General features: G+C 33.3%; 5 protein-coding genes and 1 long non-coding RNA gene across 21 annotated transcripts; 4 read left to right on the forward strand and 2 right to left on the reverse strand.

The window, feature by feature from the left end:
* Nucleotides 1-43,385: 43,385 nt before the first annotated feature.
* On the reverse strand, nt 43,386-47,101 carry LOC127562796 (uncharacterized). The gene is made up of 2 exons (XR_007953828.1): nt 46,566-47,101; nt 43,386-43,894 (listed from the first exon to the last, which is right to left on the reverse strand). It is a non-coding gene; the product is annotated as an uncharacterized LOC127562796 (long non-coding RNA).
* Nucleotides 47,102-54,284: 7,183 nt separating this feature from the next.
* ARFGEF1 (ADP ribosylation factor guanine nucleotide exchange factor 1) lies at nt 54,285-205,998 on the forward strand. 2 transcript variants are annotated; one of them, XM_051970076.1, is made up of 39 exons: nt 54,285-54,726; nt 95,213-95,243; nt 95,933-96,089; nt 97,226-97,372; nt 101,943-102,122; nt 108,823-109,099; nt 111,688-111,798; nt 114,121-114,296; nt 115,275-115,408; nt 122,352-122,586; nt 128,069-128,168; nt 128,256-128,395; nt 128,519-128,627; nt 130,780-130,981; nt 134,260-134,371; nt 134,747-134,952; nt 135,036-135,120; nt 142,446-142,617; nt 145,363-145,514; nt 146,653-146,781; nt 147,380-147,538; nt 147,779-147,929; nt 152,789-152,879; nt 155,145-155,185; nt 155,283-155,452; nt 161,848-161,999; nt 162,139-162,311; nt 163,994-164,154; nt 164,965-165,095; nt 171,471-171,600; nt 172,607-172,742; nt 172,824-172,962; nt 179,223-179,295; nt 182,584-182,716; nt 184,688-184,827; nt 186,617-186,785; nt 199,872-200,010; nt 202,106-202,223; nt 204,462-205,998. In XM_051970076.1, exons 1-39 carry the CDS (start codon nt 54,603-54,605, stop codon nt 204,624-204,626), a joined length of 5,550 nt encoding a protein of 1,849 aa, XP_051826036.1. In that variant the 5' UTR covers nt 54,285-54,602; the 3' UTR covers nt 204,627-205,998. The 2 variants fall into 2 exon arrangements, with proteins under 2 accessions (XP_051826036.1, XP_051826037.1); XM_051970077.1 differs by lacking the exons at nt 172,607-172,742; nt 172,824-172,962; nt 179,223-179,295; ... (4 more) ...; nt 202,106-202,223; nt 204,462-205,998 and having other exon boundaries at nt 164,965-165,084; nt 171,471-171,580.
* A 1,444-nt stretch (nt 205,999-207,442) lies between these two features.
* On the reverse strand, nt 207,443-330,561 carry CSPP1 (centrosome and spindle pole associated protein 1). 9 transcript variants are annotated; one of them, XR_007949305.1, is made up of 32 exons: nt 327,246-327,351; nt 313,009-313,117; nt 311,403-311,502; nt 303,005-303,108; nt 290,060-290,140; nt 287,942-288,043; nt 283,767-284,200; nt 272,545-272,643; nt 271,134-271,216; nt 267,773-267,866; nt 265,789-265,846; nt 265,144-265,185; nt 262,502-262,704; nt 258,327-258,454; nt 257,884-257,959; nt 255,290-255,419; nt 251,906-252,053; nt 244,518-244,670; nt 240,961-241,073; nt 239,429-239,578; nt 238,778-238,927; nt 237,186-237,281; nt 235,971-236,037; nt 235,514-235,631; nt 233,823-233,959; nt 231,759-231,899; nt 230,120-230,166; nt 229,215-229,278; nt 218,189-218,307; nt 211,676-211,814; nt 210,278-210,347; nt 208,393-208,471 (listed from the first exon to the last, which is right to left on the reverse strand). XR_007949305.1 is itself a non-coding variant. In XM_051970079.1 (31 exons), exons 2-31 carry the CDS (start codon nt 313,105-313,107, stop codon nt 208,242-208,244), a joined length of 3,705 nt encoding a protein of 1,234 aa, XP_051826039.1. In that variant the 5' UTR covers nt 313,108-313,117; nt 330,414-330,561; the 3' UTR covers nt 207,443-208,241. The 9 variants fall into 9 exon arrangements, 8 of the variants coding, with proteins under 8 accessions (XP_051826039.1, XP_051826040.1, XP_051826038.1 ...); XM_051970079.1 differs by lacking the exons at nt 210,278-210,347; nt 327,246-327,351 and adding an exon at nt 330,414-330,561 and having other exon boundaries at nt 207,443-208,471; XM_051970080.1 differs by lacking the exon at nt 210,278-210,347 and having other exon boundaries at nt 207,443-208,471; nt 267,773-267,863.
* Nucleotides 330,562-330,665: 104 nt separating this feature from the next.
* Nucleotides 330,666-352,814, forward strand: COPS5 (COP9 signalosome subunit 5). Its single transcript, XM_051970087.1, has 8 exons — nt 330,666-331,178; nt 334,174-334,408; nt 334,758-334,886; nt 339,511-339,576; nt 340,848-340,933; nt 345,358-345,469; nt 350,565-350,713; nt 352,445-352,814. The coding sequence occupies exons 1-8, from the start codon at nt 331,036-331,038 to the stop codon at nt 352,527-352,529; spliced, it is 1,005 nt and encodes a 334-aa protein (XP_051826047.1). The 5' UTR covers nt 330,666-331,035; the 3' UTR covers nt 352,530-352,814.
* An 8,440-nt stretch (nt 352,815-361,254) lies between these two features.
* Nucleotides 361,255-413,763, forward strand: PPP1R42 (protein phosphatase 1 regulatory subunit 42). Of its 7 annotated transcripts, none has more exons than XM_051970088.1 (9): nt 361,255-362,111; nt 364,312-364,532; nt 366,188-366,354; nt 373,507-373,645; nt 379,573-379,689; nt 384,646-384,763; nt 393,048-393,179; nt 398,081-398,133; nt 411,471-411,602. In XM_051970088.1, the coding sequence occupies exons 2-9, from the start codon at nt 364,404-364,406 to the stop codon at nt 411,600-411,602; spliced, it is 987 nt and encodes a 328-aa protein (XP_051826048.1). In that variant the 5' UTR covers nt 361,255-362,111; nt 364,312-364,403. The 7 variants fall into 7 exon arrangements, with proteins under 7 accessions (XP_051826048.1, XP_051826053.1, XP_051826052.1 ...); XM_051970090.1 differs by lacking the exon at nt 411,471-411,602 and adding an exon at nt 413,673-413,763 and having other exon boundaries at nt 361,256-362,111; XM_051970089.1 differs by lacking the exon at nt 411,471-411,602 and adding an exon at nt 408,889-409,335 and having other exon boundaries at nt 361,256-362,111.
* On the forward strand, nt 413,722-426,311 carry TCF24 (transcription factor 24). Its single transcript, XM_051970095.1, has 2 exons — nt 413,722-414,111; nt 423,655-426,311. Exons 1-2 carry the CDS (start codon nt 413,722-413,724, stop codon nt 423,766-423,768), a joined length of 504 nt encoding a protein of 167 aa, XP_051826055.1. The 3' UTR covers nt 423,769-426,311.
* Nucleotides 426,312-439,065: the final 12,754 nt, after the last annotated feature.

Below are 439,065 nucleotides of genomic sequence, written 5' to 3' on the forward strand. Positions count from 1 at the left end.
CAGATCAACTTAAAGAACTTTATTCTCTGAAGTTCAGGGCAAAATGTCAAATACATAGCCTGTTCAGTATAGGCCCAAAATGTATCAAAATGTAATTAGGTCATATTTAACAAAATAAATAAAAAACCCAATATAAGATACATTTGAGTAATTTGCTCAGGTTTTTAGGAGGGAAGTCTAGGTGGAAACAAAATGAACCAAAGAAAAAATTATTAGGCTCCCCATTTGGACCTGATGTGATTTCAGGGACTAAGATTTTAGACCATAGCTTATATCTTGGAGGCTCATCCAGCATTAGAATTAATCTATTTGCTCTAATAAGGCACACAAGTGTAATATTCTTTTCTAAAATGTAATTTTCTCTGTGAGAAGGTTTCCTGGGGGGCTTCTGGGAACAGCCTTAGTTTCATTTCAGTGTAGTCACCCCAAATGCAGCCAGGTATTAAAGTCCAAATCCTTTATTTTTTCCTTCAAATTCTTGTCTCTTTTCGCCCGATTAGCTTTAGAAGAGTCCTATCTCTTTCCTTGGTTCCGAGAGCTTAAGCTACCTTCTCTGCCTTGTGAATCTCCAAGGATTCCTTGGCTGAATCCTGACTAAGGCTCAGAGCTTCTAGTGGTCTTGTCCTTTAGTGGGCTTGTCCTTCCTAGCCCTGAGACCTCCTCCTTATATATCCCACACCACACCAATCATTATATCACTAGGAAACCCTTATTTGATGTAGGATTAAATCAGTGCTAAACTAGATTTAACCACTGTCTCCTCAATTCCACTTCCTTAGCACCTTGTAAGAATTCTAACACACAAGGGAGCTCTAAGAATGAGTACATCTTGGGAGTTCATTTCAGATCTTTATGTACTATAAGTCAGTAGGAAGGTAGATTTTCCTTATACCCCTAAACAAAGCCATTTGGGGAATTAGCTTTTCTTGTTTTCTTTGGCCTGCTTTGAATTGTTTAGCAAAATGCCTGGCATTTTGGCAAACTGTTATAGTATCCATGGTACTACTATAGATTGTGGAAATAAATGCAAAAGATTGGGTAAACTATTCAAGACAGTAAACAATGACTGCTTTTTATGAACTTCCTGACACTGGAATCTTCTGAGATCTTCAGAGAGTTACCCAGAATTAAGTCTATAAACCAATATGTCAAGAAATATATCCATTTGATTTGGGAGGACTATAAATATTTCATAGGACAGTGTTAAGAAGAGTAGAGCAGAAGAGTTCTCTATCTATTCAACAAGCTTATTGGATAGTAAGCTTTTGTTGAGGATTTAAAATGTTCAAGTAGGAGATGAAATGTTCAACTTGGATTTTTGTGGGTTGAAACAACTTACTCTGTTTGGGGCCTATTTTTAAAAATTACAAAATTTTGAACCCCAGAGATTCTACTAAAAAGCTATTAGAAATAATTCATAATTTTAGCAAAGTAGCTGGATACAAAATAAATCCCCAGAAATCCTCAGCATTTTTATACATCACCAACAAAACCCAACAGCAAGAGATACAAAGAGAAATTCCATTCAGAATAACTGTTGATAGCATAAAATATTTGGGAATCTATCTACCAAAGGAAAGTCAGGAATTATGAGCAAAATTACAAAAAAGTCTCCACACAAATAAAGTCAGATTTAAATAATTGGAAAAATATTAAGTGCTCTTGGATAGGCCGAGAGAATATAATAAAGATGACAATACTCCCTGAACTAATCTATTTATTTAGTGCTATACCAATCAGACTTCCAAGAAAATATTTTAATGATCTACAAAAAATAACAACAAAATTCATATGGAACAATAAAAAAGTCGAGAATCTCAAGGGAATTAATGAAAAAAAAATCAAATGAAGGCGGCCTAGCTGTACCTGATCTAAAATTATATTATAAAGCAGCAGTCATCAAAACCATTTGGTATTGGCTAAGAAATAGATTAGTGGATCAGTGGAAAAGGTTAGGTTCACAAGACAGAATAGTCAACTATAGCAATCTAGTGGCTGACAAACCCAAAGATCCTAATTTTGGGGATAAGAATTCATTATTTGATAAAAACTGCTGGGATAACTGGAAATTAGTATGGCAGAAACTAGGCATGGACCCACACTTAACATCATATACCAAGATAAGATCAAAATGGGTCCATGACCTAGGCATAAAGAATGAGATTATAAATAAATTAGAGGAACATAGGATAGTTTATCTCTCAGACTTGTGGAGGAGAAAGAAATTTGTGACCAAAAATGAACTAGAGACCATTACTGATCACAAAATAGAAAATTTTGATTACATCAAATTAAAAAGCCTTTATACAAACAAAACTAATGCAAACAAGATTAGAAGGGAAGCAACAAACTGGGAAAACATCTTCACAGTTAAAGGTTCTGATAAAGGCCTCATTTCCAAAATATATAGAGAACTAACTCAAATTTATAAGAAATCAAGCCATTCTCCAATTGATAAATGGTCAAAGGATATGAACAGACAATTTTCAGATGATGAAATTGAAACTATTACCACTCATATGAAAGAGTGTTCCAAACCACTATTGATCAGAGAAATGCAAATTAAGACAACTCTGAGATACCACTACACACCTGTCAGATTGGCTAAGATGACAGGAAAAAATAATGATGAATGTTGGAGGGGATGGAGGAAAACTGGGACACTGATGCATTGTTGGTGGAGTTGTGAATGAATCCAACCATTCTGGAGAGCAATCTGGAATTATGCCCGAAAAGTTATCAAATTGTGCATACCCTTTGATCCAGCAGTGTTTCTATTGGGCTTATATCCCAAAGAAATACTAAAGAAGGGAAAGGGACCTGTATGTGCCAAAATGTTTGTGGCAGCCCTGTTTGTAGTGGCTAGAAACTGGAAAATGAATGGATGCCCATCAATTGGAAAATGGCTGGGTAAATTGTGGTATATGAATGTTATGGAATATTATTTTTCTGTAAGAAATGACCAGCAGGATGAATACAGAGAGGATTGGTGAGACTTACATGAACTGATGCTAAGTGAAATGAGCAGAACCAGGAGATCATTATCTTCGACAACGATATTGTATGAGGATGTATTCTGATAGAAGTGGATTTCTTAGACAAAGAGACCTAACTGAGTTTCAATTGATAAATGATGGACAGAAGCAGGTACACCCAAAGAAAGAATACTGGGAAACGAATGTGAACTATCTGCATTTTTGTTTTTCTTCCCGGGTTATTTTTACCTTCTGAATCCAATTCTCCCTGTGCAACAAGAGAACTGTTCAGTTCTGCAAACATATATTGTATCTAGGATATACTGCAATATATCTAACATATATAGGACTGCTTGCCATCTAGGGGAGGGGGTGGAGGGAGGGAGGGGAAAAATTGGAACAGAAATGAGTGCAAGGGATAATGTTGTAAAAAAATTACCCTGGCATGGATTCTGTCAATATAAAGTTATTATTAAATAAAATAAAATAAAATATTAAAAAAATAAAATAAAATAAAAAATAAAAAATTACAAAATTTTTACAGTTACAAAATTGATCTTATTTTTTGCAGAAAAGTGGAGAAAGTTGAGTACAGTTCAGAGACAGAAGGATAGACTTTGATCCCTAGAGAGTGTTAGTAGTTTGACACAGCCTTTCAAGGAAAAACTGACAATCACCATCTCAGCCCCAAAGATGTCAGTCTCTTGTCTAGGTAGCAGGTAGAGTAGTAGTGAAGTAGCAAGAACTCTGGACCTCTATGTTCTAGATTTCCATTATCTAGAATTAGCTCTAGAGAAAAAGCAGTAACAGAGACTCATTGCAATTAGATATGATAAAGATGATGAAAATGAAGATAAACACGGAAAGTTAAATATCATAGTGTATAAAATAATCTTGTATAGGACAAGATTAGTAAACATTCAGTATATGTTCATTAATGGGGGGAAAAAAGCTCTAACCATTCAAATCCCAATAATTTATGGAATCTTATTTGGTGTGATAACTCGGCATAGTGACTATTTTGAGTCAAGAAAAATTGGTCTCAAATTATACCTCTGACGCATACCAGACTGGGATATATATATATTGGCCCTGCTCACAGGCAATTTAGGCAATTTCAATGAAACAATTAATTGCAAAGCAGGTAACAGCCAGTATTGATAGTGGGAGTTTTCCCACCAAAAGTTCTCTGCTAGTGAAATTACAGATCCAAACAAAAAGCAAAAACCTTGTGCTAAAGATAAACATGAGAATTACTACTGTTATCATGTAATTCTTTTATATTTTAAACTAATCCTGCTACTTTGTTTCAGCAAAAAGATTAAGACTGTCTGGCATAAGGGTCCATATTTCAATTCATCAAAATTGCACTATCCAATCTGCTCTTTTCCTTGAATCAAAGAAACAAAGATATCCTTACTCCTCACTATGGGATAATTTCCCTCTTTGTATCTTTGACATCACTGTCTTTTACCTATTTCCAGAACCTAATTCCAGCATTCTTTCTCTCATGAATTTTTAATTTATTTCTCTCCATAATTTCTTTCTCACATTTCCCCAAATGTAGAAGGCAATATTACCTTTCTGCATCTGTTGGTGATCATTCTTTCCTCCTGGATATTCATTCTATCCTCTATTAGGTTTTGAGCTTTGTTTCTTTGTATCTCTGCCTCTCTGTCTCTGTATCTCTCTGTGTGTCTCTTATTCTCTCTCTGTATGTGTGTGTGTCTCTTTCTAGATCTATTTGTCTCTATCTCTTTCTGTGTCTCTCTGTTTCTCTGTGTGTCTGTCTCACTGTCCCTCTATCTCTGCTTCTCTCTGTATATCTGTGTCTCTGTTCTCTCTTTCCCTCCCCACCCTCTCTGTTTTACCCCTGCTTCTCCAGCCTATCTGATCAATCTTTAGTTTCACTTGCTGAATCATCATCCATGTCACAACTATACTCTCAAATCTTCTCTCTATCTGATCTTTCTCTCTCTCCTCTGCTGGATTTTTATGTGTATCATGCTCCCTAATCTTGAGCATTCCCAAAGGTTCTGTCCTGGCTCCTCTTCTCTTTTCTCTCTACAATCTTTCTTACAGGAGTACATCAGCTCCTATGGCTTCAATTATGCTAGTAATGACTCCCAGATTCATATTTCCAGCCCTAGTAGTTATCCTGAGCTATGATCATTAATTAGAAACATGCAACTATTTATTAGTCATGTCAAACAAGATGACTTTTTCAAATTCAACATATCCAAAAAAGAATTCATATCTTTCCCCAAAAACCCATTCCTCTTTCAAACTTCCCTATTCCTGTCAAGGGCACCACTATCTTTCCAGTCACTCAGGTTTGTCACTCTAGTGTTATGCTAAACTTCTCACTTTCATTCACCATCACTTATCAAATCTTTTCATTTCTACCTCCACAACTTTTCTCATATACTTTCTCTTCCTCTCATTTATGTAGCTAGTTTGTGCCTTCATTTCCTTTCACTTGAACTATTGTAATATCCTTCTATTCAATGTCCTTGTCTCAAATCTCTTCCCATTTTAGACTATTCTTTACACAGCTGCTAAATTGATTTTCCTAAAGCTTAAGACTGACCATGTCACCTAGTCACTAAATCCAATGACCTCCTGTTACATCTAAGATCAAATATAAACCTTTCTGGTATTCAGAATTTTTCACAACAGGGCCTCTTTCTACTTCTCTGATCTTATATATTATTTTCTTCCATTGCTCTGCATAATATTTGCTATTCTTTACACACAACACTCCATCTTCCATCTCTGTTTACTTATTGTTCTCCATGCCAAGAATGATCTTCCTATCTCTGTTTCTAATAATCTCTGTCAGGGTATTCCTTCAAGAATCATTTTATGATAAATTTTAAAAAAAAGAATCATTTTATGAGTATACATATATTGTATTTAACATATACTTTAACATATTTAACATGTATTGGTCAACCTGCTATCTGGGGGAGGGGATGGGGAGAAGGAGAGGAAAAATTGGAACAAAAGGTTTTGTAATTGTCAATGCTGAAAAATTACCCAATGACGAAAAATAAAAAACCATAATAAAAACAAAATAAAAAACAATCATTTTATGACATCTTCTGCAAGACTTTTTGAGTGTCCTTAGTTGTTAGTGATATACAAGTTTAGTTTGCATCTGCTTTGTATATGTATTATCCATTGCTATGTATGTATATGCTGTCTCCCTGGTTGGAATGTATATAAGTAATCATAAAAAGAAGAGATCATTAACTAAAAGAGACTTTGGATAAGCTAAGTACAGAAAATGAAGTAAAGAGTCTGTTCTTATTCTTGGATTCAAAGACATCACAAGCTCCTGGTTTCTCTGATTCAATGATCTTCCTGGTTGAAAGAAATCATCAGTGGTTTGAAGTCAACAGGGAAGGAGGTCTCCAATAGGTTGTTCAAGAGATCAGTGATTGTACTTGTACTGTTTAATATTTACCAGTCCCTTGGATAAATGCATAAATGTCCCAATTATTAAATCTGCAGAAGATTCAAATTTGGAAGTGAAACTAGCATATTGGTTACTGTCCAAAAAGGATCCAAAAAGATCTTAACAAACTAGAATATCAATAATAATAATAATAGATAACTTTTTATAGCACCTAGTATAAACCAGATACTGTACCAAGAGTTTTACAAATATTGTTATATTTGATCTTCATAGCAATCCTGAAAGGTAGGTGCTATTGATATCCTCATTTTGCAATTGAGGAAAACAAGATAAACAGAGGAGTAAGTATTTTGCCCAATGTCATATAGCTAACAAAAGTCTAAGGTCAAATTTAAACTCAGGAGAGAGGAAGGGAGAGAGGGAGGGAAAAAGAAGGAGAGAGGAAAGGAAAGGGAGAAGAAGAGGGAGAGGGAGAGAGATCATAGTCAAAGGCACATCCTCCATGTAGCTGCCAAAATAATCTTCATAAAACATAATTTTGATTGTGTCATTGTTCCACTCAAGATTTCCTAATGCCCCTAGGATAAAGTGCAAACTCCTAGCTTGGCTCTTTTTCTTCCTTTCCAAAAATGTTTTCTTTATAGTTTTGATTTTACATTATTGTCATTTATGAATATACTCTAATCACAGTCTATAGCCACATTCCCATCGAGTCTTCCCATGTAACACAGAAAAACAGTCCAAACAAAACCAACATCCCTCTCTCACAGTACAATTAAACATTCCATTTCCACAGACCTTATTTCTCCATTTCTCTACCATAAGGAGGCAGAAAAGATTTTCTTTCCTTCCTATGAAACTCTTTCCTAATTAACCACTCTTCCTACCCTCCAAACACCCACAAGTGTCCCAGATTTAGTATTTCCCACAATACTACTAAGTCTTTCTGTGTTTGCACAATAACCTTCAATATTAAATGGAGTTCATAGGGGAAATAGAAAGAGTTAATGTATGTAGTAGGTTCTTCATTGTAACCTTTATGCAGACTTTCAGCAGGTCTCTGTCTGGGGTTCCTCTTGTAAATCATTAAACACTATACAAATACCACATATTATTATTACTTACCTTACAGAGTTCTTGGAAGGAAAGTGCTTTGTAAACAAACACAGAATCACAAAATTGGGAAAGATTTCAAAAGACAAGTCCAACTGAAAAAAAAATTCCCTCTTAAAGCAAATCTGACAAATGATCATGCATCTTTTGCTTAAAGATCTCTAGGTAATAGGAATATCATACTTCCTGAAATAACATATTACATTTATAGACAACTCTAGTTATTCAGAAGATTGGTTTGGTTTGATTTTTATAGTGAGACTCAATTTACTGTCTTACAACTTCAACCTATCGTTCCTCATTTTGCCCTTTGCTGCAAAGCAGAGCCAGTCCAATCTTCCCCAGGTCAGCCCTTCAAATACTTAAAGTTATCATGAACTTTTAAGTTTTCTCCCCTCCAAAATAAATATCCCTAGTTCCTTCAACCTAACCTCAGATGCATGAAGTTAAGTCCTTTGACCACTCTGCTTGCCTTCTTCTGGATGCTGTTTCCAGTTATCTGCTCTTTCCATTAATCTCTAGTAAACAGTAGTGGACTATGCTTTAGCTAAGGTTATATTAGTTTCCATCTGCCTCCTTGAGATAACATGCAGTAATATGGTCTTTAAAGGAAAGCTGCCAAAATATCATTAAGGATAACTTAGTCAATATCCTTTTCTTCCTGCCCACAAGTCATTGGGCCCACAAGGCTGTAAGAAGAAGGGGAGGGGAAGAAAGGAACATGCATTTATTAAGCAGGTACCGGACATTGTTCAAAATACTTTGCAAATGTTTTCTCATTTGATAAGTAAGAAGCAATGAGGTTCTTCACAGGACCATCTAGGGCATCATTATTAACATGAATGAGGTATGCCAGTCTAACAGAACCATCTTTCTAGGTGGTAGCTTAAGTTTAAGCAAAATGTTACCTATGTATTTTAGCTGCTTAATCTATCCTCTAGAGAGATGTCATCATATAGGGAATAGAAGTCTAGTCTTAGAGTCAAGAAGACCCCAGTATAAGTTCTGTCTCTGACACATATTGGCCACATGAAGTAATTTAACTTTTCAGTGCTTCAAACAATATTCTAAGTTGTAGAGAAGATACTGATCTGCCTTAGTAGTAGTAGTTCTTTATGTGGAGTTTTCTATCTTATGAAATCATAGGTTTAGTTTTTCAAAAATGCATTCTATTCACAATAATGAATTTCAATAAATGCTGAGACAAATTCAGCTGAGCAGGGCAGGAAAAGAATTTATCAATTTTTACCAATAATGGTGAAAGATAGATGTATTCTCTGGAGACCCTATTCTGTCATTAACAAATTTTCCTTCTTCTTAGACTTCGTCTTACACACCTTTCATTTTTGATTTATGGAAATCCACCTGCCCACTGTCTCCCACAAGAAGATATTGCAAGCTTAGTCCCACTTCCTGGTTCTCTAATAATTCAAATCCAATGAACATTTATGAAGCACCTATGAGGCACTAGTCAATGTGCTAAACTCTGGGGATTAAAAAAAACAATTCCTGCCCTTAAAGAGTTTACAATCTAATGAGGAGAGACAACAGTCAAAAGGAAACCAAAAAGAGGCAACTACTTGTGGATACCTGACAGAAGGGTGTATGATATTCCATGGAAGGATCCTATCTCCACAAACAGATTATAGGTGTGCACCTCCCTGGTCCAAAAATGGGGAAACAGGCAGACCTATTTCCCCAAGGTATTATATTTCCATCTAATGCTTCTCAGGTGTCCAACCCAATTAGTTCTATATGATTTTGAATTCTGACCCACAATTGATGCACTCAATTCCATCTCTTCCATTTAAATCCTGGCTACCTTAAATTCTTCCAGAATATGTACTATCCTAATCACAATGATCCCATTGCCTTTCTCCTTTCTCAATGATTTCTCTAATTTACTAGCACATATATATCCCACCTCTGGAAACATACCACATCTGAGTGTGATTTAGTGTTCTGCCATTAACTATATGATCTTAGTCAGGTTACTTAAACTCCTCAGTTTCCTTTCTTTAAAAAGGAAATTGAACTAGTCCTAGCAATCTGTAAGTCCATGACTGGTCCATAGAAAGGTGGATCCTTAATCAGATGCGAAGAAAAATTCTCCAGGGTCACATATCAATATCAAACTCAGGTGAGAAACTTTTCTGATCAGAACAGGAAATTTGGTGAGGGTTCAACTTGGTAATGGGGACCACAGAAATAAATGTTGGCTCACAGCTGCTGCAGTGGATTAAAAATCTAATCCAGTCAAAAGCTATGGTCTTATATATTTTAGCATCTGACAGGTAGTAAGGTTCAGAGGCAGGATATGAACCTACATCTTCCAACTCTAGAACCAGGGTTCTTTTCATGGTACCGCATTGCCTACAGGCTATTGAAAGGGAAAAGTCAAATCTGAAAAGATTGGGCAAATATATTATTAAAGTTTATTAGAAGAAGAGCAGGAAGAAAAAGAAAAGAAGAAGGAAGAAGAAGAAGAAGGAGGAGGAGGAGAAGGAGTATGAAGAGGAGGAGGAGGAGGAGGAGGAAGAGGAGGAGAAGGGAGAAGAAGGAGAAGGAGAAGGAGAAGAAGGAGAAGGAGAAGAAGGAGAGGAGGAGGAGAAGGAGAAGAAGGAGAAGAAGAAGGAGGAGGAGGAGGAGGAGGAGAAGAAGAAGAAGAAGAAGAAGAAGGAAGAACAAGAAGAACAAGAAGAACAAGAACAAGAAGAAGAACAAGAACAAGAAGAAGAAGAAGAACAAGAAGAACAAGAAGAAGAAGAAGAACAAGAACAAGAAGAACAAGAACAAGAACAAGAAGAAGAACAAGAAGAAAAAGAACAAGAAGAAGAAGAAGAAGAAGAAGAAGAAGAAGAAGAAGAAGAAGAAGAAGAAAAAGAAAAGAGGATGAGGAGAAGGAGAAGAAGAACAAGAACAAAGGTCAGAATGAGTCAGAACAGGAGAAAAGTATAGACTAACTGTCACGGCCTACATGTTTATGGTCATTATGATCACTTAGCCTAAGGGATACCATGTTGAAGTTCTATCACTTATAAATAATACATTTCAAAAAACATAATTATCACTCTGTTCCTCACACTACCCATAGGTTTCCATCATATCCATGTTTAGTAGTCTCCTTCTTGACAATCAAGAACTCTAACTTTTTACCAAGATTCCCAAGACATTCCTCCTTAATGGTAAAAGTGAAATTTATAATAATAATCTTTCCACCTTATTTTGCCTTCAACCTTCTGAGTGATGAGAACAATTAGAAAGAAAAGAATATGCTGCTTTTAATAGATTAAGATTTCTAGTACATGTACAGATAGATGAAATTCCCTATTATTCTAACTTTTCAAGCACAACAATTAGGGCATAGGCATTTTATTTCTTCCACCATTAAAAAAAGGAAGAAAGGAGGCCCTCTGCACAATGCTTCTGACCACTGCACCGAGTCCTTGACCACCTAGAGATTCTATTACTTTGGGACCAACTGTCCTGATTAGTGAATCTCCAGCTGGGATGACCATTTCATGAGGGACCCTAGACATGCTTACTTCATTCTTAGCTCAACTCACTCTCTGAACATCTCAATTTTCTTATCATCAGCTTAGTCCTTGTGCAAGTATTATCCACTCCATTAACACTTTCTCACACTCCTTTATATTTTGTCTTCCTCACTGGAATAAAGTGATTTCAGAGGAGAGGCCATCTTGTTTTCTTGCATTTGTATGCCCAGCACCTAGTACCATGCTGGGCATACAGTAAGCACTTAATAACTGCTTTTTCTATAGCTCTACCTACCTTCTTATCTCTAATAGAAATTATTCAGTTTGCAAGTACCTTGAAAACCTTTGAGAAGACATGTAATGATGGTTTCTTCATGACAAATTAGAACAGGGCGATCTGTTAATAATTCTTAAACTTTAAGGACTCCATTTTTATAGCAATCTTCCCATTAGTACAATAGAACTCACATTTGCTGGCCCTAAGGGTGCTAGTGTCAGGTCCCATTTTTGAGTCAGCCTTTTTCTGAGTATTCTATGCTGGCAATAAAAGGAATTCATTAATTATTGAGTTGATTCCTCCCCCCCCCCCCCACTGATTTTCTTTTCATATTCTTGCAGCCAAGGGCATGGCAATTTATTAATAAACTGAAAAATAAATGAATAAATAAAATCTTAGTCATTTGTAAAAATGTGAAGGACTGTTAAAAAGCTTATAGAAATAACCCTTGGAAAGCATCCAAGTTAAGGAATTAACAGGAACACAGACATTTATCTAGCTAATGATGAAAGGTCAGCATCTCAAGGTGCAACTCAGAGTTGATCTTGAATGATTAGAGTTTAGTCCTATTAATGAGCTAAGTATTTAAAAAAAAAAAAGCAATTCCCACATGCCCAAAGAAGTTGTTAACAGAATAATTTATTTTGTTAAATTTAAAACACAGCCCAGTATAGGCTTATAAGGGCCTTGGGAATAGAAGATTGCTGGCCCAGCTTCCAGCCTAGAAACAAAAGATATTATTGAGGGGAACAGCCCCTGTGAAGAATGGACCTGCTATCAGAAATCAGGCATATTAAAACATTGTTAATAGAGCTGTGAATTAGTCCAATCCCATTCTAAAAATCACTTTGGAACTATGTTCCCCAAACCACTAACCTGTATTTACGCTGTGATATGGATACCCTGTAGAGTTTTATATCAAAACAGCTTTTTAGTAAGTCTAAAATCACTAATTCTAGGAAAATATGTTCTTGGTAAGAATATGCTATAACCCAAAAAGAGAAATGGAACTGATAAAATTATAATGACCCTTAGATTTCACTTGTAACAGTAGAGGGCAGTAGATGCTTTCCCCTATTCCCACCCCCATGCCACCAGATATTAGCTGATGAAGAATCTTAACTCAATTTTGAGTATAGAGATATTGCAAAAAGACAGTTGGCAAATCAGAGTCCTGTATATGGGATCTGAGAGGATCTAATATAAAAGAAAATTAAGGGAGCAGATGGAAGAGATCAACAGAGGCACAGGGAAGGGAAAGCAGATAGCTACTGGTCTGACCAAACAAGAGTCCTCAGGAAGGGAGGAGCCCACATCACAAGCAAGTGGTTGGGATAAAGGCAGCTACATATGATGAAGAGCCTCAGAGAGCAGAGTAAAATTTAGTATCCATCACCTGCTTTGCTTGTGGCAACTACTCTGTCACTGATGGTTGACTCACTCCTTGAAAAACTCTGGACATGTGATCAGACTTGCTTTCAGATCCTGCCTGCAACCCTTGCTAGTTGTAGGACCACAAGAAAGTCTTTAACATCTCTTATTTCCTTATAATAAAAATATGAATAATATTTTCTCCAACTACTTCATAGGAATCGCAGACCTAGAACCAGAAAGAACTTTGAGGCAATCTAGTCCAGCTCTTTATTTTATAATTAAGGAAACTGAGTCCCAGGAAAAATTAAGGACTTGCCCAAGATAAACAGGTAGTAAGGTTCAGAGGCAGGATATGAACCCACGTCTTTTAACTCTAGAACCAGTGTTCTTTTCATTGTACCACATTGCCTACAGGCCACAGCTAATACTTAGCTCATTAATAGGCCTAAACTCTAATCATTCAAGATCAACTCCGAGTTGCACCTTGAGATGCTGACCTTTCATCATTAGCTAGATAAATGTCTGTGTTCCTGTTAATTCCTTACCTTGGGGGGAACAGCCCCTGGGAAGAATGGACCTGCTATCAGAAATCAGGCATATTAAAACATTGTTAATGGGGCTGTGAATTAGTCCAAGGGTTTACTTCTATAACTGAAAGGGAAAAGTCAAATCTGAAAAGATTGGACAAATATATTATTAAAGTCTATGAAGAAGAACAAGAACAAGAACAAGAGCAAGAGCAAGAACAAGAAGAAGAAGAAAAAGAAGAAGAAGAAGAAGAAGAAAGAGAATGAGGAGAAGGAGAAGAACATGAACAAGAAGAAAAAGAACAACAAGAAGAAGAGTTAGTTTTGTTGAAAATAGCCTTAGCTAAATTAATGTGTAAAGTATAGGAGCACCTTTCTTAGTTGGGCACTAAGAGAAGAAAGTTATACCTGGTCAAAATACAATCACAGTATTAGACATTAGGTGGCAGGCTGAGTTCAAGCTGCTCCAGCTCCCAGATCCTTTTCAGTATCTCTCTCATAAACAGATGTGCACTCCCCGTACCTACAAATTGACCAGTCTGGATTGCCCTCAATTTATATGTCCCAAGTGCCTTAGAAATCATCTCAGATTCTATCTTTTTTCATTTGATCCATAGTAGAAAATTTGAAAATTATCAATGACAACATTTATAAAAATAGTATAATCTTCTATAGCCTTTAAGATTCTTATTATAATTTTGAATGACATGAAGAATTTTACATGTACATGACATATTTGATTGCATTTATTGAATAAAATAGAAAACAAAAGATATTAAAATTGTTAAGCTATTTCTAGGAAGGTCTGAAATTTCAGCTCCTCAGGAGTTAAAGCCATCCCTATAAGGATCTGAGTTCCCAATTTCACCTTTTTCAAAAGGAATAGCTATGTATAAAAGTCATTTGCAAAAGTTGAGTATCAAGAATTCCTTCGATATCAGAATCAAAAAGACAAAAAGGAATAGCCTTATCACATAGCAGATGGTGATGCTCTAGCTTTATTACAATACCCCACATGTAATCTATTGGGTTATAGTGCAATTTAAAGATATAACAGATAATCCTAGACCAATCATTAGGCAAAAACTGTAGTTTTTTTCAGTTTACTACATGATTTCTCTGTCACTAGAACCACTCTATGCTTTCATATCAATCTTATTACATCAGCATCACATCATACATGTATACCTTGGAGTCTTTAGGTCTGGTTTTCTTATAGCCAGGCTGTCATTAATTGCCAGTAGTTTGGATGCTGCAAGAGCTGACCTGAGGTCACTCAGGAAAGAAACAGCAAAACATAGCAGCATTCCTTTTTAAATTTCCACCTGAACTTCATGACACCTAGACATTTGTCCTGGATCTTTTCCATAGACAAGTATTCCATAGACAATGTTCCTTTGGTGTCTAATAAAAGGAAAGGGGAAAACAATGCAGTGCAAAGAAACTGAGTATTACAATTGGGTAATATATCACAAAAGGTCTAGATGTGGAAGAAGAATTGGGTGCAGCTTTTTGAAGAAAAACTTTGAGAGAAAAAGTTCAAAATTATTGGGAAAATGAGAATTTAAATCTTTTCCTCTACTTAGATGGACCTATTCATTAACAATTGATGAAGTTATGAAATCTTTTATTTCTTGGTTTTTTTCTTATTCTGGTTTTAGATTAGGAATCATCACTGTGAATGATATTAGCTTATGAATAGTAATCAAATTGTCATTTTTGTTCATAATAAGATAAATTATATTTGCCCCACAATCATACCATAGTTTTGGTGTCTATGTTTTTCTGATAAGTCATAGTTTTTCACATTTGAAGCTTAGCAACATCATCTTAAAATTTAGCTACAACTCTCTCGCTCTCTAAAAGTAACAATTTCTCTTATAACTGAACAAGTTCAACTCAGCAACAAGTATTAAAGGAAAAGTGCATTATATTAGTATCATTATCATTAATGAAGCAGCTAGGAGGCACACTGCATAGAGTTTTGGACCTGAAGTCAGTAATATTTCAATCTAAATCTCAGCCTTGAGTATTTACTAGCTGTGTAACCCTTGCAAGCCACTTACCTCTATCTGCCTCCACTTCATTTATAAAATAAGAATCAAAATAGCATCTACTTCTTCAAGTTGTTGTGAGGACCAAATGAGATGATATTTGTAAAGCATTTAGCATAGTGCCTGGGTGCATAATAGACATTGTTAATTATCATTATTAATTATCATTATCCTCCTCATCATCATCATTTTCATCATCATCATAGCCTGTCTATTATGAGAGGAACTACCAGAATTTGTAATCATCTGACATAGCTATTGAAAATACAGATTCATTTTACCCATGATAATGAGTATGTGGGTGAAACTGACTGGCAAGCTAATGAGAATATAAAGTTTGATATTAAAGTAATGTGAGTGAGTGCATGCATATATGAGCGACTTAAACTGGTTATGAAGTCCATTGTAAAAGATTTCAAATAATGGCATCATTTTTAGAATAAATATGCAAACTGCCAGGGTTACAATTTTTATGGATAATACATATTTGAATAAAAGTTTTGATATCTTTGTTTTTAAAAATCAATCCTATTACATCAGCATCACATCATACATACTATTCTCTTGCTCCTTATAAAAGCTGTATTGCCCTCTTACTGAAGAAAACAAAAGGAAATATTGTTTGCACTGTAATGGCCTCAGAGCACCCTATGATCCAGAAGAGATGTGACTGGATCAATTACTGTAATAATTTAAATATTTGTAACGATTCACCACCAAAGTTTTGTCTAACCCCAGGTAGTTCCTAGCCATTCTAAGTGAATAGATGTCTCTTTCCATTGAAAAGAGGCAAAATAATACAGGAAAGCCTAATTTTAGAATTACAGAGACAGACGCAGGTTAAAGTCCTGCCTCTGATAACTACTAGCTATATGACCAAAGTAAAACATTTACTTTCTAATTTGTTGTTCAGTTGTTTCTCACTCTTTGTGACATCATTTCTTGGCAAAGATACTGGATCAATTTGTCATTTCCTTTTCCAGATCTTTGTACAGATGAGTAAACTGAGCTAAACAGGGTTAAGTTGCCCAGGGTCACATAACTAGTAATTATCCCAGATTTGAATTCAGGTCTTCCTGACTGACACTCTTTCCACTGTACCACCTAAATATTCCTTCTAAGTAGATCCAGACAATTTTCTAGAACTATAAATTACAAGGTAATTGACAAATTATTGAAAATGGGAGTTTCTCCACCAGAAGTCTCTGACATCAATGAAATCACAGGCCTCAACCAAAATATTTCCTTATGTACTGATTTTTAGGGGAAAAGGGGAAGATATATATACAAAATTTCTCAATAAAGTACAACATTATAAAACTGCATTGAGTCAGACTCTTTAAATTCAGAATTGTCAGGATGGTTTAGGTCAAACTTTTCTTTTAAATTTGTGTGACTCTGGACTATATATTAATTGCAATTTCCTCAAAAAAAAAAAAAAAAAAGAATATGGGGAAGGGGTGAATTCAATAAGCAAATAAAGAAGAAAAATAAGTGTCTAAATATTAAGAATATCCATGTACATATAAACTGTGAATGTGCTTAATACAATAGTTATTTTGTTCATTAAAGCAAATGCCAACTCATTTCCAAAATATATAGAGAACTGACTCAAATTTATAAAAAATCAAGCCATTCTCCAATTGATAAATGGTCAAAGGATATGAACAGACAATTTTCAGATGAAGAAATTGAAACTATTACCACTCACATGAAAGAGTGTTCCAAATCACTATTGATCAGAGAAATGCAAATTAAGACAACTCTGAGATATCACTACATACCTGTCAGATTGGCTAAGATGACAGGAAAAAATAATGATGAATGTTGGAGGGGATGCGGGAAAACAGGGACACTGATGCATTGTTGGTGGAGTTGTGAACGAATCCAGCCATTCTGGAGAGCAATCTGGAATTATGCCCAAAAAGTTATCAAACTGTGCATACCCTTTGATCCAGCAGTGTTTCTATTGGGCTTATCCCCCAAAGAGATACTAAAAAAGGGAAAGGGACCTGTATGTGCCAAAATGTTTGTAGCAGCCCTGTTTGTAGTGGCTAGAAACTGGAAATTGAATGGATGCCCATCAATTGGAGAATGGCTGGGCAAATTGTGGTATATGAATGTTATGGAATATTATTGCTCTGTAAGGAATGACCAGCAGGATGAATACAGAGAGGCTTGGAGAGACCTACATGGACTGATGCTAAGTGAGATGAGCAGAACCAGGAGATCATTATACACTTCGACAACGATATTGTATGAGGATGTATTCTGATGGAAGTGGATTTCTCTGACAAAGAGACTTAACTGAGTTTCATTGGATAAATGATGGACAGAAACAGCTACACCCAAAGAAGGAACACTGGGAAATGAATGTGAACTATTTGCATTTTTGATTTTCTTCCCGAGTTATTTTTACCTTCTGAATCCAATTCTCCCTGTGCAGCGGGAGAACTGTTCGGTTCTGCAAATATGTATTATATCTAGGATATACTGCAACATATTTAACATATATAGGACTGCTTGCCATCTTGGGGGGGGGGCAGGGAGGGAGGGGAAAAAACGAAACATAAGTGATTGCAAGGGATAATGTTGTGTAAAAATTATGCTGGCATGGATTTTGTCAATACAAAGTTATTATTAAATAAAATTAAATTAAAAAAATAAAAAAAATTTAAATAAATAAATAAATAAATAAAGCAAATGCCAAGAATCCTTTTTTCATCAAGAAGCAGTCAAACGAATTATAAAAGAATGAAAAAATAGAAGAAAATGCAAAATACCTCATTGGAAAAAGAGCTGACCTGGAAAATGGATCCCAGGAGAGATTATTGGTCAGAGCTACTAAATGGCACAGTAGATAGTGCAATGACCATGGAATCAGAAGAATATGAGTTCAAATCTGACCTCAGACTTACTTACCAGCTGTGTGACCTTGGACAAGTCACTTAACTCCAATTGTCTAAAATAAATAAATAAATAAAGGTAAAAATTATTGGTCTACCTGAAGACCATGACCAAAAAAAAAAAAAAAAGAGTCTGGATAGCATTCTTCTGGAGATCATTAAGGAAAACTGTGATATACTAAGAACCAAAGGGCAAAATAGACATTGAAAGTATCCATTAATCACCTCTGGAAAAAAGATCCCACAAGTAAAACCCAAGGAATATTGTTGCAAAACTCCATGATTATAATCTCAAGGAAAAAAATATTGCAAACTATCAGACAAAAAAAAAATCCAAGTATCAGGGAGCAAAAGTCAGGATTACCCAGAATCTCACAGCTTCTACAATAAAAGATCTGAGGGTCTGGAATAGTGTATTCTGGAAGACAAAGGACCTGGGCTTACAATCAAGAATTAATTACTCAGAGAGATTCAGCATCATCTTTCAGGGGAGAAGATGGATCTTCAATGAAGTAAAAGATTTTCAATCAGTTCTATTGAAAAAAACAGAACCAAATAGAAAATTTGATCCTCAAACACAGGACTCAAGAGAAGCATAAAAAGGTAAATAGGGGGAAATACACACACACACACACACACACACATTATTTAAAGATTAAACTATTACATTCCTATGGGAAAATGATATCTGTAACTCTTGAGAACTATAATATTAATGGGGTCATTAAACAGGGCATCAGATGGACAGAGGATATGGTTATGAATGGACTCTGATAATATCAAAGAAAAAGACATTAAGGAGAGGGGAAAGGATTGTACTGGAAGAAAAGGAAAGGGGAGGTATAATGGGACAAATCAGATCACATGAAGAGACACAAAAAGACCTATTACACTAGAGGGAAAGAAAGGAGGGGAATGAACATTGTCTGAAGCTTGATCTCATCAATTTTGGCTCAAAAAATATCTTAATTATTTAGGTAGGTATAGAAATTTATCTTATCCTATAAAGAAGGAGGAAAAGAAGGGGGAAGAGGGGGAAAGGCTAGAGAGAAGGGAGGGCAAAAACACTAGAAGAGGTAAAAGAAAGAAGATAGGTGATAAAAAGTAAAGTAGGTAGAGGGTCGGGTGAATTACAAACAAAACACAACTAAGAGAATAGAGAGAACAAAAGTATATACAAGGGAAAAAAATAGAATGGAGAGAAATACAGAGCTGGTAATCATAACTGTGAATGTGAATGGGATAAACTCTCCCACAAAACAAAAATTAATAACAAAGTGGACTAAAAAACAGAATCATATAATAGGTTGTTTACATGAAATACATTTAAAACAGAAAAAAACAGAGTTTACCTTACAGAGTAAGGTAAAAGACTGGAGCAGAATTTATTATGCTTCAACTGAAGCAAAAAAAAAGGGGGGAGGGGAGGGGTTACCAATTCTAATCTCTGATAAAGCAAAAGTAAAAATAGATCTAATTAAAAGAGATAAGGAAGGAAACTATATCTTGTTAAAAGGTACCATAAACAATGAAGTAGTATCATTACTAAATGTATATGCACCAAGTGATAGAGCATACAAATTCTCAGAGAAAACATTAAGCCAGTTACAGGAAGAAATAGACAGCAAAACTATATTAGTGAGGAACCTCAACCTTCCCTTCTCAGAATCAGACAAATCTAACCACAAAATAAACAAGAAATTAGAGAAAATTTCTCTAGAATCCTAGAAAAAATTAGATATGATAGATTTCTGGAGAAAATTGAGTAGGAACAGAAAGGAATACACCTTTTTCTTGGCAGTACATGGAACTGACACAAAAATTGAGAATGTATTAGGGCATAAAAACCTCATAATCAATTGCAAAAAGGTAGAAATAGTAAATGCTTATTTTCAGACCATAGTGCAATAAAAATATATTTAATATTAAAAATAATAAATATTTAATAATTCAAACAACAAACCCAGAAACAATCAATAATTTCATTCAAGAGACTGACAAGAATGAGTCAACATACTAAAATCAATGGAATATAGCTAAACCAGTGTTTAGGGAAATTTTTATATCTCTAAATAGTTACATGAATAAAAGAGAAAGAAGAAATCAATGAATTGGGTATGCAACTAAAAAAGTTAGAAAAAGAACAAATTTTAAAACTTAATTAAATTAAATCCTAAATTATAAATTCTGAAGTTCAAACGAGAGATTAATAAAATTGAAACTAAGAAAACTATTGAACTAATAAACAAAATTGAGAATTGGTTTTAAGAAAAAAACAACAAAATAAAAAACCTTTGGTTAATTTGATTAGAAAAAGGAAATTTATTTTATAGGATTAGAAAAAATAATAAAATTTCATCTGGAAGAACAAATGGTCAAGAATATCAAGGGAATTTTTAAAAATACAAAGGATGTTGTATCAGACCTAAAAATATATTATAAACCAACAGTCATCAAAACTATTTGGTACTGGCTAAAAAATAGAGTGGTGGTAGAGCAGTGGAATAGGTTAGATATGTATGACACAATAATCAATGACTATAGTAATCTAGTTTTAAAAAAAAGAAAACAAACTCTAGTTTCTGGGATAAGAACTCACTATTTCACAAAAATTGCTTGGAAAATTGGAAAATAATAAATATGCCAAAAAAAATTTTGGTATAGACCTACATCTCACACTTCATAACAAAATAAGATCAAAATAGGTACATGATTTGGGAATAAAAGGTGATAACATAAGTAAATTAAGAGTGCAAGAAATAATTTACTTATCAGATCTTTGGAGAAGGGAGGAATTTATGATCAAAGAAGAAATAGAAAACAATATGAAATGCAAAATGGACAACTATGATTACATTAAATTAAAAGTTTTTGAACAAACAAAACCAACACAAACAACATTAAAAGGGAAATGTTTACAACCAGTGTTTTTGATAGAAGTTTCAGTTCTAAAATATATAAAGAACTGGGACAAATTTAAAAGAATACAAGTCATCCCCCAATTGATAAATGGTCAAAGGATATGAACAGACAATTTTCAGATGAAGAAACTAAAGTGATCTATAGTAATATGAAAAGATGCCCTAAATCATTATTGATTAGAGAAATGCAAATTAAAACAACTTTGAGGTACTACCTCACACCTCCCAGATTGGCTAAGATGAAAGGAAAAGATAATAATAAATATTGGAGGGAATGTAGGAAAACTGGGACATTAATGCATTGTTGGTGGAGTTGTGAAATGATTCAACCATTCTGGAGAGCAAAATGGAACTATACCCAAAGGACTATAAAACTGTGCATACTCTTTGACTCAGCAGTATCAATACTGGGTCTGTATCCCAAGAAAATCATTAAGGAGTGAAAAGGACCCACTTGTGCAAATATGTTTGTAGCAGGTCTTTTTGTGGTAGCAAAGAATTGGAAAATGAGTATATGCTCATCAATTGGGGATTGGCTGAATAAGTTGTAGTATATGAAGGTAATGGAATATTATTGTTCTATAAAAATGATGAGCAAGCTTATTTTATAAAGGCCTGGAAAGATTTACATAAACTGATGCTGAGGAAAACAAACCGAACCAATAACATATTGTTCATAGTAACAACAAGATTGTACAATGATCAACTATGAAAGACTTGGTTCTTCTCAACAGTTCAGTGATTCAAGGAAATCCCAATAAACTTTGGATAGAAAATGTCATTTGCATCCAGAAAAAGAACTATGAACATTTAATGTAAATCAACACATGTTATATTCACTTATTTTTCTGTTTTATTTTCCTCTCTCAGATTTTTCCCTTTGTTCTGATTTTTCTCTTCCAAAATGATTCATAAAGAAATGTGTATTAAAAAATAAAATTAAAAAAAATTCTGGGTTAAAGGTACTGATTCCAATATTCACTACATGTATAATCCTGGACAAATTAGTTAACCTGCTGAACTTCAGTTTTCTGATATGTTCAAATATCAATAATAATATTTACAGTATTTATATTTCAGAGATGATTTATAACTGATACAGTAGAAAGTGTTGGGCTTAGAGTCAGAAATTCTCCTCTTTCTAAATTCAAATTTGGCTTCAGATACTTTGAACAAGTCATTTAACCCAGTTTGCTTCAGTTTCCTCATTTGCAAAATGAGAAACAGAAGGAAAAGGTGAACCACTCCAGTATCTTGCCAAGAAAACCCCAAATGGGATCACAAAAAGTTGGACATGACTGAAAAATGACAGAACAACAAATATTATAGGTCCCTTTGGAGGTAAATAACCTTAAGCACTATGTAAATTAGAATTGCTGTAATTATGTTAGGTTTTATGCATAGTATTTGAAATTAATATGGGCAAAATTAAAAGAGAATCAAGAAAAGCCAAGCTATTTCCTACAACAGGGACAGATGGTAATTTCAATTTAATCAGAATAAACAAAGAAAAAACTCAAATCTATCTGGAGGGCTATTTGTAGCAACATATAAAATGTGATGAAACTTAAGATAAAAAGAAATGCTTCTGAGTCAACAAATGGAACTCAAAAAGCCTAAGATTGTAAATCACCTAAGCCAACATCGTTTCTGTCAGAAAAACTATCCATTTGCATGATCCCAAAAAGTTTCCTTATAAAATGCAGTTTGGCAAAGGTTGAAGGATGACTTAAAATTTCATTCCATTGCATAAAGCTTAAAAGAAATGGATTAATAATGAATACTAGAAGTATGCAGTGCATTCAGAATGAAAATGGAGAAAAATTTCATAAGGAAAACAAATAGCAAAAACTCAGATAAAATGGCTCTGGCCTTTCTTTCCCCACTCCAAACTGGTTTTAATAGAGTACCTCAAAAAGCCACAATATCTATAAAAAATCTAAACTATATTTTAAAAAGCTAACATAATTTTATACAATTAGAATCATTCCCTAAGGTATATTTATAAGAACTTTACATTTCCTTTGAAAAAATATATGATGCAAAGACATAAATAGACAATAAAATAAAAGGGGAAATGATGGAATAAATGAAAGATCTGTAATGTTATACATTTTCAGTTCTTTGATATGTATTTTATTAAATATTATTTGAAATGTGCCTTGAAAAATTATGTTATAGAATAGGTCATAATCATTACTCTTAGTTTAAAAAATACTGCCTCATTGAGTTCAAAATATTTTCAATATTATGTCATTGATCCTATGGTTACCTACTTACAAGCCTATCTTGTCTTTTACTACATTAGCATTTCAATGATTCCATGATTTCATTGATATAAATGTTCTTTCCACTTATGTAGCTCACAAATTGTTTTCATCCAATGCAATTGTTATCTAAAATTCCACTGTATTATGGCCCTTTAAATCATACCTGAAGTATGATGTTTAATTCTAATAATTGCAGTAGTTTAGATGCATGTAATGTTTTAAGATTTTCAAGGTTTTTTACATAAGTTTTCTCGTTTAATCATTACAACTCTTTGTAGTAGACGCAATTATTATCTGTCTTAAAGATGAGAAAACAGACTGAGAGTTTTGTCCACAGTCACACAGCTTAGTCAGTATCTGAAGCAGGATTTGAACTCGATTATTTCTTGATTCCAACTCCCTTGCTCTATCCACTACAGCTCAGCTTCTTAAACTATGGTTTGCAGTCCTATACGGGGTTTAAACATATGTTTAAAAACTAACAGAGTAAGCTAGAGCTAAGAGAGCTCCCCTGGAGTTTATTGAATAGGTGGAGGTGACATGGTGGGAGGTTGCAGAATTCTGATGTATTGTCAGTAAAGGTTTGATTTGTATAGCTATTTTCTATATCTTTATATCTAGGATCATGTTAAAAATTTCTAGGGTGACAAGGGGTCATACATGGAAAAAGTTTAAGAAGCCCTGCACTACCAACCTAAATCTTTAGGTAAAAAAGTATAACAAAGATTTGTCCTAGGCTCTCTCTTCATTTTATTCTTTTATTATTTTACTTAGTGATTGAATGCTTCTTGTGTATTCAATTGTCTGCAATGTGGAGATTTTTTTAAGATCAGTTTTTCCAGCCCTAACCCCTCTCTTGATCTTCAGAAGTCATTCATCTCCAATTGCCTATTGTCTTTTAGACATTTATAAATTGTCAGGATCCCCATGACAAGATCACCCCTCTCTTTTCACTCCTCTATTTTTACTATTAGCAGATGTACTGTTTTCCAAAGTTTAGGGTCAGCAAGCAAAATGTATCCTGAGGCTGGCAAAACAACAGTCCTGTGCCCTCACCCTCAGGACGAACTCTGCTGCAGCAGCTAAATCACAGAACTAGTTCTAGGTGGTCTCTGAGCTTGGACAAGATTCCTGCATGAACCATGTTTCAGCCATGAATTCTGCTATGAATAGCATTGTTGCAATTAACCCCTCATTGCCGTGGCTACTCCTCATTGCCTGGTTCTTTGTATAACCACAATTACATGTATCAAAGTATAGTCTCACTGCTTTGGAGTCTGCTAGGTCCTAGAGCAGACCCCTAGCATACCAGTCTAGTTTCTCTCCTCTGACAGAATAAAAAAAATGCTTTTTGCTTATAACTACTGTTACCTCTTTGGTTTTATTTTATTTTTCAGAGTTTAACAGTTGGAGTTTTCAGAATTAAAAGTCATTGCATGACCTCCGTGGCTCTTTTTGTGGGTTTGACAAACTCACCAAGTACTAATAATTTTATTGCTGTTTAGTTGCTTAAGTTGTGACTGACTCTTCCTGTCTTATTTGAGATTTTCTTTGCAGAGATATGGGAATGGTTGTAAAATGAGGCAAACAGGTTAATTGACTTGCCCAGGGCCACACAATGAATAAGTGACCACGGCTGAATTTGACACTAGGCCCAGTGTGCCATCCAGGTGTCAGTACCAAAATAGACTATTTTGCTTCCAATGTCTTTTGTCTCCATAATTTCCTCATTCCTATTCAGGAATCCTCTCAATCACCCAGACCTACAATCTAGAAGTCAATCTCTCAGCCTCCCTCTCCAAGTTACAAGTCCTCACATTTCTACCTTCACAACATCTCTGATATGTTCCCTCTTCTCCCCTCCAACTCCACCTCCATTCTAGTACAGGTCCTAATTACCTCACACTAGAGAAATATCATAGCTTCCTGGCTGGCTGGTCTCCCTGATTCAAGGGTTTCCCCACTCCAGTCCATCCTCCAAACAGCCGTCAAATTGATCTTAAAGCACAAGTGTGACTATGTCATCTCCACCTTGTCAATAAACTCCAGAGGTTCCCTATTAGCTCCAGGATACTCTTTTAGTTTTTAAACTCCTTAATAATTTGATCCCAGGGGCAGCTACGTGCTGCAGTGGATAGAGCACCTGCCCTGAAATCAAGAGGAGTTGCATTCAAATCTGCCTTCAGACACTTAACACTTCCTGACTGTGTGACCCTGGGCAAGTCACTTAACCCTAATTGCCTCAGCAAAAATAAATAAATAAAAATAATCTGGCCCCTTCCTTATACATACATTGTGGTGCAGTCCTCCTTATACTTTCTTTAAGAAGACACACCATGTCCAGACTTCAAGGTGGGCATCTGCCTGCTCCATCACACTGGGGTTCAGGATCTCATGCTGGTTTGCTGAGGTCGAGCTTATTGCTGGCCTGTTGGGAAATTTCTCTCCACATTTCTATCATCTCCTGCCCTCCCTGACTTCCTCCAAATCTCATTTAAAATCCTATTTTCTACAAGAAGCCTGTCCTGATTCCTCCCTACTGCTAATGCTATCTCCAGTTTAACCTGTATATAGTTTGTTTATGCATTTTTGTTTTGATGTTGAGTAGTTAGATGGCACATTGAATAAAGTGCTGAGCCTTGAGTCAGGAAAACCCACCTTGTGTTGAAATATGGTCTCAGATACTTATTAATTATGTGATCCTGGGCAGGCCATGTTTCCTATGGCCTGTTTCCTCACCTGCAAAATAATTGACAAGACACAAACTCAGAAGAGAAAAGGATTTTACATACTTATGGGCAAAACCCCAAAGAAAAAGAGAAAGTGGTCTCGGGCCCAGAAAGAACTTGTAGAAGAGCTCAAAAAAGGAACTTAAGATCATAAAAGAGAGTAGAAGGAAAATTGGGTTATGCAGGAGAATTATGAAAAAAAAAAGAGTTAACAACTTGGAAAACTACTTAAAAGTAGAATTGGTCAAAAGGAAAAGGAAATACAAAAATGCACTGAAGAAATCAATTACTTAAACAGCACAATTGGCCAAATGAAAAAGAAAGTATAAAAGCTTATTAAGGAAAAAAATACCTTAAAAATTAGAATTGGGCAAGTAGAAGTTAATAACTCTAGGGGTCATCAAGAGTCAATTAAATCATTTTTAAAAATGTAGGAAAATGTAAAACATCTCATGAGAAAAAATAAAAAATTAAAAAAAATAAAAAGTGGACCTGGAAAATAGATCCAGGAAAAGCAACATCAGAATCATTGGACCACCTGAAAGCCATAATCAAAAGGAACACCTGAACATAATCTTTCAAGAAATTATCAAGAAAAACTGTCCCAATGATCTGGAATCAGAGGAGGGAATTTTAAAAGTCCACTGATCACCTCAGGAAAGTGATAGCAAAATAAAAACTCCAAGGAACAGTGTAGCCAAATTTCAGAATTCCCAGGTGAAGGGGAAAATATTACAAGGGGCCAGAAAGAAACAAATTGAAGAGTCACAATTAAGATTACACAGGACTTGGCATCTGCAAGATTAAAGGATTGGAAGTTATGGAACACTATATTCTGGAAAACAAAGGAACTAGGACTATAACCAAGAATCATTTACCCAGTAAAATTAAGCATAATACATCAAAGAGGAAAATTGTCATTCATTGAAATAGAAGGATTTCCATATTTCACAGGGAGTAACCAAGAACTAAACCAAAAATTTTACCTCCAATATCACGATCCAAAGGAAGCATAAACAGGTAAAATGGGGGGAAAAAAACCATAATGGATCCAATAGAACTAAACTGTTTATATCCATACATGGGAAGATGATACTTATAATACTTAAAAATTGTATCACTAATAGTGCAGCTAGAAGGAATATCCATAGACAGAGGGTATAGTTAAAAGGTGAATTTGAGGGAATGACATAAAAAATTAAGGTATAAAAAAAGAGAAGTACATTGAGTGCAGAACTAAGGAAGAGGTAGAATGGTAAAAGTTATTTAACATGAAGAAACACAAAAGACCTATTGTAGTGGAGGAATAAATGCGAGGGTAGGCAATGAGCATTGCTTGAATCTTACTCTCATCAATATTGACTCCAAAAGGGAATAATATACACAATTAGTTGAATATATAAATCTGTTTTACTTAACAAGGAAATAGAAATGGGGGAAATTAAGTTAAGGAGGAAGGAGAGAGAACGAGAGAGAGAGAAGAGAGAGAGAGAGAGAGAGAGAGAGAGAGAGAGAGAGAGAGAGAGAGAGAGAAGAGAGAAAGTAGTAAACAGAAGCAAAACACTGGAGAGGAAGGAAAGGATGAAAGGAAAGAGAGAGCCAACAGGAAGAATAGGATGGAAGGAAATACACAGATAATAATCAAAACTGTAAATGTGAATAGGTTGAACTCTCCCATAAATCAGAAATGAATAGTAGAGTGGATCAAAAAACAGAATCCTCCAATATGTTGTTTAAAAAAAACACACTAAAGCAGAGACACACACACAGAGTAAAGATAAAAGGCTAAAACAAAAATCTATTATGCTTCAGCAAAAGTTTTTTTAAAAAGGCAGGGATAGCAATTCTGATATTAGAAAAGACAAAAATAGACCTAATTAAAAGAGAAAAGAAAGGAACTATATCTTACTAAAAAAATACTGTAGCCGATAATACAATATCAATACTAAAGATTGTTTTGATCCAACCATCCTGGAGAACAATTTGGAATGATACTCAAAGAACAACCAACTTGAGATACTATTTGACCCAGCAATACCATCACTAGTTTATATCTCAAAGAAATCAGTAAAAGGAGGCAAGGACCTGTACTTTATGGTAATAAAATATTGGAAATTAAGGGAATGCCCATCAATTGAGGAATAGCTGAATAAGTTGTGATATATGAATACTATTGTACAATAAGAAATAATGAAGAGGCAGAATTCAAAAAAACCTGGAAAGACTTGTATGAACTGATACAAAGTAAAATGAGCAAAACCAGGAAAACATTATATGCTGTATCAGCAAAATTATGTGATCATCAACTATCATTGATTCAGCTCTTTTCAATAACATATTGATCCAAGACAAGTACAAAGGACTCTTGAAGAAAAATGTAAGCAAATAACAACAAAAAAAGTGAAAATCCTATGTTGTGATCCATACTCAGTCAACACAGTTCTCTCTCTCTCTCTGGATACAAATGGCTCTCTCCATCAAAAAATCATTGGAACTAGCCTGAATCACCTCTCTGTTAAAAAAAACCACATCCATCAGAATTGATCTTGTTATTGCTGTGTATAATATTCTTTTGGATCCACTCACTTCATCAATTCATATAAGTCTCTCCAAGCCTTTCTGAAACATCCTCCTGATCATTTCTTATAAAACAATAATATTTCATAACATTCATATACCATAACTTATTGAGCCATTATCCAACTGATATCATCCACTCGGTTTCCAGTTCCTTGTCACTACAAAAAGAGATGCTACAAACATTTTTGTACATGTGGGTCCTTTTCACTTTTTTATGATCTCTTTGGAATGCAGGCCCAGTAGAGACACTGCTGGATCAAAGAGTATGTACAGTTTGACAGCCCTTTGGGCATAGTTACATATTGTTCTCCACAATGGTTAAGATCAGTTCACAGTTCCACCAACAATGTATTAGTGTCCCAGTTTTCCCATATCCCCTCCAAAGTTATCATTATTTTTTCCTGGTGTCTTAGCCAATCTGAGTCATATGTAGTGGTACCTCAGAGTTGTCTTAATTTGCATTTCTCTGATCAATACTGACAATCTTAAATTTCTATACTACTTTGTTTACAGAAACAAAAGAAGAAAAAAAAAGTTGTAGATGATACATGAATGCAAAAAAATTAGGATGGCATATTCACTTAATGAAAACACGGAATAACAAATAGCTTTTGTACTTCATTTATATTCTGAGGAAAATGAGAAAGTGAGAAGAGCCTTCTGCACATTGGATACATTCTTCCTGTTGCAAACTCAAGGGAGAATGTGGGAAAATGTTACATGGGATATACAGACACACATGTCTTGAAAGCTGTATCATATAGAGAATGTCCATGCAGATGAGATCACATATTGATCTGAATATTCAGATTCTCTTTAATGTCACCCTATATTTGTAAAAATATATTGCAGCCTCCTTAAAAGTCAATAATACATTTCCAATTGATACTTTAATCACCTGTATATCACATTTTTTACTCCTATTCAGGCTTATGCTACCAAAAATAACAAATATTCATCTTTGAATATTGAAAATATTTATTAGACTCTTGAAATATAACACAGAAAGAAAACAGATGTGAGGGCCTTATAAAACCAAAGATGTGAGTTGTCTTGACCACATGTGTTCCCTAAGGATAGGCTTTTATTACAGAGTTTTCTATTGTGTGCTCCCTCAATCTTCCCATTTATATTAGATAGCTAGATAGCCATAGAATAAACATAGATAGATATAGATATAGATAAGTTTAGCAGGATACCTGGTACTTAGTAGATATATAACAAATGCATATTGATTGATTATTGTTGATATAGATGTATACACAGATATACATGCATATATAAATATATATTTGGAAGGTACATATTTATATAAAAGAATGTAAATATGTATACACGTATACATATTTATGTATTTGTGTGTATGGATATATTTTTATTGGGAGAATATTTCATAGGTACTGTCCTTACAATGTCATCCAAGTAAATAGATTTGTTTTGATCTATTGTATCATCTGACTATTAAAATTAAACATACCAGTGGGGTTCGTGAGCTATTCTATTAAAAGTGCAGACTCAGAGCATACTCCTAACCTGTGAAAGTTATGTGATGTAGTCCAGAAAGGGACCAGCAGGTATTTTTTGGAAATATCTCTAACTTATCAAGAATTTACTTTAGCTAATTATACTCCAATTCACATCACAATCTCTATATGGACATGAATGTCACTCTATCTAATGTTATTCTCTCTATTTTTCAGTTTTATTGTTGCTTTTTAATCTGTGACTCCTCATTCATTCCCCTTCCATATATTCAATCAGGGGTCATCTCCATAACAATTTTCATTTTTCTTCATTGACATGACCATAATCCTATTTTAGACCCTCATCTCTTTCCTAGATTATTGAAATGGCCTATTGATTTATCTCCCTGCCTCAAACCTTTCTCTTTTATAATTCATCTTTACATAGCTGTCAAAATGATCTTAAAGCACACTTCCCCTATTCAATAAATTCCAGTGTTTCCCTATTACCTCTATCTACTATTAAATACAAAGCCTTCTGTTTGAATTCACAGCTCTTCACATTCTGACTCCAGGCTACCTTTTCAGGCTTATTACACATTACTTTCTATCCATCATCATTTTGCCAAACTCAACTTCTTACTGTTTCTCACATAAAATTTCCCTTCCCATATCTATGCCTTTGCACAAATTGTCCCAAATGTCCAAAATACTTTTACTTCTCCTATCTTAAAATCCCCATTTTCTTTACAAGGTCAACTGAGACATCACCTTCTTCATGAGGTATTTCTTGTTCTCTCCTAGTGTCCCCTCCCCAAAAAAAATTACTATATATATATATATATATATATATATATAGTAATTTTTTGGGGGGAGGGGACACTATATATATATATATATATATATATATATATATATATATATATATATATACTTACAGATTCACTTGCTTTCTTCACCTATAACATATAAGATCCTTGAGAGCAAGGGATATTACATAAATTTGTCTTTGTATCTTAGCACAGTGCCTAACACTTATTAAATATTTAATTAGATTATAGCAATTAATTAGATTGTTTGTAGATCAATTCATTATACAAGAATCATTTCTTCTTTAAAGCCTATTGTGGTCTAAACCAGAGCTCCTTAAACTTTTTCCACTCATGACTCCTTTTCATCTGAGAAATTTTTACATCACCCCGGGTATATAAGTATATAAAATAAGTATATAAATCAAATTACTGATAATAAATCATAATTTCATGATCCTTACTTTCACTTACAAGACCTCATTTGGAATCAAGAATTATAATTTAAAGAAGCTGGAGTCTAAACAATAGGATACAGTCCTGATCCATGCTGTTTCAAAGGATTAAGGTATTGACAATTAAGATGACTTTCTGGTCCCCTGAGAAATTTTAAAAAGCCATGAGAAGCTATGGCAGCTTTTACTACTATAAAGAGTTCTGCATCAATTCATACAAGTTTTCCCAAATTTCTCTCAATTATTCTTTTATTATTTTTATTCATATACCAAAATCTCTTTAACCATTCTCCAAGATAGAGACAGTTCCTAGTAACTACAAAAGTGTTGCTGTAAATATGTTTGTATTTGTGAGTCTGTCTATTTTAATGATATCTTGAGAGGCAATTATTTCTATAAAAATACTAGCCAAAAAGTCGAGAAGAAAGGTCTCACTTGTAGAAGCTATTTAGCACATATTTGATATAACAAATATATATAGTTTCTAAAGATTTGACTACTGAATAAAAGACTGGATAACAATTTAGTTGAGCTTGAACTACTTAAAACACTGAGGAATTTATAAATTTTGTAGAAACAGAATTAGGTATAGAAGGTACATAAAAGATAGATGAAGAGGCTGAGGACTAGAGTCAGGAAGATTTAGTTTCCTGAGTTTAAATCTGGCTTCAGACACTTACTAGCTGTACAACCCTGAGAAAGTCACTTAACTATGTTTGCTCTAGTTTCCTCATATGCTGTTACTGTTGCTGTTGTTATTGTTCATCATTCATTTTGAAGACTAGTGATATCACAGAGCGATGTCTTATCTTGTCCATGAATTGGATTTAAGTGAAGCAAGTTGTACAAAGTCATCAGTCCCAGTCTTTCTTCCAGAGTTATCAAAGTCCAGTGGTGAGATAAAAGTAAGGAACTCTAGGGACTGCTTGGGATGCAGTGTCTAAGAATTCCACAGCACCTACTTTAGCTGCCTAAATGGCCACTGTTGGAACATAATGTTCTTATCCATCCATTCCTCTAGGGGAAATCTTTACGTGTTTGGGGTAGGTACTCCCTTAAATCACCAATGGGTTTGAGGCCTATTGCTTACCCTTAACCTGGTTTAGCCCATCTAATGAGAGAGTTTTTACTGAGTTTCTTGCTACAGTTTCTTGCAGTCATAGGTGAGAGTTGAATAATAGGTGGATAGTAAAGGTAGATGAACAGCCATGAAAAGGGCTAAGCAAATCCTCACACCCATGGAGCTAATCCTCCCTCAACACCCTTATTTGTTGAATGAGTTGGAGAAGGAAATGAATGGCAAACCACTCCAGTATCTTTGCCAAGAAAACCATAAATGGGGTCAGAAATCACTGGGAAAAGACTGAACAACAACAACAAAATTATTCAAGGAGTAAACAATGTAACTGTAGATTTGAAGTCTAGTTCCTCTGTTTCTAAATTCAATTCCCTTTCCTAAGGGGATGTCTTAAAGGAATCATCAAGAAATGTCAAGACTAGAGGCACAGATCTGAATCACTAAAAGAAAAGTGAGTGTATTGCTCCCCTGTGCCTCCAACAAGCACCTCTATCTGGAGGATTTTAGAATGGGATAATACATGAAATGTTTGAGTTTCTTTACAAAAGAGAAGGTCTAAAAACAGGGAAATAAATATCAGAGAAATTGAAGGCATTACTCCATTACTGCTCTAACTATAATTAGCAAGTTGCTAAGAAGTCAAATGGAAATTATTTTCTTGATTTTCCTTCATTACTGTAATAGACTTGTCATTTTGAAAATTCCTTGGATGCAGAGATTGGTATTCTGCTGCTAACTCCCTACCAAGAAAATATTATGTGGGGACAATGCTATAAAAATCTTAGCTGATGAATCATGGGTGACCTGCCAAGAGGAAGAAAAAAAAAACTGACATTAAGTAGACTGTACTTTACATCTGTGTATCCTAAGAAAGAATCCTGCTGGGAGGAATGAGAGGGTTGTACAGGCAGATATAAAATTTTACAAGATATATAACACTTCTATTTTCATTGAATGCTCAATAGGAGAAGGGTGGTTATTAGAAAGTTGCAGGTGCAACATGTGTAGGCACATCCTAGCTTATACTTTTCATCAACTATTGTTTTCTTTGGGACATCCTATATCTTTCCCAGAAAGAGATTCTTCTTTTCTTTGGATCAAGTTCAGGTAAATGATCAGTCAACACAACCCAATTTGTTCATTTCATTTGCACACAAGCCTGGAAAAAAAATCAAAGGATATATCTTTGTTGAGTCATGCAATATTAGTTTTTTTCCTCCATATTAATATTCTGGATTATTAACTGACATGGCATGAGCAATAATATTTACATATATAATTCCCATTCACATAATCTTACATTTTCACTCTAAAATCAGGTACTCCAGGGACTCTACCCATTGCATCACTCTAAAATCAAATATTTATTAAGCACCCTACTACATGCCAGGCACTGGGCTACATGTTAGGGATAGCAAGACAAAAATGAAATAGCCCCTTCCATCAAGGAGCTTATATTTTATCAGAAGAGACAACATATACATGTCTATACAAATAAATATAAAGTAAGTGCATCAAGGAAAGGACATTAGGAGCTGGAATAATCAGGAAAATCTTCAAACAGGAGATGCTAGAACAGAGTATTGACAGAAACAAAAGAAACTTTGGGTGGGAGGGAAGAAAGGAAGAGGAAAAGAGAAAGGGAGGGAGAGGAAGAGAGAAAGACAGGGTAGGAAAACAACGAAGGAAATAGAAGAGAAGAGGAAAAGACACAGAAAGAATGGAGCTCCAAAACCGACCTACTAACTTAGCTAATTAGCTTGATGTTTTTAGATAAGTCACTTAACTTCTTTGAAGATTACTTGATAAAATGGAGAGGCAAGATCAGATGATCTCTAAAATCCTTCCCAGCTCTAAATCTGTTATCTTTGAGGTTCTTACCCTAATTGGCTAGAACTAAAGAATAATGTATTACAGATTTACTCTGAATAAAGTTCCCCAGCTAGATATTTCTATCAATCAAGTTATTGACATATTATAACCAAATCCCCAGTAAGATAATGAAGCCCTGCTGTAAGATAAATCAGCTACTCAGCATTTATGATACTGACCTGATTGAACTAATTGTTCCCTCTAATACTATATTATCTAACAACCTGATTTCCAGAAACGAAATAAAATTAGGTAGCATATGCCTATAAAGCAATAAGTGACAACACTTAACTGGAATCTAAAACTCCAAATCTTTTTTTTTTTAAGTTTACAAAACACTTTACAAACATTTCACTTGATCTTCACAACAAAACTGTACAATAGGCGTAATTATTTTCTTCATTTCGTAGTGAGGAAACTGATCTTAGCAGAAGTGCCTGATCCAGGATCAGATAGCTAGCAAAATACTAAGACAGGATGAAAACTCAGTTCTTCCCAATTTCAAGTCAGCACTTCAGCCATCACCCTAACTAGTTGCCTCTTTGATCTTTCTTTTTAACCATTTCTCAACTCACAACAATGTTGATAAAAGCCAGATAATCTGCAAGTGATTGAAAGATAAGATTTATGTTTAGAATTTCCTTTCAAACTTTCTTGATCCAAGGGAAAGTAGGACCAGGAAGCTATTATATATGACCAGGAACTTTTGGATTATTACTTTAACTTTACATATCATTCCTACCATATCACTCCCTTTTAAAATACTTAGAATAACAATTAAACATCCTGCCCCCAGACTGAAAAAAAGGAGGCTAAAATAAAGAGGAAAGAAAGTAAAAGGTGGTTAAAGAATATAAAAAAGAAAATATTAAAACCGTCCTCTCTGCACTCCCAGACAATGGCAAATAACAGACTGCTCTTAATTTAACCCTGTGTCTACCTGGCAAGAACAAACTAAGTTCAGTTTATAGAAGTCTTTTTTGGCAACCATGATTGCTATTTCAAACAGAAAAAAAAGTAGGTAGGAACTCTGGAGAGACATTTATTTTTGATTTTTCTTAATGATGGGATGAAGGGAATAAAATAAAGATATGGCACTTTCAGGAATTTTTCTATGCGACTAATTAGACTTTGCCATGCCTATTCTTACCTCTTCAGCATTATCTCTCTCAAAGAACTCCTTGATTTTCTTGCACAGTAGCTACATTCCCTGTTGTGATATTATGTGACCTTATTTCTTTTTTAGACTCTTCTTTGTTGATCTGCTCTTGCTATTAGTGGTAATGGGAATAGCCTCAGAGCAAGGGGGCAAGCTGTTTTCCCAACCAACTCTTCAGGACACTTTAGGTACATTACAAAGACACCTTTCTTTTACTGTAACAAAATGATCTCCTTTTGTATTTTCCTCATGTACATTTTGTACTCCATTTTGAATTGTCACAATTATATAGTTATTGACTATATGTGCATTCACCAGTTCCCTACTTATTTTTCCACTAATTCTGGCTGTTGTGATGGTTATGTTTCAGTGTTTGTTACCTCACTTAGTGCCTAGACTAGGCAGTTGGATGGCACAATAGATACAGTGCTAGGCCTGAAGTCAGGAAGACTCATCTTCCTGAGTTCAAATCTAGTCTCAGAACTTGCTAGCTATGTGACCCTGGAAAGTCACTCAATTCAGTTAGCTTCAATTTCCTTATCTATAAAATGAGGAGATAGCAAACTATTCCAGTATGTTTGTCAAGAAAACCCCAATAGAGTCGCAAACAGTTGGAAACAACCCCCAACAGAAAGTGCCTTATATTAACATTGTACATAGTTCATATTTACTAATTGGTTTTTGAATAGATGAATCCTATAGATTTGCTCACTCTTCTTGGTCAGGTTTTTTGTTAAGTGGATGGCCCAAGATAGTGGGTTCCATGGTACTGAGGAGAGCAAGGGTGGTGATGGATACATATGCATATTTGTATGCGTGTTTTATTGCAACAAAATGACCTTGTTTTGTATCTCTCACGTTTTATCTTGTACTATTTCGCTTTGGGTGGTTTTTTTTTTTTTTTTTTTTTTTTTTTTGCCTGTTCCCGTGATTTTATCAGCTTTGAAACCTCCTCCACCAATGCAGATTGGTAACTCATCTGTAACTTATGGTGTTATAGAGTCGTCTGGGGGCCCTGAGAAGTTAAGCAAGTTGCCTGTGGACACCCACAAGTACAGGACTTGAATATAGTCCCTGCTGTCTCTCAAAGGAGATCCACAATACATTTTGCAACATTAATTTTTATTGTGAACTATAGCTATTGATTATCAGTATAACTCTCCTTGACTCTGAATTAACACTATAGTGTGAGTTTCATAACTGTGATCGTTTTTAATTATCTTTCCATTTCTTCTCCATTCCCTCTGTGTTTCTCTCTGTCTCTATCTCTGTATATCTGTCTCTATAATTCTCTCTCTTTGTCTCTGTCTCTGTGTCCCCATCTCTCTGTGTCTATTTTTATCTTTCTATCTCTATCTCTACTCTCTATGTGTCTCTTCTATTTCTTTTTGTCTCTGTGTCTCTCTCTGCATGTCTATCAGACAGGAGGCTGTCTCTGTCTGCCAACTTCTCCCCACCCCCTAACCCTGTCTCTCAGATTTGGATAGCTAGAGTGGTACATAATTATAGGTGGAAAAAAAGAAAGTGACTTCTCTCTCCAACTTCCACAAGCGCAATCTACCCTGGAAAACTCACAGAGATGTTGCAGATTGAAAAAAATCAGGAAACATTTCTCCAGCAATTGTTGCTGCTGCTCTTGCAGCTGGCCACTATTACATCACAGTCACTAGCAATACGAGTTGCAAAATCAAGTGGAGAAATAGAACTTGTAGAAACAACTCTATGAGTTGAGTGAGATGGGCAGTAGTAGGGAGTATAAATAAGAGTTAACTTAATGATACTATTTGAAAGACAACACAGATATAAATATTCACTTAATTTCTATGACAAGACAAAGACCACGATCTGTCTCTCTAGACAAACTCACCTCCACTGTGGAAATCACTTGGGAAATAGAATCTACTAAACTGGTTTAACCTGTCTGTTTTTACATTTGGATAGTTACTAATGAAACAACTGAGGTTCCTTAACCCAGGAAGTACCAAGTTACTGAACTGTTTCAGAACCCATTTGGAGACAGAGAATTATATGAATAAAATGAAACTTCCTCAGTTAAATTAGAAAGTGAATCAAACTATTTGTCCTAAAAAGCAAGATGTTTGAGCCCTTTAATCTGACAAAGTATTTCATTTGTTATTCTTTGCTTTTAACTTAGTTTAACTAAGTTTTAACGTAATGCTTATCAAAAAAAAAAAAAAAAAAATGAAGTCCTTAACTTTCTATCCAGGCAGGATATCTCCAGATCTTTAGTTTAGCATTACTTGCTCTGCTTTCAGATTCCCTTAGCATATTATCTAGTTCTGTGATCTGTGAGCACTGGTATATTACCTCCTGTGTGTAATCATTTATTATACAGCTAAACACACGATTTTTGAGAAGGAAATAAAAAACTGTATTTTTCCTGACCCTTTCCTCTCTCCACCCTTCACTTATTTTTATTATTTGAATGCAGTCTCTTTTGTGAACAGATTTTAAAAAGGGTTAAATTAAAAGTAAAACTATCTTTTTGGCCACTTTCTAGAATGGGTAGGAGACAACATACATATATATTCACTCTTCTCTCCTCATCCTCATACCTCTTACCATCCTACTTTCCCTAGATTTTGAATGAATGTACAATGCTTAAAGAATTTACATGTTTCCCCTAAAGTCTATTTGTAAGGCAAGTAGCTTGTCCACAGAACACTAGAAGAGGAAGGTTAGCCCCGAGTTCCTGCACTCAAAAAGAATATCAACACATTTCTTTACTGAATCAGATTTGGAAATCAGGTTTGTTAATATCCCTTTTGTATGGGTTCAAACCCATTTGAACATCTAATTCTATGTTATCTGTGAATACCATGCTTTTGATTCTGTTTATTTCTCTCTGCATAAATTCATATAAATCTTCCTATGATTCTTTATGTATCCCAATAACCTTATTTTGCTGACTCTTAATTCCAAACTTGTTTTTTTCTGCTGCTTCTGGTCTCCACTGACTTAACACTTTATAAACATCACACCTTTGACATTGCTGACTTCATAACTAGCAAATGGTTTGGCTTAGAACTGTGCCTGACATATTTTAAGCACTCTGTCTCTCTCTTTCTTTTTCTCTATCTCTGTTTCTGTCTCTTTGTATGTCTCTCTGTCTCTGTCTTTCTTTTCCTTTCTCTTTTTTTCTCCCCCAGTCTCTCTTTCTCTCTGCAGAATTTTCTACCTGTCTATCTCTGTCTCTGTCTCTGTGTGTGTCTCTTGTCTCGTCTCTTTCTGTCTCTGTCTCTGTCTGCCTCTCTCTCTTCTCTCCCTCTCCCACCATCAACCTATTATCATCAGTGTCCACTTAAGAACTTTTGGATGGAGTCCTCTGTTGCCATTGTCATGACTAGTATTACAAAGTTATTGGTATTCACAATATCACTTCAAAATCCTAGAGAAATGCCAGTGTAAAATTGGGCACAAAATACTTATTAATCTACTTTTGAAAACAAGGATGCTTAAGTATAAACCCTGAAACTTGAAAGGAAAGGAAACCCTAAATGTGAATAACACATTTCAAACTCTTATATGTACCCACTATAAAGCCTTTTGTTTTTTAGAGGCTCTTTTTAGCAACAATGAATTTCTTTATAAAAAATGAATGAATTTTAGAATACCTAGATTGTAATTAGTCTTGCCATTTTTGTTTACTAAATAAATTTTAACATCTCAAAGATTAATGAATATTGCCAAGAGTTTTGGGGAGATAGGAACGCCCTGCCTTCTCTTTTGGAGTGAAAATATTATTGAAAAATGTGAGGAAAATCTCAGATGCAATATTCATCTTCATTTCCCTCCACATGACTCTACATTCTTCAAGTCAAGCATATGAAAGCAATATCCTCAGTAATTATGTATCTATCTATTCTTTATAATGAAGGAATTTATGTAACAAGACAATAATAAAATTTAAGCTTTGCTATTTTACATACATTATTAACCAATACTTCCCCTATTGAGTGGATTGTTGGAAACCAGGAAGTGTTTCTGTACTAGTCTGTGGTTTCAACATGCAGAATTTCCTACCAGTTATAATTACTTTACATTGTATAAAGTAACATTTCACACAAATTACAAGATGTAGACCTGGGCATTAATTAGAGGCCCTGAATTTTGGTTTCTAAGGCTTAAGAAATGGACTCAAGCAGTTCACTGCTTTTATGGGTCAAAGCATATTATTTGTCAAGAATGTACCAAGTTTACCAATCTACCAAGAATTTACTAATCTACCAAGTACCATTTGGTACTAGCTAAGAAATAGAGTAGTGGATCAATGGAACAGGTTAAGTCCACAGGACAAAATAGTCAATGACTATAGTAAACTAGTGTTTGACAAACCCAAAGACTCCAGCTTTTGGGATAAGAATTCATTATTTGACAAAAGCTGCTGGGAAAATTGGAAATTAATATGGCAGAAACTAAGTATTGACTCACACAAACCACATACCACATACCAAGATAAGGTCAAAATGGGTTCCTTATTTGGATATAAAGAGTAACATTATAATCACATTAGAACAACATAGGATAATTTATCTCTCAGATCTGCGGGGAAGGAAGAAATTTGTGTCCAAGAAGAACTGTAACTCATAACTGAACACCAAATAGATAATTTTGATTATATTAAGTTAAAAAGTTTTTGTACAAACAAAACTAATGCAGACAAGATTAGAAGGGAAGGAATAAATTGGGAAAATATTTTTACATTTAAAGGTTCTGATAAAGGCCTCATTTCTAAAACAGATAGAAAATTGACTCAAATTTATAAGAATTCAAAGCCATTCTCCAATTGATAAATGGCCAAAGGATATCAATAGACAATTTTCAGATGAAGAAATTAAAACCATTTCTAATAATATGAAAAAATGCTCTAAATCACTATTGATCAGAGAAATGCAAATTAAGACAACTCTGAGATAGCACTACACACCTCTGAGACTGGCTAAGATGACAGGAAAAAATAATGATGAATATTGAAGGGGATGTGGGAAAACTGGGACACTAATACATTGTTGGAATTGTGAACACATCCAGCCATTCTGGAGAGCAATTTGGAACTATGCTCAAAAAGTTATCAAACTGTGCATACCCTTTGATCCAGCAGTGTTTCTACTGGGCTTATATCCCAAAGAGATACTAAAGAAGGGAAAGGGATCTATATGTGCCAAAATATTTGTGGCAGCCCTGTTTGTAGTGGCTAGAAGCTGGAAAATGAATTGAAGCCCATCAATTGGAGAATGGCTGGATAAATCGTGGTATATGAATATTATGGAATATTATTGTTCTGTAAGAAATGATCAGCAGGATGATTTCAGAGAGGCCTGGAGAGATTTAGATGAATTGATGCTAAGTAAAATGAGCAGAATCAGATCATTGTACACAGCAACAAGATTATGACAGATGTGGCTCTTTTCAACAGTGAGATGATTCAGGCCAGTTCCAGTGATCTTGTGATGAAGAGAACCAGAGAGAGGACTATGGGGTCTGAGTGTCACAACATAATATTCTCACTGTTTTTGTTGTTATTTGCTTGCATTTTGTTTTTTTACTCATTTTCATTCCTTTTTGATCTGATTTTTTCTTGTGCAACAAGAGAATTGTATAAATATGTTTACACATATTGGATTTAACATATATTTTAATAAGTATAACATATATTGAATTGCTTGCCATCTAGGGGAAAGGGTGGGGGGGAGGGGAAAATCTGAAACCCAAGGCTATACAAGGGTCAATGTTGAAAAATTATCTATGCATGTTTTGAAAATAAAAAGCTTTATTTAAAAAAAAAAAAAAAAGAATCTACTAAGGTTGAGGTCCAGAGCAAATCACAAAGTGCTCCTCAATCAACATTTTTATAAAGCTGAAATCAGATTAACATAACATCAAAAGGTTAGGAAAAGGCCTCACAAAATATACAGTCTCGGCTAAAAGGTATGAGCAAGGACAGAATAATCCCACTCTTTTTGCTTTGGCAAATAGATGGTAGGATGATTAGATACATTGTGTGTGTATGTGAGATTTTTGTAGTGCTACTTCCTTTGTCTTTTCCTGTCTACTTTCTCAAGTGATTTGTAGTAGGGCTGGCAATAAACATTCCAAATTACTTAGACCTAGAGGAACCATTCTTATTTGTCTTATAATCAGCTCTATTATTAAACTGACTTAAGGAAATGTTAATTTAATCCAACATGCATTTATTAAGTATCCCTTATGTGTAAGACAGTGTCAGGTACTAGAGAAAGAAAGGAAAAAGTAACACTAAGACAATGTTTACTGGAAATCTAGCATGGCACAATAGAAAATTATTTGGAATCAGGAGACCTACCTTTGAATTCTGATTCTTCCATCAGAAGATGCTATCAAAATCACTTTATTTCTCTGGATGTGAATTTCTTCATCCATAAAATTAGGAGATTGGGCTACATTTGCTCTAAGGTGCTTCATAGCTTTAAAATTCCGAATTCCCTCTGATCTTTATTTCCAGATAATCTTTGCAATTTATTCCCTTGAGTTCCTAGTTATTTCCCATGTTTCTCCCTTATTCTTCCTGAAATAAAATACTAGCAATAGACTTAATGTCCAGAACTAATTATGAATTCAAGAAAATGAGTCTTACTGACTTCAGACACAGCATTCTATTCACTATACCACTTTGCTGCTAACAGCCATTCAACTATTCCTGGTTTTTGTCATCTTTGCCAATTTTCAGGATGTAAAACTTCTGAGATATTTCAATTTGTGTTTTTCTTATTATTAGTGATTTAGAGCATATTTTCAAATAGCAAATCATAGTTTGTTATTCTTTTGATAATTATTCATATATTTTCCCCATTCATCTTTGGGGGAATGGGTCTTAGAGTTATATAATTCATTACTGCCACAGAGTTTTGCTATGAATATTTTGATATTTATTGAACTTTCATTAAATACAATTAACTGACTGCTACTTATCACAATGAAGAGAGCCAGAGAAAGGACTGGGAGAAACTGAGTATGGATCATAACATAGCATTTTCACTCTTTTTGTTGTTTTGCTTTCATTTTGTTTTCTTTCTCTTTTTTTTCTTTTTGATCTGATTTTTCTGCAAAGATAATTGATGATAATTGTATAAATAGTTCTGGGATATGAATTACCCACTGTGATTTGAAATTGATATTGTATTTCTATTTATTACAATTACTAGCTATAAACTTGTAGGATTCTTCTACCAACCCCATAATATTCCTCACGCTTTCCAGTGAAGAAAAAATAAACTGAAACATTATTAATAGGGATTTGTTGAATCATAATGGTGATTAATTATGGCACTAAAGTACCATAAACTTTCAATGAATATTATTTAAAATTATATAACGCAATGAAAATAACAATTAAATTCTCTCCAGTGGAAATGAAGATCATGTAGAAGTTTTTATTTCATGGGTTACTCACATTTATGAATTTGTTATATGTAATACTTTACCAGTTTTCAGACTGTTCTTGAAGATTTTGAAAAGATTTATAAAATAATCAAAAACAGTATTGCCTAAAAACACTACAATTTCAAAACTTGAGAATAGAGAATCAAATGGCATCTTATCAAGTACTCTCATATTCATGAGGAAATGCTGTAGCATAGCAGTACTGAACTTAAGGGCATAGGATCTAAGTTTGAATCCTAATGTTGGGATTCAAAGGAAACCCCTCAAAAGGCTGAGGTTTCAGATTAATAGTGCAAGATGTCTCAAAAGAATTTGCGGGCTTGGATCCATCTTCAAGTCAAGGAGAAAAGTTTGTTATAATTATAATGAAAATTAAAGCAGACTAAATTCCAAAAAAGTTAGCAAAGAACCAGGAGCAAGAAGATAAATTTATAGAAAAAAGTAAGAGAGACCAAGTGCTTCATATTATTGTTAAACTAATTTTATGACTTAGAAATGAAGTTTAGGAGTGGTCTGATATGCACCTCATTATTGTCTCAGAAACTTTGTTATCACTAACCAACAAATTGTTATCTAATGGCCAGCAATGTTTGTGGCACAACAGCACTCCCAAGACCAGAGGACCTTAGGGTTATCACTACATTTTCCCTAGAAGTTAGGGGAAGAAATATATCATTTTTAACTACATCACTTCCAAGGCCATTTCCACCTAGAAGCTGCATAGTATCATTCCCCTGCTCTAACAATTGGGACCCAAATTCATTTGGGACAAAGGGACAAAGGTCCCTTTTCTGGAGCTACTTCAGGCTGATAAGGGATATAGAGTTGACCTTGCTTAGTGGGATCTAGACTGAGGAGGGGAGACAAGTGACTTGAAGATGGTAGCAGCAGCATCCAGGGAGTGCTGAATCTCAGAATTAGGTAGCAGGTAATATTCCAGTTGAACAAGTACTGAAAAGTTCATGGTTTGGAGCCTAGAAGAGACAAAGCCCACAAAAAGGTTGAATAACAATTGGCAAAGGAACATGAGTAGCAACATCCTTGCAAGTAGAGGCTTTCTACTTCTAGAGTAAAAGACTTGGGAGGGTCACTTATAAAACACATGTCTGTACCACATAGTACAAACAGATGTTATTTTCACACTAGTAATAAACTTGAATAAAATGAACTATTCATTGATGTAACACAAAATATTCCATTAAGTTATATTCCACTAAAAAAACTGATTGCACTTAAATTCTCTAAATCATGAAGATTTTGTTTCAATAATCAATGGAATAACAGGTACCATAAACACTGTTTCAATTTAGGGACCTAATTTCATACAGGTATGACTAGGGCAAATACTCATTTACCTAATTATTTACGATATAATAACTATATATTTTCAGATGGAAAACAAGATCTTACATACTTGTTTTGTGCACATGATTTCAACTGCTCAAGGATATAATTATAATATATATTATACACATTATAATATTATGTATTATAATGTGTATAATATATAATAATGATTATAATATAATTATAATAATCAAAACAGATTCTTCAGGCTTCAGCTGAGAACACATACATGACAGGATAAAGCATCTGTAGCTCTGTTTGGCTTTATATAATGGTCACAGATGAACACCAATCATGCAGTAATAATTCCACCTTATAGCCAGACTCGGGAATTAGTTGGGAAACCAAGAAACAGAATTGGGAAACTGAGAAAGAAGGATATGACCTTGAGCAGAGACCAAGGTTGTCCTCCCAGCTCTTGTTCAGTCAGATGTTTACTGTGACAATTCAGGATGGCATTCCTCTGAGTAACATGTTATTTCTCTCAAATGGTGGGTTACTGACTTAATGATCCATCAAACAATCATACCCAAATTCAAAACTCAAAATATCAGTTAAATTCTACTAATCATAGCCTAAGGCTAATACTTTATTTTTATTCTCATGAAGTTGCAATAAGCAATAGAATTTTACCAAGACTCACACATATAGGAAATTTTGCTTAACATCTTTAACATGTTTTTCTATTCTTCTTCTTGAGTTTAAACTCATCCTGGTGCAAAGATCAATCATTAGAAATCATTTCTATATAATAAAGAAGCTTATAGATTTTTAGTAAACATATTCTTTGTTTGGAGACTATACATCCCAAAAAAACTTTATTTTTCAGGGCTGATGATTTGTCTCCACTGATGGTTTAAAGATAACTACAAGCTTATAAATTAAGGGGAGTTGACAGAGATCTCAGAGACAGGGCTGAGCTTGTCTACTCCAACTATCAGCTTTCATAGGCTATACTGTTTGATACTTCCCCACACTTTGTGAAGGGGGTGAAGAGTGTTATACACTTTGACCTCATTCCTCTTGTCCCACACAAGTAATTACTAATTTTAGGTTTAATATGACACCAATAACTCCAAAATACTTAGTTAACAGTCTTAGAATTTTCACAATAGGCAAATAGTCTTAGTTGTAATTCCCTCTTAAGTTTATACCAAAAGTGGAAATATCTAATTCCCTAAATTATATTTACAAACATTATAAAACAGGATTATCAAGGCCAAATAAACTTTCCATCTTCTTTTAATTGTTCAGTTTATTCTGTCCCCAAGCTCTTACAGCTTTGGAAGTTCTCAGGGAAGGTTCTGGTTTCCCCTTCTGTGCCCTTAAATAAGTTTCCCTTTTGTTTTAGGGAGAAAACAAGATAATTCTTAAAATTGAAATAGAATAGAATCTATCACAAAACTGAATAGGGGTCTCATATAATTTACACCCAAGTTTCAAATTTTAACATACACATCATTTTTAAAAGTTATTTTAAATTAGTTTATGAGATTCTCTAAATTCTAATTAAATGTTCCAGTCAAACTAAATTATCATTTGGTTATTTTCCAATTCACACAAAATCATTTCTCTTTTGTGAGCTGCTAGGAAAGGCGTAAATGCCAGTTTTTTACTGACAGGACATCCAGAAGTCTAATTCAATAATGCAAAAAAGCAGGCTGTTCTTGCTATAGTTTTTAAAGTAGCAGCGAACTGCTTTTATGTTTTCCTAAAGTTCTCAAACTCCTAAATCTTCAATTAACATTGTTGGGGGAAATAAATTACAGCTTGCATATCTCTTTAGTAGGCTTTGATCAAAGCTATCATATCTAAAATAACAAACTTTGCTGACCTGCGTATATTTTCTCTCTCACACAAACCTCTTCATCCATGTATCCCCACTGCAGTCAAGAAAGGAGGGAAGGGAGAAGGAAGAAAAAGAGACTCTTTCCTCTGTGTACTATCCTCCTAGTTCTGGGAAGCTCAGACATGGTAACTTTAATTTAGTTGAATCTGCTTCCAAATTACTTTACACACACACACACACACACACCATTTATTTCAACATTAGCATTGTATATTAATCACATCTAAAACACATATAAAGTTATCAAATATGAAGCAATTATATCCAATTAAATAGCTAACATTTATATAGTATTTGCTTTATGCTAAGCACTTTTGCAATCATGATCTTCACAACACCCATTATTATTTCTCCTTATAAATCAGAAAGCTGGGCAAAGATAAAATAATTTGTCATAAATTTCATTGGTAATACATTTCTGCAACCAAAACAGAGAATGGTGGACTTACCAAATACAGAGGCTGACTAGCTTTCCCACTTCACACTAGCATGCTTGATGCTACCAGGGGCACCTGGATTCTTCCCAGGCACTTGCTGGACAGAACCTGCTAAAGACTGGGATAGCTGGTGCCATGATCTCCCTTTGATGGTAGTTTTAGGTGCCTGGGCTCAAGGAATGCTGACCATGGGGCCTGATACTCATTCCACTCCAAGCCCCACCCCCAAGCTCGGTTGGGGAGGTGCTTGGGCAAGGTATGTGTGGGGGTCCCCACTGCTATTGCTGCTTCCCCCATTTCTACAGGTGGAGCAGAATTTGAATGTCCCTATAGTTCTTCAGCATTGTCTTTTCTTAATCTGATCTGAGATGAGAGAGGCTAACCGAGGGACATGGGCTACATCAAACTTAATTGCAATCCTCACAACTAAGATACACTCAGGACTCTGGGGAGTGAAGCATGCTGATTGATCAGGATTGTGGAAAGAGTGCTAGCTTCTGGAGTGCTAGCTTAGCCTTTATGTAAAGTGAACCATATTTTCTTTTCCAAAAGGAGCAGAAGGAGACTCCATAAGATAGGAGTCAAGTAAGGGTTAGCAAAAAGTTGCTATTTACCTTTTTTCCACTCTCTTCTTTCAGAATGGGGTAAATTCCTGGAATCATCTCCATTGTCTAAGGAAATTTTTTTTCTTGCAATATTAAAATGAATAATTGCCAAACTCCTTAATCTTTGCTCTCCAAAACTTGAGAATCTTCTAAGATGTTATTTTAGCAGTCCTATTTAATTAATTAACTTTATTTCTGTAGCCCCCAGCTTGGCCAAAACTGGGGAATACAGGGGAAAAAAAGTCAGGATTTTTTCTTTTTAAAGTGGGAGTCAGGGAGGTTAAGAAATTTTTCCCAATGTTCTAACTACAGCATAAAATTTGTGTTTTAAATATTGCTGCATTTTAAATTAAATTAAATTAAAATCTAGCTCACAAAAATGACATGACACAGACATTCTGCACAGAGATGCAGACACAGACAAAATGACATGGAAGAAGACTGTCCCATTTTTGCCAAAAGCTATAAAATTTCTATTCCTTTAGTACCTTGCCTCCTCCAGAATCCCAGGGAGGTTGAAAAGGTGTCAAAATGGTTCACTAGTCAGGATTTCCCAAGACCAAGCATCCCCAGTCAAGGAAAGTTTGCTGAGTGTGGAGCTCCTAAGAATCCCACAAATCTTCCTAGGTTCTTGGGGTGTCCTAGCTATAAGATAGAAGGAGAAAAAAAGGAGAGCCTACCTTGACAAGAGTGAGGTGAGGCTAAGGAAAACCAGACTCTCTCTCCATATAGGCCACCAAATGTTGAGGTTCAAAGGAGATCTCAAAAAAGGCTGGAGTTCCAGATCAGTGTTGTGAGTTTTCTCAAAAGAATTTGTAGATTCAGGCCCATCTTCAAGTCAAAGGGCAAAGTTTATTATTATTGTAACACCAATTAAAGCAAGCTAAATTTCTTCTTTTATCTTCTTGCTCCAAAGAATCAGTAGCAAGAAGATAAATTTATAGGAAAAAGAAAGAAACTAAGTGTTTTATATTACTGATTGTCTGGTATGTAACTCACTATTGTTTCAGAAACTTTGTTATCACTGACCAACAGATTGTTATCTGACAGCCAGCAATGTTTGTGGAACTACAATACTACCAAGATCAAGGGACTTTAGGATTATTGCTGCACCCCACCACTAACTCTATTGTTTACAAACTATATGACTTCTGATAGGTCCCTTAACTTTTCTAGGACTCAGTTTTCTCATCTGTAAAATGAAGGGATGAGACAGATGATCATTGAAGTGCTTTCTAACTCTAAATCCTGACTCCTCATCCTAATGTTCTATGATTTACTCTATCAAGAAGTTCCAAATTAGTCCAAATGAAAAGTAGGGTATAGTGAGATGAATTTAAGACTTGGAGTCAGAAATTCTGGATTTATATATTTCATCTTTGCCATTATAAAGGCTGGACAAGCCACTATCTATAAGACTCAATTTCCTCAATTATAAAATAATAATAATGAAAGCCCAATATACCAAGATTACAAAATTTTTGTGACAATCAAATGAAATTGATAAATACAAAGTATTTTAAAATTCTAACTTACTGTATGAAATTTAGCTACTACTAGTAATAGTAGGGATTTTTTTTCCCTTTTGGAGCTACTTTTGCACATCCTTGGCTAGGAAGAACAGTTAAATGAAGCAATGACATTTTGGCATTTATAACTGTCAACATTTTTAATTAATAGGTAGTTTGACCTAACAAGGAAGGAGACAGGTCATGTAAGAACCAGGGTAAATCAGAAAAGTTAAAAACCTGTTATGAAATAACTAAGACTTGGGGGAAAAAAAGTATTGATTACAACTAAAAGGGTTTTTTAAAGCTGTTTGAAGAGTAAGAAGATTAATGAAAAGGATGAGACTCTTGTCTAAAGCAGACAGAACAAAGATAATAGACAATCCAAGGAAAAGAAAAAATCAGCAATGCATATTTTGTTTCTATTTCCTTGAACAAGAAGAATCTTTAGACTGAGAATTCAAATTAAAATTGAATAAACATACATTAAGGGGCAAGCCAAGATCTATGGGAAATATGAAGAGATGTGGGCTAGTATAGCTTTCATAAAGGGATAGCTCCTAGTGGTTTCAGGAAGAAAAGCACTTTAACAGAGAATTTGGGGATAGGTGGTGCCAGATATAAGAGATAAGAGCAAATATATAGAAATGGAATGTGGTTTACCATATTTGGTAAAATTATAGAGCACACTAATTAAAAAATGATTTTAGGGGACTTATAAAAGGAAGAAGTACTCATGTCAAGCCAGCACTGGCTCTTAATAACAGGTTGTATAAACCAAGGTAATTTCTTTTTTGTCAAAACAAATAAAGTGATAGTTCATGGAATTGCCAGTGACATATTAAAAAGCATTTGACAAAAAGTCTCATGATAGGCCAAGTAGAAGATAGATACAAATTTCATGGTAATAAAATTGATATGAAAATGTTTGACTAACTGGAATCAAATAGGGTTGATTGTAGACGAAAATCAATTTGGCAGGGGGACAGGGAAAGAGAATAGTCTTTCAGAATGATTGACTTGGCTTATTAATGCCTTTTTGGAGGTATAGCTACATATTCTAATGATCCAATTGAAACACACCTCAATGATACAGCTTTATCTTTAATATATCAGCATGAAAAAAATGGTCTTTCATGTCAGGGAAGAATCTGTGAATATATTTTTTAAATGCTTTGAAATTTTCCAGATAATCCAGCTTGTTCTTTTCCTGCTAAATTCTAGGCCCAATTGTTTATTTGCAGTGTTTGTTCAAGATATATACATACACACACAACACATATATCCATGTGCACACCTTATATATGCCTACATATCTATGTACATGTGTGTATGTATACATACACACATATGTATTGATAGATGAGTTTGACAGGTTGTCCACCAATTGAACATTAAAGTCTGAACAATGGGCATTCTTTTTCCAGATAGCTTTCCAGGTAGCCTTCACAAATTCCTGTGGCCAAAATAACTATCAGTTCGTTGCCAACCTTTTAAAAAGTATGTCTGAACTTAGCTAGGCTGGTACTAAGATAATAGACACATTACTATATAGACCCATTACTGGGTGTATACTTGAAGTCTTTGCAATTGGTGATAACTTGCCAGATCTTGTATTCTGTCGGCAGTCTTTGAGAACTACTTGCTATAATAGCACATTTCTTTAGAATAAATTATAAATCCTTAGAACAAAAAGGGACCTTAGAATGTCTAGCTCAGCTCTACTTTGTAGATGAAGAAACTGAGGCTCAGAAAGGTTTAAATGAATCTGGAGGTTTTAGGAAGGACTTATAATATAGTACTTGAACTGAATTTTGAAGGAAGCTAGGTATTCTAAGTCATGCTGGTGAGATAGAAGTGAATTCCAGACACAAGACAGGTTGTAGAAGACATGGAATGTCACACATGGGTGATGTAAGGCAGATTAGTTTGTTTGGTACATGGAGTATGTAAGGGGAAAGAATGTGAAATCAGTCTGGAAAGAAGCCACTATGAGATTATGAAAGGCTTTGAATGCCAAGTAGTGGCGTTTATATTTCATCTTAGACACACTAGGAAGCCATCACCGATTCCTAATGAGGGGAGTAACATGATCAGATTTGTGTCAGACATATCAAATACCTATTAGAAGCTGTTACAATAGTCCAGATGAGAGGTGATAAACTTGGAGGCATATAAAATATTTCCACATTAGTCAAATTGTGAAAGAAGCAGAATAAAAGGGAAAAAACACACATACACAAAGTAAAATTAATATGTTTTGATCTACATTCAGGTTCCATCAGTTCTTTCTCTGAATATGGATATAATTTCTTTTGGAATTGTCTTGGATTGATGTATTGCTGAGAATTAAGTCAATGCATGTGTTGCAATGTGTGTGCAACACATTGTTGCAATATATAATGTTCTCTTAGTTCTATTCATTTTACTTTGCTTCAATTCATGTGAATTTTCCCTGTTTTTTCTGAAATCTGCTTGCCTATTATTTCTTATAGCACAATAGTATTCCATTACATTCATACATCATAACTTGTTTAGTCATACATCACAATCCACCATCATACACAACAACCAATTGATAGGTAAACCCTCAATTTCCAATTCTTCATCAACACAAAAGAGCTGCTATATATTTTACATATATGTTATATATAATATTTATATTTCATGTAGGCCATTTCCTCCCCTTTTTTTTTTTTTAATATCTCCTTGAGATACAGACCTAGTAGGGGTACTTCTGGATCACAGCTATGCAGTTTTATAGCTTCTTGGGCATAGTTCTAAATTCTTCTCCACAATAATTGGTTCACTTCACAACTCTACCAACAGTGCATTATTGTCCCAATTTTTCCACATTATTTCCAACATTTGTCATTTTCTGTCATACTAGCCAATTTGATAGATACCTCAGAATTGTTTTAATTTGCATTTCTCTAATCAATAGTGATTTAGATATTTTTTTCATGTAACTATAGATTTGATTTTTTCATCTGAAAGTTGCCTCCTGTTTATATTCTTTGATCATTTATCAATTGGGGAATGAAAAGAAAGAAAAATTGAGGATTAAGCTGAAGAAAGGGAAAGAAAGAGAAAGAAAGGAAGAGGGAAGAAATGTAAGGATGTTAGGGAAAAAGGAAAAAAGGAAGGAAAAAGAAGGGGGGGAAAATAAAGGAAACTGGGAGAAAGATGAAAAAGAAAGGAGGAAGAAAAAACGGAGAAGAAAAAAAAAGGAAGGAAGGAAGTTAATGTAAGAGATGTTGTGGAAATAGAATCCATGTTACAGAGTAGTTAGGAAGAGGGATAAGTTTTAGGAGAAAGAATTCACAAACTTGGTTGCAGGTGACCTTAGGACATAGTTAAAGAGACTGGCATTTGATCCAGCTTTTGCTAGAAGATCTATGTAAGGGGGGAACTTATTCTCTCTAACAGCAAACCCATTTCACTGTGGAATAGCTATAATTGTTACAGCTTTTTTCTTATATCAAGCCTAAATATTCCTTTTTGCAACGTGCATATTGTAGAGCAGTAGGGACAAAAAAAAAGATGGGGAGGGAAGGGGAATATGAGAAAAAAAAACCTGAGGCTGTATGTGTACATCACAGTTGAAAACGAAAGGACAAATGCTGAAAGCCAAAAATGGAGTCAATAACTAGAAGGCTAACCAAATAACAAAAGCAAAAAAAAAATTTGAAAAACAGAAAATGATTTCATATCTGCATGTTTTGAAAAATAGTAGATTCAAATATAAGTAGATACCAGGATCATGTTTCTTATTTAAATAGATGTGGTAGAATTAAAAAAAAAAAAAAGAACAATCTTTATATTATAAAGTATTGTTATCTGAAATAGTCTATTTAATTTGATATGAGTTCAATATTGTTACTTCCAACCTTGGAGGCAGTTGTTTTGTAGCACTTAAGAAACCTAGACAGGTACTTTTTTATAAACTCATTTGTGGGACTTAACAAGAACAGAATAATCGAAAAATTCATCTCAGGCGGCTTTCTCATTTACTTTAGCTGAATGAGCACATCATGTCATCTTTGACAACTCTTTTCACCAAAAACATGCACAAAATTACTCCCCAAAATTAAATATTGTTTCACTCAGATTTGTCCATTTTATGTTGTAAAAAAAATCAAAATCATTATTTAGCTAGTCAATCTGTTATTGCCTATGTATTTTGTGGCATACAAATTCTCACTGTTCCCTTTTCCATTCGGTTTTATGCCTCTAATTTTTGTCCTTAGTATTACCTTTAGAGAATGTTTTCTAAAACATTATTCTTGTCTAATTCAAGGTAACCAACTTTTTTTTTTTTTTAATCCCATCCCCTTACCCCGTCCCATATCCCGATTGCACCATATCACAATCTAAATCCTCCAGGGCTATACCTGAGTTACCGAGAGTTTGTATGAATGCAAGAGACTTAAGACAGAAATCAATCCACAAAGTTGAAAAATTAAGTCACTGGAGGGGAATAAAAAAGGAATGAAACGGAGTGACTTCCTAATAATAGGGAGCCATGGGTTAATTCATTTTCCAGAAAGTAACGCTGTAATAGTTTGGTTTCTGATTTTAGTTTGCAGCTTCTATCAACTCCAGACAGTGAAGAATATACTTATTTCCTTCCCCCAGGTGCTGTTTCACTTGAGTTCCAGTATGCATGCAAAATGCCGTGATTTTGACATTGCCTTAAAACTCTCTGAAACGGCTTTCTCCTCTATTAAAGGGCTCATAATCACAAAATTATAATGGGGCAATGCAAGCTTTAGCCAAACTTGAGACTGGAGTTGGAAGGGACCCTACAGTCTCGGGGATTGGATTTCCATGGGGTGCATGGATTGAAAAACTGAGAGGAAAGAACTAGTTTCTCTGAATCCAAGTTAATTTGATTTATTTTGCCCTTGCCAAGGACGCGCCTCCGCTGAGGTGTCCAGACCTTGGATCGGGGGTGTGTATGAAAGGAGGTGCAGCTGGGGGGAACCGTGGCACGAGTGGCGCTCCACCGGCAGTGGGTGTGGGGGTGACACTTCCATGTGCTGAATGGCTCAGGCTGCAGCAGAGTTGAACCGGCGGCGGCCGAAGAAAGTAGTCGTGATGCGTCCACGCGGTTCTTTTTCCCGGGGAGGACGTCCACGCAAGAAAATCACTGTGAGAGGCGGAGAGGACGCAGCATGCGCCATCCGGGGGGCCGGCCCGCAGGTTCGCAACAACCTCAGCACACCTCCTCCCAGCCCCGGGACGCGCGCAGGGAGGGGCGATGAGTCCCTGTTGAGCCACCGTAGTTCTGCGGCTCGGCCTGCCCCCGCACCCCTCAGCTCCCGGCTCCTACCGCCGCGGCTACCGCTGCCACCGCGGCTGCTCTGGGGCTGAGAAGCGCTGCCGCCGCCGCCGCCGCTTCCTCTTCTGCAGCCGTTCCGTTCAGCCGCTGCGTGACGCGTCGTTTCCTCCCAACATGGCGGCCGGGACGGGTCGGTGGTGATGGAGGCGGGTCCGCAGCAGCGGCAGCAGCGGGCTCGGATCTCCATAGTAGCCAGAGAGACCCCACCAAGGCCGGGCCTTTGAGTTGCCGGCGTCCCTCACCTCAAGCCCGGGCTTTCCAGCGCCCCACGCCGGCCTCAGCCGTCAGCCTCCTCCTCCCCACGAGGAAGCATCAGCGGCAGCAGCGACGGCGGTGGCGCCCGAGGCCCTGGGTGCTAAAGCGGGGCTGCCGGGAGCCGGCTCTCCCCCCACCACACCCCACCCCACCCCGACCCGACCCTCCGGCTCTGCCCCTTCTCCCTCCGCCCCTTCCTGCTCCTGCCCTTCTCGCCTTCCCCGCCCCCACCCTCCTTGTCCTGCTGCTCTTTCTCCCTTCTCTTCCTCCTCTTCCTCCTCCTCCGGCCGCGGGTCCGGAGCCGCTACTGCCGCCGCCGCTTCCTTCTTCCGCGTCCATGTATGAAGGGAAGAAGACGAAAAACATGTTTCTGACCCGGGCCCTGGAGAAGATTTTGGCCGATAAGGAAGTGAAGAAAGCGCATCACTCTCAGCTGCGCAAAGCCTGCGAGGTGGCCTTAGGTGAGCAGGGAGAGGGGACACACCTGAAGGGGTGTGTGTCTGCGTGACTGTGTGTGGAGACCCCCGAGCCGCCCGACCGCCTGCTGAACCGCCGACTGCCTGATAAATACCCTTTCCCCAGTCTTTCTGCTTCCTTGTTAAGAGTTGACAACTCGGCTGGATGAGGGGCAAAGTGGGGGAGGGGAGCCCAAGTGCATCTAGGAATTGCTGCCCCAACACCCGGGGTGGGAGGGAGAGAGGAGTGGACTAAGCTGCTTGAAAGTGGGGATCTGTGTGTGTTTGTGTTTTTGGTTGGATGAAGCCGAGTGCCATGAGGGCTGGATACGACCCTTTGTGATGAAGCAGAAGATGAGCACTGCTTTATTAGCCTTGTAATGGAGGTCAAGCTCGGGTGTGGAAAGGGCTCTCTATTGTCCTGGCATTTAAGTTTATTGTCTTGGGGAGGTTTGACTGGGAAGGTGTTCCGAAGTTGTTCCCCTCCGTTGATGCAGTCCTGACATTTCTCTGCCTGCAATACTACTGGGAAGATGTAGTAGCGTTGTCACCGGTGGTGCTGACCTGGAAGTAGACTTAAGGTGGTAGTGGTGGTGGTTGTTTTTTTCGTTAACTGTTTGTGTGTATGTATGTGTATGTTGGGAAGGGGGAAAGAGAAAGAAGCAGAGGAAGGTTTCGGATGTTAAGTAGCCAGAAGAGGTGGGAATGAAAGGGGACAATGACACTTACCGACCCCATATGCTTTTTGGGGTCACTGCTCTCAAGCATGAATTATGATTCGTAGTGGAGAAAAGAAAGCCAGTGTAATGAAGCCCCGTAGCTGGCGCAAATCTAAACAATACCTATATCTAGAATGCTAGCACTGGAATTGCTGGGAGTAAAAACAACCGAAACTGGAGGGGTGGGGGGAAAAGGGGTGTTCTTAAATTTATTGAAGTTGGAAATGTTTGTAACAGAAATGGCCAAATGTTTATGCTTTGTGTTATTAGAAATAGGTTTAAGTAAAATTGATGAGAAGAAAAAGGGGAGCTTTTTAGAAAATATATACATGAGATGACAGACCTTTGAAAACCAATATTGTAAAAAGTAAGCCTCCAACGGATTTACATTGTTTAAAATAAGCCGATGGGAAGTAATATTTCGCTGTCATTTGTCCGGATGTTGCAAAATTAACTTTGCAAATTATTAAAATAAACAGAACACTAATTTGTTGTTGCATGTTCAGTTTTTTTCTTTTTGATCCTTAAGTAGGACTTTGCAAATTATTAAAATAAACAGAACACTAATTTGTAGCATGTTCAGTTTTTTTCTTTTTGATCCTTAAGTAGGTAGCACTTGGAAAGCTTAAACTATTTGGGATCTAAGGATATAAACTTTTTTTTCTTCCAGATCGAAGTTAGCAATTTATTGATACACCCTTTTTTTTTTTCCTTAAGGGTATTTGGAGTATATATATATATATATGAATCGTTTTAGTAGTATAAAAATTGCATTTGGGTTTTAATAGGCATGGTCATAAAATCAGAAAGTAGAGATGAAATTATAATTATTTTGGTATTAGTATGAGGCTCTATTTTAATGAAGTTTTCAGATATTTTATTAGTTTGACAGAATTAAACATTTTTAACTGATTTAATCTTTTGGGTTTTAAATTTTCCATATTAAGAAACATTTCAGTAAATTAATCACATATGACAATAGTTTGAAGAATTAGATTGTGAAGAATTACACTGCTTTGCTAAATTTTTAGGTAAAGATTAAGTGAAAAGTAAAGGTATTCAAAATTCATTCTGCAAACTATAGAATACTGTAAATAAGATTTAAATAACTTATTAAAATAAAATACATCTATTCTTAGTAAAGTTGGACATTTCTTAAAGTATAAAACTTTTAGGAAAATCATATAAATATCTAGATTTGAAAATGAGTTTACCTGTTTAAAAAAATCTAATCTATTTCTGATATGTCATGATTTAGAAACCTTGAATCTTATGTAAAAAAAGAAAGGAAGAAACCAAGTTCCTACAGTGTTATTAAAAGCCATATTGTTGGTTTAATTCTTTGGTATTAGGAAACTTATTCTTTAAAATATAAAATACTAGAAATCTACTTTTAACATTTCATGTAAACTTGAATTAAAACCCAAAACTGCTTAGTGCGCATGCATGTTGCCCTCTGGTGGTGCCCTACTAGACTACAACTTTCCCCTGTTCATCCTTGAGCCAGAGGATGAACCTTGGCCATTGAACTCAGCTTAATCCATTCCTGCTCCCTAAAAGCTTGAATTAAAAATAGTCTGGCCATCTGCTGCCAGATGAGGCAACAGCAGAGCTATTTTTAGTGTCAGAGAATTTAGGAGTACTGCTACTTTGGGCTTGAAGGTGGCATTGTTTCCCTTAATGAAAAGGGGTGGGGGGAAGGGGGAAAGAGTACATCTCTTAGACTTTTAAGTATCTTGAGTTTTGTTTTGTTTTGTTTCTTAAATTTAAAAAAAAAAATTGGATGCCTATTGTATGCAAAAAAATATGGTTAAGTGCTGGGGATACAAACAGAACAATCTCTTCTCTAAAGAAACTCACATTGATTATAATTAGGAGATGCAATGATTATAAGAGGCTTCATAGTCCATAAGATGTAGAGCTAAAGGAAATAGTAATACATCATCATTTTTAATATAAATTTCAATGAAAATGTCATATTCATTTGTAATGTTGACAGAACTTCCCTTTTACTATTGAAAAAGGAATTCTTCCCAGTCTAACAAGCTTCAAAACCACAAGCTTGACACTCATGAGACTTTTTTTTTAAGTCTGTAGATTTATCACAATAACTTCCCTCATATTCAGTAGTATGTGAAGATAGTCTGAAGTTAACAGTGACAAGTTTTGGAGTATGGTGACATTGGAAGAAGGTACTAACATTGAAAGAGAATTAAAACGATTCAGTTATGTATTAGGAAGGAGGTTGGCCAAAAAAAAAGTTTTTAGAGAGAAGTGTGGTATATAAGAATAGCAATTGAAAGGGAGATTTTATTCAAAACAAGATAGGCAGCAAAAGTGAGAGATTGAAAGAAAAACTATATGTAAATTGGTTGATATAGTAGAAGGGTCAGTAGATTTGGAGTTGGGAAAGACCTGGATTCAAATCCTTATTCAACATTTATTAACTGTATGACCACAGGCAAGCCATTTTGCCTCTGGTTTCTTTTAGTTTGTAAAAAGGGAATTATAATACTGGTTATATTTCTCTTACAGGACTAGTGTGAGAAAAATGTTATACAGATTTAAATTATTGCAATACTTTCTAAAATGCTTTTCCAAAATGATTTTGCTGACTTTTCTTATATATAGAATGTGATAGTGTAGTTACTTGAAGCCTAAAAATAGAGACACTATATTTATTTACATGATTCCCTGTCTTTAATTTTTCTTCTCTAAAAAAAGGACCCTGATTGGGAAGAGAGGGAGAGAGTAGAAGAGAAGTTAAATGATCATCTGAGCCATGATCTTTTACTACCCTTGGCAACCTCCATTAATCAAAAAAAAAAAAAAAAAACAGTGACTCACCCAGAAGTACACAATCATCAGAAGCAAAGTCAATTGTAATCCAGATCTGCTCTAGAACATTTTTCTTTTTAGCAGGTTTTTTTTTTTTTTTTTTTTTTAAAGAGTAAAAGGCCATTTTAAAGCTTCAGTGTGACCATGAAGTTTGGGAAGGAAAACCATGATTATAATTTATAGATATAGTAGCAGGAGCCTTTGAGATCATGTAGTCTTTGGATCAATAAACATTTGTTAAGTTATATATAACATATATAAGTATCTATTATATGCCAAGCACTGTGTAAAGCATTTAGGGTCCAAAACCAAATATGACTTTGTCCCTGTCCTCAAGGAATATATATGTCTAAAACATATACAATAAATATGATATAATTTTGATGGAAGACATTAGCATTGGGGTGGAAGTAGAAAAGTCCTCGTGTAGATGTAGATTGAGCTTTGAAAGAAATTAAGCATTCTTACTAAAGAGGTTCAAAGAAGAATTCTAGGCAATTGCCTGTTCAAAGGCATGGAGACAGGACGTAATATTTCATGTGTGAGGAACCAGCCAATTGGGCTGTACTATAGAATATGTGAAGGGGAGTGATGTATAAGGATGGATAGATAGGTAAGTTATTTAGTAAACTTACTATATGACAAGCACTGTGCCCGTCAAGTCATGAAGTGCTTTAAATGCCAGAGAAGTTTGTTTTTGATTCTCTAGGTAATAGACATTGGAGATTATTGAACACCCTTCATTTTACGAATGAGGATACAGAAGACCAGACAAGTGAAGTCAAAAGAATAATCAGTTAATAAGCACTTACTTATGTGTCATACATAGGGAATACGGTACCCAAAAAAATTACAGTATCTGCCCTCAAGGAGCTTATATTTTCTTAAGTTAATCATTTTAATACACATTGCTTTATGAATCATGTTTGGAGAGAAAAATTAGAATAAAAGGGAAAAACTTTGGAAAAGCAAAAAAAGAAATGAACATAGCATGTGTTCAATTTACATTCAATCTCCATAGTTCTTTTTCTGGATGCAGATGACATTTTATATCCAAAGTCTATTGGGATTGCCTTGGAAGGAACCTTACATTTCAATGGGGGGAGGGGGGGGGAGACCACATATAAAAGAAAACTGAGAAAGGAAAGTAGAAAAAAGAGATTGGCATGGGGGTATGGTAGAAAAAGAAGTCTGGAGAGACAGGAGCTGAGGCTTAGAGATGACTGAAGGAGTAAAAGTGGCTGGCTTGGGCAGTTTACTTAAAATATAGGTTCCAGGAGAAACTGACCAATTAAAGAAAAGGGTTGCAAGGACTGAACAGAAAAAGAAGTCCAGAGAACTGAATAGAGTCCAGATTAAGGGAGACAAAAATGCAAACCTACTTCCTCTGATTTCAGATGCCAGAGTCTTGCTATTTTAATCACCTGTAGAGTGCTAGATTTGGAGACAGGAAGACCGGAATTGTAATGTGATTTCAGAAACTTAACAGGGCAGTCCTGAGCAAGTCACTCAGTTTCCCTCATTTGTAAAATAATAGCAAATTCCCAGGATTGTTTTATAGTTAAAATGAAATATTTGAAAGGTGCTCTGCAAACCATGAAACCTTATATAAATGTTAATTTTTGCCACCAACCAGTCAATAAGCATTTATTGATCACCTACTTTGGGCCAGGAAGTGTGCTAGGTTCTAGCAAACACAAATAGAGTAAATGAAAAAATTCCTACTTTGCAAAGGATTTAAATTCTATTGGGGGAGACATAAGGACATATAAAAATAGAGACAACTAAATATATAAAGAGAATAAATACGAAATAGCTAAATAAAAGGTATTTCAGAAGGAGGGTACTAGCAAATGAAGGGATTAGAAAAGATTTCCTGTACAGTAAGATGGTGCTTGAGCCCTGTCTTGGAGGAAGAGAGGGATTGAACAAGGTGGATTCTCTAATAATTTAGTTAGTAAGATAGTATTTGTTGTAAGGTTTTCTTTTCCTTTAAACTTTTTGGATTTGGATTCAGCAGTGGTTGTGCAGTACTGGGAAACCAGGGTCTTGCAGTAGTAGTTTATGAAAGAGAACAGATTTCTATAAGGACTTTTTTTTTTTTTTTCCCCTAATTGGGCTACGTATGTTTTATTTAGAAAAGTGCCTTTGGGTAAAGAACTTTTTTCTAAGCAAGAAAAAATTTTGGGTAATTATTTGGGGATGGGCAGTAGAAAAGGGGCCATATCCTTTATAAAGTGATAACAGGAAAATGTTACTATAATTGCCAGTGAAACAAACTATTATATATTTACATTTTTTTAGTTCAGCTTTTTGTATGTGCTTTAACATTTTCGTAGGCTAGGGAATTGTCAACAGAATTATAGAATGCTTTTTACATAAACTGAGCTACAGTTAAATTAATTGTAAACCTTGATTCAATATGGTTTTTTAAAATAATTTTTGATGATATTGTGGAATCAGTCCATACTGTTGCTTTGATTACAGTATAATGGCCAAAACATTTCTGATGACATTGAATTTCAGAATATTAAGGTATCTTAATCTAATGATTTTATTTTCTATTTATAATGAATATCTACAAGGAAAATATGAGTCTTATAGAATTATTATAATATTCAGAATTGAATTACAGCAAAAGATATACTGAATGCACATGAAGAACCATTTTGATTTTATTTCCTGATGATCTGTGCTAAATTCTATATCTAAGCTTTAACTTAGTTATAAAATATGCCTTCCTTCCTCTTTTTCATTTTATATATGAGGAAACTGAAACTTAGAGGTTAAGTGACATGACCAGGATCATACATATAATAAATATCTGAAGCATTATTTGTCTCAGATCTTTCTCACTTCTGACCAGTATTCTAGTGAATGACACCTAGTTGCTGAGATCCATAATCATTTAAGAGTTCAATCTTAACTGTCAACAAAAGTAAAAATCAAGAGGAGAAAGAACACCTATTATCCAGACTATTATATGCATTTAGATGGGTAATCTATAAAGCATATCCATTAGTAAATATATCCTGGTCAGTGTGCTACACTAAAATTGAATGGGAAGGAGGACAGTGTCTCTGCTTTGGAAAATGGTGAAGTACTTTTAATGATCCCCAAGCTTCTCCCTAAGAAAAAGGACTGTTCTTTTAATTTTATTTTTTAAAAAATATTCTCCTGGTGATGCTGCAGGGCTGGCTGTAAGCTATACCATACTATTGTCTTCAAAGATTTAAAGTAAAGTAGATCATGAGGAGGCTGCAACACATTCTCAACTAAGAATTGTTCACTCAAAGCAATGTAAAAGATGTCATCAGAGAGATACATAATAAGATGAGGGAAGCCAGTCATGTGATGAAATAAGAGGAGGTGCCTGTGTACAACTTTGATATTTTCAGAATTTCAAGGGATCAAATGGAAAGTCACCAACATGACTATTTGTAAAGTGTTTATGGGAGAACAAGGAAGAGTTGCTTAAGATGAAAGTGTATGAGTTGTGATCTACATTGCAGGAAGGAGAACTTATATTGATAACACATCCAGTCAAATAATAATATGCATGAATCAAATTCAGTTTATGCTAGCAGCATCATTTTCTTTGCTCCAGTTATAAATTATTAGTGTAATAGTTATAGAAAAAATGCAGAAATGGTATTACTACTATAAAGCTTTTCCTCAATTCAAGCACACACATCTCAAAAACATTTTAAATGCAGAAACTGCAAAGGCTACTTAACTATATTCACTAAAACCAAACTCCAATCTACAGTCTGCTCCTGCTCAACAGTGTATTCTTAAATTATTAGCAACTTTTTTTTTTAAATCACTTTCTCTAAAAGACACAAGTGCGGCAGAATTAAATATATCTCACTTTGGGTTGCATTAAACACCAAGTCTAAATTGCTAAGTTAAGAAAGGTTGAGCAGCATTTATTAAGCTTTTATATATTTAACTCACTCAAACTTGTTACAAAATTTGAAAAGTTATTAAAATGTTAAGATTAAAATGTCATTCATGATATGACTGTGTTGCTTACTTAATAGTACTTACAATCATCAGATTATATATCTTTGATATATATATAAAATCAATATTTGGAAATAAGTTGACCTAGCTAGCAGACTTTTCAGAACAGTTAAGGGGTCATCCCAAACTTACATTTTATCCATTTTTTGATGGAAATTACTCCAGAATATATTGTCTTTTTCCTTGTATTTTTTTTAATAGAACATATACTTCTATTAAGTTCTACTTTGATGCTTCATTGTAGTATGGAAATAACTTTAAATTCCCAGACTATGCCAACAGAGCACAGATCCTGTTAGGTTCTACCAGGCTGGAAAGGTTTGGGGTATGGGACTGGTAAGCAACCATGTTTTTCAAGTACCATTCTGTCAGTTTAGAAGAATTCATTACCAGGTTAGCTTCAAGGACATAGCAATTTTTAAAGACCGTCTACAAAATTGGAGAATCCAGGTTGGTGGAGAAAATACCCATATCAAAGGAATCATAGCTCCTCAATATTAAGATAACATAACTTTTTCTTGGTAACTATTAGAATACAATGTCATTGTGCTCAATTCAGTGAAACCTTCTGGGTCTATAGAGACATATTATAGATCTATTTGGGCTTTGTAAAATAAATATATTTTTCAGGTTCTCATGTCTGTTTTTCATAGTTTTTCTGTCTTCCCCAGTTTTGACTTCTTGTAAACTCTTTTTTCCCTACTGATTTGTTGGGGATTTGCAAACCAGAATGGCTTGATGGTTAGATAATTTACCTTTTATTAAGTTAGAAAGACTGAGGTTTAAATGTTGCCACTGAGACATAATGACTGTGTGAGTGTTCTGAGTGAGGAATCATGAAACTTTCTTATGAAGAAAGGGGCAAGTTTTACTGAATATGGGACCTCTATTTTAACTGCTAAGAGACTTTTTTTGTGTGCTTTATTTTCACATTATGAATATTTTCCAGGTAAAAAGAGATATTACTTTATATATTTCTGAAGTCTGAAGAGAAAATTTATTTTATATGTATAGTGTTTTGACATTTGTTTTTACTAAGTCATAATTATGTAAAGAGACTTTTAAATAACTCTTCTAACAAAATGAAAACTACCTTTGAGGAATTAATGAAAAAGAAATGGAAAAAGCCTGTTTTAAGTATTACTTTGTGTATAGTATTGGGGATATATAAAAAAATAGCTCCTGAACTCAGGGACCTTGTGGTCTAAAGACAGGGAATAAAGCACATATAGAGGAGTAGTGACTAAAGAAGGATGATTTGGTCTGGGAGGTTAGAGGAATAATGGAGTTAGGGAAATTGTTTGATAGTTTTCTAGGAATGGTAATGTTGGGGGAAAGAATAGTATAGTACCTACTCAGTGGAATAGTAGAAAAATGTCAGCAGCATGGTAGATCTACATATTGAACTCTCCCATTCAGAAGCCTGGGAATGAAAAAGAAAAATAAGGTGTGTAGAATGTAGGACCTAAAAAAAGTTATTAAAAAATTGGGACTGGGCAGGGGGGGAAATGGACTCTGAAAAATTTTTTAAGCATCAACTTAGATCTAAATTTAAATCTAAAACTAGATAAAAATCTTCTGGAAGATACAAGTCTTATTCAGTCAACATTTTTTAAATGTCTACTAAATGTAAAGCACTGTGCTTATTCACACATACACAAATACAAAATTATTTTGAGGAATAACAACCAGGGTAATCAGGCAAGCTCTTTTGAAAGAGGTGACACTTGGACTAAAGCTTGAAGAGGAATAAGGGTGAAGAGAAATAAGTGAAGAAAGGTCACATTCTAGTAATGTATAACCTACATACAAAAGCACAGAAGCAGGAAATGGAGTGTTATGTAAGAGGAAGTAAACAAATTTAATTGGAATATAAAAGGAAGTAATGTCTAATAAATTTGGAAATTTTGAAGAGACACTGAAATTTCTTGAACAGAGGAGTGATACAGTAGGATTGCTTTCTGAAAATTGTTTTGGCACCTGTATGGAAGATACACTGAAAAAGAGAGAGACCAAATTGAGGCTATTTTATAATAGTTCCCTCTCTTCTTTCATCCTCATAGCTCACAATAGCCCCTACTATCTCTTTCACTCTAGACTTTGAAGAAGATGTGGTCCTCTTTAACCAGCACAGGCCCTCGCATCATACTCTTTATCCCATTATCTCTAATCTCTCCAGCAGATTGACCCCATAATGATCCCCATTCTCTCTTTAATTATCAGGCTCTTTCTGTTTTGTTTTGTTTTTTCCTACTTACAAACACACCTGTTTCCTCCATCATTAGAAAATTTTCACTTGATCTTACTATAATTATCTCTAGTAGCTATCATCCTATATTTCTCTTCTCAGCTAAAATGAAAAAACTACATGTGCCCCCGTTTCCTTTCCTGACTCAGTTCTAAGCCCTCTGCAATCTGGTTTGCAGTCTTATCATTCAATTGAAAATACTCTGTCCAGAATTACAAATGATTTCTTAATTGCCAAATATTATGGCCTTTTCTCAGGCTTTATTTTATTTTATTTTATTTTTATCTCTGCCGTATTTGACACAGCTGAGCCAATTCTTTTCCCAGATATTCCCTCCTTTCTGGGTTTTTGTGACAATTTTATTTTAGTTTTCCTTCTGCTGATCTAAATGCTCTTTCTCAATAGCTTGTTTTCTTTATAGCCTTTGACACTGTAGATTATCCCCCTCTTGATAATCTCTTTTTCTGAGTTTTTAGGACACTATCTCCTGGTTCTCTTCCTTCCCATTTGATTTTTCAATCTCTTTTGCTTGATCTTCACAAGGACACTATCTCCTGGTTCTCTTCCTTCCTATTTGATTTTTCAATCTCTTTTACTTGATCTTCACACGAGTAACATCTGTTGACTATGGATGTCCCACAGGCTCTGTCCTAGTATTTTATTTGGTGATCACATCAACTGCCTTGGATTCAATAATCATCTCTATCTGGATGTTTTTCAAATCAACTAATCCAGTCCTAACCTCTTTTGGATAATCTCTTCAGTCTTTCATTCCCAATTGCCTTTCTGATATCTTGAACTGAATGTCTTGTAATATCTTAAACTCAACATTATCAAATAATCATCTTTTCTTCCTGAACCTTCCTCTTTTCCTAACTTCCCTATTATTGTTTAGGATATGTATCGACCATCCTCCTAGTCACTCAGGCTCACAACCTATTTGTAATCTGCATCTCTTCATTCTTTCTCATTCCCTATATCCAGTCTGTTGCCAAACCTATTCATTTGACCTTTGTACCATCTCTTCTCATATGCACACTTCTCTCCTATGCTACTGCCTCCACCTTAATATAGACTCTCATTACCTTATACCATTGCATTAGCCTGCTGGGAGCCCTCTCTACTTTAATATAAGAGTATTGTTCCCCTAGATATATGACAAGAAAGTTTTTAGCCTTCATTTTTATAAGATTGTGAGTTCCAAAGTATTTTCTCTCCCTTCCCCTTCTCCCCTCTTCCAAAGATGGTAGGTAGTTTGATCTAATCCCTTACTTTAAGTTTCTACCCCAGTCCATCTTCTATTCAGCTGCCAAAATGATCTTTATAATTTGTATCTGTTATTTCACTCCCCTCAGTAAATCTCAGTGTGTTTCTGTCAACTCCAGCATCAAATATGATATCAGATTTCTATTTGGCATTGAAAGCCTTTTAACTGTTCCTTTCCTTGAACATATTTTCAGTCTTCTTACACCTTATTAGCCCTTCATTCCCAATACTCCGGGATTGATGACAGCCTCCTTGCTATTTTTTGAAAAATACACTTCCATCTTGAATCTGGGCATTTTCACAGATTGTCCTTCATTCTTAGAATGCTTACTTTCTTCATCCTTTGCTTTTTGATTTCCCTGTCTTCCTTCAAATCCCAGCTCAAATTTCACTTTATATGGAAAACCTTTCCTGATACTCTTTAATTCTAGTACCTTCCCTCTGTTGATTATTTCCAATTTATCCTGTGTATTGCTTGATTGTACATAACTTTCTGCATATTGTCTTCCCATTAGACTGTGAGCCCCTTGAGAGCAGAGACAAGTATTTGCCATTCTTGGTATGCTTAGTCTAGTAACTGGAACATAGTAGATGCTTAATAAGTGTTTCTTGACTGACTGACTGACTGACTTCATTCACAGGGTCAAATTATTTCTTAGCCTAGCAACATTTCCAAGGTTTTTTTTTTTTTGCACAAGAGTCATTTGTTGAAGGTGAGAAACTAGCTTTATGGGTCAATAATTGTTCATTTTTGGTTAATTTTTTAAAAATTTTTATCTACAATAAAAATATTTGGTATCCTGATCTCTTTCAGATACTTTAGTTTCTATTCCTTAAGTTCTCAAAATTGTGTAGGTCTATGATATGGACCACTCTTCTGTGAGTACTGTTTCTAGATCAGCCAAAATTTTTTCTTTTGTGCCATTTTTACTTCATTATGAAACACGTAACTGATTGGGTTGTTGGATCCTGTTTGTAGCCAACACGTAGTACTTCAGAATAAAACTATGCACATATATATACCATAAATATTCTGTTCTATAACTTTTTTTTTTTTTTTTGAAAAGAAAAATTTATGGCAAGCATGTTTTTCTAGCAGAAAGTCAATGTGTTTCTAAGGCCAGAGAAGCCAAAACCTGTGTCCCATAGGCTGTATGCAGTCCACTATGCTCTCAAGTGTAGCCCAAACAAATTAGAATAAATTTGAGAAATATTTGGCAGAAATAAATAAATAAAAGTGTAATAAAGCATAGATAATACTACCTTTAAAAACTAAGTCAATATGTATCCCACAGGGATTTTCATGTAAGGTTTAATGGCCTCTATTGCTATTTGATGTTGACTCTGCTAGGTACAGACAAATAGACAACATGTTATTTTACTGGAAACCCGTCGTTGTAACAAAAGCTGTCTTCAGATGTGTTTCTTAAATTATGTTTTCCCTTGTAAAATTTATGAAATAATTTAATATTTATTTATTTTTGTGTTTCCAAAATCATATTTGATAAAGTTGGTTACTTTTAAAGCTTGTCTTTTGATGGAGTATATTTTTCTCTTATATGTATAAATAATATTTGTCAGAGGCTTCTTCTTAAATGCTGCACAGAAAAGTATTATATTTTGGGAAAACGGGCAATTTTGTTTTTATACTTTTTAGAGATCAAATGTGTGTCCTTAAGGATTATACTTAAAATCTAATTTGTTTCATTAAAAATGGATGCCTCACTTTTTTTCCCCCATTCTCCTTCAAGAGGCTTGTACTATCCAAGGCCTATTGTTAATATTGTAGTTTTCCATCTTTTACAATACTGAGAGAATCTTCCAATAATAACAAATATGGAGCTTTGTTTGCTTTCTATTTATGCATAGCTAATGAAATGTTCTATGAATAAGGCCTCTCTCACACTTCAGCCTTGATTCAAGCTTCATAATATAAAGGCTCTGTTGATTCAACAAGTTAAATTCCCTAAGTATTTTACCATATCCTTTAATAATAAGGCAGTCTTTCTCAAGGAGGAAAAAAAGAGATAACATAAGAAAATTAAAATATTCCTAGATAGTGAATGAAGTCAAAAGTTTATGCTTACAGTCTAGTTAATGAAGTATCATCTATTTCCTCTTCCCTTTTTTCCTTACTTTTACCTATTTTCTTTTGAACACCTACCAAAAAGATTTTTTCATTTCCTTTTTCTCCCTTTATCTTTTCCCCCATGTTTCTTTTAGCTTTCAAATCTATTTACTTATTCCCAGCATTAATTCAGAAAAACACTTCTAAATAGAAAACATAAGTGCTAATTCTTTATACTCTTTTGAGATTTTTTTTCTTTTTCTAACTTGAGAAAGGAATTAATAGGGAGAAATAAAATTCATTATGTAAACATTAAATCTATTTTTGCTTTTAGTTGAATTATGTACATCATAGATTAATATCTATGTACAATGTAATTATTTAGAAACTTATCTGAACAATTTCATGTTTTTAAAAGGATTCTGTAGGTAGTATAAAATACTGTCTATATGATCTTAAGGTAGTTAGATAAATAACAGCAGTAACATTGACTTTTACAATTAATTAGAAAGTAAAGCTAATATATACTGTGTTACTGAAATTGAAGATGAGAACTACATTCACCAACTGTTAAGCCTAGGGGATATATAGAGAACAGATTTGAATGAAGGTTTATACAGTATTACTAAAATGGAATTACTTATTAACTTAGACCAATTGGATATCGGTTCTGGTCTTGGTTAAAGGTCTGCCTCTGGGGGTTTCATATATTCATGAAATGAAAGATTCAATTTTTATTTCTTTTATAGTGATAGTAAAACTTACTTATTTAATTATCTCCATATGTCTAACATAGACACCTGCTAGAGGCTGAGGTAGATTTGATTAGGTTCCAGTTTAGATCGTGGGAAATAAAGCATAATAAAATCATTAATAGATTATGATTTCTTTGTTGATTACTGGAATTCACATTTTACAAATAATCTAGTATTGGGCAATTAAAAGTATTAATATTTTCATTAGATTTTGATGATAATACTTCCTATTTCTATAATGCTTTAAGATTTGTAAAGTATTTACCTTACAACTCTGTAAATTGGTGGTTCTTATTTAAAGGATAATGATTGAAGAGATTCACATTAAAAATTATTTAATGGAACTTAAGCAGTAAATAATTGTCTGGTTATGTTTCAAATATTTTTTCCTGTGATAACAAGTACATGCATATTTGAAGGATAAATTTGTTTTCTGCAGTAATTCAAAATGGCAGTGGCTATATATGTAGTGATACTGATTTTCATATAGTGATCACACTAGACTATGATCGCTTCTGACAAAACATACCACGTTGCTGCAGTTTCTCAATATCATCAGATTATTTTACAAACTGCCATAAGAAGTCTTCATTTGAGGGCAATACAATTTTCATTTGTCAGTTACACATACATGTCCTCGTTTATGTTCTGTACACTATACCCGAGTATCTCCTTCATTCTCCTCTATTACCATCAATCATACCTTATCATCTGTGATCACATCTTCAAGATATTTCAAATGTTTGTATTTGAACTGTGCAAATGTTGGGTTTTTTGAAAACAGTGGTCACTGGGCATTTACATTATAAGCCATCCTGAAACTATTACAAACATTCTACAGAAACAGATCTTATATTTCCACTTGCATTAAAGCTATTTTCTGATTTGAATTTATCATCTATTTAGAATACTATTCTTTCATCTGCTAATTTTCAAGTGAACTGCTGGCAACACTAGTGTGTCATTCAGTAGAGTTTCTGTGAAAGTAGATTGGTATGCCTATGGTATAAGAAAAAAACAACTGAAGAGATTCAGTCCCTACGAAGACTACCTTGCATATAAAATTGTTCAAAAGTAAAGCAAAGTATGCAATTGAACTTAAAGTCCATTTGTCATTGAAAATGCTTGTCATTGGACGGTAGAGAAGTAAATCTATTTCATAACTAGCTGTTTATTTTCATTGATGGATTAGGTAACTAAAAAATGAATTCCATTTTTCAACAAAACAGTTTTTAAAAGCCTTCCATTTTCTACCACAAATTTGTAAGAGTGAGTATTTTTACTTTATTATTATTTTAAATCAAAAGACAAAATTAAATTCAATATGTACCATACCAAAAAAGTAGTATGTATTCAAATTTAAAAGTCTAATATAGAAATTAAATTTATATATGATTGTTATGTTAAATATCTTTAAAGTTGTAAATAATTTCATTAATTTTTATATACACATATTCAATAAAATACAGAAATTTATTCTGAATTCTTGCAAATAATAATAAGCATACTAGTTTTTGTTGGTTTAGTTTTAATTCTTACAGACTATCCTGCTTAAAATATTATAATTGTTATAATTAGTTTTTAATTTTATATTGAGTTTTAATAGTTATAAATAGAATAACATTCTATATTATGATTATTATTAAATTTTATTTGGTGGGGAAAGTTATAGTTATTGTAAGCTTCTAATGAATAAATTTAGAAGAATATTATGAATAGTATATCATATCATCCTAGGGTTAAACAAAAAATACTTTTTGTTCTAGGAGTTTACAGAACAAAAAGTATTGAATATACAACTAATAAAATCTGAGACTAGATTCAAACCTACATTTCCTGCATCTAACTTGTGTTCTTTCCACTATACTATGTTGCATTTTTTGATTGTAAGTTACTTGACCAAGATCTCAATTGGATCTGCTTGTACCTTTTTGCATGTAATAGGCACTTAATAGATGTTTGATGAGTGAGCAGATTGAATATTTGTGTTCTATGTGTTATAGGAAGTATTTAAATTGGATTCATGTCACAGGCTAAATAACCCACAGTGGCTTCCATTGATACCATATTTCATCATCTCTGGATCCTCCCCCATCCAGTCTGTTCTTATCAGATTGTTTTCCAGCTAGTTTCTAAATACTTTCCAAAGGGGAGTATTTGAACACAGTTCTTTATTTTGGAGGTGAGGGGTCCTCATTGAACCTCATGAATAAGCAGCTTATGAGCTTCTCCATTCTTCTCTCTTCCCCTCTTCCCCACTTAATAGTATTTTTATTCCTCCTTTTTTTTTTTTTTTTTTTTTTTTTTTTTTTTAGTGTTTTCTGAAGGTTTATTAAAGAATAGCCATTAAAGAAACTGGGAATGACTGATTCTATATTGAGAAAAGGGGGTAACACTCTCACTGTAATCTAAGTTGGAAAAGTAATGAAAGGCAAATAAAGCACTTAACTTTTGGAGAACTAAGGGAAATCTAATCAGCTGCTTGAGTAGTCATTTTGTGCATCAATGTGGTTCATATAATGGCACTTTTTTTTTTTTTAAGATGAAAGAATTGAAGGTATTTAGACTAACCCTAAGGATATTGCATGGAAAGTCATACTCTAGAACAACCAGTAAGCCTTCCTTAAGGCAGCTGCTACAGGGGCAGCAGCAGGAATGCTACAGAAACTCAATTGATAAAGCCATAAACCGAAGGAACGCGTTTCTAATGCTGTCATTTGCATTGTGTCATTATGGAGTTTAGATGTTTATTTTGTTTTTGTTTTTTTTAATATTTCCCCTAAGAAAAAACAATATAAGAAGTCATGAATGTAATATCCACAATCAATAATATGGTAATAGTTTCAAAAATGGAGATAGCTAAGTGGCTTGGTAAACAGGGTTCTGGGCCTGGAGTTAGGAAAACCTGAGATGAAATACAACTTCAAATACTCACTAGCTATGTGATCCTGGGCAAGTCATTTAACGTCTATTGTGTTAATTCACTGGAGAAGGAATACCTTCAGTATCTTTGTTAAGAAAACCCCATGCTCTGCTCAGTCATTATTTAGTTGTCTCTGACTCTTTGTGACTCCCATTCAGAGTTTCTTGGCAAAGATATTGCAGTGCTCTGTCATTTTCTTCTCCAGCTCATTTTGCAGATGAGTCAACTGAGACAAACAGGGTCACACTATTAGTAAATGAGTGAAGCTGAATTTGAACTCGGGTCTTCTGTGATCACAGACCCCACATTTTATCCACTGTGCCACCTCATTCCCTCCTATTAAGTAAGCAACTTCTATGTTCTAGACACTACTTAGTTCTAGGAATACAAAGAAAGGCCAAAAAAAAAAAAAAAAAAAAACCCACAAAACAAAACAAAAAACCCAGTCTCTTTTCTCAGGATTACTGTCTAAATGTGGAGACGATATGACAAGCATCTATGTACACAAAAAATATATATGGAATATCTTGTAAACAATCTCAGAGAAAAGGCTCTAAGATTAAGGAAGACCAGGAAAAATTTCTTACAAAAAGTAACATGTTGGTTTCCATGGACCTATACTTTTGTGATGTTCTTTTCCTTGAACCTTTGTTCTCCTCTTTATTGAGTCCTTATTTTCCTTTCACTTCTCAAGGTATAGGTATTTTCCAAGACTATATATTTCTTCTTCTTCTCTATATTTTCTCCACTGGCAATTTTAATTTTTTTTTTGTTATTCTTTAATCATTTTTATGCAAATAATTTCCAGGACTTTTGGGAGACAGCATAGGATATTGGAAACTGTTAGATTTAGTGTTGGAAGAAAATCTCATTTATATAGGGAGTGAAGGTAGAGTTATACTTAATCTCTCTAAAAAGACTCTTCCTGGTCTTTTTTTGGAAATGGGGTAAAATGAGATTATAGTAACATACTATGTAAATTGTTTATTGGGCTTAATTTTGATGTTGCTTTTCTCAAACCCAAAGTTACTGGTAAATTATTAATATTATTTAAAATTTTGAAAATTGGTTATAGGTTCCATATTGATAAAAATATTTTAACAGCATTTTCAACCTTTCCCTTTCCATTGGGTTCTTTTTAACTTGCTCTTGGGGAAAAAGGTCCACATTTTCTTTTCATTTTTTTCTAAGAACCCTGAATTTGGAATCAGGAGTTTGGAGATCTAGGTTAAACTCAAGTTCTTATGACCATAAACCATAGACAAGATCTTTCAGAGCATCATTTTTCTCTTGTAAAATTGAGCACTTGTCCTGCCTAACTTTCAAGGATTACTGTGATGACAAGCCATGTTCCAGATGAAGAATCTGGATTCTTTGTTGTAGAATGTTAGCTATCCCCTGACAGAAAAGTTTAAGGTTTAATTTTGATTTTAAATGCAATATTTAATTGCAATATGAGTTACCCCCAAAGTTAAAGTTATATGAGCTGATAACCTCAAATAATCTCAAGATTGCTTGGATATGTAGAGGGTCCAAGTTATTTCAGAACAAAATAACTCAGTGTTGTTAGTGGGGAAATTTTTTCATGACTCGCTATTACTGAAATCTTTGTTCTCAATTTTTTTAGTTATGACAAAAATAATAAGTAAAATATATGCAAATTTAAAAATAATGAAAAAAAATAAAAATTTACATGGATCTAGTTTGAGGAATACTTTATGTATTTAATCTAATTTGATTTGAGTACTTTATGTATTTAATCTAATTTGGTTTTTGCTGTAACTCTAAAGTGGTCCCAAATTTATAGATGAAGAAACTGAGGCTTGAGAGGTTAAGTGCTTACCAAACCCAAATGACTAGTAAATGTCTGAGACGGATTTTACTCAGATCTCAGATTTCAGATCTCAGATTCCAAATACAATATACTGTGTCCACTATTTCTCTCAGGTGCTTCTAAATAGCATAGAGAGAGAGAGAGCATTATTACATTGTAGGATTTGAAAGGAACTTTTCTCCTAACAATCCTTTGAGGTACATAGTGCAAAGTAATTGTGTCCTCATTTTATTGATGAGAAAACTGATTCTCATATAATACTTTTAAGTTTTTGTAAATTGTGTTATCTCATTTAATTCTCACAGTCCTTTTAGATAAATAAGTATTGTTATTGTCTCTATTTTACATATGAAGAAAATGAGGCAGAGTATTTTAAGTAATTTGTCTGTGGTCACGTATGTATCTGAGATAGGATTTGAGATGAGGTATTTTCATTTCCCAGTCTAGCTGTCTTTTGACTAAGCCAAAGTATAAGTGTTTTTGGAAATGAAGATTAACATAATAAGTAAGTGATTGAATCTGGAAATACTGGATGATAAGCCCAATTCAGAGTATGGAAATCAAAGATCTTTTCCAGAGGAAAATCACATGTACAGTAAATTGGAATTCTGTCAGATACATGTTGTCACTATTGAGTTATCTAAATAGTGCAGAATTTCTAGATGAAATTAAATGTGTTTTAAGTGCTTCCCATTCTACTTTTAAATAGTTAAACTTGGGGCAGCTGGGTGGTGAAGTGGATAGAGCACCAGCCCTGAAGTCAGGAGGACCTGAGTTCAAATCTGGTCTCAGACACTTAACACTTTCTAGCTGTGTGACCCTGGGCAAATCACTTAACCCCAATTGCCTCAGCAAAAAAATTTTTAAAAAAAGTTAAATTCATTTTTAAAAAATTGCTGAAGCCAGAATACAAATTTGTAAAAAGAGTTTTATAAAAAGAAGCACCTCAAGTCCCTAAAATTTTTGCTTTATTACATTTATATCTGAATGCTTGTTTTGAATGGGGAAAAGATGACTTGTTCTGGCTGCCATTTTGCATTAAACTTAATGTTAAGCAGTTGTTGAATTTGTTGAGTCAGGGGGGACCTTAGAATTTGGGAAATCCCAGTCTGATGTGGTACAATTTGAATTAGGATCGCTGAATTATGAGATTTCTTGGTGGTCACTATAGGCAAGTGGTCCTCATTTTCCTTTGCTACAAGTTGAGGGAGTTGAACTTAGCTGATTTTTAAGAGCTTTTGTATGCTTTGCTATTCTGAAATTCTGTAAAATATGGATTCCTATTCAAAACATTTTTTTGTCCAACACTGATTTATTGCCTGTGATTCAAAATTTTCTCTGCATTTTTGATAGGAGCATCATTATTTAATAAAATATCTGACTCCAGTTTTATATTGTATTTTATCAGAATTTTAAGAATTTGGAGATTTGACATATGTTAGAAATTGGGCTTTTATCTTTTTCAAATCTAATTTACATTTGGCAACTGAGTCTTTGCTTAATTGCTTTGTTTCTTGAATCTTTTTTTTTTATTTCTTTTGTATTACCTTTAAAAAGAACATCTGACAACTCAGTACAAATCTTTGGATTTCATTATTATAAAATTCTCCTTATCGATTTTCCTGTTGGGCATATATCCACATTAATCTCTTTCTAAAGATTTTGCTTTACTTGTTTGCTCATTTCATCATACCAGCTGTATTAAGAGGATAAGGAGACAGCATAATTCCCTTCTGTCCAATCACATTCTTTTTTTTCCCCTAAGTATTTTTATGTAAAGAGTGATTAACATTTTTCATGCAAATGCATGTAGCAATGAAACACAATAGATGAAAGTTTTTCCATTGTAAAGTAATACATATGTAAAAGTTATTTTCTATATCCATTTGCATTCTAAGATCTAGTACCGATTGGTTTTATACCAATCAGTAATCCTAAATATTCTCACAATTTTTCCTATGACCAACTATCTCAAGTCAGCCCAACTTTTTGACATTGAAATCCTTATTGTATATTATTTATTATATTCCATTGAATATAAAATTCCCCTCATTTTCACAATTTTAATAAATTATTGGTAATACTAAGGGTTTTGCATGAAATATGAAATATGAGTGAAATTCTTTTACAGAACATTAAAAAAATTTTTTGTCACTTTCATTATTGGGTAGCATCTGAATATCATGTTGTACAAGTTTGCAATGATTTTCTTTTTTATTATTATTATACCTTTTTTTTACAAGATATATGCATGGGTAATTTTTCAGCATTGACTCTTCCAAAACCTTCTGTTCCAACTTTTTCCCTCCTCTAGAGACAGGCAGACCTATACATTTTAAATGTGTTAAAAGTATATGTTAAATACAATACATGTATACATATCCATACAGTTATTTTGCAGCAGAAGAAAAATTGGACTTAGAAATAAGGTAAAATTAATCCGAGAAGAAAATAAAAAATGCAAGCAGACAAAAACAGGGAGTGAAAATGCTATGTTGTGGTTCACACTCATTTCCCAGAGTTCTTTCACTGGGTGTAGCTGGTTCTCCTCATTATTGAACAGTGGAACTGATTTGGTTCATCTCATTGTTGAAGAGAGCCATGTCCTTCAAAATTGATCATCATATAGTATTGTTGACATATATAATGATCTCCTGGTCCTGCTCATTTCACTCAGCATCAGTTCATGTAAGTCTGTCCAGGCCTTCCTGAAATCATCCTGCTGGTCATTTCTTACAGAACAATAATATTCCATAATATTCATATAACACAATTTATTCAGCCATTCTCCACTTGATGGGCATTTAGGGTTAGGGTTCAATTTCCAGTTTTTAGCCACTACAAAAAGGGCCCCCACAAACATTTTTGCACATACAGGTCCCCTTCCCTTCTTTAAGATCTCTTTGGGATATAAGCCCAGTAGCAACACTGCTGAGTCAAAGGGTATCCATAGTTTGATAACTTTTTGAGCATAGTTCCAAATTGCTCTCCAGAATGGCTGGATGTATTCAAAATTCCACCAACAATGTATCAGTGTCCCATTTTTTCCACATCCCCTCCAATATTCAGCATTATCTTTTCCTATCATCTTAGCCAATCTGACAGGTATGTAGTGGTATGTCAAAGTTGTCTTAATTTGCATTTCTCTGATTAATAATGACTAGGAGCATCTTTTCATATGCCTAGAAATAGTTTCAATTTCTTTATCTGAAAATTGTTCATATCCTTTGACCATTTATCAATTAGAGAATGGCTTGATTTCTTATAAATTAGAGTCAATTCTCTATATATTTTGGAAATGAGGCCTTTATCAGAATCTTTGACTGTAAAAAATGTTTTCCCAGTTTATTGTATGCCTTCTAATATTATCTGCATTAGTTTTGTTTGTACAAAAGCTTTTTAATTTGATATAATCAAAATTTTCTATTTTATGATCAATAATGATCTCTAGTTCTTTGGTCACAAGTTCCTTCCTCCTTCACAGGTCTGAGAGGTAAACTATCCTATGTTCTTCTAATTTATTAGTAATCTCATTCTTTATTCCTAGATCATGGATCCATTTTGACCTTATCTTGGTATACAGTGTTAAGTGTGGGTCAATGCCTAGTTTCTGCCGTACTAATTTCCAATTTTCCCAGCAGTTTTTTGTCAAATTGTGAATTCTTGTCCCAAAAATTGGAGTCTTTGGGTTTGTCAAATGCTAGATTATTAAAGTTATTGACTATTTTGTCCTGTGAACTCAACATATTCCACTGATCCGTTAGACTATTTCTTAGCCAATACCAAATGGTTTTGGTGACCGCTGCTTTATAATATAGTTTTAGATCTGGTACAGCTAGGCTACCTTCATTTGATTTTTTTTTTTATTAGTTCCCTTGAAAGGCTTGACCTTTTGTTCTTCCAGATGAATTTTGTTGGTTTTTTTTTTCTAGATTGTTAAAATAGTTTTTTGGGAGTCTGATTGGTATAGCACTAAATAAATAGTTTAGGTAGTATTGTCATCTTTATTATATTCACTCGGCCTATCCAAGAGCACTTAATATTTTTCCAATTGGTTAGATCTGATTTTATTTGTGTGGAAAGTTTTTTATAGTTTTGCCCATATAGTTTCTGACTTTTCCTTAGCAGATAGATTACCAAATATTTTATACTATTGGCAGTTACTTTAAATGGAATTTCTCTTTGTATCTCTCGGTATTGGATTTTATTAGTGATATATAAGAATGCTGATGATTTATGTGGGTTTGTTTTGTATCCTGCAAGTTCACTAAAGTTGTGAATTATTTCTAATAGCTTTTTAGTAGAATCTCTGGGGCTCTCTGAGTATACCATCATATCATCTGCAAAGAGTGATAGTTTGGTTTCTTCCTTACCTACTCTAATTCCTTTCATCTCTTTCTCAACTCTTATCGCCAAAGCTAGCATTTCTAATACAATATTGAACAGTAATGGTGATAGTGGGCAACCTTGTTTCACTCCTGATCTTATTGGGAATGGTTCCAATTTATCCCCATTACATATGATGCTTACTGATGGTTTTAAATAGATGCTACTGACTATTTTAAGGAAAAGTCCATTTATTCCTAAACGCTCAAGTGTTTTTAATAGGAATGGATGTTGGATTTTATCAAATATTTTTTCTGCATCTATTGAGATGATCATATGGTTTTTGTTAATTTGGTTATTGATATAGTTATTTATGCTGATAGTTTTCCTAATATGGAACCAGCCCTGCATTTCTGATATAAATCCTACTTGTTCATGGTGTATTATCCTGGGGATGATTTTCTGTAATCTTTTTGCTAATATTTTATTTAAGATTTTAGTATCAATTTTCATTAGGGAGATGGGTCTATACTTTTCTTTCTCTCTCTCTGTTTTCAGTCTACCTGGTTTAGGTATCAGTACTATGTCTGTGTCATAAAAGGAATTTGGTAAGAGTCCTTCATTCCCTATTTTTTCAAATAGTTTATATAGTATTGGAGTAGAATTCACTTGTAAATCCATCTGGTCCTGGAGTTTTTTTCTTAGGGAATTGATTAATGGCTTGTTCTATTTTTTTTTTCTGAACTGGGACTATTTAAGCAATTTATTCCTCCTCTATTAATCTGGGAATCCTACATTTTTAAAGGTAGTCATCCATTTCACTTAGGTTATCAAATTTATTGGCAGAAAGTTGGGCAAGGCAACTCCTAATTATTGCTCTAATTTCCTCTTCATTGGTGGAAAGTTCTCCCTTTTCATTTTTAAGACTAACAATTTGATTTTCCGCTTTCCTTTTTCTAATCTTACCAAAGGTTTATCTATTTTGTTGGTTTTTTCATAAAAACAATTCTTAGTTTTATTTATTAATTCAATAGGTTTTTTACATTCAATTTTATTAATTTCTCCTTTTAATTTTAGAATTTTAAGTTTAATATTTGATTGGGGGTTTTTAATTTGTTCCTTTTCTAGCCTTTTAAGTTGCAAGCCCAATTCATTGATCTTCTTTTTCTGTATTTTATTCAAGTAAGCCTCTAGAGATATAAAATTTCCCCTTATTATCGCTTTGGCTGCATCCCACAAATCTTGGTATGTCGTCTCATTGTTGTCATTCTCTTGGGTGAAGTTATTAATTGTGTCCGATTTGCTGTTTCACTCATTCATTCTTTAGGATGAGATTATTTAGTTTCCAATTACTTTTTGGTCTATTTACCCCTAGCTTTTTGTTGGATGGAGTTTTTATTGCATCGTGATCTGAAAAGAATGCATTTACTATTTCTGCCTTTCTGCATTTAATTTTGAGGTCTTTATGTCCTAATATATGCTCAATTTTTGTATAGGTTCCATGAACTACTGAGAAGAAAGTGTACTCCTTTCTGTTTCCATTCAGTTTTCTCCAAAGATCTATCATACCTAACTTTTCTAATATTCTATTTACTTCTTAAACTTCTTTCTTATTTGTTTTGTGGTTTGATTTATCTAATTCTGAGACTGCAAGGTTGAGATCTCCCACTATTATAGTTTTGCTGTCTATTTCTTCTTGCAACTCTTTTAAACTTCTCCTTTAGGAATTTAGATGCTATACCACTTGGTGCATATATGTTTAGTATTGATATTGCTTCATTGTCTATGCTACCCTTTAAGCAAGATATAGTTTCCTTCCTTATCTCTTTTAATTAGATTAGTTTTTGCTTTTGCCTGATCTGAGATAAGGATGGCTACCCCTGCTTTCTGGACTTCACCTGAAGCATAATAGATTCTGCTCCAGCTTTTTACTTTTATTCTCTATATATCTCCCTGCTTTAAATGTGTTTCCTGTAAACAACATATTGTAGGATTCTGGCTTTTGATCCAGTATGGGAAAGTTCATCCCATTCACATTTATGGTTAAAAGTACTAATTCTATGTTTCCTGCCATCTTCTTATCCCCAGATTATGCTTTTCTTTTTCTTTCACCCCTTATCCCCCTCCCCAGTATTAAACTTATTGGCACCATTTGTCTCATGCAGCTCTCCCTCTTTAGAATCCCTCCCACCCCCTTGGAGTCCCTTCCCCTTTCTTATACCTTTCCCTTAGTTTTTCTGTTTTCCCTTCTATATAGCCTATCCCTTCCCTTTTCACTTTTCCCTTCCCACTTTTCAATAAAGTGAGAGAAGTTTCTATATAAACCAGATATGTCTAATATTTTCTCTTTGAGCCAAATCTGATGAGAGTAAGATTAACACTATGTTCATCCCCCTCCTTTATAGGTTTCCTTTGCTTATTTGTGGGATTAATTTCTCTCTTTTTATCTCCCCTTTTCCCTTTTTCTTATACGATCTCCTTTCCACTTTTGATTCCCTTTTTTTTGTATTATAACAGTAAAGTCAAATTATACATACACTCTTTATGTATGCCTGTAACAGAAATTCAGTTCTCAAGAAGAACTTTGTGAATTTTAGAGTCTAACTCTTGCTTGGCTGGAAAAAAAGAAAAACATTGGTTAGTTCTTTTATACTTTAAGGGGGACAGGTAGAGTCAATCATAGAAAAGTTAGTTGGTTAATCAGTGTTTGTGAATTCAGTTTGCCTTGAAGATTGTTCATGTTAAACAAAAACGTTATAATTAACTTTGTGAAATGTAATTTGTGGTCCAGTTCATTACCTAATATGTATAAATTTTCTATTATTCTAAAACATTAGTCTGTTCAATGTTCTTAAGTGATAATTAGTACAGTTAATTTGGAGACAGCTTATTGGTAATAGTGCAGGGTCCTCAACCTTTTTAAATAGGGGGCCAATTCACTGTCCCTCAGACTGTTGGAGGGCCAGACTATAGTAAAAACAAAAACTTTGTTTTGTGAGCCTTTAAATAAAGAAACTTCATAGCCCTGGATGAGGGGGATAAACATCCTCAGCTGCCGAATCTGGCCTGCGGGCTTAGTTTGAGGACCCCTGGTAGAGTGGATAATATGAGACCTAGAGTTAGGAAGATCTAAATTCAAATATGGTTTCAGATACTTAATAGCAGTGTGGTCCTAGATAGGTCACCTAACCTTGTTTGCCTCGGTTTCCTCATCTGTAAAATGAATTGGAGGTAGAAATGACAAATCAATCCACTGTTTTTGTCAAGAAAACCCCAGAGGGGATCACAAAGAGTCACACACTACTGAAATGATTAAATACAATTACAAATAGTTAGGTTATGATTGATTTGTAAGTCTTATACTTGGTAGGAATATCATCAATATACCTGATCTATCAATGTTCGATACTAGTGTAAAGCTCAGGTTACTATCGCTTGGTAAATTAAAATTTTAATGAGGAAATGACAAATCTTGCTATTTACTTGGCTGGAATTTCAAATCTCATGGTTTCAGAACAAAACTATTTTCTTTTCATATTTTAAAATTTGAACACAATGCCTGTGCCTCTTCTCAGAATTTTGGGTTTTTGTTTGTTTGTTTGTTTTTAATTCTAATGAAGCTCTCCTGCATATTCAGACTTTGAAAATGGGACTTTAAGATCCTAGTGGAAAGGAGTAATTTTTTTCAAGATTTTGTATGCAATCTTGGATAATTGTGAATATTAAGTAAAGGTATAAATCAATTAATTAAAAACTGAAAAATTAACTTTATAAGAGGTACCATAGAATAGCTAGGTGGTACAGTAGATAAGAGTACTGGTCCTGGATTCAGAAACCCAACTTTTCAAATGTGGCTTCATACACTTACTAGATGTGTAATCCTTGGCAAGTCACTTAACCTAACCATTTGCCTTAGTTTCTCATCTGTAAAATGAGCTGCAGAAGGAAATGGCAAACTGCTCTAGTATCTTTGCCAAGAAAACCCTAAATCAGATCACAGAGTTATACTTGACTGAAAACAATTGAACAACAAAAAAGATACTATGAAGACAAAAACTACTACTAATAGAGTTAAAGAAATACTCTGGCATAAAGTATTTCTTTCTTTTTATTTATTCAAGATTTTATTTTTCCCCATTTACATTAAAAGTGATTTTTAAGATTTTTGAAAAATATTTGAGCTCCATATTTTCTCCCTTACTTCCCCTATTGAGAAGGCAAGCAATTTAATATAGATTACATATATGCAGTCATGGAAAATATTTTTTCTATATTAGTCAGTTGTAAAATAAAACATCAAAATAAAGGAACAAGTGTCTTTGGATCTGTATTCAGACTCTCATCAATTCTTGAATAGCATTTTCATCATGAATTCTTCAGAATTCCTTGGTTCATTATGTTGCTAAGAATAACTAAATTATACACAGATGATCATGCTACAGTATATACAGTTCTCCTGGTTCTGTTCTGTCTCTTTGCATCAGTTCACATAAGGTTTTCCAGTTTGTTTTTTATTGGGAGTAATCTGCTCATCCCTTCTTTTATAGTACAATAGTATTCCACCACAATTATATATAATGCTTTGTTTGACCATTCCCCAATTGATGGACATCTCCATTTGTAATTCTTTGTCATCACTAAATACTTTTGTAAATAATAGACCCATCATTAAAAGAGTTGATATAAGTGTTTTTAAAATATATAAGTCTTTTCCCTTTTTATTTTCTCTCTCAAGGTATAGCTTGGTCACAGGGTATGCATGATTTTATAGCTCTTTGGACTTAGTTCTAAATTGCTTTCCAGAAATTATGCCCAAAAAGTTATCAAACTGTGCATACACTTTGATCCAGCAGTGCTACTACTGGGCTTATACCCCAAAGAGATACTAAAGAAGGGAAAGGGACCTGTATGTGTCAAAATGTTTGTGGCAGCCCTGTTTGTAGTGGTTAGAAACTGGAAATTGAATGGAGGCCCATCAATTGGAGAATGGCTTGGTAAATTGTGGTATATGAATGTTATGGAATATTATTGTTTTGTAAGAAATGACCAGCAGGATGAATACAGAGAGGCTTGGAGAGACTTACATGAACTGACGCTAAGTGAAATGAGCAGAACCAGGAGATCATTATACACTTCGACAACGATACTGTATGAGGATGTATTCTGATGGAAGTGGATTTCTTTGACAAAGAGACCTAACTGAGTTTCAATTGATAAATGATGGATAGAAGCAGCTACACCCAAAGAAAGAACACTGGGAAACGAATGTGAACTATTTGCATTTTTGTTTTTCTTCCCCGGTTATTTTTACCTTCTGAATCCAATTCTCCCTGTGCAACAAGAGAACTGTTCAGTTCTGCAAACATATATTGTATCTAGGATATACTGCAACATATCTAACATATATAGGACTGCTTGCCATCTAGGGGAGGCAGGGGAAAAATCAGAACAGAAACGAGTACAAGGGATAATGTTGTAAAAAATTACCCTGGCATGGATTCTGTCAATATAAAGTTATTAAATAAAATAAAATATTAAAAATAAAAATAAAAATAAATAAATTGCTTTCCAGAATGGTTAGATTGATTAGAGCTTCACCAAAAATGCATTAGTGTTCAGTTTTCTCATGTGCCTTCCAGAATTTATCATTTTCTTTTTTTCCTTTGGTCATATTAACTCATCTTAGAGATGTGAGGTAATACTTCAAAATGGTTTTAATTAAATAATTCTTTTTTTTATGTCTTTGTGAATTGCTTTTCTTAACTTTTGCCCTCACTTTGTAGTTTGGGTTTGCCACACTTGATAATTCAAATGCTACTTTATTTTACTCATGCCTATAAGCTACACAGATTAAACCACAGTTCCTGAGTTGTAAACTTAAGAAAATGATCAGGCTTCCAATAGACTTGATTAATTAACACACCTCTTGTAGGATCATAGATTTAGAATTGAAAGGACTTTAAAGGTTATGCAATATATTTTCTTCATTTTAAAAGTGAAGAAATTATAGACAGAAAAAGTTAGGGAAACTTTCCCCAAGGTTATATAGGTAGTAAGTGGCAGGGTCAAGTTTTTACCCCTAGTTCTTTGACTCCAAATAAAAATCTGACTTGAAAATCATGTCTTCCATAGTTGCCTTCCATGACAACCCACTTCTTCATTTAGAAATTGAAATTTCTCAGCAGGATCAAAAACAAACATCTTAATAATTTTTTTTTTTTTAAATTTTGAAACTTCACACAGTTTTGTCCCAACTCATCTTTTTAGCTTCCTTGAATTATTATTCCTGCTCCTAAACTTTTTAGTTCAGCCAGATTCCCTTTTTTCTGTTCCTTATACATGATACTATCTCCTGTCTTGTTTTTGCATGGACTTGTTCCCTTGCCTAAAATATAGTTCTTTCTCACCTTTACCTCAATTAATTCTTTTCTTCATGCAGTTCAAACACTGCCTTCTACTACATGAAGCCATTTTTAATGTCCCCAAAGTGCTGGTGTCCTTTGTTAACTTCCTTGAAAATTGTTACTTTGTATTTTCTTTATTTATATTCTGTAAATACACACACACACACAGAGTGTGTGCTTTATAGTCTCTTTATAGGTAGATACATATACTTATATATGTTATTTAAAACATATGTTTCTTGTGAACAGGTATTGTTTCCTTTATTGTGTTTATATTCCCAGCAGCCAGCATAGTGACTAGTACATTGTGAGCCCTTAATAAATATTTGATTGATTAATAGTATACTTTGTGTGCCTTGTGAAATTTTCATATGCTATTTTATATTTTATTCTTCACCCTTTACAAGTTCCCCAAACAGGGTTTATTTTATTCTATAATGCATCCTCCTTTTGCATTTACTTACCTTACATGTAGTATTTGGATAGTGCTGTGACTTCATCAGTGTATTTTTTAGGTATAGATAGCAACTTATTCATCCCTTTTCAGCCTATGCAACTTTTGTAATATCCCTTATAAATACTCCACAATAGGGCCTACATATAATGCTACTGGCAACATCTTTCGATAGTATTAGAGCTGATGGGTTGTCTGTAAGTTAAATCTTACTTTCACAAGATGATTAATCCTTCTTCTTTTCCAGGCATACTTCTTCATCATCTCCTTTATCATTTTTCTTTTTTTCATAATATTCTTTATTCATTTTATTCTATAAACTATTAACAACCATTATGATGATCTGCATTGATCTTGGGTGGCTTACAACTTTAATTGACCAGAGACTGTTGCATTTCTTGATTCCCAGCCATGTAGCTTCACCAGAACATCTTAAAAAGGTGATTTTTTTGCTTTAAGGAAGAAGGGTCATTAAAAGCATCATATCATTTCCCCAAGGTAATCAGTTCGATCTCTTTTTAAATTAAATTTTATTTTTTAAATCAACAGAAATCTGTTCTTTCTCTTTCTTTTTCTCCTACCCCCATTAAGAAAGCAGGGTGGGCGTGAAAGAACCTGTTACACGGGTGAAGGAAAACAAATCCCCTTATTAGCCATGTCTTAAAATATATCTATTTCTGTACTCAAGAGTCCTTCACCTTTCTGTTGAGATGGTTAGCATGTTTCATGATAAATCTTCTGGAATTAGGGTTGGTCATGGTTCTTAATTATTTCAAAATTTCTTCATAATATTATTATTATATTAATTGTTCTCCTAGTTCTACTCACTTCACTTTGAATCAGTTCATATAAGTATCCCCAGATTTTGCTTTAACCATCCCTTTTATCTTTTCTCACAGCACAGTAGCATTCCATTCCATTCCATTCCATTCATATATTATGTTATTCAGCCATTCTCCAAGTGATTTCCAATTCTTTGTCACTGCAGCGTGAGTTATTACAAATATTTTTGTACATACAGGTCCTTTTTCTCATTTGTCTTTTTCAGGTATAGACTTAGTAATGGTATCACTGATTCTGTAAATATGCACAGCTCTAGAGTCAGAGTTCCAAATTGTTTTCCAGAATGGCTTGACCAGTTGCAACTCCATCAACAATGCATTAATGTGCCTAACTAAGAATTTGACTTTTTTTTGGAAAATAGTTTTTCTACAGAGTAATTGGGATGTTCTGGAATAACAAACTTAGATCTTATCCAGAGAAACCTCATTTTATTTAAGTTTGGATATTGAAGTCTAAAAAAGTTAAGTTTGTAGAATACATTATTTCAGCCTAAATCCTCTGACTCCAAATTCTGGCTCTTTTTAACATATGGGCTGTTTCATTAACAAATTTTTTTTTTATCAAGTTATTTTAAAATCTAGAACCACTTGAATTTTCATGATAGAATATTTTAGATGAGTTATTTTATATCCAGCCAATTTGCCACTATTTACTACATTTCTAACCAGTTGTTAACATCCTAACTCAGGAGAAGAAGGGAAAAATAAGAATTTATTGAGTGTCTTACTGTGTGCCTAAGCACTGTGCTAAAAAGCACTCTACAAATGTTTTCTCATTGTTTTATTGCATCATTGTTATCGTCATTGTTTTTCTATAGCCTGATCTCTCTTGTTTCTGTAATTTACATTCAACATAGTTGTCCATATAATACTCTTTCCCAAAGCAGGGGTCAGCTTACTTTGATCCACAGTTTCACCTGTTGGATAGTTTGCAAGCTAAAAATGTTTTTACATTTTTAAATGGTTGAAAAAAATTAAAGGAAGACTAGTATTTTGTGTTGGGAAAGTTTTATGAAATTCATACTTCAATGTCCAGAAAAAAATTTTATTGGGACACAGCTATGCTCATTCACTTAGATATTGATGTGTCTGCTTTTGTGCTCCAACTACAAAGTGAAATGACAAAGAACATATGTAGTGCTCTCATTGCTCTACATGGCTGCTGGACTCACTACAAATTATAATAATGTAATCATAACTTTAGAGTATTCTGAGTGCCACAGGTATCACTGTATGGAGACTTTATCATTATCATTATTATTATTATTATTACGAATATGTACCCAGTATGTCAAAACAGAAAAAGAAAAAAATATTTTAAGCTCAGGGCCATGATTGAAAATTCTCTGAAGGAGAACTTCCATTACCTAATCATTGAATGCTGAATGACTTTTGAAATTAGCTTTTGCTGCCTTGGTGTTTATTAATGAACCCAACTTAAAATTATAAGGCAAAAATAATCAAATCAACAACTAATATTTGAATCACATGTAATGTCCAACTGCTTTATAAACTTCCCATTGCAAAAGTTAAAACAAAAAGCCAGACCTCTATTTTAACAAATTTTTTGTTTTGTTTTGTTTTTGCTGAGGCAATTGGGGTTGCCCAGGGTCACACAACTAGGAAGTGTTAATTATCTGAGATCATATTTGAACTCAGGTCCTCCTGATTTCAGGAGTGGTGCTCTATCCACTGCGCCACCTAGCTGCCCCATTTTCACAAATATTTACAAAAGATTTATTTTTCTAAGTTAAAAGCACAGTTCTAACAATGTTTTTCTGATCTTGATGCAAGTGTGAAGGAAATATCCATATTTTAAAATCCATATATTTAACTGTGCAATTGAGGAGCTTTTACCTAACCTTCCTTTGGAAGTGATTAATCTATACTGTCATGCTAAAAAGCAACTATTGAGAAGAATCTAATGAAATTTTATAAATGCCTTCCAAGTGATGAATGTGCTCAAATAAATTCCTGTACTCCTCAGTTGATATGAGTATTTGGCAGTATTTATCTATGTGAAAACATTTTCAGAGGTGAAATATGTAAAATCTCATTTCATTAACAAGTGAACATTTGCAGTCGATTTTGATAATAGGAAATACTAAAAAGAAATAACAATCTTTTCATCAGCAGACTTGTATTATTGAAAAAAATTGATTACACTCAGTTATTTTGAGTTTTATTAATACAAAAGATTCATGGTAATTTTCTTTCTTGTTATATAAATTTCTGCATAGTATCCTCAATTTTGCCATTTGGTCTACAAAGCTTGAAACATTTGCTGTCTAGCCCTTCACAGAAAAAGTATGCCAGTCTCTGACCTAAGAATAATTCCCAGCCTCGTGACATTGTAGGCCTTTCTATAACCATTTATGTCTTCTGTGGATCAGTATACATACATATATGTTCATATGTGTATACATGTATTTTTAATATATAAAATAATTTGTGAAATAGGAGTAATTTTAGATTATACATTATACTATTTACGATACCATTTTGGAGACAAAAGGAGATAATGTAGTCAAAATTCTTGCTCTAGACCTTAAAGTGGTTATTGTTAGTATACATTAAAGTGGCATTTTCATACAAGCCAGTTTCCATATTCTTCCTATAAATTATTCTACTATCCATTCCTACTACCTTGAAGTTGCTTGTTCTACTCCTTATACCTGATTCCCTTTTCACTTCTTAGCTCTGCATTTTGTCACTTTACATCAGTTCATATAAATCTTTCTCAAAAGTAATTTTTTGTATTTTATAGTACAGCGATATTCTATTTATATTATCTGCACAATTTAATTAACTTTCCCCTGGTCAATAGACATGTACTTTGTTTCTAATTCTTGGCGCACACACACACACACACACACACACAGCTTCTATAAATATTTTGGTTTATATAGGCCCTTTTTGGTCATTGACCACCTTGAAATATGTACTTTCAACAAAATCTTTGGGTCAAAGAATGTGAATGTTTTTAGTTTAATTTTTATTTGCATATTCTGAAGTACTTTATATTATCACAGCTCCATTAACAGTTATCTTTTTTGCAGCCTCTCCAAATGTTGACTGTTGTCTAAGTTTTTGTTTTCTTTGAATCTGCAAGCAATGGATTGGAGGAAAGAAAGGGAAAAAGAGGGTGGAACTGAAAGTACTCAAAAGTTACCTAGGAGTACTTTGGTGGTGGGGATTTGTCCTTTGTTTTTGAAGAGGACCAATGACATCAGGAAAGTGACAATGTCTTGATTTGCTAGTGAATTAGATTTAAGTGAGGCTGGGGTGTGCAAAATCAGCAAAATCATCCTCCAAAACTATTTGGATCCATTGGTTAGACTTAGATCAGGAGGACTGGATATTGCTGTGGATACAGTGGGACATCTTGGCTTTTTTAAGCTAAGGTCTTTAACTAGTCTCAGTTTTTCACCTATTCAGTGATTAAGGCTAGATAAAAAATAGATTTAAGTACATACTCAAAAAATTCAAGGAAGACCCTCAAGATTTCTGGTCAGAACATAAATAATTGCTATTTACAACTACTCTGAGGCAACAAAATCCAAAAATGACCCATTGAGATTTGGGTTGGGATCATTATTGGTCTGGCTCAGAGCCAGAATGATTTAAATTTAAAGGCATACTCAAATAACTCCATTTCAATCCTATTGGTTTTACCAGTGCCTGTTTTTTTCAAACCTTTATTTCAAGAAATTTCTATTTCTTGTAAGATCTTTCCCAGTTCCATTTGTCTGAGGCAGTACCCTTTCAGTGATTTAAGATTGAATAAAAAATGAAACAAAAGATGGCCTCATTTGCCTATTCAAAAAAGGAAAGAAAAATCATTTTGGGGGAGGAAGATACTCAAGAGTTTCTGGCCAGAATTGACACAATTGCTATTTACACTCACTCTGGGCCATCAAAATCCAAGTACTGACCAACTGGGTTAGTGGTTAGCAGGTAGGGAATGATGGATGAACTAGCCTGAAGCTCCAGCATGAGAAATTAGAGGTCTGTCAACATAAGTACTTCTTTTAAGGAAGAAAGTGGTGTGTGTGGCAGTACTTAGATCCAAAAAAGAGAACTTTTCTTCTGGTGAAATAATGAAGAGCGTGTCAGGGATAAGAATGGCTTAATTAGTGACTTAATTAAAGTTCTGTAAAATTCTCTAGATGCAATTTTCAGATGAAAAAATTGAAACTGTCATATGAAAAGGTGCTTTGACTCACTATTGATCGGAGAAATGCAAAGTAAGACAACTCTGAGATACCACTACACACCTTTCAGATTGGCTAAGATGACAGGAAAAGATAATGACGAATGTTGGAAGGGATGTGAGAAAACTGGGCCGCTAATTGTTGGTGGAGTTGTAAATGAATCCAGTCATTGTGGAGAGCAGTATGGAACTATGCCCAAAGAGCTTTCAAACTATGCATACCCTTTGACCCAGCAGTGTTTGTATTGGGTTTATATCCCAAAAAGATCTTACAGGAGGAAAAGGGACCCACAAGAGCAAAAATATTTGTGGCAGTCCTTTTTGTAGTGGCAAGAAACTGGAAACTAAGTGGATGCCCATAAACTGGAGAATGGCTGAATAAATTGTGGTATATGAATGTTATGGAATATTATTGTTCTATAAGAAAAGATCAGCAGGATAATTTTAGAGAGGTTTGGAGAGGCCTACATGAACTGATGCTAAGTGAAATGAGCAGAACCAGGAGATCATTGCGACACTAAGATTATATGATGATCACTTCTGATGGACACGGCTCTCTTCAGCAGTGAGATGATTCAGACCAGTTCCAATGATTTGGTGACGAAGAGCGCCATCTACATCCAGGGAAACAATTGTAGGAACTGAGTGTGGTTCACAACATAATATTTTCACTTTTTGTTGTTCTTTGCTTGCATTTTATTTTGTTGCTATCCGTTTTTTCTGGTTTGATTTGATTTTTCTTGTGCTTCAAGATAATTGTAAAAATATGTGTGTATATATTGGATTTAACATTCATTTCTACCATGTTTAACATATATTGGACTACTTGCCATCTGGGGAGGGGATGGGGAAAAGGGGAGAAAATTGGAACACAAGGTTTTGTAAGGGCTAATGTTGAAGAATTATCCACATATATGTTTTGAAAAATAAAAAGCTTTAATAAAAGAATAAAAAAATAAAAAAAATTCTCTAAGTGAACGGTGAGAGAGTCCTGGTGTTGTCTCAGAAGATCAAATGTCAGCAACCTTACTGAAAAGAATTTTCTACTGAGAATCAGAAATCCCACTTTCTAGTTCCTGTACTTATTCCTCTTATCATTCCGTAGCCTAAACCAAAAGTATGTTACACCCATTCTTAGAGTGTACATTGCCATTAGACATATCTTGTCCCCTTTACCTCACTTCCTAAAAAAAATTCATTCTAAAGTAATGAAATGGAAGTAGATGAGGGACTCAAGGGGAAATACTAGAGGGCTACCAAACTCTTCTTTCTTCTCCATAGTGTCCATACTTAGCTAGTGGTGGGTTGTGATGAGAGAAAGAGAATTCCACAAAATAACCTAGTTTCTTGTATGTTTCCTGATGTAAACTGAGACAGGTTTTATTTTTGTTTTTAAATTTCAGGTGTATATCTAAATGAATGTTCTTTAAAGTACTGTAATAACTTTTGCAGGTTTTATATTTACTGAAATGATGCTATTATTGCTTATAATAATCTGAAATTTCCTTTAGAAGCAGCCTGTGAGGCTAAAAAGAAAAATGTATAGACACTCCATTTTGGGAGAAAAAAATTATTTGTCTAGGAAATGTGCCTTTAAATCAGTCAGCCCCTCCAATATACATTTGTTAAAATTCTAGTTTGTTCCAGGCACTGGGTTAGCTGTTGTTAATGTGATGTGAAGTATGGGGGTACAGAAGTGCTGAATCCAGAAAAATATGTTGGAATTTTAGGACTCTCCCTATATGGGCCACTAAATTTTGGGGTTTGAGGATTGGACCCCAAAAATATACTGGAGTTTCAGACCAGTGTTGCAAGGTGTCTCAAAAGAATATGTAGGCTTAGATCATTTCCAAATCAAGAGGCAACGATGGTATGCTGCCAACAGAGCCCTAATTTCCAAAAAGGGAAAGACAGATTAAGTTTTTAATGAACTAGCCATTGTGTCCCTTCTTAAGCAGAGTAATCCCAGAAGTAGGTAAGCAAAGAAGTACTCATAAAATTCCTTTATAGGAGAAAACTAACTTCAGGAGTTGGTTGACATCATAACTTGGCCTTGTGATTGGATAGGGCCATAATAATTTTGTCAATTCCAGGAATTCTATAAGGAATAAAAGACCCACTTAAGGACAAAAGGTCTACTGCTTGCCTTGAAGAATAGCTTAAGTTTCCTTCTGATGACCTACCCAGCTACCAGAGATCTTTATTCACCTCTTTCAAATGCAAATTTAAAAGTGAAGCCATTCCCATTTAATGGAAGTTATAATAAGTACACACAAATATAGGTAGATCATAAATTTAATGGGGAAAATAACATGTAAAAACTTTGTACAAATGAGAAAAATAAAGGATAAATTAGAAATGATCTCAAAGGAAAGAATTTCAATCTTTTTGGAGGAGGTTAGATTTTTCCTGGATTTGAAGGAAGCCAGGATGCAGAATTAAGAAAGAAAAGAATTCAAGCATGGGAGGAAAATTTATTTATTTTCACTAACCTCAAACTAAAATTTAGCATTTCTTTCAATTACTTAAAACATTATTCTGAGGAAAGATCCAATGGTTCACTATATTGTTAGAAGGATTAGTGACACACAAGAGTCCTTAACAGACACCTGTTATAATGGATGGGACCAACTATGGAATAAAATTAACAGTTTATAAAAAACTGTTAGCAGTAGGTACTTTAATCATTTTCATCTTTGCAGAATCATTTGTTTAAAAAATTATTTTGTAGTTAACTTGAGATATTTGATTTTTAAATATTGTTATGAGACACAAACGACTATTGTAAAAGAGAAGAATCTTTTCCTTTTATGTAGCAACTTGAACTGTTCATTTATAACCTTAAGAGAATTTTAAGCAATGTTAAATGTCAGTGTTTCAAATCTAAAAATAAAATTCTGTTATTAAGCATAACATCTTATTCTATTAAAATGTCCATGATTCAGATTCATCTTAAATAGCAAAGTTCTTAAGATGTTTGTTCTTTTTTCCCCCCATGAAATTTAGAAATCTGATACTATTTTTTTTTTACTATTTCCTGAAATTCTTCAACCCGTCTGTGCAGAACAACAATGGGAGTTTAAGCAATGGGGCAACAAAGACAAAAAAGCCTTTCCTTTTTAGGAAGGAGCTCACATTCTAATAGGGGGTGAGAGAATAACTTGTGTAATATATAAAAGCAAAATTTGTTCATAAAGTGGACAAGTTTGTTTAAGTGAGAAATGTATTGAAACTTTTTATCTCATTTTGCAAATGTCTCTGTAGCACTAGAATGGCAAATTTAAATCTATTGCCCACTATTTTACTAGGCTGTTCTGAAGTTCAGATGAAATAAGGCATGATAGAGGATATTTAAATGAAAGCTCTATCTCTATCATTAGACAAAATACCCTCAATCTTATTTAATAAAAGTTTTAAAGATCATACCACCATACTAATAATGGGAGTATTTGGGACATCTAGGTGGTGAAGTAGCAGATAGTTCTCTAGGCTTGGAGTCCGGAAGACATGAGTTCAAATGTGACCTTTGGAATTTAGCAGTTGCGTGACCCTGGGCAAGTCACTTAACCTTGCTTGCCTCAGTTTCTTTATGGAGGAAGAAAATGGAAAGCCACTATAACATTTTTGCCGGGAAAATTAAAATGGGATCTCAGTGAATCAGGCATTATTGAAATAATTGAACATTAACAAAGAGCATATAATATTTATCATTCCAGTGAACTAAATACTGATCAAAGTCACTGCTTTTCCCAATGTATTAAAGGACTATTTTTAACTTTGTCTCAGTACCCGTGTTTTGTGTAATTATAGCCACTTTGACCACTGTTTTTTTACTGATTATAGAAATACTACTCTGATTTATTTTTTCATTCTGCTATTGCCATTCCTTTGTTGGTCTCTTATTCCCTCCTTTTCCTCTTCCCTAGAACTTAAGTAATACCCAAATACCTCTGACTCATATTTATTGACCGTTATTGTTATTGGAACATATTTTGCACTGTTTGGCAGGATGAATGTCCAAAAATAAGACATTATCATCATAATTTACCATTTCACATAAAATCAAAATTTTATATAAAATATAAAGCATCTTTTTTCTTGTGAGATAGAAAACTCTAGAATGTCAATTTCTGCATTTTTTATTTCTTTAGACTTTTCTAATACACTGAATATGAATCTTTAAAGAAAATATTCTTGAATGTTCAAGTACTAGAATAGAAGCAAATTAGAATGCTATGATTACTTGTTTTCTGCATTGGATTCTTGATTTGCACTTTGAAAACCCTAACCTTTTTCTTTCTTTTGAAAGGTTATTGCAAATTTGTGCGTGGCATATAAATGTATGTGTATAAGAAAGGTATGAGTGTTGGATTCAGTTTTTATAAGAATTCCTATTAATCCATTTGAATGATTTTTTTTCTTGATTGGTAAGCAATATCATTTATACTTCTTTCAAATTCTTGGTACTTTGTATTCCCAAAAAAAAAAAACCCAAAACAGAACAAGCCATACACCTGGCACAATGTCTTAGATATTATAGTTACTTAATATATGTTTGTTGAAATTAAAATTGTAAAGGAAAAATACCCTCCACAGACATCTTTTTCCATCACAAAAAAAACTAGTTAATTTTAAGAAAACTTTGCTTATAAGAGACAGCAGTTTACTTCAAACAATGTTTATGTATTGTTTTATTTTAGTATATACAGCGCTAAAAAAAATCAATAGCAATTGATATTTTTGAACATTTAAACATTTGATTTTATTCACTTAATCTGTTTTTATGTTTGCAAGTGATTTTTTTTTTTTTTTTTTTTTGAGGCAGTTGGAATTAAGTGACTTGCCCAGGATTATAATACACAGCTGGGAAGTATTAAATGTCTGAGGCCAAATTTGAACTCAGGTTTTACTGACTTTAGAGTGGATACTCTATCCACTGTGCTACTTAACTGCCCAAATGATATCTTTTTAAAAATGTTAGCTTTACATTATTGAATAGAATTGTTGCTTGTACCAATCATTAACATCTCAATAAGCACATATTAAATGTCAATACTATGCTATCCTTGCACTGATTTATCAGTGCATCAGGTGATGCACAGAGATGATAGGTGAGCCTGTTTCTAATCTTTAAAATTTTTTTTTTCCTTGACTACTGAGACCACCCTCTCAAGCTTTAAATGCTATGCTTTTTTATGTACTGTATGTCCACTGTGCTCTGAGAAGAGGATACAAAAGACTTATGGTACATATTTAATATTTTAAAGGTGATAATAACAATCTTATTTTTAGTGCTAGAAAACTCAAATTTTATTTAATTTTCTGAAGTACTTTTTAAAAAACCTTTTAACAATTTTAGCAATTTTTAGCAATATTTTAAAATTTACAGTATTCATAATTGTGTGTAATATCCTAAGCAGTCTACATTTTAGTTTATGTACTTATTAATTCAAATTGAATCATAGAAGTTGACAATTTCCATCTTTTGTAAGAATTTAAAGTTTTTCTGATTTGTTTACTTTAGCTATGTACATAAATCTAATGAGTTTGGATTTTTTTTTTTTTATTATTTGCAGAGGAAATAAAAGCTGAAACTGAAAAACAAAGGTTAGTGTTTTTTCACTTTAGTAAACATAATTTGATACTTTATGTACAAGTTAGCTAAATTATTTGCTATTTTATAATATTATCTTGACTTAAGCTAGGATGGTTCCTATCATCTCTATGCAGTTATATAATTGTCTTAAAAAACATAATTGTAAACACTTTTGAAAATGAAAAAAAAATTAATATTGCCAGTAATAGATTTAGACAACTTTATATAAGCTCTTTTTTTTCACTTTTTTAAAGTCAAATTTTAATGTTTTTCCTTTCAAAGTGTTTGAGTGAGTCACACTTAGACAATATATTAGATTTCTTTGCTTTTAGTGATCTATATCTGGCAATGTTATAGTTTCTCAAAGGCTTACTAATTTATCTGAGGACAAATTTATATTGCTATATGACATATTAAGTAATCATTTTTTAAAGCATTTTGACATAGAGCTGCTTATAAATGTAGGAGAATCATTTTATACTTAAGAAAAATTTGAATTTTCAAAAGAGCACTTAACAGGAAGCCAGAAATATGGTTCTGCTTATGGATTTACCACTTAACTTGTTATATGATCTTGTCATTTAATTTCCCTATATCTATGTTTTTTCCAGCTGTAAAATGATAGATTTATGAGTTTCTAATACTTAATCCAATCAGTTCTAATCAGATTTTTTTTTTTTTTTTTTTTTTTTTGGTTTAGTCCCCCTCATGGAGAAGCAAAAGCTGGTTCAAGTACTCTTCCTCCGGTGAAATCGAAGACTAGTTTTATTGAAGCAGATAAATACTTTCTACCATTTGAGCTGGCATGCCAGTCCAAATGTCCCCGGATAGTTAGTACATCCCTAGATTGTTTACAGGTCTGTATAAAATAGTGTTATCTAGAGTCTCTCAATTTTAATTGTGTATTCAAAACACCAGCCACAACTGATGATTCATCTTGCTTTAATTTGCTATTGACAATTAGCACATTTTCAGTAGCAACAACAGAATTCCATTTATAACTATAAATAGCCCATTGATTAACTGAAATAAGACAAAATCTTGATTACTTGTGTCTCTAATAAGTATTGACTCAACCTTTGCAACACAGTAATGAAGCATAGTAAGAAACTGAACATTTGTGAAGTTCAAGACACATTTTTTACTCAAAGATAGTAATTTTTTTTTAAGGTTTTATATCTGAAACTTATATTTTTTAAGAAGGGTGTTAATCTGGCATCAACTTTCAGTGCTCCAGGTAACTCCATAAAATTATAAGATGAAGATCTGTTTATGCTGTACGAGTTCCCCTTCCCCCAGAGTGAAAAAATCAGATGTTTAGGCCAAAATGATTGCCTGATATGTGATATTCTGTGGGCCTTGTGTAGAAACCAGTCTTTTAAAAAATGCTCAGCCCAAATTTAGACCAGTTAAATTCTTTAAGTTATGATAGGTTTCCATTTAAATAGGCAAACCAAAATTTGTTCTTTGCTTTTCTGCTTCAAATCCAAGTTTTCATAGTACTTTTTGCTAAGCTTTAAGCATTGTTTATTGTAATTGTCACAAATAAAGAAACTTTTATATATGGTACTAACAGTAGAAATACTTCTTTCAAAATGTATTGACATTTCAATAGGTAAAAATACCATGATGAAGATAAAACAATTTTATAAATAATCTTAAGTTTTGTCAAAATATCTCAAAACATCCTCCCTCTTATCCCTACTAATTATGCGGAGCTAGAAGAATCATTTAACTTCTGGATGCATCAGGCCACTCTCTAGCATGTATCATATATGGCATAGATGATCTTTGCTTATGGTTAAAATGCTCCATGAGATCCTTCCAGAATATAGCATCTTGAAGATGAATGAATGATTGCTAATAATAATGAAGATAAACAGATGTGTGTGTGTGTGTGTGTGTGTGTGTGTGTGTGTGTGTGTGTGTGTGTGATTAATAAGTATTTTAACTCCTTATTGAGGACTGATAATTATCTTTTTTCCTTTTCCAGAAACTTATTGCTTATGGACACTTAACTGGCAATGCTCCAGATAATACTACTCCTGGCAAAAAATTAATTGATAGAATTATCGAGACAATATGTGCCTGTTTCCAAGGTCCTCAAACAGACGAGGGGGTCCAGTTGCAAATAATAAAGGTAATTGATTGCATAAAGTCAACTGAAAAGTTAATTCTTGTATTTAAGGATTACTGCATTAGGAAAAAAAGAAAGAAAAATGACAATTCTGTCTAAATTAATTTACTTATTCAGTGCCATACCAATCAAAACCACCAAAAGAATTATTTTATAGAGCTAAAAAAAAAAAACAAAAAAAAACAACATACTTCATTTGGAGCAACAAAGAGTCAAGAGTATCAAGTGAAAGAAGGTGGCCTATCTATACCACATCTCAAAGTATATTATTATTATTATTATCATTATTTATTTATTTGTTTGGTTTGGTTTGGTTTGGTTTTTTTTGCTGAGGCAATTGGGGTTAAGTGACTTACCCAGTGTTACATGGCTAGAAAGTATTTGGTGTCTGAGACCAGATTTGAACTCAGGTTTACCTGAGTTCAGGGCCAGTGCTCTGTCCACTATGCCACTTAGCCATCCCTTAAAGTATATTATAAAGCAGTAATCATGAAAACTATCTGGTACTGGCAAAGAAATAAAGTGGTGGAAAAAGGGATTGGATTAGGTACACAAGACAAAATAGTAAACACTGTTAGTCAAGTATTTGATAACCCCAAAGAGTCCAGCATTTGGGATAAGAACTAACTATTTGACAACAGAACCCTAAGTATAAACCATTATTTATACTATATAGCAAGATAAAGTCAAAATGGACATCTGATTTAGCCATAAAGACTGATACCATAAGCAGATTAAGAGAACAAGGAATAGTTTGCTTGTCACATCTATGGAAAAGGGAAGAATTTATGATCTAGTAAGAGATCAGAACATTGAAAGATATAAAATGGATAATTGTTATTATATTAAATTTAAAAGTTTTTACACAAACAAAACCAATGCAAACAAGATTAGAAGAGAAGCAGAAAGCTGGGAAACAGTTGTTAAAACAAGTGTCTGATAAAGGCCTCATTTCTCAAATTTATAGACAATTGATTCAAATTTATAAGAATACAAGTCATTCTCCAATTGATAAAAAGTCAAAATATATTCACAGGCAGTTTTTAGAAAAAAAATCAGAATTATCTATAGTCATGGAAAAATGTTATGTTGCAGTTAGAAAAATGCAAATTAAACAGCTCTATAAATACTACTGAGCACCTATCAGAGTGGCTAGTATGACAGCAAAAGAATGATAAATATTGGAGAGAACGTGAGAAAATTGGGAAGTATCTGATGCACTGTTAGAGTTATGTATTGGTTGAGCTGTTCTGGAACTATGCTCCAAGAGCAGTCAAGGTGTGCATACGTTCCCTTTGATGCAGCAATATCCTTTAAGGTCTGTGTTCCACAAGATATTTTTTTAAAATGTAATGGACTTATATGTACAAAAATATTTATAGCAGCTCTTTTAATGATGGCAAAGAATTTGAAATTGAGTGGATGTTTATCAATTGGACAATGACAAGTGTGGTATATAATTATAATAAAATACTGTTAGAAGAAATGAAGAGCAGGCTGATTTCAGAAAAATGTAAAGATTTATACAAATTAATGGAAAATGAATTGAGCAGATCTCTAGGAGAACCCTGTACGTTTTAACAGCAGCATTATGTGATGATCCATTGTGAATGACTTAGTTATTTTCATCAACACATTAATTCAAGATAGTTCTAAAGGACTCATGATAAAAATGCTGTTCACATCCAGAGAAAGAACTGATGGAGTCTGGATGCAGAATTGGATCATACTATTTTTTAGGGGTGTGTATGTGTGTGTGTGTGTGTGTGTGTGTGTGTGTGTGTGTGGTCTGCTTGATTTCTTTTTTAACAATATGACTAATATGGAATTATGTTTTATATGATTGCACATATATAACCTTTATTAAATTGCTTATTTTTTAGGGAGGAAAAGGGTAATAGAGAAAATTTGGAATTCAAAATAAAAATGAATGTTAAAAATTGTCTTTACATGTAATTGGGGGTAGTGGCAGGAAATAGAATACTTTTATTTTTTTAAGACAAAACTTTGAAAGAAATCTGAAATACTTTATACAAAATCATATGATTTCTTGTAGTTAACAAGAGACAGTCGGGTTGAAATCCTGCTTCTGATCCAGAAATGCTTTCCCTGTGATCCTGGAGAAAAGTCTCTTAACATCTTAGTATTGAAAGGATCTGCGGTAGTATATAGGCATATTATCCCTGTTTTGTAGATGATCATATTGAAACAAAAAGAGGTTAAGTGACTTGCCCAGAATTGGCACAGTGAGTAAGAGAGTTAGGAACCAAACTTGAGTCTTCTGACTCTTAAGCCCAATGTTCTTTTAACTTTTTATATTCTGGACTAAATGATCTCTTATAGACTCTGAAATGTATTTAGCGGTATATAACATAGGTTCTTTGGAAATAAATTCCAGCTCCCAAACAACTGACTTAGAGACCACCATTTTGAGTATGATCCTTTAGCAAGGTTGGGGACTAGCTGCAGTTGTATTTATTAAAAAAAAAAAAAAAAAAAGGTATCTGCATTTAGAAATCCAGAATAATAAACAATTTTAGTTTAATTACTTGTACATTGTAGCTATTAGATAGATGCTTAATAAATGAATGTGTAGATATCTAAAAATTTCCTGGGATAGGCTGTTAACAGTGGAGAGGTGTCTTTGGAGCTACCAAAAAATACAACAGAAGCACTCCCAATTTTGTATTAACCAGTGTGCAAAAAAAAAAAAAAAAAAAAAAAAGTAAAGTTACTATGTTATCAACAGCAAGGGGAATTTAACTTGCTTCTAGATAATCTTTACATTCTTCCTCTAAAATCTGTTCCTTCTCAGAAGAGTTCAACTAAACTGTTGGAGGAGATTCTATTGCTTTACAGAAATAATGTAGATTTTGGGTAACTGCATCTGTTATGTAAACCAAGTACATCTGGCACATATATGCTGCTCAGTTTAAACTCTGAATATTTCTTATTAACAGTTATGAGAGTCATTGTAATTATTCATCTAATTCATGGATTTTTAAGTTTTTGTGTAATGGACGACCTCTTTGGAATTCTGGTGAAACTCATTTTTAGATGCATAAAATAGAATAAATAGGATTACAAAGGGAACCAATTATATTGAATTATAATTATTTTTTAAAAAATGTTCACAGACTCCAAGACAAAACATGCTCATCTAATTGCTACTAAGAAAATTAATTTTTGCCAGTATTCTTTCTTTATCTGCGTCAAGGCTAATTTCTTACGCCAAAAATACGTATTTTGTTTTTGTGCACTTAATTATATAATATACTGTTTACTGATAGAGTGATTGAGACCTGAGCCATTTCTCCATTGGCTTAAAATCTGAAGCAAACAATCATAAGGAAAAATATAAAAAAACATTTAGTAAACAAATGACGAAATTTAAACTAAATATATTAGTTTATATTGGAATAGAGTTTCATAATTTTCACATATTTCAGATTCTTTGGCATCTTATTTGATCTTAATGATCCAGACATAACACTGTTTACCAGTTTATAAGCTGTAATTCACAGACATTAATAGTTAATGACAAGTCAAGAACTAGTACCCAAGTATTCTGATTCCTATTTAAGTATTTTTCTCCAATATATTATTTTGCTGAGAATAGAATTAACACTTGTAGAAAAATCTTACATTACATCTATATGTCATTATTAATTTTTTCCTGATAGGATTTTCATCTGTGATATATCTAAACCTATGCAATAAATCAATGCAATTCAACTTATCCATATTGAACAGTTATGAACATGACACCAATGTAAAAAATGGTCAAGCATTTTTTAAATGTTTATAGTGTGCTAGGCACTGTGCTAAGCATAGTATGTATGCTCAAGGAACTTACGGGTTATAGGGGAAAAGACAGCTTTACAGTCATAACACAAGCCTGCAATTGCCTCAAGAGGGCCATTCACAGTGTTGTTAAAGCACAGTATATCAGTCATGTGTAACACACACATAATAATTATTGAACTTCTTTTTGTGGAGTAATATTTAAGGAAAATGAAGCCTTTGAATCTTGTCACTCTTTGCTTTAAGCTCCTCTTGCCATTAGTACTTAATCAGTATTTCACATCATATTGTCTTAACACTTATTGTGGTGGTTAAGGTGTGCACAGGAAAAGTCTTAATTCATAGTTATTGCTTTCTTACAAATAGTGTTTGAAAAGTTTCTCATTGTTTAAAAACAGTCATGTTTTATGAGCCCTTCAGTTTTTGCATTCCTACCTCATTACTTCATAGGATGTTTTTACTTCAGAGTACATAGTGTTATACTGTTTGAAGAGGAAGATTTATGAGGTAGGCTGTCCTTGTCCTTGAAAATGTAGTATGTATATCTTTATTTAAGAAAGCCTAATGTATCTATTGAGTAAAATAATCTAATGATAATTTTATTGAACATTCCCCATATTTATTATACTATAATTGATTTCTTCCTATTTTTCAAAAACAGATCTATTGCAGTATTTTAATATGTTAAAAGTGTTATATGTAAATGTTTTCTGCACTAATCTCGAAGAAAGAAAAACATTGTTTTAACAATATCCTTTTTTGTTTTTAGGCTTTGCTTACTGCAGTGACATCACAGCACATAGAAATTCATGAAGGAACTGTGTTGCAAGCTGTAAGAACATGTTACAATATATATCTAGCAAGCAAAAATCTAATCAATCAGACAACAGCCAAAGCTACTCTTACTCAGATGTTAAATGTTATATTTGCACGTATGGAAAACCAAGCAGTAAGTATTGAAATTTATTATTAAGTTAGTTTTATAAGCATATAATATCATCCATATGCCAAACATAGGATTGAAAATACAATAAATAAAAATGATATGTACAAATTCCTATTTGTTTCACATATATCTATAGAGATAATCTCTGATTTATAATTTAATGATAACTTTGGATCAATCTCGTTTTCTGTTGAGCTGCTAATAAAGTGGGAATTTTATTTTATATTCCTCATAATAATGGCTAACTTTGAGATCCCTGAACAAGTGAATATGGGTGATACATGGTTATTTAGAAGTTAAAGTGAGCATTTAGAGCATTTTGTGAATTTCAACGCACTCTGTAAGTGCTAGCCATTATATATATATGTACATATATATATATATTTTTTTTTAATTAAAGGTTTTTATTTTTAAAACATATGCATGTATACTTTTCAGCATTGACCTTTGCAAAACTTGTGTTCCAGTTTTTCCTTTCTTTCCTCCTACATCCTCCCCTGGATGGCAAGTAATCCAATATATGTTAAAGTTAAAATATATGTTAAATCCAATTTATATATACATATTTTTACAATTATCTTGCTGCATAAGAAAAATGAGATCAGAAAGGAAACAAAATGCAAGCAAACAACAACAAAAAGAGTGAAAATGCTATATTGTGATCCATACTCAGCTCCCACATCCTTTCTCTGGGTGTAGATTAGCCATTATTCTTAATATTGGCACTTTTGTCTTTGCTGTTTTTATTATAAAAGAACTACTTTTTGATTCTTCAAAATCATAATAAAATTTGAGCACACATTAAAATAGCTTTCAAGTTAGGTATCCTTCATTTTAAAAGATGAAGAAACATTTCCTTTTTCAGAGAAAGAAAATTACTTGTCTGTTTTTACACAGATAATTTAATGTTGGAACCAAGAATTGAATCTAGGATTCCTGACTATAAGTTGTGTTTTTACTACTACATTATGCTGCCTTTTTAAAAAAGAATTCATCCAAAATTAATTTTATTTTAAATATACTTTAGATCACTTAAAAACATTTTTTCAACTTTTATAGTATATGTAACATGGAAGAATTATAAAGACATATCCATATGTGTAATCTGGGGACCCCTTATGGGGATGGGGGAGAGATAAAGAGTCAATGAAGCAGTTTGAGTTAGTATTATAGGAAGAAAAAAATAGAAGATATTCCATTCATTCACAGAAATAGTAATTTGAAGAACAGTATATACATAAACCTCTAAGCAAAATAAATAATAAATGTATATTTGAGTAATGGTCAGTTTAGCAAATAGAAATGGGAGGGAGGAAATAAAGAAATAAGGGACAGGGTTAACTTACATATTGGTCAAAACTTTATAATGTTATTCATTATTATCTAATATTCTTAACAATAAATGAAGTCTTTTAACAGAAAAATTAATAAATTAGGTATTTGTTGGCAAAACTTCTTATAATAGATTTTACATTTTTGCCTAAAATTTGGAAGTACAAGTCTCGTTGAATGCAGCTTTATATTTAATTTTTAGTGGACCATTGGTCTGGAAAATTTTGTTTTTTATAGAAAAAAGTCAATGAGTTCCAATTGCCCCAAATTTTATTAGAGTATGATGCCTACATATGCCATTTAAAAACCACAATAATTTACTTTAACATAATTTTTTATGCTTAAAATTTTTTTTTTCCATTCTTTTTGTGTGATACTGGAAGCATGTCTGTCTTTGTAGATTAATTTTTATGTTTAAATTGAATGAAATCAAAGATTTGAAAACAGTGGAGAATATAAAACACTGTACACAGAGTATAATTACATCATTTAACATTACTGTTAATATTTTTTTTAGTAATTGTATGTGTTAGATTTTAAATTAACAGATGGAATTTACATAAAATTGGTCTGCTTAAATTCTCAAATATATATTTCTAGTTTTTCTGAATATGATTTCTTATTCCAAATACCTTATATACTAGTGAATCATTTCAGTATTGTGTTTATTAAACGTCTAATTCTGATGTACATAAAAGAATTTCCATGATTTTCTACTTGTGAAAAGGTATAAATTCTTAATATCAGGCATACAGCTAAATTGCATAAGTTGCACACATTCTGAATTAGGACATTTTAAATTAATGTGAACATGTAGAATAAAATGAAATCAGTAATTCACAGAATTTTGAATACTAAATAGCAGTTAATAAAAGTCAGCATTAAAGAACAGGGTCAACCCTTATTTAATTTTTGTATTTGGGAAACTAACTAGATTGACAAATCAAGAAAATGATGTAGATATGATAAAATTGGATTCCATGAAAGCCTTTGACAAAATATCTCATGCTATTCTTGTAAGGACAGAAAGATATTGAGCTGACTAATAGTATAGTCAGGCCATTATTATGACTACAGAAGAGTGATGATGAAACATGATCTCTTTTGGCAGATAGGTGATAACTAGAGAACCAGAATAAACATATTTTAAAATACAACCATTGTATGAATTTGTTTTGTTTTATTAGTTAAAAGAGCAACCTCTGTTTGAGATAGTAGATTTGAAAGGGTAGAATGTTAGAGGGATTGATACTTCCCCAACCCCTCAAAAATGAAAAAAGAAAGTAAGGATTTTCAGCAAAACACTTAAAAAATATACAGAGTAGAGCAAATGGAAGATTAGGAAAGAAAATAGGGAAGCAATATCAATACTATCTCAAGTTAATATACATATTTAAAAATTCACATAGATTCACATACAAACTTTTTTTTCTTTGCCTAATGAACATGTTAATGTTTATAGATATTAAATTTCTAATTTTTTTAAAAAAAATTTAAATACAATTAAAACAATTCAGAATTGGTTGAATAGCTCTGACTTCAAAATATACCCAGCAATGGGTTGATATCAGCTTGGGAAAAGTCTCCATTACAGTGCCTTAGGGATATATGCTTCTCAACATTTTTATCAGTGATTTGGATGAAGCCATAGAAGATATGCTTGTCATATTGTTAGTGACAAAACTGGGATGTAGAAGTGATGAGACTTTGAATTAAGGTGATCTATATAAATAGAAAAAAGACTCAGATTCAAGAGATAATATGAGGGTAGAAATCAGGATTTAAATTTTTTTTATATAGGGAGTAAAAAGGAAAAGGAATTGTAGATACTTGAATAGTTGTAGTGCCTTTCAGAGAAAAGTATTGAAGAGGGTAGAATTTGCAGGGAATTAGTTCAGATTTGACCATATTAAGTTTATGATGTCTGTGGAATGTCCATTTTGAAATATTCAATAGTCATTGACTGAAACTCAGGAGAAAGATTAAGGTTTGTGTGTATCTGTGTGCACATATGTACACACGTGTACAGCTCCGTGTCATTTGCAAAGAGTTAATAGTGAAACCTATAGGAACTGAAGTTATTAAAAGTGTTGAGAGAGAGGAGGAGAGAAACTGGAAGGTCCATGAACACCTCAAGTTGGGTGGGGTGATATAGATTTTTTTATCCAATAAAACAGACTAACTAATGTCAGATGGATATGAGGAGCACCAGACAAAAGTAATGTCCCAAGACCTAGAAAGGGGAGAATATCCAGAAAGAGTGGATGGTCAGTGGTGTCAAATTAAAATAAATAGGTTATTAGGGATTGAGAAAAGACCAAATTTGGAGATTAGTAGAGGATAAGTGTTTATTGATTGATTAATTAGATAACAGAATCCCAAAAGACTAAAATGATGAATCAACTAAAATTAAATAAGGATAAATTTAAAATTCTGTACTTAGATTTATTTTTGTTGATGTACTTTATATAAAATACATATTTTATTTTAAAAATTTAAAAACATTTCTCTTGAATAGTTCCATAGGCTTTGCCAGACTGTCAGAGGCCCATGACACAAAAAAGGTTGACACTCCCCTACCCTTGCTCTAAGAGGTAATTTCTTCTCTAACAAAGATCAGATCAAGTCATCTCCCCCACACTTTTATTTCTATTTCCATTTCCAAATTCTCACCATCACCATTAAGAAACCTAACTGCAAATATGAAGTCATGCAAAATGAATTCCTACATTAGTTGGGCAAAAAAAAACAAAAGAAAAGAAAAAAACTAAGTTTTAAAGAAGCATAGAAAGAAAAGAGAAGAGTTTTCCTATGCTCTGAGTCCATCGGTTCCATTTCTAGAGGTAGAAAGCATGTTTGATTTATGAATTTTGGAATTGTGATTGATCATTGTATTTATTAAAGTTCCTAAATCTTTCAGAGTTGATTGTTACATCAATACTGTTTTATTGTATAAATTATTCTCTTGAGTTCTGCTCACTTCATTCTTCATCAGTAAATACAAATCTTTCCAGTTTTTTCTGAAATCATTCCCTTCATTTCTCACAGTACAATAATATTCCATGAAATTCATATATTTAGCCTCAGTTCTTGGGCTTCTTTCTAGTTTTCAATTCTTTGCAACCACAAAAAGAGTTGATGTAAATATTTTTGTACATATGGGTCCCTTTACTTTTAGTGTAGAGGTAATAGTGGTATTAACAGCTAAAATAGCTGTTTTGTTATAGTTTCAAATTGCTTTCCAAAATGGCTCAACTAATTCATAGTTCCACCAACAGTTATGCTTAAGTTTTTTTTTTCTTTTTTAAAAAAATAATACTTTTATAGTAACAAATATTGGAGGGGATGTGGGAAAACTGGGACACTGATGTTATTTGTGGAATTGTGAACGGATCCAGCCATGCTGGAGAGCACTTTGGAACTATGCTCAAAAAATTATCAAACTGTGCATACCCTTTGTCCCAGTAGTGTTTCTACTGGGCTTATACCCTAAAGAAATACTAAAGAAGGGAAAGGGACCTGTATGTGCCAAAATGTTTATGGCAGCCCTGTTTGTAGTGGCTAGAAACTGGAAACTAATGGATGCTCATTAATTGGAGAATGGTTGGGTAAATTATGGTATATGAATGTTATGGAATATTCTTGTTCTGTAAGAAATGACCAGCAGGATGAATACAGAGAGACTTGGAGAGACTTACATGAACTGATGCCAAATGAAATGAGCAGAACCAGGAGATCATTATACACTTCAAAAACGATACTATATGAGAATGTATTCTGATGGAAGTAGATATCTTCAACAAAGAGAAGATCCATTTCCAATTGATCAATGATAGACAGAATCAGCTACACCCAGAGAAGGAACACTGGGAAATGAATGTGAACCACTTGCATTTTTGTTTTTCTTCCCAGGTTATTTATACCTTCTAAATCCAATTTTTCTTGTGCAACAAGAGAACTGTATGGATCTGCACACATAATTGTATCTAAGATATACTTTAACATGTTTATCATATATGAGACTGCCTGCCATCTAGGGGAGGGGGTGGAGGGGGGAAGGGAAAAGTTGGAACAGAAGTGAGTGCAAGGGACAGTGGTGTAAAAATTACCCATGCAAAATAACCCATGCATATGTTCTGTCAATACAAAGCTATAATAATAATAATAATACTTTTTATTTTTCAAAATACATGCAAAAATAGTTTTCAACATTCACTTTTACAGAACTTGTGTTCCATATAATTCTCCCTATCTTCTCACCTCCCCTCTCCTCTAGATAGCAAATAATCGAATAAAGGTTAAACATATGCAATCTTTTAAACACATTTCCACATTATCATGGTGCTGAAGAAAAATCGGATCAAAAAGGAAAAAAGGAGAGGAAAAACAGGCAATATGCTGAAATTTCAAAACAAAAGAAACAAACAAGATGCTTTACTGATACAGGATAAAGAGGCATGGCTAGACTATTAGTCCTGTGAAAAACACTTGGAAATTTTAGGGGATTATAAATTCAGTATATTGGCTATGATGGGTCAGCAAAAGAATTAATGCTATCCTAGGCTGCATTAAAAGAGGCCTTGTGTCTATTTTCAGAAAAGATAATAGTTGTGCTATGTTCTTTCTCTTTCTTAGTTAGACAACATTTGTTCTGGCTGTCACTTTTTGGAAAATACATTGACAATCTGTATTCGATTCAGAAGAGAGATGAATTAGTAGCAGTTCTATGGAAGTTGCCGAGGGGTAGATTTAAAATTGTTGTGGAGAAAAACTATTGTTTAAAACTATTCAAAAGTGTATTGAGCTGTCAAGAGAGGTAGAGGATTCCCTTTCAATATTTGTATTCAAGTAGAGGTTAGGTAATACATTATTAGGAATGTTTATAAAGGGAATTCTGGTCTGAGTACTAGTTTTAAGTAGGTTGGCCAACCAGGGGCCCTCCCAAATTCTTAATTACATGGGTATTATAGCGAGAACTAGTTCTTAGAAATTATCTAGTCCAACTCTCTCAGTTTTCCTTTAGAAACATACTCAAGGAGATGATTATTTGCCCAGTAATGCATAGCCAATAAGTTTTAGAAGATTTGGGTTTGAGTCCCAGGACTCTTTCCACTTACTTCACTGTTAAGTAGTCTATATTTGATTGAAGTTTAAGGAAAAGAAATCCAATCAAAATACAAATTCAGTTATCTCTTTGACATATTTTAAGTATTTTGGTAATGTCTTTTGGTGATAGTCATCTAATTTTAGTTTACAATTTGTGAGCTAAAATTACTGTTGACCATACTTTGTTTTCTTCAACTTCTAAATAATTTGATGCTAATAGTACTTCAGACAATGCATGGCAGCTTATCATACTTGCTGTTTTAAGCTACAGGAAGCCAAACAAATGGAAAAGGAAAGACATCGTCAACATCATCATCTATTGCAATCCCCTGTAAGCCATCATGAGCCTGAATCACCTCAGCTGAGACATCTGCCACCTGAGACTGTTGATACTTTGCCTCAAGAACATGAAGGAGACCTTGACCCCCACACAAATGATGTGGATAAGAACCTTCATGATGATACAGAGCCAGAAAATGGATCTGATATTTCCAGTGCAGAGAATGAACAAACTGAAGCTGATCAGGCTACTGCTGCAGAAAGTAATCTTATTGTAAAAGGGAATTTGTGGGAAGCGTGTGGGTAGGGGAGGATTAGAGCTATGGGATTCATAAATAGAAACACTAATCACATTTGGAAATGGTGAAGAAATATTAGGAAATAAATAAGATGTTAATATGGCATTAAATACAAAATAAGGCAAATTTTATCCTAAGCAATGATGTGTATGTAATAATTCCTAAGGGGTTTTGCATCTCTAAAAAAAGGCTGCAAATATTTATTAGGTTGTGTGAAACTTTTACTGTGCTGGAGTAGGTTCACTGCAAATAGCCAAACAGTAGTAACTTTTGCCAAGCATTTCTGAGAAATGAGTACAGTTGTCATAAATCACTCCATTCAAGGGAAATGTTAAGTGTACATCGAGGAAAAAATATAAAAATCCGGAAAATACTAGTTGTAGACATATGATGAGACTCAGTTAATTTTAAATTTTTCTTTATTCCATTAATGTAGCTACCCTACTTAAAGAAAATTTCCACTTTTATTCTTGGAATTGATCTTTCTAGTTTAGAATTAAATCAAGTGTGTTTTTTGCATGAATAAGTTTACCTAGCATATTATGAATTCTGTTTTTTTCTCTATAGCCATTGACACGTTGACCCATGTGCTTGAATAGATCAGCTTTTATTCTATTGCTTTCTGTAGCTTCAACCTGATTGCTTGAACAGTTGCCCTTAGCATATGTGACCTAGTCCTATAGTTCAAAGGTCAATTTTTCTGCCTTATGTGACATAAAAATAGTATTGTGTAGTTAGTTGCTAGAGACTACCATATTATCTGGCATAGAAGTAGTATGCATATGTAACTTGACTACTCTCACGTTGAAAGAGTCAAGCAAAACTGATTACAAGTCTTATGGAAGACAAATCCTATCTCTGTAATCTTCAGAGAGTTACTTAATTCCTCAATTCCCCCCATCCTCCTTTCTTCGACACTCCCTAACTGTAAATTGAATCACAGTTGTAAGGCTCTGCTATGGAGTGAGGGTACATGAGAATCTATTCCAATGAAATCACTGGCCCTAACCCCAGAAAGTTATGCTATCAACTATTCTTAATGCTATCAACTGTATTCTTAATCTTTTCTGTGAGTTAACATAATTATTTCAGATTGACATATCAAAGTAATTGTTTTATAACTTATTGAAAATGGTTATGGTTAAATATAATTGTTCTGGAAATTCACACTACTTAAAGCTAAATAGCAAGTAGCATTATATACAATGTATGACTTTCTTGATTTGTTCCTACTCAACCTCTTTCATATTCCAACCACATTTTGAGAATGAATTGTATTATTCCATTCATTGATTTGAAGGGCCAGTCTTTATTACAGCTGAATTCTCCATGCAATTTTAATTAATTGAGGAAATATTTATTGTACCCTTCCTATGTGCAAGGGGCAGTATGGGATACAGAGTGATAGAAGACATAACTACCTTGGGGATATAGATAATTAATGACTTTAAAGTTGTTTACTTCCAGGACCTAAAAAAATTCATTTAATCCCTACAATATTTAGAGAAGATGATGTCAGTTAGGATTTGAAAGTTAATATTTTCTATTTTAGTCTGCAGAGTGAATATTTCATTCTTATCAGTAGTTGACCATAATTTTTTTAGCCACATTGTAACCAGTTTTCTGTAAAATTATCTTAATTTCTCATTTATCAGACCTTTGGCAACTTCAGCCACCTGGAATATGGCAGGAAAAAAAGACCTCAAATGGTGAAGAAACTAAGTGAAAAACCTGCTCTCCTAAGGCTTATTAATTTGGAATTGGGTGTAGAATAAGGTTTTTTAAATTTAGTTATCTGCTTTTCTCTGGCTAGCATCATTTCATTCTTGGTTACTGTGGGCAGTAATTAGGTAAATTAAACAATAAGGTATGATGGGGGAGAAAAAAGGACTGTTGGAATTTGCATATGGAGTAATGGCTGATACATGAGGGAAGCTGACATAAGGGGCAGTAGAGTGACTAAATATTAAACTCATTTAGTGTTAAGAACTAATACAATACACCTCCAAAGCCCTTGAAGGCATATTTCAGCCCAGTAGAACATCGTTGTTGTAAATAACCAGTTTGTCATCCAGAAAAGGTTAAAAATTGCCCCCTATATTCTAAAGAAAAGTGTAATTCATTTTACCAAGTTACATCCCAATTATTTTTTAAAATTTTGATTCTTACAAGGATAAAATTTGGGGAAAATTCCCTACAGTGATGGATATAAACTAATTCACTTATTCAGCAAGTATTTATCAAGAAACTTCATTCTGTCTTAGGTATTGGGCTTTGCTGTAACAGAATTAAACAGGGAAAAAAAAAGTTTTTTAAGATTTTGAAGTCCATAATTTTAATTTAAAATTATCATTTGAAGTTAGTGTTCTTTCCATTGTTACATCTTGCTACATCTTTTTTTGTGTGTGCCAATTTATTGTTTAGCTACTTTAAATTGTATCTCTTAAAAAAGTATTGCTACCATATTAAAAATGCTTTCTGTTATATAACACAACTCTGAAAATCAAATTCTAATATTCAAGTAATATCTTTTGAATTTCTTTATTTTAAAGCATTATCTAAAAGTGATGGATTATATGATGGAGAAAACAATGACTATGAAGATAAGGCGCAAGATATTGTGCAGAGTATTGTACAAGAAATGGTGAACATAGTTGTTGGAGGTATTGTATTTTAAACTAGCTTATATGTAAGTTTATGTGTGGGACTTCATTTGATTAGAAAGAAGTACTTTTTGTAATTATAATAATGTAAAAATTAAAATATTCTAATTTTATGTTCTGGTGATAATCATTGATCCATCAGGGAGAAATGAATTACACTTTGAATATCCCATCCTTTTCTCCTCTTACATGTTGTTGTTGTTTGTCCTTCATTCTTGAAGAGGACCAATGACACCAGGAGGGTGATGTCTTGACTTGCAAGTGAATTGGATTTAAGTGAGGCAGAGCTGTGCAGAGTCATCAGTCTCACTCTCTCCTCCAGAGTCATCTGAGTCCAGTGACACAACATAGGTCAGAACGCTTGGAGATGGCCCCAGATGCAGTGGGAGACCTTGGCCTTGTTAAGCAAAGGTGTTTCCCAGCTCTCAGTTTGTCCAAGGCAACACCCATTCGGTGATTCTTACATGTTAATAATTTATATAAGGCCATGATTCTTGACCATTTTCAATTTGTGATATAATTTTTTTAAGTTGACACTTTCTCTTCTTAGATGTTCTAAAAAGCATGAACAATAACTTTTGAAATTGAGTGAATTATTTTTTGGTTTTAAGAATTTCACTGTATTTGTTAAAGATTACTAGAAACATTCCTGGCAATCACATAATTAATTAGGAATCATTCATATAAGATATTCATCTTAGCAGACGTGAACTTGGTTTATTTTGCTTTTGTTAATTATCATCAAGGATCAAGATATAGTAGTAATGATAACTGGCATTTCTGTAGTACTTTAAGATTTGTCAAACATGTTTAATAATACTTCATTTAATAATATTTCAGTTGAATATACCAGTACCCAGATAGGTGCTATTGTTTCCCCATTTTACAAATGAGGAAACTGAAGCTCAGAGAGGTTAAGTGACTTGCCCATGATCTTACAGGTGTTAAGTGTCAGAAGTGGGATTTGAACCCAGGTCATCTTGACACTTAGTCCATGGTACTTTTAGTTCGTGTAGTTGACGCACAGGTATAGATGTACCTTTAAGATGACTATTTGAGATTCTTAATTCCTCCCTTCCCCCCGCCCCCCACCTTTTTTTTTTTTTTTTTTTTTTTTTTGAGACTGGATCTTTGGATGCAGTCCCTTTGGAGATTGTCTTACCCAGACTGAAAATATTACTTGTGACCACTTATGGGCCCAGTCTCACTGCTAATCACATCAGTCTTTAACTTTTTTGGTTTTTGACCAAGGCTGGTTTGTGTGGTGATTCACTGTTTTGCATCCAGATAGTTAAAAAAAAAATGGCATTAGCCCTACTTTAGCAGAGAATTCCTGATCTTGGACAGTGCATTAGACTCAGCTTCTGCATTAGCAGAGATTATAGGCATGTGTTGCTATGTTCTACATATTTCAATGAAAATAATATTTTGAATGGTTATTTAATTCATAGACCACTACACACAACTGTATTTAATTTTAAGATACCTATGAGATTAGCTTTATTGAGTGAGTAGTATTCGTGAAAAATAAGGCTCAATACTAGGCTTCCTTTAACCACTGTTTGTTTATAATACTATTTCTTTGAAACTGTACCTTCAGAGTTCCTACTCTAACACTTTTGCCTACTGCTTTATTAGGAGCCAATATTGCATTGACAGGTCCCTTCAATTTTCAGGGTTGGGAATTAATGTAATTCTGATACTTCTTTGATTTACACTTGAAAAGGAACTTCTCCTTTTGGTGTGGGGAATAATACTTTGGGATTAGTTAGGATTAAAGAGTTCCCTGCTAATACCTCTCTCTGAATCATTTCTAAGTAAAGGACTGTTCAAAAAATTCATTTGCTAACTTACCTGATATTATAATTACTTTCAGGTATCAAAATGAAGTTTTTAATAAAGCCACTTAACAAAATGTGTGAATTATCTTTGCTCTTCCAAAAATTATTTATTTCTTTTGATATTTATGTTTCTCAAAATGAACCTATTTGTAACTTAATTATAATAGATACTACCACAAATTAAAAGCTTGTGTTTCCATGATAGATCCTGGTTAATTTTCTAAGACCATTTGTCTGTAAAGTGATATTAATTTTTAGAACTATTAAAATACTAGTTAAAAGATAATCTTTTTGCCAATTTTTTTCCTGAAAATCACATCAAAATCTTTCAGAACCTTTTGGATTGAACAGCAACTGTCATTTATTTAATACTGTTTTCCTACCATTTCTTAAAGAATGTGCTACTTTGAAAAATTCTGCTCTTTAAATAGTTTTCCGGTTCAATGTATTTTACACATTTTTGTTCATTTTGACTTCTTAGATATGGGAGAAGGGACTGCTGAACATACAAATGCAGATGGCACCACTGGAACTTTAGAGGACGGTAGTGATAGTGAAAATATCCAAGCAAATGGGATTCCAGGGACTCCAATTTCTGTTGCATATACACCATCCTTACCTGATGACAGATTGTCTGTCTCTTCCAATGATACTCAGGTATAAATTGAAGAATCACCCTGATCTTTTGAAATCATAATTCTAATGTTGAACAATGCCTATAAAAATATCTTTAATAGATTCTAAGTTTATCACAGGCAAGGGCTGCTTCTTTTTTTTTCCTCTTCTAGGTCCTAGCATAGCCTCTGATACATAGTAGGGCTTTAACAAATGTTTGTTGAATCAAATTAAATGAAGCCTGACAAATGTAATTTGAGGGATTTTTGCTCTTTAATATAAATAAAAGGGTTTTTTTTTTATCATTTTATTAATATAGTTTCCATATTTTTATTAGTATTTATCCATTTAAACTTTTTGCTATTTAATATGAATTTGATCCATCAACTTCTATGGTGTGTTATCAACTAATATGTCAAGGATTCTAAATTATAAAATATGAGCTCTTTGGGGAAAGTGTCCTCATCACAGATTCTTAGATAAGCCCAGAAGGCTAGAAAAGGGACCATAGTGACTTAGTTTAGTCTAAAATTCCCTACCTCCAGCAGACTTAGATTATTTTTATTACATAATGGTGATTAGTCCTTTGTCCTAAAGGGACATTATCTTCTTAAAGAGTTCTGCCGAAAATTAGCTAATAAATGCATAAAAGAAGAAATAATCATGCCCACCTGCCAATCTCACACTTGCCCATGAGCAGGTAAAAATTGTAATAATGCAAACAGACTAAAACACAATAGAAGTTCTGGAAATGGATGAAATAACCTACCTGGTATTTGTTAAATGATGAAGTCAAGTGAAAAGACTTGAAGACTGAGAAGAGAATCTCAAAGAGGAAGTCAGTGGATCTAGTTATTTATTTAGTGTGTAGGGAAAAAAAAACCTTGAAATGTTTAAGGATATTTTGGTAGTACAATATTTTCTTTATACTGATGATGAAGTCAAATCACAGTAGCCTTCAAAAGATTGTACTTGTCTATATTGTACTTTGTTTTTTTAATGAAATATTACCTTATTTAGGAATCTGGAAATTCTTCAGGACCTTCACCTGGTGCTAAGTTTTCCCACATTTTACAAAAGGATGCCTTTCTAGTATTCAGGTCATTATGTAAACTGTCAATGAAACCACTATCAGATGGACCACCAGACCCAAAGTAAGTTACTAGCTATTTTCTTAATTTAATAATGATGATGTCCTACATTTTAAATTTATTTAAACTAGTTAAACTGCAAGATCTTATTTTGTTTTCACTGGGGCTCAATTTAATTAGAAGAAAAAGAAGCCTCAGCAAACATGGTTTTCTGTTCCCTAAGGATGATGGAAGAAGGAAAATAAACTTCAAAAAATTAAGATTAGGTTTTGAAAACTCAAGTATAAATGCTACTGATATATTTACCCAATTGTTGCTCTCTGCTTTCTGATAATTGAGAAGAGACCTGAATTTGAAAAGCATCTTATTTTGAAATCTTGCCATGCCATGTATATCTGCCTGGCTTGAGCAAGTTACTCATATCCTTTGGGCCCCAGTTTCTTCTTTCCCTTAAAAACTGAGTGGACTGGATCACAATTTAAAATTGTAAGATCATATATTTAGGGACTTAAGGACAGTTGGTTTAACCTCCTCATTTTACAGATATCTGTAATTGGCCCAAGGTTATAATGGAAGCAAATAAAAGAGCAAGTTTTGAACTCAGGTTGTCTGATTCCATCTAGTAATTTTTTTCTATTGAAAATGACTTTTGAGGTCTCTTCTAGGTATCCAAATCTGACTCCATGACCCACTAATTTTTTGGTCCTTTGTTCTGTTACTGCTTAATCTTTTCTAAAAATTACAAGCCCATTCATCTCTCTTTCTCTTCTGCTCCTGAATAATGCTAGTGTCTTCTTGGATTAGCTAAGGTGACAGGGAAAAATTATGATAAATATTGGAAGGCTTGTGGGAAAACTGGGACAATGATGCATTGTTGATGAAGTTGTGAACTGATTTAAATATTCTGAAGAAAATATGGAACTACACCCAAAGGGTTATCAAACTGTGCATACCCTTTGATCCAGCAGTGCCATTACTGGATCTGTATCCCAAAGAAATCATTAAAGAAGGAAAAGGACACATATACACAAATATTCATGGCAGCCCTTTTTTTGGTGGCAAGGAATTGGAAGATGAGTAGATGCCCATTGGTTGGGGAATGACTGAGTAAGTTATGGTACATGAAAGTAATAGAATATTGTTTTATTTTTTAAAAAAATTAAGAGACTGATTTTAGAAAGGCCTGGAAAGATTTACATGAATTGATGCTGAGTGAAGCAAGAAGAACCAAGAAAAATTCTACATAGCAATAGCAGGATTATGTAATGATCAACTGTGATAAACTTGGTTCTTTTCAGTGGTTCAGTGGTCCAAGAAAATCTCAATGAACTTTGGGTGAAAACACCATTCATCTGTGTTTTTTCCCTTTTAATTTTTCTCTCCCAATGTGATCCATTTGGAAATATGTAAAATATGATGTACATGTATAACCCCCCAAAAAATGTTTTTAATGTAACTGGAGAAAATAAAAAGAATAAATTAAAAAATAAAAAGAAAGTCATATAACTGTTCTAACAAAGCCCATCACAGATTTATTTAAATTAGGTAATCTTACCTGGGTCCTCACTGCTACATGGATTCATTTTGATCTTCCTTGATAGATTCTCTACTTGGTTTGTCATACCACCTGTTTCAAACATTATCTTCTCCACCTGGGACATCTTCTTCCTCCACTGCCTGATCACAGTGGGCTTTACTTCATAAATTCTAGAGAAAGATAAGGCTAATTGCCATCATTTTCCATTTCAAATTTTCTTGTCATTCCTATTTTTTCTTCCTTTGCTCCCACCTCTTAAGAAAGAACTAATCCTCTTTTCCAAGGGCAGTCCTTGAATTCTCTTCATTCTTTTCCTTTCCAAAGCCCTGAGGAATACAAATATCCCTTTGATCATTTTGTTTCCTTAATTTTTATTTTCTGTCCACTGACTCCCTTCTTATGTCTGACTCTTCCATCCCCTCAATCCATTTGCCCTTTATCTCTTATCCATTCCACTACCAGGTTCCTTGAAAAAATTGACCACACTCTGTTCTCATATCCCATTCACTTCTCAACCCTTTCCAATCAGATTTTTATCTCTGAAACTGGACTGAAAATCACTATCTCCAAAGTCAATAACAGTATCCTACTTGCCAATATGATGTGCCTTCTTTGCCTGCCCCCCCTCCCCCCTTTTGACAACAATTACTAGCTAGAACTGTTATGTCCCAGATACTGTGTTAAATACTGGGGATACAAATAAATGCAAAAAGCAGTTCTTGTTCCCAATAAGCTCATTGTTTATGAGGGAGACAACATGCAAAAAAAAAAAAAAAAGTACAGGATAATTTGGGATAATCTCAGAAAAAAAAAATTAGTAAGAATAAGAGGACGAGGAAAGGGTTTTTGTAGCTAGTGGGACTATAGGTGAGACTTGAGCAAGGTTAGGTATCTAAGAGACCAAAATAAAGATGAAGAGCTTCTATTTCAGTCATGGATTATAATCACTGAAAATGCTCAGAGTTAGGAGATAGTGTGAAGAATATCAAATCTACACTAGATTACAACATCTTTGGAGAGGGGGAGTAAATTGTAAGAAAACTTGAAAGATAGAAAAGAGTCAAGTTATGAAGGAATTTTAAATACAAACAGGATTTTACATTTGATCCTGGAGACAAGAGCCAATATTGTTGTTGAATGAGTGATATGGGTCAGATTTGGATTTTTTAGGGAAAAAAATCAGTTTGACAACTAAATGGACAGAGTGAATTAGAGTAAGAAGATACCTTAGTTAGGGATACCATCCAACTGGTTATTCTAATAGCCCACTTGTGAGGTGATAAAGATTTGCACTAGAGTGGTTGCAGTAGAGTCAAGGATGACAATTAGATTGTGAACTTAGGTGACTGAGATGTTGGTATCCTTGACAGTAATAGGAAAGTTTGAAAGACAAGTTTTAGGAGAATATATGAAGAGTTGAGTTTTGGAAATGTTTAATTTAACATTTCAATGCAACATCCAGTTTGAACTATCAAAACTGCGATTGGAAATGCAAGATTGGAAGTGAGGAAAGCGGTTAGGTCTGTACAAGTAGATCTCAAGAGTTGTCTGTGTAGAAATAAATATTGATGTGGTCACTGAGTGAAATAATACAAAAGGAGAACAAAAGAGGATCTGGAATAGCATGAATAAAAATCCAGCAAAGGAGACTGAGAAGGAATAGTCAGATAGAAAGAGAATCAGGAGAGAACAATATCATCAAAATCTGAAGTTTCCAGGAAAAAAAATGTGATTGACAGTATTAAAGGCTGGAAAGGTGAGGAAGGATAAAGATTGAGAGAAGGCTGTTAGATTTGGCAGTTAAGAAATCATTACTATCTTTGGAGGAGTAGTTTGGGTTGAATGATGAGGGTCAGAAAGTCAAACTTTAAAGAGTTAAGCGTGAGAAGAGAAGAAAAGAAATAAAAGCATTCAGATGGCTTTCCCAAGGAGTTCAGCCACAAAAGAAAAAGAGGAAGAGATATGGGATAATAGCTAAATGGAATGGATTAATTGAGGGGCTTTGAGTATATGGAGGATACATTGTCATATTTGTAGGCAGTAGGGAAGCAGACAGTAGACAAAGAGTGAGAATGCATATAATAAAGACAGCAGCTTGCTAGAAAAGTTGGATGGAATGAGATTGCTTATGCAAGTAATTTATGTAGACAAAGAGAAATACAAATTGTTTTCCTGTCATGGGAGTAAAGAAAGAGGTGGTAGCAGAAAACATCTGAATGATGTAAAAGAAGAGGGAATTCTTCCCTTCTTTTTGGCTATCTCTTTTTTATTTTAATGTGATACATCTTTTCCTATTTGTCTGATAGATTCTTTTCAGTTCCCTTTGCTGTGTTATTATTTGTGTCTTGGCCGACTGTAATGGGCCAGAATTCTGGAGAAATGTACTTGAAACAAGTATTCTTACAAGGTGTTAACTCAGTGGAATTGATAAGACAATGATTATTTAGTTTAGCATGGTGATTAATAGTTCTGTAGTTCAGTACTTGTACTTAATACTTAATATAGTTCTACAAGATTGACCTCTACGATGATATAATTATAACAAGAGCCAACAAGGACTGGAGGAGAGAGACATTCCATTTTTGATCAGGCTCCTGGTGGCTCTCCTGCTTCCTGCACTTTGGTTCAGAGTGGGAGATAGACTTGGAGAGAGACTTGGAGAAACAGAAGACTGGAGGCTGGAACTCAAGCTCCCGGATTGAGACAGACTTCAAGACAGACCATCGTGATGGCTTCCTCCACAGAAACCAAGACACATTCTGGAGGACCTCCAGAAAGCTAGTTGAGCCCCAGGTGAAGCAGACAGACTGTGAAGGAGATAATAAAGAATTTGGACTTTATCCCTGGCTATTCTCATGGTGATTACTCAGCTGAAACAAAGACTGGTCCAAAGACCTCCAGAAAATTAATCAGAACATTATACCTGAGTGTTCTCCAAGCTCTGTGCTTGGCTTTCTTTTTAAAATTATCTCTCTAGTGATCTCGTAAGCTCCTCTTGGTTCAATAATCAGCTGTATCAGGTGATTCCTAAATTTACATACCCTCATTTTATCTCTGATAAGCACTTTTAGTATCATCCCCAGCATGTATCTTAATCTGTATGCTTTGTAGGCATATTGAATTCATCATTATCCAACTGAAACAGCTAAGTAACATAGTGGATAGAGTATTGAACTTGAACTGAGGAGCAGGACAGAGTTCTGTTTATAATGTTCATCAATCTGAGTAAGGTCTTTGATACTGTCAGTCATGAGAACTTGTGGAAAAATCATGGCAAAATTTGGTTGCCCAAAGAAATCTATCAGTATTATCTGGCAATTTTATCACAACACATTTGCATGGGTTCTGAATAATGGACAATGCTGTTGTGCTTTCCCAGTCACTATTGGAGTAAAGCAGGGTTAAATGCTTATTCCTATGTTTCTTAGCATGTTGTTTCTAGCAGTGTTGTCAGGATGAGAATGGCATCAAGGTCAGCTATGGCACTGATAGTAAATTTTTTAACTTGAAAAGGTCAGAAGTCAAAACTAAAGTAGGAGAATTGGTACATGATTTATTGTTTGCAGATGATTATATACTTAATGCAACTTCTGAGACTGAGATGCAAGAAAGTATTGGTCCAGCTAGCTCTCTGCTATTTGTGCAAATTTTGATCTAATAATTAACACCAAGAAAACCAATTCTCCACCAAATAGCAATTCCTTACATGGAACCATTGGCTATAACAAATGGAAAATTTTTGAGTGTTTTAGATAAGTTCACTTACCTTGGCAATACATTTTCCAGGGATGGAACTTCTAGTTTCTGATAAAAAAAAAAAATCTCATTTTTGAAACAATAGATGTATACTTCAAGAGGGAAATATTATTCACAAGCATAGTATACTTTCATGACAATAGGAATAGGTATTATTTTTCTCACACATAGTTTTCCATAAGATGAAAACTAATTTTTCAAATATTTCAAGTAGTTTAAATATATAGAAAGTAAAAAAAGGTCATTATTTCAAATGCTAGAATATTCAAATGACAAACATAAAATGTGCATTTTAGTGTTAAGTATTGGAATGCCTTTTATAATTTTAGTTATGGCTATTTAGTTTTGATTATGGAAAACTTTTACTTGTCATCTTCAACATTTTTTATATAAGACTTCTCATTAGTTATCTTAATAAGAGAAAGAAGGACAGGAAACTGGAGAGATTCTGATTGAGTAAAGGTGAAAATTCTTTGAATATTAGTGTGATTTTACATTAAAGGAATCATGGAATCTGTCTTTTAAAATGCTCCTTTTAGAGAGAAAACTATCTGACTTGGACAGGTTAGACATTCACATCCATGTACTAAAGTATGACTGGTTAAAAACTCTTTGTGATTAATAGTTTTATGAAGTTTATAATTACATTCAGAATTTTCTTTAATGTTTCCAACTTTCTTACACTTTTAATGCTGTATTGCAATATCCTAAAGAAACTCAGATGTTTGGATCTCTTTTCTCAGTAAAGTAGGAGTTGACAAGTTCAGGAGGAAAGGGAAAATTACTAGAAGTTAACCTATGAGGCAGATAGGTAGTGAGTACAGTAGATAGAACACTAAGCTTGGGGTCAAGAAAATTTGAGTTCATATCCAACCTCAGACATTGTAAAAGAGGAATAATAATAGCACCTACCTCCCAGGGCTATTGTAAGAGAATCTATTGAGATAATATTTGTAGAAGCAATTAACATAGTGCATAGGTGCAGTATAAATTTAGTTATTATTAGGAGGTCTGAGAAAAGAGGGACAGATTTGAAATAACTACATATTATTTTAAAATTAATGTTATCCTGTCTAAACCATTGTGGCATATTGGAATTCATAATGGTACTTGAGTTTCAAATTGAAATTTACCTTTGGATTATTTTTAAAAATCTTGTCCTGATAGAGAGATAAAGAATTTGAATTTGAGAGAGACCTAAGTTTCAAACATAGCTGGTGCAACAATTACTGTCCTATATAGCTTATATGTATTTTGGAGTATATTTTTTCTTTGCTTGGGAGTATTTTTTTTTTTAACCTAAGGAGGAAAGTTGGTAGAGTGACTTGCAGATTGATTAACAGATGCTTGCTAATTTAAAGAAAAATTTAAAATATTTAATCTCCTGAGGGCTACATAGAATGGCAAAGCATACAACTGCTATGTATAATAGGTCACATTCAACTTCAGAAAACATTTTCATATAGTAACGTGTTTTCATTGTGTGCTTTCAGAACTAATTTGATAGTATATAATAGGATATATCCTTTAAATCTTTTTCTTTTTAGATAGAATGACACTTAACATTTGTGTGTTTTTTTCCATTTTGAAAATTTGTATAACTGTGTGGAATCAGGAAATATCTATAGAAGAAACTATTCCAATTTAACAGGCATTACAAAAGAATTGTGATCAATTTTGTCACCTATTTATGCATTTTGCTTTACATTTCAGGTCTCATGAATTGCGATCCAAGATCCTTTCACTGCAGTTACTTCTGTCCATTCTACAGAATGCAGGACCTGTTTTCAAGACCAATGAGATGTTTATTAATGCTATTAAGCAGTATCTATGTGTTGCACTCTCTAAAAATGGAGTTTCATCTGTTCCAGAGGTTTTTGAGCTTTCTCTTTCTATATTTCTTACCTTGTTGTCAAACTTCAAGACACATCTGAAGATGCAGATTGAGGTATGCTTTGCAGATAAATCTTAAACTTTCTGTTTGTAGCATATACATATTGTATATTAGGAATACATTATGTGAACAACCACATAATGACAGTTCATTTTTAGCAACATTAATTTTTTTAAAAATAGACTAATTGGGGAAGCTAGGTGGCTCAATGAGTAGAGCACCAGCCCTGAAGTCAGGAGGACCTGAGTTCAAATATGGTCTCAGACACTTAACACTTCCTAGCTGTGTGACCCTGGGCAAGTCACTTAACCCCAGTTGCCTCAGCAAAAAAAAAAAAAAAAAAAAGACTAATTGATAGAAACTTTGTATATGTTTATATATATATATATATAAATATATGTGTGTATATAGACTCACACATGTGTCTATCTATGAATCCATACGCATACATGGAATTGTCTATATGGCCATTATAATTGGACCTTAGAACCATTTTTCAGCTTTAAATTTTATAGTATACTAAATTTGTTTGTCCTGAAAGAAAAATCTTAATTATGCTCTCTGCCCTAGTATTTTTAAAAATTATTTGCAAAACTAGTTTAGGTTCACTCATTTGTTCTTCTCTTGCCATTCCCCAACTTTAACATGCAGTTTTTATACAAGATACATGGAAAAATAATATCAAGGATGCATTTAAATTTGAAGTTATAAATTGTCAGAAAATCTTTCAAATTTGTCTTTTATAAAAAAATTTTCACATTTGTTAGAATGTCTAATGTAACAGTTCTTAATTTATTTTCACAAAAACAAACAGTTGTGCTATATTACATAGGCATTCCTAAAAATCACTGAGCCATGCAGAATTGCTCCATAAAAACCACAAGGCTTACAAAAACATGAGGTTGGGGTAGAACACAGAAACTTTGTCAAGGACACATTTAAAAAAAATAATTAGGAACACATGTTAAAATATATAAGAAATATATAACTATAATAAATGGTATCCTGCAGTATCAAGATGCAGCTTGGCCTGCAGCCAGTTTCATACAGCCAAATTTTAAGTCAAGGACAAGGGTCCTGGCTGCATCCAAGGTGGATGGAGGGACTCGAACAGAAGTGCATGTGTAAAACAGCCCTTCTCTGCCCACAGCTCCTACTGCAACCAGAAGATATTCAATAAATATAGCACTTTACCTTCAAAAAGGCCTGAGAGTTTGTGCAGGTGAGCATCAGAAGGGTTGCAACTTGGAAGTTAATGTGAAGTGGTGGTCAGTGATTTATCTAAATCAAACGAGATCAAATGTGAATAGAGTATATTCATATTTGTCCTTAATCATATTATATTTGCATTTTCAAAACAATTAGAGCTACCTCATCTTTCTAAAAAGAGAATTTTGATTGCTTTAGTAGAAATTTCTTCTAGCTTACTTTACTTTTATTCAGTCAGCAAACATTTAAGTGTATGCTTTGGCCAGGCTGTATGATAAGACTTTATTTAGAATTCATTTACAAAAAATTAAAGTCCATGACTTAACTAAGTTTTCATTCTAGCATTCAAAAAAGCTTGCATATATGAACATATGTAAATATTTATAAGGTACAGACAAAATCAGTATAAATGTAATTTGGGGCTAAGACATTAGTAAATGGCAGGGAACAACTCAGGAAAGACTTCATGTAGGGAACAGCCCTTGAGCTGAGCTTTTCAAGCAGCTAGGTATTCTTAAGCAGAGATGAGGATGTGGTCCATTATAGACATGGGAGACAGCCTTGCAAAGACATAATGAGTGGAGTTTTGTATTTAAGAAACAAGGGAGCTGTTTTGGCTAAACTATGAACTGCATCAAGAGATAGTTATAACCAAAGGTAAAATATGTTAGAACCAAATTGTGGTGGTCTCACAGTGCCAAAAAGAAAAGTTTAAGAAGAGGTAATAGAGAACTACTTGAATTTATCAGCTAGGAGAATGACTTGATCACACCTGTGCTTTAGGATTATCTCTTATGCTGCTGTCTGGTGTCAAGGTATAGTACTTGTATGTTGTCTCAAAATCAAGCTCCCTGTTTTCTATTTAATTTTTTAAAAAATCTAACATCAGTGTACATGCATGATTTTTTGTTCTGTTGTTCAATTTAATTCATTATATGCATGTGTTTGGGTTTTGGGGTTTTTTTGACAGCCTAATAGTTGATCACTTAAGTAAGCATTAAGATCATATTTTGAAGAATTTTTTGGTAGTGGAAAAAAATTATAAATATTTTGTAGCAAATTTGGATTTAATACCTTATGGATATGACAATATATTAAGTACTTTCTATTTAAAATTACTTCAGTATATTTTAACCTTTTTTTTTTTTTTTGGACAGGAAACTTTCAGAGAAATTGTTTCTAGTGTCTATCTTAGCTAGTTTGCAGACTTCCTATATGTTAAAAAGAGATGGTGAACAAAACTTGCAACAATTACTGATTGTATGACTCATTTCTTTTATATTTTATAATGTGTTATTGAAAATCCGAGCATTATTTTTAGAATTGAAAATGTATTTTATTTCAGACTGCCTATTTTAATTTGATCTTTGAGATATACATTTGATCATTTCTTTGATTCTAATCATATGTATGCATATGTACATACATATAAATATCTATACTCAAATATATTATTCCCCTTCTTCCTATTCAAATGACCAGTCCTCATCATTTTTCATATTAATTTTTAGTAATAGTCTCTTTATTGTTCTCCCTGCTTCCATTCTATCACAATCCATCCTCAACACAGCTCCCAGATTAATATTTCCATAGCTGAGGTCTAAACATATCTTTTCCTTATTCACAAATTTTAAGTGACTTTCTGCTGCTCATGGGACAGAAATAAAATGCTCTTTTAAATCTTACATTTAAAGCCTTCCATAGTCTGATTTCCATCTATCTTTCCAGACATAATTCACACTCATATTTACATATTTCACATCTCAGCCAAACTTGCTGGCCAATCCTCCTAACTTAAAACTACATTTCCAGTGGATATACCTTTGCACAAACTGTCTATATCCCATGGTTGGAATATACACCTTCCTGACTTATAACATACTCTCTGCCCTTAAAAATTTGGGTTTTTTTTCAGAATCAAGTTCAATCTCCTCAATCAACCAACCTCTTCAATCTTTTCATGACTCCCTTCCACTTTCTTGTTAGTGCTTTTCTCTTTCACTTTATTTTTTATTTTACTTATCTATATTTATTGTATCACAACATCAGAAGGTGAGCTATTTGCATATCCTTTTGTTTATCTTTTATCCTTATGACCTCACACATAGCATTATGTTCATTGAATTAAAGGCTATGTTGGAGTCGACACATTCATTTGTCTGGCCCTATAGGGAACCCCCTTTTCTCCTTACTGATTGCTGGCACTGTGACAAACCTTACCTAATAGAATCTTCCAGGTGAATCATTTTATCCTCAATGCAATTTATAAACCAGACTCAGAAAGACTCTAGCTTCATAGCCAGTATTTGATTTTGGACAAGTTACTTAATTTCTTTGTTCTTTAGGCAAATTTTCCACAACTTCAAATTCTAAATGTGTTGTCATTTGCTTTGATGGAGACAGTTCCTTATTTGGATCAAACTAGAGACCTTTCACATATTCAAGTAATCCTAGACAAAAGCTTTTACTGACACTACCTTGGGATACAGTGGGTTTTACTCTTGAGTAAAAACAAGGTGATCATTTGCTGAAGATTTTGTACATGTAAAGATGATATTCTTGTTAGCATAAAGCTTGGACTTGTGATGTGTTCCAAAATAGGTATTCTGTAACTCTTAAAAATAATTTACATGGGGAGGAAGAGGGTAGCTAGGTGATGGTGTGGATAGAGCACCAGCCCTGAAGTTAGGAGGACTCTGAATTCAAATTAGGCCTGAGACACTTAACTAGCTGCATAACCCTGGACAAATCAAAAAAAAAAAATTACATGAATATTTTTACTTTTGACATGAAAATTTTACTTCGGACAATTAACTTCAGGGAGATAATTCATATCTTTCTCATGCGGTATAATTTTTACCCAAGTATTCCTTCTTTCTAAATGTGTTGTAAACTTCCTACCTAATGTACTAGAAGCCTTTGTCATTGTGTGTGTGTGTGTGTATGTTTGTATGTGTGTATGTTTATCTTTGTGTGATAATTCTGTTATCCATTACTCATTCTTTATAACCAGCTTACCATTTTTTCTAGTTATACATATTCTTGATGTATTTTATGTTATATTACTTCTTAAAATATTTTTGGTAATATACTACTGCCTTCCTAAGCATATTGTCTCTTTTCATTGCTCTCTGAGATCTTTGATTTTTCTGCTACTTCAGAGACATCCTTAACTCCTCAATCTCTCTCTTCCTACTTATCCATTTAGTTGCCAAGTCTTTTTCTATTTTAGTATTTCTCACAGATATCTTTGTGTTCACACACGATACTACCCTAGTTCAAACCTTCATCATTGCTCACATGCCCTATTATAATAACCTCTCATTTTGTTCTCCCTTCCTCAAATCACTTTTCTTTTCAATCCATTCTCCATACAGGTGCCAAAGTGACATTCCTAAAACCCAAGTCAATTCATTTTGCTCTCTTTCTCGACTTGCAGTGACCACCTATTGTCTATGGGATCAAATACAGACTTTTGTCTGACTTTTGAAGCTTTTCAATACTTAGCTCCAAATCATCTTTCCAGGCATATTACATGTGACTTGGCATTATGTACTCTACAATCCATTCAGAATTGAATTTCTTACTGTTTTTCACACACAACATTCCATCTGTGTCTATCCATCCATATCCTCCCGGAATTCCTGGTTCCTCCTCACCATTTTTTTTTTTTTCGCATCCCTCCCTTTCTTTAAAGCTTAAGTTAGGCTCTACTTCTTAAGATAAAACTTTTCTTGATCCTCTCATCTGCCTAGTGCTATATGAAATCACCTTATGTTTACTTTATTGATATTTTATATTCACCTATATATGAACATGTTGTTTTTTCCAGTAAATTGTAAGCTCCTTGAGGACAGAGCTGTTTCATTTTTATCTTTATATTCCCAGCATCTAGCATAGTGCCTGGCACTATGCTTTCTGATTGATTATTCCAAGTATCTCTATTTTAAAGCTACTTTATTTTATATATTCTTAGCACCCCATCTTCCTTTTATCATTTCACCTGTGTTCACTTCTTGGGCCTTACTTTGTTAGCCCTATTTTAAAGAAATATGCTTCTTTAAGGATCCTTTGTTTGTCTTTTTATTTATTTTTTCGCTGACATGTGTCTTAGAGACTATATAAACCTAATGATCACAGGTGGTAATCCTGGTTTTCTTTTGCATGTCTGAGATTACCTTACATGTTAACTGTACTTATCTAATACTGTTTATTTAGGCTTAGAATGTAGAATATAAGTAGCAAAAACATTGTTTTAAAGAAATGACTCCTTTTTAAGGAAATGACTATGATGCAATCCTAAATGTTTATCTTTCTTATTTGTTAGGTATTTTTTAAAGAGATTTTCTTATATATATTGGAAACCTCTACCAGCTCATTTGATCACAAATGGATGGTTATACAGACATTAACAAGGATTTGTGCAGGTATTAAAAAGAATTCTTAAATGTTACCAATAAGTTAATATGTTTGAGAATTTTCTTTTTAAAATTAACACTGTTATGCTTTTACAGATGCTCAGAGTGTAGTGGACATTTATGTAAATTATGACTGTGATTTAAATGCAGCAAATATATTTGAAAGATTAGTTAATGATTTATCAAAAATAGCCCAAGGACGGGGCAGTCAAGAACTTGGTATGAGTAATGTTCAGGTAGGAACTTTTAAAATATTTACAAATTTTGACTACATCAAACAAATAATGTCTATCTTTTCATTTTTTTAAATTGCTTTTTTTTTTAAGAGAATTTTTTTTGCTTGATATTTTGTTGAATAGGAATTAAGCCTGAGGAAAAAGGGTTTAGAATGTTTGGTGTCTATTTTGAAGTGTATGGTTGAATGGAGTAAAGATCAGTATGTGAATCCAAATTCTCAGACAACACTCGGTAAGCTGACATTTTAAGTAATTATGTTTTTGTATTTTGAGTAATATTTTCTGGATAGTTGTTGGAATTGCCAGTAATTCACTTCAATGGAACTGTGTCTTTCACCTTGTTAAGAAAAACACTTACTCAAATTACTTCTTTATGTGACTGATCATTTACTTTAAAATTACATATCTTTTAACTAATGGCCTAAACATTTGTTGTAAATCGCACTTAGATTCATACTTTGATTACCTTGATAATATGGAGACGTTTTTAGTAGCTTAGGAAAAACATTGCATTACCTTGGACATTTTAAGTAGTTTTAATAACCTAAAATATTGGTACTTTGTTCCTTTAGGTGAACCAATTAGCTTTATTTAGATCAAAAACTCTACAATCATTGGCTTGTGTAATAATGTGAATATTATGACATAAGCAAAAGTTGTAAGTTAAAAGATTTATGGAAACTTCTTTTGGGAAAAAGATATATCTCCTCTTTAAGAAATCACAATACATAAAAATGTGAATTGTATTTGTTTACAATGCCATGTGGCAGCCAGAAAGGTAATTTAATCTTAGACTACACCAAAAGAAGCATATTGTTTAGAATTAGAATATGACAGATATCACTTACCTCTTTATCTTGGTCAGATCACTTTAGAAATACTGTACATTTTTTGAGTGCCAGACTTAGAGGGATGTTGACAATCTGGAATTTGTATAGAACCTAGCTTCTTAAACTGTGAGTCATGACCCCATAGGAGGTTTCATGTCTGAATGTGGGTGTCAAAAAACTATGATTTATTATTCGTTTTTTGCTAAGACATTTGGGGTTAAGTGACTTGCCCAGGATCCCACAGCTAGGAAGTGTTAAGTGCCTGAAGTCAGATTTGAACTCGGGTTCTCCTGACTTCAGGACTAGTACTCTATCTACTGTGCCATCTAGTTTCCCCTTGATTTATTATTAGTAAATGTTTGATTTATATATTTATTTTATATACCTGAATATCTGGGGTAATGTAAAAATGTCCCGGACAAAAAGGGATTATTAGAGGAAAAAGTTTAAAAGGCTCTGGTGTAGGAGATAGTGAGCAGGATGATTTCTGTCAGTTGAAGGAACTAAGGAGATATCTAGGCTGGAAAAGAGAAGACTTGCAAAGACATTAGTGGTCAGATATCATATAGAAGAGGAATTAGATTTATTTTGATTAGCTATCGGGGGACATGATTTGGAACAATGGGTAGAAATTATAAGGAGGCAGATTTCAGCTCAATATGTGGAGGAACTTCCAAGTAATGAGAGCTGTTTCCAAATATAATGGTATAATGGTATTGCCAGGTGTTCAGTTTTAGGCTAGGCAAACATGGAAAATTAATATAAAGGAGATTCAAACTTAAAGACATTGACTATATGATCTCTTTAGTCCTTTCCACAAATTCTGCATGTCTATGAGTTTCTTCTCCTCTTTCCCCCACCCCAAATAACTATAGTGGTAATAATATTAACGAGGTTTAAGGCAGTCATTAGAAGTTGAGAGTCAAAAGAATATGAATGTTTCAGTTCAAATCCACATCCACCAAAGAGCATTTCCTTCCCATGTGGGTCACAGTCACTAAACTCATTAGCACAAAGTAGAAGGCAGAAGAATTTTCTGCGCAATCTATTGAGCATTAACATGTTTCAGATTTTGCTTGTGTAAATTGCACATGTCTTAACATATGATTCCTTTGCTAGGTAGGAAAGTTTGCTATTTTAAGTAATTCTTGTGAAAAAGTTTTGTAAGGCAAATAATGCTTTTATAAAATAACAATTTGTCTTAATTTTTTTTAATTTTTGTATTACATTTATATAATGTTATATTATATTGGGTTATATTTGTAATTTCTTCCTTGGAATGGCTTTTCATAAAACTTTAATTACTTGAAATATAGGAATTATGAAAGTGATATACGAATGTTGTAACAAGCAGATCATCTTTGTTAACAAGCTGTGTGTCCTCGGGCCAGTCATTTCACTTCTTTGTGGAATGTTAACTGTAAATAGACCCTTTTAACTTTAGCATCTTGTGAGTCATGTGATTAGGATTTTGGAAAAATAGTAACATAGGTCAAAGTTTTTCATAGCATATTTTTATCAGAATTTTTTCTGTTTTGCTATTCATTTTTGTAGGTCAGGAAAAACCCACAGAGCAAGAGACAAATGAAACCAAACACTCTGAGACAATTAACAGATATGGAAGCTTAAATTCTCTGGATTCTACAGCATCCTCAGGAATTGGCAGCTACAGTACACAGATGTCTGGCACTGACAATCCAGAACAATTTGAAGTCCTAAAGCAACAGAAAGAAATCATAGAACAGGGGATAGATTTGTAAGTGTCAAATTTAAAGTGACAACATGATTGTCTTTGGGAAGGACAGACCACAATACTTCAGTTGGAGGGGTTGTAAATTCTGAATGTGTTGAATGATCTTTACCTTCTCTCTTCTTAAACACCTCATGAATAGTAGTCACTTGGAGCTTGGCTATTTCTCTAGCTATTACAGTAGTACCTCGTTTCCTGTATCTTCTCTAACATTCCAACATAAATAATTTCAGTCTATAACTATATTTGAATGAGTTATGGATTATCATTAGTACATTTTCCCATTTTTCAGTTAGTTTAATTCATGTAACTAAATATTGAAATATATTACTATGAATGCAGGTGAAAGCTTACTTTTAAAGCATGTAAGAGTACTTTCCAGATCCAAAAATAGGCCTTAAGATTCCTCCCTATTTGGATTATAAGTGCACCTTTTTGATTTCTAGTTTAAAAAAAAAATGCTAATACATTGATCTTATGATCAGTTCCTACTTCAGCTAAGGTGGTATGTATACCTGACTTTACCCCAAAATAATCTAGTCTTTTCTATTATCTCTTCACACTTGCCTATGTTGTCCCAGTCTCTCTATTCTGTGATTTTGAGCTCACTAAGTTGCTTTGCATCTGTTTATACATACCTGATTTTTTCAGATTTTCCACTCCTTTTTTCTGCCGTATGCCATTTTTCAAGAGCTATCCATCATGCATCTCTACTTGTCCCTGTCACATACTTTGTTTACCAAGTGCCATTCTTTGCTTCACAGTACATTGTTTTAAAACCAAACTTAGAAAAACATCTTATTGATTTTGATTATAGGTCTAAAAACAACTCACACTTTTATTTAATGTAGATATTTTCAGCTCTTTTCTGGGTAGAATTTACAATCTTTTTGGGAGGATGGGACATTTTATTTTTGTTGCTTTTTGTTTTTATAAAAGTAGAATAAGCCCAAAATTTTCATTATTAAACATATCTTCCGGGTATAGTTTCATATAAATTTATGTTTATACTGTAAAAGTGCACTTTTCCTTTATAGAATTTTAAATTACCATTCTTCACGGGTTAATAGAATAATTTGAGAAAATGATTCTAAGATTTTTTTTTCATCTAAGACTTTTAGTTAGTGTGAGAGATAACATAGCTAAAGTACACTAAGTACCTAATCCTATTCTTGTAGAAAAGTCACAGAATTCAAACTGGCAGATTTAAGAAATGATTATTTTCCCTGTTTTCTCTAGAGTTCCAAGTTCTAGAGAAAATGGAAAAATAAGAATGCTATTTCTTAATTCATTTCAGTCTTTATACTTTAGAAAACCCTGTTAAAATTCAACAACTTCAAGTAAGATATTGTCTACTAAAAAACGTTTATTAGCTGACTATAGCCAGGTGTGTTCATGGTTTAAGTGATGAAGGAAGAAGATAGTTATATTGGGAAGGGAATGTATTCTGGAGGCTAAACTAAACTATTTTAAAATTCTTGGCATAGAAAATGACTAATATGAAAACATTTTACATGATTGCAAACCTATAGCAAAAAGTAGTCAAGGAAGGGAAGGGATAAAATTTGGAACTCAAAACTTTAAAAAAAAAATCAAATAATAAAAATTGTTTTTACTTGTAATTAGGGAAATGTTAAAAAAAAAAAAAACAATTTAAATGATCATAATAACAAATCCCTGGCATTATGCCTCTAAAATGATAATATATGCCACCTTTTATTCTAATCCCTGAAGTTTCTTTTTAATGATTCAGCATTTCTTATATTTTGATTTATTTTTTAAAATATTTTTCCCAGTTACATTTAAAACATTTTTTTACACTTATTTTAAAAATTTTTGAGTTCTAGATTCTCTCCTTCACTTCCCTTCCATTAAGAAACTACATGTGAACTTTTGCAAAACATTTCCATAGAAGTCATGTTGTGAAAGAAAACAGATTTCCCACTCTATATGAAAATAAAAACCCTTAAGAAAATTAAAGTTTTGTTTTTTTTTTTTTTTAAAGAGAGAGACTGAGAAAGAAAGAGAGAATATACTTCAATCTGTATTCATATATAATCAGTTCCTTCTCTGGGTTTGGATAGTATTTCTCATTGTAAGTTCTTCAGAGTAGTCATGAATCATTGTACTGCTGAGAATAGCAAAGTGATTTACAGCTACTTTGCTATTACTTTGTATACAATACATTTCCCTTTGCTTGAGTTTATGGAGGACTTTCCAGGGTTTTTTCCTGAAAACATCTTGCTCATCATTTCCCATAGAACAACAGTATTGCATCGCAAACACATACCACACTTTATTGAGCCATTCCTCAATTGATGGGTATCCCTTAATTTCCAGTTTTGTTTTGCTTTGAGAAAAGAACTGCTATGAATACTTTTTGTACATATAGATCATTTTCCTTTCTTTTTTTTTTTTTAATCTCTTAGTTTTCATTCCTAATATTGGTGGTGTTGTCAAAGGATATGCATGAATTCCTGTGGGCATGCATCACATCTTCTGATCATTTATCAATTGGGGCATGAAATTATTTTTTATATAAATTTGCTTTTTTTTAAGTAGCTAGTATTAAGAAAATATTTTTGTAAAGAAAAATTTGTAAATTTGATCTTAAATAAAAATGCAAAATCTTTTACACTTTTTTGAAGAAACAAATTTAACAACTTATAATAGGGCAGCAAAGTGTAACAGCAAATAGAGTGCTGGGTTTTTAATCAAGAAGACCTGAGTTCAAATCCAGCTTTGTGTGATCCTGGGTCAGTCATTTAAACCTTTGATCTCAGTTCCTTCACCTTCTTTAAAATGAACTGGAAAAGGAAAGGGCAAACCACTCCTGTATTTTTGCCAAGAAATGGGATCATGAAAAGTCAGACATGACAGAAATGACTCAGTAACAGTAACCTATAATGATGTGTTGATAAAATACTTCCTATAATAAATTCATTGCCTTTATAAGTCAAAAACTGTTAACAAAGGACAGTAGCTATGTGAAATTAATGTAATGTAGATTAATTAAATGGCAAGGGAAACTTTATTCTAAAAGCACTATTGTAAATTATAAATCTTCATACTTCAAATAATGAAAATTTAAGGGTACTGGCAAAGAATAAAAGTTACAGGGTATGATAAAACATTTTTTACATGGTTACTATTGGATATTGTGATGTAGTTCCTATGTTGCTTTAGTTCCTTTAGAAAAGTAGCTTACTATAACTTAAGATTTTTTCAGAGCATACATAAAGTATTCTGTTTTTAATGTTCATAATACTGTTACCATCATCCAGATTTAATAAGAAACCAAAGAGAGGAATACAATATCTGCAGGAGCAAGGAATGCTTGGTACTTCACCTGAAGATATTGCCCAATTTTTGCATCAAGAAGAACGATTAGATTCAGTAAGAACAATTTTTTACTTCATTCTGGCTTGTTCTAGGAAGCTTTGTTTTAAATTAATTTTACTTAGTATGTTATATCTCCTTTAAAATGCCAGCCTTTGCAGTTAAATATATTTAATCCAAAAATAACCGAAATATAGTTAATCATTTTGATCTTTAACCTGAAAATATTTCCCTTGATATTTTGGAATTATCAGTTAACTCGTTTTGGAGAGATGGGAGAGCAAATATGATTAGCAATTGTTTTCATGCTTGACTGTAATAGTTTGTGAGACTTGTGTATCTTTTATCATAAATATGCATGTAAACTTTATAAATGACTTGTAGATGTCACATTTTTGGTATGGCAACTTATATTTTTGTTTATTATTCTAGACTCAGGTGGGTGAATTCCTGGGAGATAATGATAAATTTAACAAAGAAGTTATGTATGCATATGTGGACCAACATGACTTTTCAGGAAAGGACTTTGTTTCAGCCCTCCGCATGTTTTTGGAGGGATTTCGTCTTCCAGGAGAGGCTCAGAAAATTGATCGGCTAATGGAAAAGTTTGCTGCAAGATACTTAGAATGTAACCAAGGGTAAGTAAGACGAGATGATTTATGATTACATAAAATTATAAAATCAACTAAAATTTGTAATGTGGTTCTTCATTATTTTTCAGACAAACCCTTTTTGCTAGTGCAGATACTGCCTATGTTTTGGCTTACTCAATTATCATGTTGACAACAGATCTTCATAGCCCACAGGTATATTGTTTTTCTAAGTTAGTTTTCCAGTAATTATTTTAGAATAAAAGAAGGAGTTTTGAATGTAATCCTATGAAATTTTGACTTATTTAATTAGCTGCTTAAATCACTACTCTGTTTAATTCTTGTTCTGATCTATTCTATTCCAGTTTTTCTTTGGTTCAGAGGATAAGAACTGGAATTTACCCATGAGTACTTAACATTTATGGCTTTCTTTCTTAATGTTTACATTTTTGTCCAAACTACTGAACCAATTTGTTTTTTAAATGATTTTCCTTATTGCACTTCTGGTTGTTCTCTTTAGTCTTTCTCATCCAAAAAAGTCTGTAGTGAATTTAAGCACTTGTGATTGACTCAGAAATAGTTTGTAAAAGTAAAAATTGAGATTTATTCTAAATAGAATATTGCAGATGAAGGCATTTGAGATTGTTTTTGCATTTCTGCCACTCACTTGCCATAACATATAAAAATATTTTTATATTAAAAAATAGTAAATGCTATAGAAATTTAAGATAGTTTTGCTGCTTTGTGCTTCTATGACTTATTTTCTCTGATACTGATCATGATAATGATGATAGTACAGTGATAATGGTTTAGCCATAATGTATTCTGTTTTCAAGGGGCACTTGTTTATGAAAAGAAAAAAATTATTGGTTTTAGTTTTTTATTTTATTCCTTTTTTAATCTTTGACTTTAAATATATATTTTATAGTCTCAGGGGTTTGTTTCTATTATGCAATGAAATCTTTGAATGACAGCTTCTGCATTAATTCTCTTTTTAAGAATTTCTTTAGAACTTTTTTCTTAGAATAGTCTAATTTTTATCCTTAAGATAAGCTAGTATATTAAACACTACGTAGCAATTTTTTAATGCTTCTGTATTTATTTCTCGGATGAACCTGAAGTACTGAGACTTATTTAAATACTCCTTTATATTCTTCATTCTATATATGGTTTCTTCTCTGAGTGAAGATAATAGAGGTCCGATATAAGATTTTTCTATAGACATATAATTGGTAGCATTTCTTTCCATTGTAGTCCTGGGTCAAACATAACAGAGCATAACTCAAGAATTTCTCATACTTTTTACATTTGTAAGATTTCTCCCCTAGGAATACTACTTGATTAGGAACCGGCATTGGGCTTTGAATGAATCCTTTGCCAAAATTTATCACATTTCCCATGCTTTTTTCCCCCCTGAGTAAATTTTCTAATTCATATAAGCATTGAAGTTCTTGAAAAATGTTTTTATTTTTTGAGGATTTGATCTGAATTCTTTGATATAATGTGAACCTTCTGGTGAAATGACTTTTGTGACAAACATTTCTTCTATTCTTTGAAAAGTTTTATTACAGTGTTTCATTACAGTGGAGGTGATTTGGGGTTTTCAAAGCTTATATCAGCCAAACACAAATTCCAAAAAATTCTATGAAGCGATAAATGTTTTTCAGTCTTTCCTGCAATAGAATGGCCTTATTGTCTAAGAGCCAGCCTCATTCTGGAGCCCTTCATCACCAGATGGCTGGCCATCCATGGCAGTAGGGAAAAAAGTTATAAAATGACCTTCAATCTGCTATGGCTATCTTCTTTTTCAGCAGCAGTAGTGGTAGAGTGGTAGAAAAGACCATGACAGATGTCAAAATACCTTTAGTTTACATAAGGTTCTCTTGTATAAAAAGGTATGAAGAATTGTACAGTTTTAAAGTCCTAGATAAACATTACTTTGATATTCTTTGATGTGTGGTCTTTGTCCTGTTTCTAGTGAGTTGATATGCTCCTGGAGATACTGAAACCCGTCCATATGGACATTGTCACTATAAATGGAGCCAGAGAACATAAATAAGTTGTAGCTAAATGGAAGAATGCCTCCCAGGTTCTTCTTTGAGAGGCAAGTGAAGGAGTTGGCAGAATTTGTTTTATTCAATATATTGCAACAAAAAGCATCATTTCATGGGATATTTTTTGGTCATATCTTGTGGTGCTCATGCTGACTAAACAAATAAATCTATAGAAAGATAATTTCTGCTTATGCGTCAGCAATTGTAGGTAATAGATTTGACAATATTTCCACAATTAAAGCAACATGTAATTTAATAATCAGTTACTTCAGTGCAAAAATATGTGGAAAATGGAAGATAATCAAGAAAGCACATTGGAAGATAAAATTCATAATTAATAAATGAAAGAAGCAAAAACTTGTCAATTAGCCAGCAGTTTTGTGTTAATATCAGGAAGAGTCACAAAATAATAGACATTATGACCAACATGATTAAAAGTGAAATAAACTTTATCAAACAGATATAAAAACTGTAATTACCAATATTCTAGTCATTTCAAAATAATAAGTTGTGTTCCTAGGATGGCAAGTCCATACAGAAATATATTGATACTGGGCATAGTTAACTTGATCATGGTTCCAGAGATAGAAGGAGGCAGGATATACAGATGGCCCAGGGCAGCTTATGAGAGGTAACTGGGAGGTGAGATGTAAAGGGAATTTGACTGGGATTAACCTGTTCTGCCCTCTCAAAGACTGGGACCCCGTAACAGAAGAGTTAAGACTTAATATTTGCTTCTGTTGACATATGGCTGGTGAAAAGAGGATCAGAAAGTAGAGATAATATTAAATTGGACTTGATCTGCCAGCATGTCTATACATGTTCTCATCACTGAAAGTAGAATTGCCTCATTTAATACTTCAGCCTCAGATAGAAATACAGTGAATTATCCCAGTGTACTTGGAAAAAGTGGCATTTAGTCAAGTAGAGAAGCTGGACCTGACCAAATGCATACATAAGATATTTTATATAATATATATGATATAATTATGTAAAGATACCTAGGAATCAATTTTGAAAATATTTCAGAAGAGAAAAAATTTTGTGCAGTCAAGTATATTCATAATGTAAATATGAAAATATAATAAGTAAGCTTTTACAGGTGATTTTCTATAGTATTTTCTCTCAACATCAAACCAATCATAATAAAGACAGATAAAAGCTTATTGAAGGTGTTGATCAGTAACATGAAAGATACTCTGCTTGGTATCAAATTAGAAATCTCAATCATTCTAAGCCCTAAAAAATACTTCAAATTTTCTTCATCTAAATTTGTAAAAAGAGATCCAACTAATAATAATCATTCTTACTGGAAAAAAATTTGGATAAAAAATGCACGTTTTTTAGATTTCATAACCAGTAAACCCAGCATATCCATGTGTTTTACATCTGTGTATGTGTACACACATAACACACACTTTGATTCACACATAATACAGTCAATGAAATTATCAGAATCTTATGTATACTAAAAGAAAACTCATTTATTATAATCTTTGTATTTAGTTCCCCCCCCCCAAAAAAAAAGATTATTAGACCTTCAAGTTATTTTAGATATTAGCTAGACCAATCATTCATTTTTCACAATGAAAGAGAATGGAATAAAGGGCAAATATAGCTGCTAATAATAGTTAGCATTTATATAGTCTTTTATGGGTTGTCTGATTTTTATCCAAATACTGGGAGGTAGGTGGTATTATAAACCCCATTTTACAGATGAAAAGATTGAGGCAGACAGAAGTTCAGTAACTTGCCATGGGTCAGACAATTAGTTGAGTGTTTGAGGAGAGATTGAACTTAATGTTTTCGATACTCCAAACCCAGTGCTCTCTCCATTATATCACCTGGCTCTCATAATATTCTATTAAGTAATGCCATTTGATTTGCATAGCAGTGATTTTCAAGCTAAGGTCTCCCTATACTTTATGTTCATTGATTTTTTTCTTAAAGATTATGCCTCATATCTGTAACGTCTTCACATTTTCCGTGCCTTTTTTTTTCACTTTCTCAAAGCTTCTCCAAATCATTTATCAGAAAATGTTTTCCATTTCTTTGTTTAATCAAGTTTTCCTTATACACCTCAAAACTGAAAGAGATAAATATTGGGGGGGGGTTGTTTATTTATTGTCTTTTACTTTTACTTATATACATGAATGCCTAAGTTTGAGATTTATGCATTCCCAGAAGCTTCTTTGGACATATAGGCTTTGGTACCTGCATACTAGGCCACAGTATACAAATTAGGACCCTTTTCCTAGAGGTTTGAAGAAAGCAGATTTTAGATGAATATGAAGAAAAAACTTTAATTAGAGTGGTTGAAATTTATAAGAAGTTTTTTTTTTTTTTCATAAGGATTGAAGTCACTTGTCACTGGATGTTTTTAGGTTAAAGCTGAACTTTTCAGAGATGTTCTAGAGATGATCTCTGAGGAATTTATATACTCCTAACTTTAATCATTCTGTCAAATAAGCATTTATAATAGTTGTTTCTGCCTTTTTGATTGTAGGTCTTTTTGATTACTGAAGTAATGTTGCTGAGCTATTAAAATGGATCTTCTACTTCTGTTCTTTTTTAGTGAAATCTATGCATAGATCAAAATTTATTTTTTTAATATCTTTATGGCAAAGATTACATAGTTTTTGTTATTTTTAATCTTGATTTTTGGTTTTATAGGTTTATGTACTTTGGGATTGTTTTGTTTGCTTTTTTCTTTTGTTTTCTTTATACCTATTATGTATAATCACATTCGAAGGTACCAGAAAATGTACAGAAAATACTTTGAAACTATGAAGTACTTTATAAAGATGAACTTAATTAACATTGAGGATACAGGTCATTGTAGTAGGAACTGTTTTCCCTCTTCAGTAAGATAGTTTTTTTGTCAATGAAATAGAAGAAAATTCAGTGACACAAAGTGGCCACTTTTGACTGCTATCTTTGTCTCCATTTGTACCACTTGAACTAGCATAATCTTTGGAAATTAGTTGTTTTTTGAGCTTGCATTCTTTGCTAAATGTTTGAAATTATACATAAAAAAATTAAAGTCCCATTATTTTCTACATTTTTATTTAAAGTTAAAGACTACTAATTGACCTAACTTCATAAAATGATTCTTTTCTCACATATAGTAGAAATGTGTCATGAAAAGTTGGCCACCTTGGTTTTAAAGATATTAAAAATGGTTTTCAAGTGAATTTCTTTTGTGACTTTATTATAGTTATGTTTTTGTATTTTCTTCACAAACTTTGAAACAGCTTAATCTTATTAAGTTGTGATTTTTAAAAATTGAATTTAGATGTTCTAAAGGCTTTCATTCCAATCCTATATGTAGATAGTATTATATTTTGTCTTCCTCATTGCAGTGATGGTTTTCATTTTGCACATAAGTATTTTTCACTCATAGTAGTAAACCACTTCCTTAATTTTCTCAGATTTGACATTTAGATGAATTCTAACAATTTAGTTATTTATTTTCAAATGTTACTTTTCCCTGAACATCTTTGTAGTTAGAGTACTTAGTATGTTATGTGATATAGTTAAAACTTATTTGAGAGCTTTTAAGTTAAGCTTTATTTTTGATCTTCATTTAATCTAAGTAATAAATCTAGTTTGGTTGGAGCATTGAGTACAAACTTATTTTGAATCCCTTTGAAGGTTACAGGTAGTCATTCTTCTTTTTATTCTTTAACTCCTCTACTTTCTTTCCCCTTAACCCCAATATCAGTCCTTCAAATTCTCTAAAGTAATTGAGATTTCAAATAAAAAAAAAATGCGCTTTTTTCCATAATAGGACCACTTCACACTAGACTTATTAATTTCTAGCAGTAATTGTGGTCCTTCCTAATCCTTTTAACCCGTTAGATATTTTCCAGATAGGGTTATTATTTTTGTTTAGTTTAGTTTAGTTTTTCATTAAAACTTTATGGACAAGTTGTCTTTCTGACTTTTCCCCCCTTCCCCATATTACCAATTTTCTTTACATTACAATGTAAAGAACATCTTTCAAAATTAAATGTATTAGAATATTCTCTTCCTATATTCTATGTGAAATAAAAGTAATATTTTAAATTATACATGCTTATATTATAGTTTTTCCTTAATTACTGTTGAAAGCACTCCTCTCTCCTTTTTCCCTGAGTTGCTAGAATCATTGATTTGCAAATGTTAAAACAGAATTTGAACTGAAAATGTTCTGTGAACATTATTATTTTTCTAACTTTTTAAGTTTGGGAAAATGTTTTTAAATGCTTGATTGTCCCATATGAACTCTTATGTAAATTTATCTTTAGCCTTATTTTCAAAAGAAACTAAAATACATCTTGAAATTTTCTTTTGTTGTGTATCCTTTTACTATTGTTTTATATTGTCCAAACATTTACTAGGCTTTTCTTGGACATTTTGCATTTTGTTTGATAATTAAATACAAATTTCTTTTCTTTCATCTCTCTGTAATTTGTTATCAATGTGTAATCTGACTAAAGTCAGACTTGTAGAAATTTTAGATTTTTAGAAGTGATTCTGAGAGAAATTTAGTTTAAGAAAGCATACCAGATGACAATACCTTGCTATTGCTTTTTTGTGTCTCCCACTATTATTGTAAATTAGGGTAGCTTCTAATTGCATCCTTTTAATTTCTTTGTTTTAGAGATAATTATACATTTTTTCCGCATGTAATTTATGCTAGGACTCTTGATTAATTGCCCACTGGAATCATCTGGATTTATGTTGTACTGGTTTCTAAAGATGTTGAAGAGACTATCATTTTATTGCCACCTAATTTTGGTTCCAAAACTTTATCCACATGTGCATTAGATTCTTTTCACTTAGATAACTTTAAGTAGAAAAAAAATTTCACAGGATTCCATACCAAGTCACCTAATTATACTTAATTGTCTTTTTGATATTTTTCTTATCCCCTAAATTTCAGGTATTGTCATCTTTGTTTCCATTCACATGTGCTTATAATCTCCTTATGTTCTTTTGGAGCAGGATTATACTTTGTTTGCTATTTTCTATTCTCATAAGTGATATTGACTTAATATTTGCAAATATTTTGAATGGAGTTCTTACACTTCTCCAAGGGACATTTCAATTCTCTCTTTATCCCACTCCCCATAGAAGCCTTGAATCTGAGTATTAGTTCTGATACCCATTAGCCAAGTGACTGAGGGCAAGTTATTTTATTTTCCTAAGCCTCAATTCCCTTATCTGTAAAATGGGGAAAAAAACTTTTGCTATCTGCCTTGCTGTTGTAGGAAAACACATCATAAACTGTAGTTATAAATAGATAGGTGAATCTATGTGCTAATCTTTCTATCTGTGCACACAAATTATTCTTGTTTGTTTTTTCCATTGTTAGGCATGTGTGGTTGGACATTTTCATGTCTACAAAAATATTCAGAATCAATTGATTTTATTTGAACTTTACAAAATATATGAAATTTTCCTATGTTAATTGTCCTTGTTTTTGACATTTTTCATGTCTAGGTAAAGAATAAAATGACAAAGGAACAGTATATTAAAATGAATAGAGGTATCAATGACAGTAAAGACCTTCCTGAAGAATATCTCTCAGCTATCTATAATGAAATAGCTGGAAAGAAGATATCAATGAAAGAAACAAAAGAACTAGCAATTCCTACAAAGTCAAGTAAGCAGAGTAAGTATCTAAATTTTTCAAATATTGATCAGTGCAGAAAAATCTTCTTTATTATATGCACTACATAATTCCTCTCTTGTTTTATAATAAATTATCTCAATATATTTCATTATACAGTAAATTATTAAACAATTTTATGAACCCTGAGGCCAGTCTTTATGACAGCATATTGGGGCCAAATCAGACAAAGCATTGCTAGGTATGGGAGGAAACTGATACACAGAAATAGTTGAGATAAGCTTGATTAATGTAGTTGACTACATAAACATGTTACACTTGGAATTGTAGAGTGTACTTTATACCAGGATTTGTCAAACTATGGAGCCAAAACAGAGAGCAAGCTAAAAATGTTTGGGGTTTTATTAAAAAATATAAAAACCATTGTCAACTCAAAATCAAGTAATAGGCAGTAGTTTGCTGATTGCTTATGTAAGCACAGGTCAATTAACCAATCAACTAGCATTGTTAAGCACTTTCTAGATTCCAGGCATTGTGCTTGATACTTGGAATACACAGGAAGGCTACAAATAGTCCTTTTCCAAAGACTTTACAGTGTAATAGGGAAGATACAACATCCAAACAATTGTATACAGACAAGATATATGTAGAATAAAATGGGTGTAGTCTCCAAGGGAAGACTTTAAGATTAAAAGGGATCATGAAAGGCTTCTTGTACAAACTGGGACTTGAGCTAATAATTTAAGAAACCTCAGAGGCAAAGATGAAAAAAAAAGTAGAATTTCTAGGCATGAGTGGTAGTAAACCAAAGTAGTCAGGAGATGGAGTGTCACTTGTGTGTAACAGCAAGGAGACCATTGTTGCTTGATTTCAAAGTAGGTAAATAAGGAAGTAAAGAATAAGAGATTTGGTGAGGTAGGAAGGGGTAAGTTATTGGCTTGAAAAGGATGGTGTGAAAACCAAGTACCTCAGCCTAAGATTGTGTGAGGTGTCAGAGATGAGCAGAAGGACTAAGGTGTAAGAGAACTAGGCATTACTGGAATGTAAGGTCTTTCTTCAAAGCAACCTCTAGTTACAGGAATTGAGCCAGGAGATTGAGAGCAAGATGCAGGAGAAGTCCTGCAGAGTGAAGATAAAGTGATTTCCAGATTTCTTTTTTTTTTTTTTAATTATTAAAGCTTTTTAGTTATAAAACATATGCATGGGTGGTTTTACAACATTGACCCTTGGAAAACTTTCTGTTCCAAATTTCCTCTCCTTCTTCTCACCCCATTCCCTAGATGACAGATAGTCCAATACATGTTAAATATGTTACAATATATATTAGCAATATATGTTAAATTCTCCCAGATTTTTTTAACCAGATAAAACATTCTTTGCCTTAATTACTGATTATTGATGCCCTGATTTCCAGATTTCTCAGTCCTGTAACAGGAGCATCTCAGCAAAATACTTGGAACAGGAGAGGTTACAGAATTCACTTTACTACCTACGAAATTTTCTTCTCAGCAAAATTTTGCTTAACTGTGATCAATTCTTTAAAAATCATACTGAACTGAGTAATAAATGCAAAAGTTATTTATATTCTGATCTCTCCATGCTCTCATAAGACTAAAAACTGAATAAACAGTTGAAACTTCATACCTTACATCTGAGTCAATTTCTATCTTCCTTTTTTGTTTGTTTTTTGGTTTTGTTTTTTGTTATAAACTTGCCACTGATTCCAAAAACAAATTTTCATGCCTTGTCATCACCACATTGACATTTTTATAATTGTTCCATTGTATATTGAGGGAATTTCACACTTGCCTGTTTATTACTTTAACACTTATAAGAGGATCAAAGTAGGATTAGAAAATATATTTTCTGCAAACATATGAAATGATAGAAAATAGAGATGTTTCAAAAATATAAAGTTTTGTTTTATAGATGAAATAAAGCTTATTTGATATCAATACTTAAATTCTATTTAGAGATACAACCACTACCACCATCAGCTCCTCCCCCCAAAAAAAGAAAAGAAAAATGGAAAAAAACAAAATGTTTGGATAAAAATGTCAAGAAGATACATTCCAGCTACTTTTTATTGTGTTTTCCAAAAGATGAGGGGTAATGTTACAATAATGTCCTGGAAATATAAATGGAGAAGGATAATGAAGGTGATGGAAATAGGGAAGTAATTTAAGACTCTCAATTCAAGAGCTAGAAATTTGGTTTTAGTAGAAGATAGCAAAAGAAAAATACTGTATTTCATTGGCCAATACTTGAGATTGATGATGATTGTCATCTGCTCTATTTATAACATGCTTAACTTTTCTTCTTCCAGCCTGTGTTTTCCACACAAATACAAACACGCAGCCTCTACTTTTTCATTTTTTCCCTTCTGGCTCTTCTATAATATTCTAGGATTTCCCCCCTGCCTTTTACCATTACCTGGAAGCAAGGAATCAGACTAAGAAACTGGAGGCAAGAAGATCATGGTAGTACATTGAAACATCTAAACACTCTGAAATGCCTTCATTACCATACACTTCTTTGCTCCCCCCAGAAATAGCAACCACATTTGGTGTTAGAAGGCAATTTTCCTTGGCCTTTCAGCTAAATCTTCTTAGTGCTCAAACTTTACCTGTTGTTCCTGACTCTGTCCTCAGACTTTTTCCTCTAAATTGTTATTTTGTTTACTAGTAACCATTACTGTTTATATTATAAATAAGATAGTAACTGGGAAAAAATCTATTTATAAAATTTACCAATATTAACTATACACATATAAAATAATTGTTGCAGATGTAGCCAGTGAAAAACAGAGGAGACTTCTGTATAATTTGGAAATGGAACAAATGGCTAAGACAGCTAAAGCTCTCATGGAAGCAGTAAGTCATGTTCAAGCACCTTTTACCAGCGCAACTCATTTGGAACATGTGAGACCTATGTTCAAGGTGAGAATTTTAGTAATTTTTTTTCGGTAATAAGATAACTTTGGATTAATTTAAATGCTTTGATTAATAGTCAGGAATAATGAATAGGTCTGAAATGTTGGTTATAGTATATAGTGCCTGGTGCTAATTTTACTGATTCAGAATTTAGTTTCTTTAACTTACACATTTTTTTTCTCCCCATCTACAATTTGGATAGATTCTTGATACTGTTTTCTCAAAGGCATTTCTGGTTTGTTTTCATGATATAGGAAGGCATTTTTGGTTTGTTTTTATAGTGTAGGAAGGCAGTTTTCCTTGGCCTTTCAGCTAAATCCTCTTTGCTCCCAAGCTTTACCTGTTATTTTTGACTCTGTCCTCAGACTTTTTCCTCTAAACTGTTTCTTTGTTTACTAATAACCATTATTTTTTCCATTGTAAATAAGTTGGTAATTGGGAAAGTTGAGTTTTAGAATTAGTTTTTCCATCCACATTTAGGAATTCCTAGGAACTGGAAGAATATGTTTTTCAAACATTTTTTCAGTAGGAAAAAGCAATTTACTTTAAAATATAGATGGTTGACAGAAACCTGCAATTGCAGAAACCTTTAATCATTGTCCTTAAGTGAAAGTATGTTCTTATCCTACATAAAAACTTCTGCTATTAACTAAAACTGGAGTGTATGCTTTAAACTTTCCTGTGAGCTCCTAGTAAGTGGTTTAAATTATCTCCTTCCCCCTTTGCAATTTTTTCCTCAGGCATCACTTAAAGAGCATAGGAAAAATAATACTTTATTTGGAGTTAAATTTTTTTCCAATTGTTATATTTAAAACATGGCTAAGTATTTTATTTACTGGTCTTGAAAAGAGATTTCTCAGCCCTTCTATTTCTATGACCAGATTAACTTCAAAAAGTTCTCCCCTCATTTTCTCAAATAGCCTATCATAATTCTGCCATGAATTTCATTTTTTCAATATAGTTTCTAAATTTTAAAGTGTCATTTTATGTATTCAGAGTATATTTTATAGTTTCTCAGAAACTATGTGTATATATATATATATTTGTAGTTTTTCATGAAAATCAGTATGTTGTCAACAAAAAGTATATGGATGTGTATACAAATTAAATTTTCAGAACATACTTTATTTTTTAACTTTTCTAGTTGGCCTGGACACCTTTTCTGGCAGCATTCAGTGTGGGCCTACAAGATTGTGATGATACGGAAGTAGCTTCTCTTTGTCTAGAGGGAATACGATGTGCAATCAGAATTGCTTGCATTTTTAGCATTCAGGTAACATGGAATATTTTGATATGTTTGGTTTTTGTAGTCAGCTTGAAAATGTTGTTTATGTTATTAAGATTGCATATCAATACAAAAATTCTTCTTTGTATATCTTATTTGCAAATGAATTTAGATTTTTATGAAATTCCTTCAATTGAGTGAAATTTAAATTAAAATTTCCACTGTTTTATTCTGTTATTTTTTGTGATTTCTTTTGCTTTATTCCTTGATGTGTTTAAAAGTCATGATAAAGCTTGATGGAAGTTTCTTTTCCCAGAGAATATTAATTTTTCAAAGACTGTTTTCTAAGTTTGATGACTGAATATTTTCTTTAAAAGTGTCAGATGTTTTAACATTTAGATAGTGTTTTCAGACTTATATGAATATAGCTCTCCTGTGATATAAGCAGGTACTTTGGGCCTTTTTTTTTTTAAGCTGTACTTTTATTTCTGTGTCAAATATGTACATATGATCTGAAACAAATATGTGCATACATACATATCTATACACAAATACTTGAATCCATTTAGTCCAGAAGTAAGGTTTTTTTTTTTTTTTTTCCATTCAAATAATTAATGGTCTTTCTCTGTTTTTCTTTCATTCAAAGCTTGAAAGAGATGCTTATGTCCAGGCACTAGCCAGATTCACTCTGCTCACAGTGAGTTCAGGTATTACTGAAATGAAGCAGAAGAATATTGACACAATAAAGACCCTCATCACAGTGGCTCATACAGATGGAAACTATTTGGGAAATTCATGGCATGAGGTATAATTAGTTCATTGTTATGATTATAATGTATTTTTGTTTTATGAGATGTATTGATGCTAAATCATTAATAATGAATGTGGTTGAAATACTTTGAGTAGAATTTATTTATTTGTAATAAATGTGAGATACTTTTAAAATGTTACAGCTTTTTATAGTATGAACTTAGATTTATCTTTGAAAAAGTATGGCTACTCTCATTTCAGGATATTGATTTGTTGTTTGTTTATTATCATTAAGATTCTAAAATGCATCAGTCAGCTGGAACTGGCACAGTTAATAGGGACTGGAGTGAAGCCACGTTATATTTCTGGCACTGTCCGAGGCAGAGAAGGCTCTTTCAGTGGAACAAAAGATCAGGCTCCAGATGAGTTTGTGGGTCTGGGATTAGGTGAGAATTTTTTGTTTTTTAAAATAGAACTGAAATGTGTTTTTCATCTTCTAATTAACAATTATTTTCCTAGAGCCCTAAATATATTACCTGATGAGTTTTGTATGTGTAATGAATGAGAATAACTAAAAAGGTTTTCTGGTCAGCTGTCAAATCTTTCTAATAATTCTTGCCAGGCTTGATATCAGGGAGCAATGTTGATATTGGGAGCAAAAAACTCAAGTAAAGACAATTTGAGTTAAACAAGAATATAGAATCCTGTCAGGAAGAAAAGAAAATCCAAGAAATTATGTGGCCAGGATAGAAGAAAACTTGTCTGAAATTGAAGGAAAATTGGTTTTAAGTACTGGCAATTTACTTAATACTACACAGTGATGTATACTTTATACTATTTTGGATTGTAACTTTATTTCTTAGGAATTGTCCCTATTTGCTAATAACCAAAAAATCCTAGAAAACTCAAGTATATTTTGCATTTGTTTCAGCAAAAGGATAGAGAACAAAACTGCATTCCTTATCCAAAGTTAGCCTTGCAATGGATAATTCTTGGGAAGTTACATCTAGCTGTCGCAATAAGGAAACAAGAGGACTTGACCGTCCTTGGAAATTGAGCCTGAATTCTTTTTTAAAAGCTATAAGAACTAGCATATAAGACTTAAAAATTCCACAGAGGAATCATGTGCCATCAGCTTAATGCACAGAAGAGGGAATTCAAAACCATTTGGAATATAAATGCTTGGTAACCTTTGTGGAGAACTGAAAATCCATTCTAGAACAGAACAAGGTTCTTAGCTGGAGTTCTAAGTAATATGGGAATGATTGTGTTAGCAAAACCCAGATGAACAAACTATGACAACAGCCATAGGAGGTCCTCAAAGAGTACAGACCATTCAAATTAATTCAGAGTACAAACATAAGGAATTTTCATAAACATAGCATTTTAATTCATAGATCTGTAATTTTATGAATGTTGGATCTCCTTCCTCCAGTACAAATTGCAATCCAACTTAGTGGACGGTCTTTGTAAATTTGCTTGACAGAAAAAGTTCATCGCCAACCTTTTAGTAATAAATGTCTTCATCTTTAGAAAGGTTTTTAAATAACAGACATAGTTTCTCCCTAGGCCTATACTTGGTCTTTTCATCTTATTTTTTGCTTAGTCTTCAAGAACTCTTTGGTGAGACATCAGAACAGATATATCAAAAAATATGTGGGAAGAAAACTCCTAAACAATAAGATACTTTGGAGGGACATTTTTAAGGAGAGTATATTCTCTATGTATGTCTACAATAGAACATGTAATATTGTATTATACATAATATAATAAGGATAATAACTCATATTTATATAGAACTTTAAGATTTGCAAAGTACTTTATTCACAACACTTCTGTGAAGTAGGCAGTACCCCCAGCTAATGTGTAAGAGCAGAAAGTTTTTCAAATCTAATCTCCTGATTCCAGGTCCATAATTTTATTCATTATGCCATATTGCCTCCAAAAAGATCTGGGAATTGATTCAGCTACCACTGAATGGGTAGCAAAAACAGCTCCAGAGCAAAGATATAAACCTGCCCCCCCCCCCCAAAAAAAAAGAATCCGGAATTAACACTGCAAAGATCAGGTGATTGCTTAATTGTAGAACTGCAAGCAATAGGCTTTTTGTCTATAATGGCTGGGTGATCGGGTCAGTATAATCAAAGACTTCAGAATCCCCTTCTGGGACAGTTTTGACTATGGTTGGGAGGAACCTGTGGGGCTCATTTTGCCATATTGTGGGAAAGAAATCAAAGAACTTGGAAGCACCTTAGAAATTATTTCACAAATGAGGAAACCGAGGCTCAGGGAATTAAATTACTTTTTTCAAAGTCTAGTAAGTAGTGAGTAGCAGAGCCAGATTTGAACCCATATCATTTGACTCTAGTTCCCAAAGTGTACATATAGAAGTTAAGATTACAGAACCAGGCCTTGTTGCTGGGAGACAAGAAGAAAAATTAGGGACTGTCATTAGAAGAGCTATGTCCAGATGAAAGAAAGTTATACCTCCAGTTTCTTTAGGGGTCTTCCATATTTCTCTGGGACTACCTCATGATTCTAGGCCACTTTCTGATGAAATCATTGTGGTTTATCAATTTGCTGGAACTGTTTCCATTTGAGTTAGAAGCCTTGGGGCTGGTAAGTATGTTGTTCTGGGAACAGAAAATGATTGAAAGAATCTGCATTGAACTGTCAACATGGTGGTAAAGAAATGAAGATATGAAGTTAATAAAGGGGGAGAAAAAACAAAGCTAAACAATTTTTTGATAGAGATGCTTACTTGAACCCAGTAAAACATTTCGAGCTGGAAGTGTTCTCAGAAAGACTGTTTTCTCTAGAATTACTAAGCAATCTCTTGTTTTAGTCCCCATTTTTATCTTTTCCTTGGAATAGAAATGGGCATTTCACAAGTCTTCATTCTTTCCAACTAATTACACATTCATTATGATACTCATCTTATAATTCATTTAATCTTAAAAAAAAACTTTATAAAGATTGTTTAACCTAACTGCATCCATCAGCACTGAGACCTAAAGAGGCGTTGACTTACCTAACATTTCACAGCTATTTAGTATCAGAAGTTGCACTTTTTATGTAGTATAGATTGCGGTAAAAAATGCATGTCTTATTATTATGTTTTGTGATATAAAAAAGAACACTTTTGAAAATGTTTAGTAATATAGCTAAAAATGAAGTAAAATTAATTTGGTCACAAAACATTTAAATGAAAAGTACTCTAGTACTGCTTTTGCACAAAGTGTCCTATTAAACAAGTGAAAAGATAATTGACCTCTCACATATACATGTTAACATGTCTGCTGACCTGATAAAATTAAGTTTCAAGATCTATACCTCCAGCATGGTAAAATGAACTGAAAAAATGTTTACAATACATTATAAATTTAAATCTTGCTATATATGCATATTTAAAAGAAAAAGAGCTAGTAGCTTAGTCATTTTAGAGATTACTTTGGGAAACCATTACAACTATATTCTTTCTGTTTAATAAATATAAATATGTACATCTTTCATCAATTACTTGAAAAATTAGGAACTGGTGGTGACTTAATATTTTGTCATTATGCAGATTCTTGAAACATTCTTTCAACTCCTGGGCAAGTGTTTCGGACTCTTTAGTGTGTATTTATGAATAGTGATTTATATGAACCTGTCTTTGCTCAACAATAATGAGAGTTCAGATTTATCAAGTAATAGAATTTATTCTTATAGTTTGCTATTAACATCTTTACAGACAACTGAACCACTTTCAATTTCTCACCGAGGATCTCCTACTTAAGTTAGAGTCCTGATAGCACATCTATATTGATTGTCTTTGTAGCATCTTGCCTAATATCTCTTTGTATAATAAATTTCCTGCCATATGTCTGCAACCATTATTCTTCTACAGAGCTTTTTATTCATTGTATGATGTTACAGGACTATCTTGCTCATCATTCATTCTATTGGGTACTATATAAATCAGAATTTCACTTCCCTCTTTAAAGGACACCAGTATTTCATTGCTCATTGTAATTTAATTTCATAGTGGATTCCCGTATTCTAAGGGGTTAAATGTTTGTTCTCTAAGCTTCTACTGGTTCTTAGTCAACTTTGGGCAGATAAAAATAATGTCAATTGATCAGCTTTAGTCAGATGAAACTAATTCAGACAGTTCAGTACCTTCTTGAAATTCCTTTATCTTTGTTATTCTGTTGAAGTTGGGATGATACAAATGTTTATAATCCTTTGTTTGAAAAGCTGTGCTTTGTGAATATACTCATAAACTATTGTATTTAAAGAGATCTATTTAAGGGCATAGAGATCACAACAGGCATAAAGATTTATAAAATGGTGTTTCCTGTAGATTATGCTCTTAATTTTCTTGTTATAATAAATTATCTTTAAAATATCAACTTGCATATTCATTTATCAGTTACTTATCAAATATTTACTACTTGTGAAAAGGGACAGTCAGGGGAAAAAGTCTTAAGTCTATTCTGTAGGTTCATCAGTTGAAAGTACTAGATATGTTCTCTAATGGAGAAGACTTGTCCGATAAAAATGTAGGGTAAATTAGACAGGGATAAAACTAGAGGTGAGTACTTCAAGATGTTAAATGATGGAACCAGAGACCTAGATGGCAGTAATAGGAATGAAGAGGCATTTTTGCAAACATTTCAAATAAATTTATCAGTAGTCTAGAAGAAGTGAAAGAGAAGAGAAATCAAGAATGAGTTTTAGAATTATGATATTGAGAAGTTAGAAGATTTGTATCATTCATGAAAAAAAGGAAGTTTGACTTTTTATTTTAAAAGGAAGATGATCAGTTCAATTTGAATATTTTGAATTTGAAATGAAAATAGAGTACCCAAATGAAAATAACAGGTTGTAACTGAACTGGGAAATCAGGATTAGATATGTAGATTTGGATATCTTTATAAAGGTGATAATTGAAACTGTGAGTCTGGGTAAAGGCTGGGTTTTCTAGGAAAGTTGATAGACATTATATACTGAGTAGTTTGGGACTAATTTTATTAGATTACTGAGTTTATGTTTTAATATGTTTAGATTCTATTTCTTTTAATAGTCATTTTTATATCTCTATAAGTAATTTTTATTTATAGCAACAATGTGTATATTTGGCAACCCTAAGATAATGTTACCAATAATGTTGCTAAAAAGAATAGCTCATAAAACCTTTGTGTTTAATCAGGAAAATTGATCCTAGTTATTTATCGGTCATAATTATGTGCCTCTACTGAATTGTCTTTGCTAATTTCCTCCAAAAAAGCTGAACTGACTTCTTAATTTATTTTTATGATAGTTGGAGGAAATGTGGACTGGAAGCAGATAGCAAGTATTCAGGAATCCATTGGAGAAACCAGCTCGCAAAGTGTTGTTGTTGCTGTAGATAGGTAAGGTACTCGTTTCATTTTCTTTTTGGTTCACTACTATTTGACCTACTTAAAATAGCAAATAGTGTTTTTAGAAGGTTTAGGTAATTTAGAGGAACTACTAGAATTACTTTTAACTTAGTACTTCAGATTTATATCTATCTGTATATAGAAATGGTTGGTAACCTATTATACTGATGTATGAAGAACAGAAACAAGTAAATTTATGGATTTTAAATTGAAGTTTTAGTTAAAAAAAAAAAAAACAAAGACCCACCTGAAAGAAAATACATTTTTTTATATTAAGTATTTCCTTCTTTATTATCTCTTAAAAAGCATTTAATTGACCACTTGTATTTATGGATATACTTTTTATATCTATACATACTATGTTACATTTCTACATTGATTTTTTTTTGTCTTGTCCCCTTAGTGCTAATGTCCTTCTAAGCTTTTTTCTTAGTTTTCTTCACTTTTTTCCTTAACTTTTTTTTTTTTTTTTTTGGCATTTTTATCCACTCTTAAGGCTTCCATTCTCATCTCTAGGTAAAACTTTATGTACGTCACTGATCCTTCTCCTCTGAACATCAGTCCTGCATTCTTAACTACCTGTTGGATAGCTCTATGTGAACATGCTGTGGACACAGCTAAAACCTATTCATCATTTTGTGCCCAAATTATGTCCTTCCTTTCCTCTTTCTTAGAATGATACCACCATCTTCTTACTTACCCATACTCAAAATCTTGACATCATATTTGACTTTTCCTTTAGCTACACCCAGTAGTTTGCCAAGACCTGTCTAGTCTACTACTGAATTCTTTTTTTTAATCTGTCTATTCCTTTGTATTACTGCCATTGCCTACCCCTGCACAAGACATTATTTAGCCTCTTTCCTCAAAAATTATTAGTCTCTCTTCTCCTTCTCAATGCTTCTTTCACTAAATTAGCCTTCATAATGCATAAGTATATTTTCTACACATTGTCATTTCCCTACTTCTAAACCATTCAGTGATTCCTCATTGCATGTAGATTGAAATCCAAATGAAAATCTCAACATTTAAGCTCATTTACAATATGTCTGTAGCCTGTCATTCCAGTTTTATTTCATTCTATTCCCCTTTATACACTCTGTTTGAGCCAGTATGGGTCATTATCTATTCTTTGAATATTTTTTGCCTTCTATTCTTATATAATAACTGTTCACTTTTAGAATCCAATACCTGAATACATTTATTTCACCTTCCTCCTCATTGAAATCCTCCTGAAGGATCCCTCTAAGATCTAACTTAAATGACATTTCTTGCAATAAGTTCTTGTACTATAATCAATACTCTTTGCAATAATCTTTCTCTCCAAATTATTCTCGAATCTTTGTGTATTTCTTTGCCTTGTAGCATTCTGACTTGTTTCATGGTTCTTTGTGTGCATTTCTTATTCCTACTACCTGCCCAATTAGATTGCAGAAACTTTTCATCTCTAAATACATAGTATTTGAATCAGTGCCAGTGTACTTAATAAAAATGTTTTTAATTGAAATATGTTGTTAATGTGAACAGTGTTGAAACCCTAGCTTAGTTTTAAATATGCATAGATCATTACAGAAGTGTTTATAACCTTTAAAATATCTGATTCCCTCCCCGATGCAGCTATTTTAACCATAAACTATTCATATTTCTCATTGTATATGTTTTAAGATTTACAAGGCATTTTCTTATTTTAGGTTAATAATGAGAAAAATGAGACTTACCTATGGTCACATTTCTATAAGTTTGTATTAAGACTGTTACTATGTCTTATCCATGAGAAATTACCTTAAATTCTAATGACTTTTCTAGGGTTCAAATATAGTACAGGAAAATAGTTGTGTTCTATCAAATCAAGAATAAAAGCTAAAGCACTTCTGAACCAATGAAAAATGATAAATTTATCTGTGTTGTTTCATATAAAAGAATTCTGTTGGTTTTATCTGATTAATATTTTGTGAATTCTTAAAGCTTCATGTAAGATATCTGTCATATTTTTATTAAATTACTATTATTCAGCATTATAATCTTATTATGTACTTCACTGTATCAAAGTATATAAAATAGTGGAAATTTAGTAATGACTAAGATTTAGTTGTTTCTTCTGCAGACAACATAAGTAATGGAAATATTACTTTACCCAATACCTAATGTGCATCTTAGACTAAAAAATATATATTTTTTAAAGAATTGGGACTCACAAATTTTTATAAATAATCATGGATTTTTTCTTCCTCCTCTCTACTCATGCTCTCTGGCCAGAATATTTACGGGGTCTACAAGGCTTGATGGAAATGCTATTGGTAAGTAGGTAAACTTACTGTTACACTTACAGGTTGGCCTTTTGACTAAAAAAATTGAAGAATGTGTTAACAATTTCATTCGATATTTGCTTTACAGTGGATTTTGTCCGTTGGCTTTGTGCTGTATCTATGGATGAATTACTTTCTACTACACATCCTCGCATGTTTAGTTTGCAGAAGATAGTAGAAATTTCTTACTATAACATGGGAAGAATAAGATTACAATGGTCTAGAATTTGGGAAGTCATTGGAGATCATTTCAATAAGGTATTTGATTATTTATTATACTTATATCCTTTGTAAATTCTTCTGCTGACTCATTGTAGCACAGAGAACTGATTTCTTGGAACTTGTAGCAAAAGCTTACTAGCTCTTAAGAGATTCTACTAAGTCTGAAAGGCTTTGAGTATGAGGAAAACACACTTCTAAAAGTTTGGGAACACTCACTTTTGGAAGTTTAGTCACTCAATGATTTTTGTTGTTTTTATATCAATGCATAAAACAAGTAAAGTGACCATGATTCTGTGGGCTTTTACTTCTAGTCATATAATCTTCCTGGGTTTCAATTCTTTTTTTTAATTCAAAAATGAAGACGTGGTAGTAGAGGGTTTCTGAGATTCTTACCAGCTTTAAATTTGTAATCCTATTATGTGGTGACAGTGGCAGAAAATGGGCCAGAAGATGCTAATAATAAAATAGCTTTTACATCTTCCATGAACACTAACTGTTGTCACTCAGTATTCAGTATTTATTCATGGACCAACAAAGAAATGAACCATATCTATATTCAGTTGGCCATTCAATTAATGAATGTTAATTAAGCACCTACTGGATGCCAATCATATTATGCTAGTCAGGGATCCTTAAACTACAGTGCACAAGCCAGATGCATCAGCTGAGGACGATTATTCCCCTCACCCAGGGCTATGAAGTTTCTTTATTTAAAGGCCCACAAAACAAAGTTTTTATTTTTACTATAGTCCGGCCCTCCAACAGCCTGAGGGACAGTGAACTGGCTCCCTATTTAAAAAGTTTGAGGACCCCTGTGCTAGATACTAGGGATATAAATACAAAGAATGAACCAATTCCTGCTCTCAATAAGCAGGAATTCTTAATAGGGGGTGGAGTGTGTGTGTGTGTGTGTGTGTGTGTACAAATATATAAAGGGAGGAGAAAATGGCAATTAGATGGTACAGTGGATAGAGTTCCAACATTAGATAACTCATCTTCCATTGTTTAAATCTAGCCTTAGATACTCCGTAGCATGTGACTCTGGTCAAGTCACTTTATCCTGTTTATTTCAGTTTTTTCATCTGTAAAATGAGCTAGAGAAGAACATTTCAAAACTGCTTCAATATCTTTCCCAAAAGGAGTCACAAAGAGGACGTGACTGAGAGCAATTGAACAGCAAGAGACAAAAAATGTTAATGTTGGAATGAATATTAATGTTAATGAGGAATTGGGAAAGACTATGTAAAAGGTGTGCTTGAACTGTTTCTTAAAAGAAAATTCTTGTGAGGTAGAGGTGTGTAAGAAATACATTCTTAGAATGGATGTAAGACAGAGCCAATGATATATACCTGTATGTTGTATAATTTTTATACATACATGTTGTTTTCTCCATTAGAACACTAGGGCAAGTTAGTATAGTATGTGGAGATGGGAAAATAGAATGCCATGTGTGAAAAACAGAAGGATAGTTTGACAGAATTACAGAATGGGAAGGGAGGTGATATTCAGTGAGGCCTGAAAGACAAATTGGTATAAAATTGAGAACTTTAAATGCCATCAGTCAATCAGTGAGTTATAAGTCACTTTATTATCTAATATGCACTGTGAAGTGTTGAGAAGACAAGTACAAAAAGTGAAAAATCATTTCTTGCAGTTAGTTTACATTCCACTCAATAAGCATTTATTAATGCCTAGTATATTCCAGGTACTGTGTGCTAAGCACTAGGGATACAAAAAAGGTAGAAGGCATTCCTTACCTCAAGGAGTTCACAGTATAATGAGGGAAATAACCTATGAGCAAAATGTGCCAAAAAGCTCTGTTCAGGATTAATAGAAAATGATCTATAGAGGAAAGGCACTAGAATTAAACATTATTGGGAATAGTTTCTTCCAGGAAATTATATTTTAGCTAGGACTTAAAAAAAACTAAGGAAGCCAGGGTACAGAGATGAAGGAGAGTATTCCAGACATGGAAGACAGTCAGTAAAAATTCCCAGAACCAGGAGATGGAATGTTTGGTTCAAGAAATGGCAAGGAGGGAAAAAAAAAATTTAAAAAAAAAAAAAGAAAGAAAGAAAAGTGTCATCGGGTCAGAGTATGTAATATGAGGTGTACAGTATAAGAAAAGTGAGGGGGGCTGTAAGGTAATAAAATAATTTGAATGACAAACAGTATTTTATATTTGATCTTGGAGGTGATAGAGAAGCAATGGAATTTATTGAATAGAGGGTGAGGTGGTCAGACCTGTGATTTTAGTAATTTTTTAATTATATATGTATACATAATATAATAAAAAAATAATTTTAGTGACTGGTGAGAGATTTGTGGCAGACCTACCTTCAGGTGTGAAGAGATAAGATGGTAGAAGCAGAATAGAGAATGTATATTTTTGAGAGATACAGCAAAGGAAATCAACATATCCCCATTGAGGCAGAATGAATAGTCAAAGGTTATGGAAAGGGAAAAGGAATAATTCACATTTATACAGCAGATACTATCTGTCCAGCACTGCTAAGTGCTTTACAAATATTGTGCCATTGGATCCTCTCAACAGCCTCAAGAGGTAGGTGTTGTTATTATCCCCATTTTAAGTTGAGGAAATTGAGGTAAACAGAAGTTAAATGACTTGCCCAGGATGACACAGCTAGTAAATGTCTAAAGCTAAATTTGAACTTAGATCTTCCTGATCCGAGGACCATTGCTCTATCTACCTCTGAGTGATCTATAGGTTATAGAAGTCTTGGAGACCAGGAGAATGGTATTATTTCTGATAGTAATAGGGCAACTTGGGGGGAGGCAGAGGAAAATAATGAATTTAAATGTGGACATGTCAGATTTAAATATCTGTAAGACATCCAGTGTTTAGTAAGTAGTTGGAGATGTAAGACTGGAGTTCAGCAAAGAACTTATGATTGGATAAGGTTATTTGAGAATCATTACTGAAAAGATGGTAATTGACTCTTGGGGTAAACAGGAAAGGTTTCTTGTAGAAGGTGGTATTTGAACTGAATCTTAAAGCAAGAGGAATTCCTTTAGGCATAGATAAGAATGAAATGCATTCCAGGTGTGTGGAACAGCCAGTGAAAAGGTTCAGAGGCAAGAAATGGAGTATTGTGTGTAAGGAAAAGAGAGAACTAGCTTGACTGAATCACGGATTTACAGAACAAGGGAGTAATATCTAATCCAGTAAGGCTAAAAAGGTAGTTTAGGTCAAGCTGTGTAGGACTTTAAAAGGTTAACAGGAGAGTTTAACTTTTTATGTTGGAGGTAAGAAGGAGCCATTGGAGTATATTGAGTAAGAGAGTGACTTGGTCAATTCTACATTAGAGGAAAATCAATTTGGTTGCTATGTGGGATGAAATAGAGTCAGAAAAGACAAGCTAATCTAGATGAAAGATGATGAGGGCCTGAACAAAGAAAGGTAAATGGCTGAGCAAATGGAAAGAAATGGTCAGGTGTGGATATCTGTGGAAGTAAATTTGATAAATTGTGGCAGCTTTTTCAATATGTGAGCTTAGAAAGAATGTGCATTTCAAGTTACTGCTAATAGAATGAACCTGAAAGATTAGAAGGATGGAATAGTGGTGCTTTGGATAAAAAAAAAAAAAAGGAACCAAGGGATGGATTTAGGAGAAAAGAATTCTGATTCGGTGTGGAGCTGTTGGATTTAGCATGTACCCAGAACATTCTTGCTTTTTAAATAAAGTGAAAATTTATAAAGCTGTTGCAGTTAAATGAAAAAGACAGATCATAAGGACATCCTACAAAAAGCAAATGAGATAATTTGCATAGTTGATTTAATTACCCTTAAATAACAAATATCTGTTATTTTATAAAATAATGATCATCACTTTCTGTAGTTCCCATGAGATTGTAAGCAGAATTGTTGTAGAAGATTAAGATGTTTTTTAAAAATTCTATGAAGAGCTTGAAAAAAATTGTCCAAAATAAATCAGTCTTTACCTTAAAATTCATCATCTCAGTGCAAAAGTGGTCACAGGAAAAGATGTCAAAAACTATGTTGGAAAATTAAATTTAGGATTAAGATAATGATGGCTCAAAGATTTATATAGTACTTCCATATATTTCCTCTTTTTGAATGGAATTGGAAGGCACTGACTTGCAACAAATAAAATCTTTATCAGGAAACACCTTGTTACTGAAAGAGTATGGTTTCTGAATCCACTATGTGCAATCAGGTCATTAACAGAACAAAGATAAAAATCAAAAGTGAGAAAGTCTTATCTTTTCATCTCCAGCAACATGGCATATTTAAATAAGCTGTTAAATTACAGGAAAAAAATAAAAATGAACAAAAGTAAAATTGTTTTTCATGATTATCACCATTTTAAAGTGTTTTATAGTGAAAGCCTTTGAGAATTGTAAAGGACCTCAGTCCTTTAGTGCTATGTAGGGTACCATATACTAAAGTGGGTTACCCTCATTAATATACTTTAGAAGCAGTTATAAGGCAGGGGAATCCATCACCTCTCCTAACAGCCCATTCCACTTTTGGATAGCTCTGTAACTTTTATGAGTTTTGTTTTGTTTGTTGTTGTTGGTTTTGTTGCTGAGACAATTAGGGTTATAAGTGACTTGTCCAAAGTCACACAGTCAAGAAGCATTGTGTCTGAGGCCAGATTTGAACTCAGATCTTCTTTCAGGGCTGGTCTATCATCATACCAACTAGCTGCAAATACTTATCTGTATCTTTTTATAATTTATAAAAATAAAAGCTGACTTTAAAAAACAAAAATCAAACAGCTAGTCTTATTTTTTTAAAAAGAAAGGTAAACCAAATTTTCTATCAAAAATTTCAAAAGTTCATTTCACATCAGTTATAGACAAAGTAAAAGAAACTTGTAGGAACTGTTTTGACTAATTATGTATCAGTAAAACTGATTACTTAGATGAAATGGGAGGATACTATTTTTAAAAATATAAACACCCAGGTTAGCAGAAAAACTACATTGCATATGTAACCCAGTATCAAATAAAAAAGCCACAGATGAACCCCCACAGAAGGAAGAAAAACTTAAGACCAGATTGGTTTATAAGTTAATTCAATAAAATATTCAAAGAATTGTTAATTGCAGTATCAGTGATATATAAAAACAGAAAAGGCTCTCTTTCCAAACTTTCTTTAATAGAAATGCTGTCTTAATTTGTAAATCAGGGAGGGATAGATAAAGCAAGGTATAATATCCCTAATGAATATTGATGCAAAAATATTACAAAGAACCTATTTTTTAAAAGATTATATGTCTTGAACAAGTTGGATTTTTACTGAAGAATAAATAATACAGAATTTATTCAGTATGATGAAAACCATACTAACAACAAGAAGAAAAATCATATGATTATATTGTGAGTTTCAGAAAAGACAACAAAATTTAACACCTATTACTATTTTGTTTTTTGTTTTTTTAAAACAACATAGGAAAGTATAGGAACAAATGGACCTTTTCATAATATGATAAAACAGTATCTAAAACAAAGAGCCAATCATTTTATGTGATGAAGCATACGTTTCTTTCTTTTAAGGGCAAAGTAGTGTTTATTATCATCCCTGCTATTTGATATAGTAATGAAAATGCAAAAAAAATAGCTGTAAAACAAGAAAAAAAATGAAATTAATATGGACTTAAGTAAGCATTGGCAAAGAGGAAACAATTATTTCTTTTGCAGCTAATGTGATTGGTATATTTAAAAATCTTATAAGTAAACAAATTACTTGAAATGAAAACGCTGTCTTCTATCTAGATTATCTCTGTTATCTTTTTTGTATGTACAAACAATATGTATTTGTTTACATATTTTTGTCTTATTAAATTGTAAGCTCTTTTAGAGGAGGAATTGTTTTTGCCTTACTAATAACCCTGTCATTTGGCACAGAGTTTGGCTTATAGTGGGTGCTTAATAAATGCTTTCTAACTTGTTGACTTGACATGATTAAAAAAGAAGGACCATTCATGTAGCAAGCCAACATGATATAATGGTACTCACAATAAAAGTGTATTAGGTGGACCTTCTTTGAAAGACTTAAAGTAAAGATAAGTATGACTTAATAACATAAGTTTTTACAATCTGTACCAGTTGTAAAAATGCACAAAGATCTATTGAAGCACCTTACATCTTAGTAGCTCTTGTTTATAATTGTTTGGCCTTTGTATAAAACTCATGTTTGTTAATTATTGAATTGCTGCTATGAAATATCATAATAAATAGTTTTTATTATTTAGTCTTAAATAAGGTTTCAAATAATTGTCTTCAAAATTATACATGTTTTTCCTATTGAACAGTTATAGTTAGACTTCTAGAAGAAGTGTATGTTCTAGTATTTCTAAAAATTATTTCCAAATTATATTGGAATCCACAAAATTAACTTTCAGTATTAATGTTAATGCTTCATATTGATTTTGTCATAACAGGTTGGCTGCAATCCCAATGAAGATGTAGCTATTTTTGCAGTAGACTCCTTGAGGCAATTATCAATGAAATTCTTAGAGAAGGGAGAGCTTGCGAATTTTCGATTCCAGAAGGATTTCTTAAGACCATTTGAACATATAATGAAGAGAAATAGGTAATTATAATCAGCTATTTCAGAGAAATTAAAAAAAAAAATACCACCATATTATTTGCTAATTTGTTACAGCATTTTTAAAAACAGACTTCCTTTCATAATATTTTCTCAATATATATCTCAACAACTTATCTTTTAGGTCTCCTACCATTCGGGATATGGTTGTACGATGTATAGCACAAATGGTTAACTCTCAAGCTGCTAACATTCGCTCAGGCTGGAAGAACATCTTCTCAGTATTTCACCTAGCTGCCTCAGATCAGGATGAAAGTATTGTGGAGCTTGCATTTCAAACAACAGGACATATTGTCAGTAAGTACTGTTTTAATGTTATAGGAAAACTGTTAATGCATGGAAATACTTGTATCCCAAAAGTCTCAGTGTAGTTTTAAGCTTTAGTAGTTTAAATAGCTTATACAAGGCTTATGTTCCCTTATGTAGTTTGGTAATATCACTTTCCAAAGTGTATTTTCATGTAATTTAATTATTTACTTTGAAAAAAAAAGAAGATACATCAAATAGAAGAATTGCTACAATGTACTAGACCAGCTGAGCCATCTAACTTAAATTATATTTGATAAATATTCTTATAAGGCATGTTTTTGTAGGATACTTTGGAAATTGCCTTTTATAATATTATTTTTACATATGCAACCTTAATATTAAAAATCATAGAAGAGAACCATCATATATACCTCTCAAGTATGAGTAGGCAATATTTTCTTTAACTAACAAGAGATAGACACAGTTCTTTTTTTTTTTTTTTAATATCTTTTTATTTTCAAACTACATGCAAAGATGGTTTTGCAAGGGCTTTGTGTTCCAAATTTTTTCCTTCCTTTCTTTTCATTTCCCTTCCCTACATAGCAAGTAATCCAATATAGGTTAAACAATATATCTTTATTTTTTTATTCAATCTTTTTATCATCTTCAAATAAAATAGATCTAATGCCTGCTTTTGAGAGTATACATTGAATATGAAACTTTTTGAAATTTTTTTTTCCCAATGTAAACTTTTGTTATTATTGCTAGAAACTAGCTGGCATATATAATCTGATTAATGATTTCAATAATTTCATTTTTCTTTCATTTGAATTTAGGATCAGTATTATTTAGAAATACCTAGTAAATTAAGAAAAGTAATCCTGATTATTATACTTAAGATTTTACATGTCTCATCTAGCCAAATTAATTTTAGGTAGTTTATTTTGTCATCATGTCCTCATGTTATTCCTTTTTTCCCAGAAGGTCAGGGAAATGTTATAAATGTAGCAAGAATTTTTAAAATAATATTCATATAGAAATTCAGGGGGGGTTTTTTGTTGTTATTGTCAGGATACCTTTAAAAACAAAAATCATTGCTAAGATGTATTTTTCTCATGTTTCCCTTGATTTATTTCAAACTGCTGAGTAAGATTAAAGTTCACAATTTAATGAATCTTTCTTAATGGATCCTAATTAAAAAATGATTCTGCATTTAGTACGGGGCATGCCACATAGTAGGCATTTAATAAATGTTTATTGATTGGTTATTTGTAGCAGTGTTGCATTAGCATATTTTAATGTGTTTTTGTCATATTTACAGATTAGGTTTGTGTCTGGATCTTTTAAAACTTACTCAGAAAAGTTCTTCAGCTCAGCTTAATCTTGTTCATCCAGTCCTTCATTGGAAAATATTCTAATTCTTTTAAATTATGACTTTATTAAACAGCAAATTTCCTGAGCTAGTTTCTGTGTTTCAAGGGCCATAGAGATTGATCCCCAGTTTTTTATTCAAGGTGTAAGAACTGGTCACCCTTATTAAGAGCAACAAAATCAGACTTAAGATTTTTGATCATTGCTCACCTTTCCTTCCAAGGAAGAGCAAGCTACATGCTAGGAAAGTAAAGAACAAGGTGTGTAGAGTATGCATGTTTTGGAGCATAGTAATTTTCCTTGTAGTTTGAAAATTGCATCTGTAAATGTTTTACTATTACTTTTTTCCCCCTTTATAGCCATTGTATTTGAAAAGCATTTTCCTGCTACCATTGATTCTTTCCAAGATGCTGTGAAATGTTTGTCTGAATTTGCATGCAATGCAGCCTTTCCAGATACAAGTATGGAAGCAATTCGTCTTATTCGCCATTGTGCAAAATATGTATTTGACAGGCCGCAGGTACAGTATCATTTAATGACAAATTTTGAGTTGAAAACACTTTCAAAGATTAGCAGACTAAAGTGAACTGAAATTATGTTTTGAAGTTAAAAAGACAATTAAAATGCATTTAGAACACCATAAATAATAGTGACAGTGATAATCATTTGATAAGTAAACTATATTATGATTTGCAAAATACTTTACAAACATAATCACCTTTGTTCTGTAAAACAAATGATCCTTTAAACCTCTCCTTTTTTTTCCCAAAGAATTGAAATGAAGATTTTACTGCCATCCAACAGTATTTTTTTTCCAGATTTATTTGAATGGAATACTTTCTGGGTTTGAAAATTGGCCTTTTGTTTTATTTTGCAGCATTTTAGGGTAGTTCAAGGGATATTCATCAAGATGTATAGAAATAACACATTTTTATTGTACATCTTAATAAAATTAAATATACTTTAAATCTAAGTAATACTTTATAATTTTCAAAGAACTTTCATGTTTATTATATAATTTAAATATGACAATCACCCTGTCAAGGTAATAGAATGATCCTCATTTTTCAGGTGTGTAAAATGCCATACAGATTTGTTTGGAGTTACGTTTCTTGTTGACCTGAAAATCTACTTTTTATTCATGAAGAGCTTTCTCCTCCACTAGATGGCTTCATTCTCCCACTTTTGTTTTAAACAAATGCGCACTTTTGAATAGCATGTTGATTTATAACATTTTTTGCAGATAATTTTTCAGAACCAAGAAATACTAACATTAGGAGCATTGAAATATTTTAATTGATTTTCCTATATTTTGTTTTGTTTCTTAAAGGCTTTCAAGGAATATACAAGTGATGACATGAATGTGGCTCCTGAAGACAGGGTGTGGGTGAGAGGATGGTTCCCAATTCTCTTTGAGTTATCATGTATCATCAATAGATGCAAATTAGATGTAAGAACCAGGTAACAATCAGTATTTGTAATTAAAACTTAGAAGGATTTATTTTACGTTTTTTTCCATTTTCCCTAGTACAATAGGTAAAAGCTTAACCTCAATTTGTCTAGACCTGAAAATTCATTTTAAATTGAATGAAAGAATAAAAATGAGAGTTTTTGATTTATTGATTTACTCTCATTTTTATTATTTCATTCAATTTAAAACTCTTGACAGCTGACAATTAATTATAACCCACTTCAATTTGTTTTTTTCAAAATTTGAAAAACCTTTCTTGGCTATTAAATTGAAGCAGCAAAATTTAGAATGCTAATAATATTGAATCAGTAGGTATTTATTAAGTGCACTATATTTAGTACTTGGCACTTTAGAAAACACTGAAGTTATAAGATAAAAAGGACTCCATAAGGCACAGCTTCTGCCCTCGGGGAGTTTATAGTATAATTATTAACATAAGAGAATTCATGAAACAGTAAACCATTCAAATTTTTTTTTTTGTAAAACTCCTCAACTGTCCATTTGTATACCAGAAATTTGGCTTTAATAGAAATTCTGTCAGTAGATGGGGAAATAAAATGAAATTCAAAATGATAGGTATTGTTATCTGAGAATGATTCCAATACATTTGGCCAGGAACAAGGGTAATAATATTTGTATAAATATAAAATATGGGATTTGATTTATTACTTATCTCCATGCATGCTATTTTTATTTTTTGATTTCAGAAATGTTCTATTTAATTTTTTAATCAAATGTGTGATTTGTGTAATTATTTAAATATATTTTTCTTAAAGAATCTATAAGTAATTAGTTGTTAATTCTACATCTCAGTGCCTTCTGTAAAATAATAGGTTTGGATTAACTGATTTCTAAGATTCCTTTTTAACTCTTGAATTCTGATAATTCCCACATTAGTCATATAATTAATGAATTATATATACATGTATATGTGTGTATGTGTGTGAATAGATATGTGTGTGCGTGTTTATATATATATAATATATATATTAATTATATACATAATCTCCTATACCCAGGGCAACATGCTAAGCATTAAGTAGAAAAGAGACTACAAAAATATAAGGAACTTATACTTGGGAAGATAGTTATCCTGAAAAACAATAAAGAGTACAAATAATAGAAATAGTAAGTAATATGGTAGGTCAGAGGAGGGAAGAGGTCATTTCTGGTTATTGGTATATTTTTACAAATATAAATGGAAAGCAGAATATTTCAGGAAGAGGAGGAGAAAGAAATTATAGCTGGCCATGAAGAAGGTGACAAGATGAGAAAATGAGATTGGTATCAAATAGAATTATCCAAAGGATCAGTAAGAACTGTGAAAGCGTTAAGGATTTTGTTTCAAAAGGTATGGAGAATAGGAAGAATTGTCTTATTAACTTTGAGAGTGAGCGATGTTTATTTTCTGGTCTGATCAAGTAGTGCAGGCTAGTCTCTCTCTTAGAAGAGACAGGTAAAAAAATTTAAAGGAGTTCCCCTCCCCCAATTTCTAGGTCATTAGGAAAAGGGAAGGAAGGGCTTCAGTTTGAAAACAAAGGGTAAAAAAAGATTTGAGGAAGCAGAAGGGTATCTTGCTTTGTCAGGAGATTGGAGAAATAGAAGAATGTGACACAGGAGAAAGGAAAGATGACCACCAAATACTTGGAACTAACTGAAAGTTATGAGACTCTTCCTAAAGAGGAAAGGGCTGGACTCTGTTAGGAGGAAGAAACTACTTGTCCTCCAAGAAGTGATGCTCTGGATCCACAGTAAGAGATATTCCAGTAAGGATGAGAAGAAAAGGTGAGTAGTGATTAGTGACTCTTTACTGAGAAGACCACATTTGAGAAGCCTGCTATCATCCAAGGAAAGTATTGAGGAAGTGACAGAGAACCTTCTAAGACTTGCCAAATATGATGACTTGTACCCACTTCTGGCAATTTAAGAGAACATAAATTATACTTTCAGAAGAATTCTAGAAAGTTTTGATTATGAAGCAAACAGTAGACAAGGAATTGAATTCATTAGGATCAAAGTAGTATTTTCATCACTATTGCCAAGAGAAAGTAAGGGATTCAGAAAATAAATGCATATTTAACAAGTGATCAGATATTTAAGAAGATAATGCTTGAGAATGCAATTTATTTCTGGGCCATAGCTTAAACAAAAAATTATAGCTTCTAATAAAGGTAAGAGCTCATAAGACCATATTTTCCTGGAGCCTTGCAAATCTAATCAAAAAGGGTGAGGAAAATGAAAAGAAGGGGAAGGAATAAGAATGTGGAAAGGTTGAGGAAATCAAATAGTGTTTTGTATTAAAAGGTAGAATTTTGAGGAAATCCAGGAACAGAAGGAAAACATAGAGGGGAAATTGGTTAAATATCAGCTGAAGCAGTGACAGAAGCTATTTTTTGTTATTATAGATCCATGGCATCAGAAAAGGGAACCTAGAGTTCTAACCCCTTCACTTGACAGAAGAGAAAACTGAGGTCCTAAAGATTAACTTGGCCAAGGTTATATGCAAGTTTTCAAAAACACAAGAATTCAATTCATTTCAACAAACATTTATTAAGTACCTCCTTTGTGCCAGGCACTATGTGGGCACTGAGACTCCAATTACAAAAAGAAAATATTCCCTGCCCTCAAGTGCTTTTATTCTTCTGGGGATAGTGATAACAGGTAACAGATAAGTATAAAAAAGAAATACAAATACTAGTTGGTTAGAGAGTTTGGGGAAGGGAGGGAGGCAGGGAATAAGAGTACTTGCAACAAGAAATATTACAAAAGGCCTTTATAAGAGATAGTTTTAGAGATCAACTGTTAAAAAAAAAAAAAAAAACAATAGAGATTCTCGGAGAGATACTATTAAAATCAGGAGAAGAACATTCCAAACATGAATAGAGAGCAATCTGGATAAAGGCAGAGACATGCAAAAATGGAATGCTGCTTGCACTAAAGAGAAAGTTGACTCATTTGAGTGGAATGTTGAGTGCATGATGGAATAATGTGTTATCAAATTGGGGAAAAAATTCATTTGGAACCAGTTGTGAAGGGCTTTAAATGGCAAAACAGAAAAGTTTGTATTGATTCTACACTCATTAGGGAGCTCCTGAAGCTTCTAGAGCAGATGAATGATGTGTAATTTTGAGATAATTAAGAACTGATGAGAACACAGAAAGAGAATGGAGCGGGCTCAGGACAGAGACCTGAGATCTCCCTACACAGAGGGAACTGTGCTTTGGGCACTGAAAAAGAGAATCAGAGAACATGATAGAATACAAAAACTTTAGAAAAGGGAAGAGTTAACAGACCATATAAATAGATCAAAAAGGAGGAGGGCTCGGAAAAGGACATTGGATTTGGAAATGAACAGTTTCAGTCAAGTGTTAAAGTGTTGAGTAGAAAATGGGAAATAAAATTGAAGCAGTGGGGGCAGTTTTCTTCTAGAGAACAGGGTTTAGAGAGATAGGACAGTAGCTTGATGATAGAAGAGAGGAGAGAAGAAGAGTTTGAAATGATTCTATGTAATGCTGTTATTACGTAAGAAAAAGGTAAAAGAACTAGTGAGCAACAATAAGGATCCATTTAAAATTAGGTAACAAAAGTGTGGTGGATTCAGACAAACATGGTTGTATATCTTGTTCTAGAGGTAATCAGCAACAAAGGAATGAAACACATGAGACAGATGGTGGGATTAATCCACATTGGGGGTTTAAATGAGCATATGCAAGGAATTAAGGGTTTCCAGGTTAACCAAGGTAGTGTGAAGTTGAGCCGGTTAACTATAGTGTCAAAATTTTGAAGGTAGTTAAGTAAGACTTGAGCTAAAGTGATATCATGAGAAAGAGAATAGTAGAATAAAGAGAGGCAACTAAGTGGGAAAGTAGGTAGAACTCTGGGTCTGGAATCAGGAAGACTCATCTTCACAGATTGCTTGAGATAGAGGGGAAATGTTGGCTGAGAAGTAAGTTTGAAAGGAAATGAATAAGTAAATTGAACTCTATAATTAAACTGAGGTTGAGGTAGAATGAGTCAAGCAGTAAACTCCTTAAGAAAGGAATGACCTAGAGGGCCACAAATTAATTGTTCCCAGAATCTTCTTATATAAAATACTTTGTTTTGCACTTAATCCTTATTAAAATCTAATCCTTTCATGTATTTTCCATATTCTTGAATTCTACTTTAGAGTTGATTTGATTACAATTCCTTGAGTAAGAATAAGGATAGAATGAAGTGAAGGGGGAAAAGGTCTGAGTTTCCTACTGGTTACTGATGGCGGGGACTAGTTAAATTACTCCCCCTCTAATCATTAACAAAGGCTATTCTGCCACAGGACCCAGTTCCTAACTTAAAATTGAATTTTCTTTTTTCTTCCCAACTGTGTGTATGTGTTTATATGTAGTATCAGAATCTGTGTGAAGGCCATGATCTATCTTGGCCTTTAGATCAGGTTGCTTGGTCAAGAGGGGGAAGGAACAATGCCAAAATTGGAAGTGGTTTTTATGATCTCATGGACAATGCCTCCAAGTAATACAGATTACAGTCCATTTCACCCCTCTCCTTTATTTTTAACTCTTCGCTATATCTTCCCATAAATTCTTACCTAAAATGCTTAGTGTCTTCCTCTAGATTTGTTAATATTATGTGAATATCTTTCTTTCTTTCTTTTCTTTCTTCTGTAAGGTAATGAGAGTTAAAATGACTTGCCTAGGATCACAAAGCTAATAAATGTCAAGTGTCTAAGACCAGATTTGAATTTATTTTCCTAACACCAGGACCTTTACTTTACCCACTGCACCACCTAGCTGTCCTTATATGATTATCTCTGTACTTAATACTTTTTTTAAAAAAAAACTTGTCTTTGATCGATCACCTTGACCAATAAGATTATCATATCTCTAGTCGTGGATAGAATGTCTCCCTTAAATGAAATCTTAGTTTTTATTAGCTTTTTTCTTCCGAAATAAATTGCTTTTTAACCATTTTCATTTATGGAGTAGATTCTTGTACTCATGTATGCAATTTTCATAAAATTTCTCTTAAGATATCAAGATTTTTTTAAAAAGTGCACAAGTACAGATGAGAGTTTGTATAATTAAATACTACAGTTGCTTATCTGAAAGATAAACTGGTAGATTACAGATTTTATTAGAGCTGTATTTTGTGACATGACACCTGAAAAACCTAATATAGTTTTAGGCATTATGTACAGGATGTGGAAAATGGTAATTCCACCTGCTTGCTGGTCAGATCCCATCAGGTGTGTATTCCTAAATACATTTTAGGAAAATCAGAGAGCGTCTCAAGAAGGATAACCAGAAGATTGAAAGGCCCTTGAGATCTTAAGATTATCATTTGAAAAAATTGAGGATGTTGAGAGCATAATAGCTCTTTTAAAATACTGAATTACTGCTAGATGGAGAAGGGAGAATAAATTCATATTTCTTGTCCCAAGAATTTAGAACTAAGCAAAATGTGTGAAAGTTACAAAAGCAAATTTAGATCCTACAGAAGGAAAATCATAACTAACAGCTATCACAAAATAGAGTGGATTGTTTTGGAAGTGAGTAGATTCTTTCAAACTGGAATTCTTCAAACAAAGCCTTGAGATTGACTATCTTGTAAATAAATTTTAATTCTGGATTGATTGGATCAGATGATCTCTATGGTTTCTTCTATCTCTTGAGATTTGAAGAAAAAGAGGGATTGGAAGACAGCCAATACAATGGTGCAGAGGCCAAAAATAAGAATATCTTGTGTGAGGAAACAAAGCCAGTTTGCCAAGTTGCAGGTGTGATGCCAGTGATATTCATTGATTTTATCCTAGTGCTTTTAGATAGTAGCATGATGAAATCTATATTTAAGGAAAATTACTTTGGGACTAGGGGCAAGAAGTAATGTGGGAAAGAAGTGATGAACCCACTCATTTATTTATAGATGAGGAAATCAAGACCCTGAAAAGTTAAATGATTTGCCCATCTGTGATCATGTAGGTAGTAAATAGTAGCCTAGATCTTCTGACTCAAAAAATATCATTTTTTTTTCATTTTGCATTTTGTAGTACAGTTATTTGTGTCTTTTCCCATTTGCTAGATTTTAAGTTTCTTGAGGTCAAGGAGGGTCTTTCTCTTTTAAAATTTTCTTCACTTATATAAGCAAAAGTACCTTCAAAACTTAAGCATTTCTTCTAGATGACTCCTATGAAAAATAATTTATTTTGCATTTTTAGCTTATTAAATAAAACGTGAATATATGCCTAATTAAAACTCATATACCTTATATTTCCAGTTGCTTTTGGTGTTCATCATAAACATTTTAGAAATTGAGGTCTCCGATATATAATATCACTTTGCTAAATAACTCCCATTTTTGTACTTTTTTAGAGGCTTGACAGTAATGTTTGAAATAATGAAAACATATGGCCACACTTATGAAAAACATTGGTGGCAGGATTTATTTAGAATTGTCTTCAGAATCTTTGACAATATGAAACTACCAGAACAACAAACTGAGGTAAGAGAACAACAGAATTTTCATGAGGACTACAGTTAAGAAGCAGTTCTTTATTCTTCTGCAAACAAATTTCCATATGTTGCATTAAACAGTTTGACATGAAAATAAGCCTCAGGTAATCTTCTTACATGCAAGATAGTGTTAGAATGTCATCATAAACCAGAATGTTATTTGTGGGATAGAACTCTATGAATTAATTGCTTTGGTTTAGTCATTATACAGCTATTGTTGATTTGCTTTTTTTTTTTTTTTAATTCAGATTTGTCACTGTATCTGTAAAAGAAGAAGAATATATTTCTCTTTAGCTTTAGGTGGTTGCTTATTCTTAAGTGAGTAAGGAACACCGACAAATTCTTTTAGTTATTATCTTTTAAATATGTTATTTCATAAGTTTTAAGGTTTTTTCGGAACCTTGTAAAGATAGTTTTATGTCTTTTTCCCTTTTTACTTATATCATTGTACTAAGGTACAAACATAAAGGCCATATTTTTGTAAAATGTAAAAATACTATTTTTCTTGCCTTTTATCAAAATACAGAAGTTGCTTCTCATTGGTTAATAGCATATTTTCTTTATCTTTTTTCAATGATCCCAAACAATCTCAACAATAAAAAGCCAGTTTTATTTCATTTAGAAGCAATATAGTTACCATTTCTTTTTATATGAGTTAGATAACTTTATATTTCACCTCTTCTCTTTTTCTTCCCTTTAACTTACCCTCCTGTTTTTTGAATAGTCAATGTGTATGTGCAGAAATGATAAAGTTAATATCCTTATAATTAGTGAAAAAAAGTAGATTGCTTAATCTGTTCTAGCCACAGAATATCGCACATTTTTATTTATAAAATAAATAGTGCTAGCATGAAAAAGTGAATTAGAATAGTTAGAAGCCTAGGGGTGGGATCCTTTGATAAGTATAGCAAAACATGTTTAAATTTTTTTTTAATTTTAGCAATTCATACTATTGGTATGAAATTCATTTGTCTTTTTATTCTTTTTACTGCCAGAAAGCTGAATGGATGACAACTACTTGCAATCATGCACTTTATGCAATCTGTGACGTATTCACCCAATATTTAGAAGTACTAAGTGATGTCCTTTTGGATGACATATTTGCACAGCTGTACTGGTGTGTGCAGCAAGGTAGATTTGCACCAGACTTTATTAATGCAGAAATGTTACTATGTTGATTTCAAATAAATAAATGATTATTTTCTTTTCTAGACAATGAACAGTTAGCACGGTCTGGTACAAACTGTTTAGAAAATGTTGTCATTCTGAATGGTGAGAAATTTACTCTAGAAATTTGGGATAAAACTTGCAGCTGCACCCTGGATATCTTCAAAACTACAATTCCACATGCGTAAGAAGACTTTGTATTAGTTTCATATATATGTGCATATTTAATTCTGAGCATTGGATTTTATTATATTTAATGATTTCTTTTTAAGGCATGTCTACACCTACATATTGAAACTACATCACAAAATGCAGCTTTTTCTAAGTGACACCTTGTATAAATTTTATATATATATCAAAACACAACATAAATTCATATTCTAGAAAATACAGTATTTATTTTTACTGGCCTATAGTATTCTATAAATTGTTATTACAAATTTCTATAAGGAATCTCTTACCCTGGAAATTTGTGATTAAATTCGGTTTGGTACTTATGTGGCAAGATTGAAATAGAAGAGGCCAAATGAACAGTCACTTTCAGTATTTCTGATTTAGAATTAGAATTTAGATTTCCTGACTCAGTGGTTTCTGGGACTTGCTATCTTTTTCCCAGAGAATTTCTATTCCACATCTTTATTTTAGTAAATTAATGTGTAAATTGTAACTTGGAGCATATTTTATTTTTGTTTTGTTTTTAAAAGAACACAAATTTTTTTTTAATGTTATATAATATTTCCCTGGAAATCCATTACTAAATTTATCCCTTAGTTACATTTTTAAAAGGTACTGGCATTTTTACAATAGACTTCTACAATTTAATAATAATTTAATAACATTTTTTCCATGGCCTTCATAATTTTATTTTATAATGTAACAAGTCTCATAAATTAAGAATGGTTCTGTAGAGCTTATGGCTCAATGAATTAGGAATTTTTCATTTGATAATGTTCTAGGAAAATAGAATTTTAACATCACTAATGATTTTAGAGGTCATTTAATTCACATATATCTATAAAGGGATAAGTACCAGACACAGAGCTATCATGACAACTTTCTCTTTGCAGTAGTTCTTACCTTGTAAAAGGAGAATTCTCATCCAAAATCTCATCAGGAAAATCACTTTTTATAAAATAGTTTTTTTAATGTAGTGGAAATAATGCTGAATTTGGTTCACAGGACCTGCGTTTGGATCTAGACTCTCTTACTTAGTACTTGTATGACATTGGGTCAACCACTAAGCTTGTATATAATTAGGTCCCTCATCTGTAAAATGAGTGGGTTAGACTAGATAATTGACATCTAAGTTCCCTTTTATCTTTAAATCTTTGATCTTACCCCAGATAATTTAATTAGTCCTATCTTTTAAAATAGCAGTTTATAACTTTTGTAACCCTCTTCAAACAACAAAACAAAGCAACTTCCATTGATTGTTTTTGTTATTGGTTACTGATATTATTTCAGATTCATTTTGTAAATTTGTGGTTTAAGGAGGCAAAAAAAGCACAATTAACTTTTGGACAAAAGTCACAACATTTTAAGAGCACCCTTTTCTTTAATAATTTCACTTATGGTGATTTGAGGAGTACTTTTAAGTAATTTCCTTTCAGTGATTATATAAAAAACAAGGCTTTTTACTTGGCAAATTTCTCCCACATCTTCTTTCTAAGGTAATTTTTTAAAATCTAAAATAATATTCATCAATTATTTTTAGTTTTATTATATTAGAGAAGTACTAGTAAAATGATAGTTTCTTAAATTGACTTGTATGATTATAATGTTTTTATGTAAAATACATGCATCTTTGCAAAAAGAAACAATTTTTAAAAGCATATATTAAGTACAATACATGAATATTGAAAATGGATCCCTCCTTATGGCATTTGGGTATAATAGAAAATAAGTTCTAGTTGCAATTCTACCTTTGGACAAGTCACTTAATTTTTCTAGGCTCTAGTTTTCTGATCTATGAAACAGTATTATATGTTACTTAAAGCCCTTTCCACTTAGTGTAATTTTGTGACTTCTGTCCATTATTTCCAGTACAGTAGAAAGATCAATGTCAAAAATATTCTATACATATACTGCTATACAAGGTGATTGTTTATATATTCATTGTGTTGAATCTAGCACAAAATTCAACTTTTTTTGTTGGTCATTCTTTTTTTTTTTTTTTAATAGCTTTTTATTTACAAGTTATATGTATGGGTAATTTTACAGCATTGACAATTGCCAAATCTTTTGTTCCAATTTTTCTCCTCCTTTCCCCCACCCCCTCCCCTAGATGGCAGGATGACCAGTAAATATTAAATATATTAATGTATAAATCAGTTACACAATAAGTATACATGACCAAACCGCTATTTTGCTGTACAAAAAGAATCGGACTCTGAAGTATTGTACAATTAGCCTGTGAAGGAAATCCAAAATGCAGGCAGGCAAAAATAGAGGGATTAGGAATTCTATGTAGTGGTTCATAGTCATCTCCCAGAGTTCTTTCACTGGGTGTAGTTGATTCAGTTCATTACTGTTCCAGTGGAACTGATTTGGTTCATCTCATTGCTGAAGATGGCCAGGTCCATCAGAATTGATCATCATATAGTATTGTTGTTGAAGTACGTAGTGATCTCCTGGCCCTGCTCGTTTCATTCATCATCAGTTCGTGTAAGTCTCTCCAGGCCTTTCTGAAATCATCCTGTTGATCATGTTGGTCATTCTTTGGAAGTTTTATGACAAAAACTAGCCATGGTATTAAGTACTGGAATTGGAATAGCCGGCGATTACTTTTCATATATATGTATATATATTTGAAAATAACTTATATGAGAAAAATCAACCCTGATAATAGGTTGTGATACGTATGACTTAACTTTTTTTTCCTTATAGTAATTTACTTTAAATTTATTTTCTCCATTTTAAGGTGTTCAACTTTACCAAAAGTGATGTATTACTTATAATATTATTATTTATGTATATTCCTATTATTCCTGGTAGAGCTGAGACATTAAGCTTAAGTAAAGCTTCTTTTTTATACTTTACACCAGAGCTTCTTAAACTTTTTCCACTTGCAGCCTCTTTTCACCCAAGAAATTTTATGTGATCCTGGGCATATAAGTATATAAAATGAATATACAAATCAAACATTTACTGCTAACAAATCATAATTTTGTGACCCCCACATTCAGTTATGAAATCCCATATGGGGTTGTGACTCCACAGTTTAAGAAGTTGGGCTTTATAGAAGCTGGAAAATGAATGAGTGCCCATCAATTGGAGAATGGTTGAGTAAATCGTGGTATATGAATGTTATGGAACATTATTGTTCTGTAAGGAGTGACCAGCAGGATGAATACAGAGAGGACTGGCAAGACTTACATGAACTGATGCTAAGTGAAATGAGCAGAACCAGGAGATCATTATATACCTCAACAATGATACTGTTTGAGGATGTATTCTGATGGAAGTGGATCTCTTCGATAAAGAGAGCTAATTCAGTTTCAATTGACCAAGGATGGACAGAAGCAGCTACACCCAAAGAAGCAACACTAAGAAATGAATATAAACTACTTGCATTTTTGTTTTTCTTCCCAGGTTATTTTTACCTTCTGAATCCAATTCTCCCTGTGCAATAAGAAAACTGTTCGGTTCTGCACACATATATTGTATCTAGGATATACTGTAACCTATTTAACATGTAAAGGACTGCTTGCCATCTGGGGGAGAGGGGGGAGGGAGGGAAGGGAAAAATCGGAACAGAAGTGAGTGCAAGGGATAATGCTGTAAAAAATTACCCTGGCATGGGTTCTGTCAATAAAAAGTTATTTAAAAAAAAAAAATGCTAGAAAAGGAACAAATTAAAAATCCCCAGTCATATACTAAACTTGAAATTCTAAAAATAAAAGGAGAGATCAATTAAAAAAAAAAAAAAGAAGTTGGGCTTTAGAAAACATGAGGAGTATTAAACAGGGGGCTTTTCCCACTAAGTTTTCTGATAAAGTATATGTGAAATAATAACTCCAAACTCTTTTTTAAAACTCTTGTTTCTGGGAAGATATCAACCCAGAAACAAGAGTTTGAAAAAGAGTTATATCTTATTTATTTTAACATTTATTTAAAAAAAAAAAATTGAGTACCCAGTTCTCAGCCCTTCTCCCCACTCATTAAGAAGACAAGTATTATACATATGAAGTCATGCAAAATTTTATTAGCCAAGCTGTTTTGTTTTTAAACAAGAAAAAAGTAAAGTGGAAAAACTATATTTCAGTCTGCACTCAGCATCAATTCTCTCTGGTATATATAGCATTTTTCTTTATGAGTCTTTTGGAATTATCTTGGATTATCGTACTGATTAAAATCTTTCACTAAGTCACCAAGTTCAGCTAAGTCTTTCACAGTTAATTTTCCTTATTGTAGTTAGCATATAGATTGTTTTCCTGGTTCTGCTCAATTCACATTGCATTTGCTCATGTAAGTCTTCCCACCTTTTTTATGAACCATCCCTTTTGTCATCTCTTATAACACAATAGTATTTCATCACAGTCACACAATATAACTTGTTCAAATATTTCAAATCTGATGGGCATCCCTTCAATTTCCATTTCTTTACCACCACAAAAAGAGCTTCTATAAATATTTTGTGTATGTAGATCTTTTTCTTTTTTCTTTGCTTTCTTTGAGATACAGATTCAGCAGTGTCATTTCTGGGTCAAAAGATAGATACAACTTTATAAACTGTTTATTTGAACCTTTCATTTTCTTATTTCTTTTTTTTTTCTTTTTTTGTCATTTTAGTCAATCTGATAGATTATATGGTATTTCCTCAGAGTTGTTGTAATTTCCCTTTCTCTAATTAATAGTGATTTAGAGCATTTTGTCTTGGATGATTTCGATTTCTTTTTCTGAAAACTGTCTGCTCATATACTTTGACCATTTATCAACTAGAGAATGACTCTTATTTTTATAAATTTGACTCAATTTCTTATCTGTTTGAAAAGTGAGGTCTTTATCAGAGAAATTTGTGAAAAAGAAAAAAAAAATTTTAAATCCCAGTTTCCTACTTCTAATTTTGTCTGAATTGGTTTTGTTTTGTGCAAAACCTCTTTAATTTCATACAGTCAAAATCATTCATTTTACTTCCTGTCATCCTTTTTATCAATGGTTTGGTCATAAAGTTTTCCCTTATATATAGATCTGACAGGTATATTTTTCCATACTCCCCTAATTTGCTTATGTCTAAATCATATGCTCATTTTGAACTTATCTTTGAAATATAGTGCGAAATTTGGGTCTATGCAGAGTCAGTATTTCTTGGACTTTCTTTGGTAGAACTTCTAACAGGAGACCCCTGACAAATGAAGTAAAATCATCTATTTAAATCCTTTTATTTCTGAAGTTGTGAAGGTAGACTATCCTTAAGCTGTCTGTATCACTAATGTACTTTGCTTTTGGTGACATTGTAGTCTTGGGGGAGACAGAGTAGTTTTTTTATCCAATTTAAAAAGAGTTTTGTGTTACAGAATTTCTTATGATCTCTGTTACAGATTCCTAAAAGATATATCCTGGAGTAGGTACCCTAACACATTGCAGTTCCTAGCCCTTAGAGATGACTTCATATGTTTTCAAATAGTAATGTGGTCTCAAATATTTAGAGTACTAAGAAACTTCCTCTCAGACCAGGCCTTACTGTGCAATTAATTCTGATTTTGTACTCTCAAAATTGTTTGAGTTGGTCTGGGATCTTCATTACCATTCTACCAAATCCCAGGACTTCCCTGACATGACTTGGCATTAGGCTGCCTACACAATCATGTTTTGAAGTCTTATATTGAGAATTTTTTTTCACATTATTTAATAATTTATTTGCTAAAACTATTATCATGTCTTCTTCATGACAAGGGGATTGCCTTGGGTTTTCAAAGGTAGTGTCTGTGATAGAAAAAATTTATAGCAAATGCTATATCACACTGGAAAGTCTTCAAGGATTAGCAAAGTGTATGTCTGATACATATAATCTAGTTCAGTTTAGAAGATTAATATGCTGGTTGCAGGGCAGGGCATTTTCTTTTGACCATAGCAATTCTAGAAGAACAAATTCTGGATCGAAGAAAGATTATTGTTTCTCTGGAGGTGAAATTCATTTTGAATAAATTACAGATCCTTGATGTGCAAAAGTAATACTTGTATTAGTTTAAAAGTTTATCTTTGGGGGGGAATTTTTTTTTATTCTATAAATAAGATGATGTTCAATTGATTTTTAGGGGAAAAAAAAATGTCCTGAAGAATTACCAATTAATTATTTGCTTAAAAATGCCTGGCAATAGCATGACTAGTATAGATTATCATTTTTAAAATGAAAGCCATAGGGTTTTTTTTTTTTTTTTGTCTATTTCAATGCCTATATGATTTGTCACATCCCATGGTGTATATATTTTTGGTATTTTGAAGGCTCTTGACTTGGCGACCTACTAATGGAGAAACTGCTCCAGCATCTCCATCTGCTGTGAGTGAAAAACAATTGGTAAGTTTTATTTCACAAAATACATCTGTCAGTCATGATTTTTTACTTTATCTAGTATGCCAAATCATAACTTTGTAAATTCTTATATGTAGGATGTTTCCTCCCTCAAATGCAAAACCATTTTGTGTTCTTATTCTTTTATTGCTGAGTATCAGATTACAACTTGTCACTTGTACTCATCTCCCATCTCTATTTTTCTTTATTGTTCATTCTTTTCTTTAATCAGAAGTACTAGATTTTTGTAGATAATATTCACTCTTTTCTTTTCCCATTGTGTCCATTATGGTTGGGCACCCAAAGGCCTCTTCTTCATTACTGAACATTTCTGTGATGTGAATATTGCCCGGTCAGGATAGGATCACTGCCTGCATAACTATTCTAGGAAGCTAGTTGTCAGCATTGGACAGTAGACAAAATATTAGAGTGAACCTGAATTTGAATCCAGATTCTTCTCTTTAACCTCTGTAACCTTGAACAAATCATTCTTCTCTTTAAATCTCAATTTCCTCATTTGTAAAATCAATGTAAAGAACCCTTCAAACTCTAAATCTGGTAATTCATCTAGCCAAAAAAACCCAGTTTTATACAAGAGTCAAATTCTGATTATGGTTTATGATTTATGGTTTTTAAATCTTTTATCTTAATTGAGTAAAATGTTTCTTTTGAAAATACTTTTCAAATCACAAAATCAGTCCTTAACTTATTAAGTGCTTGCTATGTACTTATTAACATTAGACCTATAGCTGCAGTAGACTTAGAGTTCAAATTGGGCCATAAATACAAGTTATGTGACACTGTGTCACTTAACTGCTCTGTACCTTGTGATGATCATAATAACAGCATCAATTTCCCAAGGTTGTTGTAGGGGAAAAGAGATAAAAGAACATTTATAAAGCCTTTGTAAGCCTAAAAGTGCTATATAAGGGCTACCTATTATTATTGTCTTAATTGTTAATTATTATCATTACAGTGCTAGGTACCATATTAAGCATTAGAAATAGGAGTACAAAAAATAAAACAACGCCTGTTTAGATTTAATTAATTAATTAATTAACCTAGTCATTTCTGATTATATGGTTCTAAAATAAGAGAAATTTAAGGGTGTGTAGAAAAGTATTAAATACTTATTTCATTTTATAATGATTGTTTCTACTTGGGTGTTCCAAAATTTAAATTTTAATTGGAAAGGTAGATTTTCAGTCATTAATGTATGTTATCTGTGTAACTGTTGAATCAGCAAGTTTCATTAACCTCCTACCATCTGTCAGGCACTGTGCTAACTTCTGGGGATTTGAATATAAAGAATCATAATTCCCATTTGTATTAGATAAATTAATTTAAATGTACCTGATTATATAGTTCTGAAGTAATAGAAAGCATTGAGCTTAGATATATTGACTTTTCACTTATAATGGTTATTTCTGTAAGAGTGTTCCAGAATTTAAATAACTTCCAAAAAGTAAAATTTTGGACTTTTTCAGTAAACTGTCAACCTAGTTGCTTAGCTAGTATCAGTCTGTAAGTATTTTCTTAAACTTCTGCATGCCATGTACTGTGCTAACTAGCTATACAAGAATGAAAAAGTCTTTGTCTTCAAGGAGTTTTGATTCAGTTGGGGATAAACCACAAGGCCACATCAAAGTTTTAGTATTCAGTTGAATCAATTATTGAATGAAGCAACCTGCCACTTTTTAAATCAAATCAGACAATTAATGGTATTGTACACAAGAGCAGACAGCCTAGTTAATCCACTTAGGAAAAAATACAAAACTTCCAGCTATTAGATGAAAGGGAATGAAATGGTGGCTATCCATTGGGATTGGCTGAAGACTCCATTTTATAAATTTTTCTTCACAAATTAATTTGTTTGATTTTTTCCCCCTCATTTGACACCTGTAAAGACTTGAGCCTGATTCTTTGTTTATATTATCATTTATAAAGTACTTTAAGGTTTGCAAAGTGCTTTAACATAATTATCTCATTTACCCTCATAATAACCCTAGAAGGTAGATGCTATTGTTATCCTCATTTTATTGATGAGTAAATTGAAGCAGACAGTCACTTATTTATAATTACACAAATAATAAAGGTCTGAGGCTGGATTTGAACTCAGGTTTTTCTGACTCAAGACCCAACACAGCATCTACCTAGTTCCCTCACATAGGCCTTTTTCTAGCATATTGAAACTATCAGAAAAGCATTCTCTGGCAGTAAAATGAGTCATTTTGCTAAATTTTCATACATCTGATGGAAACCAAAGTAAAAGCAAAAGCAAAAATAAAGAAGTATTTGTACCAAAAGAGAAAATGAATTGGAAGTTTGTTGGAAGAATTTGAAGAAGAATTTCTCAAGAACTAATTAAATTTGATTGAATCTAGGTCTAGATTCTATATACTACAATATATTCAAATAGAAGATAATCTAAAAATTGTGCAAATTTGACTTTGGAACTTTTTTAAAACAGTAGCTTCACTTTTGTGAGTACTTTGTTTTATTACTTTATGATATTCAAAGTAACACCTATTCCCTGAGCACAAAACAAATAATGGCTAAAGGCAGGACAAACAAATTGTGAATTGGGTAATGAGAAAATATACTAGAGATATGAATATTTTTCTTTAAGTAGTCAGATTGGCATGTTTTGTTTTTTAAGTTGCTTTCTTATCAGACATAGAAGTTACCCCTGTGTTTATCCTAAACTAGGATCAATGTAGGGGTTGAACCACCCACCAGAGGGATTAATAAATGTCTGTGTGTTAGAAAACCATAAAAACAGTAAAATTGTAATGCCGGAGAAACTGAGGTGAGATAGAGGTTAGAGAGTTATAATAATTTAATTTATTGGAGAGTAAGTCAGTTGACTGGATCGGATTCTCATCTCCAGGTATTCAGTCCTGAATGTGGGCTAGAGAGATTCTTTATAGGGAGACAGAAACAATGACATAATGGGGAGCAGATGGGGATGACATAATGAGGAGGCACCAGAGATGGGAAGATTATCTGATATTCTGATGGGGAAAGGTATCTGATATCCTAATAGATTGGGATGGGGAGCAGCATCTGATATTCTAAAATATAAGATCTTTTATCCTTATCAATTATTCTGATGATCAAGAGGGAAGGGTGGTATGATAGCCTGAGGTTTGGGGCAGAATAACTGAGGTAGGGCAGTTCAAGGAGATTGTGGCATTACTTCTAAACTATAGAACTGATGTGCCTCTTAGTAAAAATAATCTTGTCTGTGAGAATTATTTCAATGCTCTTAAATGTACGTTCTATTTTATTTAGGATACAATATCTCAGAAATCGGTGGATATACATGATTCTCTTCAACCAAGATCTATAGACAACAGATATCCTACACAGTCCCCTGGGGGATCTGTTGTGAATGAGGAAATCAACAAAACAAAGCTCTCAGCAAGTAAGTTACAGTGTCATCTTCCCACATGTAAAAATTGCTAAATAATATGGCTTAAGAAAGTAAAATTTTTCTTAATAGAATAAAATTTTGTTCTTTTTTTTATAGCAGTTATAATCTATACACTGCATGACATGACATTTTATTATTTGTTTTACTGTTCATTCAAATTAGCAAATTTCTATTGAATTATTAGAGGTAACACAGCAGACTAGAGGGCGCTCTGAATCTGGATTTAGGAAGTCCTGAGGTCAAATCCCATACTCATTTACTATGTGACCCTGAAAAAGTCAGTCAACTACTTGATGCCTCAGTTCCCTCATCTGTAAAATTAAGGAGTTGGACTAAGTGACCCCTAAAATTCCATCCAACCCTAAGATTACGATCTTGTAAATTTCTAGAATATGCAGTGTTGTGCATGGCAGCATGTAAAGCAAGGACTTCATAAAATGTTTCATTTATAATTTGGCCCTCAGAACTAAACACAATTTTCTACATATCATATGAATAGAACTTAATATATTCAGGATTATTACTCAGGAAATTATTGACACAGAAAAGGATTGAATAGTTCAATATGTGTGATCTAATATGAATGTATTTAAACCTGTATTTGAAAGACAACATGACTGAGTTGGGCAGAGGAGAGTATTTGAAATTCGAAAACCTGAACCTTAGCTTTTCCACTTAATACCTGTGTGATCATTGACAGTTCATTTAAGTTCTTGGCTGTTGAGGAAAAAAGAGTCTGATCTTTCCCTGTTCACCTTTCTTTCCCTTCCAAGCCCTGTACTTTTCTGTTTTGTGAATATCTGGGAATTTTTTTTCCCCTTCATATTTCTTTGATGGTGGGAAAAGATCAGTCTCAAGTAAAAGTTGGCAAATGCCTAGGGAGTTATGATAAACTTAAAGAATTAGGTGCTTCAAGCATAGATGATAATCCAAGCTGAATGGATACCTTTCTCCATTGACATTTATAGTTCAAACATATATTTCTCTATTCCCCATGAAAGGGATAAGAAATCTACTCTTAGGTGCTTTTGTCCTGCTCTGTTTATGAGTGATAGATAGCAGACAGCAAGAGCATTTTTGGCCCTTTCTCAGAAGCTCCCATAGAAGCTGATTTAAAGGTATGCTTAGTGCCCTTTTCCCTAAATGATTTGTGTTGTTCCTGGCATAAAATTTATAATTAGAATTGTGAGTAATTCCTATCATATATTTATTGAAAATAAAGTTTGAAAAATCTCTGATATGGAACATATCAATATTGCCCCTTTTTTGGGAGGAGGTAGTATGACTTTTTGTTACTAAGAACTGGAATTTTATAATGTTCTATAATACAATGCTTTTTAAAAGAGCTGTGATTTTATTATGTAAGTAAATCCTCCACCAGCATAAGTGGTGCATATTTTAGTAGATAATTGTATAAGTTGTTTAGTGCAAAAAAAAGTCATCACTTACTTGGAAGCTCTTTTTTATGATGAATACTCTTGGTTTTAACTAAGCTAGTCCTCATGCAAGATTTTGCACTATTAACATAGCTTTTGAAAGCCCAAGAATACCTCATACCTATAATGAGACAACTATGTAAGATTTTAGAGGAGAGTAGTTTTTTTTTTTTTTTAAATACAAATAAGGGAATTCATATAATATTCTATTCAAGATTTTAGTTATTTGATCATTGACTTGATCAGTCATGTTTTCAGTTGGACTGTCTCCTGTTACAAACTTTTTAAAATGACAATGTTTGTTCTTGGTCTACTTAACTAATCATTCAATCTCTTTAAGTCCCACTTTAACAAATAACATGCAGTTTTTTATGTATTAGTTAGCACCATAGTTTCTTCATTATTCCATGGCTACATTTTTCTCATGTCATAGAAAAAATTTTTCTTGTGTTTTTACACTCTGGAAGACTTTGAAAAGTAGCTGAAAGTAATTGTTTTTGCATGGGTCATGGGTTTTCCTTTATAGAATTTCCAGAACAGAAATTGTTTGCTGCCCTATTGATTAAATGTGTTGTACAGCTTGAACTCATCCAAACTATAGACAACATCGTATTTTTCCCAGCAACTAGTAAAAAAGAAGATGCAGAAAATCTTGCAGCAGCACAGGTAACTGGAAGTATGAAAGCTTTCATCTTTACCTAATATTTGGAAGAGTTATCTACAGACATGTTGTTATAAGTACATTTTGTTAATCAACAAGCATTTTATTAAGCACTTAACAATAAGTGCTGAAGATACAAAGAAAAGCCAAAAAAGCCACAGTCATCAAGGAGCTCACATTCTAATGGGGGAGAGAGCATGCAAATAACTGTAATACAAAATATATACAGAATAAATTGGGGGGTAATCTCGGAAAGAAGGAAATGGAGCTGGGAAAGATCTCTTGCAGAAAACTTGGATTTGAAGTTTAGAAGGTATTTTAGGAAATTATGATTTTTTAAAAGAAATTTATAATTTATGTTTTTAAGAAATTATGATTAATTGTACAAACCAATATCACTTTTGAAATTGGAACTTCCCCATCACCAACCACCTTTTGGATGTTTTAAATTGGGTGTACTATAAAACTTCCAAAACTGAATTCATTACCTTTTACCTAGTTCCTCCTTCCCCCTTCTCTCCTCCTTCCCTTATTTTGTACCACTGGAATGATCCCAATTACCTGGGCTTACAATCCAGTGTCATTCTCAACTCCTCACTTGTGCTTACTTCATATATGTAGTCTGTTGTCATTTCTGCCTTCACACATCTCTCTTGTAGGTCCCTTTCTCTTTACTCCCACATCCAGTACCCTGATACAGTTCTTTATCATCTTTCAGCCTGTGGACATCAGAGAGGTAATGCCATAAGCATTACTAGCAAGCAAAACTAGATTTAAGTGAGAGAGGACCAGTCTCATTTTCTCCACCAAACCTCAAGATCCAGTGACAATACAGATTTGGATGACTGAGGATGGCCTTTGATGCATGAAAGTCCATTTTACCTCAACAATAAATATAAAATGTTCTATTTTGCATTTAAAACCCTTCATAGCTTTGGATTTTCCTGCCTTTACAGTCTTCTTTATGACTCCCTTCTGTAGTCTATGATGCACCTTAGACTGACCTATCTGTATTCTTTGCACAGGAAATTCTATATTCAGACTTGGTGCCTTTTCACTGATTATCCTTCAATGCCTGGATTCTTTTTTACCCTGATTCTTTGTTTCTCTGACTTCCTGGTAGACCTAGACTTAAACAAAGACATACACACACACACACACACACACACACACACACACACACACGTGTACATCCATGTGCTACTGCATTTGCTCTGAGATTATCTCTTGCACTGTTATATCTTGTTTGTACTTTATATATATGTGTGTGTCGTTTGTATTTTTGCTCTTCTTTGTATCTGTAGTACTTAATAGCTATCTAATATGTAAGAAATGCTTATTAATAAATGCTTGTTGACTGACTGAGAAGTATATATATCTATGACTTCAGTTAGATTTTTAAGAAACTAAAATCTCTGCTGTGATTAATTTCTTTTAAGTTGATTACTCCTTTTCTTAGTAGTAACCAAAGAACCTACTAATTTCAAATTCTTACCAAATATATTTTATAGGTTAAAACATATGATGTAATTGTGTAAAATAATTGCTTCTCCTTTACCAGTGTAAATCTTTTTTATTCAGATTCCAGGATAATGTGTGTATTTTGTTTCTTGAAAGTAATAAAACAAAGCTATAAAAATGGCATGCATTTTTAACTGCTAAAATCATTGGTAAAAATTTTCTGTACATTGGAAGAAGATATTAAAAACAGTATAAAATAGTAAAAACATGAAGAATGAGTTCAAATCTTACTAATGAATTTTTTTGTTTTGTTATTGTTTTGGTCTTTGAAAGAGAGATGCAGTGGACTTTGATGTTAGAGTTGATACTCAAGACCAAGGAATGTACCGCTTTTTAACTTCACAACAACTTTTTAAGTTACTGGACTGTTTGTTAGAATCCCATAGATTTGCCAAGGCATTTAATTCAAACAATGAACAGAGGACTGCTCTTTGGAAAGCAGGTAGGTTCTTGAAAGTTTCTCACAATGATTTTGAAAGACTATGTCATTATTTCTTATACTTGCTTCCATATTGATATTAATATTAGTATTAGTTGGGGTCCAGAAAAAGGAATGATTGCCTTTTTTTTCTTTTGATCCCTTAATACATGTATTTAAACATATTTGCCAGCATATTTAAACATTAAACATATTAATGTGCTATATTGCTGTCACTGCTTTGTTACATTTTCATTTGATGAAAAATCCCTTTTAAAAGCAACTTTTATATTAATGAATTCAACTGACAGGTATACTTTTCATTTTCTTCTTACCTGTTCATGCTTAGAGTACTAGGTTTTGAGACAGAGACTCTGGGTTTAGATTCTTTGCCATTTACTATATGACCCTTTTGGACAAATCACTTAAATCTTTCTGAGTTTCACATTCTCCTTCTGTAAAATGAAGGAATTGGACTTTGAAGTGCCTTTGGACTCTAAACTAGTTATCCTGCAATCGACTTGTATGCATTAAATATCCTGTTATGGGAAGATAACTATATGATAGACTTGGAAACATCTACTTCCAGCTCCTTAAAGATAGGATTATATTGTTATTTTGTCCTATGGCCTTGTCACATTCTATGATGATACAGTTATTTCCAAAATTATTTTCCAAATAGAAATTTTACCTCTTTTTTTAAACTAATATCATTCTATGAAAGCTTATCTTTTTTGAGAGAGATAAGAAATTCCTTTTTTAGATTTCTTTAAAAATACCAAATTTTGGTTTCCCTCAGCTTTATCTTCCTATTCATCCCTCAGATGCTTATCAAATGCACAGATAACCCAATTGGATCACAAGAGAATCTGCTGTTAGACAGTAATTTTATATATAATATACACATCACGTGAATGTGTGTATATGTGTGTGTGTGTGTATTATACAAGAGGCTAAGTCTTCTATATGCAAGGCATGAATTTGGCACTGAAGATACTAATACAAAGAGGATGAAGCGATATCTAGGCTAAAGAAGCTTGTATTCTTTTGGAGAAGACAATATAAACACATATGTACCATAGCCATATTCACATGCAAGTGTATACAGAATAAATACAAAATAACCATAAAATTAATCAGGTTACTATTGAATAGTTGAGAGAATCAGGAAAGGCTTCATACAGAAGATAGAAAAGAGTGGTTTCCAAGAGCCAAAAATGAGTTCTTTTTCATAAATGTTGAATTTGAGAGCACTTTGAAATATCTCATAGACTGGTGGTGATATAGGACAAGAATATGGGGAGAGATTGACATAGAACTGAATCGTTTGCATAGACATTTAAGCCCACAGAAGCTGACAGTACAGTCAGTGACAAAGTGGCTAAGGGAGAAAGAAAAGAGATTTTGACAAAAAGCCATGAACATCAACATACATATATGTATGATGAACAAACAAAGGTAATTAAAAAAGAAGCAGTTAGACTGTTTGGAGGAGAATCAGGAGAGATTAGTGTTCACTAAAATTTGAGAGAAAAGAAATATCCAGAAGAGAGAGTAATGTTAAATGAGGCAGATCAAAGAGGATGAGAACTGAGAAATTCTATCAGATTTGCAAATCAAAAGATCTTTGGTAATATTGGAGACAAAAGTTTCCTTTTCATCAAAAAAAAAAAAAAAAGGTTAAGAAGTAAATAAAGAGAGCAGTGAAAGCAGTACATATAGTCTAATTTTCCTAAGAATCTGAGAAATAAAGGGGAGAGATGATGAAAGCTTGATTGGGTAAGGATCTTGATAGGCTAAAATTGAGCTAGACCTAACAAGATTAAATTTAATAAAAACAAAAGTAAAATTCAAGTAAATTCAAAAAAAATGTATGAATACAGGTTGAAGGAGGATATAATATAGTAGCAGTTCCTATGGAGAATAGCAATTGAAATGGAAAAAAAAGGCTTGTCTTTCTGTTAATGTTAATGTGATCTTAGACTGCATTAATATAGACCATTTAATCTGTGAAGCATTAAATATCTTTTTAGTCTTTTCTGTGTTTATGTATTTGAAAGATTATCATCTAGAAAGAGAATTAGATTTACTCTGTAGTAGGCTGCATAGGATTTGAATACCTGAAGCTCCAAGAAGGAAGAACTTAAGGCAGATTTATAATAGAGTATAGACTACTTTACAAATAATGATTTCCTGTTCCCTAACCATGTTCAAGATGAAGTTAGATAAATTGTCATATATGTATAGGTAGATTTTTTGATTCAGGGATGTTTTGGTTTGGTTGATAGCTAATATTTTTTTGAGGCATTTTTTTTTATTATTATATAGCTTTTAATTTACAAGCTATATGCATGGGTAATTTTTCAGCATTGATAGTTGCAAAACCTTTTGTTCCAACTTTTCCCCTCCTTCCCCCCACCTCTTCCCCAAGATGGCAGGTTGACCAATGCACATTAAATATGTAAAAGTATAAGTCAAATACAATATATGTATACATGTCCATACAGTTAATTTGCTATACAAAAAGAATCAGACTTTGAAATAGTGTACATTTAGCCTGTAAAGGAAATCAAAAATGCAGACAGGCAAAAATAGAGGGATTGGGAATTCTATGTAATGATTCATAGTCATCTCCCAGAGTTCTTTCCCTGGATGTAGCTGGTTCAGTTCATTACTGCTCTATCGGAACTGATTTGGTTCATCTCATTGTTGAAGATGGCCGGGTCCATCAGAATTGATCATCATATTGTATTGTTTTTGAAATATATAATGATCTCCTGGTCCTGCTCATTTCACTCAGCATCAGTTCATGTAAGTCATTCCAGGCCTTTCTGAAATCATCCTGCTGGTCATTTCTTACTGAGCAATAATAATCATTCATAATTTTCATGTAGCTCAATTTATTCAGCTATTCTCCAATTGATGGGCATCCACTCAGTTTCCAATTTCTGGCCACTATAAAAAGGGTTGCAACAAACATTCTTGCACATATAGGTCCCTTTCCTTCTTTAAAATCTCTTTGGGATATAAGCCCAATAGTAACATTGGTGGATCAAAGGGTATGCACAGTTTGATAACTTTTTGAGCATAGTTCCAAATCACTCTCCAGAATGGCTGGATGTATTCACAATTCCACCAACAATGTATCAAATGTATCAGTGTCCCAGTTTTCCTACATCCCCTCCAACATTCCATATTATCTTTCCCTGTCATTCTAGCCAGTCTGACAGGTGTGTAATGATATCTCAGAGTTGTCTTAATTTGCATTTCTCTGATTAGTAATGACTTGGAGCATTTTTTCATATGGCTAGAAATAGTTTTAATTTCTTCGTCTGAGAATTGTCTGTTCATATACTTTGACCTTTTATCAATTGGGATCTCTAATATTCTGATTCTAAGATTCTTTGATTCACATGTTATATAGATAGGGGGAGCATCTTGGCTGTCTTAAAATTTTAGTGAAGTGCCTACCTTATATTCTCTACAAGAGTTACAAAGACAATGGCAGTTCAGTCATCCATTATTTCTCAGACTTATTACTTATTTTCCCCTATCTCATGCCACTATGCCCTTAGCCTCAATTTCAAAAATATTTGCAGAATTTTTCTATTTTCATAGAAAGGAGAACAATAAACTATTTCATGTTCTACAGCCTGTTTACAAAATCAGACTATAGAAGTCATCTGCAAATACAATGATGCATAACATTGCCCACCTAATGATGTCTTTAAAATATAATTACACTCAAAAACAGACTCACACGTACATGGTTCTGATAGTCTGTGCTATTCTATTCAACTGTGTCCCTGTGGACCAATTGTCTCCATAACAATTTCTCCTAGATACATGCTGCAGAACCTATTAATATATGTAATATATAATATAAAGAGATGATTGTATTTTCTGAGATTTCGTGGAGGCACATATCAGAACTTGCTCAAGGAAAGATAAAGTAACAGAGAACTTGACCAGCTTTTGAGCCTTGGAAATGTTTGAATTCCTATCATAATGGCAGTCTTTAATTTCCTTAATTTAATTTATATGAATTCCACATTTCTCTTTTAATACTTTATTTAATACAAGTTTCCTGCATTACAAGTTCTCATGTTCATGGTCTCCTATACTTTTTTTTTGGAGGTCCACTGAATGTTTTTGGGGTCCTTACTGTTGATATATTGATATTATAAGGTACCAGAAGAGTATATGGACTGTTTTATCAGTTAATATCTCTTATCATCTCAACAACTCATCTCCTTTTCCATGTGTACAATTCTTTAATGATAATTAAGCTTCAGCCTAATTTGTACCTACTGTGCTTCTTCCCTTTGCCTTTTCTTTCTTTTTGCCTTTAGTTTTTCAGAAACTAACTATGTGCTAGCTAATTAGTCAATGAGTCAATAAATATTTATTAAGTACCTACTGTATCCCAGGCACATGCTAAGAACTGAAATGCAAAGAAAAATAAATGACAGTATCAGTTCTCAAGGAGCTCACAACTTAATGGAGAAAAACATTTGAAATAATCGGCATTAGGAAAACTCAAAAATTAAAGGGGATTAGGAGAGGCCTGTTGAAGAATTTTGACTCAGTAGAACTTGAAGGAAGATAGAGAAGCCAGGAGATTGAGATGAGGAGGAACAGCATTCCAAGTTGGGGGAATAGCCAATGAGAATGTCTTGAGATGAAGTGTCTTGCTATTGTCACTGGATTAAGAACACCATGGGGGTGGGGGAGTCTGGGGAGAGGTATGACTGTAAATATAAGAAGAGTGGGAAGCTAAGGGGATTTGGGGAAGAAGTTATAAAGGGCTTTCCAGATAGCATCCTCAGAAGAAAATTAATGATTTTTACAAATTATTAATAGAATCACTCTTTATGGTAGCAATGAACCAAAAACAAAGAAAAGCCTCAGACATATATATAATTTGACTATAATAGAATGTTACTGTGTAATAAGAAATGTAGCATATGAAGAATTCTAAGAGATATGGTAAAGTATGTACTGATGCAGGGGAGAACAAAAAGAACAGTATACATAATAACCTACAATAGTATAAATGAAAAGATTGCAAAGCCAGTTCTGAGTAACTGAAACACATGCATACTCGAGCTTATTCTTTGACAAATTTTGTAGGCATGAATATTCATATCAGCAGCATTGTACAATTTCCCAAAGGCGAGCTGAAATGCTCTATCTCTTACCTTTTGCTTCATGGTTTCCCTCGAAGTTCCAGCTAAAATCTCACTTTCATGAGGAACCATTTAATTTTAGTGTTATAGAGTACCTGTTCTCATTGGTATCCTTTTTCTCTGTTCCAGTGGCTGAGACTAGGAACTATTTGCTTTTATCTGGGAATTCTCCTTCATGTTGCCATGATATAGTGGGCAAAAACCTCAAAAAAGCCACATTGCCTAATGGTATTGATGTCCATCTCTATTTTGGTAATGTAGTGTTGACTACTGGATGAAGCCGTGTTGGAATCTACATCTGATTATTGTTTATATGAGTGACCAACAGTGGGAGAACAACCCTAAAAAAAGTCAAGAGTCCAGTCCTATTTAAATTTGGGGAAGTATACAGAATGGAGAAAGATTGATGGTTCTAGATGAAGTTCAAATAATAAGGTAGTGGCATTTGTTTTCCCCATGGTGTACAAAGGAAACTAAGAGAGAATCCACATTTACTGAGTTACTCATTAATCTCTTTAGAGTGAGGACTAAAACAGACTTTAGGCTCTGTAATATCTAAAATAGCTCATTTCATTCCAGAGTATGACAAGTGGTTTACAGAGTAGCTTGTTTGTTTACTGCTTTAGAAATTTAATGGTCTTTTAATCTTGTCATACTCTGGAATCCACTAAAGACTCCATTCAACCTTGTCCTTTTGGACATAAGACATTCAAAAATATAAGACCCCAAAACATAATAGCATAAGAATTCAATGGGAAAAACTAAAGTCACATAGATTGATACTTTGGTAGTTATTAATAAAGAGGATACCCCAGGGAGTACAAGTTTGTTTTCGTATTAGCTGAATGACATAGGTTCTGGAAGTAACAGAACTGAAGTTAATCCTTCTTCCTTTGAGGTTAAGACTGATCAAAGAATTAATTCATGCCTCCTGGCCCATATAATTTTTTGTAGAGCATGCCTTGCCCTTAAGAGATACCATACTTATATCCTCTGCTTGTTTCTACTCTCATTCATGATGAAAAGGTTTGAAAGAGCTTCTGTGGTGAATGGGAGATAAGTTAATTATAGAAGTGTAAAAGGCTTACTCAGCAACAAGGAGTGTCCAGTTAGGTTTGTTTAATATAAATATATAGTTTACCCAGTCAGGATGTGTGTCTCCACTTCTGTTCAACAACAAATATATAATAACTCAAGGCAGAAAATAGTGAGAGCAACCCCAGCTGAGACTTGGAAAACTCAGCTCAGCTAGCAGTAAGACAAAGGGGCAAGGGATGCGAGAGGGGGGTGTGGAGTTGGGCTGGGAAGTACTGAGGGACTGAAGTTCACTGTGAGCACAGATAATAAGGTTTGGTGAATAGAAGGCAAAGGAGGGGGTAGAAAGCCAATAATTGTGATCAAGTAAGGAAATTTCAGAGTTCATAAAGGTGGTGGGGTAATTCAAGATTCTTAAATTATTTTCCATTTGTGACACTTTTCTGCCCAAGAAATTTCTGCATGACCTCAGGTTTATAGGTATATATAATAGGTATATAAAATTTTATATACCTATAAAATAGGTAGACAAATCAAATATTTACTGATAAGTCATAATTTCATGACCCTCACATTAAGTTATGCAACCCCATTTTGGGTCACAACCCACAGTTTAAGAAGCTTTGGTGCAAGTTAGAAGTGATGACAAAATCCAGAGCATCTTGAGCGTGCCTGAGGTGAGTCATGGAAAATGGTAAAGTGATTTAAAAGTGTTTACAGAAATATCAGTGTTGCAGTCCTTTAATGTGATGAGGGAAAGAGTTGAGAAACAATAATTGTGAGCAGCTGAATTCATTAAGAAAGAAAGAAGAGTGTCCTAGATGTGTACAGGCTGTAGCTACCAGGATTTTGATTATATTGTAGATACAAATTATGTGAACCTCAAAGAAGATGGTGCCAGGGCAAGAACCTGAAAGTGTGGGACAAAGAGTGTTCTAACTCCTGCCATCACCATTCATGAATTGGGAAGAATGAGTGAAATTGCAGCCAGCACTGGAAAGAATAAGCAAGGAATCTGTGTCATCTGGAGGAAGTCAAGGTGCTTAAAGATGAAAGAAGAGAGAAAGGAAGAGTTAAGGTGAAATCAGGTTTTCTCTGCCTGTGGAGCAGGCATAGTTATATTATGGTTCTCTGGTGTTTACCTGTGCTAACTTGCCTGAAGTCAGTTATGTTAAGTTCATTTTATTGGTGGAACATGCTCTGGGAGATTATTGGGACCTTGCCACCAAAGGTATAGGAACAATATTATTCTATATAGGCATGGTTTTACTTTTAAGGAAGCAAGGATTCTACCCTTAAGGCTTAGGGTTCTGACAGGAGTTCTAAACTTTTTTGTGACATGGATCTCTTTTGACAGTCTAGAATAGGGGTCCTCAAACTACGGCCCTCAGGCCAGATGCAGCAGCTGAGGATGTTTATCCCCCTCACCCAGGGATATGAAGTTTTTTTATTTAAAGGCCCACAAAACAAAGTTTTTGTTTTTACTATAGTCCGGCCCTCCAACAGTCTGAGGGACAGTGAACTGGCCCCTGATTTAAAAGTTTGAGGACCCTTGAATATACAATGTTATTGAATATAATTGATTTCTTTCTCATGGAGATCTGTGGATGCCAAATTAAGAACCCTTGTGCTATATAAAAGCCTTGCTATGGAGTCAGGGCTTTGGAGTTTGTAGTAGAATTGTTATATACAGTTGCTGATTGTCATGATGAATGCAAAAGTAAAGGAGAAAGAAAAGTAGCATATTATTTTAATGTAATGAATTATGTCTTTTCAGGATATCTATTTTTATTATCTTCTAATCCCAACCCGAGAAGCATCTGGTAGAATAAACATAGCTAGAATACAAGATATTAATTTTTGCACTAAATAAAATAAACCAATGTTGGAATCTTTACAAATTGTTAAGTCATTAGAGTTGATAGAGACAATAATTATCTAATTTAGCATGGTTCAGTATCCTTGATCTGATCTTACAAGGAGATGTTTTGGGCCAGAACCTGAAACAAGGTACTAAGTAGGACTAATTGATACAATGGTTGTGTTCACACCTTTTACTCATTGGAGTTCACATGTTTTGGAGATTTCAGGGTTTAGTATGAGATATCCGAATTCACACCTCCCTTGAAGCTCTTAGGGCCAGAGAGCACTCTGGGAGAAAACCCATAATCCCATTCTCTCAGAAGAGTCATAGATAAGCCCAGTCAAGAAAGTTCAGTGGAATTAGATTGGAGAGGAGCACTGCAGACACAGAGCACTCTGGGAGATTGAGAGCCAGAAGCCCTCTCTCTGACGCAAGAGAGATTCATTCCATTTTCCACTTGGCTTGTTGGAGGCTGGAGAAAGCAGAGGCAGAAGCAAAGGACAAAGCTGCAAGAGCTCTTAGAACCAAGCAGAGAGATAGACCTCAACTAACCGGGCTATTTTGCAAAGAGAAAATAAACGTTTGCATTTTTACCAGCTGGCTGTATTTTGGGTGATTATTACTCTTAACCAAAACTAAGGCTGCCTCCAGAAAACCTCCCTGAGAAACCTTCTCCCAGAAAGAACCATTATATTATTTTCAAAGAAGAAAATCAATGCGGGAAAACTGGGACACTGATGCATTGTTGGTGGAGTTGTGAATGAATCCAACCATTCTGGAGAGCAATCTGGAATTATGCCCCAAAAGTTATCAAACTGTGCATACCCTTTGATCCAGCAGTGTTACTATTGGCTTATACCCTAAAGAGATACTAAAGAAGGGAAAGGGACCTGTATGTGCCAAAATGTTTGTGGCAGCCCTGTTTGTAGTGGCTAGAAACTGGAAAATGAATGGATGCCCATCAATTGGAGAATGGCTGGGTAAATTGTGGTATATGAATGTTATGGAATATTATTGTTCTGTAAGAAATGACCAGCAGGATGAATACAGAGAGGCTTAGAGAGACTTACATGAACTGATGCTAAGTGAAATGAGCAGAACCAGGAGATCATTATATACTTCAACAAAGATATTGTATAAGGATGTATTCTGATGGAAGTGGATTTCTTTGACAAAGACCTAACTCCATTTCAATTGATAAATGATGGACAGAAGCAGCTACATCCAAAGAAAGAACACTGGGAAATGAATGTGAACTATTTGCATTTTTGTCTTTCTTCCCAGGTTATTTTTACCTTCTAAGTCCAATTCTCCCTGTGCAACAAGAGAACTGTTCGGTTCTGCACACATATATTGTATCTAGGATATACTGCAACATATCTAACATATATAGGACTGCTTGCCATCTAGGGGAGGGGGTGGAGGGAGAGAGGGTGGGGAAAAATTGGAACAGAAGTGAGTGCAAGGGATAATGTTGTAAAAAAAATTACCCTGGAATGGATTCTGTCAATATAAAGTTATTATAAAATAAAATAAAATAAAAAATATATATTAAAAAAAGAAGAAGAAAATCACAATCCAAAAATATTTTCATAAGCTAAAACATTAGGTTAAATGTAATTAGATGAAATGAAATATGGGTAATTAAACTTGAGTTAAAAATGGATTTCACAAGCACAAGATTGGAGTGACATGGCTAGAAAACAATTATTTTGAAAAAGATATATGGATTTTAGTGGACTTTTAAACTCTGTGTCAACAGGGTGACAACCAGAAAAATCAACTGAATCTTGGTCTACAATAAGGGACATAGCTCCATGAATATGGAGGTAATAGCACTGTATTTTGCTGTGTTTTGTATTAAAGTATTGTATTCAGTTTGGGAGGTATTGTAGCTTGAAATATGCCTAATTAAGAGAGCAGCCAGAATTATGGAAGGCCTCCTCCAGTTCATTCCCCATGCAGAAAATGAAAATGTTCAGGTCATCTGTAATAGCCATCTTTCTTCAGTTATTTAAGGGCTAGCATATGGAAGAGGAATTAGACTTGTTCCCATTGGTCACAAAGAACAGAACCAGAAGCTGCTAAGTTTTTGATGTTTCAGAAAGGTAGATACAGAAACTAATGTGAGAACTTGACTTTTATGGAAATATTTTGCATAACTTCACATGTGGCTTCTTGATTGTGGGTGGGGATAAGGGAGAAAATCTAAAACTCAAAAATTTTAAAAACAAATGTAAAAAAAAATTAATGTAATTGGGGGAAAACGCCAAACAAACAACAACAACTTATGTGAGGACAAACTTCTCAATCTTTATTTTAACAAAAGCTATCCAGAATGGAATGGCTTAACTTAGGAGGTATTGGTTCCTGCTAATTTGAACATAAACTTGAATGATATCTTACTGGATATCTTATATCAAGTAACCAAAAACAAAAGAGTTCTCTATCAAGGATCACACAAAATTTAGCAGCTACAATTGTAAAGTAGAAGAGATCTTGCATTATACTGTTCAGACAAAAGTAAAAGCTTACAACCAAAAATAATTTACTCTGCAAAACCCTTAATGAAATAGTGTACCTTCAAGCATTTCTGAAAAAAGAATCAGATCTGTGGAGCTTTGAAATGGAAACACAAGAATCAAGAGAAAAACTGGAATGGGAAATAAATTTGAACATTTGTAGAGGGATATGTCTTGACAAAGTACTTACAATTTGATTAGAAATAAACATTCCTTCAAAAATCCTGTTGTCCTCATAAGGTCTTGAATACAATTAAGACAAACAGAGGATGATTTTTGTTCTGTTTTGATTGTCTTAAGAGGAAAAAAGAAGGGAATAAGGAATAGGATGGGAAAGAATTTACTATCTAATATAGTTAAGATATAGGAAGTGAGTATGTAAAGATAGAGGAAAGGGCCAGGGATATAGGATTGTTCATTTTAACAATCTGAAGGTTAAACACAATTATACACTTGTGTATATACACATACACATATCCACAAGCATTTGTTATAGAAATACCTTTAGTTCAACAGTGAAATATGATAAAGATTTGTTGGGGATTGGGAGAAGTGAGAGAGGGGTAGGATCTCTGAGTCATTAAAAAGTTAAAACTCCCAAGGATTAGATGATGGATCCTGAAGAAGAGAGTAAAATCATGTAATGCTGGTTGGCCAAGGGAATGGAGTATGGGTTTGTGTGTCTACTTCAGTAATCACCTTCTTTGAAAAGAAAAAGGTAGATATCAGAGAACCAGTAAGGAGGGAAATACATATAATGATCATAATTGTGAATGAGGTAAACTTACCCACAAAATGGAAAAGAATATTAAAATAGATTAGAAAGCAGATTCTAACCATAAGGATAGTGCCTAACACAAAGCCTGTATTGAATAATGCTTATCATCAGCTTGAGTCAATAAAAGGAATATCCTCTGTTTCTATGAATCTAAAAACAAATTATTCTTCCTGTCTTACAAAAATTCTTTACTAACTTAAGACCTATAAATAAACCAAGCCAAGAGGCAGGCTCTTTTCTTTTTTTTTAAAAAGATGATCTCTTGAATATTTGCCCATTGGAGCCAAGTTGGCACTTAACAGAGTCTCTTTTCTTCTCTTCCATATGTGTTCAGTTGTGTCCTTGTGTCTCCACTTGGACATGGTCTGCCATTTCTTTCTGCAGCTAATTTTATAGACAAGGATCCTGAAACAAATAGGATTAAGAGACTTGTCCAGGATCACACATATATACCTTTAGTATCTGGGGCTGGATGTGAACCCAGGAAAATGAGTCTTTCTGACTCCAGGCCCAGCACTCTGTCCACTGTGCCACCCAACTGGTTTTCTCTAGTGTCCATTAAAGTTCTTGGATGTAGTTTGGTGGCACAAAGATGACCTAAGAACCTAAGTTCTGGGACGTACTTCTTTTTGCAAAAGGCAATGGAATAGGTCCTGGTGATAAACAGATTGTGTCTTTTTCCAAAGGACCAGGTGAACTAAATTTAGAGAAGCTAATCCCAGGTTGCATTTTTCAGCCAGAGCTGAAACTCTTTAATACTTGTCAAGTCACATATATTCCTCAGTTATAGATCTCTATCTTCCCTGTCTGTGCTTTAGTCCTGATTGTCCTCCAGTAGCTGATGAGTTTTCCCCTATTCACCTCTATTTTAGAATCCCTCATTCCCTTCTAAAATCCACTTGAATACCATCATCTGTATAAGACCTTCCTTCTCTTCCTAAATTGCTAGTGACTTCCCTCCTCCAAAGTTACTTTGTATCTGCTTTTTTGTAAGGGGTGTGTGTGTATGTGTTTGCACACGTGTGCTTCTCTCTTTTTTAGAATGTAAGCTCATTAAAGTCAGGGATTATTTTTCTTTGTATCTCCATTTGCCTAGCTTAGTGCCTAACACAGTCAGTATTAAATAATGCTCGTCATCCATCTTAAGTCAATAAAAGGACTATTTATAATATTCAAACTATGAAAATCCGAGTTATCTTAGGTGCCTTATTTTTCTGCGCCTCTTCCCCCATCCTAAGTTCTGTTTTTTAGCCGATGTTCATCTTAATTCAGCAAATATTTGTTAATGCCATATTTTGAGAGATGCTTTAACATCTTGGGAGTGGTAAAGGACATTCCTGGAAGCAATCTTAGTAATTAATTATATAGAAGTGGAAATGATCCTTAATCATTCTTGAGCCATTTTGGCATTTAAAAGTGGTTTAAAATTATGTGGTAGAATTTCAGTTGGTAACACAGAATAAAATGAAAAAGCAATACATAAGTACCTGTCTAGGGGAGACCACTCTTTGCCATACCTACCTTTCCACTGTTGTTATGCATTTGAGAGCTGTCAGTCTGTCCATTTTTAGTACATTTGAAAGCTTGTGCCTTTCTATTCTCCAGTCAAAACTTGCTGGGCCTAAAGTAGCTCTGAGCTTTGAAATTGATCTGTAGAAACAAGTGAATGAAAATCTTCCTGGTAAAGTCAGTTGACACTTGACAATCTTTCCTTTCCTGCAGGTTTCAAAGGGAAATCTAAACCCAATCTTCTCAAGCAAGAGACTAGTAGTCTAGCATGTGGATTACGAATTCTGTTCCGGATGTACATGGACGAGAGCCGAACCAGTGCATGGGAAGAAGTCCAGCAGAGGCTCTTAAAGTAAGACTGATTAATATTATGATTCTTCTAATTTCCTCAGAAATATAGTAGATATAAAAATCATTTTTAAAATATCTAGTGATTACATTTTACCGTAATTTTTTTCCTTCCATCTCCAGGGAAATAGGTTTCATGATGAAAACCTGATTCTCAATTTGAATTTATGAAAAATGTTTAATTATTTCACAACTTACCTTCAATGAAACATGAACGTCTTCACCCCAAAATTTTAAATTCAGGCCACATCTTAAAGTTTTTATCTTAAAACAATGTTTTATATTAAAAACCTTGCATTGATTTTAGAATCTATACTTGTAGAAAGAATGCTTCTATTATTTAAATAAACCAAAGGAAATACCGGCAGATTTTAAAGTCAGAAACCCCCTGGGAATTTACTTAGAAATTGCTTAATGAATTGTAATAATTGTGTAACAGATTTTTCCCTGTTTTTCATCTTGAATTGAAAAATTTCCAAATTTAGAACTGACTTGATATAGTGAGCCTTTCAGGATGAATTAATGCTATTTCCCTAAGTTCCTGTAGGTTTTTTCCTTAAATTTAAAGGAATTGATCAGGTTCTCTTAACTATTTTAGTTCTTACATGTGGCAACAAATGCCTCTCAGAGCAAATGATCTTACAATAAATCAATGTTCACGATAGAAAAGAGGAGAGACAGCCATTCTCAAAGTCTAGCTATCCAAATAAGATTTATTAAAGGAAATTCTTTACAGCTAACTGAGGCAAGATGTTCCAAGTCCTCATCCAATATGATTTTTTTTTTTTTTTAATTTTTGGGACTTGGTTTTGTTTTATTTTTTTGGTGGGGAGGGGCAGTAAGGTTGATTTTTTGGGGTTTTTTTCCCCCCAAGGCAATTGAGGTTAAGTGATTTGCCCATGTTCACACAGAGAAGCTTAAGTTTTCAAATTAGGTCATCCTGACTTCAGGGCCCCTCCTTTATCTACTCTGACATCTATCTAGCTGCCCCCAGAATAAATGTGATTAGCAGGAGGAATGGCAAATCTAAAGATAATGTTACCTCTTAAATGTTCTTTTGTCTAGAGGAAAAATTCCCCTCACTTTTCCTTGGTTAAATTAGGGTGAGCGATAGTGTAATGGTCATTTCTCCTATTCCTGCTCAAAATTCATTCAGAAGACTAATCCTTTATGTGTGATCCTGAGTATATGAGCTTGTTTGGCCCCAGTGGGACTCATGATTTTGGAGATGATCAGACATCTTCTTGGGTAGATAAAGGGGTATAATTTAAATACTTAAACACAATTAAAACTATAGTGTGGACATAAGTCTCTAATCAGAAAATAAGTATGTTACTCCCTTGTTCAATAAACTCCATCGACTCCATATTTTATTATCTCTAGAATTAAGTAGTGCTTTTCTTGTGGGGCTCTTCCAAATCTACTGCCACCTACCGGGCTCCTGACACAGTATCCTTGTTAATGTTTTTTTTGGTCCAGCCAAAGTAACCATTTTGGTGTTTCTCCCATGTCACATTGGTTCCGTTCTTTTGCATTGGGGTTCCCTCATTGCTAAGAGTTAGAATGTCCAAACACTCCTCACCTCTACTTAATGGAGGTCTCAATGCTCTACTCCAGAGACCACTCCTCTTCTATGAAACCTGAGATGAGCAACATCCTCACTTTTGGGAGCCCCCCCCCCCCACCCAAAAAATGTCATTTTGTCAGTACTTCCCGCTAGTGTTTAGCACAACACTGGATGGGTGCTTAATAAATGATTATGGATTGTCAGACCTTTAAGATTCCATAGAAATTGTCTCTAAATTGCTCAGACTGCTCTCCTTAGCTTCAAATTCAATATTCTACTTTTATTTTAAACTGAAATTTCATTGATGTTAGGAGTTCCCTTTCAGAAACTTATTCTGCCAGAGCAGATTAGCATCTTAATCTGGATGTTGAAAGAGTAAATGACTTATCCAGAGTGATGAAGCCAGAGGCAAAGGTTGAATTCAAGTCAAGTCAGTCAGCATTTGTTAAATACATTCTGTGTACTAGACACGAACTTCTTGGTTATGGAGCCTTTGTATTTTTTACATAAATTATATTTTCTCTTTTTGTAGTGTCTGCAGTGAAGCACTAAGTTATTTCCTAACTCTTACATCAGAAAGTCACCGGGAAGCCTGGACTAATTTACTGCTTTTGTTCCTAACTAAAGTTCTAAAGATAAGTGACAATAGGGTAAGTATTAGATTTAGAATTGTTTCTTTTATTTCATCCTTAAAACGGCATTTGGTTCTGGTTTTGATTATGAAAATTGATATTGAGAATTTGATGAAAAATGTCATTGTGTGGACTTGTTGCTATTCAGATTTACTTCATAAAACACTTCATTACAAACCATTTCATCCTTACTTAAAGAGGACCTCAGGAACTGCATTTGGACATACCTTCTTTCTTTGCTCAGTCTTGTCCGCTTTTCTAATCCATGTCATACATGCCTCTTTTCCTTCTCTTGTTTAGATCAGTGTATCAGTTTCCCAACAGATTCCCCAACTCAAGCTGCTTCCCTCTCCAGTGCACTTCTAATAACACAGTCATGAACTCTTTTCAGTACTTACCCTGCCCTAGAAAGTATATACTCATTAGCCTAGCAAAGCCCTGGTTTTGGCTTGAAAATAGAAGAGATGTGGTTATTTCATGTGGTAGTGAGGTCTAAAGTGTGACTATCTAGTAAAAGGTAGAGAAAGGAAGTCACTAAAATTAAGGAAATTTGTGGAAGTTGGAGGGAAGATCCTTCACATGAATATATAAATCCGAGGATTGGCTTTGGTGTGGGACAGAGAACAAAAGTCACCTGTAAGGTGCTAAAATTCTTTGTGGTGGTTAGGAAAATGACCTTGGACACACTGAACAACTACTATATCTAGAATTGAAAGACTATTGTATAACCCAATTTCATGGATTTTTACTACAAGTGTTATACCCAAAATAGAAAATCATTTGTAAGTTTTAGCAGAGAAGGATATAGAGTTTGAAGGTATTCAATGATTCTCCATTTAAATCTAACTTTGATGTCAGCCTAAAAGTTTGGAAAGATAAACTGGTAACAAAAAAGGGAGGTCAATGGAGAATAAATTTTCTGTCACTTGGTTCTCTGACCTAAAGTTCTTTCCTATCATGGCACTACCTCTTCTATGACTCCCTAAATGTTTCCTTCTTAATAGCCATCCTGGAAATTCTGCTGAAATCTTTTGTGTTTCCATATGCAGTGCAAATATTTTTAAAAGCATATTGAGAGTTTTGTGAGTCATGAAAACTATAATTAGGAATCAGCCCACATATATATAACACATTGTATATATCTATGTGTGAGCATGTGCGAAAGAGAACACAATTGAGCTTTGAGATTTTTGAAATCACATTCTAAAAACTAATCCAAATAAATGCCATTAATTATAGGCAAAATGTGGTTTCTCATTTGTGATTCCTGAAGTTGAAATTTTGAAGACTACTTCAATTTGAATTTTGATGTCTCTAAGGGTAGAGTAGAGGAATAGGATGAAAAGAAAGAAAATGACCACTTGCTAAATAAAGTTTGTCAAGGGGATTGGGAGAATGACATTGGAGATAAATAGGACAATATATTCACAGTTCCTAAAGGCAATCCTCTGAGTGAAAATCTGGAATTGCTTTAAAGTATGAAAGTTCAAGCAAAATAGTATCTTTATAGCATACGTGCAGGCAGAATGTTTTCTCCAGATATAAGAACAGAGAGGTAGTTTGATGGAATAGAGTAAAATTAGGAAGCCCTTGATAAAAGTTATGCCTGAGATATGTGGTAGCTCTGTAATTGCATAACTAATTTATATCTAGTGTTCTAAGCATCAGGACTGTAATTTGTGAGTTGTCTAAAAGGCAGAGGAAATTTGTAGATCAGGAATTTGTTACGATGATGAATTACAATTTTGTTGAACAACAACAAAAAAATTGGTTTTGAGAGGGGGGAGGAGCTTTTGCTTCTTTTGTGGTTTGGGATATTAATTGTTTCATAAATCTATGAAAATCTTGTAGGGAAATGTAGAGAACAGAAAATGTAGACACTATAAGAGAACAAGAGTATATGCAGATGCATATCACTGCATGTTTTGCCTCGCCAAATGAAGCAAGATTTTGGCAAAATATTTAAAACTTTAATGAAAAACCTAAATCCAGCTTACACATAAAATAGATAAAAAGCCATATAACATATCCTTGGATTGTTTCACATTCTTTAAATTTTTTACGTGTAAAAATTTTACATTGTCTGAGGAAATTAAATTAAAATCTTTTGAAATGAAAAACAATCTATTGAAATTTAGCTTTATACTTAGTAAATTCTGCCCCCAAAAAACACTGGAATTTAAATAAAACAAACCTATTTAGTCTTGCAAATACCATTATTAACAACACTAAATGTTTAAATCATTTTTCCTCCAGTTCAAAGCTCATGCATCATTCTACTACCCTCTCTTGTGTGAAATTATGCAATTTGACCTGATTCCTGAACTTCGAGCTGTTCTCCGGAGGTTTTTTCTTCGTATTGGAATAGTTTTTCAAATATCGCAACCACCTGAACAGGAGCTTGGAACAAGCAAGCAGTGATGGTAACAATATTACTCTGTTAGAGTTTATATCCTTCAGCTCTTTAAAAGGACCATGGAGCTAAGGTTTCCAGTTTGGAAAATGCCTTCTTACAAAGAAGCATGGCAGCATGTTTCTATGGTTTGATGGTACAGGTGTGTAGAACTGTAACTCAGACTTGCAACAAACACTCCCTTCTAATCCTTTTCAGTTATCTGATGGATTATCTCTGATTGTCTTGTTGGGCTCATGTTGAGCTTAGAGCCTGTTTTCAGCACAGTGTGTCAGTATGTGCTATGATACCCTCCTCCTTTGTTCTAGACAGCAGGATAGTTTATGGCAAGTATGAAGAGTGAAATTTACCCAAAGAACTAACTATATGTGTAAAGGCTTGAACTTCTACAAGAAGTACAACTCAGGAGAGCTGTATTTTGAAGGATAAAATGTTTATAATTGGGGGGGAAAGAAAAAAATTATTGTTCATGGTAAAAGATATTTAGCAACTATGGTATTCTTATTCTGAAGATTTTTGCACACTCAGACTACCTGAGATATTGGTAATCATCCTTCTGTGAAAAAAAAAATGTACAGAGATGCAGGTCTGTAATATAAAACCTTAAACGTTATATAGTTCTTCCTGCATTAGTTTATTTTATTTCTTTATTTTCATATTCATTTGCTAAAGACCCATAATATTTTGTTTATCAATGCACTAGAAGTTTGGGTTGATAATTGTTTTTGTTTTGTGGGATCTTTTTTTCCCCCAGTGTGGTGAAAATTTTGGGGAGGGGAGGGCAGGGGAATTATAGTCCAAAAGCTACCAATTGCTGACTCTTTTTGAAAACAGAGGTAGAATAATATCACTACTGACATAACTACCTGTAACATACTTGTATTAGGGCTTTTAAACATGAGCCATTAAAAATATGATCCTTCAAGGACTGGAACTTGAATCACTGAAAAAAAAAAACAAGTCTAAGTTGTATCTGCTGTCACATTTTTTTTTCTTTTTTTGGGGGGGAGGGGAGAATTGATGTAGATTTCACTCTATGTACAGAATTTAATGTTGAATATATTAAAGTAACAAATCTGGCATGGTTTGAGTGAGGATGGTTAGATTTATTGGAAATGTATTCATACTGTGAATTGTGCTCTGATGGCTTAAAAAAAGACGAGATTGTCAAGCATTCCGTATTAACAGTGGATGTAGAAAATTTTTTTCAGATGGATAAAATGTATATGGTACAGATATGTAAAGTTTTTTATGTAAAAATTCTGTACAACTTTCTGTACAATATTGGTTCTCATCTGGCATATTCTAATCAGGTTATAGGTCAATAAAGTTTTTGAATTCTTTCATCAGTGCAATCAAAACCAGTGTAATCTTAAGAAACTTGTTTCAATGACTGATTTTTAACTGAAAATCAATAATTATAAAATAGGTTTTTAAGTTACAGTTCAAAATATATTTAATTTGTTCCAGACACTTTGAATCCCCGCCTGCATACCCCTGCTTTCACCACTTCTAACTACAGATAGTTGTTTTTACTCTTGTATATGAGCAACTGAGAACACAGAGTTAAGGCTGACAGCCCACCAGAGACTTTGGAAAAACACACACACACACACACACACGCAATCATCTCTTCACATGGTGCTTTTTCTTTAGAGTCCAAGTGTTAGAGACACACTCAATTATATTCCTTTGTAGGAGAGCTCAATAAATATTTGTTGAAAAAATAAATGTGTAAAATGGGTTTGTTCATAACAAAGTTCATAAGAAAACCACAGAAGTTAGCCACCTCCTTTTCTATGATTTAGTGTATTAAAATGCAATAGGGATGGTCTTTTTGGTACTCTCTCCTATCCCAAATAAAAGTTTAAAAAATACATATTTTGATAGTGTTCCGATGTAACTGTGAATCAAGAGATGGTGAGGTTTTTCGTCACTTGATTATTATTTAAGAGGACGGATGGATTCCAAAGACCACATCTCCAAAAACACATATTTACAAAACTCCAGAGGAAGTGAATTTATGCTTACTAAATTTTTAAAGATAATAGAATTCCTCTTCCTCTTCTATCACAAAATTGTTTTTAAATTACTTTGTTTAAACTTAAACTGACAATGTGTTCAAGAGACCTTCTGGACTTACCACTTCTACCTCCCACTCTATTTCCCAGGTGTTAAAACAATAGATATTATAAAAGAATTAGGATATAGATAGATTGAAATTAAAGATATAAGGACTATAAATCAGTCAATCATGGCCCTTGCTCAAGAAGCCCAGATTGGTTATGAAGATAACTTAGAGTATCTTGGAATTCTAAATCATAAATATATCTAACAAAGTCAGAAGCATCATGTCACCTCCTAACTGAAATTAATATCCTTTGAAGGCATCTACAGCCTGTTGCTGTTAGTTGATCCATTTATTGCCAACATTGGAAAATTGGTTAACTAAAATAATAATAGTCATGGAAACACAGTAAGCTTGTTGTCAAATCAAATGGTTTTGCTGTCCTGACCAAGCCACAGAGAGAAAGAGAAACCAAAAAGAAGTTTAATTCTTTGTTTCATACTGATGAAATAAATATAGACAATCATCATACCAATACATTTGTTCTTCTCAGTAAATTTAAAAGCAATGGTTTCAACCCCTATTTTCATAGCACCCTAGGAAATTTCTAGTTATTTCAAAGTATACTATGTTCAAGGATTTTACATGGCTTTTGTTTTGCCCCCTTTTCAGCTTAAAATCCTGTATCTCGTGTTAAAATAGTTGGCTGGTTTACTTTTTAATTGTAAAATTACATTATCTACAGGACAACACTGATTGATAATAAAATAAAATTTTATTTCCATTAACAAACAAGTAGTTAAATCATACCATAAATTAGACATTAACTTAAGACAAAGCCTTCATTGGCACCAAAATTCAACAGAGACAGAAAAAAGATGTAATTTGCATTTTAGTATACAACTGATTGGAACAAAATCAAAATGGATTGTGATCCCTACCATTTACTTGCACAATAAATGATGTATAACTAAAAACCATCTTTGCTTCCATATTTAAGTAAGAGTAGCTAGTAAGGGAAGTGGGCAAAGCTACCACACATGCTGGAGTATTTGCTAAAAGATGATTTTGAATATTGATGACACTGGCAAAGTTGTGCATTTATAGACACACAACAAAAAGATCTTCAAGTTTTACATGTATTAAGACACTTTAAAATTTTGTTCACTTCATCCTAGTAACAGGCAGAATAAAGATAATGCACATACGGTAGTCAGTTACAAGTACTTTTCATTACCACTACAAGTTAATTATGGCAAAATGTGTGTGAAAATAATTCCATACTTTATGCATTGCGTAATTAACAGTAATGGTGGCTTAAAAAAAAATCCTATACAATTTCATGGAATACATAAAAGCAACAAAATATGGGAAAAAATACATATGTACATATTTAGTATTGTTTGTATTTTACAGGTTAAAAATTGTCCATCTACATGAAGGGATGATAATGGGAGGTAGGGAATAAGGCCTAGAATACAAAAAAATTCAGCAGATCAGATTAACATTCCTTTTACCTTGAAAGGCACAACTGGTTCCAGTCTAGATTTATTTTTTAACCATGTGCTGTAGAAAGGCCCTGCCAATTAAAAGGTAATGGATTTTCAGAGGAACGCTGCTCTTGGTTCAACTGGTCAACCACGAACCTTTTCAAAGTCTCTGATGTTCCAGGTCGGAGCCAAGGCTCTGTGGCTACAGTTTCTCCAGAACTGGGTCTCCTTTCACCACCATGGGATGTAAAGTGCTTAAGAATATCATCTGGATCAACCAGAGAAACTTCATCATCTGGAGAAAAAGAGAAACAAGAGACTTATATTAATATGGAAAAACACCAAAATTAGGGAAACACACCAAAATTAACTAATTAAAAAATAAAGACCTGCCTTTGTTATTGAGGGATACAGTAAAATAAGGACTGTCAATCAGAATTGGGAGGCCCAAATTATCTTTTTTTTTCTCCAAAGAACAATGGTCACATGGCATAGTAATAATTAAAAATTCATTTAAATTTATCATATATTCAAGTAACTGGTACTATCCCTAACGTTTCATTCTGCTTCTCACATGCGCCCTTTTAAGATGTCTATCATAGGCCCAGAAATCATGGTAGAAGTTAAAGAACATTTTTTAGAAATAACAAAGCTCATTTTAAAGTTTAGGGGAGGATCAATTTTGCCTATGAAAAAACATGTTAAAGATATTTTAGGACAAAAAGAATACACTATGTTTACATAAATTATTTCTAAAAAGGGAGTTGAGTCAAAAATATTTTACTGAAAAATACAGTCTTTGTGAACAATATCACAGTGGAAGGAAAAGAATACTTTCAAAGATCAAAAAATAAATTTTTGTTTACTCTGCATAAAGGCTGATTTTAAGTCCTTCCTCAAGTAAATTTGGGGTCTATATGCTTATTAATGAGGCCAATATTCATGTAACTATTACCATTCTTAAAAAAAGAGCTCTTGGTGACTATTCATTTCTTTTTTAGAGAGCCATATTTCTAGGTCATTGCTAGTGTACACGTGTTCTTGGCACATTTAACTTAAGAGATTTCTATAATAAAGAATTTTAGTTTCCTTTATCAAAGGGTAAAATAATCTCTGGGAAATTGATTATTTATATATTCAGGTTTCTTCCCTTTTCCACTTTCTAAAAATGGTGAAAGCTTAATATGGGTAAATTCAATCAGAAACAAAAATTTACTTGTTGTTTTTACTTTTAATATGGAATGAAAGCTTAGTACAGTGCTGGAGTAAAGAGTAGTTTAAAGCGGTAGCATTCCGGACACCAGCTAGGAGACAATGTGCAAGTAATTTAACATCTTCCTAGCTTGGTTTCTGCATTTGGAAAATGAATTTTAGTCCCTTAGTACTCACCTGAGGGGGTTCCTGTGAGGCTTAAATACATAGTACTGTCAAGTGCAAATGTTAATGACTATGAAAATGTCAGTAATTTTCAGGGAAGAAATTGAAGGGTAGTTTACACAGAAGGTGGTGAATCACTGATACATTGTTTGGAAGTAACTATCTTTGGCCAAAAATAAGAAATCGAACCATGTCTATTCCGATTCTCTCTATTACAGGATTTTAGTTTATTTGAACAGCAATTCTACATCTATGTTTTTATAGCTTATTATTAGATATAATTATATGAAAATCTGTCTTCCTACCCTGTGATGGAAATTTCATTTCTTTTTAAAATTACATCTCCTGGTCTGTGAAGGGCTGGTACAGCAAAGGGACACGTGAAAATAATTTAATGAGCAATCAATCCACATCAAACCCAAAAGCTCCTGTTTGAAAGGATAATATTAAATTTAAAAGAAAAAAAAACTTAATAACTGATTATCACTAAACTATCTTAGAATCTAAGGAAGAGCATATTTTAAAGTTCATCTATCAGTAGGGAAATTAACCAATAAAAATTAAAGAACATTATACTGCTTAGAGTATGGGGGTTTAACCTTGTGTCATGGACCCCCTCCCCTCTGGTAGTGAAATCTATGGACCCCTTCTCAAAATAATACTTTAAATATTAGAATCGATTATGCTATAGTCATTATTAAAATATTTTTAAAAGTTCACGTACCTCCTCCCCTCCCTTTGAAAAACCCCTAGTTTGGAGATTACCCAAGTTCAATCATTCATTCATTTTCATGCTAGATAACAAAGAAATATATTTGAAATGAACGACCTAGTTACATTCAGATAAAATTTAAATTCAAATCTGAAACAAATGCTAAGGTATAAATAGATAAGTATAAACCCAAAGGACGTTAGATTAAAAAGAACATATAATAACAGATCCAACAAAATTTCTCCATGATATGAGTTTAGTATTGGCAGAAGTAATAATGTGTGGTACAACTTACTGACAACACTGTTCCGTTTAATAGAGGGGGCAAAAAAAAAAACAAATGACTGGCAAAGCAGCTAAAGCAAATAAATCCTTTTTTCTTTAGTGAAGAAGATGTCAGGAATATATTAATTATACGCCATATATAATTGGGCACATGTCATGCTTTGTGCAAAGTGATAAGTACTTTTACAGTTCCCACAACACCAGATTTCACCAAGAAATTAATTTGCTATGTGTGGCCAATTGGGCTTATACTAAAAGGAAACAATCCTAATATGATCATTTTAACCTTTTTTCATTTTTCTTTTTTTTGGCTGGGGCAATTAGGGTTCAGTGACTTGGCCAGGGTCACACAGCTAGGAAATGTTAAGTGTCTGAGGCCAGATTTGAACTCAGCTCCTCCTGACTTCAGGGCTGGTGCTCTATTCACTGTGCCACCTTAGCTGCCCCTTCATTTTTCTAAAAATGCAGAAAGCCAACATTAACAGGTTAAAATGATTTACTATGAAAATCTGAAAAATTTCTACATAAGAAGGTTTAATATTCAGAAGAAATAACTGGCTATTAATACAATTAAATCAAAAACAATTTTGGGTGATCTCCCTATTCAGTTAAAAAAAAATTCACATTAAACTTAGTTTCCTAAGAGGATGGATGAACACTGTAATTAATGGTTTTCAAATTACTGACTTTAAAAAAAAATTTGCCACCTGGTAGCCATATTGATGGTGATGAGGTTTTCTGAACTTCCTTAGGTTGGTTTTCAGTTTAAAAAAATCACAGGGCCTATATTTCAGGCCTTGTCAAAGTTAATGTTTTATTGTCATGACCTCTGAAAATTCCCAATCATCTCTTTGCCATAATAAGGCACAGAAGGCACACCCCTATCCATTAGCCCTCCCTCTCCCCCAATTAGCTGTTCAATTTCTAATAGCTTCTATTCAATGGAAAAATTGCTGTGCCCTGATACCTTCAGTCTTGTTAACTGTTGTTGCTACTGATGGGTTTCAAGGCACAATACTGAAATTTCCATAAGCTATATAGCCGTTTCCTGTCATCAAGGGTATGTGTTCAAAGTAACCAAGATACTTCTCCAAGAATGGACAATAGTCCTTCAGGATTCTTTACCTGTATCAATAGGTTTTTTCTGCAGCTCATTTAGTCTTCGCATTCGTTCTTCATTTCTAATTCTAAGCTGGTCAACATTTATACTGGATACTGACTTCAAGGAGAAACCATCAGGTTGCACAGAAGGATGAAAATTATCCTGCAGTTAGAAGACAGAACTTAAATATTTCTGAAATGCCAGAGCTCTATACGAAATACTCAAACACCTTGAGATCGGGGTTGTTGTAGTCACAAGTCATACAATTTATTCTTCCCCTCTTCTAAATATGGGTTTTCTCAACCTCTATAACCACTTTCTCTTCCTTATAATTCTCCATTGATGATCTCTTCCAGGCTAGTAGATAATTCCCACACTCCCATTGCTTGCTGCACATAAAACTTGAACTCAGCTTTCTACCAAAAACATGTCCCTTCTTCCCAACTTTCTAATTTCTTAGTCTCTTCTGAGCTTCAGCTCTGTCTCACTAATTGTATTTTCGATATTTTAAGAGTCATCTCAAATTTAGTAATGCTTAAAAATTAAATCATATATCCCCAAATTTCACTCTTATCCCAAACCTGCCTATTTCCATTGGCGATACTATCACCATATACCCAATGGTTAAATCTTGCCATTTTCACTTTACCTCACTTTTCATATCTGACCCCTTTTATCCATTTACTCAACTAACACTCATGGTCAGGAATTCACTACCTTTCCAAGATTATTGCAACATAATTGGTTCCCCTGCCTCAAGCCTCTTCTCCCTGCAGCCTGTCCTTTAAATGTAGGTTGGATAATGTAGTACTCAAGCTTCAAATTCCATTGGTTCCTGCTTGCCTGCAAGTTAAAATATAAACTTATGTTTGTTTATTTTTTGGTAATGTTTTGTTGCTTTTTAAGTTTATTTCCCCAGTTACATTCAAAACAAAATTTTCTTTACATTTGTTTTTAAATTTTTTCTGAGTTCTGGATTTTCTCCTTTAAGAAACAATATGTGAAGTTAAGCAAAACGTTTCCATAAAAATCAAGTTATGAAAGAAAACCTATCTCCCAGCCTAATGAAAATAAAAATCCTCAAAAAAAAAAGTTAAAAAGAAAAAGAGGATGCCTTAATCTGTATTCAGACTTAATCAGTAAGGTCTCTGGGTATGGATAGGATTTTTCATCATACATCCTTCTGAGTAGTCATGGATGATTGTACTACTGAGAAAAGTAAAGTCATTTACAGCTGGTCATACCAGAACATTGCTAGTATTTTGTGTACAGTACACTTTGCTTGAATTTATGGAGTACTTTCCAGGTTTGTTTGTTTTTTTCCTGAGAGCATCCTGCTCGTCATTTCCCAGAGAACAATAGTATTACATCACAAACACATACCACAGTTTATTGAGCCACTCCCCAACTGATGGGTATCCCCTAAATTTCTTTTTTTTTTTGGCCCTGAGAAGAGAACTTCTATGAATATTTTTTGTACATATAGATCATTTTCCTTTTTTCCTCCTTGAATATCTTGTCTTTATTCTTCATATAGTGGTGGTGTTAAATCAAAGAATATGCATGAATTTATAGCCCTTTGGGCACAGATTATCTCTTTTGATCATTTATCATTTGGGGAAATTTTATAAATTTGACTTGGTTCCCTCTGTTTGAGAAAAGAGGCCTTATCAGAGAAATGCTTCAATTTTTTTTTCAATTACTATTGCTAATTGTATTTATTCTCTTTCACCCTGTCCCTCCTGAAAAGTGTTTTGGTACTGACCACTCCCTTCCCCCATATGCCTTCTCTCATCACCCTCCCCACTTCCCATATTCTATTCCTCTCCTATTTTCTTCCAAGCTAAGATAGATTTCTATATCCATATTGAATACATATGTTATTTCCTCTTTGAGCCAATTTGATGAGAATATTCCCCCTCTCCCTCTTCACTATGAAAAGTATTTTCTTGCCTCTTTTTTTTTTTTTTATGGCAGATAATTTGTATCATTCTACTTCTCCCTTTCTCCCAGTACATTCCTCTCTCATTTTAAAAAATATTATTCCTTCATATTAAACTCACACACATGTGGAGTGGGCATCAACCCATCTTTTCCGATCTGTCTGTCTGTGTATGTATCTACACACACACACCCATAATAAGAAAGTTCTAATGAGTTACAAATATTCTTTCATGTAGGAATATAAAAAGATAAACTTTATTAAGGCCCCTTATGATATCACTTTCCTGATTGCCTCCCTTAATGCTTCTCCAGAATCCTGTATTGAAAATCAAATTTTACATTCAACTCTGGTCCTTTCATCACAAAAGCCTGAAAAATTCTGTTTTCTTGAAAGATAATCTTTCAGGAATATCATATTCTATAGCCTTCCAATTCTTTAATGTATTAGCTATTAAATCTTGTGTTATTCTGACTGAGGCTCCACTTGAATTGAATTGTTTCTTTCTGGATGCTTGCCGTATTTTCTCCTTGACCTGGGAGTTCCAGAATTTGGCTGTAATATTCATGGGAGTGTTCATTTTGGAATCTCTTTTCAGGAGATGATTGGTAGAGTCTTTCAATTTCTTTTTGGTTTTAGAATAGCAGGACAGTTTTCGTGGATAATTTCTTGAAAGATACGATGTCCTGGCTCTTTTTTTTTTTTTTTTTTTGGGGGGGGGGGAGAGGAGGCGGGATCATGACTTTCAGGTAGATCAATAATTTTTATTATCTCTCCTAGATCTATTTTATAAGTCAGTTGTTTTTTCAATGAGATATTACACATTATTTTCGATTTTTTTTACTTTTTCAGTTTTGCTTTATTTTATCTTGAAAGTCATTAGCTTTTATACCTCTCCTTTCCCAACTGGCCAATTTTGCTTTTTAAGGCATTCTTCTCATTAGCTTTTTGTATTTCCTTTTGCACCACTTTGAATTCTTTTCCTAATTTTTCCTTTATTTCTCTTACTTGATTTTCAAAATCCCTTTTGAGCTCTTCACTGCTGGATACTCTATTTTAGTATCCTAGCATCCTTTCTTGCTCCTCTACACAAATGTAGCCTAGGCCCAATTCTTATTTTTCTTGGAGGCATTGGATATAGGAACTTTGACTCCATTATCTGCTCCACTGGCTTTCTGAGTCCTCCCTGGTGTCCCCAGGCTGAGACATCCAGAAGTCTCCAGCATTGCCGCTGATTCAGAGGTCCTGCCTCCTCGCTGACTGAAGTCCAGGTTGGGGCCAGGACTGCACTGGCCTGTACTGTATATTGGGTTTCCACCTGGTTCCACAGACTTTGTCTGCTGACCTTCGACTGGAAAATGTTTTACTCCTTCTTTTGGGGTGTTCTGATGCTCTAAAATTTGTTCAAAGTCATTATTTAAAAGAATTTGGAGTGGTTTGGGAGAGAGGTTGGTTGTGTTCCCCCCTTTACTCTGCCTCCTTTCTGTTTGTTTTTTAAATCCCTTCAAAACCAGTCCCAAACCAGCTTTCTGGTCTCATTAGACATTATTTCTCTGCAATACATCCAGCCAAACTGGCCTTCTCCCTCTTTTTTAATCACATAATGCTCCATTTTCCGTGTGTCTTGAATGTACTCTGCTGCTCACCTTCACTTCATGTATCCCTCTCAACTAAGAAAGAACTCAAGGAAGGACTATTTTTCTGCATGAAGCCTTTTCTGACTCCCACAACTGCTAAGGCCTTTTGTACCAAATTACCTTATTTTTAACTACTATGTATTTGTATGCATACTGTCTTCCCCAACAGGATGCAGCTCTTTAAGAGTAAAAGTTGTTTCATTTTTTGTATCTCTAAAGTATATAGAAGTGCTTAATTACTTGTTGACAGCATTGTCCTGTCCACTTAATCCTTCAGGGAGCTAACATAGTACCTTCCCAATCTAGAGTTATGAACACATCACTCCCCCTCTCAAAATACGTGTCCCCATTATCTTTAGAGTACCAACTTCTTAATCTGGAATTTGAAGCCCTCCCACAATCTGGCACCAACCAACTTTAGCTCAGTCTTCTTTCCCTTAAACAATCTATGTTCCAGCCAAAATGAACTGACAGAAGTTCTCTAGCTTATCTATCTTCTGCCTTTGCATTCATGCTTTCAAATTCCCACCCCACCCCAGATTTGGAATTCCCTCCCTTTCCCAGCCCCTAATTCTACTCTTTCTTTAAGGCCCAGAACAGGGATTCCACATCTCCTCTAATAACACCTTCCCTGTTCCTGAGTCTCCACAAGGCCCAACTCCCCCAAATCTGTGATCAATCTCTCAGATTCCCAAACTGCTTTGTTACAATAGCCAACAGGCTCTACAAATCTCAAGTCCAAGGACAGACTAGATTCAAGGAAACTGTCCCATGCTGCACCTGTGACAAGACAAGGAGAGCCTTGACAGCCAGACCTCTGTGCCTTCCCTAAGCTGTGCTCCACTTAGGAGATGGGACTGCATTCTCAAGATGGATGAGTTGGGAAATAAAAGACATGAAAATGAACCAGAGGCGAGGAAAGATGGCAGAAAGCAGCACTTATAAGAGACAAACTTGAATGAATTACAGCTCAGAGTAGGCAACTCTTGCCCAGATGATGAGTACTAAGTATGCTACTGAGAAAATGATAGGAACAAAAGAAGCAACAGAGGAACCCAGAGAGAAGGAACAGCATCTGCTTACATAAGTTAATAAAGCACATGATTTGATGTCTATCACCCCCCATTCTAGGCTCAATTTTGGCTTTTTGGCTAAGCTGACCAATTCAAATGCATGGTTTCCTGTCATGCAAACCCCCGTCCTCATTTGTCACCTCACCAGGCCAGAACCACACCTAATTCAGATTATCCCACCTGCTTTCTCTATTTCTACCCACATATAAACATGGTAAGGAAAATCACACACACATTGTCACCTGGGCCCAAGATAAATTTATGTTATCTAATCTTTCTAGTCTTCCCCTGTTCTTCATCATATGTTCTCCTGTCTCCTGCAGGAGCCTGACCATCTATCAGCCCATCTCACATCTTTACCCTCTGCTTCACTCCCTGCCATCTGCAAACATGCTTGGGTTCCCCTTCATCTTAAAAAAAAAAACAAAAAAAAACCCCTTCACTTGACCCTGACATCCCTGAACTACATGGTGCTGACTAGAATCTATTCAGGGTTCTGCAGAGCAGAAGGAAGCTAGAGGTAATTGGAAGAGAAGAGAACACATGGAGGTGCAACACAAAGCAGTAGGTGCAAATAACACAAATTAAAGGCTACATTTGTGTAGAGGAGCAAGAAAGGATGCTAGGATACTAAAATAGAGTATCCAGCAGTGAAGAGGCTTGGGCAGCTGGGTGGCATAGTGAATTGGAATTCAAATTCAGCCTTGGACATTTACTAGCTGTGTGTGATCCTGGGCAGGTATTTCCTGTTTGCCTCAGTTTCCTCATATGTAAAATAAAATGGAGAAGAAAAATGGCAAACTATTCTAGTATCTTTACTAAGAAAACCATAAGTGGGATCATGACACAACACAACAGAAGAGATGTTAAAAAAACAAAAACAGATTAATTCAAAAGCAGAAAAGATTTGCCAGAGAAAATGATACACATCAAATGCCCAGAAACAAACAATATGGTTAACATTCCAGTGTATCAAATGGAATATTAATTAAATATTTCCACATATTTGTTTCTCTGTGCTTAGGAAATAAATAAATAAACTGAGAAACTACCATCAAATAATGTCCAAAGAATAGCAAAGAAAGTGAAACAGTCTTCAAATAGAGAATAGGTGACCATTTGTTGATTATATGATAGTGAGAATTCTTTCCAATATTAGTTGGAAGAAATGGCTACTGAGGTCTCTCAAATTCTGTGATTTTGCAAGAGAAAAAGAAACTTGAATATCAGAGTCATGATCAGAACAGGACAGAAATTGTCAAATCTTCATATCTATCCCTAACCATTTCTGCTGATGTCCAGGCTCATCCAGACTGGATGTCCAGTCGACACATATGCAAATCAGGACTAGAAATCAGAATAGAAATCAGTTGTAAGTCTCTAGGAAATATACAGTAATTATCCCTCCCCCCCAAAAAAAAAAAAGAAAAAAAATGCAAGCTGAAACAAAATGAAAATCAAAAATAAGAATGATCTTTAGGAAAGTAACTAACTCCCAACAGTGCCTGTACTTCTCAACCCATTGACATTAACGAGAAGTCAATTGATTGTGTATTTAGTTTTGTTTGAGAACAGATTTTGGATTCAGGTTTGGAGCATAGGAATGTCACCATTAAGATGTGTTATCAACTCTAGAAGCCCAAGATGGTTAGGATGAAAACCAAGGGCAAGTTTATAGTGCTGCTCAGTAAGGCAAACAGTTTTTGGGAATTTCTCAAGCCCACTGTGGCAAGACTGTAACACACCTAGCAATGTCAAAGAGCTCTCCGAAACATTCTACATTGGAGGACAAGGCATGGCAGCCCCTTTCGCAGTTACATTTATAGTTACAGAAAAGGACTCTGGCCTCTTCAACAAAAGAAAGTAATTTTTAAAAACTCATACCATACACACAACAGATTCCAGGCCTTTAATCTGGTTCCTTCTACGTTCCCTTGCAGACAGTAATCTCTGTGAAGGTAAAGGATCATCTTCTAAGGGAGAATACCTCTCTCCATTAGTCCCTGAAAAATGTAAAATAATGGAAAGAAATGTTAAACCCTCAGCTACATGCAAGTCTTTCTACTAAAAAGCTTCCATTTGACAGCATTTTTGAAATTTCAGTTGTATAAAGATCCTCATGAATTCAGTGACAATAAACAGAAACTTAACTTAATAAACTTAATAAACAGAAACTGCTAACTTAAAAGTGATCAGTCTGTCATTGCTACACAGTAGAGGATATCCAGTTTTTAATAAGGCAGACATTCACATATTCAAAAACTTTAATTCAAAGATTATTTTATAGCCAAATCTCAACATTTTACCCCAATGTAAAATATTCCTATGCTTAAGCTGAAATAAAACATAAGGGGAGAATAAGGCTGTTTCAATTTTTAACTCTGTTTATATGCTATCTTGAAAAAGATCATCCATGCTCTCTCCTCAAGATCTGTTAAATATTTATTTAGTCCCTAATATAGATGATACCACAAATGGTGCTAGTTTTTGTGAGGGATATGGATTGTTTTTGCCCTCAGAAAAACCAAGGAGAAAATGATCTTTGAGGGAAGCAAATTGGCACTAAGTCTTTACAACTAAGTCTTTACACTTCTAAGGAAATATCAAGAATGATTCTGCCAGAAAAGGAAATGAATTTGTTCTTCTGGTTCTAGGGGACCAGAAGCTCTGACACACTGGGGGGCCTAGCATCACCTAAGCAGACCATGTGTCCCAGCGTGGTACAGTGGAAAGATGGCCAACTCTAGGGTCAGAAGAATTGGATTTAAGCCCTACCTCTGCCATTAGATGTGTGATATGGGGGAAGCCAATGATAAAACAGTAAGATTAGACTGGATGACCTCTAGGATGATGCTTCTAGCTAAAGATCTATGATCCAAGAATATTCACCCAAGAAAGGGGATAGGGAATATGTTTACAGAATAGATACAAATTAGAAAAGGATAGATCACAAACAAACGTGATCCTCTGACTATAAGGAGAGCTCAGTGATCAGATAAGGCTGATGTCCATGTTCACTTCTCAAAGACAACACACACACACCACACACACACACACACACACACACAGCAAATGTCCAGTCAGACTATCCCTAAGTTACTTGCTAAATGATGACTTCAACAAAATTCTGAAAATAAACCTCTACGCTAGCCATTTCCTGTAAACCCTAGGACAAAAAAACCCACTACAAATAATTCTACATAGGGCTCTATTTTTCATTTGTAATGACCATCAACCTAAAAAACCATATGACTACCAGCATGCCAAGTCAAATACAATATGACATCTTAACACAGAAATGAGGTTATTTTAAAGAAACAATAAGTATATGTGTTAGAGTATTGGCTGAAGAACCACACTCTTAATATGTACTTTAGAGATTCTGGGGGTCAGAAACTTTCCTGCTAGGCGGTTTACAACCTATGCAAAATTCTATGGTCAGCCCTACTTTATCACATTCAAAATTGCACCCTTAGGCCCCTCTGCCTTTACAGGCAATATCTGACATCCTTCAACTCAGTAATGATAAATTACTGATCAAGTATCAATCTAAAGTTTCTTAACATATAATTCAAAAAAATTGAAGGTGAGAGATATGGAAGAAATAGATAAAACTTCCTCTTTTCCTTCATTCCCATGAATCCAGAGACTGACTTCAACAAGTTTCCTGAGGATAGCTTCCTCCTATGAGTAATCCCTCACTGTCCTTGCCTTCATAACCTCTACTAAGGAACCCATGGTATTGCACCATGAATTTCTCTGACATGTCTATACAACACAAAGACACTCACCCCATCTCCAATGTTTCAAAAGCTTTCTGACTTCATTTTGTCAGTCATTTTACTGTGAAATGACAGACATTAGCTGCTGCAAATGTGTCCTTCAATATCTCATTCTTGCCTCTGAAAAGACTTAGCTACAGGTGGAAGATTCCAGAGTCTAGGGAAATTTTTCTCCCTGCCTGGTCTGACTGGCAGATTTCTTCGATTTAGCAATAAGCAGAGAACATACTCCTCTATTTTCCATAACTAAGAATATACATTTTTCTCCAACAAGTACACTTTTCTTTTCGTATAACCATCTGTGTTTTATAAATAGTCATCTTTGTATTCTGTTTCATACAAAAATAATGGTAAGAAATTTCTTGTGACAGGCTCAGGGTAGATGTCTTCCACCACTGTTATTTGGCTGCTCATTTCACTTGTTCTTAATGCAATATTATCTGTCCCAGAACCCAGACTGGTGAGTAATGAATGATCCTTTCAGGTTCCTAAAAAATTCTATTCTAATTTTTAGTGTCAAAAGTGGGATTTTTGAGGCTAGCACACCCAACCCTGCCCCAGGGAATAAAGATGGACTGAAATGAAAATTTCCTAAGGCCAGGTAAGGATTGTTTTTGCCTCAAAATTTACTCAAAAAAGGGTTTAAATGGCTGATGTTTTGGAGGGAATTTCTGAAGGAACAAAGAAATCTTAGACTTAGGATCTCTTTTAGACTAAAAGGAAAGCTTAGTGTTCAACCCTTAGTACATAAACCACAGACCAGGGCTATGCACTTCTCCTGGAGTTCATATGCCAGCGTGGAAAGGAATTCCTTTTTCTCTATGACCTGAGCTGTTGACCATTGTCTTGCATTATTTATGTGTTGTTTTTGTTGCCATGTCCATGGTCTGACAATCCAATCTCTGCCAGAAAAAGTATCTTTAGGGAAAAGATCCAAGAAAAGCACCTGGCTCAGAGAGGATAGGAAGAGAAGGTCTGAGCATTCTCAAAAGAATGAAAAAGGCACAAAATACTCCCATTCTTAGGCACACCTTTAGCAACTATGAGTAGAAATTATTTCCAAACCAAGAAACTTATCAAAAAGTCTAAATATTGAGGACTTAAAATTTTGTCATGCATCTAACACATATATATATATGAATATTCTAGTCACTGATAAACATATAATGACAGGAGTTTTAGTCCTGTTAAGTTAATCTAATGTAAGAATTTATGAACATTTCCCATTTTAAGCAGAACAAAACAAAAATTAGCAAAAGAGCACTGACATCTTAAAGTGAAAAATGACAAGAGACACAATAACAAAGGAAATCATTTTTTCCAATGTGCAGAAATTGATGGCATCATAAACTAATTAGATACTAAATTTGTGATTGAAATGTAATTCCCTCACATTTACATTCAAATTTACAAATGGGAATTTTCAAATTGTGGTTTCAATGTTTTTGTTTTTGTTTTACAAATGCTTAATCTTAGTGAGCTTTAGAAATGCTACTTTGTAGAATTAAAAAAAAAAAAAAAAGAAAAAATTTTTTGAAGATTACATGAAAACAACCCTCAGACCTTTTTATTACTCTTTTTTCCCTGGAGAGTCACAGACTGATTGGTTGATAGTGATATAACAACACTTAATTGTCTAATTAAACTAGAAGCAAAGTTGTCTAAAAGAATTTGTAGACCAAGAAACACAAAGCAAAAGTTTACAATTAATTAAAAACTTGTAAATAAACTTGTATTAATTTGCAAAGGAGAGATTGAGTAGAAGACTAATTGTATAAATAGATTGAGAAATAAAGGCAAGAGAAATTGAAAGAAAATAGTTAAAGTTAAATGTCAGAGTAAAATGTGACAGGGGTGCCATTACAAAGAAAAAAGTTAGGAAAAGATATAGGAGAATGGGTACAATGATAAAGAAAATTGGCAGCAGACAAATATAAAATAAAAAGTTTGGATTTGCAAAAAAAGAGAAATTTAATTAAGTGTTTCGATCTTTTTAAGATAAGAAAGATATGAGAAATTTTCTCTTCTGGTAAATTTGTAACAAGAAATACGTGTTATAAACAATTCTGAAATTTCTCATGATCTCTGAGATTTGGATATTCTTTTTGACATGGAAAAACAGAACCACTGACAACAGCCTATCCAATTGTTTTTACTAAATGGAAAATATAAAAATAAATTTGCAGCATGGATTAAACACAATATACTAAAATTTTGTACTCAAAGAACAGAATCAGAAAGGCATATTCTAGTCTTTAGGAGGAGAGAATGTTCTGGATTTTGTAAAGTTCTCCATATTTTTGCTTCATCACCACCATAAGCTTTATTGGAATAAGCTTCCTATTTTGTTGTTCAGTCTTTTAGTCATGTCCAATTCTTTGTAACTCTGTGAACCCTACTGTCCATGAGATTTTCTTGGCAAAGACACTTGCAGAGTTTGCCATTTCTTTGTCATTTCTTCTCTAGTAGACTAAGGCAAACAGACGTTTAAATGATCTGCCAAAGGTCATAAACCTAGTAAGTGTCTGAGGCTGAAATTGAATTCATGTCTTCCTGTCTCCAGGACCAGTGCTCTATCCACTGAGCCAAATATGAGCCACCTCTAATATCCATTCATAATTTAATTACTATGTAAGAGAGATTCTCATAGACCTTACAAGTTATAACAATACAAGACTGTCACATTAAATCTGTGGCTACAAACTAATTAAAAGTAGTAGGCCCTGAGATGTGAACTGCTCATAATAAATAGTTCTTAGAAAAATTGAGATTTTGAAAGATAACAGTTGTAAATATAGATCCAAATGTAACTAAGTTTATGCTATTCTGATGTACAGTGAGATGTGTTCTCATTATAGTATAATTGGTGATGTCTGATTTCCTACAAGAAGACCTTAAGGAAAAATACACTTTATATTTGTCACTAAGACAATATAGTTAGAAAATACAAAAATAAATTTGTTAAAAGTATAATTGAATGAAAATTGCTCTACACTGATTTTTAATGCAGTCAATATAGAATGCCAAAACATATAAAACAAATTCATTTCCTATGTTAAATAATTCAGGTATGCATTCAATTAAATTGATGTTATTTGACTGGCAAAAAATTTTGTTATTATAAAGTTTCTCTATTTTCTTATACTGTGAATTTTGGGAAACCAAAGTGTAAGTAATATTGTTAAGAGGATGTCACTATTGTAGCATTAGAAAACAAACTCCTTTGTTTATAATTTCCCAGCATTCAGATTAGAAAAGTTATTAAAGACTGTTGTCATAAGGCTTAAAACCTGTCAAATGTTTGGGTATATTTTGCTTAATTTATTTATTGTAGTTCCAGTACAAAAAACCTTGTAAATTCTCCTTCTCTCTGCACTTGCCAGATTGTTTGGTTCTTTCTATTTAGGCAAGGTCATAAAATCTTCTTTTGAACCAACTCAGTCTCAACAGACCCCAGTTTTGAATATTTTATTTTTGCTTTTAGAGTTAATATGTAATAACTTATGAGATAGGATATGTTAGTCTGGAGACTCTCAGTAAATAGTCAGCATTTTTCTGGGTTCTGAGTAAACCATGATATATTCAGTATCTATGTAGAATTCCAGAATGTCAATATTTTCTTGCTTTCTAATGATTGATAATTATCACAATGAACTTAACGAAAGATGTTTTAGAAAGCCCTGATAAATTTTCTTATTGTAAAATGTTAATGCAACAACATGGAAAAATAAAATAACTACATGGATCTAAGTTGTAATTAGTGAAATTACGATTTGAGCTAAAATCTTAAGATTGTAATTTGTTATTATTCTGAGTTTTAATTCAGGTATAACTTCTGAAACATCCTTAAGTCAGTAATATATGATTCGAGGGAAATGTCACAAGCTGCTCAAAGAGACTGAGTCATGTCCAATTCTTTGCGACTCTACAGACCCTATTGTCCATGAAATTTTCTTGGCAAAAGCACTTACATAGTTTGCCATTTCTTTGTCATTTCTTCTCTAGTAGATTAAGGCAGGTAGATTAAGTATTTTTTATTTACAAGGGCAAATCTATGCATGGAAAGGTTGAGAAGATCGCCTTAAGAAGACAATGACAGAATCTTCTTTACTCAGTTTCCTCACTGTGCTGTTTCTTTTTTCAAGAGGAATATTTCCCACATCTGATAATCCTAAGTTTGGCTATAATACCCTGTGAATAATATAGAACTTTGATGCATAACTGACTTATCCTTGAAGGAATACTCCTGATATTACTGTAACTGTCTCTCTTCTTTCTTTCATAGGAAATCTCTGGTAGGTCAATTATCAAGATTCTTTTTTATATAATGATTTTTTTGCTGCAATAGTCAGGCATTTCTTAAGTGCTATAATGGGATGCAAGTATAAGTACCTTAATGTTTTTATTTTTTACTATTCTAATTTTATGAGCATTATTTATTTCAACTTCCTAATCAATTAAGTAGATGAGCTTAGCTTGCCATTCCTTGCTAAAAAACATAATACTAGGTCTACACAGGATAGATTTTCTAGATGTTATATTTTCTTACCTAGTTGTAATCACTGAATGGGCCACTGCCTCAGACAAACTGAGACCTGTTAAAGATCTTAACTTAAGAACACCAAGATCTCCCACTGATTCCAGGGTCATCTTCATTCATCCTGATCTTTACCTGGGTCACGGGACCCAGATGGCTCCTCCAGAGAAAGTAAGACTGCTTGACTCTGTGTGTGACCCTCACTTAAATCATTTGCATGTCATGGTCTTCTTCAAGAACAAAAGGCAAACAAGATGATTTGAAGATAACAAACAAATAAAGGGGAATAGGACAAAGAGGTGATGTGATAAAGATGCAAAAGTTTTAAAATTCTAAGGTAGTAAACTGTATTTAAGAAAAGAAACAAGATTAACTGTTTCCAAGTGAACTAGAATATATGATTGACTTCCAAATGTTTATTAAAAAGTCAAGTAAAAATTATGGTCTTAAGATGATTTGAAAATTTTTTTAACCTTGGAGATAATAAAAAGCAGGACTGAAAAAGATAGAACAAAGTGTTGAATTTTTTTTATGTCTGACTGATAATTTTTGGAGGGAGCGAGGAATAAGTATTGCCTATAAAATACATAGGCTTTGACTTTTATATATCAGATAGATAGATAGATAATACATATTATCTATAAATTCTCAAAATGGATTAAGGATTTTATATATAAAACTGCTTTAATTGCTGTAGAAAGGAATCCAATTCCTCATGCAACTTCTTTCAAATTCTTCCTCTAGCCTACAGATAATATTATTCATATCATATTGCAAGAGTCAGGTAAAGACAGAATGAGCAAGTGGTATATGAAAATAAAATCCTCTGAAATATTCAGAGAATATTCAAAATTATGGGTAGACTGCATTGATGTTCTTCCTACAGCTCTACTATTTATAAGGTTAGCTCTATAAAATCTAACAGGTTTTATCCACATCAATTAATTACTAGAAGGCCAATGTAATTAATTTTGTCAGATTTTATTAAATCATAGTAAATCTCATCTGTAGATTTTTAGTAGCTTTACCTAGAGAAGTGATGGTCAAGGAAATATTCTCCACAAACGTGCCTTAATCACAAAGATGAAAAGGCCCATTCCATATTCTAACAATAAGTAACAGCTCAATTAAAAACACCAGAATATTGATTCAGGGATGCAAAACTCTTGATTTTAAGTAGGCCAAATCAAATCTTTTATTAACAATGTCAAGGATTACTGATACCCATGATGCAAAAATTTCCAGGGGAAGAGGTCTCTTAGAAGCAAACAACTTCATAAAATAGACAGCTAAACCCAAAATGGAACAAAATCCTATTCTCTAAATGGATATTAAGATGCATTCTGTTTCTTTTTGTCCTTTTGATTATATGTTTATCGTCCATTTTCTAATAGAGTATCCCAGCCTTTTGGAAAGGTTTAAGATCTAGGTTGTTCAAACTGCTTTTGTTCATACATTTATTGAAGTATAACTGTTTGCTAGTTAACATTTAAGAGAATGTTCTGGATTTTGCTAATGTTTTGCATCTTCTTGTTTCATCACCATCATAATCTTCATTGGAATAAAGTTCCTATTCTGCCATATAGACAACGGACTTGAGCCTTTTGTACAGTGAATTTATACACTGAATAGTATAAATGTGATACTTCCAGGGAAGTATCAAAGGGAGGAATTGTAAGAAGTGAATTAAACTACCTCTCCCTACACACTCCCCCTCCCCAAAAAACTCTAGAGACTATATACACTCAGCAAATTTCCCAAGGATAGTTACTTCCCATGAGTAATGCCTTTTCATAACAGCCCTAGTACTAGAAAACCCTTTGTGTTGCATCATGAATTTCCCTGACATATTTGTATATTTCAAACATAGCCCACTCCCCCTCCACTGTTTTTATAGCCTTGTTTTGAAGCGTACTGACTTCAACTTGTCAATTATTGAGAGCTGAAGGACAGCAGCTGCTTCACATGTGTCCTTTAGTGTCTCATTCTTGCCTCTTATCAATCAGTACAAAAAGACTTAGCTTGCTGCATATGGAAGATCCAAGAATACTAGGAAAATTCTCCTTACTTTGTGGTCCAGCAAGCAGATTTTTTTGATTTAAGTCTACTCAGATAACTCCTTTATCTATTTCTCAAAATTAAAAATAAAACAAAATATTTTTCTCTAACAAGTGTGCTATTTTTTTTTGTAATCACCTGTTTTATGAAGTGATTCATCTGTACTTTTTTAAAAACAGAAATGTTGCACTGAATTCTGTCTTAAGAAAAAGTATAAGTAATTTCTTGTGCCAAGCTTATCTACACTGGCTATCAGGAATAAGTGGCTTTTCACTTTACTCTTATTTGACTCTTTTATCCTTTGTTGTTCACTCACCTAACACTTTGTGATCCCATTTGGGATTTCCTTGGCAAAGACATGGGAAGAATTCACCACTTCCTTTTCTAGCTCATTTTATAGATGAGGAAACTAAGGCAAACAGGGTGAAGTGACAAAGCCAGATCTGACCTCAAGAAGAGGTCATCTTCCTGACTCCAGGTCTGACACTCCAACAACTACAATACCTAGGTGCCCCAAGTGACATCTTACTTTATTACCTGACCCAGGCCTTAAGAGCCAAGATTAATGACAACCAACATCATGAGCCATAATCCCCAGATCTGTTTGTCAAATACTAAATGATGAACACTACAATTTCTTTCTTCCTTACCCCTTACTATATGACACAAGAGTGGAAAAGGTTTTGTTACACCTATTCTACTGATGTCATCTCATGTTATCATGAATCAAGGATTATAATATAGAATAATCAATAATAATCAACAGTTATCTTTTATTAATACTATCACTGCTCAAACTGTAGCATTTTACAAATCCACATGTAATTTAAAATAACAATAATAATGGTGTACATTTCTATATTATTTTGATTTATACACCTCTTTTCTGACCACAATTACGAGATAGGCAAGTGAGTAGACACAAAGTGATTTCTCTATGGTGAGAGCCAAGATTCACAATTCAAGTGAGTTTCCTAATTCCAGCTCTATTTACTGGCTCTTTCCATTATGCAAACTTCTGACTGTCTTTGTCAGGAATTTTAAAAACATTAGATTACATTTGGAAAGAATTTTGTAATAGAGCACTGAAGCTGGAGTTAGAAAGACCCCAGTTCAAATCTGGTTCAGACACTTTACTGGTTGCCCCATAAGTTAGTTAGCCTCTATTTGCTTCAATTTCCTCAACTGTTCAAAACAAAGGATATTAACAGTTCTTAAATGCAAGGTTACGATGAAGATTAAATGAGATGACACTTGAATAGTTCTTAGCAGAGGACCTCATGACTAATATACTCAGGCCCTTCTAGGGCACAAGCTTCTTGAATGTCAGGCTTGGTTTCTTCCCTCTACTCCAAGACTCCCTATCTTTCTCTAAGGCTCAGTTCAGGTCCATCCTATATAAGACATTTGCTGATAAATCCAGTTATTAATGCTCTATCCCTTTTGCCATTTCTTTCTATTCCTATTATTTTGTAAATACTTTACATTTATTTTTTCGTGTATTTGTTTTAATTGTCAAATAGAAAGAATATAAGCCTTTGAATATAACACTTTTTTATGTACTTTATATCTTTGGCACTGAGCACAATGCTTGGCACATTTAATGAATGCTTAATGAATTTGTTGAATGTTTGAATCTCTAAATACATAGCTTAGGGACTGGTTCAAAAATATTTATTAAATTGTTATTGGATAAGATAAGCTATATTTCAAAAAAAAATGGATAAAACACTTATATTACAATAACCATATTCATCTTAATTTTAATGCAATACATATTCACACAAAAATCCAAAAGTAAATGAAAAAGATAAAATGATCAATCATGACTGAAAAGAAGATATATGAGAGGATACTTCCAATCCATCACTTTGTGAAAGGGAAGTTAACAGATGTTTTATAATATACCTTAATTACTTGTGTTGATTTCCCCCCTCTTTTTTGTCTTTAAAAAACACTATTGGTTATATAGGATGGCTCTTTTGGGGGGGGAGGGGGGGAGAGGTCCTGGAAAAAATTATGATGGTATAAAAAATAAAAGACATCAATGAAAACTTATTTTTAAATTTTAATACAACAAACATTGAATTATTCTATTAGCTTAGTAATTTGTTAGAAATTTACCTAAAAGAAAATTTTTATTTAGCCCATTATATTATAAAATATCTTGGTTAAAAAAGTGGATGATATATTTAAGTTATATACTTACATATACTTCTTATAAATATTTATAAAATACTTAATAAAATAGTATTGAAAATCAATTAAACATCCATCAAGGTTAAATTATGTTCAGTCTGGCTTTGCTGTGAAGTGAATGTTAATGGTAGATAATTGTTTAAAAACTGGAAAGTACATGAAAATATCTGATTATTCTCAATCAAAATTTACCAATACAGAAAACTGCATTCTCTGATCTTAATGGATAACTATTAAATTAGATGTATTAGCATCAAGTAGTATGAAGAGCATCACCATACAATTGTGAATATAGTGAATATAGCTTAGGTAAAGGTAAAATAAATTTACTCACCAATAAAAGCACTCTCAGATTCCAAAAGAGAATTTTTCAGGAAATCCCTAGTTTCATTCCTAGGCTATAAAAGAAGTCATAAAGATTGACAATAAACATACTAATGTGCCTATTCTTATTAAATCCAGTCTTGGGCAGTACATCAGAATCACTAACAGAAAGCACAAGTTTACCACAACTTAAATGGTTGAAAGAACCACCTATTAATGTGGCAAATGACTTGACAAGGAATAGAAAGAGTGGTTCCAATTCGTTTCCCCAACTCCTCTGCTACCATAAATGAGGAATACATGAAAGTCAGCCACAAACAGTGGAGATCAGCAGGAGGCCATAATATACTAACACCACAACTAGCTTAGGATGAACCTTTCTTAATATCATTAAGACCACTTTTATTTTTTTTAATCCACTGAATAAAACCTTAAGTAAAAGTCACTTCAGTTTCCTGAATCTCAAACTAGACTAGATGATCCCTGAGATCCCTTCCAGTTCTAAAATTACATAACTCAATGAACAAAAAATAAAAAACATAGCCAAAAGTAAAAAATCTTTAGTCCAAGCTTTGCTGAAAAGAACATAATTTACCACATAAAACTTTAAGACAGTTAAGTACTTTTTTATCATGCAAATATCCACAAAATATTTATTCAAGATAAAATATATACATTTTCTACATGATTATTTTGTGTCAGTAAAAGTACCTGAATAAGATGCTTTAAAATGCTTTTCCAGCATTAAAGATTGTTTACAAGAGGAAAGGTTACATTTATTTTTAATCTTTCAAAAGAATATTCATGCATGGCCCCAAACCAGAAATCAAAGCTATAAAATTTTATACAGAAATACTCCCAAAAATATTATACTGAAGTGAAAAAGGGAGGGAAGGGGAACTATTGGTTTCTTACCATTCTAGTATCTTGTAAGTTAATGCCAGGACTTGCATCAAGGTCAACTGTACTCAACCCAGACCAAAAACAAAATAACAATTAAAAGTATTGAAGCACAAACACAAATATATTTTGAAATAAATTAGCATCTTTCTGGCACATGAAAATAAAAGGCTGTCTTTCCACTGGAAATCGTGTAGTTATATTATCACAGATTAGAAAAGTATGTTAATATTAAGTTCTTCCTCATTACTGTATCAGCCACAACTCTGCTACTATTGTCCAGTAAGCAAAAAACAAAAACAAAAACAAACTGAGTGCCTATTTTGCAAGAAGAAAAAAATTTAATTCAAGAGTTATAAGTTCCCCAAACTTTTAAAGAAACTTTGACTATAATATAATATAATATGATATAACATAATATAATATATAGACATATAATATATGACTATATAATATATATAATTATATATAATATAATATAATATAACATAAATATAATATAATATGAATATAATATATTATATAATATAATGTTATTTGTATGTAAAACAAAACAAAAAGTCTCAGTTTTTCAAAATGAGTTTAATAAAGCATAGAGGGCATAATACTGATAAACTTGTAAGGTTCATTTATCCAATATATCCATGTTATAAACAATTGTATAAAATAGGAACTTAATTTTCAAGAGAGAAAATTGCATAAAGGCTTTGAAACATCACAATTTCATAATACATTCTGATAGCCCTGAAAGAAGAAACATCTTTTTTTAAAGTGGCTCAGCGAAAAATTATCCAAAGCAAAAGATTGTTAGCCATGGAATTGATTATTTTAAATAACATACTATCATAAAAATAAGGAATACATACATACACATACATACACACACATTACAAATTTACAAAATAATTTAGAAGTATTTTGCTTTTCTACTGCCTTATGTAACTATTTTTAATTAGAACGGTAAAATTTCCCATTTCTTTTTTTCTATCAATCTATTATGCTAAGAAGGCAACTATAACTGCTACATTCTAGAAATCTGAAAAGACTAAAAATTTAACAATAACTGAAGGACAACAACGTTTACATACTGCAAGACTAAATAAACGTTTGCCCTTTCCCTTCACAGCTTTCTCCTTCTCCCTCCTTTCTCCTCCCCCCTTCCCCACAAAAAAAGAATGCAACTAACATTAAGACCTAATTGGTCCAGGGAATTAAGGCTCAAACAGTTTACTGTTTTTTTCCTAGTCTTCTAAGCACCGGACACAAGAAGTCAGAGACTCATTAGGCTTAATCTGTGGTGCGATCCTGTTAAATATAGGGACAGGGGAATTGTGTCCACATGAATCAACATTATATCTTTGTTCAGTATTACTGCCAAGTTATTAAGTAAGCTTCCTTTTGGTAAATGTATTCGTCTACCAATGTCTCACTTTGTTCCAATTCCAAACTTGAACACCAAAACTGACCTGAGTCAAAGTTGGCCTAAGTCATTTGTTAATGGTATTGAATATAGCTTCTTTTACTACTTTTTAAAATGTGGAAGCTGTATTATAGAATAATTGGGTATAAATTTCCTTCCCAAGTAGGAAAAAACACAATAAAGATTTTTTTTTTTAATCTGAAATGATAAACTGTTTTAAGCACTTTTTCTTACCTTCTACATTTTCCCTCATTCGAAGTCTATTTAATCTCTTCTGCTGCTCTCTTAGCAATGCCTGCTGCTGAATCTCTAAGGTTTGATCATCTTTTGGAGACTCAGGATACATATATCTCAAATCAATTCGCGTATCTGAATCTGATAAAAGAAATCAAATATTTTATAAGTTACCCTGTTATTTCTTGAAAATGGATTTAAAATATCATTTTAAAATAAGCTTACATAATTTTATTTTTGGCCTAGCACAGTAAAAATGATGAGGAATATCCCTGTCATCCCTGACAACTACTTTACTACTTACGTAGTCAATTTTTCCTACTTTCTGTTTAAGTTTTTAAATTCTGCAATGAAAATTTTGATTTCCTGACCAGCAGGATGAATACAGAGAGGACTGGCGAGACTTACATGAACTGATGCTAAGTGAAATGAGCAGAACCAGGAGATCATTATACACTTCGACAACGATATTGTATGAGGACATATTTTGATGGAAGTGGATTTCTTTGACAAAGAGACCTAAGTTTCAATTGATAAATGACGGACATAAGCAGCTACACCCAAAGAACGAACACTGGGAAACGAATGTGAACTATCTGCATTTTAGTTTTTCTTCCCGGGTTATTTATACCTTCTGAATCCAATTCTCCCTATGCAACAAGAGAACTGTTCGGTTCTGCAAACATATATTGTATCTAGGATATACTGCAACATATCCAACATATAAAGGACTGCTTGCCATTTAGGGGAGGGGGTGGAGGGAGGGAGGGGGAAAAAAAAATCGGAAAAGAAACGAGTGCAAGGAATAATGTTGTCAATATAAAGTAATCATTAAATAAAAAATAAAAATTAAAAAAAAAAAAAAAAAAGAAAATTTTGATTTCCAACTTGAATCCATTTCTAATTTTCTATTTTAAGAGTTTCCAATATGTACCATTCTGGAACTTCCTACCATTGTCATATATTCTGGGTAATTTACAAATATCTTTTTCCTCAAATAATAATATAGATTAATGTGATAATATTTATTCAAATAACTTTTTTTTCTCATTAAGATCTTATTTTTCCTTCAGTTTTTATTTTCTTCTCTGTTGATTTATCAGCATTTGAGTTAAGTTCTTACTCAGGTTTTCTCTCTGGATATTTCGGTCTATCAGATTTTCTCGTCTTCCCTATCACTCACCTTTGGAACTTATCATTTTTTGGCCTTTCTCATCCTTGAACTAAGGCATTGTTAGGTTAGGCCTGGGTCCCTGCTCCTTTTGTAATCTCCAACAGGAAAAAAGTTGGCTCTAAATGAGTTCCTAATGCCCTTTTCCTCAGGCTCAAGGATCTTTCCCCTCTAGACTATGATTCTGAATTGGGGGACAGAAGGAAAGGAAGAGTGGGGTCAAGGATATCTTTCTTTGTGCTTTCCCACATTCCCACCTTAATTTTTATCATTCCTTTCTATGTATTATTTGAATAGAATTAGTATCTGTGAATCAACAGAGCACAAGAGAGATCATTGCACCCTAGGTATAAGATATTGTTTGGGAGTTGGTTATAGGACCTAATATGATTTCATGAGGAGCTTCATCTAGTTTGCCAAAAGCAGAGACTTTCATTATCTACTTTTAGAGGACATTAAGAACTTTTTAAAGTTACATATGTGGAATTTTAACCTTGTGTGGAGTTTCTAATTCATCAGGTGGATTCAGCTTTAGTTATATTTTATCTGTCTCATAATTCCTTTCCTCTGAGATTTTAGGATTGGAGAACTTAGGAGAAAACAACTAGTTTTTCATTCTGTTGATCAGCCAATTCTGGCATTCTAAAAAGGATTGAAAAGTTCTTGGATATAAATAGACAATGTCTATATATCTATTTAAAGAAAAGGATGCCTACTTACACATCTTTTTTTAAATACTATTTTTCTTTTTCCAGATATATGAAAAGATAGTTTTCAACACTCATTTTTGTAAGCCTATGTGTTCCAAATTTTTCTCCCTCCCACTCTTACCTCCCCAATCCCCAAGACAGCAAACAATCTAATACAGGTTAATCATGTGCAATTCTTCTTACCCATATCCTTAAGAAAATTAAAGTCACGAATATTCTGGGCAGTAGGATCTAGCCCCTTGGAAGAAGGTCTTCTGACAGGAGCTTGCAATCGAAATCTGGCCATATCAAATATATCCATGGGATACTTTTCCCTTTTCCTGGAAAGTAAGATTTAATAGTAAATACAATCCAACAAAAGCAAATACAATTCAGTGCTTACATTCCTGTACTACAAAAGTCTGATTTCTCATATTGACTATCAAATATCCTTATGCTATGATATATGACTACCCATGGGATACTCAGAACATCAGTGAAAGAAATTGTTGTAATTTTTTTTGAGATACTTTGAGAAAAAATGAATTATACAGAATTCACATCATAAAATAGGTTTTTACTACACAGATTAAGTTTTATCATAATCAGTCGTTGTTTAACCTTGTGTGGAGTTTAGTGAACACAAAAGATAGGTATGTGTGTATGAGAGTCTGATATTAAATGGTTGGTCCAAAACATGAGTATTATTCCTATCCTTTTTCATTATATAATGCAAATATAGAAATTAATAGCCATAAACTCAAGACACTTATGCAATTACATATGGAGAGAGGGTCCAATGACTGAGTGACTGCTATTTACTAAAAGGATGGGACAGTCATCCTTCATTGCTTGAAAGCAGAGAAATATTTATGTCATAATTCCTTTATTTCCCAATTTTCAGACATAGCAACTTTAACCAAGTACCATCCAGCAGCCTAGCCTAGACTGATTTACCACATTGTGTAAGAAATGTGTACACGACATTATGTACAATATCCATAACTAATTACAGTTTAAAAGAGATACATAAAACATTATGTTGACTATTATTTATCATATTTGGCTTTCCCTACTGGAGCATAAGTCAGTGATTTTATGAATTGAGTCACATATTTTCCAGAAGCATTTTAAAGTTTGAAAATCAAAAGCTACCATTATAAGATTATATAAAGACAAAATGTATATGATCTAAATGAATCCATTTTATTTATTTGGCCAGATTCTTGTAAAATAAAATATTTCAGTGATTCATGTTGATATTTTTCTCATATTAGATTCATTTTCCAAAATAAGAAAATCCTAGATTTATAAAAATGACATTTCTGTAACAGACAAAATGCCAAATGCTTAATTAAAAAAAAAATTAAAGAATCTTATTTAGGAAACAAAAAGCCTATACACATGTAAATATTATCTTCAAAAAGTATTCTTCATTATTTATAGATCATTTATGCACTTTGAGGATTTTCAGTGAAAAATATTTAAATTCCTTTTATAGGTAAAATATCTCTCTAGAGCTACAATTGCCCATCTTAGAAAATGTCAAGAATGAAAACTGATACAATTCTAAACAAAAATATTCAGAAGGGAAATATGTAACATATTCTAAAGGGAAGCAAAAATTATATTAAGTCATAGATTATTCATCTTTTTTTTTTTTTACTAATGATTTCCATTAGTGGAGTATCACCTCAATTTTATTTCAGCATCTACCTGTACAAACACAAAATACCTACATTTCAACAAAAGGGACTATTCAAAATACATTTACAGTAAATCACACAGTACCTTTGCTTCCTTCTCTTGGCTAACTGATGAGAATCTGCAAAAGAGTCTGAGACATGATCAAAGGATACAGAGAACAATTTGGAAAGCATACCATAAAATCTTACCTGAAGCTTCTTTCATCATCACCATCCACCTGCAGCAATTTCCCTTGAAGACGCCGCTCTTCACTACGAAGCTGTTTCCTCATTTCTGATAATTCATTAATTACATTTTTTTTCTCCTCTGCAATTTTCCAAAGATAAGTGAAAAATAAATTAATTAGGATATTTTGCATGCTTAACCTACTTCAGAAAATAAAAATCTAAATTTGTCAACTAAAATTTTTATCAAGATAAACTTATTAATTTCTAATCCTATATCTATCCATATTTATCCAATAAAGAAGTATCACAAGATATCATCAATATGCTTTTTAGACATAAATATAACACATTTTATATATTAAGAAACTAACATTCTAAAGAATATGTGAGTTCATTTGTAAAGTTTTAAGAACAAATTGAACTAGTAGAAGAAAAAAAAAACACTACTCCTAAAAGGAAATATGCAATTAATACTTACCATCTGCACGAAGCTGGTTTTTTCTAGCAGGTACTGGAGGAGAATGTACTCTGGAACGTGGGCGATCCTATTTAACAAAGACATATCAATGTTAAACAAAACCTGCCTTACTTTTTTGGCCATCCATTAATATTTCCCCAGTACCTGTCCACTTAACCAAACATAATTAAGTATAATAAAATGTCAATGTTTGTTTTGGCTTTTTACTGTATAAAAATTGAGATTTCCTTCCGTGTTTGCCATTTAAAATCCACTCTTGTCCAATCACTAGTTACTCTCAAATAGCACAGCTGAAAAAGAGGAGGATTTTTTTTCCCCAACCTACAATTTAAGCAGTTGTTAATGGGGAAAAAAAATCATGGAGACATTCTTGCTCAGAGAAGGATTCCAAAAAGCCTGTTGTCAGCTGCTTCTCTGAATAGGACAAGAAAAAAATTGGATGCTGACAAAAATAATCAATGAGTTAAAGGGTTGTATCTTATTTATTCTGGAAACTCTCACAGTTCATTGTACACGAAAGACATTTAATGTCTGCTGTATGAAAGAATGAAATGAGGGAGTATTTGCCTTTCAACAATAGTATCAACTCCAACTTGTTTATATAAAAGTTGACTTATAAACACACAGTAATGATAAGGAGTAGAAATATGTTAAATTCTAAGTTTGTTGAGCACTTAGCATGAGTTTCAACATGTTTTTTTTTAAAAACTTAATAATAACAGATAATACTCATAGAAAACCACAATTGTTTTTAGCTTTCAAGGAAAAAAAAGCCTATATTATAGAGAGCTTTATCACTGACAGTGGTAAAAGAAACAGTGACTCCACAGATTATAACCTTCTTTCATTTTAACCTTCTTTTAAGAATTCAACAGTGTAAAGCTGGAGAACTGACAGAGGTGCTATAATCACTGGCCTAAAATGAAATGAATTATCATAAGCTAAGAATAGTTCTAGCCATATTCAAATGTTCAACCAAAGCAGGAGAAAAGGTTTTTTTTTTCCTCTTGAACATAGATTAAAGGAAGGAGGACAATGTTCCTCTTCAAAATCTCATTTGAGTTAATAGTTTAAACTTATGCCATTGTGATTTACATCACAATTATTAACCAATTAACATATCCAAAATTTAACTCGCCAGTTTCATAACCACTCCATTCCAAAAATGATAATTTTTAAAACAATTACTGATTTATTGGTAACAATAAAGCATACATGAATCACAGTAGATGCAACTGAAGGAGATCCATGGACTTTGCTTTTGATTTTGTTCTGAAGAGCAGGAACCACAGGGGAAGGTGATCTGGATTTCTGGAGAAAAGCACATATATCAAAGTGTTAACGAATGCTTTTAAAAAATGAAGTTTCTTATTTTTCTTAACCCGCTTTTCAAATCTTTATTATGTATTTCTCCCCTTCAGTCATTCTATGGACCAACTAGTCTTCTTGTTTTCCCTGCTCCCCTGGCCTGGAACACCCTTCCTCCTCTTCTCTGCTTTTCTAGATTCCTACTTTCTCTCAAATACTAGCTCAAGTGTCACCTCCTAACAAGAGGCCTTTCCAGACACCCTCTGCTGCTAATGCCCACCCCCTGAAGTGACCTCCTGTTTACTTTGTAAGAAATTATAAGTGTTGTTTTCCCCCAACAGAAATACTTGTGAAAGTACGGTGTTGTTGTTCAGTCCTCCAGTCATGTCTGACTTTGTGACCCCATATAGGTTTTCTTAGCAAAAATACTGGAATGCTTTGCCATTTTCTTCTCCAGTGAAGTAAGGCAGAGATTAAGTGACCTACCCAGGTATGCAAAGCTAGTGAGAAAGTGAGGCTGAATTTGACCTCAAATCTTTCCTAATTTCAAATCCTCTAAAGGCAGAAGTTAAATAATTTCCCCAGTTTTTCACAGCTATAAAATGTCTGAGGAAGGATTTGAACTCAGGTCTTTCTAACTCCAGGTCCAGGTCACTGAGTGGCCTAGCTGTCTCTGGAAACCTAGCAAGTACAGCATATCAAGGACACAGAAGATGCTTAATAATTTTTTATTAATTATTAATCATAAGACTTTTATAGTTTTCATTTCTGCCTTTGTAAGCTCAGTAAATATCAAACTGTCTGGGACAAAGATCCTTAATAAATGCTTTGTTGACTGATTAACTTCATTCACTTTCAAATGCCTGAATTTCCTATCTCAATGCAATCAGTAATCATTTATTCTTGAGGATTTAAATTAATGTAAACAATTAGTTGATGAGTTAATCAGATGATCTTTTAGACTCAAGTTCTTCTTTAAGTTATATAGACTCTCTATTTATTTTTAAATGATCTTCTGAAAATCCCATATGAATCAAAGTTGTATAAATCAAACAATATTCTAGTTTAAGAAGATTTGCTTAGGAAGAAAACAATGCTGTGAATCTAGTTTAAAAAATATAACCACATAATGTATTTTTAATATGAAGTCAAATTTCAGGTTTTCTTAAATCAGCTATAATTAGACCAAGAGTGTAAAGGAAAAAAGCTCTGTAGAAATAAAGTTCCAAGCCAGAATTGTCATAAACCACCTATCTCAATGACTTGTGCCTTTGTTCAAAAAAGAAACAAGGCAAAATTTTGACTTTGAATGCCTAAGTACAACTTCTAGTGGAAGTAATAACAAACATATCATTGCCCCAAAGCTTATGCCATGATCCTAGGTCTGTAGCATCATCTTCACATAAAATTTGAGGGCACAAAGCATATTTTCTCCTGATGTTGGTTTAACAAAGTCTCACACTTAAGCAATTTCTTTGGAATTTTACTTTCAAACATACCCTTATTATCTGTTCTCCATCTGTTTTTTTTCGTTCATAATAGTGTTCAAGTTGTAAATCATGTTTTTTTTCCTCTTCTTTCTTCTTTCTTTCTGCCTCTTTTCGTCTTTCTTCAGCTAACCGTATCAGCTCTTCATTTTTTAGTCTTTGCTGTAAAGATATATTTAAAGATGCTGTAAAGATGCTGTAAAATAAAGTCCAAGAATCATTAGTAGAAAAATTCAAACACAAAGGCACACAATCTCTTATGTATTTTAATTGCCTGCAAAAGGTCAAATTAAAAGTTTATGTCCTCTTTTTAAGAAAATCCAACTCCTCGGTCATTCATTAAAATTTTTATGCTATCTTTAATACTGAACTATCAAAGTTCAATAAAAATTAATTTTGGCTTTTTAAGATTTTTCACTTTTCCAACTTAATAAATTTACCTTAATAAATTATTCATGACACTAGATCGTACATATTTAAATAAATATTAATTTAATATGTTCTAAAAGATTAAAATAATCTCCAAAATAATTTTTATGGCATCATATATCATTCATTAAACCCACTTTTCACATAAAAACTAATAAAGAATTAAACACTTCTAATCTCATAAAATTTTCAGCATTATGATTAAAAAAAAAAGAATTGATTAAATTGGTATACCTCTTCCTCTTTCTCCCTTTTCTTTTCTTGCTCTTCTTCATATTCTTGTTGAATTCTGGCCCTCTGTTCTGCTAGACGTTTTTCTTCTTTCTCTTCTTCACGTCTCTGCCTCTCTCGCTCTGCTTCTTCTCTTTGTTTCTTTTCCTCAATCTAGAGAATAAATCCAGATATAAATTTTTTACATCTATTGACTAGTTAGAATACTTTTTAAAAAATCATTCCATAATGACTCTAGTCATTAACTTGTGATGTGTTTCTAAATACACTGTGCTCATCCACATGCATCCTAGGTAAAATGCAAAATAAGAATCTGTACTATTTTTGCATTGACAATCCTTTGAATGCCATATCTTAAACTTCTTCAAACATACATCCATGATTTTAAATTCTAAGATAATATGCTGCTTTTTTGTTATGTTAAACAACTTAAACTTTTCAGAAAATATGTTACAGACCACAATCCCTATTCTGAGTGTACTCCAAGACAAAGGTATTATCCTCATCAACTTCCATGTTTAGAATTATCATCCTATGCAAATCCAGACCTACAATGCCAACTGCATAGCAGGAATGCCCACTTATATATCCTATGGGCATCTCAAACTCAACAATCTCTCCTAACCTCCCCATTTCTATCTCTCTTAGATTGTGCTATTCTGGCCAATAATAGGGAAGTTAGAAATGAGGGGTGTGATTAGAGAGAAATAAAACAAGTTCTGTTTAGATATATTGGGTTTTAAGGTATTTAAGTAGAGATGTCTAGCAGGCAGTTTGACATGTAAAAAAAAGAATTCAGGAGGGACAGGTGGGATAGATACAGAAAGATCATAGGGCAATACTACTGAAAACACGTTATGTTTTATGAAGGACTTTATGTGGGCTTAGAAGAAAGTAAACAAGTTAGATAAGTGGAAAGGAGAAAAAAAAAAGAGAGATAAAATAATGTAAGCAAAAGCACATGACTGTTATAGAAAATGCCAGACAAATTCAGAGAAAGAACTATGGAGACCGAATGTGGATCAAAGCATAGTATTTTCACTTTTTTGTTACTGCAGTTTGTTGATTTTTTTTTTCCTTTTTTGTGTTTCCTTTCCTTTTGATCTGATTTTTGTTTGCACAGCATAATAAATATGGAGTTTAGAAGAACTAAACATGTTTAATTGCTTGCTGTCTTGGAGAGGGGGAAGAGGAGAAAGGGATAAAAATTAGAAACACAAAGTTTTGCAGGTATTTGAAAAAATAAAATGCTAGTTTTTTGTCTTTTTAAAAAAGCATGTTTGGGGATATACATTGGTATGTTTCTGTTGTTCAGTCATTATAAGGACTTTTTGACATAAATTGTTTGACATTAAATATCTGAATGTCATTTTAGAACTTAGAATATTATTAATAGGCAAATCCCTATATTAGCAACATATTTCGTATTAGCAACATTCTTATATATTTAGCAGATTATACATATACATATATACATATACAACATACATAGGTATATCTAATGAAATTTTCATGATAAAATTAGTATATTTCACCTGAAAACGAAGAAAATTCTTGTAAGCTTCTTGCTGTTTAATCTGAAGCTCAGTTAGCGGCTCACCAAAAATGTTTCCCCGGGCAAAAGGAGAGCTCTGTGTACCTATTTGACCTTGAAAAAGATATTTTGCAAAGTATAAAATTAACATGTGCTCCAAAAAAATGTTATTTTGAAAACAAAGGTAAAAGAGATGAAGAATTTTCTAAATTTTTCTTTTGGGAAAATACACTAAATTTGTCATCTCACCAGAGAAGATATAATGGTGATAGGGTAGAATTCAAATAAACCCAAACCAAAATGATAAAATAGAAGGAAAAGTAAAGCCACAGTGAAATATAAACAAAGCTAAGCTGAAACAAAAAATATACCTACATAAAAAAATTTCAAAACAAAAAGTGAAAAGAAAAATACTGTTAGGCAAAAGTTATCATTGCAGAAAAGGCTTTTTTAAAAGATATTTTTAATATAGAAAATATACATTTTAATATAGAAAATACATTTGCTGATGTATATGAATATTCTTTATTTAGGAGGTTACTTTAAACACTTTGAAATTGTCTTATGTAATATATGTATACAAACACATATATGTAGCATTTTAAATGTGTACTCAACCTAAAAAATAAATTTTACCAATTATATGTTAAAAAAAATTTGGATTAATCCTTTTACTACATCTCTATAACTATAGATTTTCTGTAGAAAAATAAAAAGTACTTTTCTAAATTCAGGTGAAGAATGTAAAAATTTAAAATAAGTTTGTTTATAAAAGATGTCACATATGAAGTGTCACATTTAATTTGGAGCATTAAAAAATGTCAGTATTTTTTAAAACAGTGCCATTATGCCCTTCCAAAAGCTATTTTCTTTTCAGTTGAAATTTTATTGTCCCCAAAAGGTATTTTTAATCTATATTTAAATCTCTGTTCAGTCTTATGAACTCCATTCCAATATCTAAATTTTGCTTAATCACTTGGTTTAAACATATTAATTTCTTTGCCAATGAGCTATCATTACTAATTTATTTTGCTTACTTGCCTATGTTTAAAATTAACTAAAGGCAAAGGTTTAAAAAGTTTTTAAAATATTTTTAAAGTAAATAGCAGAACATGAAAGAATTAGCATAAAGAAAAATAAAATTGTCAGTCACTTTTCTGATTGGGACATTTTTTTTCATTAAAAACACTGCATTTCCATCATGAAGTTCCTCCCCAGGAACTCATTACTCTAATGAAATTGAGAATGTGTTAATTAAACTGACTAACAAAATAACAATAAGCATTCTACCACCCTGGAAGAAAGGATCAGAATTCAAATGAAGTGGACAGGATGAGAAAACAGTCAGCTATAATTGGAAAGAAATTTACCAGAAAAGTATAGAATAAGTTACTTAGAGCAAAACCAAGCAGTAAAATACACCATGAAGAAGGTCTAATGCTGCTTAAATGAGACAGAAAAAAGTCAGCAAGTAAAAAGCACGTGCCAAGGTAAATTATTAGCCAACAGGAGGGTGGATCCAAAAATAAGAACACATAGCAACTAAGAAAGCAAACTCCCTTCCAGATTCCATTGGAATTACACTCTTATGGTAGACGTATGCCTAATCAGAGACTCTACAAATTAAATAAAGTTATAAATAACTTTTTAACAAATTAGGCAAGATACAGATTACTTAGAGGAAAACAAAAAACAAAATGAAATTTTGGGAATCAGGACCAATGAAGACTAAAAATCGGGGCAAACAGGACTGTTTTAGAATTTTTAAATTTTTTTTTTTTTTTAAGAGATATTCTAAGTTTCCTATTGCTTCAAAAGTGAAAAAACCTAGTTTGTACTATGACATAAATTGGGTGATTTTTAACACTGATGTAATATTTTAACATTAGCCTTTAATGAATGAAATCTATGCATAAGAGTTTTTCAATCTCATAAAATACTTCAATTGTATTAATGTATTAAAGTCTTATCTAAAAAATGAAAAGAAATTATGTAATCTAGGACAGGGATTTACATAAAATAGGCATTCAATAAATGTTTCCAGAACTAAATTTTGTTTGTTTTATGTTTTAATATTTAAATATAGAGGGGAGACAAAGATTTAATTAAATAAGTATAGATATAAGGATAGTATAAGAACAAAGGTGGCTGTACAATAAGATTCTGTTCCATTAATAGCAGAATTAGTAGTAATAGACAAAATACAAGAGGAAATAATAGTGGCACATCAAGAATAATTTCATACTATCACAGTTATTTAGTACTTTATAATCTGTTTTAAACATAGAAACACTAATGTTGACAGATATTCTGATACACAATGAAAGGAATCTTCAAGATTCTTCTATTTGCTCTCTAGCTAGAAAAAGAAGAAAACAAAAAGGGACTTTTCAGGGATGATCCAAATCAAAAGGCTAAGTAAAATCATCTCCTTCCAGGCCTTTTTTAAAATTAAGATAATCAATTTAATTTTTTTTAGGATTTCTTTCTATTACCTTTACTAAATTAACAATAATAATGGACATTTGCATTGAGGACAAGAAAGTTTGTAAAATACTTTATATAAATTATCTCATTTTATCTTCATAAAAATCCCAGCATTTAGGTGCTATTATTATCCCCATTATACAGGTGAAGAAATTAAAGCTGAAAGAGCTTATGTGATTTGCCAGGAAGAGTCACACAGGACTAACAAATAAGGTAGGATTCACAGGGTCTCTGACTTTATGTCCAGTTCTCTCTATTGTATCAACTGCACACCTCAAAGTTTTCTAATTACACTTGACACAGGATAAAGCTGAATTTTAAGCAGCAGATATTATATGCAACCCTCAAAATATCGATTTATGTATGTATTTATATATGTGTGTGTATGTATTTTTAATTTAATTCTGTAAAAATTTATTAAATGCCTACTACATAAAAGACACTACATTAGGCACTAGATATACAAAGAAAAACATGAACTGGTTTCTGTCTTCAAGAAGCTTATATTTTTCCTGGAAGGCCACCATTTAATTTTTTTAGTTCAAACCTATGACTTCATTTGTGTTAGAAATTCTCAGTATAGAAATTTCTTACACTGAGTCAACAACTCATGCTCTTAAGGAATTGCGTAGAGAACCTAACATATAAGTGATATATATGCCCATGTTCAGATTATGTAAGAGGCAGAATTTGAGCCCAGGTTTTTCTGACTCTAGCTACCATATAGTCTCTTAAAACATTTATACAAATAATAAGAAGTAAAAACATTATGGGTATTTATAACTTTGGTTATATACTGCCCCTCAAAAAATCTCTCACCTCAAACACTCCATACAAAAAGAAAATCAACAAGCAGTCATATAAACTGAGAAGCAATTAGATGTTAAGCAGCAAACTATACACAGATTAATTGCAAACAGACAAAAAGAGACTTGTGAAGAAAAATCTGTTTTAATAGCTTGGTCAATATGTTTTATATCATAAGAGTAAAAATATTCTTACTAGAACTGTTATACGTAAAAGGAAAAGATAGACGATACGTTAGAAATGTAATAAAATGTGATTAAAAACCTGAATTTGTATTTGCAGGATCTTCTAGGTTCTCAGCATTTGTAGTGGCTAAATTTTGGTCTAGAGAGACAACAGCTCTTTTATCTTCATGTGTTCTTGCATCTGGGTTATGGTAGGCATCTATATTTTGTCTGTGCATCCTATTCAAATCAGCTAAGAGGGAAAAATAAGCCATTTATTTTTTAAAATACATTTTCAAGTTGTTATGCTTACTATGTTTGTGTGTGTACAAATATATGTTTTTTTTAAATAAGCAATATTTTACCATCTTTATATCAGAATATAAAATGCTGAAATAAGAGAAGGAAGAAAGTAATGGTAAAGAAAAAGTGGTATATTGTGGTATTGAAATTTTATTTTAATTAGCAAAGCTTACAGGAAGACCTTAACTGAAACAATCCTGTAACATTAAAAATGTAAATTAGTGGAGAAATTGAGAAAATTATAGCATTATTAATGAAAATGAACAGAATTATTTTACAAACAATTAAACATAGTATGTTAACATTTATCTACTGTGACTTCAGAATTTGGTAATTCTATTTTAAAATGACTTGTTAATATGTAATAAAACAGTAAATTAAGGATGGCAATAATTTAACTGAATGTAGCTGCTCTCTTATCTATTTAATTTCCCCTAATGACAAATAATAATCACATGATAGGAATCAAAGATTTGGAAATAGGGGTCAGTTCACTTCAATAAATCGTAACTAAGTGGTCACTACCTATGTATAAGGCACTGCGTGAGGTACTGGATATATTAAAATCAAATTATCTCTGCCCTCAAAGAGCAGGGAAATAGAACACACACAAGGGACAAGAACAAAGTAAATACAGAATGTACCCAGAATAAATAAATATCCATTTAAAAAAAAAGAAAAAACAGCATTTCTCAGGAGTGAAGAAGGCACATGAGAAACTTTAAGGTGAATTAAGGACTAGCAAAACAGGTAAAATAGTAAGTCACTGTTGGAAACAATAGGGTGGATTCAAGGATGTTAACCAGAAATGGCTGACCATAACAGTTCAGATATACAACAGTGGCAATTTATTTCATTTTCAATTAATAAATATTAAGAGACTAAGTTTCAGGTATTCTGATAGATCTTGAAAATACAGACATAAAGAGTAAACAGTCCCCAAGCTCCCGTAGTTTTCATTCTATTAAGTGGCATAACAAAAACAAATACAAATAACATACAAAATAATACAAAGTAATTTCAATAGGTTAAGACTACTCAGCCGTGAAATATAATAACTGAGCTAAGGAAGGAAGACAGAGACTCTAAAATGCAACAGTGAGAAAGAAGTGCATTACAGGAATAAAGATATAGCTTATGCAAAGGAACAGGGATGATATCTGAAAAGTAGTGTATAAGCAACAAATAACAATTAGTTGACAAAAAGAGGCAATACAAAAAGGAAAGCAAAATATATTAAGACAATGCCAAATTACTGAATGGAAATAAAAAAGAGGATATATATTTTTAACTTTCCATGCATTAGAGAATAAAAACTATAACAAAAAATGCAGTAAAGCAAAAATAAGTACATTTTTATATGTCATAATGCAATAAAAATTATATTAAAAGGTCACTGAATAAAATATTAAAAAGTGACAGGATACCAAATAACTTAATTCTAAAGAACAGATAAGTCAAAGAACAAATGATAGAATAAATAATTTCATTAAAGATGACAATGAGGAAACATACTAAAATTTGGGGGATGAAATCAAAGCAGCTTTTAGGGAAATGTTTTTATTTCTAATTAGTTTCATTACTGAAAGAAAAAAAAACAGAATAAATTAGGCATGCAACAACCAACAACAAGAACAACCACCACACACACAAAACAAACCTCCTAGAAAACAAACAAAAAACCTTCAATTAAGTCCAAAATAGAAATCTTGAAAAATCAAAGAAAAAATTAACAAAATCAAAACAAAGAAAAAAATTTTTAAAGGGTGACTGAAAGATGAGGGAGCCAGACTTGGGGAAATCAATAAAATAGAAACTGAAATGATTTTTAAAATAAAAATAAGTATTAGTATTAAGTGAAAAAAGTAAATTCATAAGCCCAATAAATAAAAAACAGGAATTTTTTTGTAATTACATGACTATCTAAATTAAATAGATGAATACTTATAAAAATGCAAAATGCTGAGAATAACAGAAGAAATAGAGACTTCAAAGAACACAATTTTTGAATTTTTCAACAAGCTATAAATTAGCTCCCAAAGGGGGGGGTGAGGGGGAAGACCAGTTGCATTTACAAATAAACTGTCAAACATTTAAAGAACAACTAATTCTAATACTATAAAATGTTTTTTAAAATAGGAAAAGAAAGGGCCCTACCAAATTCCTTCCATAAGATGAATATGGTCTTACTACTTCCTAAAGCAGGAAGATTTAAAACAGAGAAAGAAAACTAAAAGCTATTATCGCTAATGAATATTGATGCAAAAAAATTTTAATAAAATTTTAGCAAGGAAATTTCAACACTATATCATAAATATTAATCACAATGACCAGACAAGATGTATATCAGGAAGAAAAAAGGGCTGGTTCAAAGTTTTAGGAAAACTGCAAACATAAATAACCATGTTAATAACAAGAACAAGAAATATGTAATTATATCAATAGATGCAGAAAAAAAGTTTTCACAACAGACACTAGAAAACATCAGAATAAATGGACTTTCACTTAATAGTAATAGGATCTAATGAGGATAAACCAGAAGCTCTTTAAATAAGAACAAAGGAGGATGTTCATTATTACCATTACTGTTAGATAAAGTGCTAGAAATGCTGTCTACAGCAATGACAAATATTGCGGGGGAAAAGCTTAGGCAAAGTGGAGATAAAATTACTGACTTTCATTAGACAATGTGTTGCCTCACTCAGAGAACACAAGGAAGTCAACTCAAAAATCAAGTTAAACAAATCCAGCAAAACTGAAGGTTAAGAAATAAATGTGCATAAATCATCAAAATTTCAGTAAAATCCAGCAGGAAGAGATAAAAAGATCCTGTTTAAAATAACTACAAAAAATATAAAACAATTAAGATTACTTTCCTTCTCTTTGGAACTGTTTCTCTACTATGAATTCAAAATTTCCTTCTTAGAAATTACCAGTTCTCCTAGGTGGACTTTATTCTGAGGAATTTTAGTCAATGTTATCATTTCTGTAAATAGTCTAAAACATGCTCTCCAAAAATCTACAAAATATGTCAGATTCTTACTGGCTTTTCTCTATTCCTCTATCACTACAAAGGATTAATAGCTTTGCCCCAGCATGCCCATTATTTCTACCTACTTACTCTTAATTAGTAAAAATCAGACACAAATATAATAAGGTTTCCCCTTTGCTGGTTCTGCCACCTTTCAGGATGATTTTATTACAATGAAAAAAATCAAGAAATTATTAGCTTGCTACAATTCCAAATTCCCCTCTAAACCATGTTTTGGTTCAAACTAATTAAACCCCTCCTCTCTTCCCTATCTCCTCTTCCTGATATCATTCTACCCTTCAACCTCTTAACACAGGTCATAATGACCCATCTACCTTTTCAGGTTCTTTTGTGTATTTCTTTTCACACTGAAACCATCCTTTTCTTTTTAAGGGACATTGCGTTTTTCCCGATCACCTAGATTGTAGAAAAGTGCTAAATGCAGGAGATTTTGAGGATACCCCACCCCAACCCCAGAGCCAGGAGGAACTGGTTGTACAGTATCATTGGACATTTCCTCTTGATACACTTGTGGACACTGTTCCATAGAATGTTCCAATCTCCTGGCACCTGGAGCTGCACAGTTTCTAGAACTGTGTCCTACTCCTTCTGCCCTGGTATTCTGTTAAGAACCCCATGCTCAACCCTTACCCTCAAGCAAAATTTGTACTTTGGTGCTATATAATGGTCCTAGATTGCCATTCTGTTGCCCCCATTAAAGAACCTAGTTTTTACTACATAAGTAGTCTTATTTCAGGTTGATATATCCATTATTCAAAACCTTTTACCATCTTTCATAGGAAGAGAAATCAACATACATTTTAAATCCAGGACTGAATGTTCATTTCTTTCTTATTATATAACCCACTAGAACAATATCAGATAGTTCATCTACATGAATAAAAAAAATCTAAAAGACAACTCATTGAGAAAAAATGAAAGCATAGTCAGTTCTTAATTAATCAGCTGAAGATTATCCATTATTGCCCAAACTGATGGTCCAAAATATTGCTGAATGGAAGCCAAAAAAGATGACTTAAGAAAATGTAAAGCATTTTTCCCAAGAAAACAAATACTTACCACGTATAACTGATATACGACCAAAGGATTTACCTTGGTATTATCAAAATATGCAAAGGCTTACTTTGGTATATCAACTTCAATATGCTCATAGAAGCTAAAAATAATATTATTTTGAATTTATAAAATCAAAATTAGTAGATGAGTCACTAGCAATTGAGAATCATCATAATTTAAAATAAAAAGATGAGAGCAGTTAACAAAAGACTTAATAAAATGGGAAAAATTCTATTTCTTTGAACAATGTGCCAAATGTCCCCTAAATCACTCCTAATTACATAAAACAAAGTTAATTATTTTCCCTTCTCAGTTCAGTCTTACCTTGCTTCCTATTTTATTTTCTTTTTTCCAAATCTGAACACATATTTTATCACCACAAAATTTACATCAATCAAAATTAAAAGGTTAAAAAGTGAGAGAAAACATTAAGAAACCCCAAGTCTTTCCTGTGTTTTAGTAACAAAAACTACCAATGGTGGGGGGAAAAAAAGCTGTATCTGTTAAAGACTGCTGGCTTTAAAAAACAAAACATAAATCTCTACATTTCTAAAATGATTCAGCAACTCTTGTCATACATGCTCCCAAAGCACAAGCTGATTTTTATATTAAATAAAATAGACAAATATTTATAAAAATACAAAACTCTGAGAATAAAAAAACAAGAAATAGACTTCAAAGAACACAATTTTTAAATTTTTGAACAAGCTATAAATGAGCTTTAATATTAAAAAAAAACTATTCTATACATGGAGAAAGTAAATTTTCATATCTCATCTCCCTATAAGAAAACTTTCTTTGAGGAGGAATTCAGGAAGAAAACTGAGTTATAACTAAATTCTTTTATAACATAAAAGCCATATACACACAACAGGAATTGAAAGAAAAGTTAAAAGAAACTAATGCTATTCAAAATATAACAATTGCAGATAAAAAATGCATAGATTTTTACTCTTTCCCCAAATAATCTATCATAATAAGTGAGTTTCCATGTTGATAAATTAAATAGTGCCCTAACAATAAATGTCTACTGTGAATTCACGTAATGTCTCCTGGGTGGCTTTTTTCATTCACCTTATTTTGACTAATGTAAACCATATCAGAGTTCTGGGTACTAATTTTACTTATAGGGATTGATCAAATTAATATTAATGTTGTGATTATTATAAATTGTTATTATTATAAATTGTTATTATTATCATTTATTGTCTATAAGTACATCCCATCTCATTCTGATATTTCTTTTGTAAGTAAAAGAAATGTTTCCGTTAAGTAAAATTTATAATTATCATTTTTGTTTGCACCTTAAAAATTAAATGGATTTCTTTGAAACATTAAACATTTACAATCTAATAAATTTGGATACTAAAAGTTCAACAGTTTTTTTTTTCTTTTTGAATAACCTCTACATTTTACTCATCCCCAAGTAACAGTTAAGGTCATTCTGATACATCTTGAACATTTTTTAACATGATCATTATAGGAATTTGCTTTGCTTAATTATGTATATTTGTTACAAGGCTGTATTTTTAATTTTTTTATTGAGTTAGGGGGAGGTATGGAGAGAAAATAAATGCTTGATAATTGAAAAAGAAAAAAGGGATAAAGTAAGTAAAAAAATATTCATCCTTCAACCTGATCCTGAAACTTGAATAAGTTTGAAAAAAGCTGATAGAGCAATAGAAAGAAAAACTCCCTTTAGCTGGAAATATTCAAACTTAGCTTGGCAACATCCACACTTGTTTTTCATACAAGATCCAGCCAATTGTAAACATAAATCCTTCAATGAATTCACTGGGTAGAACGTATATATGATTTGCAAATTAGATTTTACTATCACTTTTTAGTGGAATAGAGGTAATTTTTGCCATATAACTTGATTTAGAAAGCATTTACTGATAAATATTGGGGATGAGAGAGCTCATTTATCTCCTCTCACCTTCTGAATTCACCCAAAGAACCTAGAACAACATGGCATACAATTTTTGAGGTTATAAAATATTTACTAATGTTAGAAATGGAAATTATTTAGTCTTGGATTTTAACATTTTACTATTAAATCTTTTGTATACCAATATGGACTGTAACTTATAAGAATTATTATAATATGTGCCATAATTCACAAGTTTCATAATTATTTATATGAAGAACAATATTTTATCTTTACTTGCAATATATGTTAAATAATAAGAGGGCCAAAAAGTTCTAAGAAGCTATTCTAGACCAGAAATTCAAGACATCCAAAACAAAGTAATGATCCAAGAGAAACTTTAGGATAAATTGAGTTAATATACAATTTTAGAAATTATTGCTTTACAAAATAAGTTACAATCAAAACAAGAAATAAGCTAACATCCTTTATTATCCTGGACTTAAGTCTAAGGTAATTTCTTCAAGTAGTTACCATCCTTAATAATATTCAGAAGGAATTCTCAAATAATTCCCTGTCCTCTTGGGCTATTTAATAGGTAATTTAAGATTAAAATTTTTCTCATTTACTTTGAATGGTACTTTCTAATTATTTTAGTAATTTTTACAATCATTTCTCCCTCATGTTTTCAATCATAATATATATTTAAACATCACTCAACTTTCCCTCTAGTTTTATCTTGTTTTAATTTTTTATTTCATGTGCACAAGTGAAAACAGAATACTTTAAATCAGCTTCCTACATTATATGAAAAGCATTTTTAGCTTTACTATTCTGCCATGTAGTAAGTACTAGTATACCAAAATTTGTTAAGACTAGGATTCAAAAAAACATAAAATTCTGAAATGAGGCAAATTTCTAATAAAAGTAATAATTTTAATTTACCTACCAGTCTGTATAAAAAATTTATTTTAAAATTACTTGGAAGTTTCTATTCTAATATTATGATGATTGTCTTATAGTTGAATAGTATTAAGTTACCCTTCTATCCAAAAAAAATGAGAATATACAAATGGCAATAAAATGTATTTACTTAATGGAAGAGAATCAATTCGGAAAAATATGCCCTTCCTAACTCTCTCCCAAAATAAAGAACAGAAAGAATCACATTTTTTCCAAGAGAAAAGAAACAAGAAAGCCAACATACTTATCAGGTTTCCTCTGGCATCTCTGAGTGGAGCACCCCCTCCACCTTTTCCCCAAGGATTGTAATTTTTCATTTCAGCTTCAAGTTTAGCTTCATATTCTTCTTTTTCTTCTCGCTCTTTCCTCCGTCTTGCTTCTCTTTCTCGTATCTTAACAAAATGAGCAACAATTTACAATGCTGTACTACCAGTTTGACACAATCAAGAATAGTAATGCCATTACTAACTTTACTCCTCTTATCCAAACCATTGCAAAAAAAAAAAAAAAAGCCCTAGCTAATTCTTTTAAAGAGATATTTAATTCACAACTCTATTTTCATTCATTTCTCCTCCACCAATGATTATCCTTTCCTACTCTCCATCCAAAATTGCAATAGATTTTTGCACCTTGTCTATGTCTCACAGTGTATTTCTATGAAAGCTCTTAGTACTCCTGTCTAGATTCCTCCAATTACACTGCATTGGAAGCTGAGTAATTTCCAGATTTTCTAACTCTACACAATTCCTAAAGCTACTTGCAATTCAGGGATACTAAAGCTTGGTATCAGGTTCAGAAATCAGAGGAATAAGGGATTCAGAATTACTAATGGTACTGTATCATAAATCTTATCAATCAAGAAGGCTATCTGTAGGCTTCCTGGAGAATCAAATGACTACTGTTGCTAAGGCATTAGAGTCAAGGAAAGACAGTTTTGGATTAGATAACTCAGTGAGTTTATTTTCTTTGACTATGTTTGTTTATTACAAGGATTGTGCCCCCTCCTTTTTTTCACTTGAGAGGGCTAGGGGTGGAAAGGAAGAGGAAGGGGAGGAGAAGCTAGAAACAAAAAAAAAAAAAAAAAAAAAAAAAAAGGAGAAAAAGACTCATTTGAGTTATCTTTTAAATACATCAAAAGGAACAGGAACGCATTCAGAAGAAAACACAAGCATGCAGGACAACTTTGAAAGTAATATGTTTAATTTATTATATCTGTTGTTTTGTTTTTAATTTAGCTTGTATATAATAGAAATTTATGGATTTGTATATATATGTTCTCTTTTTTGATTATATTATACATATAGAAATATTCTTTTTAAAGTATTTGTTAAATTCTACATAATTTTTTTTAAAGAAACTTTAGAAACACAAATTGCTCCTGAATTAGAGACTGCCTATATATCTGAACAAAATTCCTTGTATAATTGAGGATAAATATCTCCAAGAAAAGCATGCATAAAAATGAATCCTGGAACCACCACATTTAAGAATAAAGCTGTCTAGATGCATGAAGGTGGATAAAACACAACTAGAGGGCAAATTTTACATTTGTGAAAAGTAAATTTTTGGGAGAATATATTAAAAATAAACAAGAGTCAATTGTTTAATAGCTACTTCTAAATGTGTTGAACTATTTAAGTGTAGTACTAATAATTTAAAAATCTGTCAGTAGAATCATGCTTATTTTACTCTAATAAAACAAAAGTGAGCTAAGAGTTTTTTCTGATAAGGCTCAAATAGCAAGGTTCTTTTACTCTATTCCCAGGTTCATACTGCTCCAAATTCCACTTCTCTGCTCTCCTCTTTGAAACTTCTGGCTCCCATTTCCCAAACTTATGGCTACACTTCAATCTATTGTAGCTCATTCCTATGGCCTACATCTCTACTATCATGCCTTGATCTTGGCTGTCCACCCCAACACTTCTTATAGACACTGGTTATTCCAGCATCAAATCTTTGGGTTGAGGTAGATAAACTAAGCTGACCCAGGAAGGAGTAATGTCAATAGCAAAGAGTTGTATAAAGGTATAACAGCATAGCATAGATATTTGAAGAACCAAATTATGGAAATTTCTAACTACTCATATTATTTTTTAAAAAGCAACCTTCACAGAAGCAGCTACACCCAAAGAAAGAACACTGGAAAATGAATGTAAACTGCTTGCATTTTTGTTTTTCTTCCCGGGTTATTTTTACCTTCTGAATCCAATTCTTCCTGTGCAAGAAGAGAACTGTTCAGTTCTGCACACATATATAGTATCTAGGATATACTGTAACCTATTTAACATATATAGGACTGCTTGCCATCTGGGGGAGGGGGTGGAGGGAAGGGAAAAATCGGAACAGAAGTGAGTGCAAGGGATAATGTTGTAAAAAATTACCCTGGCATGGGTTCTGTCAATAAAAAGTTATTAAAATTTAAAAAATAAATAAATAAATAAAAAGCAACCTTCAAGGGGCAGCTAGTTGGTGCAGATAAAGCTCTAGCCCTGAAGTCAGGAGAGACCTGAGTTCAAATCTGATCTCAGACACTTAACATTTCCTGTGTGACCCTGGACAAGTCACTTAACCCCAACTGCCTCAGCAAAAAGAAAAAAAAAAACCTTCAAGACTAATACAAACATATTTCATCCAAGTTTTGTATGACCAGACAAAGCTTCTCTGACCAGTTTCAATGTACAATAATACCCTTATTAAATTATAACCAAGCTCCACCCTAAAGTAAAGGGATACAAGTTCAGCCAAACAGATATCAATAATGGTATTAAGATAAGGTCAATGTTTTCTAATGAGACTGTTAAAATAAGCAAAGGGAAATGGAAAGCACTTAATATTGAGAAATGATGTCTAAAGTTTCTAAAAGAATCTAAAGTTTTTCACTAAAACCCATTTTAAATCAAGAAATAGATCATTGCATTATGTAAAGTTAGCTCTTCGTTGCATCTTTCTTTCCAGGATGTCACAAAATGCTCTGATCTGAGCCAGCCTTTTCCTCCCTAATGTTTCCCTTCCCTCCAATTCTTCTGTCTGGCAAAACAAAACCTCAAGGACCCCTCTGATGCCATTCGAAATCTTGTTCTTCTCACATACTGTTTCAACAGTCCTACTACCCCGAGGAACAAAGGTTTGATTAAGGTTTTATTTTCATGAAACCAATTAATGGCACTGAGTAGGATATCCATGTACAAAAAAAAATACTATTTTCTGCTAAGAAATACTATGGTTAGCATCAGTTCCTCACATATATTTAATAATGGGCAACCTAGACCATAAGGTAGCTAAGACCCTTAATTTTGCTATTATGAAACCAGAAAAACTGTTTAAACTGGTCTAAATTTGGACTTTAATCAAAGAATCATTTTCTCCTAAACAAAGAATTTCGTTAAATCCAAGTCTGAGTGAACTTTAATCCCTAAAAGGAGAAGGTGTTCATTTACATGAAACAAACTGCAATTGTAAACTTTACATTGCCTAAACACTGGATATAGTTAAATCAAAAACACTTAAGAGAATTCTTGGCAAATCTATAATACTGACAATCAAGCAGTTTTAGAATAAATTTGTATTGATTTTCTTCTCCCGAATAATTCCCCCAGATATACTTTGAAATAGTTATCCTATTTTATACCTGTTGCTGCAAATCATATTGATAAGACTGAACTGATTCCTTTGTAGGCCTTGGTTTATCTTCAAAAATCAATCCTCCTGTTCTTGTTCTATCACTCACGGTGCTCAGTTCATTCAAAATACTTTTGTTCCTGTTTGAAACATATAATTAATAATGTGAAATGTATTTAGAAAATTAAAACAAAATACTCTATTGAAACAGCATGGAATTTAACATATGAGAACAGGATGACTTTGGGATGGGAAATAGTGGACTACACAGCAAATACATCATCTCCAAAAATCCATAAGGAGAAAAAATAACTAACAGAGGCCTAGAATAATAAACAAGACTGAATATGTAAATTATATTTAGACATTATTTTGGTAGAGCAAAAAAGAATTATCAATACAATGAAAGTTCAAAATGAACAGAAGATTCCTGAACAAAAATAAAATTTAAAAAGTAATGAGAGAAAATAAAATACATATAACCCTGGAGCCACAGAGTATTCTGTGACTTAAACTACAGAACACATGAGCCTCACAACTTAAAGCAAAGCTGACATTTAAAAATCCAAACTTAAAAAAAGAAAAATTAGGGAATTTTTGCCCTACACATAAGACTTTACTCTATAAAATTATTCCAAACAATAAGTTATTAGATCTCCTGGTGCACTTAAAACATCTCTTTATTTACAAAAATTAAATTTCCATAAACATTCTCAGGAACATATCCCTACATAAGGAATACATACTTGTATATAAAAAAAATCACATTATTAAAATATGACTCACAAAATAAATTGCAATATGTTATAAGACAAGTGATAATCAAAAGGACAAATGCAAACAAGCAGAACAATACTAGTATGGAACAAATAGAAAAAATGTGTAAGAAAATAATGCTTATGGGGTAGAGATTCATTCTGTAACTTCTGAAACACCCAATTAATGGGGAATCCAGGGAGGGACTTGCACTTCAGAATAGGAAATAAAAGACTGTCTGACATTTCAAAAATGTGCATACTAACCTAGGTACCCGTTCTTGCAAGAATGTAAAATGAAATCTCCCCAGCATACAAAAGAATAAATAAATAAAACTCATCAGAGGCCTTCTAGCAGCGGCACTCAGCCTAAATGGATGATCTTAGTCTACAGCACTACTTCTAGTATTCTATCTAAATAAAAACAACATGAGAGTAAAGAAGGACAATAGATTTTTTTTGCTCTAAATTCTATTTTCTTCAAGATACCTGACATCAAACTGATAGACCCATATCAAAATTAATGCTGACGGGTTAGAATACTGGGGCAAAACCAATTGAAATATTCAGGTTAATGGGCTAAATAAGTAGAAAGCATAAAAATCATTTGTTAAAAATTGGTAGAGGATCCTTAATTTGTCAGTGAAGAAGATGTAACAAAGACGTCTCTTAATCATAGGCTTGACATGAAACAATGAACTAATAGCTGACTTTAAGATTCCTAAAATAAACAACATAATCTGATATGATGCTAAATAAAAAAAAATAGCAAATAGTATTTCCAGTGGCTTTTTTTTTTTTTTGAGCTGCATGGACCACAGGTAAAGTATGAGATACAACTCTTGATATATTTCATGAGGCAAAAAAATCCTGTAGCATTTTCTTCCATTTCCAAGTTTAAAAATATCTTTCAAAACAATTAAAATAACAATGAACACTAACCCAATCTAGCTACAACAAAAAAATGTAACCTAACAATCATAAAAATGTAATAGTTAAGAAAGAGCTAATTTTCAAATAAAATCACTAAAGAACCTTTTACATGGGGTTGGAGCAAGGATTAAAAAGGAAAAATAGTAAAGAAAATACTTAAGGAAACAAAATCATTGATATCTAAATATGTTTTTAATTTCCCACTATCTACCATCCAACCTATGCCCTTGATCAATGTTCTTTAGTGGATTTTTAAAAATATATTAAATGTTAACCCACAGAGGAAAAACCAAGTAGATAAAGAATGTTTATTAACTAAATTATGACATGCAATTTGATGGTTTAACAATTTAAGTATCTTGGGAGTGACACCAAAGACAGACAATAAATTGGATCCAGAATTGAGTAAGTGAAAGACAGTGGAATTGACTATCTGTGGAAAAACCGTGCAATAATATAATGACCTCAAAGCTTCTCCAAGAAACAAATGTCCATCTCTTTAAAATCAATATCCTTTCAGCCACAACTACAAGTCATATAATACTAGGCTCCAAAAAACTAAAGTTAGAGAAGAGATGTTACCTAACGTATGTTAGGTATAATTAGGCTACAACAAAAAACAAAAAATACTTTAGCATCATGGGAACTTATTATCAGAAAAGGAAATGTGACCAGTTACTCAAGAAATAGACAAGAAAGCCCTAAGGTGGAAACACATGAATAGGTTGTTATCTACAACATTAGTGTTCTTACCAGAAATACATCAAAGTATGTCCACATATGCAAACAGTATAACCAATAAACACATATATATACACATATGCACATACATGTACACTCTATAATAGGAAGTAGTTAACTAAGAAAGGATATTTTACATCCTTCCTAAAATTACATTTTTTATATAGAGACTTACACAATGGGTCCTACTGGTTCATGAGTATCAGGAGCACTCAAGGTTGGTGGAGGTATTCCCATCATTCCTGGGTTATCTAGACAAAATAAAAAATATGCAATCAATCTTAGACATCAATAAAAAAAAAATTATGAGCATCTAGAACAAAGACTTATGAAGAAAAAAAAAATCACCAAAAAGACTAACAACCCACACATAAAAAATGCTATCGTGTTATTCTACTTTAGCAATTCTAAAGGAAAAATAGCACACTTTTTATAAAATGATAAAGCAGTAATCATTACTGTATATCACACTGTGAATTTTGAAATAATGTATTTTTTCAAAAGAACGAATGTTCTCATTCAAATATTTTTCAGAAACCTGTCTTCATATTTTCCACTAAGAAACCAATTTTCCTATTTGAACAAATAGATAATATACTTAGTGTAGCATTAACTTACAATATACAAGACTGGGATCCAAAGGATTCCTGGCCCCATAAAAATAATATGCTTCATCATAAGGAGTTCGATAATTGAGCAAAGACGGTGCAGGTGGAGGGGGAAGAGGTGGAGGTAGAGATGTAATCCTATATCAAAATAAAATTAGAAAATCCATTTCATATTTCATTGTATAACTAAAAAGATATTAAGATTAAAAAGGCCCTGTATAGAAGAATTTTATTGTTACAAATCCAGTATTTGCTATAGCATGTCTTAATATAACAGATTGAAGGGTAATTAGAAAAAGAAATTAAATTGCAAGCATGTATTGATAAAAGAAGTAATTTAGATCTGTTTAGTTGGGATGCAAATATACAGTTTATTTTTTTTAATATTTTACTCAAATTCAAGATAACAGGATTTCTACTGTGTCACTAAGGTCCCTTCCACTTCTAAATTTGTGAATCCATAAAGAAAGTGATAGAATAAGTTTCCTTTTAAAACATATTTAATTTAAATCAGAAAGGTAATCTCTTCTTCTAAAAGAGGCTGGTTAACTTAAGCCTCTTAGTAAATGTTTTTAAGCAACCAAAATAAAGCAATCCTTAATTGTTTTTAAAAACTACCTATAAAGTGCATCAATTAGTCTTAATTTAGCTCCTGGCTAAACAGGAATTTGCTATTCCTTACGTTAATAGAACTTTTATATATGATAACTTAAAAAAAAAAGAACTTAGCTGATCCAATATTACCTTTTAAGTTTAAAATAACTTGAACACTGTCTTCAAAACAAAGAAGAAAAAACCATCAGTTTTAAATGAGATATGATAAAAAGCCATTCCCAATTGATGGGAGGGAGGACAGAGAAGGAAATATGATAGGGGTAGAGAGGTGGGAGAGAAAACCCTATCATTATCACCAATGTACTCCCAAGATTCAGGACAGGATATAATTAGTGTTCTGATACCATCCCAGGTCCCCTAGCGCAATTCTTCCTTTGCTTTCTATCTGCAAATTCCTTCCACCACAAATGGAAGGGGAAAGAAAAAGTTGAGAAAAAACAAAGAAAGCTTGAAAGGACAAAAAGGGCAAGGGAATATAGGACTGGGAGGGATAAGAAAACAGGAAATTAGAGAAGGCTCAAGAAAGGAAAAAAAGGAAGGAACTGATAAAAGCTTTGAAAGGAGGAAAACTCATTTGATAGTTTTCTGTACTATCCTACTCACTCTCCTTTTCATGATCCTAGAAGCTTTCCAAACACATTCCTATTCAGGTGCATACCTCCAAACATATCCTCATGTAAATAAATAAATATATATATATATATATGCATACATATATATACACACATATATATTCATACCCATTTCCATATGTAAACATAAGGATGTGTGTGTGTGTATGCATACCTGTATTGTGAGATATGCGTATGCATGTATTTATGTGTGGTGTGTGTGTATATATATACACACACACACATACATTTAATCACAGGTATTTTTACATCTGCACGTCTATATGCTTCCCCACACAGGAACACAGGAACACTCGTGTATCTCCCACAAATCCACTTGGCACATAACATAGCCCCACGCTCCCAAGTGCCTCTCAAACACACACATGTACCCTTATTTCCCACATGTGTTCCATTCAATATCTCTAGACATATGTCCACTCATGCATTCATCTCCCCATGTCTCACACATACATCTCTGTATGTCTACTATCCACAGAACTTTCCATGTCCCCCACATACTTCTCTTATACATATGGTTCTCTCTTAGATGTATCACCAGGTTACTTCTAGATAGCTTTCTCCATATAGATCCCTTTCAGGTGCCTCTCATTCATCTATGTTCCCCATACATACAGATAGACTCTAATATTCCCTCCTTTACATACATAACATTCAGTGCTCTTCTCCTACTTACTTGTTAGTAACTAAAATTTTTCATTTATCCCATGCCATTTGGAGGGGAGTCACCATCACTATTTTATTAAAAAAAAAAAAAAAAAAAGAAGAAGAAGAAGAAGCAGAAGAAAAGAAGAAGCAGAAGCAGAAGCAGAAGCAGAAGCAGAAGAAGCAGAAGCAGAAGCAGAAGCAGAAGAAGAAGAAGAAGCAGAAGAAGAAGAAGCAGAAGAAGCAGAAGAAGCAGAAGAAGCAGAAGCAGAAGCAGAAGCAGAAGAAGAAGAAGAAGAAGAAGAAGAAGAAGAAGAAGAAGAAGACGACGACTCTTACTAGTAGGGAGGAAGAGTCAGGAGAGAAGTATAGAATTTTTACTCCCAATTCTTAGGACAGCTCTTTATAGAGACATGAGAATGTGGCCATTCTTTGGACTCATTTCTAGCAAGGTATATTTTTCTACACTCATATAAATCCCACATTCCCCTTACACATATGTATTATACACACATATCACATGCTCATAAACACTCTCATGGACTCACACAGTGGGTATAAAACTAAAGAAACATAAAAACATAAGTAAAAGTCTAAAAGCATATACATACATGCACAAATTATACAGTCATAAACACAAATAACAATACAAACTTTTAAGAAACTATCCTACTGGGAGTATAACATCATTCAAAATTTTTAATTTTTATTAATATATAACTTTTTAAGAACATATCTATTATCTACAGTGGGATATTAGTGTATTCTCCTTTTTGAAGTGGTGGAAAAGTACACGCCCATTTCAACTAATACCAAAGAAAGATTAAACTGGGTTATTTACATGCTCTCCTAACCTTCAATTAGACCTGTAAATGGGAAAATAATTTATGGCATTAAAAACCATGAAGACAAAAAAATAAAAAATAAAAAAAAAATAGTGGGGTGGGTAAGAAGTGGAAAGGAAGGAGCTAATTTTAAAAATGATGCTTTGATATAATCCATGATATTTAATATATAGGGTGCCCTAAATGTTTTGGTGAAGTTTTAAGCTTTAAGATTTTTGGAACACCTTTTATAATGTCTTTAGAAAGAGACTAAAGTGGTTATGCTTCAATTTCTCTACTCAACATCTAGCTTCTCCCTAGATTTCTATAACTTTAATAATCCCAACAGTTAAATTCCATTAAAAGTTTTCTGAAAGAAAAGGATAAAAACATCCATTTACTTTGCTTCCTCAGAAATGTCATCCTTTTCTGATGTAACCCAGCTGACTCTTCTCAAGTTATTTACTTCAAAATAATTTGGAAGGACCAATGAAAAATTAGTGATTCCTTCAAAAGTATGTTGTTTAGACACATCTAATCTCGTTCCTTTCCCTTTGTCCTATTTTTCAACTAAGTATCTGCAATGAAAAGCTAATATAAAGGAAATGAATAGTCCTCATCTCTTTTAATTTTGTGAACTGTATCTAATTTTATTAAATATATATCAATGTTGTCATCCAATCTGTCATTAACAGACATCAGATCTGACAATAGGTAGTATGACACAGGAAATAGCAATGTTAACAGAGCACCTTTGAAATAAAGAAAAAAATACTTTATAACTAGAATAGTGACAGCATGAAGAATAATTATATTACAGATCACAGTAACAGATAGCAGTAACAGTAACAGGAATGATGCATAGAAACCGTACATTTATGGATCTCAAATACTGAATATCATTAATTCTTTAAGCCTCAATGTAATAGCAATTTATAGGGTTGAAAATTTATTATGATAACTGAGGCCTATCTTAGGCATTAAAGCTTTCTAACTTGTCATTAAAAAAAAATTCCCTAAAGACATCAGTTAGTATGATCAATATGTAAAAGACAAGGCCAAACTCAATTTTTTTCTTTAAGAAATTAAAGAATTCAATGTTTGCCAAGTGGAAATTTCCAAAATTAATAACACAGTATGGTTTACATATTTTTAAAGGGATATTACAAAGAATGATAATTCTAAAATAAAACTTAATACAAATTTTAAAGAAATTTGCATTCATCTAAAAGGGATAAAAAATGTTTAATAATTTTACTTGGTTTCACAGAAACAGGAACTAAGAGTAATAAAATCAAATGCTGTAATTAAAGAAACAATTCCAAAGAACTTGATAATTTTCTAAGAACAGTATTTTCTTCATAATTAAATTCACATTCATCTAAATGTCAAAAATAATAGCTTACCTAATTCCTAAAAACAAAAACAAACAAACAAACAAAAAAAAAAAACACATTATAAATATGCACCTGGACGACATCATTTCACCAAGGGTTGTGTTGATCCCTTGGTTAAAGTCTTCACTTAAAGATGTCCTAGGCAGGTCAGATAAGGCGGGAAGAGGTGTCTGGAAAGCTACTTTGGGCCTTTCTGGTGGTATCCTCTCTTCAAAAAGTGAAAACTTCTTTTCAAAATATCTTGAGCTCATACCTAATTGCTTTAGTCTATCAGGCTAAAAGGAAAAAAAAGTAAATGATTATTCTGTAAATTCATTGATGTTAATGACTGAAAGGGGCTTTAAGAGATAATCATTCCCACCAGCCCTGAAGTCAGGAGGACCTGAGTTCAAGTCTAGTCTCAGACACTTCCTAGTTGTGTGCCCCTGGGCAAGTCACTTAACCCCAATTGTCTCAGCAAAAAAAAAAAAAAAAAAAAAGATAATCATTTCTAACGCCCAATAATATAAATAACCCAAAAATTCTTCAGGCATTTATGCTTCATCACAAAAATGATGAAAAGTATTATTTTCATCATTTTACAGATCAGGAAACTAAGGCCCACAAAGACTGAGTGAATGAAAAGACCTGACAGAATAAAAAAAGTATGGAAGGTGTTGCTTAAGGCTACAGAAGCCAGGGCTCCTTTTTGTGGGAGCTACATTTCTTCCTATACAGTTAGCACAGTAGGAACAGCTTGAGAGACTGGATGGGGGAGTCTAAAGGCACAGGGGTTAAAGAAGTGCACTTCCATGGACATTGGAACACTAGCCCCAACAGCTTAACTTGTATAGTGCTTTAGAGTTTACAAATGGTTTTCTTTACAATACCAGTCCAGGATACATTAGAAGCTGTAGGCTTAGATATTTCTACCAAGCCAGTTAGTTCTGTCCCCTCAGGCAACAGGAACATCACTTACCCTCATCTACAAAATAATGGAGGCAACTAGGTGATGGTAGGCCTGGAGTCAGAAAGATTCTCCTTTCCTGAGTTCAAATCTGGCCTCAGACACTAACTAGCTGTTTGACCTTGGACAAGTCACTTAAGTTATTTGCCTTAGTTTTCTCATCTGAAAAATGAGCTAAAGTAGGAAATGGCAAATCATTCCAGTATTTTTCCCAAAAAAATCTCAAAGTTATAAATTCAGGCATAACTGAAGATTTAAAAAAAACAACAAAAATAATATTTGTATCACTTACATCCTAGGGTTGTTGTGAGAAAAGGCCTTTGTTAAACTATGAAAGTCTTATGGATGTACAGCACCACTGTGACTAATTCTTCTGAATTTTATACTCTTTTGAGACTAACTCACTAAAGATAACATCAATGTTATTTAAATATTAACAAAGTCTTATACTTCCTGTATTTAATCCAAAATAATCTGAATTTTGTTCAAATAGGAAAAAATGTCAAGATCTTCAGACCCCATAACAACCTTATATGTAAGTATAATGCTATGCCAACCACAAACTTCATTCTATCATGTACGTACACACACACACACACACACACATACACATACACACATATACACGTATATATACTTATACTATATTGGTTTCAAAAACTTTCTTTATAGCAAGTAGTCTCTCAAAAGCCAATAATACTTAATTTATCAATAATTAAAGATACAAATAGCTAGGTGCCACCTTATCACTGAAGTCCTCCCCATCTTTGCTTTAAGATCTCTGAATTACCAAATATCTTCTCTAAAAGGTAAGAAATAGCTTAAACCTCCAACAATGCTCCCATCTCTCACTTCATACATCTCCTTCAGGGGTACAAAGAGGCTCAAAGATCATACTAGACTAGAACTAGACCAGAAGAACTTGGGGTTCTCAGAAGCCTTTGAGGAATTTGTGAGTCAGAGCCATTCAGATATGATGTAGACTAAATATGATTTTGTGGGCTGGCTTGGGAATCTCTGAGTATGCACAAATATTTTTCTGTATATGATTTCTATAGTCACTTCTAGCTTTAAAATGTTAGCATACTACTTAGTTTATAACAGAACTGTGTTCCATATTCCAAAGTAGCTAAATGTGAACATAACTTATCTTATTCTCAAGGTAGGAAATGTCTATAATTTTAAAAGCTTACTAAGTTGGAAATTTCAACCTATCATAATATTTCTTCCTACTAAAATGCACTTAGTTTTAGATATTGAGGTAAATCCCAATTATCTGTGCTAAGAAATGGGAACAAAAGCACAGATGATCACCAATAATTTATATCTATTCTTAATTCCTTTTGATTTTATTAGGTCTTTGGTAGCTTATTTAGCTCTCTAGTAATGAGTCAGACTAAAATTAAAATGAGTTTGTATTTTCTGAGTACATATTTGTTATAGGTTTATGAGAAAGCCACTCAAAAGCATGCTAAGTGGCAAGGGAAAACTAGTACAATAATTAAAATATGGGAAAAAAAATAGCCCACATGATGTATAATTTAAACAATCAAAAATTAACCAATATGAATAATTTTATCTTATACTACTTTATCTTTTTCTAAGCCTAAATTTTTCATAAACTTTTTTCATTTTCTTAAATACTTTTGATCATCAACGTACCATGATATATCACAAAACATGCATTCAAGACTAAATATTCCCTTTAGCATTTTAAATAATTATCCAACTAGATAAAAACAGCATTTCAGATAAGAGAAATAATTACCTCCTTTTTACTTAGCTGCAATGACGTTAGTAATCCATTCCGCTTATAATGAGAATTGCAAAATTGAAGTACAAATAAGATTGTTACTTTCACATCATTTTAATTTTTACAACATTTACTAATATATACTTATCAAAAGAGAATGAGAGAATTTTTTTTTTTTATAAAAAGAGAAGTTTCCTTAAAAAATATTCAAATCTGAAGGCTAACCAAGATAGGGTAGGTAAAGTGTTATCTTATGTCATACATTTAAGATAACTTTGTCTTGGTACATTTCTTTTAATACATTATCACATTGCATTTGAGAAAAGCAAAGATAATTTCGTATTAAAATTAAAACTATGAGCTAAAAAGGGAAAATAAAATGTTTTCTTAGGAAAATGAAGAACTACTAATAAGCTGACTTTATATTAGTCTGTTTTATAAAATATGAACTCAGGTTGAGTACACAAAAATAATATATTCTTAAATACCTGAGTTTACTACATATTATACTTTCTTAAGGTTCCTTGTTTTTATAATTCTATTTTCTTCCCCTATTTTGCCCACAAAATTTCATTTTAAGCATTTATGCTTATACCTTTCATGGAAAAAGATCCATTTATATGAAAAGTAAAACATTATACTGATATTCTAAATTCTCACCGATTTCTCTGGATCAACTTCTCCAGTAGCTGCAACACTGAGTTCTAGTTCTTTTTCGCTAAATGAAATGTTAGAAAAATAAATTTTAAATAAGTGTTACAATAACCATTATAATGGGTGCAAGTCTAAAGATCACTAAACAGTAGCATTTCTCATCACAAGCAATTTTTATATGTAATTCACTTGTCTCTAAAAATAAACTTCCAAAGCATAGTTCTAACTATAATCCTGCTTAAAAATCTTAAATGATTTCTGATTTTATTGTTGCTGGAATAAAAGGCAAATTCCTTAGCTTAGCACTGAGATAGAATATTGTCTTCCAATTTTATTTCACAGCACTTCTTTCTCCCCTCTTTTTTTTTTTTTTTTTAACAGGTACTTTCTGTTTCAAAATGGATAACTAGTTGTTTTCACAAATTTAAATTGCTACCTTCAGCCTCTATCGCCACAGGTGACCCCACATTCTTGCAATCCTCTCCTCTCCATCTTCCAGAATTTTTTCTTCAAAGTTTTTTCCATCTTCCTTCTTCTCCAAAAGTATTTTTTCAAGAACACTTCACTCAGAACTCTCCTTCAAGTCTATTACTATGCTTTCCATCATATCCTTTCTTACATACATGTAGTATGTCCCTAGTAGAAGGGAAGCTCCTTGATGGCAGGGATAGTACTCTCAATAACTTTATGTAATAGGTACTTAATAAATATTTACTGAATTGGCTATAAATAATCATATGAAGTTTTAATTACCATTGATCCCACCAAACTACACCAGAAAAAAATAAATATTTCGCTTTTGAGTAATTTGGTATTTGAGCACAAAGCATGCACACACACATATGCATGTGCATGTGTATATATGTGTATATCCAAACTTTGAGACTAAACAGCTTTCATAGCAAAAATTACCAGTTAAAAAAATTATATTCTCTATTTATGAGGAAAAACCTATTTTATTTTTTTGAAAACTTTTACTCTCCCTTTACAAAGAAGATGAGCAATGTAGAATTTAATTCATTATAATCCAGCATATATTAAGTGCTCACTCTGTTCAAGAAACTGTCCTACAACGGCTATAGCATAATATATACATCCCACATATACTGAGAAGGCAAGAAAATGAAACAATGAGAATAAGAGTGTACAATATATTCTTTTACATATCTAAGAGGAAAAAGCCCATGGATATGCTTATCCATAGAAAAGAAACTATGTAGGATAGATATTTTTAAAAATTTATGTGAAAGTAACAATGTGAAGACAATAATATAAAACTTTAAACTATGTATCTGGTATGGATATATATATTGCTATTTTTATCTTTGGTATTTTTTCACTAAGAAAAAGAAAAATTGTATTAATATACTCATTATGCTATTAATATTATATCAATAAATTATCAATATTATATTCTATTAATTTGTTAATATTAATTTATTAAATTTAATGTTGCTTGATGGTGGTGTTAATTGATTAAACTTGATAATTTAATTAACCTATATGATTATTCATATTATGCTAATGGATATGTTATTAATATATGTGTATATTAATATATTCCCTCATACACTTGATTGATTTTCATATTAGAAAATGGCAGACAGGTAATTTTATAATCCTAAATCACATTTAGGGGAAATAAAAACCAAAGTAATGGGTAACAGCATAATTTAAGCATGCTCAAATTGCTTCCAAATTATAAGAACAATTTTTACATTTATACAATCAGAGAGGGGTAGACAGAGCATAAGACCCAGAGGAAAGACTTTAATTCCTGCCTCTGACATACCAGCTGTGAAAGGTTAGCTCTTAATAATCCAACCAATTCTCAATGACTATAAATTATAAAGTGCCAATCTGTACTGGTAGAGAGTTTCTTCACCAGCCTTCCCTGATTTTTAGTTAAAAATTGTTTCCTTCCCTTACTAAACCACAGAATAAATTATTTCTTGTTAATATTTTGATTCAAAAAAATAGATTTTATTACCGTCTCTTATTCCTCTGCTGCTGAGCTATTTGTTCCAACAATTCTTGTCTGTACTTTTCTTTCCTTCTTCGAATAGTATCTCGATCTTGACCTGCTATAATAGGTTTAAAAAATGTAATAACACTTAAAGAAAAAATACAACTGGAAACTTATATATTTCTCTAGCCTACTCACTACAATAGCTGTCTCCATTTCTCTCCTTTATTCACTTTTTCCCTGAACTGCCTTCCCCTTAACCTCTTCAAGTGAAGATCTTGCTTCATACCTCCCAAGAAAATTGAAATCCTTCACTATGAGCTCTCTCTTTTCCCCCTCTCATTTCTAAACTCTTTATATCATCTTCGACTAATTCTGCCTTTAATCCAATACTTACTGAAGATTATTTTCTCTATATATAAGTTAATCTCCTATTGGATCCAAATCTATGCTCTAGCTCACTGTCCCCACTAAAATACCTAATCTTTCAGTCACCATCCAAAGATAACCTTATCCTTGTTTTATATATTTTTTGTATATACCCATATATGTGCATATCTTTTCTGCTTACATAAATTGAGACAGAGAATATTTAATTTGGGTCTACAAAAGTTCCCTATTTCCCATTAATTTGGGCCTAACAGTTCATCCTAACTTTCAAGGTGCTCCAAAATCTGATCCCACTTTACACAGCCAATGTTACATCTCCCGCTAATTAACATCAAAGTATAACTGTTAATCTTCTCTCCAATCAAGCTAATCTGTGTGACAAAATTTTGTTTCAAAGTATTCCTTTCACTTAGAATGTCTTATCCCTTTCACTGATTCAAATCCTACCAAATCCATGTAGGCCCAAACACAGTCACATTTTTTCCATAAAACTTTTCTTGAACATTTATACTTAAGCACTGTTTCTCCTCTCTGAATCTTTATAAAAATACTGTCTGTAGTTTTGAGTATACATTTCCATTTAGATAATATATATTATGCAGTGTCTTGTTTTCTCCAATAAAACTTAAGTTTTTTTTAGAAAACAGATGATGTCATATTTATTTTGTAGCCATTACACATATACCACAAGTTTTAAATGGCAATAATAACCACAATAACATTTATATTATTTATGAGCTAGGCTTTTACAAATATAAAAGCACTTCATTCAAAAAATATTCTTATTAACATAGTAGCAAAAGTTAAAGTTATTACAAGAAAATCTGATTGATGCAAAATTCAAACAACCAGAAAGCTTGATGTTCCAAATTATATATTATACTTAGTTTTAATAAAAATAACAAAATTATATCAGGGATTTAATTCTTAAAGTAATTTTGAAAAAAAGTGAACCCAATCTATACATATTCTATATAGAGTAACTATATAATTATAATTTATGTTCATAATTTAAATTACCATTGATCCCACCAAACTACAGCAGAAAAAATAAATAAGTAATTTCATCATGGCCGGGAGGAAAGACACATAGGTTGGTAGGCTCAGGAGGATCTGAGGTCAAAAATGGCCTTAGATACTTTCTAGCTGCATGATCACTTAATCCTGTTTGCCTCAGTTTCCTCATGAATAAAATAAGCTACAAAAGAAAATGGCAAACTATTCCAATCTTTGCCAAAAAAATCCCATATGGGGTAACAAAGAGTCAAATACTACTAAATGGCTGAACAACACAAACATAACTATGTACATTCCCATATATGTACTTTATGTCTTCTTTAAATTATTATTACCTTCCTTAAATGTCCTCTTTTCTTCTTTGCACATTTCTAACTTGTACACTTTCCTCTATGCCCAGGTAAAGTTGCACCCCTCTTCATTCATAGATACCCTATGATCTCTTTATATCCATCCCACATCTCCTTCCTGAGTTCTATTCCTACATATTTATATTCAATACTGAATTATCTAGAAATCAAACAGGTCAACTCTAGAAAAAGTTGTCATTTACTGTCTGCAAAGAAGAAAGGATAAGAATTTACTCAGTTAACTATAATTCTGCCTAAATGTTTATAAAGTTCTCCCTCAAACTCTTATTTGTGTCAACAGTCATATTGAAAGTCCAGAAGGAAAGCTATAAAATCCTGACACCAAAGATTTCTGTCTTGTCCTTTATGGAGCAAGCCTCATGCTGGTTACTCTTTGGCATGGTCAAACTAGTTATAGATCACCCCTCAAAAAAAGGAAAAAGAAATTCTTTAGCATACTTCTGTTTTCTACTTATGAAATTTTGTTATTTTATTTTATATCCCTAAACTATTGCGAGAACTCTCCATTTCCAAAATTGTAATCAAATTCAGCTCTGCCCAAGTGTACTACTTTTCTTATAATACCCTATTTTTTTAAATAGATAATAGATTTATCTTAAGGAAAAATAAGAAAAATGAGCCCTCATTTTTGTCACTCCATTCTTTTACTGGCCTAGAATCCTAGGAACTAGAAAAACTGAAATCCCTCTAATATGTATCATAGATAGGAACATTTTTATATATAAAAAAGAAAAGATTTTAAGAGGTTAAAGCTGAAAACATGGAATCTAAGGGTTCTAAGTTCTCAGGATGCTGCTATGAGGTAGAGGAGAAGAAGGCTAAAAATTGACAGATGCTGGCATCTTTCCTTGTCTCCACCCACAACTAGCTCTTCTGTGAGTCTCTACAGTGACTCTGGTTTTGCAACTCTGCTGCTTGACATCTAAATTTGAGGGAGGAGATCATGGCCTTTCCCTCCCCTTCCTCCTTTTTTACAACCTGACCAATCTTAGACTCTGAACATTTACAATCTGAGAAAAAGGCATGTAAAGATTTCATTTCACCTACTCCTGATACCTGTCTGGCAACCACTATTAGCTACAAATATATCCATCAATAAATTTCTTTAGGACATGAAGTTGTATATATGTGGCCTATTTGTTCATGCTCTATTTATTACAAAATCATTCCTAGGAAAACTGCCATTAAATGTTAAGGAATAATTTGGGTCAAGAAAATTCTAATCAGATATCCTTTTTGATTATTTCCTATTAACTCCAAAAGTAATCCTGAGTTATCTGAAAATAACAACAAAAAAAAAAAACAAAACAGGGCATAAAATTTTAAAAAAAGGGTTGAACAAATTTTAAAACAAATATAATTATTGTATTAAAAACATGACAAATAATAATTGCATATCTAAAATATTTTTATACTAGCTAGGTTATGAATTTATAAAATTCTCATAAAGCTAATATTTCTCTAACAAAAATGATCCCTTAGAAAACCTAATAAATTAAAATCTCACATAGACCTATCTACATTAAGGTATCATAAAAATGAATATTTTTAAATGCAGAGCACAATATTTCTATAAAGGCTTTGTCAGTAAAGAAATGTAGACATACCAAAAATCATCCCTGCAAAAGGACTCTCCATTTTAATAGTGGCAGACTTTGATCGTTCATCACCATGACGGCTGTTTGGCACACTGGTGACAACAGAAAATGAAAATTAATCAGATTCCAAAAATGCGCTAGTAAACATTTTATTATGAAATTTTAATATGTCATTTATTCACATGCTTTTAAAAGCCAGTACCAGTGTAGTATATCTTAGTAAATTTACAAAAAAATCATGAATTTTTTGTTTCTGTTTATTTCTTTGCAAGACATAAGGAAAGTAACAAACTCTTGTGCAAGCAGTAGCAAAGTTTGATTGTGGGGCCCTTAACTCACAGAGAGCCCTACTCCATGCTGAAAATTCCACATCAAGAAAAGAAATACTCCAAGGAACTTTTCTGTGTAAGTTAGTATTTAACAGATTTTCATAAATTAAAGAAAAATTGAGGTTTTTTCCCACACTTAAAAAAAGAAACCACAAATAGAAATGATCTGACTCTTCAGAAGAGGACCCCAATTAATTGTAACCAAAAGAGGCCATGTCTTCTCTCCGATGTTAAAATCTTGTGATTTTACTTTTTTCTCAAAGGAAAATATTCAGCTCAACATATGCTAAGTAAGTTCAATATAATCTGCAGGTTCTCAAAATCAGGACCTTATATAAGAAATATGGATGTAACCATACATACCACAATTTTAAAGAACAGTCCCCATATTTCAAGAGGAAAAGTATTCCTTTAACAAGGTTATAGACACAGATACAGATATAATCTTTTCTCAGAAACTGTGCACTGATCTTTGTTCCAGAAAACACAGTCATCAAACATATATATGAAAGAAGGATGTCCTTCAGCCTTCTTCTTTTAAAAGACTGAAAACTCACAACAATAATGTACGCAAAAAAGTGAAATATAAAAAAAATTTCATTTTAGCAATACATATACTGAGAATGGATTCACAAGAAGAAAAAATACTATTTCATATAAGCATAAATATAAAACAAAAAAAGCTTTAAAATACATATATAGCCCTAAAGAAATAAATCTATTAACTAGCAAGAAATCTTTAGCTCCTCTGCAATTTTGAAATACTTCAAATGTATTTCCATAAGATTAACATATTTTATACTATATAAGATTCTTATTTCTAAAAATGTTTTGAAAGATTTATAATATTGATACGAAGGTTTTTAATATATAGCTTACATACAGCAATTTCTTAAAGAAAAAAATGCTAGGACCTAACAAATATTGCTTCTAAAGCAAATCTCACCTCCCTATTGAACAGCTTTTTAAATTATTTGCCCTTGTATCAAACAACTCTGATCATAAATATATATATTTTCTAGTCAGTCATTTTAGATAGATATAGTTTTCCAGAAAATGACTAAAAACCAAAATTAAACTACATATTATACCTGTTATTTCCGGCTGATGAAACACGTATGTTTGATTGTTCTGGAAAATCTTCCTCATATTCCATAGGAGGAACTCTTTCTCTTCTGTTTCTGTACATCCTTAAAAATACATGGTCTTATAAAGCATACTCCATCTACAAGTCAACCTTTTTACATCTCCCAAGTTTGGTTTTTTTACATTAGATATAGAAAACATTAAATGGAGCAGAATGTTATAATGGAGTTTTACTCTAAATACATTAATATCAATTAAAATACAATGACCAATAAAAGAGATTACAAATCTTTAGAATGCTCAATTTACTATAAATTATGGCAATATAATCTTTATAAATTCAAAATGCCGATTATACTTTTTCAATATTAATCATAACTTTTTTTTTACCATTTCTTTAAGGAGCAAGATATTCCCTGTGAGATCAGAATTTAGTGAACCCAGGCATTATTTCAATACAAAGATAAATAATAAAAATAACACATTACTCCTATGAATATGTTGGGCATCAAATCATCAGAACATGTTTAATACTCTTAATTACAAGAAACTTATACCAAAAGAAGATGTAAAAACTGCATAAGAAACAGAGTAAGTCATGGAAAAAATTATTTGTATGATTTTTAAATAAAACTTCTTATTTAACTTTTTTTTTCCATTTGGCAAACACTGATTTCTTTAGTTGAATTTCTCCCTAGAGAGAAATCAACATATTTTAGAGCTACACTTATTGGTATCTATAGTATAAATCTAATTGTTAGTAATATTATGTTCACTGTAAAGTTAAAATTATCATGCATCACTTTCCCCAAGAATACCATCATAAAAGTATGAATTTTCTAAAATATTAATAATATTGTTCCAAATATTTAAATCTTTTCATTCTTTACAAAGCCACCATGCATAGTCTTCACTTCATATACTCTATAAGAAATAATATGTATGAAAGAAATCAAAACAGCTTGGCCAGATACACAAACTCTCCTACTCTTATCTGTATATGGAAAATAATAAAAGTCTTCATGAACCACTTTCAAAAGATTAATATCACTTTCATTCCTTTTTGTCAAATTTCATTTCAGACATTAAATACATGTACCAAAATGTCCCTGATTCCATCAATTTTGCATTGTTTACTAGCTGCTTCTCTCAAAAAGCATTAAACAAACAGCAAACTCAAACACAATTCAACAATGTCTCCTGCTACAACAATGCTACAATTTAGCATTAAGTTAAATATATTTTTAAAGTACACTATAAAAAAGATCCCTGAAAAATTACCAGATTTGTGAAAGTATAAGAATTTCAAGTGCAAAAATAAGTCTAGGGTCACAGAACAAGAAGAGCAATTAAAGTACTGAAATTTATCCTAATGAAACTTCTTAATTACCTAATAGCCACTAGCTAACTCAAATTTTAGTTGAATTTTAACTAGAATTTCCATAGATTATCTTTATACAGGATTAGAACTATACTATGGAAAGGGAAAGAATTTGTGAACAAACAAGAGATAGCATTATAAAAATGCAAAACAGATAACTTTGGTTACATTAAATTAAAATGTTTTTGCACAAATAAAACCAATACAATCAAGATTAGAAGAAAATAAAAAGGTGGGAGAAAAAATTTACAACAAATGTTTCTTATAAAGACCTCATCTCTCAAGCATATGGAGAACTGAGCCAAATTTACAAGAACACAAGTCATTCCCCTATTGATAAATGGTTAAAAGATATGAACAGGCAGTTTTCAGATGAAGTCAGGTATCTATAGCCCTGAAAAAATGTTCTAAATCACTAATGATAGAGAAATGAAAAATAAAACAATTCTGAGGTACCACCTTCACACCTATCAGATTGGCTAATGTGGCAGAAAAGGAAAATGATAAATGTTGGAGAAGCTGTAGAAAAATTACGATTGTGTTGTAATTGTGAACTAATCCAATCAATATGGAGAGCAATTTGAAACTATCCATCCCCAAAGGGCAATTAAACTGGGCATTAAAAAAAAATTTTTGTTCCAACAAAATCATTGTTAGGATGGTACCCCAAAGACATCATAAAAAAGAAGAGCATCTTACAAGTACAAAAATATTTAAAGCAGCTCTTTTTGTAGAAGCAAAGAAATGGAAATTAAGAGAATGTCCATTAACTGGGGAATGGCTGAACAAGTTGTTGTATATCATCAAAGGTTTGAAATGAAATGAATATTATTTTGCTATAAGAAATTATGCGCTATAATAAATGAAGAGCAAGTAGATCTCAGGAAAACCTGCAAAGACATATAAATTGATGCTGAATGAACTCAGTAGAACCAGGAGAACTTTGCACACAGGGGACAGCAGTATTCTGCGATAACTATGATCATCTTCTCAACACTACAATGATCCAAGAAAATGCCAAATTCTCATGATGGAAAATGCTATCCACATCTAGAGAAAGAACTGTAGAGCCTGAACACAGACCAAAGCATGCTATTTTCACTTCAAAAAAATTTTTCTTCATTTTTTTCTTTTTGTTGTTTGTCCTTTCACAATTCTAATATGAACATATATTTAACATGATTGCACATATATAAACTATATCAGATTGCTTACCATCTCAGAGAGGGAGAATGAAAGGGAGGAAGAAAAATCTGGAATTCAAAACTTAAAACAATTTATACTGAAAACTATCTTTATGTGTAATTGGAAAAAATAAAATTCTGTTAAAAATAAATAAATCAGAATGAAATTTTTGTACCTAGGGGAAAAAAAGGTATGTTAGGCATTGGGGAAGATAGGAAGACAAATAAGGCAAAGATCTTTCTATACAGAATTTTCTTTCTTCTTCTTTTTTTTTAATTATTATTTTGATGGATTGGATGGCTCATTGCCCAATGGATTCTTTTTTTTTTTTAAATAACTTTTTATTAATGGAACCCATGCCAGGGTAATTTTTTACAGCATTATCCCTTGCACTCACTTCTGTTCCCTCCTTCCACCCCCTCCCCCAGATGACATGCAGTCCTTTACATGTTGAATAGGTTACAGTATATCTTAGATACAATACATGTGTGCACTATACAGAATTTTCCAGTCTAGTTCATAGCTCAAGCAGAAGGTTGAAGGCAGAGAGACTAGTCAGGAGAATTTAAACATATTACAAGAAAAATGATGAAAAAAATAAGAAGTTATCGAACATATATAAACAGAAGAAAAATGAAAATGAAATGCTAAGACTTTCTAAGAGATATCTGGCTAGATGTCAAGGCAACTAAAGAATATTTCAGCATTTAAAAAATAATAGAGTAAGCTTTTCTTACAGACATAAATTCTATCTAAAAAAGAAAAAAATCACCCTCAAGATAGGGTAGATTAGAAGGTCAAATTATTTTGAATTTCCATGAAACAGAAAGAATATAATATTCTTAACATATAGAGGAAAAAAATAAGCCAAAATTTGTCTTTTTGTTCTCTAGAAATGTTTTGTTTTTACAGTTTCCTCAATTCTTCAGCTGCCTAAACAACTTTCTATTACATTTTTAATAAATTCATCTTTTAGTAATTCTCGAGCATCTCTTACTGGTAGGAAAACTTATAATTTGCAGGTATATCTTCAAAGCCCATTATTTAAAGCTAATGGAACCTCTCAAAAGAAAGTGGTTAGAATTTATTGTAAGAAAAAGAAACAGAGAAAGTCCTCTCTCTTTCCCTATGAAAATAAAGGACTATGATGAAGGTCATGGAGAAACAAAAGAGATCCAAGAACTACTCAAATCACTATGTAGCTAGCTAACTAATATGTCACAGTCATCCTTTTTCCATTTTCAAGAAAGTGAGAGATAAGCAGTAGTTTGAGGATAAAAGTTTAACTAGATTGCCCCTGGTTTGGGGGGAGGAGGGGCGGGATTCACATGATATACTTTTAAGTTTAATGAACATTATTAACATTTTAAAACTCTATCATTTTTTCAAATCTAGATAATCAGCAAGAAAATAAATTAAATCCCAATTTATACCATTTGTCAATTTGCTCTGAATATTAACAATCAGGAAGCTGATAGGAATAAGGTTCCAGTACAGTGCACAGGGAAGGGGAACCTATCATGATCAGTTCTGAAAATATAACAGTAATAATCCTAATGTCCCTATTATCATATAACTTGGACTTATGTATTTTATATCCACACCCAAGTAGTTTAGTTAAAACTATAGATTAGTTAGCTTCAGAATTTTTTTTTTAAATAGTACAATCACTCAATTTAAACTTGAACTCTTGTCCAAAATACAGCCCCATCCTCCTCCCAGTTCCTCAGGCCCAAAATCTACAAGTCAGTCTGAACTCTCTCATCACTCCATTCAACCTGTTGCCAAGGCCTGTTTGACTTCAATGCTGCAACATCTCTCCATCACACCCCCTTCTTTCCTTGCACATAGCCACCACACCAATGCAGGTCTCCTCATCACCCCACACCTGGATTATTGGAAGAGCCAGAATGGTGGTTGGTCTGCCTCAAGGCTGATTCTAATACAATCTACTCTCCACTCAGCCATTACAAAGGTTTTCCTAAAGTGTAGGTCCAACATGTACACCTATTCAATAAATTCCCATGGCTTCTTATCACCCTCCAGGATTAAATAAAAAATGCTGTTTGGTGTCTAAAGGCCTTCACATCTATTCCCCTCTTACCTTTTCAGACTTCTTACACCTTACTCACCCCCCAAGGCATGGAGGAAACTGCAAATAAGAACATACAGAGGAAACTATATACAGGATAAAGAGGAGATGATAACTGAAGAAGTCCTAGTATTAAGAAGATTTGGGAAAGTTATTTCAGTAGAATCTGACTTTTCTTGATTCCTAATTTTTTTTTTTTTTTGGCAAAGATATTGGAGTGGTTTTTCATTTCCTTCTCCAGATCATTTTGTAGATGAGAAACAGGCAAACAGGTTTAATTGACTTGCCCAGAGTCACACAGCTAGTGAGTGTCTACAGCCAGATTTGAACTCAAGAAGATGATTCCTCCTGATTCCAAACCCAGTGCTCCACCCCTACCACCTGGCTGCCCCCAAAGTTTGAGAAAATCTTTTTGTAAATTCCTGGACCTGAGAAATGAGGACAGGGACCAATTTTAGCCTCTTTCCGTATGTAGCAGAGAGCCTGACACATAATAAGTAATATATGTTTGGTGACTGATCAACTGACAACTTGTGCTCAGCTTTATCTGCAACTGAAGTTAGAAGAAAGGTACAATTGCCAGAATAAGTTGATTCGTCTTCCAGTCCCTCTACATTGCAAAAAAGAGAAAGGAAAAGGGGGAAAGAAGAAAGGAAAGCAAAAGAGAAAAGGGAACAAAGAAAAGAAGAAAGAAAGGGGAAAGGGTGCCAACAACTTTTCTCTTATATGAGCACTTTTATCTCAGCAAGAAAAACATTGGTCCATAAAAAATTTTTTTTTTAAATTTTAAGAGGTAAAGAGGCATGTGGGATGCCCAAGGTAAGCAGGTTCATGTAAATAGCTATAGGTCAAATTTATGTTAGGAAACGAACAGAGGAATTCAATCTAATAAGACTGTGAGTTATCTACTTTAAATGTGAATGAATAACTTGCTATAGTAATGAATAACTTTCCCCTTTTCCTTAAACACCAATGCCAAACAAGTCATTTCGGGAATAAATTATTAACCTAGTACAGATCTTTACTTCAATGATACAGTATTTTAAAACATAAATAATTATCATAATTCTTGACCTATTTTGATATCATTGGGGGGAGGGAGTTTCTTCTCAACAACATTGCTATTATAAGTGGTTTATACTATAAAGTATCCCCATAATAGAAAAGCATGCAGACATTTTGTATCATACCACATCTTTCTAATTATATTCCAATTTGTTCCTTACATTCACTTTGAACATATTATGTTAATAAATGGTGTCTCCATTTTTAAATAAAAAAAAAGTAACAGTGTAGAAATATAAAAGAAATGTAAAATAAATCAGCAAACTTTGGATTCTGAAATCTATTTAGACTGAATTCAATCCAATGAATTGAAATCCATTTTGAAATTTTAAGGTTATAACTCATAACTTAGAAGGGTCCTCTGAGGCATCTAGTCTAACCATCTCATTTTACAAGTGAGGAAACTGAAGCCAAAGAGCATAAGTGAATTGCCATGGTTATACAAATACATTTAAGAGGTCAAATTTGAACTTATGGCCTCTGAATCTAGATAGAGTGCTTTTTCTCCTATATTATACTTCTTCTAACAATCATAATCTCAAGTATTTATGTACTATTTGAGTAAAGCAGTCCTCAAAATTTTTCATGTATATGCTTGATGCCTTCTCCAACAAATCCCATCTGAAGTTAGTTATGCATTTCATAAATGTATACATTTCTAAGGAATATTAGAATGTTTGTTCTGTGTGTGTGTGTGTGTGTGTGTGTGTGTGTGTGTGTGTGAGAGAGAGAGAGAGATTGAGGAAAATAAACTGTATCTGCACCTGGTAACTGGCAGAGACCAAACAAGTCAATCTAATAAGAAAAGGTAAGAATGAAAGCAATATGAGATTGAAGACAAAATAAAAGGGATTCAGGAAGACTTTTTGTACTTTATCAAAACGGGAAAATGGCATCAAAAGCCTAGAGAACTAGAGATTGGAAGATTAATCTGATCTTAATTGAGAAATGAGATTAATGTTTTAACTGTTCCACAGCTCCACTAGAAAGCAGGAAAGAAGGAATGAATGACACTCCTATATCACACATGCTCCTCCAAAGCAAAACTATTCAGGAAGGAGTTCTATCAGGTTTAGAGCTGGAAGATTTGGAACCAACAAGATTATCTAGTCTATTTTAATGTCATGGATTCCTTGGCAGTCAGAATAATGTTTTAAAAGGCATGAAATAAAAGGAAAACCATTCATATTAAAATATAGTTATCAATTTTTTTTAAGTTCTCTGACTACAAAGTTAAGAATGAGATAATGAGAATCAGAGAGGTTACAGTCAATTTGTTAAAAATCCCAAAGACAGTAAATGGCAGAGATGGGATGTGAACCCAGGTTTTCTGATCCCAAATACAGTGATCCTTCTACCATGCTTTAGCTTAAATACATTTTTGAGATTACTGGTTGTTCACTGATTTTTTATTTTATCTTCTTCCTTTTAACAAAACTTTGATAATATTGTGACCTGTATGTTTCCAAATGGTGAGTCTAACACAATATTGTAAAAGGATATTATAGATACTATTTCCCTAATTTTCTAAATTACAGTTATAAAGCAATACCATCTCCCCAGTACAAGATGAGAACACGTTTCATCCCTTGTATTTCTCTCTGGGTATCCTTGTATATCTTCATTATCAATTAAATTCAGCCAAAGTCACAATGTACATCCAGGGGGCAGAATATACTTTACCTTCCCATGCTCAAATGAGAAAGGAACGGAGCAAAAGACAAATATATACTATTATCACCTTCACTATGTACAATATGTTATGGGCTATAATGTATTTGGAATGGAAAGAGAAAGGGAATTGAGACCTATAATTTCACTAATGTAAGGTAAATTCCAGGGATAGAAACTGTTCTTTCTTGTATATCACTTTTTTGTCCACAAGGAATATTAACAAAGAAACAAAACCAGACTAGGGTGACCAAAATGTTGATCACACTAAAAGCAATATCATAAATAAATCAACTGAAAAAATTAAGGGAGTTAGTCAAGCAAAAAGAATACTTAGGAGGATATGCGATACTATGATAGAAGCCTTCATGTAACTGAAAGGTACTCAGTTCAGCCCTCATTCACTACACTACAATAACCTTCTATTGAAAAGCCTCTCAATGGGCTTAATAGATAAAATTTATGAATTTTCCCAGTTGGACTAAGTGCGAACCAAAGTCTGTTCCAATTGTATGATTCCATAATCCCATCAATCTACTAAAATGGAATTACACAAGGTCATATAGCCAGCCAGTTTGTGCTACTGACAAGGAATATGACTTGGGGTAAGGCATTTAATATCATAGGTCTCAGCCTGATGAATCTACGAATTAAGTGGTTAGTCAAAAAAGATGAACTCTAAAGCTCTTTTCAGTTAAATCATTCTAATTTGTTTAAGACATATAGAAATAACTAATGTTTTGTTTAGTTCCTTTTTTTTGAGTTCCTAAAAATTTTAGGAAAATTTTGCTGATTAACAATGGACTGTGATAAGCCTAAAGGTTGATTTAAGTTATGATAAGCTTACATAATCATACATATATGATTATTTGAAAGCTAAGAAATAAATTTTAAATTCAAATTTATTCAAATTTTTAAAAATAAAACACTTTATTTGGAGAAAAGCCCAAAAGACTATAAATATTATCCAAAAAGGAGAAGTATTTCATAAGCATAAATAAACTAAGAATCACAACTCAAGCTTTATCCACTAGTTATTTATTCCTAATTAAACTATATATATTTTAAATTGTGGCATGTCTTTCACAACCTTCTTTGTTTCAATTTTTCCTATAGAATGTTAGAAGCTATGTTACAGTATAGCATCATATATTATAATCTATAAAAACAAAGATTCTAAGTTATTTAAGAAAGAAAATGTGAAAATAAAAATTACTTTGAAAAACTATTGTATTCGATCTCTCCATTTTGCTTGTAGAAGGGGCAGGGGAAGCAAGGGGGAAGATAACGAATCAGTAAGAAACATATTCAGGAAAATAAAAGTTCCCAATCATTTCAAGCAGCAAGACTACTTGTTAATAAAAAAATGTTTGCAGAACTCTATGTAATTTTAGTTGTAGTGTTAGGATCTGCTGAATGAGAAAATATACAACAAAAAGCTACTATGAATTCAACAAAACTTTTAAATGAATTTGTATTTCATTATTTTCAAGGGCATCTAAACACAACTGAAAAGCAGTGATACATATATGTATAAGAAATATTGTATATTCAGACTACAGAGAATGTTTCTTTATTGAATATACTGATCACCTTTTATCAATCTTCTAAAATCTGAGGACAGCTCGGTAATAACTGCACCTGATAAGGTCCACCAAATTCGATTTTTACATAAAAATCTTAATATTAACTATCCAAATTTCAATAACTATTTCAAGATGTTAAGTATTCTACCTCAGGTAGAAAGTGCCCAGGGCCAGCAGGTCAGTGAGATTACTTAAAATTTCTTGAGGCTCAAAAACTGCTGGCCTGCCTACAATCCTGTGTCTCTTCAAATCCTTTTTCCTTAATTCTTTGAGTTAACCCTCATATCCCCTGAGTTAATGTGGAAATCCTTTTTTTCTTCCTACAAACAATTTACAAATCTAAGCAAACCTAAAAGCCAGAAAGAAAAATCTAATCTGTTTTATAAATGCCTCTAACCCAAACTTTTTGATACAATTTACAACTGTTTTAATCTCAAGAATAATGCTAATTCATTAACATGTTTTGCATGACTTCATATGTATAACAGGAATTGTATTTCTTGTTTTCTCAATGGGTTGGGGATGGAGTACCAGGAGGGAGGGAAGGAGAGAATTTAGAACTGAAAATAAAAATAAAATCTAAAAACACTTTTTAAAGTTCTTTAACTACAAAATTAACCTTAATTTGTAAGATTTCTAAAACATCTTTAGATTAATAAAAGTCCTAAATTATAGAATGTACAACCAACTCATTTAGATGGTTCCTCTTATCTAATTCATTCTTAAAACAATCCACAAGGATAATTATAAAAGTTACTATAAAAGGGTACAAATGTCATGCCAATATGATTTCATGACTATGAGGATCATAGGAAAATATTTTTTTTTCAATAATCAGAACAAGACATTTGTCATTTCATTTTTATGATGAGAAGTTAGGAGCAGAATCTATGTAAGGATAATTCCAAGACATCCAGAAACATGAACAAAAATGTAACCAACTTCATATGAATAATACAAACTAGTATTGACTCTCCAGCAATGCATAAATTACAAGTAAATTATATTTATAAAAATGAAAATTTATTTTAGTTTTTTGACGTATCCTCAAAATTATCTTGGGAAACAAAGCATAAAGATGCTTCCAAAAAAGACAAACAAACATGAACCTAAAGCAAAAATTTCAGTTAAAAAACTGTTTTGTAATATATCTTGAAAACATTATATCATAGTAGAGTTGAATCAAAGGGCTTATGGACTTATGTTCAAGCTTCATATGTTATGTATGACCATATCCTGAACAGTAAATGACCATTAACTTAATGAATAGCTGATACTGCTCAAGTTTTACCAGCTATACTTTAGAGTTAGCCTCAAACTGAGCACAATCTAGAAGTCACTTTTTTTTAAGTCCTTCATTAGAGGGACCCCACCACCACACAAACAAATAAATAAGTGAAAGCAGCAGCTAAATACAAATAGAAAAAGGTTTGTAAGCCCTGAAAAAGCACTATTCCAAAGATACAGCACAGTCTGATTGTGTGTTTTATTAAATAACCTTCCTCTCCCATTCTGTTACTTTCAAATTCAATATAAAACAGAAATTCTAACATTCTCTACAATCTGAAAAATAAGATTTTGAATTGGGTTAACATTCCATGCTCCCCATTATATTCTATTTTAGGTTCTCACTTAAGCTTCAAGATAAATCATGAGCAAAAATACTGAGATAGTATTAGATAAGAGATAAATGTGGGATTTATCAAAAGTAGCAGAGAAAAGATAGGCATCTTTAAAATTATTAATATTGAAAATTTAAAAAGACTGTGTGCTTTAATGGAAAGAGAGCCAATCTCAAAGCTAAAAAGACTCAAGTTTAAATTCTACCTCTTCTACCCCATCATGGCTGTGATTTTCCCTCAAGTCATTTAATATCTCAGTGCTCAAGGACCCTGCTTCTTACAGTGTGGGTCATCATCCCAAATGGGATCATGTAACTGAAGGGGGGATTGCAAAATTATGATTTATTATCAGTAAATGTATGATTTGTATAATTGTTTTATATGGCTCTATAAAAGAGGTCATATGAAAATTTCTCAGGTGAAAACAGGTCACAAGTGAAAAAAGTTTAAGAAGCCTTGCTTTAGGTCACTCTCAAAGACCATGATTTGAAGAAAAGGAGCTAACCTAGGAGAGGATTGGCAAAAAGAAATTCCTCACCTGAGTTTGTTATCCTAATGAAATGATGGCCAGTCCCTATTAAAGAAAATAATGAATTGTGAAAAATAAAAGTGGAATTTTAAATACCTGTCCGTTGTAAACACCCTCAGAGGTCTTCTATCATAATCACTTTCATATCTAACCCTTGGGTCAGTTTCTTCACTTCCTTCAGGACCACAGTTTGGTTTATAATAATGTTTATCAAAATTTTGATCTTCTTTGAATCTATAGTATCTTCTACCAGGAACATCAACTTTGTTGGCAATCTCATAGTGTTTTCTATTGGAAACGTCCACTTCATTAGATTTTTTATGTGGTTTTGCATCTCTTAACTCAATTTCATCATCTAATCTTCGATATCTGTCCTCTTCCAACCGTCTCTGATTTAAAAGCTCTTCGTAGGTCTCTGTTGACAATGAAACATCTTTTGGGGGGGCTTCTGTATTTCTGTTTGATGACTGTATTTGCGAATGTAAATCGGACTTAATTTTACTGATGGTTTTATTTCCTTCACTTTCATGCTGTTCAATAAAAAAAAAAAAAAAGACTTGAAAGTAATGTTCACGACAATAGTAATCACTCAAAATCTCTTGGTTCTACATAACATTTAAAACAAGTCTAATATTTAAATATGTAAGAAAACTATTTAAAATATTAAATCCTAATTGACAAATGAGGAGATAGGTTAAATATTAGCATAATTTCAGAAGAACAATCCTACATCTTAACTGAATATTTTTATTTCAAACTAGACTATATTTAGACACAGAGACTACTGAGTGGTAAGTAAAACTTGCTCATCTGAGTGATTCTTATAAAATATATTTGATCTTTAAAGAAAGTAAATGAAGTTTAATAATTGATTTATTAAATATTTATAAAAAATTATGTGACTATATCATCAAACAGGACAGATTTAAATTTTTATAAAGAATAAGATAAAAGTACTTCCACAAATAAGGCAACTAATGTCAAAATAATTTGTGGAGAAGGAGAAAATAAGCATTTAAATATCTATTATACAGGAACTATGCTAAATATGAATAGATGCTATCATAATCCCCACTTTACAATAAAGAAATTGAAGCAAACACAGATTAAATGACTTGCCCTAAATCACAAACCTAATAAGTTTTGGGAGTTGAATTTGGGCTCAGATGTTCTTAATTCCACCTGAGCTATAACCACTGTACCACACAGCTGCCTTGAATTAAAATTACTTTGCTATAATAAATTCAACACTATAAAACCCCAATTACTTTTTAGTCTTACTTGTTCAATGTTCAAAATATATTTTAAGCAAAAGGACTTTCTAAACAATTTTACAAAACCTTGAAAACTATTATAAAAACTTCCAAGCTTGTCTTTAGTATATATGACCATGTTCTGTTGACTTTCTAATAAGTATTTCTATTTCTAGACTGTAAAATCTTTTTTCTTGGGGCATAGCACTTGAGTAGTTCTTAGATTCCTTTTCTCAGTGTTCATCACCCATATATGAGAGAAAGAAATCTGGCGTAATTTAAAATCACAACAGTAATAATTTGCATTTATACTTGTGTTCAAAGTTTGCAAAGCATTTTACAAATATTAACTGATTTGATGCTCACAACAACTCTAGGAAATGTAAACATTATTATTATCCCCATTATGGGGATTAAGTGACATACCCAAGTCACACAGCTAGAAAACAACTAAAATTGGATTTGAATTTGGGTCTTTTTGACCCCAGTTCTAGCATGCTATACCCTGTGACACTTTGCTAACTATCTCACACAATTGACAATAGAGGCTATAGGGAAAACTGAGGGTTATAGCAAGATCAAGATAACAGCGATTCCTATGTGCAATCAGAGGAAGTGAAGGGATAGGTCACTAGACTGAAACAGATTAAGAAACTAGGAAGTTAAAAGTATTTAATACAACATGAACATTTACATTGAAGTCCCTTAGTATGAGAGCAAGAATTAGAATAAAGAGACAAACTGTGAGGCAGACACTAGAAATTTAAGAAAGCTAGGAGAATTTCCAGTGAGTCAGTAACTAACAACAATCAGGAACTCTGTGGGATGATGAGTTGGATTTAGTGAACCTCCATGAAGAAGAAATTGCTAGATCATAGTGGTAGGGGGAAATCTTGGAAGTGACAATGGGAGCAAAGGAGAATCTGATTCCCCACCATCATGTGGAGTATGACAGACAAAGCCTCTCTCAGGAAAAGGGAGGCCAAAGAAACAATAGCATCCGGAGGGAGCCAGATCCCAGCAAGTGGAATGTGGGTGAGGGTAGCTTTATCTACTGTGAACCCCCCTCAGTTTCATTCTGTCAAGGTGGTGCCGATGTAGGGGATGGCTGATAGGAGACTGGTAATTATGGTAGCAACTCAGAATGATATTTGGCCTCAGGGCCACTCATATGTGGGTGATGAACACTGAGAAGGAACACTACTCAAGTGCTATGCCCCAAGAAAAAAGATTTTACAGTCTAGAAATAGAAATACTTATTAGAAAGTCAACAGAATATGGTCATATATAAAGACAAGCTTGGCTGTTTTTATAATAGTTTTCAAGGTTTTGTAAAATTGTTTAGAAAGTCCTTTTGCTTAAAATATCCTCCAAATGCAGTTGCTATAACAGTCAGAAGTAGGATTACTCCAGTGTTTCATGTTTCTTTGTAGAAGTAGCATCCGTAGTAGATTCCTCAGCCAACATGTAGGAAGAGACATATGAAAAATATTGATGCTCCATTAGCATGGAGGTTACAAATCAGTCAACCATGGTCGACATCACAGCAGATGTGGGCTACTGAGGAGAAGGCAAATTAGGGTGTCTGATGTATAGTGTATTGCGAGAAATAGGTCTGTAAGGATTTGAATAATTAGGCACACTCCTAGTAGAGACCCAAAGTTTCATCAGGCAGAAATGTTAGAGAGTGCAGGAAGGTCAATGAACAAGTGGTTGATAATTTTTATAAAGGGGTGAGTTTTACGTAGATTGGTCTTTCTGTAGTTGAATTACAACAATGGTTTTTCATGCCATAGGCTATGGTTAAAGTCCATACTAAAACTATTATGGAAATGATGCTAATTTTTTTATTGTCTTTGTTATTGATTTTTGAGTTTGTTGCTTTTGCTTCTAAGCCAGAAGATGGAAAGAGACTTAAATGAGAAAATTTACTCATGATGAAGCAGGCATTCTAGAAGGAATAATATAAGGAGGCAGCAAATGTTCAGCAGCATACTGCTGGGAAATGGAAGGGAGATAGATGTTAAATCATTTTTATAAGTTGCTCATGGCTGAAAAATGCCTGATCTGATGTTTAACCTAGTAGTGAGTGTCTTTGTTTTCAGACAGTCTTATACTGCGGTGACTGAGTGTTATGGGGTATAGACACGCAGTCTTCCGGGATTAGTACGACATGTTAGAACTCACATACCAAGTGGCATGATGCAGTCGCCTTTATGACATGATAATACAAAATGGCCGAACTTCAGCAGCATTCTATTGGGCATTTAATAAATATTTCTTTATTTGAACTGAATTCTATTCACAAAAGAAGTACCTCATAAGGTACTGTTCTTCTGGTCTCCTCATGTCTGAGGCTGAGGGAAAGGTCCCATTCTTCAGTAGCAGAAGTTCAGGTAGGGAAAGCAAAAGGAAGTGGGTATATATTAACCATTGAAAAAAATAAGTTCAGGCAGAGTATCAGTGCACAGAAAGAAATTCCCTGAAGTCTGATGATTACATGATTCAAGGCCAGCCTATCAAGTCAACCTCATCGCAGAAGTGGTATTATATCCTGGTGAAGTCTCAAGATCACTCATATCAGGGAGGAATATGGCCTGAGGACCCTCTGAAGGAGTTGAAGAGGAAGTTTTATCTCAGCACCTCACCCTCACTCACATTAACTCACATTAACAACACACTCACATTAACATTCAGTACATTTTTATAATCTACTATTCTAAATATTTTTACAATATTGCTCCAAATATAGGGCATAATTAATTTTTTTGCATATGGCTATGTGAATTTTTCTTTTTAATTTTTCCTCTCAAATCATTTTATGGACATTCTGAAGCAAAAAGCTAAGTCACAACAGATTTTGACAGTTTGTAAATTTTGGCGTTTTCTGACAGATTTCTTTTAAGGTAAGTCATTTGTCTTAGAAAGATTTATATTAGTTACTTGATAAAAATCTTTAAAAGACAAGTTATATAGTTTCCCCTCTCCCCCCAAGGAAATTATTTCAGCAAAACCTACCTCTGGATTTTTCTTCTCTATTTCTCTGAACTTTTCATTCCATTCTTCCTTGTCCCTGAGAAACTGATTGTACTCTTTGTTTCTTTCAAGTTTCAATCTCTCCTTAAGATAGACATCAAAAAAGGTATTACAACAATTTCAAACTTTAGAAAAGGTAAACTTTATAGGAAAAATCTGAACTTGTCACTGCCTGCTTAAAAACTTCCACAAATGCCTCATTATATTGATATCACTAGTTTATAATGAAACAGTACAAAGAAGACAAAAAATGAAATCCAAGTTAGAAGAATCTTATAATACAAACCAAAGTAAAATAATGGAAAAGGTTCTGTTCAAACAATAGACATCTCCTATATGAATAAATACCTTTAAACATTGTTTTGTACATTTTCTATTAAAACTCTGAATTTGAAAAAAATGTAAACAAACAGCAAATAAATTACATAACTGGATACTATTCATTATATATCATGTATTTAGGGAACAAATATATCTTTTGCATATCATTATCAAGAATTGCACTTCCTCTGAATTAAACTGGTGTTTGAGAAACCAGGCACAGGACTCTGGAATACTTCGGGGATGATCTGTGCCCTAAGTGGTCATATTCCCAACATGTTGCACATCCCTTTACTGAAAATTCTCTTAAGACTACTGACCTCTCCCCTTTGAGTTCCCATGCAGCATTCCTAATTACATTATAAATATTTGTCTCCTAGATTCAATGTCTTGCCAAGATTCAACAAATTCAACAAAAATTCACTGAACTCACCCCATAACTTCTGTATTTCTATTGAGAACACCATTCCAATTATCCAATATTGAAAATGCAACATTATCTTTCATTTTTCCCTCTTCCTCATTCCAGTTATTTCCTCAGCTGTCAAGTCCAGTTGATTTTACCTTGATAATATTTCTTCCATTTGTTTCACTTTCACTAATACAATCTAGTTCAGTTCCTCATCCTTACTGCCTGAATTTTATTTAAGATCCTAAGTCTAGTTTCCCCTTTTTCAATCCATCATCTACACAGCAGCCAACATAATTGTCACAATGAACAAATCTGAACTTGTCACTGCCTGCTTCCACAAATGCCTTGTAGTCTACAGGATAAAATTTAAATTCTGTAATCTGGCATTTAAGACATTCCACAAGCTAGCACAAATCTACTTTTCCTGGCTTATTTCAATACTTGTTAATCAAAAAACAGACATAGATTAAGCATGAGTTCCTATTCTGTAGGAGAAACAATGTATAAAAAAAGACAATAAAATAAAATATACCCACATATTACACACAGATATGTGTGTGTATGTATGTAAACACAAATACATACAAAACAGATAAGCAATTCTGGAGGTGGAAGGCACTAGCAGATGGAAGATCAGGAAAGGTTTCAGGTAGAAAGTGGCACTTAAACTGAGTTCTCCTTCAGAAATTTTTTATTTTAGACAACCTACACACAGTATACTGTGAGACCTTTAGAAAATCATTTACTTTTCAATTAATAGGTTTTATCTGCCCTAAGGGAAAAAAAAAAGTGAAGATGCTGGACCAGATGATTTCCAAATTCCCTTTTTACTCTAATGCCTATAATATTAAAATACAGACTAAAACAAAACAATTAGGAAAAAATAAAGAAAATGTTGTAATATTAAGCAACTGACCAAAAGATAGATATTGGCAGATATCTGCATTTTTATGTACATATACATCTAATCATGTGTGCACACAGATGCATGTGTGTATATGTATGTATATATGTATTAAGACTAGAGGCTTTTATGGTAGGAAAGAGATATGTGAAGAAACAACTGTGGTATAAGAGGGAAAGTCCATCATTTTAACTTCAAAAAAAGAATCAAAAAGTAATTTTACAATTATAGAAAGTGAAAATAAACTGGTCAAAGAAACAAAAATGTTTTCCACATTATATGACCAGAAACAATTTATATTCTTTCTAGTGATTTCATTAAAGCCTACCAAATTTGTCAAAAGAATGCAATATTATATCTAAAATAGTTTTAATTTCTCTTTTGCTTATATTTAAACAAGAAGTACATTCTTTAATAATTTTGATTCTTTAGGAAGGCTAAGCACTCACAACAATTAACCTACCTTGGCAGATAACCTCTCACCAATAGGAAGAGATACTCCAAGAGTAGATGGATCTATTTCACCCGTAGACACAAAGTTTTTCTGTATTTAAAAAAAAAAAAACTCTGATTTAACTTTTGATCTTGAATATTCTATTTAATAAAAATACATGTTTTCATATAGCATATCCTATAGTACATATTGGAAGTCAAAATCCTGAGAATAATGACTCAGCACAGACCTTAATTTGGCATTTGGGTACCTAAATTAGAATCCCTGTTTTGCTACTCACTACCTGTGAGACCTTTAGAAAATAATTTACTTTCCAATTATTAGGCTTTTAATCTGCAGCTTCTGAAAAGTGAAGGAGCTGAACCAAATGATTTCCAATTTACCTTTCCATTTTAACTCCAAGGATATTGAAATATAAACTAAGAAACACTAAATAACTTTTTTTAAATAAAGAAAAATTTACATTACTTAGCAACCAAAGGCCAGATTTTACACACTCTGTTCCTCAATTCAAGAATAAAAAAAGGAGGCTGTTTTTCAGCACACATTTCTTTGCCAACTATATATTCCTCCCAGTATTAGAGTTAATGATCTACTATACTTCTTTTCTTGAGATCAGAAATTTCCTTATGTCTACTTCAATGAATTCCTTGGGGGAGAAGGGGAAAGAAGGAGAGAAAAAAAAAGAGAAAAGAAGGAAGGGGGAAGGAAAAGGAGAGAAAGAAAAAAATGAATATATATACATGTAGTATTTATATAATATATATATGAATATGTTTTTATTCATGTTTCACATACCTTTGCCACAGTTTAGCACTAAGATTACACTAGAAAGAGAGCCTGGGCTTAGGAATTCTAGGCAGGTCCACTGCCAATTAAATGAGAGGAGGAAGAAGGGAAATAGCAAATATCCCTAGTCATTCAATTACAAAATGGAGGAAAGCAAAGTTCCTATCTCTTGCAGTAGCCAATCATATTTTTAAAGCATGATGTATACAAATTATCAATATTAACTATTACAATAAACTCCATAAAAATCTACTAGAGAACATATATTCCAATAAACTCCCACATAGCATCTCTGCTTGTAGATCAATTTCTTTTCCAATTGATTCCATGATTTCCACTTCAATATAATTCAAAGATCCTTGATTTCAGTGTGAGTATGCAAGTTTCACCAACACACATAATATTAAAGTAGATGGTTGCAAGAATTTATATGACCAAAAATATTTGACAATAAACTCCGTAAAAATCTACTAGATAACATATATTCCAATAAACTCCCACATAGCATCTCTGCTTCTAGATCAATTTCTTTTCCAATTGATTCCATGATTTCCACTTCAATATAATTCAAAGATCCTTGATTTCAGCGTGAGTATGCAAGTTTCACCAACACACATAATATTAAAGTAGATGGTTACAAGAATTTATATGACCAAAAACATTTGCTTCCTAACTCATATTTCAGTGAGAATTCCTAAACTTAACTAACTTGGCACACAAACAATAGATATTCAACTTATCCAGAAACCTATACTTGTAGTCTTTTTATCTATTTATAAACTTCCCAAAGCTTGCACTCCATTATAAAAAATTTTGAGCAACCAGAGTATGGCTTTGGTACAACCAAATTAATCCAAACTTTTTGGGCTATCCATTTAGGTTTTTCATAACCTTAATATTCCCAACTCCTCCCCTCTCCCCAAAATCCAACTTGCTTCCCCACCAATAGCCAGGATTCTATCAGGTCTTTCTTCTTAATGCCGCCCACATATGATATGCTAACAAACTCCTATTTCCATGACTTTATTCTTTATTCTCCTCAAGCTGTCCTACTTTCCACCAACTCAAATTTAGTTCATTTTTTTAAATACAGTTTTCATTTTATATAAATGGACCGTGGACCTCTATGTAAAACAATTTTTATGTAATGTGAATTTGTTCTGGACAGGGAGGGAGTAAGGCAGGCAGGAAGGGGACTGTTCACTTGTAGACGGAGGGGGCCAGCCCAACATAGGTTCAAGGATACATGAAGGTCAAGAAAGAGAAGAGCAGGAGGAATAATTAGAAGTCTGGGGTCAGCCACATGAGGGCCTGATCAGAACCAAGAAGAAAAACACATGGGAGACAAACACAAAGGGGTCAGACACAGATACAGAGAGAAATAGAGTATGTGGGACAAACGAGGATCAGATAGAGAAATGCAGTACTCAATCATGGACAGATGGAAGAAAGACATGTGGAGGGGCTGGACACACAGGCAAAGAAGAGCAAGTCTCCTCTCTCAGTGCCAAAGGCCTGAGGCTAGGCCTCAATCCCAGGACGGCAGCAGTAACAAGCTTGTCTTTTGCTTTCACTTGGAAGGTTTGGTTTTATTTTTTTTTTTTAAGTTTGTAGGGCTTGAGGGCGGGGGAAGGGAGGGAAGACCCATAGAGTGCTGAGGCAAGGCGCAGGAGCAGAGAAAAAGAGGACAGTGCTGTTATTTGTCCTTCATTTTCTTTTTTTTCCCTGAGGCAATTGGGGTTAAGTGACTTGCCCAGGGTCACATGGCTATGAAGTGTTAAGTGTCTGAGACCAGATTTGAACTCAGGTCCTCCTACTTCAGGGCTGGTGGTCTATCTACTGCGCCACCTAGCTGTCCTTGTCCTTCATTTTCAAAGAGGATCAGTGACATCACAGAAAATGTCTTGACTTGGGTGAATTGAATTTAAGTGAGGCACAGTTGTCCCAAGTTGTCAGTCTCACTCTTTCCTCCTGAGTCATAAAAGTCCAATGACAGAACTAAAAGTCAAGATGACTGGTGATGACCCAGGATGCTGTGGATAACCTTGACATCTGTGAGGTCTAACCAAGCTCTACGCTCTCAGTAGCACTTGCTTCATACACCCTTGGAAAGCCTTTGGAACAAAACCGTTCTCATCTGTCCATTCCACTAATCAAAGTCTCCACATGCTTGGGATAGACATTCCCCTAATTCACTGACAGGTTTAGGTCGTGTCAGTTACCCTCAACCTGGCTTAGTCCATCTGCCTGGTCAGTTTCCTGTACATGTTGTAAGTTCTTGCAGCCACAAGTAGAGCTGAATGAAAGGAGATACCAAAGATGGATGAGCAGCCCTGAAAAGGATTGGGAAGCCCTCACATCTCTGGGGTTAATTCCTCCCCTAAACACTCCATTACACCTCTCAGCAATAAAGTTCATATAGATGGGGTTTTTGGAATGCAGATTTCTTTCAGAATTCTTAAAGTCGAATTTACATGATGCATATTTAATCAAAGCAAAAACTGTCTGTACAGGTAAAATTAGTTCTAATTCAGGCTTTACCATTTATTAGCCAACTAATTGGGGAATCATTTCACTACTCTTAAGATTTAGCTTTCTCATATAATATAGCTAAATGACTCTTGACATTCTGTGATTTGGCTATTTAAAAAAATCACTGAATCAAACAAGCATTTATTAAGAACATACTATGTGCTAGCCATTGTGCTAATAAGTACTGGTAATACAAAAGCAAAAAACAACTCTCAAATAGGTAACATTATGCTCTCTATATATGTACATATAATAATAAATTTTTAAAAATCTTACATTGAAACTTCATAATGAAGCAGAGATGACCTTGAGATCTCAGAAGGCTATACCAGCAGAATATAAACTTCAATAACTTCTTGGAAAACAATACTCATCAATCCAATAACATCTTGGAAAGGTTTTAAGTATGATAATTAAAATAAATTATCTATCCATGGTCCAACCCCTAACTAATGTTGAAAAAGTTCATACTCATACACTAGTTGCTAGATAATATTTTTGCAATAATAACCCATTAAACAAACAAACAAAAAAAAAAACACACAAAATTAGTCTTCAGTCCTACACAGTCCCCTTCTATTTTTATAACAACAATAGAATAACACAAAAGTGGGTAAAGGGAAGTGAAATCTCATAATTTTTAAACTGGTGGAATCAAACATAAATAGAAACAAAAGATCTCCAACATCCATCTTAGAAAATCATAAAGTAAAAGTCTAATGTTGTACTATATTTTTTAATTCATTTTGTGAAACTTTCCTAATTACATTTTAATCTAATGGCCACACTCAGGAGTTCTGCAATAAGACTTGGACACCTATTTTACACCATGTTTAAATATTAATCTGCTGATATTCTAAAAGTGATATCTTTGTCCAATGACTACAAAACTGATGAGAGTGAAGGAGAAATTGAATCAGCTAAATATTGAGATTATCTTAATAGAAATGAAATGAAATCAGAAAACAAATCTAAATATAAGAATGGCTCACAGGTTGAACTTGTAAAGGCCAATTAGAAACTTTGTAGAACTGGTTTCCCATGAGTCCAAATGCAGTAAGAAAAAGCATCAGTTCATGGTCATCTGGTTTTGTCATTTTCACAACAAACATATGCCAAAAACATACTATGAAGATAATTACAGATTATCCATCAATATTTAAGAACTTGACAAAAAGTCTTCAAGTCATGTCAATGTTAATAAAAGTGAAACTTAAATTTGAATTTAGATATAAGAAAAATGAGTAAATATACCTGTTTGTGTATGTTAAGAGAAAAATAGAAACAGAATCCAAAGACCTGAGTTACTCATCAACTGATGAAATTCCCATTTATAGAAAACTCTGGAAAAGGCACTAAACCACATAACAAAACAATTTCTAGTGATAAAAAAAAAGTGTTTCTTAACATGGAAATATGGAATCTACTATCTACAAGACTAATTAAAATATAACCAAAATCAAGAAAAAGAAATAAAAAGAAGAAATCACTAAACCTGCTTAAAACAAGCTCAAACCTGAATAATTCCTTAATATCCTGTTGCAAAGAAACAAAATGGATAAAGGAAAAGATATTATCATTATTACCATTTCCTTCATAAATTTAACCACTGTAAAGGAAATAGCACAAGCAGACATCATAACAAAAGAGCCTGGAGAAAACCTTGGCCAGCAAACACCTAAACTCTTTACTGAATAGCCAAGCACAATACTAGTTTAAAATATAAACTTATCATAGGTAAGAGATTATAAATAAAGATAATGAAAGGTTATGTATGAGAATTATTATATTATAAAAGAGAAGAAAAGCTAAGGGGAAACAAATCTATGAAAGACTTGGCATGAGACCAATACCATTTTATAACTAAAATGTGGTAACAACAAATAGACAAAAATAAAACATACCTGGAGCATTTTAATAGCAACCTATTTTCATCATATATGTCACTGGAAACACCACCTTTGGACTCTAACAGCTCAGTTCTGCATGCGCTATATTATAAGAAAGTAAGTAGAAATGGCACTTAAGAAAATGAAGTCAAGAAATTCAGCATTTCAGGAAAAACTGCTGGAGTATGCTTACTCCAAAGAGAAAAGATCTATGCCAGAAGCAACACTTTTGAAAGCCCTAAAGGACTAATTTACAATATATTTGAAAAAAAGGGAAATTACCAAAATAATAGGGGAAAGGTATTAGTACCCCAAAAAAAAGTATCTACAGGCTATCAACAACTACTTCAATATGCCTCCTTTCTCATTTCTATAAACTCATTATGAAATTATAAGTCATACGTGGCTGAAAGTTATAGTACATATAGACCTGTTATTTATTATTTGTTGATTATTTTAAAAAGCAATCGATTTAAGCAAAATGTAAAAGTCTTCTCTAATGAGCTATCTCTCACACACATTAAGATCATGAGATTTTTTGATAGAAACAACTAGAAAAGGTAATTTTATTCAGTGATCTTGATTGTATTCAAAGAAGGCATCAAAGAGGGAGTGATATGCCTGCTAAGTGTTACTCTCCATCAAAAAGAATTATCATGTAGATTCCAAATGGAAAAGGGATCCCAACACATAGTCATGTCTTCCAGATGCTCCTATTTGTAGATATTATATGACTCAATTCTCAGACCATTACAGGATCTTTTCAATAAAATTCATGATTAATCAATCAACAAGGAAATTAAACACTTGTTATATGGCTCTTCTCTCCCCTACTTCCCCCCATACCCCACTAATGACTGCTGAGATTACCTTTCATTTACACTGTATACTTATTTAGACACAGATAAATGGTACAGTTTAGATTACTGGATTTGCAGACAAAAGATCTGAGTTCAAATTTTACCTCCCAAACTTCTAGCCTCAGTTTTCTAATCTGTAAAATTAGGGTAAGAGAGGCCATGACTGAAAAAAATCACTGCTGTCAAGTAGCACACTCAAAAGAGGTCAGTTTTATAATACCGCAAAAGCCAAATAGATATAATGCTGACCAGTCTATTTTATATACGTGTGTGTGTGTGTGTGTGTGTGTGTGTGTGTATACACACACACACACACACACACACACGATTTGGATAGGCAATCTTGAATTATCAATACAATTATCAGTTCATTGGACAAACACTACAAATGAACAAAACTGGGAGCAGAATGGAATTTGAAGAGGACAATGTGGATTGCATTTGAAAAACTAGCTTATTTTTAAAGAGTCCAAGCTATTTCCTAGCACAAAGATCAATCTTCTTTCAGTACTATTATATGACTACAAAGCATAGAATGCCGCAATCTCCAGAGGATCTATCTGAACTTCAAGTGACCCAACAGGGCAATACAGATAAATGATAAGCATAAATAAGTACAATGAAGCCTTATTACTAAAGATGACTTTCATGCACATAGTGTTGAAGATATAATCCAAAAAATTTATGTAAGTAAATGAACTGATCATATACCAAGCAGAGCAAGGGAATATAGCAATCCAAGTGCTGTTCTTTGGCCCATGAAACATTCAGATTTAGAAGAAAGCTTCCAGCATATTAGGAAAATTTTCTATAGATTATGTATTGAAATATATAAGCAAGAATCACTATGTATTGAAATATATAAGCAAGAATCACCCACAATCAGAAAACACCTACAAGTTGAGATTTGTGTTCTAGAAATAAGTATCCCATGATGAAATAACAGAATCTGTAAAGTGCCCAAGAACTTAACAAATATTTATCAAGCAGCTAATATTAGCAGTACCTTTCCAGACAAGGCAAACAAAAAATAATGATATTACAATATAATTAAGGAAAAGACACATATGTTAAAGTAATTAACAATACAGGTGTGACTAAGGATTAAAATGACTGATACAGCCTTGTATACAAGAAATTCTCTTGGGATAAAGCCCAATTTCAAAATCTACATATTCTATAAAAGCCATTCCAGAATACTTTAATCACACTGATTTCTCTTTAAAAATTTACATAGTCTATTGTTTCAATATTTATATGCCATGTTTGTGATATTTCCAATTTCTTCTAGTAATTCTAATTTCTATTTTAGAATTGGATCAGGAATTCTAAGAGGCCTTTATGGGCACTCTAGGGAACACAGATTTACCATCAACTTTCCAGCCTAATTTACATCCTTCCCATTTACACATTCCACATTCCAATTAGATCATATTACCAGCTATTTCCCCAAATTTATTTTCTCATTTTTCATGCCTTTGCATAAGCTATCCTCCATTTCTAAAATGTTTGACCTCTACACCTCAAATCTCTTTAACAAAAATGATTTTAAAAACAACAATTAGCATTTATATAGAGCTTTAAGATTCACAAAGCACCTTACAATTATTTCACTTATTCTTACAACAATCCTAAGAGGTAGGAGCTATTACTCCCATTTTATAAGAGAGAAAACTAACAGATACAAATGTTAAGTCAGTCAGTCTAAAAAGCATTTATTAAGCACTTAAAATGTCAGACACTATACTAAACATTGGGGACACAAAGAATAGCAAAAGACAGACACTGTTCCTGAGGGGACAGCTTAAGAGAACACAGCATGAAAGCAACTATGTACAAACAAAATAAATAGAGGGTACATTGAAAATAATTAACAAAGGAAAGAAACTAGAACTAAGAATGATCAGGAAAAATTTCTTGTGCATGGTGTAATTTTTCTGGGATTTGATGGAAATGAAGAAAGAGAACACTAGACATGAGGGATATATCCAATAGAAACATCTGGAGTTCTGGAGAAGGAGTGTTTTGTATGAGGAACAAAAAAATGGTCAGTGTCAATGAGTCAAAGGAGAGGAAGGAATATATAGAGATGTCAGAAAGGCAAAATCGACAGACTTGACAATATATCGGACATGAGAGATGAGAGAGTTTAAGGATAACCGTAGGTCACAAGCCTCAGGGAATGGGATCACAGTGGTACCCTTGACAATAATAGGGAAGTTCAGAAGGAGGGAGACTTGGCAGGGAGGTGATGAGTTTAGTTTTAAATGTGTTGAGATTAAATTTCAGTTTGAGATATCTAAAAGGCAATTAAAGATACAAATCTGAAGTTTAGGAGAGCTAAGTAGTTGTTAAGTAGATCTGAGAATTATGTGCTGAGATGACAATTGAATCCATGGGGCTTGTAGATCATGTGCAAATTTTGATATGTTATATAGGAAATGACGTAGAGACGATTTTGGTGGATGGAGAGAGAGGGGTGGAGAGAGAGGCAGAGAGACTGCTGGCCGGGTTCATGTTGCAGCTATACACATTCCTATAGCCATCCCCCTTCACTTCCACAAAGAATAAAGATTGAAGATTTTCCCTTAATCTGAATTCCTGACTCCAGCTGATTTTAAAATACGCAGTCATGACAATGTAGGTTGCACTCTGCTGAAGAAGTAAGATAGAATGGAATCATTTGGTGTGTAGGACAAAAGTGAAGAAAATAGAAGCTGAAAGCATCTGGGTGATGTGAGAGAAGAAAGAAAGAAGACTGAGCTCTGAGGGAATGACCTCAGTTTTTATCAAGGCTCATGATGCTATTAATGACTGGATATGAATTCAAGTCTTCCTGACTCCAGATCCAGTGTTCTACTCACTATACCTTCTCATTGCCTCTTAAAATTTTTATATTCTTTCAAGATTTTGCTTAAGAGCATCGCCTGTGTAAGATTTTTATTCTCACTTTTATTTGGTTTAGACTACACTGGATAACCATCACATCGTGCCAGATACCCTTCAGCAACTCTTCTACTGTGTATAAGATAATGTTTTAGGCACTTAGGATACTTCAAAAAATTTATATTTTTGCTGAGGATTAGAATTAGAATTGTGACAATATAACTTGTACAGATTAGTTAATAGACAATTAGATCTATGAAGATCAATTAGAGGAAATTAATATGCTTAATTTAAGAATCAGGGAGAACATAATAATCACTGTTTTCAAGTCTTTGAAAGATTGTTATATAGAATAAAAATTTGTTTGCTGCTTTTTCTGCTTGACCAAGAAAGCAGAATAAGTCATAATAAATGAAAGCAAAAAGGCATATTTTGGTTCAATATAAGGAAAAACTTGATAATAATCAAAGGTATCCAAAAGATAAATGACTGCCTTAGGAAGCAGCAGATTTTTCTTTCACCTGAAGTCTTCAACAAAGGCTGGAAATCTACTTGTTGAGTATGCTGTCAAGAGTACTTTTATTTCAGTATGGTTTAAACTAGATGGATTCTAAGATCCCTAACAACTTTCAGATTCAGTAAAATTCCAACTCTGATACGTTCTTTTTTTTCCCTGAGGCAACTGGAGTTAAATGACTTACCCAGGGTCACAAAGCTAGGCAGTGTTAAATGTCTGAGGCCAGATTTGAATTCAGATTGTCCTCCTTTTATTTGAGGGCTAGTGCTCTATCCACTGTGCCACCTACCTGCCCCTCTGATTTTACTTTCTATATGATCCTGAGTAAGTCATTCTATTTCTCTGAGAATAAATTTCCTTAACTATCAAACAAAAACAACATTGGACTACCTGTCATTTGAGGTGGTGGTAAGTCCTTGGGGAGGATAGCGACCATGGACCCAGTGAGCACATAAAGAATTTTCCCAAGAGAAGTATATCAATAACAATATAAGCACTATACACTAAGAACTGAACATTTGTATTAGTTTAATCTTAAGTACACCTAAAGAATGACATTTAAGTGTCATAATTAGTGTGCACTGTTTTTTTTTTTTTTTAACTACATTTTTACAAAGATATTTAACTCTTACTAGAGAAAAAAAAAAAATTGAACTGGCTGGGGAAAAACTAACCAGGGCAAAAGAGACAGGGTAAAAGAGGTGTTTATGGATGGTGTTTAATGGCATATGAGCTTCTAGAGCTAATAGTTAAGAATAAGGCATTTTGTAAACTTTAAAATGATATATAAATGTGAACTACTATAATATGTTTAATGGATTACATTTCTCTTATATCCCTTCAGAGCCCAGCAGAGTGATGAACATAATAGGTTAGGCATTCAATAATTACTTCTTAAAGTAATTAATTAATTTAAATTAAATTAAATTAAAATAAAGTAATTAAAAAGTAATTTTAAAAGTAAATATTGCTAATAAAAAATAACTGCTCATCTCATTAAACAACATCTACCACTTATAATTATCACAATAATTTTTAATGACTGCATTTATTTATTTAACATATACATTATGAAACATATCAAATAATAGCTGACTTATGTAGCACTTTACAGTTTACAGAACACTTCATAAAACAGCGAGGCACAAATACTATATTATCATTCCCATTTTAAGATAGTTTCTAAGGTCAGAACTGAAATTTCTAGAAGACAAGATTGGGAGGAAGGAAATGCTACTCTTTCAAGGACTTAGGATCAAGGCTAAAAATTAGTGAACCTAGGAGACTACATAAAGGGTCTTCACAGAACTAAAGATGAAGGGATGTCACTAGACGAAAGAAGAGATTTGGGATGTTTCTCATCTAGGGCCCCCATATCTAGTGCTATATGGTTGAGTCAACAACTTATAGACAAAATGAAACACCTAGTTAAGAGTCAAATAATAACTAGAAAACTTAAGAACTTAGCATTTAGCCCAGAGAGAATTGAAAAAGTTTTGGGTTTTTTTAAGTTTATCAAGAGGAAACAAAGCTAGTTTCTTGAACATTTACACAAAACACTAGCTTTAACTATGAAGGAGCACAAACCTATAATTTTTACTTACTATTATTATAAATGCCTTTTGTGTTTTCCATTAATACTTAGTATTAAAAACCTTAAAAAATATGCACAAAAAGACTTTTTTGCTATTCTGAAGCAAAGAACAAGGGGGAAAGTTTGCATTTTCTTCCATAGGCAAAGGTGGAGGAATCAAGGTTTCAAAGTAGCAATGAAAAATCAGGAATGTGTACTGATAAGTCAAGTCCTACCAATAAGTTCTGATAGAAAAAAAAAAGTATGGGTGAGGGATCAGTATAATAGATCTCATGTCATCCTACCATAAAAGTTGGTTTTTTTGTTTAAATTAATAATGTACTTTTTTATCATCTGCTTCTTTCCCTCAAATATGTAAAAGAAACACAAGTTCCTTAATGTTCAGTTAATTGAACTATTACAGCAAAAGTATACTAAAATTTATAGGCATAGTCTTCCATAAATAATCAATAATTTAAATCCTAATTAATCAACTGAATATTTCTCAAACATTCTATTTACCATTTATTAAAATTTGACCTACTCATAAGTAACATATTGAACTGGGTGACAAATGACATGCCAGATCACACATGAATTTAGATATAACAGCAAAGTCTTTGCAAAGAATTCATGATAAAGAAAAGATAACAAATGCAATGCAAAAATCAAGATAAAAATCTGATTAGTGAAAAAATGATGTGTGGAATATCATCTTGCTATGAACAAGAAAAGTAATGAATTACAACATTCTTCAACAACAAACAAAAGAATTGTTCTAATTAGTGGAGGAGCAGTCAGGTGTGCTGATAAATGTTTAACAACAAGCACTCTGAAATACACTTGGAAAAAAGTGTTAAACTTTAACATTTAATCTGCATTGTTAAAAATTTTTCTGTCACTTTCTTAAATCTAAACAATGATACAAGTACTAATTTGTATTGTTCGCTAATTTTCAAGGTTGGGGATTGAACAAACAGCTCTCAAAAGGAAGCGCGAACTAGCTCCAGCACTCCATTGTAGTAGCAATTTCAAATACAAAAATTATAAGCTATTAATTTTAACACTGAAAAGGGTGCATTTTTCAGGCACTCTACTTTTTTTTTTGCCTGGGTAATATTCTACAGTTAAGAAAAACAAGTCATTGATAAAACACATTCAAAATTCTTTCCCTACATATGCAGAAAAAGTTTTAATTAAAATAAGGAACCAAGATGCAGGTGAGATAAATTCAAGAATATCCTAAAAGTGAAAACATCTGATTACTTCAGATTATTTTACAAAAACATACAAAGCTTAGTATTTTACAAATTAAAATGAACTTATTTGATATTTATCATGAAACTTAAGGCTGATAATATTAACCAATGTCTTATATTAGCCAAGAAATTGCATTTAGAAGGCAGTTTATATTCAATAAAAAAGGATGAAACTATGTTTACTATACTATTTTGAAGGCAGAAAATAATTCTTAACTGTTATTGTAATTAAAAATGAATCAAGTATCTACCATGAAAAATGACAACTTATTTCAAAAAATATCATATTTTAAAGGAAATGTGAATTTAAGATTTAGAATCTCATTCAAAACTATAACCTATTGCTTTATATCAGGTAAGTAAACTTAGAGCATTCACTGGATATAAAAAATGCATCTTTTACTCTCTGATTCTGCCTCTACTATTTCTCCTCTCCTCGATTTTTTCTCCTCTATGTGTGCTTTCAATTTTTCATTGTCATCTGCACACAGGATTAAGTTCTGCAAGTAGTACCTCTGCACTTGGGTTTTGCAGGGCAAACATTCAAATATTTTGTGATGAAAGGAATCCTACTCAGAAATTTTTAACTTAAGCTACTGTTGCCACCTTGAAGTTTAATATCCATCTTTAGTAAAATTAGAATCTTTACCTGAGTAAGATACCGTCTATAATCTTGGCGAAGTTCTTCCTTTAGTTTATGTTTCTTCCTTTCATAGTCTTCACCAAGTGGTAAACTCAATCCATAGTCAATCCCTGAAAAATAGAAAGTATTTACTAACAAATTTAAACAACAGAACTTCACTTTCAATGCACTCTAGATAGAACAAAACAAATTGGGAAGAACGTCCATTTAAATCTACACCTTTTGATTATTAGCAAAGCCTCAACTATTTTAATCTTTGGACTACAATCAAATTGGCAAAATAAAACCAAAGAAAAATGATGCATTTAATGTCATCTAATTTGTAAATTAATTTTTGTAAATTACTTTGTAATTTTTTGTAAAAGAAAATTCTAAGAATGTCAGATTGTCCACTTCCAATTCTAGAAGAACATGTAATCAACATGTATTTTTCAGTGAGGAAGCTTACAAAAATAAATTTGTCAAAAGCATTTTTCTCAGGAAATATATTTATGGTGTTTAGCAATTTTATCTTATAATAAATTTAAACCACTGACTGAAAAAGCTACTATTTCATAGAAACTGAACATTTCCTTCAAAAATATCCATTTAAATGAACTTTAAGATTAGGTTACATACTTTTCAAAAGTTAATTTTTATTATAAAACACTATGTCAAGCATAGGTGACAGATGACTATTCTTTTCAGATTTTTGAAAGCCCTTCCTTTTTCTCTGGCCCTACTAGATAAAAAAATATAATTTCAAATATTTTCATTTTAGCAAAATAGAAGTTTTTCCTTTTGAAATCCAGAAAGGACTATAGTTAAGATAACTAGCTACAGTGTATGTGTTGCCATTGATATCACCATTTCTGTGCCTTATTCCTCACAAAGCAACTAAAGAATGGGACCTGGTCATAGGCATGACATATCAGTGCTTTATTACATCACTAAAATATTTCAGAAATTAAGCCAAAGAGCTATAAATTTTAATGGGTGTTTACTGGCTTTTACAAAATTGTATACAACATATGTATACATGTACAACATGTACTATCTAATTATCTTATCACTTAATTGTCATGTTCACAGCTAGAATACTCATCTCACATTATCTCCTATCACCTTTAAAAGGATTTGAGTATTATCAACACACACACTTCCCTAAGGTAACACCTTTTAACTCACATTGCTAATAATTTTCTTTCAAGAGTTTAACATCTTTCATAACCAAAAAGCACTAACTATCCATTTTTGCTGGAATAGCTAGTAGCCTTCCTTTAAAACCAAGAAAATTAGATCTTTCTCTGGAGAAATACTACTTATATCTACTATTATAAAGGAAAAAGACTTCATATTTTGAATCTCATCTAAAATAGGGAAAATATGAAAAATATTTTTATTTTTCTACTTTTGCATTTAGATAAATTTTCACCCAAAAACAAATGCACAATAACTGTGAAGTAAAATATCTCAGCATATACAATCATAATAAAGGCTTTGTTGTGCAATGACATTATATGCTAAGGGAACTTAGCTCACAGTGGGAAGAGTAAACAAATTATTCACATCTTTCAGAAGTACAAATGTTATACTTACTTTCACATATATCTACAATATCATTTATTAAGATTATCTATTTACTTTTACTATAAATTTAAATGGCACTTATAATGCTGTTATTTTTCCAGCTCTATATGGCAAATAATTATGTAATTCTAAACCATGTTCCACCTCCAATTTTAAAACATTATTTTTGAGGAACTCTATCAACAGTTGCCTCAATAAAGAAATGTTGAATAAATTTAAAACTATGTTTAAAAAAAAGCTTAATTTTTTCATCTGCTTTAGCACTTCAAGCTAAACAATAACCATGACATGACAAATTTGCTTAATGATCTAAAGAAATATAGAGATCCTCTAATTCAATGGTTGCCTTCTGATGGTTCTAGTAGCAAGTAACACTTAAAGGTCATTTTACAGTCATTAACAGTTACAGTTTACAAAGTAAAACAACAATGACCACAAAAAGGATTAAGAATAAGTTTCAAAAATACAACCAAGTAAACTAGTATTTACTTTTATACAGCAATTATGAGTGAAATAAAATTATATTTTATATAATATCAATTTATACAAAATCAATTTATACAAATCATTCCTAAGAGATAACTGAGATGTATTTTTTTCAAATTAAAATTTATTTTTTCATACAGGCATTATATCAATTCAGCATAATATTATAAAATGCCTAGTATGAACAAGGCACTGTGCTAAGGAGACAGTAGAGATACAAAAACAAAAACAAAGAACACTTGCTATCCTCAAAGAGTTTTTATATTCTACAAAAAGGACAGAACTAGGCACAGACTGAGGAAAAAGAAATATTAAACAACCAGAAGGATGATCAGGTGAAGATTGACAGAAAAGTTGCATGTGAACTGAGCTTTGAATGAAGATAAGAATATTTTGGTAGTAAGATATAAAAGAGAATGAAGTCTCAAAGAGGTTTGTACAAATTCTTCGGAGTAAGAAATAGAATATCAAAATCTACAAACAGCTGCTAATATCAACAAAAATAGGACTACCTCTGTAGCCTCGGAAAGCCTCAATGTGTTCAGAATGTCTCAGGGTTGAGTGCTAGGGGAAAACTACAGCATCTTCCAGAGAAGCAAGCAATGCTCAGATGAAAACAACAATCAGGAGTCCAGTGGCTCCAAGGTCCTCAGCACTGTTTTGTGATCCCAGGGAGAGCCCTCAAGATGCATCACTCGAATCTCAAAGATAAGAGGCAGGTAGAAATCAGCACAAAAATCCAAGGAACTCAGAGTGAAACCAAACAGGACCGATCACACTACCCAATTCAGGAACCAAAGCAGGAGAGAGAAGTAAACTAAAGAAGCTCAACTAAAATCACTAACTTTTGTAGATCTAAAGACACTCCAAAATTAGAAAATAATTCTATACAACAACCATAAGCAATGAGTTCAAGTGAAAAAAATAACTTTCTACAAGGTCTTCAAAAATACCTACATGAAAAGATTTTTTTTAAAGGCATTAAAAGTTCTAAAGGAAGTATTAGAAGAAGCATAAGTAGCTTAAAATATGTGGCTAATTTTACTATAGTAATAGACTTCCTAAAACCAGATTAGACCAAACAGGAACAACGATTTCATGAGAAAACAAAAAATATGGAACAAAATCAAAATTAAAATATTAAGGAATAGAAGAAAATGCAAGATTCTGATACCAAAAAAAAAAAAAAAAACTGACCTTGAAAAAAAAAGGTAAAAGAAGGCATAATCTAAAAATTATTTAAATACCTAAAAGCCAATTCCACTTTATAATGAATGGTATATTCATAGAAAACAAACATGGATAAGAAATGTACAATCTGTAGCCACAGACTCTGATCGAACTTTGGATCTTTTTAAGCACAGTCATTATATTTCATGAAATCACAAATTAAAAATGACCAAATTTTTTTTAGAATGAGGCCAAAGTAAAGAATCCTCAATCTCTTGAAAAAAAATCTTCCAAAAAGTCCCAGAAAAATCATACCCATAATCAAGAATCAAAGAACATAAAACTACAAGCATTCAAAAAAAGGTAGTCCTAGAGAAACCTGGAAGCTAATGCTACAGAGAGAAATCTTGAATTTAATATTCCAAAAGGCAAAAGTTGGAAAAAAATATATTAAAAAATACCTCTGCAAAGAAAAATATAATCTTACAGGACAAAAAAAAAAAATGGAACTTTTAACAGAATACAGATCTTCCAAGCATTTCTAATAATAATTTAAAAAAAAAAATCCTAGAACTAATTAGGGACTTTGAAATAAACACAAGAGTTGAGAGAAACACAGAAAACTAAATTTACTTTATGGAGCAAATGGAAGAAACTATATGGTGATATGGTGCAAACATTCTATCTTAACAACAAACGTGCTCCTTCAAAGCGTATTGAGGGAATTAAAGAAATCAGAAGACCTGGATGTGGACTGATTCTGTTCTGAGTGAGGAAAAGAAAGAGAAGGAAGGAAAAAGGAGGAATATACCTACCACAGAAAGGAGGAAACACCTATTCTTCCATTCCTTCTAAGTGGAGTACATGAGAAGAATATACAATCAGAAAGAAAGGGATTGGGGAGAGGATGCATCAAAAGAAATTAACACGGACAAAAGGATTGACTATATTCAAATATACATCACACACAAATGCCCCCTTCCAATTCAATAAAGAAATACATGGAGAGCAGGAGAGGGAGTAAAGAGGGGAAAACAATAGCTACAAGTAAAACAAATAACATTCAGGTTTTACTCACTTTTCTATCAGTTCATTTAAGTCTTTCCAAGTTTTTCTGAGAGATCTTCCTCAACATTTGTCATAGCATAATAGTATCCTATCATAATCCTATACCACAACTTGTTGGGCCATCCTCCAAATGATGGGCATCCCCCCAGTTTCCAAATCTTTCCCACTACAAAAAGAGCTGCCATAAACATTTTTATACATATAGGTCATTTTCCTCTGTTTTTTATCACTTTGGGATACAGACCTAGTAATGGTATTGCTAGATCAAAGGGTATGCATGACTTTAAAGCTCTTTGAACATAGTTCCAAATTGCTCTACAGAATGGATGGATCACTACACAATTCTACCAACGGTGCATTAGCATCTCCACTTTCACATGCCCCTCTAATAGCTGATGTTTTTCTTTTCTGTCAAATTAGCCAATCTGATAGGTATAGGGTGGTACCTCAAAATTGTTCTAATTTGCATTTCTCTCATCAAAATGGTTTAGAGCATATGAATATAGATATTTTGATTACTTCATGTGAAAATTTCTTGTTCCTATCCTTTGAATACTCATCAATTGGGGGGATGGTTCTTAATTTTATAAATTTGACCCAGCTCTCTATATATTTTGAAATGAGGTCTTCATCAGACCTCATTTCAGTTTCATATTGAATCCTTTTTGTATTCTGCTATTTATATGGAAATACTCTTTTTTGATGATAAAGTTCAGTTTCAGATTTTTTTTTTAATGTTTAAAAGTATCAAAAAATTAACTATAAAAATAATGACTGGGATTAGATGGCTAGAACTATCATTAGCAAGTATGTGTGTCACATTTCTATTTTAGAATAGCTACATATGGGCTAGAAACTGGAAATTGAAGGGATGCCCACCAATTGGAGAATGGCTGAATAAATTGTGGTATATGAATGTTATGGAATATTATTGTTCTATAAGAAGTGACCAGCAGGATGAATACAGAGAAGCTTGGAGAGACATATATGAACTGATGCTAAGTGAAATGAGCAGAACCAGGAGATCATTATACACAGCAACAACAATACTACATGAAGATCAATTCTGATGGATGTGGCTCTCTTCAACAATGAGAGGATCCAAATCAGAGCTGTAATGAACAGAACCAACTATACCCAGAGAAAGAACACTGGGAAATGAGTATGAACCACAACATAACATTTCCCCTTTTTCTGTTACTGTTTGCTTGCATTTTTTTTTTCTGCTCAGGTTATTTTTACCTTCTTTCTAAGTCCGATTTTTCCTGTGCAACAAGATAATTGTATAAATATGTATACATATATTGTAAACATATACTTTAACATATTTAACATGTATGGGAATACATGTCATTTAGGGGAAGGGGTGGGAGGAAGGAAGGGAAAAGTTGGAACAGATCCTTTTGCAAGGGTCAATGTTGAAAATTTACCTATGTATATGTTTTATATATAAAAAGCTATAACAAAAAATAAAATTTAAAAAAAATAGCTACATACAATCATCAAAACCATTTGGTACTGGCTAAGAAACAAAAGTAGTTGATCAGTGGAATAGGTTAAGTTTACAGGACAAAATAGTCAATGACAATCTATAGTAATCTAGTGTTTGACAGATTGGCTAAGATGACAGGAAAAGATAAGGACAAATGTTAGAGGAGATGTGGGAAAACTGGGACACTAATACATTGTTGGTGGAGTTGTGAAGTGATCCAATAACTCTGGAGAGCAATTTGGAACTGTGCCCAAAGGGCTATCAAACTGTGCATATCCTTTGACCCAGCAGTGTTTCTACTGGACTTGTATCCCAAAGAGATTTTAAAGGAGGGAAAGGGACCCATATGTGTAAAAATGTTTGTGGCAGCCCTTTTGATAGTGGCAAGAAATTGAAAACTGAATGGATACCCATCAGTTGGAGAATGGCTGAATAACTTATGATATATGAATGTTACGGAATAACATTATTCTGTAAGAACTGATCAGCAGGATGATTTCAGAGAGTGTTGGAGAGACATACGTGAACTGATGCTAAGTGAAATGAGCAGAGAACCAAGAGATCGGTGTACATGACAATAGCAAGATTATACAATGATCAATTCTGATGGATGTGGCTCTCTTCAATCATCAGTGAGATGATTCAGACCAGTTCCAGTGATCTTGTGATGAGGAGAGCCAGAGAGAGGACTGTGGAAACTGAGTATGGATCACAACACAGCATTTTCACTTTTTGTTGTTGTTTGCTTGCATTTTATTTTTTCTTTTTGATCTGATTTTTCTTGTGCAGAAAGATAATTATATAAATATGTGGGCATATATTGGATATAACATATTTTTATCATGTTTAACATGTACTGGATTACTTGCCTTCTAGGGAAGGGGGTAGAGGAAAGGAGAGGAAAAATTGGAATACAAGGTTTTGCAAGAGTCAATGTTGAAAAATTATCCATGCATATGTTTTGAAAATAAAAAGCTTTAATTAAAAAAAAAAAGAACAGCTGCATAATAAATACCTTCATTTAATGAAGTTTTTTCCTTTATATGGACTACTTTAAGATTCATACTTTGTAGTAATTACATATTATATATGTATATGTATATTCTTTTCATATTTTTTTTGTTCCTATTCTGGCAAATATATTTTAAAGTTATTTCTTAAACTTTTTTTTAAAGAATGCAAAATAAATAATGCTATCTACACATGAACATGTCATCAGCAGCAGAATGAATTATCAGTTATAATGCCAACAGAAGTGAAAAAAGTAAACTATCCATTCATATCTCTTACTCATTTCTTCTTACGGTCTGCTTTCTGAAGCAGACATGGGTTAAAGATGTATAGTCTTCAGCCATGAACTCTGACTCAACTGGACACTAAATTTTGACATCATTACTACAGCTCTACCTCATGATAATGAATAATTACCACCATTTTATACTTGAGAACCTCTTACAGAATAATTTAAAGTATTATTTAAAAATAAGTTATATTCACACACTCACATTTATATATACATATTAAAGTACGTTCTGTTAAGTTAAAAAGTAGCACTATCTCAGCTGTTCAATAATTCAATAAATTAGACCAAAAATGCAGAGTGCTTTACAAACCTTTTAAGTATTATACAAATGTTAACTATTTCCCATTAATTATTAAAAATAATATTAATGATGGTAATAACAATGATAGCTAATATTTATATAGTGCTTACTATGTGCCAAGTACTGTACTAAGTGCTTTACAAATATAATCACAACAACCGAGGGAGGGGAGGGCTACAAATATTTTCCCCATTTTAAAATTGAGGAAACTGAAGCAAAAAGAGATTAAGTGACTTGTCCAGAGTCACATAGCTAGTAAGTGTCTAAGAGCATAGTTGAATTATAATCTTCCCAATTCCAGGCTTGGCTCTCTCTGTCTTCACTTTTTTATCTACTGCATTACCTAACACAAATAAAAGGATGATACAAGCATGATTAAAATCATATTATTCATATAATTATATTGACTTCATTATAAGAAAGAAAATTTTATGTACACACATTTAATATGGTTTCCACTTGCTAATATGGTCTTTCTATCACCTTAAAGCATAATTACTTGATTTTTTTTTTTTTTTTTTTGCTGAGACAGTTGGGGTTAAGTGACTTGCCCAGAGTCACACAGCCAGGAAATATACGTTATTATAATAAGAAGATATTATATATCTTCATATAATAAGCCAGATATGAACTCAGATCCTCCTGACTTCAGGACTGGTGCTCCATCCACTACACTAACTAACTCCACTTCTTTGATTTTTAAATGAAAAAGTTGGTCTTACTGTATTTACTCATTTTTTAAATTAAAAAAAAATCTGTTCCATTTATAACGCAATCTGTAGTTGTATTATAGATAACAGTAGCTAGTTTTTAGTAAATTAAAACAAAACTAGTATATTGTTACCAAATGATTGGTAAAGATATTAATTTATATAGAGAGAGTACATTACCAGGATACTAGAAGGGAAAGAAAATGAAACATATCTTAAAAAAAAAAAAAAAAAGCAAATCTCTTGCATTAGCTAAACTTGATACTAACAATTTCTTAAATATTAGTGCACTTAAAACAAAATACCTAAAGAATCTCTGTTCTCTTGACGATTTGGTGGTATGTTTTCTTTGGCCATGGATATTAATATTTTGCTGTTGTCTGAAAGCTTTTCTCCAGCATTGCTCTGGAACAACAACAAAAAAAAGACAATCCATTTAAGAAGGGAAAAATCACAAAGCATTTAATACATTTTTAATGTGTTTCACATCTTTTTACATTTTGCAATATAAGAAGCAATACCAAGATGTCTCAATATTGTAATAAATGGTAATAAAGTTATAACTTTTCCAAAACATTAATATATAATATTAAGCATTTTAATCATCTGTGCTTAAGTGCTACAAAACTTTATTATAAAATACTTGCAATTCCATAGATTCAGATATCTTATGCATCAAAATATTTCTCTAGTACATTTACAAATTGCATGCTTTTTGTTATACACATCTTTTTTTTCAGTCATATCCAACCCTTTATGACCTCATTTGGGGTTTTCTCGTCAAAGATAATAGGATAATTTGTCATTTTCTTCTCCACATCATTTTACAGATGAGAAGACTAATGCAAACAGGATTAAATGACTTGCCTATAATCAAACAGCTGTTAAGTGTCTGAGGTCAGATTTGAACTCAGGAAAATGAGTCTTCCTGTTTCCAGACCCAGCACTCTGCTCACTTAAACACTTAATTGTTCCATCACAAAGATATCACTTTGTAATTCACAGATCTTAGAAAAGAGGTTACTTTTATACTGTGAAATAATATGGTAATATAATTGTAAATATGAGAAGTCATTAATAATTTTTTAAAATCTTCTAAAACATGCATTATTGCCAATTTTACAAATTGTTTTTAAGATATTAATGGAGTAAAAATAATTCCTAAAATACAAATTTGAAATTTTTAATTTTTACAAATTTTTGGTATTTGAAAATTATTTGTAGCCAGGCACAATTTCATCATTTTTATGAACCAATAATTTTAGCAACTGGAAAGAAGTCAGAAAAACTGAGATTCAAAACAGTTTAAAAGATAAGTTAAACTAAATGTATCTTACTAAACCTGCAGCTAGTAAATTCATTAATTCCGATAGTTTAGGATTAAGATTAATTTGGAATCTAACTTTTTCTCAAACTTTTTACAAGCATAGCACAACTCCTTAATTTAAACAATTTTGCAGTAATATACTTTTAAATAATTTTAATGTGTAGGGTTAATTCTGCTAAATAAGACTGATTTTGTATATCTTATTGCATATATTTATTTGTATATCTTAATAATCAATCTTATTGCATCTCTAAAAATATCACAATTTAGCACAAAAGTTGTTTCTGCTTCCTATAATGTTTTATAACTGGAAGAAATGTAAATTGTAATATAGTACCACTTAAATTTCACAACTTTAATTTTCTTCTTTAATAATATATTTGGGATTATTTCAGTTTATCAACTTTCCAGTTTACATTTTACTTTACATTCACTTACAATTGAGTTTTGACTTAAAATTTCCTGTTTTAGTTTTAAAGTTTTTTTACCAGTCTAACAAATACTTTTAACTTGTAACGAAACAGAAACTGACAAATAAAACTCCAGAACTTAACATGAATTAGAGCTAGACACTGTCATATTACCTTTATATCCATATAAGGAGGATCTTTTTCCAACTCTGCTTTGTCTTTTGTCAGCCTAGCCTTTCGATCTTCAATAAACTGGTCTAAATTATCTGCCATTCTTCAGATTCTAAAAATAAATAATAATATATTAAATAAATGTTATATCAATATGCATATCCTTATTACTTAGATATTTATATACCCTTAAGAACTCCTCATTTGGCATTCAATTGAGCTTATTTATTCACATGAAAACTTTAAATGAAAAGTTGGATTGACTGAGATACTATCCACAAAATAATTTGAAAACATTCAAATATTATAGATGTAAGTTATGACTTTTATTCTTATCAGAAGATTGACCCAACTGATTAACAAGATCCTGGGGCTGAAAACACAAAGATAAAAGCAGAGCAATCCCTGCCCTCAAATGAAGTGGTGTAGCCCTTCGGAATGATGTAATAGAAACCTCAATAGCTGTACAGACCCCAGTACTCCAAAGGAAAAGTTGGACTGATTGAGATACTGTACACAATACAATTTGAAAACAAATATCATAGATGTCAGTTATGATTTTTATTCTTATCATTAGATTGACCCAATAGATTAACAGAATTCTGGGGCCGAGGACACAAAGATGCATACCCACAACTACAAGCCCCAGATTACACTGTGATTTAAACAAGGGTCCCTTAGAGGAGCAGTTTCTGTTTTTCAGGACAAAATAAACAACTCTTCTGAACTATCTACTTTTGTCAAAAATATCACCACCAGGGGCAGAACCAAAATGGCAGAGAGGACACATGCTTCATTCTAAGCTCCCCTTTTACCCTCACTACTGATTACCAAATTCAGGCTCTGAAATAGTGCTTGACTGGTAGAATCCACAAATATTGGGAGTACAACAAATTACCAGCAGAAGATAATCTGGAAGATAGCCAGAAAAGGTTTGTCCTGATCGGGGAAGAGGCCAGAGGCAGGAGGCTAGAGGCAGAGCAGGCAGGCCGAAGGCTAGTGCACTGAGTGAATCAGAGGCAGGGGCAGTCTCCATGAGTACAGAATTTGCATGAAGGATTCTACAACAGGTTGGCTGCTCTGCTTTGGTTGCAAAGCACTAGATCAGAAGAGAAGTTACAAAAAGGCCAAAGGTGGAGTGTACTCCAAAAAATGCTAGAATTTAACAGGATCTGGCTACACCCACACAGCACCGGGAGTGACTCAACATGGACCACAGTGCAGCTGCGCAGCCATGGACTCTGCCAGGGCAGTCACATTTGGAAGAAGGGAGGGGGGAGTGAGGAGGGAAGGGGTCTACCTGGCACATGCACTTCTGCTAGGCAGGGTTCTTCCCAGGGCAGTGAAACTTACGCTGCAGGGCTCTGCCCAGGGCATTCGCAAACTTACAGGGCAGTAAGCTTTTGCAGCTCAGCTGCCTGCCACTCTTTGCAGCCTGTTTGCAGGACAGCTACTTTCCATATATCTATCCCTGTTCTGCAGAGAAAGCTGGTAACTTCCTTGCCCTGAAGGCAAACTCTAAGGGCTTTTTTAAAGAATGAGCAAAAAAGCCAAGCATACGCTAACCGATAGCTTCTATATAGGAAGAGAACAGGTTTCATCAGGTTACCCCAAGGAGACTAATAGCAGACAGTCTCTAGACAAAACCCCAAAGGGGGATGTAACCTGATCCTTATCATACAAGGCTTTCCTAAAAGAAATTATAAGAGATCTTAAAAGAGAGCTAGATGAAAAAAGAGGAAAGAGAAGCTCTGCAAAAGAGTATAGAAAAGGCATATAATTCATTAAAAGAAAAATTTGAAAAGTGGAAAAAGAAAACAACTTCCTGAAATGTGAATTAGAAAAGACAAAGAACTCCCAGGAAAGTAGGATCTGTGAAATGGAAAAAGAAAATAACTCAGTTAAAAAAAAAAAAATTAGTGAAATGGAAAAAAATTCCATAGAGCAAAATAACTCATTTAAAAACTCAATTGGACATACACAAAAAGAAGTTAAAAAAAAACTAAAGATAAATGGTCAAAGGATATGAACAATTTTCAGAGGATGAAATTGAAACTATTACCACTCATATGAAAGACTGTTCCAAATCACTATTGAGCAGAGAAATGCAAATTAAGACAACTCTGAGATATCACTACATACCTGTCAGATTGGCTAAGATGACAGGAAAAAATAATGATGAATGTTGGAGGGGATGCGGGAAAACTGGGACACTAATGCATTGTTGGTGGAGTTGTGAACGAATCCAACCATTCTGGAGAGCAATCTGGAATTATGCCCAAAAAGTTATCAAATTGTGCATACCCTTTGATCCAGCAGTGTTTCTATTGGGCTTATATCCCAAAGAAATACTAAAGAAGGGAAAGGGACCTGTATGTGCCAAAATGTTTGTAGCAGCCCTGTTTGTAGTGGCTAGAAACTGGACAATGAATGGATGCCCATCAATTGGAGAATGGCTGGGTAAATTGTGGTATATGAATGTTATGGAATATTATTGTTCTGTAAGAAATGACCAGCAGGATGAATACAGAGAGGACTGGCGAGACTTACATGAACTGATACTAAGTGAAATGAGTAGAACCAGGAGATCATTATACACTTCGACAACGATATTGTATGAGGACATATTTTGATGGAAGTGGATTTCTGTGACAAAGAGACTTAACTGAGTTTCAATTGATAAATGACAGACAGAAGCAGCTACACCCAAAGAAAGAACACTGGGAAACGAATGTGAACTATCTGCATCTTTGTTTTTCTTCCCGGGTTATTTATACCTTCTGAATCCAATTCTCCCTGTGAAACAAGAGAACTGTTCGGTTCTGCAAACATATATTGTATCTAGGATATACTGCAACATATCCAACATATATAGGACTGCTTGCCATCTAGGGGAGGAGGTGGAGGGAGGGAGAGGAAAAATCGGAACAGAAATGAGTGCAAGGGATAATGTTGTAAAAAAAGTACCCTGGCATGGATTCTGTCAATATAATTATTATTAAATAAAAATTTAAAAAAATATATTAAAAAAAAAGCTAATGAAGAAAATAACTCATTAAAAATCAGAACTGAACAAACAGAAATGAATGATTCATTGAGACACCAAGAATCAGTCAAGCAAAACAAAAAAATAAAAAAATAGAAAAAAATGTTAAATATCTACTTGGAAAAACAACAGACCTGGAAAATAGATCTAGGAGAAATTATCTGAGGATTACTGGACTTCCTGAAAATTATTATGAAAAAATTAGCTTAGACACTATTTTACAGGAAATCATCAAAAAAAAAACTGCCCAGATGTAATAGAATCAGAAGGCAAAATAGGTATTGAAAGAATTAATTGTTGGAGGAGATGTGGGAAAACAGGGACACTAATACATCGTTGGTGGAATTATGAACACATCCAGCCATTCTGGAGAGCAATTTGGAACTATGCTCAAAAAGTTATCAAACTCTGCATATCCTTTGATCCAGTGTTTCTACTGGGCTTACACCCCAAAGAGATACTAAAGAAGGGAAAGGAACCTGTATGTGCCAAAATGTTTGTGGCAGCCCTCTTTGTAGTGGCTAGAAGCTAGAAAATGAATGGATGCCCATCAATTGGAGAATGGTTGAGTAAATTGTGGTATATGAAGGTTATGGAATATTATTGTTCTGTAAGAAATGACCAATAGGATGAATACAGACAGGACTGGCGAGACTTACATGAACTGATGCTAAGTGAAATGAGCAGAACCAGGAGATCATTATATACCTCAACAACGATACTGTATGAGAATGTATTCTGATGGAAGTAGATTTCTTCAACAAAGAGATCTAACACAGTTTCAACTAATCAAGGATGGACAGAAGCAGCTACACCCAAAGAAAGAATACTGGGAAATGAATATAAACTGTTTGCATTTGTGTTTTTTTTCCCAGGTTATTTATACCTTCTGAATCCAATTCTCCCTGTACAAGAGAACTGTTCGGTTCTGCACACATATATTGTATCTAGGATATACTGTAACCTATTTAACATATATAAGACTGCTTGCCATCTGGGGGAGGGGGTGGAGGGAGAGAGGGGAAAAATCGGAACAGAAGTGAGTGCAAGGGATAATGTAAAAAAAATTACCCTGGCATGGGTTCTGTCAATAAAAAGTTATTTAATTAGAAAAAAAAAAAAAAAAAAAAAAAGAAAAGAAAAAAGAAAGAATTCATTGCACACCTTCTGAAAGAGACCCCAAAATAAAAATTCCAAGGAATGTTGTGGCTAAATTTCAAAGCTATCAGAGTAAGGAAAAAATATTACAAGCAGCCAGAAAAAAAAAGATTCAAATACCAAGGAGCCACAATAATGATTACTCAGGATCTAGCTACTTCCACATTAAAAGATTGAAGGGCCTGGAATCTGATATTCTGAAAGGCAAAAGAACTTGGAATGCAGCCAAGAATAAACACCCAGCTAAGCTGAGCATTTTCTTCCAGGGAAGAAGATGGACATTCAATGAAATATGTGAATTCCTTATGACCAAAGAAGAACTAGAGATCATTATTGATTATAAAATAGAAAATTTTGATCATATCAAATTGAAAAGTTTTTGTATAAACAAAACTAATATAGACAAGATTAGAAGGGAAAGAAACTGGTTTACAGTCAAAGGTTCTGATAAAGGCCTCATTTCCAAAATATATAGAGAATTGACTCATTTATAAGAAATCAAGACATTTTCCAATTGATAAATGGGTCAAAGGATATGAACAGACAATTCTCAGAAATTCAATTTTGAAGAAATTGAAACTATTTCTAGCCATATGAAAATATGCTCCAAGTCATTATTAATCAGAGAAATGCAAATTAAGACAACTATAAGATACCACTACACACCTGTTAGATTGGCTAGAATGACAGAGAAAGGTAATGCGAAATGTTGGAGGGGATGTGGGAAAACAGGGACAGTAATACATTGTTAGTGGAATTGTGAATATATCCAGCCATTCTGGAGAACAATTTGGAACTATGCTCAAAAAGTTATCAAACTGTGTATACCCTTTGATCCAGCAGTGTTTCTACTGGGCTTATACCCCAAAGAGATACTAAAGAAGAGAAAGGGACCTGTATGTGCCAAAATGTTTGTGGCAGCTCTATTTGTAGTGGCTGGAAACTGGAAAATGAATGGATGCCCATCAATTGGAGAATGGTTGGGTAAATTGTGGTATATGAAGGTTATGGAATATTATTGTTCTGTAAGAAATGACCAATAGGATGCATACAGAGAGGCTTGGAGAGACTTACATGAACTGATGCTAAGTGAAATGAGCAGAACCAGGAGATCATTATATACTTCAACAACGATACTGTATGAGGATGTATTCTGATGGAAGTGGATTTCTTTGACAAAGAGATCTAACTCAGTTTCAATTGATCAAGGATGGACAGAAGCAGCTACACCCAAAGAAATAACAGTGGGAAATGAATGTAAACTGTTTGCATTTTTGTTTTTCTTCCCAGGTTATTTTTTACCTTCTGAATCCAATTCTCCCTGTGCAATAAGAGAACTGTTCGGTTCTGCATACATATATTGTATCTAGGATATACGGTGACATATTCAACATGGACTGCTTGCCATCTGGGGGAGGGGGTGAAGGGAGAGAAGGGAAGAGTCGGAACAGAAGTGAGTGCAAGGGATGATGTTGTAAAAAAATTACCCAGGCATGGGTTCTGTCAATAAAAAGTTATAATAATTTAAAAAAAAGAAACAGGTGAAATCCATTTATTCCTTATGAACAAACCAGAGCTAAACAAAAAAAATCTGACCTCCAAATATAGGACTCAAGAGAAGCATAAAAGATAAAAAGAACTCTTGAGAACTATATTTCTGTTATGGACATACATAAAAAGCATGTGTATAATTTGATTTTACTGTTATACCAAAAAAAGGGAAGCAAAAGTAAAAAGAGATATCAGAAAAAGGGAAAAGGGGAGATAAAAAGAGAGAAATTACATCCCACAAAGAGGCAAAGGAAGCCTATCAAATATGAAGGAATTTAGGGAAGGGGAGGAACACTGTGTGAACCTTACTCATCAGATTTGCCTCAAAGAGAAAATATTACACATATTTGGTTTACAGAGAAACTTCTCTCACCTCATTAAAAAGTGGGAGAAGAAAAGGGAAAGGGAAACAATAAGGGAAAGGTATAAGAAAGGGAAAAGGACTCAAAGGGGGTGGGAGGGATTCTAAAGAGGGAAATCTGCATGAGGCAAATGATGCCCATAAGTTTAATACTGGGGAGGGGGATAAAGGGTGAAAGAAAAAGAAAAGCATAATCTGGAGATAATAAGATGGCAGGAAATACAGAATTAGTAGTTTTAACAGTAAATGTGAATGGAATACACTCTCCCAGATAATAAAGGCTGATAGCAGACTGGATCAAAAGCCAGAATCCTACAATGTGTTGTTTACAAGAAACACATTTAAAGCAGAGTGATACATACAGAGTAAAGGTAAAAGGCTGGAGCAGAATTTATTATGCTTCAGGTGAAGTCAAAAAAGCAGGCGTAACCATCCTTATCTCAGATCAAGTAAAAGCAAAAATTGATCTAATTAAAAGAGATAAGGAAACTATATCTTGTTAAAGAGTAGCATAGACAATGAAGCAATATTAATACTAAACATATATGCACCACCTGATAAAGCATCTAAATTCCTAAAGGAGAAGTTAAGAGAGTTGCAAGAAGAAATAGACAGCAAAACTATAATAGTGAGAGATCTCAACCTTGCACTCTCAGAATTAGATAAATCAAACCATAAAATGAATAAAAAAGAAGTTCAAGAGGTAAATAGAATATTAGAAAAGTTAGGTATGATAGATCTTTGGAAAAAACTGAATAAATACAGAAAGGAGCTGTCAATAAAAAGTTATTATAAAATTTTTTAAAAAAAAGACAGAAAGGAGTATACTTTCTTCTCAGCAGTTCATGGAACCTATACAAAAACTGATCATATATTAGGACATAAAGACCTCAAAATTAAATGCAGAAAGGCAGAAATAGTAAATGCATTCTTTTCAGATCACGATGCAATAAAAACTACATTCAACAAAAAGCTAGGAGTAAATAGACCAATAAGTAAATGGAAACTAAATAATCTCATCCTAAAGAATTGTTGAATGGGTGAAACAGCAAATCATAGACACAATTAATTTCACCCAAGAGAATGATAATAAGACAACATACCAAAATTTGTGGGATGTAGCCAAAGTGGTAATAAGGGGAAATTTATATCTCTAGAGGTTTATTTGAATAAAATAAAGAGAAGATCAATGAATTGGGCTTTCAACTTAAAAAGCTAGGAAAAAGAGCAAATTAAAAACCCCTAATCAAATCCTAAACTTGAAATTCTAAAATTAAAAGGAGAAATTAATAAAATTCAATGTTTAAAAAAAACTACTGAATTAATAAATAAAACTAAGAGTTGGTTTTATGACAAAACCAACAAAATAGATAAACCTTTGGTAAATTTGATTTGAAAAAGGAAAGAGGAAAATCAAATTGTTAGTCTTAAAAATGAAAAGGGAGAACTTTCCACCAATGAAGAGTAAATTAGAACAATAATTAGGAGTTACCTTGCCCAACTTTATGCCAATAAATTTGATAACCCAAGCAAAATGGATGACTACCTTCAAAAATATAGGCTTCCCAGATTAACAGAGGAGGAAGTAAATTGTTTAAATAGTCCCATTTCAGAAAAAGAAATAAAACAAGCTATTAATCAACTCTCTAAGAAAAAATCCCCAGGACCAGATGAATTTACATGTGAATTCTACCAAACATTTAAAGAACAATTAACTCCCATATTAAACTATTTTGAAAAAATAGGGAATGAAGGACTCTTATCAAATTTTTTTTATGACACAGACATGGTACTAATACCTAAACCAGGTAGGTTAAAAACAGAGAAAGAAAATTATAGACCAATGTCTCTAATGAATATTGATGCTAAAATTTTAAATAAAATATTAGCAAAAAAGATTACAAAAAATCATCCCCAGCATAATACACCATGACCAAGTAGGATTTATACCAGGAATGCAGGGCTGATTCAATATTAAGAAAACTATTAGCATAATTGACTATATCAATAACCAAATTAACAAAAACCAAATGATCATCTCAATAGATGCAGAAAAAGCATTTGATAAAATCCAACATTCATTCTTATTAAAAAAACACTTGAGAGTATAGGAATAAATGGGCTTTCCTTAAAATAGTAGCATCTATTTAAAATCATAAGTAAACATCATATGTAATGGGGATAAAGTGGAACCATTCCCACTAAGATCAGGAGTGAAACAAGTTGCCCACTATCACCATTACTATTCAATATTGTATTAGAAATGCTATCTTTGGCAATAAGAGTTGAAAATGAGATTAAAGGAATTAGAGTAGGTAATGAGGAAACTAAATTATCACTTTGCAGATGGTATACTTAGAGAACCCAGAGATCCTACCAAAAAGCTATTAGAAATAATCCACAATGTTAGTAAAGTTCCAGGACACAAAACAAACCCACATAAATCATCAGAATTCTTATATATCACTAACAAAATCCAACAGCTAGAGATACAAAGAGAAATTCCATTTAAAGTAACTGTCTATAATATAAAATATTTGGGAATCTATCTGGCAAGGAAAAGTTAGGAACTATATAAGCAAAACTATTAAAACACTTTCCACACAAATAAAGTCAGATTTAAACAATTGGAAAAATATTAGGTGCTCTTGGATAGGCCGAACGAATATAATAAAGATGACAATATTACCTAAACTAAAATTACCTAAACTAATGCCATACCAATCAGACTCCCAAAAAACTATTTTAACAACCTAGAAAAAATAACAAAATTCATATGGAAGAACAAAGGGTCAAGACTTTCAAAGGAACTAATGGAAAAAAAAAAAAAAACAAATGAAGGTGGCCTAGCTATACCAAATCTAAAACTTTATTATAAAGCAACGGTCACCAAAACTATTTGGTATTGGCTAAGAAATAGACTAGTAGGAATAGGTTGTATTCACAGGACAAAATAGTCGATAACTTTAATAATCTAGTGTTTGACAAACCCAAAGACCCCAGCTTTTGGGACAAAAATTCACTATGTGACAAAAACTGCTAGGGAAAATTGGAAATTAGTATGACAGAAACTAGGCATTGACCCACATTTAACACTGTACACCAAGATAAGGTCAAAATGGGTTTATGATCTAGGCATAAAGAATGAGATTGTAAATAAATGAGAAGAACATAGAATAGTTTACCTCTCAGACCTGTAGAGGAGAAAGGAATTTGTGACCAAAGAAGACATAGAGATCATTATTAATCATAAAATAGAAAATTTTGATTTTATCAAATTAAAAAGCTTTTGTACAAACAAAACTAATGCAGACAATATTAGAAGGCATACAATAAACTGGGTTAGATTGGCTAGGATGACAGGAAAAGATAATGCTGAGTGTTGAAGGGGATATGGAAAAATTGGGACACTGATACATTGTTGGAGGAATACATTCAGCCATTCTGGAGAGCAATTTGCTACTACGCTCAAAAAGTTATCATTTGATCCAGCAGTATTACTACTGGGCTTATATCCTAAAGAGATCTTAAAGCGAAAGGGACCTGTATGTGCAAAAATGTTTGTGGTAGCCCTTTTTGTAGTGGCTAAAAACTGGAAACTGAACCCTAACCCTAAACCCAATTGGGGAATGGCTGAATAAATTGTATTATATGAATGTTATGGAATATTATTGTCCTGTAAGAAATGACCAGCAGGATGATTTTAGAAAGGCCTAGATCGAGACTTACATGAACTGATGCTGAGTGAAATAAGCATGACCAGGAGATCATTATATATTTCAACAATACTATATGATGATCCATTTTGATGGACGTGGCTCTCTTCAACAATGAAATGAACCAAATCAGTTCCATTTGTTCAATAATGAAGAGAACCAGCTAGACCCAGTGAAAGAACTCTTGGAAATGAGTATGAACCACAACATAGCATTTCTAATCCCTCTGTTTTTGTCCGCTTGTATTTTTGATTTCCTTCTCAGGTTAATTTTACCCTATTTCTAAGTCCGATTTTTCTTGTGCAGCAAAATAACTGTGTGTGTGTGTGTGTGTGTGTGTGTGTGTACATATATTGTATTTAAATATACTTTAACATATTTAACATATATTGGTCTACCTGCCATCTGGGGGGAGGGGATGGGAGGAAGGAAGGAAAAAGTTGGAACATAAGGTTTTGCGAGGGTCAATGCTGAAAAATTACCCATAACATATATCTTGTAAATAAAAAGCTATAATAAAATACATACATACATACATATATCTTTCACCTTCTATATTTAATCAGGTGCCAAATCTTAACTGTCCATTCCACCACAGTGTCTCTCAAATCTTCCCCTTCTCTCTATATCAACCTAATTGAGTGCTTAATCCCTTCTCACCTCATCTCTTAATTATCCTTCTGGCCTCAAGATTTTCCTCTTCTTAAATCCCTACTCCCACACATAGATGTCAAACTGGTTTTCCTAATATATAGATCTGGCCATTTCATTCCTGTACTCCACTGCAGTGGCTCCTGACTGACATTAGGATAAAATACTCTTTTTTTAATCTCACCCTCTTTAATTTTTTTGTATAAATCTGATAATGCATATAATTATTAACACAACAGTACATGTACACATATAATTTGTAAATAAATTTGCACGTATTATAGTTGCACACCCAAAAAATTTTACTAATGGAGTGCAGAATCAAAACAAGTTTGCAGACTATAAGATTAGAGGAAGAACATGAGCTAACTTTTATATATATAAGAAGTTAATCTAAATTTTTCCAACAAGTCAAATTGTTTTCTACCATAACAGCCCATCTTTGCAGCAGCAATATTCTTCTACTCTATGACTGAATCATAAAACATCAATCTCCAGATAATCAAAATTACAGATGACTGAAAAAGCAATAGAAAGATCGCAGTAGAAATAAACCAGTATTAACATATTTGATAAGGAAATGTATGATCAGAAAAGGTGGCAATCTATTTTATAATACTAGTAATTTTATTTTAATTATTTTAAGAAAAATAAGTTCAGTTACTTTTCTCAGCTACCTTTCACAAAGGTCTCCAACTTAGAAGATAGTATGATATAATGGAAAGAATCAATCCTTGGCCCAAAATAAAAACTCTAAGATTTGTGTCCCAACTCTATCAATCACTAAATGTGGGACTTTGGACAAGTTCACTTAATTTTTTTGGACCTCAATTTCCTCATTCCTAAAAATAAGAAATATATGTGTACTATCTACCCTACATGGTATTGCAAGGATCATATGACATAATGTAAGCATTTGGTAACTGTATAGTATTATATAAATATAAACTATTATCTTCATCTCCATAGTCACATACACACACACAAAAACTATGCCTATAAATAAAGCCTCACAAACACAAGTCAGTAACTACAATTTAATTCACCAGCATATAAAGAGACTTGATAGTCATATTTTATCCCAAATCAAAATATTGTCAGCAACACAGGCAATGACATCTACCCTATATTTTGTTAAGACAGATTAAACATATACACAAAAATAGTAATTTACATGGACTAATCAAAACACATTTTTTAAAAACTATAAGTGGTCATTCGAAGTATTTGAATTTAATACTATGTTACTTGAACTGTATGAGGCCATCTGCTAGACCCTGACAAAATTTTTTTTTTTAGTAACTTTTCATTGATAGAACGCATGCCAGGGTAATTTTTTACAGCATTATCCCTTGCATTCACTTCTGTTCCGATTTTTCCCCTTCCTCCCTCCACCCCTTCCCCCAGATGGCAAGCAGTCCTTTACATGTTGAATGGGTTGCAGTATATCCTAGATACAACATATGTGTGCAGAACTGAACAGTTTTCTTGTTGCACAGGGAGAATTGAATTCAGAAGGTATAAATAACCCAGGAAGAAAAACAAAAATGCAAGCAGTTTATATTCATTTCCCAGTGTTCTTTCTCTGGGTGTAGCTGCAAAAATTTTTTTAATTACATCAAGGGTTTGATGAAAAGGTATTTAACTTCAAGTTATAAACATAAGTGATATATCTCTAATTACCAATTTTCTGAGATTCTGACACTCTGCTTATATCAATTGGATTTTTCATTTCTTTTCTTATTTAAAATGAAATGCAGTATATTTTTAACATAAAATTATTTTTACATGCTAAATTATATTCCTGAAATAATCATGTCAGAAAAGACTTTGATTCCCCACTATGAAGCACTCCTCACTGCAGGCACTACAGTTCTCTCAAAGGTTATGCCAGCAGAGCATAAGCTCTAAGTCTAATCACACTGGAAAGTCTTTTAATATGGATCTCATAATGAACCTTATATATATGGTTAAGAAAGAGTCTGTATCCAAATGGGACACATGGTAATGAATTTCACAGTCACATTAACTCCTGAAAGTGTGGTACTAAATTACAGAGGCAATTCAACTTGCCAAGATTAATATCTTGGAAGATACACTTATAAAATCATAGACTTTTCAAATGCTGAAGTATCAAAAAAAGAAAACTAATTGCAAAAGCAAAATATAGTGGAAGGAATTTGAAGTTGGAAGACCTTTGTGGGACTACGATGTAACCTAACACAACCTTAACTTCTAAGGCAGTTTCCTCATTTTTGAAATGAAAGTATTTTAAAGATTTTTCTAGAGCTCAATCTATGATTTTACCCAATTACACAAGACAGGTCGCTACTGGCTAATGCATTTTTCAAACAAGCTTCAGAAAATATTTTTAGCATACAGTTTGATGTTTCCACAGTTCCAAGAACACATTTCTCAAACCTCTCCACAAAGAAAGGTGACCACAAGGCTCCACTCTGTTTAAAGGCCTTGGAGCACAAGGATCTTCACATAGTCACAAGGAACTCTGCTCAACTCAAACACTTACTGCATACTTACAATGTGCCAGGCATTTTGCTAAGCAATGGGATTTTTTAAAAAGTTGAAAAACAACAGTCTCTAACTTTGTAAATTTAAAACTTCCAAAGAAGGAATGGACATAGTTATAACAAAAATGCAAAAGATTTCTGAGAAAGATGAGGAGTTTGAAAGTACCATTTAAAAAATAAAAGCTTAAAAAAGGAGGTTTTCAATCAAGTAAAGACATAGTACAGGGGAGGTATGGAAGACAGCCTTAGCAAAGTGATAAGAAGCAGCAGCAGTACAGTTCAGTAAATAGCCTAGTTTAGTTAGCATTCAAGATTTGGAGAAGGGAAATAGGATCACAAATGCAGAGATGGAAGTAAATTTCTGTCACTCCAGATTCAGAACTCTTTCTGAAAAAGTAGGTAGGAGACATGTTTTGGACAGTATTAGATGTCAATCTTTAAGGAATCTTTTAAACTTTAGGAAAATGCTACTGAAGATATTTGAGCCAAAAAAGGAATTATTTTTCCCCAGTTATTTCTATGTTATATAATAATCACAGAAACTTCTATCTGCCATATCTTGAAGCAGTTTTGGATATTTCTAATAATCTATAAAGAGATTTTTCAGAAAAAACACAGACTATCAAGGTCACTTTGAATTTCTATTCCCAGTTTTCAACTTGCTAGCAAGCAGCAAGATAAAAGTTCACAAACATTTCTACTTAATGATGTTGAAAACTTTGAAGTCATAGCATTTTGGAGTTGAAATGGATCTTAAAGATCATTTAGTCTCAATTCCTTCATTTTACAGATGAGAAAACCATTACCCTTGAGGTCATCTTCAGCTAAAGCCATATAACTAGGCAGGGCTAGTAAAATAGGGTTTCCTCATTCATGGCATTGAAATTGCCATAAAACTTGTTTCAGAGCTAAACCTTCCTCCAGAAAATCAGCCTGTATAAGATCATGATTCTTTGGGAAGCTCTCTCCAAATATTAATGAAGTCCCCATAAATGGCTAAAGAGTTTCTCCAAATTTATGGATTTCAGCAAGTTGTTTATTTTTAATTCCATCTCTAATGATATGCAAATCACTAAGTATAGCTTTCTTCACCTGCATGTTCTGCTATTAAAAATAAATAAAAAAGGAATACTGCTCTGGAATAATTTGCTTTTCAGACTCTGGGGTTGCAATTAGAACCTCCTAGTTCTCTGGTGTCTTAGCTTCGAGGGGATCAAAATTATGCTTACCGGTCTGGTACTTCTCCAAGGCCATCTCTCCTGGCAAGATCGCAGCTTTCCTTCAGACAGAAAGCAGAGCCAAATCTAAACCCAAGGGATGAATCCCAGTGAGGAACCTCTCCAAGGGAGAGCTAATTGTGCTCTCCCCCACCCCAGCGGGGTGCCCAGCTTGGAGTTGCCCACCCAAGGCAAGAGGAAGGACTGTTGAGGTTGAATGCGAGGGTCCCTTGGTCAGTGGTGGCCACAGGATGTAGCCATAAGATGCAGCATCTCCTGCTGCTGCACCTCCACGGCTGGCAGAATTAGCCCGGGCAGCGTTGTCAAGCAACCACCTTACAACAAATCCGGCCGCACCCCAACCTGCAGCCTCAGCTGGGCTCGGGCTCCAGAACTGTCCGGGATCTGCCCTTACACGCTGCCCTGGATCACCAGGCGCAAACCCTCCACTCCCCCAGAGAGTAGGGGTCCTCAGACGAGGTAGCTGTTGCAGGCCCAACTCTCTCTGGACCCCGGCGGACTCTTACTGAGAGAGGAAGAAGACGTTTAGGTAGGTTCTAGGTGCCTGATACCAAGGGGAGGGCCACCTCTGCCCACGCATCTCTGCCAGTGACAGCTCCTCCAGCTCCTGCAGCAGCATCCCAGTGCCTCCCGTAACGGCTGGAGGCACCCCTGCCCCAGGGAGAAGCCATTCGGGGCAGGGCCTTGCGCCCTCTGGTGCCTGGGAGGCTTCCCGCACTGCCTTCACTGTAAGTGCCTACCTCTTCAAATCCAAGCCTCACAGCCTATTTAATCCCAGGTGTTCCCAGAGCTTACATTTAACCCCTGCAATCCCGCAAATACAAGGATAAGAAAAGTCGGAGGCTTAGGAAACAGAGCAAAAAGGCAAGTGGGAATTTTATTCATTCTTCAAGTATTTTTCCTTTCTTCAGCCAGTGTAAACCTTTTAAATTATCATTTGCACCATTTCACAATTTCTTAAGATTTAGAAGTGGAAGGGATCCCAGAGGTAATCTGAGTATTACCTACTCCTTCACTTTACAGATGACAAAACTGGCAGGTAACCTAGGTTCTCTGACTCCAAACCCACTTTAAAGACCATTCTCCCCAAGCCACTGATGATTCTCCATTTATCCTCCCAAACATGCTCTCATTTTCTCCTCTGAATTGGACTCATTCATATATTTCTTGCTGTACATTACACCTTGTATTGTAGTATTTATATCTGCACTCTGGCCTTGTAGGCTCCATAAACACTGGAAACACATAATCCACACAACATCTGGTAGCTAGCACATAAGATATTCCAATAAATTTTAGTTAAAGGTGAAATTAAATTCACAAGACTATAATAACAGCTGACATTTGTATAGTGCTTTAAATTTTTCATTGATTGAGATGGGTTGCTACTACTTCCAAGGACTGGCAGTATCATGTTCTCTACACATGGGAGTTATAGTCAAATAAGAAAATCTTCTAGTAATACTGACAACCTCAAGGAAGCTCAAGGTTTTTTTGTTTGTTTTTTCCCTTCTCAACTGCAGTTCAAAGTTTCCCATAGAAACAGTGGAAAGCCACCTTCAGAATAACAGGCTATAATACTGACAACCTCAAAGAAGCTCAAGGTTTTTTTGTTTGTTTTTTCCCTTCTCAACTGTAGTTCAAAGTTTCCCATAGAAACAGTGAAAAGCCACCTTCAGAATAACAGGCTACATGGTACCTTACAATACTAACCCCCTTCTCCCAACACCTTCCTTTATTTGTAACATGAGATTTTATTATATAATTTTCAAGTCCTTCCAACTCCACTGTTCTATAATTTTAAGACAAAAGGCCAGAGTTCTTTAGAGAAATCTTCAACTTTGGAGGTCTCATAAAAGAACATAGTTAGGTGGCACAGTGGATAATGTTGGACATAGGAATCAGGAGTTTGATTCCTGCTTCAGATGAATCCAGATATGTCACAACCTCAATTTCCTCCTCCATAAAATAGAATAAAGGTAATGCCAAAAAAGATTTTTGAAGCTCAAATAAAATAACTTACATAGTGTTTTGAAAGCCTTAAAGTACGGTTTAAATGCTAGCTGTGATTGCTACAGCTACAGAAGGTGGAAGTATGAAGTTTGAGCTCAAAAGAAAAACTAATGGTACAGAATTAGAATTAGCTGTCTCCATTACTAGAAGTTTTCAGGGTTTGGATAACACACAGTTGGCATGCACATAGTACAGTACTTAATGTTTGTTGAACTGAATTATGTCTTCTCTGAGGTATGATTACAGAATTTCTTTTACTGTCAACCAAGTTCATTAATAAGTTTTATTATTTGCTTATTAAAGACAGCCTAATCCCATCTCAGAATAGAGGTTCAGATTCAGCCCCATTCTACTCTCAATTTCTGGCATTTAGGACGCAGAAACATTAGACATTTAGAGATTTTTCACAGTATTATCACTTCGATTCATTTTCTTCAAATGTCCTTGCAGCGTTTGCCCTCTGCCATAGTATCAAAGACAAATCAATCACTTAAAAAAAAAAATTAAAGTTTTTTAAATAAAGCTATTCTCAAAATGACGTATCAATATGCAAATAGATTAATGAATAAACGAAAAAAGAATTTAATGAATAAATGAAAAAGTACTTATTAAGCACTTAGTAAGTGCAAAGTCCCTCTCAACCTAGTAAAGCTATAAAATTCTCAAAATTATCACTTTTTAAAGATCCAGTTCCTTCAAATGCCCATGTGTCGATTGCTTTTTACCATACTATCTAAAACAAATCAATCCCACAAAAATAAAAAAAATTGTAAAGCTTTTAAAAAGTTATTCTCAAAATGATATAACTATCAATATGAGAGATTAATGAATAGACAAAAACATAAGTGTTCACTAAGTGTAAAATCCTACTAAAAATTAAATGGAAAGAAATATTAAAATAGTCCCTGCTCTCCCAAAGCTCACATTCTGTTAAGTAGCCTTCTCTTAAAAATACAGAACTTCATTGCAGGAGCTACCAATGCCTTTTCTGAACGCTAGGGGGCGCTCATCCAAGCAAACATCAAGAAACGACCAACCCAGGGGAAGGGCTTCATGGGGAAGCCACCGCTACGCTCGTTGGTTGTTACACACTCGCGCCCGAGAAGTCCCCGCTAAGGAAAACATTCCAGTTGACATTCCACTCACCAGGCAACCCTAATCCCCACAGTCCTCAATCTTCCGAAATTTCTCAATGGTAATTAAATTCCCTTTTTTCTCCTCCACTAAGACACCAACAAAAACAAATCACTCTTTTTGCACTTAAAAGCCCGCCTCTTTACCAGTTTTAAATATGGTGTCTTTTGGTCATGCGCAATACGGACCTGGAAGGCAAACGATAGCGTGTGGCATGACGTAAGGCCCCTCCCCCTCCGGGCATCGGAAAAGATTGTACCATTCTCAAACCTGCTAAATAGGTTGTGATAGAATCCATCTATGGAACTCAAAATATAACATGTCGTAATTTTCTTCAAGTTCTATCCCAATTTTTTATTCTTGTGGCTTTAAATCCTCTTAGCCACTGGTGTCACGACCTCTTGCATCCGAAAACGGAACCCCCTATTTCCGAATAGTCCACGCCGCTCCGATCCCAGGTTCCCGGTGTCATGGCAGCTCCGAGAACCTGTTAACTGGGGGTTGCTTTACGGCAGGGGGCGAGGGTCAGAAGGTCTCGCCCCGCGGCCGGGGCGGCGGGGTAATCGGAGCGGGGCTGAGAGAGCGGGGCTGAGTGGGCGGGGGCGCGGGGAAGGCCTACGGCGTCTCCGCTACGATGGCGGCTTCGGGGAGCGGCATGGCCCAGAAGAGCTGGGAACTGGCCAACAACATGCAGGAAGCCCAGAGCATCGACGAGATCTACAAGTACGACAAGAAGCAGCAGCAGGAAATCCTGGCGGCCAAGCCCTGGACTAAGGAGTGAGGAGATCTTGTGGGGAAATAGGGGGTGCGGGGGGGGGGGGGAAGGAGGGTGAGAGGAGCGGGGGTTGAGCGGGTAGGAGGGAGGGGGAAGGACTAAAACTCAGAGCGAGCCAAGCCGCTCAATCCCTTCTTCACATCCTCCCCACTCCACACACCCATACCCACACATCAACCGGGGGCTACCTTCGGAGCGATCATAGGACCCCTAGCCTGGAGAGTTGGAGGGGAGCCGGAGGTCATCTATTGCAATCCCTTCTGTTTTACAAAGGGAAACTGAGGCTCAAAAAGGCTTGTCCAAGATGGCCTCGATCTGTCGGGGCTCCAGTGACTTTTCTGTATGGGGAGGCTGGCCATCTCTCCACTCAGATCATTACTCTTCTGAAGCAGATTGAGGTCTAGTGTAGGGCTTCTTAATCTTTTTTTGTGGATGAAGGTTCCTCTTTGGCAAGTCAGATCAGTCAGCAAACATTTACTAAGCACCTACTCTGTATCAAACTACTTAGTCCTTAAAGATTGAAAGAAAGGCAGTCTCTAGACTCAAGGAGCTCATAGTCTATTGGGGGAAACTACGGAGCAAAAATTGTGTATGAAAAAAGCAAAGGACCAGATAAACTGGAGAGAATCAACAGACAGAGAAAACGCTCAAAGTCGGGATTTTGAGGAACCACTGGCTATCCTTTGTGCAAAATAGCTAGATCAGAGTAAGATATAAGAAGATAGAAAGGAGTCAGGTTACGGTGGGCTCAGAATCCAAATAGAGAAATTTATATTTGATATAAATTATATAAACTAGATGAAGCCTATGGCCCCTTTTTCAGAATAATGTAGTTAAATGGGTAAAATAAAATATATTGTACCATAAAAGAATACAATTCTTTTGAAATTTAGTCATCAAAATATTTTGAAAAAAAAGGTCATGGACTCCAGAATAAGAACTCCAGATCAAGTGGGTAGTAGAGTTTGGGATTCAAACCTAGGTACTCAGTGAGTTTAGGGATTTCCTGAAAAATATGATGAAGTGTCTTCTTTTAAAACTCCTCATACAGTAGAGCACTTTCTGTAATGAATAGTTAAGAGCTTTATGAAATATATAATATGGAGGGCAAATTCCTCTCTCTAAAAATATATAGAAAAATCATTAAAGATTGTTTAGGTGAAGAATCACAGAATTCATTGTTGGAAGTCCTCAGTGACAAGTATTTCTCATAATTAAAAAAAGGATTCCCCTCTAGGGTATATCCAACTAGTCATCCCACCTAAACTTAAAGGCTTCAGATGAGGGGTTCTCACTACTTTCTAGACAGATCATTACACTTCTTCATAACTCTAATTTTTTTTAAAAAAATTGTTTAGTACTTTATTTTCCCCCAATTACATGTAAAAACAATTTTTACCATTTGTTTTTAAAACTGAATTCCTAATTCTTTCCAATCCTTCCTCTCTCCCTCCCCTCACTGAGAAGACAAGCAATTCCATACAGATTATACACATGTAGTCATATAAAACATTTTCGTATTAGTTATGTTGTGAAAGAAAACATGAACCTTCCAAAAAAAAAAAAATCAAGAAAAATAAAGTTTCTAATAAGTATACTTCAGTCTGTATTCAGATGCCATCAATTTTTTCTCTGGTTATAGATATAATTTTTCATAAGTTCTTCAGAGATGTCTTGGATCATTTATTGCTAAGAATAGCTAAGCTACTCCTAGTTGATCATCTTACAGTATTTGTTACTTTGTATACCTTCCATGCCACTTTGCTTCAAGTTCTGTAAGATTTTACAGGATTTTATTAGTGTCCTGCTCATCATCTCTTATAGCACAATAGTATACCATCATAGTTACATACCACAATTTATTCAGCTATTTCCCAATTGATGAACATTGTCAGGTCAAAGGATATACAGGATTTTATAGCCCTTTGGGCATAGTTCCAAATTACTCTACTGAATGGTTAAATCATCATAACTAATTCTATAGGAAGTTTTTCTTTGTATCAGAAATTTACCTCTTGTGTTACCTTTGTTCATCATTTTACACATGAAAAAAGAGGGAACTAGCACCTGCTAAGCATTTTTTACATTCTCAGAATAGGTGCTATTATTATCATTTTACAGTTGAGGTAACTGAGGCAAAGTGACTTACGCACACAGCTACCCAAGTTTTCCTGATTCCAGGCCTACTACACACCACGACATATCTGCCTCTGAGATAGACTTGCCTGGCTGTTCTCCAAGCCTGAACTCAAACCCAGATCTCCTGACCAAGGACCCTTTCTAATTTTTTCCCCTCCTTGCTGAAGCCTAATGTTCCACAATTAGAGATTCATTTTTGGCTTGAGGATTGCTCCCAGCTAAAATACAAATATTTTGGAAGACAGGCTTTTTCAGTTATTTATATTTTAGTATGAAGATGACAGTAGAGTATATGATTTAGAATTAAATTGGAGATTTAAAAAAAAAATTAGAGATTTTTACAAATAAGAAAATGAAAAACCTTGGAAGTAAAGTGACTTCTCCACAAAACATACAGGTAATATGTAGGAGTGGCAGAATTTGAATCAAAGTATTTTGATTCTTGATCAGATACACTATACTTGAAGAAAGGCTACAAGGGTCCAATGCCAACAGGCCCTGCTTTTATTCAATCTATACTATGTATATTGTACTTTATTCTATGTACTGAAAAGTATATAATGTAATGAAGGAAGATGCCATGGCAAACTTAGAAGGGAGAAGATTTATTGGTCTGCTCATAGGACATTTCTGCAAAAACAGGTTGATGATATGGGTGAATTGTGGAATTTTCTGTATGTGTAATTTTTTTTTATCCAGAACAATAATATCTGCTTTATTCCCTATATCCTACAAGGAATAACAATCCTTTAATATATACTTTTTCCAGCCATCCTTTTTACCATTTCCCTTCACTTTCCAATTTCTGTCATATCGTGTTTAACTTATATAAAAAGCATTTTTGTTTTTGTTTTGTAGTCACCATTACTTTAAATACTGCAAGATCTCAGCCTTAGCCCTACTGAAAATGGTAATGCACGCTAGATCAGGAGGCAACTTGGAAGTGATGGGTTTGATGCTTGGGAAAGTGGACGGTGAAACCATGATCATTATGGACAGTTTTGCTTTGCCTGTAGAGGGCACTGAAACTCGAGTCAATGCCCAAGCTGCTGCCTATGAATATATGGCAGCATATATAGAAAATGCAAAACAGGTAAATAATGTTTTAAGTAAAAAGATTTCACAGCAACGATATGTTATATAATTGAAATGTGTAAAAAAAAAATCTAGCAGTGAACTTTATAGTAAAACTTAATGTTTCAGGTTTAATTTCATTAATTACCTTACATGTATGTATTAAATAAGATTAAGCATAGTAGTGATTTATGATGAGTCTTTTTAATCTCACAAGTCATTGTACTTATATATCTTAATATTTGTTGTAAAATGTTGTTATGTACTCTGTTATTGCATAGTTGTTGGTAAATAACCAAAAGACAGCTGATCCTAAATTAGGTAAGAATCTCAGCATTTAATATGGCCATTTTTTCTTCCTTTGTTAGGTGGGTCGACTTGAAAATGCAATTGGCTGGTATCACAGTCACCCTGGCTATGGCTGTTGGCTTTCTGGGATTGATGTTAGTACCCAGATGCTCAATCAGCAGTTTCAAGAACCTTTTGTAGCAGTAGTTGTAAGTATTCCAGTTATTAAGTTCACAATAGAACTTGAGTCTTCCTTAAGTTTGTATGTTAGTAAATGAGAATATCTTTCCGTAGTTACATTTGGTTTGCCGTGTAATCAGTGATTAATACCTGGGAGAAGGCCTCACTATTGAGAATCAATTTGATATCAAAGAGAGAACACTGGATTAGGAGTCTGGAAAAATAGTTTGGAGGACAAATCCTTCCTTTCTCTGGAACTCAGCTTCAACTAAAATAAGAGGAACTAGATGATTTCAAAGCTACCTTTTAATTTTTAAATTCTGCTAACTCTGTGATCAAGAGCACCTCAGTCATCTATAAATAATAGTATCTTTTACATTGTTGATCACCATGTAAAAAGAGATAGTGAAAAGTATTAAGTTATTTCCAATGCCTGGAAACACATTTTGGCCTCTTGAAAATGAAAGAAAAGATTTCCTCCCTGTCCTCAGATTTTAGCCAAGAATCATTGTTGGAATATCTAGCAGCCCATGTGTGGCTGCCATGTACCAGAAATTAGATCATTCATGTAGAAAACTTGTTGCTCTCATATAACAAGGACCTCACAGGAACAGAACAGTGTGAATACAATGGATATGATTATCTATGAATACATAAACTGGAAATAGGACTTCTCTGTTTCTTTGGTTTTATGCAAAACCTGTATTGTAAATCACCAATCAGGATTAGATTCATTTTAAGTGTAAAAAATAGGTGATACAAGATAACATTTTGTTGTTTGCTTGTATTTTGTTTTCTTTCTCATTTTTTTCCTTTTTGATCCGATTTCAATATACTTGTATAAATATATATACATACATTAGATTTAACATTTTAACATGTTTAACATATATGGATTATTTGCCATTTAGAGGAAAGGGTGGAGAAGAAGAGAAAATTTAGAAAACAAGGTTTTGCAATAGTGTTGAAAAATTATCCATATATATGTTTTGAAAATTAAAAGCTTTAATAAAAAAAAATTTAGGTGATAGCTATAGTTGCTATCATTAAAAAAGATTAACAGCTGTTCCCAACAGCATTTTAAAATGCAATACTTAGACATCTCACATTCACTCACACAAATGTCTTCACCTTGAACTCTCCTTTGTAACAGGAAAAAACAGTTTAGCAGAACTGAGTGATTCCAACAATTAGATGATGTTCTCCAAGTGGCAACAAGGAAAGGAACCTGTTATCTGTATCATTTGTCCTTTGAGACCGAGATTAGTTGTTCTACTTTGGGTAACTTCATACTAATTTATTCTCTATTAGGCACCCCGCATTTCTCAGAATTCTTCAGCCATTTCTTGTAGCACAGTAATATTTCATGACGTTCTTATATTAATGTAATGTTTTAGTGCATGATCTTTGCATTAATGCAGAGGTCAACTTAAAGATAAACTTATGCCATATGACTACCCTTACAAACAGAAACCTCTTTTAACAAGAGAAAAGCCTAGGGTCTAATTTGATCTAGAATATACCAAAAAGTTCAGATATCCTTGTATCTGGCATTATACTGTAAATCATCTTCACACTGATGATCTCTGGAATGACCAGAAAGCTTGATATACTCCAGACTAACCTTTATTTCCTTTAGAATTTTTAAGTCAGAACAGTAGCAATTATGTATCTGTGATGTGGACATCTAAACTAAAGTCCCATCTCAATTTTTGGTATCACTATCATGGAATACAAAAATACCTAAATTAATGATGCTTTTTTGTTCATGTAGACAGTAACTAATTTTTAAGTGAGTGCTACTCAAAAAGAGAGCAGATCTGGTATAGTAAGTAGAGAGTTAGCCAAAGAAGCAGAAATTTCTGCCTTTGACATAATGGCTATGTAATGCTCCTTTTTGAATGATTGTGATCCTGGTAACAGAACATAAGACTTGTGTGAGTTTAACCCCAGTGTCTAGACTATAATCTCTTATTTGCAGATTACTCTACTTAAATTTGGAAAGATTCATCAGCCATAACAACTAATAGACTATTTACTAAAATACAAAGGTATTGTGATTTGAATCAGTGTAAGAACTGGGTATACCAATAAATCACAAAACTTTATAAACTGTTGAAGTAATCAGCCCAGATTAAGTATTATAGAACTTAAATATCATACACAACTATGTTTCTGTAAGAATACCAATTTGAAATGCCTAGAACCACTTATAATCTGCCTTAGATACTTCCAATAAATATAGGGCTTCCCAGAGAATCCAGGATACTAATAGCAAATTTACTTAATCTGGGTTAAGGACTTCATTTAACAAGGTGGCTAAAGAGATACCTCTTCAGATCCTTTGTTTATTTCAAAGTTCTGCTGAAGCAACACCTTCAAATTGAATCCTTTTTTTATTCCTAGCTATCTCTCCTCCCCCCAAAATTACCTTGTATTCTGCTCATGCTGTCAGATTTTTATTAGTTTACAAATTGCCATTTGTGATACAACTTAAGCTGCTTGAGGGTAAGATCTATTTCATTGTTGTCTTTGTATCTCTACTGCCTACCACAGTGTCTGACAGAGTAGAGGCACTTGGTAACTGATGGATAGGTGGAAGATGAATGAATGGATAGGTAAGTGAATGAATGGGTGGAGGCTTTAAGATATGAAAGGGAACTAAGGTGGGAGCTTACAGTTGGAGAAAACCAATGAAGTTGGTTTTAAAGAAGTAAGGCAGGATTAGGGTAGAAGACAAAAAAGAAAAGATACTGGAAGCTATTTAGGAGTATTATAGGGGAGGTGGAGTCAAGATGGCAGAAAATAGATAGGTCTTTGAGCTCTTCCTGGCTTCCCTCAGATCAAACAAGGTGTATTGTAGGGAAGAGAGGAGGCAAAATGGGAGCAAAAGGAAGAAGTGAATAGGAAGCATATGTTGTCCCTTCCATTCACACTCTCTTTTCTCAGTTTCCAAAGAGGAAGAATAGAATAAAGGAGGGAAAGAAGCACATTCTTTGTGAAGTCACTCCAATAAAATTTCTTGTTTTCCCCTAAAACCAATCCTAAGACAAGGGGAGCTATGGTAGGGATCCTACAGCTGTAGCAAGATAAGGTTTTCTCTCCTTTCATTCTTTTCTTCCAGAGAGTTTTCCTAATATTAGCAGATGGTAAGATATGACCTGGCAAGGTAGGCAGGAACACTAAACTAAGCCATAGTGAACATTTATCTCTTTTTCTTTATCTTCCTTCCATGCCATTGCCTCATCCTCTTGCATAGCCCAAACTGGAATGATACAAGAAAGTTAGCAAATGCCATGTCAGAAAAGCGTGGGAATTAGATCCCAGACATTAGTTAGAAACTTCACTGAGGATCATTAGTACCATTTCTGATATGTTCAGAGTGTTTAAGGATCATTAGGACCATTTCTGATATGTTCAGAGTGTTTGAAACACTATCTAATTAGTTTTCTATAAAAAAAAAAAAGTAGAAAATAATTTTTACTAATGCTGAGCAAAACAAGGAGAACCTGAAAAACATTGTACACAGCAAAAACAAGATTATGCGATGATCAACTATAACAAACTTGTTTCTCAGCAGTTCAGTGAGGCAACCCCAATAAATTCTGGATGGAAAACGACATCCAGGTACTGAGAGAGAAGAGAACTATGGAGGCAGTGTAAATCAACATATGCTATGTTGTTGTTTTTTTCTTTTGTTTTGTTTTTCTCTCATAGCTTTTCCCTTCAGTTCTAATTTTTTCTCTCCCAACATGATTTTTAAGAAAATGTGTAAAAAGAATGAATGTACATGCATAACCAAAAAAAAAAAAAAAAGTTTTCTACATGTAACTGGGGAAAATAAAAATTTTAAAAAATAATCTTTAAATAGGTAAATATAGTAAAAAAAAAAAAAAAGTTCAAAAAAATATAGCTTGAATGTTTTGTGGAAGCAAAACACTAGAAAGCAAGTATATTGGGAATACCTTTAAAATTTTGTGGTACATGTACATGGTGATCTATAAATAATAACAAATAGAAAAAAATTCAGAGAAATTTGGAAAGACTTACTGATGCAGGATGAAGAAAGCATAAACCAGAAAACAAAATACACAGTGACTACATTAATTTAAATAGAAAGAATCAAAAAAAGGAAAATTGAATGTCATGTGATTATAATAGCCACATTTGTCCAGGAAGAGATAAGTATACCTGTCATATTTCTTTGCAAAAATAGGGGACTGTGAATTTGGAACCTTTTGTACCTTGTTAGATTTGATTGTTATATTGATTAGTCCTGCTAAACTATTCTTTCCCTCCTCTTTTTTTATTCTTTATTAAAAGAAATGACTCAATGGTTAGAAGAGGGAGGATTCATTTCAGAAGTAAAGGTTATGTAAAATAAAATACCAGGAAAAACTTTTTACAGAATTTTAAAATGAAACTATAGCTTGTTCTTTTCATAAATAAATTGAACCCTTCTATAATCCTAAGTACTTATAAGCTAATAGTTTATAGAGGAATTTTTATTTAGGGTAATGAGCTCACAATGTTTTTTAGATCTTTTATTTTGGACTTCTCACAAAGTGTTTCTCACTCTTAGTATTAATTAAACAATATATTTTCTATCCTGTAGCAATTGCATTTTAATAAATACTTTGTATATCATTATAGATTGATCCAACAAGAACAATATCTGCAGGAAAAGTAAATCTTGGTGCCTTTAGGACCTATCCAAAGGTAATAAACATTTAGATTATATAAAATGAATTTGTGTTGAATTGAAGATTATTTTCTTTAAATTCTGTTCATTTCTCTTTCAAATTAAAAAAGGACCTCATATGAAAAATGCATTTTTCTCATTCTTCAATCTTTAAACCAAAGATGTAACAATATTTGCATAATATCAATCAAATCCCTACAAAATTTGTACGTAACAAAACAAAAATTTTTTAGTTTTTTGACCATATATTTTTATGGTTGAAAGTATAGGAAAAGATCATTTGATTTATTAAATACCTTCCTTGCTCTTTATTCTATATTATGCACTACAGAAACTGATATTCTTTGCTTGTAGAAGCATTATAAAAGCATAACAGATGCATATTTGACAAGGTAATATTCCAGAACAAATTTATTATAAAATACAGTAAAATAAATTCTGCATAGGAAAAAAATGTTCAAATGATTGATCGGAATAGACTTTCTATATTTTAAAATATGATTTGAGGAAATATATCCTTTTTAAAGGATATATTAAAGCTATAATTAGGGAATTTTAAAACTTTCTTATAAGTTTAGTCACATTGATTAATTTCCCTAATCATTTTCTGGATGATTTAGTCATTTCCCACACAATGGGTTGAGATTACTGTGGACATATCAAAAAGGCTACAGGTTTCCTTCAGGTCCTGAACCAGCCTCCTGGTTTATCTTTTATTGTGATGCTAACAAAGATTTAAGCGAATTGCCCATGATGGTACTAGTATAAAAAGCTAAAGGAAAACTGCACCCTAGACACTTGACTATTATTTTTTGTTATTCCATGCCTTTTTTAAGAAGCTTTTAGTCTTGCACTGTGAAAGGCAATGATATTGTTTACAATATTATTTACTTTACTTTTCATATATTGTAACAATGCAAAATTTAATTCTTATGCCCAGAATGTATGAGTTTGGGATGGCTCCATATACCCATAATAAAATCCCTTACACATTTCAGATTTCATACTTCTGAATTAGACTTTGTTTCTAAAACATTCTTTCACCTTTCATTTACCAGTTTCCTTTGATTTATTCAGATTCTCCTAAGATTCCATTTCCTTCAAAAAGCTTTTCCTGATTATAATTGAGAAAAATTAAAACTCTTTTTCCCTAATAATTGCCATTTCCTAGATCTATTATCAAATTAAAACTAAAGATAAAACTGGCCATGTTCTAATAAACCTGAAATCTATGTTACCTTGGAATTATTTTCACAAGTTACTGATTTATTTTACATTCTTTGTATAGGGCTATAAACCACCAGATGAGGGTCCTTCTGAGTATCAGACTATTCCACTTAATAAAATAGAAGATTTTGGAGTACACTGCAAACAGTAAGTAATTCAGAAAAGAACAGAAAAAATAAACCTTTTTAAAAATGGTTACTTTAAAAAACTTTTTACAGACAAAAACAAAAAGAACCCAGTAAATTTTGAATTCTATTTTCATTCTTCTGCATTCTCTTTCAGTCTTTAATGGATTTAATATACCTAATGGTATGTTTAATGGAATTAACATATCAAGTGCATACTTGATATTTTATGCTCTCCTTTTCCCATTTAACCTTATTTCTTATGTTTTCTCATGTATTATTCATGTAGTTACATAGCTGTCAAAAATGAAGATAATGTGAACTGGGTAGATAGTTTCTTATGTTAACAAATTATAGTTGGTTTAACCCATGTTCTCTTGTTAGGTGTATGGGTACTTTACCTCTTTTTTAGCCTTTTGTAGTGTTACTATTAAATTTATTTCACTTGTATTTATTAAGTGCCTATTGCATATGAGACATTGTGCTAAATTTTGTAAGGAACACCAAAATAAATAGATCTCATGCTTGGTCCCTGACCTGAAGTAACTTAAATTCTAGGATGGAAATGAAATAAATATACAAAATTCACGTTAGTGCCACAAGAGTTTTAAACAGAGTGCAGCATGGAATGAACGCAGAGAGATATATCATCTTTCAACTAGAAAAAAATTGTTTTTGTTTTATGACACCTTTCTAGGTCTTTTCTTCTTTGGAAAGATTTTAATCTTTTCAAATTTAAGTAGACTAATCTGCAAATTCAAGTTTCTCTTAAATTACTAAAATATATACAATACAACAAATCATTTTTATGTAGAATATGGTGCTAATAATAATAGTAACTGGCATTTGTATAGCACTTTAAAAATTTGTAAAGTACTTTACACATATTATCATATTTGATTCTTATTACAATTCTGGGAGGTAGATACTATTATTATCCCATTTTATAGATAAAGAAAACTGAGCCTTAGAGTGATTGTTCAGGGTAACAGCTAATAAATGTCTTAAGGCAGATTTGAACTCATATCTTCCTGACTCCAAGTCCAGCAATCTAACTGTTGTGCCACTTTGCTACTCATAGGCCCTGGGGAAGACAAAAAGCTTTAATAAGATATAGTTGTTGCTTGCAAGGAGTTTAGAGTGTACTGAACATAACACATTAGAAAGTTGAAAAATAAAATGCCATACATTATCTGAGGAGAGAAGCTCATTTCCAGGTTGGCAGAGGCCAGGGAGAGGATCATTAGGGAATCAGAGGAGGTATTTTAGAAGATTAAATTGGACTTTAAAGGATGATTGGGAATTAGCTGGATAATTAGCTGGGAAGAAGGGTATTATTCCAAGCATAGTAAATAGCCTAAAGAAAGGCAGAGGAGTATGAGAGCCTTTTAACCTGGTTCTAGGATATAATTTATGAAAGAAAGAAATAGGAGGGAGGTAGGAATGAAGCATCAAATTATGGAACTCCTTGAATTCCAAGCAAAAATGTTTGAAATTAATGAGTTTTCTCACCAGGACTGACTTTAGATCTATGCATAAGACAGACCTGGCAATGTGAAAGTTAGATTTGAGAATAGAGTCTGGAAGACCTCTAGAAATAGACCTCTATTTTGTAATAGGCAGACAAGTGTGATAAGAATTTGCATTAGACAATTGGCAAAAGGAATGGCAGAGAAGGGACAGATTGAAGAAATGTTAAAGGGTTGTAATTAATAGAAATGTATTGCTAATAGACTCTTTCTTGCTTCTTTCCCCCTTATATTAAAAAAAAAAAAAAAAAAGCCCAAAGCAGTCAATGTGGAAGATCTGGTGAATTGTGCTGCCACATTTAAAAGTAGTAAAATCAAAAGGAATAAACTGGTCAGGGGCAGAGAAGAATTCAACAAAAACATAATAAGCACTTAATCTTTTTTTTTTTTAATTTTTATTTAATGATTACTTTATATTGACAACATTATCCCTTGCACTCGTTTCTTTTCCGATTTTTTTCCCCTCCCTCCCTCCACCCCCTCCCCTAGATGGCAAGCAGTTCTTTATATGTTGGATATGTTTAAGCACTTAATCTTTTGGGGAAACAGTCAACTCATTTGAGAACATGTTGATGGAGATGAGAAATTTAAAGATGTCCTATAAGCTATAAAACATGTGGGTCTCCTAATTCAGAAAAGAGAATATAAGAGATTTGGGGAGTCATCTGCATAGAAATGGTAGATGAAGCTATGTGAGTGAATGAAATTGCCAAAGAGTATTAAAATAGAATAGCCAAGGAGAACAAAAATTGTCTTTAATTACTTAATGAGGAATACTTCTGTAATTGTTGAGAGGTTAAAGAGTGTGTAGGAAACTTTTGAGTGTCTCAGTGAATCTAAAGGAAAAATAGGATTCTATAAGGTATTGGCAATTAAATAAAAGCTGAAGTTGCTGAAAGGTTAATGAAATGAAAAACATTTTTAAAATTAAATTTGGCAATTAGAAGGTCTTTAATAACATTTAAAGAACAGTTTTAGTAGAATGATAGGGGCAGAAACCTCTCACAAGGGGCTAAAGAAATAGGAAATGGAGGCTGACTTGATGGTAATCCTGATTTCCTGAATAATACCCAGGGAGAAACCTTATCTAGCCACTATGGAAGAAGGGGTAGCTTCTTGACAGAGATTTGGGGTCATTCCCCTGATAAAACTACCAGGGAAGGGAAAATATCGGTGAGCAGAGAATATTTGAGGGAGTAACAATATACGGAAAGCCATGATAAATCCTAGGACAGACTGCATTCAAGAGACTTATTTATGCTAAGCCCTTTTACTACAGATGATTCTGGCAATGAAGAACTAGTGGCTGTGCCTAAGATCCCATAACATGTGCTATTGCCCTGGTACTTCTGATGCTGTTCTGGCTCCTTAATTTTTGCCTTAGAGGGTAACCATATGTGCAATAATTATGATGTTCCTGATGCTTTCCTCCACGTTGTCACTAGCTGTCATCAGAAGACCCACTGTGAATTTTAGGGATTTGTCATTGCTGAATGTCATGCACCACATCATTGAGATCTAGGACTGGATCCTTCTAGAACAGGGGTAAAGGGAGCCTTGTTTTCTGCCAACAACCATTTGGATATTTATAGCATCATTTACAGGCCATAAAAAATTATCAGCTTACAGAACTCAAGCAGTGGGAGGTTGTTGTACTTAGCTTTCAGTTCCTTGTGGCCTGAGGACTAGATGTTCCTCATCCCTATTCTAAAGAAGGGTGAAGAAAAAGCCTGGAATTTCTTATCTTTGTTATCTTTTATTATCTCATTCAGGAAACCATAAAGATTTCTTTATGTGTCTTTTGATCTTGCCATTTGTTTAGTGTAGTGTTATTTTCCTTTTTTTTTCCTTGTACATCTTGTCAGGCTCCTTGGGTTTGAGTTTAGGATTGTCCAATGAAAGCCCAAAAGCTATTTCAATAATAACATGTCTTCTAAAACAGAGTTGTGAACACAATTTGAAAATTCCCAGGTGTAGTTGAACCTGCTGAAAAATGTCTAATAAATTTTTTTATAATGCAAATAATACAATGTTTATTTGTGGTTTTCTAATATGCAACACAGAGGGATCCTTTCTATTTGCCTTTGATACTTCTCTAGATATTTAAGACTTTGTCACCAAAGGGTGAGATGTAATGAAATAATTATCTACCCAAGTCCCCTCCCCCCTTACTTTATCAAGTAGGTAAGAATTTTTCCCCTGTAAAGCAACAGAATTAAACACAGATTTAAATTTAAATAATTACAAACAGATCTTGGTTGACCCAAAGGTCAACCTGTGCAGCTTCTTGGTGGCCACTGGCCAAATTGATGTAACTTTCTGACCATTTTAGGGTATAAAAAGCCCATCCACATGACATTGGGGACCCTGACTGGATAGATGTGCCAAGGTCATTTAAGTCATTATAGCATACTCTGTAACCAACTATGTTTCTATACAGAAACTAGGGTGGCAGCCTCTAGCTGAGCTAAGTGTTGCAGTGTTCTAAATGAATATCCATTTTTTGCTATAGCTATATTAATTATTAAATGATTGGTGAGTATATCTCATTTTGTTCCAATATCAAATTTAACACTAATAGGGATCCAGCCTGAGTCATTACCATCTATTAGACATTCTGCTAGAATGTTTTCAAAATGGTTGTGTTTTAGGATCAGTGATCCAGATACCATTTCCAGGTTATAATTTAGAATTACTCTAGATTATAATTGTTAACTGAACCTGAAGAAGAGGGCTCATTTGAAATCTATTTTCCAGAAAGGATAAATCATTTTTGTGAGCCTATTTTGTTTGAGATGTAAGATAAAAATATGAAACCACAAATGATAAGTACAATTCACGGTATATTTATTTAAAAGTAACTTCTTTAAAATCTAGTTCTTTTGTCATTTAAATTAACTTATTTTTTATATAATAGGTACTATGCTTTAGAAGTCTCTTACTTTAAATCGTCTTTGGATCGCAAATTGCTTGAACTTCTGTGGAACAAATACTGGGTAAATACTCTGAGTTCTTCCAGCTTACTTACGGTGAGTATCAAAGTTTTAAAGATGCTTTGACTTTTATCTAACGTACATCTAATCACTTTTCTTGTGAGAGTATAAAAATCTATGAGAAATATTAATATTTCCAAGTAAGATTTATTTTTTATAAATATATATTTTTCAGATTCCCCCATATCCATAATGTCTTTTGAATAACAACACAGATATCTGTGTACATGTTCTTTAAATACAGCTTCATGATCTCTGTGAAACATCAACTCCTTCCTTACTCTTTGCCATTAATCATCGTTCACACTGGAGAGAAATCTTACAAAGGAAATTAATGTAGAAAAACTTTCAAATGTTGACTAGACTTCAGGGATTTGACTATTATAGAGTAATTGTAGAAATGTAAGGAAAGCTTTTATCACACTTGTTACTTAATATATACTTGAGTTACTGTTTCAGTTTGTTATTTAGGAATTTTCAAGAATATAGGGAGTTATTCCCCACTTCTTTTCCTCTCTTACAATTTGCAGTAGCTTCCATAAGATTGCAATAGTTTTGCACAAGTTCTTGTGGGAAGTTGTTTAGTCAATTTCAGTTGTGCCTTACTCTTCATGACCATATTTGGGGTTTTCTTGGCAAAGATACAAGAGTGGTTTGCCATTTCCTTCTCCAGATCACTTTACAGGTGAGGAAACTAAGGTAACAAGAATCAAGAGACTTGCCCAAAGTCATACAGCTTATAAGAGTCTGAAGCCAGATTAGAATTCAGGAAGAGGAGTCTGCCTGTCTCCAGGCCAGACACTTTTCATGGTGTCACTTACTGGCCCTGGTGAAAAGCACACAATGTGATATTAGAAATACTGGCTCAGTAAAACTCCCAAGTTTTTTTGTTTTTTTTTAAGACTATTGAAATTCTTTATTTGGGAAGTTGGAGGGGTTGTAATATCATACTAAAAATCTAAAGCTTTTGTGTTTAAATTATTAATTTTAAGTAACACTGAATAATGGAGTGAAATAAATAAGAAAATTGGTGAACACAAATCCCTCCAGAAAACCCATAGAATGTAAAACACCATTCCTACACCTTTTATTTGATATGTATCAAGTAATTCTTTGAGGCCCGTCTATGTTTTTAAAAATCGTTTTACCCCTGAATCAAATAAGCTAGCTAGCTAGCACTGTAATAAGCTAGAAAAATGAAGGCAAAGTTTGTTCATCAAGATCTGAAAATACCTATTAGAATAGAAGGGATAAAAATGGATTCCCTAGTCTGGGGGGTTCAGATGGTGAGATCAGGGGGAGGAAATTATATAGGCAGTGTGATGTAATGACAAGTACTGGATTTGGAACCTAGAGGATCTGGGTTTGAATGTAACATTCTATGTTTGTAACATGATTGCCTCACTTAAATAAGAGATATACAACCACATGAAGATTGGGGGGAAAAAATAAGCTTTTAAACACTTGGGGCAAAAAGTAGCAGAAAAAAGAGTGGTCTTGGAGTCAATTACTTAATTAAGATTTCCATCCAGACTTTAACCCTTGAAATCTTTGTGATTAAACAAATATTTGAGCTTCATTTACCTCATTTATAAAATGACGATACAACTGCTTAACCCATTTTTCTTACAAGTGCTTAAAGTACTTGACCAGGATGAAGCTTTGTTGTTTTGGTGAGGCAAACTCTCCACTAATCCAGATATATAGCTATTCTCCCATTTATAATCTTAGCTTCCTAAAGTACTAAGAGGGTAAATGACCAGCTTAGTGACACATAGTCAGTATGTAGTTTTCCTGACTTGGTGGCTATTTCTGGAGGGATATTATCTCTTTCAGATATTTTGAAGTTCTGGATTAGAGAGATTAGGCTTGCCTTGCCTAACTCTGGAAGGCAGAACTAGAATTTGCAGAGAAACCAGTTTCTTCTTGATGCAAGAAACAAGTTGTCCAAAAGTTGAATGGTCTGCCTTGCAATTTAGTGAGTTCCCCATCACCAGAATTGTTAAACAGAAGCTAAAGGAGCACTTGTAAGTCTGTACAGGGATTTCTGCTTGGAGTATAAGTTAAAATTAGATAATGTTCTGAGGTACCTTCCAAATATGAGATTTCATATTTCCCGTTAATAGTTGGGCAAGAGACTATCTTAACTTGCACACTGCAGACTCCTAATAAATATTTAGGTCATATACCATTTCAAGTGAAATACATTTATTAATACTACCTACACAGTAGCCTGCATTTTGTTAAAAATGATTCATAGGGAAAAAAGGGTAATAGTGAGTGATCCTCAGGACTGTGTCATACTACCTGTTTAGGCTCTTAGACAAATAACTACTAGTATTCCTTTATACTCTTTTTTTTTTTAATTTAAAATAACTTTTTATTGATAGAACCCATGCCAGGGTAATTTTTTACAGCATTATCCTTTGCATTCACTTCTATTCCAATTTTTTCCTTCCCTCCTTCCACTCCCTCCCCCAGATGGCAAGCAGTCCTTTACATGTTGAATAGGTTACAGTATATCCTAGATTCCTTTATATTCTTTAAAGTGCTGGTTTAATCTATAAACTCATTTGTATTTTTTTTTTTTGTCAAGGAAAAATAATGTAAATGTACCTCATTGGTGAGTCAAATATTAAGCTCCACACTGAGCACTGCTATATAAAGCATAAAGGAACATGTGCTATGTGGTCAGGCAAGTCACTGACATGAACTTGAAATGTCATTGGACAGTGATTTTTCTATTGTAACTCGTATCCTATAGTCATTTCTTTGTCTTTTGTTTTTACATCACTTTCATTTCTAAACATGTTTTTTTCTTCTCTCAAAAGATTCAAGAGTAGAAAAAAAATGTTTTACAAAAATATCTAGCTCAAGGTCACCTGATTCTGACCAGATTTGCAGAATTGTCTCTAGGCTCCCACCCTGCAGAGAAGGAAATGAGATGCATGTTCTCTAAATAGTGTTGTGGTTGTATCTATTATTTTCCCGATTCCTAGTTTCCTACTTAGTTCTTCCCAGTCTTCTCTAGATTATATTCACGTTTATCTACAGGTTATATATTGTAGATTTATTTATATTCACATTTCCTATATAGCAGTAATATTCTATTATGTTTATAATCATTATTTGGTTAACTATACTCCAATTGATGATAACCTACCCTTCCCATTCTACATTCATTCTTTTTTTGGTTTATTTTTTTTTATCATAGCTTTTTATTGACACAACATATCCATGGGTAATTTTTCAACATTGACCTTTGCAAAAATTTCTGTTCCAACTTTTCCCTTCCTTCCCTCCACCACCTCCCCTAGATGGCAGGTAGTTTCATACATGTTAAATACAATATATGTATTCATATTTATACAGTTATCTTGCTGCACAAGAAAAATAGGATTTAGAAAGAAGTTAAAAATATCCTAGGAAGAAAAACAAAAATGCAAACAATAACAAAGAGTGTAAATGCTATGTTGTGGTCCACACTCATTTCCCAATGTTCTTTCACTGGGTGTAGCTGGTTCTGTTCATTATTAATCAATTGGAACTGAATTAGATCTTCTCATTATTGAAGATAGCCACTTCCATCAGAATTGATCCTCATATAATATTGTTGTTGAAGTGTATGATAATTTCCTGGTTCTGCTCATTTCACTTAGCATCAGTTCATGTAAGTCTCTCCAGGTCTCTCTGAAATCATCCTGCTGATCATTTCTTATAGAACATTAACATTCCGTAATATTCATACCATAACTTATTCAGCCATTCTCTAACTGATGGGCATTCCTTCAGTTTCCAGTTTCTTGCCACTACACAAAGGGCTGCCACAAAAATTTTTGCACATACAGGTCCCTTTCCCTCCTTTAAGATTTCTTTGGGATATAAACCTAAGTAGTAACACTGCTGGATCAAATGTACAGTTTGATAACTTTTTGAACATAGTTCCAAATTGCTCTCCAGAATGGTTGGATCCGTTCACAACTCCATCAAGAATGTATCATTGTCCCAGTTTTCCCTCATCCCCTCCAACATTTGTCATTATCGTTTCCTATCATCTTAGCCAATCTGAGAAGTGTACTACATTCATTCTTAATGGTGCATATGAAATGTAAATGATGTATTCCATTGCAGAAGTAAAGCTTTCTGGTCTAATCTGAGATGCTTATGGTTCAATAGCTTTGTGTTTCTTTTATGAAAGGCTCATTAAAACTGAAATGTTCTATGAAACTTCTGGAAAAAATTCTCTCTTCTAAACCATCTGTTCTAAACCATCTGATCTGAATAAATCTAGAGAAATCAAATAGACTTATTCTAAAGAGCACTGATTTGCATGCACAAGGAAGTTAACAGTAGTATTTGTGCTAATTGTGAAACAGTAAAAGAATTGAATCATATTGAAGCATATTTTTCTATTCTTCTGGTGTTTATTGGTTTAGAAGCTGAGTCAGTATTTTAATGTACCAACTTGTCTTTTGGGTTTGTATATTTCAAATTAGTATCTACCTTTTCGTGGCCATTTAGTCAGGAAATACAGTGCCCCTTAAGTTTTTTTAAAAACTTCCTAAAGTCAACATGTCTTAAACTAGGAGTCTTAGAAAACCAATATCCTAAAAATGCATATGAGTTTTTAAAAAATTATATTGCAGTGAATACCAATACTAGGAAATTAGATTTACACAGGCAGAACTACACAAGCAGGATCATAGAATTTAATCATGAAGCTTTGAGTAATGATTAGAATGATTTTATGATTTCTCAGTGTTGTCTGGTTTTCTCCATCCAGTTTGTTCTAATTTCTAATCATATTTAGATTAAATGAAATTTCAAAATAAATTTTGTTAACAAAATGGGATCTTATTTTAGTAAGAATAGTTTGAAGAAAGAAAAAGGGGACAAAACTCATGATGTAAGATTGTTGATTTTCTTATTTACATAATTTTTAAAAGTTTGAAGTTGCTCAACTAGTCTAGATGTCATGTCAAAATTCTTAATGACACATTATTTACTAAATTTTCTACTAAAAATAATTGAAAGGAAAATGTGAATTTTCTAAGTGATAGAGAAATGAGTCTTTTGGATCAGAAACATGTTAAATACCTTTCTTCATCCTCCCCCTCTCATCTCCTCCCAGAATGCAGACTATACCACTGGACAAGTCTTTGATTTATCTGAAAAACTGGAACAGTCAGAAGCCCAGCTTGGACGAGGGAGTTTCATGTTGGGTTTAGAAACACACGACCGAAAGTCAGAAGACAAACTTGCTAAAGCAACAAGAGACAGGTAAGGAATTATGACTTCTTGCAGTTAGAACCTTTTTGTTTCCCACAAAGTAAAATTTCCCTTTTAATTCAGTAAACATTTATTAAGCACCTACTATGTGGCAGGCACTGTGCTAAGGGTTAGGAATACAAATAAGAAAAAAACTGCTGCTACTCTCAAGGAGTTTTCAATCTTTGGGGAAAGACTACCAAAAAAAAGCTGGAAAGTAGGGGGAACAGGTAGGAGAAGTTACTGGACAAGGGTTCACCTATACCTGGGCATCTTGATCCATGGAGTTCAGACCAAGCTGAACTTTAGGTGGAAAGTAACTCTGGCCCAAATTCTTTTGCCAATATTCTTACTGTTTAACAGTAGTAAACTTAATAATCATCCATTACAAAAAGAAAATTTAAAAAATGAGTTAAATCTTACATCAGTCCTTTAGCATTTAAGTGATCTAACAGTGAATTAATAAACAGCAAGTAAATTTTTTTTTTAATGAATTTTTGTTCTCTGAGCCCTTCCAAATCTGATGTTTTTAAGTATGGCTTTTTTGTCTTTCTGTTGTACAGATTGCATGCTATACATATATCTAGACATATGTGTATGCACACATATAGAGACATGTGTCCATGTTTGTAAAGAGTTAAATACAAGGTGGTTTGAAAAGGAAGGACACTAATATTTAAAGGTATCAGGAAAAGAAGACCAAGGATTTTTTGAGGTTCAGGTGAGAAGAGAGAGTGCATTCCGGGCATGGGGGACAGCTCATGAAAAAAGCATGGATTTATATGAGGGCGGTGTCCAGATTTATGAGGAATAAATGAAAAAGGGCTGCAGAAAGAAAAGTGGGACATAATGTATAAGGGTCCTGGAAAGATAGATTGAGGCAAAATTGTGAAAATTAAACAGAAACCTTGTATCTTATTCTAAAGGCTTTAAGAAGCCATTGGAGTTGAATAGCGGAATGACATGGTCAGATTTTCATATAAGGAAAATCATTTTGTCTGGATTTCACTTGGAAAAGGTAGTGGAGATAGATTTGAAGCAGGAACAATGGTTGGGAGAGCACTGCAACAATCCAAGCAAGAAATGATGAAGTCTTATACAAAGCTGGTAGTTGTATGAATAAAGTATTCAGATGTGAAAGATCTTGTAAAAGTAGAAATGAGAAGAATTAGCCAGTTGAACATATATATAGGATGAAATTAGCATTAAGAATAACACCGAATTCTTTGGATGTTCAATATTGTGCAAATTTTACTGCAACAGAATTGTTCATATTAAGCGGGGGAACAAATTTATCATTTATTACCTGGAGACTCAGTTTCTCAAACTTAGTTGGAGGCATGAAGGAATATATAACTGACATATATTAACCAATTCAGTAATGCTCTTTTAAGGGAGAAAATGTTATATCAATTAATAGAAAAACATTGGAGATAATGTACAGAATTTTATAAAAATAAATTTTAAAAAAATTTTATTAATAATAGGAGATGCCTATCTGAAGAATGCTTATATATTTTCCTTTTATTTATTTAGCAAATTTTTTATCCTAACCATTAGTGAACCAGACTTCGTGTTTTCTAAAATATTTTATTACATTATTTATTATGAATATTTAGATAAATTGGTTGGATTATAGATATTAAAAGGCAATCTTAAAAATACAAATAAAAACATTGTACTTTTAAAAAGCTTTCATTTGTGCATTCTTGTATTTTTTACATTTCTGTATTTTTTCCTCAGCTGTAAGACCACCATAGAAGCTATCCATGGATTGATGTCTCAGGTTATTAAGGATAAACTTTTCAACCAAATTAATATTTCCTAAAGAATATCATCAAGTAGTTACTTTTTTCTGCCTTCTTAGAGGTATTTCTTTTGTTTGACAGCTAGTATGAGAAAAATACTCAAGTTAATACTTTAAAATTGGTCAACAGAAATCTCATTTGCAGAACAAAGTGCTTTGAAATTCTGTTAGTAGTTGTATTAAAAATATTCCAGAAGATTGCTTTGGAAAACTTCTTAAGAAGAAACTAAAGGATTGTCACTTAGAGATTGGCTTTTAGTTATTTATACTGATCATTGAGCTATAATAAAAATTTCTTTAAAATGATTTTTTTCTGTGTACTCTTTACATTACTCTGATGTTCTTTGTAAAAGAAGCCTGTACAAGTTTAAGGAAATCCTTTGATTTTGAAAGATTTTGCCATTTCTTTCTAAATTTATCACAAGCATTTGGTAAGATTTTGTGACACTATTCCTTTTTTTTTTTTTTTTTTGGAGAACATTGCTTTATGAATCATGTTGGAAGAGAAAAATCAGAGCAAAAGGGAAAAACCATGAGAGAGAAAAAAGCAAAGAAGTGAACAGCATGATTTACATTCAATCTCCTTAGTTCTTTTTCTGGAGGCAGATGGCAGTGACATACTATTTCAAAAACCACATTCTGCTAAACTCCTATTGTACACTATTAGATGAAACCAGGAATCTCCTTAAAAATGCAGTTTAAAGCGATCCATTTCTTTCAAGATATTTTTCCTAAGTTCTTTTCATGAAATGTTTTCTTTTAAAAGTCAAACTATTTAGAGATGACTTAAAATATAACTTTTAAAAATTAATATTTATAAATTATTAAAATGTATGGGAAAGATAAAACAATGCTGGTCATATCTTAGTATTTTCTTTTTAATTTCATCAGTCTTAATTTATATTTAAAAACTGGTTAGGCACAGTCTTTAATACTGTTGGAATTAGTACCTGGTAGTAAGAGCATCATAGAATTTTAAAACAAGCCAACTTGTATAAATTATTACATTTATTAAAACTTGATACAGTAATTTTTTTCTGCTCCATGCAAAAAGATTGGTAAAGCAAAAAAGAATGATACATTTAATATGAAGGATATGTGTTTAAATCCAGCCTCCTCCCTAGTTACCTGCATGACTTACTAAGAAGTCAGTGAGGGCTCTGAATCTTTTGTTTTCTGAAACATCCACAAAATAATTCCCTTCTAAGATTCCCATCCAGCTCTTAAATATGTCATCCTTTTTGTCAGGTTTTGGGGTTGTTGGATTTTTTTTTCAACTGTTGGTCAAAACTTTTCCTGATTGGAATACAGCTAACATATTGCATGTGGAGCTGTTCTGATATCACTTAAAATATCAGGAATAAAAACCAAAATATACAGCACAAAAACCCTTTAAATTGAGTGTATCATTTTTCTGTGTTCACAAGATAAATTCTGACACCAAACCCTATGTATGTAGGTCATTTGTAGCGTAAAGGTCAAAGATTATCTTTACAAATTAGATACATCTAGCTAGTATTTTTAATTTTAAGCACTCAGTGAATTGAACAAATTCCTCAATTGTGTAGCAGTCCCGTAAAAATAAACACAACAGAATAAGAACATAACTACTTTCCAGTGAGATTGGGTATTGGAAGCTTTTATACCATATAGGTTTATTTTCTAAAAACTCATGTGAATGATGAGGTACAGATGTACCAGTCCTGCTTGCATGTAAGAATTCATTTATTTTGCTAATGATGTCTGTACTGTATCTAGCTGTAGATGAATAAATTGAATACAGTCTGGTTTCCAAAGTTTCATTCTATACTGTATTGTTCTGAGCAAAGAGAGGCAACCATGTTCCTTTTTGAGATAAAATACAGAGAACTGCAAATCTGCTCAGATTTTTGTTAAAATTATTTAAGTAGATAACTTTGGTTCAATTTTTTCATGCTTATCCTATCAATTCTTTGTCACTGTTTGCAAAACACACTTAGAAAATTTAAAACCTAATTGCACATTCTCAAGTTTTGGCATATTTTCAGCATGGAAACTACAGAATGGATTGCTAGAAACTAAACACATTTCGAGTTAAAAACATACTAGTAAGGAAGTAGTGACATTTTAAGATTATAAATGGCTCCTCCTAAACTGGCTAATTTATCTCAAAGATTCTAAACCTCTATCAAACCTTTAAAAAATTTAAATTTTTTAAAAGACATTTGGTGTGACCCTCTTTAAAATACTTATAGTAAATATGGCAAACTGAGATCAGCCAAATTTTTACTGAATTAGCATTTTTGATAGATTTAAGTTAGTTGACCTCAGAAATCAAAATATAAGGAACTTTGTATAGTGTTAGGGAAATTGTTGGAGGAAACAGCTAAAATCATAGCTTGATAGCTAACACAAGTGATTAATTGCTTTTTCAACATGTGGAACTTTTTGATGCCAGAATTTATGGAGCTGCCTCACAAATTGGAGAGTCCCCTATGTCAGTGTTCATATTTTCTTTGGATTATACTAAGCTTTCTAATGATTAAATGAACAAGATATTGTTCCTTAGAGGTACAATTTTGATGAGCTACAGTTGTATTTTCTTTTTCATAATCTAAAACCTATAAACAAAGAATTACTTAGTCTAGGCTAACTTTAAATCTAGGCCTTCACATCAGGCTCGAATACCTACTATAAAATTCTGAATATTTGTTATGGAAAGTAATTGAAAACATTAAGCTTTCTGAACGTTACAACTGACCAGAGCTCATCTCCAAATTCATTTTTGCATTGGGCACAATAATTTAATAATCATCTTCATTTGTCTTTTATATAATCACTTAATAGGAAATTCTTACATGCTATTTTTTAATAACTTGTACTCACTTACTTTACAATTTGTATTTCATTTCCTATGCAAGTTTACAATTTAGACCATTACCTTACGATCTGTTTAAAGCTAAGTAGCATAATTTATAAGAATGAAATTACTCTATTATCCTCCACACATTGAATAATTGTCACCACCTGAATTTTTTCTAGCAAGAAGGAAGTTGTATTCACTTCATATGTCATTATTAATGTAAAAAACTAATCTTTTAAGGAAATAATTTTTACTGCAGTTAGTAAGACCATAGACCAGAGAATCTTAGTCTAGGGCTCATAAACTTTTTCCAATACTTTGATAGCTATTTCAATAAAATTGACATTTGTAATCCTGTTTTTTTGTTTTATGCATTTAAAAATATTATTCTGTAAAAGAGTCTATAAGCTTTACCAGACTATTAGAAAGATCCACATCACAAAAAAAAGTTAAGGTTCCCCTGCCATCTTAAAAGACTTGAAATTTCTCATTTGGTATTATATAACAGCAAGAAATTGAATAGTTATAAAATGGGAATCACTTAAGCAGACAAATACTATGCATTTTTAAGAGCTCAAAACATTTTATGAATACTCACGAAGTGTTTAAAATAACAAAGTCTTTTTCATAACAATCATTTCCAGTAATTGGTGTCTCATTGGTTCTCTGAACTTAATCTTGAAAATAATGAAATAGGGGATATTTTGACTTTCTGATAAAAAGACCAGAGCTGAATAAAAAATTCAGTCTTCAAATACAAGACTCAAGAAGCATAAAAAGGCAAACAGGAAAGAATAAAATACATTATTCAATAAAATTAAACTATTTACATCCCTACCTGGAAAGATACTTGTAACTTTTGAGAACTGTTATCACTTTTATAGCCATTAGGAGGATTATATATAGGCAAAGGTTATGGGTATAAGTTGACTTTGATGTGATACTATTAAAAAAAGGATTGTACTGGGAGAAGAGAAAAGGAGGAGGCAGAATAGGGTAAAGTATATCATATAAAGAGGCACAAAAGACACTATCGTAGTGGAAAAGAAGGAAGGGGGTGAACTTTGTTGAACCGTACTCATCAGATTTGGCTCAAAAAAGGATTAACATATACTCAGTTGTGTATAGAAATGTATCTTACCCTATAAGGAAGTAGGAGGAGAAAGGGGGAAGAAAGCAGGGGAGGCTGATAGAAAGGAGGTAGACTGAGGGAAGAGATCAAAAGCAAACACTGGTGGTAAGGAACAGGGTAAAAGGAGAGAGAAAAGTATAAATGGGACTGGAGGGAAATATGCAGTAACCATAACTGACTATGAATGGCATGTCCATAAAATGGAAGCAGATAAGAGTGGATTAAAAAACAAAATCCTATAATATATTTATAAGAAATAGATATGAAGTAAATACATAGAGTGTAAAGGTGAAAGGGCTGGAGCAGAATATAATGTGTTTTAACTGAAGTGAAGTAAAAGAAAAAAAAAAAGTAGACATAGGGTAGCAATCCTGACTTTAGACAAAGCAAAAGCAAAAAGAGATCTAATTAAAAGAAATGAAGAAAACTAACTTGCTAAAAGGTACCACTGATAATAAAGTAATATCAGTTATAAAACATATACACCAAGTGGTATAGCATCCAAATTCTTAAAGAAGTTAAGTAAGTTACAAGAAATAAACAGCAAAACTAGACTAATGGGGGGACATTAACCTCCCACTCTCAGAATTAGATAAATCTAACCACAAAATAAGAAAGAAGTTAAGGAGATGAATAAAATTTTAGAAAAGTTAGATATGATAGACCTCTGGAGAAAATTGAGAATAGGAAGAATATACTTTTTTCTCAGTGATACATGGACCCAGACAATCAAACCTCACAAATGCAGAAAGGCAGAACTATTAAATACAGGTTTTACAGATCACTATGCAATAAAAATTTTGTATAAAGGGGCATAGATAGGGTAAAAATAAATTGGAAACTACATTAATCCTAAAGAATGAGTGAAACAAAAAGTAATTAATTACAGAAACAATAATTACATCAAAGAGAACAACAATAATGAGAAAACATACCAAAACTTATGGAATATGGCCAATTCTTAGAGGAAATTTTATATCTCTAAGTGCTTACATGAATTAAATAAAGGAGAGATCGACTAATTGGACATGCAATTTTAAAAACTAGAAAAAGAATACATTAAAAATCCCCGATTAAATACCAAATTGGAAATTCTGAAAAATCAAAGGAGAGATTAATAAAATTGAACGTAAGAAAATTACTAAACTAACAAATAAAACTAAGAATTGTCCTTATGAAAACACCAATAAAATAGAAAAACATTTGGTTAATTTGATTTTTTAAAAGCAAAAGAAAAATAAATTGCCAGTATGAAAAATGAAAAAGGTGAACTCACCACCAACAAAGGAAATTAAAGCAATAATTAGCTGTTTTGTCTAATAATATGCTGTGATTCTAACAATCTAAGTAAAATAGATGTTTCCTTAAAATGATAAGCAGCATCTACATAAAACCAGCATCTTTATATGTAACGGGGATAAACTAGAAGCATTCTCAATAAGATCAAGCGTAAAACAGACACCCATTATCACCACTAGATATATTAGCTTTTTTACGAGAAGAAAAATTTTAAGAATTAGAATTAGTTGTAAGGAAAAAAATTATCACTCTTTGCTGCTGATATGACTATGTTTTGGGGGAGGGAGGTTGTGGTTTTTTTGTGGTTTTTCTCATTTGTTCTGCTTCTTTCACAATATAATTAAAGTGCAAATATGTGTAATTTGATTGTGCATGTGTAACCTCTACATATATGTCTGCTGTTTTGGGAAGGTCACTGGGAAAACTGAAAGGAAAGAAGGTAAGAAAAATTTGGACTCAAAAATCTTACGAAAATCAATGTTGAAAACTATCTTTGCATGAAATTAGGGGTAAAAAACTGAAATACTAGTAAGCAAAAAAGTGAAAAATTGAAATTGAAAAAATTAAACATTGTAGTTTAGAATTGTCAATAAAGTTCTTCTATATTTACTTTGTAATAAATAATGTTTATAATAAAACATTAATGAAAACTGCTCTCAAACTCTAGATACATCTAAACTTAGTTGTTAACCTAGGGTCTTGGCAGGCTCAATGAATTTGCCCAAAGTCACATGGCTGGTAAATGTCAGACACTGCATTTGAATCAATGCTTTTATGATTTCAGGTTCTCTATGCCATGCTGTCTCTTACCAAAAGGCAAAAAATTTATTATTTGTCAAGAAAAAAATTTTTATTATGGTCAATGTTACAAAAGAATTCGTTTCAGTAGATGTTTCTTAGGATGGGGATTCTTTAAGAAACTTAAATATTAAGAATCCTTTTATTTTCAGTAAGAGGATTTAGTGTGTATATATACATATATATATCACTACCTCAACTTCTAGGCTTTTGCCTAGGAAAATAAAATTTTTGTTGAAATAATAATGTAGTTATGTCTTCATAAAGTCTTAGATAAAAAATTATTTAATTACTTTGAAATTATATACATACACAAATATATATAATAGCACCAACCTAAAATTTTATATATACACATATACATAATGTGTGTATGTATAAATTTCATCCTTACAACTGCCCTAGGAGGTTGGTATGATTACTGATTTAACAGATGAGAAAACTGAAGCTGACACATTAAGGGACTTGCACCAGTACACAAAGGTATTGCCTTAAGTCACATTTGATTGATTCTAGGACCAATACTCTATATGCTGCACTCCCCTAGTTTTCTTCATATTTTTATAATATTTTGAGGTTTGTGAAGCACTCTTTTCACAGCCCTACATGACATACAATACAAATATTATCCTTAATTTACAAGTGAAAAAAATAAACTCAAGACTTTACATGATCATTCAGCTATTAAGCACTCTGCATGAAGTTTTGCCCATATCTTAGTACTTAAGTCTTGCACTGACTACAGTAGACCCATACTGCTTCTCAGAGCGATTTAATGGAACTTAAATTCCTCCCAGTAAGGAAATACAAACATTTTAAAGTAAAAGGAACAAGAAACAGTATTTTATAAGAAAGCAGGCTCTAAGTCACTTGTAAAGGACAGGAACTCAGTATGATTGATTTGTCCTACAACAAGTTGTTAACTCAATGGAATATATGACAATGGTTATCTAGTTTAACATGTGAGTTCCCTAGTTCAGTATGATTGATTTAATCTTACAACAAATAATGGTTCCCTAGTGATATAATGATTGGTTTATACTCAGTATACTGTAATGATGTAATTGTAATAAAGTATATAAACTGGGGACAAACTCAGCCACAGAGGAGAAGACTTGACCAACCTCATGGTGACCCTTCTGCCTTCAGCTAATCTGGACACTATATTTTAATCCACCCCAATTGGGGGCTCTAGAAAGCAGGTCATTACATTTGGATGTACAGACTGCTGACTGTCTGATTGGCTGAGACTGCTGACACAGACTGGAAGACTGAAGGAGACAATAAAGACTTTTGGACTTTATCCTTGGCCATTCTCATGGTGATTACTCTGCTGAAAAGAAGGCTGGTCCAGAGACCTCCAGAAAGCTAACCAGAACATTACATTCACTTGCAAGTTTTACCCTCCAGGAATACTGGTGTTCCATGAGTCACAGGCATGGGGTATCGCTAGAAGAATTTTGAGGTTGAAGATAGTTGTTGTCAAGTAGCTGATTGAGAAGAGTCATCAAAAGCATTGTACAACCCTCCACATGCAATCCAGCCCACTTTTCTCCTATTTAACAATATGTATCTCACAAATGCTCATCTCCATGCTTTTCCAAGATCTATGTACTGTTTGACTGACTCAGTTGTTTGCCCATTCAACTACATAATATTCTGGAAGAAAAAAAATGCATTATTAGTTTTTCCTGGGCAGGCTGATAGGCAGATCTATTTTCAATGGTGGACATGGTCCCATTTCCAATGCCAGCTATCTGGAATCTTGAGCAATTCAATAATGCACAATTGATACTGCATTTGTACAACTTCAACATCTATAGGATATCTGTCTTAGATTTACACTTGAAATAGTATATTCTCTATGACAGGAATTACACTCTTTAACCAGAATTTTTTAATGTTTTAAATTCTAAATTTCATTTGCTTCTTTTGAAACTAATAATTGAAGGATCATCAAACTTATTTCCATGCTTTTATTTATCAGAGATTCATATATCAGAGAGTCATATCAGAATACATGTTAAAAATCTCTTTGAAAAGAACCATTGATTGATTGTTTTGCTATATTGCTATGTTTGAGTGGGGTTGGGCTTTTTGTTCACTTGCTTTTATTGGCGATCAACAAACAAAAGCCAGTAGATTCTTGAATTTTCTTATAGCAGTCAATTATATTGTGAAGATTTGAACTTTGGTGGAAATGGCATGCAAAAAACCCTGACTGCTCCTCTTATTTTCAGTCAATCAACAAGCAAATGAAAACTAAAAACAACAACAAAAAGGAAGGAAGGAAAGAAAGAAAAAAAGAAAGAGAGGAAGAGAAAAAAAGAGAGAGGGGGAGAGAGAAAAAGAGAGAGAGAGAGAGAGAGAGAGAGAAAGGAAGAGGGGGAGAGAGAGAGAGAGAGAGAGAGAGAGAGAGAGAGAGAGAGAGAGAGAGAGAGAAAGGAAAAGAGAGAGAGAGCGAGAGAGAGGAAGAGAGAGAGAGAGAGAGAGAGAGAGAGAGGAAGACAGAGTGAGAGAGAGAGAGAGAGAGAGAGAGAGAGAGAGAGAGAGGAAGGAAGAAGGAAGGAAGGAAGGAAGGAAGGAAGGAAGGAAGGAGGAAGGAAGGAAGGAAGGAAGAAAGAAGGAAGGAAGAAGGAAGGAAGAAGGAAGAAAGGAAGGAAGAAAGAAGGAAGGAAGGAAGGAAGGAAGGAAGGAAGGAAGGAAGGAAGGAAGGAAGGAAGGAAGGAAGGAAGGAAGGAAGGAAGGAAGGAAGGAAGGAAGGAAGGAAGAGAAAAAAAACTCAAAGAATTCCCATCCTAATGATACCCTGGAATCTTGATTTTCATAAATATTTTAAAGAGATGGAAAAAATAGGGATCTAGGTCATAGTTACCGAAGATATCCTTTCTGGTGATCACACCGTCTGTGACCTTTTTTATTTTGTAAGTGGAAAGCACTCTGAATTGTTGAGAAATTCAATAGATCAATCTAGAGATCTCGGGATGCTAGCCCCGACACATTAATTAGCTCAGGTATGACCTCGAACTAATCCTTTACGTTCCTTCCGCCTCACTTTACTCATCCTGTAGCGGGTTTGGCGGCCCGACCTCTGAAGTTTGTAGGAAGGAAAGCGCTTCAGAAACTTCATTCTTGTTACCTCGTTCGTTCCCAACCGCAAGAGGCGAGCAAGACAAATGACCGAGAGCAAACAGCTTACTCATTCCCTGCGTCTGCTTTGAGAGCCTCCCTCGAGGCCGCAGGGTCATGATGACCAGAGAGGTTCCAGACTGAGCCAAAGCCGAGGAGAACAGCGATATCCATTTAGCCTTCGCTAGGGATCAGCTCCGGCAGGTTAGCGTCCTGTTTCCATGGCAACACGCCAGTTCTGCGTCAATAGCGGCGGCTGTACCCTTGGAGCTCTGTTCCGGAGAAGACAAACAAACAAACAAATCTTGGGAGTGTGGGACGTCCCGGCCTAGGACGGAGGAAGCTTTCGAGGAAGTTTTCGGCGTGACGGAGAATCCTCCACAAGGAAGGAGGGAGCTGTCCGGTGAGGACCGCTGGAAGATGTGGTCTTGAGAGGCTTTTGGACCCGCTGAGGGGGGCGAGTGTGGGAAAGGAGCCGGGGTGAGGGGGAGAGGGGAGGGATCGAGAGGAGACTATGGGGCTGCAAAGCAAAATTCGAAGATTTCAAAGTAAAAGGTCCCTCGGGAGAAAGGGGAACTCCCGGGAGCCCCCACCCCGAACATCACGCTTCTCTCCAGGCCCTGAACCCCAAGAAACTCCTGGGGATAACCTGGAAAAATCCCCGACACCCGGTCCCAAGTCTAGGCCGTTCCCCTACCTGCTCTTGGACGAGTAATTTACACCCACTCTGTGCCTTTTTCCACATCTGTAAAGTGAGAGAGCTGGACTCCGATCCATATGCCACTAGAATAACCCTTACCATGAAAAACTACAAATTATGCCTTTTTGACATGAAACTTCATTATATAACCATTAATAATTTTTTTTTAAATAAATGCAAAAGGCTTCACAAGCAGAAGTTGTTTACTAAGGCTCAAAGAGAAAATTTGACTAAAAATCCCCATAGGTCTATGATGGAGATTTTATTATTTGAAAGGACTTGCTCATAATTATATTAAGGTGGGGTTAAATTCACATTCTGAATATTCTAATGATGTGAATGTTTAGGTTATGTAAATAGCATATTTGAGATATAGTTAGACATATTGCTAGGGAATGAGTGTAAAGTGTTTATTTTCTATTCTGAACTAATGCTGTTTATTGAACCTTGAATTTCCTTCTAGACTACACTGTAACTGAGGTCACAAGTTGACCTATACATATTCAAGATTTTAGTTTGTTGATATGTTGATATGTCCTGGAACATTATTCAATGTAACTTGTATATTTTGTTACAATTTTAGTAAGAATATTATAAAGCACTTAAGTAATCCCTATAGGATTGTCATTGCCCAAATAGACATTCTTCTTGGGTGGTTGACAGTAATTAGTTATCTTAAAAATTAATGCACATGTGGATAGTGTATCTAAAAACATATTTCATCATTGGCTTTTCCATATTAAGCCAACTTTATAACATAATAAGAACTGCTTACTCTGCACTTTTGTGTTTCGAAAAATTCCTGATTTCATTGGTGTGTGCTCCTTACATAGTATATATATTAAACTTAAAGGTACCAGAAATTTAATGAAAAAGATTATTACATTGAGTGTTAGAAGCCCCAGGCACAACCATGTCATTCAGAATTTAGAGTTGAATGTAAAGGTCATTTAATTTACTCTGATAATTTTATACTTTTTGAAACTGAGACCTGGAGAAATGAAGTAATTTATTTTTTTTATTTTTAAAATTATTTTATTTTATTTTATTTTTAATAATTATAACTTTTTATTGACAAAACCCATGCCTGGGTAATTTTTTTACATTATCCCTTGCACTCACTTCTGTTCCGACTTTAACCCTCCCTCCCTCAACCCCCTCCCCCAAATGGCAAGCAGTCTTATACATGTTAAATATGTCACAGTATTTCCTAGATACAATATATGTGTGCAGAACTGAACAGTTCTCTTGTTGTACAGGACGAGTTGGATGAAATGAAGTAATTTAATTAAGGTTGTATAAAGAATAAATAGTAGAGCTAGATTTTGTTCTCTGTGGCTTTTGACTTCAGATCCAACACATTTTCCAGGGTATCTATTATTAGTTGTGTGACTTTGGGCAAGATACTTCTGTGTCAGTTTCCTGATATGTAAAACTGGCTTTACATTTAATAGCTAAATTACTTAACCTAACTAGGATATTATGGAATTCAAATGAGATAAGATATGTTAATTATTTTATAAGTTGTAAAGCAATATACAAAAATAATTGAATTATTCTAGCCCCTCTTATTGGACAATAAATGTGGCAAAATAATCAAATAATTTAACTTCTTTAGGCCTCATTTTTCTAGAGCAAAAAAAAGGAAGAAAAGAAAAAAAAAAGAGAGGGGAGTTAGTTCAAATATATATTTTTAAAGATCCTATTCACCACACTAAAAATGTTGTTCTCATATACAATAGATGATTAAGACAGGAGGAAACATATATTTTATAAGCAATATCTTTCTTTTCTATAACAATATAAATATTGCCATAAAAATTTTGTTAAAGGAAATATCAAAGAGTAAGTAAACATTTTATTTTCCTAAGATTGTTTTGTCTAAATACCATTTCTTTTTAAGTTTTAGGAAGCCAATCATAAGAAAAATTGCAATTGCTTTTTGAGATGATATCAAATTCATTTTACCTTGGAATTAAAGTTTACTGAGAAAGTATGGTACGACTCACACTGGATCTGGTTGCCAAGAGTGTCAACCAAAAGAATCGAAAAGAGGAGAATATTACACAGTATTTGAAGAAAATAACTCACCTAAACTTTTCAAACAGAAATATAGATATAATTGTAAGAATTCTTATTTTTTACATAAAGCAAAATTCTTCCTTTGATGTAAATTCTATTATAGCATTTAGGAACTGATGTTATAAGGTACATTTTTTTCAATATTTTATCTTCATAACCAAGCTTATAATTTACTGTGTTTTATTTTTTTAAATGGTAAAACATTTAATTGGTTCAGAAATTTAAAATAAAGCAACGAAGACAATAACATCTACATTCTTGACTGAGCATAGTATAGTGTCCCTCCACTCTGCCCCCACAAAAGTACTTTGGGATTCAGATACCTCTACTGGGATAGTAAAGGTATGAATACATATCTCTGTAATCAACCTGTACTATAGGATGGGAACCAATGACCAAAGATGTCAGGAAAGGGCTTGATCTATTATAATCTACTTAACTATATTCATTATTTTCAATTGGTTGCATGTCTCAATGAAGGTCCTGGCCTGACTTAACATATGCAGTTTTTCATTCTAATTTTCATTTGTCAGCTTTCCATAGCTAGGGTATCTCACCCACTGGTTTGAGTACCACAGAGTCATGACAATGATGGTAACTTTTATTCCTCTCTATCTTAATGGGGAAAATCTTCTCTTGGATATGATCTCACATTTCCCCTAAAAGTCAAAAAAGCAAGCTCCCTTCATTACTGTTAATAAATCCCCTTCTCTACCCCTTTTCCACACTCACCCCCCCCCTTACTTTGCAGCAAGCTTATTCCCTCTTTGGACCTGCCTAAAAGCCTAGTATAGGGGAAGAAGCAATGGTCCTGGTGACAGGGACCTAGAAATATTACATACCCTGAAACTTCTTATCTTTGTGGCCCTGAACAATCTCATTTATTATCGTGGCCTCTTGAAGTCCATTCTAGCTCGCTCTAATCTCATTTATATAGATAGATACATAGATAGATAGATAGATAGATAGATAGATAGATAGATAGATAGATAGATAGATATTTCCCCTGAGGCAATTGGGTTAAGTGACTTTCCCAGGGTCAAACAGCTAGGAAGTGTTAAGTGTCTGAGGCCACATTTGAACTCAGGTCCTCCTGACCTCAGGGCTGATGCTCTGATCCACTGAGCCACCTAGGACATGGTACCAAGAGTTATACCAAGATAATATTCGGTAGAATTGTGTTATTAGTTTTGCTACTCTGAAGAATTTTAAAGAATGGGAAGTTTATCATTAGCTTTGATCCATTTTCCTTTTTTTCTTTTTTTTTGCTCCTGCCTACTCAGATACACAGATATGTCTTAACCCCAAATGTACTCTTCTCCCAAATTACAACTTCCATTCTCCTTATTAATCCTCTCTACCCTCCAAAACTGCCATTATTTCTTCTCTGGAGCTCTCTAGAGAGAATCGGGCTGAAAGCAGGCTTCAGAATAACTAGAACTTGTATTTAAGGAGTAGTGTTAGTGCTAGGAAAATCTTGTCTAACATAATCTAAGCTCATTGTTTCAAAATGTTCTAACTTCTGAATGTGCTACTTGATAAGACATGATTAAATGATTAAGTAAATACTCTATTTTTAAAAGTACCTTGAAGTACTTTAAATCTTTAAAAAGAGTACTTTTTAAAACATGTAAAGAACTTTTAAATAAAGTAAATATTGATCAAGTAAAGTCTGTAAAAAAATTTTTCTCTTCTAGGATGACCTCTCTCTATGCAAAAATCTCAGTGTTTTATATTTGTATGATAACAACATTGGCCAAATTGATAATTTGAGTTTTGCAACAAATCTAACACACCTATATCTACAGAACAACTGCATATCATGTATAGAGAACCTCAGCTCATTGAAGAAACTTGAGAAATTGTAAGTGCTGATTTTTTTTATTTTTCTGTTAATCGAAAACTTCAATTTTTACATATATAGATATAATGACTTAAAACAGTTGATGGAGCTTCCTGAAGACCTAACCATACTTCTGAGTGGTAATACTTATCTCTGGGAAAGTCAGGCATAAATGCAGAGATAATTTTCATTTTATATACATATATATATAATCCATTATTATGATTCCAATTTTTAATTTTAAAACTAAATTGCATATAACAAAAATGATTTTCTTTTGTGGCTCCCAAGGAGCTGATATTATTTATAGAATTCTAAAATCTGCTATTAGATGAATCTTGGTATAAAGGATAGGGAGCCAGTCTTGGAGACCTATATTCAAATCCTGCCTTTCACCTGTAGGCAATTAACTTAAACTCTCAGTTCTCTAAGCATCTTCCTAAAATTCTTAAGTTTTATTCCTCACCATTTTATTAAAGGAAATCCCTAGGTGATATCTCCTGTTGCCCTTAAAAGGCAAAAACAAACAAATTCCATTAGTTACTGGTAATTCTAAAATAGGTTGTTTTTTTTTTTTTTTTCACTTAGGAGTTCTCTATACTAATGAAATAACAGGTCCACTGAATAGTCCTATCCCTTTCCATACTTTTCAAAGCATTTTATCTCTTATTTCATTCAACTTTATTAGATAGGTACTATTATTCCCATTTTATTTATATAAATTAAAGCACAAAAGAGTAATGTAATTTGCTGCAAGTCGTATAAGCCAGTATCATATAAGTTATATAGGCCAGTGAGAATCAAGGTGGGAGCTGCTTGGTCTTTCAAACTCCCAAATCCATGATACTGTCAACATCTATCCCACTATTTATATAAATCTGCCTCATTACTTTGGAGTTAATGAAAAATTCAACAAACATGATTTTTACATCAAAAATACATACAAATACTTTTCAATTCCTCATTGTGGTTTGGAGGTGACCTTGGGTACTGGAAGCTTAGAACAGCAGCTTTGGCAGTTTTAGCATGTTCTAGCCCTGAAATCAAATCAACCTCAGATACCAACTCTGTGACCCTGGACAAATCACTGCATTCCTATATTCATAGGAATTCAAGGAAATAAGTTTTCTTATTTGTAAAATGACCTGGAGAAAGTGGCAATGACAAATCACTACAATATCTCTAACAAGAAAACCCAAAAGTGGTCATTTAAGAGTCAGAGGTGATTGAACATTATTAAACAATAATAGGTGCCAGGTACCGTGCTAAATGCTGGTGATAAAAGAATGGCAAAACAAAATCTCTATTTTCCAGGAACTCACAGTCTAATGGGGAGAATGACATCCTGGCAGTTATATAGAAACATGATAGATACAGGATAAATTAGAAATAAATGCCTCCAATAAGAGATGAAGGCACTAGAATTAAGAGGGATCAAGAAAAGCTTTTTGCAGAATTTGGGATTTTAAAACTGGGATCTGAAGGAAACTTGAGAAGTCAGGAGATAGAGATGAGGAAGGAGAGCATTCCACAGCAAGCAAAAGAATTGGAGAATTGAGAGATTGTCTTTTGCAAAGATCAGCAAAGAGGGCAGTTCCTAGATCATAGAGTATATGGAGATTCTTGTGTGGGGTCTTCCTTCTTCTGCAGTGACAATGTCAAAGTGCTTAAAGGAAGGTACTAAAAAATCACATGGCTTTAAAATTATCTATAAACATTAAAATGTTGTTTGAGAGAAGAAGCCCATAGGTACAATTTTTTTTCAGTGTGGGAAATTCTCAGTATGGAAACTCTCACTGCTGATATAGATTGACACCCCATCTCTGATTCATAATTTTAAAGATTTGCTCATGATCATATAGTTACTGCGTATCAGTAGCAGAACCTGAATTCAGGTGGTCTTTAATTCAGGGCCCTATGTTATACCATATTACCTCTTATAGACATTAACTGTTGGTGGTCTTGATGTGGGATGTTTGTCTATTGACCAATTAGTTGACATTCTACTGGAAGTACTGAATAGTATTCATATTGACATTCTCAATAATAAATGAAACCAATATGTGAAATATATTGAATATATTGAAATATATGAAATAAATGAAACAATATAAATGAAGTCAATAAATAAAATCAATATAAATACTGATATTGACATTCTCAATATAAATGAAACCAAGAGCTGAATGAAAGTATGGCTTATAGGCTCCTTAATAGAGAAACATAGATAAAGAAATTGTTGGCATGGGTTTTACTCTTTGTACAAAGGCAATAAATGCTATTAGGACACTTGGTCATCTTTCATATCAGTGAATCATAAGCAAAAATGAAGATAATTTTTAGCTTTTGGAGGCCAACATTTTTTGCCCAATATGAGGAGATAGAGAAATTATAGGAAAAACTGCATAAGTCTTTCCAAATTAAATCAATTTAAATCCCTATGTTCTCAGGGATCAACTTTATAAGAATACAAGTCATTGTCCTGTTAATAAATGGTCAGATAATATGAAGAAGTAATTTTGGGGTGAAAGAATTAAATCCATCTATAGCCATATGAAAAAAATGCTCCAAAGCACTATTGATTAGAGAAGCAAAAATTCAAACACTGAGAGTATCACCTCACACCTATCAAATTGGCTAAGATGACAGGAAAAGATAATAATGGATATTAGAGGGGATGTGGAAAAACTGGGACACTAATGCGTTATTGGTGAGTTGAGAGTCCAAACATTCTGAAGAACAATTTGGAACTATGCCCAAAGGGCTATAAAACTGCATAAAACGCTTTGATCCAAGCTTGTCACTACTGGGTCTGTATCCCAAAGAAATCATAAAAGAGAGGAAAGGGCCCATATGTGCAAAAAAAGTTTTAAAGTAGCTCTTTTTTGTGGTAATGAGGAATTGGAAATTGAGTGAATGTCTAACTATTGGGGAATGGCTGAATAAGTTGTGGTATATGAATGTAATGGAATGTTATTGTTCTATAAAAAATGATAAGCAGACTGATTTCAGGAAAGTCTGGAAAGATTTACATGAACAAATACTGAGTGAAATGAGCAGAACCAGGAGAACATTCAAGCAAGATTATGTGATGATCAACTATGACAGTCTTAGCTCTCCTCAGTAATACAGTAATCTAAGACAATTTCAATAGATGGTAAATGCCAAACACATCCAGAGAGAGAACTTTGGTGTCAGAATACAAATTGAAGCATACTATTTTTAATTTTTTTGTGGTTTGCTTTTTTCTCTCATTTTTCCTTTTTGTTCTGATTTTTCTTTCACAAGATAACTGATAATGGAAATATGTTTAAAATGATTGGGGATGTAGATATAACCTATATCAAATTTCTTGCTCTCTTGGGGAAGAGGATAGTAAGAGAGTTAAGGGAGAAAAAAAATTGGAATTTAAAATCTTAAAAAAATTAATATTGAAAAAATTTTAAAACATATTCTTGGGGATCTCAAAAACAAAGATAAGCATAGGGTCTGTTGGCTTCTTCCCTATTGCCTAAATAGGCATAGAAAAAAAGAGAGAGTCTGTGGACAATTGGGATATGGCCAGGAATGGCCATGCAGAATCTTCCAGGCTAGGGAGAGGCTGTGTAACTGGGTAAGAGGGGATCACAAACCTAAACCAGGGTATTTCAATGGGCTGCCAAATGACAGTTTTGTTACCTGCTATCTAGTTCTGGGTCTCAGATCCAGGCAGATTAAGACAGGCTTTTGAGCCTAGAGGTAGCATTTTAGACTAGGGAACATAGATATATACTGAAAAAAGAGATATAAACCCTTGTCTTAGCAGCAAATGTGAAAATTTGAATATACCATAGAGAAGTCAGTGACTCCATAAGACAACAAATAATCAAATAAAATCAAGACTGAAAAAAAAAAAAGAAGAAAAAATATATAAAAAAAGGTATTGTAGCAAAAACAACTGACCTAGAAAATAGAAGAAAAATCTAAAGAGTCATTAGATCACCTAAAAGCTATGATCAAAAAGGGATCCTCAAGATCTATATCATGAAATTTAATGAAGGTGGGCAGATTGTCCAGGTGTCTTAGAATCAGAGGGCGAAATGCAAAGAATCTACCAATCACTTCCTGAAAGAATTTTCAAGTGAAAAAAAAAAATTCAAGCATCCAAAAAAGAAAGAGTTCAGGTACCTAGGAACAATATGATTTAGAATCACACAGTTAAATAACTCTCACTATGAAGGAGCTGAGAACTTAGAATATACTATTCCAAATAAGAGAAAGATGGTAATAAGCATTTTTATAATGTCTACTATGTACTAGAACCATTCTAAGTGTTTTACAATTATTATCTCATTTGATTTTCACAGTAATACTGCTAGAAAGGTGCAATTATTATACATATTTTTTACAGTAAAAGAAACTGATGCAAGTTATTTGCCTGGATATGAGAAGGCATATTTGAACTCAGGTCTTCCTAACTAACTCTAGGCTCAGTGCTCTATCCATTGAAATATCTGGCTATCTCCAAAGATAAAGAGTTTATAAATCAAGAATTAATTTAGCTAACTTGAAATTTTAGTATTCTCCTACAGTATTTCCCTCTACAGGGGGAAAATGTATTTTTAATAAAGTAGATAATTTCTAAGCATTCCTAATGAAAAAATAGCAGAAAAGCATAGAAACTGTATAGTTAAGTTAGAGGAGTTAAGAGAAACATATAAAGGTAAAAAAAAATAAACAATTATAAAGAACTAAACAAGCATAAAGTGCTTATGTTCAAATGTGGGGAAATGATACTCTATAATCAAGGTCATAGAGTCTGATTAGACTAGGCCTAGAAGTGGTTCTATTATGACTTGATGATCTTTTTTTCCCTTTTTTTATTTAATTTTCTTTTCCCCAGCTACCTGTAAAACAATTTTTAATTTTTTTTAACATTTGTTTTTAAAACTTTGATTTCCAGATTCTATCCCTTCCTCCCCCATCTCCCCATTGAGAAGACACATGTGAAGTTATTCAAAATATTTCCATAAAAGTTAAGTTGCAAAAAAAAACCTAGATATCCCCCCTCAAAAAAAAAAAAAAAGAAATTCTTAAGAAAAATAAAGTTTAAAAAAAAATTATGCTTCATTCTATATTCAGACACATCAGTACTTTCCCTGGTTATGAATAGCATTTTTCATCATAAATTCTTCAGAGTAGTCTTGGATCACTGTATTGCCAAAAATAGCAAAGTCATTTATGGCTGATCATCCCACAATATTGCTATTATTTTATATACAGTACATTTTACTTCTAATAAGTGTTGAGTGTCTGAGGCCAGATTTTAACTCATGGCCTCCTGATTTTATGGCCAGTGCTCTATTCACTACACTATTTAGCTACCCTCTCATCATTTCTTATAAAACAATAAAATTCCATCACATACCACAATTTATTCCCCAATTCTTCCTCTCAATTTCTAATTCTTTACTCTGAGAAAAGAGCTGCTATAAAATTTTTTGTATATATGGGGCCTTTTTTTTTAAATATCTTTTGGGATTTATGCCTAGTAGTGGTATTAGGTCAAAGGATGCTCATAATTTGATAATGACTTGATGATCTTAAGAGAAAAATAGAAAGAAGGGAACAGGAAAACACTGGAGCCAGGGGTGAGGAGAGCTGAAGAAGGGAAAGGCCCATTAGGGAAATTTTATCTCACATAATTAAGTAGTAGACATATGGACAAACAAAGATAGAAGATGGGGTGGGGTGGTGCTAATACTTGAACTTCACCCTTAATTGGACTGGTCAAAGAAGGAAAGAATACAGACACACACAAACTTGACTAGAGAAATAAAATTTCACTCAACAGGGAAAGGAGAATTACAGAGAAGGCAGCTTAATGGAAGGATTACTCCTTGCCCTGGCCCCAACAGTATTTTATTTTTCCAATTACATGTAAACATAGTTTTCAACATTCATTTTTGTAACTGTTTTGAGTTCCAAATTTTTTCTCCTTCCCTTCCTTTACCTTTCTCTTCCCCAAGACAACAAGCAATTATACATATACATGTACACATATGCATGTAAACATTTTCATTATTAGTCATGTTGTGAAAGAAAAATCAAAACAAAAGAAAAACCATGAGAAAGAAAACAGTCAAGTCCATCAGAGTTGATCATCACATAATCTTGTTGTGGTGTACAAGTTCGTTTGATTCTACTCACTTCACTTAGCATCATTTCATGTCAGTCTCTCCAGGCCTTTCTGAAATAATTCTGCTAATTGTTTCTTATAAAACAATAATATTCTATCACATTCATATACCATCAGCCATTCCCCAACTGATGGGCATCCACTCAGTTTCCAGTTCCTTGCCACTACAAAAAAAAAAGAAATTACTCCTAATATTTTTATTCATGTGCATCTTTTTCCCTTTATTATGATCTTTTTAGTATACAGACCCAGTAAAAATGCTGCTGGAAAGAATGTGCACAGTTTGATAGCCTTTTGGCCAGATTTTAATAACTAATATGAACATTTCAACTTAATATTTTGGGTCAGTTGTTCAGGTCACACTAACTTTATAACAAGACTCTTACATTTTCATTTGGAAAAATAGATACATTAGGTAAGTTCTACATTCAAAAATATTTGGAGAAGGCCATGCTATTCTTATGGCTGTTAATTAGATAAACTGGAAGAATTTCTCTGAATAATAATATGCAACTAGAAAAAAAATATTTCTGTAAAGTATGTACTGAATGAATAAAAGAAGAATCTAATCTGATTTAGTATTTGAATTTTCTAGAAAAGAGGCCAATATTAACTCACTTAGCTGAACCCTTAACTATAAGAGAAAAAATAAAATTGTAAGGAGCACAATATGGGTTAAGGTTTTTAAAAACTACTTACAGTCTGGAAAAGTTATTAGACCTTGAGACAAGTTACCTAAAAGAGATGATTTTTTTTAAAGGTACCCATTCCAAATAAATGAAGAAAGTTTCAAAAGGACAAAGATGATATCATGAGGTCCTTATGACTAAGATGATGAGTATTAACTCTAAATATTTGTAGAATGATAGAATATTCAAACTACAAGACAAAATGAATGCTGTAGGAAATTTATTTAGAATTTTCATCAGCAATTTTGAAGACTAGTTTCCAGAGAATTATATTTTCAAAATGTATATTTTTATTTTCTTCTGCAGGTACCTGGGTGGCAACTACATTGCTGTAGTAGAGTCTTTAGAAGGACTAGGAGAGCTCAGAGAGCTACATGTTGAGAGTCAAAAGCTTCCCCTTGGTGAAAAGCTTCTTTTTGATCCAAGAACTCTTCAATCCTTGGCAGTAAGGCTCTTTCTTATTTTCCTGACAAAACAATTTGGTGATTGAAATAATATTTCAAGTCGGTCAAGGGATTAGTAGAAGATAATAGATTGACATTGCATACATTAGAAATTAACATAAAGTTTATATTTATATAGCACTTTAAAGTTTGCAAAGATTTCATTTGAGCACAACAATCCTGGAAGGTAGGTGCTATTATTATCATCAATTTTCGGACAAGAAAACTGAGACAAACAGGGATCACATTGCTAGTGTCTGAGACTATTTGAACACAGGTCTTTCTGACTTCAGATCTAAAGCTATGTACCACCTAGCTGCCTTAAAAACATATGTGTGTATGTCTGTGTGTATATAAATAGACATAGATATAGATATAGAGGGCTGTTAGGTGGCTCAATGGATAGCATGCCAGCCTTGGAATATGGAGGATCTGAATTCAAATATGATCCCAGACATTTACTAGCTATGTAAACCTTGAGAGGGAAAATGTACAGAATTGGGGAATTTACTTACTTGTGCAAGCAACAGCAAAGACAGTGTTAATTGTTTGTGTAGAGCAGAGAGGAGGGAATAAGGTGTAAGATTGAAAAGGCTGGAAAGAACCAGATTTATGAAGGACTTTAAAAGCAAAACAGAGGAAGAGGATTCCTGAGATAACAAGAACCATTGGAATTTATTGAATAGGGGTCTTTAAAGAGATTGCATTGGAGGAGTAACTTAAATCAGGAAGACCATTTAACCTGCATTGCAGAGTCCAAATCAAATCTGAACTTAAGATCATATTGCTAGCTGAATGGAGATTGTACTAGAGGAGTGATTTAAAGCAAGATCATTTTGCAAGATGAGCTGATAAGGACCTGAGCCAGGGTGGTGCAGAGTGGGGAATGTGAGAAAGAATGTGAACATATAGAAAAGATGTTGCAAAACTAGAAACAATAGCATTTGACAATTGATTGGATGGAATGGGGTGAGAAAGAGTGAGGAGTTGAGGAAAGTTAGGAAGAAGGAGGGGTTTGGAGGAAATGAATATCCAGTAGTTTTAAACTAATATGTCCAAAATGAACTCCAAAATGAACAACAATAAAAGTGAAAATGCTATGTTGTGATCCACAGTCAGTTCCCACAGTCCCCTCTCTGGGTGTTCATTTTGGACACATTAGTTCATTTTGGACATATTAGTTTAAAACTACTGGATACTCATTTAGAGATGTTTGAAAGGCATTTGGAGATGGAATATTGAAGTTAGCCGAGAAGTTAGGGTAGGAGAAGTAGATTTGAGAATTGTCTTCATATAGATGTTATTTGAATCTCTGGGAGCTGATGAGATTCCCAAGTGAAATGTATTGCTTTCTCAGATAGTAGATGAGAGTAAAAGGGAAGAGGATGCCTGCAATGAAAAGGGTTAGGGTTTAGGTGCTTTATGATTCTATACAGCATTATGCCCAATATAATACTTCTGTTAAGAAGTTTCCAGTCACTAGTTTCCTTTGTAAGACAATCATAAAAATTTCACTTCAATAAAATATTAGAGGCAGTCAAGTGGTATAGCAGATAGAATACTATGTATGGAGTCAGAAAGAGAAAATCTTTCTATCTAGTCTCAGATTCTTACTAGCTATGTGACTCTAGGTAAGTCACTTAATCACTGCTTCCCTCAGTTATGTCAATTGTGAAATGGGAATATTAAGAGCATTGTCTCTCAGTAGTATTGGACATTTTGAATTAGATATCTTGGGGTCATCTCAAAGTCAACATCCTCCAAAAATTAACCCTCTTTTGAACTTCCCTAATATTGTCAAAATTATCCAGGTTTATAATTTGTTTCACCTTCAATTTCTCAGTCTTACATAAGATAATGTGTAACTCTTGCAAACCTTAGAGCTAAATAAATATCCATTTATACTAGTTTAGTTAAGAGCATGCAGCTGAGATTTCTTTATATTAGTAAACGTTTATAGGATCTTAGTTTTTTTTTTTTTTGTGATGATCCACTACTTTATTTTTTAAAGCTTTTTATTTTCAAAACATGTGCATGGATAATTTTTCAACATTAATCTTTGCAAAACCTTGTGTTTCAATATCCCTCCCTTCCCCCACTCTCTCCCCTAGATAGCAAGCAGTCCAATATATGTTAAACATGGTAGAAATATATGTCAAATCCAATATGTGCATACATATTTAAACAATTATCTTGCTGCACACAAAAAAAATCAGATCAAAAAGGGAAAAATGAAAAAAAAAATGCAAGCAAACAATAACAATAAAAGTGAAAATGCTATGTTGTGATCCACAGTCAGTTCCCACAGTCCCCTCTCTGGGTGTAGATGGTTCTCTTCATCACAAAATCATTGGAACTAGTCTGAATCATCTCATTATTGGAGAGAGCCATAGCCATCTGAATTGATCATGATATTGAAGAGGGGACCCCGAAACTCTAAAAATCCTTAAAGGAGAAAATCTCCTTCAACTCTGCCTCAGTGAGGGACCCCACCCTGAGGGACAAACAATTTCATCCTTGTTATCCAGGTGTGGTCGGCTCAGTCCTGAAATTCATTGAGTTTCAGGGTCCCCTCTTCAATATAATCATCTTGTTGCTGTGTACAATGAGGATCTTAGTTTTAAAACATTTTCCTACTTAATTCTTCACTTACTTTTGGCTAACATTAACTTTGAAAATTATTTAAATTATTATTTAGATGAATTATTTAAATAATAATACCCTTCAGTACCTTTGAAGCATTTTAAAGAAACATAAAATAATAAAATCAAATATTAACATGAAGTGGTTAGATGATACAGTATCACTTGCCACTTCTCTTCACAAGGAGAATTATTCTACAGAAGTACTGATCCTAAGCTTTAAAGATACATAAATGATTAGGGAACTCAAATTATCTCACACAGAAAATATTTTTCACCCTGCAGTTTGACAGTCTAAATCCTTTAAATGACATTCCTTTTTAGAAAGGAAGTTTTTTTGTTGTTGTTGTTGAGATGTGTAAATTCCTTAAGCTACTTTCTCCTGATCCACCTCTTCTTTCTCTTTCTGCTCTTTTTTATTCTCTATTTCCTTCTTCTCTTTCTCTTCCACCTTCTTGTCTTCCCAAATATCACTGCTCTTTGCTTAAATATGTGACAATTTAGAAACCCAGATTTTTCAAACAGTGTAATTCAATTCTTTTTATTATATCATATTTTGATGTCTCAACTGCTGTTATCAAACATATATATAAGCTGGCTTTGGAAGAGTACTATGCAAACAACTAGAAATGACAAAAAAATCTTTTTTTTTTCCTTTCTTCCTTACAAAGCTTCTTTTCTCTCTTTTTATGTAAATATCCAAATGCTTGGTTCCCCCCCCCCCATTTCCACTTACTTAAATTAAGGTGAATGTTTTCTCTAGTTTCCATTATCATATGTGTTTACTATAATAGAACATATCTTTTACCCTTCTTTGATTTCAACTGTTTCTTTTCTCTTCCAAATTAAAACAAATATTAGCAACAGAGACTGCCTGAAGCAAACTTGCAAAGCAGGCAGAGTTTGCGTTAGTACACGCCTATTCTCTGTCTTCCTTGGCACCTCTCTTCTTATAAGAAGTCTGATCCTACCTGAAAAGACTGATTTTTATATGTACCCATTATCTTTCACTTCTGTACACAATTAATTATCTAGCTGACTAAGCCAGAATTTTAAATGCCTGCCATTTTGAAATATTAGTGCTAGACATCAGGAGAACTAACTCAGAGACTGTCCTATCATCAGAACCAAGGGTATGGCAACAGATTTGATTTGATATTTGTAGAGATTTCAAGAGTATTGGATATGTATTAGCCACTTAACTATGGTCTAGATTCTATCACAAAGAAGAAAGACTTTAATCAACATTGGAGAGGATATTGGGATTTGTCTCCAAATACACCAGAGTTCTCTATCTAATTTCTGAAGTCACCTGGTATACAATAGTGGGATAATGGGATGAGCTTTGGCCTGGGAGTAAGGACACCAGAGTTGTATGATCTTGAGTACATCATCCCTCAGCTCTTGCTCAGCTCATTTTTATTTTTTATAATGACTTTTTTTAAAAAATAGCTTTTTATTTTCAAAATATATGCAAAGATAGTTTTCAACAAATTACTCTTGCAAAACCTTGTGTTCCAAATTTTCTCTCTCTCCTCTCTCACCTTCTCCCTCCCCTAGACAACAATCCAATATGTTAAACATGTGCACTTCTTATATACACATCTCCATAATTATCATGCTGCACAATAAAAATCAGATCAAAAAGGGGGAAAAGTGAAAAAAAACCAAAAAGCATAACTTTTTATTTTTCAAAATACATACAAAGATAGTTTTCAGCATTCACCCTTGAAAAATCTTGTATTCCATAGTTTTCTTCCTTCCTTACCTCCCCTAGACAGCAAGTAACACAATATAGGGTAAATATTCTTCTAAATTCTTCTAAACATATTCCACATTTATCATGCTGCACAAGAAAAATCAGATCAAAAGGGGGAAAATGAAAGAAAAAGGCAATGGTGAAAATACCATGTTTTGATTCGCACTTGGACCTCATAGTCCTTTCTCTATATGTGATGCCTCTTTGCATCACTCATTTTTGAAAAGAGCCACATCCTTTACAGTTAATCATCACATAATGTTGTTGCTGTGTACAATATTCTCTTGGTTCTATTCACTTCACTTAGCATCAGTTCATGTAAGTCTCTCCAGGCCTTTCTGAAATCATCCTGCTGATCATTTCTTATAGAACAATGATATTCTACAACATTCACATACTATAACTTATTCAGTCATTCTCCAACTGATGGGCATCCACTCAGTTTCCAGTTCCTTGCCACTACAAAAAGGGCTGCCACAAACATTTTTGCACATGTGGATCCTTAGAGACACTGCTGGGCTATGCACAGTTTGATAGCCCTTTGGGCATAGTTCCATATTGCTCTCCAGAATGGTAGGATCAATTCACAACTCCACCAACAACGCATCCCTTCAACATTTATCATCTTTTCCTGTCATCTTAGAGGTGTGAAGTGGTACTGCAGAGTTGTCTTAATTTTCAGCTCATCTTTAAAATGAACCAATTGGACTAGATGATCACTAAAATCCTTTCCAACTCTTAAGATTCTCTGCTTATACATAGCAAAAAATATAACATTTCAATTTGTCTACATAATAAACTTAAATGAAGCTACAAAAGTCCATGTTTGATGTCTCCTTGTGGCTTAGGGGTGACTCTGGGTTCCTGAAGGCTGTCAGCTAAGTTAGTTCCCCCCAAACTAAAAGGACATCAGAGTGAGAGTTGTTGTTTGCCCTTCATTTTCTAAAGAGATTGGTGACATTATGGGATGATGTCTTGACTTGCTTATAAATCAGATTTAAGTGAAGAAGAGTTGCACAAATTAGTTAGCCTTATTCTCTCATCTAGAGTCATCAAAATCCAGTGTCAGGACAAAAAGTAGATAACCTTGGCATTTTTGATGTCTGACCAAGCCCTCAGCTGCTTCCACTGTTGGAACAAATTGTTCTCCTTCCCCCACAGAGGTCTCCAGATGCTTAGAGTAGACATCCCTGTAACTTACCAATCAATGGGTTTGAGGCCTGTTGGTCATTCTCAACCTGGTTTAACCATCAAAACAGTTTACTGAGAGGGGGCTGCTGTGTGTGCTACAGCTTCTTGAGAGACCCAGGTGACACCAAAAAATATATGAGCAGCCCTGAAAAAGAGTGGGAGAATGGCTTACAACAAAGTTATAGACTGTTGAAGTACCGAAAAAATAAAGAAAATAAATTATTTGAATGATTTAGAATTTATGTTCCAGGAAGACTGGTCATTTAAAAGTTATTATATGTGATATTCAAATAGGTACTTTCCTAACATATATTTGTTCTGATTAATTTTCTTACAGAATTCTCTCTCTGTATTAAATATCAGCAACAACAATATTGACGAAATAAAAGACTTAGAAACATTGGAGAACCTCACTCAGCTTATAGCAGTTGACAACCAACTTCTTCATGTGAAGGTATTAAGGGGAATTTTGGTAGAAAATTTCTTACTTTTAATTAGTTATAGAGTTTTCCACTTTAAAAACCTGTCGGATAACTCTCAAGCTTATTATAAAATGAGTGTAAAGGCTTATTAGCATTTTCCCTCAAATCTGTTCCCTCCTCTTCAGAATTTTTTTTTTAAAGAAAAAAGTAATTGTTCTCATGCTTCATTGTTACCATGTTGATAGGCTATTTTATTTAATATTATTGTAACAAGAGCTGTTTAGAAAGTTTAATCAAAGTATCTAGGCAGCTGTAACTCTATTGTCAAATATAAAGAGTTTTAAGAGTTACTTGTGATATTTAGTTGCTTCAGTCAAAATTATGATAGTTTTTTTTTATTTTTTCTTTCAGATCTGTTGTATTTCTAAAAAAAAAAAAGATGATATTGTAGTTGATATCAATTGTCTGGTTAATGTTGCTACAGAATTACTTTTGTGGTTTTTAGATATGTTTTTGTTGTGGAGGTGATAAAAAATGAGTGTCTTACCTAATGTCCCCCAACTGGTTTCCTAGGTAATCTATCTCTTAGAAATGATAACCTGGAGAGTCATATTCTGTTCTCATTATGTAGCATATATGAGTACACTGCATATATACTTCATAGGTTATGAAGAGTTTTTAAGCATATTATCTCGATGTTATATGGCTGGTTTCCCAGCCATATTTATAGTCATGAATTTATTCAGGTCATAGTCTACATGATGGTAAATGGATTTGTCCGTGGAAAGGACTCAATAAATGTACTTATATCTGCATGACTTTGGCATAATTAGTCCTTCCAAGCTATATAAGATGCTAATTCAAGGATAATAAGGATCCACAAAGTAGCAAAACTAATACTCCTGGATGCCTGTACAGAGCCTTGTCAGTAGGTCACTGCAAATCAGACTTAAACATGTTCATTCACAGAGCCTGCAGAGGCATTGTAGAGATGAGTCTGTCTAAATATGAAAATAAATAGCAATAGCTAACATATAAGACTTTAAGGTTCTCAACATATTTTCCATATGTTATTTCATCTTATTGTTACAACTCTGAGAGGTAAGTGATATTACCTCATTTTACAGATAAGGAAACTGAGGCAACTAGAGTCAGTAACTTACTCAGGCTTATGCAACCATTAAGTATGGGAGGCAGAATTTGAACTCAAGTGTTTCTAAAATTACTTCTGTCCTCCAAAATGCTGATTTGAAAACAGCATATTTGTCGTGCCTTAAATGCAGAGAGGTTTTTATAATAAGAAAACCTTTACTAGTGGTTCATATCTGGTTATGTTTCCATTCTGATTTAACTATCCTTTTAGAATTAATGAGTGGAGAAAGTAATGGTTTTGACTTTAGCAATAGGATGTTCTCAGAAATAATTGCCTCCATTATGGCCTAGACTATCTCATAAAACTGGAAGAGACTTTGGGATTTTCCTAATTCAGTGAGCACTTCATTCTGACAAATGAATCCAAAAAAGTTAAATGATCCACCAAGAGTAACTGTGCAGATTAATGACAATATATAATTTTGGTTGAAGCAATTAACTTTGGATTTTTATGTTTACTTTTACTAAACTTTTATTTGTGCATAAAACAAATATTTTTATCTATACGACAAAAAGTGAGAATTTGGATATTTTTCAAATAATTTGATTAATGTAACTTAGGCCAAAAAAAATTTATATTAGGACTAGAATTATATTTGCCTAATTGTCTTAATCAATTGATCTAGGCAGTTTTAGTAAAAATTTACAACGGGAGAATGTTAAGCTTTTATGCCTACAAAGTTTAAACTCAATATAATTTAAATAAATTACAAGTTTATTCTACATTAGGATTTTAGTTGTTTTATTGAACTTGTTTTATTGACTTTACAATCATTATATTGTCGTGTGACATACTACCTTTAGAATAAATGGTAGAAATAAGAAAATTAGCATGCTTGTCCACCAAACTAAATATTTGATTTATAGAACACAAACGAATAGACTGCTCTAAGCCTGTCATGTTATTAGTGGTCTCAATTTATTTGGCCTTTGCTCATTATTGATTATGGCAAGAATATTGTCCAAAAGATGAATCTACACTCTTCACAATTTAGTCAGGAACAAGAGGAAAATTATAGATTTTCTCAGGAAGATTATGACAGGCAGTCACAGTAGTGACAAATTGCTGTGTGTTGATACAGTTAGGGCAGGAGCTAGACATTTCCAATAAAGATGAGAACAAACTGGTCAAATACAGGTTATAAAAGGCCATCCTTAATTGTGCAGAATTCGATTGCCCTTGTTTCAGATGTCTACAGAGGCACTAAGGCACTCACTCCTGCATGTGAAGTATAATTTGCTCTTCAGTATTTTGCAGCAGACCTCTAAGTGATAGCATGACATGATCATTTATCAAACCGACTGCTTAGAAAAGTGTCTGGTCCCTTTAGTATAGCTTATTGAAAGGCTTGAAAGTGAAAACATTTTATCTAAGACAGAAAAGCAATGAACAACAAAATATCCAAAGTGCAATCATATTTCAGCACAGGGTTAGTATAGTCTTGGATAAATATACATTGGAGGAAATATTTTCAGGGTAATTTATCAAATGACTAAAAGTTAACAAAAATCTAAAGGCCTGTTTTGGTAATCACAGGTTGTCTGTATATATTTTAATTTGCTATTATTAACTAATTTTTAGACATAAGTATATTGTCTTCAGTATTGTCCAAAAATATAATGCACTCTTCTTGTCTTTGGAGAAAAGTTTCCAATCTAAAGATAATGGAACATAACTTATATGTAAAATATGTGAGGTAATGAAGTCTTTATAGCTATTACTCAGAATCAAACAGATGTGTCCTGACAAACATATAAGTACCTAGGTATGAAATTAGAGAGGAGATAAAATACTATATAAGGCTGAGGCTTTCCTCAATTAAAAAAAAAATTTCTAAGGCAGATCAAATTTTCCTGAGAGAACAAAACCTAATTCATTATTCATCAGATTTCTATCCTTAATGTTTTACATCTTCTCTTTTACCCTATTGACCTGAATTACAGAGGATAAACATCTTAACAATATGGTTTAATGTAGATCAAGCCAAAATTCCAATATTTGATACTTCTAATAAATGTTTTTGGATGAGAAAGAAGATTTTCATTGAAGCTTCCATTGAAAGATTAATTTGGGGGTGGGAAAGAGAAAAGGAAAAACCTTGTTAAAAAGATTTTGACATGAAAGAGGGAGCAGAATAAAACAAAAAGAAATAGAAGGTAATACATGGACAGTAGTCTTGGTTAGCATAAAGAATGAAGCTGAAACATGATAAATGTAGAAATATCTTCAGAAGAATTGTACATGTTTAATATATATTGGATTACTTGCCATCTAAGGGAAGCGGGTGGGGGGAAAAGGAGGGAGAAAATTTGGAACACAAGATTTTGCAAGGATGAATGTTGAAAACTATCTTTACATGTATTTTGAAAATAAAAAGCTATATGAAGGTATGCATGCATGTATGTATGTTTGGATAAATTTATGTTAATATGTAGAAAAGTAATAAAAAAAAACTATGTATTAAAAAATTGGAAAAAAGAAAATAAAAAGTTATTATAAAAAAACAAACAAAAAAAATAAAACAGATACAGCTTTATATGGAAACATGGACAATTCGCCCTGCCTATTTCAAGTGAAATAGGCACCCATTATTACCCATTATTTACCCATTATTATCTATTATTTGATGTTTTTAATTGATTATAATACATGAGTTATTCAAATAAAAAAAAAAAGAATGGGGCTGAAAAGGAGGCTAAGGGAGGAAGATTCATTAAAAGCTATTAACCCTTAAAAGACAAAGAATGAACTTGGGTTAGGAAGCAGAAATAGGAGTAATGCAAGATAGAAAACCACTCTGTAGAATGAGCCTGGACTTATAAAAACTGGGTTTGATCCTGGATGTGGCTGTACCACTGAGGGCTAGTCCCTGAATCACACTGAATAGCAGTCTCCTCCTCTAAAATGAACTTCATCACATTCACAACCTCATATTTCTATTCTGTGTAAGGTGCTTTGCAAATCACATTTGTTGAATCACACATGGATAAATGGAACTTTAAGGAAGAACTGGAATAAAGAATAGCATCAAAGCAATGTATAATCAAAAAAGGATGCACTGATCACATGACAAAAGCAAAGAATAAGTGGATAACTTGGAAAAGCCCCCATCACGTCTAGTGGGCACTCTTTAGTAAACGGGGACAAGAATCACCCAGGATATGCAGACGCAGGCAGATGGCAAGCTGTATTATTGGAGGGAATATCCACTTCAGGAAGAATACAGTCCCATTGAAGTATCTTTACCAAGAAAATCCCAAATGAAGCTACGAAAAGTAGGATGCAGCTAAAACAACTGAACTACAAATGTTATTTCATGATTGATAGCTGTGAAGTATCGGAAAGAGTGTGTATCAAGAAGCAGTTTGACATAAAGTATTGGACTTAGAGTCAGGAGGTCCAGCTTCTTAACTTATCTCAAATTCACTAGATATGAGAGCGTAGGAAAATCATTTAACTTCTCAGAGCCTAGGTTTCCTCATAAGATAGAGATGATAAATATTTGTCCTGTCTACTTCAGAGAGTTGTTTTAAGGAAAATATTGTGTATACTTTCAAAAACCCAATATAAAAGTAATTGCTATAGTATGTTATAACATAGAGATGAGCTTTTGCGACAATAAGTACTTTTGGTGTCTTAATATTAAATGACTTTATTTTATTCCCTTTTTAGAATTGAAATATTAAAATAAAGTTAATATAAAATATATATTAAATGTATTTAAAATATGATATAGTACCATTAAAATAAATAAATAGAATATATTAGGATGCTATTCACTAACATAATTTTGGTAGTAATAGAATGCCATATCCTTCTCCTTTCATAATAACAGGATTTGGAGCTTTTACTGAACAGGTTGCCCAAATTATGGAAAATGGATCTGAGTGGAAATCCTGTCTGTCTCAAGCCAAAATACAGGGACAGATTGATCGTGATGTCCAACTCTCTAGGTAAAATAATTTATATTACACACACAATATTTTCTTTAAAAAATAAGCAAGTTTTGAAGCTTGTTAGTTCGATAGTTTATCAGCTTTCCTAGATAGTTATGAACATGACATTTGTGTTTATGAATTATCTACTTTTAAATATTTAATAGTATCTTTTTTTGGAAGCACTTAGATTAAGTGAGTTATCCAGTGTTATGAAACTGAATTTGAATTCAGGTTCACCTGATTCCTGGGCCACTCTTGGATTCACTGTGCCACAATATTTATTCTTAGAAAGTTTTGACCCTAATAATTAATTAAAAGACCATGAAATATTTACCAATATCCTAATCACTGATATCTTAGTAGAAAGTCTTGTTTTGAAAAAGAGCTCTCAGAGTAAAGTCATTTGACAACTTCAATCAAGTCAGGAAGGTCTGGGTGAAATCTTGCTTCCATTGCTTCCTAACTAATAACCTTTTGGTGCCTCAGTTTTCTCAGCTATAAGATGAATGTGAACAACAACAACAATAATAATAATAATAACTCTCCACACACAGTTATAGTAAGACTCAAATAAGGCAAAATACCATATAAATGTGGTCTGTTAGTAGTAGTACTATTATTAGTAATATATTCATTTTGAATCTTGCTTCTACTACTTAGTACCTGTATGAAACTGAGAAAGTCATGTAACCTCTAAATCTATGATGCCATAATACTGATCCCTATTTGAAAGAGAATTTGTATTAGAGATCTTTTCTTCATTCCTTATAGCAGATCTTCAAATGCTTTATTCTGACTACAGTGGATAGAGAAAAGTCCTCACTTGATGCTTAAGATATTTTTATTTTTATCATTAAGAAGATGATAAATATCAACAAATACACACTTATATAGAGAAGAACAGGAAAAGAGCATTCTACTTGACATCATGAAACTTTATTATATATAGATATGAATTAAATTTGACATGCTAGTTTCAATAATATTTTCTTTGTCTGAATACTTCACTTTGTTTGCTGTCATCTCTGTATTTTTTTTAAATGTTTCACTATCACCTCTTTTATTTGGTATCACTCTCTTCCATAAACCCTTTCCCTGCCCCATCTCTATTCCCTCCCCCCAAAAAATTCCTCCCGAATAACAAATAAGCACAGGCAAATAAAACAAATTTATTCATTGGCTGTGTTTAAAAATGTACTACTCAGTCTTGGCCCCTAGCCCATCATCTCTCTAGAGTTGGAAAGCATATTTCATCATCATTTGGAATCACAATTACTCATTGCATTGATTATTGTTTTAAAGTCTTTGATGATAATTTTCCTTTACAATGTTACAATCATTGTAGAAATTTTTCTCCTAGTTCTGCTCATTTCTTCCTGCAGGAAGATATAAATCCTCTTAGGTTTTCCTAAATTCTTGTCCTTCATCATTTATTACAATGTAACATTATATTTCATATTTCAAAATTGGTTCCTCAACTGATAGATGTCCACTACTCTCCAGTGTTTGCTATAACAAAAAGGACTGCTAAAATGTTTTTGTGTATATGATCCTATTTTCCTCTCTTTAAAAACTTTTTTTAATTTCTTAATTTAATTTCTTTTAAAATTTTCTACCTTTAATTTATTTTTGTTTTTTTTAATTTTAATTTCTTTTTACTAGTAGCGATATTACTGATCAAAGATTATGCATATATTAATGACATTGGGGGAAATAATAGCAAATTGCTTTCCAAAATGGTTGGGTCAGCAAAGAAGAACTAGAGACCATTACTGATCACAAAATAGAAAATTTTGATTACTTCAAATTAAAAAGTCTTTGTACAAACAAAACTAATGCAAACAAGATTAGAAGGGAAGCAACAAACTGGGAAAACATCTTCACAGTTAAAGGTTCTGATAAAGGCCTCATTTCCAAAATATATAGAGAACTGACTCAAATTTATAAGAAATCAAGCCATTCTCCAATTGATAAATGGTCAAAGGATATGAACAGACAATTTTCAGAGGATGAAATTGAAACTATTACCACTCATGTGAAAGAGTGTTCCAAATCATTATTGATCAGAGAAATGCAAATTAAGACAACTCTGAGATACCACTACACACCTGTCAGATTGGCTAAGATGACAGGAAAAAATAATGATGAATATTGGAGGGGATGCGGGAAAACTGGGACACTAATGCACTGTTGGTGGAGTTGTGAACGAATCCAACCTTTCTGGAGAGCAATCTGGAATTATGCCCAAAAAGTTATCAAACTGTGCATACCCTTCGACCCAGCAGTGTTTCTATTGGGCTTATATCCCAAAGAAATACTAAAGAAGGGAAAGGGACCTGTATGTGCCAAAATGTTTGTAGCAGCCCTATTTGTAGTGGCTAGAAACTGGAAAATGAATGGATGCCCATCAATTGAAGAATGGCTGGGTAAATTGTGGTATATGAATGTTATGGAATATTATTGTTCTGTAAGAAATGACCAGCAGGATGAATACAGAGAGGACTGGCGAGACTTACATGAACTGATGCTAAGTGAAATGAGCAGAACTAGGAGATCATTATACACTTCAACAACGATATTGTATGAGGACATATTTTGATGGAAGTGAATTTCTTTGACAAAGAGACCTGAGTTTCAATTGATAAATGACGGACAGAAGCAGCTACACCCAAAGAAAGAACACTGGGAAACGAATGTGAACTATCTGCATTTTTGTTTTTCTTCCCGGGTTATTTATACCTTCTGAATCCAATTCTCCCTGTGAAACAAGAGAACTGTTCGGTTCTGCAAACATATATTGTATCTAGGATATACTGCAACATATCCAACATATATAGGACTGCTTGCCATCTAGGGGAGGGGGTGGAGGAAGGGAGGGGAAAAATCAGAACAGAAATGAGTGCAAGGGATAATGTTGTAAAAAAAGTACCCTGGCATGGATTCTGTCAATATAAAGTAATTATTAAATAAAAATTTTAAAAAAAAATGGTTGGGTCAGTTCATAGCTTCACCAGCAATGCATTTTGAGCATTTCCCCCATGGGTCTTCCCAATTACCATCATTTTTCTTTTTTGTTGTCTTTATTTCAATATGGTATGTGAGGGACAGAATCTCAGAGTGTTTTAATTTGCTTCTATTATTATTATTATTTAGTTATAGTACTTTTTTCATTTGGCTACTAATAGTTTCTGGAGGTTTTTTTAAGTTCTCTCTATTCATATCTCCTGGGGACTGCCTTTTGTTCTATATTTAAAATAATGAAAAAAGGGGGAAGGAAGGGGAGCTAGCAATATCAAATCTCAAACATAGCAGTAATTATCAAAACTATCTAGAATTGGTTAAAAAACGGAAAGAAAAGATCTGAGAAATAAGACCCAGAAGTAAGTGAGCATAGTTGCATGATGTTTTATAAACTCAAAGACTCCAGTTATCGGACTCGTTATGCAATAAAAACTGCCAAAACAAAGGAAAAGCAAGGTGATAGAAATTAAATGAAGACCAATAACTCACTCACCACATGTCATAATCTCCAAATGAAAACATATCCTAGTTTAAAAAAACAATCACAAACAAATTCAAGAAGCAGAGAAGGAAATAGCTTTGACCATTCTAGATTTGGGAAGAGTTCTTGATTAAAAAAGGAATGGAGAGGATCACAGGAGTAATTACTTAAAATTGAAATTTTTCTGCATAAATAAAATTAATGTTATAGAATTAGAAAGGAAATAGTTACCTACGGGAAAAAATATCAGATTTTTCTGACTAAAATCTGATGATATCCAGTTTGGAGATAAACTTATTTTCTTTTAATTTACCTTGTACAGAAACAAAATATAGGCAATAAGAAAGATACCTGAAGCTTTGATTAGCTAGTTTCCAACTAATCAAAGGAATACAATTCTTCTGATATTTACTATTTGAGAACCACTTTTTAAAAATTGGTATAGTACTCAAGATGTAGAATATCAGTCTCAGTCACTGATTTTTCTACTATGAGGTTAAAATTCAGTTTAACAATGTAGTTTCCTTCTCTGAATGAAATAATAATGCAGTCTTCTTCCCATCCCTCCCTCAAAAAAAAAAATGCATTTCCTTTAAAGAGTTAATTAATAGTCCAGGACCTGGATCTTTACCCTATATCTCCTACCTAATCTAATCAGTAGCAGCATTTTGCCAGATGTAATTACCTCCTTTTTAATATCTTAATAAACCCTCAAGAGGTTAGCCACCTCTCCAAAAAGAAAATAAAATCAAGAAAGTCATCAAAGTCAAACAAAATATACTAAATAACTAAAAATCTGCTAATTATTTGGCAAGGACTAGATCTTTCATTCCTAATTAGGTATTCAACAAATATTATACAAAGATTTGTATTACTATTTTCTTTTATGCAAAAACACTTTAACAAACTATTTTTCATACTAGATTAGGATCTAGGAAAAAGGACAATAAGTATAAATGTTTGGAAGAGAGACAATTGAGCAATCAGAAATATTAAGCAAAGCTCAGTGTTAAGGGTTTGGTTTTGTGAGAAACTTGGCTAAATATATAAAGCTGTATTTTAGAATAGGATGTCTTAATTGTAAGAAAAATAATAAGAATAATCAAGGTAAAAGAGCAAATAATTACCATAAGAAATTTTGGTTCTAAACTCTAACTTCACTTTCAGAAATTTTGTGAGTTTTTTTTAAAGTATAGTATTAATTTTTAAATATCATTAATTCTTTGTATTATTAATGTTTTATCATAAATCTTTACTACATAAGAATGTGTTTTAGTGTTTTATTGCATTTTGAATGAGGTTACCTTACTTAATTACATCTATATTCCATTTTTTTCCAGTGGCACTCATTTCTAATTGGAAATAGAAGTCAATGGAATAACATTCACAGTAAAAATCCATTTCAGTAGAAGTTATATTAAGAAAGAGATTTTTGTATGGGGTGAGGGTGAAGACAATATATTGGAAGGAACACCATTGAACTTGGATTTGGAGTATCTGATACAGAGTTCTGACTCTTAATACTTACTAGCAGTACAACTATAGGCAAATTAATCTCTCTGAACCTTAGTTTCTTAAATGTACAATAGTAATACTACTCCTTCTACCTTCCTCCCAAGCTTTTATTGGTTATATAAATTTATAAACCAAAAGTCATCAGCATTTTTATATAGCACTAATAAATCAAGAAAAAAATTTAAATACCATTTACTATAATAGCATAATGGAAAGACCATTTGGGAATTAATCTACCAAGAATATGTGGGATTTATATAGATATAATTATAAAACACATTTTATAGAAATAAATAGAAAATTAATTAAGTATTCACAATATAGTAAAAAAAAAGATACTATGTAATTTATACATTTAACACAGTTCCAATCAAAAAACCAATATGATAATTCATAGAATTATATAAAATAATGACAAAATGCACATGAAGGAACAAAAAGTTAAAACTATCAAAGGAAGTAATGAGGAAAGAAGAAAAGTTTTATTTACAGTTATACCATTAGGTAGTAATTATCAAATTTTTGTAATACTGGATAAGAAAATAGAAAAATAAATCAGAACAGAAAATATACTCTAGATTTAGAACTAAATCCATTAATATACTAACTAACACAAATTGGGAAAAACATTATTTAACAAAACTGCTTAGAAAACTAAATCACAGTTTAATATAAGATGGGATTATAGCAGCATGTTATAGCATATAACACAATAAATTGTAAGTGGATCAATTATCTAAACAACCTGCCTCCCCACCATAAATTAGAGAATGAACTAATATACACTATATAAATGTGAGATTGCCTTTTAGGGACACAAAAGAATATAATAAAATCTATCTCAGACACCAAAGAAATAAGTAGAAGCTAGTTATAATCTAAAAACTAACTCATTTATTTTTAGTAACACATTTAGCTTTATCTAAATGTCATTTACTAGTGAAACTGTAGCTATCTGAGAGCAACTTAATATACAAAAAGAAGGGAGAACTTTCCATCTTCCATTTTTGCCCAGAGCAGTCTATTTTAAAATCACATTCTTTCCATAACACTATGTTTAAAGTGTTTCACATTGACTCCCAGAGAACATAGCTTTGCTATAATTCTTACCAAATAAGTGGGTATTGAAAGGTCTCTTTCATTATGTTGGCAAATGCTTCCAGTTTTTGTTATGATGATGGTAAATTATCATTGATAAATTAAACCATTAATTGTTATATAGCATACCATGTGTGCCACTCTTAGACTATCTGAAAGCAAGAATTATATGAAGAATATAAAAAGATCTTAATGAGTCAATTTTTATAATTGGTGATTTGTACCTTTATCACTAATGCTCAGACATATGTGAAAATAAGTAATGTACTTGTGATTTATTTGCTGTTTCCTCTTACACATTCAGAAGAGATCACAACCCTTTTTTCATATTTTTAACTTACATGCAAATATTCTGTAGGGGATCTGCCCTTTTCTGGAGGTCTTGCTCAAAGTCTTATAATATGTTGGAATCCTTACAAAGTTAAGTCATTAGAGTTGATAGAGACAATAATTATCTAATTTAGCATGGTTCAGGATGATTAATCTGATCCTGTGAGGAGATGTTATGGGCCAGAACTTGAAACAAGGTACTAAATAGAACTGATAGAAACAATGCTTGTGTTCATACCTTTAGAGAGCTCATATAAACAAGAAGTTCTTAGGGCTAGAGAGCACTCTGGGAGGAACCCCATAATCTCACTCTCAGATCCCACAATCCCACTCTCGGAGAAGGAGCATAAATAGAGCTTCAGTGAGCCAGTCAAGTCAGTTCAGGAGAAGCCTTCTCTCAGAGTTGCAACCAGATTCATTCATCCCACTGTGGTGGCTGAGCTCCTGCATTTCCCCTATTGAGTCTGAAAGGCTCTCCAGAAAGCTGCCCAGACTCAGGCAAGGAGAGAAGAGATTCATTCCAACCTCCACCTTTGTGCTGGCTGGAGGCTGAAGAAAACAGAGGCAAAGGCCAACTGCAAGAACTCTTGAAACCAAGCAGAAAGATAGGCCTCTAAGAAAAACTAACCGGGCTATTTTGGAGGAAGCAATAAAAGATCTGAACTTTTGACACCTGGCTGCATTTGGGTGATTATTACTTTTAACTGAAACTAAGGCTGCCTCCAGAAAACCTCCCTGAGAAACCTGCTCCCAGAGAGAACCATTAAAGAAGAGAACACTACAATAATATATTGTGGACATCAAATAGAAAAGCTTCAAATATGGTCTCAGGAATAGACCATATCTAATGATTGCCAAGGATCACCAAATTATATAGGAATGTGTTAAGAATAGGAATAGTTATAACAATTTTGGCCAAGATAATGAATTCTTTGGCTACACAGTTAAATTATTGGTACTTACAATGCAGTTATAGCAGAAGGAGAAAATGAGCTATCTACAGTTGTCCTTAAGATGCACATGATCTTAATTTCTGTAGTAAAATATCTCTACAGAATAGAAGAAAAATGGTTGAACTTTATCTATATCAATAGAAATTTGGAGTGTGTGTGTGTGTGTGTGTGTGTGTGTGCAGTTTTGTTTTAATTTCTACTACTATATAGGATTTTCCTTAAAATTATAGAATTTCAATGATAAATGTTGAAGGGGATGTGAGAAAACTGGTACACTAATTCATTGTTGGTGAAGTTGTAAATTGATCCAATCATTGTGAAGAGCAATTTGGAACTATTGGCTAAAAGGCTATCAAACTGTGCATACCCTTTGATCCAGTAGTCTCTCTACTGGATTTATATCCCAAAGAGATATTAAAGGAGGGAAAGGGACCCACATGTACAAAAATGTTTGTGGCAGCCCTTTTTGAAGTGGCAAGAAACTGGAACCGTGAGTGGATGTCCATCAGTTGGAGAATGACTGAATAAGTTATGGTATATTAATGTTATGGAATATTACTGTTCTATAAGAAATGATTAGCAAGATTATTTCAGAAAGTCCTGGAGAGACTTGCATGAACTGATGTAAGTGAAGTGAGTAGAACCAAGAGAATATTGTACACAGCAACAGCAAGATTATTCTGATGGAGATGACTTTTCAACAATGAGGTGAGTCAGGCCAATTCTAATATAAACTTTTATAAAACAAGTTGCAAATTGGTAATGTATGATATAATATTTGACTTTTCCTTAAGAAAACACATATATAAAGTAAAATTTCATTAATACAATTTTTAAACAGTATAAATAAAGCACTTTTAAACTTAATATCAATTTTTTAAAGCATATGTTTTTCCTCCAGAAAGTCTTGATGGGAAAGAAATAAAACAAATAGAAAGACAATTCCTAATGAACTGGAAGGCATCCAAAGATGCCAGGAAAAACATGAAGAAAAAGAGTGTGATATGGGATGCTTCAGTCCCTCCAAACAAAAGTAAGCCTTCTGATCATTATGCTTAAGCAACACGCAAATTTACTAAAAAAAGAAAACACCAAAAATTTAAAAGTCACTTAGTTCTATATATATTCACTGAATACCAAACAAAAGTTCCATAGGAAAGTTATATTTCAAAATGTTCAACAGCAATAGTAGCATTTTTGGTGTATAAATAAATGCTGAATGAAAGAATAATACTATCTTAGACATTGTATAAAGGAAATTAACTAAATATAGTCTCTGTCCTTATCTTACTATTAAAAAATAATTAACATAATGTGTTCTCATCAGTATCATTTTGAGAAACATCATACAATATCCAGGTCTAAGAGGTATAAAAATTAAGCACTTCCTTTCATGCTATCCTACTAAGTTGGAATTTACTTTCTGCATTCTTCATAAGCAAAAGAAATAGGATAAATACTAATCTCCTTTTCATAGAGAGCAAAAATGAGATGAATATTGAATACTCAACACTGTTTTTATCTAATCAGGAGAGTATACAACTTTGTAGATGACATAAATCAGGAAACATATAGTTAACATATTGGAAGGTAGAGGCCAGATTAAAAGAAAATTTTGACAGACTAAGTAAAGCATTGGGACAGATTGCATCAAGTGAAATTTGGTAGACATAAATATGAAGTTTTACATTTGAGTTAAAAAAAAAGTTGATTTCACAAGTTTAAGATGGGAGATGAGTGTCTAGACATTGCTTATCTGAAAAAATAAAAATCTGCATTTTTGAGCAGATTTCATGCTCAGTATAAACAACAATATAATATGGCAGCCTAGTATCCTGTACTCTACCCTGGGCAGACTACCCATCTATGCTTAGAATGTTGTGCCCAGTCTTGAGCACCACATTTTAGGAAAGACTTTATTAAGCAAATGTCAAGATCAGGGCAGTAAAAATGGCACCTACTCAATATGATAGGAGGATCAGCTGGAGAAAGTTTTCCATTTACCCTGGGGAACAAAAGCCTTTTCAGATAGGGCAAGGATACCTGTACTATAAGTATTTGAAAGGTTGGCATTTAAGAGAAGTTTAAACTTGTTCAGCTCAAAATACAGAATGCAAAACTGGGGGCAATGAGGGCAAATTTAAGGAACAATCTCCTGACAATAAGAAACATACAAAAGTGACTAGGGAGGGAAGAAGGGAATACCTTTTATTTTATCTATTCTAGCAAAGGCAATGTCAATGTCAGGTAGGAAGAATTCTTGAAAGTATGATTTGGTTTCTTTGATCCCTTATAACTCCAAATTGTTGTGGATTCTATGACTCTTTTCATGTATTTCTGGACCTTCTCAATCCTATTTAGAAGGATACAAGGAAGTGGTAAAAAAAAAAAAAAAAAAAAAAAAAAAAAAAAAGAAGAAGAAGAAGCAGAGGTAGGGAAATATGCAGGTTTAAGATTTGGGCATCTTTTGCTCTGGAATATCAATTTCAACATGGAAAATCAGTAAATAGACCATCTTCATTTGACATACAGCTATAAATACATCTATAAGAATAGCTAAGGAAGGAAAAACATAAATCAACTTCCTTGGAGAAATCAAAGGGGAAAGAACAATGAGTTTTACATCTTTTGAGCTTAGGAGGAGTTATAGTACCCCCTCCTAAACTCAAAGGGTAGAACTGACCTTAATTCCTCTCCAAAGAATCTCAAAGCTACTTATAAATGTTATGGAATGGGGAGGAGGACAAGGAGGTAGAAGCTGAGGAAGTAGGATTTCATCAGTAGAGAACTCTCAGTATGAAAACTCCCCTATGAAACAGCAATTTATTTGCAACTTAAAAAATCTTACTTAAAAAGTTATCCATATCATTACAAAGTTAAACTAGTATTTATCAGAGGCAATACTTAAACTCAGATATTAGTTAATGTCTCCAAAGGAGGTCTTTTATTACATTACCTCTCATACAAGATTTAATATAACTCTCAAAGAATGTACTATGCTAAGAGAATAAAGATGCTATTTCTCCCCCATAGTATGGTTCTTTAAAACATAGAAGCTCAAAGGTGTATAAAATTTGTGTCCTCCCTTTTCTTCTCCTCAGCTGTTCACTTGTGTATATCGCCTCAGCTGGACACATGTGGGTATCCCTCTGTAAAAGTCTGCCCTTTCCAGGAACAAGCAATTGCTTGTTCTGAATCAAAAAATAAAAAAAAAATTAAAAATACCCAAGTTCATCTATACTATTATACTACATCCTGTGTGTCTTTCACATTCAACTTTTTATTGAGCTTATTTGTGGACATATAATACAACTCTTAGAGTTTAAACTCTTTGAAGGCAGGGATTATGTTAATTTCATCTTTGAATCACCAATACCTAGCATAGTTCTTGTATGGCTTTTTCTGACTTTGTGAGCCCTTCTGAGTTCTCCATAAGATAGTCTTTTTGGTAAGTGTACATTTGGCACTAGAGCAAAGTGGCCAGCCCAATGGACTCTCTGCAGTGAAGTTGGAATGCTTGACTCTAATGTAATCTAAAGAGATGTCATTTGGATCCTCTTCCAGAACAAAGGACCAAAACCAAGCAAACAACCTAGCATAGTACCTTAAACATGTTGATTTTGATTGAATTTATAATTAGTTGATAAGATAATCCTTTAAAATTAACCAAACAAAATTTGTGTTGCAGTTAATAGGATGTTTTTTAGACTGAAATAAAATAAATTAGAATAAATAAACTATTACATATATAACAATTTATCATATAGTAGTTGATCTTAACCAGTTATTTGCCCAAACAATGTCCTCAATTAAAAAGTTTCATCAGTGTTATTTATGTTTACATCACAGTCATTTCTGTAAAACTCCTTTATTAAAAAAACATGTAATCCATTGACCATGTCTGTGACAATGAAAATAGCATTCTGTCCTCATAGGCTTTCTTCTTACCTCTTTGGACAAAACAAGTATCATGATGTTATCGCTGGGACCAAAATTGTGTTTTCAGTGACTTCAAAGTTGTTCACTCTAACAATCTTTTCAATCAATATTCTTTTGATTCTGCTTTTTTCATTCAGAATCAATTCATATAAATCTTCACGTTTCTCTGAATTCCTGAGACGTCATTTCTTTATGCATGTTAATAAAAATCTGATTCCATGTATATGTATAGCTTATTTTACAGATAAAATCACTTTTATCATAGTTTGAGAAGAGATTGATTCTGAGTAAAAAATGTACTTAGAAAAAACAATCCTATGCATATTTATATAAAGTTAATACTGTTTGAATCAATAGATCCTTCCACATATTGAAATTATTTAGTATCATTGGCCCAACCCTGAAGTCCCTCTCTATTACTGACTTTCAACAGAAGTAGGACTAGTTAGGGGGGAATGAAGTTTTTATATTCAAAGTTAGAGGATCACAGTACTTGTACTTCTTTGGCAGGTGAAAACAAATAAATTTAGTACCTAATTTGCAAGAATAATTAAATAAAATGGTGGTCTTGCTTTCATCTCTAGCTACATGCCCTGAGTTTCTCCCTGATCCAGTCTCACCCTCCTCCCTCGCCTTAGCTGCAGTCTCTTCAGAGCCTAATCTTAGGGATTAATATTGAGGACTCTTATCTCCCCATAGCAATATGATCCTGAAGACTAGATGTCTCCCTCAGAATCCTTGCCCCTAACTAAATTTATCTTTTAAGGTTCATTTAAGGTAGAATGTTTTATGGTACATTTCCTGGGCACCAGTATTGTCAGTTCTGTTCTGGTTCTGCAATTCAGTCCAAATTGGCCTATTTTATAAATAGGTTGGATTAGGAGCAAGTGAAACCAATTAAAGTAGAGCTACTGCTGCATTTTAATGGCTTCTAAAAAATGCTTCCTGATATTTTGAATATATCGATATTCAATCCCTGTCTTTTATCCAAGAGGTTTATAACATTTTGAAAAATTAAACATTTGAATATTGCATTCCTACATCCACAGTTAAGAATTTTAGCATTCTAGTCAAAGTCAGGGTGAGGATATCTATCTAACATATGGTTATCTCTGTACATAACAGAGAATAGGCTAGAGAGGGGTCATTGCTTATGGGAATTTAGGACGCTGAAGAATTGGGAGGCCAAGGTGTTTAAAAAGAATATTAGTTGGAATAGAAAATATGACTATGAGCTAACTGCTGAACTTAATATTATTAGGGCACATTCCATCCCAGGCTTGAAGGCTGCCCTTCTGTTTTAAACCAGATTAGAAATTTAAATCCCATTCTTAGGCATCATCTTCTTAACCATTTGTTCATTTTCTGATTTTGCTTTCTCTTTTGCATCTTTTGCCTTCAATAACAGCAATTTAAAAATACTACCTCTGCCTCCATGGTTTTTAGTTTGTTGCCCAGGACGTTTTAAGCTTTCAAAGCTTCTTCTGGTACTATCATTTGTACTTATGCATCCACACTTTTCCAAATCTGAAGAGGTTCCCTATTATGTCTGATATGACCTGCTGGCAAATAGCTAACAAAGACTCATCGAACTTCCACTGTTCTTTCCCCCACCACCACCCTGTCCTTTTACTGAATGATTTCTTATCTGACAGTATCTATGTATCTAATTTATCATTTCTTGAAGGATAATTTGTAGTTTCCTTCTCAAAACACTCAGCTCCTTCTTTAAGAAGAATCTTAAATTTATTTTTTAACTCCACCTGTGACATTCTTTGCACAAAAGCCACTTTTTCCTCACAATCAAATGAAACACTGCACGTAAAATTCCTGCTCCATATAAATGTCTACTATTCAAATCTCAGTCTCAGTTTTACTAAGCATAAATACTCTTTTAAAGTATAATTGTAAATATTATTATGGCTTATTGGCATATTGAATTTACACTTCTCTTTTCATTTCCAAAGATATGCTTTTACTTCTTTATACACACAGGTGACTTTGAATCAACCCACCAACGAATTCCTGGTTATTACGGTGCCCCACAGGTGAGTAAAGCAAACTTAATCTTTTTCTCTTATATAAAGAGATGTCCTCAAAACAGCAGAGAATATCCAGAAGTGACAAAGAAAGATAACATTACATTTTTGAAAAAGATTTGGTATATTTTCTTCAAATGCCCAAGTGCTTTAAAAAAAAAATTGGGGATAGAGTAGGGATAGTCCAGATTACTTCTTTTTCTAAAACTTTGAGTATCTTTTTGCTACCTTTTGTTCCATTGTCTAAAATATGATTAAAGGAATGAACTCAAGAATATCAAGCAAAATATACTAAAAATCAATAAATTAAAATTGATGATTATTATAATGCAGTTTATTCCCCTGACCTACTTATATTGTGACCATCTATCCTGAATTTCCATAGTCAATCCTAATTTGAAATACTTTTTTTCTTTTGACTTTCCACATAAATAAATGTATTTATTTTGAGGAGCCATTATTTTACTGATATTCCTTCAGCCTCTGTAGATTGTAATCCCTTTTTGCTGCAGTAGGTATTTCTGAGTTACAGTTTAAAAAATAAAATCATCTGGTGGCCAACTTTTTGGTGATGAGCCTTTCAGCACTTAGCCAGGTCCTCTGATCACAAGCATATAGTACATTGCCAGGTTAGAACTCATATGGGGAAGCCTTTCCACTTTGGTAGGAACTATAAGAGTTTGTGCTCCATTGACATAATTATTGAGAATCCATTTGTCCTTTCTAAATTATTATTATCTAAATATAAATTATAAACAATTACTTGACTACATATAAATACCTATTCTGATGCTTTCTAAATTGTTATAAAGCATCAGAATAGGTATTTATATGTAGTCAAGTTATGGAATGAATTTACTTCAGTGAATCTGCAATTCCACTGACATGAATATTCCTTTCAAATCAGCTATCCCTTTTTATTGTGTGGGACTTTTGTCCATGTACTCCATACCCTAGCCTTTCCTGTGGGATCTATTAATGTTATATGAATTAACAATGCAACACACAAGTTGTCCCATTTCTTATTCCCTATTTCCCAACATGACTAGTTCACCTCCCTTTCTGGTTATGTATCTCTTTGATAACATCTTTTATGTCACTTTTGTATGCAATTAATTATTGACTATTTGTGCCAACCCTGTAGTGCTCTCTACTGCCTTTTGGAGGACTTAAATTTTTTTAAAACATTAGAGATTATATTAGTTTATGAATCACAAGCAGATAAGATCATCAATAGAATATTGATGTTAAAAAATGGGTTTTTGTTTCAAGGGGAGTCTTTGGATAATTGAATATAAGGTAACTATTCTTTTTAAAAAAAATTTTATTATAGATTTTTTATTTACAAGACTTATGCATGGGTAATTTTCCAGCATTGACCCTTGCAAAATCTCCTGTTCCAACTTTATCCCTTCTTCCCCTCATCCCCTCCCTGAGATGGCAGGTAGACCAATACATGTTAAATACAATATTTGTATACATATTTATACAGTTATTTTGCTGCACAAGAAAAATAGGATTTAGAAATAAGGCAAAAATAACCTGAGAAGGAAAACAAAAATGCAAGCAGACAAAAATAGGAGTGAAAATGCTATGTGGTGGTCCACACTCATTTCCCATAGTTCTTTCACTGAGTGTAGCTGGTTCTCTTCATTACTGAACAATTGGAACTGATTTAGTTCATCTCGTTGAAGAGAGCCATGTCCATCAGAATTGATCATCCATATAGTATTGTTGCCGTGTATAATGATTTCCTGGTCCTGCTCATTTCACTCAGCATCAGTTCATGTAAGTCTCTCCAGGCCTTTCTGAAATCATCCTGCTGGTCGTTTCTTACAGAACAATAATATTCCATAACATTCATATACCACAGTTTACCCAGCCATTCTCCAATTGATGGGCATCCATTCAATTTCCAGTTTCTAGCCACTACAAAAATGGCTGCCACAAACATTTTTGCACATATGGGTCTAAGGTAACTATTCTAAGGGCTCAGATTTGCAATTCATTCTGTTCCATTATGAATCCCAGCTAAATGTACATTTTTCTGTTTTTCTGAGATACACACATACACACATAAATGAATGAACTCTGTAGGCTATCCTTCCTACTACATAACATACATCATCTGGACAACAGATAGTCCTCATTCACTAGGCTTTTCTTGAGTGGAAAGCTAGAGCAAACTGTTTCAAGGGATTATGGATTTCATTTAGGAATCTCTTCAGTGTTCTGAAACCTGTTACAATCACCATATTATCACCTGCAAGCAACATCTAGAGGCCCTCATCACCTAGTAAGAAAATTGCACATTCCTTTGGTGAGCACATGCTCTCCTGTTTGTTTTGTTTTGCCAAATTGATACTAATAAGCAAAGGGACAAACAGAAAAATTATCTCTGTTGTTTCATTTTTCAACGAATCTTATCAATACAATAAGCACAAAAAAGAGAACTGTATAAATATGTACACATATATTGTATTTAATATATACTTTAACATGTTTAACATGTATGGGGCTGCCTGCCATCTAGGGGAGGGAGTGGAGGGAAGGAGGGGAAAAATTGGAACAGAAGTGTTTGCAAGGGTTAATGTTGAAAAATTACCCATGCATATGTTTTGTCAATAAAAAGCAATAATAATAATAAAAAAAGAAAAAGCAAAGGTAAAAAAAATACAATAAGCACAATAGAATCTTGTATTCTTACACTTTAGGGTCAGTTGTATTATTATAAAAATATGGTTTATCTTAAAATGGCATTTATGAAAGCATGCCTGTTCTAATCTTATATTTTCATCAAGGAAGCCCTTAATAATAATGTATAAATTTTTCTAATAAATATTTCAGGGAGATGAGAATTATGGATTGGTAGTTATTTGGTATATTCTTTTGCTGGTAGTGATATACATGATATTTTCTAGTCTTTTGACTTCTTCCCTTCTTTCAGATCTTTTGAGCACTGATTCTTCAGTGCCCTCAAAACTCTGTTACCTTCAGCATGGAACTCTTCTGTGTATGTTTGTTCTCTCTTAGATAGTCTTCCTGTCCTAACATTAAGAGGAAATGGATAAGGCTTCATATAGAAAGTGATATTTGATCTGAGAAATAAAACCAGGGAAGCCAAGAGATGGAGTTTCACTTTTTAGTTGTTTTTAAGTCATTTTGATTCTTTGTAATTCCTTTAGGTGTTTTCTTGATAAAGATACTATAAAGGTTCTCCTTTTCCCTTTACCAGCTCATTTTACAGATGAGGAACCTCTGAGACAGGGCTAAATGACTTGCTCAGAGTTTTGCAGTTAGGGAGGTGCAGAGGTAGATTGAACCAGGAAGAATCCTCTTCCTCATCACAGGCTCAGTAGTCTCATCTGAACTGCAGGCACCTCTTAATGGCAAGAGATGGAGCTGAGGGGGGAAAGATGGAATACTATCTAGCGCAAAGAACAAAGAAGGCAGTACCACTGTATCATTTTAGTAACTGGAGATATAAGATATGAGAAGCTTAGAAAGGTGGGAAGGTGATAAATTATGAAGGACTTTAAAGTTTTGATTCAGGAGGTGGTAAGGAAACATTGAAGTTCCTTGGATGGCAAAGTGACATGGTTATGCCTTCCATTTAAAAAAATTAATTTGACAGTTGAGTAGAGAATATTCTGGAATGGAAAAGGACTTAGGCAAGGAAACCAACCAGAAAGTTTTCATAGTTGTCCATGCAAGATAGTCCCTTAACTACCTGTTGTGCTTTTTGACTTTATATATTCCAGGGTTAGGCAAACCTAAGAATGATAAGAACACAATTACAAAACACTTTTCACACAAATAAAATCAGATGTAAGCAATGGAAAAATATAAATTGCTCATGGGTAGGAAAAGCTAATGTTTTTTAAAATGACAATTCTACCTCAATTGAATTTACTTATTCAGTGCCATACCAATCAGACTGCCAAAAGATTATTTTATAGAACTAGAAAAAATAACAAAATTCATTTGGAAAAAGAAAAAGTCAAGAATATCAAGAGAATTAATGAAAAAAAAAAATGCAAAGAATGATAGCCTAGCTCTACCACACCTAAGGCTATATTATAAGGCAGCAGTCATTAAAACTATTTGGTACTAAGAAATAGAATAGTGGATCAGTGTAATAAATTAGATATATAAGACACAATAGTAAATGACTAATCTATTGTTTGATAAACCCAAAGACTCCAGCTTCTGGGATAAGAACTCAGAATTTGATAAAAAATTTCTGGGAAAATTGGAAAATATATGGTACAAACTAGTCATAGAACAACATCTCATACCATATAACAAGATAAGGTTAAAATGGGTCATGATTTGGGTATAAAAGATTATAAGCAAATTAGGGGAACAAGGGAAAATTTACCTGTCAAATCTCTAGAAAAGGGAGGCATTTATGACCAAAGAAGAAATAAGAGAACATTATGATGTGTGCCCCAAGATTTCATACCTGGGGCATGTAAAGTATATGACACTTTATAAGATACAATAAACGCTTGCTTATTGGTTGATTCATATTATTACTGCCTTTCAGATTTAGTTCAATAGGTATTAATCATCTATTATATGTCAGACATTGTGCTAAGTGCTAGGATTACAAAGACCCAAACCATTCTTGCCTTCAAGCTTACCCCTCCATTAATGAGCATCTTTCCCACCATTCTGCTTTCAACTCATCTTAAGTTCAGTGTAACAGATTGGTTATAACAAAATGAAATAAAATGTCTAGAGTTATACATTTTATTTTGTTCTTCCACTGATTTAAACAGTACTATTGAATATATTAAATATTTTATTGTCATGTCTCACAAAGTGTGATAGAAATCTTTATATGTGAATTACTTTTGAGTTCCTTAAATTGGACATCATAAAATTATAAAAAGATATTTCTTGCCTCAAATCACAATGAGAATATAATTGCTAATGCTCATTTACACAACAAAAAATAACCAAATGTTTTAGGTAGAATTTTTGCATAATTCTTATGTAGATTGTGCATAGGATATACACTTTATATTCCTAATATACTAATAATACAAGGATATAACAAAATCATGAAGCAAGTAATGCACCATGGGCAAAAGAATAACATATAAACATACAAGAATAATATCTAATTTTTCCAGTTTAGTACTATGCAAACTCACAATCTAGAATCAGAATATATTTCTGAATAGTCTATTAATTAATTTGCCCTTCTGTACCAGAAAACTGAAGTTCACACATTCCAGAACTCTGCATACTGGGATCTGTGCCCATGTGCTGCAGGGAGCATTGGCCAACAGCAAATGCTTAGAAATGGAAACTTTTTTGCCTTCCTTTATAATTCTTTACAAACTATGCTTATTATGTATTTTTACAAAAGGTTTCTTTTCCTACACAAAAAGAAAATTTGAACCCGTTGGCTTTTTTTGAAACTGAACTTGATATTATTATCAATATACATTTTAATTAAAGATTAGGTTAAAGCCGTTTTTTATTTAAAAGCTGATTCTGAACAAATGCCTTTACTGTTTGATTAAAAATATGTGGTATTGAGCAAAAAAAAAAAAAAAAAGATTTAGTATTTTTCCTCTCTGTATTTATCATAGTAAATAGTTCTGACAGATGTTTCCTCTCTTTTTAAATGTGGTAGGACATGTTTGAGCCTTGGTAATTTAAAAATGGACATTAAATACCTTTACTCATTTTCATACACATAAGATCCACTGAGAATTATGTATTGCCAGTAAAATGAATAAGGCTAATTGTTGCTTGATTTATTTTAACTGATTAAAACCCAAGCATGGTTAATAGAGTCAATCCATCTTTTTGTTAATGTGAAAATGATTACTCTGGTTAGTTAGATTTGGATATGTTTGGTTTCAAACATACCTAAGAAATCTTTTGGGCACATGATTTGCGTTACATTACATTATTATTTGAACATTAAAAAATACTCAGTGTCTTCTACTAAAGGAAAGGATTATCATGAGCTTTTTAGAATTACTGAGTTATTCGAAATCTGATACTATGAAACTAAATGGTATTAAAAGACACTTTGTTTCAACATTATGTTTTAACATTTTCCTATATTCTTTGAGAATTTTGAAAAATATTTTACTCATATATCTCTTTAATCACACATTTATAACGAGAACTTGCATATAAATTCATAATCCAGAAATCTCTTTTGCATTGCTGAGCTTAAATATGCTCAAATGCATTGAGGACATTATAATATCTCACTTCAAACAGTGCATAGGGTATGTATATTCAAAACATATTTGGTGCCTGTTGCACACTTTCTTTTTGTTTGTTTGCTTTGCTGAAGCAATTAGAATTAAATGACCTGCCCAGGATCACCCAGCTAGGAAGTGTTAAGTATCTGAGATCAGATATGAACTTGGGTCCTCTTGAATTCAGGGCTGGTGCTCTATCCACTGCACCACCTGTGCTTTTCTGGAAAGCCCAAACTAGCCATGTCCAGTCATTTCTAGTTTTTAAGTCTAGTGTAGTACAATGCACAGAGATCAGGACTTGAAGTCACAGGATTTGAGTTCAATTTTTTGCCTTGTCATTTCCTACCTTTCTATTATTTTAGGCTTCTCTGGGCTAAGTAGACTGGACTAGATAAATTGTGAAGTCCCTTTCAGTTCTACATCTATGATCTTATGCTCAGCTTCCCACTAGTGCAGTCATTTTCAGCAACAATTACTGGGAACCCAGAAAGACAGGAAAAAAACCTGTCATCCATGGGTGATAGAAGACTTGGTCTTAAAAATCCTGTAGTGATTGCCTTGAGATGAAGGAAAAGAAGGGTACAATTCCATTCACAGTTAACAGAAATCACTAAGAATACCATCTATAAGGATAGTGTCAGAAAGTCATCTCAGATCCTTAATCCAATCCCCTGATCCTCATCCTTCTCCAATCCTGACTGCTCTTTGTTTCAAATCCTAGGAAATTTATGCTGTTCAATGTAAACTCAGAATATGCATCAAATTTAGTGAAAGACTAAAATAATGTTAATAAGTTGTGTCTTTAAATCATGGTTTGTAATTTTTGAATAATCATTTAACATTGAACAATTTAACATTGTTTTTGTCTTGTCTTTTAATTCAGAAAGCTTATCGCGAAGCATAAGCAAAACCTGACACCCAGAATGATGCACCTGAACCTTCACAAAGCCACCTGTACCCCTAATGTGACAGTTATATTTAGTGATATCTTTTTTGATTAAAAAAAATGAAGATCTAAACTATAGGATATACCTATAGCTTTGCAATCTGGATTTTTGTTTTTGACAACTGTATCTCTTATAGTTGTATTATTTCATGATTTGATTTTATTATGAAGGAAAAAATTAGTGCTTGCCCTTTTATATTTTCTTTTTAAATATTGAAAATAAGTTCCACTTAATATGATAGCTTTTCAATTTTTATTTCAAAGATAGATTACTTTTTAGTTATCATATGCTATTTACTATGAAAAATAAAGAGCTAAACAAAGCCTCCAATTAAACATTTTGAGCCACTAGTTTTGTTTCTTCAAAAATAAAACTTTTCTATATAGCAATGGTTAGTGGGAATTAAGTTCATATCTGAGATCAAATATTCTCTGATACCTAAGAACTGAAATTCAGTCAACAAAATGCTTCACAGAATCAGAAGTCAGAACTGGAAAGGAATCTGAAAGATCATCCAATCTGGTTACAGGCCTTTCATTTTACAAGAAAGAAATCTGTCACCCCAAAAAGCAAGCAAAGTCACAGGGATTACTAGGATAAGAAATAGGACATGATTTAGATCCTTATACTCTTAATCTGGGATTATTTTTATTATCCCCAGCTAAACAAATTATTTTTCTCTTCAATTACACAAGAAATTGGAATACTTAAAAAATTGATCAATCATTCATGTTTTCTAATTAACAGCAAAGATAACAAAAAAGATCCAAACGGGCTCTTTCATCACCTCAGAGTCTTAGGCTATCTTCTGCTTCCCTCCCCTCATCTCTTAAGTCTAATAATGAAAATTCCTCCATGGTCTAAACCTAGAAAAATTTTCCCATATTAAATTTGGCTTCATAACATGGAGGCAACATAGTGGATAAAAAGTTGGCCTTGGGATAAAGCACTTCTGGGTTGGTCCCACTTCTGACTCCTCATGTGTAAACTTGTGAAATCTGTAAATTAAGGTTTGATGAGCCTACTTCCAGAATAGGCTGATGCTGATATGAAAATATCTAGCTGAAATTGAGTTTGAATTCAAAAGGATTGATATTTTTCTGCTCCTACGGTTTTTGCAATTTTCCTTCCTGACCATGAATTTTCTGTGAGCCTTCAGGCAATCAGTGAGTGGGATTGAGATAGGGCCAGTGGCACTCCCTCCTATATTTCCCCATGGAACTACTATGTGAATGTGAACCCATGGTGCCTCTGCTTCTTTGGATTCCTGTATTTCTTGATATTAAGCAGATAAATGTCTAGAGATGAAAGATTTTAGGTTATAACCTTGTTAGCTTCAAAAATTCAGAAAAGCCAAGAAATCTATCAATTGGAGCTGATTGCAGAGAGTCCTGTTAGGTATAGCAGTCAACTCCAGTGAACACCCAGCTCTGATACTGTTTGGCTTAACCTAATAGTGAATCATCCTGGCAACTGAAACCACAGTATAAAATGTGTCTTCCAGAAAGTAAGAGTAATTTGTCCATCTTTGTCACACCAAATGAACTTAGTAGATAACTTTAAAGGGAAAAAAAAATGATTTCTGGGGCCAGAAACTTCCCCCTCTTCTATACACACGTTTCAGTACTTATGTGCCTCAAATTTGAGCTTTCTTTCCTCAAGAGTCTTGCATATGTTCAGGAGAGGTCCTGTTGCATTTTGGGGGATATTTTTTATTAGTCATTTTAAACTTGAGCCCATTCTCCCCACAAGACAGTGTACTGCCAGTCTGGGGAGATTTTTGTATCTCTATCCTTGCTACCTTTTCTCTGTATATCCTTTTGTAAAGTTAATATGAAGTGGTTGTTAATGCTGGGTTAATGTTATCTGGTTAATATGTTTAGGGAAGTATACTAAATTAAGGCTCATGAATGATAGTATCACACTATTCAACCCCTGCAGGTTCTCCCTAAAATCCCTAGGGAAAAAGCAATTGTGGTGATTTAAAAAGTTTGAGAGATATGGTTTCTGGGTAATTTAATCACTTTATTAATAAGGTCAGCATGTTACTAATAAAGGGGTGATCCTTTGGCCATCTCAGACCAAAAATAATCATGGTGAGCTCAGAGTTTATATGTTCTTTTGGAAGAGGAGCGGCAATCAACACAATAGAGGAGGTAAGCTATATTAAAACGAGTGACTAAAAGTAATATGTCACCTTTGGACAGAAAAACTTATTTCTATACTCAGACTGCCCCCAGTTTTGATCTGTCCATCTATCCAAAGAATGTATGCCCCATCTAAGTGTGAGTAGGAGACAATAGCTGTCTCAGGGTGGGTTTAATCAGCAGCAACAATATCCCTCCAGACTGAACTTTAAAAGGGGGGGAGGAGGAATGTAGACCTCCCTGAATCATTGGTTATTAATAATCATTTCTCTCATAATCACCTCTCTGGGACCCAAGCTGCCAATAAAAGTTGGGATTGAAAAAGTTAGTAGGGAAGGGGTTCTAGACATTTATTATAGTATTATCTCTGTTTTAGAATGGATTATATTGTATAAACTTTTTCATGGTGAGAAAAGATGGAATGGAAAAAAATAAGTTTCTCACTTAATAGGGGGGAAAATTGCATGGTATTTTAGGAAAACTGGTGTTCTGTTATTCTACATGATGTCTTATGGAACTATTTGTTAAATGAGGGGGGGGAAATGGTTTTCAGAGGGTTTCCCTTGCAGATAGCTGAAAAATTATTGTTCTAGAGCTGAAAGATTCTCAGAAATCACCTGGCCTAGCCTCTCATTGTATAGATGAGAAAACTGACGTTCAAAAGAGTAAGAAATGCTCATGATCATGTCAGGTAGTAAGAGGTAAGAGCTAATATTTGAACCTTGTTCTCTGAATCCAAATCCAGAATTTTTTTCACCATACCAAGGGTCCTTAAGTATAAATTTGAACCCAGTTCGATTGTAAGATTTACATATTAATAATTTCTTCTTGGTCTTTCCTTTTACACATAATTATATTATCTGATGGAGATAATGATGGCTTTTTTTTTTTTTGAGGAATTCAGAGTCAACTGCAACCAATAAGACTCTTTGGTTCATCAGATTCAGGGAAATGGAGGATAGATAAAATCCCCACATAGTCCAAGCAGGAAAAGGAAAAGGGGAAGAGTGGCAGAGACGTTATATTCAGAGGAGTTTAGTACAAATATGTAATAAGACCAATTCTCTAATAAATAAAAGGTTAAAGAACAAATAGGCAGTTTTCAAAAAGAGAAAAGTTATCAACAAATTTATAAATGCTTTAAATAACTAATAAGAGAAGTGCATATTAAAACAACTAAGGTTTTACTTCACACTCAACAGATTGACAAAGCTAATAAAAGTAGAAAATGGCAATTGCTGGCAGGATAGGAATACTAATTTGCTGTTGGTGAAGCTATAAATTATTCTGTTCCTTTTGGAAAACAACTTGGAACTACTTTTAAAAATCATTTAACTTTTACTCAGACATACCAGGAATATACTCCCTAAAAAGTCAAAGACAAAATGAAAGGATTCATATGTGCAAAAATATTTACAGTAGCACTTTTTACAGAAGCAAAGAACGGGAAGCAGAGGGGGTCTCCATCAATTTGGGAAATGGCCATGGTTGAAGAAATCGTGATCATCTAATAGAATATTACAGCTTCAAAGAATTTGAAAGGATTTGTATGAGCCGAAGTAAAGTGCAAAACTAGGAGAACAATTTATATAAAGACGACATTAATGTAAAGGAAAACAACTTTGAAAGTCTTAAAAAGTTTGATCAATAAAGTATTATATCATGATTATAGAAGACTGTTAATGAAACATGTTTTTCACATGTTGATAGAAAAATAGACCTGAGGCAGAATGAGCTCAGTACTCAAATTCAATCTACTTTGCTTGATTCCACATTTGTTATAAGGAAGACTTTTTTTTTTTTTAGGAGATGAAGTGAATTGTGTAAAGAAATGTAGAGATTATCAATAGTGATATAAAAGGGGAGGAGGGAAAGCTCAATATCACATTGTAAAATACACAGCATTTATTGAATGATTGTATTAAATGTTTGTGATAGAAAGAAAAAAACAAAAAATCCCTCTGTCCTCAAGGTTTTGTATGCACTGCAGTGGAGAAGATAATATGTGTATTTATGCATATATACATACATGTAAATATATAAATATATGTATGTAAATATACATGTATAGTTATTTTGTCCTTTGTCAAAGAGGACCAATGTTATTACAAGTGAAGTCTTTGAGTCCTTAATGAATTAGATTTAAGTGAGACAGTTGCACAAAATCATCAGTCTCATTCACTCTTCAAAGTTATTTAAGTCATTTAAACAAGAAAAAAAGTCAAGTTGACTTGTGATGGCCTGGGATACAGTAGATAAACTTGTCTTTCTCAATGTTTGACCAAGCTCTGAAGCACTCCAAAGTGCATGCTTCATAATTGTTGGCACAAATTCTTCTCATCTGCCCATTCTATTGGGATGTGGCCATTTGATATGCTAAAGCTATATACATATATATGTTCACGTATATATACTCATACACAAATACATAAAAGTTGTTTGTAAGCATATCTATGTAGGCATCTATATGTGTGCATAAATCTGTCGTGTATGTGTGTGAGCAACTAGATGGTGTACTATATAGAGCCCTGATCTTGGAGTCCAGGAAACTCCTCTTCCTTGAGTTCAAAGCCAGTCTCAGGCACTTACTAGCTGTGTGATCCTGGGCAAGTCACTTAACCCCGTTTGCCTAATTTCTCGTTTGTAAATTAAGCTGGAGAAGGAAATGACAAACCATTTCAGTATCTTTACCAAGAAAACCCCAAATGAGGTCACAGGGTGTTAGACATGACTGAATGGATTCAACAACAAATGTGGGTATGAATACTCACTAGTATATATACATATATTATATATATATAGCACAGAATAAAGATGGACATAGGCTAAGTTTAGAGATATAGGCAACTGAGGAGGTGGAGATTACCAAAGATCTGCTGCAGAAGGGGGTCCTTGAACTGTATCTGAAAGGAAGCCAGGAATTTTAGGAGGCAGAGAAATAAAAAAGGAAGATGGAGACTGAGTAAGGGAGGTGGTTGGTCCTAGTGCTTTGAAGAAGGTAGCTGTCAAAAGATTGAAACCACAATAAGAGTGATTTCAACCACACTATTATATTATAAAGGGGCCAATTTGTGACAAGCTTAAAATGACAAACCAAAGAAGAGAGAGAAAATTTTTAAATAAGCAGGGCACTTTGGTATTGTTCTATGATTTCATTTGAATAGGGACCTCCATGAGAAAATTTCCATTTCTGATGAAGGTTGGAATCTTCTGAGCAACTTTAAAACTTTAGAGCTGCCTAGAATACTGAGAGATTAAGTGATAGTTTACATGCCCAATATGTATCAGAGACAATTCTAAAACATCTTCCCAGTCCGAAACTTATCTGCTACAGCACACCCAGCTGAGCAGTTCTTTTAAACTGAGTAATAGAAAGAAAACGATTCATACACAAACCTCTTTTTTTCGGTTCTTTATATACTTTTATATGATGACACTTCCATGTTGTGATATATGTTTGTGTGCGTGCGACACACACACACACACGCTCTTTTTTTTTTTTTTTTTTTTAAGAGGGGCTGAGCTTGGAGTGCAAATCTTCCAATAGAAACTGCCTAATTAAGATCTGTATATGCAAGTGTCTGTCCAAAGGATTTTCAAGTATCCTAAGAGTGTACCCTCCGGGGTGGCTAGAGTATTAGAAGTGGTTTAGGAGCCTGGATTATGCTAAACAGGCTTCCCTTAGTGCAAGTGTGGCTAGAATCTGGAAAAAAACTCGACTGGTGATGGTGGACTAAGGTCGCTTCTTGTCACAACCATTGCCAGTGTCCTCTCCTTCCCCCCCACCTTCGCTTAACTCCTGGAGGGAGGGAAAGGGAAATGTAGGCTGTCAAAGAGTGCCGTGGGAGCCCCCAATTCTCCCCCTTCTTCCCTCTTCCCACCCAACAGCAGTTTGATTAATGACTCTCCAGACAGGAAAGGGGCGGCAACCGTGAGAAGGGGACCCTCAGGTAGTTAGTTGCGGATTTCCCAGTCCTCTGCAGGCGAACTGAGAGAGACCTTGCATTTACAATCAGACCAGAAAAGGCGCTTTGGCGGCCAGACCCCGGGCTCCTGAAAAAAAGAATTTCAATGTGAGGGGCCAGCGGACAGAACCGTCCCTCGCAGAGTACACACGACCTAGGAAAGACAGACAGCGCCCAAGCTGAACCCTCTTGGCTCCCTCTGGAGAAGAAGAGCGCCCAACTGCTTCAGGAAGAAAGGTGAGCAGCGGGGCAAAGAGCAGTCCCGAAGGCTATCCCCTCCAGCCCATCCTCTTAAGCAACCCTGTCCCTACCCCTTCCCTCGTCTTAATTTTTTTTTTCCTTTGAGTCTTTAAAACAGCTCCCAGCGCCCTGGATTTAGGCAAGGAGATGCCCCCGTGAGGTGCGGAGGCCTGAGCTTCGCCTGGCTCTCAGCCCACAACAGATGCTATGGTCTTCTCTGGACCCCTTCTTTCTTATTGAGCCTTGAATGCAAATTCTTATCCCCGGCCTTTCCTCATGCTCGCCTTTGGCCGACAGGCTCTGGGTGTGTGGGAGATGTAAACTAGGATCATAGACTCAGTTGGAAGGGACCTTAACACACGGGGAAACAGAATCAGAGTTACGTGGCCGATTATTTAAGTACTTACACAAGTAAGTCTGCATTGGCAGCCCAGGTACTCTGATTCTTTATTCTGTAGTTCGAATTTCTTTGATTGGATCGGTTGGAGTTTTTGTTTTGTTTTGGGCTTGTTCTTGTTTTGTTTTGTTTGGCTTTTTTAGAGGAAAGAAGGGGATGAAGTAGGGAGAGGCAACTGGTTTTCAAATCATATCATTTGCTAGCTGTAAAATGTGAACTCCAGGAAATAATTTAATATCTCTGAGACAATTTCCTCATTTATAATAAATGGGCATAATCACTTTTGCATTCAGTTCTTCAGACTTGTTGGGAAAGACACATTAAGCAATGAGTAAGAAAGAATTTTAGAAACACTGAATAAATTCATTTGGGTGGAATTACTTGGAGATACTAGTCAATAAAGGCAGGAATTAACTAAATGAAATGAAAAGTCAGATTCGAAAATTTTATTTAAAATTATGAAGTTCGGTGGAACCTACAGTAACAGGACTAAGTTCGCTATCAGGAATCGATCATACATCTATCAGAGGCATGGGACTGTGAGTCAGATTAGGTGAACTTTGTACCATACAAGTACCTTAACTATGTCTCCTGTCAATCTGTTACTTCCACGCCATTCTGGGAATAACTGTCATCCCGCCACTTAAAGCGTGTAATCAAGTCTAGCTATTCCCAGCCAGGAGTTAGGTGTCGAGGAGTAATTTTTTTTTTTTTCCTACGGGTACGGCTCTCAGCTCCTTATCTCAGATAAAGTACTGCAGAGCTAACCTGAACCACTTTTACCCGGGAGGGGAAAGGAAATGCTCAGGACAATTAACTTTTTTTTTTTTTTAATGCAAAGATATTTTTCAACATTCACGTTTGCCAATCCTTACGAATTTTTCTCCATCCCTTTCTCCTCCCTCCCCTCTCCCCCAGGGAGCAAACAATACATCTTCCATATTCGAGATACTTAATTTTTTTCACTAGAAATTTGTCTCGCCAAAAGATCCGAACAAAATTGTCTCATTAAAATTCTTAATTTTTATCTTTTAAAGCAAGTACGTGATGCGCAAATTTAGAGACATCTCTTACCAAATATTCATATTGACCATTTATGATCTACCAGGATAGAATTTTCCAAGTTTGGAGTATTTTGGTCCACTACAGTTAGACACACTGACCCAGACATCTTAAAGTCATTTTGGTCCTCTTCTATTATAAAAGAGAATTACTAACTGGTAAAGTAGCCTGAGGTGTTGTGTAGTTTTCCTGTGTCTAGATAAATTGTTAACTGAATTTGCAATTCGGTTTTTTCTCCGGACGTCCAAGACTACGTATTTAAGAGTTATGTATTCGGGTATAAGGTAGGACCTGAATTTACCAGGAAATTAACAAATTCAGAAACTTCTGGCTAAGTTAGAAGCCTGAACTATGAATGATGGGAAAGGCCTAGTACTAGTTAGTTCTTTTATAGATCGGGGAATAGATGGGTGGCAGTATAGGGAAGAAGGGCTCCACCAGCCTGTATCTCTTCCGGTCCACCTGCCCCTCCAGCTCCATCTCCCCTGGCCGAGGAGAGACCAAGGGGGCACTGACCCCAAAAGGAACTCATTGCTGTTTCTGTCTGGTTGCAGATTGCAAGTTGCAGGACGCTCAAGAAATTCAGTGCCTGAGAAGACACCCATGGACTGCAGTAGCAGTGGCTCTGGGAATAGCCAGCCCAACTCCAGCCCGGGGCCCGATCCACCGCTCTCCACCACGGCAGCCACCCGGGACGCTGGCAGTTCTCCGGCCGCTCCCGGCCCGGGGCTCCGGGCCGGGAGCGGGAGGCCAGCGGCTGCGAACGCTGCCCGGGAGCGTAGTCGGGTGCAGACTTTGCGGCACGCCTTCCTGGAGCTTCAGAGGACCCTGCCCTCTGTGCCTCCAGACACCAAGCTCTCCAAGCTAGACGTGCTGCTGCTGGCCACCACCTATATAGCCCACCTCACCCGCAGCCTTCAGGACGAGGAGGACGCGCCTTCAGACCCGGGACTAGGCGCTCTGCGCGGTGATGGCTACTTGCACCCGGTCAAGGTAGGCTCCCGCAGCCCCGGGTCCCATCCCGGAGCATCAAAACCAGATCTGCTGGGAACGAGAGCGTTCAGTTGAGCCCCGTCCAATCAAAACCAATTCAGTTCAATAAATATTTCTTTAAGCTGCTCATGAGTGCAACCTCACTGTCCTGAGTTGGGAGAGACCCAAAGCTTAGCTAAGATATTACTTTTAATTCTTAGTCTCAGCCTTCCAGGGAGAGTGAAATATTAATTAATAGATCACATTAGGTCTTCGAAAGGGGACAAAAGTAAAGCATTATGTTTGCCGAGCTTCTTCGATAGGTTTTGTGTATTTGCAGACTCTCACCTTCATATTCTGGGCCCCATCCCTTCCCTGGAAGTATTTTTATGGTCAGATCCTAGCTGTCCACAAGCAAGGAGCCTGCAGTTTCCGCTGAGGTAAGGGATAGGTTGTTCGGCCGATGTCCTGTAAGGGTACTATAACAGGTTTGAGCATCTCGTGGGCTGAGAGTTCGAATCCCATTTCTGCTACATAGAAACTAGTTTTAGCTAAGCTATAACCTTTCAATGGTATTTCTTTAATTTCGATTTCTTTTTTGATGATATTGGTTTCCAATATATATCGTCGGCTACCTGCAAGTGAATTTGTTGGCGGTTTTCACATTTGTTTTGTTTTTACATATGACATTATTTTCTTTCGTTAGGATGTCATCGAAGCATTTAAATTTTCCAATACTTAAATGAAATATTGTTCACAGAATCCTAGCTATCCGAGAAAATTCCCTTTAGCTAATGTAACAGTTTAAAAACCAGAAGACACATAATATGTTTATTGTATAATGTGTATATATTGTATAATGTGTATATAAATAATAATAATTTAAACTGCCACAACTTGGGAAAGCACCAAGGACAAATTAAAACAGCTCTTTCTGTGTGAATTATTATTATTCACTTAACAGTAAGGAGTTGAGATCTTGTAGATGGAGAAAAAACAACAAAGTCACGAAACCTATTATTCTGCCATTCCTCAATTCACACATCTTTCAAAGTATCATTTAGAGTAGGGACCTCCAGTTCTTCGTCAACCTTCAACGCTGATGACACTACAGTACTAGGGATGATAGAGGACAACATAGTGTAAAGGCTGCAGTAAAGATAGAATTCTTCCAATATGTTCTACCATCTTAAAAAAAAATACCAATTATCTTGACTTTTCTGATAAATTCTGAAAATTTGGAGCCTGTTATTTTCATTTTATTCCAAAAAGCTCTACAGGTTAAAAAAAAAAGATATTTTCATAAAGTATGAAGCTGCAAGTATAGTAAAAAAAAAAATCTAAAAATCATTTATAGCAGAATGTTAGTATTCTTATCAGTTCAGGAGAAAATTGAGTGAATGACTTGGAAGAATTTTTTATTTATGATATCAGTGCAACAAGCTGAAGCATATTTTAGCTACATGGCACTAGTCTTTTTTTTCAGTTTTAAACTTTCTGTAACAAAATTATTCTATAGCACAATTGCATTCCTTTGCAAAATGAGCCAAAATAATTCTCTAAATATCATAATTACATATCCGAAAAAATGCCTCAGCTTTTTAGTAAAATGGTATGACTCATTTAGTCACTGAATCCTACTCTTTCTCCTATTGATAATTTTTTAAAAGCCTTTATCTAGGCATTTGTCAAGAATATGTTGTCTTCATAGGTTTTCCAAAGTTTAATTTTAAATTTTAGTTTTCCTATTTCAAATTTATTTTTTAGCAAAAAAAAAAGTTGAAGTCAATAGTTTAAAACTCTATATTCTATAATTTTCAATTTGGCATTGGATTCAATGTACAGAAGGAGAAGGGGACCAATGAATGATTCATAATGAAACTTTACAATCAATGAATAGGAACTTGATCTTCCTCAGCGATTTTGTTTAACACCAAGTCCTCTGTCAGTGTACAACCAGAAATAAGTAGGAACTGAACCTTTAATAATTACTATAATTACTTCAGAGAAGCACCACCAATGGGAACAGTGACCTCACATTATTGGTGATTTTTGATATTTTTTGAAATTTTGATAAAAAGGCATTATACAAATGGAATACAAGAGACTGATAAATTCAAGCCATTTTTTTTAAAAGTATAGAAACTTGTGATATTTTGTTTGCTTAATTGAGGGGGGAGGGAGAGGAGAAAGGAAGCTTAGACACAAACATTCCAAGATGGTGCAAATTTAAAAATCATTGAGTAATTCATAAAGAAATTATAATATTACATTGTAACTGTTTCCATATATATTAGACTATTATTCAACCATATTACTGTTAGATATATTATAATAGTATTAACCATATAATCTAAAATAGTTTATTTTAATATCAAGTAGACTTAAATAATAATCAAAAAGTATCCATTAAGTATATTCCTGCACACAATGTAATTCACTATAATAGCAAACATTTATCCAATGATTTCCTCAGACCAATCCTGTAGGGGAGGAACTAAAGTGGTCTAAACTTGTGATTTCATTGCTGTGAAATCTTTCTTCCACTTACAGAAATATGCAACTCATCTGTAATACATAATTTGAGAGAGATGACTGGGATCCTGAGAAGTTTAAGTGACTTGCAATGGTTACACAGCAAATATGTCAGGACTTGAAGAGGCAGAACCAGAACCAGAAGCAGAAAATCTCTCTCTCTCTGAAGTAGTGTCCCCAAAATTTTAGTGCAGTTTTAAGCTCCAATAGCTAAAAACTGCACTAAGAATTTTGGTTCTCCCTGTATTATTTCCATTTTACAGGTCTACTAACTCCATATTCTGTACTTTCTATCACCAAGTTTTCTTTCAAAAAATTATTTTTTCCTTGTTTATTTATAAATGTACTGATCATCTTCAGCAACAAAAAGTTAGGTACTTGAGAAGAGAGCTTGTTTCATTTTTTTTGTTTGTTTGTATTTGTATAATCAGAAACTCCTAGCACAGTGGAGACAATTAACAAATTTATGCTTTTTTTTTGATGATGATGGTTATGATCTTTGTCCTTATACAATAATTATTTGACATTTATGCACTATCTTTGTTATTTCAAATCAAAAATCATGTCTTGACTTTTCTTGACTCTTTTTAGGGTTTTCTTGTTAAAGATACTGAAGTAGTTTGTCATTTCCTTCTCCAGTTCATCTTACAAATGAGGAACAAAGGCAAACAGGGTTAAATGATTTGCGCAGGATCATATAGTTAGTGTCTGAAGTCAAATTTAAACTCAAGTCCAGCACTTTATCCAGTTTTATCTAGCCTCCCCATGCACTATTATACTGCCTTATAATTTTAGAAAAAAATTCAAGTTGTTTTCACTTTTGATCTATATGCCAAATAATTTTTGTAGTCCTTTTAACACTAGTCATTGATAGTTAGCAGAACAGGTTTTTTTTCTTAATTCTCTTGTGTTATTTCATAAGAAAATTGCTGACTTTTGCTGAATAGCAATAGTTATTTGTTATTAACACAGGAATTCATTTTGAAATAGTTTTAGTCATTCAACAAATGTTTATTAAGGTTTATTAAGTACTTACATTGTGCTAGATCTTCTGGGAGTAAAGAAAATGAATGATTTGTTTCTCCTTAAAGAGCTGTTGATCTAACTGGAAAATGAGACAAATACCTCAGTAGTTGTAATACAACAAAGGGAAGAAACCAAACACTATGGACGTTCTGAGCAAGAAAATTTTACATACTTGAAATAAACTGTTATGAGTTTGGGCTTTTAAAATATATTTAAATAATCAGTACAAGCCATTAACTGGAATACTTAATGGTTGGGTATATTTTGTTAACCTGAACTTTCCCATTTTACTGAGATTTCTTTTGTAAACCATGATAGACAGGAGTAAGTCATTTTATATTCTTAGTAAGTCATTTTGTATCCTTAGTATGTACAGGGAGATGACGAAGAATTCTTTTTCTTGATTCTTGACAATCTCCTAGCTGCATAGGCCCTCATTAGTCAACCATCAATTAAATTCAATGTGCCTATTATGCTCATAGCACTGTGGGAGATATCCAGCAAGTGGCAAAAAATAGAAGAATTCTCATGGTAGAAATACCAGAGGTGTGATATAGAAGATGTAGGCTAGGTCTAGAGGCATGTTCCTAAAGGCTATTATTGATGTGGGTGGTGTAGATACCAGATGATGGAAGTTTGGGTCCAGTCATGTGAAGGATTCACAATGGTCATTCTCTTTGGCAAAAGGTAGATTTATTTAGGGGAATAGGTTACAGGCAAAATGGAGGTATACAGAAGAACCAGGGGTGGTAAATATGAAATAGAGTGGGAGAGCATATGAAAGACGAGTTCCTTAACAGAACTCACAATTATCCAGTAGAAAGGGAGCACCCCATGAGTTTGGGGCATGTCCTTAGCTGTCAAGCTAAATACTGGAAGGGACTTAGCACCCTGAAAGAACTAGCCATAAGTAAGAGAAGTGGAGTTAAGAAGCATAATGGAGTTAGGGGAGATACTATGTGTTATGAGGGAGGGGTAAGGACAAAGACAACATGAGTCAGAGTGCCATGGTGGGCTGACAAAGGAGGGCAGCATTGAAGTCATAGTCCATAAGTAGATTGTAAAAATTAAATCTTAGAGACATGCTTGGGATTTCTGGCAGGGCATGGCAAGGTGAGACTGCTCAAGACCCCTATGGAGGGTGGGTCTCAGGGATCTGACATAACTTGAATTCAGACTGGGCATCTTCCCCAGAAGGTGGGACTATGGAGCGAAACTCATTTCTATCAGAGCCTTCTCCCTGTTTGCCTCAGGGATCAATTCTTAGTTTCTCTCTGTCCAACACACCATTCAGGATCTCATCAATTATTATTGTTATTATTATTTGTGAATTCAAAATATTTTTCTGTGTTTTTTAACATCATTTGGCTTATCTAAAAGTACAGTGCATAAACATTTACAATATTTAAACACTTAAGTTGAGTTCTGGACAATTAAAGAAATAATTCTGGAAACTTCCTCTACTAATTCAGAGCAGCAACTACTCTGCATTTTATGTTCTGAGAAAATAGTCAGGGGCATTGAGAGGTTAAATGTTCAGAATCCCCTAACTCCCCAGTATGTGTCAAAAGAAGTTCTTGAACCTAGTTAGCCTGAGTCAGACTGCCCCTTGAAGCACTAAACCAGACTGCCTCTCAATTAGGGGTTTGCTTTATTTCAAAAAAGTATATGTCTTTCCAGGAAAAATTCCTATTGGGATTGTACTCATTTCTTTCATTTACATGTAAGTTTTAAAGTATATGACACCTCTAACTTATGTGATTGAACTTCACAATAACCCCTTGAGAAAAACAATATAAATATTATCTCATACATATGGGGTGACCAAGGATCCCAGAAGTTCTGATTTATAGTTGGCCGTTGTAGCTAACAAAATGCAAACTCAGGTTTTCTGGCTCCAAGTCCAACTTTTTTTCTCCCATGGTACCACATGCTTCTACTGCTTCTCAAAATCATGCTAAATAGTCATTTGAAGAGTGAAATTAGTTATTTTAAATCAGTTAGTTATTATTGATAAAGACTAATCAAAGTAATGAATTCATTTTCTTTGAATTGTCTAGTTTAGAGTTTCCACATTTATGACTCACAATCAGTTTACTCAATTAACTGAAGAAAAAAAAATAAACAAAGTTGTATTAAGCATTGGTACTAAATACTAGCCACTTCGCTAAGCACTGGAGTTACAAATAAAAATGAAAATGATCCCAGCTCTCAAAGAGTTCACATTTTAAATTAGAGAAGATAATATGTAGATAACTACATATTCAGTCTTGTCCAGCTCTTCATGACTCCAAAGGTAGTGAAGTAGTTTACCATTTCCTTATCCAGGTTTTTTTTTTTTTTTTTTAAACAAATGAGGTACTAAGGCAAACAGTGTTAAGTGATTTGTCCACAGTCACACAGCAAGTGTCTGAAGTCAAATTTGAACTCTAGACAGGCTCAGTGTTCTCTCTGCTGAGTCACTTAGTGGCCCTATAGTTATCTCAATAGATGATTTGTAAAGAAGAGACAGAAGGTAACCTCAGACAGGAAGACTCTGAAGTAGGAGTGTTGGAGGTACAATTTAGGGTCTAACTAAATCTTGAAGGAAATCAGAGAAAATATAAGAGACATAAAGAGGGAAAGTTTTCCAGGTATGGAAATCAGCTAAGGCAAAAGTACTAAGATAGAAAATGGAGTGTCTTGTGCATGGAACAGTAAGGAGGTAAATCCCACTGTAGAGTAGCCAAAAAAAAAAAAATATATATATATATATATATATATATATTATATATATATATATATATATATATATGAAGACTGGAGAGGTATCAAGATTATGAACAGCTTTAAATGCTAAACTGCAGATGTTATATTTGATCATATTGGTTTTGGGGTGTTTTTTTTTTTTACTGATTGATTTTCAATCAATATGTATTTATCAAATACCCATTCTGTGCTATATGAAGGGCAGTAGATGGCCCAGTGGATAGAACACTGCGCTTGAAATCAGGAAAATCTCATCTTCATGAGTTCAAATCTGGCCTCAGACACTTAATAGCTCTCTGGGATCCTGGCCAACTCACTTAACACTCAGTTTCCTCTTTAAAATGGGCTGGAGAAAGAAGTGGAAAATTCTTTCCACTGTCCTTGCCAAAAAAAAAATCCCAAATGTGGACACAGAGAATTGAACACAACTGAACTGACTCAACAACAAAAAAATTATGTGAACTGGGCTGGAATAATAGTATTTGAAGTAAAGTACATATCTATTCATTGGGCAATGAATATATATATATATACACACATATATATATATATACTCTCAGTCATTGTGTGTGTGTATATATATGTATATACATATATATACATACACATATATATATACAAAAACATATATAAATATAATAATGAGAAAAGCAGTGAGTAAGCACCTATTATAAGCTAGACATTGTCTACTACTAGAAATACCAAGACAAAAATTAAAACAGAATCTGCCTTAATGAATTAATACAGAGGGAAGTGAATGGAAGTAGGAAAACCAAAGACACAGTGTGTCTTTGTAATGTAAATGTGTATGTAAATGAAAATGAAAATAATAATAAAATTAAAGTGAAGTCCCTCCTTCCTCTACTTGTAAAAAAAAAGAATATTTGATATCATCTAGTACAAGAGTTCTCACTCTTTTCTCTGTCAGAGACCCCTTTGGCAGTCTGGTGAAGCATATAGATTCCTTTCCAGAATAATGTTTTTAAAAAGCATAAAATAAAATGCATAAGATTGCAAAGGAAATCAATTGTATTGAAACAGTTGTTAATTTAAAAAAATTTATGCCCCACATTAAGAACCCCTTTTCTAGTATAATTCTTTTGTTTTACAGATGAGGAGGCTGTGGAAAGACTTAGGTGAATTGAAGCAAAATGACATAAACGTTGTACATTACAATATTATTGTACAAGGATCAGCTTCAATTAACTTAGCTATTCTTGGGGAAACAATAATCCTCACAACAGATATTTACAAATATTGGGATAATTTTAACATCTACCTCATATATCTTATTTACAAATAAGGAAAGAGAAGCTGATAGAGATTAAGTGACTTACTTTCCAGATGAGGAAAGACAGGTTGTAGAAGTAGGTGACTTACTTTCCCCATAGTCACACAACTAGTAAATATTTGAAACAGGAGTCTGACTCTATCCTCAGCATTCTAAATGCTAACTAACACAAGCTGCTTCCTTAAAGCTTAAAACATTTTATTGGCATACTTTGTACAGTCTGTCCCTGGAAATGTATATCATTTTCAACCACATATTGGACTAATTTTCACCTTTTGGTATAAATTTTTTACATTTTAGTAGAATCATGCTACATAAAATTATGAGAGTTGATGACCCCTTAACATGATGTAAAAAAAAAAAAACATTCCTGTGTCATAATTGGAAAAAGAATAGTTATATGAACTTTGTGGACTTCATTAATTGACAAAAGAATAGAAGTGTCTTATTTTTTGCTCAGCATTCCCTGCTGCTTCATTTAGCATCCTATTTTTAGGTGGCATATGAAAAAATAACATCCAGAAAACTCTCCAAAGATGGTGTTCACGAATGATACTATAGGCATAGACTATTTCAAGTAACATTACATCATGGGAGAAATATTTCTTCTGAGATGATTTTTTTAATAAAGATTATTTGCAAAGCATTTTCAAATTTGCAATTCAATTGGATTTCACAATATTTTTGTGAGACAGGAACAGGTACTATTTTTCCCTCTTGAATACATAAAGAAACTGAAGTTCAAAGAATTTAAATGACTTTCTAGTGTTTGAATAAAATTCAAATACAGGTTTTTCTGTCTCCAAGTTCAGCCCTTTGCTTGATTATGTTGCCTTATTATGGGCCTTGTGGTCCATCCATATGGACTTATAGTTTAAGTTTTTTAATTCCATTGTTAAATCTATTTGGGATGGAGAGAATTAAATTATGATTTAATTGGATTTTTAAAATAACACTAGCAGAAATCATTATAGACATAACATCAATGTATAAATACTACCTAAATAATTCTGACATGGTTGGTGAAAAGATAGAAAAGGTAAACCATCATTCAATGATTTTCAACCCCACAATAGACATTATGATCTTTCTGATTATACAGATGTTTGCTATCAAGTAGATAAGACATCTGGATGATTAAATTTTTCATTTAAAAGGTTTGGTATTATGAAGACATCAGGTATAGTTTATAAAAGAGTTATGGGTAGTATTTTGTTGTAGTTCTGTTGTTGTTGTTGTTGTTGTTATAAGTATGAATCTCTTTATAACAACTTGGCTGGAAGTACTACAATCTTTCCTGGGTCAGACCTCACTATTGATCAACATGGAAGTTTTGACTTGTTCAGTTCTGACCTAATCACTTAATCTCTACCAAACTCAAGCAATCTACCAGTCTCAAACTCTCCAGCAGAAGAGATTTTTGGCCTGGACTACTTAAGTCCTAGACATCTAAACTGAAGTTTTAGATCAGATATAGGAATAGGGCCTAGGCTTGTGATGTCATTGGCAAAGGAAATTCTCAGATAAGAAAAGTCCCTCTACCAATGAAAGTTAGCAATTTTTCTGCAACTTATAATCTTTGAGAGCTGTCTAGGACACTAAAGGATTAAATATATATGCAAAGGTCTTTCAACCAGGATGAGTCAGAGGTCTTTTGAGATCTTTCTGGGAAGGCCATTTCTCTATCCAGTGTGCCATGCTGCCTTTCTGTCCAATAGCACATATAATGAAGTTTAAAATAAAAACATCTTGGTGCACATCTGTAGATACATTTGCATATAGTTTAGTTATAGGGGATTAAAAAAAGATAAATATTTATGATGGGAAAGTTTCCCAAACTGGACATTCTTCTTTCAGTTATTGAATTGGTCTTGGTTATCTTAGGAATCAGTAAGCAATTTACATATACATTATAAATGCTAATATTTTGAATATTATTTATATATTCTTTTTCTTTATTTTAGAAATGGCCCATGAGATCAAGATTATACATCGGTGCTACAGGCCAGTTTCTGAGTCATTCTGTACTAGAAGAAAAAAACAACCCAGGAGATGCTTCAGCAGACTCACAACCTTAGTCTCCCTTCTGCTCCGTAAAGTAGCAAGAAACTTTTATTTATTAGATGTGTTGAATACATATCTTCAGACAATAACAATTATAATTTCTCCAAGTTTATGAATGATATTATGTGCCGGTGCTCCATTCTTTGTTTTCAAGCTAAGTAGAAATGAAATTAAATCTTTATTCTAATAAAATCCTCTTCAGTGTTATCTGTCACAGCTTACTACACGGAGCATTTAAAAACCAACTAAGATTCATTTACAATAAAATATGTAAATACTTGTTTGTATATATACACACAAATTCTACTAACTGTACTATATGTGACAAATGAAAAGTTAGTGTTTTTGCTCAATAATAAACTGTGTTTATGGACACTCCAACTTTTATGAAGAGTGATTAGTGGCTGCAAGAGATCCAGTAAAACATTTCAATCAAATGTGCTATTGAAATAAGTTAGTTCATTGTATCTGGGTACGTTTGAAAAGAAAAAAGTTTTTCAGATATAATTAGGGCACAGAGACCTCCATTTCAGGCTAATTATTTTCCCAATAAGCCCCCCACTCCCACCCAGTGAATACTCAATATGTCAGGCATCAGAGGGAAAGATGCTTGGAGAAAAGAGTGTTAATGAGAAACCCTTAAATCATAAGTGGGTAAAGAACCCTAATTCTCTTATAATAAGGCAGGCAAGTTCTTACTTAAGAGGGTTGTAGGAAAATGAGTAGAAATGACCACCCTTAAGATATTGTTAACTCCTTAAAACAGGGCTAGGGCCTTGCTTTGGTATTATATAGTAAGCACTTAAGTAAAACTTACTGATAAATTTATTGATTTGGTGGATCCTCAGTTTTTTTATCATTGGATTTTCCTTCCATTTCTGAAGGTCCTAATTCATCTAGGCCTAGACAAAATTCTTGTCCATAATATTATATTAACCTTACACATAATATCACCCAATAGGCTAGAATGTTAGTTTTTTATATTCATATTAGACATATTTGGTGGGCAGAGTTTTATACCAAGTTAGTAAGCATTTATTAAAAGCTTCTAGTTGTTAGGCACTGTACTAAACTTTAGGAGTACAAATACAAGCAAAAAGACAATACCTGCCTTCAGGGAATTTATATTCAAATAAGGGAAGACAGCATAGAAATGGAAATTATAAAGTAGCAAACAAGGGGAGAGAAGATCCTTGCTGAAAGCATGGCAGTAAAAGAAGCCCAAGAATAGGGCCGACAAAAGAATATGGGTGAATATGGCTGGCTTGGACATCTTCCTTATCATGGAGGTCTCTCAAATAACTGAGCAATTAGATGAAGGAGCCATAGGAGCATCATGATCTTCCTAGGTGAAAAGACTACTGGATTATTGTGCAGAAAGAAATCTGGAGAGTCAGAAGTGAAGCCCAGAGGGGACTGAAGGAGTACGCCAATATTAGCCACTCAAGCTGTTCCCCTCTTGTCTGTAATTTTCCACATTTCACCAATCCACCTTCTTTCATACATATCCTTGTTAATAGTATCTTTTATACACTAAGTGATTATGGGTAATATAACTTGCTACCTCCCACTATATAGTTTCCCGTCACAAACTGTGTGATTTGAACTTGTAATTTTTCCCAGATTTCTGGTTTTCCATAATTCCAAAAATTCCTAGGAACTACTTAGGCAGATTTTAATCCACCAAAATATAAATCCAAAAGCATGGAATGAACTCTAAACTGTCAGTGACCAACAGCTTCTGGGATTGACTTAGTAGGATGATAGGAGTCGTCATATTTTGATGTAGTAATTATGTATTAATCTGGTCACTAGTTTCAGTTTTCTACTGGGACCAAGGGAAGGAACAGAATCAGAAAAGAGAGTCTTATAATCTGAAGAGAACTGAGACAATATGAAAAGTACCATCATTTGTTAGGATATTTTGCTGCCCCAAACAGTCACCAACAGGAGTCTATTCAGTGTATTCCTAACTCCATTTTCCTATTCAAGCTCCTTCCTACTCCTTTCCTACCGACTATCAACAAAGTCCTTTTTCATTTGTTGACAATCTTGGGCTTTTAAACTACTGGCTCTCAATTCAGTTCTCTACTCAATGTTAGTTCTCTACTAGTGAATAGAGAACTGTTCTAAGAACACACATCTGGTCTGTTCCTTCATTTTCTTTAGGCCACCGAGCTATTTAAAATCCACCTGGAGCAAAACCTGACTACATGCATTACTGCACTGGTTTGCAGAACCCAAATTTCTTTGTGATTTTAGATATTTAAATGTGAATGTATGTTACTTACAAAATGACTCAAATCTTGTCTTATTAAAAAAAAACATATAGTATATAATAAAATTCTTCCTAGATGATTAAATGTAGTGGATAATATATGTTTACATATTTAAATATTGCATGTGTAATCCATACATATGTAACACTGAAATAAAAATACAGTCAAATGTGCTTTAACTTTTCAATATGAAATCTTATTATAAAAGTGTCAGGAAGAGTCTGCTTTTTGTTTAAAGGAATTCAATGTATTAAAGACTATGTAATTATAATAACTAATTGACTCACTGTATGTTTCTATCAAAGCACTTTTCTACAACCTAAAACTCAAACATCAACCACCAAGGCAGCCACAGAGGTATGACTTGATATCATATTTTTTAAAAATCAGTTCTGGATTTTTTTTAAAATAGCATAACTCATTTTAAAATAAATGTTCAACAGAATTGGCATAGGCTACCTGAGGCATTTTTTTTAAATCATGCTGTTAAATATTTTGTGAAAGCTTTGTCATTTAAAAATGCTGCTTGTTAGTAAGTGACAAAATCCATCAAAGGAAGTTAGTATTGCCACTGGAAGATGGGCTGGATTCATACCTATTACAAACCCCATGCTTGGGAATTCTAGAAGGTGAAATAGTCATGGGGGAAAAAGAATGGAGGAGAGGAGAGTGGAGGGAAGGTAAGTGGAAGTGTAGAGAATGTAAGTCACTACCTAGATACAAAAGAATTGTGCCTGGGGAAGGCAGGAATGATAGAAAATATTATCACAAGGATTCCTTTGGGTATGCAATAAAAAAATAAATAATTAATTGAAAATCCCCAATTAAACACTAAATCGGAAATCCTAAAAATTAAAGGCAAAATTAATAAAATTGAATTGTAAGAAAAACATTGAATTAATAAATAAAACTAGGAGTTATGAAGAACCAATAAAATAAATCATTGGTTAATATAATTTATAGAAGAGAATGAAACCAAATTACTAGTATCAAAAATGAAATGAAAAAGGTGAACATACCATTAAAGAAAATGAAATTAAAACAATTATAAGAATTTTGTCCAATAAAATGCCAACAAATTTAACAAAATTGAAATGGAAGAATATTTACAAAAATACAAATTGCTTAGATTAGCAAAAGAGGAAATAGAATATCTAAGTAGATCTATTTTAATTGAATAGATCATAAATGAGCTTCCCAAGAAAAAAAAGCATCAGGACCAGATAGATTTACAAGTGAATTCTATCAAACCTTATTAAGCTTAAAATAATGAAGAGTCAAATGAGTACAATCCAGAGAACCTTGTACACAATAATAGCAATATTGTTTTAAGAACAACTTTGACTAAGTTATTTTGTTATAAATATCCAAATTAGCTAAAAAGATGAAGAAAGATGCAGTCTGCAGCTAGAAAAATAACTAATATATTAAAACTTGGGGGGAGGGGGAAAAGATATATGATAATTTTGTAGTATATTTGAAAAAGATAGCAAGTTACACATAATAGATCTGCAATTTCCGATGCAATCCTGCTTTTTCTAATTCATGTTGTTATGGAAATGCTTGTTTTATTTCTTAAATTCAGAGTAAGATAATAATCAAAAAAAAAAGAAAAACTCAAAAGGTGTCATAAAGAGTCAGATACAATTGAAAAATAATTGAACAACAACAAACCTATTCCGTTGATCCAATGAGGGGAAAATAAAGACAAAAATCCTTGCAACAAACACTTATAGTTATCCATATTCATATCACAATACAATTGCAAAATTGAACAACTGGAAGTACAGGACTAACTCCTGAAAAGTGTCAGTAGCTCTCTATTGCCTTTAAACAATAAACCCCTCTGTTCAGTTGTTAAAAATCTTTCTTAATCTGGCATCTATCTTTTTTTTTTCCTAGTCTGATTACACATTACTTACTACCCCTTAGGCACAAATGACTTGCTTGCTGTTTCCCTTTTATGACATTTATTGCTTCCAGCTTTTCCTCTATGCCTGGAATACTTTTCCTTTTCACCTCTGCCTCTTAGAAAATAAGTCCTTTCAAGGCCTTAAAGTGCCTTGACCTTAAAGAAATCTTTTCTTATTTGTAAACATGTTGAATCCTTGTAATACACTGGTTCTCAATCTTTTTAGATATATGAACTCTTCACATTCTTGAAAAAAATTGAGGATCTTTTGAGCCCTCTGTTGGGAAATTTTTTTTTAAATATGGGTTAAATCTATCAGTATTTACCATACTAGAAATTAAAACATCTTATTATTTTTTTCTTTTTCTTACTAAAGCTTTTTATTTTTCAAAATATATGCATGGATAATTCTTCAACATTAGCCCTTGCAAAACCCTGTATTCCAATTCCCTGTCCCCTTCCCTTACTCCCTCCCCTAGATGGCAAGTCTTAATATTTTTATGAAAATAATTTTGATCTCAGAGACCTCTTGAACTTGGGATTCCAAACAATACTTTGGGATCCACTACTTCTTTGTATAATATAAATTCCTTGAAGACAGGGATCCTTACTTTTATATTTGTATTCCTAGCCAAACACAATGCTTGGCACATAGCAGTTATCTTAAATACTTATTGATTGATGATTTCAATATCATAATTAAAAGGATTTACAATATAAAATGAATGAAAATAAACAAAGCAGCTGTTGAATGCATTAAAAAAAAAAACCAAACCAACAACATAGGAGAAACATAATCAGACTCATGCTTTATTTGATGTCAATCTAAGGATACTGAATTGAGAGTCTAAGAACTTTAGTTAGAATCCTGCTTCCACTTATGATCTTCATGACTTTGGGTATGACCTCAGTTTCCTCAACAATAAAATGAACGAATTGGAGGAGGTGGCCCTCAGTTCTCCTTTGATTCTAAATCTATATCTCTAATCCTATGATCTCTAATTAAAGTCTACTATTAAGCTAAATAGGGAATTGAGATAACATTTGATAATGAACCAGCCTCAGAATCAGGAAATCCTGTGTTCAAGTTCCACCTTTGGTACATAGCAACCGTGTGACCCACACAGCTCTTTACAAGTTGAACAGCTGAGGCTGACATGTAAGGGTAGCAGAGCATTCTTCACTGGGAGCCCCTTATACTAATGATAATCATGTTGCTGTTGTTCAATCATTTCAGTCCTGTCTGATTCTGACCCCATTTGGGGTTTCTTGGCAGAGATACTGGAGTGACCTGTCATTTCCTTCACCAGTTCAAACAGACTTGCCCAGGGTCATACAGCTAGGCAGTAGCTGTAGCCACATTTGAACCTGAGGTGATGAGTCTTCCTGGGACATTGTGCCACCTAGCTGCCTCTAATGAAGTCATGGAGGGGGGAGAAAGGGGGAAAGAAAGACAGTGACATAATTGACAATATATAACCCCAAGTGCAATTTCTCAATATATAAGTCAAAGGAAATAAGCAGTTTTCAAAGAAAAATTGGAAATTCTCAATAAACATATGAAGATAGGCCCTAAGCCATTAATAAAAGAAATACAAATGAAAACAACTGAAGGTTTAATAAATTGCCACTGAAAGATGGGCTGGATTCGTACCTAGTACAAAGCCCATGCTTGGGGATTCTAGAAGGTGAAATAGTCATGGGGAAAGAGAATGGAGGAGAGGAGAGTGGAGGGATGATAAGTGGAAATGTAGAGAATGTAAGTCACTGCCTACGTACAAAAGAATTGTGCAAATGGACAAAAAAATGACCCAAAACGCAATATCAATATTAGAGGGATAGTCAGAAGATAAGTTCATTGCTCTATTATTGGTAGAGCTACAAATTCATCCAAGTGATCTAGAAAACAATTTGGAATTACCCAAGAAAAAATTTCTCATATCCTTTTTTCTCAATAATCCCATTTAGGCATAAATCCTATGAAGGTCGAAGACAAGAGAAAATATTCCATACAAAACAAAATGTTCATAGACCTTTTTATGATAGCAAAATAAGTGAAAACAAAGTCTGGTGCCCTTCAAATGGGGAGTGGCATTTTTGGGATATTGCAGAATTATATGAAAGAAGAAAACATTATAGAAATCTGAGATTTGTAAGAACTGTTGCAGAGAAAAATAAGCAGAACCAAGAGAATACTAATACCGACAATAATAATGTAAATGAAAAGAAACCCAAAAGTAGGTTGATTCTAAGTGATCCTAATGACCAAGGCAGGTCTCAGAGAACAGGTAATGAAATTTTCCTCTCAGCTCTTAACAGACATGACAGAAGGGAGCCCGGGAATGTTGCAAACAAGGACAGACACCATCAATGTGGGAGTAATTCTAACTTGATTGCTTTTTTTTGTTTTGTTTATCTGAACTGTAAGAACAAAAGCTATAAATAGACTTTTTAAAAGGGCTGAAACTCCAAAAAGGTGTGCTTGAATCAGATAACAGAGTAATTAAGACTAATTACCTATTCATTATGAGACAATGACTCCATTAGCATATGTCTGGATAAATGGCTCTTCTCACTGTTGGTGTTTGCTGAATGTTTGGTCTTAAGATAATCAGAGGCAAGGATCGGAGGCCAGCGGGGACAGAGGCCAGAGTCACTTGGCCGCAGGACCAGGAGGAGAGAGGATGGACTCAGGACTCCAGGATCCAGGAGAGATCTTTGGCAAGCCTCATGGCAATTCGTCTGCCTCTTTCACTTCTCCCTCTAAAGACCAAGCACTTTAATTTATCCTGACTCTGGCAGATCCCGAGGTCCTCCAAGGAACTAGCTTGTACTTCACATTTGTGGATGTCACATTTCACAGGAGTGAAAATATTCATTTTTTCACACATTTATCAATAAGTTATTACTACAAAAAGCAAAATAGATGCACTCTGTAATTTTAAATATCTTTTAATATTCTAATGCAGCCATGTAGTCATCAGTGTGACTAATTTTTCCACAGTAGAGATCATCTCTATTACCTCTCATTGTATATCATTCTTACCCATGTCATCCTCCTTAAAGAATCTACCCCATTGCTCTGGAAACCCACCTTCAGATCTTTAAACATTCTTGAATACTGGCTAACATTCAGGCTATTGTTCTAGTATGCTGTGCACTTGCTCCATTACTAGCCCATTGCTTTGACAATATTTTTACACCATTTCTTGTAGGTGAGTCATTGTTGATGATATTTATAGCTTATTTGCATACTTTCTTAAATCAATCTTTTAGGTATATAAAGACATCTTGCAACCAGCTACAAGGCTCCAAGTAGCTGATCCACTTCCCAACTTCTAAGAAACATGCCACTATGATATCTATTTCCTTATTATACTGTCAAGTTTGGGACAAAGGCTTTGACAAAGAAATATTAAGTGATGTTCATTACTTTTGCTTGATTTATTAGTTGGAGGAGGAAATTGAGAACAGTAATTTTCTACACATATAGGAACACTGTGTAATGTTTATGTTAATATGAAGCCAGAATGTTTCCCATTGATTAACCATTCCCCGTTAGACTTAATGATTGACAGTAAGCACAGATTTCTAGGCTCTATTCCCCCTCTGGGAGAAATCACCTAAGTCATCAAACACTCCATCTTCTTGATAAGTAGTGAGACATGACAGCCAAAGGCAACCCTGGCTTAGAATATAAATTCTTATAGAGCATAATGGTGAAAGACTATGAACCATTTGACTTCATAAAAATAGAAATCTGAGACCAAACTATGATCTCTGTGCACAAAATGTTTCTCACTCCCATCAGAGCTGGCCACCATGTAGAGGAAATGGCAGAGCCTCTTGATCCAAGAAAGAACAGTAATTAGGAGGAATTGTGGAGATGCAAGAACTTGAGCCTGAGTTCTTGGTTTAACTATGGAAAGACAAGTAAAGACAATTCATTGTGTATACGCTCATCTATCAGGACCAAGAAGAGGCTTGGAGGGTCAGTGGAAGAATCTTAACTTTATAGTCTCAGATTGGTCAGAGCCATTTGACTAGACTACTGTTCAGAAAAGGAGGGATTTTCTGGACAATGTCAGCTTCCAAAAACTTATACACAGCTTCTAGAGAGAAAAAGGAAAATGGTGTAGGTAGAGGTTGATATAGATATAGATATAAATAGATACAAGCAGAATACTCTGAAAAGTCAAAGGGCTTCCCTAAAGAAGGAACTCCCAAGTTCATTTATCCATCAAAGAAAAGCAGAATTAGAATCACAAAATCAACCAATCATCTTTCCCCCACCCCCATTTCTCTTGCTGCTTTTGAGGAAGATAGTGAAGAATTAAGTTTGACTGTGACCTCTTATTCCTCCATCTCCCTGGAAGATCAGGCCTAAATTATTCCTATTGGATGACCACAGTGATGGAATGTACTATATAATTGTTCAGAATTTGGGGATGTAGGGGGTTTCCAGTAGATGACATTTTTATGAGCAGTTGGGTGGCACACTGAACCTGGAATCAAGAAGACTCATCTTCCAGATTTCAAGGCTGGGCTCAGATACTTATTAGTGATGAGAACTGTCTAAGTCATTTAAACCTGTTTGCCTCATTTTCATTATCTATAAAATGAGGTGGAAAAGGAAATAACAAACTATGCCACTATCTTTGCAGGAAAATCCAAATGAGGTCACAAAGATTTGGATATGGCTGAAAAACAACTGAGCACATATTCAAACTTATTTGCATATGCTTTAATGGATGCAGCTGGTATTTTAGGATTTTATCCCACATTTTATTTCTTTTGGGGGTTTTTCTGGAGCAGATTGCTTTTTCCCATTTCCTTTTTTGATCATTTCACTATTAGTATCCTTCCCAGGTGAGTTTGTGAAGCAAGTACCTTTGATTTGGGCATTATTCTGGTCCTGAAATTTTTCAGGTAAGAAAATCAAGACCCTGAAAGCTGCCCTAGATCATAGAGGCAATGAGTGGTAAAGATGGTATTTAAGTTTTATTTCTTCTAACTTTTTAAATCCAGTAACAACAATCTCTGTGCTGATCTTTGTCCAACACAGTATATTTAGCTAAAAGCATTTTTACTGTTATCCTCTATACCTATAACCATCTCCTTCCTCCTCCTTATCTCTTGGTTTGCCTGGCTTCCTTCAAGTCTCACTTTCTGCAAGACACATTTCCTGAAGGGAAAATCATAAAGGACATAATAAATTGCTTATCTTCCTACATGGCAGGATGATACTTGTAACTCTTAGGAATTTTCATTATTAGGGCAGGTAGAAGTATAAATAGAAGGTATAGGTGTGGTTGAATATGAAGGGATAATATCTAAAAAAAATAAAATTAAGGAATGAGAGAGGAATGTGCTGGGAGAAAGAGAGAGAAAGAGATAGAATGGGGTAAATTATTTCACATAAAAGAGACAATAATAAGCTTTTACAGGAAGAGGGATAGTGGAGGGAGAGTGAGTGAATCTTTTTCTCATCAGAGTTAGCTTAAAGAGGAAATAATCTATCCACTCAATAGGATATAGAAATCTATTTTACCCTGAAGAAAGCTAGGAGGGGAAGGGGACAAGAGTATAGGGGGATAGAAAATAGGGCAGATTATTGGAGGATAGTCAAAAGCAAAACACTTTTGAGGAGGGACAGGGTAAAAGGAGAGAGAGAATAGAATAAAAGGGAGAAATAGAATGAAAGGAAATACAGTTGGATTTTTCTTAAGAAGTTTTTTTTGGTCTATGTTTTCTTTCACAATAAGACTAGTATGGAAATGTTTTGCATGACTACACATGTATAACCTGTATGGGGTTGCTTGCCTTCTCAATGGGGGTGGGTGGGAAGGGAGAAAAGGAGAGAATTTGGATCTCAAAAGTTTTGTATAAATCTTGTTTGTATGTAGTTGTTGGCATACAGTTTACTATTAGATTAGAATAAATTTCTAACAGAACCTTCTATTGTTGCCCCAGGGCATTGAAGCTATTGGTCAGGTCATCAAGTTTATTCACACAAGTCCAAAATAAAGAACATGAGGCAGCCATTTAGTACAATGGAGAAAGCACTGGGTCTGGTATCAGGAAGTCAAATTTGACCTTGGACACTTATTAGCTGCGTAATTTGGGCTAGTCACTTAACCTCTATTTCCTAACCTCAGTTTCCTCAATGCAAAGTGGTAATAATAATAGCGTCTACTTTTATTAGATTATAAGCTCCTTAAAGCAGAAAGTGTCTTTCTCTTTTTTTCATACTCCCAGCACTTAGCATAGATCCCGGCATATTGTAGATGCTTAATAAGTATTTACTGATTGATTGATTACTTCAGAGAGTTGTTTTGGGGATCAAATGAAATAACAGCAATAGCTAGTATTTCTATACCACTTACTGTGTTCCAGGAACTCATTTGAGATAATATTTGTAAAGCACTTAGCACAATGTTCAGAACATAGTAATCACTATATAAATGCTTATGAATGTCCTTTTTCCCTTTCCCATTTGTACTTTATGCAGAGTCAAATTCAAGTTCCTTGGGTGCCAGAGAACATGAAGTAGGGAGATATCCCTAAGTTCATCACTGATGAGTTGAAGGATATGCTATTTGAGAAGCAATTCATTACTGATGGTTGTAGAGAGAAGTATATCCTCATTCTGCCAATGGCAGACATTTCACTCATAAAAAGTACTACCTCAAGCACAAATCAAACTATATGCTACTAAAAGAAAAGAATGGAATAAGAGAAAGCCTTAAATGTTGCACAGTAGAATCTAACTCATCTTGTAAGCAACGGGAGCTATGAGTAGAAAAATGTCATGAGAAAGTGGTATTTTAGGAGAATTTTACAATGTGTGTGATGGATTCATTAGGACAGAAACAAATCAAGGAGGGTGGTTAGAAATGTAATACAATAGTTTAGGCGTAAGATAATAAGGGTCTGAACTGAAAGGTATCAATCAAAATTAAAAGAAAGCATTGGATATAAGACAAAGGATGAATCACTAGAACTTTGTTGCTTTATACAGCATAAGGAAGAGAGGGGAATCAAAAAGTGCTGAAGGGTTGAGCCAAGTTATTAATAGTGAAGATGATTTTATAGAGCACACGCATGGGCACACACACATATAATTTTATATAATAATAAAAATATATTATTTTAAGGTCCTATACACTTAACATACATTGTCACAAATGGAAAGGAGGAAAGATTATGTACTTGGTCTCAGACATGTCAAATGTGAAGTTTTAAAGGAAATGTCAGCAGCATCCATGTAGCAATATCCCATGAAAATGTTCTGGAAGCAGGATTTCAGATTTAGAATTCTGTGGGAATTTAGAGACTAGAACTTAAAAGAGAGATCAGGGTTTTGAATTTGTGTTCTTTATTGAGGGGAGATAATTGAAACTATGAAAATTAGTAAGAACTTATGTCAAAAGAGAAGGTGAGATCTAATAAAACTTAGTAAATGTTGACTTCTAGGGGTTCCCCTCCCCTATGGTTAGTTCCTTCCCTCTGAAACTACTTCCCACTTATTGTATATATCTTGTGTGTGTATGGAATATATAGGGCATTCAGGAGAACTAGCACCTCTAGTGCGAGAGCTTCCTGAGTCCTTTTCAGGGCTGCTCCTCAAGCTTGGGGTCCACATGATTTACCCAATTCTCACCTGTGACTTCAAGGAATTATAGCATGCATAATGGTCACACCTAGTAAAACCATCTCAGCAGGTGGGCAAAACCCGGTTGAGGCTAATCAATAGGCCTCAAACTCGTGGGTGAATTAGGAAGATGTCCACCCCAAATATATGAAGAAAGGAAAAAGAGAGTATGAGAATAATTTGTTAGAGTTTGACACCAAGGCCATCTACTGCACCCTGGGCCACTGATAGTCACCCTGACTGGCCTGCCACTGGGCTTAGATGATTCTGGAAGAGTGAGACTGATGAGTGTGCATCTCTGTCTCACTTGAACCCAATTCACGCCTAAGACCAGACCTCACTCCGTGATGTTATTTAAAAATGAAGCATAAATAACAATAACATGGAATCTTTCCCATTAGACTGTAAGCTCCTTAAGGGCTCATTTTGCTTTTCTCTGTGTCCCTAAAATGCCTAACACATAGTAGACACTTAACAAATGTCTATTAGGATGTTGATATCTTGTTTCTAGATGGATTTTTAAAAATAATTTTTAGTTTCTTTTCTCCACTTTTGTTATCATTTTCCCCCTTGCATTTTCTTAAGTGTTTTACCTATTACAAGATCTAGAGAAGAAAAGTAATCTCCAGTGAGAATCATTAGCAATATAGGAGAAAGAAAGCATCCAATTTCTATCAATAGAAAGTACTGCCCTAGACCTTGTGGGCCCATATCATTCTCCAAGAAGTTGCATCAGGGGGCCAAAGATTGGATGAAAAGTGAAATCGATTAGAAAGTGTCAACCACAAGCCACTATGGGGTTTTGGACTGCATTGATTCCCTTGCCTATATCTAACATTTCTTTTTTTTTCTTTTTTTCAGTAAACCATCCCCTTAGGTACATGGTGACCTGCATTTTAGAAAGTTTGAAGAGGAGGGAGTTGGTCCTGGCCTACTTGACTATCCTGTGGAAATATTTTCTAAATTTCTAGGTGAGGAAGAGCTTAATTCTGGAGAAGTATGATCTCCTTAGGAGGAAAATAGGATCCCTTGTGTCATGGAGATCTTTAACAAAGCTTACACGTGCATATGCATACACATAAAGGTATATGTATATTATGCACACACTGGAAATATTCAAATGAGTTCACTGCACAGCTGTAATTACAACATTATGCCCTCAGGTTAACTGTTCCTCTCAGTTAATATATTCTCTGCCAATCACCAATATTTTCCTTGGAGATTTTTAAGAACAGTATATTCATTGTCCTTTTAAAGTGTAACACTGGTAAAAATTGACTAACAAAAGAATCATTTCTATGAGATTTATTATAACCATTACTAAATTGAATGGAATGATAATTTCTCAACATAATCTGGATTTATCTGATTTAACCTGTTAAATTAATTTTAAAATTACTTTCACTTTTTGAGCTCTCAAGGTCACTGATATTCTTTTGTAGCTTTTCATTTGTATGCTCTATTATTGCTGAATAATTGTAAAGTTAGTTTTGTTTAAGTAAAAGTTTAATGAAAAAGTAAAATCCAAATGAATCTGTCACATTGGTTATATAAGCCATGTAAAGCAGTTAGAAATCACAAGTCATGTGAGTAATTTTTACAGAAATGAAATCTGTAAAGTTCATGTACTTTGACTATTTAGGGATTAATTTTTAGCCTAATCAGTGCCTTGTTTTATGACAGATCCAGGTTGCCTTAAACATATTTGAAACTTTAACCATGAAGAGAAGTCTAAATGGTATTATTTTCTCAAAGTCAATATTGTGTTTTAAAATAATCTCACCTGAAGTAAAAGGATCTTACATAAAAATGCTATGCAGTCTGACTAAGGTCACCTTTCTGGCCTAGCACTACTAATGCTGCCTTGACATGCTTAATACTGCACATGGGAAACATCAGGAAATAGTAATCATGCTCTATTGCCTTCTAGTTACAGCTCAACTTTTTGTAGTGGGCACTTTGGGGACCAGGGAGTTCTTCGAGCCATTCACTAACATGAAAACAGACTATTGTCTTGTTGGCCAACCGTGTTAATTTACTAATGAGATTTACATATGTCACTACAATTCCTACATTCTACAGTAACAGCTCACAGGAAAAATAAACACTGTATATAATGGGGTGTGTGTGTGTGTGTGTGTGTGTGTGTGTGTGTGTGTAAAAGAGACAGAGGGACAAAGACAGACAGAAATAGATGAACATACAATGACAGAGACAAGGAGAGAGAGAAAATTCTTTGGAATAAGTTGGAATTTCTAATTTATTTCAACTTTCCAGTGCTCTGGCTTATTCTATTCTTATTCAGAAAGACTTTTTTCCTCTCAGCTACTTGTGGAAAATCAGCTACAATAAATATAAACATGTAAAATCTGGAAAGTACTTTATTTGTTGTTACAAAGAAAAATTATTCTCTTAATTATCATCTCACATCTATCAGATTGGCTTAAATGACATAAGGGGAAAATGGCAAATGCATGAGGAGATGTAGAAAAATTGAGATACTAATACATGTTGGTGGAATTGTTAGCCGATTCATTCATTTTGGAGAATAAGTTGGAATTATGCCTAAAGAGATAAAAACTTCATATGCCCTTTAATTCAGCAACACCACTATTAAGCTGTTTCTCATGGTGATCAGGAAAAAAAGGAAAAGAACTTACATGTTCTAAAATATTTATGGCAACTCTTTATGATGGCAAAGAACTGGAAATTGAGAGGATACTCATCAATTGGGAAATAGCTGATCAGTTCACTCAGTGCAGTGAGAAATGACAAGCAAGTTGGTTTTAGACAAATATGGAAAGACTTGCATAAAGCTGAATGAAAAGAGCAGAACCAAGAGACAATGTTGTATACAGTAACAGCTATATTTTTGAAAAATACCTGTGAATGATTAAACTATTCTGAGAATGTGCTCATTCAAATTAATTGCTTCCAAAGAAAGAACTGATGATATATGGAAGTATATATTCTATGGTTCCACATATATAGCTATATCAAATGTTGATCTTCTCTAATGGAGGTTTGGAAGGGAGGAAGACAATTCAGAACTCAAAATGCAACTAAATGAATGAATGAACAAATGAATAAAATAAAGAAAATAAAAATTATTATATTGGCTCAGCTCAATGAGTAAAGAATGAGTCATTATGTGACTATGGATAACAATTAGAATTTGATTTATGACCAAAGAAGAACTAGAGATCACTATTGACCACAAAATAGGAAATTTTGATTATATCAAACTGAAAAGTTTTTGTACAAACAAAACTAATGCAGACAGGATTAGAAGGGAAACAATAAACTGGGAAAACATTTTTCAAAGGTTCTGATAAAGGCCTCATTTCCAAAATATATAGAGAATTGACTCTAGTTTATGAGAAATCAAGCCATTCTCCAATTGACAAATGGTCAAAGGATATGAACATTCTCAGACAAAGACATTGAAACTATTTCTAATCATATG

This window comes from Antechinus flavipes, chromosome 1, assembly GCF_016432865.1.
Source record: "Antechinus flavipes isolate AdamAnt ecotype Samford, QLD, Australia chromosome 1, AdamAnt_v2, whole genome shotgun sequence".
Classification (NCBI taxonomy): domain Eukaryota; kingdom Metazoa; phylum Chordata; class Mammalia; order Dasyuromorphia; family Dasyuridae; genus Antechinus; species Antechinus flavipes.

Bases quoted from the DNA above. Each gene is read 5' to 3' on its own strand.
- ARFGEF1 (XM_051970076.1), top strand. From the start codon at position 54,603: ATGTATGAAGGGAAGAAGACGAAAAACATGTTTCTGACCCGGGCCCTG. The intron at 155,186-155,282 runs GTAAGTAGGTAA...TTTGCTTTACAG, and splicing joins GCTTGATGGAAATGCTATTG to TGGATTTTGTCCGTTGGCTT. The intron at 182,717-184,687 runs GTAAGTTACAGT...TTTCCTTTATAG, and splicing joins CAAAACAAAGCTCTCAGCAA to AATTTCCAGAACAGAAATTG.
- CSPP1 (XM_051970079.1), bottom strand. From the start codon at position 313,107: ATGGCAGATAATTTAGACCAGTTTATTGAAGATCGAAAGGCTAGGCTG. The intron at 265,186-265,788 runs GTGAGAATTTAG...TCTCATTATAAG, and splicing joins AAGTTGATCCAGAGAAATCG to CGGAATGGATTACTAACGTC. The intron at 229,279-230,119 runs GTAAGAAACCAA...CTTCTTTTATAG, and splicing joins ACTTACAAGATACTAGAATG to CCTAGGAATGAAACTAGGGA.
- COPS5 (XM_051970087.1), top strand. From the start codon at position 331,036: ATGGCGGCTTCGGGGAGCGGCATGGCCCAGAAGAGCTGGGAACTGGCC. The intron at 331,179-334,173 runs GTGAGGAGATCT...TTTGTTTTGTAG, and splicing joins GCCAAGCCCTGGACTAAGGA to TCACCATTACTTTAAATACT. The intron at 350,714-352,444 runs GTAAGGAATTAT...TTTTTTCCTCAG, and splicing joins GCTAAAGCAACAAGAGACAG to CTGTAAGACCACCATAGAAG.
- PPP1R42 (XM_051970088.1), top strand. From the start codon at position 364,404: ATGGTACGACTCACACTGGATCTGGTTGCCAAGAGTGTCAACCAAAAG. The intron at 366,355-373,506 runs GTAAGTGCTGAT...TTTCTTCTGCAG, and splicing joins TTGAAGAAACTTGAGAAATT to GTACCTGGGTGGCAACTACA. The intron at 379,690-384,645 runs GTATTAAGGGGA...TCATAATAACAG, and splicing joins ACCAACTTCTTCATGTGAAG to GATTTGGAGCTTTTACTGAA.
- TCF24 (XM_051970095.1), top strand. From the start codon at position 413,722: ATGGACTGCAGTAGCAGTGGCTCTGGGAATAGCCAGCCCAACTCCAGC. The intron at 414,112-423,654 runs GTAGGCTCCCGC...TCTTTATTTTAG, and splicing joins GCTACTTGCACCCGGTCAAG to AAATGGCCCATGAGATCAAG.